Source organism: Gopherus flavomarginatus, chromosome 16 (genome assembly GCF_025201925.1).
Source record: "Gopherus flavomarginatus isolate rGopFla2 chromosome 16, rGopFla2.mat.asm, whole genome shotgun sequence".
In the NCBI taxonomy this organism is placed as follows: Eukaryota; Metazoa; Chordata; order Testudines; family Testudinidae; genus Gopherus; species Gopherus flavomarginatus.
In genome coordinates this window covers 4,355,247-4,820,226 of record NC_066632.1, presented here as the reverse complement: position 1 = coordinate 4,820,226, position 464,980 = coordinate 4,355,247, and the positions used below count along the sequence as shown (strand labels likewise).

Here is a 464,980-nt window from a genome sequence, read left to right as displayed (position 1 = left end):
TTCAGTCACAAATGTAATTAACACATTTTTTTAACGAGCGTCATCAGCATGAAAGCATGTTCTCTGGAATGATGGCCAAGTCATGAAGGGGCATATGCAGGGTGGGGTGGGGCCTTGGGGGAAGCGGTGGGGTGAGGTGGGGGTGGAGCCTGGGCGGAGCCAGGTGGAGCATTCTCCGGCAGGTTAAAAACTTGGCACCTATGACGTTTCCACATTTTCAAAATAAAAGTTTCTTTTTTTTAGTTCCAAGCAACGTCTCATTTTGAAATGTTCATGAATTTATATAAAAAATTTAAAAATTTATTTTTAAAAGGTCAAAATTGGAATCGAGTATCGGAGGTAGCCGTGTTAGCCTGGATCCACAAAAACAACAAGGAGTCCGGTGGCACCTTAAAGACTAACAGATTTATTTGGGCATAAGCTTACGTGGGTAAAAAAAACTCTTCTTCAGATGCAACGCTTCTAAATTATCAAAGCCAAATGTTCTGATTGACTCAATGGCTCAATATTTTTTTGGATTATTCCATGAATTTTTGATATTTTGACTTTCTAACCTGATTCGAGATCAAGATGTGGAAAAAATTTCAAAATACCAAACCCTTGCACGACAGTTTCCCACTCAGCTCTAGTTGTGATCCCACTGGCTTTCAGCTCAGCATTGCTTTATTGCCATAACAAGCGAGAGGAGTGTTGCCAAAGTGAGAAAGCTAAGCTGCTAGTCCTCATTTTAACCCCTTTCATGGCCTATCCCCACCCTACCTATCACCTCTTATAATGTATCAAGGTATCACATCCACACCAAGTCCATCCTCTTTCCAGAAATGAGGGCAGTCTTAAATGTTCATTTAAACTTTGTTTCACCCACAAGCATCTTTGAGCATTCTCCAAGCATTTTCTCCTTCCAAGCCTTCCTTAAAATTCTTCTCTGCTGGGATGCTCATAAAAAAATTGATGAGATTAGGCTACTGATTTGAAATGATTAGTTTTTCATGCTAATCAGTATCATCTCATTGTTTCCTATTGCTCCCCTCACCAGACAGCTGTTTATTTGATCACCTGCTGTCTACTGTCTTGGTCTGTAAGTTCTTTGGAGCAGGGACTGTCTCCTTGTTATATGGTTGGGGCTTCCAAATGCTATTGCAAGACATCTAATAATCATGAATTAATTAGCGAGGGTTAGGCAGAGGTGTTGGGCTGTACTGGGAGGTGCTCTCTCCTATGACTCAGCTGGAAGCCAAGGTTCCAGTGTGGTATGAGGGTGCGGTGCAGATGCATCTTTGTAGATGAGACATAAAATTGCAGCGCCGAGCAGTTGTGGTTATGAAACCTCCCCTGCTGTTTTGGCAAGTTGTGATGAATTATTCATGTTCATAGTTCACCTGGCTCCAGCAGCGTCTATGCCAGGACCTTAAAAAATCTTTACTGGCACATACATACTGAGCCTCAGAACCCCCTTGGGAAGCCCCACCCATCCTTTGGAAAATCTAATGGGAATAGAACCAAGGGGTCCTGGCTCCCAGCTTTCCACTGCTCTAACCACTAGTCTACACCTCCTCCTAGAGCCAGGATAGAACCCAGGGTCCTGGCTCCCAGCTCTAACTGCTAGACCAGGGATTGGCAACCTTCGGCACGTGGCTCGCCAGGGTAAGCCCCCTGGCCGGCCAGGACAGTCTGTTTACCTGCCACGTCCACAGGTTCGGCCGATCGCGGCTCCCACTGGGGCGGTTCACTGCTCCAGGCTAACAGGAGCTGCAGGAAAAGGCACGGGCCAAAGGATGTGCTGGCCACGGCTTCCCACAGCCCCCATTGGCCTGGAGCGGCGAACTGCGGCCAGTGGGAGCCGCGATCGGCCGAACCTGCGGACGTGGCAGGTAAACAAACCAACCCTGCCCGCCAGGGGGCTTATTCTGGCGAGCCGCGTGCTGAAGGCTGTCGATCATGCTAGACCATCCCCCTCCAATCCCCCCAAAGCTGAGCCTAGAACCTGGGGTCCTGGCTCCAACTGCTAGCCCACCCCTCCCCACAATCCCTCCCAGAGCTGGGCCTAGAACCCAGGCGTTCTGGCTCCCAGGTCCACCCTTTCCATCGTCTCAGGGCAGGGGGTTCTCAAACTTCATTGCACCTTGACCCTCTTCTGACAACAAAAATCACTACACGACCGCAGAGAGGGGACGGAAGCCTGAGCCCCCACCAGCCCAGGCAGGGGGTTTAAACGGAATCCCAGAGTGGTGGGGCTCAGGCTTCAGCCCCTGGCGACCCCATTAGAATGGGGTCACGACCCAGAGCTTGAGAATTAGGGATTTTGCCATTCACTGCCCCACGTTGCTGCAGAGTGCTATGCCCCACACAACAGGTGGGGCAAGGTAAAGGTCCCAGAGCACCCTGGGAATTGTAGTTCCAGCCAATAACCTCCAGGAAGGGGAAGCCTCTATGGCTAGGCATCATGGGCAATATAGGGTTAGCCCCTCGGGCTGATGGGAAATGTAGTTTCTAGCGCTAGGCATCATAGGAAATGTAGTTCCAGCCCAAGGCAGCATGGGAAACGCTACCATTGGTGCGCTTCCCTGTCAGTCTCAAGGCCTGTGGGCGGGGATAACTGACATCGAGCTCGTATTGGCTGACCTTCCCGGTAGGGGGCGGGTGCAATGACGAGTTGGGCGATGATTGGCGGCGTGGCGGGGTCGCGGCGCGCCGATTGGCGGACCCGCAGGCGGGCGGGGGGCGGAGGCTGAGCGGCCGGAACGGGACGAGGCGCGGCGGGGCGGCCAGCCGGTGCCCAGGGATGTTCGGCCGGAGTCGGGGGCGGCCCGGGGCCTCGGGGGGGCTGGGGCGGCTCCTCCCGCTGCTGCTGCTGCTGCTCGGGGGCGCCGCGGGCCGGATCCACCGCCTGGTGCTGACGGTGAGCGCGGCCTGGGGACCCGGACCGGAACCCCCCCGCCCCCCGGACCGGACCGGGACCGGACCGGACCGGACCCCCCCTCCCCCTCCCCCTCCCCTCCCCCGGGACCGGACCGGACCCCCTCCTCCCCCTCCCCCTCCCCTTCCCCGGGACCGGACCGGACCGGACCCCCCCTCCCCCCCACCCCTTCCCCTTCCCCGGGACCGGACCGGACCGGACCCCCCCTCCCCCCACCCCTTCCCCTTCCCCGGGACCGGACCGGACCGGACCCCCCCTCCCCCCTCCCCCTCCCCTTCCCCGGGACCGGACCGGACCGGACCCCCCCTCCCCCTCCCCCTCCCCTCCCCCGGGACCGGACCGGAACCCCCCTCCCCGGGGATCGGACCGGACCGGAACCCCCCCTTCCCCTCCCCTTCCCCTCCCCCCGGGATCGGACCGGAACCCCTCCTCCCCCGGGACCGGACCGCCCCTCACCCTCCCCTTCCCCGGGACCGGACCGGAACCCCCCTCCCCCTCCCCCGGGATCGGACCGGACCCCCTTCCCCTCCACCTCCCCCGGGATCGGATCGGACCGGAACCTCCCCTCCCCCTCCCCGGGACCGGACCGGACCCCCTCCCGCTCCACCTCCCCCGGGACCGGACCGGGCCCCCCCTCCCCTTCCCCCGGGACCGGACCGGACCGGGCCCGGCCCCCCCTCCCCCTCCCCCTCCCCCGGGATCGGACCAGACCGGTCCCCCGCCCAGGGACTGGATTGGACCGGACCCTCCCCCTCCCAGAGACCGGACCAGACCCTCCCCTTCCCCCAGGATCGGACCAGACCCCCGCCTCCCCCTCCCCTGGGATCGGACCGAACCGGACCCTCCCCTTTCCTCCCCCCCACCCCCAGGGACTGGACTGGACTGGACCGGACCCTCCCCCTCCCAGAGACCGGACCGGACCCTCCCCTGCCCAGGGACCGGACTGGACCAGACCCTCCCCCTCCCAGAGACTAGATCCTCCCCCTTTCCCTCCCCAGGGACCGGACTGGACCGGACCCCACCCAGGGACCGGACCGGACCCTCCCCTGCTCAGGGACCGGACTGGACCAGACCCTTCCCCCTTCCCAGAGACTAGACCCTCCCCCTTTCCCTCCCCAGGGACTGGACAGGACCGGACCGGACCCGGCCCCCCCGCCCAGGGGCCGGACCGGACCCTCCCCTGCCCAGGGACTGGACTGGACCAGATCCTTACCCCTCCCAGAGACCGGACCCTCCTCCTCCCCAGGGATTGGACCGGACCGGACCCCCCGAGGCCCAGGGACCTGTCCGGATCCTTCCCCTCCCAGGGATCTGACCGGATCGGACCCTTTGCCCTCCCCCTCCCCAGAGACTGGACCGGACCCTCCCCTGCCCAGGGACCAGACTGGACCGGACTCTTCCCCCTCCCAGAGACTGGACCCTCCCTCTCCCAGGGACCGGACCCCCCCACCCAGGGATCACACCGCACCGGACCCGACCCTCCCTCACCCAGGGATCGGACCGGACCCTGCCCCGGGTACCGACACCGACCCCTCCGACCTCCTGTGGAAGGACTGACCCCCCCCGCCCCCCGATGAGGCCAACTCCTGAGCTGGGAACGCCCTCCCCTGGGACATGACTGGACCGCCCTCGGGTGGGGCATCATAATGCCAGGATGGGACTCCCTGACCCTCAGGACTTGACCAACCCCATCCAACCCTGGGATGGGACTGACCTGCCTGGGCTTTGGGCACTCCCCACAACAGCTGGCATGAGACCGACCACCCCACCACCCCTGGCTTTGAGCTTCCATGCCCCTCCACCTTCCCCGGCTGTCCTCTCCCCAATCTGGGGCGTCCACTGCATGATCCTCCTAAAACCCCCTGCTAATCCCCCCTCACCCTTGCTGGGGCTTGAACTACTCTTGGGAACACCCCCGGGAATCTCCCTGAGTCCTTCCTCCCTCACAGCCCATGGCTGGGACCCACCAGTTCTCCCCAGCACCTTGTGATCCCCCCCAGCCTCCATCTCTCCCATCCCTGCCTCAGTTACTCCTTCCCCATCATCCACTTGGGCCCTTCCACATCATCACCCCCCCCCCATGCCCTCTGCCACTCTTTCCCATGGCGCTTGGCCCTGACCACCTTCTCCCTTGGTGACCCCTAACACAGCAGTTCCTGGCCTTGCAGGTGGAAATGCTCTGAGAACGCAGTGGTGGGTGAGAGGGGGGCCTGGGTAGCTGGGGGACCTTATGTGGACAAGGCCATTGGTCTTTGGGGGAACACCAGATGAGGCCTGGGGGAAGTCCGGAGCAGATCTGAGTTTGCATTGTGTTGAAACAATGTCACATGAAGACATAACGGGCTGATTGTCCAACGCCTGGGCTGTGGTTATGTGTGCGGGCAGCCCAACGTATCTGGAGTGTGGAAGGCCAGATAAGGAACAGGGGGTTGGGCCCCTCAGGCCTAGGCAGCTGAGAAGGGTGTCAGCCAGGTTTTCCAAGCTTTCTGTTTTATTTCAGTGTGTGGATGATGTTATTTGCGTTTCAGTTGCTAAATAAACATGTGAACTCATTGGCTACGTGGGGGGTTGCTTTCTTTCCAAATCTGCTGGATGAAGACACTGTCCTGATCTCACCTCATTTCCCCCGGCTGCACCCTCATTCTCCTCACCCAACTCCCCCATCCCCCAAACCTGTTCTTCTCCCTCCACTGCTCCGTCTCCTCTGACACATCCCAGTCTGATCTGGGGGCAGGAGAGCTATTATTTTCATTACAAACAGACCAGAGCTCAGGTCTAACATTCATGTGCGCTCGGAGGGGGTGCCGGTGTCTGGGGTTGGATTTGCCCCCTTAACAGAGATCGGAGCTGGCTAGGAAGCTTGGATCCAGGTGTGAGCTTCCCTACAGGCTGGGAGGAGTGCTCAGTTCTCAGGCTTTGATTTAGGCCGCGTCACAGCTGACTCCCTTCTCCAGGAGAAAAACATGGCCCAGATCCTGGGCTCAGTCCCACTCTGAGCCTGTCTGGGGCTGAGCAATGAACTCGTCTTCTTTAAGCAGCTGTGTCAACGGGAGCAGCCCATCGCTGCAGTTTGTGAGCTGGGTTAGATTTCGAGCAGTCCCGTCCCTATGGGTCACCACGTTGCCACGTCCCAGGTGACCCTGTGTGATGAAATGGCACTTGGCTGATGCAGACACGTGATCTGGATCCAGAAACCGCTAATCTCGCTCCTGCTTCAGTTCTGCTAACCCTGCCCCTCTGGAGTCACTTCCTCTTCTGAAGGGGAAGCAATTCTGATGCCTCTGCAGCTTGCGAGGTGAGATAAATCTGGCCAGCCAAGGGTAGAAGAGGCGTGCCGGGCCGCACTCATCTCTCTGGCTGGCTGCACCAGCATGACTGAAAAGGCCACCTCGAGGCTTGGTCCCCTGGCTGGAGGCTGCTGCGTGGGGCTGCCCCTTGTCTCCCATTCGGGGGAGTGGCGTGTTTTGCTGCTGTTGCCAGCCAGCCTAATAGGCTTGGTCGTGTGACGGCTTCCTGCCTCATCTATTTCAGGGCGAGAAGAGGGCTGACATCCATTTGAACACCTTTGGCTTCTACGCGAATGGCTCCCTGGAGGTGAATGTGAGCCGGCTGCATCTCAGCCTTGGCAGCGCCAAGCAGGACAAGCCTTGGGTAAACACCGCGGCTCTTCTCAGGAGCACTCACTCGTGTAGTAGTTCGTGGTGCACGCCAGGGAGCGATCACCCTCCACCCCACTGTGATTCCCAAGGAGACTGTGGGTGTGAATGGCACCGTGCCACGGTTCTTCACACCTGCGGGGTGCTCCTGCAGTGAATCTAGCATTCTCACCAATGGGAGCGGAGAGAGCTGGGTTGAGCTAAACTTCAGGTCTGAGACACCTGCTCTCCTGGGTTCAAATCAGGCAGAGGAAGAATGACCCAGGTCCCTAGCCTACAACTGGGAGATCAGTTCTGTGCTCTGCCACCGACCTCCTGTGTGACCTTGGGCAAGTCATTTAGATGGAGAATAGAGGCCCAGATAGATACTTAAGGTGGGGTGGGGGGGGGGAAACGATGTTAACAGCACTTGGAAGTTTAAATACAGGAAATATTGTGAGGTCGTGTATGTGTGTGGGTCGTTTAAGTACCTAAGGCAGATCAGATCCCTGGCTCTGGCCTGAACCCTCCATTAGGCCAGCTAGGGGAGGGAGGATAGAGGCAGCCACCCGAATTAGAGCCCGAGTTAACTCTGTGACTGCGGTGAAGACCTACCCTAGACCCGTGGTCCCCAACCTTTTTGTGGCCAGTAGCACATTCATGTTTTCAGAAGTGTGTGGTGGGCGCCAACAATTTTTCAAGGCTTATTTTGTATTTGTACATTAAATAATACCAAAAAATCATATTTAATGTTACATAATATATGAATCCAGAGAGAAGAGAGAAGCCGCGAGGACAGAGAACACTGGTGCCCGCAGCCCCGGAGTTCTCTGTCCCCGGCAGGCGCGGGGCCGCGGCTTCTCTCTAGCTTAAGCTGTGGCCCCATGCCTGCCTGGGACCGAGAACACTGGCGCCTGCAGCCCTGGAGTTCTCTGTCCCCAGCAGATGCAGGGCTGTGGCTTGTCTCCCCTGCTGGGCACTAGGTGGGCACACATAAATACCCTGGTGGGTGCCATGGTGCCCACAGGCACCATGTTGGGGACTGCTGGTAGAAGCAGCCAGCATGGCTCCCCCTCCAAGGGGCTGTCCATAATAATGAGAGATACCTATCTCCTAGAACTGGAAGGGACCTTGAAAGGTCATTGAGTCCAGCCCCCTGCCTTCACTAGCAGGACCAAGTACTGATTTTTTGCCCCAGATCCCTAGGTGGTCCCCTCAAGGTTTGAACTCACAACCCTGGGGTTAAGTAGGCCAATGCTCAAACCACTGAGCTATTCGTCCGGCCCCGCCCTTAAATCTGTAATGCATTAGGGGCTGGGTGGGTCCCTTAATTTGGTGGGTTTCAATGTTCCAAGGGTGGGTGGGTCTTAACATGTTTTTTGAGGTTGATCAAATAACTTATGGTGGACACCCCCCAACAGTCAGTCCATCTGGTAAGAAATCCAAGTAGCCGAATGCCTTCGGGCCTTCTGGAGCTGATCAGCGAGCTGGCCTGGAGGGCCGTAACTGTATCATGGGGCATCTTCATGCCTTGTATGGGAGACACTGTGGCTGGCTGCCCCCCTGGCAGAGCTTCTGTGCCTGCCCCACCTGAGCCTTCCCCATCTGCCGAAGGCTCAGGGTTCTGCCCCTTGCTGGTGGAGGTGGGCTTGGTTATAACAGATTAATCCTTTTTATTTCCAGGTTGGCTTCAGCTTGTCCAGGACGAGGATTCGCGAGGCCCTCTCCTACCCAGTGAGTTGCCATTCTCTGTGTGTGCACGAACTCTTCAGAGTTTGTTTGGAAAGCGCTGGTCTTCTGGTGGGGGACTGTTTTCAGGGGGCAAGTCCTGCTCAATGGGTGATGTGTTTCTCTTGAGTGACCCCTTCTGGCCGATCCCCTGAGCACTGCTGACTGGCTTCATTGCATGGAACCGAGACAGGTTCTCTAGGGCTAGGCTGTTGTAAAGGAATCCGGAAGGGGAGAATGTCTGGAATCTGCCATCAGTTACCTCTGGGAGCCACTGGAAAGACTGGCTCTAGGGGAAGTGAATGTGAATCAGTCCCTTGGAGAGGCAGCAGGACCTAGTGGGCAGCGCTCTGGACTTGAAGTTGATGGGACCTCAGTTCTATTCCCAGCTGTGCCACTGACCTGTTGAGTGTCACATCCCCTCCCTCCCTGTGTCTCAGCTATTTAGATTGTAAGCTGTCTGAGGCAGGGACTGTCTCTTACTATGTACAGCATCTGACGCAGCAGGGCCCTGATTTGTGGCCTAGTGTAAATCCTGATGGTGGTAATTAAGATAGCTTGTACATGTGTTTTTTGTCTGATCTGACGGGGGACCAGTTTTCCTCTCTGCAGGGAAAGGAATCTCATAACTGCACCTTGGAACAAACCGGAGCGGAGTCACGAATCCTCTTCCTCGTTGACGTCAAACAGAAAAAGCAAGTGAAATTCTGTCTGTGCTTATATATATTTCGTTGGACTCCTCATCTGGCCTCCCGCTAAATTGACTGGAGCCATTAATGGCAAATTAGCCTAGTACCTAGACTCGAGCCATTAATGGCAAATTAGCCTAGAACCTAGATTCTTCCGTGTCCAGGGATCAGAGCAGCTCCTAGCAAATATACAGACAGCTCATGTTGTCACCAGCACTGGCTGCAACCACCCCTGATATCAGGTGGTATGTGAGAACCGTGTGAGAGATGACTGGGATTAGAGAGGGAATAAATAAGGAGATGTGCTAACGGTGTATAAATTAATGAGTGAATGGTAGACAGAAGATCAGTCAGGTGCTCCTATGTATCTGCATGTAACAGGAGGTTACACAGTGAAATGGAAAAGGCAGCAGATAAATCAAACTGCTACTTTTACTCTGAGCACTACACCCTCCCAGCCCTCTCCCAGCTGGGAGTAGAACCCAGGAGTCTTGGCTGCCGGTTATAACCACACATTCCTCTCCGAGAGCTAGGAACAGAACCCAGGAGTCCTGGCCCCCAGCAACCGACTAAACAACCCTTTGCATAACTGATCTCGCCCCCTCTCCACGTCCCTTCTGACTCTTGGAGTCGAACCCATCTCCATTGTGTCATGCCCCCTGTACTGACGCTCAGTTCTGTCCTTTCAGGGTCCAAGTGCGGCAGCTCGGCGAGCAGAAGAAGCTGCAGATTTATTCCGGTCTGCTCCCCGAGGTGCAGAATGGGGACTCGGATAGCAAGGACCAGGCTGCTGCCAATAAAGGTGAGGGAGACTGGAAGCGGCTTAGACACCCATGTCTTGCTGTTTCCTATTTGCCTGGAGTGAAGCAGCCTTCTCCATGCTGCTTAAGAAGGGGCTCGTTTTCTCCTTAACGAGAGTGCTGCAGTTAATTGCTTAACATGGCAGGTGCATCTGATCTCACTAGGATTGCCCCATGCTCTCAATATGTAATTCGGTGTGCTTCTGGGGTACCTTTGTTCCAAGGCTCTCAAAGCGCTAGGGGGAACATGGCCAGATTACAGATGTAGAGGGACCTCACTGCTTGAAATGCAGCCATCTCTGGGGTGGAATGTGGCAGCTATTTAATAGCCACCCAGCACTGGCACTCCTGTTTAGGACAGGACGTTGAGGCTACCTCATTTCAAGGAGGCAGGTCATTGTTGTTCTATCCCAGCCACAGCTGCGATGGAGGCCCTGTCATGTTGGGTGTTGTTTTCGTGGGGACCAATGGATGCAAGGGCCCGAAAGGAGGTGGAGGGGGGGCTCCCAGCCTGAGTCTTGCTAGCAGGAGCTGGAGTTAATGGCATCTAGTCCATGACGAAGGGCTGTGTTTGTTCTACCAGGCACAGAAGGACAGCAGAAAGCGCCTGGTAAAGTGCCTGACGCGGATGACTCCCAGAAGAAGACAGCGGCCGAAGGCAAGCAGGTAAATGCCCTTCAGGGACTGAGCCGAGGGCAGTTCCCAGGCAGCTGTGCCAGGTCACCGGGCTTCCGCCAACCCAGCCGGTGCCTGCCGCCACCTCATTCCAGCGCTGTCCTCTCTGCAGAGCCCAGGGAGCCAACTGCCCGTTGTGGGACAGAGAGGCTGGGGAGAGGGGTAGACTTCAGAGGGCTTTGGGGAGCCAGTGGCTGGATGGGAAGCGGGCAGCGATAGAGTCCCGGTTGTTGCTCACGCCAGCATGACAAGCAGCCCTAGCCCCCGAATCAGCAGCTGGGAACTGTAGCATGGCTGAGCCACAGTAAGCCTGGATCTGGGTGATCCCCGGGCAGAGCAAGCCCTGCTCTTTCCTCCTCTCCCACGTGTGGCAGGCGACTCCAGCTCTGTGTGCATTAGTCCTTATTGGTCTTTCTCGTGCAGCAGGATTCCAGCCACGGAGGGGAAAATCTGTTCCTAGATCTCGACAGCGTGAACGACTCCTACAACTTCAGCGTAAGCGTCGCCCGGCTGGATGGAGGAAGGGCCTTCCTGGAACACGCCAACAGCTCGTGTTCTTCCCCTGTGTCGTTGTCCCGTTCCTCCCACCCCCCGTCAGACCTGTGGGCCCATATGGCCTGGCATTCCCCGCCCCCGCCAGTCAGACCTGGGGGCCCATGTGGCCTGGCATTCCCCACCCCCGCCAATCAGAGCTGGGCGCCCATATGGCCTGGCATTCCCCACCCCCGCCAATCAGACCTTGGGGCCCATGTGGCCTGGCATCTCCCCACCCTCACTTCCAAGGCAGGTCAGCCTGTCCCGACTATCCTGGTATCTCTGCTTCCCTGTAGCCTGTTCCCCTCCCCTCCCTGCCACATCAGATCAAATAAGTGGCCTGGTCCAATGGCATCCCATCGCCTGCTGTGTGGGGCGAGGCCATTGGTTGGCCTAGTCTGGTATCCCTACCTCCTTGCTCAATGGGCCTGGACCCAGCTGGCCTATCCTGGCCAATGAGGGCTGCGCACTGCTCCTTAGAATCGCTGCTGGGTTGACTTGCTCTCTGCTTTTCCAGGGCCAGAATGGGCTGCAGCCCAGGGAGGGAGGGGCAGAGCCCAGGGAGTCTTAACATGTCCGTAATAGGAACTCCATTGAGCAGGGGGGTATCCTCAGCCGGTCTCCTGCAATGAGTCAGCCTGGATAGCTCCGATCAGAGCCCTGACTGGTAACTCGGGTCTCCCGGGGTCTCTCCCGCTCTGTCCTTGCAGTTCCACGTAGTGATCGGCTCAGAGGCGGAAGGGCTGTACAACCTCAACTTTCACAACTGCCACAACAGAGCCCCGGCAAACCAGATGCCGTACGACATCACCGTAAGTGTGCATGCAGGAGACGGTCATCCCCCCTCCCTCCAGCAGAGGCAGCAGAGTTCTAATCCTCTGGTACAGACTTCCCCTCTCTGCCTCTGGGTGGATTAGAAAGCAGAGTAAAGCACTGGTCTGGGACTCAGGAGACCTGGGTCCTATTCCCTGAATAAGCCACTTTCCCCCACTCCGTGCCTCAGTTTCCCCATCTGTTAAATGGAGATAATGATACTGACCTCCTCTGCGCAGTGCTTTGAGCTAGATATTTGTATTGCTGTAGTGCCTAGGAGCCCTAGTCATGGCCCAGGACCCTCCTGTGCTTGGCACTGCACAGACACAGAACGCAAAGCCAGTCCCCCTGCCCCAAAGACCTTGCAACCTAAGTAGAAGCCCAGGTGCTCAGATACCCTACACAGAGCCTCAAACGCTTGTCATGCTGCAATAGACTGGATGAATGGGTTATGAGGGATCCTTACCGGGCTGTGGTCTACAAGTGTCTGGGATTCTAACCCAGGTCTTCAGTGTTCCAGTCCAGGGCTTTATCCACCAGGCACAGCTAGTCTAGAGCAAACTGTGGGTCCGCCACGCATCTCCAAAGCCACAGCATACGGGGGAGTTTATCATACATCTTCAGTCTGTGTTTGTTGGTCCCAGTCCCATCAGCCTCCCTCTGCACGCTTGCTGTGGCAGATCAAACCAGTGAGCCCCTCTAGCCTGGTAGCCCCCCTGCCATGTTGGATCAGCTCAGCGGTCCACCCAATGTTCCCTCACCTCTCCAGACCAACGCAAGGGGCCCCTCTAGCCCGGTACTCCCCTGCCACCCTGGATCAGATCTCCTGGCGTCCCTGTGCGGTGGGATGGTTTTTTTCAGTCGGCATCTCCCCCAGCCATAGCTCCCGCTCTGTCTCTGCTTTGCAGGTGATGATCCGAGAGAAGAACCCGGACGGGTACCTGTCGGCTGCCGAGATCCCCCTCATCAAACTCTATCTGGTCATGTCCGCCTGCTTCCTGGCCGCAGCCACTGTGTGGGTCTACTTCCTCTGCCAGCACAAGTGAGCCCCACCTCTGTGATCGGCTGTGTCCACACTGCTTTCCCCGGGGCAGGCAGCCTTCCTGTCTGTTGTACCTCACTCTGCCCCCTTTCCACCCCCAGAACCATCATGGCCATCAGCCTGATTGCGTCTCTCTACCCACAGGTTCAGCGTGTTCAAAATCCACTGGCTCATGGCTGCCTTAGCATATACCAAGGCCCTTTCGCTCCTCTTTCACAGTGTAAGTAGCCAGCTATGCCGATGCAGGGGGGCCCAGTGACAAAGGGCTTGAGAGACCTGGGCGCTAGCCATTGGCCTCCTGGCTGATCTTGGGCCAGCTGTGCCTCCCTGTCTCAGTTTCCCCATCTATGAAATGGGAATGATGCTGCCAAGTGCTTTGAGATCCATAGATGAAAAGCGCTCTGAGTGAGGTGTTTGTCATATGGTCGCTCTTAGGAGCCCCAGCCACGGACCAAAGCCCCACTGCGCTAGGTGCGGGACACACACCGAAAGCCGGTAGAGCCTGGTGTTATTGGACAGCGGCCGTACCTGGGTTCACTGCAGTCGGGCTCCCACTGACCCCCGTGAGCCTTGTCCTCAGCTTAGCGGGCGTGTCTCTGTCTAAGAGGTGAAATGTGCCCAGGGCCTGCTGGCTTGGGGGATTGGGTATGGCTGGGGAAGACGCTAGCTTGTAAGGTGTTAACCTGAATCCAGCGCCCCTTGAAAAGCATCAGTGCAAACTGAGCATGCTGGACTGACTGTTTCTGGGGTCCTCTCTGTTCTCAGCGCGCTGGCAGGGACAGTGTCCCCCTCCCTCCCTACAAGCCTGTGTCACCCCTGCTAAGAATCTCTGACCTTTCTCAGGGAAGGGCTGATCTACCCCCAGGAAGACAATGATGTCTCTGGCATGCAGGGCTGAGACCCGTCAAACTCATCTCATGCACTGGCTGCCCAACCGCCGTCTCGCGATGGCGGTTAGTTACCCTGCCGGGCAGGGCTGTTGGCGCAGAGGTGAATGGCTCTGAGCCCCCCTGGCTTTGCCACCAGCTCCCGAACAGGCAGATGGATTTTGGGTGGCTATGGTAGGTGTTCTCCCAGCCTGTCTAGCCAGAATCAGGAGGCTCCAGCTGAGACCCCGTTCTCTGTCCTCTCTCTCTCAGATCAACTACTATTTCATTAACACCGAGGGTCACCCGATCGAGAGCTTAGCCGTCATGTACTTCGTGACCCACCTGTAAGTGCAGAGGGTCTGGTTATGGGGCCTATGCGGAGGGAACATATTCTGTGATATTCTGTAGCCCGGCATCGTGGCTGGCTCTGGGATGGGGGCCCTGGAGGAACCGATGGATAAGGGGGGAGCTTGCAAGTATTGTAGTCCCAGTTTCTCCCACCAGGGGGCACTGGCTGGGGTGCAGTGCTTGCCACCACTGGGAGGGTTGTGGGGAGGTCTCGCTACTACAGTCCTCCCAGCAGGAGGCGCCCTGGAAAGTGTCGTAGGACATTGATTGCATGGAGCTGATAATTGCAGGGGATAGTGTAGGAGGGCTGGCTCTGGGAAGAGCTCTTAGCCGCTCCAGTCCCAGTCTTCCCCAGTAGGGGGCGCTGTATAGAGCGGGGCAGGAGCACTGGCTGTGTTGGAAGCTCCTGGATACTGCAGTTCCAAGCTCTCCCAGCAGGGGGCACTGGGGGGGGCAGGGGCAGTTGTGCAGGGGAGGGAGAGTGTCCCAGTTTCTTCAGTCCCAGCACGTTGTGGCTCAGGAAACAGAGCCCCTCCATGACTCGCCCTGGGCCAGCCCTGCCTCCCAGAACAGGGCACCCGCCTGAGTTGCCTCTGGGTGCCTTACAGGCTGAAGGGCGCCCTGCTCTTCATCACCATCGCGCTGATCGGGACAGGCTGGGCCTTCATCAAGTACATCCTGTCAGACAAAGAGAAGAAGCTCTTCGTGATTGTCATCCCCCTGCAGGTGAGGGGTGTGACGGCTGGGGGGAGCTGGCTATGAAGCGGCCGCTTCTGCGGGCGGCCGTCTCCTTGCCATTCTGCCTTCAAAGCCAGAGCAGTGCTGGGTGGGGATGTTGGGCTGGGGTGGGGCTGCTGGATCTGGTTCTGTCTGGGTTCCTTTCAGGCTCCCGGCGCTGAAAGCGAACGATTCGGGGAAGCAATTCCCCTGGTGAAGCACCGTCAGCCCATGGACAGAGCCCTGGGCAGGACCTTGGGAGATGTGGGGTCTGCTTCCCGCTCCGCCCCTTGTCAACTGGCTGACTTCAGCCAAGTTGCTTCCCCTCCCCATCTGTGCCTCAGTTTACCCATGTGCGAGATGGGGATGATGGTCCTGTCCTTCCCTGCAGAAGCGCTTGGAGATCTCCAGATAAAAAGGTGCTAAATAAGAGCCAGGTGATAGCGCCCTGCTCTCCTCTGGCCTCCGGGCAATGTCCTGCACTGGGCAACACGTGTCTTGGCAAGCGGGGGAAGATACAGGGCACACGCTGGGGTGGCAGGTATTTGGGCAGCGACGGTTAGTGCCCGCCTGCAGGATGCCCACTTGGGGCTGTGAAGTCCCTTCATCACCTGCCTTTGCCATTGCACAGGTGCTGGCAAACATCGCTTACATTATCATCGAGTCCTCGGAGGAGGGCAGCAGTGACTACGCCTCCTGGAAGCAGATCCTCTTCCTGGTGGACCTGCTCTGCTGCGGGGCCATCCTCTTCCCTGTGGTGTGGTAAGAGCCGGGCCCACCTCGGCGGCGGTACTGCCTTGGGTTGGGAACCCACCAGGTCTCACAAGCTGAGCTGGGTCAGTGCTTGGATGGGAGATGGAGGAAAACTGCGGGGTGAGGGTGTCAGTAGGGGTGCTCTCCCAAGTCAGCAGTGACCCCGATGCTGCTGTATTGCAGGATGGGGGGTTAGTAGGGGGTGATCTCCCCTCAGAATCAGCCCTGACCCCACGGTGCTTTGGGGGACCGTCACGGATGCATGTGTGGAAGATGCTGGAGAAGCCCAGGGTGGTATAAATTATAAAGGGAAGTCTGTCTCTCTGGGGTCATGGTGGTGCCAGTCACTCCCCCCCATAAGCCCCCATGGGAAGTGTCCGGTGCAGAGGGGTGTCCCAGCTGTGCACACTAACCTGGGGGGTTGACACAGTGCTGGGGATCGATGGGACCATTGAAGGCTTCATAGGGTGGGGCAGGGGGTGCGAATCTTCCCACAATCCCATGGGAGTCATTGCTTTGGCTTGGCCATGTCCCCACGGTGGTGACCTTTGCATCCTGCCCCTGTGGGCCATGGGCCCAGCGGGCTTGTCTGCTCCGGGCCAGTGGAGTTGCCCCTGGGAAACGCGGCTCCAGAGCCGAGGGTGGGAACTGCTGAGCATCTGTTTGTCCATCCCCAGGTCCATCCGCCACCTTCAGGAGGCCTCCAGCACAGATGGCAAAGGTGAGTCCGTCTCGGCTTCCTCCCTAGAAGCCCAGCTGCTCCCCCCACCCCCTCACTCTGAGGGGGCTCTGTCCCCCTCCGTCCCCCTGATCTGGAACCTGCTCCCAGCACCGTGTGACAAACTCCCCTTGTTTTATTTCCAGCTGCCACAAACCTGGCGAAACTGAAGCTTTTCAGACATTATTACGTCATGGTAGGTGCCCCCGGCCCTGGCTCCTCTCTCAGGGATGCTGACAGCGCCAGCGCTGTCTGCGTGATGGGACCAGGATCCTGCCTGCGGCCTCAGTTGCTTTTTTTCCTCTCTCTCTCCCCCTCTTCCAGGTGGTGTGTTACATTTACTTCTCCCGCGTCATTGCCATCCTGCTCAAATTCACCGTCCCCTTCCAGTGGCAGTGGCTCTACGAGGTGAGGAGAGGAGGGGAGGGGAGCAGGATTCCTGGGTTCTATTCCTAGCAGTGTCACTGATCCACTCTAAGATCCTTATTGGCAAGACGGGGGACATCTCCCTCCCTCCCTCCCAGCTGGGCTCTGGACGTGAGTGGTGGTGAAGTGCTTTGAGAGCCATCGGTGAGGCGCTGTATTGTATAGGCCAGGTTTTCTTGCCTCTGGACTGGAAGTGGCGACTGGGCATCTGCAATGCTTTGCTTACCCTGCAGTCCACCCAGCTGGGACTGTGAGCTGGTGCTAAGTAGACATCTGCTGGGCCACTACTTGGCTAGGAAACCACCAGGGAGAACCCAGCTGCTTTGAGAAATGCTGTCAGCCGTGGCACTCTTCCGGCTGGTCACTGTAGCAGGCTGTGCTGCACTCGGTCAGATTTAATGTAAATCCAAGAGTCTGAGATAGCTGCAGCCATTTCAACAGCCTCCCTTTCCCAGGTCAGTTTCCTGCCCAAATTCCAGGGTAGGCAATACACATTCAGGCCTCATTTTTTCTTTATCACTCGTGTGATTCTTCCTGTCCTAAACTGTTGCTGTGGGCTGTTATGTCCCACCCCAGAGCCTGCTGCATTTCAGCAGCAGCTGCACTGATCTTGGACTCCGCTCGCTAGGCCTGAGGACCCTTCTTTCCTTCCTTGCAGCTCCTGGTCGAAGTATCCACCTTGGTTTTCTTCATCCTAACGGGATACAAGTTCCGCCCGGCTTCAAACAACCCTTATCTACAGCTGCCCCAAGAGGATGAGGAGGAGGAGGAGGAACTGCAGATGAATCAGGTGTAAGCAGCTAGATCTCTGGGTGGGGCTGAGAAGAGGGAAGTCAGGCACATTCCCTGTGGTACTGGGGCTGGGGGAGACGGTGAGCAGGGAAACTTGCCCGCTTTGTGTCTCGAACATCCTGGGACCAACAGGGCTACAACCAGTTTGCCTGCGTAGAATAGCTATTTGGGTCTGAGTTATTCTGGGTCAGTTTTTCCCCCCTGTGTGTGAACCTGACGAGTAGGCTTGGCAGAATTCGATGTTTATGGTTTTGATGAATAATAGCAATGTTTGTTTTAAAGTATTTTCCCCTCATTTTTATCACTTTTAAATGTTCACAAGGAAAATCGAGGAGGGGCAGACAATCATTAGCTAGTGACGTGGCCGTTGAAATTGACATTAAAGTTTTAAACGCCAGTTGACAATGTCCCGTGGCAAAATATACCGAGTAAATAGCCTTTGATCAAACTCTGAGGTCTTGAGCTGCATTTTTCTTACTTTGCCTCTGTTATCGATGGAAATATTTGTGTTGGGGGGGATGTTGGGTGAAATCCACCTTTGACTTTTACCAGTAAAAATCGAATCCTTCCAAGCTCCCCTGTGGAGATCAGACTAGATCAGTGGTTTTCAGATGCTTTTTCCTGGTGATCGAGTTGAAGAAAACCGTCAATGTGTGCGACCTAATGGAGCTGGGGATGAGGGGTGTGGGGTGTGGGAGGGGGCCCAGGGCTGGGGCAGGGGGTTGGGGCGCTGGAGTGGGTCTGGGCTGGGGCAGAGGATTGGGGTGTGGGGGTTAGGGCTGTGGGGTGGAGCTCAGAATGAGGGGTTTGGGGTGCAGGAGGGGGCTCCAGGTTTGGGCGGGGGGGCTCAGGGCTGGGGCAGGGGGTTGGGGTGCAGGAGGAGATCAGGGCTCTGGGCTGGGGCAGAGGATTGGGGTGTGGGGGTGAGGGCTGTGGAGTGGAGCTCAGAATGAGGGGTTTGGGGTGCAGGAGGGGGCTCCAGGTTTGGAGAGGGGCTCAGGGCTGGGGCAGGGGGTTGGGGTGCAGGAGGAGATCAGGGCTCTGGGCTGGGGCAGAGGATTGGGGTGTGGGGGTTAGGGCTGTGGGGTGGAGCTCAGAATGAGGGCTTTGGGGTGCAGGAGGGGGCTCCAGGTTTGGGGGGGGCTCAGGGCTGGGGCAGGGGGTTGGGGTGCAGGAGGAGATCAGGGCTCTTGGCTGGGAGTGAAGGCTCTTGGGTGGGGCCAGGGATGAGGGAGTTGGGGTACAGGAAGGGGCTTTGGGTTTCGGGGGGGGGGTCAGGGTTGGGACAGGGGGATTGGGTCACAGGGTTGGGGCACAGGCTTACCTCTGGTGGCTTCCAGTCAGCAGCACAGCCAGGGTGCAGGAGCAGACTTTCTGCCTGTCCTGACACCGTGGACCATGCTGCGCCCCAGAAGTGGCCAACAGTAGGTCTGGCTCCTAGGCGAAGGCACGCAAGCGGTCCCCCCCCCCCACCCCCAGACACCGCTCCCACCCCGACTCTCATTGGCCGGGAACCAGCCAATGGGAGTGCAGAGCTTGTGTTGGGGGCAGGGACAGCGCACAGAGCCCTGTGGCCCCCCGCCTAGGAGCCGGACCTGTTGCTGGCCACTTCCGGGGTGCAGCGTGGTGTCAGAACAGGTAGGGACTACTCGTTTTTACTGGCTGGCCACCAGGGTCCCTGGCAGCTGAGCAAGGCGACCCAGTGCCTTGCATTCCATGATCCAAACTTTGAAAACCACTCGACTAGAACCTGAGGGTCCCTTCTGACCTTAAAGTCCAAGTCATCTAGCTCCTGCTCCACAGTGCCCTCTGTTCCGTGTCAGGGCAAGTTCCAGGTGCTTTCCATAAGGGAGGGCGAATCTTAGCAACCTGCCATGATACCCCTGCAGTTCCAGGAGCTGTAGAGGAAGCAGCCAGATCTGATCCATCCCATCAGAGTCTGGGGTCATGTCTCGCTTTCTCTCTGCAGGGTCACAGAAGCCGGCATCCATGAGGGTCTCTCCAAGCTGAAGAAGAGCAGGGCCATCCGCGAGGCGGTGTGAGGCCTATCCACCCAGACTGTTGCTAGCGCTCGGGCCGTGGGGAGGCCGCCGGGTCCAAGCCTGCGGCCCGGCTGAAGATTCCCAAGCAGGACAGAGAAATCGGGGGTTTTGTGTTGAATTCCTGCCTCTCTGCTCCCCTGCCCCACCTTGTGGCAGTGCTAAGAACTGCATGGCCCTGTGCAGTTCCAGCAGCTGTTCCCAGAACCAGGCCTGTTCTCCGGACTGCAGGAAGTTCAGACGAACTCTGGATGGCTGAGGGCTGCTGTCTCTTGTACGGGGCGGCGGGTGGGGATTTTGGCCCTTCTCCTTCAAGAGTGGTTTCCAGACCCAATTCATGCATTCCTGCTGTTGGCTTAGATGCGTCCTCCACTAGCAGCCCCCCCCCCCCCCCATCGGCTCTCCTACCCCCTTCTCCTTCACTCCATTGACTAGCTGGGGCCAACCAGCCTGCCTAGCAAAGGTGGAGCTGGCGTTAAACACCAACATCTGGCTGGGGTCAAAGAGGTCCTGTACCAGTGGGGTGAGTCGATAGATCATTCCCAGGCAGAGGAGAAATAAGTCACAATCTTCAGCTGAGACTAAGATCTCACCAGCCTGAGGGTTGCTGGTGGTGCTGAGCAACAGGCCAGGATCTAGACAACATCTGAGCAGTGACGCTTGGCTCACGCTCATCTCGATCTCGGTGGCACCCCGAAAGGTGTGGTACCCTTTAGCTGTGGGCCATGGTTTTCATTCGAGCAGTAGTGGTGCCTCCTTCCTGGGAAAAGCAGTTTTTCAGGGGCATGCTGCCTCTGGCTTCTTGCTAGACCCTGACGGGTGGTGGGTTCAGGTGTTGTTCTAGCACCAACTGGGACCTCAGGGCTTGTGTCTTGGTTGCACTTGCCTCACGCGTCTGACTGCTCTGCCGATCTCCCCAGGAGCTGGCTTCGTTCCTGCTCAGAGCCCAGCGCTAGATCCTGCAGGCTCGGCTCCTGCCCTTGGTTACCTGCGCAGCTCTGTGGAAACTGGGGTTCAGCCTTTAAAGGGAGCGAGCTGGGGCTGATGGAGGAGAGAACCCGGCTTAATTTAGCTCCCTGTGAGCTGGGGCAACCACCCTGCTCCTCCAGTGGAACAAGCCTCTTTAACCCTAGACACAGGATAGGTGAGACCCGCTGTATCCCTGCTGCGATGGGCTCAGCACCCCTGGAACAGCAGGCCCAGTCTAAAGGCAGGGGCAGGCGCTAACCGTGCGAGGCCAGGAATGATTTTGGGACCAGGCCCCCGCTTGTGACACTAGCGGAGTTCAGGCCGGGGTAGAATAGCCAGTGTCCCAATCTTAAATGCATTTATACAACCTGCCCCGTGGCTGCAATGTGGGGGAGGGACCTCCCCACAAGGGAGATCTTACTGCCGGGATGGGGGTGGGTGACACCACCCTCTCTCTGGCTGCCTGTTATTCTACCAAATAACTCTGCTCTGGGTTGTGATGCCCCTATAAGTGGGGGCTCAACCCCCAACACCCTGCCCCACACACACACATGCACCTTTGATTTAAATTCCTCATTACTGGGAACGGTGGGCCTCAGTGGATCCCCCATTGTCTCAGCAGGGTTGGGTCAACATAACCCCTAGTGAAAGGAGTACCTTGGCTTCGTTGTATCTTGCTACACTGCCTGGCACGGGAGGTCTCCAGCTTTGACTTAGGGGGGTGGGTGGGCTCTGTGCATTCCACGCTCGTGTATAAATGGCCCTTTCCGTATCTCGGCTCTGGCTTATTCATTTGGGTAAAACAGCTGCTCTGGGACTGCAGCTTTTGGAGCATGGAGCGTGTGACGGTGGGCTGGGCGGAGTGTCGTGACTTCACCCTAAAGCCATGTTCATCCTAAAGCACATAGTATCCAGTTATGATCTGGGCTCTACAGTGGAAGGACCTGAGTCTGATCCTTCAGCCCTGGTGCCTCTGTGGGCACCAGGCATCGGATCAGCGTTCAGGTCCCCGTACCCATCAGTACCCGGCTCGGATCAGATTCAGTGAGGAATCCTGGGTGTGCAGCATGTTGCGTATATGCTAGGAAGAAGATGGCACCGCTAACACCATAACGGGCTGAGGCTGGCCTTGGCTGATGCTTGCATGGCTGCAATAGGCCTCCCTGCCTGCACTGGTGCTGCACCACAGGAGGGTGGCTGTGGGGTGCCATGGAAGCAATTGATTATACGTATGACTGTAACCCTCCAGGGTCATTATGATCTACAAGGTCACAACAGCACAGCCCCCAGTGTGGGTTATGGCCCTGAGGCTCTCTCCTGCCCCCCGGCCCCTTGATCTAGGCCAGGGAGCTTCCAACAGGTTCCCAGCTGGCAGTGTCAATTCCACCAGCTTAGTGTGAGTTGCTGGCTTCCAGGCTGTGTGGCTCCAGGCAAGGTGGCAGGATCAAGGGGTGGGTTGGAGGGTGGCTGCTGGGGGGAGGGATTGTGCTCTCTTCAGGAGGGTAGAGCCCTAAGCACAAGAGGGCTTCTCTAGGCTATAATGATATCACAAGGGTTCATGCACAGCCACCCTGATCCTGCCTCTGCCACAGCCTTCCTGCATGGCCATAGGCACCTCACTTAGCCACTCTGTGCCTCAGTTTCCTGTATATGAACAGTGAACAGCCCTACCCTGCGGCCCCAAGGCATTGGGAAAATAAATACACTTGCAGGTGTGAGGGGCTCAACTACTACCACAAGGGGGGCTGTTAGTACCATGGGGGGGAGGGGATAACTTATGGGGCAGATGTAGCCTCCCCCCAGCTGTCCTGTCTCTGCCCTTCCCTCCGTGGACTCAGCTGTGAGATTTCCCAGGACCCTGCCTCCGGCCGGGCGGCTGCTGTTGGAAAGTTCCCAGGACTTAAAACACTTGAGCCCAGTCACCATGCTCGGGCACCTCTGTTTATTGAGAGAGGGACTCCTGCACCCCTACAGGTTGGTCAGATGGGCTGGCCTGGCCCTGAACAGCCGCTGGGGGAGTGAGTCATTGCACAGACTACAACACAGGCACATGTTCCCAGCGCTACCACCGGTGCTGGGCAGGGGGCCAGGTGCCCCCCGAGGGGGAGATTGAGGAGAGGGGGAGATCAGGAAACTGGCCTTAAGAGGGTGTAGCACCCTGAGGAAAATGCTGCAAACTAAATGCTCACCCCCTCCTGGGAGCTGTTGCTGTCCCCTGGAACGTGCCTAAGAGGTGCCAGCTAAACTACTTCACTGCCCTCTGCCCTGCCGCTAAACCCACTTGAAGCCGGGGCCATGAGCTGCATCAAACCCTAGTTGAGCGGCTTCCAAGGCTGGTTGCATTAGTAGCCTGCTGGCAAACATGCTGCCCCTAACTCCAGCAAGTACGGTAGTCGTTCCCTCCCTGGATGAGCCATCCCCGCCATCTTCCTACAGGCCTCCCAGATAGTGTCAGGGGGACACAGTCTGATGCCCCGTGGCTCCCTTCGCCAGGGCCACAAGCCCTGGCACACACGAGCTGGGCTGCTGCTTCATGCAGGATGTCTATCACCCCCCGTGGTGGAAGCACAGCCAGACCCACTCCCACAAGTGGGTCTTGGGCAGGGAGACAACTCAATACATCCAGGGATCTAGCCCCAGCTGTGGGAGGGGAGTGGTGCTTAGTGGTTAGAACATTGGGCCAGGCATCCAGACTCCTGAGTTCAATCCCCAGCTCTGGGAGAGGTTGGGACTCCTGGCTTCTATCCCCAGCTCTGGGAGGGGAGTGGGAGTCAGGACTCCTGGGGCCTACACTACAGCAGGACCTCAATCCTCAACTTTTTGCAAATTTAAAAAAAAAAAATCCTTTTTAAAACCCCAAATGTACTTAAAAAAAAAGATACAAAAGAATCAGCTGGTTAAAAAGAGGGCAAAGACTGGGGTGTTGCTAGTCCCCTTGTAGATCCACGCTCCTAAACACGCTGCCTCCTCCCCGCTCCCCACATCGCCCACTGCGCTGGCACCTCCCCCTTGGTCCAAGGTTTTGTGCTTTTACAGTGGTTGTCCACACCGGAAACGAGGGTCGTGGTACAGAGCATGGGAGCGGGGCGAGGGCGGGATGGGGGGATCTATAGCTGGAGCTGCCTGTGTTGTCCAGGGAGGAGGAAGGGGATTGGTGCCTTCGTCTCAAGGAGACTTGTTATAGGACACGTCCCTCCTCTTCCTCCACTGCAGCATCTTGAGGAGGCTGAGGCTGGCTTTGAAGAGCCGGTCGTGCTGGAAGATCATCTGGTGGAAGGCATTCAGAGGCAGGTTCCCGGTGGGGTCGGCGTGTTTCAGGGTGGTCATGGGCGTGTAGAGGCTGTTGGTCTGGTAGCGAAAAGGCGGCTTCTCTGCCATGATCACCTTGGCCGTGTGCTGGGGAGAGCAGAGGACGGGCCTGCCTGTTAGACACTTGACCGACACATCCTAGGCTTAACCCGTACCGGGGCAGATCCCCAGTTGGTATGAAATCGGACACAGCTCCATTGGGGTCAATGGGCCACATCCCCACCTGGCATTTAATGTACAGCACCTAACGCAATGCGGTGCTGGGCCATGATGGGGACTCCTAGGCACTACCATAATACACCTAATAACATACAGCACCTAACACAGTGGGGTGCTGGGCCATGATGGGGATGCCTAGGAGCTACCGTAATACACCTAATAAATAACATGCAGCACCTACACAATGGGGTCCTGGGCCACGACTGGGGCTCCTAGGCACAGCAATAATATAAATAATCATGGCTCCATTGGACTCAATGGGCCAGATCACAAACTGGTGTAAATCAGCATCACTCTGATTACCACTTATTGTTGGTACTGGTAGCGCCTACGAGCCCCAGCCAGGGCTCAAGCCCCACTACATTGGCCACTATATGTTATTTATTAGGTGTATTACAGTACTGCCTAGGTGATGGGGGGTGGGGGCAGCTGGGAGCCAGGACCCCTGGGTTCTGTTCCCAGCTCAGGGAGGGGAGGAGAGGAGAGTGGTTAGAGAAGGGGGGCTGGGAGCCAGGACTCCTGGGTTCAATCCCTGCTCTGCAACTCCCTTCCCTTTTCAATGCCTCAGTTTCCCCTCTCTGTAAAACAGGGATAGCTGTGCCCAGCTCAACAAAAATGCTTTTTATCTATGGATCTCGAAGCGCTGAGCACTAACATACTTGCTTCACCGCTGGTCGCCCTGCCCTTACACAGACCCACACCCCACCCCACGCGGCAGGTGGCTAGGACAGAGGCCGAGCAGCATCTTAAGGTTGAGCCCAGAGATGATGTTAGCAGCCCCGGCTGCTCCAGGTGCCACCACTAGATTTAGGGGTGCTTAGAACCTCTGGCAAGCAGGCCCCTAGGATCTAACTATCCACCCATCCTCCCTAGGTCCCCAGTGGTCAGTGTGGTTAGAGCCAAGCGCTATAGGGCTAGGAAGGGGGTAGTGGGTCAGTGTGAGTGCAGGAGGGTGGGGAGATGGCTCCCTACCTCAGCCACCTCGTCCGGCGACTGCCCCAGCACCGTGAAGACTTCCTTGGAATAGGCCATGTAGAAGCCTTGGAATATATCCAATGTCTCCTGGTCAACGGCAGACAGGTCCATGCAGGCGGCTTCTTCGTAGAGTTTCCTTTCGAACTCGGTCACCACCGGTCCAGGTTCGATCAGGCTGATGCTGGGGAGGAGCAGGAGACAGTAACACATCACAGCTCATGTAGCCAGCTAGGGCCTGGCTCCAGGCTCGTTAGGGCACACGCAGACAGGAGGTGCCATGCAGGGACAAAGCGCTGGGTCGCACAGCTTGGGGCACCACCTCCATAGACCAGTGGGCCTTCTAGTCCAGCACCCCACCTGCTGCCCCTCCCATATCAGACCACCCACCCCTTCCTCCTTCCACCTTTCATCCACCCACTGCTCCACCCATCCATTCCTCCTTCTACCTATCCACTGCTCCCTCCTTCCACCCCCACACCTTTTCCTCCTTTAATCTACGCACTGCTCCACCCATTCCTCCTTCCAGCCCTTCCTCCCTCTATCTACCCACTTCTCCCTTCCTCCTGCCACCCGCCTACCTCCATCCCTTCCTCCCACCAACTCTGGGGTCCCACCTCCCTGCACTGCCATCTGAGGCCACGTCCACACTACAGAGTAAAATCGAAATTAATAAAATCGATTTTAAAAAACAGGTTTTATAAAATCGATTTTACGCGTCCACACTAGGGCACATTACTTTGGTGGTGTGCGTCCATGGTCCCAGGCTACCATCGATTTCCGGAGCGGTGCACTCTGGGTAGCTCAGTAAAAGAATGGGACCAATAACTTCGACTTCCGTCCACACTAACCCTAAATCGATATAGTAATATTGATTTTAGGGTTACTCCTCTCGTTGAGCAGGAGTACAGAAATCGATTTTAAGACCCCTTAAAATCGATTTTAAGTGCCTTGTAGTGTGGACGGGTACAGCGTTAAATCGATTTAACGCTGTTTAAATCGATTTAACGCTGTAGTGTGGACCAGGCCTCAGATGGCTGGGCCATACAATCCAATATCCTTACACCTGCGCCTAAGGTCCCAGCACTGCGGTTGATACCTCCCCTTCCGTGCACCCACGATGCACTAAGCCAACAGTGCTAGGATGCCCATGGGGTGGAGGGGAGGGAGAGGCCCTCTGGAGCCCACCCCTCATAGCCTCAGTATGTCCATCCCTCTTATCTGAGCACCAGCAAAGTCAGCAGTGGTGGGGGCTGCCCAGTCATTGTAATGGATCAACAGAGCAACCAGGCACCTCCCATCTGCTCCCTGTAGCCACCTGCCGGCAACCCCTCCAAGCTTCAGACGAGGAGCGGCTGGGAATGTCCATTGCCCCCCTGCAGCACTGGGGCTTATCTCCCCTACACAGCCCTGCCCCCAGGACTTACTTCACTCCGAACTTTAGCGCCTGCAGGGCCAAGCTCTCACAGAAACCCTCCACAGCGAACTTGGAGGCGGAGTAGATGTCGTTGAAGATGAGGCCTGGGGAGCAGAGGGGAGAGCGGTGAAGCAGCGGGAGAGGAGGAAGCTGGGCTGGACAAGGGTGAGGCTCTGCTCTGCTGGGAGGGCCTGCCCAGAGCTTGCTGAGTGGTTGGCCACCGGGGAGGGGAGACACCTGCCTGTGGTACTGACCAGAATTGTCCCACCAGCTCCTGGGGCTCCCCCGTCTGTCTCCTGGCTTATGTATCGAGGCAGAGACCAGCTTCTTGCTCTGCGTTTGTACAGCACCTAGCACAGCAGGGCCCTGGGCCATGGCTGGGGCTCCTGGGGGCTACCGTAATACACTTAATAAATACCATACAGAACCCAGCACACTGGGGTTGGTGTCTCATGGAGGGTGAGAGAGCCCAGGGCTCAGGGTCCCAGCAGGAGAGTAACGAGTCAGGGTCTCATGCTGGGGGAAGGGGGCAGGCTGGGGCTCTGGGTAGTTTCCACACAGCGTGGGCCCATCACTTCCCACAGAAGCCTGGATCCGTCCCCCGTCCCCGCCCCCAAATCAGCAAGATGCAGCCGGTCCCCAGGGGCCACAGCCCCCCACCCCACCCCGGTCTCACCTTGCAGTCCCAGCACGCTGCTCATCACCACGATGTGGCCCCGGCGCTGGCGCTTCATGTCGGGGAAGATTTCGCGCACCAGCCGCACCAGCCCAAAGAAGTTGGTGTCAAAGAGACTCTTCATGGCAGCGACGCTCTGGCTCTCCACCGGCCCGATCATGCCCATCCCCGCGTTGTTCACTGCAACGGAGGGGGGCGTGAGAGCCCCAGGAACCCCCCCAGGGTATGGCAGCTGCTGTAGCTCCCCCCTCCACTGGGAGGGTGAGCGCAGACTGGGAGTGGGGAGCCCCACTGAGATGGGGGGAGCCAGGATCCCCTTTTCCCTCCAACTCCAGTCACCAAAGGCAGAGGCACAAATGGCCCAGCCAGCTCTCTGGCTGGCCCCATCCGTGAGGCTCCGGATCCTTTCCTGCAGGTGAGGCGACCCCTAGATGGGCCCATCCAAGGTCATGGAGGACACCCGGCTAGATGGGTCCGTGGGTCTGATCCCATATGGCGTTTCCTTCGCTTCCCCTGAGCAGAGGCTCAGCTCTGCTGGGGAACGCATCGAGATCCCTGCTTTACGGAGTGACCCCTTCCCTGTTCAGCCGAACCCTCCGCTGGGTCACCACCCAGCAAGGCCAGTTAGGCGCATGTACGTGAGACCCTGTGTCAGCTGCCCCCTGCCCCACACAGCAACCTTAGCGCCGAAGAGCCAGCACCTGCCCTCACACTTGTGGCCAGATTTTTAGTGGGGGCAAATGGGCAGGGCGAAGCCACCCAGCTCCTCCATTTACACCAGCCTCCCCTCTGAGCCCTACACCCCTTTACCAACACATGCAGTGATTTCCCTACTCCCCCCCCCCCGAATTTCCCCAATACCCCCCCTAGTTTTGTGAGCTAGTTACATACCAATTTAGTGACTGTTTGGAAATCTGAATTTAAACTGAAATATTAATACACACTTTAAAAGCTTATACAGTGAATGATAAAATATGTGTAACTGAAAAAGTATAATAGATATGAAAAGTATGAACATAGACTAGCTTCCTTGCTTCCTTATGCAGCTGTTGTTTTTTATGATGTCAGTGCATTCATTTCGGTGATGTTGATCAACCTAATAATTTCAAATGATGATTTGTAAGCAAAGTCTAAATGAGCTCTCCCTGACAGCTAGTGATGAGCTGGGGCTGCGGGGAAAGGCTTCAGGGCCAGATCGTATTTACATTCACACCTAATCTACCTAGGTATCCAGCAAACAGAGCTGTGTTGTCCAAGTGATAGATTTTGCCTGGGGTTGGGTTACAAACCACTTGAATGTGGGGGGACTGAGGGATGAAATGTTGTTCTTGTTGTATGAGTAAAGGGCAGTAGAACTGTACTTAGCCTGTGATGATTTGAAGACATCAAGAGAGAGGGTGGGGACCTGTCCCTCTCCACTGTTTAATGACAGAGCTGATTAGGCTCCATAGAGAGTCTTTTGCTCTGTTAAGTGACCACTGCAGCTGAAATCACTGACAATCACATCTAAGTGCTTAGTCCTGTTGTGGGGACAGTGGCCCTGTGGGTACAGTGTTTTTGTGTAAGAGACAGCCCAGACTGCACGAGCAGTGAGCGAGCTTCCCACACTGAGAGCTCAGCTGAAATCACTGAGAGCTGGTGGAACCTCAAGGGACCGACTCGCAGAGGTCACAGTGGCAGGTGGCAGCAGAAGGTGACAGCGCAGGGCCACTGGCAACGGAGTGGTGAAGTGAACAGTGGCACAACGAACAGACGTGGTCAGAGCAAACAGTGAGCAGCTGGAGGAACAAGCAAGGTGCCTTCTTGTCCCCCACCTGGGAGGTGTACTCACGTGAAAGCATCTCTGAACTCTGAGGCCATGGCTACACTTACAGTTCTGCAGCGTTGGTAGTTACAGCTGTGTTCGTACAGCTGTGTAGGGCCAGCGCTGCAGTGTGGCCACACTGACAGCTACCAGCGCTGCAGTATGGCCACATTTGCAGCATTTGCAGCGCTGTTGGGAGTGGTGCATTGTGGGCAGCTATCCCAGCATTCAAGTGGCTGCAACGTGCTTTTCAAAAGAGGGCGGTGGGGTGGAGTGTGACAGAGAGCGTGGGGGAGACAGAGAGAGTGGATTTTTGGAGCTGACACTGTTCTCAGCTCCCTGCCTTGCAAGTTCTAAGGACTGGAAGACCACAGTGCCTACCTTCAATCATTTTAAAAGTTCTGACCTCTTCCCCCACCCCTCTCTCATTCACTAAATGCAAATTATGCACTCCTAAATAGCCGTCAGACCAGATAAGCATCTGCTCAACAGGGACTTCCCCCTCCCCCTCTGCCGTGTGAGAGTGCTGTTTCTCTCTTCAAGCAAACAGCTCTGAACATTGCAAAGTAATTCCCCTGCCTGCCTCCGCTCGCTCAGCAAACAGGAGCTGTGTTTGTTTTTTAAATAAGCAGTTTGGCTGAACTCCGAGCTCTCCCTTTCTTCCGGTTTGTTGTGGACAGGAATTCTGGGATACCTCCTTATACCCCAGAGGTCAATAAAAGCACTGGTGGGGTCCACACTTGCTGACCAGCGCTGGATCACCAGCGCTGGAATCGCTACACCCGAGGCTCGACCGGGTGTACAGCCAGCGCTGCAATCAGGGAGTTGCAGCGCTGGCCGTGCTTTGCAAGTGTGGCCACATCCTAAGTTGCAGCGCTGTAACCCCCTCATCAGCGCTGCAACTCTCTAGTGTAGCCATGGCCTGAGTCTCCACTGACCAAGGACAACACCGGTGAGTGGAGTGCGGTGGAGGGAAAAGCAAGGGGCATGTTAAATAAACATTTGTTTGTTGGACTATATTTTAGTCACTTTGCTCCAGAATGCTAGATTTGTGACTGAGAATGGAAACTTATATAAATATGTTTCCTAGTAGGCCAAGATTTTTAAAATGCATTATTTGCCGAGGTTGTCATCTCACATTGTTGCTATCTTGAGAGGTCATTATGTTGGGGAGTTTCTGTACTAAACATTTTTATTATTATAATTAATTTTTTACATAAGAATGGTCATACTGGGTCAGACCAATGGTCCATATAGCCCAGTACCCTGTCTTACAACAGTGGTCAAGGCCAGGTGCTTCAGAGGGAATGAACAGAACAGGTAATCATCAAGTGACCATCCCTTGTTGCCCATTCCCAGCTTCCAGCAAACAGGCTAGGGACACTCAGAGCACGGTGTTGCACCCCTCCTCATCCTGGCTAATAGCCACAGATGGACCTGTTCTCCAGGTATTTATCTAGTTCTTTTTATAATCCTGTTATAGTTTTGGTCTTCACAGCATCCCCTGGCAAAGAGTTCCCTGGGTTGACTTTATATTGTGTGAAGAAGTACTTCCTTTTGTTTTTTTAAAACCTGCTGCCTATTAATTTCATTGGGTGACTGCTAGTTCTTGTGTTATGTGAAGGATTAAATACAATTTCCTTATTCACTTTCTTTGCACCAGTCAAGATTTTGTAGACCTCTATCATATCCCCATTAGTCAGGACTAATGGGGATATGGTGCCTGATGCAGTCCTGCTCTGTATCAGTGGCACCAGGCCAGGCAGGACTGCATCTCTCATTTCTGAGGTGGTTTGTTAGTCACACAGAGCCCAGGAAAAAACAATTACAAGTGTCTTTCCCACCAGAAGCAAGTTTTAGTAGTGCACAAAGTTCTGTCTGAAATGCGGACAGGCAGGTTAAAAGGGTTCCATTAGTCATCTCTTTTCTAAGCTGAAAATTCCCAGTCACTTTAATCTCTCCTCCTGTTTCATACCCCTGATCATTTTAGTTGCCCATCTCTGTACCTTTTCCAATTCCAATATATATTTTTTAGGATGGGTGACCAGATCTGCACGCAGTGTTCAAGGTGTGGCCATACCATGGATTTATATAGAGGCAATATGATTTTTCTGTCTTATCATCTATCCCTGTCTTAGTGATTCCCAACATTGTTTGCTTTTGTGACTGCTGCTGCACATTGAGTGGATGTTTTCAGAGAACTATCCACAATGACTCCAAGATCTCTTTCTTGAGTGGTAACAGCTAATTCAGACGCCTTCATTTTGTATGTATAGTTGAGATTGTTTTCCAATGTGCATTACTTTGCATTTATCAACATTGCATTTCATTTGCCATTTTGTTGCCCAGTTACCCAGTTTTATGAGCTCCCTTTGTAGCTCTTCGCAGTCTGCCTGGGACTTAACTATCTTGAATAGTTTTGTATCATCTGCAAATTTTGCCACCTCACTGTTAACCTATTTTTCCAGATCATTTATGAGTATGTTGAACAGTAATAGTCCCAGTACTGACCCCTCAAGGATACCACTATTTATCTCTCTCCATTCTGACAACTGATAATTTATTCCTACCCTTTGTTTCCCATCTTTTAACCAGTTACTGATCCATGAGAGGACTTTCCTCTTACCCCAAGATGGCTTACTTTTCAAAAGTCAATTTAAATTAGATACTTTTTTTAAAAATGTATATTTATTTAGAAATCTAGACCTGTTATGTGTTTTGGTGTAAATTGCATTATTCTTATGTTAAATTTGCATAATCCTAACAAAACATTTACTTTATTCATATCTCTTTTATATATCTCATTGGTCCTGACACCCCCCTTGTAAATTCGAACACCCACCCTAATTTCAATTCCTGGGGAAACCACTGAACACATGTGTGAGCACAGGACGTTTCACTAATGCACCCTGGAGTCGGGGGCAGAGTGGAGTAGAGACTCAGGGGGGCAAATGCAGAAGCTACCTGTAAGGGGCTCTGTAAATTACAGGCTAGAAATTGGGTGGAGTCTAAGTGGGTGGGGCCTAAAGGGATGGGGCTTAAGTGGGCGTGTCTAAGGTACCCAAGACAAGACATTCCTTAGCCTCTCTCCTCTGGAGGAACCCCCAGCTGCTCCAGCCCCTACTCCCACGGTGCCTCTGTGGGGTGAGGGAAGAGCGCAGCAGTCCCCCAACTTCCCCCCACCGGATGCGTTTCAAGGAAGGCGGCCCATGCAGCCCCGAGAGGCTGGGCCGGCTCTCCTACCGAGCACGTCCACTCTCCGCTGGGGAATGCCCTCCACGCAGCGCCGGATGGATTCCTCGCTGGTCACGTCCATCTGGCGGATTTCCAGGGTCTTGTCCAGTGCCGGCCCCGCCTGCTTCTCCAAGGCCTCCCGCTTGTCCAGGTTCCTCATGGTGGCGATGACTAGGCAGAGAGATGGAGGGGGCAAGGGGGTTCAAACCAGCCAGGAAGCTCAGAGCCCCACTCCTGTGCTAAGCAAGCTCAGGCCTGCTTGGTGCTTGGATGGGAGACTCCCAGGGCTAAGATGGGTGCTGCAGGGTGAGGGGCTCAGTAGGGAGCACAGGGGTGGGGCTCTGTCTGCACAGACTCTGATGCACTAGGGGGAACTGTACTGCAAAATTAGAGTGGGGGCTTAGTAGAGGGTGCTCTCCCCTTGCAGGCTATGCCAGTGTGGCACCAGTGGGTGCTGTGAGGCAGAACGGTGCCATTTACCTGGTCAGTGTCCGCCCCATCAGAGATTGCAGGGCAATTTTCGCAGGATGCTGGATGCCCCTCCCTGCCCCACCCGTTCGCTAGTTACATTCTGCCTCCCTAGCGTCTCCCTGCAGCTTCGACTGAACAAAGCACTCTGCGCGTCTTGGTCCTAAACTCCCATGCATACAGTTGTTACACACCAGCCAAACCCTACTCCAGAGGTGGCTGCATCTCCGCAGTGGCTGAACAATCTCTGCATTAACAGCTGATGTGCCCCACCCCAGACGCAGCTGCATCTCAGCAGCAGGTGAGCAAACCCTGCATAAATTGTTCCCACACCTCATCCCACCCCAAAGGTAGCTGCATTTCAGCACTGGTTGAATGATCTCTGTATTAACAGCAGCCACATCCCACCCCAGAGGTGGCTGCATCTCAGCGGTGGGAGAAGTGATTCGGTACATAGGGCTATGAAGCTCCTGGGGACAAAAGGCCATAGAAATTGTAAGATCATTATCATTTCTCTGCCCTATGCGGCATGTTCCTCCTCTTCTCCAGCTCTTTATAATCCTCAGCCCAATCCTCTCACCTCGGAATCTCTTCAGCTCATCTTTAGCTAGCCGGACGGCCAGAGCCAGCCCGATCCCAGAGGAGCAGCCAGTCAGCAGCACGTTCCTGCAGGACATCCCTGTCTATCTGTCCAGACAAGAGAAGTCAGGTTCAAAGAGGGTGGAGAGAGTGGGGTCTAGTGGTTAGAGTATGACGGTTGCAACTCAGGACCCCCTGGGTTCTAGCTGCTGCTCTGGGAAGGGAGCAGAGCCTAGTGGTTGGGGGCGGGGGAGAATCGGGAGTTGGGACTCCTGGGTTCTAGCTGCAGCTCTGGGAAGGGAGCAGGGCCTAGTGATCAGAGGGGAGGATGGTGTTGGGAATCAAGACTCCTGGGTTCTATCCCCAGCTCTGTGGAGAAGAGCTAGGCTTAGTGGGCAAAGTAGGGGCTGGAGGTGTTAGGACATAGATCTACTCAGTTGTGCCAGTCCCATCTCCCCCTTCACTGATCTGGCTGCCCTCTACGTGACCCGCCCGCCAGCCTCTGATCTCGGTCTCTTCCTAGGAGAGGATTTCCACCAGGTGATGTGGTGCCAGCCTTAGCCCATCCCCCTCCCGCGGGGAGAACATGTTGTTCTATTCTGGAACCGTCTCAGCCTCTTATTCCCGCAGCCGGGGCTGGGCCCGGCTCCGCCCATCAGCTCAGGGGAGTGAAGAGCCCAGCCCCCGAGCGCCGTAACTAACCTCCCTAACCCCTGGTGTAAAGGCAGCTAGATGGGACGCTCCTGTCGCCCGGGGAGGGGGTGTTCTCACGCTGCCAGAAACCTGCTGCTGCTGCTGCTGGACGCGGCATCTACACCCCAGGGCTTCGGCGCGGCCGTGTCAGCATGCTTGGGAACAGGGCGGGGGGTGGGGTGTGAATCAGGGCTTGCGGGTGACCCAGCTCTGCCGGAGCATGGGGGGCAGACGAGGGCAGTGGTTCAGTTTCCTGGCTCGGCCTCTGGGCGACCTTGGGCAAGGCACTGCAGCTCTGTCCCTCTTTCTCCACTCCCTTCCTTGGTCTATTTCGGCTGTGAGCTCTTTGAAGCACCACTGGCTCTCGCCCGGCACAGTGGGCCCCCCACAATCACAGCTGAGGTCTCTATGGGATACCACAACACCTCTAATAACCCGACAAGCTGGCCAACGTCAGGTTTCATCTGCGGATGCGTTTGACAGGCCAGACACAACAGCAGGGCCCTATGCCAAGGCAGTCAGCAATTAAAAATTAACGAGCACCAGCTCCCCATGGCAACTCCTGCCCTGGATCTCAGTTCACCATGCCGGATCCTCACCTTGGATCTCTCCCCTGACCCAGTTCAGACTCAGCAAGGCTGCTCTCAGGCCAGCCGCAGAGCTGGGTGGGGAATTATAACCAGTCAAAGGGCAGAACCTGGGCTATTATTCCTCTAAGCTTTGATTTCTTTGGGGACAAAAGGCCCATCCTGCTGATCTCACCCGGCTGAGAATTCCACCACAGTTGGGAAGCACGGGCAGGCGGGTACAGAGAGCTGGCAAAGGGGCCACGGGACGATTACCGAGGGGGTCAGGCCTGCGAGGAGGAGGTCCTTCTCCAGGTTTATTCCTGTTCAGTTACGCTCTGTTATAACCTACTTTTCTATTGATCAAGGCGATAAAAGTTCTTTAAAAAGGGAGCCAGAAATTCACAGCTGATGCCTGAGCAGGTGTGATATACACAAAACAAGTCCAGTTGCTCATAGGATGAGAGGCCTTTTAAATGCAACACTGGAAAATACAGTAGGAAGATAGAGGACATGAAAAATGGGTGTTGCCATACTAACTATAACGAGAAGAATCAATTAAGGTGGGCTATTATCAATAGGAGAGAAAAAAACCTTTTGTAGTGATAATCAGGAGGGTCCATTTCCAACGGTTGACAAGAAGGTGTGGGTAACAGTAGGGGAAAAAATAGCATGGGGAAATAGTTTTTACTTTGTGTAATGACCCACCCACTCATAGTCTTTATTCAAGCCTAATTTAATGGTGTCCAGTTTGCAAATTAATTCCAATTCTGCAGTTTCTCATTGGAGTCTGTTTCTGAAGTTTTTTTGCTGGAGTATCGCGACTTTGAGGTCTGTTATTGAGTGACCAGGGAGGCTGAAGTGTTCTCCCGCTGATAATAGCCCACCTTAATTGGTTACTCTCATTATAGTTAGTAAGGCAACACCCATTTTTTCATGTCTTCTGTGTATATATATCTGCCTTCTGTATTTTTCACTGCATGCATTTGATGAAGTGGGTTTTAGCCCATGAAAGCTTATAATCAAATAAATATGTTAGTCTCTAAGGTGCCACAAGGACTCCTCATTCTTTTTGCTGATACAGACTTACACGGCTACCACTCTGAAACCTGTCACTTCTAGGACTGTAATTTTGGACTATGGGGCACCTACAAGACAGAGCTGAGACTGGGGTCCTCTGTCACGCACTGGTCGTTGCACAGAGTAAGAGACGGTCCCTTCCCCAAAGAATCTAAAGTGACAGGCAGACAAAGGAGAACTGGGCTCAGTTTCCACCTTTGCCACATGCAGACCTGAGGCAAGTTATGGCATACGCATGCCTCAGTTTCCCTGCCTGCAAACTGGGTACAATAATAATTCCTTATACCCAGCCTTCCTCTGTGCATACTGTAAAATCTTCAGGGCTGGGACTGTCTCTCACTATGTGTCTGTGCAGGATCTGGCATGATGGGGGCCCGTGTACCGCCCGGCACGATGCGGGGCAGGCCCTGGTCACGGCTGAGGCTCTGTGCAAGGCCCTGACCTCAGTGCTTCTGTAATACCAACACTAATGAAATGCAGAGGGGGTGTCAGTGTTTCACCCAGGCCTGCGGGTCAGAGAAGGCCCAGAACCCAGGTAGGTCACCCCCGAACCCAGTGAGCACCAAGGGCCTATACAAGCTGTACCTGACCACGCCTGGAAGAGATGGTCCAGGATGACTCAGGGGGACTCCGGGGCTGTGGGCGTCTGATCCAGGTGGGATTAAGGAGGGGAGATGGTCAGCACTCAGTACAATAAACCACTCCCTGGAAACTCATGATTACTGCTCAAAATGGCACCATCCTCAGAGCTCTGTCCTTCCCTGGCTCCCGGGGAAAGCAGCAGTCACAGCAGCTGTAGCTAGCCTGACTAATCCTGGCTTATTCTGGTGCTAGATCCTGCAGGGTCAGGCTATATATAGAAGAAGGGGCTCCTCTCCCCACAGGAAGGTCTCCGCTGGGCCTCCCCACCCCGGAAGGTGGTTCTCAGGCCAGCTCCCCAGAGAGCCACTCTGTGCTGTGCTTCTAATGGACACTCACCCTGCACCCCCACACCCCAAAACACCCCGTCTCTGCTGCAGACCCAGTTCCCAACACCCCCATTGCACTTTGCACTCCACGTCCAGATGCACCCCCCTCCCAGGGATCCCTAGCTCCCAGATCTTGCTCCCCAACACACCCCTGCTCTCATAGCACCCCGATCTTCCCTGCACCCCCCCGGCTTTTCCCCTTCCCCAACACACCCCCTGCTCTCATGGCACCCCGATCTTCCCTGCACCCCCCCGGCTTTTCCCCTTCCCCAACACACCCCTGCTCTCATAGCACCCCGATCTTCCCTGCACCCCCCCGGCTTTTCCCCTTCCCCAACACACCCCCTGCTCTCATGGCACCCCGATCTTCCCTGCACCCCCCCGGCTTTTCCCCTTCCCCAACACACCCCTGCTCTCATGGCACCCCGATCTTCCCTGCATCCCCCCGGCTTTTCCCCTTCCCCAACACACCCCTGCTCTCATGGCACCCCGATTTTCCCTGCACCCCCCCGGCTTTTCCCCTTCCCCAACACACCCCTGCTCTCATGGCACCCCGATCTTCCCTGCATCCCCCCGGCTTTTCCCCTTCCCCAATGCACCCCGCTCTCATGGCACCCCGATCTTCCCTGCACCCCCCCGGCTTTTCCCCTTCCCCAATGCACCCCCAGCTCCCCACTCTTCCCAGTGTATCCCTGGGTCCGCCTGGGCCCCGATCCGCGATGCACCCCAATCTCCCAGCCCCCCAGGATCGGGGGAAGGCTGAGCACAAGGCGAAGACATGGGGGGAAGCCCCTTGCTGCCGGATTCCGCTGCCCTTGGAGCTCCGAGCCCAGCCCCCCGCCTACCTGCACCGCTGCGAGCTGGGTCGGCAGCGGCTCCCGCTCCGGCTCCTTCTCCCGACCGGCCGAGGGAAACGCCCCGCGAGCCCGCAGCACGCCGGGGCTTGTAGTCCCTGCCAGCCGGCCTCCCCCGGGGCGTGGGGCAGAGCCCTGCCCAGCGCCCCCCCGTGCCCCGCCCTTCCTGCCTGTCCCCCCCCCCCCGGGAGCGGTGAGGGGCACCCTCTGGCCATCCCCACCCGCTGCAAGGTAACTCGGGGTGCAGGGTTATGGTAGGGTCGAAGCCTGCCGCTGGGGCTTTGTTATGGTAGGGTCGGAGCATGCACGTGGGCCTTTGTTATGATAGGGTCAGAGCCTGCGGATGGGGCTTTGTTATGGTAGGGTCGGAGCATGCACGTGGGCCTTTGTTATTGTAGGGTCACCTGTGCAGTAGCTTGTTATTGTAGGGTCGGAGCCTGCCGATGGGGCTTTGTTATGGTAGGGTCGGAGCATGCCAATGGGGCTGTGTTATGGTAGGGTCGGAGCATGCATGTGGGCCTTTGTTATTGTAGGGTTGGAGCCCCCGATGGGGCTTTGTTATTGTAGGATTGGAGCATGCACGTGGGCCTTTGTTATGGTAGGGTCAGAGCCTGCGGATGAGGCTTTGTTATGGTAGGGTTGGAGGATGCACGTGGGCCTTTGTTATTGTAGGGTCACCTGTGCAGTAGCTTGTTATTATAGGGTTGGAGCCTGCTGCTGGGGCTTTGTTATTGTAGGGTTGGAGCCTGCCGCTGGGGCTTTGTTATTGTAGGGTTGGAGCCTGCCACTGGGAAGAATGGGGAGCTAGGGGGTGCATTGGGGAAGGGGAAAAGCCGGGGGGGTGCAGGGAAGATCGGGGTGCCATGAGAGCAGAGGTGTGTTCGGGAAGCGGAAAAGCTGGGGGGGTGCAGGGAAGATCGGGGTGCCATGAGAGCAGGGGTGTGTTGGGGAAGGGGAAAAGCCGGGGGGGTGCAGGGAAGATCGGGGTGCCATGAGAGCAGGGGTGTGTTGGGGAAGGGGAAAAGCCGGGGGGGGTGCAGGGAAGATCGGGGTGCCATGATGCAAATGGGGCTTTGTTATGGTAGGGTCACCTGTGCAGTAGCTTGTTATTGTAGGGTTGGAGCATGGACACGGGGCTTTGTTACTGTATGTGGCTCATGACAGCTGAGTCGCTGCTGCCCTTGATTCATTTTTATATGTGCACTTTATTTTGAAGTAGCCAAGCTCTGAAGTGTTTGTCTGAGGTGTTTTTTGAGGTTTGGGCCATTTTGTTGTGCAGTTCCAAACAACTGTTCTCCAGGGCTGATCCGCTGTCCATTTATACATTTTGTAGGGGAGGGATAGCTCAGGGGTTTGAGCATTGGCCTGCTAAACCCAGGGTGGTGAGTTCAGTTCTTGAGGGGGCTATTTAGAGAACTGGGATAAAAATCTGTCTTGGGAATGATCTTGCTTTGAGCAGGGGGTTGGACTAGCTGACTTTCTGAGATCCCTTCCAACCCTGATATTCTATGGATGAAATTGCACAGCATTACCATGCACTTGTAGTGACTATGACCAGCTAACATATTTCCAAACACAACTTGCTGGGTCTCATTGTGTGGTGTGAGGCCCTCCGTGTTCTGACCTCAAAAATGCTTTTGAGATACAAAAAAAGTTCAATTATAAATACTTTAAAATAATAAAGGGGGAAACTGCAGTATGTTACCTACCACTTAAATCAGCTTCTGGACCACATGACTGGAGGATAGGGAATGTGATGCTAATTTTTTTAAAAGGCCCCAGAGGCGATCTTGGTAATTACAGGCAAGTAGGATTAACGTCAGTACCAGCAAATTGGTTGAAACTAAGGTAAAGAACAGAATTGTCAGACACACAGATGAATATGATTTGTTGAGGAAGAGTTAACACGGCTTTTGTAAATGGAAATCATGCCTCACCAATCTACTAGAATTCTTTGAGGGGATCAATAAACGTGTGGACAAGAGTGATCCAGTGCATATAGCGTACTTGGACTTTCAGAAAGCCTTTGACAAGGTCCCTCGTCAAAGGCTCTTAAGCAAAATAAGCAGTCATGGGATAAGAGGGAAAGTGCTCCCATGAACTGGTTAGAAGATAGGAAAAAAGGATAGGAATAAGTGGTCATTTTCAGAATGGAGAGAGGTAAATAGTGATGTTTCCCAGGGATCTGTACTGGTGCCTGTGTTGTTCAACGTATTCATAAATAATCTGGGGAAAGCTGTAATTAGTGAGATGGCAAAGTTTGCAGATGATAACTATCTTGAGTAATTTTGTAAACCCAAAGCTGACTGCAAAGAGTTACAAAAGGATCTCACTAACCTAGGGCCACGTCCAGACTACCCGCCGTATCGGCGGGTTAAAATCGATTGCTCGAGGATCGATATATCGCGTCTAATCGCGTCTATCGATCCCCGAGCGCGCTTATGTCGATTCCGGAACTCCATCAACCCCAACGGAGTTCCGGAATCGACACGGAGAGCCACGAACGTCGATCCCGCGCCATCTGGACGGGTGAGTAATCCGATCTTAGATATTCGACTTCAGCTACGTTATTCACATAGCTGAAGTTGCGTATCTAAGCTCGATTTCCGCCCCCTAGTGTGGACCAGCCCTCAGTGACTGGACAACAAAATGGCAGATGAAATTCAGTGTTGATAAATGCAAAGTAATGCACATTGGAAAACGTAATCCCAACTATACATATAAAATGATGGGATCTAAATTAGCTGTGACCACTCAGGAAAGAGATCTTGGAGTCATCATGGATAGTTATCTGAAAACATCTGATCAATGTGCAATGGCAGTCAAAAAAGCGAACAGACTGGTAGGAACGATTAGGAAAGGGATAGATAGTAAGGTAGAATTATCTTAATGCCACTACATAAATCCATGGTACACCCACATCATGAATCATGTCTGCAGTTCTGGTCGCCCCAATTCAAAACAAGGTATATTAGAAGTGGAAAAGGTGCAGAGAAGGGCAACAAAAATTATTAGGGGTGTGGAGCAGCTTCCGTAGGAGGAGAGATTAAAAAGTCTGGGATGGCTCAGCTTAAAAAAGCGACAGCTAAAGGGGGATAAACTACAGGTTTTTAAAATCTGGAATGGTGTGGAGAAAGTGAATAAGGATGTGTTATTTATTCCTTCATATAACAGAAGAATCAGGGGGTCACCCAATTAAATTATTAGGCATCAGGCTTAAAACAAACAAAAGGAAGTATTTTGTCACGCAACACGCAGTCAACCTGTGGAACTTGTTGCCAGGGGAGGTTGCAAAGGCCAAAACTATACCTGAGTTCAAAAATGAATTAGATTAGTTCATGGAGGTTAGGTCCATCAATGGCTATTAACCAAGACAGTCAGGGACCAAGATGCTCTGGGTGTCCGTAAACCTCTGATTGCCCGATGCTGGAACTGGGCAACAGAGGATGGTTGGAAGCATCTGGCAGAGGCCACTGTCGGAAGACAGGATACTGGGCTAGATGGACCGTTGGTCTGACCCAGTATGCCATTCTTATGGTCTTAGGACCAATTTCCCTGCTCACTGCCATTCTGGGATTTGGCTGGAACAAGGGCCAGAACCAGCTCAGTGAGGAGCTGTCCACATGGGAGGCTTCATACCCCACAATTTCTGGAAACCCTGAGCAAGATAGCATTCTGGGCCTCCGATTCCCTGCTCTGGCTGAGATCCATTCACCACTAGCATCAGGGCAGGGGCAGAGGTGGGTTTACACCATTTTTGTCCCTTCCCGCATAGTTTACAGCAGCCTTGAGGCTACTCTAACTTACACACTGAACAGCCATGCAGTGATGTGGAGCACAAGTGTGGCCCTTGGCCTGAGGGACATGGCCAAGGCCAAGGGGGTGTGGCTAGCACACCACTGACTAATCTGGACAGCTGTTTTGCTAGATTTTCATGCTGGCCATGCCCACTCCACCTTGACCGCATCCCCTGTGTCAGGACCTTCAAGGAGTTAGCAGCTCAAGCAATGCCCTCTGCCAGGAGAGATCTCTCAGTGTTATGGTCCCTTTACTTTGCAACAGCAACATCAAAGGGGTGGTAGGGCAAGTGAGAATCAAGCCTCTGGATCATGGAAGGTTTTAAACAAACCGCCACTTGCTGAGATGTGCCCGTTCCAAGCAAAAACCAACCAGATTGCTCAGCAAAACAGCACGGGAGGGTCCTTTGCCTATTACCGCAGAGATTGCTTAGGGTTGTTGGATTGCAGTCGGAGCACAGATGTACCGAGGCTGGGTCCGTGCTCAGGAATCTTAGCCAAAATGTTCCCTCTTTGTCTTTCTGCTGCGTAAGAAGGGCTGAGCACGGGGCAAGCTTGGTAATGAAATAACCCCTATTTCTTATATCATCGCTGGGGCTCAAACATGTCACGCTCTTTAATGGGTTTATCCTCGACCCCCGGGAGGCCATGCTGTCTTCCCTGTTGTTCAGCGGGGGAACCGAGGCACAGAGAGGCCATGTGACTTGCCCAGGGATCAGAGGAGGACAGAGGAGGGAATTAAATCCTGGGCTCCCACCGCCTAGGTCCATACTTTAACCACTAGACCATCATCCTTCCTTGTCTATACAGAGAAACTGACTGGAGAAGCTCCTGTGGATGCTTAATTCCAGACCAGAAGTCACTTTATTCGGCAAGTATTAGGGTGCTTCTAATGAAGATTTATTCCAGGCTATTTTAAATTATTTGTATGATCACAGCACCCAGGACCCCACCGTACCAGGCACTGTACAACCACAGAATGAAAAGACAGTCTCTGCCCCAAAGATCTTACAATCTAGAGCTTCCACACAGCGCATTAAGTTTCCCTAGTGTTATAGGGGGCTTGGAGTCAGTCTAGAGCAGGCCATGAAATAAATCTCCCCTCCTGGGTGCTGAGAGCCATTTCCCTGCTGCTGCTGCAAAACTTTATTCACATTCGGGATAAAACAGGTACAAACCCAGGATTTGTGCCTCAGGATTGCTCCCTTGGGAGGCACAAAGTTTCTGGATTGAGGATTCGGGGGGGGGGGGGGCAAGGGAGGTCATTGCAACAGGTGTTGTACAAAGGAGTAATCAGTTCAGTTCAGGGACTGTTGAAGTGTGCCACAGTGTAAGGAAATGACAGAGCCCTTGGGGATCTCAGAGGTGGGGCGACCCGCACACGGTACGGTTCCGTTCTCTGTCCTCTCTCCAGAGAGCTTGGATCAATGTCTTCAGAAATTGCAGAGCAGGGTGTATTACAAGGATCAATAGAGGGTTATGGAAAACTGGAATTTGAACTGCATAGCTGTGTGTCAAGCCCTGTGCTATGAGCAGAAGGAGAGTCTCCTGCAGATCCAGAGGTAGGGGACTGCATGCAGAAGGGTGTGAGTCCTACTCCTGCTGTTGTGAAATGTATAGAGGGTCTGCCATGACTCTGATTTACACTATAGATGGGGTTATGAGGGAGATCTCCCCACAGATAGGGGGACAGCTGGTGGTGACATTCCTGGGTCCTCATCTTCTCAGTCTATGAAGGGCAGCCGTTTGTCACCATGTGCTGGGCAAACGCCTCCAGCCCCTTGCAGAGGGCCTGGAAATGTCCTTGCTGGCATTCCAGGGGGTTTGGCCACAGCTCAATCCAGGAGCCGCTCCCGAGCAAGTATGCCATCCTGGGAGAGAGAGCAGGAGGAAACGTTAACACAGCCCTTGGGGGGTGAGGGGGTGACCCTGCATGTCCAGGGTACAGCCTGGCAGAGATCACAGGGCACTAAGGAGAACCACTCCCCATTGTTAGTATGGGAGCACTTCGCTCAGGGCCCCGCTGTGGCTGGCTGCCGCACAGAGCGTCCCTGCCCCAAACAGCTTAGGAACTGAGGCATAGAGATGAAGTGACTTACCCAAGATCACATAGGGTCAGTGGCAGAGCTGGAAATTGAACCCACTTCTCCTGAGTCCCAGCCTAGTGCATTAACCATCAGCCCACCTTTCCCCCTCCTCATAAACCTCCTGCCTCTCCAGGAGCCTGCTGGAGACTCACTCAGTCTTCAGGTCCCACAGGTCACTGCTGAGGCCCCAGATCAAGTAGCTCCTGTTCTCCAGCAGGTTCAGGGTCGCCTTGCAAGCCACTGGGCTGATAAATCGACGGGTCTTCCCCTGGATGCTTTGCTCTGTCCCTTTAAAAAAAAAGCCAGCGATGCCCTATGAGCATGGGGAGCAGAATGATCACTGGTGACAGATCAGTGAACAGGAGCCAGACCCATTGCAGAAGAGTCTGATCTCAGTTAAACAGGTGCCAATCCAGAGTGACTCTTGATTTCAAAGAGGTCTCTTTTAGTTTGACATGTGCTCAGAATCTGTCTCCAGGGGTCGCTCTGGATTGACATTTGGAGGATAGGTCCATCAATGGCTGTTAGCCAAGATGGTCAGGGATGCAACCTCATGTTCTGGGTGTCCCTAGCCTCTGACTGCCAGAAGCTGGGCATGGACAACAGGGGATGGATCACTCGATTAATTCCCTCTGAAGCACCTGGCATTGGCTACTGTCAGAAGATAGGATATTGGGCTAGATGGTCCATTGGTCTGACCCAGTATGGCTCAATTCTTATGACATCAGGGCAGGTGAGCTCAAAATCCCTGTCAGTGGAATCACACTGGATTTATGCTGGTGTAAATGAGATCAGAACCTGGACTCCTCTGTCTTGTTGGAAAAAGCCTCCCATGATCACAAGACATGGACTCACAGTCCTTTAAATAGGGGGCGTTTATTACAGGAAACAATCACAGACTCTAAAAAACTGGCTTGCACAGAGCTTGACACACAGCTTTGTCTCTCTTGTTTACCAGGGTCCACGTGCTGTCTGGGACTTTTCAGTGCACAGCGACAGCAAGTGACTGAAATATATACTGCAAGTAAACGTGCTGCAGGTTTGAAATATAGGCTGGGATTTTCAAAGGAGCCAAAGGGACGTAGGAGTCCAGATCACACTGAATTGAGTGTCTAACTCCCCTAGTCATCTTTGAAAACACGCAGCTAAATGGGATGAAAGAAGCAGCCAGTTCAGGGCCTGCATCACGAAGGAGGCTGGCTGCCTCTCAGGCAGGGGTAACGCTAATCAACATTTTTTTAACAGAGCAAAATACCGTTCTGTTGAAATCAAGAGGAATGTGTCGATTCAGACAAAACTTTCTTTAAAAAAAAACACTGAAAAAAGTGTTTTGATTCAGCCAAAATCCTCCTCTTTGACCATCTGGGACTGGGATATTGAGATTTTTTGGTTAGAAAATTATTTTATTTTCTACTAGACCATTTGGAAAAGTTGAGCTCAGAATGGAAGAGTTTGATTTGATCGCAAAGGAACGTTTCTGCTGACTGAATCCAAATTTCATTTAGCAGGAAGTTTCAGTTTGTGGCTTTGTTCTGATCTTTGTTCCAAAGACAGCTTTTTAGAAATATCGGCCTCTCCTGAGGAGCCCCTGGTAGGCTCAGGGTGCGCGGAGCTGTTATGAGACTACCAAGGTCAAAGCTGACAGCTAAAAGCCCCCGGGAGGAATGCGGAGGCAGTGCCCGCCCTGGGGAGAACTGGAGCGTTGATCAGTCTGGAGCGTTTTCTAGCGTGACGCACTCTCGGGGACGGGCAAGGCTGTATTTCACAACGTCTCTGATGACATGGTGGGCATTGCTAGAGCTGACCGGGGGAACACAGGGCTGGAATAGCAGGGGGCTGTGGGATGGGATTAAGGCGCATCAGAAGAGCTAGTTAGAGGGAAGACAAGGCGTGGCATGGCCAGTACCGGGTTTACAATGACGCTGGGCTCACACTGAGGGGGCCCTGGTACCCAGACCATGGCCCCACCTACCACTTGCTCCTCTCCGCCACCATCCCTTCCCCCATGTGGTGGTCGGTGGGACCTTGGAGGGAAGAGAGTGAGCAGGGGTGGGGCTTCAGTGGGAAGGGGCTGAGTGAGGGCAGAGCCTCGGGGTGGAGCAGGGGACAGGGCCAAGGTCTGGGTGCCAGGGCCCACAAAAGATTAATCCGGCCCTGGGGATAGCAGGGCGTCTAAGGCACATGACTGATGGTGAAAGGGGACCCCAGGGCTGGGCTAGCAGGGGGCTGGGGATCAGGATGGAGGGGCACTGGCAGAGCTGTGGGGCGGGGGAAGCCCAGGGCTGGGCTAGCAGGGGGCTGTGGGTCAGGATGGAGGGGCACTGGCAGAGCTGGGATGGGGGGAAGCCCAGGGCTGGGCTAGCAGGGGGCTGTAGGTCAGGATGAAGGGGCACTGGCAGAGCTGGGGGGTGGAGGAGGAAGCCCAGAGCTGGGCTGGCAGGGGGCTGGGGGTCAGGATTGAGGGGCACTGGCAGAGCTGTGGGGCAGGGGAAGCCCAGAGCTGGGCTAGCAGGGGGCTGTGGGTCAGGATAAAGGGGCACTGGCAGAGCTGGAGTTGGGGAGGCCCAGGGCTGAGCTAGCAGGGGCTGTGGGTCGGGACTGAGGGGCATCAGCTGCATGGACTGACTTCAGTGGAGCCCTCCTGAAATGTGCAGTTCTCAGCTGGTGCTATGTCCTCCATCGTTTTCAAGGAGCACTAAATTCACCTCCCAGATGTACAGAAATAAAACGCAGGTGAAAAGTCCGAGTGCAGAAGCTGGGGCTGGGGGAGCGGGCAGCATTGCACCCTGTAACGAGGACAGCCTGCACGCAGGGTGAGACGCGGGCAGACGTTCACAGCAGGGGCCGTTACCTTCCTTAATGACCTGCACGATCCTCATGGTGAAGTAATTGTACATCCCGTTCTGCTGTACCTTCACCAGCTGAGCTTTATAGACTGTGGGAGAAGATGGGAGTCAGAGATCTGTTCAAAGCCCAAAGGGGCCATCACGACCGTCTAGGCTGATCTACAGAATACAAGCCAGATGCCACGGTGACGGGGGTGCCTGCAGGGGACTGGACTTGATGACCCAGAGGGTCCGTTCCAGATCTGTGTCTTACAGGATAAGAACCTATATAGAATAGAATCAAATCCCACCCATTTGGGCAAAGAGACACCACCAGTCATCATCTACAACCCCACTTGCTCAGCGCTTGGCTGCTTCCTAGACCAGTGGGGGTGTGGGATGTAGGGTCCTACATCAGTGGGTCTCAGGCACTAAAAGGAAACCTGCAGATGGGGGCAGGAATGGACTTGGCCCAAGTTTTCTTGCTGTGTAAAAGGCCTGGGGGAAGATGCATGATGAATTCAGACTCTTTTTCCCCCCACCAGAGGCCTCTGTGGTTGCCTGGAGAGCGGATCTCCCAGGCCTGGCTGTCTTCAGTCTAACTGGGAAGGGGAAGTGGGTTTTATTCAGACTGTTTAAAACTCAGTGGGTTTTAAATATTTAACTCAAATAGCTGAGTAACAGGTGGGAAAAAAACCCTTGTTAAAAAAGTTTGGCCACCCATTTCGGATAAATAATTGTGCCTAGGTCTTATCATCAGTAGATCTCAAACTAGGTCAGTATTGTTATCCCCATTTTATAATTGGGGAAACTGAGGCACAGAAGGGCTACAACCTGCCCGAGGTCACCCAGCAGGCCAGAGGCAGGAATAGATCCCAGCTCTGCTGAGTCCCAGCCCAGAGCCCTCATCTCTGTATCAGCCAAGGCATGTGGTGGAGTTCACACATACCCACATTATGTGGCCTGCTTCTTCTCTCCTGCTGCTAGGCTCATTGCAGTTATCCCTGCCTGGATCAGGAGTTCATTCCCTTTAGGATCACTGGCAGATCTCACCCCCAGCTTTGGCCCTCCCCTGGAAACAGCCGATCAGGAGAAATGAAACCAGAACATAGGGCCTGTCTTACCGTAATCCACCCCAGCCTCGCACGCAGCTTCGATGCGGACAGAGATGTCAGCAGGGGGGTGTTTAAATTTCTTGATCAGGCTGCACTTCTCTGGGGACAGAAGCAGATGATCCTAGTGAAGTGGCAAGTTTACAGCCCTTTTCACACTGGGCTTTCGCTGCCCTTTACAGACATGAATGAATTCAGCTTCACAGCCCCCCCGGGTGATGGGTGGGTGTCACACTCATTGCCTAGACGAGGAAGCTGTGACATAAACAGGACGATGAGTTTGCCCTAGGTCACATGATGAATCAATGGCAGAGGTGGGAATAGAACCCAGGAGTCCTGACTCCCAACCCTCCACTGCTCTGACCGCTAGTCCCCACTCGCTTCCCAGAGCGGGGAATAGAACCCCGGAGTCCTGACACCCAAGCCCGTGCCCCCTCCATGTGGAAAGGTCCCAGAGGCAGCCAGAGATCAGGGCCTGGCCAAGGAGGAGAGGTCGCTTTGCATGTTATCTCTGCGAACTGCAAGAACTGCAAGGGTCCACAGATTCTCCCCACCGGAGAACCACAGAGGGAGCATTCTAGGAGCGCAATCTGGACCCAGAACCATTAGATCCCCCAAGCTCGCTCCAAGCCGAGGGCTGCTGATCCCTGAGCTGCCACGGGCCGGCACCCGGCAGGGCTAGTGCATTGGTGCTGCATCCCCGGTTCTCTCACTGGCCCAAGCCCACTAGGTCAGTTGTGGTTCCAGCCTGTAGCATAGAAGCCGGTGAAGGGACAGAGCAGAGAAATCTTCTTCTCCCTTTGGTCTCCTTTTACCTTCCATGCAACGGCAGGCGTCCTCCTCACACAGCACCTTCAGCAAGCCGCTGTCTTGGGTTGGGTGGTAAAATTTTGTGCAGCGGTTTTCTGAAAGAGAGAAAAGGTTTGTTACTCTAGAGTCAGAGTCCCCATTGTGCACAGACACAGTGATCAGGGCCCCCTGGTGCCGGATGCTGCACAAACCGTGAGAGACAGTCCCTGTCCCGAAGAGCTACGAGCTAAGGACGGGTTATTCTGTCTGGAAAATCTGGCTTCAATTCCCTGCGGAATCGCTTTGTGTATTTTAGGATTTTATCCAGCTGCCCGTCACCATAGTATCTGGGCATCTTCCATGTAAAATCACTGGCAAAGTCCTTTGTGAACCTAATGGAGTCTCTGACTCTTCTCCCTTTTTGGAGCTAAAACTCAGCTGAGGAAGGAGTCTGTGGTTTGATTTTAATTTTGAGATTTTATTTCTGTTGCCCATCCTGTACCGCCCCCTCCTGGCCTAGTGTGGCACTGCGAGCGCACTCTGCTGCAGTTTCCCTTTAGAACTGCACACACCGCAAAAAGGTATACGTCCAAATTCCCCTGCCCTGGTTCTGTACTAAATACAAATAAACCTGAATTAAAGGATTTTCCCTTAGGGTCAGGGGTTGCATAGCCACCTGCCTCTATGGGGCCTGTATTTCTCCCAGAGCACCTCACCCTTAGGAGAGCTGCTTTCTGGATCAGCACCTCCTCGTAATGAAGGGCTTTTATCATGCCCAGGTGCTCGTTAGTCATTTAACTACCCAGCTGGGCTCATTCCCCTTAAATTAGTTCCTCACAGGTCTGGATGCCCTGGTTTGAAGAGGCCAGCAAACTGGTGATCATTTCCTTTTGGGGGGGGGGGGCAGAAGCGGGTGAAGGTGTGATTCTTATGGTGGAAAGGCTTTTTCCAGAAAGGAAACTGAGGCACAGAGCAATGAAGAGACTTGTCCAAGGTCACCCAGGGAGTCAGTGGCAAAGGAACCCAGGAGTCCTGACTCCCAGCCCCCAGTGCTCTATCCAGAGTTGGGAACAGAACCCAGGTTTCCTCAAGTCCCAGCCACAAGACTGGGAAGGCAGCTCAAGAGAAGAGCTGTCACTGTAGCTGAGCACTGCATGAGCTTTAAAGCTGTTTCTGAGGCAGAGCTGTTATCCTATGTTAGGAATGGGGAAACCGAGTCACAGAGCGACAAGGTCAAAGGCAGAGCTGAGGAGCCAAACCCAGAACTCCTGCCTCACAGGCTCGTGCCCCATGCGCTATACTGTCTTGTCTTCCTGAAGAGCCAGGGGCGTGATAAAGCCTGTCCTGATTCGGTAAAGCACTACACCAGGGCTCTGTCTGACGGTTCGCTGGGGCCAGCGTGCTTTGCTGGGCACTAACGAGACGAGTGCGTGATGAATGCTCTAACCGAGGGAGTAGTACTCGTACACCGTCACGGCTGCCGGCTGGATCAGACCCACTTCGAAGTGCTGGTGAGCTTTAAACTTCAGACACTCCGTCTCTTTGCTGGACACCTAGGGAGGAAGAGAAGGCCCTTAGGAGCTGGAATGGCCCAGTCATTGCAGGCAGGAGAGAGCGCCAATAAGGGGGGAGAGGGCCTGATTCCCAGTTGCTCCACTCTGCACTTGGCACAGGGGGCATAAGGGGGTGGAAGGGGCTTTAAACCCCATCCCCCTTTGTGCTCCCCATATTGTGTGACTGTACAGGGCCCTAGTGTAAATTAGAGCTGCTTCAGGGCTGCTGTGACTAGAGAATAGCCACAGCACAGTGTGTCTATTCATAGAATATCAGGGTTGCAAGGGACCTCAGGACAGGGCCGCGCAGAGGTGGGGGGCAAGTAGGGCAATTTGCCCTGGGCGCTGCAGGGGCCCCCACAAGAAAATATAGTATTCTATAGTATTGCAACTTTTTTCATGGAAGGGGCCCCCGAAATTGCTTTGCCCCCTCAATCCTCTGGGCAGCCCTTCCTCAGGAGGTCATCTTCTGGCCAGGTGCCTGATCTGCCCCCTGCACTGGGAATTGGGAGCTCCGGGGATGCTGGATCCTTACGCAGTTTGGGGAGACCCCCCTCCCCAAATTAGAAAAAATTAGAGGGAACATTGCCCCCCACCCCCAATCAGGGGCTTCTGGGAGCCACCCAAATAGAAATATGGGTCACACTTTGTAATCGGAATCTTGGTCTGAAGGGTTAATGCATGATGAATGCAGGCTGTCCCCTTATCAGCCAGGAGCAGGATGCGCTGCAGACGGCTATCAGCAGAAGATGTTATAGGCTGTGTCTACACAGCAATTGGGAGGTGTCACCCCCTGCTTGGGTAGCTGCACATGTGAGCTAGTGCCTGAAAACAGAAGAATCATAAGCGAGTTACAGCAGCTCAGGCTGGTTGCCCAACTAGAGTCTGGTCTGAGATGCGAGGGTGGCTAGGCACCACAGTCACACTGCGATCTTTAGCGCACTAGCTACCCGAGCTGGGAATCACACCTTCAGCTGCAGTGTAGACGTACCCAGAGATGGGTTAAGCGACCTACTGATCTGCTGGGCTCCATAATGATTGGCCATTTATCAGTCGCTCTCAAGCATTTATTAATCCATTATCAGTCGGATCTTAATATTAAGGGCATGTCTACACTACGAAATCAGGTCGATTTTATAGAAGTCGATTTTTTTACAATTCAGTTTTATACAGTCTATTGCGTGTGTCCACACTAAGCGCATTAAGTCGGCGGAGTGTGTCCTCACTACCGTGGCTAGCATCAACTTACGGAGCGGTGCACTGTGGGTAGCTATTCCACAGTTCCCGCATTCTCCACTGCCCATGGAATTCTGGGTTAAGTCTCAATGCCTGATGGGGTGAAAACTTTGTCGCTGGTGGTTTTAGGTACATGTCGTCAGCCCCCCCCCCCCCCCCCCGCATTCCGTGAAAGCAACGGCAATCATTTTGTGCCTTTTTTCTGGGGTCCTGTCTGCCGGGACCTGCACAGCCCACTGCCTGTCTGGATGATTGGAACCCCAGGCAGGCAGCGGGCTGAGCGGGGCCAGCGGATGGAGCCCCAGACCGGCAGGGGGCTGAGCGACTCAGCCCGCTGCTGATCTGGGCTCCGTCAGCCGGCTCCTGCCAGCCGGGGTCCCGCTCAGCTGGCAGACCCCGGTGAGGTCAGTCAGGGGTGCCTGGACAGACATGGCACCTCCTCTTAGAGCACTGAATGGGAGGAACTCCTGTTCATTCTCTTCTTTAAGTTTCGTCTCATGGAGATTCAGTCCTGCCTGGAATATCGTGAGCTGGAGGCTTCTGCCTCAGGCTGCTCTCCCAGCCGGCAGCACCGCGCGGTCGCACCTACCCCAGCCTGCCCCTTACTCCCATGGCTCATGAAGCCTGGACAGTAGCAAGGAGCAGTTCAATTTGTGGAATAGCAAATCCAGAATGAAGGATTGCACTCTATGGGCCACGATAAGGTTATTTCAGTCCTAGATAGCATTTAGTCTCTATAAAAGGCTTGAAAATTTTTCCTCGTCCCTAACAAAAATATTAATTTATCAGAGCAGCTGAAAGGGTAAGGAACCTGGGGCTATAACTTAAAGAGAGCTTCCATATTATTTAACTCATAATTGATATAATTCAAAGTAAAAATTTCACAGCGCGGTCTGTTCTAAGACTAAAAATGCAGGAGAGGAGTCAGAAAAAGGAACAGTGACTTGTTTCTGCCTGGTTTCAGACCAGGGCTGTTTCGTGTGTTAGGAGAATGTGATAACCACTACACTACAGGTCTTTCGTGTGTTAGGTAAACATGATAACCACTACACTACAGGGCTTCTCTTTTTTTGCCACAGACTTTGCCGAATGCACAGAAATGTTTTCTCTAGCTACAGAACCCCCCTAATGCAATGTCTATATCTATGGCTTTCCTGCTCACAAAGCGGTCATGCCCCCCGCCCAAGGCTGACACAGTATGGAGTGCATGTGACACAGCGCCCTGGCTCAGGCAGGATCGCTAGCGAGGCATGATACTTTTGCCGTTAAGCAAACACAGCAATTCTTTTCTGGCCTCTGCTACTGAATGCCTCCATGCATTATGCTGTGCCCAGCCCTATCAGTGCAGGAGGACTGCATGAGCTCGGAAAATGTGTCATCGCGAGTGCGTTTTTTTCACTTTCTAATCTGCGATAATCTCAGGGATGGAGATGATACATTCTGGGGGGACTGCATTGTCACCTGTGCTGCTGAGTGCTGCTGAGTTCACCATGCTGGCCAAACAGGAAATGAAATTCAAAAGTTCCCGGGGCTTTTCTGTGTACCTAGCTAGTCCATTGGAGTTCAAAGTGCTGTCCAGAGCGGTCATGATGGAGCACTCTGGGATAGCTTGTGGAGGCCAATACCATCGAATTACGTCCACACTAGCCCAAATTTGACCCGGCAATGTCGATTTCAGCGTTAATTCCCTCGTCGGGAAGGAGTACAGAAATCAATTTTAAGAGCCCTTTAAGTCGACAAAAATGGCTTCGTTGTGTGGATTGGTGCAGGGTTAAATCGCTCTAACGCTGCTAAAATTCGACCTAAATTCGTAGTGTAGACCAGGGCTAAATGTGACTGAAAGAAAGAAAGAACGAAAGAAGCAGGGGATGGCCAAGCCATACCTTGTCTAGATAGATGATGAGGGAGCCTCTCTCAGACAGGTCCGTGTCCAGTTCAAACTTGGAGATGTATTTGTCCACACGGTTCGTGAGCTGGGCATGGAAACCAAGCGGATTAGCCAGTAGAATCCACAAGCTGGACGGTGCCTACCTTGGCCACCAACTCTGCCAAAGCTTTGCGGTGCCCAGCTCTGCCCTTCCTGGCTTTGTACCCCCTCCCCACCCCCTACTATCTGCTTCTTGTTCTCCACTCTGATCCCATGAACAAGGCTTGGCCGACTGACATCCCCAGGGTCTGATTCCTCTTGTGAGACCTGGTCAGGGCATCATCAGTGTGAGTTCTCCTGTGAGTTCTCCTGCGCTTCTCACCCTCTCCGGTAGTGGTTTAACCCTGCCTGGGAGGGACCCCGCATTAGGAACAAGAGGGGAGCACCATCTCCGTGGTCCGTCCGACACAGCGGCTGCCAACGAGGGGACTGGTTTGTGCCAATGACACAGTGACATTCCTGTCCCACTAGGAACCGGGCTGAGAACCCACCAAACAGCCACCAGCTGAGAACAACTACCGCTGCCCCAAGCTGGGTCTGAGTCTGTGACCGAGGATGACCAAGAGGTGAAAGGCACCAAGCCCCTGAGTCATGACCAAGCCAGCATCAGGAGGTTGTGATGCCCTCCCCAGATTGCTAAGTTTGTGTGTGTGTGATCCTGACATGGAAGAGTTTAACCCCCCTGCCTTTACCACCACCACCACCACCACCACCACCACCACCACTCTTAGTTTGGTCCCAGGGGAGCAGCTGACTTCCCGCACATTGAAGGGGTGGGGCTCACCCTATCCAAGTCGTCCATGTCCGGAGAGAAGCCGGTGGGCATGGAGACGTCCAGGATGGTCATGGTGGAGTCCACCGCTCCCAGGAACCTGGAGGACGCAGATTGGATTTGGCTAGGAAAACACCCGCCAGGCAACGAAGCAGATCCCTCTATGGAGGCCACTGGCACTGATAAGTGGATGCTGGTTGGATGAAGCTACTGGGGAGGCTGCTACCCAGCAGGCTGTCTCCAAGGCCCTTCCTGGCTGCCGCAGGAGAGGGGATGTGTGGGTCCCGAGCAGCACCAATTCGGGCGTCGACGGCTGCCAGACAAACCCCTGTGGGGAGCGGCGGGGGGTGGGGAAAGCAGATCCTGGAGGCCACCCCCCAAAAAAAATAACCCCCTGGGGGGCTGTGGAAGGGAGTACTACCCCTTTAGGGGGCAGTCTAGAGCTTGTACCCCAAACAGCTGGGGTACAGCCAAGGAGATCAGCCAGCCTGGGGGTGGGTCCTATAGCCTGGAAAAGAAAACTGAACGGGATGGGGGGAGGGGGGGGGATTGGAAATCATGCTAGCTGCTGCAGGTTGCTGGCCCCAGGGTCCAGATACTCCAGGGTATTTAGGTGCCTAACCCCCATTGGTTATTGCTACAGGGACAGTAACCACTAGAGCGGGGGGGGGGTCTCAAACTTCATTGTATTGTGACCCCCTTCTGACAAGAAAAATTACTCCATGACCCCAGGAGGGGGGACTGAAGCCTGAGTCAGCCCCAGACCCCAGCAAGTCTAATGCCAGCCCTGGCGACCCCATTAAAACGGGGCCGGCCCGTCACCCACCATTTGAGAACCCTGCACTGAACGGAGACATGGCCGCACACCTCAAGCCAGGATCTGACACACTCTCCACCATTCTAGGCTGGGGAGCGGCTGTGGCGGGGGAGATGGCCGGGGGTGACTCACCGCATGCAGATCTGGATAAACACAGAGTCCAGGGCCCCTTCTGGCTTCTTGGCTGCAAGGACCCAGCAACACAGCAGGGTGGTCACATTCCTGTCTCATCAATTGTGTCCCCCCCCCTCCCCCACCCATCTCCCAGCACATTTAAAAATGGTTCTGGAGAGGAAACGCACTAGGATCGTCCCAAATGTATTCCCAGGGGAGGATTCCCCGCTTCTCAGGGATTCCCCCACCCCCCTTACAGACACAGTCACACAAGATGGGTACCGAACTATCCCAGCCTGTTCTACACTGGTCCTTATCCTGCTCCCATCACCGCAATGTCTGGGCACCTTCCAGTCACTCATTTAAGCGCCGTGATTCTCATCTGTCCTGTGTGGTTCCTTGTCTCTCTTTCAGTGCCTCTTTGTCCTTGTATCTCCTTTGGGAAATGCCTGGGGCCAGACAGTTAAAGGTAGGTTGGTGTCTAACTGTCCCTGATTTCAATAGGAGCTAGGAGCCTAAATACCTTTAAATATCTGCCCCTTTGAGAGCCACTGATGAAAAGCACTAGATAAGAGCTCCGGGTTATTGCTCTTACCACACAGGACTTCTCCTCTCTCTTCGAAGTATTTCTGCAGGCCCCATCATCCTAGTATCTGAGCACCTCACAGTCTGTCCTCCTTGTAGGGGAGGGAAGTCCCATTTCCAGATAGGGAAACTGAGGCACAGAGAGACTAAATGACCGGCCCAAGGTCCAACAGGAATCTGCGGCAAAGCAGAATTGAACCGTGGGTCCTTGACTAGCCTCCTTCCTCTGTATGCATCTCTATTGCATCCCCTCAGTTCCTCCCTTCGGGTAAACAGCCCTAATCTTTTCAATCTCTGATACAGTTTTCCAGAGAAGTGTCAATTGTGACTAGTTTGTTTGCCAAGTGCAGTTGCTTCATTCACAAGAAAAGAAAAAGGACCTTGTGGTTACTGGCCTGCAAATCAGGAGCCCCAGGGTCTAGTCCCAGCTGTGTCAGAGGGGAGAGGTCTAATGGTTAGAGCAGGGGGGCTAGGACTCAAAACTCCTAGATTCTATCCTTGCCTCTGGGAGGGGAATGGGGTTTAATGGTCCAGGTGGAGAATAGGAGCCAGGATTCTATACCCAACTGTGCTGCTGAGTGACTTGTGCCTCAGTTTCCCCATCTCTAAAGTGGCTAACACTTCCTCCACCACACTGGGGCATAGTTAGGTTCTGAGATCAAAGCCTGTAGACAAAGCAAATTTTATTTCTGTGGGGAAATTCATCCACACCCCAACCTGCTTCCCCAGCCCATTGTGGCTCCTGGCTAATCATGAGCCAAGGGGACCCTTTCTGGGAGAACCCCTTGCTCAGACCTGGCCTGTGCCTCCCTGCTCCAAGCAGGCCCCAAGCAAGCAGCTGGAACCCGGTTCTGAAACAGCCTCAGTCCCAACAATTTGTGATGCTGTCGGATTGAACTGATGAAGGAGAAGGCCACTGTTACACAATTGCAACAAGCCTTGTCAAAGCGTATCATGTGAGGTGTCAATGGAAATGTGATGATTTGCTAAGTAGGATTGTCCTGTTTATATGCATGTATTATCTGTGTATCTGAAGTTATGACTAGTGGCCAGGGACTTGTATCTTACACCTGTGCTGGATTCCTGGACAACACCCATCAGATAAGATTTACATCAAGGCTAGACAGCTGTGGGCTGATGGCCCATTAAGGACACTTCACTCTAACAAATGGGCCACAGGCAATGGCTGCCCCTGAGAATTATCAAACTTCCCAAGGAGGGGTGATATGCCCTTGTGACCCGGACTCCATCTCAGGCCATAACTTCGTCCCCAGGCACATGGCAGAGGATATAAAAGACCCCTGAGATGGCTTCATTTTGCCACTTTCCTGCCCTGATTCTCTGGCCTGTGGATTTACAATTAGAAGGAGCAGTTTGAACGATGGATTGAGGACCTTCCAGTCTTTTGGAAGTTCCCAGAGAGACTTTACAAGCCAGCCGTCTACTCCATCGTTGCTGCAGGACTTTGCAATTATTAGTATGTATGTGATCAATTAACCATTATTATCTCTTCTTCTTTTCTTTTCTTATTAAACCTTTAGTTTTAGTTACTACAGGGTTGGCATCAAGATGATTATTGGGTAAAATCCGAGTTATAGATTGACCTGGCTAAGTGGCTGATCTCTTGGGATGAAAAGGACCCTACAATTGGAGTAAATTGGTTTTCAGTAATCACTCATCATAAAGTCTAGTGCCTGGGTGGCAGAGCCGGTGCTACCATTAAGGCGAACTAGGCAGTTGCCTAGGGCGCCAAGATTTGGGGGCGGCAAAAAGAAGTGCCCCCAATTTTTTTTTTACAGTGTTTCCTCCCCGAGCATGTGGTCGCTGCTCCACTTCTCCCACCTCCCAGGCTTGCAGCACCAATCAGCTGTTTGGCACTGCAAGCCTGGGAGAAGAATTAGAGCGGGGGGGCGGTGTGCTCAGGGAGGAGGCGGAGCAGAGGTGAGCTGGGATGGGGAGATGCTGCACGGCTCACCGGGGTGGGGAGCTGCCGCGGGGGGGCACGTCGGCGGTGGGAGGGGGGAGGGAGCTGCTGCCGGGGGACACAAGGTGAAAGTTTTGCCTAGGTCGCAAAACCTCCTTGCACCGGCCCTGCTGGGTGGTGAGCCAAACATTTACTTTTCTTACTGGCTTTCTATAATTTTGCGACAGAATAACCACTGGTGAGGAGTGAGTCTGCTCTATTCTTCACCAGTTTGTCCTGAATTTGGCATTCTCAGCTGTGACCCACTGAGGCCTGGTGACAGGGCTCTGTTCCTTAGCCAACTCGGAAAAGGGGGAAGCTGCATGGAGGTTAACCCCTTTCTCACTGGGGTCTTGCGGCCTGGCACCCCTCTCCCCCAATCAGGAATCCCAGATCTTTACCATTAGGAGCCCTTTGCACAGAGACGCTAAAGTCAAACTTCTTACAGGCTGCCGCCCCCTCCGACAAGGGCGTGTAATAAACCGTCATCACCTGGGAAAGAAAGAGGTGATGAGGGGAGGGATATTGACCAGGCTGCTTCAGCCCGGGGATCTACAGGGAGGGGTCTTGGGGAAAGCCAGGCTGTCGCAGGATTCCCAGGGCCAGATAGAAATGACCAGACCCGAGAGAAGCTCGGGATGGGGGAGAGAGGGATGGAACAAGGGACGTGGCCTCCCTGAATCACATCATTGCCTGGCAGCCCTGCTCAGGTCCATCCAGCAGGGGGCAGCGCTGAGATGGGGGGGGGGTTGCTGCCCCTCAGGTCCAGGAGGACCCCTGCCAGCTGGGGAAATGGGCTTTCAGAGCCATGTGCTGTACGTCCAGGAGCTCCCTAGGCCGACGGGAGGGTTCTCAGCTGCCCATACATACCGACAGGGTCCCTTTGCCATGTCCCTTGGCCGAGATGGTGAACCCATCGGTCAGCTTGGTCTGTGGGAGTGGGTAAGTTAGCATCCAAGTTGTCTGAGACACAAGTGGTTTGTTCCCCGGGCAAGGCTGGGTTTCCAAACCCCCCCGCCCCCGCCCGGCACCTCCTCACCCTAGTGCCATCCCCCTCCCTGCCTCTTCACACATGGCCGATTTCCCACCCTCCCCATGGCCTCTCTCCAGGGTGACCTTGCCATCCCCGCCCACGCACGCAAGCCCCCCTGCCATTCCACTGACCCCTCATGCCTGCTCCTACTGCCATTCACCCTCATGCTACCCTCACCCATGTGGGGCGCTCAGCCAAGTCCCCCCTCTCCACGCCCCTGGGACTTACCCGCTCTGTCCGGGCCACCATGGCGTTATCCCTGTTGATCCTCCAGAGCAGCGGCCTGCTTCGACCTGGCAGGTTAATGGAAACGTCCAGGGCCATGTCCTTGGTTTCTGACACATCCATCTGGTACTGGGCCAGAGCCTGGAAGACCATGATCGTCGCCTGTCACGAAGAAGGGGCGCAGAAGTGAATGCACAAGGACCCAGAGGAACACCCAGCAAAGCCGGCAGCAAGACCCCTGCAGCCGGAGCGGATGGGGCGCAGGGAGGTTAGAAATCCAGTGGCGGCTCCAGGGAGGCCAGTGGAAGCTACAGCTTTGGGGAGCTGGGCCCCGAGGAGGTGGGTGGGGGTGTGGGCTCTACTCATCAGCTGGTGATTTGCACTAAAAGAGGCTCAGCAATGGAGAGAAAATCTTACGCCACGGCCACAAAGGGGAACTGTCCTGCTCCGTGGAGCGGTGACTAAGAGCAGGGAGGGGAGTTTTCGGCATTGGTGCAACTGAAACACTGCACCGGGGGCACTGGAATAGGGGGGGTAGGGGACCATGGCCCCATCACTTTTTACTGGGCAAGCGACAGCAGGGAGGGGGCAGAGAGAAGTGAGTGGGGGGCGGGGTCTTGGGGGGAAGAGGCGGCACAGGAGTGGGACATCAGGGAAAGGGGCAGTGCAGGGGTAGGGCATGGATGGAATGGGGGGACACGGGGAGGCTGCGCCTAGTTCTGGTGTGTGCAACAAAGGACGTTGGAATATTGGAGCGGCTAGAAAAGAGCCACAAACATGATTCGAGGGGCTGGAGAAAATGCCTTTAGTGAGACACAGAAGGAGCTGAATCAGCTTCTCAAGAGGTGACTTGACGTCAGTGTGTAAAGCACCTTCGTGGGACGGGGAACCCCAGGTTCTAAAGGGTGCTCTGATCTAGTGTAGGAACGCAGAACAAGAACAAGCAATAAGGCCAGACAGGACCATTAGACCATCTAGTCTGACCTGCTGGATTTCACAGGCCAGGGAACGTCACTCAGTTATCCCGGCATTGAGTCCTATCACTCTGTTAGGCTACAGAAGTCCTTCCTGGAAGATGCCTTACTCATTCTCTGCACTCTGCAATGTGATCCGTGGACTGCCTGCTTTAGTCATTCTCACCACTGAGCACAGCGGGCTGCCATCATTAGGGACCAGAGTGAACGCATAATTCTGGTGAGCCACAGCAAAAAAGGAGCAAATAATACTCCATGACCAGAATTAGCTCCTGAGGGTTCAAACACTGCAGTGGGCTAGCCAGGGGCCAACTCCTTTCTCCCACAGCCAAGTCAGACTGTCTGCAGTCTGCCCATCTCAGTCTCACCGGACCAAGCAACATGTTCACTGAGCCACTGGCAAGATTTTAACAAGAGGCTCCCACAGCAGCTGCCTCCTCAGTCTTTGCTTAACCCAGGGCGGCCGGGCTGCACTTCCCCCTTGGAACAAAGAACCGTCTGTCTCCCATGCAGAACAACGGGCTGATAGCAAACTGCCTTGGCAAGGGGGTGTGGGAGGGGCCTTCCTAGGAACTGGGAGGGGGTACAGCTACTGTTGGAGGCTGGCAAGGAATGGGGGGGGTGAGATGAAGGCTTTGGAAAGGGGATAATCCTGGGGTGGGGGCATAACCCCTCCTTGGGGAGGAGAGCAAGGCTCTGGAGGGGGCAATGTTGGGGGGCATATTCCTTTCAGGGGGCAAAGGCTCTGGAAGGGGGTAACATCTCCTTGTGGGGACTGGGGGTGGGGGGGAATCCCAAAAGAGATGTATTCTCTCCTAGAGGAAGTGGTGGCAATGGGTCTGAGGGGGGTTATCCTGGGGAGGGGGAAGGGGGGCACATCCTACTCCTTGGAACTGGAAGGGGAAAGAAGGCCCAACCCCCAGCAGCAGAGCAATGACCCACACACCACGTCAATCTGGCCATGGGATTTTAGCAAGGAGCTCCCCAGAGCCCCTTCCCATCACCCGTGACACTGGCAGCTTGCCCAGAGCCAGAGGACCACACTGAGCACCCACAGGCTGGGCTTCCGGGAAGGGAATGCTTTACAAAGGGGGGATCACTGTGCTTTTCAGAGGGGGAAACTGAGGCAGGGAGCAGGAACGGTGCATGTCTGAAGTCGTGGAGCAACACAGTGGAAGAGCTGGGAAGGATCCCAGGCCCCCTGCTCTAACACTAGAGCCCATTCCCCTCCCAGAGCTGGGAAGGGAACCCAGGAATCCTGGCTCCCAGTCCTTTGCCCTATCCGCAAGGCCAGGCCACCCCACTACAGAAGCCTCCCTAGGATGTGGCATAGTCGCCCATGGGGCAAACAGAAGCCCCATGCCAGGCGACGTCCCCAGAGATGGGATGATATCCTGGACCTAGGCAAGATGCTGCAGCCAGCGGCTGGGCTAATTCAGCAGAACCAGCTGCCGGACGGATCCTCCCCTGCCATTTCTCATGTTACACATGGGCCGACTCCAGCCTTGGTCGGGGATCTGCAGTCGTGATATTTACCTGGGTCGAGCCGTAGCCTCCTCCATAGTACCGCTGCTCCGTCAGCCACCGGACAATGGGCCCTGTCAGCTCCAACCTCTTCTGCTTCAGCAAGGCCAGCAGGGCATAAGAGGTGGATTCGATGGAGTAGAGACGAGACTGGGGGTCGGCCCAGTGTGTTCCCCCTGCGGAGCAGCAAGGGACCCACCCCGTCACCTCCACAGCTGGCAACTGGCGCAGAATAGCCTGGTGTATCTGGCAGCGGGGAGGGGTATGGGGCTGAGTGGGCCCGTTGGCCTGACTTTGGGGGCAAGGAGGCAGGATACCAGGTTGGATGGGCCCACTGGTGTGATCTGATGGTGTATTTATGGGGAAGAGACACCAGGCAAGGTGGGGCTATTAGTCTGCTCTGAGGTGCACAGGTGCTGACTCCATGGGTACGCCAGGGCTGGAGCACGCCTGGGAAAAAAAGTGGGTGCTTAGCACCCACGAGCCACAGCTGGTCGGTGGCATCCCCGATCAGCTGATCTGAAGCGTTCCTGAACAGCTGATTGGGGGTGCCGCCAAACAGCTGTTTGGTGGCTGGAAGGGGGCAGACAGCAGCATGCAGCTGGCGGGCGGGCACCTTGGGGAGGAGGCGGAGCAGGGGCGGGAAGAGGCAGAGCAAGGATGGGGCCTTGGGGGAAGGGGATGGTGGGGGCAGGGTCTAGGGGCAGAGCGGGGATGGAGCACCCTGGGGAAAAGAAAAACTCAGCGCCTGTGTTGAGGTAGCAGGAGATACCAGGCTAGCCGGACCCGTGGCTCTGACCCAGTGCTGTGCTGGGGGAGATCTCAGCCCAGCTAGGCCCGTGGGTCTGATCCGTACAGCAAAGGAGAGCGGGGATTCGAGGCTAGTCAGCCCAATGACTTGCTCTGGCTCAGCGTCTCTCCTACTGCCCGGCTGAGACACAGACGTGGATTCTGGACCCAGAGACTCGCTCACCCGTGGAAAACGCCATGAGCCTCTCTCCTGCTTCGGCGTGGCCCAGCAGCGCCAGCGCATAGGACGTGATGGCCACGGAGTAGGGTTTCTTCAGGTCTTTCACGCGCCTTGTCAAGTAATCTCCAGCCTTCGTGATGGTTCTCCCCAAGCTCTGAAAGGCACCGAGACCCCGGAGCCCACCTTAGAGCCCAGAGGGGACACAGTGTCGACTGGGGAAACTGAGGCACAGGGAGGGGAAGTCATATTTTCCAAGATTAAATGGTGAACCTGCAGCAGAACTAGGAATAGAACCCAGGGGTCCTGGCTCCCAACCCCCCTGCTTCAGCTACTAGGCCCCACGAATCCTGACTCCCAGCCCCCTGTCCTGACTATTAGACCCCGACTCTCCTCCCAAATCATCCTGGGATAGAACCCAGGAGTCCTGTTGCCCTGTCTCTTCCCACCCCTGAGCTGGGAATAGAACCCAGGAGTCCTGACACCCAGTCCCCTGGTCGCAACCCCCCAGTCCCACATTCTTGTCACTAAATGAAAAAACGCCACGTGCTAGACTTGATGGCCTCGCGTGCCACATGACTCACCTTCACATACTGCTGACAAACGTCTCTGGCCTCCACCATAGCAATGACAACGAAGGCCGTCAGAGAAGCATCCGGCTCTGAACCTTGGTACCCTCCCTAGGGAGAGAGGAGCCAGAGGAAAGGCTGGGTTTCCGGAAGGCTCTGCATCGCAGGCCCTGTGTGCCCCGTTCCCAGGCGCTGCCCAAACTTGGAACCCGGATCCCGAGCTCCCAAGCTGCTGCTCCATAATGGAGCAAAGTGACACCAGCCCCAGATCCAGCTTCCCCCAGGGCGAGTAGCTCACCACCATCTCCCCGTGGATCACGGGGGCATCCTCCTGGAATGCCCCGTCAGGCTTCTGCCGGTACAGGATCAACCACTTCACAGCCCCGCACAGCACCTCGGGGTCGATAGTGATCAGTTCGTAGGCCAGGGCAAAGACCTTCACCACGTAGGCCGTCAGCCTGCAGGAGAGGAAAGGCAGAGGTGAGCGGGGTAGGAGCAGCCAGCTGCCCCGACCCCATATTAATCTGGGTCACTCTTTAAATGAAGGGTACCTTTCTAATGGGGTTAATATGCCCTGGAGATGAGTCGCATGCCATAGCGATTGCTATTAGCCGGGTATAAGAGCTGGATACTCGAACAATCTCTTAACCAGTCCTTGCAACAACCATTTGTTAATCGAAACCGTGACCATAAGCTGTCTTATGGTTGAACCTGAAGGCCCCCAACTGAGATCACATCCTACCCCACCCCACTGTCATGCTGGGCACTGCCTGGGATCCCAACCAAGGCTGGGTCCCCACCCATGTCCTAATGGGTACACTGCACAGACCCTGACTGAGATGGGATGCTCCATTGTGCCAGGCACTGCACAGACCCCGACCAAGCTGGAGGGTCTTCATTGTTTCAGGTGCTGCCCAGACACCAACTGAGATCAGGGCCCCGTTGTGCCGGGTGCTGCACAGACCCAGAGCCAGAGGCAGTCCCTGCTCTAAAGGGCTCACAATCAAACCAGACAAAAGGAACAGCCTTTAACCCCATTTTACTGATGGGGAACCTGAGGGCCAGATCAACAAAGGGACTTGCTCAAGGTCCCCCATGGAGTTGTCAGCGGAACAGCCACAATTAAACCCAGGTGTTCTGGGTCCCACTCCAGTCCCCCTGTGACAAGGCCAGCAGCCTTCCACCTGCAGGAGACTTTAGTGAAGAGTCTCTGGAGTCAGATGTGTGTTAGGACAACAACTCAGCCCCAGTCCCCCCCAGGTTTCTGCCTCCCACGCCCCATGCTTTACCAGGTGCTCGCTGGTCTGTTTGTGAAGGCCGCATAGGAGTTATCTGCTTTCCGGTAAGCCAGCTGCTGGGTGTACCCTGAAATCAGACCAGTGATGAGGCCTGAACTGCAGAAGTTAAGATCTGGATTCCCAATTTGAGGTGCTCAGCCCAGCTGTACATGCTTTGCTCCCGCAGCTGGGAATGGAACCCAGGAGTCCTGAGGCTCACCCCTGCACTGCTGTAGCCTACTAGTCCCCATTGCGACTCTCAATCCCCACTGACACCACTAGACCCCTCTGTAGCTTTTTCATCTCATTACCTCCCGGGGCTCCTTGCTAGCCAAGGAAAGTACAGATTGCCACAGCATCTCCACCCTCCAGGGATGAGGACCTAGCCAAGTACCCACATTCCCATCCCTGTTGGGTTAGATGCTGCATCTCAGTCTTGCTGACACTGAGCAATACTGCCACAAGGCGACTGATGCTGGTGCAATGCATGTCGTAAGCAGCATAGGCCAGGATGTGTGTGTTACCTCGGTGCTTCTCAGACACTGCTGGCTGCCTGTTTGCTCGGGGAAGACTTTACAGAACGGGGCTTGGTTTCCACTTACATGTGGGCCCCCTCTAGCAGCATGACAAGGTCATAACAGAGAGTGTAACGCCCCTGAGACTCCCCTCATGAAGGGGTGATCCCAGCAGCAGTGCAGGGTCTTGCTCCCATCTGGCTCCCAGCCTCCTGGTGGAGGGGGCAGATTGTGGGCATGGCCAGAGCATGCTGCACTATGGTTAGTCCCTGATTCCAGTACCAGCGTAAATCAGAGCAGCCCCAAGGCTGCTGTTGCTCACTCCAGGGGCCAGGAAAGGCCCTGCACAGACTTAGAACAAGGAGAGCACCAAGGGGGCTTAAATCCCTGCCCACTCCATCCCTGCCCCAAGCACAGGAACTGGGAATCAGGCTCCTGCTTCTAATCCACCAGGTTCCTCAAGGGATTGGGGCCCGTCTCCCTGACAGACCCCGGGCTCCCAGCCAGCTCCGCTCTATCAGACAAGTCAGCCAGGGCAGCTCAGTGCCCAAGCAGCAGGAGCCCCAGCGCTATCGCTCTGTGCCCGGCCCAGCCCCTCCCTGCACCCAGAGAGAGATTCACCTCGAGTGATGAACTTGATGGCCTCCGCCCTGCGATCCACCCCGAGCCTCTCCCATTGCCGGCTGCTGTCCAGGTAGTGGGTGGCGATGACAGCGGGGGTCATGCCGATCATGTTCTGTTCCCCGCAGCCCGCCGGGACCTGGATCAGGTGCTTCAGGTTGGCGCCGTCGATGGAGTTCTCCACTGTGTCGCCCACGATGTCCCCTGGGCGGGCCGGTCGGGGAGGGTGAGAGCTAGGCAGAGCCTGTCATACCAGGCCCTCCCCACCCTCTGCTACCCAGTCCTCGCCCACCCAGAACAACCCTTCCCTCCTTTGCTCTGGTGGGCATCAAGCCTCACACCCACCCCTCAAAGCCAGCCCCCTTCTCAGCCGCTTCCCCCCCGAATGCCCCCAGTCCCGCCCCCTCCTCCCATTACCCCCCAACACCAAGTCCAGGCTCCTGCCCACCTTGTTGGGCGCTGTCCCCTCCACCCAGGGGTGCCAGAAGAGGGCGCCATGGCCACATCACTTTTTACCGGCCGTAAGGGCGAGCGATGGGGAGGGGACAGACAGGAGTGAGCAGGGGGTGGGGTCTTGGGGGGAAGAGGTGGCGGGGGCGAGGCCTCAGGGAAGGGGCAGTGTGGGAGGTAGGGGCATAGTTTGGATGCCAGTGGCCCCCCAACTTTTAGGAGCGTCTTTAGGGTTGCCAACATGCTAATCTCACAAAACTGAACACCCTAGCCCTGCCCCTTCCCAGAGGCTCCACCCCCTCTCATTACATTCCCCCTCCCTTGGTGGCTCGCTGTCCCCCACCATCACTCACTTTCACTGGGCTGGGGCAGGGAGTTGGGGTGCAGGAGGGGGTGAGGGCTCCAGCTAGGGGTGCGGGCTCTGGGGTGGGGCTGGGGATGAGGGGTTTGGGGTACAGGAGGGGGCTCTAGGCTGGGGAGTGGGGCCAATGGATTCAGAATGTAGGGGGGCGAGGGGGCTGTGGATTGAGGCAGGGGGTTGGGGTACGGGAGGGGTTACGGGCTCTGGGCTGGAGATGCGGTCTCTTGTGTGGGGCCGGGATGAGGGTTTGAGGTTCAGGAGGAGGCTCCAGCTTTGGGGGGCCCAGGGATGGGGCAGGGGGTTGAGGCTTGGGATTGGGACGTGGGCTTACCCCGGGCAGCTCCCTGTCGGCGGCACAGCCAGGCTAAAGCAGGCTCCTTGCCGGTCCTGGCATCATGCTGCATGTTCCCTGGAAGCAGCCAGCCGGTCCAGCACCTAGATGGGGGGGCTAGGAGGCTCTGCGTGTTGCTCTCACCCACAGGCACTGCTCCCCGACTGCCATTGGCTGTAGTTCCCAGCCAACGGCAATGTGGAGCTGTTGCTCAGGGTGGACGCAGTGCGCGGAGCCCCGCACGCACCCTGCCTAGGAGCCGGACCTGCTGGCTGTTTGCAGGGCACAGTGCGGTGCCAGGACAGGTAAGGACTAGCCTGCCTTAGCCCCGCAACACTGCCAACTGGATTTTTAATGGCCCGGTCGGCAGTGCTGACCGGAGCTGCCAGGGACCCTTTTCAACCAGCCGTTCCAGTCAAAAACCGGACACTTGGTCACCCTAGAGGGTCGGCCGCTCCTGCCTCCTACTGCTCCTGGACTAATGAGACTGCCGGCCCTTGCAAATCACCTGGGGAGCTACTGATGAAAGCTGGGGAGTGTTCTCTCTCTAGCCACATAGTGGGAGGATTCGAGGGCTGATCAGAAACAGCTTAAGTGCCCATAGCCGGGCAAAAAAGCCCTTGATCCTGGTGCTAATGGGTTAAAACGTGGTGCATGGGGACCTCTTGCTGCCCTCTTCCCTACCCCACTACCAGCTCTCTCCTGCACCCATCTCTGCCTACCCCCTTCCACCCCAAGTCCTTACCCTTCACGCTGACGAAGGTCACTGGCTCGGTGTTGGGCACCACGTTACTCATGTCCACAGGCCCGACTGTCTCCAGCTGCTCCCCAGAGGCTGCAAGAAACACACAGATCACAGAGGGAAGCACGCCGGAACGTATCAGGGTTGGCATGGCGAGCAGTTGAGACCAGAGCGCCCAGAGCGGCTCTTCTGGCTGGTTACCCAGAGCCCTGCAGTGTCCAAAGAAGGCTCCTAATTTAGGGCATTTTAGGGACAGAGGTTTATCCTCCCGTGTGCAATTTTGGGGCTTCCCACATTGCCATGAAATATATAAGCTGCTTGGGGGGCAGGGAGAGGCTGGTTATGGGGGGAACCTTCAGAAACATCTCACCTCTTTAAACTGCTCTCGTTTCATTTGTACTTTGCCTCTAACACCCCTCATGCTACCTGGGCTAGATCCCCAGAGGCACACTTGAGAGAAAGGATTTGCTCCATTAGCTGGCTGCAGTGGTAGGCTGTTATCAGTTGCAGCCCAGCCACTAACGGCAGCCAGATCCCACTCAGCGCAGCACGGTGCCTTGTGACTCTGGGAGGAGGTGGAACCAGCCCCATAAAGCCACCAGCTCCTCCTGACACGTCTGATAAGCAACCAAATCTCCAGGGGGGGGGGGTGGCGAATTTCGAAGCAGAGCTCAGTCCCACAGGGGGTGACGCCCCAGCAGGTCCTACCAGAGCCACGGGCAGCAGGATCCAGCAGGACGCTCTTGATGTTCTTAAATATTTTCATGCCCTCAGGCTGCAGGAGAGAAAAGCCAGACGGGGGCCAAACGGCTCATTGAGGAGGGGCACAATGGGCAAGGTCTCTGCCTAACCCTCCCACCTCAATCATCCTTATACCAACCCCCAGCACTGGGAACATTTGAGCACCAGCCACTACAGACCAATTGCCGAGAACTGAACTGCAGGCTGGTGGGCATCTCCTAGCTACCCTCCCATACTGGCATCAAGTTGATCCCCTCCTGAGCCCCAGCACCCCAGGGGCACAATGCCCGTCCTCCCCCTAGTACCAGGGACAATTCCAAGGGGCAAGTGGCCCCAGCTGAGCCAGCACATTGTTCATTACAGTGCAACTGCCCTTAGCACCATCCCCTACTGAGTTACCCCCACCCCGTCCTTGGAGGTCTCTCAGCTAAATTCTGAACAGGCCCATCCATGCTTAGCTTAAAAGCAGCAGCGCTAGCCAGTCAGCTGATGCTGCAACCTGTAGCCAGCGATCTCTGACACTTACCACCACCCTGAGCTTTTTCTTCACTCCATCTGCGATGGGGAGCCCATGGACAGCCGCTCTCACCTCGATCTCCACCTCCCCCAGCTCCAGGGGGATGATCACGTAGGAGACGGCTCGAGAGGCTCCGGCTTGGATCATCAGCTCTTGCTGGAACCGGCTGTCACGCCTGCTGGAGCTGCAGATCTTCTCGTTGTACATCAGCTCCACCCGGATCTGAGAGCCACAAGCCAAGCAGCTTCATTAAAAGCCACGCCGGGGGAAACCATCCTGTGGGTTCGTCTGGCACTGCTCCAGGAACCACCTAAGCCCTCAAAGTAAGGTTAAGTGCCTAGGCCTTGTGAGAACCAGAATCCAAAACCCCAGATCCAAATGCCTGCACATACTAGGGAAGTTCTGATCCAGATCCAAACTGTGTGTCTGGCCCCGGTCTCCATTATGGGTCAGAACCAGAAGCCTGGATCCAAGCTATGGGAAAGTTCTGATCCAGATTAAAAGTGTGTGTCTGGCTCCAATCTCCACTGTGGAGCAGAACCAGGACGCTCCAGAACTGTGAGTCGGTAGAGGAGAGGTCTGATCCACACTGCAAAGTTGGTGGCTGGGGTCTCACCTCTAAGTGTCTTACCCTCCAGGCCCCCCACTGTGTTCTTCACCCCAGCCTACCCCTCCACCCTCTGAAGCAGCTGGCATTGGCCACTGTTGGAAGACAGGACACTGGGCTAGATGGACCTTTGGTCTGACCCCTGTGACCGTTCTTATGTTCACCTCAGTATGTCACTGATAACCTCAGTCCAGGCAGTGATATTCTCCACAACAAATCTTGTTTTCATCCACAGCCGATTATCCATTCACCCACCTCATGTAAAAATCTTGGCTCACTTCACAAGTGTATGTTAATTAAGCCTTCCCCCACCAGAGGTGAGTAAATATAATTAGCCCCCTTTTATGGACAGGGAAACTGAGTCAGAGAGAGACGAAGCAAGCTGTTCACGATGAGAACCCAGCTGCCCTAATTCCCAGCGCCAACCACTAGATCATGCTCCACCCCCCTTTTAGCAACAGAATTCAGAAGTTCTGGGCTCCTCTTTGCTAATGGTTTCACTGCTCTCCCTTCTTCAAGATAGGAATAGATCCCAGGTGTCCTGACTCCCACCCTCCCCTGCTCTAACCACTAGACCCCACTCCCCTCCCAAAGCTGGGACCAGAACCCAGAAGTCCTAATTCCCAGCACCCTGCTATAACCACTAGACACCACTACCATCTTCCACCCATCCGCCAGGGCAGGGCTGATCACTACTCACCTGGAAAGCCCGGGGCGCGTAGTTGTACAGCACAGCCCGGATGGCCACCTGCTCGTTCCGCACCACGGAGTAGGGCAGCCGGAGATCAATGAAGAACTGCTTCATCACCGTTATTTCATAAGGGTCGGCCACACAGATCCCTGCAATGGGAAGGGAGTCCAGTCAAAGCCCAGCCGTCCTTGGCAGCGGGAACCTTCCACAACCTCCTCCACGTGTATCACCCACAGCGAGGGTCCGGGAGCTCTGCGTATATGAGGATCACACCACCGAAGTGCAGCCACCTCTGGGGTGGAATAGGGTTGTCCTCCCCCGCTGGGGGCGTGCTCAGCTCTGGGTGTGCATGCTGTTGCCACCTAGTGAGTAGGCCCAAAGAGGAGCTGCTTCTAGTTCGAGCCCTGCAACCCGACCCAAACCCAGCTACAAGTGTCAGGCCCAGGTTAGGTGGGAAAACATCCAGACCCTCTCAGGTTGGCTCCCCATCTCCTGTCTGTGGCGCTGTGAGCCAGCCACCATCCCCTCCCTGCGCTGCAGAGCGAGTGCGCTGAGGCGTCACAGGGCCGCTGGCTGCGCAGGATACACACACAGTGCAGCAGGGTGCGGCGGCCGGCAGGAGCAGCGCACCGGGCTGCTGTCGCTCAGAGCTGCTGCCACGCCAACTCCTGGGCAGGAGGCAACAGTGCTGAGTCGAGCTCAGGTTGGAAAACCGCTCGACCCGCTCAGGTTGCATGGGCTTGGCTCCAGTTCGGGTCTGGGTTGGGCCTAAAATTTAGGCCTGATCAGCCCGCAGCATCTCCTACCAAGAAAGGGAATTTCTGTTTGCTCCAGGGGCAGCATCCTGTCTTTGCAGTAGCAGGTTCTAGCCCCGGCTCCCCAACCGTCTGGCCTCATAGCAAAGGGAATCAGGGTGTTATAAATCACAAGATGCTCCACAAATCTTAACCTGGTCAATCCACAGGATTAACTCTGTTTCAGTGAGAGGGAAACTGAGGCACAGAACGAGGGCATGGTGATGTGCAGGAGTCGGATGGCATGTCAATGTCCGAGCTGGGAATAAATGCCAGGAGTCCTGAGGCCAAATCTGCTGTAACCACTAGCCCTCATTCCCCTCCCAGAGCTAGGGACAGGACCCAAGTGTCTTGGCTCCAAATCTGCTCTAGCCACTAGCCACTACTCCCTCCCAAAGCCGGGAGACCTGACTCCCAGTCCCGTGCTTTAACCACATGCCCGTCCTTCCCCACTTGGCCACAGCACCAGTCCAAGGTGGACACACGGCTCCCAGTGTTACCCTTTGTCCCGGAGAGGCTCACGGCCTGCACCTCCCAGGTGGTGATGGAGTCCTCCAGGTACACCGGCACCGTTCTGGAAGCCAGCCTGAAAGAGACGGGAGTGGAACTGATCGGGTTGGGGGACCCTTCTGGCTGCAGAGAGAAGACCCCCCCCCCCGGTGGAACAGACCTGGGTCTGAATGCGAGTGGAGGCAGGGCATGGGGAGGGGCCAGACTGGGAGAGGAAAGGGGCAGGGCCAGAGAACATCCATGCTCTGGGTATCTGGTGCCCCTGCAAAGCCCCGGAGGGGGCCATGTGGAGTATGGGAAGCTCAGCCTGTGCTGGGATGAATCTCAGTGTTTCTCCTTTGCCCTCGAGTGGTGTGTCCTATACCCGTCCGGATCGGCCTCCTGCGGCAGCAGCTCCATTTGCCAGAGCCAGCTCTCGGCAAACTGGCTCCTGGAGACGATGTCCTCGTCCGCCAGGTACTCCCCGTCCTCTGCGACTTCATCCACAGGCTCTTCGCTCCTCTTGGGGGGCATCGAATAAACGGCTGATGCTGAGGGGGAGGGAAACAGTGGGTCAGCCCTGCCCTGAGCCAGAGCGAGCCCAGTGACGGGTGGGAATGCCTGGGTTTCCCTGGGAGCTACGGGGCCCGCAGGCCTGGTGTGTTACAGCCAGGCTAATATAATAGGCCCAGCTAAGGGCTTGAACCCTGGACCTCGGCACTAATATACTGTAGCAGAGAATCCCTTAGGCTGCTGCTTCAGCCCGTTAGCTGCTAGACTCAGCAGCCTCAACCTTCCTACAAGGACCTGCCCCTGGAGCCCAGCTCTCCTAGTGCAGGTGACGCTAATCACTGGTGCCACCCATATCCCCTAGTGCAGATGGAGCCTTACCTAACAGGAACTGCCTGTGAACCACGGGGGGCCTCTCCACGATGCGCTTGCAGCAGTCGAAGATGTGTTTGCAGCAGTCGAGAAAGGCTTGGACGCACTCGCCACCCTCCAGGACGTACTTAGCTCGTCGGTCGCAGGAGTAGCCCATGGGGTTCTCTTGCATGCCGTCTTGGCAGCACTTCCGCAGGTGCTGGCTTGGATATTGCCTCACTGCGGGAAAGCAGGGCCCCCTTAGCGCCCGGCACGGGCGCGAGAAAGGGAGAGGGTACGTGTGAGAGCAGCAGCGTGAAGGGGGCCACGCAAAGGGCATGAGAGTGTGTGCAAGCAGAGGGCGTGCGAGTGCACGTGAGCAGAGGGCACAAGAGTGTGTGCAAGCAGAGGGCGTGCAAGTGTGTGCAAGCAAAGTGCGTGAGAATGCGTGCAAGCAGAGGGCATGAGAGTGCATGCAAGCAGAGGGTGAGAGAATGCATGCAAGCAAAGGGCATGCAAGTGCGTGCAAGCAGAGGGTGGGAGAGTGCGTGCAGAGTGCATGCGAATGCATACAAGCAGAGGGTGTGAGTGTGTGCAAGCAGAGGGCGTGCAAGTGTGTGCAAACAGAGGGTGTGCAAGTGCATGCAAGCAGAAGGTGTGCAAGTGCGTGCCCACACGAGACCTTGCAGAGGTGCACCTACCTTTGTCAGCTTTTCTCTTCGACATCAGGGGTGAGCGCCGAAGCCGAGTGGGCTGGGAGCAGCGGGACTCTGGCAAGAGAGAGTAACACACATCAGTGTTATGGGGATGTGGCAGCATCTCCGTGGAGAGATGAAATTAGTCAGGCTAAACACTAGGGCTCAGGGGAGAAATGCTGTGGCTCTTTCCTGGTCTTGGGTTTCACGGTTCTCCCTGAAAAGGATCCCACCTCTGGTAGCACCATGCTGGAGCACTGGGGTCAGTACTGATTAAGAAGGAAGAGCGCCTCCTACTGATTCTCCACCCTGCTTCCTGCAACACAGCACCCCCCAGCACAACACTGGGGTATTGGGGTCAGCGCTGACTAGGATGGGAGAGCACCCCCTGCTGAGCCCCTGTCCTCCATGCAAACCAGCACCCCCTACTCCAGGGGTTCTCAACCTTTTTTTGCCTGAGCCCCTGCTCCGCGCCCCCCCCACCCCCCGCAGTGTGCTATAAAAACTCCTCGGCCCACCTGTGTCACAGTAATTGATTTTCTGCATATAAAAGCCAGGGCCGGCGTTAGAGGGTAGCAAGCAGGGAAGTTGCCCAGGGCCCCATGCCACAGGGGCCCCCACAAGGCTACATTGCTCAGGCTTCGGCTTCAGCCCCACATGGCAGGACTTAGGGCCCTGGGCTTTAGTCCCATGCAGTGAGGCTTTGGTTTTCTGTCCTGGACCCCAGCAAATCTAACGCTGGTCTTACTTGGCAGCCCCCTTGAAAGCTGCTCACAGCCTCCCCAGGGGGCCCCTAGTTGGGAACCACTGCCCTGGAAGACCAGGATGGGTTGTACTGCAGGGGAGGGGGCCTTGATAAAGAGAGGGACTTCTGGGGCTGTATTCGCCCTGTTCCCACGCGGTATGAGCAACGGGCTCGATCCCGTGCTGCCCTGCACTGGAGAGCCCTGTGGCACGACCGGGTCACCTGCCCGCTGGGGCGTCTCAATGCCAACGTTGGTCTGAAGCAGCAGCCCAGCGTCCGCAAACACCCCCACGTGGTCCTTGCCGCTGCCGGGCGTGCAGCCGATGTCGCTCTTCTCCACTGTGTTCCAGATCTGGAGAGACAAGAGGAGACACGATACCATTCCCTGCTCTGCCCCAGACTCACTGCGTGATCTTGGCTAAGTCACTTAGCCTCTCTGGGCCTCAGTTTCCCCATCTGTACTATGGGGATAACAGCACAGGATTGTAAGGTGCTCGGGTTCTACAGTAATGGTGGCCCTGTAAGTATCTAGGGTGGATTCACAGAGGTGCAGATCAGAAGGGACGTTCGATCAGCTAGTCAGACCTTGAGCCCAGCAAGCAGACTGGCAGACCTCTCCCAAAGAAACCAGCACTTTAAAGCAGCACCCAAGCTCACTAGGCCATGCTATCACACGAGCATGCTTGTAGGTCGAGAAGACGTGGTGAAGCAGCTCCAAGTCCAGACAGCAAGGGGCAGCAATCCTCACCCGCCTGCACAAAGTCAGCTCACTACCTTCCTTTAGGCCTCTCCCCCATCCATTCAATTCGACCCTCCCGTGGAGGGAACGGGGAAGTCGTCCTTCCTCAAACCCATCATGGGTGTAGTGGGGAACCCGGCCTCACCAGTCATGCCGGCCCTAATAGCCTCCTGCCATCAATGGGCATCAGTGTCAGAGCTGGGAACGGAACCCAGGAGTCCTGCCTCCCAGCCCTGTCCCCAACCTTTCCCCATTCTAACTACTAGGCCCCACTCCCCACCCAGAGCCAGGAACAGAACCCAGCAGTCCTGACTCCCAGCTCCACTGCTCTAACCACTAGATGCCACTGCCCTCCATCAGCAGTAATATAGAGACCTCAGCTTCTCATATAACCCATCCCCACTGCAGGTAGTACTCTCTCCACCTCCAGGAGGGGCTGTACCATACTTAGAGGCTGCTGCAAGGTTAGCTTTTTTTTCACTCAGGCAACAGTGGCTCCTGCTTCAAGACACAGAGGTCCCCAGTCCAGTCCCCACACCTGACCACCCCCTGCCGTTACGCTCACCTTGGCTTGGGAGAACTTATATTTCCTGTTTAACACATACACAGCTTTATCCACAGCCACCAGCCCGACCCTGGCTCCGGGATCTCCCTTCACTCGGAGATTCATCTTCCCACCTGGCACCTGGACATCATTGTCTTGCTCCGTTGCGCCTGTTACCTTCAGCTTTCATGGAGATGAGAGGAAAGAATGAATCAGCCGCGTGGGGGTGACTGCTAGAGAGACCCCATCCCCATGACCATGGGGCTCCCAGGGTTATGGAATCCCCGTCTGCCCTGGGATTTGAACCCCTCTCCTCGGGTTGTAGAAACACAGGCGTCACCCACTGGAGCTAAAGAAGTGCTCCCCTTGCAGTTAGGAGTGGAGGACACTTGAGCCAATCCCTTTCTCAGGCAGTGTCGAACAGGAATTTTTCAATGAAACAGTTTTTCGTCGAAACCCAATCCCAATATGCCAAAGGCAAACCATCTCTTGGGCAAGGGGCGGGTCCTTTCTGCGGGGAAAGATTCTCAGGCAGTGTGGAATTTCTGCTCAGAATGAGGCAGCGAGAGAGAGCGAGAGCCCATAAGAGCTAATAAAGTTCAAATCGCTGCTCTGCCTAAGTTGGAGGAGGAGCTTGATGTGGGTCTCCCATGTACCAGGGGATGCTCTAACCATTGGGAAAGACAGTCAGCATTTTTTGCTCTCCTCCAGTGAAGATTTAGTTATCTACACAAAGTGGACCAGAGCTGAGACCAGCCCAGTGGAATATGGGAACCTCAGGTTCCCATGCCCCCGCCCCCGCAACCCAGGCGAGCACCCTGGATACCAGCATGGGGCGGTCTGGCGCTGATCTTTTTTGTGAAAGTCTTTGCAAGGTCTCTGTTTTGTTCCTGAGCAGAACGGGAACCTTTCTGACAGTTGTGCTCCTATCATCAGGCAGAGCTTTGCCGGAGAAAACACAGAGGGCCTGATTCTCCTTTTGCGTCCACGAGGTGTAAATCAGGAGTAACTCCACTGAAGTGAATGGACCCAATTCTTCTCCCACTTGTGTAAATTAGTAACAACTCAATGGGCCAGATCCTCAGCTAGTGTAAATGGACGTCACTCTGAAGTGCGCTTAGATGATTAATGTCAGCTGAGGATCTTGTCTAATGGCCTTGCTTGTCCTCGCACTGGGGTAAATCAGGAGTCACTCCGCAGGTTTAATCAGCGAGTAAGGACTGAATCAGATCTACCCTGGGAGTAACTCACCATTTTTCCTGCTGGGAACCTGCTCTCCTCTCTCAGCCAGAATCCATCAGGTTATTGACATATATTGACGTAAGTGCCAGAGAGAAGATCAACCCACCGTTCCCATACAGGAGTCCTGGACGTCCAACCAGACCGAGTCTGCCACGATCTCCTTCTGCCCTACTTGGTAGTAAGCCACGATGCGGAAAGAAGGGATGAGGTCTGGAGTGATGGGCAGGGACATGGTCACCAGAGTTTGTCCCACCTGCCTGGCTTGTCTTCCAGCCTGGACAATCTTCCCTTTGTTCAGGATCTGATGGGGAAGCAGAAGGCATTCGCTGTCACTGGATGAGTCCCAGTGGTAACAGCACAAAATCACACAGAGCCAGGAAGGAAACCCAGGCATCCTAGACCCCATTCTCCTCCCACTGCTGGCAATAGAACCCAGGAGTGCTGACTCTCAGCCCCCTGCTCCATCGGATTCCACTCCCCTCCCAGCTGGGACCCCAGGAGTCTCGACTCCCAGCCCCCTGTCACCATCTCCTCCCCTGCTGCGCACACAGCGACACTGCCTCTTACCAGGTAGGTGAAATAGTGGATCTGCCTCTGAACGTCAGCGTTAATGTTCCATAGGCTGAAGCTCACAGGAAGGGCGTTCCCCGGCTGGAGCTGAGTGGCCGGCACCGAGATGTGCAGGTAGTTCCTCGAGCCCCCTTGTGACCCGTAGGCTACAATGGCCCAGACCGCCGAGCTCTGATGCTCCTGCCGGAGGTTGGCAACCACAGTTTCCACCTGGGGAACGACAGGGGGCCGGTTAATGGACTTTCTTCATCAGAGACAGCTAAGGATCAGGTCTAAAAGGGACCAGATCCTGACACCGCTGGAGTCAATGGCAAAATTCCCACAGGCTTACATGGGCCCAGCACTATATAGTTGGGGCCTTGCAGCAATTAAGCCTTGTGAAATTAAGCCGTCTTTGTGCCCCCTGCATCTCAGGCCCAGATCCCAGCTTCAGTTTAGAGCAGCCTCAGGTCTGCTCTGACCTACCCTCTGCTCCCAACCCAGCCCCTCTTGGCCACGAGGAGCAGAGACTAGCCAGAGTGCAGCAGCTGTGGCATCTCGCTTCTCCAGCGTGCCCCTGGCACTGGGGTCTAGAGGGCCGAAGGCAGGGCTATGTCAGCCAGGAAGGCTCATGGCTCCACAGGTGGGTCTTAGGATGAGCAATAGAGAATTAGACCCAGTTGCCTCCTGCCTTTGACATTGGCTGGGGCCTGGGACCTGTAGGGTTCTAGATCCAACCTGTCCCCGATCTGGTCCAGTTCCAACATCAACAGAACATGTAGGGAACCATCACCAGGACCCAAGGAGCATCCCACCCTGAGTGACCCGACATGTACCTTCACCGAGAGCTGAGATGCGTCTGCTGGGGTGTTGATCGCTAGCTGCACTGTCCCATCAGCCTGTGTCAAACCGCTGGCACCTGTTCCGCTGCGCACGGGGACCTGGGGGGCGGGGGAACCGTCTGCGTTCACCACGGAGACCTGGGCATCGGAAGACAGGAGAGAGGGTGGATGTGAACTTAGTGACGGTTGAAGGTGCCCAGTAGGTCTCCTTGGAGCCTGATGTTCTCTACATATTCCCAGCCCAGGCATGTAACCTGCAGGTCAGCGTCCTCCCCTGTATCTGATCTGGTCAGTTACAAAGCCTGGCTCTTAGCAGATGCTGGGAACAAGATGGTTGTTTGTCCTGGTTGTATCTGTGACAGCAACGCCGGCCGAATAATCCTGCACCTCTTGCACTTAAGGGGAGCTCAGTCAACCCAGGGCCTCTATGCTGAGCCCAGTGGGGCCAGCCTGCGCCAGCGGGCGGTTGCAATGCAAACACCCGTCTCTCTATTTTTGCCTGCTCCAGTGACCACTTCCAGGTAAGATTTCCCGTGAACCACTAAAGACAGGCTCTCATGCTGTACCCCGTTAGAAAGCGAATCATCCCTGCTCTCCAATGGCATGCCGATCTGTTTGCTAGCCAAAGCAGGCTGTAAGATAACGCTATGAAGGTTATACGCTGGCTACGCCGCTCGCTGGACGTACCACCAGGTTAAAGGGCAGTCCGGGTTTGAAGTACGTAGCAGATCTGGAGAAGAGGATTTTGTAGGGGGAGGTCACAATCCGGATCCCAGATTTCTCAGCCTCCACCATGTCACTCCCTTGAGGATTAAAAAAAACAAAAAAGAAGAAGTTTGGTCTTGCGGTGATGGCTGGACTGGGACTCAGGATTCAATGCCTGGCTTTGTCCTGTGTGCAACCTTGAGCAAGTTATTCATTGCTCTAGGTCTCAGCTCACCATACATCAAATGGGGATAGCGATTGTTCCTCTGTCTGTTTAGACTATGAGCTATCCAGGGTGGGAACTGTGTGTCTGTGCAGCGCCCAGCACAGGGAGCCTTGATCTCAGCTGGGGCAGAGACCATCTCTTACTGTGTGTCTGTGCAGCACCTGGCACAGGGAGCCCTGATCTCAGCTGGGGCAGGGACCGTCTCTTATTGTGTGTCTGTGCAGCGCCCGGCACAGGGGGCCCTGATCTCAGCTGGAGCAGAGACCATCTCTCACTTTGTGTCTGTGCAGCGCTTGGCACAGGGGGCCCTGCTCTCGGCTGGGGCAGGGGCCGTCCCTCTTACTGTGTGTCTCTGCAGCGCCCGGCATAGGGGGCCCTGATCTCAGCTGAGGTTCTGCTGTAATACAGAAAACAGGAACTCTGAGGTTTGAAACACAATAGCGATGAAGATGAGTCCATGTTTTGCTGCTTTTAAGATACAAAGGAAAACTCACCCCTGTGCACCCCCTAGCCCCAGTAACAGAGGCATTGGAAAGATCAGAAGGCCACAGCCGTGTGCCAAGCCTGCTGGGGTTAGCTATGTATCACTTAAGCTCTGCTCTGGTCTGGAAACCCAGCAACCAGCTAAGGGAGCCACTCCCTTACCAGTGTCCGTCAGCACTGTCACTGTCACATAGATTGAGTGGCCGAGAAGCTCTCTGGGGTTGCGGAACCTGCTGTGCAACATTTCTTTGGTTAGTTTAGCACAGCCTTTGCCATCCTTGATCTGAAATTGACAAGAAAATAACTTGTTTCAATCACCTGGCCTCTTTCTTTCTTTCTTTCTTTCTTTCTTTCTTTCTTTCTTTCTTTCTTTCTTTCTTTCTTTCTTTCTGTTTTATCGTCTCCATCTAGCAATGGGACTGTACCATTGTTAGGATATTTTTGTTATTAATATATTTTTAAAAACTCCTTATTGTTCTTAGCGCTGCCAGCCATGGATTTTTCCCATCTGTCTTTAGCTTCCCTTATCAATTTTCTATACTTCATAACTTCTAATTTATATTGCTTACTACCTATTGTCCCTTTATATCCATTGTTATATGTTGCCAGAGGCAAGATATTTGGTGTATTTGGCTATGGATCCAAACTCTACCCTTGGCTCCCCCTCTTATCCCAGACTCTGAAAGCAGAGCAGATATCCCAAAAAGCACCCCACTCCACTACAGCCCCATCAGTGTATCATAGCCAGGAAGCTGTGTTCTCACTGGGACTTTGTTGAGTGAGTTCACGATGCTCCTTTTCTCATTATCCACCATCACTCCAAAGAGCGCATAGGCTTGACCTTGAACTGGCTTCCCATACAGGAACCTGTGTGGAAAACAGACCGTGGCAGAGATAGAAAATACTCAGCATTACTCCTATTTAATGGATAGAGGAAACTGAGGCACAGAGGGGCTGGTGAGCCTGTCCAAGGTCACAAAGCCTGAACCATTTGAGCTAAAGAAGTAAATCCACTCACTGGTAGCTGTAGTAGGCTGTTATCCACTTATGTGGAACAGCCCTTATGGGGAGACACAGCAGGTAACCAATGGACTCCAGCATTGAGCCCATTAACAGGAGAAATAAGTGGATTACAAAGGTAACAGCAGGTGTCTGGGGACATCGATGAATGCACATTAGAACAGGTCAGGCTGTGAGCCGACCGTTAGCCCAGGCGATTATACTTCATGTGCGAGCCCCAGAAGCCTGCCCCACAGCACTGAACCGCAGCAGAAGCACGAGAGAGAAAGAGGGGGACCCACTTGGCTGTAATGTCGATACTAAGCTCATTCTGATCAATGAGGAAGAACTTCTGAGAAGGCTCCAGCGTCACTTCGAAACTAGGCAGCACTGCAAAAGATCGGAGACATCGCAACAGTCTAAGGTGACCAGACAGCAAGTGTTAAAAATTGGGACAGGGGGTGGGGGGTAATAGGAGCCTATATAAGAAAAAGACCCAAATATTGGGATGGTCCCTATAAAATTGGGACATCTGGTCACCCTACAACAGTCATCCGAGGTTGGAGGTCACAACCCCCACGGGGAAGGGGGTCCTAGGAGACAAAAGGGAACTGGTGTCCAAGATACACAGTGGGAGAGAGAGAGAGACTCTCCCAGGAAGCAGCTGAAGGCAATCAGCAGGTTGGGACTGATCCGGACACCCCAGGTGCTGGGTCTTTTGGGATGCTCTCTCTGTAGAGAGCTGGCCCTCGGGAAAGCAGAATCTCACTGCTAAGAGGTGCTTCCCTTAGGACTGTGGTCCTCTGCTGCTACGTCAGCCTTTTCCCCAGCTTGATCTTCTCTTTCAGTGAGAGGCAAGCCCGATGAGGGGCGAATTTTACATCTAGCTGCTGCAGCTCTAGTCTGTGGCTCCTGGCATGTGCCTGTCCTCTCTCTTATTCCTGAAGAGGTGGCTGATGGGGCTTAAGAACCACCTAGACGGTGGGAAGGACTGAGGCCCTACACAGCCTGCAGGTCACCCCAAAACTCAGGCAATTTTTGGGCTCCTATCTCTACTCACCCTGTAGGATTGGACCACAACATACTCCCTCTGCTCAGTGCCCTAAGAGACTTCACTGTCACATGGACCCTCATCAAAAGGGGCCTCCCCAAAGCTCTTCCCACTGTGCCCGGGAGGTGGGAGTGGAAGGGATAGAAATTCTTCCTGGATCCCAAAACCAGTTAGGAAACACTCTCCTGTTAGGGGCAGGGCAGGTACCGTATTCCTTGACTTCAAACTCCGCGGTGAAGGCCTCCTGAGGGGCATGCTCGTACTTGGAGACAATCTTCCACACTCCGCTGCTGCAAGACACAAGCCCAGATCATGAGGTACGGAGCAGGATCTATCTAGCTCAGTACGGCTGGTGCGGTATGCTGTTGGAGCTAAAGCACTGGTCTGGGACTCAGGAGATTGGCATTCGGTTTCTAGTTCTGGGAGGGAAATGGGATCTAGTGGTTATAGCAGGGGGCTGGGAGTCAGGACTCCTTCGTTATGTCTTCAGCCCTGGCAGGGGAATGGGGTTAAGTGGGTTAGAGCAGGCAGGAGCCAGGATGCCTGTGTTCTATCGTGGCTCAGGGAGGGGAGTGGTGGTTAGAGAAGTGAGGGCTGGAAGTCAGTATTGCTGAGTTCTAGTCCCAGCTCTAGGAGAGGAGTGGGGCCCAGTGGGTTAGAGCAGGGTGGGGCTAGGAGCCAGGGCTGCTGGATTGTAGTCTCAGGTCTGGGAGAGGAGTGGAGTCTAATGCATTAGAGCAGTGAGGGCTCTGGGTCCCACACCCAGCCCTGTCACAGACACCATGAACAAGTTCCCGAGGGGCAGATTTTTTCAACAGAGCTCGAGCTCAGCTCCCATTTAGCCACAACTTGTCCTGAGCTCTTTTGATACAAATCTGGCCATACTGGGAGCAGACGAGTACTAAGTGCTTGAAAAATCTGAACCTTAAATCTCTCTGGGCCTCAGTTTTCCCGTCTGCAAAATGGGAATACTAATATTTTGACACCTCCCTGGGGTGTTGTGAGAATATCACAGTGCAGTCAGGTATCCTAGGGATGGAGGAAGCTGACAAATAGATAGAGGCATCCTTTCCTTAACTGGAGCCTGCAACACTTTTTTTTAAAAAAAACAACCCTTGGGAGACAGAAGTAAAAAAATGGGTGATTATTGTAGAGAGAATTTGGTGGCAAAGTGAAACAAAAACACATTAGAATGTTGATGTGCATAAGCCACTCCCACTTAGTGTCTAAGCCACTCCCACTTAGTGTCTAAGCCACGCCCACTCTGTGTGATACTCTGTCCCCTTCTAGTGGTGGCGAAGGCCCATACAGAGATTGAGATGCCTGCTACAGCCTTGGCTAAGAAAGCTAGTCTGTGTAGATCAGGAAGTAGAGGCTCACATATGAAGATTCTCGTATAACCACCTTCCCCTGGTTGTTACAGCTTACTTCACGATATCAGGGATCTTGTAGCTCCTGGAGATGATGCCGCTTTGGTCCATCGAGGACACTGTGTTCTTCTCTACAATAATCCCATCTGGATTCTGAAACCGAGCACCAGAAAGAATCAGTCTGAAACCACTGTGCAAGGTGCTGTACATTATTTATTAGGTGTATTACTATAGTGCCTAGGAGCCCCAGACATGGACCAGGCCAACTCACCAGCCAGCTACATCCAGGAAGCTCCCTCCAGCCCGGGTATTTCAGTCCCTTTTCCCAGGAACACATTTACGTTTCATCCACAGTTCAATGCCAACCAGAACAGGTACCTGTCCCCTTCCACTGCCTCTAGAGCAGCTACCCCCAGCCTGGTTTTTCACTCCGCTGGGATGCAGCGAGCCCAGTTCTGGGTCCCTTCTCTGATCCAGGGTCTCCTGACGCAGCCCAGTGTCCTCCCTCTCAAATGAGCTACTGCTAGCTTCTATTGGACAAAAGATGGTCAAGTTATCATCTGCTGCAGGGCCTCAGGGTATCAGCTAGGAGACAGCTGGTTAGTCACAGGCAGAACTGGGTCTAACTCCTCTTAAAGGGCCAGCCACCCCCTGTGACAAGCGGTTAGCACAATCTCCTGGCCTCTAGGCTCGCTGGTCCATGAAAGGAAGTGAAGCAGAGAGATCTGCAGAGGAGGAAGGCTGGGTAAATAGAAAGCATCTTACCATGAGCTCCACAAAAACCACCTTCAAGTTGGGGTCCAACATGTGACCCACAGTGAAAAGCCGGTACCTCACTACAGAAAGAGAAAGATGGGGTAGTCAGTTGGCACGGCCAGGGACAAGAATGGGACCTAGCCCAGGAACTAGCAACTACATCTATCAGATGTTAAGGCTAGAAGGGACCACTGTGATTGCCTAGTCCAGAGTTTCGCAACATGACCCTCACTCCACTACGTTTACCATAGCTCAGTGCTAACGCTGAGGTGTAACTGGGTGTATTTCGAGAGGTTGGCAGAGAACACTTGACCGTGACTGGGAAGGGGGTGCAGGGAATGGAGGAGCCAGAATCCCTCGGTTCCAAATTGTTAGAACATTTTCAGCACCAGCAGCTGCTGGCTGGGCGCCCAGCTGTAAAGGCGGCACCACCACCAGAAGCAGCGCAGAAGTAAGGGTGGCCTGGTATGATCTTGCCCCACTTACTTCTGTGCTGCTGCTGGCGGCAGTGCTGCCTTCAGAGGTGGGCAGCCAGAGAGCGATGGCTGCAATACTCCTCTCCCCCTCCAGCTGTGTCCTTTATTTGGAAACTTGAAATATGGTAACCCTATTTGAAGACATCAGGAGATGGAGAATCTACCACTTCCAATGGTTAATCACCCGCACTATTAAAAAACATGTGTGCCTTATTCTGAAAAAAGAATCTTAAAATGCTTTGATTTGGTACTACAATTCTAAGGACAAATTTCTGTCTTTGTTTACATGTTATATGCTGTTACGAGAGTCCTCTCTAAATGAGAGATGTCTGTCTATATATGAATATAGTTAGTTCACAGATCAGATGACACCCCAGAATATGTAGCGTAGTTCCTCTGGCTTCTTGTTGTGCATTATAAGTGGCTTTTTGTGCTACATTCTTCACCCACCAGACCCCACTGAATTCAGTCCCACCGAAAATCAGGCCCTTGCGGAGGGAGTGGGGGGGAGTAAGAACCCAATAAACGGAGGTGCTCATAATTCACAGCCACTTCAGAAAATGTTGACCCATATGTGTAGATGTTGACATAAAGGTAGAAGAAAAGCCCCAGCTGGGAACTAACCTGTAGACCCAGGCGTGTAGATGGTCTTATCCGTCTGGATGAAGATGTAGCCACTGTGGAATGAAAGCAGAACCACCTTCTCTAAGGTGAACAGGCTGCTCTTGGCTTCGATGTAGACATATTCCTTCTTCTGGGCATCTTTTGGCAGTAGCTGAACAGGAACCTGGAGCATTGTTATATCAAGGGAGAATATCTTTCATTACAACCCTAACTCTCAGCTACAGAGATTTTAAAGCCATTGGTAGAACTGGAAAGTCACTGCTGTACTTACCGACTTATACCAGCGCCCTTACAGATAACCCATCTCTCTGCACTTGGGTTCCCTTTGGCTTGGTCTACCTTGAGCAGTCTCCACCATGAGCCAATCTGTCCTTCCCCTCACCTAAATCACTTAGGTGCTTTGGAAAATGTCCCTCCTCAGTTTTAAGGGGGAAAGGCTTGGTATACCATGACCTGTCCCTCAAACCATCCAGTTCTCTTCTGATTTACTATCTTATTTCTCTTCTGATTTACCATCTTATAAGACAGAGGTCAGGGTCCGTCCCCGCCTCCCCCAGATAAGCATAGCCTCCCACAGCCCCACCTTAATTTTGGCAGAGTTCATCATGCCGTTTTCAGGGTTCAGGCTGACTGTGGTCGAAACCAAGGCACTTCTCTTCTGTGGGAAGTCGTACACGGTGATCCTCGCCTCGATCGGGCTATGGTGGCCATGAGCTTCCACAATCACCATCTCTTCGCTCTCCACACGCAGGACACTTGGGGTGATCAACGTGCATCTGGTAAGGGAAGATATGAGATGGTAGAGCAGACTCAGCCAAAGTCCATCTCTCTGCACCTGGGTTGCCTTTGGCTTGGGCTACCTTGAGCAGTGATCTTTGCTGCTATCAGAACGTAAGCAGCTGGGGCCTGGTGGTCAGACGTTAGATGGGAGACCTCCAAGGAGCCACCAGGTTTCTATAGGAAGTGAGTGGTTCTCAACCTATTTATCATTGTGGGCTGCACAAAGTGTTACCTGGGCCACAGGCTGAGAACCACAGTGTCCACCACAAACCCGTATGCTCAATCCCCTCTGCCCAGAGACCCCGCCACAGAATGGGGCCAGGAGTAGAGAGCTGGGGCATGGGGCAGGGATCCTGACCCCAGACCCTCCTGCATGGGGACCCCTGTCCCCCTCTGTGCGGGGCTGGGGGGCAGCCAAGACCCTGAACCCAGACCCTGCCAAGTGGGTAAACTGAGGCATGGAATGCTCATGCAACTCACCCAAAACAGGGCAGTGATAGAATTAAGAGTGGTAGAACCCAGGAGTCTTGACTCCTGGTCTTTGTGCTCTAAATTTGGGAAAATATTCCCTCACTGTTCTGAGAATCGGGCTAGGAGCTAGGACTCCTGCATTCTCTGCGCTAAATGCTGGACAATATTCCCTTGCTGTTCTGAAAAAAGAACCCAAGAGTCCAGACCCCTAGTTCCTTGTTTCAATCAATAGACATCCCATGTACATGGACATAGCTTCCACACTCAGGAGCAGAACCCAGAGACCTTTGTTTCCTGCCTTGATTATGCAAATAAATCAGACAATTTGCATCTCTTGTGTTTTTACAGTTTCTCTTTTGGCCTATATGTTTTGCTTTTCTTTCTTATTCTTTGTGTCTGTATTTTTATGTCTAGCTTGTTTGTCAGAGCTGGTTTAGTTACGTTCACAGGCAAGAAAGGGGCTGCAATTTATCTTCTTTCTTTTTTTCCAACAGGAGAAGCCAGTGTCACATTGCAGCAATCTGCAAATTCAGATTATTTATTAGGTATATTACAGTGGCTGCCTCCCTTCATTGTGCTAGGCGCTGTACGAACAAAAAACAAAAAGTCCCTGTCCCAAAGATCTTACAGTCTGATTATTTATTCTATATATCACAGGAGCATCTAAAGGCCCCGATCAAAAATGGGGGGTACCTGTAGGTGCTGTACACCCGTATAACAAAAAGACAGTCCCTGCGCCGGAGAGCAACATAACCCTGGAGGAGAGACGGGTAGAGCTGGAAAGTTAAGCATATGAGTGTTTGCAGGATCAGGACCTGAGTATTAGGGATGTTTACCTCGGCTTCAGCTTTGGCTTTGAATTTCTTGTAAATTTCAGAGATAAATTAGAGGCAGCTGGTGCTGTATCCCCCGAACACCAAACTCTGGTCATCTTCTTTCTGCCTTGCAAACATTCAGTGCCTAGAACTGACCCATTGCAACAGCCCTTTTGTGGGGCGGCCCCCTCCCACACACACCCATCATGGCCTCAAGGCAGTTCAACAGGTAGCCCCCTGCCTCAGTTTCCCTCTTTTGAGGGGCTTCTGTGATAACTCACAAGCCCTTTCACAGCCCATCTCAGGGTTGGGTTTATTAAATTAATAAATATTTCAAAATAAAGTTTGCCAGGCCTTCCTCAAGTGCATCCATGCTCACCTCTTTATCAGGTCACCCCCAGACTTTTCCTGCCTGTTGTCCCACTCCCCAAGTCCCAGCTGGCTCCACTGGAGTCTACTCACACCTTGCAGTCTCTGTGCTAGTCTCTGTAGCCAATGATGTTAGTTTAGTATCCATTTATTGTGCGATGTTATGATTAATCAATATGTTATAGTACATATATTCATTGTATGTTCACCAGAGTTCATTTCTAGGACTATAAAAGAATGAGATTGATCAGCATTTAGAGGAACTGTGTAGTAGACATGAGTAAGAGAAGCTGAAACTGTAGTCTTGTAAGACTTTAGTTTGGCTATCTTAGGCCTTGGAGACAAGAAATGATGGCACAAGTCCATGACTGAGAAATAACCTGAAAACTTATAGGAAAGAGCTACCAGCTGGTAATATTGCAGAAGTGTAAGGTCTTAAATTTAAATAATAAGATTCTGTAACAACAGATATCGTCTCTAACACGTGCCTTAACTGCAAGATAAAGGTGGTACGCCAACGTTAATGAGAACCTACACAGCCTATAGAATTCAGGGTCCCTTGTGTTGCCAGGAGACACAGACCAATAAGAAACAGCCGGGTTGGAGGTGCCCAGAGCAGGAAAATTTGCTCTTCTTGTGGGAAACTCTTGCAGAAACCAGTCCCTTATTGATCAATCCATGAGCCAACAGACTCTGACACCATCTAGGAGGATGTGAGTATGTCGGTAGGTATAACTGGTACCTGGTACTTATCTCTGGGAATTGGATAACTGTGACATTTATAACTTTGTTGGAACGTTAATAAAACTACTAAAAGACAGACGCTCTTGTAATTGTTGGTGTTATTTACCTATGGTTTCATGTGTTCCTATGAACTCTAGATCCAGAACAAACAGAGATAACTCTGTTGAAGTTGAGATTGTAGCTGACGGAGCTGATCCCACTGAAGTAGGATTAACATTAAATAGAATTAAAGGCTCCATCTCCCTAGAAATGCCCCTCTCTCCACATTCCTGCTGCTCTAAGCTCTTGATAGGGAAATCAGCTGACCCCTGCTCAGGTGAGCCACCTTAGTAATTAGGGTTGGCTGGTCCCAGGCCTCTAGCCCTTCACAGGGGAGCCATCCACAAGCCCAATCCCACATGCAGAGTCAAAACTGAGAGCATGTGACCAGTGTTGCCAACTCTCATGATTTGACTGCAAATCTCGCAAGATTTGGTGTTTGCCTTGAAGCTCCAGCTTCCCAGAGTCCTGTGAATGGTGAGGATCTCGGCTTTCGTTGACATCAAATGGAAGTTTCTAGCACTGCTGATTGGGGATGAAAGTTTTAAAATGTGGCCTGAGCATGACCCTAAGAGGCTCAGAAACCCAAAGATAAATAAAAAGATCCCCCAGTTTGTTGTCTTTATAAAAATCTTGTGAGTGTCCAACCAATCCCATGATTTTGGGGGCCTGAATCACCTTTTGAAGGCTTTTCAGCAGTGACTACTCATTTGGGCCCTTGAGTTTTCAGCACCTGTATAAGGGGTCTTGGGTTTTAGAGCACCCGCCCCTCTGAAAATCAGGCCTTGAAAGCGCGTCAAGTTGGACACCTAAAAACCGCAGCCCCCCAACTCCCTATTGTGAATCTTGGCCAGGGTCTCTTCAGGGAAAATCCCCACTCCCACACATACACTATGATCTCCACTGATCATTGCTTCAGGATCCCGGGGTTACTTACAGCGGCTGGCCGTGAGACAGGGCTGATAAGCTGAATGCAAACACAGCCAGCAGGTAGACAACAGATCCTCCCATGGCACCAGAAGACTCCACGTCCCCCAGAAACATCTGCTTTTTGTTCGGATGCCTCTTCTGTTGCGAGCTAACTCCCGGGCAGTGGTTAATATATAATTGCAGAAGCTCCCAGACCCCCAGCACTAACTTGATCTCAGTAAAGGGAAGGTGGGGTGGGTTAGTGTCCCTGCCGCTCAGTCTGGAAGCAGAAGAGGCTACTTTAAGAGGATGATCTTAGTGAATTTCATGCTGGGGGAAGGTACTAGACCAATGGATTGATGGTCTCTATTTATAGCCAGAGGTACAGGGCGTCCCTTGGCAATGTGCCTCCATCCCAAATCTAGGAGATAGGGCCCTCTATTGGTGGGATGGTCAATTTCAGCTCTCTGGTCCATGCCACTGTCTACTCGTGCCTGTGGTTTTGTAACATGGACGTGTTTTATCTAGGTATTGCACAGAGAACTCCCCCCTGCTCAACATTTCAGATGGCTAAAGCAGGACACACCACTCAGATGTTTGGCCCACTCCCCCTCTTTGGATGGAGGCAGATAGGCCAAATGTGAGTGGCGTTGCAGCCTAGCACCTGGGCTCACAACGCATTTGACTCGCCCGCCCCTCCGTAGGTAGCGTCAGGGGGGCAGTCAGAGCAAACCTGAGCGGCGCTGCAAAACCGTGCACCAGGGCGCAGTGCCACAGAGTTTGGGGGCCCCCTCAAACTGGGGGCCCAAGGCAAACAGCCCCTTTTGTCCCTCCCCTCTGGGTGACCCAGAATGCAGGAAATGTTCACTCCAACCAGGGCAGGGGGTTTGGACGGGTGTCAAAGTGGGATAGTCCCATGAACCCCAGGGCTGTTGCGAGGTCTGGAACACCCTCCCCCCATTTTGGAATGACTTTCAGACACTTGGAGGGGAAATGAACCTTTTAAAATGACATTCAGCCAAATGAAACCCCCCTGAACAACCTGCACGTTCTGCTGGTTCCCTGGCAATGCAGTGAAGGGGAGGGAGCAGAGTCAGGGCTCAGAGATGCTGGGACAGTGGCAGGGTGGGACAATAACAGAGATCATACTTGCCAAGAGAAACCTGTCTGTGCCATAAGGTCTTGTTTACCTTCTACATCAAGGAAAAACCAGGAAGGAGAAGAAAGATGATCTTGTGGTTAAGACACAAAACTAAGGACTCCTGGGTTCTATTTCCAGGGCCGGGGGGAGAGTGGGATAGAGTGGGTAGAACTGGCCTGTGGTCTGTTCCCAGCTGAGGGAGGGGAGGGTTATCTAATGGTTAGAGAAGGGAACTGGGGCTCCGGACTTCTGGGTTCTACTCTAGCTTAAAGAGGGGACTGCGATCTATGGGTTAAAGAAGAGGATTGAGTGGTTGGGGCGATGGGTTCTACTCCTCGCTAGGGGAGCATGGTTTAATGCTTAGAGAAGAACGTGGGGAGGAAGGATACCTGCTTCTGTTTCTGTTGTGGGTTTGCTGTGTGATATTAGCCAAGATGCTCAGAACCAAAATAGCAAAAGCAGCTTTTAATTCTGAATGCCTCTGTTTTTGGGGGTGCCCAGTGTGAGCTATGAAGGCCTGAGTTTCACAGGGGCTCAGCATCCGCAGAGCCCGCTGTCAGTGCGGCCCGGGACACAGCGAGAGAAACATCTGAGAAACAGTCAACCCTGGGGAAAGGAAGTTGGTCTGGGAAGCCTGGTATCTGGTTATTAGTTCCAGGAAGAGAGTGAAATTGGCCGTGTGTAATGTGTTTGGACAGGCTGGGGATGCCATCTGCTCACAGGTTCCCAGAATCCTCCTCAGCAAAGCGATGAACCTCAGATTTGGAGAAATCTCTGAATACATTTGAGAGTAAAAATTCCTTTATTTCCCATCAATCCTGGGTAAATAGTGAAGAAATCAAGGATTGTGCAGGGTTGACAGGAACTGGCAATGCCAGAGCTGACGTGGATTCAGGAATGGGAGGGTATCTGTGCAGGGCTGCCCAGAGCGGGAAGCAAGTGGGGCAATTTGCCCTGGGCCCCACAGGGGCCCCCATGAGACTATAGTATTCTATAGTATTGCAACTTTTTTCATGGAAGGGCCCCCCCAAATTGCTTTGCCCCAGGCCCCCTGAATCATCTGGGCAGCCCTGTATCTGTGGGAGAGCGGGGGAAGTGCCTTGTACCTTCCAGTGTAGCAACATGTTGGAATTTCCTGGTAATCTCTGTGGACGTGAGGTGCAGGGCACGCCGGCCTCTTAGGAAACCCCAGGAAAAGAAAACTCAGCAGTTGCCTGGCAAAGAGCAACAAAACAAACTCTTCTGTATGTTAAATGGGTAGGGAGTTGGGTAGGTTGGAGCAAAAGGACTGGGCTTCAGGATTCCTGGGCTCTGTTCCAGCTCTGTCAGGGGAGTTGAGGCTAGTGGTTAGAACAGTGTGTATACTGGGACTCAGAACTCCCGGGTTTTAGTCCCAGCACAGGGAGGAAAATGGGGGCTAGTGGTTAGAAAAGGGATATGAGAGTCAGGACTCCTGCGTTCTAATCCTGGCTCTCAATTTAGAGTATTTCCTTTTCATCCACATAGCACAGAAGACACTTTGCTTGTTCAGTGCCCTTTACAAACAGGGTCACTGCCCTGGGAGGAAGACAGGGGAGTAAGCAGACTCCAAAGTTCCTATCAATTGGTATTTAGCAGATAGCCACATGAAGACAGGATCAGGGCAACTCCTGGCTGTCAATTCCCTTCTTAGTCCACTGCAATCTCACAAATAAGGATGCAATACACTGGCATAGTGGGTGTGATCATGTCACTCTCTAGTGGCTGACTCCCCGGACTACTACAATCGCTTGCTCATTACTCATTGCTAAGGTTAGCCCAAGTAGCAGGAGATGCTGTGTTTGGGTAACAGGTCCCATGTTGGAATCCCACCAGGTGGAGGGCGCTCCCTACCTTACAGGACTAGATCCAAAGCATAGAGACTAAATACAGTATAGGGAGACTCTTGCAACATTACTTCCCTGAAGCACTCTTAAGACACGCAAGAATGTGTGTTTCCCAGCTGACGCAGCTAAGACAGCGGGTACGCCGTAAGGCTGCCCAGATGCTAGCAAGCTAGCTTGCAAATAATCCGACCTGCAAATACTGAGGTATGCAATTAAACACAGTGGTATGACATGCCAATAAAACAATAGGCAAAAGAAATTGGTATGCAAATCAGCAGCATGCCGCAAAGCTAATGGGGTTCTTCCAGCTTTACTCTGAGCACAGCAATAGCAGCTTTTAGCCCCTGATACTAAGGCGCTGCCTTTCCCTGAAAATCCCCATAGGTTTCCCTTTCTCATGTTCCCCCTTGTTTGCAAATTGCAACAGGGGCCTGTTGCCCAATAAATCCTTCCTTGGTCGAGTATTGAACCCAGCTGTTTATCCAGCCGAGATCACAGTCCACCCATGTGTTTGTTCAATAACATGTGCAGGTTGTCTGTGGGTTGGAGGGTCAGGGCCATGTTCATCTGAATCTATCTAATATTAAATTATTCAACGTGAAAGGTGGAATTTTCCAGGAGCCTGTGTCTGAAATTCAGCAAGTGTGCCTAGAACTAGAAGCATGCAGACCCCGGATGTTTCAGGCAGCAGCTACAAGGTGGCTCGCTAATCTTGCAAATCGCATGTCTTGGGCATGCTGCATTTCTTTTATGTTCTTTCTGTAGCAACTTGTGGCAAATAGTATAAAGTGCAGCTCTTAAACTGCAGTGCGTGGGGGTCGCCTCAAGCTAAACTTACTGTTATGACGTTTATTTCTATCTGCCAAGTCGTACTGTTCAGTTTTCATGGGACAACTAATGCCATTTTACCTGCCTGTTAAAATAAATGTGCAAGGCTGGTGTGTGAATTATGGTTTAGATATTGTATACTCGCCCCCAGATCGAGACCGGATACCTTTCTGGAAGGTATATGCTTTAGAGGGTCACCAGTTATTGGGCTCAACACAGGGGGAACTGAGTGCAATACAATAGCCTGTGCTTTGCAGGAGGTCAGACTCCATCATCAAATGGTATCTTGAAAATCTGTGCGTTCTGGACCAGATGTTGCCTCCGCTAGTGTAAACAGGTGTTGTTTCACTGACAGGAGTGGGGGTAAACGGCTTGACATCAGCTGAGGGTCTGTTCCATTCAATACTCACTACGCATTCAATACAATATCTCCACTGAGACAAGCCCGTGACCTGACCCTGAGTGTATAAATTAACCCTTTGGGGCAGGGACTGCATCTTGCTGAGTGTAGGTACAGTGCCTAGGACAGTGGGCCCCCAATCTCAGATGGCATTTCCATAGTACCAGGCCACAAACATGACTTGCTCCCTGTTACCCTGATGGAAAAATTAAAATCTTGCTTGTAAAACAAAGGGCGAGGCTGATTATTATGGTAGATGCAAGTCTTAGGCCTTGGGCTCTGTACCTATTGGGTGTCTGGGAAGTGGGCAGGCGGAAGCCCGCCCACTGCTAAAGGATTCCCCCCCAGCCTAAGGGGAGGACCCATAGGACCTCAGAACCCCACTGATTGCGGGGAACAACTAATAAAAGAACAGGGACAGGAGTGAGGTCAAAGGGTCATAAGAAGGGAGCCTGACGGGGACACTGAGCAGAGAACCCCGGACAGCGCCCACTGCTCCTCGAAGGCGTCAAGGGAGCCAGTGGATGCCGCCCAGAGGAACTCCGCCGGGATACGTGAAAAGACCAAGGATTGGAAACAAGCCCCACAGTCACCCGGGTCCCCATCGGCCAACCTCCTCTCCCTGGCTGCGTAGATGGCCTTTTTAGCCAGGGCGAGGAGGAGGTTGACCAGGAGGTCCCGCGACTTTGTGGGGCCACGGATAGGGAGTGCATAGAGAAGGAGGTGAGGGGAAAAGTGCAGCCACAAACGCAACAGGAGATTGGTGAGGAGCCGGTATAGGGGCTGCAACCTGGCGCACTCCAAGTAAACGTGCGCCAGGGTCTCCCTCACGCTGCAGAAGGGGCAGGTGTCCGGGACAGGGGTAAGCAGCGCCAAATACACGCCTGTGCTCACAGCCCCATGAAGGAGCCCCTTGGGCTCTGTAGCGGAGTGATTACTCGCTCCTGCTCTGCGGGACTTGAGACATCCCAGGAGAGGGCTGTAGCTGGGGCAAGAAGCCTGGGCTGATTGGGGAAAGCAGGCTCAGCTGTAGCCATGCTCCAGTCAGGCCCAACTGGCCCCTATAAGAGGCTGTGAGCCAGGAGCCCAAACACTCTCTCTGCCTGTAGAGGGAGGAGGGCCTGGCTGCAGGGAGCTAGACAAGGTAACTGAATGAAGCAGGGCTGGGGAGAGGCTGGGGAGCTCCTGCCTGGAAAGCCCCAGGCTGTAGCCTAGCATTAGGCCAAGAGGTACTGGGGGTTGCAGGGGGCAGCCCAGGGGTAGGCCAAGGCAGTAGGTCCAACCCCCTTTGCTGATAATGAGTGGCTGATACTGCAGTCTGCCCCAGTGAACAGGGGCTAGATGGAGACTGGGCAGTAGCCAATACTGAGGCAAAGTGGGGATAGTGGGGTGGAGATTCCCCTGGGAGGGGGATACCCAGTTAAAGGGGCACTGGGGTCCTGTGGGGGACATGTGGGCCAGTAGCTGGAAGGCGGATCACTGGCCTGCAGAGGGTGTTCTGGGCTGGGTTGAGCTAATTCCCAGGATAACCAGCAGGAAGTGCTGCAGGCATGAGTCTGGCACGTCTATAGGCTCACACACTGATTGGAGGCTAGTGCCTTGACTGGTGCAAACCAGCATTGCTCTAACCAGGGGCGGCTCCAGGCACCAGCATGCCAAGCGTGTGCCCGGGGTGGCAAGCTGCAGGGGGTGCTCTGCTGGTCACCACGACGGCGGTAGGCAGGTTGCCTTCGGCAGCATGCCTGCGGAGGGTCTGCTGGTCCCATGGCTTTGGCAGACCTCCTGCAGGTGTGCTGCCGAATCCGTGGGACCGGGGACCTCCTGCAGGCAAGCTGCTGAAGGCAGCCTGCCTGCCATGCTTGGGGTGGCAAAATACCTAGGGCCGCCCCTGGTTCTAACGAAGTCAATGGCAGTATGGCCATTTATGCCAGCTGAGGAGTTGCCCTTGGGTTTTAAATGGAGCTAATGATGGCAGCATCTGCCCAGCTCTGTATTTGTTATTCATATGGCATTAGCACCTGGAGGGCCCAGCATGCTAGGCGCTGGTCATAGATAGCAAGGGGCAGTGGCTCTGTCCCAGAGATTCATCATCCAGAGGCAATGCTAGAGGTCACACTGCAGGTCAGGGGCAGAGCCTGGAAGAGAATTCAGATCTCCTGGGTCCCAGGCTGCTGCCTTAGCCATGACACTATGTTGCTTTTACTTTCACCGCTCCCATTCTATTGAGCCCTCCTTGGCCCTGCTACCCATATGGCATTGTCACCGCTCAGACTTGTGACACCCATTGTTAGGTAAGCCCAGTAGACTGTTTATCCATAAGTAAATATGTTGCAACTGGATGTCTTTGGATATTGTCCAGACTGAAGCCCTGTCCAAATACCACTGCCAGGAAAAAAAATCTGTTACTGGAAGGCAGCTGATAACCTGCCTTCCCCCATTAACCCTTCCCTGGTTTGCTTTTACCTAGAGGAAGGAAAAAACAGACTCTGAGATGAGTGATATCAATGGGGCTAGGTGGGTTCATACCAGAGGATGATCTGTCCCAGAGATCTGAAAGTCTGGTTCATCAAGGATTTTAACCTCTAAAAGACCAGGTACTGGATTATGGGTTTATTGCAGGTGAAGAGCAATAGGTTAACCGGTGCCTGTGCAAATTGCTGTTTCGAGCTTCAAAGCCACCAAAGGGATTTTGATATCCATCTGCCATTAAAATATGTCTGAATCTCCTACATGGCTTTGAAGATGCCAACCATGATGTATTTAGGAGCACAGGAACTGCCACACTGGATCAGATCATAGGGTTAGCGCCAAGCATGGCCATGACCAGACATTTCAGAGCGAGGGGCAAGAAACTCTACTGTGGACAATTATAGTCTTCCCGGTGGGGACATTACCTCTTAACATCCATTTCCTTATGTCCTGAAGCAGGACTATCATGTGGCAATGAGTTCCGCAGGTTAATTCCACATTATTATTTCCTTTGATCAGTTTTATGTTACCTGGCAGTAGCACCCAAAGGCCTTCTTTGTGCTAGGTGCTGTGCAAACATACAGAGCAGGTGTAGATGACGGTTGGTTGAACATGCTGGTTCCCTGTCTTTATTAGCACTCCCACCATTGCTATCAGGAACATAGATTCACTAATAGAGTGTAGAGGAGTCCTGGCCTAAGAGACAGTTTCTGCCCCAAAGGTTTTACAATCCAAATGAGTGGGATAGACAGAGAGATCCACCCTTCTGGGACTCCCTTGAGGACTGGGACCGCTTTCCCTACCAGAACATCCCAGGACTTGCCCAAGGGACAACAGAGTCAACAGGCAGACCCAGGAGTCCTGATACTCAGTGTGCCCCCTCGTTATAACTCAGTAGATCCCACTCCCCTCCCAGAGCTAGGAATAAAGCCCAAGTGTCCTGACTCCCAGTGCCCCCTGCTATAACCTCATTCACAGCTGGGAGCAGAACCCAGAAGTCCTGACTCCAGCCCCACTTCTGCCCCCCATGCAAAACTGAACTGTGGTATTTATCAGAGCCCCACCATTCTGATCTGTGTTTAGCACCTTGGAGTGTAGTAAACACAACCACAGCCTCAGGTCCTAATTCCAACCCCACCCCTACTTGGAAAGACAAGTGAACTCTTGTGTCAAGGGAGTGAAGAAAACATCTTTTGTTCTGAACTTTTCAGGTTTCCTGGACTCCCCCCTCACTGACTAACCCGCCCAGCTGTTTGCACAAGGGCTCAGCTTACAGGCAACTCTGAGGATAAATAGCCCAGGAGGAGCTATTTCTCCTGACCCTCCTGTCCTCACCATGGGGGGCTCTGCTCTCTACCTGGTGGCCGTGTTTGCTTTCTACTTCCCGGCTGTTTCTCACAGCCAACTGTAAGTACCCCCGCGGTGATGAGGATATTAACCTGGGTTGGTTACATGGCTCCCAATGGAAACCAAGCTTAATTTTCCTCTCTTCTCTGCTACTGTGTGTGGAGTGGCAACAGGCTGCAGAAATTCTCTTCCTCGCCTGGTCCAGCCCTCTTCTCCCTTGCTCAGTTCCGAGGCTAATTTTGGGGTTTGGAAGACAGAATTTTTTTTAAAGAATAAACTGGATTTTGAGCCTCACTTGATCTAAGTGAACCAGATGTAGACTGGGAGTAACTCCATAGAAAACAGTGGGATTGCACCCCCCGGAAATGTGCTGAAATCAGTGGGGTTGTCGTTCCCTTGGCTTCAGTGGCCTTTGGATCAGGCCCTAAAAGAGACCAGAATCAGGTTCTATAGGCCACATCTTGAACTCCTTGCTCAGCTTCTACATCTGCAAGACACCCAATGGGGATAAATTCTATTTTCAGTGTAAACTGGTGCAAACCTGGAGTAACTCCACTGACTTCAATGGATAGTTAGTTACAGTGGAGTAACTCCACTGGCTAAGGGGATTGCTTATGGTGCATGAGGCAGACCAAAACCCAGTTCACTTCCAAGGAGCTGGTGGGCTTCCGAAGCACAGTGGTCCACGACTTGGGCACGGCACTGGGAGTCAGGACTCCTGGGTTTTATTTCCAGCTGTTAGAGGGAATGTGCCTAGGGGGCCAGAAGATGGGAAGGGAAGTCAGAACTCCTTGGTTCTACCTGACGGTCTCACAATAGGGATATCCAGGAGACGCCTGGATTCTGGGAGGGGAATGATGTCTAGTGGTTAGAGCCAGGTGGTGTGACTAGGATTCAAAACTGCTGGGGTCTATTCCCAGCTGAGTCACTGACCGGCTGTGTGACCTTAAGGAAGTCCCTCCCCTTTTCTCTGCCGGCCTCTCCCTCATCTGTGAAAGGGGATCATGACACTTACCTACCTCTGTAAAGGGCTGTGAGATCTATGTCCGGTGAGTGCTCTGAGTGTGACCCCGGGGCTAAGCTTCTATTGTCCATCTGACTGATTGGCTGCCTGGCATGGTTACCGCCTCCCGCCCTGTTCCTGTCTGTGCAGGGGTGGCCAGATGAACAGCCAGGAGCCAGCCCAATAGCCCAGACTAAAGCTGGGAAGGGATCTTGGTGCCGGGCGTGGCTGTGATAAAAGGGAGGCGGCAGGAACAGGTAGTTTGGTTTGATTTGGTGCTGCCCCCTATGGCCAGGCCAAACGATGGATGTGACACTGAGCGGGTGACAGAGGGAAACTCTGAGGGATGCCCCACTTCAGAAGTGGGGTTAGGGGGCTGCTTAAAGGTTCATCCTACCTCAGGGGCCTGCTGAGCCAGTGAGAAGCCAGAAGCTGCATGAGAGATGCACTGATCTGTCAGGATGACTCAACTCACATACAGAGCCTGGGTCAGGTCCCTACCATCCCCATGGGGCTGGAGGGGCTGCTGTCCGGATACCAGACTTCGGGGTGATAGACGGACGTCTGGATGTGGGTGTGGGTTTTGCAGCTTGATCCCACTGGGAATGCACCACGGAGGGTTGCAGGGCAGATGCGCAGACCTCGGTGCAGCTTTCCCCAAAGGGTTCCAGAGATTTGTGAAACCTGTTTCTGAGCCTGGGCCAACTTTCAGGAAAGGAGGAGGGAGGGATCCCCCAGGAGCGGGAGAGATTCAGTAGCCACTGTGCAGGGCTCACTCCGGGTCTCATCCCTGACCTGCTCTCTAGGATTTCTCGGAGGAATATCAGTGGCCTACCTGGGTCCATTTTGACAGCTCTGGTGGACGGCTGGTACCAAGCACACGCCCTGCATAGGTGCTCCTGGTATTTACTGCCTGTGGAGCAGTAAACATGGCCTGTTCTAGACGACTCCCCAGTGCAGCATGCTCCTCTCTAGGCCGGGTCAGGCCGTGCAAAGGGCAGCGCATTCATAAAAGGTCACACACGCTGGCTGCAGACTGTATGATCGCAGTTGGTGGAATGCAGGAGGACACAGTATCGCCCTCCCCACGGGGCACTGGGGTCGGCACTGGCTCAGATGGGAAAGCTCCTTCTACTGACCCACACACCCTGCTCCCTGCAGCACAGTGCCCCGTAGCACCGCACTGGGGCATTGGTGCCAGCACTGACTGCCAGGGGACAGTGCCCCTGCTGAGTCACCCCCCCACCAGTGCCAGATTAAAGAATTTTGGGAATGGAAATCGTGGGGAAATGTGTGACTGGGGGAAGGAGTGGGTTGGGTCCTACCCCTAGGGGGTGGAGGACCTATGAGGCTGTTGGAGACTGAATCACCCCATAGTTACCCCACATGGTGGCTCCAGTCCAATGGGGCTGGCCTGGCTCCCTGCTCCAGCCAACTGGCTGTCACCATAGCACACCGGTGGTGGGGGCCTCTGTTCCCATCCTGGTCCTGGTGCCATCGGCTCCCCTGCCCCAAGCTGGACTGTGACGGACCAAAAAAATAATCTGACAGGCTTTGTTCACCCCCCGCCCAGATGGACAGGCACCCCAGGAGATGGGGGCCCAGTGCAAGAGCACTGAATACACGTGCGTTAAACCGGGCCTGCCCCCACCAGCACAGCACTAGCATCAAAGTGGGTCATCAAGATCACCACAGAGTTGGAAGAGAGCACCCCCTACTGAGCCACAACTTAGCTAGTTGCAATGCAGCACCCCTGGCACCATGCCGGGGCATTGGGGTCAGCACTGACTTAAAGGGAAGAGCATCCCCTACTGTATCTGTGTACAGCAGGACACCCCATTTCGGAAAAGTGGCAACAGCGGTAACAGAGGATCAGGCCAGAGGACACATCCACTCACAGCAATTTTCATTAGGGACAGGAGTGCAGTATGCCCTGAATTTTTCACCGATGCGTGTGCGTGTGTATGATCTTTATCCGGTATGAAAAACTCTTGTCTGATCGTCCATCAGCGTTCATATCAGAGTGACACACAGACAACTTGGCTGACATTTAGCAAAACTTATTTCCCTCCAGGCTTACTTCCTTGTGAATTCACAACACTATGGGTGATGTAATCAGTCAATTATTTCTCCAGGAAGACGGCAACCTTGCTTTAATGCCATTGCCTAAGGGGGGATTTTCCAGACAGCCTAGGTGATTTAGGGGCAAAGTCAACTGGACTTGGAAGGGCTTGTCTCCATGAAGACTTAGTTCACAGCAAACTGAGGTATAAATCTACCTCCCACTGCACACTCACTGTCTGTGAGGACACTGTTAATGTGTACTAACAATTCCTTAGTGCAGTTTGTCTTAGTGCACTTTGGTCCCCAGCTGCCATGGCCCTGTTGCAATTTTTAGGAACCAGTTCGATCAGAGCTAGCACTTGTATGCCCTGGTCTACATTTAACATTTAGGTCAACCCAGCTACATTGCTCAGGGGTTTAAGCAGCACTGTAGTTAAGCCAACCTAACTGCCAGTGTAGATGCAGCTAGGCTGATGGAGGAATGGATGGTGCATTATCTACACCGATAGAAAACCCCCATAGTGTAGACAAGTCCTATGTCTATCCATATTGGGAGTCATACCTCCCAGCAGCTGTGTAGACACACCCCTAGGGGCAGGAACTCTCTCTTACTCTGTGTTTGTACTGTGCCTCAGTCGCTGTTGGGATTTCAAGATGCTGCTGTAAAGCAAATAATAAATTGTAAACCGTGGCAACAAGCTTGGTATAAAACCTCCTTGGGGATGTGGGAATCGCAGCCAGTGGGGTTTTAAATACTGACTGAATTCATCAAATCAACCTTTTCACCATTCACAGCTACTCCCTGATCACACCCAACGTCCTGCGGGTGGAGAGTGAAGAGAAGGTCGTGGTGGAAGCCCATGGCCTCAGTGCCCCAGTCGCAGTTACAATCATCGTGCAGGACTTCCCGTTTAAGAAAAACATCTTATACCAGGTCCAAACCAACCTCAACAAGGAGAATGGGATGATGGGCACAGCCATAATAAAGGTGCGTAAAACTCCAGTCTCAGGTCATCCCGTGAAACAAAGGTTATCATTTTCAACTGTAGCCCAGCATGAAGTTATGAGCTGGAATTGCTGGATGAAAGTCTATGGCCTGTGTTATACATAGAGCCCTACCAAATTCATGGCCGTGAAAAATGCATCAGAGACCGTGAAATCAGACCTCCTCTGTGAAATCTAGCTATTGGAGGGGAGGAAAAGGGGCAGGGCTGGGGGCGCCCCAGCCGGGGTCTCCTACCATGCCCCTGGCTCCAGCTGTTAGTCCCCTCAGGGCTGGGGAGCAGGGGCAGCTCTAGATTTTTTGCCGCCTCAAGCATGGCAGGCAGGCTGCCTTCAGCGGCTTGCCTGCGGGAGGTCCCTGATCCCACGGCTTCAGCGTACCCACCGCTGAATTAATGCAGAATCCGCGGGACCGGCGGACTGCCTGCAGGCAAGCCATCACAGGCTGCCTGACTGCCACCCTTGCAGGGCCAGGCAGGGCGCACCCCGCGGCTTGCTGCCCCAGGCACGTGCTTGGAGCGCTGGTGCCTGGAGCCGCAGATGCTGGGGAGGGACAGGACTTACTGCTGCCCTGCACAGCTGCTCTCTGGGGAAGATGAGACCCACCTCTGGGTACCTCCCCTGGCTGCAGGAAGCTGAAGGCAGTGCAGAAGTGAAGGTGGCAATCCTATGACCCCACCCCCCAACAGGTTTGCAACCCCCTCGCCTCCATGAATCACTTTTGGGTCAGGATCCTCACGGTTACAACACCCTGAAATTTCAGATATAAACATCTGAGAACATGAAATTGACTAATTTTCAAATCCTACAGCCATGAAATTGACCAGAATGGACTATGAATTTGGTTGGGCCCTAGTTATACAGGAGGTCAGACTAACTCACATTGGTCCCTTCTGTCCGTAACATCTAGGAATCTATTAGTGATGGGAGCGTATAGCTAACTAGTCAGATAAACGCTGGGAAGTCTCTTGTTGGGGACCTAAAAACTGAGGTGCCCCAAATTTGGAGGTAGAAGAAAAAGTTGAGAGGAAGGATGGTCTGGTGGTTAGGGTGCTAGCCTGGGACTTAGAAGACCTGGATTTGATTTCCTGCTCTGTCACAGACTCTCTCGGCATCCTTCGATAAGTTGTTCTGTGCCTCAGGGTTTTTCCAACTCTGAAATATAGATAATAGCACTTCTTTATCCTGGGCGCAGGGGGAGGGCATGCTGTGAGGGAAAATGCATTAAAATTGAGACACTTGGGTAACAATATACTGATATGATAATAGGGGCCATAAAATAACTTAAATAGATAAACGGAATCACAGTGAGATCTAACATCAAACCACATTGGACAGATATTAGTTCTGTTTCTTAATGCCCAACTGGAAGATACTCAGGTATTGTGATGGTGGACATGCAATTGACATGATTTTGTTCATTTTTTGGCATTTTCCATTGCAAATTAAAAAAAAAAAAGACGACTATGAAATGGTTAAAGTCACAAGAGTTTTGGTGAATACTTTTGTCTTAATTCCTGTTAACACGGAGAGTTGGGAGGACAGAGGGAAGGTCTCCAAGATGTTACAGTTTTAGGGGAGCACAGTAGGAATAGTCGGGAGCACATCAGTGCAGTAGAACTGACTTCAGCAGGGCACCCATGGGATGCCCTTTGGTTAACAAACATTCCATATAAGAGGAGGTGACCGGACAAAGGGTACAGGACCGTCCAAATGGCCTGGCCTGACTCACTGGTGGTGACTTACACTGACTGTGCCATCCTAGGAATCCCCCTCCACCTGGGGTATTCCCCACCATCTTACGGCAGGTGTGTAAGCTGCTGGAGAACTGCATGTAGAGTGGGTTAGTAAAAGGCCATGTTTTCTTATGGATTCTTTCCATGTATAACTTAAGCATTGTTAACACTTTTGCTTAGAGCATCCCTTGTGGCAGTGAGTAAAAGCAGGAAGAACTCATCCATGCTTTTCTTCTCATGCAGGTTCCAACCAAAGACATAAAGAAGGATTCCAAACAAAACCAGTATGTTGTGGTCAAGGCTACGTTCCCTCAGCAAACCCTGGAGAAAGTGGTTCTGGTCCATTTCCACAGTGGATACATCTTTATCCAGACAGACAAAACCATCTATACACCCGGGTCTACAGGTACTGCCTTCCCCTGATCTCTTCTAATGGGAAGGGGTGAGAGCTGCTGATGTCATGCCATATCTACAGAAGGGCTGCTGGGTCCATCCTGTGCATATTGCTTTGCTTGTTGTCTGACTGAAGATGGAGGACAGTTGGAGCAGAGACTCTGCCACCATGAATTTGCAATATTTCACCCTTCAGCATCGTCCTAGCTGGAACGTCCTGTTGAGTGTTAGATACCAAAAGACTGGGTGGGCCATTGGATTAAGAATGGGCGATGGAACTTTTCAAATCACAGTGACTGGTTCTGCTCCATCTTGAACCAAGATACATGTCCCAATCTGACGACCATCCCAAAGCCTGTGTGAAATAGGAGCTGCTAATCCCAGGCCATTCAGAGCAGGACAGGTCCCTGCAATGACAAAGCCCTCCCATCTGGTACTTAGGGACAGGGGAGAAAAGCAAGAAAACAGCCTAAATTAAAAAGCCATGGAGATTTCCAACTGTAGAAAGAGGCTATCGTGAAACAACCCCTGATGGGGGCTGATGGCTCAGTTCCTCCGTGGAGTAAGGCACTGAACTCCCGTTGGTTTCAATCTGACTTAGATACCTAAGTTTGGGCCAAGATATCTATCAGTTAATGACATCCCTCTCTTCTCTCTTTATTTTCTCAGTCCTCTACCGGATCTTCACTGTGGGTCACAAACTGGAACCGGTGTCTAAGACAGTGATCGTGGAGTTTGAGGTGAGGTCTCTGTTCTGTGAGTCCGTAGGGGGATAGGTGGGTTTAGCCATTTGTCTGGGTAATGTGCAGCAATTTATTGAGACTGAAGAGGCTGCATAGACCCCCTGCGTGTAGCTGCAACATGGTATGGCCAGGAGAAAAGCAAATGATTATCTGAGGACTCTTTTTGCAAACCTCTGGCATCCAAATTCTGCCCTGTCATTACGGAGGTTACAAAGTTTGCAGGGGCAGCAGCCAGGCAGCTCTTGGGGGAGGTCCCGCGATTCTGCAACGGTGTTAACGCTTGAGCAGAATTTTGGAAGAGCCAGGCAGGTGGTCGTCTGGGAAGGCTGACGACAAGGAGCCACTGCAAGGAGCCCTTTGAAGGACGTGTAAACTGGTGGCAGGAACAGGGATTATAGCTCCAGGCATTAGTTCTGTTCAGGCCCTTTCCACTGGGCTTTATGATCCATAAAATAAAGTAAATCAGCTGCAAAACCCTGGGCAATAATCCCCCGGGGTTTTCCTCACCTCAGCCAGCTGGGAGGGGAGGGAACACATCCGTCCCTTCAGTTCCTCTTTGACTCAGTTTCCCCTTTCTTTGACACTCTGTCCTGAGCAGCAGCATAACCAGCTGGGGCCTTGCGATGGGGAGCAGCTGTGGTTGGCAGAGCCATGCGGCCCTTTGGGCAGCTCCAAGGTTTGCAGCTAGCTCAGGGTTAAGTCTGGCATCTGCAAGATTCTGCCGTGGAGGCTCTTTAGTCTTCCGAGCCGCCTCCTTGAGTTCTTTGCTGGCCTCGCTGAGCCAGATCAGAAGGTCAAGAGAGATTTGTCATTTTTTCCGGTGTCTCTGGCTAGTTAAGAAATTCAAACCAATCAGTGGAGTCCAGATTGTTACATGCTATTGTTGGAAGTATGGAGAACCCTCCACTGGCCCAGGAATGTAAATGTGGCAGATGATGTTGTGAAGAGCAATTTGAAGCATTTTTCTCCCTAAACTCTTAACTTGTTTCCTTTCCAGACCCCTGAGTCCATTATTGTCAAGCAGATTCCCATCTCCGCCCCCTTGAAATCAGGCATCTTCTCCCTGAGCCATAACTTGCCGGAGATTATCAGGTAGATTGCCCGGATGTTACTATGCCTGGATGGAGCAGAGCTTTGCAGGAATTGGGCAGGGAAGCAGAAGAGATGATGTGGAGCTAGTTACTGTGTGTGGCCCATCAGCTAGATCATCTCCTAAAGGCATTTTCAAGTGACGTCGAGAAAACAAACTCTCCTGACACATATCTATTGAGAGCGGGGGCAGCTCCAAGCACCAGCACGCCAAGCGTGTGCCTGGGGTGGCAAGCCATGGGAGGCGCTCTGCCAGTTGCCGCGAGGGCGGCAGGCAGGTTGCCTTCAGCGGCATGCCTGCGGAGGGTCCTCTGGTCCCATGGCTTCGGCGGACCTCCTGCAGGCATGCCGCCGAATCTGCAGGACCGGGGACCTCCCGCAGGCAAGCCGCCAAAGGCAGCCTGCCTGCCATGCTTGGAGCGGCAAAATACCTAGAGCCACCCCTGATTGAGTGGGGGGAGAGAACTCAGTGGTTCAAGCATTAGCCTGCTAAACCCAGAGTTGTGAGTTCAATCCTTCAGGGGGCCATTTAGGGATACTGGGCAACCATCTCTCTGGGGATTAGCTCTGCTTTGACCAGGCGGTTGGACTAGATGACTTCCTGAGGTCCCTTCCAACCCTCATATTCTATGCTATCCAATCTTGGCATAATTTGATTTATATTTCTTATAGTTTCAGTGGATAATCATATGGCCAAATACACAAAGTATAAAGCCTTAAATCAAACTGTAGTAAGTTCTCAAGCAGTATTTTTCTTGCTTTGCCTATCTGTATATTTTGATATTATTGATATAAATGTGTTTTTGTCGGTATGCGTGTGCACAGTGAAATCAATGACACGTATCAATAAAAGAACTAATCTTTCCAAGTCTACGCAGACACCAGAATGAAGTTGCACTGACTTCCTTGCTATTACTCCTGATTTATTCCAGAGTATGTGAAGGCAGGATTAAGCCCTGTTGGTCTGTTTTTCAAAAATGCCGAGCATCCTACCTCCCATTCAATGGAATTTAGGAATGCTCAACTACTCTGAAAATTGCATCAGTGAGCTGGTGAGTGAGGGCCCTGATTTTGGTTTGGATTAGAGTTTCCTTAAATTTGGAGGTGTTTGGATTGAGGGTTTTGGTCCACACAGACTGAAGAAACAAGTGCTAGCCACAAAGTTTTGATCCAAACTTCCCAAACCTTGCTGGCCAAAGGTTAATGTTTTGTTCCAAGTCCCTGCCTCTAGTTCTGGTTCATGAAAACATCTAGGTGCAGCAAAAAATGACTTGTCTGAGGTTCCATGTAGTTCTCTGAAGATGGCTTGAGTTCCATGTATGGCTCAGATTTACCTTTACGAGCTGATAAAATTACTGGAGAAACAAGTGAGCCAGGTGGGCCTTGTGAAATGTGCGTGTTAAGTGCATTCACTGTTCCTTCTTATTTCCTTCCTCCAGTCTGGGAACCTGGAAGATCACAGCCAAGTATGAAGACTCCCCTCAGCAGACCTTCAGTGCACAATTTGATGTTAAGGAGTACGGTAAGAATCCGGCACCCACCGGGCCCAGGCTTAGGGAGCGGCTCTGTCTCTACTCTCCTGGCACCATCTTGGAGCAAACTCTCCATTCGGCTTGGCAGTGCTGGCAACCCACCCTCTCCTACAAGCTCAATGTTCTCCTTTTCTCCTCTTGTTTCTCCAGTGTTGCCAAGTTTCGAAGTCATATTGGAACCATCTGAGAAGTTTTTATACATCGATAGCAATGAAGACTTCAGGGTTTCTATCACTGCGAAGTGAGTCTGCGAGTGGGTGGAAAGGATCAGCTGAGTGGGGTAGCAACCACAGGTTTTAGTGCAGAAAGAAACCTAAGTCTTGCATCACTTTGGGAATGTTTTCCACTAAATATTTTTTTTTCATGAAGAGCATCCTTCTTCCATGGAAAATTCTGTTTGTTTTTTTTTTTATCCAGAAACCAATGTACAAAAATGGAAAGAAAAAAAAAAAGTCTGAAGACCTTGTGATTCAGAAATGCTGGCATGGTGCCTCATGAGAGTTGCCATTCAGGTGTTTCATTCTTCCATTCTTCTCCATGGGCTGGACTTGTAATCTGGAATTAAATTCCCGTAATGCACCATAGCCATAATGGTCCACTTCTTACCATGGTGGAACATGGGAGAGATAAACTAACCGAGGAGCTGGGCCTATAGAGGAGAATGGTGGCATGAGACCATAATATTCAGCAATAGGTTTCCTTACCTATCTTACTTCTTACCCATCCGTATCTCCTCCAGGTACCTATATGGGAAAAAACTAGATGGCTATGCCTTTGTCCTCTTTGGGGTGAAGATGGATGATGAGAAGAGGAGTATCCCACAGTCTCTCAAGAGAATCTCGGTAATTCCTGTTCTCAGCTGTGGTGAGGAGAGATTCATGCCTCCTGGGAAACTGTGTGGGTGAGGTCATGAAACTCTCTCTCCCTTCCTAGATAGAAGACGGAGATGGGGAAGCAACGCTGACCAGAGCGATGCTGCAGGCTCGGTTTGCCAACCTGAACGAACTGGTTGGCCACTCGCTCTACATCTCTGTCACCGTTTTGACAGAATCTGGTGAGCATCAGCAATAAGTGCAAAGCCAAGTGCTTTATTCATGGGGTGTTCTAAGCCAGTGCCGAGTGCAGTGCAAGGTGTTGATTTAGATGCATAAAGCCCTATCTGCTTAGGGTTCTGCAGATCTTAAAGGCTGCAGGCCAGATTCTGATCTCATTCTCTCTGGGGTAAACCTGGTGTGACGGGTTCCTCCCCCCAATTGGGGTACCACTGAGCCTGCCCTTTCCACCAGCCTGGGCTCCCTTACTCTGTCCTGCTGATCCAGGCCCTCTCAAGCCTCCTCCAGCACAGACCGAGGTAGGGACACGCCTAGCTGCAGAAAGACACAGACACTGAAATCAGCTCTGCACAGGAAGGCTTCAGCTAAGGAATTTCCCAGCTCTCCAGTGCACACCCCCTCTGGAGTGTAAACCCAGAATTGTACCGTCTTGCACTGCACAGAGAACTGTCCAGGGTTCGCTCATGAAATTCGCCCCCTCCCTCAATGTGGAGGGTGATATCCACAGCTTTTTGCTCCCCCGTTATGAATTCCACAACCTGGTTTTAGAGAAAGCAAAGACAAGTTTATTAACTACAGAGGATAGATATTAAGTGATTATAAGGTATAGCAAACCGATCAAAGCAGGTTATCCAGTAAACAAAACAAAAACGCAACATAAGTTCAGTTACTACAGAAATTGGTTACAAGCAGTAACTTCTCACCCTAAATGTTGTTTTGGGCAGATTGCAGAGTTTCCTCAAGGTAAGCTGCTCTTGCTTGCAGCTTCAAACTCCAGGTATTTCTTTCACAGGCCAGAGACACTCTAGCCTGAGTTCAGTCCTGTCTTCCCCAGATCAGTCTTAGGTGTTTTCAGCAGTCATCTTGGGTGGGCATTCAGTGAAGAACTGACCCTGATTATCTCACTTCCCTGCTTTAAATAAGTTTTACATATGGCGGGAATCCTTTGTCTTCCAGTATCAGAGGGGTAGCCGTGTTAGTCTGGATCTGTAAAAAGCACAAAGAGTCCTGTGGCATCTTATAGACTAACACATGTATTCACCCACGAAAGCTTATGCTCTAATACATGTGTTAGTCTATAAGGTGCCACAGAACTCTTTGTTGCTTCTCTTCCAGTGTGATTCCCACCCCTGGCCAGTGGAAAAGGACTAATTTTATTATGGAGTCTAGTATCAGGTGACTTAATCATATGACCTTGCAGCCATAACTCAAAGTCCATTTGCAGCATCCCAGGAAGATGGGAGATTACCCTCTTCAAAGTCCCATTGTTCTCCCTAATAGTCTATTGATTTGTATCCAGCTAGCCAGCCAGACTGATTGCATTTTGTCTGGTGGGTGTTCTCTGGGTGCAAACGCTTTTGTAGTACAGATGTATAGTTAATATTTCTAAATTAAGATACAAAAATGATATATACATATATATTCATATTCAGTAAATCATAGCCTTTCCAATGATATCTCACAAGACCCATCTTGCACAAAATATATCTCAGTTATGCTATAATTGTATTATAACAATATTTCTATAAAGAATATGGGGTGTAGTGTCACACTCGGAATAAATCCAGATTTACACCAGCAAAAGTAGCTTGAAACTGTTGCACCTTTGTTTCCTGTGCATTGCAGCTTACCATTTCTAAGAGCTCTGGGTCAGCTCTTAGGGATAGTCTGGGCATACTTACTCCTGCCTCAGTGTGGAGGATGGAGTAGATGACTTCTCACGGTCCCTTCCTGCTCTACATAGCTATGATTTCTAAACTTTCCCTGCAGAGGGAGCAGCCATTCTGTTCCAAGCAGCTGTAGCTTGTTACAGATGAAACTAGTAGCTGAAAGCCTGTGCTGTTGCAGGGGTGTGGCAATTAGACCAAGTAATCCAAACAACCAATGACATTACTGCATGCAAATTCGTGGTAGAGTAAAGGTGGTGATTGGTTGGTTGAGCTGTGTCTGATATCACAATGGTCTAGGGCTCTTGGCATGGCACATTCCTTGCTGGAGCTGTACACCAGGCTGGTAAAGTCAGAATGGCTGGGGACTTAAAAATTGGCCTGTAACAGACTTCAAATCCTGGTGACGATTGAACTTGGTGATATTGTAACTAAAAAGAGCCCTTCTCTTGCTTGTATAGCTGCTTCCATCACTTCACACAGACACAACAGACGTTCTAGGCTTCAGAGTGGTACATAGACAGAGTGACAATCCTGGAATCTTATTATATAGATACACACACACTGTGCTCTCTCTCTCTCAGAGACTTTGTTTTTGTTCTTTCTTGTTGCATCTTTAAAAGCTAAAATAAGTCATTTTAGCATGAAAGGGACTGATTCTGTTTTCACTGCTACAGTGCCACTGACTGCAGGGGAGTTATTTCTGATTTATACTGGTGCAAGAACAGAATCAGGCTCAATGTCCTGCAGTAATGCCAACCCCTAAAGTGCAAAAATCACAAGTCAGTCCCCCCACTCCCAAAATCAAGAGATCATATGAAAAATCATGAGGTTTTTTAAAAATAATAAACTTTGGGTGCTTTTTCATTCCTTCCTGGCTTTTGAGGCGTTAGATCACACTTGGGATGTGTTTTGAAGCTTTTCTCTGCAACCAGGAGGGTTAGAAACTTATTTCTTCTTTTAAATGACAGCTGAGATTCTCGTGCCATATGGTGATTCTAGCAGCTGGGGCTTGAAGACAAGGAATTTAAACAGGAGACTCGTGAAATCACAAGAATCAACATCTGACCATGGCCTATTCCTTGTGTTTTAGCCTGGACCTTAAGGACAAAATCTGTATTGCCTTACTCAGTTTTAATTGACCTATGGCTTTTCTCTGCAGGCAGCGACATGGTTGAAGCAGAGAGAACCGGAATTAACATTGTGATATCTCCCTATCAGATCCACTTCACAAAAACACCCAAGTACTTCAAGCCAGGGATGCCATTTGAACTCATGGTAATATCTCTTCTTCTGGATCGTGCCCACTGTTACCTGAGGTGTATAAAGAGGAGAAAACTGTGGGTACTAGGGTGATCATGATGGTATAAGAACTTAGAATAGAATGGAAACAAAGGGCCACATTCCGATCTCAGTTACACCAACCTAATTCCAGTGTGATTCCACTCTAGATTTGCATCAGCATAAAAAGAGCAGGGTCTGGCCCAAAATCTGACAGCAAATACAAGGTGTGGAATCAGGGCCGTCCTTAGGATTTATGGTGCCCTAGGCAAGTTTATTAAACTGGTGCCCCTGTGCCTGATCTGCTCTTAGCAACACAAATATAAGCATACAGTACTGGAAAACTTGCCACATTCACGTTATTAAAACCAGTTTAACTTAATTAAGCACCCTGTAATGCTGATGCACTAGCACTAAAGAAGTAGCACTATAGAAAAAATTCTGATTTGACAGAATGATGCAAATAATATAATTTTTTTAATTTGTCAAAATTTTATTGGAAATTTATATGAAGAGGTATTGAAACAAGGATTAGTTTTTAATTAAAAGCAATCTTTCTGGCTTTTTTGGCTGCAAAATCAGTAATAATGTCATCATATGACAAAGACAAAGTCGTGTCTTGTTCGACTGCAAAAATAGCAAGACCAGTTAAGCGTTCCTGACTCATTGTAGAGCGGAGATAGTTTTTAATGAGCTTTAGTTTTGAGAAACTCTGTTCTCCTGATGCTACTGTTACAGGAATTGTCAGTAGAATACGAGTGGCAATGTACACTCATTAGAATGTACACTCAGTAGAATACGAGTGGCAAAGTCCTGGCCACTGGTCCTGCTCAGGCCACTGCCAGCTGAGTAAATGAAACCCCAGACCGGCAGCGGGCTGAGTGGGGCTGGTGGCTGGAACCCTAGACAAGGATCCCAGGCCCTGCTCAGCCCGCTGCTGGTCTGAGGTTCTGACCACCAACTCCTGCCAGCCAGGATCCCGGCCGCCAACCCCCCTCAGCCCGCTACCAGCCTGGGATTCTGCTCACCCAGGCTGGCAGGAGGCAGAGTGGGGCCAGCGGCTGGGATCCTGACTGGCAAGGGGCCGGCAGTCGGAAACCTGGAGTAGCAGTAGGCTGAGTGCTGCTGGCACCCCAGACTGGCAGCAGACTGAGCCACTCAACCTCCCACCAGCCCTGCTCAGCCCGCCACCAGCCCACTCAGCCCGCTGCCGGCTGAGTGAATGGAACCCCAGACTGACAGCAGGTTGAGTGGTTCAGCCGGCCTGCTCAGTCCACTGCCAGCCTGGGGTTCCTTGGGGGTCCCCAGGCCAGCAGCAGGTGCTGAGTGGGGCCGGCGGCTGGTATCCCAGCTGGCAATAGGGCAGCAGCCGGAACCCCAGAGCAGTGATGGGCCGAGCCGCTCAGCCTTCCACTGCATACCATCAAAAATCAGCTCACCTGCCACCTTTGGCAAGTGTGCCGTAGGTTACCGACTCCTGCTTTATACACTAGTAAGGAGATGAGCATATTACAGTTGTTGGAGGGCTCTTATCAGGAGTAACAGGCTATAGGAAAGTCAGTCAACATTTTTTGTTTCTCTGATGAAAACTGGCCCACTCCCTGCCTCAAACCAAACCTGTCACTAATAATTGTCAACAACTTAATTTTCTGTTTTTGGCTAAGATATTGATTTTTAAAAAAAAATATTGAAATTAGATTCAGGATTGTTAGCAAGAATTTTTGGCAAACAAAGTTGTTAAATGACAATCTAAATGGCAACACAGTACTGCTTTCATGCTTGGCTCACCCCCAAGTCTGCTGGTCCAACAGCTGCAGTAGACCCCAAAATTCACCTCTTAGGGTGCAGAGTGGCAACAGCAGCAGCAAACCCTCAGGTCCAATCACACGCTAATGGGCACCACCACCAGCCTTACGGACCATGGTGAAGTTAGCACAGCATCTGATCTCAGACAGGTAACCCATGGAGCCACAGCAGCTCATCCTGCCCTGTGCAGCTCCCCCAGGATGAGATGGATTGCTGGCAGCTGCTAGCCTGGGGGAGAGGCGCTTCCCAGCTAGGGTGACCAGATCCAGATGTCCTGATTTTATAGGACCAGTCCCGATATTTGGGGCTTTGTCTTATATAGGCACCAATTACCCCCACCTAGAGTTACCAGACAGCAAGTGTGAAAAATCAGGACAGGGGGTGGGGGTGCGGGTAAAAGGATCCTATATAAGAAAAAGACCCCCAAATTGGGACTGTCTCTATAAAATAGGGATATCTGCTCACCCTACCCCAATCCCCTATCCTGATTTTTCACACATCTGGCTAACTCCAGCCCAGCCCTGTGTGACATTCCAATCCTGGCTCGCTGCCCAGGAAGTGAGTTACTTTCACTTTCATTCCTCAGCAGGCAGCCAGCCAGCCTCCTCCCTCCACCTACCCCCCAGCACCTCACCCAACCCAGCCCTGACAGAGGGGAGGGAGGAGTGAGAGAGGGATGCTCCTGGGGAGGAGGGAGAAAGGAGGGGGTGCTCCGTGGGGCAGGGGGGGAGAAGAATGGATGTTATGGGGGACAACAAAGGATACTGGTTCCAGAGCCACAGAGCCTGCCTCACCTGACCTCAGCCGGGGGGAAAGAGTCACACTCACAGGTGAGCTCCTTCCCCAACCCCTACCCTCTCCCCTTCCCAGAGACCCCAGCAGCCAATCCCCTCCCTCAGACTGTGCAGCATTCTGCTCTCTCTAGGACCCAGCAGCCCTGCTCTTACATGGTCCACTGCTTCCCATCTGTCTGGGCTCCCTGCAGAGCGGTGCCCCCAGACCTAGTGGTGCCCTAGGCTGCTGCCTATTCTGCCTATGGCTAAGGACGACCCTGTGTGGAATGGCACCTAGCAAGAGGCTTGGTCCAAAATGTGCCCTGGGGTCAGTCAAATACTGGGGGATAATATTCCCTGGACTGTGTGTTAATTGCTGGCACTTCAGGCTTTTCTGACTGTAGAGGGGAATTGGGCACAGGTGAGGAGTTGCAAAGGGGGAGGGGCATTTGCAGAAATAGGGGGCAGAGGGACCATTGTGGATAGGAGGATGTGGGGGTATTTCAAAATTGGCACTAACAGAATGATTCTTTTCCCAGCAAGTTAGGCTGCATTATAGGGGGAGAAATATTATGCTCCTAATATTCTGAACCAGTCAGCCTCAGTCCTCTTGTCTGCAGAGAACATGGTTTGAGGTCCCACACTGCTCTGGGGCTGAAGAGTTTGCAAAGGGAATTTAGTATTTTTCTGTCAGCAGGCACGTAAGACTATAAATTAGCAGAGAACTGAAGCAATTATCTTTGGCTGCAGACCAAAGGTGCATAAACGAGTAATAGATAACCACAGTAATAAGCAGGTTAAGTCCATTTCTTATCTGGATATTTGCTTTATGTACAGTGGTGAATGGGATAAACATAAAAAGGAGTCGGAGGGCTGAACCGTAAGGTCCATGCAAGTAGCTGTCTGTTTTTCTTGCGTGCATGGAGGTAATTTAATTGCACCAACTCTGAATGCTTAGGGCTAAGATGAGTGCTCAAATTTTATACCGTCTGGAAATTTGGGGCTGGAAAGATCTTAGGCCAGAGGTGCTGACTTTCTGATTTCCCGGGGGTTGCTCAACCCCTGCTGTGTCCCAGGCCCCATCGCCACTCCACTCCTTCCCCCAAGGCCCCACCCGGCCTCTTCCCGTCCCACTCTGCCCTGCCTGCTCCTCCCCCTAGCACCTCTTGCCCACTGCTGAACTGATCCTCAGTGCTGGGAGGGACGGGGAGGAGCTGATCGGAGGCTTTTTTTTTCCCCAGTAGGTGCTCCAATCCCGGAGCACCCACAGAGTCAGCACCTCTGCTTAGGTCGTTAGAGGTAGTGCAAAATACATTTTTGGGGAGAATACTTGATCTTCTTAACTAAACCCCAGCTGATTTATGTAGGACAGAGGTGAGTGAATGTTCTACATCAGCCAAAGCCCAGTATGTAAGAGTTGGTTTCAGAGTAGGAATGAATTTACGTCGGTTACCAAGGTTCTGTTTGGAGCAACAGCGTGATAGGTTTAAACCTTTAAAATGCCCTTGGCTTTTGCAAGGCCCTTGATCTCTTCAGTCTTGAGGGGTTTCAGACCCAGGTCTAGTCAGCACTCAAAGGGTACATCTAGACTGCAGTCATGGGGTGTGCCTGGAGCTCTAGCTGACATCCTTGAACTAGCTTCCATCACCTACCTTGGGTCCAGGAACAGTGAAACTGCAGCAGCACTGGCTATATAAGCCCACCCTGAACCCTGGATAATTACTCACAGGGCTAGCCCGCGCTGATGCTCACACTGCCTTGACTTCACTGTTCCAGGACCCGGGGTAGTGAAATTAAAGCTAGCGTGAGTACTGTTGTCAGATGCCACCAGTGTGGTGCTCTGCTCTGTTTAATGTTGATAACAGTCGGCTGTGTGTGTGTGTTCCCTCTGTGTGTTTTGGTTAGATGGGCAGTTGCCTTATTTGCCTGGTGACAAAAAAAAGAAAAGACTAGGGTGAAATGAATTCCTCTCTGGCCTACATGAATCAATTTACTCTTAATTTTCGTATATTGTTTTGTTGGGTGTATAAAAGTGTAAACTGAGTTCAGGAGAAGGGTTGAAGTTGTGGTTTTATATTTTTGTATGCTTGCAGTTTTTAAAATGTGTGTGTATTTTGTGGTGTGATACAGCAGATCATTAAGGCCCCATTCCTCAGAGTTATTTAGGTGCCTAATTCCCATTGAAGTTTGAGGGTATGGACCTGAGATGCTCCACATGCAATTTGATTTAAAGTTAGGATGCAGGGAGCGCTGCACCCCTTATTTGATGCATCCTTTTTTGATTGTGCCCCTCAGGTCTACGTCACAAACCCCGATGGCTCTCCAGCCCCCCGTGTCCCAGTACAGGCTGAAGGATTCCAGTCAGCTGGGTCCACCCAGAGAGATGGAACTGCCAAGCTGATTATAAACATGCCCGGGAATAAGCAACAGGTTCCCATCATGGTGAGTAACCTTCTAACGCTGAGTCTGGGCTAAGTACTATATGCACCTTCAGGGAAATGCCCTGTTGGTGGCATTCACTCCCCTCTCATGCACTAAGCAGGGGGATAACTGAACTCTGTGCGTTCCATCTGCACCTGAGGTCAGTTTCCTGTATGCCATTGGGTTTTGGAGATGCTCTGATCACCATGTAACCAATGCTCCATCGTGGGGCCAGAAGAGATCCCAGAAAACATTGACATGGGCATAAGCAGGTCCAGATTATTCCCCTTGCCACAATGAAGGTACCTACCATGCAGCAAAGGAGGCCTGCAGATAACACATGGCTGCTTAGTGTGAAGACCCCTGTGAGGTGACACCAGGCTCAAGCTACAAAGCCCAAGAGAACACTGGATCTATCTGTGTCCAGTCACTTGAGGAGAGAGTCCCTCTGTATTCATCTCACCTCTCCTTCATGGGGCAAGGCTGTCTCCTCTGTTCAGGGACATGTTCTCTGACAGTCCAGAAATCTGGAGTCCCAGCAGGACTGTGCTGAAGCGATGGGCGAATTAAAAGTGGCATTTTTCGTTTCTCTGAAGTGTCATGCCTAGAATGGCTGTTAGCAGCAGACTCCACCAACAATGGCATCTCAGGGAAGCTTCTTCTGCTATTGCTCATGGTGTGACCCAGCGTGAGGGGCTAGAGACCCTAAGCTCACTCCCAGATTCAACTAGGATTTTATCTCCACCTCTCCTGCAGGTAAAAACTGCCCATCCCAACCTCCCAGCAAACCGCCAGGCCTCTAAGTCCATGGTGGCTGAAGCCTATCAGTCCCAAGGAGGGTCTCAAAACTATCTCCATCTGGCGGTGACGGCTTCTGAGCTCAAACCTGGAGACAACTTACCTGTGAACTTCCACCTGAAGAGCAACAATCCAGCTGTTCTGAACCAGATCCAGTATTTCACCTATATAGTAAGTGCTGCGTCCCTGGGAACTGGGATCTCCTGGAACTTAGGCATCATCTGAGTTTCCACCTGTCCTTTAATAGTCCCACTGCATGTAAGGAGAACCTGTAGCAGAGAATTCTTCCCAGTCAGGCAGTATATTGATTGTGTGTATAGCAGAGTGTGCAGGGCCCGGCTGGCTTCTGCCTCTGCAAGGTTCATAAAGTCACTCTGAGACCCTGGGTTTAGTAACCACTGGTGCACTTTATTCTCAGGCTTGTTCCCACCACTGTTTCACCATGAACAAGTAACCCTTCATCGTCTGCAGGCAGGGGGGATGGGAGAGCTACCTCCCTGCTTTCATTCCCTTCCTTTTTCCTTTCCTCCTGCTCTCCCCTGGCTTCCTTCCCCTGAGACTTTTATGCAGCCACAGTCTAATTAGGTAGCAGCTGTCTCTGCCTCTTCAATTAGGGCCAGGTTACCTCCAGCCTGCTCTAATTTGTTCCCCTAGTGAGGAGCGGGCATGACAGAGGGCTGAAGCTGCAACCCTTTGCCCAGCACCCCGTCGCAGTGTGAATGAAATTAAGGCAGTCATGGGGACGAACCTTTATCCACTTCTGGTTGCTGACTCTGGGCCCTGTGATAATCAATAGAGCCTACTTCCTCCAGGAGCTGGAGACAGAACCCAGGAGTCCTAACAACCATCTCTCTGCACTTGCTACTAAACCATACTTCCTCTTCGATCTGCAGTTGGAACCAGGAGTCCTGACTCCTCCTCGTGCACTCACTAGATCATATTTCCTCTTCGAGCTGGGGATGGCACCCAGGAATCCCTGCTCTCAGTTCCCTGTTCTGAACACTAGACGTTACTGTGACTTTTTCAATGCAGAGTAGTAGGTCCACTCTGTTATATTTAGAACTGGACAGTCCAATAATAAAGTTGCCATATAGCGCGGATATGAAGTATATTTGGCGAGTGGGATGGGGGAAAGGAGGGGTGGTCTCTGTTGGTGAAACATAAACAATACTCAGATTTGTGAATCAGATTTGGTGAATATTAGCAGCACCGCATCTAGAGCCTATTCCTGCAACACATGAATTTTAGCTTATTTTCCTCTCTCCGCTCAGATGTAAATGCCCATCTGAAAAGTTGCAAATGACCGTCTCTTACTAGTAGAAAACAGGTGGATGGGAAGATTCATGGAATCTGTATCACCCATTGTGTTAACTCTTGTGGCCTTTAAAAATCCACATCTCATGTTTCCCTGTTAGATCCTGAACAAAGGGAAGATCATTCGTGCAGGGAGACAGGCCAGGCTGGCGGGACAAAATCTGGTGACCATGTCCCTGCCCATCACTCCAGACCTCATCCCTTCATTCCGCATCGTGGCTTATTACCAAGTAGGAAATTCGGAGATTGTAGCAGACTCGGTCTGGCTGGATATCCAGGACACTTGCATGGGAACGGTAGGTTGATATTCAAGTTGGCCTTCTACATGTTAATACCTATGAAGGTGCCGACTGACTCTCAAAAGAGACTCTACAAATGGCACCGTGGGGCTTCTCATTGACTATCTCCCAGCAAATTCTGGATCACATTTGATCGATTTGCATGTACAAAGATGTAACTCAGCCCCCACAAGCCAATGCTGTCAATCCACTCTGGGATCCGGGAGTCAAGCTCTGATTCCTTCTAGCTCAGCAATAAAGAGTCTGTGGATTGAAGTGGATGGAGCTATACTGACTTGCACCAGCTGAGTATCTGGCTTTGTATCTGCACCATAATTAGCCATTTTACTGATGATGTGGAAAGTCAGAATTGATTCCAGTTCCCTCGCCCAGGGCTGGGCTGGTTCTTCAGGGCTAACAGGAGTAAGATTCTTATTTTTGGCAAATGAATTCAGGAGATGTAACTCCTAATGCCTATAGGGGACCTGACTGTGATGTAACTACAATGCTGAGCTGCTGTAACTCCAGTTAATTGCTCCTGATTTACACTTGTGTGAGATCAGAATCGGGCCCACAAAGCAGATCCATTACAGTTCAAACTTCTTTGTAGATTTCCCAGAGCTGCCTGAGGGACAAAGTCACCTTTCCATCATGGCTCGAACAAAGGGACCTCATGGACACTGAGTCCAATTCTGCTCTCAGTTTACACCCTCATGAATATGGAGTAACAGCACTGAAGTCAGTGGAACTACTCCAGATTTACACAGCTGCCCCTGAGATCAGAACTAGGCTTTCGGATGCTCAGGGAACCTGAGATCTTACCTCCTTTTCTCCTATGTTTTGCAAAGGACGGGTTCTTAGCTGCTCTCTCTGCTTTAAAACAAAACCTCTCCCCTCACTCTCTTTCATACAGCTAGTGGTGAAAGGAGCCTCCAACGAAGACGACAGGAGAATCCATGAGCCAGGAACGCCAATGAAACTCAAGCTGGAAGGAGATCACAGAGCTTATGTCGGCCTGGTGGCTGTGGACAAAGGTGTCTACGTTCTGAACAAAAAGCACAAAATTACACAATCTAAGGTGAGGCATGAAAGATGTTGGTTGTAACTTGTGATGTTTATAGCGGGAAATGCTGCTCAGCCCTTATCCTTGCTCTACGCCCCAGGATGGCGAAAAGCGAAGTGAGTGTTTTGTTTGCAGAGCTGCTGCTTGGGGTGTGAGCTCCATTGTACTTTCACTGAGCTGGGACAGCCAGGTCAGTACTTGGCTGGGAGACACCCAGGGAGTGCTGTTCTGGACACACTAAAGGACATCCTGCCCTTTGGACAGTGTTGACCCAGATGGTGCTGGGCTGTAGGAAACTGTGTGGGTGATGCAGTAGGGGGCGCTCTCCCTTCAGAGGCAGTTCTCACCCCAGTGCCCATGGTGGTGCTGTACATCAGGGAGTAGGGGTGTGCTCAGTAGGGGGCGCTCTCCATCTCCCAGTCAGAGCTGCACCCAATGCGGCGATAGTGGGTGCTGTGTTGCTTTGTGTGGAGTGGGGTCTTAGCAGGGGGCGCTGTCCCCTCCCAGTCAGTGCTGAACCAATGTCCCAGTGCAACATTAGGGGGCGCTGTGCTGCAGGGAAAAGTGTTAGTGACTCAGCAGAGGGTGGCTTTCTTCTGAGTCAGCACTGATTCCCGGGCATCATCAAGGTTTTAGGGGACGCAATGCTACTGAAAGTGCCATTTCTCAGCTGCCTTATCAAACACACGTTCTGGTAATTAAATGTCCTGTGACCCTTTTAACAAGGGTCAGGGCCCTGGTGCTCCGGTTAAATTCTAATTTGAGTATTTAATTTCTCTCTGCCTAACATCCTCCTCTGTCTGGGTTCAACTGACTGCGTAATTCTTTCTTTCTCCTCCTAAAATCAGGTGTGTTGCTGGTGCAGAATGGCCTTTACTTACGGTTCAGATTTCACTTTCATTTACACTGCTGCAAACACAAAACTAGTCAAAGGAAGTCAGTGGAGTTACTGCAGATTGCACAGTTGTACCTGAAACCAGAATCTGGCTCACAGCCTGTATATGTTTTGGGATCATGCTGGACCATTGTATTTGCGCTTCACAGATCTGGGACTCGGTGGAGAAGAGTGACATTGGCTGTACAGCTGGCAGTGGAAAGAACAATCTGGGGGTATTTACGGATGCTGGACTGGCCCTGGAGACAAGCAATAGGATTTCCACCACCCAGAGAACAGGTATCACTCTGAACGGTCGCCATGAGCGATGGAGGAAGGGAAGAAAGAGTCAGCAAAGCAAGGCACAGTGACCTACGCCATGACCTCGGGGTAGGGACATCAGTCTAGCAGGGCAAATCCCACTGGACCGGCCTAGGAATGGAAATGTTGGGGTTATAGTGGGGGATGAGAATAAGGTCCTGAATTCTCACTGGAGCCCACCTATTAAAAAAGGGATTAATTTTAAGAATGGGATAATTCCAAGAAGGGGATTCAAAGGCTCTCTCCTAGCTCTCTAGGCTTCTCCCACTTTCAAAGTATCTTTCTTCCCTTTGGCCTGGGGGAAGGGATGGGCAGATGGCTGGTGCTTCTCTCTGACTCTCTCTGTCCCAGGCTACAGGCTTTTTGGGCCAGTGCGCTAGAACGGAGGAAGGAATGAAGCTTCCTTCACTCTCCTCTCTTTTTGGTTGCCCTGGCTGGCTGAGCATCTGCCCACCAGCTCTCATGTGGCTCCCAGCTGGGACAGGAAGGAGCAATATGTTATGTGCCAAAATGGCTTTTCTGGTTTCCTGATTTCCCCCTAAATCAATGGGATTCTGCTCATTGAGGCCTAGACCATTCTCAAAAATTTGGGAATTGACCAGATGTGGTGTTTGAAAGTTACCCTGTTACATCCACACAGAGAAATGGCAGCAAGTTGAGTGTAGGCCTCACTTGGTGGGTGGGTTTTTAATTTCTGTTTCTCACTTCCTTCTGCAGATCCAGAGTGTCCACAGCCAGCAAAACGCCGGCGCCGCTCCGTTCAGCTCATTGAGTATAAGGCAATCAAAAGTAGGTACTAAACAGGGGGGGTAGCTATCCTTGGTCAAAGCAAGTATGGAAAGCAGGAATGTGATTCCCTAGCGTGACAAGTTTCACCCTGCTACAGCCTCCTGCCAGCTGCATTTCTTCTAGCAGGAAATGGGGGAGTCTGGATACACTTCCATATGAGGAGAGATTGGAACTGGTCAGTTTATAGAGGGGATGCGATAGAGGTATAGAAAACAATGAATGGTAACTTGCTCTTTGGGGCACGGACCCTCTCTGTTCTGGGTTGGTAAAGACCACAGCACTGTGGGGTTCTGGGCCATGACTGGGGACCCAAAGTGCTACACAACTCAAATAACAACAACAGGTACATTGTTACATTACCCATATAAGCACAAGGAGACACTCAACCCAAATGAATGGTTTCTAATTAAGAATTTATAAAAGGAACTATTTTCATACACAATGCATTAACCCATAGTACTCACCACCATAGGATTGTATTGAGGCCAAGAGCCTAGCAGGATTCAAAAAAGGATGAGCCATTTATATGGAAAAGGAGGATGTTCACCATTCCATAGGATAGGATTTTTTAAGAAGACCTATACATCCCCATGCTTCAGGGCATGAGCCAACCTGACTGGGGTCAGGATGAAACCTCTCTGCGAGCAGGTTATTCTACTGTGGGATTTCTTGCACCTTTCTCTGAAGCAGCTGGTGCTAGTCACTGTTAGAGACAAGATACTGGATTAGACAGAGCAGAGTGCCAGTTCCTGTGTTCTTTCTTTGGCCAAGTCTACTAGTAAATTAATGAGAGAGCGAGAGTGAGGACTAGAAGGAGCTTGGTCGGAATGATCTCCTGGCTTGTACATTTCAGCGGCAGATTACCAGGACCGGAAGCTGAAGAAATGCTGTGAAGACGGGATGCATGAGAACCCCATGGGGCACAGCTGCGAGAAGCGGGTTGGGTACATCCTGGATACGGATGAATGCAAGAAGACCTTCCTCGACTGCTGCAATTATATCAAGACCATACGTGACAAGCTGCAGCGGGAGCTCCATCTGGAACTTGCAAGAAGCAAGTACCAGGGTTTCAGTATCACTCAGAGGAGCAAGACAGGGGGAATTGTTAGAGAAATAAGACCGTGCCATGTGAACTAACCCTGCCCATGTTCACAGATCTCCCATGGGAGAGATGGACATGAATGCAGTGGCAGCAATCCTGTTAGACTTGCACCATGTTGATATGGGGACCCAGATGAGTCAGGGTAATAACCTCTTCACAGGTCGCCGCTGAGGTTTAACCATTGTTTCTAAAGCACAGTCCTCTACCACTTGAACTAAAGGGGTAACTCCCTAGCTAGGAATAGTAGTAGGCTCTTACCTTTGCAGAATATCCACTAGAGGGCGCACATGTAGCACTGAGACAGTGGCTTATACCAGTGTTATAGAAGCCCAGAAAAGGCTAGCTCATCGGGGAACAGAAAGGCAGGCATGGAGAGAAGAAGCCTGTGGCTTCTCCTCCAGCTGTTCAACCGCATTCTAATTCATTCTCTTCTGGGCTGGCAGCATCAAAACTTGGCAATGTAGGTCAAATCAGGGATGCTTTCAGATCAGTTCTAGAATAGGCTAACCCCCAAATCCTTTCAGGTTTGCCCCATCCCAGTTAATGTCACTACAGAGCCAGATGGTCTGTGATTTGATTTCCCAGGTGATCTGGATGAAGATTTCATGTCTGACGAAGATATTACCTCAAGGAGCCAGTTTCCAGAGAGCTGGCTGTGGCAAGTGGAGCAACTGACTGAGCGACCAAATGAACTGGGGTAAGAGCATGTGGCCGTGTCACTCCCATTCATCAAAGGGCCACATTCAGATGTGGTATGGTATAGCTCCCACCAGGGCCGGCGCTTCCTTTAGGCGACCCTAGGCGGTTGCCTAGGGCACCAGGATTCGGGGGGCGGCATTTTGTGCGCTTCCCACGGGGCACACGGGAGCTTTCACTTCCACTCCCGTCGTGCTGCTGAAGAAGGACCTTATGCCGACGTGCCGCGGAAAACAGCGGCAGGCAATTGCGCAGCTCAATGACTGCCACTGTCGCCTGCAGCATTTCGGCGCAGGGTCCTTCGGCGGCACGATGGGAGTGGAACCAGAAACTCCAGCGCACCATGGGGAGAGCACAAAATGCCGCCCCTCCCCGAATTCTGCCTAGGGCACCAGAAACCCTGGCGCTGCTCCTGGCTCCCACTGAAGTCAGTGTCTCTCCACCAGCAAAATCACCACTGGAGATGGGTGGAGTATTTGTCATGAATTAGGGCCAGCATTCAGCAGATGATCCATATTCAGAGTCACTCCTAGATTTTAGGGCCAGAATGGGCTGTTAGATCATCCAGTCTCACCTTCTGTGTAACAGAGTGCAGAGAATTTAATTCAGTTACTCCAGTTTTGAGCCCATATTTAGGTACCTAAAAGAACTGGCCTGACTTTCAGAGGTGCTGAGCAGCCAGCAGTATCCCCTGGCTTCAGCCCTAGTGAAAAACCAGGCAGCTGATTTAGGTGCTAGAATATGGATGTAGGTGTCTGGCTGTTTAGCGTTGGGCTTTTATCCTGTTCGGGAACCGTTCCTCATTTCTGTTTGTTAGTCTGGTTGTGGTATTGGGTTGCTGAGACATGTGATATTGACGGTGATTTCTAATTGGATGGCTGAACCTTTTTTTAAATGGTAAATGAAGTGATGGGTCAGGCCCCTCTCCACTGGAATGGAATATAATTCCCCTGCTTGGAATTAGACCGGGACACTAGAATTAATATCCCTACCCTTGAGACTTTTAAAACAGGTTGTGTCCTGTGGCTGGTGCAGATCTTAGACCGCTGAGTTCCTCTCCAGATGGCTCTATAGTTCAGTAGTTGGGTGAAGAAGGCTTTACCATGGACGTCAGTCCTAACCTAGAAGGATCTCGACCAGTGACGGGCAAATTTTTTTGGCCTGAGGGCCACATCGAGTTTCTGAAATTGCATGAAGAGCTGGTTAGAGGAGGCTGTGCCTCCCCAAATAGCCAGATGTGGCCTGGCCCCTGCCCCTTATCCCACCACCCCTGCTTCTTGTCCCCTGACAGTCCCTCTCTCTCCCGGGACTCTTGCCCCATCCACCTCTCCCTGTCCCCTGACTGCCCCAGAATCGCTGCCCTTTATTGCCCCCTGCCACTCTATCCAACCCCCCTCCTCCTTCCTGAGTACCCCCCCGAGGACCCCTGCCCCCATTCAACTCCCCTGTTCCCTGACCATCACCCCGAACTCCCCTGCCCTCTATCCTCGCTCCCTGCCCCCTTACCTTACTGGACCGCTGGTGGTGTTACAGTTGTACCACCCAGAGCACCAGGACAGGCAGCCATGCTGTCCAACTGGAGCCAGCCACACCACCATGCAGCGCAGAGCACCGGGTCAGGCCGACTTTGCAGCTGCGCTGCCCGGTAAGAGTTTGCAGCCTCATTGCCCAGAGCATTGCACTGGTGGCACAGTGAGCTGAGGCTGCGGGGGAGAGGGGACAGCAGGGGAGGGGCCGGGGGCTAGGCTCCTGGGCCAGGAGCTCAGGGGCCGGGAAGGAGGGTCCCGCAGGCCAGATGTGCATATAGTTTGCCCACCTTTGATTTTCGCCCCCTAGCTGGGGAATGTCCATCAGTTCTAGCTCCTTCCTTCTGTAACAGGCTCTGTCTTTCTCTTTCCATGTAGAATTTCTTCCAAGACGGTGTCCATTTTCCTGAAGGATTCCATCACCACCTGGGAAGTCCTGGCTGTGAGCCTTTCAGAGACCAAAGGTGAGGAACACAACGAGCTCTCCAGAGAACAGGCAGAAAAGCTAATGGGGAAAAGACCCTAGGCCACAATGGGCCTTGGAAAGGTCACAGTGAGATGGAACAATCGAGGAGACAGCAGACATGTTTCAGGACTAAAGTATAAGCCCCCCTGTCTCTGACCCTGGGTCTTTCCCCATTGCAGGGATCTGTGTGGCTCACCCCTATGAGATAACAGTAATGAAAGATTTTTTCATCGACCTCCGTCTGCCCTACTCTGTAGTGAGGAATGAGCAGGTGGAAATCCGGGCTATTCTCTACAACTATCGGGAACAAACAATTAAGGTAAGCTCATTGCCTCATGGGGCTCTGCAATGGACCTGAGGCTATCAAAATTAAGAACCCAATAGTAGTGGGGGATTTCAATTATCCCCATATTGACTAGGAACATCTCACTTCAGGACGAAATGCAGAGATAAAATTTCTCGGTACTTTAAATGACTGCTTCATGGAGCAGTTGGTATGGGAACCCACAAGAGGAGATTTAATCCTAAGTGGAGTGCAGGAGCTGGTCCAAGAGGTAACTATAGCAGGACCGCTTGGAAATAGTGACCATAATACAATAGCATTCAACATCCCTGTGGGGGGAAGAACATCTCAACAGCCCAACACTGTGACATTTAATTTCAAAAGGGGGAACTATACAAAAATGAGGGGGTTAGTTAAACAAAAGTTAAAAGGTACAGTGACTAAAGTGAAATCCCTGCAAGTTGCATGGGCCCTTTTTAAAGACACCATAATAGAGGCCCAACTTCAATGTATACCCCGAATTAAGAAACACAGTAAAAGAACTAAAAAAGAGCCCCCGTGGCTTAACAACCATGTAAAAGAAGTAGTGAGAGATAAAAAGACTTCCTTTAAAAAGTGGAAGTCAAATCCTAGTGAGGCAAATAGAAAGGAGCACAAACACTGCCAGCTTAAGTGCAAGAGTGTAATAAGTAAAGCCAAAGAGGAGTTTGAAGAACAGCTAGCCAAAAACTCCAAAGGTAATAACAAAATGTTTTTTGAGTACATCAGAAGCAGGAAACCTGCTAAACAATCAGTGGGGTCCCTTGACGATCGAAATACAAAAGGAGCGCTTAAAGACGATAAAGTCATTGTGGAGAAGCTAAATGGATTCTTTGCTTCAGTCTTCACGGCTGTGGATGTTAGGGAGATTCCCAAACCTAAGCTGGCTTTTGTAGGTGACAAATCTGAGGAACTGTCACAGATTGAAGTGTCACTAGAGGAGGTTTTGGAATTAATTGATAAACTCAACATTAACAAGTCACCAGGACCAGATGACATTCACCCAAGAGTTCTGAAAGAACTCAAATGTGAAGTTGCGGAACTATTAACTAAGGTTTGTAACCGGTCCTTTAAATCGGCTTCGATATCCAACGACTGGAACTTAGCTAATGTAACGCCAATATTTAAAAAGGGCTCTAGAGGTGATCCTGGCAATTACAGACCGGTAAGTCTAACGTCGGTACCGGGCAAATTAGTCGAAACAATAGTTAAGAATAAAATTGTCAGACACATAGAAAAACATAAACTATTGAGAAATAGTCAACATGGTTTCTGTAAAGGGAAATCGTGTCTTACTAATCTATTAGAGTTCTTTTGAAGGGGTCAACAAACATGTGGACAAGGGGAATCCAGCAGACATAGTGTACTTAGATTTCCAGAAAGCCTTTGACAAGGTCCCTCACCAAAGGCTCTTACGTAAATTAAGCTGTCATGGGATAAAAGGGGAGGTCCTTTCATGGATTGAGAACTAGTTAAAAGACAGGGAACAAAGGGTAGGAATTAATGGTAAATTCTCAGAATGGAGAGGGGTAACTAGTGGTGTTCCTCAAGGGTCAGTCCTAGGACCAATCCTATTCAATTTATTCATAAATGATCTGGAGGAAGGGGTAAACAGTGAGGTGGCAAAGTTTGCAGATGATACTAAACTGCTCAAGATAGTTAAGGCCAAAGCAGATTGTGAAGAACTTCAAAAAGATCTCACAAAACTAAGTGATTGGGCAACAAAATGGCAAATGAAATTTAATGTGGATAAATGTAAAATAATGCACATTGGAAAAAATAACCCCAACTATACATACAATATGATGGGGGCTAATTTAGCTACAACGAGTCAGGAAAAAGATCTTGGCGTCATCGTGGATAGTTCTCTGAAGATGTCCACGCAGTGCACAGAGGCAGTCAAAAAAGCAAACAGGATGTTAGGAATCATTAAAAAGGGAATAGAGAATAAGACTGAGAATATATTATTGCCCTTCTATAAATCCATGGTACGCCCACATCTCGAATACTGTGTACAGATGTGGTCTCCTCACCTCAAAAAAGATATACTGACACTAGAAAAGGTTCAGAAAAGGGCAACTAAAATGATTAGGGTTTTGGAGAGGGTCCCATATGAGGAAAGATTAAAGAGGCTAGGCCTCTTCAGCTTGGAAAAGAGGAAACTAAGTGGGGATATGATAGAGGTATATAAAATCATGAGTGATGTAGAGAAAGTGGATAAGGAAAAGTTATTTACTTATTCCCATAATACAAGAACTAGGGGTCACCAAATGAAATTAATAGGTAGCAGGTTTAAAACAAATAAAAGGAAGTTCTTCTTCACGCAGCGCACAATCAACTTGTGGAGCTCTTTACCCGAGGAGGTTGTGAATGCTAGGACTATAACAATGTTTAAAAGGGAACTGGATAAATTCATGGTGACTAAGTCCATAAATGGCTATTAGCCAGGAAGGGTAAAGAATGGTGTCCCTAGCCTCTGTTCATCAGAGGATGGAGATGGATGGCAGGAGAGAGATCACTTGATCATTGCCTGTTAGCTTCACTCCCTCTGGGGCACCTGGCATTGGCCACTGTCGGTAGACAGATACTGGGCTAGATGGAACTTTGGTTTGACCCAGTACGGCGTCTTATGTTCTTATGTTATAATGCTTTGACAGACAGCCAAACCAAAACAAAATGGTGGAGAGGAATAGCTCAGTGGTTTGAGCACTAGCCTACTAAACCTAGGGTTGTGAGTTCAATCCTTGAGGGGGGCACTTAGGGAACTGGGGTAAAAATCTGTCTGGGGTTTGGAATAGATGACCTCCCTTCTATGATTCTTCTAGGCCTGATCCCTTTGGGGCTGGACACCCTTGTCTCCCATTGACCTTGTTGGGTGCTCAGGATCAGGGCTATAGAATCAGTTAAGAACAGTCAGACCAATGGTCCATCTAGCCCTGTGTTCTGACAGTGACCAGTGCCAGGTGGCCCTAGAGGGAATGAACAGAACAGGCAATCATCAAGTGATCTGTTGCCTATTCCCAGCTTCTGGCAAAATTGCATGATATAGAGGGAGATTTAAAAAAAATCTCCTTCCAACTGCCATTCTCCTCTGGCTGGGTCTACAAATCTGTGAATAGGTACCAGGTTTGGAGCTTTCATACAGACTCAGACCAGGAAGCTCTCATTACTTCCGCTCAAGAATACCACAGGCTGAGAGCCTCTGTGAGGCAAGACAGAACTAGGGGTGGTCCTGAAGGGCCTCTCAGGAAGGAGGTCAGGATACAGTCACATGCTTTGTAAGTACAGCCATGTCTGTTATTCATTAAGATTAAAGGCAAACTCTAGTCAGAGGATACGTTTTGGATCAATGCCCTACAGTGTCATGGTGTGCAGACTGCCTTCTCATGAATCTCTGTTCTCTTCTCAGGTCCGGCTGGAGCTGATGCACAACCCAGTTTTCTGCAGCGCATCCACTTCCAAGGCTAAATACCGGCAGATCCTTAACATCAAAGCCAAGTCCTCCCTGGCTGTGCCATTAGTGATTGTCCCATTGCAGCTGGGATCTCATGACATTGAGGTCAAGGCAGCGGTGTGGGGCAGTTTTGTGTCTGATGGCGTGAAGAAGAAACTGAAGGTTGTGGTAGGTATCAGGGGGCATGATATCTCCTGGAGGGCAAGAGGCTGGAGGCCAGATTGGCTGGCTTCTGGAATTGGTGCTTAACCTGTTAAATTACCTTAACCTGTTAAATTAACACTCTGTATCTCCATCCTCATCCCACTTCCTCCCCTCCTTTATGGCAACTACAGCAGGGCTGGGGCTGGCCTGGTTATCTTGCACTTGATCCTCTGAGCCGTCATGTAAGAGACCTAGGTTCAGTTCCTCAGGCCCAGGTCTTGCTCCTTGGACCAGTGGGTGCTGGAATCAGTGCACCCAGGGAGAGCCTCATATCACCCAGCAGAGAGAGCTGAGCAAAGTAGCAGCATTGGTGGGTTGTGAAGGGCATCCCATTGGCCTGTCCCAGGAGATCACTGCAATACTGGGTGAGAGGAGGATCCTCCAGTGATGATCAGGGAGTAGAATAGTCCCTGAGGGAGGTCACAGAGCAATGATGGAATGAATTGAGCTTCTCACTTCCTCGTCCTGCCAGACTTTGTAGGCCAGATTCATAAGAACATAAAAATGGCTATACTGGGTCAGGCCAAAGGTCCATCTAGCCCAGTATCCTGTCTTCTGACGGTGGCCAATGCCAGGTGCCCCAGACAGAACGACCAGAACAGGCAGTTGTCAAGTGATCCTTTCCCTGTCGCCCATTCTCAGCTTCTGGGAAACATTTGTCCCGTTCATCTGTGGTGGAATCAGTGGTGTTATGCTAGGGATGAATTTGGCATACGGACTTGTTCTTGGATGCATCCTAACTATGACCACAATGAAAGGGGACGCTGCCTGAGGTTGAGGTCAGATTCCAGACTCATTGGGACGGACCCTGATCTCAGTTTCATTTGACTGCTGACTTCTAGTGGAGTCACTTCTGATTCACGCTGATCGCAAGATCAGCAAGTTGCTCACTTTTTCCCTCTGCTCTTCATTGTTTCTGAATGCTACTGTGCTTACTATGCTGTTGTCATTCCTTTCTAGCCGGAAGGGATGAGGATGTCCAAAACAGTTAAGTCTGTAGTACTGGATCCATCTGCGAAAGGACCAGGTGAGTAGCCACACTCCTTTGCGTTTACATGGCACCTCTCATCCTGAAGGTCTCAAAGAATTCCACAATCTATATTTAAGTGAGGGCATCTCTGTTTTTGGAGCCTTGTATCTAACCCAAACCCTTAATCAAATCTGCAGCAAACTTCCCTGAAAAATTCTACTCTGGCATCTGATCATGCGTGGGAGATTTCAGAGGGATTGGTTTCATGTTGGCTGAGATGGAGGTCAAAATCAGGCTCATCACAGAAGACTAGAATCAGCAATATGCAGAGCAATTCAGCTGCCACTGAAATGCAGCCACCTCTGCCTGCCCTATATTCATAGCTTCCTGATTCCCATCTCAGCTGCCCCCTCCCTCCCTTTGCCCTAGCACATCAATGGATTGTGCAGGGCTCTCTGTAAGCATTGTAGAGTATTATTCAAGGGCCAGCAGCAAAACTCAGCTGGCTGGACAGATGGCATTTCAGTGTCTCTTTTCCTCATCCTTCCGTTTCAGGGGGAGTCCAGGAAGAGAAGGTGAAAGCGGCAGATATAGATGACAGGGTTCCAGACACAGAATCGGAGACCAAAGTCAGCATCCAAGGCAAGGGCTTCTGATTTGAAAGAGTTTTATGCTTTAGAAACAGAGTGAAGGGAGCAATGAATTATTCTCTGGTAGCCACACTCACAGGAGGTGGACCGATTACCCACTTGGTTCTGTTACAACTGTCTACATGCACTATCGAGGATTAATGGCCAAGATACAGCAAAGTCGTTGTCAGTGTGTGGCTAAGCAGGTGCTGACAGGAGAGACAGGTGCACAGAAATAAGGAGCACCCAGGGGGCAGTCTATGTCTCTGGACAGGATGGCCTAGTGGTTTGAGGCCTAGTTTAGTATTTAGAAAGTCTAAGTTCAAGATCTTGCTTGGCCACAGACATTCCTGATGACTTTGGGCAGCTCCCTTAGCCTCTCTGTGCTTCAGGTCCCCATCCGTAAAATGTGGATAATAACTCTTCCTTTAACCCCATTCAACTCAACCAGCAAGGGCTGGTGCTTTCAGAGTGGGAGTGTCCAGGTTCTATCCCCACTGCTGGCAGGGCTGGAGTGCAGTACCTAGGAGGGCTTGGTGAGAAATGCTCAGAGCATTGCAGGGATCTTGTTAGCACACAGGGCCTGGATCATTGGTTGCTGGGTTAGGATCCCTTCATGGGGTTTGGGTGTGCTCAGCACCATGCAGGATTGAGCTCTCAATCTGCCTCTGCCCGCAGAGAGGTCTCTCTGTCCCCACAAGCACTTGCTCTCCATTTTCAAATTCACTCCGTGTTATTTCCCTGGCCAGGAAACCCTGTGACAATCATTGTCGAAAACTCCATCGACGGGGCCAACCTGAAGCACCTCATTGTGACACCGTCTGGTTGCGGGGAACAGAACATGATCGGCATGACCCCCCCGGTCATCGCCACCATCTACCTGGACAGCACCGAGCAGTGGGAAAGGATTGGGGTGGAACGTAGGGCGGAAGCCATCAAGTTGATCATGCAAGGTAAGTACTTCTCATGCCAGACAGCAAATCCTTCAGGCTCGCATTAGGGGCACAGGAACTGCCACACAGGACTGGCCTGAGGTCCATTTAGCTCAGTAGCCTGTGTCGGAGAGTGACCGGTACCAAATGCTTCAGAAACCTCACGTTAAGCACATTGGGTGGCAGATAGAGAGTCAGGCATCAGGCAGCTGGCCTGGCACTCAGGGGACACCAGTTCAGTTCTCTGCTCTGCCACAGACTCCTGGTGCAATGTTGGGCAAGTCCATTTCCCCCTCTGCAAACGGGGAGAGTCGCAGTGCCCTGCTGCACAGGGGGGTTGTGAGGGTAGATGGCAGGAGCTCCGCAAGCTCCCAATGGCACCTGGAGCATGGCCGTGCGTCCACTCTGCCCTTCCCCCTGCTAGGCCCACCCACACTCTGCCCCACTAGGCCTCTTTCCCCCGAGGCCTTGCCCTTGCCCCACCTCCTCCGGCCCCCATTCTGCCGCTCACTCCTCTCTGCCCCCTCGTCCCCCGTCACTCACCCATAAGAAAAAAGTGGGAAGGGTCATAGCCCCCTGACAAGCCCCCACTCCGGCACTCCTGGTAGGTACATTGAAGATTGTGAGTCCTCTAGGTACTATGGGAATGGGGACCAGATAAGCCCCTAAAATAGAGAGAGAATTTGTCTCCCACTTTAGGTCTCCTACTCCCTTTAGAGGTTGGTTAAAGACCTGAAGCACGAGGTTTAATATCCCTCCACCAGTGTACACCGGCATTAGTCATGATAACTCTGAATAGACCTTCCTGTGCAGACAAAGGCCCAACCCCATTTTCAGTCCTGCCAGGCTTTTGGGCTCTTGTTCATTGCTAGCCCATGGCTGTTGTGTGGGGAATGAGATGGTCATGGGGTGGAGGCCATTCACCCACAGTTCACATCTGTGTCAGGTTGGCACTTGGTAGCAAGGAAGGAGAGAGAATCTCATGACCACTGAGAGAACTTGATAGGTTTCAGCCTAGCTCCTGAAGGAACAGGTGTCCCTTTCCCTACATCGAAGGCCCCTTTGTGGGCTGCCTACATTAGGTGCGGAGTCTGAACTACAAATATCCCATCCCTTAAGCTTTTACAATATGGGGAAAGTGAGGCAGGCAGTGACTTGCCCAACATCGCATCATGCAGTGAGTGACACAACTGAGAACTGAACCCAGGAGTCCTGACTCTCAGCATCTTGCTGCAAACACTAACCCACCCTCCCCTCCCGGAGCCTGGCATAGAACCCAGGCATCCCGCCTCCCAAGTCCCCATACACTGTAATCACTTGGCCCCACTCCCGCCCTGAAGGGAGGATTCATGCTGGTGAGGAACGGTGCAGTGCGCATGCCAATCAGCGTCCCCACCCGACAGCTCTCTGCCTTTGCTTCCCTTGAGTTGCTATGCTGTGTCCTTCCTGAGAGACACCTGCAGAAAGAGGGAGAGCCACACAACTCAGAGAGCCGCAGCAGGGGTCACAGCTCTGACTTGGTTTGCCTTACAGTGTAACGTCCTCATTAGACACTCGCCAGACATCGATCAGCTCCTTCTTATTCTCCCTGTTTCAGGTTACACGCAGCAGATGGTTTACAAAAAACCCGACTTCTCATACGCCGCTTTCAAAGACCGGCCAGCAAGCACTTGGTGAGGACAGTGGGTTTTCTAATGTACCTTCCTGATCAGTGTTAGCCTGACCCTACACATGTAATGTGTGAGCCAGAGCAAGTCAGTCTCCAGCCCAAAACCAGAGGGCAAAGCTCAACACACACAATGGGAAAAAAGTACCCAATCCAACTCCCACAGATGGCAGTGGAACGATGCCCAGAGATGAGACAGGCACCTGCCAGGGTTTACAAAATCACCTAAGCAGAGTAGGGGATTAATTTCCTTTGAAAGTCAATGGGAGTTGGGTGCCTAACTCACTTAGGCACTTTGGTAAATCTCGCTGGGTGCCTATTTGCATCTTTAGATGCCTAAATACCTTGTAAATGTGGCCCCCAGTGATTTCAGTGACAGTTCAGTGTGGGCGAGTGGATGGCTTGAGGGATTGGAACTGAATAAGGTGAAGATTTAGTCATGGGTATTTTTAGTAAAAGTCATGGACAGGCCACGGGCAATAAACAAAAATTCACGGCCAGTGACCTGTCCATGACTTTTACTAGAAACACCCGGTCAGAGTGTCACACTCCTAATTCTTAGCTGCTCCTAGGGCGCTGCTGCTCTGGGTGTCCTCGGGGTGCTGCTGCTCTGGGGGTCCCGCATGCACCGTTGCTCTGGGAGATTCCCGGGGGCTGACAGCTGGCTCCTGCTCTGGTGGCAGGGTCTGACTGCATCCAGCCACCCACTGTACCAAGGCCCCTGGGGACTGCTCTCCAACGGCCTCCGGGGCTGCCAGCAAGCTGCTGCTCCAGCCGCTGCTCAGACTGCCCCCAGGGTGGCCCCTGGCACTGCAGCTGCTCAGTCACAGGGTTTGGCTACACTTGCAGCTGTACAGCGCTGGGAGTTAAAGCTGTCTTCGTACAGCTGTGTAGGGAAAGCACTGCAGTGTGACCACACTGACAGCTACCAGCGCTGCAGTGTGGCCACATTAGCAGCATTTGCAGCGCTGTTGGGAGTGGTGCATTGTGGGCAGCTATCCCAGCGTTCAAGTGGCTGCAAGGTGCTTTTCAAAAGAAGGCGGTGGGGTGGAGTGTGACAGAGAGCGTGGGGGAGACAGAAAGAGTGGATTTTTGGAGCTGACGCTGTGTCAGTTCCCTGCCTTGCAAGTTCTAAGGACTTGAAGATACACAGCACCAACCTTCAATCATTTTAAAAGTTGTGACCCCTTCCCCCACCCCTCTCTCATTCACTAAATGCAAATAGCCTTCAGACCAGATAAGCAGCTGCTCTAAAACGGACCCTCCCTCCCCCCCTCCGGGCTGCTTCTCTCCTCAAGCAAACACTAGCTGTGGACATTCATCCCCCTGCCTGCCTCATGCACAGCAAACAGGAGCTGTGTTGGTTTTTTAGATAAGCAGCTCCAGGAGCCCCGAGTTCACAACACAACAAAGAGTGTTATCTTTACTTAAAAAGCATTATGGGAAGGTTCCGGAGGTCAGTCACAGCTTAGTAAGATTAATCACTGTTTACACTGGCACCTCAGCGCTGCAAGAGCAGCGTTGTTCTCTTTATTCCTCTTGTCGAGGTGGAGTACAGCCAGCGCTGTAGCCAGGGAGATACAGTGCGGTATGTGCCTTGCCAGTGCGGACAGGGAGTAAGTTACAGCGCTGTAAAGCCACCACCAGCGCTGTAACTCTCAAGTGTAGCCAAGCCCACAGTCACAGTCCATTCCCAGTCAGAAATTTCCCTGAAGCAATGGCTGTTTCGCTATGCCTAAAGGCTCACAAATTACAAGTGCACAGGCATAGCTTGCTCCTTCACGGCCTTTCGTGCCATAAAAAAAGTGGGGCCTGTGCCATAAAAATCCAACCAGGCCTTCAAAAAGGCTGCCTCTGGAACTGGGTGGTCCATCGGGAGGTGTGGGAGGTGGCGCCCCCCCAATAACACAATGATGCAGTATGTGCTCACTACATCCTCTAACTATTGGCACATATAAATTGCAAAGGGCAACATCTGGCAGCTATGGCCAATAAAGCCCCCTCAGATAATGTGTAATGAAAGGCAATACCAGCCATGCTTATAAGGTGTGTCAACACATCTGCTGAAAAGGGGAGACATCGGAATACACCTCTACTAAGGAACAGCTACTTACCAATACCTCTGCATGTGTTTGAAAAACCACCTATCCCAGGGTGCCCCTGGATTTGCTGTTACACTCTCAGGCGCAACATTTTTTGGTGCATTGGCCCATGGTTAGGCAAAGTACGGTTAAGATTTCTAACTATATTGTGTTTAATTTTGCATAAATTACTCCCAATGTGTTTCTCCCATTAATGCACATCTGGGAGCAACTCGCCGCATTCCAAACAAGTGCCTCCTCCTTTACAGTGTTGCAGCACACATTCGATTTAAAAAAAGCTGCCTTTGCCACATCCATGCGGATGGGGCATTTATGTCAACAAAAAAATGTGTTATGCTAATAAAGCCAAAAGCCACTACTGGTGTATGCACTGTTTGCTGCCCTAATACGTTTGTTCTTGCTATATTGCTGTTTGTGTAGGAGGCCAACGCTAACACTGGCCACAGTGTTGGAGGGAGGGTGAAAACCTAACTGGTGACCGCTCACAACAAAATGTTGATTCAGGGTCAAGGAGGGGAATGTCACAGTCACAGTAAAATTGCCCCCATGGGGTCCCCTGGGTAGGCACTAGCATTGTATATTGCTAATGCTTGTAAACACAGTGAAAACGATTTGGGGAAGGGTTGAAGGCATAAGTGTGAAGTAAAAAAATACCTTTGCAGGTTGCAAAAGGCCGAAGGGGGAGGAAGGAAAAAAGAAATGAGTTAACTCAACGCTCTAGCTAGGTCCAAAAATAAAACACTACCTCCAGCCCAAGGCCGCAGCACACAACAAACTCTCTGCCGCCTGCCAAGAAGAATCGGGGCCTGGGTTCCAACCCCAATCAGCTGTAAAAAAAATCATCTAAACAAAACTGTAGAGGCTGCAAAAACTAGTAAAACAGTGAAGGCCAGCAAGGAAAAAAACCCCACAGTTTTGTGTCCCTAAAGCCGGTGTGTTTTTAAAAAAGCTCAAAAAGCCACAGAAGGCCAGTTTAAACTGATACCAAAAGCACAAAAACAAAGGTCCCTAAACAAAACACTCCCCAACCTCCCCAAAACTTAAAATCCTCCTAAAAGCTAAAGCAAATAAAAAAAAATCAACAGCGGACCCTGAACAGGCTGTGCACAGAACAAAACTCTTGTCCACCCTTCCCCCTCTTCTTCTTACGTTACACCCAGGCTTGGCCAGCCTTGGGTTGTGCGTGCGTAAGTATGAAAGTGGGTTAGGGCATGGGCACTAATGCTTCCTTCCTTCCTCTAAGTAACATAAAAAGCACCCAACCGCTGTTATTTTATTAATAAAGCTTTAAAACTTAAACACTAGGTATGCTCCTTGAACCCCTCCCCTAACAATCCTACGGCATCAGCCTAATCACCTAACACCTCAGGCAAATTGGTAACAAAAATCTGTCACAATGCCCCCAGGACTGATGCTCAGGCAGTCCTTGGGACTAGCTACACCAGCTGCAGAAGTCATGGAAAGTCATGGAATCTGTGACTTCCACGACCTCCATGACAGATTCACAGCCTTAGTAATGAACTCCAGGTCCTTTCACTTTTAGATGGCTAGTTTGGAGCTGGCTTACACTAACCATTACCATCTTGATGGCTGTTCATTGTTTTGTGTTAAGTTGAGTTTGATGACTCTCCGGTCCAGTTCCCAGGGGTCAGCTGTCCACAGCAGGCCCCCAACCCCACCATCCTGGTCATACCACTGCAGGCAGTGAGAGCTCGGTACATCTCAAATAGAGCCAGCCGTAATGGGCAGCAGTGTCTGGATGTGCTTTCCCAGACAAGGGGTGACATTTTCCCTAGCTCCTGCTCACTCAGGTTACCATAAACTGGCCCACATGAACCTCACTCCATTTACTGCTGTGAATCGTCTCAGCTGATACCTGAGTGCAGACGGTCCAGCTTTCACACTGAGGGCAGTTCTGGGGAGGCAGGAGTGACCATGATGTGATTGATTCTGCCCTCAGGCTGACGGCGTATGTGGTGAAGGTCTTTGCCATGGCTAAGAAACTGGTGCCCATTGAAAACCAAGTTGTCTGTGGGGCAGTGAAATGGCTGATCCTGGAAAAGCAGAAACCAGACGGAGTCTTCCAAGAAGATGCCCCTGTAATCCACGGAGAGATGGTTGTACGTGTTTCCTTTGACTTTTACGCACCAATCACTACCCACCTCAAGCATCACAGCAACTTGTTGGTTCATAATTCAAAGGGACGTCTTACTGGGCTACATCCCAAAGTCTGTGCTCACACAGGCTGATCTCTCTCTTTCCCAATACAGTTACATGAGCAGCAGTGAATGGAGATTCAGGCCCAATGGGCCAGATTGTATCTATTTAGTCCTTCGTGGACTTCATGGAGTCTTTGGCACTTCTCCCTTGTTGGGGGTAGATCATTCTTGGTTTTGTTGTTGTTTGGAGTTTGAGTGGAAAAATGGGTCATTGTTGGAGCTAGGGTTTCAAGGTTGGGATTTAGGGGTGCCAGGGTTTAGGGCATGTCAGTGTTAAGATTTATTAGGCAAAAGGGGGTGTTGGTGTCGGGCTTTTGGGCGTGTCAGTGTCAGGATTTAGGGGTCTCAGTTTAGGGTTTAGGGTAGAAGGGGTTGTCAGTGTTGAGGTATGGGGGTTTCAGGGTCAGGGTTTAAGGTGTAGAAGGGGGTGTCGGTGTCAGGATTTTGGGGGCATAAATGTCAAGTTTTAGGGGTGTCAGGATGGGGTTTAGGGCTTTCAGTGTTAGGGTTTAGGGGTTGAAGGAGGTGTCAGGGTTTAGCAGAAGTACTGGAACTAGGGTTGAACGAGGTGCTGCAACAACCCCTGGCTTGAAGTGGTTTCAATTATATACAGGGTTACAGTTTGGTTCAATGGCTCTCAGCACCCCCACTATAAAAATTGTTCCAGCACCCCTGGGGTTTAGGGCTGTCAGTGTCTGGGTTTAAAGGGTCTCTGTGTTAGGGGCCTCAGTGTTAGGGTGTAGGGCAGAAGGGGGTGTCCATGTCAGGGTTTAGAGAGTGTCCGTGTCTGGGTTTATTAGATAGAAGGTGGTGGGGTTAGTGCTTTGAGTGTTGTTCTCATGGTGGAAAGATGTCTCCAAAGGGGATAGTTTTGCAGCATTTACTAAAGACACTTAGGTTCTGGCCTGGCCTCATCTCCCCGGGCATTGGTTCCCCAGCCAGCTCCCCTCAACTGAGAATGCCTTGTCCATGCCTCTCATGCGCCTTGTCCTGGGCTTAGTGATTTGCATTGCCCCAGAGGAGTGCAGTGTCTTGGTACTTCACTGGTCTTTGTCACTGTGCCTTGGTCCATTAATGCACAGGATGCTGCCTGGGAGCTAGTGGTGGGATCTGAGCACCGGCCTGGTGAGCTAAATTCTCTCACGCTGGTTTAATATGAAGCATCTCTATTGACTTGGATGGAGTTCCTCCACACTGACAAAGGAGTAACTGAGATCAGAACCTGGCCCATTGCACGACAGGTGTCCGTTAGCAAAAGGGAGGCTCAGCTATAGGTCTGGCCATGACCGAGAGTCCATTCTTGGATAGCTTTCTAGGAAGCATGCATTCTGCTATACTTTCCTATGCTGAGATCCTGGGATTAATTATTTCTTTTCATGGTACTCGGGGGATTTTCTTATCCCAAATCTGTCCTTTGCTTCCCTTTAGGGAGGGTACAAGGGTGCTGAGCCTGACGTCTCTTTAACGGCTTTTGTGTTGATTGCATTGGAAGAGGCCAAGGAAATCTGCAAAGATCAAGTCAACGTGAGTATCTCTGCACCGTAGAGTCACTTCTATGTTCATACCCAGGTTTTCCCATCTTTCCATCCCCTATGAACCAGGCCCCATGGCACGTGGAATTTGCTAGGGAAGGAGCCAGTAAATCTGCATTTATTCATTTCACATATAAGCAAATAAAAAAAAAGTTTCCTCTAAGCTTATAGAAACAAATCTTATAGGTCCAGAACATTCTAGGAAGTTAGTGAAAAATGAATCCACATATGGAATACCAGAAACATTTTACTTCAAACATTTGATTTCCTCTTTCTCTTTAACAACAAAAACAGCACTCTGAACACAGCACACGCTCTCCCCAAGTCCAGCACCCCAGGTGGTTGCCTGGATTGCCTGCCCCTAAATCTGGCCCTGGTCTGTGGTATCAGACAGAAGCTGCAAGAGAGGAGGATGAGGTGATGTGATGGACATGTACAAAGAAGAGATGAAGAGACTCATAGGCGCCGACTCCATGGATGCTCTGGGGCTCAAGCACCCATGGGAAAAAAAATAGGGGGTACTCAGCATCCACCAGTCACAGTGGTTCTCCCCTGCCTGGCTGCTGATCAGCTGTTTAGCAGGTCCCTCGGGCTGGCCACTGATCAGCAAGAGGCTGGCGGGAGGCACTTGGGGGAGGGGACATAGAAGAGGGAGAGGCGGGCCAGTGTGTGGGGAGGCGATGACTTTGAGGGAGGGGGCAGAGTGCAACAGGAAGAGGTGGATAGATCCTGCATGCTAATCATGCATCGAAGTTGTGAAATGGGCTACAAATGCAATAAAAAATAAGGTATTCAGAAATTTAACAAATGGAGGGGGTGTCGCCAAAGACACTTGGGGGCGCCATTTGGGCTAGGGCCGGCCCTGCCACAGTCATTGGTCTCATTCCTGATAACATTCTGCATGTGGTCCAGAAATGTCCCCTTTCACTGCCTTCAAATATCTCACTTCCATGTCTTTGGCCTCCTCCGTCTTTCACCAGCACAAAATTTACTGTGAAATTAAATAAAGCTGGAAGCCACGTGAATTCGTAATGTCTTAATGTAACCCACACACCTCCTGGTGTGGTGTTCTGTCCCAGCTAGTGGCACTAAGATTACTTAGAGAGAGATTAATAAATCTGTACTAGAGCCTTTGGGCTTTTAGTTCATGTAGTAGAGGCTCATGCATTTAACTCCGCAGGTCCCAGGTTCGATCCTGCCTGCCGACAACCAGGGTCTGTCGGTGTTATATTAACACCACCCAAAATCACAGCCTAACTCATGAATTTGATGTTTTGTTTTCTTTGTCACCTCCTAGAGTTTGGAAGGCAGCATCAGCAAAGCCGCTGACTACTTAGCCCAAAGGTACCAGTCTCTATCCAGACCTTACACTATGGCTCTTGCATCCTATGCCTTAGCGATGGTGGGGAAACTGAACACCGAGAAAGCACTCATGAAAGCTTCGACAGGTAAATGAGGGCATCTTGTCAAGTACTGAAAAGATGTGGCCAAGTCAGGATGGGGTTCAGGGAAGAGAAGCAGAGGAGTTTGGAGAGGGATTAATTTATGAGGAATGAATAACAGGCATGGATTTGTTCCTTTTATCCAGATTTGAGATTGATTGGACTGGGTGTAAATCCAGAGTAACTCTCCTGGGTTGAGTGGACTTATTCCAGATTTACACCAATCTGTCTGAGATCTGGATAAGGCAGAGATATATGGTATTACTTGACATCAGGAGCAATCTGAGAGCCTTGTATGTATATCTAAACAATTAGAGAGAGAAAAGGGTGGGTCAAGAGGATGTAACTGGAAGAAACTGAACAAAGGAGAATTTCAGAGGATAGAGAATAATATTACCCACAAAGAAAATGGAGTTTGCCCCATTGTTTGGATAGTTAAAACAGGGCAGGACAAAGCTGTTGTCTAAATATAACAATGAAAGGTGCCAGGTGGGTCTTTGATCCCAAAACAGTCACAGACCTTGGCCATGAATACAATACAGGTACTATAGCAGCACAGCAACAGTGCAGCAGCTATGTCAGTATCACCCCATATTGAAGACGCAGACTGCACCCATGGAAGGAGTTTTCCATGTCTGTAGGAATTCCACCACCATGATCGATGGTAGCTAGCTCAACTGAAGCATTTTTCCATTGACTTGGCTGTGTCTGCACTAGGGGTTAGTTTGGCGTAGCTATAGCGCTCTGGAAGAGGGTGTGTGTTTCACATGACCTGAGTGACACAGCTATGACAACCTAAGTTTTAAGTGTAGACCAGGCCCTTGTTCAAGTTAATGGTTGTGCCAGGCACTCTTTCAGACTCAGTGGAGGGAGCAATCAAGACTCTTTTTGTAGTAAAACACAGCTAGAAACAATGTAGAGACTGCCTAAGGCACACAGCAGGTCAAGTGCTAAGGCATGTGGGCTGAGGGGTTTCCCTGATTGCAAACACAGGGGCTAGTATGTTGGTTTTGCACCCTGTGGGAAGAAACCAGCTGAAAGCCTGGAGAAGTGTTATGAAACAAGCAGAGAGACATTGCTTGTTGGGCCTGGAACTCACTTCAGAGGCAAACTTGGGGATTTTTCAGTAAGGAAGTTGCCTGCTTTTGGTTTCTTTTATGCTCAGGAAAGCGGGACTTTCTGTGCATTTTCATAAGCAATCAGGTTTACACCAGAGAACGTACCTGAGGCCTATGACCAACTCCTCATCCTAATTGAAACAATCCTCCAAGACCCAAAATACTGGGTATCTGCTCAGCCCGAAAGGGGCAACAGTTGGTTCGACTTACTGATCCTTCATGCAGAAAGTTGGGGAAGGAGTCAGGCGATGGTATGGTCCAGTCAGATCTGCTCAGAATGAGTGGGTGTCCTTCGGGAGAGTCCTTTAGCTTGCCTTCTTTGCTGCTGCCTAGGGGGAAATCGCTGGGAAGAGCGAAACGCCCGCACCTTCAACATAGAGGGCACCTCGTACGCCTTGCTGGCCTTGCTGAAAATGAAGAAATATGAGTTGGCCGGTCCCATAGTCAGATGGCTGAGAGAGCAGAACTACTACGGAGGAGGATATGGATCTACCCAAGTGAGTATGATCCTTATAGTCCCGTGTATCCTTCCAATACTGTTTTGTGGGCAGGTCTCCCATCGGAAGGGATGGGATTCCGATCACTTGAGTCATTGTAGAAAGCCCTGGGGAATGCCCAGTAGAGAACAATCCTGCATCGCCTGGGAGATGGGCAACGTGACTTATCAGGTCTTTGCCCCTGTTAACCTAAGGCAGAGACCAGCACAGGAGTATGACTGAATCTTCTCGCTAGAGGCTCCATCCTGCCAAGGTGATGGGTGTGGGCACATGCTTCTCTTTAAGACAGCAAATTGTCCCGTGGAGTGAATGGGCCTTCTCTTCCTATGGGCAGAAACTCACACGCATCTGGACTCATTCTGGCATTTGTTTGTTTTTTGGCCATTGGTCTGGAGACAGAGTACCAGGTGTGTACAACCAAAGGTCTGAGTCCATATGACAAAGCCATCATTGAGTCATGACTAAGCTGAATCAATTTGAGTTTAATCCATCTCTGAGTAGAGCTGTAAGCTTATGTTTTTTTTGGATTCTGTTTTTAAATTGTGCTTACACGAAGCACTGGCGAGGATAAAAGCCCTAGTGACAGCTAAATAAAGATGGAGTGTCCTCAGATATCCCTCCCTTCCCTGGAATTCGGGGGCCACTAGGAACTATAGGGTCTGTCTATGTCCAGCAGCCTCAGTAGAGAAGCCTCTTTACATTCCTTGCTACTGAGTCTTGTCTTTTCTCTACCAAAAAGGATGCTACAGGCTCGAGTGGGAGTGGTCTATCTTTTTGGAGTTACGGGCCATGTGTTCTATCCCTAACACTGTGGTGTGTGTGGTATAGATGTCTACACACCTCCTGGGTATGGTGCTCTGTCCCCTCTAGTGGCACCGAGACCACTTAGAGAGAGAGATTATTGTGTCTGCTACAGCCTTAGCTAAGGGCCACATGGCTTTTAGCTCACGCAGGAGAGGCTCATGCATTTAGCAAGAGGCCCTGCGTTCAAGTCCCGGCCAAGCCCCCATTTGTAACACCAATAGACCCGGTCGTCGGTGGGCGGGATCGAACCTGAGACCTCAGGAGCTAAATGCGTGAGCCTCTTCTGCAGGAGCTAAAAGTCACATAGCCCTTAGCTAAGATTGTAGCACACTAATTAATTTCTCTCATTAAGTGGTCTTGGTGCCACCAGGAGGTGTGTGGGTTACATATACATACAAGGAGCCACTATCTTGTTGCGCTGTGTCCAGCTGACAATTGGCCCATTAATAGTTTGGGGTGATGGGAAGCTAACTGACCATGCATGATTTATTTATTGACCCTGGGTTCTATTCCTGGCTTGGCCACTATCTTCCTGGGTGACCCTGGAAAAGTTACTTCCCTGCCCTGTGCCTCTGTTTCCCCATCTCTAAAACGGAGATAAAGATATTGTACTGCTTTGTAAAGTGCTTGGAGATCTACTGATGAAACACACTATGGAGGAGCCAGGTAATATTATTATATAACCCTTTGCCTGCGTGACACCCAGTGGAACCCTGGTGTTTTCTTTCATTATATTTTTGGTTCCTCTTCATTAAAGAGTCTCTTTAGAAGTTGTCAGATGTTCAGTGCAATAGGACAATAAGGTGTAACCCTCTTACCTTCCTCCTGGTGTTTTAGGCGACCATCATGGTGTTCCAGGCTCTTGCGCAGTACCAGATAGACGTTCCGCAGCAGAAAGACATGGATTTGGACATTTCTATTCTCCTGCCACGCCGTGCTAGTCCGATAAACTACAAAATCATAAACCAGAATGCTCTGGTGGCCAGAACAGCAGAGGTATTGTGCTTCTCTGTGTGATTAGTACAGATCACTGATTATAGAGAAAGGGGATTTGATTAGAACCTCCTATCCAAACTCTTTTGGGATGAGGAGGGGAATTCATATTCCCAGCACCAGATCCAAATGAATTCACACTTTTGACTCAGATTTTTAAGATCAGAAGGGACCATTATGATCATTTCGTCTGACCTCTGGCATGACACAGGCCAGAGAACCTCACCTACTAATTTCTGCATCAAGTCCATAACTTCTAGCTGAGCCGTGAGGGGTCTCTTAGGTAGATATCCATTCTTGACTTAAAGACATGAAGTGATGGAGAATCCATCACATCCTGTCAGGCCCTAGGTTCTAGGCAGTCAGGCCTGGTGGCTGTAGCCGGCTGTAGCGTCAAGACTGGGCCAAGGGCAATGCTGAAATCAGGGTCTGGGGACAGGACGTGGGTCAGAATCCACAGACAAGCCAAATCAGGATTGAAGTCAGAGTTCAGATGCAGCCCAACAGTTAAAGCCAGGTTGGAATCAGTCTGAGGGCCTTGGGGGCCAGGAGGCGGATGCAGACTGGAGCGGGGCTGGAGCAAGGTCAGAGCAGGGCACAGAGGAGGCTGAAGTGGGCTGGAACAAGGCTCGGGCATGGCTGGGGCAGGAACAGGAACTGGATCAAGGGCAGGCCAGAAGCTTGGGGAGTCTGTAACACTGCAAGGCCGGAGGAAGGTCCCTAGCCAACTAGTACTGTTCTTCAGAGTAACTCTCAGTTCTAATGGGGACAGTGAAATTCTTGTGCCTGGGGGTCATCTGGCCTGGGCCCTGACCAGGGATAGTCACTGCAGGCTCCGTTGGAGGGGTGGGTCGCTGCAGCTGAGTGAGCAGCCCGGGCTGGGTGGAGTTTGCCTCACACATCCCAAGGTAAATTGTTCCAGGGTTAGTGACCTGGAGTGTGTGGTTTTGAGCTGAATCCAGAAGTAAGAGGGGATGGGTTGCTATTTAGGCTTGGCTCTGGAGAAGCAATACGTCTGGAGATCAAAGAGTTACTACCTGGGAAGTAACCTTTTTTCTCCTTCCTGCTATTGTCTCTGCAGAGTCCCCCCAGCCCCTCCGGGTGAGTGACTGTCAATCTCATCAGCTTCATTCTCTTCATTAGCGTCATTTGCCCTGTCTTTTAATAATAATAATAATGAAGTACAAAAGAAAATTAACTTTGTATCAACTTTACAGACCAAATGGAATGAAGAGATCACTGTGAAGGCAGAAGGAACTGGACAAGGGACCTTAACCGTAATGACGATTTATAATGCAAAGCTACCGGAGGATGAATCTCAGTGTAAGAAGTTTGACCTGAGGGTATCGGTCGAAGAAGCCCGGGGGGGTAAGTAATTGCTTGTCATTTCTGTTCTGAAGCTTGCTGTCAGTCCTCAGATCTGGACAAATTTGGCTCAATTACACTAATTTAAATCCAGAGTAACTCCATGGACAGCATCAGATTTACACCGATGTGTAAACCAACCGCCATCTCTGCAATCACATTCTTAACTTTGGAAAGTATTTTTGTGAAGCTTCTTCAAACTCTCCCAGTTCCCAAGTCCTACAAAATTATACCCATAGGGCAGGCACTAAATAATATTTCCAGCTACTACATGTTCTAGGTTGCAACCAATGCAGGGTCCTTCTAGATAAGGGAGCAGATGCTGCCTTCTCTCATCCTGGCACTTATTAGCAGCAGAGCTAATACAGGCCAGCTACTCTGAGTATTGTCTCCCTCTAAAGCAGAGATGAGCCCATGCCAGGAAGTCTGGTTACAGACCCAAACTTCCAGTGCACACATTTCCAGATAGCATGGGTGTGAAATCAGCATGGGACAGAGGTCAGGATCTTCAGCACCCAAAACACAAGCCTCTGCTGCTTGGTCTAAAGGAGCAATTTTCTTTAGCTGAGAGTAGCTGATTGCTATGGCTGGCCAGTAGAGGGAGATATGACCACATATTAGACCATCATAGGATAGAGGGTTAAGGACTTTGGCACTGCTTTTACAGAAACAGGAGCCAACTGTAAATTGTTCTTAACTTTTCCAGCTGTCCAAGTTCACACACATGGGCTTTCTCTGTTTCAATCTCCTCTTTCTGATAACCCGACTATATTTCGTTTGTGCCACCCAGCTGGGAAAGGCTTTTTAGTTAGTATGCCAGGGACAGGAGCAGTTATTTATGGATTGCTGGAGGGGAGGGGAGGTTTATTGAGGGATTTTTCACACCTACTGTAGAACCTGTTTGATTACTAAGCCATGTTAGTACACCTAAAAAAAAAAAGAGGGTTTATCTGGCATGAAATTTACACTGAGATATTAATTTCTTTTCCCTTCTGCAATGTTTCTAGTTAAGAAGCCGGAAGGAGCCATGCGTTCAGTCTATATTAAAATCTGCGTCAGGTGAGAACAATGCCCTTTAATGATAGATGATAAATAGATGGACAGATGCAGGGGGTAGATGGAGACTCCTGGGCTATGAATTTTTCTATGGAATGGCCAAAAAAGTTATGATAAAGTAAGAGGAGCTGGTGGAGCGATCACAAAATCAATGTTCAAGTGATGAATTCTGATCAAAAGGGTATTTTCTCTTCCCCTTGTTAGATTCCTCGGTGTGGTTGATGCCACAATGTCCATCGTCGATGTCTCCATGCTCACTGGCTTCTCACCGGACGTGGAAGATCTTAAGAGAGTACGTCAGTGTAATCTGAGAACAGGGAATGTAATAAACAATGCAGTGGCTCGACTGGGGCTTTCAGATGAGAAAATCCAAAGCAGCAGATGAATAGTCAGGCTCCAGGGTTAATCCTGGAGGGAGACCAGACAGCTCTAAGGATTGGTAACAGCTTTAGGAAAACACAACCAGTTCTCTCCAGGTCGGGGATGGAACGTCATCTCCCTCGGGCAGTTTTTGGGGGCCAGTGTACAGTGGGGCCAGAATTTTAAAAAAATGGCTTCCCTTTAGGTCCTCTGACCTACATGCTGCAGAGTTATTTGGGCCTGGAGAACTGTGGATACAGAAAAAGAGGCTGCACAGAAAAGCTAGGCGCCGAAGGAGTCATTGCAGTGAATTGCAGTCCTGGTGTAAAATGAGGATGGATTATTCGGCAAACAAACCCAGGGATATTTCCAGCATTGGTGTTATCCTCCTGCAGCTGTATAAAATCAGCCAGGATGCCAAACCAGAACTATAGTGTGCCCAGAGTTGCTGCTCGGCTCGTACTAAGCATGCTCAGTAACATCTACTGACACTGCTGCTCCCACTCTCTCCCTGCCCCCGCCCCCCACTATGTGCAGGCCTGGCAGTTCGTAGCCCCGGCACCTCTGGGCCCTGGCAGTTCGTAGCCCCGGCACCTCTGGGCTTGCTGCGTCAGTTATGAAAGTAAAAAAAAAAAAAAATTGCTTGAATCCCGGCACCTCTTTCATTAAACATTTCAGCACTGTGCATACGTACACTGTGGTCACTGAACCTGGGACCTTTATCATGAAAAGCACAACTGCTTCAGCAAGAGTACCAGCTCCGTCAGCTATGGATAGGGTTACCAACTTTCTATTCACACAAAACTGAACACCCTTGCCCCGCCTCTTCCCTGAGGCCCTGCCCCTGTCTTGCCCCTTCTCCAATATCTGCCCCCCTGCTCACTCCATCCCCCCATATCACTCACTCTTCCTAACCCTCACTCACTTTCACCAGGCTGGGCAGGTGGTTGTAGTGTGAGAGGGGATGAGAGCTCTGGCTGGGGGTGCGGGCTCCAGAGTGGGGCCCACAAATGAAGTGTTCTGGGTGCGGAAGGAGATTCTGAGCTGGGGCATGAGGTTGGGGTGCAGGGAGCGGGTTAGGGCTCTGGCTGGGGATGCGGGCTCTAGGGTGGGGCCGGGGATGAGGGTTTGGGGGCGCAGGAGTGGATCCAGGCTGGGGCCAGGGGTTTGGAGTGTGAGAGAAGGCTCAGGACTGGGGCAAGGGGTTGGGGTGCAGGAGGGGCTTCAGGGTGCAGGCTCCAGCCAGGCTGTACTTACCTCAGGTGGCTCCTGGAAGTGGTGACATGTTCCACCGGCTCTGCTTGCTGCCCACACCTGCAGGCACCACCACTGCAGCTCCCATTGGCCACAGTTTGTGGCCAATAGGAGCTGCGGAGCTGGTGCTCGGGGTGGGGTCAGTGCGCGGAGCCCCTGTGGCCGCTTTTGCGCCTAGGAGTCGAACATGCCGGTTGCTTCCGGGAGCTGTGCAGAGCCAGGACAGGCAGGGAGCCTGCCTTAGCCCCGTTGTACTGCTGACCGGAGCTGCCAGGGTCCCTTTTCGATCAGGTGTTCTGCTACAAAACCAGACACCTGGCAACCCTATCTGTGGATTATATAGCAGGTTAGTATCCTACATGCAAATTGTATCATGGGAGATGTGATCACAAGCAAGACACCACTGAGTCACGTAGTGAGATAGTGGGTTTTTTCACCCAGCTGCAGGACTTTCATAGAAATGCTGCCTTACCCACAATGCCTCTTGCTTTTCCTTATTCACATTTAGCTTTCCCAAGGGGTCGACAGATACATTTCCAAGTTTGAAATCGACAAAGCGCCATCCGACAGAGGCAACCTCATGATCTACCTGGACAAGGTAAAGACTCGACAAGGGGCTTCTCTGATCCTGTGTTAATTTCATGGGCTCCTGCTGAGCCAAACTGCACTCCCAGATACACCCTGGCATCCCTGCAGACGTCAGCAAGTTGACAAACTGCAACCCATGGCTGAATTTGACTGACTGGCCCAGATTCAGGCGTTCCACAGGGAACAACTGAATGGGCCAGACCCTCAGCTGGTGTATGTGGATGTAGGTCCATTGACTTTAATGGGAAATGCAGCATCTGATATTATGGCTGAATTTGCTTCTCTGTGTCATTCACTTCTCTAGTTCTTCTTTCCTCCACCTCCCTCACTTTCTCTTTCCTCTCTTCTTCCCCCAACATCTCACCTTCTTTTATTCTTTTTCATTCTCTCTTTTCCATCCAGCCACCCTTCAGCCTAAGCAATCCTGTTATTTTCCCCCCACGCAGGTTTCTCACAGAGAGGATGAATGCCTGCAGTTTAAAGCTCACCAGTATTTCGAAGTTGGTCTCATTCAGCCGGCATCCGTCACAGTCTACGACTATTACACCATAGGTAACAGATCACAGCTCTCCTCACCATTCAAGGCACCTGGCTTCAAATTCTGCTCTGGGTCACATTGGTATCGTTACCTCTTGCAGTCTTTTGCTGCAGTATTTAGGCATCATTATCCCCCTGTAACAGAGGTGATGCGCTGAGATGTTAAGAGACTTGCCCTCAGGTAAGCCCTAGACAGCTAGTAGCACAGCTGGGAGCAGATTGCCAGTTCAGAGCTCTAAGTGCAGCTTCCGTGCGCACAGTCCCCTCCCACCACTGGAAATAGAACCCAGGCATCCTGAATCCCCATGTCCTGCCTTACACTAGCTCACGCTCTCTTCCTTTTCCAGATTACTGTACCCCTTTCAGGAGTCTGATTTGTTGTGCGTAGTCCCAGTTTACCTCACTTAAAAATGACTTGCTTACAAAATCAAGCAAAAATACAAAAGTGTCCCAGCCATACTAGTACTGACAAATTGCTGACTTCCTCATTTTTTACCATGTAATTATAAAATAAATCAATTGGAATATAAATATTGGACTTATATTTCAGTGTGAGACGTGAGCCTGTTTTCACTTATGAGTCGTGACATTCAGTGGCTGGAGAGCGGCAGCTGCTGGCCAGGTTCCCAGCTCTCAAGGCAGCGCCACCACCAGCAGCAGCGCAGAAGTGGCCAAAGAGCGGTGGCTGCTGGCCGAGGTGTCATGTTGTTTGCAGTGAATGAGGACTATTTTTTCAATCCTGCTCCCATTCTGCCTCACAATATCTACTCCCACCGGCTCCTGCATTGTTTATTGAATTTTTATCTTGCTCCTGCTATTATAGCAACAGGCCCTGCAGGATCCCAGTCCCAGTGCAGGGCTCCAGAGCCTGTTGTAAAACTAGGCAAACACCTAGATAAGTTAACATACCCCCTGGGGTACCGCTAGGCTATGTGTCCCTCTGGTTGAGAACTACTGGATTAGAACACAGGAGGTTTAGACTCATAGACTTTAAGGCCAGACAGGACCATCCTGATCGTCTAGTCTGGTTTACTGCCCACCTCCCAGTTCCTAAAGTTCCAACATTACCCCTTGCTGGAAATATATGGTCACACTCATCACCTTAACACACCCAAGCAAAGGTAGACAAAATAATAAGGGGAACCTCTGACTACAGGCAATAATTATCCTACTTGCCCTCTCCCCCCGTTTTACCTCCAGAGGTGAATTTGCTGCTAGCGTGATTAAGAGAGTGTCTCCAACAAGCACCAGCCCATCATTTCAAGTTGATGGTTTCCTATAGCTAAGAATGTCATTCCTACAGACTGCTGCTTCCTTCCCCAGGGTCACCCAGTGGGACTTCCGCTTGAGTAAGGGCTTCAGGGTTGTCTCCGAGGTGCTGTAAACCGTGGCCGTTGTTCTGCGGGATGGGGAATGATCCGTGTCTCTGATCTTTCTCTAGATGACCGGTGCACCAAGTTCTACCACCCGTCTAAAGAGGGTGGGCTCTTCAATAAGATCTGTCATGGGGAAGTCTGCCGGTGTGCAGAAGGTAAGGAGAGTCCTGTCTCTGTTTACATTTCAGGTGGGGGCTCCCCTGTCAGCTTTACAAGCACACATGCAATCCCAGGGCCCCCCAGCATCAGCCCCCTCCATCGCCGATCAGGGCCCTCCTTCCCTGTGGGCTCTGGGTGATTCTCAAGTGCGATACAGGCTCACAGCAGCCACAGGCAGGATGGTCTCTGGGTTTGTCCCCCAGCCTGGAGCTCTGACTCTTGGCCGGCTGTGTCCCTGCTACACACCACCACATACAGGAATGGTAGGACCAGGGTCTGTGTGAGGGCATTCTCTGTGGAAATATGTGGGGGATGCACTCCCACATAAACTCATGCATGCCTGGGGAGGGGAGGCAAGAGAGGACCCAGAAGAGATTGAAGGGTCTGGGATTGGGCCAGGGAGCAGAACGCAGAGGGGCTGGAATGGGCCTTGGAGGAGGTAGGAGCCCCTGGGACCCACCTTTCCAGCCTGAAGCCCCTCACCCCTGCAAAGTCTCAATATCTTCCTTCACTCCCTCTCCTATCCCTCCTCCCCTGCATTCACAGAGGGTTTCCACTCTCCCGGACCACCTACCCTCACCCGTGGTCACTCCCTCCCTTCTCCAGTGGCAACCGCACCTGCCAATCGCAGGAGAGCCGGTAGCAGGATGTAGAAGCAGAATTTCTCTAGCCAGCCAGGTGACCGGGAGGGAGCAGGTATTGGAGACTTCAGTTCCTCCTCTCTGTCCATCAGGGCCTTGGTGACTGGGTCAAGTCAGCTGATCCATGGAGTGGGGCTGCACACATTGAAGCAGGGCAGTCTGCGATGCAGGAGTTGCTGGGTTTCCAGCCATTCCAATGGGGATACTCCCACCTAGTTCTGAAACTTCATTGGAAACATACCACCTGTTTCAATGGTTGGAATCCAGCCTGGGGGTGCGGGGTGGTGACATGAAGTCTGGCCCTTCTTTAAAATATCTGGGTTCTCTCATTCCAGGATACCTAAAGGTGGCACCTCTCAGCCCTCCTGCTGTCAGTTTCAGCACAGAGGCCAAGTATTGAATGAGCCATGGAGGCTCTACGCCCCCCTGACTCTTAGGAAGGGATCCTCTAGAAGAGGGTGGAGACCCATTGATGGGGCCATTGTTCAGTGGGGAACTTGCTGTAGCCCTGCTGTCTGCCAGGCATACAGAGAGGTGCTCAGTCTCCGGATCTGTCCTTCCCATCACCTTTGATTCCCCATCTGCGGCTCCACTAAGTCCTGTGACCAGGCTCCTCCTGGCGCTGACCCAGGCAGAGATCCATCAGTGCAGAGAGGAAAGTTAGCTGGGATTGCCAGGCCTATTTATGGTCCTTGGTTATTTCATACATCCAGGCAGAGTTCCTCTGAGCAACATCTACTGATTCCTTTGCAGAGCTGTCTGAGTCTGTCTGCTCAGGATCGCCTCATTTGGGCCCTGCAACCTACCCCTCCATCCCTTGTTTCTTCTTTTACTGTGTCCCATAACCCAGACACTGACTTTTATTTTTCCTGGTGGGTGCTCCACCCCACTCCGCCCCTTTCCCCGAGACCCCACCCTTGCTCTGCCACTTCCTGCCCCTCCCCCGAGGCACCAGCCACCTGCTCTCCGCCAAATGCCTCCTGCCAGCTGCCAAACAGCTGTGGCTGGTAGGTGCTGAGCACCCCATATTTTTTTTCCATGGGTGCTTGAGCCCCAGAGCGCCCACGGCATCGGCGCCTACACCCCATTACATGATGGGTGGTTGGCTTCATGGTCACTCCCTTGTCGGAGAAGGTGGGCCTGTCACTGTGTGGGTTAGCGCGGCTCACCCAGGATTCAAATAGGTGGGCACCTGTGGGTCACTAATAACAGAGCTGAAACTACGATCTCCCTTGGTGATTCTCCACCCATCTTCCTTCCCCATAGAAAACTGCTTCATGCAGCAGAAAATAGAGGGTCCCATCACCCTGAACAAGCGAATGGAGGAAGCCTGTCAGCCTGGAGTGGATTATGGTAAATCTGTGATTTGGATCTGCTGAGTCTTTTTCCATGAGGAGAGCGCAGAGAAAGGGTTCGGAATTCGATTTGGATTGTAAAGTTTGCCTTTGAGCCTGATTCAGGGGTCAGGTGTGGATCGGCTGGGGCAGAAATCTGATGAGATTTTGGGGCCTTAAACTCCCAGAAATGAACAAGATCAGATGACTGTTTAAGATTCAGTCTAGCCCTAATTATTTATCTGCCCCCCATTTCCCTAGTATCTGAGCACTTCACAATCTTTACTGTGTTTATCCTCACAACCTCCTGTGAGGCAGTGCTATTATCCCCATGGTACAAAAGGGGAAACTGAGGCATGGAGCAACTAAGTGACTTGCCCAAGGTCACGCAGCAAGTCTGTGGTGGAGCAGGGAAATGAACCCCAGTCTCCAGTTATTGCCCTCACCATGCACCATCCTTCTCACAGCCAGTTTGGGGAGTCAGTTACACAGTGAATTCTCTACAGAAAAATACTGCAGACCTTCAACTGGTGTTGTGTATGTCTTCCTTTTATTTAAGTGTATAAAACCAGGCTTGTTAGAAGTGAAGAAGTGGGTGGTTCTGACTACTACACCATGAAAATTCTGGATATCATTAAAGCAGGTAAGAGCTCCCCTTCTACAATCAGGGTGCAATTTCTTTGAATAGCTTTGGGATAAACACTAGCATAAGAACTATTTCTCTTAGCCAGAGGAAGTGCTAAAGCAAGGCTAATCTAGACTCATGCTCCAGGGCATTAACTTATCACTACAAGGGGACAAGAAAGAATTTGCTCAACCCACCTAGGCAGCCAAGCCACGAAGTGGCAGACAAAATAACAGGGGAACCTCTCACTGTGTTCAGCCTGGCACAATTGACCAGTCTCATTAAGGGGTTTTTCAACCTTCCTCTGAAGCAATTGGCATTGGCCATTGTGAGATTCAAGATCCCAGACTTGGTGGCCCTTTGGCCCAAGCTGCTATGGAGAGGTGGAGTCTCTCTTCCTCAATGCTGACTTTTATAAATCAATATAAAGGCAAAGGAAGCAGGGATCTAACTGAGCTCAAAGCAGCTTCACTCACTGGGAGCTGATATGACTGTTCTAATTATTTGTATTACCTGAGATTAGGGGCCCCTTGTGCTAAGCACTGGACATACCCAGATACAACTCCTGCCTTGACAAGTTACAATCTAAATCCACACTGGGTGGATTTATTGAGTCACAGGGAGATCGAGTGACTTGTGCAAGGTCACACCAGGAGTCTGTGACAGAAACAAGAGCTGCGGCCTGAACTCTTGACGCCCAGCCCAGTGCCACAACCACAAGAAGGTCCTTCCTGTCTCTAATGACTGCTGGAGCATCAGTGATTGGTTATCATAGCAGTCACACTGGGGCTGAATTTGTACTGAAACCTCAAGAGAACACCTAGAAGTCTCCTATTCTCTGTTCCTTTCGTCTTCATCCGTCTCCACCCCGTATTATCTCCTCCTCACTCTGCTCTTATGTGTGGCATCTTTTTTCATCCTGTCCCCCATTCCCAGGGACTGATGAAAATCCACAAGGAAAAACCCGCCAATTCATCAGCCACATAAAATGCAGGGAGTCTCTGAGGCTGGAGCTTAACAAAGACTACTTGATCTGGGGACTCAACACCGACTTGTGGCCCAGGAAAGCTGAGTAAGTAGCCTCCTGTGGTTACCCTGTGTTAGTTTCAAGCAGACACGCCCTTAACTAATTACGTTATCAATTTTAGGTACCTATCAGGCCCCCATTACTGTACTGAGAACCTCACAATATCGAATGTATTTATTCTCACTACGGGAGGCACGGCAGTGTTAATATCCTCATTTAACAGATGGGTAAACTGAGGCACAGACAGCCTAAGGTCTAGGTCCTCAAAGGTGCTGAGGCACCTAAATTCCACTTACTGGCCTTAGGTGACCTCTCCAAAGTACCAAAAGGAAGTTTCTGGAATTGAATCCAGGTTCGCCTCATAGTCTGACCCTGGACCACCATTCCTCACAGGGGCTACCCAACTATTTCACCAGCGCAAATCACATTGACAGTGCAATTTCATGGTCCCTGCATCCAGCCACAATTGTTCTTAAATCACTCAAGTTTAAATTGGGTAGAAATATAATTAATTAGGGTATAAACTGCACCTAAAAATGAGCTTCAGCAACAAAGATGCGGCTCACAGAAGCTGAAATTCCATCCTCATGCTGTATAAGGAACATTGCATGCTGGGATCTGTAGTCTCTCTGGACCTATGAGAGGGGAGGCAACCCACTGTTTCTCTGCAAGTCAGATGTGGCCCTTAGGCATAGGTGGAGTGTGAGCCACCTGTTTGGGGAGGCTAGACCCCAGCCCTGCCCATCCTCTGCCCCTCATAGAATCATGGAGTATCAGGGTTGGAAGGGACCTCAGGAGGTCATCTAGTCCAATCCACTGCTCAAAGCAAGACCAATCCCAAAACAGATTTTTGCCCCAGATCCCTAAGTGGCCACCTCAAGGATTAAATTCACAACCTTGGGTTTTTCAGGCCAATGCTCAAACCACCGAGCTATCCCTCCCTCCTGCTGGAGCCCCAAGCCTGCCACCGTGGCTGCCAGCCCCCCTACCCCAGCCCCAGGCCACTCTGGCCGGCCAACCTGAGTGCCCCCAGTGCTGAAGCCTTGGGTGCCGCAGCCCCAGCATCCCCAGCCCCGGAGCACTAGGTGCTGCAGCCCCAGTGCCCCCTGCCCAGGAGCATTGTGTGCTGCGGCCCCAGCCCTCAAGCACCACAAGCCCCGGAGCACCAGGAAGCCCCAATGCTGGGAGGCCCCAGCACCGGAGGAACCCAACCGCCTCACGTCCCGAGCTGCAGGCCAGCCTGTGCTAGCCCTAGCCCTAGCCCCAGCCCCCTTGGAGAAGAGGAGCAGCCTGCATGGGCTGTGACCAGGGGGACACAGCAGGAAGCAGGAGGGAGCTCAGGGCAGAGCATGAGTGTGGCCATGCCTGGCTGTTTGAGGACACTCAGCCTCCTCTGGCCTGCCATACCCACTGCCCATGCCCTTAGGCAAACCCGGCTGCCCTTGAGGAACTGAGCGAACAAACTGAACACACTTTGTGCTTCATTGCTCACCTTTCTGCCTGTCCGTCCCAGGTTATCCTATATCATTGGCAAGGACACCTGGATCGAGAAGTGGCCCAACGAGGACGAATGCCAGGAGCCAGACTTCCAGAAACTCTGCCAAGAATTCCTTGAGTTCTCTGAAGCCATGACTATGTTTGGCTGCCCAACCTAAACTTGGACCCAGTTTTCCCAGCAGCCCCAATGGAACAGTATGAGCTGAGATGGAACATCACACTCAGGTGGAGACATCTTCACTCAGAGCCCCAATGCTGCTGACACTCGCCACTAACCCTGTCCTCTTTGGGGTTTTGCTCTCTTTTCTTCTTATTGTTTCTATATATATATAAAAGGCTGATTTCTTACCCTGGCCTGCTGTGTGACTTTTTACCAATCTTTACATGGTCTGCAATATAGCTTTATAAGTAACCAGCTACTAGGATCATGGATGCATGAGAAACACCTTAAATTAGATTAGGATGGACAAGCATGAATGGGTGGCTAGATACGAATGGATGGATATTTGGGTGCAAATCTTCTATACCTAAGTGTGCCTAGAGTGACCACACAACCCGTTTTGGCCAGGACAGTCCCATTTCTCAGCCCTGTCCCGGCTGGCACCGTGGAGGTCAACAGACCCTCTCCACCAAAATCCACAGCACCACCAGATGCCCCTGCCAAACAGAATTCTGAGGAGGCGGAAATAATCTTAGATCAGGAGGCAGCTCCTGCTACCTGTAACTCCTTCTTGCCAGAGGAGAATGTTATGCCCCTCCACCCATTGCTGGGGATGATTGCAGGAACTTCCAGGGTCTCTTCAAACGAATTGCTGATATGCTCCAGATCACCTTAGAGGACGTCTCTCCTGGACGTACTCCACACGTCCGTGCCCAGATTGCTCTCCTGATTAACTCTGCACTCATGGAACCTGTCAAGAACATATGGCTGATCCGCGCTACCATCTATGCTTTACCCCACAGGTTGAGAACTACTGTGTTAAAGGCTCATTAGAGCAGTGGTCCCCCAAACTGCGGGACAACCCCTCCTAGGAGTGTGTGGAGGAACATTCGATGGGGAGAGGCGCATGGCAGAGAGCACCACCCAGCCCCACCCACCACCTGGGGCCTAAAGGGAGCACGACCCAGCCCCACACTGCTCCAACATCTGCTCTGCCCCCATTTGCAGCCCCACTCAGTAGTGGGTGTTCCTTGCAGTCAGCGCTGACCCCACTGTCCCAGCATGGTGCTAGGAAGCAGGGGAGGTGACTCAATAGCAGGTGTTCTCCTCGAGGGGGCGCTGTGCTGCTAAGGACGTCAGGCTTGAGCAAGAAGGCCAAAATCAGAGGGCCGGGCAGTGCTGTAGTATTTACAGACACTGTGCCACTATGACAAGAGTCCGGATGTTTACTCCAGTGTCCACTTTGATACAATTTTATCTCCCTCACTTCCCCCTGCAGTTCCTTTTGCATACGGAATTCATTTTCACTTCCTGTTCTAAACAGCTATTTTTACAGTCGGTAAAAAGCTGCCAGCTTCCTTCCCAGAGCTATCCACAGGGATTTATCTGGAGTTTGTCCCCTATATGTTCCTGTCCCTTTCAGATGAAGCAAGAGTACAGTCCTTTCACATCTGATTCAACCCCTGTTTCCTAGTCAGCTCATACAGTGGGAGGGGATGAAGGGCTCTGATCTCTTATTGAGATTTGAAACGTCTGCAGTTAATCTTTGTGCCATGCCCAGATACCACAGGGCTAAACACCAAATAAATTCTTGGAGTAACAACAAGAATGAAACAACTTCACAGCTATAAAGCTCCACTAAGAGGGAAGGATTATACTCTTTTCCCAGGTGAGTAAACTGAGGCACAGAATGCTCACGTGACTCACCCACAACAGCGCAGTGATAGAATTAGGGGTGATAGAACCCAGGAGTCCAGACTCCTGGCCATTGTGCTCTAAACTCTGGAAAATATTCCCAAGCTGTTCTGAGAATCAGGCGAGGAACTAGGACGCCTGGGTTCTCTGCTCTAAATGCTGGGCAATATTCTCTCGCTGTTCTGAGTATAGAACCCAGGAGTCCAGACCCCTAGTTCCCTGTTTCAACCAATAGACTTCCCATGTACATGGACATACCTTCCACACTCAGCAGCAGAACCCAGGTGACCTTTGTCTCCTGCTTTGATTATACAAATAAATCAGGCAATTTGCATCTCTTGTGTTTTATAATTTTTTTTGGCCTATATGTTTTGAGTTTCTTTATCATTCTTTGTGTCTGTATTTTTATGTCTAGCCTGTTTGTCAGAGCTGTTTTAGTTACGTTCACAGGCAAGAAAGGGGCTACAATGTAGCCTCTTTCTTTTTTTTGCAACTGGAGAAGCTACCATCACATTGTAGCAATCTGCAAATTCAGATTATATATTAGGTATATTACAGTGGCGCATAGGAGCTGCCTCCCTTCACTGTGCTAGGCGCTGCACAGACAAAAAACAAAAAATCCCTGCCCTAGAGATCTTACAGTCTGCTTATTTATTGTGTGTATCACAGGAGCACCTACAGGCCCCAATCAAAAATGGGAGGCACCTGGCTATAGGTGCTGTGCACCCTATAACAAAGAGATGCTCTCCAGGGCAGGGACTAACATAACCCTGGGGGAGGGACGGGTCAGAGTTGGAAAGTTAAGCACGTGAGTGTTTGCAGGTTCAGAGCCTGAGTATTAGGGCTGTTAACCTCAGCTTCAGCTTTGGTTTTGAATTTCTTGTCAATTTCAGGGGCAAATTAGGGGCAGCTGGTGCTGTATCCCAGCCCGGTGACACCAAACTCTGGTCACTTTCTTTCCGCCTTGCAAACATTCAGTGCCTAGAACTGTCCCACTGCAACAGCCCCGTTGTGGGGCAGCCTCCTCCCACGCACCCCCTCATGGCCTCAAGCCAGTCCAGCAGGCAGCCCCTTGCATCAGTTTCCCCCTTTTGAGGGGTTTCTGCACTAACTCACAAGCCCTTTCACAGCCCATCTCAGGTCTGGGTTTATTAAATTAACAAATATTTCAGAATAAAGTTTGCCAGTCCTTCCTCAAGTCATCCAAGCTCACCTCTTTATCAGGTCACCCCCAGACTTTTCCTGCCTGTTGTCCCACTCCCCAAGTCCCAGCTGGCTCCACTGGAGTCTACTCACACCCTGCAGTTTCTGTGCTAGTCTCTGTAGCCAATGAAGTTCACCGGAGTTGATTTGTAGGATTATAAAAATATAAGATTGACCAGTATTTAGAGGAACTGTGTAGTAGACATGAGTAAGACAAGCTGAAATGCAAGAACCTGTAGAATGAGGTCTGCAAGAATTTGGTAATATTGTGAAAGTATAAGGTCTTAAATTTAAAGAATAAAATGGTGTAGCAGATATTGTCTCTAACACGTGCCTTAACCACAAGATAAAGGTGGTATGCCAATGTTAATGAGAATCTACACAGCCTATAGAATTCAGGGTCCTGTGGAGTATGAACTGTTGTATTGTTCCCTGGTTCATTACACATGGTTTATTAAATTGTGTGTGGGTATCAAACCCAATGATCGGTGATTTTAAGGACACTGTGACAATCCAAGATGGAGTCTGAAAACTGTCATCTTGTGACTCCATCTTGTGACCTTCTGTTCACTGTCAGCTCGGTCTGGATAAAACTGGGCTGAACGGGTTTTTCCCGCCAGTGGGCGATCCCCAAGGTTCCATCACCTCAGCCTGTTTCCCGCCTTTCTGCGGATCGTACCGTGTTTTCCCATTGTAGATTCTGTAGAAGATTTGGGGTCACAGGCTGATGGGACCGTCCATCACAGCGGCCGTGTGTGCGGTTTCGGGGCTCCGTGGCACTCGTGCGTCAGGGAAGATCACCATTCGTGCCCGGAGTGAAAGGGAAGGAAGACGACACGTTACCCTCTCACCTGTCCTGCGCCTGGGGAACGTCCCCACCCAGCAGGTTCCTGGTCTGCGTCGTCTGCCCTGACGTCCAGCGAGGGACTCCCCAGTGCTCCTCCTCCAAGGGTTTCAATTACCGGCGGAGTCGAGGTCCTGGACATCACCCCGCCACGCCAGTGCTGGGAATGGGGGGAGAAAGCAACGGGGGTTTTCACGCTGGGGTCAGATTTCCTGAATGCCAGGAGGGTTTAGTTTCATTCTTGGGCCTGAGCCTCACGCTGGCAGGGCAGAGCTGCTGTGTCACTGGGCGGGTTTGTTATTTAGCTCTGAGTCATTTACATTTACCCCTTGGCGACTGTGTAATTCTCTCCCCTCAGACGTTTACCTCTTTGTTCCAAACCTTCTCTCTTGTCAGTTCGATTTATTGTGCCCCACGCCAGGGGAGAGGGGAGGAGATCTGCACCAGGCCACCGCAGAGGGCGAACCTGCTCTTTTGAGAAACGGGCGTGTTTCTGTGCCGACACCGACAACACTTTCCACATTCGGAGTTATCGTGGCTCCCCTCTGAGATAACAGTCCCTTGTGTTTCCAGGGGACACAGACCAGGCAGAAAGAGCGGGGTGACACTTCCAGGTACATGCACAGAGGTAGGTATAGACAGACTCACAGAAGAAGGGTGCCCAGAGCAGCAAAATTGAGCTTCCTATGGGAAACTCCCGAAGGAACCACATCTGTATTGATCCATCCATAAGCAGGTCAACAGACTCTAACACTATCTAGAAGGATGTGAGTATGTCAGTAGGTATAACTGGTACATGGTACTTATCTCTAGGAATTGTATATGCTGTGACATTTATAACTTTGTTGGTAATGTTAATATAACTACTAAAAGACAGACGCTCTTGTAATTGTCGGTGTTATTTATCTATGGTTTAACGTGTTCCTATGAACTCTAGATCCAGAACAAACAGAGATAACTCTGTTGAACTTGAGATTGTAGCCGACAGAGCTGATCCCACTGAAGTAGGATTAACATTAAATAGAATAAAAGGCTCCAACTCCCTAGAAATTCCCCCCTCTCCACATTCCTGCTGCTCTAAGCTCTTGATAGGGAAATCAGCTGACCCCTGCTCAGGTGAGCCACCTTAGTAATTAGGGTTGACTGGCCCCAGGCCTCTAGCCCTTCACAGGCCAGCCACCCACAAGCCCAATCCCACATGCAGAGTCAAAACTGAGAGCATGTGACCAGTGTTGCCAACTCTCATGATTTGATTGCAAGTTTGGCAAGATTTGGTGTTTCCCTTGAACTGCTGGCTTTCCCGAGTCCTACGAATGTGTGAGGATCTCGGCTTTTGTTGACATAATGGAAGTTTCTAGCACTGCTGATTGGGGATGAAAGCTTGAAAACGCGGCCTGAGGAGGACCCTAAAAGGCCCAGAAACCCAAAGATAAATAAAAAGAACCCCCAGTTTGTTGTTTTTATAAAAATCATGTGAGTGTCCAACCAATCCTGTGATTTTGGGGGTCTGACTCTTCTTTTGAATGCTTGGTGTCCAAAGACCAGACTTTTCTACAGTGACTCAGCAACTTTATAAGGGATCTTGGGTTTTAGAGCACCACCCTTCTAAAAATCAGGCCATGAAAGCGCGTCAAGTTGGGCGCTTAAAAACTGCAGGCTCCCAGCTTGCCCTGTTCGGACAGAGGTGGACGGGCCAAATGTGAGTGGCGCTGCAGCCTAGCACCCGGGCTCACAACGCCACTCACATTTGGTTCACCCACCCCTCCTTAGGTGGCATCAGAGGGGTGGGCAAGCCAAACCTGAGCAGCATTGCAAACCCGTGCACCAAGTCACAGTGCCACAGACTTTGAGGGACCCCTCAAACTGGGGGCCCAAGGCAAATGGCCCCTTTAGACCCTCCCCTCTGGGTGACCAAGAATGCAGAAAATGTTCACTCCAACCAGGGCAGGGGACTTGGGGGGGTGTCACAGTGGGACAGTCCCATGAGCCCAAGGGCTGTTGGGAGGTCTGGAACACCCTCCCCCCATTCTGGAATGACTTTCAGACACTTGGGGGGGGGAATGAACCTTTTAATGACATTCAGGCAAACGAACCCCCGCCCGAACAACCTGCACGTTCTGTCTGTTCCCTGGCAATGCAGTGAAGAGAAGGGAGCAGCATCAGGGATTAGAGATGCTGGCACAGAGGCAGAGTGCGACAATTGTGCTCTGTACAATCCACAGAGATCATACTTACCAAGAGAAACCTGTATGTGCCATAAAGTCTTGTTTACCTTTTACATCAAGGAAGGGGAAGAAAGTCGATCTTGTTGTTAAGACACAAAACTAAGGAGTCAGGACTCCTGGGTTCTATTTCCAGGGCGGGAGGGAGAGTGGGATTGAGTGGGTAGAACTGGCCTGTGGTCTGTTCCCAGCTGAGGGAGGGGAGCGTTATCTAATGGTTAGAGAAGGGAGCTGGGAGTCAGGACTTCTGGGTTCTACTCTAGCTTAAAGAGGGGACTGTGATCTATGGGTTAAAGAAGAGGATTGAGTGGTTGGGGCTCTTGGTTCTACTCCTCGCTATAGGATTATGGTTTAATGGTTAGAGAAGAAGGGGACGGGGCAGGACACCTGGTTCTCTTCCTGTCAAGGGCTTGCTGTGTGATATTAGCCAAGATGCTCAGAACCAAAATAGCAAAAGCAGCCTTTAATTCTGAATGCCTCCATTTTGGGGGGTGCCCAGTGTGAGCTACGAAGGCCTGAGTTTCACAAGGGCTCAGCATCTGCAGAGCCCATTATGATCGCGCCCCAGGACACAGCGATCCTTCCAGGGAACCTGAGAAACAGCCATCCCTGGGGAAAGGAAACTGCCCTGGGAAGCCTGGTACACCTCTACCCTGATATAACGCTGTCCTCAGGAGCCAAAAAATCTTACTGCGTTATAGGTGAAATTGTGTTATATTGAACTTGCTTTGGCCTCGTCAAACAGCCTGGCCCGGCCCCCGTCCAATCCCCACCTACTTCCCACCCCCTGACTGATCCCTCAGAACCCCCAACCCATCCAACCCCCCCGATTCCTTGTCCCCTGACTACCCCCTTCACAGACCCCTGCCCCTAATCACCCCCAGAACTCCCACACCCTATCCAATGCCCCTGTTTCCCATCCCCTGACAGCCCCGCACCCAGAATCTCCGAACCATCCAACCCCCCCTGCTCCCTGTCCCCTGACCCCCCGCAAGACCATCTCCCCCTTATCCAAGCCCTTGGACCCGGACCAGCAACCTTAACACACCACTCAGAGCAGTGTGTCGGAGCCAGACACGCTGACGCGATGATCTGCTGGAGTGCGTAGTCCCGTCCTCCAGAGTGCTGCTTTACCACATTATATCCACATTTGTGTTATATCAGGTCACATTATATTGGAGTAGAGGTGTATATGGTTATTAGTTTGCTAATGAAGCCAACTTCCAGGAAGAGAGTGAAATTGGCCGTGTGTAATGTGTTTGGACAGGCTGGGAGTGCCATCTGCTCACAGGTTCCCAGAATCCTCCTCACCAAAGCGATGAACCTCAGATTTGGAGAAATCTCTGAATACATTTGAGAGTAAAAATTCCTCTATTTCCCATCAATCCTGGATAAAGAGTGAAGAAATCAAGGATTGTGCGGGGTTGACGGAAACTGGCAACGCCAGAGCGGACGTGGATTCAGGAATGGGAGGGTGAGTGGGGGAAGCGCCTTGTACCTTTCAGTGTAGCAACATGTTGGAATTTCTTTGTAATCTCTGTGGACGTGAGGTGCAGGGCACGCCGGCCTCTTAGGAAACCCCAGGAAAAGAAAATTCAGCAGTTGCCTCTTCTGTATGTTAAATGGGTAGGGAGTGGGGTAGGTTGGAGTAAAAGAGCTAGGCATCAGGATTCCTGGGTTCTGTTCCAGCTCTGGTGGAGGAGTTGTGTCTAGTGGTTAGAGAGGTGTGTATACTGGGACTCAGGACTCCTGAGTTCTATCTCCAGCGCTGGGAGGAGAGTAGGGTCTCTTGGTTAGAGTGGTGTTGTGATAAATGAAGAGGGGTGGGTGTAGCTCCCTTTTATGGACAGCCAGTAGCTATAAAATCCCTCTTTGTAGCTGTTCTCTAACTGCTCTACCTGTAAAGTGTTAATAAGTCTCACTGCTCTGCATAGGTGAAAGGAAGTGAGTGAGCACCCAGCCAAGAGAGCCAATGGGAAGGGTAGAACTTTTTACAATTGGAAGGACTCCCCTTTTGTCTGTTCTGTTGTTGTTCTCCTGCGAAGAGGCAGACAGGGCAGAGCTATTCTGTAAGAAGCTTGGGCCAGGTATAAAAAATCGTCAGTATCATACCTGGAAACTACTCATGTAAAACCCCAGATATGTAAGTAGACCAGGAAATGTCTAGGGAGACACGATTAGGTTTATCCTTTTTATTTCTTTATGGCTTGTGGATTCCTCTGTGCTAACCCCGGTGCTTTTGTTTTGCTTGTATCCTTTAAGCTGGAGCTCAAGAAAGCTGTTCTTGGTGCTTAATCCTTGTAGTTGCTCTTTTAAAATCTAGCAATAGCCTGAGCTCCCAGATGTATTTTCTCCCTTTTAAAAAAAATAAAATTTACCTTTTTTAAGAATAGAATTGAATTTTTGTGTTAAGAGGTTTGTGAATGTTGTTTAATTAGCTAGTGCAATAGCTGATTTTTTAAAATTTATTAGCTCACCCCCAGAGGGGGTGTGAAAGGGCTTGAGGGTACCCCACAGGAAGGAATTCCCAAGTGCTCCTTCCTGGTCTCTTAAAGGGGTTCTGCACTTGAGTGGTGGCAGCATCTACCAATCCAAGGTCAGAGAAAACCTGTAACCTTGGAAGTTTAATACGAGCCTGGAGTGGCCAGTTTTAATTTTTAGAATCCTTGTGGACCCCGACCTTCAGCTGGGGCTTAGAACTGCTGGGTTTTATCCCCAGCACTGAGAGGATAGTGGAGTCTAGTGGTTAGAGCAGTGTGTATACTGGGACTCAGAACTGCTGGGGTCTGTCCTCAGCACAGGGAGGAAAATGGGGTCTAATGGTTAGAGCAGTGTAGATACTGGTACTCAGAACTCCTGGATGCTATCACTAGCCCTGGGAGAAGAGTGGGGTCTAATGGTTAGAGTGGTTTATATACTGGGACTCAGAACTCCTGGGTTCTATCCCCAGCACTGGAGGAGAATGAGGTTAGTGGTTAGAGAGCTGTCTATACTGGAACTCAAAACTCCTGGTTTCTATCTTCAGCACTGACAGGCAAGTTTGGTCTGGTGCAGTGGTTCCCAAACTTGGGCCGCTGCTTGTTCAGGAAAAGACCCCGGCGGGCCAGGCCAGTTTGTTTACCTGCCATGTCTGCAGGTTCAGGTGATCACGGCTCCCACTGGCTGTGGTTCACCGCTCCAGGCCTGTGGGAAGCGGCGCAGGATGAGAGATGTGCTGGCCGCTGGTCTAGTGGTTAGAGCGGTATGCATCCTGAGACTTCTGGGTTCTATCCCCAACACTGGGAGTAAAGTAGGATCCAGTGGTTAGACAGGTATGTATATTTTGGACTCAGAGCTCCTGGGTTCTATCCCCAGCGCTGAGAGGAGAGCGGTGTCTAGTGATTAGAGCGGTTTGTACGCTGGGATTCAGGACTCCTGGGTTCTATCCCCAGCACAGGGAGGAAAGTGACATCTAGTGGTTAGAGAGATGTGTATCCTGTGACTCAGAACTCCCGCCTTCTATCCCCAGCACTGGGAGGTGAGTGGGATCTAGTGGTTAGAGTCATGTGTATACTGGGACTCAGGACTCCTGGGTTCTATTCTGAGCACTGGGAGGAGAATGGTTAGAGCTGTGTATATACTGGGACTCAGAACTGCTGGGTCCTATCCCCAGCATTGGGAGGGGAATGAGGACTGGTGGCTAGAGCTGGGAAATAAGAGTTCTTGATTTGGAGTATTTCTTAATTTCCTTTTCACCCACATAGCACAGAAGACACTTTGCATGTTCAGTGCCCTTTAGAAACAGGGTCACTGCCCTGGGAGGAAGACAAGGGAGTAAGCAGACTCAATTGCTATTAAGCCACTAGCCACATGAAGACAGGTCAGGGGAACTCCTGGTTGTCAATTCTCTTCTCAGTCCATTGCACTCTTACAAATAAGAATGTAAGACATAGCGGGTGTGGTCAGGTCACTCTCTAGTGGCTGACCCCCCGGACTATTACAATCACTTGCTCATTACTCATTGATAAGGTTAGACCAAGTAGCACAGGGATGGGAAATCTTTTTGGCATGAGGGCCACATCAGGGTTCCGAAACTATATGGAGGGCTGGGTAGTGAAGGCTGTGCCTCCCCAAGCAGCCTCGCCCCTGCCCCCTATCCACCTCCTCCTACTTCCCACCACGCTCAGAATCCCCCACCCATCCAACCCCTCTGCTCCTTCTCTGACCCCCCCTCCCAGGACCCCCCATCCCTAACTGCCCCTTGGGACCTCACCCCCTATTCAATCCCCCATGCTCCCTGTTCCCTGACTGCCCTGACCCCTATCCACACCCCTGCCCACTGATAGGCCCTCTGGCACTCCCAGGCCTATCCAATCCCCCCGTTCCCCATCCCCTGACTGACCGCCCCCCAGAACCTCCACCCCATCCAACCGCTCCCTGCTCCGTGTCCTCTGACTGCCCCCCGGGACCTCCTGCTCTTTATCCAACCCCCTGCTCCCTGCCCCCTCACCATGCCACTCAGACACCAGGACTGGCAGTTGTGCCACCCAGCCAGAGCCAGCCACGCCACCACGCAGTCTACAGCACCGGGGCAGGCCGGCAGCTCTTGCAGCCACACTGCCCGCAGGAGCTCGCAGACGCCAAGAGCGCTGGCAGCACAGCGAGCTGAGGCTATGAGGGAGGAGGGATAGCAGGGGAGGGGCAGGGAGCTAGCCTCCCCGGCCAGGAGCTCAAAAACCGGTCAGAAGGGTCCTGCGGGCCAGATGTGGCCCACGGACCATAGTTTGCCCACCTCTGAAGTAGCAGGAGATTTTGTGTGTTTCCCAACTGACACAGCTAAGACAGCGGGTGAGCTGTAAGGCAATCCAGATGCTAGCAAACTGGCATGCAAATAATCCAAGCTGCAAATACTGGGGCATGCAGTTAAACACAGTGGTATGACATGCCAATAAACCAATATGCAAAATAAATTGGTATGCAAATCAGAAGCATGCAGCAAAGCTAATGGGAGTCGTTGTGGCATCTTACAGACTAGCACATATATTTGGGCATAAGCTTTTGATGCATCTGATGAAATGGGTTATACCCCACAAAAGCTTATGCCCAAATAAATGTGTTAGTCTCTAAGGTGCCACAAGGACTCCTAGTTGTTTTTGCTGATACAGACTAACACGGCTACTCTGAAAGCTAATGGGGTTCTTCCAACTTTACTATGAGTACAGTAACAGCAGCTTTTAGCCCCTGGTACTAAGGCACTGCCTTTCACTGAAAATCCCCATAGGTTTCCCCTTCTCATATTCCCCCTTGTTTGCAAATTGCAGCAGGAACCTGTTGCCCAATAAATCCTTCCTCACTCAAGTATTGAACCCAGCTGTTTATCCAGCCGAAATCACAGTCCACCCATGTGTTTGTTCAATAATATGCGCAGGTTGTCTGTGGGTTGGAGGGTCAGGGCCGTGTTCATCTGAATCTATCTAATATTAAATTATTCAATGGGAAAGGTGGAATTTTTCAGAAGTCTGTGTCCAAAATTCAGCAACTGTGCCTAGAAGCGTGCAGTCCCCGGATGTTTCACGCAGCAGCTACCATTGCACATATTGGGCATGCTGCATTTCTTTTATATTCTTTCTGTAGCAACTTGTGGCAAATAGTATAAAGTGCAGATCTTAAACTGCAGTTCCTGGGGGTCGCCTCAGGCTAAGCTTACTGTTATGACATTTCTTTCTATTTTCCAAGTTGCACTTTTTGGCTTTTGTGTTTTCATGTTTCACTTTTCATCATTACTCCGATCTCACTGACAGCATTGTTTTCATGTGTTGTAGAGCAGCTATTTAGTGTGTATTTGAGTGCAGGCTTTGCAAAATGGGACCCAGAAATAGTTTTGGGGAAATGCTAGACTCCTCCTCCTACCTAATCCCCTGACTTCCAATTATAGTTTTCAGGAGTTCCTTTCCTGACCTTTCAGACGTATGTGCTGAAGTGAACCAAATGCTTTATTTCATAAGTAGAAATACACCCCTTGAATTCTGCTTGCAGCTCTGGTCACCCCATCTCAAAGAAGGTGTATTAGAAATGGAATAAGTAGAGAGAAGGGCAGCAACAATTATTAAGGTATTAAGCTTCCATATGAGAAGAGATTAAAACATTTGGGGCTTTTCAGGGTGGAAAAGTGATGGCTAATGAGGGATATGACAGAGGTGTATAAAATCAGAACTGGTGCGGAGAAAATGACTAAGGAGGTGTTATTTACCCCTTCACATAACACAAGAACCTGGGGTCACCCGATGAAATTAATAGGCAGCAGGTTTAAAATAACCAAAAGGAAGTCCTTCGCACATCATGCAGTCAACCTTTGGAACTCATTGTCAGGGGATGTGGTGAAGGCCAAAACTATAACGGGGTTCAAAAAAAGAGCTACATAAGTTCATGGAGGATAGATCCATCACTGACTATTAGTCAAGATGGCCAGGAATGCAACCCCATGCTGTGGGTGTCCCTAAATCTCTGACTGCCAGATGCTGGGACTGGACAACAGGGGATGGATCACTTGATAATTACTCTGTTTTATTCATTCCCACTGGGCTAGGACCATTGGTCTGACCCAGTATGGCCGTTCTTATGTTTTTATCTTAATAATCTTCTTTCCACTGCTGGGAAGTCATTGTTAGGACAATAAGGGCAAGATCAACCCTTTCATTGCAGGGCCACTCATCCCCCACCAGTCAGAGAATTACAGTATAGAATAGCCTGGCAGAGTGGTCACGGTCCAGCCTTTGTCTTTCTTCCTTATTCATATTGTAAACAGTCTCCCATCATGAATCCGTGCAGCACCTGGTACAATGGAGCCCTGATCTCAGCTGGGGCCTCTAGACACTGCTGTGATACAAATAATAACAAATATTCATTAATGAGGGCACAAAATCTACTTGCCCATTGATAGTGGGACAACTAATGCCATTTTACCTGCTTGTTAAAATAAATGTGCTAGGCTGGTGTGTGAATTATGGATTAGATATTGTATACTCACCCCCAAATCGAGACCAGATACCTTTCTGAAAGGTATATACTTTAGTGGGTCACCAGTTATTGGGCTCAACACAGGGGGAACTGAGTGAAATACAAAAGCCTGTGCTTTGCAGGTCAGACTTGACGATGGTTTTAAATGGAGCTAATGATGGCAGCATCTGCCCAGCTCTGTATTTGTTATTCATATGGCATTAGCACCTCGAGGGCCCAGCATGCTAGGTGCTGGTCATAGATAGCAAGGGGCAGTGGCTCTGTCCCAGAGATTCATCATCCAGAGGCAACGCTAGAGGTCACACCGCAGGTCAGGGGCAGAGCCTGGAAGAGAATTCAGATCCTGGGTCCCAGGCCGCTGCCTTAGCCATGACACTATGTTGCTTTTACTTTCACCGCTCCCATTCTATTGAGCCCTCCTTGGCCCTGCTAGCCATATGGCATTGTCACCGCTCAGACTTGTGACACCCGTTGTTAGGTAAGCCCAGTTGGTTGTTTATCCATAAGTAAATATGTTGCAACTGGATGTCTTTGGATATTGTCCAGTCTGAAGCCCTGTCCAAATACCACGGTCATGAAAAGAAACCTGTTACTGGAAGGCAGCTGATAATCTGCCTTCCCCCATTAACCCTTCCCTGGTTTGCTTTTACCTAGAGGAAGGCAAAAACAGATCCTGAGATGAGTGATCTCCGTGGGGCAAGGCGGGTTCATACCAGCAGAGGATCTGGCCCAGAGATCTGAAGATCTGGTTCATCAAGGAGCTTAACCTGTAAAAGGCCAGGTACTGGATTACAGGGTTATTGCAGGTGAAGAGCAATAGGTTAACCGGTGCCTGTTCAAATTGCTCTTTCAAGCTTCAAAACCACGGAAGGGATTTTGATACCCATCTGCCATTACAATGTGTCTGAATTTCCTACATGGCTTTGAAGATGCCAACCATGATGTATTGTTTGGGGCACAGGAACTGCCACACTAGATCAGATCATAGGGTCATGGCCAAGCATGGCCATGACCAGACATTTCAGAGCAAGGTGCAAGAAACTCTACTGTGGTCGATTATAGCCTACCCAGTGGGGACATTACCACTTAACAACCACTGCCTTATGTCCTGAAGCAGGACTATCATGTGGCAATGAGTTCCGCAGGTTAATTCCACTTTATTATTTCCTTTGATCAGTTTTATGTTACCTGGCAGTAGCACCCAAAGGCCTTCTTTGTGCTAGGTGCTGTGCAAACATACAGAGCAGGTGTAGATGATGGGTGGTCGAACATGCTGGTGCCTTGTCTTTATTAGCACTCCCATCATTGCTACCAGCAGCGTAGATTCCCTAATAGAGTGTAGATGAGTCCTGGACTAAGGGACAGTTTCTGCCCCAAAGGTTTTACAATCCAAACGAGTGGGATAGATGGAGAGATCCACCCTTTTGGGGCTCCCTTGAGGACTGGGACCACTTTCCCTACTGAAACATCCCAGGACTTGCCCAAGGTAAAACAGAGACAAAAGGCAGATCCTGGAATCCTGTTTCTCAGCCTGCCCCCTTGTTGTAACCCAGTAGATCCCACTCCCCTCCCAGAGCTACGAATATAACCCAAGCATCCTGACTCCCAACCCCCCATGCTTTAACCCACTTGAACCTATTCCTCATTCACAGCTGGGAGCAGAACCCAGGAGTCCTGACGTCCAGCCCCACTTCTCCATGCTAGACCTGAACTGTGGTATTTATCAGTGCCCCACCATTCTGATCTGTGGCTAGCACCTTGGCATGGAGTAAACACAACCACAGCCTCAGGTCCCTAATTCCAACTCCCCCGCTTGGAAAGACAAATAAACTCTTGTGTCAAGGGAGTAAAGAAAACATCTTTTGTTCTGAACTTTTCAGGTTTCCTGGGCTCCTCCCCCTCACTGACTAACCCGCCCAGCTGTTTGCACAAGGGATCAGCTTACAGGCAACTCTGAGGATAAATAGCCCAGGAGGAGCTACTTCTCCTGACCCTCCTGTCCTCACCATGGGGGGCTCTGCTCTCTACCTGGTGGCCGTGTTTGCTTTCTACTTCCCGGCTGTTTCTCACAGCCAACTGTAAGTACCCCCGCGGTGATGAGGATATTAACCTGGGTTAGTTACATGGCTGCCAATGGAAACCAAGCTCAATTTTCCTCTCTTCTCTGCTACTGTGTGTGGAGTGGCAACAGGCTGCAGAAATTCTCTTCCTCGCCTGGTCCAGCCCTCTTCTTCCTTGCTCAGTTCAGAGGCTAATTTTGGGGTTTGGAAGATGGAATTTTTTTTAAAGAATAAACTGGATTTTGAGCCTCACTTGATCTTAGTGAACCAGGTGTAGACTGGGAGTAACTTCATTGAAAACAATTGGGGTGCACTGCCCTGAAATGCACTGAAATCAGTGGGGTTGTCGTTCCCTTGGCTTCAGTGGGCTTTAGATCAGGCCCTAAAAGAGACCAGAATCAGGTTCTATAGGGCCACATCTTGAACTCCTTCTTCAGCTTCTACATCGGCAACACACCCAGTGGGGCTAAATTTTATTTTCAGTGTAAACTGGTGCAAACCTGGCAGGGCCGGTGTTTCCATTTAGGCGACCTAGGCAATCGCCTAGGGAGCCAGGATTATTGGGAGGCAGCATTTTGCCAGGGGGGCGGCAGGCGGCTCCGGTGGACCTGCCGCAGGTGTCTCCGGTGGACCTACTATAGGTGTTCCAGCGAACGGGCTGTTCGTCCCGCAGCTCCGGTGGACCTCCCGCAGGCACGCCTGTGGCAGCTCCACCATGACCATGGACCAGCGGACCCTCTGCAGGAATGCCTGCGGCAGGTCCACCGGAGCCGTGGGACCAGCGCGCACGGCGGCGAAATGGCCGTGCGCCTAGGGCGCCAAAAACACTGGCGCTGGTACTGAAACCTGGAGTAACCCCACTGACTTCAACGGATTGTTAGTTACGCTGGAGTAGCTCCACTGGCTAAGGGGATTGCTTATGGTGCATGAGGCAGACCAAAACCCAGTTCACTTCCATGGGGCTGGTGGGCTTCTGAAGCACAGTGGTCCACGGCTTGGGCACTGCACTGGGAGTCAGGACTCCTGGGTTCTATTTCCGCTGTTCCTGCTGAGCCAGTGAGAAGCCAGAAGCTGCATGAGAGATGCATTTATCTATCAGGATGACCCAACTCACCTACGGATCCTGGGTCGGGTCTCCACCCTCCCCATGGGGCTGGAGGAGCTGCCGTTCGGGGCTAGACTTCGGGGTGATAGACAGATGTCCGGATGTGGGTGTGGGTTTTGCAGTTTGACCCCACTGCGAATGCACCACAGTGGGCTGCAGACCAGATGCGCAGACCTCGGTGCAGCTTTTCCCAAAGGGTTCCAGAGATTTATGAAACCTGTTTCTGAGCCTGGGCCAACTTTCAGGAAAGGAGGAGGGAGGGATCCCCCAGGAGGGAGAAAGGAGATTTGGTAGCCACTGTGCATCGCTCACTCCAGGTGTCAGCACTGATCTGCATCTCTAGGATTTTTTGGAGGAACATCAGGGGCCTACTTGGTCCATTTTGACAGCGCTCTGGTGGACGACTGGTACGAAGCACATGCCCTGCTTAGGTGCTCCTGGTATTGCCTGTGGAGCAGATGAGCAGTAAACATGGCCCATGCTCGATGACACCCCAGCGCAGCATGCTCCTCTCTAGGCGAGGTCAGGGCAGCACATTCCAGAGGGCTTCGTCAACTGGACTTGGAAGGGCTTGTTTCAATGAAGAGTTAGTTCACAGCAAACTGAGGTGTAAATCTACCTCCCACTGCACACTAACTGTCTGTATGGACACTGTTAATGTGTACTAACAGTTCCTTAGTGTGCTTTGTCTTAGTGCACCTTGGGCCCCGGTTGCTGAGGCCCAGCTGCAGTTTTTAGGCACCATCTCTATCAGAGCTAGCACCTGTATGCCCTTGTGACGGTGCTGCCTGTGGGAGCCACCTGAGGTCACTCAATTAGGGTGAGCTGCAAACAAAACGGGGCAGACAAACCCCAGAAGCTGGTGGTTATTTCAATACTTAAATTTACCAAGCCAGCACAGAACAGCTTCTATGTTACCTCACTGGTTACTCAGAAGTTCAAACCATGCAGTTTCCTTAAAGTGCCCAGCCTCAGGCCTCCGTCCAAACACACACGTCAGATATGATGATGATTACTGAAAATCTTATCTCATCATATAAAAGAAAAGGTTCTTCCAATCCCAAAGGATCAGCCACATACCCAGGTCCAATTATAACTTAGATCTTACCCAAAATACAGGTTTCTTATACTTTTTCAGCAGTCTTTTGGCCTGAGAAAACAATAGGTTTAATTCTCCTTCCAAACATCCTGGCAATTAGCACAGGGTAATTTATCCATTAAACGGTTCAGATACAGGTTACCACAACCTTCGGAGAGATATATAGACAATAATACTATTTTGCTCAAGTATCATCACAAATATTAATATTCCTTTTTTGATTTTTGAATTAAAGTTATAGCAATAGACAAGACTTGTTTGCTTACATCACAAGCCCTGAGCAAACATCTACCCTTGAGATCTCTAACAATGCAGACTTGCATTTCAAAGCTCTATTCATTTACATATCTTCCTAACCAGTTTCTAAAGTTCAGCCATGGGTCAGGTTAGTCTGTGAGTTGATTAACTCTTTCTGGCCCTGTCACCTTTCAATGAGATATTATATTACACCTATAACGTCACAGCCCTGGTCTAGATTTAACATTTAAGTCAACCCAGCTACATTGCCCACGGATTTAAGCAGTGCTATAGTTAAGCCAACCCAACTGCCAGTGTAGATGAGGCTAGGTTGATGGAGGAATGGATGGTGCATTATCTATGCCGACAGCAAAACCCCGTAGTGTAGACAAGCCCTATGCCTACCCAAATTGGGAGCCATGCTGTGAGGGGTTCTGTCACAGAGATCCCTTTGGGACTGTCAGTTGATGTGCTAAAATTACCTCTGAGCCCATTTTCCCTGCCACCTTGGGACTCCAGAACCCTGCCTTATTGAGCCAGACACACTATCCTGCTGCAACATGGACCCAAGGTCTGGTCCACAGCCCCAAAGCTGCAGAATTTAACCAAAAGCTTCTCAGCAGGTCACCTATCTCCAGCACCCACACACCCATACAACATACAGCAAGAAGATATTTATACATACAGAGAACATGAAAACATGGAAATACGCATACCAACTGTAAGAGGCCAATCAATTGAGATGAGCTATCATCAGCAGGAGAAAAGAATTTTTTGAAGTGATAATCGAGATGACCCATAGAAGGTGTGAGGATATGTAACATGGGGAAATAGATTCAATTAGTGTAATGGCCCAACCATTCCCAGTCTCTGTTCAAACCTAAGTTAATTGTGTCTAATTTGCATATTAATTCAAGTTCAGCAGTCTCTCTTTGGAGTCTGTTTTTGAAGTTTTTTTGTTGTAAAATTGCTACCTTCAAGTCTGTCACTGAGTGGTTAGAGAGGTTGAAGTGTTCTCCCACTGATTTTTGAATGTTATGATTCCTGATGTCAGATTTGTGTCCATTTATTCTTTTGTGTAGAGACTGTCCAGTTTGGCCAATGTACATGGCAGAGGGGCATTGCTGGCACATGATGGCATATATCACATTGGTAGATGTGCAGGTGAATGAGCCTCTGATGGCATGGCTGATGTGATTAGATCCTATGATGGTGTCACTTGAATAGATATGCGAATAGAGTTGGCATCGGTCTTTGTTGCAAAGACAGGTTCCTGGGTTAGTGTTTATGTTGTATGGTGTGTGGTTGCTGGTGAGTATTTGCTTCAGGTTGGGGGATTTAAGATAGATTTCAGCATGGTCACATGTCACTGTAAAACCCCTAGTCCCATTCTTCTTGGGTTGGCCCACAGGTAGGTTTTCATGTAAATAAACCATTTACAACCAATTGTCCTAGTCAACTGGAGCCATCAATATTCTAAATCACCATCAATGGCCCACACTTTGTATAATTACAGTAGGACCTTAGAGTTATACTTCATATTTCTAGCTTCAGATACAAGAATGATTCATGCATACAAATAGGAGGAATATATTCAGTAGGTTAGAACCTTTGTTATGATACCTTACAAGAGAGCTTTTGCATGAAGCATATTATAGTTACATCATATTCACACTCATAAGCATATTTCCATAAAACATCTGGAGTGCAACGTCACACACTCCTCCCAGCAGCTGTGTAGACATACCCCTAGGGGCAGGAACTCTCTCTTACTCTGCGTTTGTACTGTGCCTCAGTTGCTGTTGGGATTTCGAGATGCTGCTGTAAAGCAAATAAATCGTGGTAACAAACTTGGTATAAAACCTCCTTGGGGATGTGGGAATCGCAGCCAGTGGGGTTTTAAATACTGACTGAATTAATCACATCGACCTTTTTACCATTCACAGCTACTCCCTGATCACACCCAACGTCCTGCGAGTGGAGAGTGAAGAAAAGGTCGTGGTGGAAGCCCATGGCCTCAATGCCCCAATCGCGGTTACAGTCACCGTGCATGATTTCCCGCTTAAGGAACACATCTTATACCAGGTCCAAACCGACCTCAACCCTGCGAATGGGATGATGGGCACAGCTGTAATAAAGGTGAGTAAAAACCCAGCCTCAGGTCATCCAGTGAAACAAAAGGAATCATTTTCAACAGTGTCCCACTCATTTTAGGAGCCGCCAATATTTTGGCTCCCCAACTCTGCAATACTGATATGTTCAGACCCCATCCAGGTTGGATGTCGTTCTAAAAGAGACACTCTAGCCCAGCATGAAGTTATGAGCTGGAATTTCTGGGTGAAAGTCTATTGCCTGTGTTATACATAGGGCCCTACCAAATTCATGGCCATGAAAAACACATCACGGGCCATGAAATCAGACCTCCTCTGTGAAATCTAGCTATTGGAGGGGAGGAGAAGGGGCAGGGCTGGGGGCTGGGAAAGGACAGGACTTACTGTTATCCTGCACAGCTGCTTTCTAGGGGAGATCAGACCCACCTCTGGGTACCTCCCCTGGCTGTAGGAAGCTCAAGGGCTGGGCAGCAGCCCCAGAGCTTCTTGAAGCCACAGGAGGTTGCCAGAGGTGGAGGTGTGTCCGATCTCCCCCGTACTGCTGGGAACGTCCCAACCAGGAGAGGTACACAGAGGTGGGTCTGATCTCTCAAGGGCTGTGCAGGGGAAAAGGAAGTCCTGTCCCTCCCCAGGCCGGCTGAGACTAGCAGCTACAAACCCCTGGCTGGGGCGCTCCCAGCAGCAAGCAGAGAGATCAGACCCACCTCCACCTCTGGGAACCTCCTGCGTTGCAGGAAACTGAAGGCAGTGCAGAAGTGAGGGTGGCAATCCTATGAACCCTCCACAACAGGTTTGTGGCCCCCCCCCCATGATTTTCTTTTGGGTCAGGATCCTCACAGTTAAAACACCCCGAAATTTCAGATGTAAACGTCTGAGAACATGAAACTGACTAATTTTCAAATCCTAAAGCCATGAAATTGACCAGAATAGACTCTAAATTTGGTTGGGCTGTAGTTATACAGGAGGTCAGACTAGCTGATTATGTTGGTCCTTTCTGGCCATAACATCTACGAACCTATTAGTGATGCAGGACTCTCTTGTTGTGGACCTAAAAACTGAGGTGCCCCAAATTAGGAGGTAGAAGAAAAAGTTGAGAGTAAGGATGGTGAGGTTCCCTGGTGGAGTAGGATTCTCATTTTGACTTGACCCAAAGTCCTGGCCAGGAATGGAGAGTTGGGGGAACAGGGGGAAGGTCTCCAAGATATTACAGTTTTAGGGGAGCACAGTAGGAATAGTCGGGAGAACATCAGTGCAGTAGAACTGACTTCAGCAGGGCACCCATGGGATGCCCTTTGTGACTGGACAATGGGTACAGGGCTGTCCAAATGGTCTGGCCTGACTCACTGGTGGTGACCTACACTGACTGTGCCATCCTGGGAATCCCCTTCCACCTAGGGTATTCCCCAGTGAGGAGACCCACCACCTTCTTGCTGCTGTGTAAGCTGCTCGAGGAACAGCATGTAGAGTGGGTTAGTAAAAGGCTGTGGTTTCTTATGGAGTCTTTCCATGTATAATGGCATAATGAGTGGGGTCCCGCAGGAACTGATTCTGGGTCCAGTTCTGTTCAATATCTTTGTTAGGGTTCCCTCCCCACTCGGAAATTTGGGGTACAGATGTGGGGAACTGCATGAAAGATCCCCTAAGCTTATTTTTACCTGCTTAGGTTAAAAACTTCCCCAAGGCACAAATTCCCTTCTTTGTCCTTGGACGGTATTGCTGCCACCACCAAGTGATTACACAAAAATTCAGGAAAGCATCACTTGGAGTCCCTATTCCCCCAAAATATCCCCTCAAGCCCCTTCATCCCCTTTTCTGGGGAGGCTTGAGAATAATATACCAACCAGTAGGTTAACAAAGTGAGCACAGACCAAAACCTCTGGTTCTTCTTCGAGTGCTTGCTCATATCGATTCCAATCAGTTGTGCGCGCGCTGCGTGCACGTTCGTCGGAAGATTTTTACCCTAGTAACACTCGGTGGGTTGGCTGGGTCACCCCCTGGAGTGTCGCCGTTATGGTGCCGGAAATATACCCCTGCCGACCCAACGGCCCTTCGGGTCCTTCTTACAGCCCGTGACGGTCGTTGGAACTGTGGAGCGCGGCTTTGTTGATCTCCACGTCCCTAGCTACTCGTAGTTCTTTGCTGTTTATTGTGTGTATAGTTCGAGTTCTTGTAGTTATAGTTAGTATTAGTTGTTGTATTTATAGTTAGTGTATATAATTTAAGGGGGGATCGGGGATTAGCCCCTTTCCTCCACCCCGGTGTGGTCCCATGCCCAAGGCTCTGGGATTCAAACCATGCTCAGCGTGCCAAAAGCCGATGCCAATAGGGGATCTCCACGACTCCTGCCTCAAGTGCCTAGGGGAATCCCACCTTACCGATAAGTGCTGCATCTGCAAGTCGTTTACACCAAGGACGAAGAAGGAGCGGGACTTTCGACTGAAACAGCTCCTCAAGGAGTCGGCACTTAGTCCTGCAGCATCGGTACCGAGTGCCCAACAGACTGCTTCTGTAAGGAGCGCCCCTTCGGCCCCGGACCGCTCCGGTACCGAGAAGGAGCCCCGGCACTGACCCTTACCGGCACTGACATCTGCTCAGCACCGCTCCCTGTCCCTGAGACACAGGAAGCAACATAGCGCTCCAGCTGCTTCAGCTCCACAGAAGGAGCGCTCTTCAAAGATGGTTAGTCCGGAACCGTCATCTGCTGTGGCACCGTTGACTGTGGCACCGCAGATTGCGGCTCCACCGAGCGCGGCACCGTCGATTCTGGTCCCATGAGGGCCGTTGAGTCCGGTGTCTGACTGCTCCCCGGCTCATGCTGTGGTTGAGCTTGCCCTCCCTTCTACACCGGAGACCTTCTCCACGGCAAGGGAGCTCATCGCCATGACGGAGTCGACACGGCCTCAACCTCCGCACCGCTGGTGCAGGTCATACAATCCATCGAGAAACCAGCCCTAGTAAGGCCACCTTCCATTGGCCCAACAGAGAGACGTCGTTCAAGATCACAGTCTCACAGATGCTCTCTATCACGCCGTTCCTGCTCCCAGCGCCGCTGGCAGTCCCAGCACTGCTCTCCATTGTGGTACCGGTCGCACTCGTGGCACCGTTCAACATCTCGTTCGCCGGCCAGATACTCCTTGTACTGATCCGACTCACGGCACTGCTTTCGGCACCGTGTATTATCCCGCAGTCGCTCCAGATGAAGGGACTCGAGATCCCGGTCGACCTCCCGGCACCGCTAAGGTAGAAGGTCCCGGTCTCGCTCATGGTACCGTTATAGCTCCTCGTACCACTGCCCGGCACCGCCCCAGGATCGAGCATCCAGAACAGTGGCGCCCTCGCAGAGTCTATCGGCACCGCCATGGCCATCGAGAGACACATCGGTGTCATCGCAGGCTGGTAGCGCATCCTATCCTCAGGAGTGTGACTCTGACGTCCCCAGTCATATATTTCCACAGAGCCAGAGCCACGAGCAAGGGCCTCATCACTGGTCCTTCTGGACACTGTGGGCATACTACCAAGCCCAAGGTGCTCCATCAGTGGCTCCACGGTCGGCCCTGTCAGAACACTGGGTACCAGAGGCGACAATAAGCCGCCCCCCTCCTACGGGCATGGATGAGGCTCCAATACCATCTGCAGACACCCAGGTTCCACCTGACACAGATGATGCTCCTCAAGTACAGGAGCCCCTACAAGACCCCCTGGTCCCAGGCCTCTCTTCCTCCTCCTCGCCTGATGAGGCGGTGGCGGGAACATCCTCCTCAGGCCCTCCACCAATTGATCTAAGGCCCATCAAGACCTTTTGAGACGAATGGCTCAGAATATGAACTTACAGGTGGAGGAGGTCCCTGAAATAGAGGACCCTGTTGTAGACATCCTATCGGCTGATGCACCTACTAGAGTGTTTCTTCCATTTATCCGCACCATACAGGCTAATGCGGACACCATTTGGCAATCCCCAGCCTCGATTCCACCTACAGCAAGGGGAGTAGAGAGAAAATATATGGTCCCCTCAAAGGGATATGAATATCTCTACATTCACCCACCTCCTTGCTCTTTAGTGGTGAAATCGGTGAACAAAAGGGAGCGTTATGGCCAACAAGCCCAGGCTCCTAAGTCAAAGGAGGCTAGGCACATGGATCTCCTAGACCGCAAAATATACTCGGCTGGGGGCCTCGAACTTAGGGTGGCAAATCAACAAGCCCTCCTAAGTAGATATAACTTTAACACGTGGGTGTCCTTGGGGAAGTTTGTGGAGCTTCTTCCCCAGGAGTCCCGTCAAGAATTTACGACCCTACTTGAGGAGGGTAAAAAGGTAGCAAGAACCTCCCTCCAAGCCTCTCTGGATGCAGCGGACTCTGCAGCCAGTACTCTGGTGTCAGGAGTGACGATGAGGCGTATCTCCTGGCTCCAAGCATCAGGCCTTCCCCCTGAATTACAACAAAGTATTCAGGATTTGCCCTTCGAAGGCCAGGGCCTGTTCTCAGATAAGACTAACCCCAGATTGCAAAGTCTGAAGGACAATTGCATTATAATGCACTCACTGGGTATGCACACGCCAATGACCCAAAGCAGGACCTTCTGGGCCCAGCCACACCGCCCTTATGCCCTGCCTAGGCCGCGTCAGGACTTTAGCAGAAGGCATGGTAGAGGGAATCGTCGGAGGCAGTCTGGCCCTCCTGGAGGTCAAAATCAGGCGCCCCCTAAAACACCAGCGGGGCCCAAGCAGAACTTTTGATGGGACGCCTGAGGGCGGCCCTGTCATAAACAGATAGCTAAGGGTTAATGTCTCTTTCACCTGAAGCACCTGACCAGAGGACCAATCAGGAAACCGGATTTTTTCAACTTTGGGTGGAGGGAATTGAGTGTCTTTGTCTTTGTTTTCCGTCTGCCTGCCTTCTCTGAGCTTTGGAGAAGTAGCTCTACTTTCTAGTCTTCTGTTTCTAAGTGTAAGGACAAAGAGATCAGATAGTAAGTTCTATGGTTTTCTTTTCTTTGGTATTTGCATGAATATAAGTGCTGGAGTGCTTTGATTTGTATTCTTTTTGAATAAGGCTGTTTATTCAATATTCTTTTAAGCAATTGACCCTGTGTTGTATCATCTAAATACAGAGAGAACATTTGTACTTATTTTTCTTTCTTTTTATATAAAGCTTTCTTTTAAGACCTGTTGGAGTTTTTCTTTACTGCAGGGAAATTGAGTCTGTACTCACCAGGGAATTGGTGGGAGGAAGAAATCAGGGGAGATCTGTGTGTGTTGAAGTGGCTAGCCTGATTTTGCATTCCCTCTGGGTGAAGAGGAAAGTACTTTTTGTTTCCAGGATTGGGAACAGAGAGGGAGATTCACTCTGTTTGGATTCACAGAGCTTGTGTCTGTGTATCTCTCCAGGAGCACCTGGAGGGGGGAAGGGAAAAAGGATTATTTCCCTTTGTTGTGAGACTCAAGGGATTTGGGTCTTGGGGTCCCCAGGGAAGGTTTTTCAGGGGGACCAGAGTGCCCCAAAACACTCTAATTTTTTGGGTGGTGGCAGCAGGTACCAGGTCCAAGCTGGTAACTAAGCTTGGAGGTTTTCATGCTAACCCCCATATTTTGGACGCTAAGGTCCAAATCTGGGACTAAGGTTATTACATGGTGGCAGTGGTGGGAGATAGACAGAACCCAGAAGCCAGTAGAAATATTATATTTTTCTTTTCTCTGCTAAGGGCTTTTTAGCAGAGAGAAACAGTTTGGTTTTAAAAGGGAACCAGAGAGAAATTTTTTTTCTGCTCTCTCTGGCAGTTTGTGGCTTGCATGTTAAGCGAGAAGCCATTAAGAACCTGTTAAGGGTCTTTTGTCATGCAATAGCCCTCCCATTAGGGGGCAAGTACCAGCATGCAAATAAAGTGGTTTTTCTGGTTTCCCTTCATTGAACATTAGCTAGAGAGAGAAAAGGAAAAAAGCACTGTTGCTAGGCAGACTCCAGGAGGCAACAGAACCTGCAGTTCAGAAGATAAACACCGGAGGGCACCCCAACACAAGAAAACAGGAACCATGACTTCTAAGGCAAAAATTGACGCCGAAGAACAAATCAAAGAAGCTCAACACAGGCGACAACTGGAAATAAAACAAAAAGAGATGGAGATGAAAGAAAGAGAAGAACAGATCAAAGAGGCAGCCTACCAAAGAGAACAGGCAGCCTTCCAAAGAGAACAGGCAGCCCAAGAGGCAGCACACAAAAGAAAACTAGAAGAAGAAGAGGTGGCCCACCGCCGAGAAATGGAAAACCACCACCGAGAAATGGAAAAACAACAAAAAGAGAATGAAGAGAAGGAAAAACAGAGAAAACATGAACTGGAGTTGGCAAAAGCTGGGCTGCCTGTGCCAGCCAACCCTAACAACCCGGCGCCAAATATTGCTCCACAGCCCAGGAAATTTCCCACCTACAAGGCAGGTGATGACACCGAGGCCTTCTTGGAAAATTTTGAAAGAGCTTGTCTTGGGTACAAGATTCCCGAAGACCAGTACATGGTAGAATTGAGGTCACAGCTCAGTGGACCTTTAGCAGAGGTGGCAGCTGAAATGCCTAAGCACCAAATGAATGACTATAAACTTTTTCTAACCAAGGCCAGATACAGGATGGGGATAACCCCAGATCATGCCCGTCGGCGTTTCAGAAACCAAAAGTGGAAACCAGAGGAGTCATTTCCCAAACACGCCTACTACATTGCAAAAAACTATGAGGCCTGGCTAACAGGAAACAACATTCAAACCTTGGAAGAACTAAACCTCCTCATACAAATGGAACAGTTCTTGGATGGTGTTCCTGAAGACATCACACGGTACATACAAGATGGAAACCCCAAGAATATCGCTGAGGCGGGGGAGATTGGAGCCAAATGGATGGAACTGGCAGAAAGCAAAAAAGCTACTGTCAAGGGGAACGATTACCCCAGGGGGCACACAGACCATAAACCCTACAACCGAGGACAGCCAAAGACCCCACATACCACCCAAGTAAAGCCACAGATACCCTACCCTTCAACCTCACCAGTCTCCAGTAACTCACCTCGGCCCAGTGACCCATCAGATGGAAGATGCTTTAAGTGTAATGAACTGGGACATATCAAGGCCAAGTGTCCCAAGAACACCATGCGAGTGCAATTCATTACACCACCATCACACCAAAGATCCCCAGGCCCGGATGCCTCTCAAATACCCTTGGAGCGAAGGGAAAATTTGAGAGTGGGCGGAAAGAAGGTTACTGCGTGGAGAGACACGGGGGCACAAGTGTCAGCTATCCACCAATCCTTCGTTGACCCCAAATTCATCAACCCAAAGGCCAAAGTTACAATTTACCCCTTCATGTCACAAGCTGTAGACTTGCCTACAGCTCAACTGCCTGTCCAGTACAAAGGCTGGTCAGGAATGTGGACTTTTGCAGTCTATGACAATTATCCTATCCCCATGCTACTGGGGGAAGACTTGGCCAACCAGGTGAGGCGGGCCAAGAGAGTGGGAATGGTTACACGTAGCCAAACCAGGCAAGCTTCCAGACCCATTCCTGTTCCTGAACCGTCCACAGAGGCCCCGTCTGTGTTACCAGAGACCCAGACAGAGGTAGTGGACCCGGATTCCATGCCTACCACTGAAACAGCCACAGCATCTCCAGTCCCAGGCCCGGAACTGGAACAGCAACCAGCACCAGCAAGTGCAACCCCATCTTCAAACTCAACGCCAGAGGGCGCCAGCGAGCCAAAACTGGCAGAAGCAACAGACAGCCATACCCAAAAGGCTCAGCCAGAGCCTGAAATACCCTCAGGTGCACCAGCGGAGAGCGGTTCACCAGCAACGGAAACAACCCCATCACCTACATTGCTTCCAGAGGGACCAAGCCCAAGTCCACAGTCTGAGGAAGAACTGGTGACCCCAGCCTCAAGGGAACAGTTCCAGACTGAGCAGGAAGCGGATGACAGCCTTCAGAAAGCTTGGGCGGCGGCACGGAGCACCCCACCGCCTCTCAGCTCTTCTAATCGATCCCGGTTTGTTATAGACCAAGGACTTTTATACAAGGAAATTCTTTCTGGTGGACACCGGGAAGAATGGCAGCCGCAAAAACAGTTGGTGGTTCCAACTAAGTACCGGGGGAAGCTCTTAAGCTTAGCCCATGATCATCCCAGTGGCCATGCTGGGGTGAACAGAACCAAGGACCGGTTGGGGAAGTCCTTCCACTGGGAGGGGATGGGCAAGGATGTTGCCAAGTATGTCCGGTCTTGTGAGGTATGCCAAAGAGTGGGTAAGCCTCAAGACCAGGTCAAGGCCCCTCTCCAGCCACTCCCCATAATTGAGGTCCCATTTCAGCGAGTAGCTGTGGATATTCTGGGCCCTTTCCCAAAAAAGACGCCCAGAGGAAAGCAGTACGTACTGACTTTAGTGGACTTTGCTACCCGATGGCCGGAAGCAGTAGCTCTAGGCAACACCAGGGCTAACACTGTGTGCCTGGCCCTAACAGACATCTTTGCCAGGGTAGGTTGGCCCTGCGACATCCTTACAGATTCAGGGTCTAATTTCCTGGCAGGGACCATGGAAAAACTGTGGGAAACTCATGGGGTGAATCACTTGGTTGCCACCCCATACCACCATCAAACCAATGGCCTGGTGGAAAGGTTCAATGGAACTTTGGGGGCCATGATACGGAAATTCATCAACGAATTCTCCAATAATTGGGACCTAGTGTTGCAGCAGTTGCTGTTTGCCTACAGGGCTGTACCACATCCCAGTTTAGGGTTTTCACCATTTGAACTTGTGTATGGTCACGAGGTTAAGGGGCCATTACAGTTGGTGAAGCAGCAATGGGAGGGGTTTATGCCTTCTCCAGGAACTAACATTCTGGACTTTGTAAGCAACCTACAAAGCACCCTCCAACACTCTTTAGCCCTTGCTAAAGAGAACCTAAAGAATGCTCAACAAGAGCAAAAGGCCTGGTATGACAGACATGCCAGAGATCGGTCCTTCAAGGTAGGAGACCAGGTTATGGTCTTGAAGGCGCAACAGGCCCATAAGATGGAAGCATCATGGGAAGGGCCCTTCACGGTCCAAGAGCGCCTGGGAGCTGTAAACTACCTCATAGCATTTCCCAATTCCTCACTAAAGCCTAAAGTGTACCATGTTAATTCTCTCAAGCCTTTCTATTCCAGAGACTTACAGGTTTGTCAGTTTACAGTCCAGGGAGATGATGCTGAGTGGCCTGACGGTGTCTACTACGACGGAAAAAAAGACGGTAGCGTGGAAGAGGTGAACCTCTCCACCACCCTGGAACGTCTGCAGCGGCAGCAAATCAAGGAGCTGTGCACCAGCTTCGCCCCATTGTTCTCAGCCACCCCAGGACGGACTGAACGGGCATACCACTCCATTGATACAGGTAATGCTCACCCAATCAGAACCCCACCCTACCGAGTGTCTCCTCATGCCCAAGCTGCTATAGAACGGGAGATCCAGAACATGCTACAAATGGGTATAATCCGCCCATCTACCAGTGCATGGGCATCTCCAGTGGTTCTGGTACCCAAACCAGATGGGGAAATACGCTTTTGCGTGGACTACCGTAAGCTAAATGCTGTAACTCGTCCGGACAACTATCCAATGCCACGTACCGATGAGCTATTGGAGAAGTTGGGACGTGCCCAGTTCATCTCTACAATAGACTTAACCAAGGGGTACTGGCAAGTACCGCTAGATGAACCTGCCAAGGAGAGGTCAGCATTCGTCACCCATGCGGGGGTGTATGAATTCAATGTCCTTCCTTTCGGCCTTCGAAATGCACCCGCCACCTTCCAAAGGCTGGTAGATGGTCTACTAGCTGGACTGGGAGAATTTGCAGTTGCCTACCTCGATGATGTGGCCATTTTTTCTGACTCCTGGCCCGAACACCTACTACACCTGGAAAAGGTCTTTGAGCGCATCAGGCAGGCAGGACTAACTGTTAAGGCCAAAAAGTGTCAAATAGGCCAAAACAGAGTGACTTACCTGGGGCACCAGGTGGGTCGAGGAACCATAAACCGCCTACAGGCCAAGGTGGATGCTATCCAAAAGTGGCCTGTCCCAAGGTCAAAGAAACAGGTCCAATCCTTCTTAGGCTTGGCCGGATACTACAGGCGATTTGTACCACACTACAGCCAAATCGCTGCCCCACTGACCGACCTGACCAAAAAGACCCAGCCAAATGCAGTTAAGTGGACTGATGAGTGTCAAAAGGCCTTTACCCAACTTAAGGCAACGCTCATGTCTGACCCTGTGCTCAGGGCCCCGGATTTTGACAAGCCATTCCTAGTAACCACAGATGCATCTGAGCGTGGTATAGGAGCAGTGCTCATGCAGGAAGCAACAGATCACAACTTCCATCCTGTCGTGTTTCTCAGCAAGAAACTGTCTGAGAGGGAAAGTCACTGGTCAGTCAGTGAAAAGGAATGCTATGCCATTGTGTACGCCCTGGAAAAGCTACGCCCATATGTTTGGGGACGGCGGTTCCAACTACAAACTGACCATGCTGCACTAAAGTGGCTTCATACTGCCAAGGGGAACAACAAGAAACTTCTTCGTTGGAGTTTAGCTCTCCAAGATTTTGATTTTGAAATTCAACACATCACAGGAGCTTCTAACAAAGTAGCTGATGCACTCTCCCGTGAGAGTTTCCCAGAATTCAGTAGTTAAAAAGTGTTCTTAAAATGTAGAAGTCTGTTAGTTATATACTTAGGAGTATATGTAAAGGTGTATGTGTTGTATTAATCTGTTTATTTTCAAGTTCTAGAAGGAAATCGCCGCCAGTGAGCTTCCCCACTGTCTGCAATTTGGGGGGCGTGTCATAAACAGATAGCTAAGGGTTAATGTCTCTTTCACCTGAAGCACCTGACCAGAGGACCAATCAGGAAACCGGATTTTTTCAACTTTGGGTGGAGGGAATTGAGTGTCTTTGTCTTTGTTTTCCGTCTGCCTGCCTTCTCTGAGCTTTGGAGAAGTAGCTCTACTTTCTAGTCTTCTGTTTCTAAGTGTAAGGACAAAGAGATCAGATAGTAAGTTCTATGGTTTTCTTTTCTTTGGTATTTGCATGAATATAAGTGCTGGAGTGCTTTGATTTGTATTCTTTTTGAATAAGGCTGTTTATTCAATATTCTTTTAAGCAATTGACCCTGTGTTGTATCATCTAAATACAGAGAGAACATTTGTACTTATTTTTCTTTCTTTTTATATAAAGCTTTCTTTTAAGACCTGTTGGAGTTTTTCTTTACTGCAGGGAAATTGAGTCTGTACTCACCAGGGAATTGGTGGGAGGAAGAAATCAGGGGAGATCTGTGTGTGTTGAAGTGGCTAGCCTGATTTTGCATTCCCTCTGGGTGAAGAGGAAAGTACTTTTTGTTTCCAGGATTGGGAACAGAGAGGGAGATTCACTCTGTTTGGATTCACAGAGCTTGTGTCTGTGTATCTCTCCAGGAGCACCTGGAGGGGGGAAGGGAAAAAGGATTATTTCCCTTTGTTGTGAGACTCAAGGGATTTGGGTCTTGGGGTCCCCAGGGAAGGTTTTTCAGGGGGACCAGAGTGCCCCAAAACACTCTAATTTTTTGGGTGGTGGCAGCAGGTACCAGGTCCAAGCTGGTAACTAAGCTTGGAGGTTTTCATGCTAACCCCCATATTTTGGACGCTAAGGTCCAAATCTGGGACTAAGGTTATTACAGGCCCACCAGTTGCTCTATCAGATCCTTCTCCTCCCTTTTTCAAACACCTCTCCCCATACCTCCCTGCCTGGTCCCAGCTAACTTCAGATCGTTGGGTCCTGCGCACGGTGGAAGTGGGATACCACCTCCAGTTTGTTTCAACCCCGCCTTCCCACCCTCCCTCCCCATCCCTCTTCAGGGACCCTCTCACAAGCTATTCCTCTTACAAGAGGTCCAGTCGCTCCTAGCCATGGGAGCCATAGAGGAGGTGCCAAAAGACATGAGGGGCAAAGGTTTTTATTCCCGCTACTTCCTAATCCCCAAGGCAAAGGGAGGTCTACAACCGATCCTAGACCTGCGAGAACTCAACAAATTCATGATAAAGCTGAAGTTCCATATGGTAACCCTGGGGACCATTATCCCGTCCCTGGATCTGGGAGATTGGTATGCCGCCCTCGATATGAAGGACGCGTATTTCCACATCGCAATTTACCCACCACACAGACTGTATCTCCATTTTGTGGTCAACTATCAACACTTTCAGTTCACTGTACTTTTGTTTGGCCTTTCTACGGCGCCGCGTGTGTTCACAAAATGCATGGCTGTAGTCGCTGCCTCCCTCTGGCGTCATCGGGTACACGTCTACCCGTATCTCGACATTTGGCTCATTCGAGAGACTTCCCAGTTACAAGTGTCGCAGCACCTGCGCATCATCAAAGACCTCTTTGGGAGCCTAGGCCTGATGATCGACACAGGGAAGTCTACTCTGATACCCACGCAGAGAATAGACTTCATCGGAGCGGTTCTAGACTCCAATCTGGCCAGAGCCCGCCTCCCGCAGTCGCGTTTTCAGGCAATGGCTTCAGTTATTCAAGGTCTTCAAACCTTCCCGACAACGTCGGTGTGCACCTGCCTCAGCCTAGTAGGTCACATGGCCTCCTGCACCTTCATGACCAAGCATGAGAGGCTACGCCTCCGTCCCTTTCAAACCTGGCTTGCTCCAATATACCAACCACGCAGAGACAGCCTGGACTCGGTGCTCACTATTCCCCGGAAGGTTCTGGGCTCCCTGACCTGGTGGCTAAACCCCACTCTGGTCTGTGCTGGGATACCATTCCACCCACCGCAACCCTCGATGGCCCTAACCATGGACTCATCATCGATGGGTTGGGGTGCCCACCTCGAGGGCCTTTGCACTCAAGGCCTCTGGTTGCCTCAAGAGCTGACCTTACACAGCAATGTGCGGGAGCTGAGAGCGGTTCGTCTAGCATGCCAGGTGTTTCGAGACCATCTCCAAGGCCGTTGTGTATCAGTGTTCACGGACAACACAACAGCCATGTTTTACATAATCAAGCAGGGCGGAGCACACTCCTCCCTCCTTTGTCAAGAAGCCTTTCACCTCTGGGACTTTTGCATAGCCCACTCAATCGATAGCGTCTTTTCTCCCAGGAGTCCAGAACACTCTGGCGGATCACCTCAGCAGATCCTTCCTGTCTCACAAGTGGTTGATTTGTCCGGATGTCATCCATTCTGTTTTCCAGAAGTGAGGGTTTCTCCACATAGACCTCTTTGCCTCCCGAGAGAATAGGAAATGCCAGGTGTTCTGCTCCTTCCAGGGACGCTTCCCGGGCTCCCTCTCAGATGATTCCTGATCCCGTGGAAGAGGCACCTACTCTATGCCTTCTCACCATTTCCGCTCATCCACAGAGTCCTACTCAAGCTCTGCAGGGACAGCGCCCACCTGATCCTGATTGCTCCAGCATGGCCGAGGCAGCACTGGTACACCATGTTGTTCGACCTCTCAGTGGCAGACCCGATTCGCCTGCCACTCTGGCCAGATCTCATAACACAGAACTTCGGCAGTTTTCACCATCCAGACCTGCAGTCTCTTCATCTCAAGCATGGTTGCTGCATGGTTGAGCTAGTATGAGTTGCGTTGCTCTGCCTCGGTCCAACAGGTACTCTTGGGCAGTAGGAAGCCTTCCACTAGGATGACATATCTGGCCAAGTGGAAACATTTCTCCTGCTGGTGCGCTCAGGGTAACTCAGTCCCCAGGCAGGTGTCCGTTCCTACTGTCCTGGACTACCTCTGGTCCCTGAAAGAATAGGGCCTAGCGATCTCTTCCATAAAGGTGCATCTGGCAGCCATCTCCGCCTTCCACCCAGGGGAAAATGGCCAGTCAATCTTCTCTCACCCCGTAGTTTCAAGTTTCCTCAAGGGATTGCAACTGTAAGCAGAGTCAGGATAAGCTCTACCCTGACATCTGGTGGAAAGAATGTCAGAGAGTGTATTTGCATAGGCACGCCTACCCTATCCCAGACTGCCGAGCTGTGGGACTGCTTGGTGACAAATGACTCACCCTCAGTTGGGTGGTACTTGTTAGACAAGCGACATGGGTTCCAAAACCCAGTGAATTGAGAGAGGCTGGGGACAGGTATCTGTGCCTGGTGGTGCAGTCTCCTTGTTTAGCCAGAAGCACCAGTTCCACCCCCTCCTCTCTCCACTGTGGAATGTCAGAGTTGATTTTTTTTTTATTCCCTCAAGAATCTAAATACAGGTTACTGAGCTGAACTCACTTTGGGCTAATGGTGCACTAGCACTGGGGCTCCCCTACTAAGAGTTGAGATCACTAAGAGTTGAAATTACTAAAGAGCTGAAATAACTGAGCTGAGAGCACTGAGTACTGTGCTAACTAGTGGGGAAGCCTGAAGTTATACTGTGGAACAGAGCAGCTGGTGGAGTGGAGCAGTTGCGGGGACGGCTGGAGCGGATCACGGGACAGCTGGTGGCAGCAGAGTGGCTGGCAGAGCAGAGTAGCTGTGGGACGAGTGGAGCGGCCCACAGAGCGAGCGGAGCCGAGCAGTTTGCAGAGCAGCTCATGGAGCAGAGCAGCTGGTGGAGCGGAGCAGTTTCTGAGGACGGCTGGAGGAGCAGAGTGGAGCAGCTGGTAAAGCGGAGCAGTTCGTGGAGAAGGCAGAAGCAGAACCCACGGAGAGGCAGGGCAGTTGACCCCGGACCACGTAAGGTGCCCCTTTCTACCCAGGCTGGGGGGAGGAACCTCTACAGATAAACTCTCAAACTCTGGGGTGGCATTGACCAGAGACTTTTGGGTTGTTGGACTTTGGGGTGATTGGACTTAAAACCCTAAGGGGAAAAAGGACAGTGCCAAACGTACTTGGAGGTGGGTTTTTGTTTATGGTTTGTGTTATAACCCTGTTTGTGGTGTTTCTCCAATGGGATGCCGCATTGATTCCTTCCTTTATTAAAAAGATTTTGCTACACTCAGACTCCATGCTTGCGAGAGGGGAAGTATTGCCTCCTAGAGACGCCCAGGGGGGTGTGGTATGTGAGTGTCCCAGGTCACTGGGTGGGGGCTCGAGCCGGTTATGCATTGTGTTACTGAAACGGACCCCCTGGATACTGAACCCGGCCCTTGTTGCTGCCAACTCAGAGGGGCAGAAGGGTTACACAACGTTTGTACCCTCAAGTCAGACGCCCGACCCCTATCTGGGATCTCAACCTGGTACTAGCCAAGCTTATGGGTGCTCCTTTCGAACAACTGGCCACCTGATCACTGCTGTATCTTTCCTGGAAGACAGCCTTCCTCGTCGCTATTACTTAGGCAAGACGAGTATCTGAGCTTCGGGCCTTGACAGCAGACCCCCCGTATATGGTATTCCATAAGGACAAGGTACAGCTGCAACCACACCCCTCCTTCCTCTCTAAGGTGGTGTCCGCCTTTCATGTCAATCAAGACATCTTCCTCCCTGTCTTTTTCCCGAAGCCGTATCCATCGCATCGGGAACAGCTGCACACCCTAGATGTTCGCAGGGCTCTCGCCTTTTATATCGAGAGAACAAAACCCTTCCGAAGGTCACCTCAGCTCTTTGTAGCTGTGGCAGACGGGATGAAAGGCCTACCGGTCTCATTCCAACGAATTTCATCTTGGGTAACATCCTGCATCCATACATGCTATGATTTGGCTCACGTTCCGGGTATCCACCTCACCGCCCATTCTACCTGGGCTCAAGCTTCATCTGCCGCCTTCCTGGCCCATGTTCCCATCCAGGAAATATGTTGGGCAGCTACCTGGTCATCGATTCACACCTTTGCCTCACATTATGCATTGGTTCAACAGTCCAGAGATGATGCAGCATTTGGCTCAGCAGTTCTGCATTCTGCAACGTCTCACTCCGACCCCACCGCCTAGGTAAGGCTTGGGAATCACCTAATTGGAATCGATATGAGCAAGCACTCGAAGAAGTAAAGACGGTTACTCACCTTTGTAACTGTTGTTCTTCGAGATGTGTTGCTCATATCCATTCCACACCCGCCCTCCCTCCCCTTTGTCGGAGTAACCAGTAAGAAGGAACTGAAGGGCTATTGGGTTGGCAGGGGTATATATCCAGCGCCATAATGGCGCCACTCCAGGGAGCGACCCAGCCAACCCACTGAGTGTTGCTAGGGTAAAAATCTTCCTACGAACGTGCACGCGGCGTGCACACACCTAATTGGAATGGATATGAGCAACACATCTCGAAGAACAACAGTTACAAAGGTGAGTAACTGTCTTTTTTTAGGAATCAATCAGGATTTTTAAATAACTTTATTATAAAGAAAAAAATAAAAGAATCACACCTGCAAAATCAGTATGGAATGTAGCTTTACAGGGTAATAAAAATATTTAAAACACAGAGGATTTCCTTTTGGCTCTGCTTCACAATAACAAAACAGGAATAAAACTCCCTCTTAGCATAGGGGAAATTCACAAATTAAAACAAAAGATAATCTAATGCATTTCCTTGCCTTATTTGCAATTTTTTATAATTGTAGATGGATCATTTTAGATATGTTTTCAGGAGATGTTTTACCTGCCTGATCTCTCTCTCCATCCGAGAGGGGACAACAAAGAGAGCACACACAACCTCCCCCCCGGCCCTGGGCAGTTTTGAAAATATCTTCTTTCCTCATTGACCCTTCTGGTCAGGTACCAACTAGGTTGTATGAGCTTCTTAAGCCCTTACAGGTAAAGTGATTTAGAACAGCTTCCCAAGAGGGATTTTATGTTACCCTTATTTGTATCTTTATGGCAATCTTCATCAATGATTTGGATAATGGATAGGATTAAAATTCAAAATGATCTGGACAAACTGGAGAAATGGTCTGAAGAAAATAGGATGAAATTAAATGAGGACAAATGCAAAGTAGTCCACTTTGGAAGGAACAATCAGTTGCACACGTACAAACTGGGAAATGACTGCCTAGGAAGGGGTGCTGTGGAAAGGGATCTGGGGGTCATAATGGATCACATGCTAAATATGAGTAAACAGTGTAACACTGTTATAAAAAACCTAACATCATTCTGTGATGTATTAGCAGGAGTGTTGTAAGCAAGACATGAGAAGTAATTCTTCTGCTCTACTCCACCATGATTAGGCCTCCATTTGCGTATTGTATCCAGTTCTGGGCGCCACATTTCAGGAAAGATGAGGACAAATTGGAGAAAGTCCAGAGAAGAGCAACAAAAATGATTAAAGGTCTAGAAAACGATCACCTATGAGGGAAGATTGAAAAAAATGGGTTTGTTTAGTCTGGAGACGAGAAGACTGAGAGGGGACATGAGAACAGTTTTCAAGTAGATAAAAGGTTGTTACAAGGAGGAGGGAGAAGAATTGTTCTTAACCTCTGAGGACAGGATAAAAAGCAATGGGCTTAAATTGAAGCAAGGGCGGTTTAGGTTGGACATAAGAAAAGCTTCCAGTCAGAGCAGTTAAGCACTGGAATATATTACCTAGGGAGGTTGTGGAATCTCCATCATTTGGGATTTTTAAGAGCAGGTTGAACAAACACCTGTCAGGGATGGTCTAGATAATACTTACTCCTGCCTTGAGTGCAGGGGACTGGACTAGATGACCTCTCGAGGTTCCTTTCAGGTCTATGATTCTGTGATTTTGTAACTTAAGCATCATTAACACTGCAAAGGTCTTTTGCATAGAGCATCGCTTGTGGTGGTGAGTAAAAGCAGGAAGAACTCATCCATGCTCTTCTTCTCGTGCAGGTTCCCACCAAAAACATAACAAAAGATTCCAAACAAAACCAGTATGTGGTGGTCCAGGCTAAGTTTCCTCAGCAAACCCTGGAGAAAGTGGTTCTGGTCCATTTCCACAGTGGATACATCTTTATCCAGACAGACAAAACCATCTATACACCTGGGTCTACAGGTACTGCCTTCCCCTGGTCTCTTCTAATGGGAAAGGGTAGGACCTGCTGATGTCATGCCATATCTACAGCAAGGCTGCCGTGTCACATCCTGTGCATATTGCTTTGCTTGTTGTCTAGTTGAAGACAGAGAAGAATTGGAGCAGAGACTCTGCCCCCACCAATTTGCAATATTTGACCCTTCACCATTGTTCTAGCTGGAAAGTCCCATTGATTGTTAGATACCAAAAGACTGGGTGGGCCATGGGATTGAGAATAGGTGATGGAATTTTCAAATCACAGTGACTGGTTCTGCTGCATCTTGTACTGAGATACATGTCCCCATCTGACGGCCGTCCCGAAGCCTGTGTGAAATAGAGTCTACTAATCCCAGGCCATTCAGAGCAGGACAGGTCCTAGCAATGACAAAGCCCTCCCACCTGGTACTTAGGGACAGGGGAGAAAAGCAAGACAATGCCCTAGAGAAAAAAGCTATGGAGATCTCCGACTGTAGAGAGAGGCTATGGTGAAACAACCCCTCCGTGGGGTCAGACCCCGAACTCTGGTTGGTTTCAATCAGATTTAGACACCTAAGTAGCTTTGAGGATCTGGGCCAAGATGTCTTCCTTCTTTATTTTCTCAGTCCTCTACCGGATCTTCACCGTGGGTCACAAACTGGAACCGGTGTCTAAGAGAGTGATCGTGGAGTTTGAGGTGAGGTCTCTGTTCTGAGTGAGCCCGTGGAGGGATAGGTGGGTTTAGCCACTTGTGTGGGTAATGCATAGCAATTTATTGTGACTGAGGCAGCTGCACAGAACCCCTGCGTGTAGCAGCAACATGGTACAGCCGGGAGCAAAGCAAATGATTGTTTGAGGTCTCTCCTTGAAAACCTCTGGCATCCAAATTCTCCCCTAGTCATTAAGGAGGTTACAAAGTTTGCAGGGGCAGCAGCCAGGCTGCTGGGACACAGTGGAAGGGACACAGTGGAAGTCCCGTGGTTCTGCAATGGTGTTAACTCTTGAGGAAAGTTGCATGGAGTTCTTCGGGAACAGCCAGGCAGGTGGTCGTCTGGGAAGACTGAAGACAAGGAGCCACTGCAAGGAGCCCTTTGAAGGACGTGTAAACTGGTGGCAGGAACAGGGATTATAGCTCCATATAGGCATTAGTTCTGTTCAGGCCCTTTCCACTGGGCTTTATGATCCATAAAATAAAGTAAATCGGCTGCAAAACCCTGGGCAATAATCCCCCGGGGTTTTCCTCACCTCAGCCAGCTGGGAGGGGAGAGAACACATCTGTCCCTTCAGTTCCTCTTTGACTCAGTTTCCCCTTTCTTTGACACTCTGTCCTGAGCAGCAGCATAGCCAGCTGGGGCTTTGCGATGGGGAGCAGCTGTGGTTGGCAGAGCCATGCGGCCCTTTGGGCAGCTCCAAGGTTTGCAGCTAGCTCAGGGTTAAGTCTGGCGTCTGCAAGATTCTGCCGTGGAGGCTCTTTAGTCTTCCGAGCCGCTTCCTTGAGTTCTTTGCTGGCCTCGCTGAGCCAGGTCAGGAGAGATTTGTCAGTTTTCCGGTGTCTCTGGATAGTTAAGGAATTCAAACCAATCAGTGGAGTCCAGATTGTTACATGCTATTGTTGGAAGTATGGAGAACCCTCCAGTGGCTCAGGAATGTAAATGTGGCAGATGATGTTGTGAAGAGCAATTGGAAGCATTTTTCTCCCTAAACTCTTAACTTTTTTCCTTTCCAGACCCCTGAGTCCATTATTGTCAAGCAAATTCCCATCTCCGCCGCCTTGAAATCAGGCATCTTCTCCCTGAGCCACAATTTACCGGAGATTATCAGGTAGATTGCCCGGATGTTATTCTGCCTGAACAGAGCAGAGCTTTGCAGGAGTTGGGCAGGGAAGCAGAATAGATGAAGTGGAGCTAGTTCAGGGATTTTCAAACTGAATGGTCGGGACTGAGATTATTACAAGGGGAGTCACGAGCTGTCAGTCTCCACCCCAAACCCCACTTTGCCTCTAGCATTTATAATGGTGTTAAATACATACAAAAGTGTTTTTAATGTATAAGGGGGGTCACACTCAGAGGCTTGTTATGTGAAAGGGGTCACCAGTTCAAAAGTCTGAGAACTCCTGAGCTAGTTACTGTGTGTGGCCCATCAACTAGATCATTTCCTACAGGTATTTCCAAGCAACGTGTAGAAAACACACTCTCCTGGCACATATCCAGTCTTGGAATAATTTGATTTGTATTTGTTATAGTTTGGATGGATAATCATGCTTATTTGTAAGACTTCTTTTTCCAGTTTCTATCACTTCAAATGCTCAGTTGTGCAAAATTAAATTATGGGTTTTTATCGTCTCCCATTCTGAGTTTCAGCACTTTACATTTTCACAGGTGGGGGAAAACATGGAGGGCCAAAAAACGGCGGTGGAATCTGACAATAATTATTTAATGACAGTAGACACTGAGATTCAAAAAAGGGAAAGCTTTATAGCCATTAAAACACAAATTGTCAACATCATATGTCCAAATACACAACGTATAAAGCCTTAAATCAAACTGTAGTAAGTTCTCAAGCAGCATTTTTCTTGCTTTGCCTATCTGTAAATTTTGATATTATTGATGTAAATGTGTTTTTGTTGGTATGCGTGTGCACAGTGAAATCAATGACATGTATCGATAAAAACTAATCTTTCCAAGTCTACGCAGACACCAGAATGAAGCTGCACTGACTTCCTTGCCATTACTCCTGATTTATTCTGTAGTATATAAAGGCAGAATTAGGCCCTGTTGGCCTGTTTTTCAAAAGTGCTGAGCACCCTACCTCCCATTCTGTGGGATTTATGAATGCTCAACTACTCTGAAAATTACATCAGTGAGCTGGTGAGCGAGGAGCCAGATTTTTGTATGGATTGGAGTTTTCTTACGTTTCGGGTTGTTTGGATTGAGGGTTTTGGTCCACGCAGACTGTAGAAACAAGTGCTGGCCACAAAGTTTAGATCTAAATTTCTCAAACCTTGCTGGCTAAAGGTTGAGGGGGTTGTGGATCTAAGTCCCTACCTTTAGTACTGGTTCATGAAAACATCAAGGTGCAGAAAAAAATGACTTGTCTAAGGTTCCCCATGGTTCCCTGAAGACGGCTTGAGTTCCATGTATGGCTCAGATTTAGCTTCTGGAACTGATAACATTACTGGAGAAAAAAATGAGCCAGGTGGGCCTTGTGAAATGAGCGTGTTAAGTGCATTCACTGTTCCTTCTTATTTCCTTCTTCCAGCCTGGGAACCTGGAAGATCATGGCCAGGTATGAAGATTCCCCTCAGCAGACCTTCAGTGCACAATTTGATGTTAAGGAGTACGGTAAGAATCCAGCACCTACCGGGCCCAGGCTCAGGGAGTGGGTCTGTCTCTACTCTTCTGACATAATCTTGGAGCAGTGTCTCCCTGTGGCTTGGCTTTGCTGGCAACCCACCTTCTCCTACAAGCTCAATGTTCTCCTCTTCCCCTCTCCTTTTTCCAGTGTTGCCGAGTTTCGAAGTCATATTGGAACCATCTGAGAAGTTTTTATACATTGATGGCAATGAAGACTTCAGGGTTTCTATCACTGCGAGGTGGGTCTGTGAGCAGATGGAAGGGATGAGCTGAGTGGGGTAGCAACCACAGGTTTTAGTGCAGAAAGAAACCTAAGTCTTGCATCACTTTGGGAATGTTTTTCACTAAATGTTTTTTTTTTTTCTTCCATGAAGAATCTCCATTTCCAATAGAAAATTCTGATTTTTTTTTTCATCCAAAAACCAATGTCCAAAAATGGAAGGGGGGAAAGGCTGAAGATCTAGTGATTCAGAAATGCTGGCGCAGTGCCTCATAGGAGTTGCCATTCGGGTGCTTCATTCTTCCATTCTTCTCCATGGGCTGGGCTTGCTAGCTGGACTTCAACTCTCATGATGCACCATAGCCATGAGGGTCCCCTTCTCCTTACCATGGTGGATCATGGGAGATATACACCAACCAAGCAGCTGGGTCTGTGGAGGAGAATGGTGGCACTAGGGCATAATGTTCAGCAGTAGGTTTCCTTGTGGCTTCTCTTACCCATCCGTATTCCTCCAGGTACCTATATGAGAAAAAACTAGATGGCAATGCCTTTGTCCTCTTTGGGGTGAAGATGGATGATGAGAAGAGGAGTATCCCGCAATCACTCAAGAGAATCTCGGTAATTCCTGTTGTCGGCTGTGGGGGGTGAGGAGTCATGCCTCCTGGGGAACTTCATGGATGAGGTCATGAAACTCTCTCTCCCTTTCTAGATAGAAGATGGAGAAGGAAAAGCAACGCTGACCAGAGCGATGCTGAAGGCTCGGTTTGCCAACCTGAACGAACTGGTTGGCCACTCACTTTACGTCTCTGTTACCATTTTGACAGAATCTGGTGAGCATCAGCAATAAGTGCAAAGCCAAGAGCTTTCTTCATGGGGTGTTCCAAACTGGTGCTGAGTGCAGTTCAAGGTGTTGATTTAGATGCATAAAGCCCTATCTGCTTAGGGTTCTGCAGATTTTAAAGGCTGCAGGCCAGATTCTGATCTCATTCTCTCTGGGGTAAACCTGGTGTGATGGGTTGCTCCCTCCTCCAGGGTGCCACCAGGTCCTCTCAAGCCTCCTTCAGCAGGGACACGCCCAGCTGCGGAAAGACACAGACACTGAAATCATAGAATCATAGATTCTTCTTCAAGAGCTGTCCCTGTGGGTGCTCCACTCCAGGTGATGATGTGTCCCGGCACCGTTGATCGGAGATTTTCGGTAGTAGTGCCTGCTCAGGATGCACACGCTCAGCTGCTGTCTTGTGGTGTCGTTCGGGTCTGCCTGAGCGCGCACGTCCTGCACCCTACTCAGTTCCTTTTCAACTGTCCCTGGCTGAAGATGGGACTCAGGGCAGTCCAGAACGTCTTCCTTGGTCTCTGAAAGAAATAAGTAAAAAGAAATAGAAATAGTTAGACGGAAATATCCCAGTTCTCTCCCTTCCTTTAGAATAGTTTTTTATTGAAAAAAAAAAACTTTTTCTCTCGCGTTTATCTTCTGTTGAGTCTTTGCCCCCAGGCAATCATAGCTCAGTGATGCTGGGATCTCCGAGCTTTAAGAAATGCGACTCCCGCAAGGAGCCTATGCCACGCTCTGATGGACACTCATGGTATGTGAAGTGCCTCGGCGAGACACACATCCCTGCTAAGTGTCTTCATTGTATCCACCTGGAAACCAGGGCCCTGATGGAGAAATCTCTGCAGCCACCTATGGAGATGGGCACAAGTAAACCCTCTCTCTCACTCCTCTGCCAGCTCGGAACCGATCAGGAGCGTGGCTTCACCCTCTCAGGCAAAGAGGCAGGATGCCCCAAAGTCCACCCAGAGATTTTCAAAAGGGTAAAGGGTCTCCTGCGAGATCCTTACCCTCAGTGCTGACAGCGCCAAAAGCAGGGGCCTCTGACAGCCCCAGCACCTCAGCCATGCTCATGCAGGATGCAAAAGCAGGGAACCGACTTCCCACAGCGGAAAGCTCTCCTCTGCACTGGTCCTACCAGCATTGGAGATGAAGCCGGTACTGGCAGCATGTTCAGCACCGAGCCTGCCCATCACCCCTGCAGCAGACGTGGACCCCCTGCAGGGTGCCTATAAATGGCCCGCAGCGCCCACAAAATCTAAACAAAAGTCACTGCAGGCTTCCACTCACACTCTGCACCCCGCAGGAACACAGTCCATGGAGCAGCAAATATTTTTACATCAAGATGATATCTCTGTGGCCCCTGAGCCTGGCTCCCCACTCCTTGACACACAGTGCTCACTATATGAACAGTCGCTCTCGCCACCTGACCTGGCTACCCTCATGGACAGTGAGAATGACATGCAGCAGCAGTCAGAGTTCTCCCCACCTGATTCTCCTCCACTGGAACCATATATATCTCAAGGCACGGCACCTCACAAGAACCAGCTTCAGTTTCCCTACTTTGTCCCCCCATGGGTGGTACCTCACTTTTCTTAACCTATGCCTTCACCTCAATGATACTTTTGACCTGTTCCTGCTGCCACTCCTCCTCGCGGCCCTTCCACCAGACCACAGACCCATTCTGAGCCTCTGTGTCCAGTTCCATCTACATCTTGAGCTCCTGAACCCCCTCTTGAAGAGGTGGGCTATAAACCCTTACCTGATTCACCGGCTCCTAACTCTCCATCAGCTGCAGATGGAGCCCTCATCTCTCCACCTCCACAAAATGTGGACAACTTTAAGCAATTCCAGGAACTTTTCAAGAAGGTGACACTCATCCAGGGCATTCCTTTGGAGGAAGTACAGGAGACACAACACACACTCCTCAAAATCCTCCAACCATCTGCATCCTCAAAGATCGTGCTATCCATAAACAAAGCCATCCTAGACCCAACTGACATTCTCTGACAGACCCCTGTCTCCATCCCACCAACACGCAAAAAGGCTGAATGAAAATATTATGTTGCCACCAAGGATGTAGACTTCTTATTTTCCCACCCACAACCAAATTCTCGTACAGTGGATGCAGCGACACACAGAACAAAACAACCACAATACCAGCCCCCTCCGCAAGACAAAGTTCTGAAATGACTTGACCTCCTGGGCTGCAAGGTTTATACCTCCTCCACTTTGCAATTTAGAATTGCAAATTACTCCGCCCTCCTCGCAAGCTATGACTACAACAACAACAAGCTCTTTGATTTTACCTCCCATATCCTGGAGGACAGGCGAGCGGACTTTAAGTCAATCCTTGTTGAAGGCCAATTGGTGTCCAGCGCTACAACCATCCCTGGACATGGCAGACACAGCAGCCCGCACTACGCCAACTACAGTAGTGATGCTCAGGTCTTTCTGGCTGTCTGCATCCGGTATACCCAAAGATCTGCAGACCAAAGTGGAGGACCTTCCCTTTGACAAAGATAAACTTTTTTCTAAAAAAACTGACCAAGTCCTTCACATGATGAAAGACTCTAGGGCCACCCTGCGCATACTTGGCATATACCCATCCCTCTCCAGGAGACAACAGTATCAACCTTATCAGAGGCCTCGCACACAACAATATCACCAGTCCCAGCACAGATCGTATGCTATTGGAAGGAACCACAACAGACCTCCTAAGCGCAGAAAAAAACATGTGCAACCACCCGCCTCCCATCGATTGGGAAACAAACATCAATTTTGAAGTGTTGGTTGGGGGTCTGCATGACCACCTCTTGACTCTGCTGCCTATTTGCCCATTTGCCCACCACCTCTAGTTTTTCCACCATGTCTGGCAACAGGTCACACAGGACTGCTGGGTCCTGGAAATAGTTCAATCAGGTTACTCCAGCCCTTTCATCTCCTGCCTGCCCACCCTTCCCCCTTCCCTGTCCCTCTTCAGGGACCCCTCTCACAAGCATCTACTTCACGTAGAAGTGGCTCATCTTCTACACCTAGATGCAGTGGAACATGTACCAACGCAACATCGGGGAAAAGGGTTCTACTCCCGCTACTTTTTGACCCAAAAGAAAGGCGGGGGACGGAGACCTATACTAGACCTACTCCAACTGAACAAATTTGTACATGTACAGAAATTCAAGATGATCACATTGGGCACAATAATACCCGTGCTGGAACAAGGGGACTGGTTCACAGCTCTCGACCTACAAGATGCCTATTTTCCCCTTATTCATTCATCCAGCACACAGATACTTCCTGCCATTCACCCTCAGACATGACCACTTTCAATACAGAGTACTCCCACTCAGACTCTCCACAGCACCGAGAGTATTCTCCGAGACCCTAGCCGCAGTCATGGCCCACCTCTGCAAACATGGGATTATATTTTTCCCCTACCTAGACGACTGCCTTATCAAGGGTGGCTCATACGATGAGACATTAAAGGCGACGTGTCTTACCATCTTCCTCTTCCACAGTCCAGGCCTGCAAATAAACTTCAAAAAAATTCACCTTGATACCCACACAAGAGATCGAGTTCATTGGAGCTCACCTGGTGCCCAGGCCGACCCTATGGATGCTGCTAACGGAAAAATCTTCCGGCAGGAGTGCATGCGGCACGCACACACCTGATTGGAATGGATTGAACAACACATCTCATAGAACAACAATTATGAGAAGGTGAATAACCATTTTTTTCTAAGAGCTCTCGGTCAGCTCTTAGGGATAGTCTGGGCATACTTACTCCAGCCTCAGTGTGTGGGATGGACTAGATGACTTCTTGAGGTCCCTTCCAGCTCTACATAGCTATGATTTCTAAACTTTCCCTGCAGCAGGAGCAGCCATTCTGTTCCAAGCAGCTGTAGCTTGTTACAGATGAAACTAGTAGCTGAAAGCCTGTGCCATTGCATGGGTGTGGCAATTGGACCAAGTAATCCAAACAACCAATGACATTACTGTAATGATGCTGCCTGTGGTGGGACACTTCTGTGAGTATCGATTTAGGACAAATTGCTTAGAGCAGGGCAATTAAAGCCCAAGGATGGGGTTTCTCCACTTCTAAGGCAGCCAGAACCAGCCAGCCAGAGAGGACTTTGGTTTTACCCCACTGGCTAACCATAAGCCATACAAGCAATTCCCTTAGACACTCCAGTTTCCCAGTATCACCACCAGTGCCACTTGTTATGGGGATGAATGGTTATGAAAACTAACACCCCAGTAAAAGAAAAAAGATTCTCCTGATCCCAAAGGATCAAGCCCCAGACCCAGGTCAATAGACAAAACAGATCTTACCCACAAATCACGCTGTTGCCAGCGGTGGCTCCAGGCACCAGCGCTCCAAGCTCATGTCTGGGGCAGCAAGCCGCAGGGGGTGGCCTGCCCGTCCCTGCAAGGGCGGCAGTCAGGCAACCTTCGGCGGCTTGCCTGCCGGAGCTCTGTTGGTCCCGTGGATTCGGTGGCAATTCGGCAGCGGGTATGCCAAAGCCGTGGGACTGGCGGACCTCCTGCAGGCAAGCCGCCAAATCCACGAGACCAGGGACCTCCCGCAGGCAAGCTGCCAAAGGCTGCCTGACTGCCGTGCTTGGGGTGGCAAAAAAACTAGAGCCGCCCCTGGCTGTTGCCAATCCTTTAGAATCTAAAATCAAAAGGTTTATTCATAAAAAGAAAGAAATAGAAAAGAGAGCGAAAATTGGTTAAATGGAATCAATTACATAGAGTAATGAAAAAACCTGCAAGTTCAAATCAAGTTTCTGGAGTACATCCACAGCTGGGATTGGTCATTCATTCAGGCCTTTGTTCAGAGCTTCAATTTGTAGCAAGGTCCCTCCAGAAGTAAGAAGCAGGATTGAAGACAAGACGGAGGGGTTTTCAGGGCCTTTTCTATTCTTTCCCCATGGAAGGACACCTCTTTGTTCCTATTGTGGAAAATCACAGCAGCAAGATGGAGTCTGGAGTCACATGGGCAAGTCACATGTCCATGCATGACTCAGTTTGCAGGCTAACACTATTGTTTACATGTAAGTTTGAACGCTCCCAGGAAAGCTCAGATGTGGATTGGGGTCTCCCAAAGTCCATTGTCAGTTAAGTGTTTCTTGATTGGGCACTTACTAAGAATTGTCCTTTCTCAAGAAGCTGACCTAATGCTTCACTGAGGCTACTTGGAATCAAATACATTTGAGATACAAGTAAATAGCCCATATTCATAACTTCAAATACAAAAGTGATACACACATACAGCTAGTATAATTATAACCAGCAAACCATAACCTCTTCATAGACACCTCACACGATAACCTTTGTACAATATGTGCTGCAAATATATAAAAGTGGTTGCAACAATGATCTATGTGGTCACAGTTTATTTCAATAATGTCACAATTACTACATGCAAATTAGTTATAGAGTAAAGGTGGTGATTGGTTGAGTTGTGTGTGATATCACAATGGTCTAGGACTCTTGGCATGGCACATTCCTTACTGGAGCTGTACATCAGCCTGGTAAAGTCAGAATGGCTGGGGACTTAAAAGTTGGCCAGTAACAGACTTCAAATCCCGGTGACAATTGAACCTGATGATATTGTAACTAAAAAGAGCCCTTCTCTTGCTTGTATAGCTGCTTCCATCACTTCACACAGACACAACAGACGTTCTAGGCTTCAGAGCGGTACGTGGACAGAGTGACAATCCTGGAATCTTATTATATAGTGTAGACTAGCGCCTTCTTGCTCGCTGTACAAATTAGCCGGAGACCTCTTATTTTGCAACCCAGTGTCCTTTTATTTCCCTGTGTTCATTTCCACCACTATCTATATACAACTCTATGTACGAGTCAGTTGCAGTTAGGTAGCCAGCCAGGGGACAGCTAGTGCCTGTTGCTAGCTAGGTGCAGCCGTTTCTTACTCCTCCTAGTTCTCCTCTCCCCTCCCCACCCCCCTTCCTTCCTTCCTTCCTGTCAGCTTTATAGACCTTCCTCTCAGCAGGCTCACAGGTGATTGCTCTTAGGCTCCTTTAATGAGCCACACCCTGCCAGCTCCAATTAGTTCCCCTGCATGGGAGCTACGCTAGCAGGTTCTGAGCTAACGGGCTGGTTCAGAGCCCCTTAGGCCAGCACCGTGTTACATATAGATACACATGCACTGCGCGCTCTTCCCAGAGACTTTTTGTTTTTTCTTGTTGCTTCTTTAAAAGCTAAAATAAATGGTTTTAGCATGAAAGGGACTGATTCTGTTTCACTGCCACAGTGCCACTGACTACAAGGGAGTTATTCCTGATTTATACTGGAGTGAAAACAGAATCAGGTTCAATGGCCTGCAGTAATGCCAACCCCAAACATGCAAAAATCACAGGTCATTCCCCCGCTCCCAAAACCACGAGATTGTATTAAAAATCATGAGGCTTTTTTAAAAATAGTAAACTTTGGTTGCTTTTTCTTTCCCTCCTGGCTTTTGAGGCATTATATTGCACTTGAGACATGTCTTGAAGCTTTTCTCTTCAACCAGGAGGGTTAGAAACTCATTTCTTCTTTAAAATGACAGCTGAGATTCGCATGCCATATGCTGATTCTAGCAGCTGGGGCTTGAACCCAAGGAATTAAAACAAAAATCACAAGAATCAGCAGCACTGAATCAACATCTGATCATGACCTATTCCTTGTGTTTTAGCCTGGACCTTAAGGACAAAATCTGTATTGCCTCGCTCAGTTTTAATTGACCAGTGGCTTCTCTCTGCAGGCAGCAACATGGTGGAAGCAGAGAGAACCGGAATTAAGATTGTGACATCTCCCTATCAGATCCACTTCACAAAAACACCCAAGTACTTCAAGCCGGGGATGCCATTTGAACTCATGGTAATATTTCTTCTTCTGGATCATGCCCACTGTTGCCTGAGGTGTATAAAGAGGAGATAAATATGGGTACTAGGATGATCATGGTGGTATAAGAACTTGGAATAGAACAGAAACAAAAGGCCACATTCCGATCTCAGTTACACCAACCTAATTCCAGTGTGGCTCCACTATATGCAATGGAATCACTCTAGATTTCCACTGGCCCAAAATCTGACAGCAAATACAAGGTGTGGAATGGCACCTAGCTAGAGGCTTAGCCCAAAATGTGCCCTGGGGTCAGTCGTGTACTGGGGGATAATATTCCCTGGATTGTGTGTTAGTTGCTGGCACTTCAGGCTTTTCTGACTGTAGAGGGGAATTGGGCACAGGTGAGGAGTTGCAAAGGGGGGAGGCATTTGCGGAAATAGGGGGCAGAGGGATCATTGTGGGTATGAGTATGTGGGGGAATTTCAAAATTGGCACTGACAGAATGATTCTTCTCCCAGCGAGTTAGGCAGCATTACAGGAGAAATATTATGCTTCTAAAATTCTGAACCAATCAGCCTCAGTCCTCTTGTCCGCAGAGAACATGGTTTGGGGTCCCACACTCCTTTGGAGTTGAAGAGTTTGTGAAGGGAATTTAGTATTTTTCTGTCAGCAGGCACGTAAGACTATAAATTAGCAGAGAACTGAAGCAATTATCTTTGGCTACAGACCAAAGGTGCATAAACGAGTAATTGATGACCACAGTAATGAGCAGGTTAAGTCCATTTCTTATCTGGATATTTGCTTTACGTACAGTGGTGAATGAGATAAACATAAAAAGGAGTCGAAGCGCTGAACCTTAAGATCCATTCAAGTAGCTGTCTGTTTTTCTTGTGTGCATGGAGGTAATTTAATTGCACCGGCTCTCTGAATGCTTAGGGATAACATGGGTGCTCAAATTTTATACCGTTTGGAAATTTGAGGCTGGAAAGATCTTAGGTAAGAGGTGCTGACTTTCTGATTTCCCAGGGGGTGCCTGACTCCTGTTCTGTCCCAGGCCCCATCCCCACTCCACTCCTTCCCCCAAGACCCCACCCCTCATCTTCCCTCTCCAGCTCTGCCTTGCCTGCTCCTCCCCTTGCCCACCCCCAGCACCTCCTGCCCATTCCTGAACTGATCCTCAGTGAGTGGGAGGCACTGGGAGGGAGGCGGAGGCACTGATTGGTGGGGCCTGCTGGTGGGTGTTGAACACCCAAAATTTTTTCCCCAGTGGGTGCTCCAGCCTCAGAGCATCCACAGAGTTGGTGCCTCTGCTTAGGTCGTTAGAGGCAGTGCAAGCTACATTCATGAGGAGAATGCTTGATCTTCTTAACTAAACCCCAGCTGATTTATGTAGGACAGAAGTGGATGAATGTTCTATTTCAGCCAAAGCCCAATATGTAAGGGTTGGTTTCAGAGTACTAATGATTTTACGTCAGCTACCAAGGTTCTGTTTGGAGCACTAGCATAATAGGTTTAAAACTTTAAAACATCCTTGGCTTTTGCAAGACCCTTGATCTCTGCAGTCTTGAGTGTTTTCAGACCTAGGTCTAGTCAGCACTCAAAGGGTATGTCTAGACTGCAGTCATGGGGTGTGCCTGGAGCTCTAGCTGACATCCCTGAACTAGCTTCCATCACCTAGCTTGGGTCCAGGAACAGTGAAACTGCGGCAGCGCTGGCTCTACAAGCCCACCCTGGACCCTGGATAATTACTCACGGGGCTAGCCCGCGCTGATGCTCACACTGCCTTGACTTCACTGTTCCAGGACCCAGGCTAGTGAGAGTAAAGCTACAGTGGGTACGTCAGCTCGAGCTGCGTTCACACCCTGTGACTGGGTAACGAAAACGACCAGGGTCTGTCGATGGCCGGAATAGAACCTGGGATCTCCGGAGCTAATTACATGAGCTATTACTGCGTGAGCTAAAAGCCACATGGGACTTAGCTAAGGCTGTACTAAACTCGTTAATCTCTAAGTGATTTGGGTGCCACTAGAGGGGCACAGAGCACCACAGCCAGCAGGCATGGCTTGCATACAACTGCAGCCTAGACATCCCCCAAGTCAGAGTGTGAAAACTTTAATTAACCTTAGAGTTGAAGATATTTGTAAACTCAAACGTATTTAGGTGCCTAATTCCCATTGAAGTTAGACATCTAAATACCTTTGAGGCTATGGACTTGAGATGCTATACATGTGATTTGATTTAAAGTTAGGATGCAGGGAGAGCTGCACCCCTTATTCAATGCATCCCTTTTTGATCGTGCCTCTCAGGTCTACGTCACAAACCCTGATGGCTCCCCAGCTCCCCATGTCCCAGTACAGGCCGAAGGATTCCAATCAGCTGGGCTGACCCAGGGAGATGGAACTGCCAAGCTGATTATAAACATGCCCAGGGATAGGCAACAGGTTTCCATCACAGTGAGTAACCTTCTAACGCTGAGTCTGGGCTAAGTATTATATGCACCCTGAGGGCAATCCCCTGTTGGTGGCATTCACTCCCCTCTCATGCACTATGCAGGGGGATAACTGAACTCTGCATTTCATCTGTGCCTGGGGTCAATTTCCTGGGGCCAGAAGAGATCCCAGAAAACATTGACATGGGCATAAGCAGGTCCAGATTATTCCCCTTGCCACAATGAAGGTACCCACCATGCAGCAAAGGAGGCCTGCAGACAGCACATGGCTGCTTAGTGTGAAGACCCCTGTGAGGTGACACCAGGCTCAAGCTACAAAGCCCGAAAGAACACTGGATCTATCTGTGTCCAGCCACTTCAGGAGTCCCTCTGTATTCCTCTCACCCCTCCTGCAAGAGGCAAGGCTGTCTCCTCTGTTCAGGGACATGTTCTCTGACAGTCCAGAAATCTGGAGTTCCAGCAGGACTGTGCTGAAGCGACAGGCCAATTAAAAGTGGCATTTGGCATTTCTCTAAAGTGTCATGCCTAGGATGGCTGTTAGCAGCAGAATCCACCAACAATGGCGTCTCAGGGAAGTTTCCTTTGCTATTGCTCATGGTGTGACCCAGCGTGAGGGGCTAGAGACCCTAAGCTCACTCCCAGATTCAACTAGGATTTTATCTCCACCTCTCCTGCAGGTAAAAACTGCCCATCCCAACCTCCCAGCAAACCGCCAGGCCTCTAAGTCCATGGTGGCTGAAGCCTATCAGTCCCAAGGAGGGTCTCAAAACTATCTCCATCTGGCGGTGACGGCTTCTGAGCTCAAACCTGGAGACAACTTACCTGTGAATTTCCACCTGAAGAGCAACAATCCTGCTGTTCTGAACCAGATCCAGTATTTCACCTATATAGTAAGTGCTGCGTCCCTGGGAACTGGGTTCTCCTGGAACTTAGGCATCATCTGAGTTTCCACCTGTCCTTTAATAGTCCCACTGCACGTAAGGAGAACCTGTAGCAGAGAATTCTTCCCAGTCAGGCAGTATATTGATTGTGTGTGTAGCAGAGTGTGGCAGGGCCCGGCTGGCTTCTGCCTCTGCAAGGTTCATAAAGTCACTCTGAGACCCTGGGTTTAGTAACCACTGGTGCACTTTATTCTCAGGCTTGTTCCCACCACTGTTTCACCATGAACAAGTAACCTTGCACCAGCTGCAGGCAAGAGGGAGGGGGAGTTACCTCCCTGCTTTCATTCTCTTCCTTTTTCCTTTTCTCCTGCTCTCCCCTGGCTTTCTTCCCCTGAGACTTTTATGCAGCCACAGTCTAATTAGGTAGCAGCTGTCTCTGCCTCTCCAGTTAGGGCCACGTTACCTTCAGCCTGCTCTAATTTGTTCCCCTAACAAGGAGTGGGCATGATAGAGGGCTGAAACTGCAACCCTATGCCCAGCACCCCGTAGCAGTGTGAATGAAATAAAGTCAGTCATGGAGACAACCCCTTATCCACTTCTGATTATCCGGGCCCTGTGAGAGCCCACTTCCTCCAGGAGCTGGAGAAAGAACCCAGGAGTCCTAACAACCATCCTTCTGCACTTGCTACTAAACCATACTTCCTCTTCAAGCTGCAGATGGAACCAGGAGTCCTGACTCCTCCTCGTGAACTCACTAGAGCATATTTCCTCTTCGAGCTGGGGATGGCACCCAGGAATCCCAGGTCTCATTTTTCTGCTCTAAACACTAGTTTCACTGCTACTTTTTCAACGCAGAGTAGTAGGTCAACTCTGTTATTTTTAGAGCTGGACAAATCAAATAATAAAGTTGCCATATAATGCGGATATGAAGTATATTTGGTGAGTGGGATGGGGGAAAGGAAGGGTGGTCTCTGTTGGTGAAACATAAATGATACTCAGATTTAGTAAATATTAGCACCAACATCTCGAGAGCCTATTCCGGCAACACAGATGGATGTGAAAACTCATGGAATCTGAATCATCCGTTGTGTTAACTCTTGTGGTCTTTCACAATCTATGTCTCATTTTTCCCTGTTAGATCCTGAATAAAGGGAAGATCTTTCGTGTAGGGAGACAGGCCAGGCAGGCGGGACAAAATCTGGTGACCATGTCCCTGCCTATCACTCCAGACCTCATCCCTTCATTCCGCATCGTGGCTTACTACCAAGTAGGAAATTTGGAGATTGTAGCAGACTCAGTCTGGCTGGACATCCAGGACACATGCATGGGAACGGTGGGTTGATATTCAAGTTGGCCTTCTATATGTTAATTCCTATGAAGGCGTCATTACAAAGTAGTTTTTCCTAGCCTGAAGTGCCGACTGACTCTCAAAAGGGACTCTAAAAATGGCACCGGGGGCTTTTCATTGACTGTCTCCCAGCAAATTCTGGATTAGATTTGGTTGGTTTACTTGTACATAGATGTTCCTCAGCCTCCACAAGCCAATGCTCTCAGCCCACTCTGAGATACGGGAGTCAAGCTTTGGTTCTTTATAACTCAGCAATAAAGACTCTGTGGATTGTGGATTGAAGTGGATTGAGCTATACTGACCTGCACCAGCTGAGTATCTGGCTTTGTATCTGCACAATAATTAGCCATTTTGCTGATGATGTGGCTGTCAGAATTGATTCCAGTTCCCTCTCCCAGGGCTGGGCTCATTCTTTGGGGCTAACAGGAGTAAGATTCTTATTTTTGGCTCATGAATTCAGTAGATGTGACTCCAGATGCCTATAGGAGACCTGACAGTGATGTAACTACAATGCTGAGCTGCTGTAACTCCAGTTAATTGCTCCTAATTTACACCAATGTGAGATCAGAGTCAGGCCCACAGAGCAGATCCATTACAGTTCAAACTTCTTTGTAGATTTCCCAGGGCTGCCTGAGGGACAAAGGGACTTCATAGACATTGGGTTTGATTCTGCTCTCAGTTTACACCAGCATGAATATGGAGTAACAGCACTGAAGTCAGTGGAGCTATTCCAGATTTACACAGCTGCCCCTGAGATCAGAACTAGGCTTTTGGATGCTCAAGGAACATGAGATCTTACCTCCTTTTCTCCTATGTTTTGCAAAGGGCGGGTTCTTAGCTGCTCTCTCTGCTTTAAAACAAAACCTCTCCCCTCACTCTCTTTCATACAGCTAGTGGTGAAAGGAGCCTCCGACAAAGACAGGAGAATCCATGAGCCAGGAACGCCAATGAAACTCAAGCTGGAAGGAGACCACAGAGCTTATGTCGGCCTGGTGGCTGTGGACAAAGGTGTCTACGTTCTGAACGAAAACCACAAAATTACACAATCTAAGGTGGGTCATGAAAGATGTTGGTTGTAACTTGTGATGTTTATAGCGGGAAATGCTGCTCAGCCCTTATCCTTGCTCTATGCCCCAGCATGGCGAAAAGGGAAGTGAGTGTTTTGTTTGCAGAGCTGCCGCTTGGGGTGTGAGCTCCATTGTACTTTAACTGAGCTGGGACAGCCAGGTCAGTACTTGGCTGGGAGACACTCAGTGAAACCCAGGTGCTGCAGGGAGTGCTGTTCTGGACACACTAAAGGACATGCTTCCCTTTGGACAGTGTTGATCCAGATGGTGCTGGGCAGTAGGAAACTGTGTGGGTGATGCAGTAGGGGGCGCTCTCCCTTCGGAGGCAGTTCTCACCCCAGTGCCCATGGTGGTGCTGTACATCAGGGAGTAGGGGTGTGCTCAGTAGGGGGCGCTCTCCCTCTCCCAGTCAGAGCTGCACCCAATGCGGCGATAGTGGGTGCTGTGCTGCTTTGTGTGGAGTGGGGTCTTAGCAGGGGGCGCTGTCCCCTCCCAGTCAGTGCTGAACCAATGTCCCAGTGCAACATTAGGGGGCGCTGTGCTGCAGGGAAAAGTGTTAGTGACTCAGCAGAGGGTGGCTTTCTTCTGAGTCAGCATTCATCCCCTGGCCCTATCAAGGTTTTAGGGGACACAATGCTACAGAAACTGCCATTTCTCAGCTGGCATATCAAACACAGGTTCTGGTCATTGAATCTCCTGTGAACCTTTCAACAAGGGTCAGGGCCCTGGTGCTCTGGCTGAATTCTAATTTGAGTATTTAATTTCTCTCTGCCTAACATCCTCCTCTGTCTGGGTTCAACTGGATGCAACATTTTTTCTTTCTCCTCTTGAAATCGGTTGTGATGCTGGTGCACAATGGCTGCTGTGCTCGATCCCAGAGATGGACACATTCAGTGGAGATTGAGTTGCAATAAATCCTTTACTTACATCTCAGATTTTGCTTTCATTTACACTGCTGCAAATACAGAGCTAGTCAAAGGAAGTCAGTGGAGTTACTGTAGATTGCACAGTTTACCTGAGACCAGAATACAGCTCGCAGCCTGTATAATGCTTTGGGATCATGCTGGATGGCACCGTATAAATGGGAAGTGTCATTGTTAACAATAATCTCTCAACTATTATGTTTTTGTCGCACAGATCTGGGACTCGGTGGAGAAAAGTGACATTGGCTGTACAGCTGGCAGTGGAAAGAACAATCTGGGGGTATTTACGGATGCTGGACTGGCCTTGGAGACGAGTAATAGGATTTCCACAGCCCAGAGAACAGGTATCACTCTATAGAGCTGAACGGTCGCCATGAGTGATGGAGGTAGGCAGGAAAGTGTCTCTTCTAGCTCACTGGGTTTCTCCCACTTCCAAAGTATCTTTCTTCCTCCTGGACTGGAAGTCGTGCGCAGATGGTGCTTCTCTCTGACTCTCTCTCTACCCCAGGCTGCAGGCTTTTGGGGGCAGCGCATGAGGAGAGAGGAAGGAATGAAGTCTCCTTCACTCTCCTCTCTTTCTGGTTGCTCTGGCTGGCTGAGCATCTGCCCAACAGCTCTTATGTGGCTCCCAGCCGGAACAGGAAGGAGCAATATGTTAAGTGCCAAAATGTCTTTTCTGGTGGTTCTTCGAGTGCTTGCTCATATCGATTCCAATTAGGTGTGTGCGCACCACATGCACGTTCGTCGGAAGATTTTTACTCTAGCAACACTCGGTGGGTAGCCTGGGTCGCCCCCTAGATTGGTGCCGCCATGGCGCCGGATATATACCCCTGCTGACCCAATGGCCCTTTAGTTCCTTCTTACCACCCATGTCGGTCGTTGGAACAGCAGAGCGCGGCTTAGCTGATCTCCACTTCCCTAGCTACTCATAGTTCTCTCGTTATTCTTGTGTATATAGTTGAAATTTCTATAGTTGCAGTTAATTCTTCTTCATTTTTATAATATTGTTAGTGTATATAGTTAAGAGGGGTTCAGGGATTAGCCCCTTCCCCACACCTGGTGCTGGGGCCCATGCCCGGTTCACCGGATTTCAAACCGTGCTCAGCCTGTCACAAGCCGATGCCAACAGGAGATCCCCACGACTCCTGCCTTAAGTGCCTCGGGGAATCCCACCTCGCCGATAAGTGCCGGATCTGCAAGACCTTCAAGCCGAGGACAAAAAAGGAACAGGACTTTCGTCTCAAACAGCTCCTGATGGAGGCAGCTCTTACTCCTCCACCCTCGGCACCGAGCGCTGGTCAATCCACTGGCAGAAGCCCTTCTTTAGTACCGGATCGCACCGGTACTGCTAAGGCCTCTTGGCACCGAACATCGCTGGCACCGACGTCTACTCGGCACCATTGTCTCTCCCCGGAGGTGAAGAGACATAAGACTCATGCTGCTTCTGTGCCACCTGCACCGCAGTCAGAGCACCCGGCTAGATCGTACCGCCCGGCACCTACACCTGCCACAGCACCAACTACGTTGGCACCGTCGATTCTGTCCCTGCAAGGATCTTTGAGTCCGCTACCTGAAAGCTCCCCGGCGAGAGCCGTAGTTGAGCTCACTATTACCCTCCACGCCGGAGACATTTTCCACGGCGAGGGAGCTGATCGTGATGACAGAGTCTGCCCTGCCTCAACCTGCCGGGCCCTGACCGCCGGTGCGAGTCATACAATCTGTAGGCAAGCCGGCCTTGATGAGACCACCCTCTCTCAACACCGCAGAGCGGCACCGCTCACGATCACAATCCCGCCAGCGTTCTCGGTCCCATCATTGATCCCAGTCCCGACGCCAATCGCAGTCCCGGCACCCATCTCCTTCTCAGCACCGGTCGCACTCGCAGCACTGATCAGCGTCCCATTTGCCCGCATGGTACTCTCGGCACCGATCCAGATCCCGGCACCGCTCCAGGCACTGTGACTCTCGTGGCCACTCCAGATGCTGAGATTTGAGATCCCGGTCGACCTCCCAGCACCGCTCCGGTCGTAGGTCCCGATCTTGTTCCTGGTACCGGTATGGCTCCCGGTACTGATCCCCGGTGCCACACAGAGCGAGATCAATCATAGAGGGAGATTCTTCCCAAAGGTTTTCAGCTCCTCCTTGGCCATCCCGGCACTCATCGGTGTCCTCTCATGCGGACAGTTCCTATGCACAGGACTGTGACTCTGATGTGCCCGCCAGAATCTTCCAGGAGACCCAGGTCCAAGATCAAGGCCCCCATCAGTGGTCATTCTGGACATCTTGGGCATACCACCAGGCCCAAGGTGTGCCTCCAGTCCCATCTCACTCTGCTTCATCGGAGCACCGGGTGCCAGAGGCGACTATCAGCCACCCCCCTCCTACCAGTACAGAGGAAGCACCTGTTCGGCCACCAGAATCCCAGATTCCACTGGAGCCGGAGGTCGCCCAAGAGCAAGAGTCCACACAGGACCCGCTTGTCCCTGGCCTCTCCTCTTCCTCCTCTCCTGATGAGGTGGTGGTGGGGACATCCTCCACTGGCCCTCCTCCAATTGACCTGAGAGTCCATCAGGATCTCCTGAGACATGTGGCACTCAATATGAATCTCCAGGTAGAGGAGGTGCCGGAGATAGAGGACCTGATGGTAGATATTCTGTCGGCTGATGCCCCCACAAGAGTGGCCTTACCATTCATCTGGACGATCCAGGCCAATGCTGATACCATCTGGCAGTCTCCAGCCTCTATTCCACCCGCTGCCAGGGGAGTTGAGCACAAGTACATGGTGTCCTCTAAGGGGTACGAGTACCTGTACGTCCATACTCCTCCCTGCTCCCTTGTTGTACAGTCTGTCAATGAGAGGGAATGCCATGGCCAGCAAGTTCCGGCTCCAAAATCGAAGGAGGCTAGGTGCATGGACTTACTGGGCCGTAAGGTATACTCTGCAGGGGCCCTTCAACTCTGGGTGGCAAATCAGCAAGCCCTACTTAGCTGCTACAACTACAACACCTGGGCGGCAGTGGGCAATTTCACGGAGTTAGTCCCTCAAGACTCCCGTCAAGAGTTTGCTGCCCTCTTGGAGGAAGGGAAGAAAGTGGCGAGGACTTCCCTCCAGGCCTCGCTGGATGCAGCAAACTCTACAGCCAGGACTCTGGCATCGGGAGTTGCCATGAGACGCATTTCATGGCTTCAAGGGTCAAGCCTCCCGCTGGAACTACAGCATACCATACAGGACTTGCCCTTTGACGGTCGAGGCCTCTTTTCTGAAAAGACTGACCCTAGGCTGCAAAGCCTGAAGGACAACAGGGTCATTATGCGCTCTCTCGGCACGCACACACCGGTGACTCAACGCTGGCCTTTCCGCCCCCAGCCTCACCGCCCTTACCCTCCGCCTAGACAGAGGCAGGACTTTGGTAGAAGGCATGGTCAAACCGGTCGTAGACGGCAGTCAGGACCCCAAGGGGGCCAAAATCAGGGCCCCTCCAAGCCACCTACGGGGCCAAAGCCAAACTTTTGAAGGTGCACCCGAGGACGGTGTACCAGTGACTTTCCAGGATCCTTTCCCTCCCTTTTACAACCACCTCTCCTTTTTCCTCCCTGCGTGGTCCCAGCTAACTTCGGATCGTTGGGTCCTACGCACGGTGGAACTTGGGTACCATCTCCAGTTTATTTCGCCCCCCACTCCTACCCCCCATCCTCATCCCTCTTCAGGGACCCCTCTCACGAGCAACTCCTCTTACAAGAGGTACGGACGCTCCTTGCCATGGGAGCCATAGAGGAGGTACCAAAGGACGAAAGGGGCAAGGGGTTCTACTCCCACTATTTCCTAATCCCCAAGGCGAAGGGAGGTCTCAGACTTATCCTAGACCTGTGAGAACTCAACAAGTTCATGATAAAGTTGAAGTTCCGCATGATATCCCTGGGGACCATCATTCCATCCTTGGATCCTGGAGACTGGTGTGCCGCCTTCGATATGAAGGACGCATATTTTCACATCGCCATCTATCCTCCACACAGATGATACCTCCGATTTGTAGCCAACCATCAACATTTCCAGTTTACGTCCTTCCGTTTGGCATCTCTGCAGCTCCAAGTGTATTCACAAAGTGCATGCCTGTAGTCACCACCTCCCTCCGCCGCCGTCAGATACACGTTTTTCTGTATCTCGACGATTGGCTCATTCGAGGGACCTTCGAGGCACAAGTCACCCATTATGTAGACTTCATCAAGGACCTATTCATGAGTCTAGGCCTGATGATCAATACAGAGAAATCCACTCCGGTTCCCACATAGAGGATAGACTTCATTGGGGCCATCCTGGACTCCAGTCTCGCCATACCCTGCTTACCACAGCCTCATTTGTACGCCTCGGATAATTGACAGTAACAATTATCCGAGGCGTACAGAACTTCCCAACAACTTCGGCTCGCACTTGTCTCGCTCTCCTGGGTCACATGGCTGCCTGCATGTTCGTGACCAAACACGCCAGGCTACGCCTCTGTCCCCTCCAATCTTGGCTCAACTCGGTATACCACCAGGGCAGAGACACCATAGACAGATAGTCACCATTCCCCCGAGCATCCTAGGCTCCCTCGACTGGTGGTTGACGCCCTCCCTGGTGTGTGCAGGGATGCCGTTCCATCCACCTCGGCCTTCTATGTCCCTGACGACGGACACGTCTTCTCTCGGCTGGGGTGCTCACCTCGGACATCTTTGCACTCAAGGCCTTTGGTCATCTCAGGAGCTGGCCTTGCACATCAATGTCCGAGAGCTGAGAGCACTCCGCCTTGCGTGCCAGGCATTTCAACAGCGCTTACAAGGCCATTGTATCTCAGTGTTCACAGACAACACAACGGCCATGTATTACATAAACAAGCATGGTCACGGTCCTCCCCCCTTTGTCAGGAAGCCATCCAGCTTTGGGACTTCTGTATAGTCCACTCGATAGACCTGGTAGCATCTTTTCTCCCAGGGGTTCGGAACACCCTGGCGGATCGACTCAGCAGATCCTTCCTGTCTCATGAGTGGTCGATTCATCCGGACATTATTCATTCTGTTTTCCAGAAGTGGGGCTTTCCCCATATAGACCTCTTCGCTTCCCACGAGAACAGGAAATGCCAGATGTTCTGCTCCTTCTAAGGCCTCTCCCCAGGCTTGATCTCTGACGCTTTCCTGATGCTGTGGACGAGTCAACTGCTTTACGCCTTTCCACTGTTCCTGCTGGTTCACAGGGTCCTGATAAAGCTCCACAGGGACAGAGCTCGCTTGATCATGATCGCTCCAGCGTGGCCCAGGCAGCACTGGTACAACATGCTGCTCAACCTGTAGATAACCACCCCAGTTACCCTGCCTCTTTGCCCAGAACTCATAACTCAGGATCATGGCAGACTTCACCACCCAGACCTGCAGTCCCTTCACCTCACAGCATGGCTGCTGCATGGTTAAGCCAGTCTGAGTTACGTTGCTCTGCCTCAGTACAACAAGTACTCCTGGGTAGCAGGAAACCTTCCACTCGGTCAACGTATCTGGCCAAGTGGAAGTGTTTCTCCTGCTGGTGCGAAACGCATAATGTTACTCCCACCGAGGTCTTGATCCCCACCATCTTGGACTACCTCTGGTCTTTCAAACAACAAGGCCTAGCGGTATCAAATTGAGGGTACACTTGGCAGCCATCTCTACCTTCCATCCTGGGGAGAGTGGCCGTTCCGTGTTCTCACACCCTATGGTTTCTAGGTTCCTCAAGGGCTTGGACCACCTATACCCCCAAGTACGCCGTCCCGCCCCAACATGGGACCTCAACCTGGTTCTAACCAGACTTATGTCTTCCCCTTTCGAGACATTAGTAACCTGCTCACTACTATATTTGTCCTGGAAGACAGCTTTCCTCGTAGCCATTACATCGGCCAGACGAGTCTCCGAGCTTAGGGCCCTCACGGTGGACCCACCGTATACTGGGTTTCACAAGGACAAGGTGCAGTTGCGAGCACACCCGGCTTTCCTCCCTAAAGTAGTATCTGCCTTTCATATCAACCAGGTTATCTTCCTTCTGGTCTTCTTCCCGAAGCCACACTCGTCACGATGGGAACAACAATTGCACTCCCTAGACATCCATAGAGCGCTTGTATTTTATATCGAGCGGACAAAACCCTTTTGTAAAATGCCCCAACTCTTCATCGTGGTGGCATACTGAATGAATGGCCTACCTGTCTCCTCCTAGAGGATCTCATCTTGGGTGACGGCGTGCATCCGTACTTGTTATGACTTGGCTCATGTCCCCTTGAGCTACCTCACCGCACATTCTACCAGGGCTAAGGCTTCATCTGCCGCCTTCCTGGCTCATGTACCCATCCAGGAGATATGTCGCACAGCTACCTGGTCCTCCATCCACACCTTTGCCTCACATTACGCTCTGGTTCAACAGTCCAGAGATGATGCAGCACTTGACTCAGCAGTTCTGCGTTCTGCAACATCTCACTCCGACCCCACTGCCTAGGTAAGGCTTGGGAATCACCTAATTGGAATTGATATGAGCAAGCACTCGAAGAAGAAAAGACGGTTACTCACCTTTGTAACTGTTGTTCTTCGAGATGTGTTGCTCATATCCATTCCACACCCGCCCTCCTTCGTCTCTGTCGGAGTAGCCGGCAAGAAGGAGCTGAAGGGCCATTGGGTCGGCAAGGGTATATATCCGGCGCCATGGCGGTACCACTCTAGGGGGCGACCCAGCTGACCCACCGAGTGTTGCTAGGGTAAAAATCTTCCGACAAACGTGCACGCGGCGCGCACACACCTAATTGGAATGGATATGAGCAACACATCTCGAAGAACAACAGTCCAAAGGTGAGTAACCGTATTTTTTCTGATTTCCCCCTAAATCAATGGGGTTCCACTCATGGAGGCCTAGATCATTCTCAGAAATTTGGGAACTGACCAAATGCAGTGTTTGAAAGTTACCCTGTTACATCCAGACAGAGAAATGGCAGCAAGTTCAGTGTAGGGCCTCACTTGGTAGGTGGGATTTTAATTTCTATTTCTCACTTCCTTCTGCAGATCCAGAATGTCCCCAGGCAACAAAACGCCAGCGTCGCTCTGTTCAGCTCATTGAGTATAAGGCAAACAAAGGTAGGTACTAATCAGGGGGGTTGCTATTCTTGGTCAAAGCAAGCATGCAAAGCAGGAATGCAATTCCCTAGTGTGACCAGTTTCACCCTCCTACAGCCTCCTGCCAGCTGCATTTCTGGTAGCAGGAGACAGGGGAGTCTGGATAGAATTCCACATGGGGAGAGATTGGAACTGGTCAATTCATAGAGGGGATGCGATAGAGGTATAGAAAATAATGAATGGTAAATTGCTCTTTGGGGCACAGACTGTCTCTCTGTTCTGTGTTGATAAAGCCCCCAGCACTGTGGGGTTCTGGGCCGTGACTGAGGATCCAAAATGCTACTACGACTCAAATAACAACAACTGGTACATTGTTAAATTACCCTTATAAGCACAAGGAGACACTCAACCCAACTGAATGGTTTCTAATTAAGAATTTATAAAAGGAACTATTTTCATACACGATGCATAATTAACCCATAGTACTCACCACCATAGGATTGTATTGAGGCCAAGAGCCTAGCAGGATTCAAAAAAGGATGAGCCATTTACATGGAAAAGAAGGATGTTCACCATTCCATGGAATAGGATTTTTTAAGAAGAGCTATACATCCTCATGCTTCAGGGGATAAGCCAACCTCTGACTGGGTTCAAGAAGAAACTTCTCTGTGGGCAGGTTATTCCACTGTGGGGTTTCTTGTACCTTTCTCTGAAGCAGCTGGTGCTAGTCACTGTTAGAGACAAGATACTGGATTAGACAGAGCAGAGTGCCAGTTCCTGTGTTCCTTCTTTGGCCATGTCTACTAGTAAATTAATGAGAGAGAGAGAAAGTGAGGACTAGAAGAAGCTTGGTCGGAATGATCTCCTGGCTTGTACATTTCAGTGGCAGATTACCAGGACCGGAAGCTGAAGAAATGCTGTGAAGATGGGATGTACAAAAACTCCATGGGGCACAGCTGCGAGAAGCGGGTTGGGTACATCCTGGATACGGATGAATGCAAGAAGACCTTCCTCAACTGCTGCAATTATATCAAGACCATACATGACAAGCTGAAACGGGAGCTCCATCTGGAACTTGCAAGAAGCAAGTACCAGGGTTTCAGTATCACTCAGAGGAGCAAGACAGGGGGAATTGTTAGAGAAATAAGACCGTGCCCTGTGAACTAACCCTGCCCATGTTCACAGATCTTCCATGGGAGAGATGGGTATGAATGCAGTGGCAGCAATCCTGTTAGTCTTGCACCATGTTGATATGGGGACTCAGATGAGTCAGGGTAATAACCTCTTCAAAGGTCGCCACTGAGGTTTAACCATTGTTTCTAAAGCACAGTCCTCTACCACTTGAACTAAAGGGGTAACTCCCTAGCTAGGAATAGTAGTAGGCTCTTACCTTTGCAGAGTATCCACTAGAGGGCGCACATGTAGCACTGAGACAGTGGCTTATACCAGTGTTATAGGAGCTCAGAAAAGGCTAGCTCATGGGGGAACAGAAAGGCAGGCATGGAGAGAAGAAGCCTGTGGCTTCCCCTCCAGCTGTTCAACCACACTCCAATTCATGCTCTTCTGGGCTGGCAGCATCAAAACTTGGCAACGTAGGTCAAATCACAGATGCTTTGAGGTCAGTAGAGCAGGCCAACCCTTGAATCCTTCCAGGTTTGCCCCATTCCAATCAATGTCACAGCAGAGCCAGACAGTCTGTGATTTGACTTCCCAGGTGACTTGGATGAAGATTTCATGTCCGACGAAGATATCTTCTCAAGGAGCCAGTTTCCAGAGAGCTGGCTGTGGCAAGTGGAGCAGCTGATTGAGCGACCAAATGAACTGGGGTAAGAGCATGTGGCTGTGTCACTCCCATTCATCAAAGGGCCACATTGAGACGTGGTATGGTGTAGCTCCCACTGAAGTCAGTGTCTCTCCACAGCAAGATCCCCAGTGGAGCTGGCTGGAGTATTTGTCATGAATTAGGGCCAGCATTCAGCAGGTGATCCATATTCATAGAGTCACTCCTACATATTGAAGCGAGAAGGGCCTTTACATCATCTAATCTCATCTTCTGTATAACAGAGAGCAGAGAATTTCATTCAGTTACTCCAGTTTTGAGCCCATATTTAGGTACCTAAAAGAACTGGCCCGACATCCAGAGGTGCTGAGCAGCCAGCGGTAACCCTAATGAAAAACCAGGCAACTAATTTAGGTGCTAGAATATGACTGTAGGTGTCTGGCTGTTTAGCATTGGCCTTTTATCCTGTTCAGGAACTGTTCCTCATTTCATTGTTATTCAGGGTGTGTTACTGGATTGCAGAATCACATGATATTTATGGTGCTTTCTAACTGGATGTGATAAATGAAGGAGGGGGTAGCTCCCTTTTATGGACACCCAGCCAGCCAGTTAGCTATAAATTCCCTTTTAGTAGCTGTTCTTTACTTGCTTTACCTGGAAAGGGTAAAAAGTCCATAGGTAAAAGGAAAGGAGTGGGTACTTGACCAAAAGAGCCAATAGGAAGGCTAGAACTTTTAAAAATGGGACAAGACTTCCCCTTTGTCTGTCTGTGTTGTTCTCCTGGAGAACAGACAGGGCTGGAACTGTGCTGTAACTACTCATTTGGAACCCCAGATATGTAAGTAAATTAGGAAATGTCTAGGAAGACGCAATTAGGTTTATCTCTTATTTCTTTATGACTTGTGGACTCCTCTGTGCTAACCCCAGGTGCTTTTGTTTTGTTTGTAACCTTTAAGCTGGATCTCAAAAAAGCTAAGGGAGTAGGTATAATTTTTTGTATTTTGCTCTTTTTAAATAGTACTAGTAATAGCCTGAGTTTTTAGATGTATTTTTTTCTTTCTTTTTTTAAATAAGGTTTACCTTTTTTTTAAGTACAGGATTGGAGTTTTGTGTCTTAATAGGTTTGTGCACATTTTGTTGAATTAGCGGGCGGCAACAGCTGATTTTCTTTGTTTTCTTTTTCAGCTGTCCCCCAGAGGTGGGGTCTGAAAGGGCTTGAGGGTACCCAAGTGTGCCTTCCTCGGTTCTCAAAGGGGGTTTTGAACTTGGGTAGTGGCAGCATCTACTCATCCAAGGTCAGAGGAAAGCTATAAACTTGGGAGTTTAATACAAGCCTGGAATGCCCAGTATTAATTTTTAGATTCCTTGCGGGCCCCCACCTTCTGCCCTCAAAGTGCCAGAGTGGGGAATCAGCCTTGACCGGATGGCTGAACCTTTTTTTTTTTAAAAGGTAAATGAGGCACTGGGCCAGGCCCCTCTCCACTGGAATGGAATATAATCCCCCTGCTTGGATTTAGACCTGGGCACTAGGATTAATATCCCTACCCTTGAGACCTTTAAAACAGGTTATGTCCTGTGGCTGGAGCAGAACTTGGACCACTGAGTTCCTCCCCAGAGAGGGCTTTATATTTCAGTGGGTGTGTGAAGAAGGCTTTACCATGGACCCCAGCCTACGATAGGAGGATCTACACCAGGAATCTCAAACTCAAATCACCACGAGGGCCACATGAGGACTAGTGCATTGGCCCAAAGACCACATCACTAAAACCTTTTCATACAACAATACGAAAGTGTAGTCAGAAATGAAAAAAAGAAGAGTAATATATAGTATGCTATTAAAAGTCAATGTATTAACTTTTTAAAAACTATTGCAAAAAGTCAGTGCTAATTTTGACAGTCATTTCATTTCTGGCCACTTAGCTGGCAGTGTTTTGCATCAACCAAAGAATCAATATTAGGTTTGATATCCTGAGACAACACCAATCTCAGTGTTGTTTGCAAATGTTCATCAGTGAGCCTTGACCTTAACACAGATTTGTTATTCATGGAGGAGAAAAACTGTTCGCATCTATATGTACTTCCAAACGTTGCCATTACCCTTGCGGAAGCAGAGGGAGCTGTCATGGGATCTAATGAGGACCGATGGACTAAGAGCCATTGGCCATGAGCATGCACTGAACCTCACAGAAAGCAGCTGGCAGCACCTTTCAGCCTCAGGTCACAGCCCAGAACAGCAAGGGGCTGGGAAGCAGGTTTTGAGTCCCCCTCCCTTGAGTCATCTCTCTGTTAGAACTTCCTTTATGCAGAGCTGAGGTGCCTTCTCCTCCCACTGAGACCAGTGGGATCTCAGGGTGCTTAGCACCTTTCAGAACAGGCTCTGACAGCACGTGCATTGCAACAAAGCCCTGAAGCCAAGGGGAATGACAGGTATGATTTAAATCACTGCACAGATGCCCAAATGAACAACCCTCTCTCCCAGACTACTCCAAGTTAAACCCCCCTCTGGGTCTTCCTGTGCATCCTGGCTCCTGGGTATCTCTGCTAGACTGTAAGCTCTCTGAGGTGGTCTTATGCTGGCACCTAATGAAAAGAGGAGTGTTACCATAGCCACTAGAGGTATCTAGCTGCACAGGGCTTGTGTAAAGAGGAGGCAGAAGGAAGCAGAATGACAGGGAAGCACGCAGCTTGGAAAGTTCCCTCCCTCTCCCCAGTTTGCAAATCATGCTTGCTTCCAGAGTAGGAATGAAGAGTTGGGGGCTGTTTTCAAATGTGAAAACTCTGCGATGCCCTGAGAAACTAGGGAAGGGCTGGCTGAGAAAAAACACACACACACACCCCACCCCATCAGCCCAGCGCAATAATACAGCCTCAGCGGCTCCCGCGGATCCCCTGCCGAGCCTGTTGATCTCTCTCCCTTCTCCTGCTCGCGGCTCTATAGCGCTGGGCTCCGCTTAGCCTGCTGCAGCCTGCATGCATTTGTATGTGGCCAGTGGAGGTGGGATCAGCCTTGCACTGCCCCATGTTCCCGCCACTCCACTTGCGTGGCTTGGCACAAGTTGGCAGCCTGGTGCTGGGAGAGCGGAGGAGGAAGCCCCTGGGACTGGAGGGGGGAGGGGGGAACCTGGGTTTGTTCTGCCCTCCGGTTTCTTTGCCTCTAGCGACACTTCAGTACATACCCCACCCCTTCCCCACCACTATTCCAAACCTTTCCCCTAATCCCCACCATGGCGCTACCTCTTCCTCCCCTCCTCCCATGAGCATGCTGTGTCCCCACTTCTCCCCCATCCCTCCTGGAAAGTCCTAAGCACCACCAAACAGCTGCTCGGTGGTGGGAAGCACTGGGAGGTAGGCGGAGGAGCAGGGACGTGGTGCGCATGGGGAAGGCGGGGGAGTGGGAGGTGAGGGGCAGAGGGGACCCTATGGTGGGCCGCAGGAAATAAGTCTGCGGGTCGCGTGTTTGAGACCCCAATCTACACCCTTAGCTGGGGAATGTCCATGAGTCCTAGCTCCTTTTTCTGTAACAGTCTCTGTCTTTCTCTTTCCATATAGAATTTCTTCCAAGACGCTGTCTATTTTCCTGAAGGATTCCATCACCACCTTGGAAGTCCTGGCTGTGAGCCTTTCAGAGACGAAAGGTGAGGAACACAACGAGCTCTCCAGAGAACAGGCAGAAAAGCTAATGGAGAAAAGACCCCAGGCCACAATGGGTCTTGGAAAGGTCACAGTGTGATGGAACAATTGAGGAGACAGCAGACACATTTCAGGAATAAAGTATAAGTCCTCTTGTCTCTGACACTGGGTCTTTTCCCATTGCAGGGATCTGTGTGGCTGACCCCTATGAGATAAAAGTAATGAAAAATTTTTTCATCGACCTCCGTCTGCCCTACTCTGTAGTGAGGAATGAGCATGTGGAAATCCAGGCTATTCTCTACAACTATTGGGACCAAAACCTTAAGGTAAGCTCATTGCCTCATGGGGCTCTGCAATGGACCTGAGGTGTCAATGCTTTGACAGACAGACAAATCAAAACAAAACAAAATGGTGGCAGGCTTGTTCTTCTAGGGCCCGATCCCTTTGGGGCTGGACACCCTTGTCTCCCATTGACCTTGTTGGGTGCTCAGCACCTTGCAGGATCAGGGCTATGGAATCTACCCATTTAAGAACGTAAGAACACCAATACTGGGTCAGATCAATAGTCCATCTAGCCCAATATCTTGTCTTCCAACACCGACCAGTGCCAGGTGCTTCAAAGGGTGTGACAGACTCACATTTCATGCCCACTCTTGGCCCCGTGCGGTCCATGGGGGGTGCCCTTTCAGTGAGACAATTCTTTTCCCGGGGTTCACTCTATCTCGGGGTTAAGCCACTACACCTCCTGGAGCTGTCCCTCTCTGAGCCTTAGTACACCTGTTTCTCGCTGTGCCCCCCACTCCCCCGAGAGTCCACTCACTCTGGATCCCTGGGGCCTCCACCCCCTGAAGGGGACAATGCAACCCTGTTCTCTAGACCGGAGTGACTCTCAGCCAGCATAAAACAGGAGTGTTTATTGAGCATTGAACACAGCACAGGAAACTCTCAGGGCCTCAGGCCTCGCCTCCCTCAACACTGCACATCCAAGTCTCCCCCCATCCAGATGGGCTCTGCCTGCTCCCCATCTCCAGCCCAGAGCCCCCCGCTTCCCAGCTGGGCATCTGATATCACTGGCCCCAAGCCCCGCCTCTGTCCATTGTCTTCTATCCAGGTAAACAGGGTCGTAAACAGGGTCTCTTAGGCTTCCTCTCCTCTCAGCCCTCCTCTGGCCCCTCTGGATGGAATCAGATGGTTAGGGCACTGGGTCCTCTCTTCGCAGCCCATTGTCCTCCCACTGGCCAGAACCAGCTGTGACTCCTGAGCTGGGCCTCCGGGTCACCTGGTCACCAGTCGCTGAGGTCCCAAGTTCCCTCACCAGTCTGCTGTAACAACAAACTCCCTCTCCCATCACCTCATTAAACCCCTAGTACCTAGGGAAACTGAGTCCCACCCCTGCATGCAAACAAACCATAGGAAAACCAAAAAAATCCCCCATAGGAAACAAGGAAAACCACTTCATCACAGAGGGAATGAACTGAACAGGTAATCATCAAGTGATCCATCCCTTCTTCTTCGAGTGCTAGTTCATGTCCATCTGAATTAGGTGTGCACCCACGTCGTGTGCACGGACATCAGAAACTTTTCCCCTTAGCAGCTCCCATTGGGGCGGTAGAGGAGCCTCCTGGAGTGGCACCTTTATGGCACTGTATATAGTACCCTGCTGGCCCGACATCACTTCAGTTCCTTCTTACCCTCCGTGGCGGCGTTGGAACGTGGTCTCTCACTTGTGAGTGATCCCTTAGCAATCTAGTTTTACCAGTTGGACAGTTTGTTGTTAGGTATTTAATACATTAGTTAGGTACAGTTTAGTTAGAGGTGACTGGGATTTAGTTCCAGCCACCAGCCTTGGGCTGCGGGGAATACCGCAAGCCCAAGGTTTTAAAGCTTGAGCTACCTGCTGCAAGTCTGTGCCCAACAGCGACCCCCACGACTCCTGTCTTAGGTGTCTGGGAGAGGCACACCAGGCCAAGCACTGCAAAATTTGCAAGGCCTTTAAGGCCCGCACCACTAAGAAAGAGAGTTAAGCAGCTGCTCATGAAGGGCACGTTACAACCAATGGCCCCAGACCACCAGGTACCAGGCCTGAGCTCCTTGGTGAGAAGTGCCCCGGCATCAGTGCGCGATTCAGCATTGGGCTGTAGAGATCCTGGCACCATAAATCCCCGGCACTGAGATGAGATGACCAGCCCTGGCACTGCTCAAGCTCCCCAGTACAGGCCAAGCGCCATAAGAAAGGGGAAAAAGACCGTTACTCACCTTTGTAACTGTTGTTCTTCTAGATATGTTGCTCATATCCATTCCAATTAGGTGTGCGCGCGCCGCGTCCATGTTCGTCAGAAGATTTTTACCCCAGCAACACTCGGTAGGTCGGCTGGGTCACACCCTGGCGTGGCGCGTTATGGCGCCGGATATATACCCCTGCTGACCCAACGGCCCTTCAGTTCCTTCTTGCCGGCTACTCCGACAAAAGGGAAGGAGGGCGCGTTTGGAATGGATATGAACAACACATCTCGAAGAACAACAGTTACAAAGGTGAGTAACCGTCTTTACTTCTTCGAGTGCTTGCTCATATCAATTCCAATTAGGTGATTCCCAAGCCTTACCTAGGCGGTGGGGTCGGAGTGAGATGTTGTAGAATGCAAAACTGCTGAGCCAAATGCTGCATCATCTCTGGACTGTTGAACCAGAGCATAATGTGAGGCAAAGGTGTGAATCGATGACCAGGTAGCTGCCCGACATATTTCCTGGATGGGAACATGGGCCAGGAAGGCGGTAGATGAAGCTTGAGCCCAAGTAGAATGGGCGGTGAGGTGGCTAGCCAGAACGTGAGCCAAATCATAGCATGTACGGATGCAGGATGTTACCCAAGATGAAATTCATTGGGATGAGACCGGTAGGCCTTTCATCTGGTCTGCCACAGCTTCAAAGAGCTGAGGTGACCTTTGGAAGGGTTTTGTTCTCTTAATATAAAAGGCGAGAGCCCTGCAAAAGTCTAGGGTGTGCAGCTGTTGTTCCCGAGACGATCGGTGCGGCTTCGGGGAAAAAGACTGGGAGGAAGATGTCTTGATTGACATGAAAGACGGACACCACATTAGGGAGGAAGGAGGGGTGTGGTCCCAGCTGTACCTTGTTCTTATGGAATACCGTATATGGGGGGTCCGCTGTCAAGGCCCGAAGCTCAGATACTCATCTTGCTGAAGTAAAAGCGACAAGGAAGGCTGTCTTCCAGGAAAGGTACAGCAGCGAGCAGGTGGCCAGTGGTTCGAAAGAAGCACCCATAAGCTTGGCTAGTACCAGGTTGAGATCCCAGGTAGAGGTCGGGCGTCTGACTTGAGGGTACAAACGTTGCAATCCCTTGAGGAACCTTGAAACTATGGGGTGGGAGAAGATTGATTGGCCATTTTCCCCTGGGTGGAAGGCGGAGATGGCTGCCAGATGCACCTTTATGGAAGAGATCGCTAGGCTCTGTTCTTTCAGAGACCAGAGGTAGTCCAGGAAAGTAGGAATGGACACCTGCCTGGGGACTGAGTTACGCTGAGTGCACCAGCAGGAGAAACGCTTCCACTTGGCCAGATATGTCATCCTAGTGGAAGGCTTCCTACTGCCCAAGAGCACCTGTTGGACCGAGGCAGAGCAACGCAACTCAGACTGGCTCAATCATGCAGCAACCATGCTGTGAGATGAAGAGACTGCAGGTCTGGATGGTGAAGACTGCCGAAGTTCTGTGTTATGAGATCTGGCCAGAGTGGCAGGGGAATTGGGTCTGCCACTGAGAGGTCGAACAACATGGTGTACCAGTGCTGCCTTGGCCACGCTGGAGCAATCAGGATCAGATTGGCGCTGTCCCTACGGAGCTTGAGTAGGACTCTGTGGACAAGCGGAAACAGTGAGAAGGCATAGAGTAGGTGCCTCTTCCACTGGATCAGGAATCATCTGAGAGGGAGCCCGGGGAGCATCCCTGGAAGAAGCAGAACACCTGGCATTTCCTGTTCTCTTAGGAGGCAAAGAGGTCTATGTGGGGAAACTCCCACTTCTGGAAAACAGAATGGATGACGTCCGGACGAATTGACCACTCGTGAGACAGGAAGGATCTGCTGAGGTGATCCGCCAGAGTGTTCTGGACTCCTGGGAGAAAAGACGCTACCAAATCGATCGAGTGGGCTATGCAAAAGTCCCAGAGGTGGAAGGCTTCTTGACAAAGGAGGGAGAATCGTGCTCCGCCCTGCTTGTTTATGTAAAACATGGCTGTTGTGTTGTCCGTGAACACCGATACACAATGGCCTTGGAGATGGTCTCGAAACACCTGGCATGCTAGACGAACTGCTCTCAGCTCCCGCACATTGCTGTGTAAGGTCAGCTCTTGAGGCAACCAGAGGCCTAGAGTGTGAAGGCCCTCAAGGTGGGCACCCCAACCCAGAGATGATGCGTCCGTGGTTACGGCCATCGAGGGTTGCGATGCGTGAAATGGCATCCCTGCACAGACCAGAGTGGGAGTTAGCCACCAGGTTAGGGAGCCCAGAACTTTCCGGGGAATAGTGAGCACCGAGTCCAGGCTGTGTCTGCGTGGTTGGTATATTGGAGCAAGCCAGGTTTGAAAGGGACGGAGGCGTAGCCTCGCGTGCTTGGTCACGAAGATGCAGGAGGCCATGTGACCTACTAGGCTGAGGCAGGTGCACACCGATGTTGTCGGGAAGGTTTGAAGACCTTGAATAACTGAAGCCATTGCTTGAAAACGCGACTGCGGGAGGCAGGCTCTGGCCAGATTGGAGTCCAGAACCACTCCGATGAAGTCTATTCTCTGCGTGAGTGTCAGAGTAGACTTCCCTGTGTCGATCATCAGGCCTAGGCTCCCAAAGAGGTCTTTGACAATGCGCAGGTGCTGCGACGCTTGTAACTGAGAAGTCCATCGAATGAGTCAATCGTCGAGATACGGGTAGACGTGTACCCGACGACGCCGGAGGGAGGCGGTCCGACTACAGCCATGCATTTTGTGAACACACGCGGAGTTGTAGAAAGGCCAAACGGAAGTACAGTGAACAGAAAGTGTTGACGGTTGACCACAAAACGGAGGTACCGTCTGTGTGGTGGGTAAATTGGGATGTGGAAATACACGTTCTTCATATCGAGGGCGGCATACCAGTCTCCCGGATCCAGGGATGGGATAATGGTCCCCAGGGTTACCATACGGAACTTCAGCTTTATCATAAATTTGTTGAGTTCTTGCAGGTCTAGGATAGGTCGTAGACCTCCCTTTGCCTTGGGGATTAGGAAGTAGCGGGAATAAAACCCCTTGCCTCTCATGTCTTTTGGCACCTCCTCTATGGCTCCCATGGCTAGGAGCGACTGGACCTCTTGTAAGAGGAATAGCTTGTGAGAGGGGTCCCTGGAGAGGGACGGGGAGGGAGGGTGGGAAGGCGGGGTTGAAACAAACTGGAGGTGGTATCCCACTTCCACCGTGCGCAGGACCCAACGATCTGAAGTTAGCTGGGACCAGGCAGGGAGGTATTGGGAGAGGTGGCTGAAAAAGGTGGGAGAAGGATCCGCTAGAGCAACTGGTGGGCCGCCCTCGGGCGTCCCATCAAAAATTCTGCTTGGGCCCCGCTGGTGGTTTAGCGGGCACCTGATTTTGACCTCCTTGAGAGCCAGACTGCCTCCGACGATTCCCTCTACCACGCCTTCTTCTAAAGTCCTGACGCGGCCTACGCGGGGCGTAAGGGCGGTGTGGCTGGGGCCGGAAGGGCCTGCGTTGGATCACTGGCGTGTGCATACCCAGCGAGTGCATTATAATGAGATTGTCCTTCAGACTTTGCAATCTGGGGTCAGTCTTATCTGAGAACAGGCCCTGGCCTTCGAAGGGCAAATCCTGAATACTTTGTTGTAATTCAGGGGGAAGGCCTGATACCTGGAGCCAGGAGATATGCCTCATCGTCACTCCTGATAACAGAGTTCTGGCTGCAGAGTCCACTGCATCCAAAGAGGCTTGGAGGGAGGTTCTTGCTACCTTTTTACCCTCCTCAAGTAGGACCGTAAATTCTTGACGGGACTTCTGGGGAAGAAGCTCCATAAACTTCCCCAAGGACACCCACGTGTTAAAGTTATATCTGCTTAGGAGGGCTTGTTGGTTTGCCACCCTAAGTTGGAGGCCCCCAGCCGAGTATATTTTGTGGCCTAGGAGGTCCATGCGCCTAGCCTCCTTTGACTTAGGAGCCGGGGCTTGCTGGTCATGACGCTCCCTTTCATTCACCGATTGCACCACTAAAGAGCAAGGAGATGGGTGAATGTAGAGATATTCAAACCCCTTTGAGGGGACCATATATTTTCTCTCTACTCCCCTTGCTGTAGGTTGAATCGAGGCTGGGGATTGCCAAATGGTGTCCACATTAGCCTGTATGGTGCGGATAAACGGAAGAGCCACTCTAGTAGGTGCATCAGCTGATAGGATGTCTACAACAGGGTCCTCTATTTCAGGGACCTCCTCCACCTGTAAGTTCATATTCTGAGCCAATCGTCTCAAAAGGTCTTGATGGGCCTTGAGATCAATTGGTGGAAGGCCTGAGGAGGATGCCGCAGTCGACGGTGCTGCGGCAGATGACAGTGCCGGACGAACCGTCTTCGAAGAGCGCTCCTTCTGTGGAGCTGAAGCAGCTGGAGCACTATGGTGCCTTCTGTGTCTTGGGGACAGGGAGCGGTGCTGAACAGATGTCAGTGCCGGTAAGGGTAGATGCCGGGGCTCCTTCTTGGTACCGGAGCGGTCCGGGGCCGAAGGGGCGCTCCTTACAGAAGCAGTCTGTTGGGCACTCGGTACCGACACTGCAGGACTAAGTGCCGACTCCTTGAGGAGCTGTTTCAATCGAAAGTCCCGCTCCTTCTTCGTCCTTGGTGTAAATGACTTGCAGATGCAGCACTTATCGGTAAGGTGGGATTCCCCTAGGCACTTGAGGCAGGAGTCGTGGAGATCCCCTATTGGCATCGGCTTTTGGCACGCCGAGCACGATTTGAATCCTGGGGTGGAGGAAAGGGGCTAATCCCCAATCCCCCCTTAAACTATATACACTAACTATAAATACAACAACTAATACTAACTATAACTACAAGAACTCGAACTATACACACAATAAACAGCAAAGAACTACGAGTAGATAGGGACGTGGAGATCAGCAAAGCCGCACTCCACAGTTCCAACGACCGTCACGGGCGGTAAGAAGGAACTAAAGGGTCGTTGGGTCGGCAGGGGTATATATCCAGCGCCATAACGGCGCCACTCCAGGGGGCAACCCAGCTGACCCACAGAGTGTTGCTAGGGTAAAAATCTTCAACAAACGTGCACGCGGCTCGCACACAACTGATTGGAATCAATATGAGCAAGCACTCGAAGAAGAAGAGGACACTCTCTTCAAAGAGCTACCAAGACACTCAGACAGTCTCCTACAACTCAGAGACAAGACTCTGTTTCCCATCTGGAGCCAGCACCATTGACTCCAGCGCCACAGGCACCGTTGAGTCCAGCACCCAGCAACTTCAGCGCAGATCAGTGTCTAGAGGAGGTCTTGGAACCCCCCTCCACACCTGACACATTTGAGACTGCAAAGGACTTCTGTCAAGGTTCCTTCCCCACTCTGAGCTTTAGAGTACAAATGTGGGGACCTGCATGGACACTTCTAAGCTTAATTACTAGCTCAGATCTGGTACACTGCCACCAGCCAGAAGTCAGTATCTGGAGCACTTCCTGTCCCTCCAAAACTCTCCCCTCCCTGGATGGCCTTGAAGGACTTCACCAATTCCCTGGTAAACAGATCCAAACCCCTTGGATTTTAAAACAAGGAGAAATTAACCATCCCCCCTCTTTTCCCCCACCAATCCCTGGTGAGTCCAGATCCAATCCCCTTGGATCTTAAAACAAGGAAAAGTCAATCAGGTTCTTGAAAAGGAAGCTTTTAATTAAAGAAGAAAGGTAAAAATCATCTCTGTAAAATCAGGATGGAAAATACTTTACAGGATAATCAAATTCGTATAGCCCAGAGGAACCCTCTCTAGCCTTAGGTTCAAAGTTACAGCAAACAGAGGTAAAATCCTCTCAGCAAAAAAGGGACATTTACAAGTTGAGAAAACAAAAATAAAACTAATCCGCCTTGCCTGGCTGTTACTTACAATTTTGAAACATGAAAGACTGATTCAGAAAGATTTGGAGAGCCTAGACTGACGTCTGGTCCCTCTTAGTCCCAAGAGTGAACAACACCCAAAAACAAAGAGCACAAACAAAGACTTCCCTCCACCAAGATTTGAAAGTATCTTGTCCCCTTATTGGTACTCTGGTCAGGTGTCAGCCAGGTTTACTGAGCTTTTTAACCCTTTACAGGTAAAAGAGGCATTAACCCTTAACTATCTGTTTATGACAACTTCATTGAATTGTCAGTGCCCAATCCTCTCCCATGTGGGAAGAAGCCTCCGGCACCGCCCAGAGGGAAACCAGCAATGGTGTGCCACTCAAGGTCACCACTTACGATACCACTACCATTTGAGCTCGCCATAGCGCCTCTCCGTGACACCAACAACCCCACAAGAAGTTACAGCACTGGATGGAGAAGCGCCCTCGGCACCCCCACCAAGGACCCGGCACCACTCCATGTCGCCCTTGGTCACTCGGCACCGAAGCATGGTACCAGCCACTTCCCCGGCACCATATGCTTTAAGGCAGTCCAGGTCTCTGGATAGCCAGTACCGCTCACTGTCCCAATCCTCTTGGCATTGGTCCCTGGCCCGCTCCTCTTGGCACCCCACGGTGGCAGAAGGGTCATTGGCACCACCTTGGTCCTTCCCTTCAGCCTCCTCAGAGTCTGAAGCCACCTCAGGCAGCTCGAGTTATAACTGGCACTGGACCAAGAGCAGTAGAGAGTCCCATACAGCCTGGCAGCCGCAGTGGCCACCTCCAGGGCAATGACCCTTTTGGACCCCATGGGCCTATCACCAACAACAGGGCACATTTTCTAGAGCCTCCAGATTGGTGCACTCAATGCAATGCCACTCAAGGTCGCCATATAAATGCATCTTGAAGGCAAGAGAGGCCACACTCTCTAGACCCACCTTAAACCCCTCAGAGCAGCCAACAGAGGCAGATCCTTCACCCACACCACTACCGAGAGGCATGACCTCCAAGACTTCAGGAGGCACAGTCTGCATCTCAAGAGGTGACAGCCTTGACAGGCCCTGACATGGCCCAGGACTATGGGGGATTACAGGAGGGTCAGGACGATGGCAACCAGCCTCAGAACATGTCCTCATCATCCCCAGATGAAGCAGTGGCAGGAATATCTGTATCAGGACCCCCACCTATCGACCATAGAGCCCATCAAGAACTTCTCAGCTAAATTGCCCTTAATATGGGCCTTCAGGAGGAAGAGGAGGAGCCTGAGAATCCGGTGGTTGATATCCTGGCTCCATAAGGATGCTCACGCGTAGCATTGCCACTGATTAAGACTATCCAGAGTAACTATAAGACAATCAGGCAAACCTAGGCTTCTATTACCCCAGTGGCCAGGGAAGTGGAGAGAAAATACTTTGCCCCATCTAAGGGCTATGAATTCTTATTCTCCCACGCTACAATCTGTTCCCTGGTCGTGTCAGCAGTAAACGAAAAAGAATGCCAGGGTCAGCAGGCCTCAGCACCAAAGTCCAAAGAGGCCAAACAATTGGACCTCTTTGGCAGGAAGGTCTACTCGTCGGGAGGCCTGCAACTCAGGATAGCCAACCAACAGGCCATCCTTAACAAACACAACTCTTGGAATGCTATGTACGAGTTTAAGGATCGCCTGCCTCAGGATTTGCATGCCCTAATTGAGGAAGGAAAAGCAGTAGCCAAGTCAGCTCTGCATACCACCGTCAATTTGGCTGACTCTGCGGCCAGAACCATATCATCAGGAGTGGTTATGAGGCATTCAGCATGGCTACAGGTGTCAGGCCTCCTTCCTGAGGTCTAAAACACATTGCAAGACCTCCTTTTCGAAGGCGCTGGCCTCTTTCGGAGCAAACGGACTCCAGACTGCATAGCCTTAAGGATTCCAGGGCTACAATGAAATCCTTGGGAATGCATACACCAGAAACCCAGAGGAAGCCCTTCAGGGCTCAACCTCCACAGCAGAGGCAATACCAACCTTGCCCCAGACGAGACCCCTACCACAGGCAGGCAGAAATAATAGACACAGACCATCGAACAATGCGTCTAGCTGAGGCCCAAATAAGCCCCAGCCAGGAAACAAGCCAGGATTTTGAAGGCACGCGTGAGGACAGCCTATCAATCCAATCCCAGGATCCCTCCCCACAGTTTTTAAACCGGTTATTCCACTTCTATCTTGCGTGTTCCCATATAACATTGGACCTCTGGGTCCTATGCACGGTACAGATGGGATACTCCCTCCAGTTCTCCTCCTTCCCTCCCTCCCACCCCCCTTCCCCATCCCAGTTCAGGGACCCCTCTCACAAGCAACTCTTTATGCAGGAGGTATGATCGCTCATCAGTATAGGGGTGGTGGAAGAGGATCCCCAGGAGCTAAGGGGAAAGGAATTTTACTCCCGTTATCCAGCCTGGACAGCCTGGCAAGTCTGAGAGTCTCTGCGTTGGTGGCTGGAACAGCCAGTAGTCTGTGCGGGAGTCCCCTTCACCACAACCCAGCCTTCACTGACATTAGTAACAGATGCATCAGATCTGGGTTGGGGTGCACACCTAGGGAACTGAGAACACAATGTCTGTGGATGCAGGACGAGATAACCCTTCATATCAGCTTGAAGGAGCTCAGAGCGGTTCATTTGGCCTGTCAAATCTTTCATAGAATCATAGAATATTAGGGTTGAAAGATACCTCAGGAGAGCATCTGTTCAATCCTCTGTTCAAAGCAGGACCAACAACAACTAAATCATCCCAGCCTGGACTTTGTCAAGCTGGGCCTTCAAAACCTCTAAGAAAGGAGATTCCATCTCCTCCCTAGGTAACCCATTCCAGTGCTTCACCGCCGTCCTAGTGAAATAATGTTTCCTAATATCCAACCTAGACCTCCCCTACTGCAACTTGAGACCTTTGCTTCTTGTTCTGTCATCTGCCACCGAGAACGGCCTAGCTCCATCCTCTTTGGAACCCCCTTTCAGGTAGTTGAAGGCTGCTATCAAATCCCTGCTCACAGTCTCTTCTGCAGACTAAATAATCCCAGTTCCTTCAGCCTCTCCTCATAAATCATGTGCTCCAGCCCCCTAATAATTTTTGTTGCCCTCTGCTGGACTCTCTTTAATTTGTCCACATCCCTTCTACAGTGGGGGGACCAAAACTGGACGCAATACTCCAGGTGTGGCCTCACCAGTGCCGAATAGAGGGGAATAATCACTTCCCTCGATCTGCTGGCAGTGCTTCTACTAATACAGCCCAATATGCCATTGGCCTTCTTGGCAACAAGGGCACACTGCTGACTCATATCCACCTTCTAATCCACTGTAATCCCCAGATCCTTTTCTGCAGAACTGCTGCTTATCCAGTCAGTCCCCAGCCTGTAGTGTTGCATGGAATTCTTCCTTCCTAAGTGCAGAACTCTGCACTTGTCCTTGTTGAACCTCATCAGATTTCTTTTGGCCCAATCCTTCAATTTGTCTAGGTCACTGTAGACCCTACCCTCCAACATATCTACCTCTCCCTCCATTTTAGTGTCATCTGTGAACTTGCTAAGGGTGCAATTAATCCCATCCTCTAGATCATGAATAAAGATGTTGAACAAAACTGCCCCCAGGACCAACCCCTGGGGCACTCCACTTGATACCAGCTGCCAACTAGACATGGAGTTGTTGATCACTACCCATTGAGCCCGACAATCTAGCCAACTTTCTATCCACCTTATAGTCCATTCATCCAATCCATACTACTTTAACTTGCTGGCAAGAATACTGTGGGAGACTGTATCAAAAGCTTGCTAAAGTCAAGATATATCACATCCACCACTTTCCCCATATCCACAGACCCAGTTATCTCATCATAGAAGGCAATCAGGTTAGTCAGGCATAACTTGACCTTGGTGAATCCATGTTGACTGTTCCTGATCACCTTCCTCTCCCCCAAGTGCTTCAAAATAGATTCCTTGAGGACCCGCTCCATGATTTTGTCGGGGACTGAAATGAGGCTGGCCAGTCTGTAGTTCCCTGGGTTCTCTTTCTTCCCCTTTTTAAATATGGGCACTATATTTGTCTTTTCCAGTCGTCCGGGACCTCCCCCAATCACCACAAATTTTCAAAGGTAATGGCCAACGGCTTTGCAATCACATAAGCCAACTTCCTCAGCACCCTTGGATGCATTAGATTTGGACCCATGGACTTGTGCACATCCAGCTTTTCTAAATAGTCCTTAACTTGTTCTTTCACGACTGATGGCTGCTCACCTCCTCCCCAAACTGTGTTGCCCAGTGCAGCAGTCTGGGAGCTGATCTTGTCTGTGAAGACCAAGGCAAAGAAAAGCATTGAGTACTTCAGCTTTTTCCACATCATGAGTCACTAGTTTGCCTCCCCCATTCAGTAAGGGTCCCACACTTTCCCTGACCACCTTCTTGTTGCTAACATACATGTAGAAACCCTTCTTGTTACCTGTCACATCCCTTGCTAGCTGCAACTCCAGTTGTGCCTTGACCTTCCTGATTACACCCCTGCATGCTCTAGCAATATTTTTATATTCCTCTCTAGTCATCTGTCCAAATTTCTACTTGTAAGCTTCCTTTTTGAGTTTAAGCTCACCAGAGATTTTACTGTTAAACCAAGCTGGTCGCCTGCCATATTTGCTGATTTTTCTGCACTTTGGGATGGTTTGTTCCTGTGCCCTCAATAAGGATTCTTTAAAATACAGCCAGCTCTCCTGGACTCCTTTCCCCCTCACATTAGCCTCCTAGGGGATCCTGGGCATCGGTTCCCTCAGGGAGTCAAAGTCTGCTTTTCTGAAGTCCAGGGTCTGTATTTTGCTACTCTCCCTGCTTCCTTTTGTGAGGATCCTGAACTCAACCATCTCATGGTCACTGCTACCTAGGTTGTCACCCACTTCTACTTCCCCTACCAGTTCTTCCCTGTTTGTAATCAGCAGGTCAAGAGGAGCATGACCCATAGTCAGTTGCTCCAGCACTTGTACCAGGAAGTTGTCTCCAACATGCTCCAAAAACTTCCTGGATTGTCTGTGCATTGCTGTATTGCTCTCCTAGGGTGATGTCAGGGTGATTGAAGTCCCCCGTTAGAACCAGGGCCTGTGATCTGGAAACTTCAGTTAGTTGTCCAAAGAAAGCCTCATCCACCTCATCCTTCTGACCCAGTGGTCTATACCACACACCCACCACGACATCACCCTTGTTGCTTTCACACCACTTTGCAAGGTCACAGCATGACAGTCCTGACAGACAACACCACCACTATGTTCTACATAAACAAACAGGGCAGAGCTTGCTCCTCACCTCTCTGACATGAGGCTCCTTTCCTCTGGGACTTCTGTATAGCCTGGTCCAGACAGCTGGAAGTATGGAACCTCCCCAGGGTGAGGAACGATCTGGCAGATCGCCTCAGCAGGTCCTACCAAGCTCAAAAGTGATCAGTCCAATGAAATGTCCTGCAGTCAGTTTTCCAAAAGTGGGGTTATCCCCAAGTTGATCTATTCGCCACCAAGGACAACAAACAGTGCCCTCGGTTCTGCTTGTTTCAAAACCACAGCCCAGGCTTCATCTCCAACGTGTTCTTAATGCAGTGGGGAGAGGACCTGAAGTATGCCTTCTCTCCAATCTCGCTAATCCATCAGGTCCTGCTCAAAATACGCAGGGACAGAGCAGTGGTGATCCTGCTTGCCCCATCCTGGTCACGTCAGCATTGGTACACGAAACTCCTCAAACTATCAGTAGCAGGGGTGGCTCTAGGCATTTTGCCACCCCAAGCACATGCCTGCGGGAGGTCTGCCCAAGCTGCGGGACCAGTGGACCCTCCGCAGGCATACCGTCGAAGGCAGCCTGCCTGCCGCCCTCACGGTGACCGGCAGAGCACCCCCAGTGGCTTGCCGCCCCAGGCACGCGCTAGGCGTGCTGGGGCCTGGAGCTGCCCCTGATCAGTAGACACCCCAATAGCCCTACCCCTGTATCCAGACTTGATCGCTCAGGACCACGGGCACCTTCTCCACCCAAACCTACAGTCCTTGCATCTCAAGGCTTGTAAGCTCCATGGCTAAACCCGATGGAGAGCCAGTGCTCTCAGCCAGTGAGACAAATACTTCTTGGCTGCTGGAAACGTTCCACTAGGTCAACTTACTTGGCCAAGTGGAAATGGTTCTCCTGTTGGTGCGAACGCAGATGTTCATTACCACTCCAGGTATCTACCCCAGTTATTTTGGACTACATGCTTCACCTCGAGCAACAAGGCCTATCATTTTCATCCATCAGAGTATACCTGGTGGCTATCTCAGCTTTCCATCCAGGGAAGTCTGGGCTTTCGGTGTTCTCAAATCCCATGGTGGTGCATTTTCTCAAGGGGTTGGAGAGAGTATACCCTTACTCTCGACCACCAATACCAACCTGGAATCTGAACCTGGTCCTCTCTAAGCTCATGACTCCACTGTTTGAGCCCCTGGCCACCTGTTCCCTTCTTTACCTTTCATGGAAGGTAGAGTTCTTAGTGCCTATTACATCGGCGAGGAGAGTGTCTGAACTAAAGGCTCTCACCTTCAAATCCCCTTATACAGTGTTTCATAAGGACAAGGTGCAACTTAGACTGCACCGTAGATTCCTCCCCAAGATGGTCTCCCAGTTCCACATGGGACAGGACATTTGTCTTCCTGTGATTTTTCCAAAGCCTCATATGAGCCCGCAGCAGCAGAGCTTGCACACGCTAGACGTTCAAAGAGTCCTAGCATTCTACACAGAGCACATGGGGCCTTTTCGCAAATCAACCCAACTGTTCATGGCCACTGCCGATAGAACAAAGGGCCTTCTCGTATCTTCTCAGAGCATCTTGTCCTGGATCACAGACTGCATTCACACAAGTTGGCTAAGGATCCAGTTCTGACAATCACAACCTATTCGACAAGAGCGCAAGCATCTTCGACCGCCTTTCTGGCGCAGGTACCCATCCACAAAATCTGCAAAGCAGCTACTTAGTCCTCAGTGCGTATGTTTACAGCCCACTATGCCATCAACCACAGGCCAGAGATGATATAGCGGTCAGCAGGGCTGTCCTCCAATCAATCATTCCTTGACTCCTATCCACCTCCAATGGTCAGCTTGGAATATAATTGGAATGGACGTGAAGAAGCACTTGAAGAAGAAAAGACGGTTACTTACCTCTCGTAACTGTTGTTCTTCGAGATGTGTTGTTCACATCCTTTACAATACCTGCCCCCCTTCCCCTCTATTGGAGTCAATGGCAAGAAGGAACCAAAAGGGCGGGGTCAGGCTGGCAGGGTAATATACACAGCGCAATAAGGGTCCCACTCTAGGGGGCTCCTCTGTCATCCTGACAGGAGCTGCTAAGGGAAAAAGTTTTCAATGTCTGTGCACGCGACATGCACGCACACCGGACTTGAAAAACACATCTCAAAATACAACAGTTACAAGAGGTAAGTAACCATCTTCTCTTGTCTATTCCCAGCTTCTGGAAAGATTGCATGATATAAAAGGAGATTTTAAAAAAAAATCCCCTTCTGACTGCCATTCTCCTTTAGCTGGGCCTCAAATCTGTGAGTGGGTACCAGGTTCTGGGCTTTCTGCTGACTCACACTGGTAGCTAGACCAGGTGGGTCTCATTACTTCTACTCAGGAACACCACAGGCTGAGAGCCCCTCTGAGGCAGGACAGAACTAGAGGGGATTCTGAAGAGCCTCTCAGGAAGGAGGTCAGGATACAGTCACATACTTTGTAAGTACACTCCTGTCTGTTATTTATTAAGATTAAAGGCAAACACCTGTCAGAGGGTATGATTTGGATCAATGCTCTACAGTGTCCTGATGTGCAGACTGCCTGCTCATGAAACTCTGTTCTCTTCTCAGGTCTGGCTGGAGCTGATGTACAACCCAGTTTTCTGCAGCGCATCCACTTCCGAGGCTAAATACCGGCAGATCCTTGATATCAAAGCCAAGTCCTCTCTGGCCGTGCCTTTAGTGATTGTCCCGTTGCAGCTGGGATCTCACAACATTGAGGTCAAGGCAGCAGTGCAGGACAGTTTTGTGTCTGATGGCGTGAAGAAGAAACTGAAGGTTGTGGTAGGTATCAGGGGGCATGATATCTGCTGGCGGGCAAGAGGCTGGAGGCCAGATTGGCTGGCTTCTGGAATCGGTGCAGTCCCTTAACCTGTTAAATTAACACCCTGCATCTCCATCCTCATCTCACGTCCTCCCCTCCCCTGTGGCAATTACAGCAGGGCTAGGGCTGGCCTGGTTATCTTGCATTCGATCCTCTGAGCCATCATATAAGAGACCTAGGTTCAGTTCTTCAGGCCCAGGGTCTCGCTCCTTGGACCAGTCAGCACACCTAGGAAGAACCTCATATCACTCAGCAGAGAGAGCTGCTGCATTGGTGGGTTGTGAAGGGTGTCCCATTGGCCTGCCCCAGGAGATCACTGTAATGCTGGGTGAGAAGAAAATTCTTCACTGAAGACCAGGGAGTAGAAAAGTCCTTAAGGGAGGTCACAGAGCAATGATGGAACGAGTTGAGCTTCTAACTTCCTCACCCTGCCAGACTCTGTAGGGCAGATTTATAAGAACATAAGAACAGCCATACTGGGTCAGACCAAAGGTCCATCTAGCTCAGTAACCTGTCTGCCGACAGTGGCCAATGCCAGGTGCCCCAGAGGGAATGAACAGAACAGGGAATCATCAAGTGATCCCTCCCATCTCCTATTCTCAGCTTCTGGCAAAAAATCCTCCTGTTCATCTGTAGTGGAATCAGTGGTGTTAGGCTTGTGATGAATTTGGCCTAGGGACGTCTCCTTGGATGCATCCTAACCAGGATCCAAAATGAAAGGGAATGCTGCCTGAGGCTGAGGTCAGATTCCAGACTCATTGAGATGGAGCCTGATTTCAGTTTCACTTGACCGCTGACTTCCAGTGGAGTCACTCCTGATTCACGCTGATCACAAGATCAGCAAGTCGCTCATCTTTTCCTATTGCTCTTTATTGTCTCTGAATGCTTCTGGGCTTACTATACTCTTGTCGTTCCTTTCTAGCCTGAAGGGATGAAGACGACCAAAACAATTATGTCTGTCCTATTGGATCCATCTATGAAAGGAGCAGGTGAGTAGCCACTCTGCTTTGCCTTTACATGGCACCTCTCATCCTGAAGGTCTCAAAGAATTCCACAATCTATATCTAAGAGTATGTCTACACTACATGATTACTCTGATTTTACAAAATTCTGTTTTTGGCAACAGATTGTATAAAGTTGAGTGCATGCAGCCACACTAAGCACGTTAATTCGGTGGTGTGCGTCCATGTTCTGAGGCTAGGGTCGATGTCCGGAGTGTTGCGCTGTGGGTAGCTATCCCATAACTGTCCCATAGTTCCTGCAGCCTCCCCCGCCCATTGGAATTCTGGGTTGAGATCTGATTGCCTGATGGGGAAAAAACATTGTCGTGGGTGGTTCTGAGCACTTGTCATCAGGCCCCCCCTCTCCCTCCCTCCTTCCCTCCATGAAAGCAATGGCAGACAACCGTTTCGCGCCTTTTTTCCTGGGTGAACTGTTCAGGCACCATACTATGGCAAGCTTGGAGCCTGCTCAGCTCAAGACAGCAGTCATGAACATTGTAAACACCTTGCTATTATAGTGCAGTTTATGTTGAACCAGAACCTGAAAAATCAGGTGAGGAGGAGGCGGCAACGGCAGCGCAGCGACGAGAGTGATGAGAACATGGACATAGAATTCTCTCAAACTGCGGTTCCCGGCACTTTGGAGATCATGGTGTTACTGGGGCAGGTTCTAGCCGTGGAACACTGATTCTGGGCCCAGGAAACAAGCACAGACTGGTGGGACCACATAGTGTTGCAGGTGTGGGACAATTCCCAGTGGCTGCGAAACTTTTGCACGTGTAAGGGCACTTTCATGGAACTTTGTGACTTGCTTTCCCTTGCCCTGAAGCACCAGAATACCAAGATGAGAGCAACCCTCACAGTTGAGAAGCAAGTGGCGATAGCCCTGTGGAAGCTTGCAATGCCAGTCAGTCAGGAATCAATTTGGAGTGGGCAAATCTACTGTGGGGGCTGCTGTGATGCAAGTAGCCAAAGCAATCACTGAGCTGCTGCTACCAACGTTAGTGACTCAGGGAAATGTGCAGGTCATAGTCAATGGCTTTGCTGCAATGGGATTCCTTAACTGTGGTGGGGCGATAGATGGAACCCATGTCCCTATCTTGGCACCGGAGCACCAGGGCAGCCAGTACATAAACTGCAAATAGTACTTTTCAATGGTGCTGCAAGCACTGGTGGATCACAAGGGACGTTTCACCAACATCAACGTGGGATGGCTGGGAAGGGTTCATGATTCTCGGGTCTTCAGGAACACTAGTTTGTTTAAATGGCTACAGCAAGGGATTTACTTCCCAGACCAGAAAATAACCGTTGGGGATGTTGACATGCCTATGGTTATCCTCGGGGACCCAGCCTACCCGTTAATGCCATGACTCAGGCAGCCTGGACAGTAGTCAGGAGCTGTTCAACTACAGGCTGAGCAAGTGCAGAATGATGGTAGAATGTGCATTTGGAAGTTTAAAGGGTCGCTGGCGCACTTTACTGCTTACTCAGACCTCAGCCAAACCAGTATTCCCATTGTTATTGCTGCTTGCTGTGTGCTCCACAATTTCTGTAAGAGTAAGGGGGAGACGTTTATGGCAGGATGGGAGGTTGAGGCAAATCGCCTGGCAGCTGATTACGCGCAGCCAGACACCAAGGCAATTAGAAGAGCACACCAGGAAGCACTACGCATCAGAGAAGCTTTGAAAACCAGTTTCATGACTGGCCAGGCAGGCTACAGTGTGAAAGTTCTGTTTGTTCTCCTTGATAAAAACCCACCCCCTTGATTGACTCATTCCCTGTAAGCAACCCACCCTTCTCCCTTTGATCACAGCTTGCTTTCAAAGGAAATAAAGTCACTATCATTTAAAAATCATATATTCTTTATTGATTGATTATAAACATAGGGAGAGAACTGACAAGGTAGCCCAGGTGGGGTTTGGGAGGAGGGGAGAAGGGAAGGAAAAGGCCACTTCAAAAGTTGTTGAATGACAGCCTTTTGCTTGGGTTGTCCACTGGGGTGGAGTGGCAGGGTGCACAGAGCCTCCCCTCGACCCCACGTTCTTGGATGTCTGGGTGAGGAGGCTATGGAACTTGGGGAGAGGGGAGGGTGGTTATACAGGGGCTGCAGCAGCACTCTGTGATCCTGCTGCTGTTCCTGAAGCTCCACCAGATGCCAGAACATGTCCGTTTGATCACGCAGCAGCCCCAGCGTTGCATCCTGCCTCCTCTGATCTTCCTGCCGCCACCTCTCATCTCGAGCGTCCCTCCTGTCCACATGTTCATCCCTTCTGTCCTCATGTTCCTTGGCATCTTTCCTGTACTTTGATGCCATGTCCTTCTACTCATTCAGATGAGCTCTTTCATTGCGGGCTGACTGCATGATGTCAGAGAACATTTAGTCTCGTGTGCGTTTTTTTTTGCCACCTTATCTGAGATATCCTTCTAGATGGAGGAGGGAGGCTTGAAAAATTTGCAGCTGCGGGAGGGAAAAAAGGGACAGAAGTATTTAAAAGGATACATTTTACAGAACAATGGTTATACTCTTTCACGGTGAACAACACTATTCACATTACATAGCACATGAGATTTTGGTACAAGGTCACATTTTGCATCTTAATATTGAGTGCCTGCAGTTTTGGTGTTAGAGATCACAGATGCAGGCCCATGCAACAGAATTCGGCTTGCATGCGGCCATGGTAAGCGTCTTTCGGCTTCTGCAACCTTCATAAAAGCAATAACTCTCCTTTCCCATACCAAATAAAGCCCGTTGAGTGCTGCAGTTTTTGTGTTAACGTGCAGCAGCAGAAACCAAACTAACCCCCCTCATCCAATTCTCTGGGATGATCGCTTTACCCCTCCCCCCACCGTGTGGCTGGTATCAGGGAAGATCCCTGCTAGCCAAAAGCGAACAACTCGGTGCCAATGGCCTCCCCCAACCAAGCTTGGCTAACTGCAGGGAAGGATTTCTTTTCAGTCACAGGCAAACAGCCCACTAGGAACGGCCACTTCTGTCCCTTTAATTAAATTCCCATATTTCAACCAGGTTACCATGAACGATATCACTCTCCTGAGGATAACATAGCGAGATAAAGAACGGATGTTGCTTGAATGCCAGCAAACACAGGGACCATACACTACCAGGCTTTGTCATGCAATGACACCAGATTACTTGCTACTAGCATGGCATAGTAAAGTGTCCTACCATGGAGGAAGGAATAAGGTTGCCCTGCCCAGAAACCTTCTGGAAAGGCTTTTGGAGTACCTCCAGGACAGCTTCATGGAGATGTCCCTGGAGAATTTCCGCTCCATCCCCAGACATGTTAACAGATTTTCCAGTAGCTGTACTGGCTGCGAATGCATCCCAAGTCCTCAGGGCAAATTAATCATTTAAAATGCTTGCTTTTAAACCATATTTTACATTTACAAAGGTATTCTCACCAGAGTATCGTTTCTATGGCTTCATGGTCTGGGATACTGCCTTGGGAGGGTTGAGAGGCTACTTCAGTCAGGCTGAGAAAAAGATCCTGGCTATTGGGGATAACAGTGTGCTGTGTGCTCTGTGCAAGCTCGTCTTCCTCCTTCTCCTCATCTTCCCCGTCTGCAAAATCCTCAGGCATGGCTGAGAGTAACCCCTCATCAGAATCCACAATCAAGGGTGGGGTAGTGGTGATGGCCCCCCCTAGAATTGCATGCAGCTCAGCATAGAAGCGGCATGTCTGCAACTCTGCCCTGGACCTTCTGTTTGCTTCTTTGGTTTTCTGAAATGCTTGTCTGAGCTCCTTAACTTTCATGCGGTGCTGATATGAGTCCTTATTGTGGCCTCTCTTCATCATGCCACTGGAGATTTTTTCAAATGCTTTGGCATTTCGTCTCTTGGAACATAGTTCTGCTAGCACGGAATCATCTCCCCATATAGAGATCAGATCCAGTACCTCCTGTACGGTCCATGCTGGAGCTCTTTTTCGTTTCTCAGACTGCCTGGTTACCTGTGCTGATGAGCTCTGCATGATCACCTGTGCTGATCAGCTCTCCATGCTGGGCAAACAGGAAATGAAATTCAAAAGTTTTCAGGGCTTTTTCTGTCTACCTGGCTAGTGCATCCGAGTTCAGATTGCTGTCCAGAGCAGTCACAATGGTGCACTGTGGGATAGCTCCCGGAGGCCAATACTGTCGAACCGCATCCACACTAACCCTAATTCGAACTGGCAATGTTGATTTCTGTGGTACTCCCCTCGTCGTGGAGGAGTACAGAAATCGATTTTAAGAGCCCTTTATGTTGAAGTAAATAGCTTTGTTGTGTGGCTGGGTGCAGGGTCAATTCAATTTAACGCTACTAAATTTGACCTAAACTCGTAGTGTAGACCAGGCCTAAGTGAGAGCATTTCTGTTTCTGCAGCCCATGTATCTAACCCAAACCCTTAACTGGATCTGCAGCCAACTTCCCTGAAAAATTCTATCCTGGCATCCGATCGTGAGTGGGAGATTTCAGAGGGATTGGTTTAGTGTTGGCTGAGATGGAGGTCAAAATCAGGCTCATCACAGAAGACTAGAATCAGCAATATGCAGAGCAATTCAGCTGCCACTGAAATGCAGCCACCTCTGCCTGCCTTGTATTCATAGCTTCCTGATTCCCATCTCAGCTGCCCCCTCCCTCCCTTTGCCCTAGCACATCAATGGATTGTGCAGGGCTCTCTAAGAGCGTTGTAGAGTATTATTCAAGGACCAGCAGCAAAGCTCAGCAGCTGAATGGATGGCATTTCACTGTCTCTTTTCCTCATCCTTTCTTTTCAGGGGGAGTCCAAGAAATGAAGGTGAAAGCGGCAGATATAGATGACATTGTTCCAGACACAGAATCAGAGACCAAAATCAGAATACAAGGCAAGGGCCTCTGATTTGAAAGTGTTGTATGCTTTAGAAACAGAGTGAAAGGAGCAATGAATTATTCTCTGGTAGCCACACTTGCAGGAGTTGGACCGATTACCCACTTGGTTCTGTTACAACTGTCTACATGCACTATCTTGCATTAATGGCCAAGATACAGGAAGGTCATTGTCAGCATGTGGCTAAACAAGGTGCTGACAGGAGAGACAGGTGCACAGAAATAAGGAGCACCCGGGGGGCAGCCTATGTCTCTGTACAGAATGGTCTAGTGGTTTGGGCCCTAGCTTAGTATTTCAGAAGTCTGAGTTCAAGATCTTGCTCTTCCACAGAAGTCCCTGGTAACTTTGGGCAGCTCCCTTAGCCTGTCTGTGCTTCAGGTCCCCATCTGTAAAATGTGGATAATAAGCTTTCCTTTGTCCCCGTTCAGCTCAACCAGCAAAGGCTGGTGCTTTCAGAGTGGGAGTGTCCAGGTTCTATCCCCAGAGCTGGAGTGAAATACCTAGGAGGGCTTAGTCAGAAATACTCAGAGCATTGTAAGAACTTTGTCAGCACACAGGGCCCAGACCAATTTTTGCTGGGATAGGATCTGACTTTCATGGGGTTTGGGTGTGCTCAGTACCATGCAGGATTGAGCTGCCCCTGCCCGCAGAGAGGTCTGTCTGTCTTTCTGTCCCCACCAGCACCTGCTCTCCCAGGTTGAATTCACACCACATTATTTCCTTGGCCAGGAAACCCGGTGACAATGATTGTCGAAAACTCCATTGATGGGACCAACCTGAAGCACCTCATTCTGACACCGTCTGGATCTGGGGAAGAGAACATGATTGGCATGACTGCCCCCATCATCGCCACCATCTTCCTGGACAGCACCGAGCAGTGGGAAAGGATTGGGGTGGAACGTAGGGCGGAAGCTATCAAGTTGATCATGCGAGGTAAGTACTTCTCATGCCAGACAGCGAATCCCTCTTCAGGCTCACATTAGGGACACAGGAATTGCCCCACAGGACTGGCCCTGAGGTCCAACTAGCCCAGTAGCCTGTGTCGGAGAGTGGCCGATACCAAATGTTTCAGAAACCTCATGTTAAGCACATTTGGCAATAGTTAGAGAGCCCAGGGATCAGGCAGCTGGCCTGGCACTCAGGGGATACCAGTTCAGTTCCCTGCTCTGCCACAGACTCCTGGTGTGATGTTGGGCAAATCACTTAATCTTTCTGTGACTCCATTTCCCCCTGCAAACAGGAAGAGTCACAGTTCCCTGCTGGCAGGTGGGTTGTGAGGGTAGATGGCAGGAGCTCCGCAAATTCTCACCATCACCTGGAGCATGGCCATGCTTCCACTCTGCCCTTCCCCATGAAGCTCCACCTCTGCTGGGTCACCCGTGCTCTGCCCTGAGGCCCCACGCCACTAGGATTCTTCCCCCTCAAGGTCTTTCCCTTCCTTCACCTTTTCCCAACCCCATTCTGCCACTCACTTCTCTTGCCCCCATCAGTCACCTATAAGGCAGGGAAAAAGTGGGAGGGACCTTGTCCCCTTGGCCCCCATTGTTCCGATGCCCCTAGTAGTTACAATGAAGAATGTGAGGCACCCTAATACTATGGGAATGGGGGTCAAATAAAACCCTAAAACAGAGAGAGAATCTGCCTCCCACATTAAGTCTTCTTCTTCCTTTAGAGGTTGGTTTAAGACCTGAAGTATGAAGTTTGATATCCCTCCCCCAATGTACGTTGGCATTAGTCATTATAACTCTGAATAGACCTTCCTATGCAGACAAAGGCCCAACTCTGTTTTCAGTCCTGATGGGCTTTTGGATTCCTGTTCATTAACATAAGAACATAAGAATGGTCCTACTGGGTCCATCTAGCCCAGTATCCTGTCTTCTAACAATGACCAATGCCAGGCGCCCCAGAGGGAATGAACAGAACACACAATCATCAAGAGACCCATCCCCCATCGCTCATTTCCAACTTCGGGCAAACAGAGGCTAGGAACACCATCCCTGCCCATCCTGGCTAATAGCTATTGATGGACCTGTCTTCCATGAATTTATCTAGTTCTTTTTTGAACCCTGTTGTGCTCTTGGCCTTCACAACATCCTCTGGCAAGGAATTCCACAGGTTGACTGTGTTGCATGAAGAAATACTTCCTTTTATTTGTTTTAAATCTGCTGACTATCTGTATTAAACTATTGCTGGCCTATGGCTGTTGTGTGGGGAGTGGGATGGTCATGGGGTGGAGGCCATTCACCCACAGTTCAAATCCGTTTCAGGTTGGCACTTGATAGCGAAGAAGGATAGAGAAGCTCATGACCATTGAGAGAACTTGGTAGGTTTCAGCCTAACTCCTGAAGGAACAGGTGTCCCTGTCACTACACTAGGGGCCCCCTTGTGAGCCACCTAAATTAGGCATGGAATCCAAACTACAAACATCCCATCATCCATTAAGCTTTTACAATAAGGGGAAACTGAGGCAGGAAGTGACTTGCCAAACATTGCATCAAGCAGTGAGTGACAGAACTAAGAACTGAACCCAGGAGTCCTGACTCACAGCATCTTGCTGCAAACACTAACCCACCCTCCCCTCCTGGAGTCTGTCATAGAACCCAGGCATCCCGCCTTCCAAGTCCCCATACGCTGTAATCACTTGGCCCCACTCCTGCCCTGAAGGGAGGATTCGTGCTGGTGAGGAACGGTGCAGTGCGCGTGCCAATCGGCTTCCCCACCAGACAGCTCTCTGCCTTTGCTTCCCTTGAGTTGCTATGCTGTGTCCTTCCTGAGAGACACCTGCAGAAAGAGGGAGAGCCACACAACTCAGAGAGCTGCAGCAGGGGTCACAGCTCTGACTTGGTTTGCCTTACACATGTAAAGTCCTCATTAGACGCTCGCCAGACATCGATCAGCTCCTTCTTATTCTCCCTGTTTCAGGTTACACGCAGCAGATGGTTTACAAAAAACCCGACTTCTCGTACGCCGCTTTCAAAGACCGGCCAGCAAGCACTTGGTGAGGACAGTGGGTTTTCTAATGTACCTTCCTGATCAGTGTTAGCCTGACCCTACACATGTAATGTGTGAGCCAGAGCAAGTCAGTCTCCAGCCCAAAACCAGAGGGCAAAGCTCAACACACACAATGGGAAAAAAGTACCCAATCCAACTCCCACAGATGGCAGTGGAACGATGCCCAGAGATGAGACAGGCACCTGGCAGGATTTACAAAATCACCTAAGCAGAGTAGGGGATTAATTTCCTTTGAAAGTCAATGGGAGTTGGGTGCCTAACTCACTTAGGCACTTTGGTAAATCCAGCTGGGTGCCTATTTGCGTCTTTAGGTGCCTAAATACGTTGTAAATGTGGCCCCCAGTGATTTCAGTGACAGTTCAGTGTGGGTGAGCAGATGGCTTGAGGGATTGGGAGTGAATAAGGTGAAGATTTAGTCATGGGTATTTTTAGTAAAAGTCATGGACAGGCCACGGGCAATAAACAAAAATTCACGGCCCATGACCTGTCCATGACTTTTACCAGAAATACCCCATCAGGGTGTCACCTCTAATTCTTAGCTGCTCTTAGAGCGCCCCTGCTCTGGGGGTCCCCAGGGTGCCGCTGCACTGGAGGATTCTCAGGGGTTGACAGCTGGCTCCTGCTCCAGCGGTGAAGGCTGACTGCATCCAGCCACCCACTTTTCCAAGGCCCCTGGGGACTGCTCTCCGACGGCCTCCGGGGCTGCTCCCTGGCTGCTGCTCCAGCTACTGCTCAGACTACCCCCAGAATGGCCCCTGGCACTGCTGCTGCTCAGACGATCCCCAGGGATGCCCCCGGGACTGATGCTCGGGCGGTCCCTGAGCCAGCCACACCAGCCGCTGCATCTGTGGAAGTCACAGAAAGTCAGAGAATACATGACCTCCGTGACAGACTCGCAGCCTTAGTAATGAACTCCAGGTCCTTTCACTTTAGCTGGCTAGTTTATAGCTGGCTCAGACTAACTATTACCATCTTTACAACTGTTCACTGGCTTGTGTGAAGTTGAGTTTGATGACCCTCTGGTCCAGTTCTCAGTGGCCAGCTGTCCACAGCAGGCCCCGAACCCCACCATCCTGGTCATACCACTGCAGGCAGTGAGAGCTCAGTACATCTCAAATAGAGCCAGCCGTAATGGGGAGCAGTGTCTGGATGTGCTTTCCCGGACAAGGGGTGACATTTTCCCTAGCTCCTGCTCACTCAGATTACCATAAACTGACCCACATGAACCTCACTCCATTTACTGCTGTGAATCATCTCAGCTGATACCTGAGTGCAGACGGTCCAGCTTTCACACTGAGGGCAGTTCTGGGGAGGCAGGAGTGACCATCATGTGACTGATTCTGCCCTCAGGCTGACGGCGTATGTCGTGAAGGTCTTTGCCCTGGCTAAGAAACTGGTGCTCATTGAAAACCAAGTTATCTGTGGGGCAGTGAAATGGCTGATCCTGAAAAAGCAGAAACTGGATGGGGGCTTCCAAGAAGATGCCCCCGTAATCCACGAAGAGATGATTGTACGTGTTTCCTTTGACTTTTACACACCAATCACTACCCACCTCAAGCATCACAGCAACTTGTTGGTTCATAATTCAAAGGGACGTCTTACTGGGCTACATCCCAAAGTCTGTGCTCACGCAGACTGATCTCTCTCTCTCCTGGTGCAGTTACATTGGCAGCCGTGAATGGAGATTCAGGCTCAATGGGCCAGATTGTATCTATTTAGTTCTTAGTGGACCTCATGGAGTCTTTGGCACTTCTCCCTTGTTGGGGGTAAACATTCTGCTGGGGGTAGATCATTTTTGGTGGTGGTGTTGTTCGGGGTTTAGAAGTGAAAAGGGGGGTCATTGTTGGAGCTAGGGGTGTCAGGGTTGGGATTGGGGTGCCAGGGTTTAGGGTATGTCAGTGTTAGGGTTTATTAGATAAAAGGGGGTGTCAGTGTGAGGATTTAGGGGTCTCAGTGTTAGGGTTTAGGGTGTAGAAGGGGATGTTGGTGTCAGGATTTAGGAGGCATCAGTGTTAGATTTTAGGGGTGTCAGGGTGGGGTTTAGGGGTCTCAGTGTTAGGGTTTAGGGATTGAAGGGGTGTCAGGGTTTAGCAGAGGTGCTGGAACTAAGGGTGTGCAGGGTGCTGCAACAACCCCTGGTTTCAAGTAGTTTCCATTATATACAGGGTTACAGTTTGGTTCAATGGCTCTCAGCATCCCCACTATAAAAATTGCTCCAGCACCCCTGGGGTTTAGAGATGTCAATGTCTGGGTTTAAGGGGTCTCTGTGTTAGAGACCTCAGTGTTAGGGTGTAGGGCAGAAGGGGGTGTCAATGTCTGGGTTTAGGAGTTGTCTATATCAGGATTTATTAGTGCCATGACTGTTGTTCTTGTGGCTGAAGGACATCTCCAAAGGGGATAGTTTTGCAGCATTTACTAAGGATGCTTAGCCTCTGGCCTAGCCTGATCTCCTCTGGGCATTGGTTCCCCAGCCAGCTCCTCTCAACTGAGAATGCCTTGTCCACGCCTCTCATTGCACTTTGTCCTGGGCTTAGTGACTTGCATTGCACCAGAGGAGTACAGCTGTCTTGGTGCTTCACAGGCCAAAGTTTGTTTTTTGATGTCACCAGGGCTTGATCCATTAACGCACGGGAAGCTGTCTGGGAGCTAGTGGCAGAACCTGAGCACCAGTCTGGTGAGCTAAATTCTCTCACGCTGGTTTAATACGAAGCATCTCTATTGATTTGGATGGAGTTCCTCCACACTGACAAAGGAGTAACAGTAACTGAGATCAGAACCTGGCCCAGCTATAGGTCTGGCCATGACCGAGAGTCCATTCTTGGATAGCTTTCTAGGAAGCATGTGTTCTGCTATACTTTCCTATGCTGAGGTCCTAGGATTAATTCTTCCTTTTCATGGTACTTGGGGGACTTTCTTATCCCAAATCTGTCCTTTGCTCCCCTTTAGGGAGGGTACAAGGGTGCTGAGCCTGATGTCTCTTTAACAGCTTTTGTGATGGTTGCATTGGAAGAGGCCAAGGACATCTGCAAAGATCAAGTCAATGTGAGTATCCCTGCACCGTAGAGTCACTTCTACGTTCATACCCAGGTTTTCCCATCTTTCCGTCCCCTATGAACCATGCCCCATGGTGTTATGCTTATAAGAAGCACATGAGATCTTTTCAGGGGAAAAGGCAATACGCCACGTTTATTGATGATACAACAATTAACATACGCATTCAATCACACACCACCCACACACTGTCCCGCCAGTCAATGTTATAGTTATCAGTCCAGAGTCCGGATCAATCTAGTGGCCAGCTAGGTTGATCACAGGTAGGTAGGAGCCAGGTTCTGTCGGTTGCAACATGATGCTCCGGGGAAGTCTTGGAAGAACAAACCCAAAGTTTCATGGCACCTCATTTATATAGTGATTTTCCTTCATTGGGACCAATGAGTTCTTCTTTGAGTGCTTGCTGATATCAATTCCAGTTAGTTGTGTGCATGCGCTGCGTGCACGGCTGTCGGAAACTTTTCCCTAGCAGCTACCCGTCAGACCAGCTGGGGAGCCCCCTGGAGTGGCACCGGTATGGCACTCTATATACGACCCTGCTGGCCCGACCCGCCTTCAGTTCCCTCTTACTGCCTGTGATGGTTGTTCGAACAGTGGTCTCTTGCTTGCAAGTGCTCCACTAATCCCTGGCTCTTCTGCTCATCTTTGTATATAGTTACCATTGTTAGTTAATTGTTCTCTTCTAGTTGTTAATTGTAGTCTTTAGTGGTTTGGAGGGGGGTTCCCCATCAATGAGTGCCTCTTGGGGCTCCAGGGCATGCTGTCCCAGGGCTTCAAACCCTATAGCTCCTGCGCCAAGCCTATGCCTATGGGCAACCCCCATGACTCCTGTCTCCAGTGTCGGGGAGAAGCCCATCAGGCAGATAAGTGCAAGATCTGCAAGGCCTTCAAACCTCACACTAGAAAGGAGAGGGACAGTCGTTTAAAACAACTCCTCATGGAGTCAGCCCTCTGTCTGCAGCAGGACCCGGCCCCGAGTGCTTCGGTGCAGAGCATCCCTCCAGCGGTGCCGTCAGCAGCACTCCCAGGAGTTGGCGGTCTCCCAGGGCCCAGAAGCGTTCCACTCAGCACCGCTCCCACTCGCCAGTTGCCCACAAGCAGGCCAAGGACAAGCCTCCACTATGGCCTGATTCAGAAACCGTAGCCTCGGCAGGGCATGCTGCAGAGCGTGGGCCTAAGGCCGACAGACCCTCTGGTTAGGCTCAACCCCCATGGGCTCCCGCCTCCCCAGGAAGCCCAGCACTCCTGGACTCCCCACAGCTGCGGGTGGAGGAGGTGATGCTACCCTCCACACCAGAAACGTCTGAGGCCACTGGGGGACTTATAGAAATGATGGCGCCCAAGTCTCCAGTCTCGAGGCCTCCATTACCCCAAAGCCCAGCACCTTCAAGAGGCAAACCCACTATGTTTGGCCCATTTACCCCCCGACCAGGATCTCTGCATCACTCCGAGTCCTGGCGCCCACCGCGTCCCGGTGCCGTACGTATGCCCCGTGCCTGTCTGACTCGTGGCACTGGTCTGACTCGCGGCACCAGTCTCTCAAACCCGACCCTAGGAGCTGTTTCCGTTTGAGGTGGTCATCAGCTGACAAGTCGTGGTCCTGCTCAAGGTTCAGATCCCGATCTGTGACCTCGCAGCAGCACTCGCATCAACCTCAGACTGCACTCCCCAGTCGTTGCTCGATGGACCAGCACTGCTCTATATAGCGGTACCACTCTATGGCGTGGCACCGCACCCCATCTCGGCACCACACCCCATCTCGGCACTGCTCCACCTCAGGATCCCTTGCAAAACCCAGATCCAACCCCACTCCCAGTGGAGGTTACACCTGGGACTCGGGGTGAACCAGTCCCAGAAAATCCAGAAGCCACCATGGAACCACTCCTGCCAGTAGCGTCTTCTTCATCCTCTCCTGACCAGGGCCACCCAGATGACAGGCAAGTGGAGCAATTTGCCCAAGGCCCCGCAGAGCCCTCGGCCCCGCATCTGCCTTCCCCCATCGCCTCAGCGTGCCACATCAGGAGCAGCCCTGGACAGCGCTGCAGCAGTGTGGCTCCAGCAGGGCCTGAGCTCCTCCACTGAGTCAGAACCGCATGGTAAGGGGGCGGGGCTGCGAGCCCTGGTCCCTGCTGGAGCCATGCCATGGCAGTGCTGTCCAGGAGCCAGAGCAGCCTTCATGACGTGTGTTTACACTTGTAATGACTTGGCGAAGATTCCTCCATCTACTATTACGGCTCACTCCACCAGGGCTGTCCCCTCTCTTTTATAGTGAGGGGGAGCCAGCTGACTGCAGCTGTAGCAGTATGGCATGAGGAGAGAGGCAGTCATCTGGAGGGTGAGGGCAGCAGGGCCTAGTGGGCAGAGCCCTGGACTAGGTTTCAGGAGACTTGAGTTCTCATCCCACAATAGCTGGGGGACCTCAGGCAAATAACTTCCCTACTCTGTGCCTCAGTTTCCTTTTCTGTAATTTGGGTCTAAAAAGACTGACCTCCTTTGTAAAGCGCTGAGGAAAAGTGTGATATAAGAGCTTGGTATTATTAGATCCTAGATCCTGGTCAAACCAGCTTGAGTGGGACATGGGGACAACACTACCCTCTCTCATCCCGGGGAGGCTTGCTCAGCCGCTGTACCATTCGTGGGGCTAAACGAGGCCATCCTCCAGAATTGCCTCCATCTTTCTTCTTCAGGTTTGCCAGTCCTACATTTTTTCCATATGCACTTTGTCCTCCTGTCCACTCTCTTTCCACTATTTTCTTGGCCATCCTCTTGTTTTCTGCCTGTAAACGTTACTCTCAAACGCCTCCCTAACAAAATTCCCTTCACAAGTGATGACTTTTATTTTTCCCAGTGGGTGCTCCACCCCTGCTCTGCCCTGAGGCCCCATCTCCACTCTGCCTCCTTCCCTGAGGTCCCATCTTTGGTCCGCCTCTTCCTGGCCCTGCTCCGCCCCTCCCTCAAAGTCCCCCCACGCCAGCCTGCCGCTCCCTCATCTCCATCTCCTCCCCCAAGTGCCTCCCAACAGCTGCTTGCTAATCAGCGGCCAGCCCCGGGGGGCTTGGTCGACAGCCAGCCGGGGCAGAACCACTGTGGCTGGTGAGTGCTGAGCACCTTCTATTTTCTTCCATGGGTGCTTGAGCCCCAGAGCACCCATGGAGTCAGCACCTATGACTCTCTTCATCCCCTCTTTGTATGTGCCCACCACATCACCTCATCCTCCTCTCTTGCAGCTTCTGTCTGATACCACAGACCAGGGCCAGATTTTGGGGGCAGGCAATCCAGGCAACTGCCTCGGGTGCTGGATTTGGGGGGTAGTGCTGGGCTCAGGGTGCTGTTTTTGTTGTTAGAGACAAAGGACAATTGATATTTCCAGTATTCAGTATATGGATTCATTTTTCACTAACCTACTAGAAAGTTCTGGACCTATAAGCTTTGTTTCTATAAGCTTAAAGGAAACTTTTTATTTGCTTATATATGGCATGAATAAATACAGACTTACAGCTCCTAGTGTGCAAATTTATCATCTTGTATGATAGGGATAAATCATACATGCGAATCGTGCATCGAAGCCGTGAAATGGGCTACAAATGCAATAAAAAATAAGGTATTCAAAAAATTAACAAATAGAGGGGGGGGACTCCAAAGACACTCTGGGGTGCCATTTGGGCTAGGGCCAGCTCTGCCACAGACGTTGGTTTCACTCCTGCTGACATTCTCCATGTGGTCCAGAAATGTCCCCTTTCGCTGCCCTCAAACATCTCTCTTCCATGTCTTCAGCCTTCTCCGTCTTTCACCAGCACAAAATTCACTGTGAAATTAAATAAAGCTGGAAGCCACATGAATTCGTAATGTGTTAATGTAACCCACACACCTCCTGGTGTGGTGTTCTGTCCCAGCTAGTGGCACTGAGACTATGTAGAGAGAGCTTAATGAGTCTGCTCTAGAGCCTTCAGGCTTTTAGTTCATGCAATAGAGGCTCATGCTTTTAGCTCCAGAGGTCCCATGTTCAATCCTGCACCCCTCCTCGGCATTAACACTACCCGAAACCTCAGCCTAACCCACGAGTTTGATTTTCTTCTGTTTTCTTTGTCACCTCCTAGAGTTTGGATGGCAGCATCAGCAAAGCCGCTGACTACTTAGCCCAAAGGTACCAGTCTCTAACCAGACCGTACACTGTGGCTCTTGCGTCCTATGCCTTAGCGATGGTGGGGAAACTGAACACCGAGAAGACACTCATGAGAGCTTCGAAAGGTAAATCAGGGCATCTTATCAACTACTTGAAAGATGTGGGCAAGTCAGGATGGGGTTCAGGGAAGAAAAGCAAAGGAGTTTGGAGAGGGATTAATTTATGAGGAATGAATTACGGGCATAGATTTGTTCCTTTTAGCCAGATTTGAGATTGATCGGACTGGGTATAAATCCAGAGTAACTCTCCTGGGTTGAGTGGACTTATTCCAGATTTACACCAATCTGTCTGAGATCTGGATGCGGCAGAGATGTATGGTATTACTTGACCTCAGGAGGAATCTGAGAGCTCTGTACGTGTATCTGAAGGATGTAAACCTCAAAGAGAAAGAGAGAGAAAACGATGGCTCAAGAGGATGTAACTGGATGAAACTGAGCAAAGGGGAATTTCAGAGGATAGAGAATAATATTACCCACAAAGAAAATGGAGTTTGCCTCATTGTTTGGGATAGTTAAAACAGGGCAGGACGAAGCTGTTGTCTAGATATAACAATGCTATGTTGAAAGGTGCCAGGTGGGTCTTTGATCCCAAAACAGTCACAGACCTTGGCCATGTCTACAATGCAGGGACTAGAGCGGCAAAGCTACAGTGCTGCAGCTATGCCGGTATCACCCGCTATTGAAGACGCAGACTGCACCAATGGAAGGGGTTTTCCATCTCTGTAGGAACTCCACCACCATGATCAATGGTAGCTAGCTCAATTGAAGCATTTTTCCATTGACTTAGCTGTGTCTGCACTAGGGGTTAGTTTGGCATAGCTATAGCACTCTGGAAGGAGGTGCGTGTGCAGATGTTTCACATACCCTGAGTGACCCAGCAATCACAATCTAAGTTTTAAGTGTAGACCAGGCCCTTGTTCAAGTTAATGGCTGTGCCAGGCACTCTTTCAGACTCAGTAGAGGGAGCAATCAAGACTCTTTCTGCAGTAGACACAGCTAAAAACAATGTAGGGACTGCCCAAGGAACACAGCAGGTCAAGAGCTAAGGCATGTGGGCTGAGGGGTTTCTCTGACTGCAAACACAGAGGTTAGCATGTTGGTTTTGCACCCTGTGCGTTAGAGGCAGAAACCAGCTGAAAGCCTGGAGAAGTGTTATGAAACAAGCAGAGAGACATTGCTTGTTGGGCCTAGAACTCACTTCAGAGGCAGACTTGGGGATTTCTCAGCAAGGAAGTTGCCTGCTGTTGCTTTCTCTCAAACTCAGGGAAAACGAGACTTTCTGTGCATTTTCGTAAGCAATCAGGTTTACATCAGAGAATGTACCAGAGACCTATCACCAATTCCTCATCCTAATTGAAACAGTCCTCCAAGACCCCAAATATTGGGTAGCTGCTCATCCCTAAAAGGGGCAACAATCCGTTCGACTTACTCATCCTCCATGTGGAAAGTTGGAGAAGGAGTCAGGCGATGGTATAGTCCAGTCAGGTCTGATCAGAATGAGTGGATGTCCTTGGGAAGAGTCCTTTAGCTTGCCCTCTTTGCTGCTGCCTAGAGGGAAATCGCTGGGAAGAGCCAAACACCCACAACTTCAACATGGAGGGCACCTCGTACGCCTTGCTGGCCTTGCTGAAAATGAAGAAGTATGAGTTGGCCGGTCCCATAGTCAAATGGCTGAGAGAGCAGAACTACTACGGAGGAGGATATGGATCTACCCAAGTGAGTATGATCCTTATAGTCCCGTGTATCCTTCCAATACTGTTTTGTGGGCAGGTCTCCCATCGGAAGGGATGGGATTCCGATCACTTGAGTCATTGTAGAAAGCCCTGGGGAATGCCCAGTAGAGAACAATCCTGCATTGCCTGGGAGATGGGCAACGTGACTTATCAGGTCTTTGCCCCTGTTAACCTAAGGCAGAGACCAGCACAGGAGTATGACTGAATCTTCTCGCTAGAGGCTCCATCCTGCCAAGGTTATGGGTGTGAGCACATGTCACGGAGTGTGGGGAGTCCGGTCCTGCACCCCTCTTCCTGGGACCCACAGTGACTCTCAGCCAGCCAGTAAAACAGAAGGTTTATTGGACAACAGGAACACCGGTTACAGCAGAGCTTGCAGGCACAGTCAGGACCCCTCCACCGAGTCCTTCTGGACTTTCAGGGTGCTTAGATCCTAGCTAGGATACCCTGAATTCCGCCCACACAGCCCCAAGCCCAAACTCAAACTGCTTCCCTCCTGCCACTCCCTTCCTTTGTTCCCCTTCCCGGGCAAAGGTGTTTGACCTTTCCCCTCCCTTACCTAGCTCAGGTTACAGGCCCTGGCATCGTCCATCCCCTAAAGTCCTCCCCTGCTCTCCCACTCCCCACACAGACAGTCCCTACTGCATCACATCTCTCCCCCCTTCGAGACTGAACTGAGCGGGGTCACTCTGCCCAGTGACCTGGGGAAGTTCAGGGCCCCCTCTCCGGGACAACGCATCCGCTGTTAGGTTGGCACTTTCTTTCACATGGACCACGTCCATGTCATAGTCCTGCAGGAGCAGGCTCCACCTCAGGAGCTTGGCGTTGGCTCCTTTCATCTGGTGCAGCCAGGTCAGGGGAGAGTGGTCGGTGTACACGGTGAAGTGTCGCCCAAAGAGATATGGCTCTAGTTTCTTAAGGGCCCACACCATGGCCAGGCATTCCTTCTCGATGGCTGCGTAGCTTTGTTCCCGGGTTGGCAGCTTCTTACTCAGGTACACGATGGGGTGTCTCTCCCCCTTTTCATCCTTCTGCATTAACACTGCCCCCAGTCCCGTGTCTGAGGCATCAGTGAACACCATAAAGGGTTTGTCAAAATCTGGGTTTGCCAGAACTGGGCCGCTAACCAGAGCCTCCTTCAGCGCCCGGAAAGCCTCCTGGCACTGCTCAGTCCAGATCACCTTGTCTGGCTTCCCCTTTTTGCATAGTTCAGTGATGGGGCCGGCTATGGCACTAAAGTGGGGCACGAACCTTCGATAGTACCCCGCCATCCCAATAAAGGCCTGTACCTGCTTTTTGGTTTGGGGAGCAGGCCAGTCTCTGATCACCTCCACCTTGGCTGGTTCCGGCTTCAGGCAGCCGCTCCCCACCCGATGGCCCAGGTAAGATACTTCGGCCATCCCCACCTTGCACTTCTCAGCCTTTACGGTTAACCCAGCCTTTCGGAGTCGGTCTAGGACTTGTTTAACCTGGGACATGTGGTCCTCCCAGGTCTGGCTGAAGATGCAGATGTCGTCAATATACGCCACGGCAAAACTCTCCATCCCCCTCAGTAGCTGATCCACCAGGCGCTGGAAGGTGGCTGGCGCTCCCTTGAGGTCGAAGGGCAGGGTCAGAAACTCATAGAGCCCCAGAGGGGTGATAAAGGCCGATTTCAGCCTGGCATCTGCGTCCAGCGGCACTTGCCAGTAGCCTTTGGTAAGATCCATAGTGGTGAGGTACCGAGCACCTCCTAGCTTGTCTAGGAGCTCGTCAGGCCTGGGCATAGGGTAGGCATCAGATACGGTGATGGCATTGAGCTTTCGATAGTCCACACAGAACCGGATTGACCCATCCTTCTTGGGGACTAGCACCACTGGCGAGGCCCAAGGGCTGGAAGACGGCTGGATCACCCCCAAAGCCAGCATGTCCCTGACCTCTCTTTCAAGATCCTGGGCAGTTTTACCAGTGACCCGAAAAGGGGAGCATCTTATAGGGGGATGTGACCCAGTCTCCACCCGGTGGACAGTCAAATTAGTGCGTCCAGGCTGGTTGGAAAACAGCTGTCGGTACAGATGCAGCACCCCTCTGATCTCAGCGTGCTGGCCCGGGGTCAGTTGCTCAGAGAGGGGAATCGCCTCCAGGGGGGAACCAGCTTTTGTCCCAGGGAATAGATCCACTAAGGGGTCATCTCCCTGCCCCTCCCAATGTCCACACACGGCCAACACCACATTCCCCCTGTCATAGTATGGTTTCATCATGTTCACATGGTACACCCGACGGTGATGTGCCCGGTTTGACAGCTCCACCACATAGTTTACCTCATTCAGTTGCTTGATAACCTTGAAGGGCCCTTCCCAGGCGGCCTGGAGTTTGTTTCTCCTCACGGGGATAAGAACCATCACCTGATCCCCGGTGGCGAAGGTACGGGCTCGTGCTGTGCGGTCATACCAGACCTTCTGCCTCCTCTGGGCTCGGGCCAGATTCTTCCTGGCCAGGCCCATGAGCTCGGCCAGTCTTTCCCGGAAGGTCAGGACATACTCCACCACTGACTCTCCCTCGGGAGCGGCCTTCCCCTCCCATTCGTCCCTCATCAGGTCTAGGGGCCCCCTTACCTGCCTTCCATACAACAGTTCGAAAGGTGAAAACCCAGTAGATTCCTGGGGTACCTCCCTGTACGCAAACAGCAGGTGAGGTAAGTACTTGTCCCAATCTTGCGGATGCTGGTTCATAAATGTTTTTAGCATCATTTTCAGCGTCCCGTTGAACCTTTCTACCAGCCCGTTGGACTGGGGGTGATACGCTGAGGCCCAGTTGTGCTGGACCCCACATTTCTGCCATAAGGACCGGAGCAGGGCCGACATGAAGTTGGACCCCTGGTCCGTTAAGACCTCCTTGGGGAACCCCACCCGGCTGAAAATTGTCAGCAGCGCATCTGCCACTGTGTCTGCTTCGATAGAGGACAAGGCCACCGCCTCGGGGTAGCGAGTGGCAAAATCCACGACCACCAGGATGTATTTCTTCCCTGACCGGGTCGTCTTGCTGAGAGGTCCCACTATGTCCATGGCTACCTTCTGGAAAGGTTCTTCTATGATGGGTAAAGGCCTCAAAGCCGCTTTCCCCTTGTCCCGGGCCTTCCCCACCCTCTGGCAGGGGTCACAGGATTGGCAGTACTGTCGGACATGGGTAAAGACCCCAGGCCAGTAAAAGTTCTGTAGCAGCCTCTGCCTGGTGCGCCGGATTCCCTGGTGCCCTGCGAGAGGGATGTCATGGGCCAGGTACAACAGCTTGTGACGGAACTTCTGGGGAACCACCAGCTGCCTCCTGATCCCCCATGACTTTACTTCCCCTGGGGGAGCCCATTCTCGGTACAGAAACCCCTTCTCCCACAGGAACCTCTCCTTGCAACCTCTCCTCATGGTCTGTACCGCACTAAGGTCAGCCCGGTCCCTGTGCTTCCGCAAGGAGGGATTTTTCTGCAACTCGGCCTGGAACTCAGCAGCTGGGACAGGAATGGGGACCGGCTCTCTCTTGCTGGCTGGGTCTGAGGCCGCAGCCTCTCTGCACCGTGCCCCTGGGCGTTCCCCGCTCCCTGAGTTAGGGGCCTGCACCTCAGGTCGAGTACCTTCCCCGTTGTCGGGGAGCAGTGCCATTTGCCGACTCTGACTACGAGTCACGACCAGGGCACTCTGGGTGTTACTAGGCCAGTCCTCAAGGTCCCCTCCCATTAACACGTCAGTGGGCAAATATTGGTGTACCCCCACATCCTTGGGGCCCTCCTTGGCCCCCCATTTCAGGTGTACCCTTGCCACGGGTACCTTGAATGGGGTCCCGCCCACGCCCATCAGGGTCAGGTAGGTGTCGGGCACCATCCGATCTGAGGCCACCACCTCGGGCCGGGCCAGCGTCACCTTTGCGCCCGTGTCCCAGTACCCAGTGACCTTCCTCCCATCCACTTCCAGGGAAACAATGCACTCTTTCCGGAGGGGCAGCCCCGCGCCCACCCGGTAAACCAAAAACCCGGAACCGGGAGCATCCATAGGTGGTATGTTGCCAACCCCCCTTTCCTGGGAACGTAGCTCCTCCTCCGATTGGGTTTTTACCCAGTCCACCCTCTGCGGGTTGGGTCTGCTTGGTCTGTCCCTGAGCTTGGGGCACTGGGCCCGTATGTGACCTCGTTGGCCACAGCGATAGCAGCCCATATCTCGTGGGTCCCCTTGAGTGGGTCGGAGGGACCTGCCGCTGGATGTTCCCCTTTTGGGGGGGTTCTCCATAGGCCCCCTTTGGGAGGTCCCATGATGACTCTCTCTCTGCGTTGAGGCAGGCCTGCTCCTTCGAGACTCCTCCCTGCCATCCCCTGCCCGACTGTCCACAAATTGGTCGGCCAGCTGGCCTGCATGCTGCGGGTTCTCCGGCTTCTGGTCTATCAACCACAGCCTCAGGTCGGACGGGCACTGCTCGTACAGGTGCTCCAGTATAAATAGGTCAAGCAGGTCCTCTTTAGTTTGGGCCCCAGCTGTCCACTTGCGAGCATACCCCTGCGCCCGGTTGACCAGTTGTAGGTATGTGACCTCACGGGTTTTACGCTGGCTCCGGAACTTTTTCCGGTACATCTCAGGAGTCAGCCCAAACTCGCGGAGCAGGGCCTGTTTGAACAGTTCATAGTCCCCTGCCTCCGCCCCTTTCAGTCGGCTGTACACCTCCACGGCTGTGGAGTCCAGTAAGGGGGTGAGAACTGCAATCCTGTCTGCAGGGTTAACCCTGTGCAGCTCGCAGGCATTCTCAAAAGCCGTCAGGAAGGTATCTATGTCCTCCCCTTCCTTACGCCGGGGCAGCAAGTGCTTATCAAAGCTCTTTGTAGGCTTGGGTCCCCCCTCACTCACCGCAGCCGGGGCCTCACTGCTCCTCAGCCGGGCCAGGTCCAGCTCATGTTTACGCTGTTTCTCCTTTTCCTCCCACTCACGCTGGCGCTGGTTCTCCTCATGTTTACGCTGGTTCTCCTCATGTTCACGCTGTTTCGCCTTCTCCTCCAGCTCATGTTCACGTTGTTTCGCCTTCTCCTCCAGCTCTCGCCTCTTTAACTCGAGCTCCTCCCGTCTCAGCTCCCTTTCATATTCCAGCCGCATCCGCTCCACGGATGCTGAGCGTTGCCGGGAGGATCCCCTGCTGGGGGGTGAGCTTCGCCGTGGGGCTCCCCTGCTGGCTGGGGGGGTCACGGTGCCCTCGGTATACACTGGGCTCCTCCCCGCCCTTCCTCTACGCCTAGGAAGGGGGGGTCTCGGGAAGCCCTCGTCTGCCGGCTGACCACTCCCAGCAGGGACAGTCACTGGTGCCTGCGCTGCATCTTCTCGGCTGCTTCCCTCAGAGACAGGGCTCCGTTCATTCATGCGGTCTCCCTGCTCCAGCTGGGAAATCAGCTGGTCCTTGCTGAGCCTCCCTGGGTGCAGCCCCCTCTGCTTACACAGCTCCACCAGGTCACACTTGCGCCGCTTGGCATACATCTTCCTGCTGGCCACTCACAGGCTGGGGTGCTTGCCGCTCCCCACGGTTTTCAGGGGGACCCCTAGTGCACCAGCCCTTCGTGAGGTCACCACCTCTCTGCCAGGGTCGAGCTGCAGACTCCTCCGCCCCTGGGACCGCTCGCTGTAATCCCCCGGGGGACCCTGTTACTGCAAAGTCCTTCTCACTGGGCACACACTCCCAGGGGTTAACCACCCCTTTGTTTTACTGCTCCCCAGTCACTTACTGCAGGAAGCGCCATCCACGGGGTGCAGTATCTCCCACCACTGCCACCAGTTGTCACGGAGTGTGGGGAGTCCGGTCCTGCACCCCTCTTCCTGGGACCCACAGTGACTCTCGGCCAGCCAGTAAAACAGAAGGTTTATTGGACAACAGGAACACAGGTTACAGCAGAGCTTGCAGGCACAGTCAGGACCCCTCCACCGAGTCCTTCTGGACTTTCAGGGTGCTTAGATCCTAGCTAGGATACCCTGAATTCCGCCCACACAGCCCCAAGCCCAAACTCAAACTGCTTCCCTCCTGCCACTCCCTTCCTTTGTTCCCCTTCCCGGGCAAAGGTGTTTGACCTTTCCCCTCCCTTACCTAGCTCAGGTTACAGGCTCTGGCATCGTCCATCTCCTAAAGTCCTCCCCTGCTCTCCCACTCCCCACACAGACAGTCCCTACTGCATCACAGCACATGCTTCTCTTTAAGACAGTGAGTTGTCTCGGGGAGTCTATAGGCCTTCTCTTCCCATGGGCAAAAACACACACGCGTCTGGACTCATTCTAGCATTTGTTTTTTTTGGCCATTGGTCTGGAAAAAGAGTACCGGGTGTGCAGGACCAATGGTCTGAGTCCAAATGACAAAGCCATGGTGGATCATGACTAATCTGAATCAGTCTGGGTTTTATCCACCTCTAAGTAGAACTGTAAGGTTATGTTTTTTGGATTTTTTATTAAACTGTGCTTACACAACCTACTGGGGAGGATAAAAGCCCTACTGCTAGTGACAGCTAAATAAAGATGGAGTGTCCTCAGATATCCCTCCCTTCCCTGGAGTACAGGGGCCACTAGGAACTATAGGGTCTGTCTGTGTCCAGCAGCCTCAGCAGAGAAGCCCCTTTACATTCCTTGATACTGAGGCTTGTCTTTTCTCTACCTAAAAGGATGCTGCAAGCTCAGATGGGAGTGGTCTGTATTTCTGAGTCACAGGCCATGTGTTCTATCTCTAACACTGTGCTGTGCGTGGCATAGATGTCTCTGTATATGTAACCTACACACCTCCTGGGTATGGTGCTCTGTCCCCTCTAGTGGCATTGATACCACTCAGAGAGAGAGATTAATGTGTCTGCTACAGCCTTAGCTAAGGGCCACATGGCTTTTAGCTCACGCAGGAGAGGCTCATGCATTTAGCAAGAGGTCCTGCATTTGACTCCCAGACTAGCCCCCATTTGTAATACTGATAGACTCCAGTTGTCGGTGGGTGGGATCAAACTCATTAATCTCTCTAAGTGGTCTCAGTGCCACTAGAAGGGACAGAGCACCACACCCTGTGGATGTGTGTGGGTTACATATACATAGAAGGAGCCAATGTCTTGCTGCGCTCTATCCAGCTGACAATTGGCCCCTGTTAATAGCTAGGAGCAATGGGAAGCTAATTAACCATGCACAATATATTTATTGACCATGGGTTCTATTCCTGGCTTGGCCACTGGCTTCCTGGGTGATCCTGGGAAAGTTACTTCCTGCCCTGTGCCTCCATTTCCCCATCTGCAACATGGGAATAAAAATATTGTACTGCTTTGTAACATGCTTGGAGATCTACTGATGAAACATACTACAGAGGAGCCAGGTAATATTATTATATAACCCTTTGCCTGCGTGACACCCAGTGGAACCCTGGTATTTTCTTTCATTGTACTTTTGGTTCCTCTTCCTTAAAAGAGTCTATTTAAGAGGTGTCAGATGTTCAGTGCAATAGGACAATAAGGTGTAACCCTCTTGTCTTTTTCCTGGTGTTCTAGGCGACCATCATGGTGTTCCAGGCTCTTGCGCAGTACTGGATAGACATTCCGCAGCACAAAGACATGAATTTGTTCGTTTCTATTTTCCTGTCACATCGTGCTACGCCTATAAAGTACAGAATCTCAAATGAGAACGCTCTAGTGGCCAGAACAGCAGAGGTATCATGCTTCTCTGTGTGATTAGTAGACATCACTAATTATAGAGAAAGGGGATTTGACTAGAACCTCCTATCAAAACCCTTTTGGGAAAGGGAGGGGCATTCATGTTCCCAGCAGCAGATCCACATGTATCCACACTTTTGACTCAGATTTTTAACACCAGAAGGGACCTTTATGATCATCGTCTAACCTTCAACATGACACAGGCTGGAGCCTCACCTACCAATTTCGGCATCAAGCCTATAAGTTCTAGCTGAGCTGTGAGGGGTCTCTTAGGTAGATATCCAGTCTTGACTTAAAGACTTGAAGTAATGGAGAATCCACCACATCCTGTCAGGCCCTAGGTTCTAGGCAGTCAGGCCTGGTGGTTGGAGCTGGCTGTAGACTCTGTACTGGACCAAGGGCAATGCTGAAATCAGGATCTGGGGACAGGCCGCGGGTCAGAATCCACAGACAAGCCAAATCAGGATTGACGTCAGAGTTTGGATGCAGGCCAATGGTGAAAGCCAGGTTGGAATCAGTCCAAGGGCCTGGGGGGCCAGGAGGCGGATGCAGGCTGGAGCGGGGCTGGAGCAAGGTCAGAGCAGGGCACAGAGGAAGCTGAAGTGGGCTGGAACAAGGCTCGGGCATGGCTGGGGCAGGAACAGGAACTGGATCAAGGGCAGGCCAGAAGCTTGAGGAGTCTGTAACACTGCAAGGCCGAAGGAAGGTCCCTAGCCAACTAGTACTGTTCTTCAGAGTAACTCTCAGTTCTAATGGGGACAGTGAAATACTTGTGCCTGGAGGTCATCTGGCCTGGGCCCTGACCAGGGATAGTCACTGCAGGCTCCGTTGGAGGGGTGGGTCGCTGCAGCTGAGTGAGCAGCCTGGGCTGGGTGGAGTTTGCCTCACACATCCCAAGGTAAATTGTTCCAGGGTTAGTGACCTGGAGTGTGTGGTTTTGAGCTGAATCCAGAAGTAGGAGGGGATGGGTTGCTATTTAGGCTTGGTTCTGGAGAAGCAATACGTCTGGAGATCAAAGAGTTACTGCCTGGGAAGTAACCTTTTTTCTCCTTCCTGCTATTGTCTCTGCAGAGTCCCCACAGCCCCTCCGGGTGAGTGACTGTCAATCTCATCAGCTTCATTTTCTTCATTAGCTTCATTTGCCCTGTCTTTAAATAATAAATAATAATAATAATCCAGTACAAAAGAAAATTAACTTTGGATTAATTTAACAGCTCATGAATGAAGACTTCACTGTGAAGGCAGAAGGAACTGGACAAGCAACAGTAACAGTAACGATCATTTATAACGCAAAGCTAAAGGAAGATGAATCTCAGTGTAAGAAGTTTGACCTGAGGGTATCAGTCAAAGAAGCCCGGGGTGGTAAGTAACCGCCTATCATTTCTCTTCTGAGGCTTGCTGTCAGTCCTCAGATCATGGACAGCAGCGGATTTACACCAACCAACCACCATCTCTGCAATCACATTCTTAACTTTGGAAAGTATTTTTGTGAAGTTTCTTCAAACTCTCCCAGTTCCCAAGTCCTACAAAATCATACCCGTAGGGCAGGCACTAAATAATATTTCCAGCTACTACATGTTCTAGGTTGCAACCAATGCAGGGTCCTTCTAGATGAGGGAGCAGATGCTGCCTTCTCTCATCCTGGCACTTGTTAGCAGCAGAGTTGGAGCATCGGATGTGGATGGGAACACAGGTCGGCTACTCTGAGTATTGTCTCCCTCTAAAGCAGAGATGAGCCAATGCCAGGAAGTCTGGTTACAGACCCATACTTCCAGTGCACACATTTCCAGACAGCATGGGTGTGAAATCAGCATGGGATAGAAGTCAGGATCTTCAGCACCCAAAACACAAGCTTCTGTGGCTTGGTCTAAAGGAGCAACTTCCTTTACCTGGGAGTAGCTGATTGTTATAATTGCTAGGGCTGGCCAGTAGCGGGAAATATGCTGGTCTAATGTGTGGTCATATGATAGAGGGATCCAGGATTTTGGCACTGCTTTTACAGAAATGGGAGCCAGCTGTAAATTGTTCTTAACTTTCCCAGCTGTCCAAATTCACACCCACGAGTTCTCATTGTTTGTCTCCTCTTTCTGCTAACCCTAGACCGAAGGCAGCACGCGAGCTGATTTTCAGTGGCACTCATACTACCCACATCCTGGCCACCGGTTCGGGGGCTCTGCATTTTAATTTAATTTTAATTGAAGCATCTTAAACATTTTAAAAACCTTATTTACTTTACATTCAATAGTTTAGTTATATGTTACAGAAAGAGACCTTCTAAAAACGTTAAAATGTATTACTGGCATGCCAAACCTTAAAGTAGAGAGAATAAATGAATACTTGGCCCACCACTTCTGAAAGGTTGCTAACCGCTGCCCTAGACTATATTTCATTTGTGCCACTCAGCTGGGAGAGGCTTTTTAGTTTGTGTGCCAGGGATGGGAAGAATTATTTATGGATTGCTGGAGGGGAGAGGAGGTTTATTGAGGGATTTTTCACACCTACTCTAGGACCTGTTTGATTACTAAGCCATGATAGTACACCTAAAAAAAAAAAGAGGGTTTATCTGGCATGAAATTTACACTGAGATATTAATTCCTTTTGTCTTCTGCAATGTTTCCAGTTAAGAAGCCAGAAGGAGCCATGCGTTCAGTCTATATTAAAATCTGCATCAGGTGAGAATAATGCCCTTTAATGACAGATGATAAATAGATGGACTGATGCAGGGGGTAGCTTGAGAATCCTGGCTATGATTTTTTTCTATGGGCAAAAAAGTTATAATTAAGCAACAGGAGCTTGTGGAGCGATCGCAAAAATCAATGTTCAAGTGATGAATTCTGATCAAAAGGGTATTTTCTCTTCTCCTCGTTAGGTTCCTTGGTGTGGTTGATGCCACAATGTCCATCATCAATGTCTCCATGCTCACTGGCTTCTCACCGGACGTGGAAGATCTTAAGAGAGTACGTCAGTGTAATCTGAGAACAGGGAACATAATAAACAATGCAGTGGCTCAACTGGGGCTTTCAGATGAGAAAATCCAATGCAGCAGATGAATAGTCAGGCTCCAGGGTTAAACCTGGAGGGAGACCAGACAGCTCTAAGGATTGGTAACAGCTTTAGGAAACCGCAACCAGTTCTCTCCAGATCGGGGACGGAATGTCATCTCCGTTGGGCAGTTTTGGGGCATTCATAGAGGAGATTCCAGGGGATGAATAAGCCATGAGCCCAATGTCCAAATTCACAGACACAAACAGGGCCCTGGGCAAATTTTGCAGGTTGCGCAGGCTACTTTGAAAATCTGGCCATACAAGTTTAGGTCAGTTCAATCCTGCTTTACTGGATAGCAAACTGAGAGGCTGCTGTCATTTGACTGTGCATGCCAGAGCAGACTGCATTTGATATAGTCTCTTGTACAGTGGGGCCAGAGTTTTAAAAAAAATGATTTCCCTTTAGATCCTCTGACCTACATGATGCAGTTATTTGGGCCTGAAGAACTGTGGATATAAAAAAAGAGGCTGCACAAAAATCCAGGCCCTGAAGGAATCATTGTAGTGAATTGCTGCCCGGGTATAAAATGAAGGTGAAGTTTAGCAAAGAAACCCAGGGATGTTTCTAGCATTGGTGTCGGTGAACAGGGGCCACTAACAGAGGAGTTTTGAGAAGGAGTTTGGAAAGGGAGTGATGTACAGTCGCCATTCTTGTTGGGCAAAAGTCAACTTGTTTTCTGTAAAGGGAAATCTTATTTTACTAATCTATTAGAGTTCTTTGAAGGGTCAACAAACATGTTGACAAGGGAGATCCAGTGGACATAGTATACTTAGATTTCCACAAAGCCTTTGACAAGGTCCCTCGCCAAAGGCTCTTATGTAAATTAAATTGTCATGGGATTAGAGGGAAGATCCTTTCATGGATTGAGAACTGGTTAAAAAAACAGGGAACAAAGGATAGGAATCAATGGTATATTTTCAGAATGGAGAGGAGTAACTTGTGGTGTTCCTCCAGAGTCAGTCCTAGGACCAATCCTATTCAACTTATTCATAAATGATTTGGAGAAAGGGGTAAAAAGTGAGGTGGCAAAGTTTGCAGATGATACTAAACTGCTCAAGATAGTTAAGACCAAAGCAGACTGTGAAGAACTTTAAAAATATCTCACAAAACTAAGTGATTGGGCAACAAGTTGGCAAATTAAATTTAATGTGGATAAATTTAAAGTAATGCACATTGGAAAAAATAACCCCAACTATACATACAATATGATCGGGGCTAATCTAGCTACAACTAATCAGGAAAGATCTTGCAGTCATCATGGATAGTTCTCTGAAGACATCCACACAGTGTGCAGTGGCAGTCAAAAAAACAAACAGGATGTTAGGAATTATTAAAAATGGGTTCCAGAATAAGATGGAGAATAAGCTTATTGTCTTTATATAAATCCATGGTATGCCCACATCTTAATACTGTGTACAGATGTGGTCTCCTCATCTCAAAAGATATACTGGCATTCAAAAAGGTTCAGAGAAGAGCAACTAAAAAGATTAGGGGTTTGGAACGGGTCCCCTATAAGGAGAGATTAAAGAGGCTAGGACTTTTCAGCTTGGAAAAGAGGAGTCTAAGGGGGGATATGATAGAGGTATAGAAAATCATGAGTGGTGTGGAGAAAATGAATAAGGAAAAGTTATTTACTTGTTCCCATAATACAAGAACTAGGGGCCACCAAATGAAATTAATGGGCAGCAGGTTTAAAACAAATAAAAGGAAGTTCTTCTTCACATAGCACACAGTCAACCTGTGGAACTCCTTGCCTGAGAAGGTTGTGAACGCTAGGACTATAAGAGGGTTTAAAAGAGAACTGGGCCCGAGGGCTCTGGCTAGGGGTGCCGGATCTGGGGTGGGGCCACAAATGAGGCGTGCAGGGTGCAGGAGGAGTTTCCAGGCTGGGGCATGAGGTTGGGGTGCAGGGAGCAGGTTAGGGCTCTGGCTGGGGATGTGGGCTCTAGGATGGGGCCAGGGATGAGGATTTGGGGGTGCAGAAGGGAGCTCCAGGCTGGGGCAATGGGTTGACATGCAGAAGGGGATAAGGGGAGCGGGTTCTGTTAGGGAGTTAGGCTGTGTGAGGGGGCTCTGACCTGCGGCAGGAGCTTGGGATGCAGGAGGTGGGTCATGGTGCAGGCTCCAGCCAGGCAGCACTTATCTCAGGTGGCTCCTGGAAGTGATGACATGTCCCTCCGGCTCCTAGGCAGGGGGAGCAGGGGGCTCTGTGCGCTGCCCATGCCCGCAGGCCTGGCCCATGCAGCTCCCATTAGCTGCAGTTCCTGGCCAATAGAAAATGCGGAGCTGTCGCTTGGGGTGGGATCAGTGCGCAGAGCCCCTGTGGCCACTCCTAAGCCTAGGAGTTGGACATACTGGCTGCTTCCGGGAGCTGTGCAGAGCCAGGAAAGGCAGGGAGCCTGTCATAGCCACACTGTGCTGCTGACTGGAGCTGCCAGGGTCCCTTTTCAACCAGATGTTCCGCTCAAAAACCAATTGCCTGGCAACCCTAGGTGTGGAGTAAGTAGTAGGCTAGTATCCTCCATGATATGATCTGCATGGGAGACGTGATCACAAACACGACACCAATGGGTCATGTAGTGAGATGATGGTGGGGGGGTTCGCCCAGCTGCAGGACTTTCATAGAGACGCTGCCTTACCCACAATGCTGCTTGTTTTTCTTATTCATATTTAGCTTTCCCAAGGGGTCAACAGATACATTTCCAAGTATGAAATCGACAAAGCCCCTCTTGACAGAGGCAACCTCAGGATCTACTTGGACAAGGTAAAGACTTGACAAGGGGCTTCTCTGATCCTATGTTAATTTCATGGGCGCCTGCTAAGCCAAACTGCACTCCCAGATACACCCTGGCATCCCCACAGACCTCAGCAAGTTGACAAACTGCAACCCATGGCTGAATTTGACTCACTGGTCCAGATTCAGGCTTTCCACTAGGAGCAACTGAATGGGCCAGATCCTCATCTGGTGTATGTGGATGTAGGTCCATTGACTTTAATGGGAAATGCAGCATCTAACATTGAGGTTGAATTTGCTTCTCTCTGCCATTCACTTCTTCTTTCCTTGTTCCTTTCACTTCTCTAGTTCTTCTTTCCTCCACCTGCCTCACTTTCTCTTTCCCCAACATCTCCCTTTCTTTTATTCTTTTTCATTCTTTCTTCCATCCAGTCACCCTTCAGCCTAAGCAATCCTGTTATTTCCCCCCCACCCAGGTTTCTCACAGAGAGGATGAATGCCTGCAGTTTAAAGCTCATCAGTTTTTCGAAGTGAGGCTCATTCAGCCAGCATCTGTCACAGTGTACGACTATTACACCATAGGTAACAGATCGCAGCTCTCCTCATCATTCAAGGCACCATGGCTTCAAATTCTGCTCTGGGTTACATTGCAGTCTTTTGCTGCAGTACTTAGGTATTATTGTCCCCGTGTAACAGAGGGGATGCACTGGAAATAGAACCCAGGCGTCCTGAATTGCAGTCTCCTGCTCTACACTAGCTCACTCTCCCTTCGACTTTTCCAGATTACTGTACCCCTTTCAGGAGTCTGATTTGTTGTGCGTGCCCCAAGTTTACCTCACTTAAAAATGACTTGCTTACAAAATTAGACGTAAAAATACAAAAGTGTCCCAGCCACACTAGTACTGACAAATTGCTGACTTCCTCATTTTTTACCATGTAATTATAAAATAAATCAATTAGAATATAAATATTGGATTTATATTTCAGTGTGAGACGTGCGCCTGTTTTCACTTATGAGTCGTGTCATTCAGTGGCTGGAGAGCGGCAGCTGCTGGCCAGGTTCCCAGCTCTCAAGGCAGACCCTGCCAGCAGCAGCGCAGAAGATAAGGTGGCATGAGCTGTCGCTGGTGGGAGCGTGGCCTTCGGAGCTGAGAGGCCAGAGAGCAGGGGTTGCTGGCTGGGGCGTTCATATTTTTGGCGGCAAATGAGGACTATTTTTTTCAATCCTGCTCCCATCCTGACCCACAATATCTACTCCCACTCCCAGCTGCTCCTGCATTGTTTGTTGAATTTTTATCCCACTATTATGGCAACAGGCCCTGCGGGATCCCAGTCCCAGTGCAGGGCTCCAGAGCCTGTTGTAAAACTAGGCAAATATCTAGATAAGTTAACATACCCCCTGGGGTACCGCTAGGGTATGTGTCCCCCTGGTTGAGAACTACTGGATTAGAACACAGGGGGTTTAGACTCATAGACTTTAAGGCCAGACGGGACCATCCTGATCATCTAGTCTGGTTTACTGCCCACCTCCCAGTTCCTCCTGTTCCAATATTACCCCATGCTGGAAATATATGGTCATGCTCATCGCCTCAACACACCCAAACAAAGGTAGACAAAATAAGAGGAACCTCTGACTACAGGCAGTAATTATCCTACTTGCCCTCTCCCCCCGTTTTACCTCCAGAGGTGAATTTGCTGTTAGCGTGATTAAGAGGGTGTCTCCAACAAGCACCAGCCCATCATTTCAAGTTGATGGTTTCCTATAGCTAAGAAAGTCATTCCCACAGACTGCTGCTCTCTTCCCCAGGGTCACCCAGTGGGACTTCTGCTTGAGTAAGGGCTTCAGGGTTGTCTCCTAGGTGCTGTAATCCGTGGCCGTTGTTCTGCGGGATGGGGAATGATCCGTGTCTCTGATCCTTCTCTAGATGACCGGTGCACCAAGTTCTACCACCCATCTAACCAGAGCGGGCTCTTCAATATGATCTGTCACGGTGGCATCTGCCGGTGTGCAGAAGGTAAGGAGAGTCCTGTCTCTGCTTACATCTCGGGTGGGGGCTCCCCTGTCAGCTTTACCAGCAAACATGAAGTCCCAGGTCCCCCCCCAGCAACCAATCAGGGCCCTCCTTCCCTGTGGGCTCTGGGTGATTCTCACATGCGAAACAGGCTCATGGCGGGCAGAGACAGAATGGTCCCTATGTCTGTCCCCCAACCTGGAGCTCTGACTCTTGGACGGCTGTGTCCCTGCTACACACCACCACATACAGGAATGGTGGAACCAGGGTTGGGGTGAGGGTACCCTCAGTGGGAATATGTGGGGGATGCACCCCCACATGAACTCATGCATGCCTGGGGAGGGGAGGCAAGAGAAGATCCAGAAGGGACTACAAGGCCTGGAATTGGGCCAGGGAACGGAACCCAGAGGGGCTGGAATGGGCCTTGGAGGAGGTAGTAACCCCCAGAACCCACCCTGAAGCCTGCCCCTGACCCCTGCAGAGGTCTCAATATCTTCCTTCACTCCCTCTCCTATCCCTCCTTCCCTGCATTCACAGAGAGTTTCCACCCTCCCTGACCACCTGCCCTCACTTGTGGTCCCTCCCTTCTCGAATGGCAACCCCACCCACCAATCACAGGAGAGCTGGTAGCAGGACGTAGAAGCAGAATTTCTCTAACCAGCCGGGTCACCGGGAGGGAGCAGGTATAGGACATGTCAGTTCCTGCTCTCTGCCCATCAGCGTTTGGGGGCTGAACCAAGCCAGCTGATCCATGGAGTCCACTCGGGGAGGGGTGACACAAAGTCAGGCACTTCTTTAAAATATCTGGGCCCTCTCATTCCAGGATACCCATAGCTGGCACCCCTCAGCCCCCCACTGTCAGTTTCAGCACAGAGGCCAAGTATTGAATGAGCCATGGAGGCTCTGCTCCTCACTGACTCTTAAAAAAGGATCCTCTAGAAGAGGATGGAGACCCACTGGTGGGACCATTGTTCAGTGGGGAACTTGCTGTAGCCCTGCTGTCTGCCAGGCATACAGAGAGGCGCTCAGTCTCCGGATCTGTCCTTCCCATCACCTTTGATTCCCCATCTGCGGCTCCACTAAGTCCTGTGACCAGGCTCCTCCTGGCGCTGACCCAGGCAGAGATCCATCAGTGCAGAGAAGGAAGTTAGCTGGGATTGCCAGGCCTATTTATGGTCCTTGGTTATTTCATACACCCAGGCAGAGTTCCTCTGGGCAACATCTACTGATTCCTTTGCAGAGCTGTCTGAGTCTGTCTGCTCAGGATCTGTCTGCTCATTTGGACCCTGCAACCTACCCCTCCATCTCTTGTTTCTTCTTTTACTGTGTCCCATAACCCAGGCACTGACTTTTACTTTTCCTGGTGGCTGCTCCACCCCCACTCTGCCCCTTTCCCTGAGACTCCACCTTTGCTCTGCCACTTTCTGTCCCCGCTCTGCCCCCTCCCCCGAGGCCCCTGCCACCTGCACTCTGCCAAATGCCTCCTGCCTCCTGCCAGCTGCCAAACAGCTGTGGCTGGTAAGTGCTGAGCACCCCGTTTTTTTTCCCCATGTGTGCTTGAGCCCTGGCGCACCCATGGTGTCAGCACCTACACCCCATAAAATGACAGGTGGTTGGCTTCATGGCCACTCCCTTGTCGGAGGAGGTGGGTCTGTCACTGTGTGGGTTAATGCGGCACACTCAGGATTCAAATAGGTGGGCACCTGTGGGTCACTAATAACAGAGCTGAAACTATGGTCTCCCTTGGTGATTCTCTACCCATCTTCCTTCCCCATAGAAAGCTGCTTCATGCAGCAGAAGATAGAGGGTCCCATCACCCTGAACAGACGAATGGAGGAAGCCTGTCAGCCTGGAGTGGATTATGGTAAATGTGTGATTTGGATCTGTGGAGTCTCTCTCCATGAGGAGAGCGCAGAGAAAGGGTTCGGAATTCTATCTGGATTGTAAAGTTTGCCTTTGAGGCTGAATCAGGGGTAAGGTCTGGATCTGCTAGGACAGAAACCTGATGAGATTTTGGGGGCTTAAGCGCCCAGAAATGAACAAGATCAGATGACTGTTTAAGATTCAATCTAACCCTAAGAATTTATCTGCCCCCCTGTCATGGTGCGCAACTCACCCCTTTGGCATCTCCTGCTGGTTATCTCAGGGAATTAGTGTTTCCAGCCTCCGGAGCACCCTCTGCAGGCTAGTGTCCCGCCTGCTGCTTGGCCCAAGTCCCTCCTGGACCCCGGTGACCTTTTCAGGCCAGGGTGCTACCTCCTTGCAATACCCCCACAATCTCAGGGTCTCCCCACCCAGGGGAACCCACAACCCTCTAGGCCCACCTTGCTTCAGTCATGGGCTACTGCCAGTTACCATCTAGCCCCCGTTCACTGGGGCAGATTGCAGTGCGAAAGCCACTCATCATAGGCAAGGGCGGTTTGGACCTGCTGCCTCTGCCCCTGCAACCCCTGTACCTAATTTGCCTTCCACTGGGCCACAGCCTGGGGGATTTCCAGGCCGGAGCTCCCCAGCTCCCTTGGCCTTCCCCCAGCCCTGCTCCAGTCTAAGTACCTTCTCTCAGCTCCGTGCAGCCAGATCCTTCCCTCTCAAAGCTAGAGAGACTCTATCTTGGTTTCTGCCCCCCAGCCCTCTTATAAGGGCCAGCTGGGCCCTTATTAAGCCAGCCACAGCTGTGGCTGTTTCCAATCAGCAGGAGTGGGGTAACTATCCCGCTATGCCCCCATTCATGGGAGGCAGGTTTGTAGAAATTTTGGTGGTGTCCACAACCCACCCACTCCCAAACTCTGCCCCCACCTGCCTATGGCTATGAGAGGGAGTTTGGGTGAGGGGAGGAGGTCTGAGGTGCAGGCCCTGGGCTGAGGATTAGGGTGCAAGAGGGGTGCAGGCTCTGGAATGGAGTTTGGGTGCTGGGTGCAGGCTCTGGGCTGGGACAGGGGCTGGGTGTGCAGGAGGGGATGAGGGGTGCAGGCTCTGGGATGGAGTTTGGGTGCAGGCTCTGGACTGGGGGTGAGGGTGTAGGAGGGGGTGAGGGGTGTAGGCTCTGGGAGGGAGTTTGGGGGCGGGGGGGTGTGTGAAGGGGGAGAGGGTGCATGCTCTGGGAGGAGTTTGGGGATAGGAGGGAATGCAGGGGTGAGGGCTGTGGGGTTGAGGATGAAGGGTTTGAGGTGTGTGAGGGGGCTCAGGGCTAGGGCAGAGTGTTGGGGTGTGGGGTGAGGGCTCTGGCTGGGGCTGAGGGGTTCATGATGCAGGAGGGGGCTCAGGGCTGGGGCAGAGGATTAGGGTGGGGGCGGTGAGGGCTGGGGTTGAGGGGTGGGGTGTTATAGACTCAGACTTTAAGGTCAGAAGAGACCATTATGATCATCTAGTCTGACCTCCTGCACAATGCAGACCACAGAATCTCACCCATCCACTTCTATAAAACCGCTAACCTATGTCTGAGTTATTGAAGTCCTCAAATCATGGTTTGAAGACCTCAAGCTACAGAGAATCCTCTAGCAAGTGACCTGTGCCCCGCGCTGCAGAGGAAGGCGAAAAACCTCCAGGGCCTCTGGCAATCTGCCCTGGAGGAAAATTCCTTCCCGACCCCAAATATGGCGATCAGTTAAACCCTGAGCAGGTGGGCACGACTCACCAGCCAGCACCCAGGAAAGAATTCTCTGTAGTAACTCAGATCTCAACCCATCTAACAAACATCCCATCACAGACCACTAGGCATACTTACCTGCTGATAATCAAAGATCAATTGCCAAAATTAATTGCCAAAATTAGGCTAGCCCATCATACCATCCCCTCCATAAACTTATCAAGCTTAGTCTTGAAGCCAGATATGTCTTTTGCCCCCACTACTCCCCTTGGAAGGCTGTTCCAGAACTTCACTCCTCTAATGGTTAGAAACCTTCGTCTAATTTCAAGTCTAAACTTCCTAGTGTCCAGTTTATATCCATTTGTTCTTGTGTCCACATTGGTACTAAGCTTAAATAATTCCTCTCCCTCTCTAATATGAATCCCTCTGATATATTTATAAAGAGAAATCATATCCCCCCTCAACCTTCTTTTGGTTAGGCTAAACAAGCCAAGAGGCCTTTCATAAGACAGGTTTTCCATTCCTTGGATCATCCTAGTAGCCCATCTCTGAACCTGTTCCAGTTTGAATTCATCCTTCTTAAACATGGGAGACCAGAACTGCACACAGTATTCCAGATGAGGTCTCACCAGTGCCTTATATAATAGTACTAACACCTCCTTATCTTTGCTGGAAATACCTCGCCTGATGCATCCTAAAACCGCATTAGCTTTTTTAACGGCCATATCACATTGGCGGCTCATAGTTATCCTGTGATCAACCAATGGAGGAGGTCCTTCTCCTCCTCCGTTACTTCCAATTGATGCGTCCCCAATTTATAACTAAAATTCTTGTTATTAATCCCTAAATGCATGACCTTGCACTTTTCACTATTAAATTTCATCCTATTACTATTAGTCCAGTTTACAAGGTCATCCAGATATTCCTGTATGATATCCCTGTCCTTTTCTGTGTTAGCAATATCTCTCAGCTTTGTGTCATCCGCAAACTTTATTAGTACATTCCCGCTTTTTGTGCCAAGGTCAGTAATAAAAAGGTTAAATAAGATTGGTCCCAAAACTGATCCCTTAGGAACTCCACTAGTAACCTCCTTCCAGCCTGACAGTTCACCTTTCAGTATGACCCGTTGTAGTCTCCCCTTTAACCAGTTCCTTATCCACCTTTCAATTTTCATATTGATCTCCATCTATTCCAATTTAACTAATAATTCCCCATGTGGAACCGTATCAAATGCCTTACTGAAATCGAGGTAAATTAGATCCACTGAATTCCCTTTGTCTAAAAAATCTGTTACCTTCTCAAAGAAGGAGATCAGGTTGGTTTGGCACGATCTACCTTTTGTGAAACCATGTTGTATTTTGTCCCAATTACCACTGACCTCAATATCCTTAACTACTTTCTCCTTCAAATTTTTTTCCAAGACCTTACATACTACAGATGTCAAACTAACAGGCCTCTAGTTACTCGGATCACTTTTTTCCCCTTTTTTAACAATAGGAACTATGTTAGCAATTCTCCAGTCATACAGTACAACCCCTGAGTTTACCGATTCATTAAAAATTCTTGCTAATGGGCTTGCAATTTCATGTGCCAGTTCCTTTAATATTCTTGGATGAAGATTATCTGGGCCCTCTGATTTTGTCCCATTAAGCTGTTCCAGTTTGGCTTCTACCTCGGATATGGTAATATCACCTCCATATCCTCATTCCCATTTGTCATCCTTCCATCATCCCTAAGTTCCTCATTAGCCTTATTAAAGACTGAGGCAAAGTATTTATTTAGATATTGGGCCATGTCTAGATTATCCTTAACCTCCATTCCATCCTCAGTGTTTAGCAGTCCCACTTCTTGTTTCTTTGTTTTCTTCTTGTCTATATGGCTATAGAACCTTTTACTATTGGTTTTAATTCTCTTTGCAAGGTCCAACTCTACATGACTTTTAGCCTTTCTCACTTCATCCCTACATGTTCTCATAGACTCATAGACTCATAGGTCAGAAGGGACCATATGATCATCTAGTCTGACCTCCTGCACAAGGCAGGCCACAGAACCCTACCCATCCACTTTTATAACAACCCCTAACCCAGGACTGAGTTATTGAAATCTCAAAATTGGTTTGAAGACCTCAAGCTGCAGAGAATCCACCAGCAAGCAACCCATGCCCCACGCTGCAGGGGAAGGCGAAAAACCTCCAGGGCCCCTGCCAATCCGCCCTGGAGGAAAATTCCTTCCTGACCCCAAATATGGCGATCAGCTAAACCCTGAGCATGTGGGCAAGACTCACCAGCCAGCACCCAAGAAGGAATTCTCTGCAGTAACTCAGTTCCCATCCCATCCAACATCTCCCCGCAGACCATTGAGCAGACTTATCTGGTGATAATCCAGATCAATTGCCCAAATTAAACTATCCTATCATAACATCCCCTCCATATACTTATCAAGCATAGTCTTAAAGCCAGATAAGTCTTTTGCCCCCACTACTTCCCTCGGAAGGCTGTTCCAGAACTTCACTCCCCTAATGGTTAGAAACCTTCGTCTAATTTCAAGTCTAAACTTCCTAATATCCAGTTTGTACCCATTTGTCCTCGTGCCTACATTAGTACTAAACTTAAATAATTCCTCTCCCTCCCTATCGTTAACCCCCCTGATATATTTATATGGAGCAAGCATATCCCCCAGCAGCCTTCTTTTGGCCAGGCTAAACAAGCCAAGCTCTTTGAGTCTCCTTTCATAAGGCAGGTTTTCCATTCCTCAGATCATCCTAGTAGCCCGTCTCTGGACCTGTTCCAGTTTGAATTCATCCTTCTTGAACATGGGACACCAGAACTGCACACGATATTCCAGATGGGGTCTCACCAGCGCCTTATATATCGGTACTAACACCTCCTTATCCTTGCTGGAAATACCTCGCCTGATGCATCCTAAAATCGCATTTGCTTTTTTAACAGCCATATCACATTGGCGGCTCATAGTCATCCTGCTATCAACCAATACCCCAAGGTCCTTCTCCTCCTCTGTCGCTTCCAACTGATGTGTCCCCAACGTATATCTAACATTCTTATTATTAATCCCTAAGTGCATGACCTTGCACTTTTCACTATTGTATTTCATCCTATTACTATTGCTCCAGTTTACAAGGTGGTCCAGATCTTCCTGAATAGTATCCCTGTCCTTCTCCATGTTAGCAATACCCCCCAGCTTTGTGTCATCCGCAAACTTTATTAGCACATTCCCGCTCTTTGTGCCAAGGTCAGTAATAAAAAGGTTAAATAAGATCGGTCCCAAAACCGAACCTTGAGGGACTCCACTAGTGACCTCCTTCCAGCCTGACAGTTCACCCTTCAATACGACCCGCTGGAGTCTCCCCTTTAACCAGTTCCTTATCCACCTTACAACTTTCATATTCATCCCCATCTTTTCCAATTTAACTAACAGTTCCCCATGTGGAACCGTGTCAAACGCCTTACTGAAATTGAGGTAAATTAGATCTATCGCATTTCCTTTATCTAAGTAATCCGTCACCTTCTCAAAGAAGGAGATCAGATTGGTTTGGCACGATCTACCTTTAGTAAATCCATGTTGCAATTCGTCCCAATTACCATTAACCTCTATGTCCTTAACTACTTTCTCCCTTAAAATTTTTTCCAAGACCTTACATACTACAGACGTCAAGCTAACAGGCCTATAATTACCCGGATCACTTTTATTCCCTTTCTTAAAAATAGGAACTACGTTAGCAATTCTCCAGTCGTACGGCACAACCCCCGAGTTTATCGATTGCTTAAAAATTCTCGCTAACGGGCTCGCAATTTCATGCGCCAGTTCCTTTAATATCCTCGGATGGAGATTGTCCGGGCCCTCCGATTTTGTCCCATTAAGCTGTTCAAGTTTGGCCTCTACCTCAGTTGCGGTAATATCCACCTCCATATCCACATTCCCATTTATCATCCCTCCATCATCACTAAACTCCTCACTAGTCTTATTAAAAACTGAGGCAAAGTACTTATTTAGATATTGGGCCATGCCTAGATTATCCTTAACCTCCATTCCATCCTCAGTATATAGCAGCCCCACTTCTTCTTTCTTTGTTTTCTTCTTATTTATGTGGCTGTAGAACCTTTCACTATTGGTTTTGATTCCCTTTGCAAGGTCCAGTTCAATGCGGCTTTTAGCCTTCCTCACTTTATCCCTACATGTTCTGACCTCACCAAGGTAGCTTCCCTTGCTAATCCCACCTTCCACTCCCTGTAAGCTTTCTGCTTTTTCCTAATCCCCTCTCTGAGTTGCTTGCTCATCCAGCTTGGCCTACAACTCCTGCCCATGGTTTTTTTCCCCTTTCTTGGGATGCAGGCTTCCGACAATTTCCGCAGCTGCGACTTAAAGTAATTCCAGGCCTCCTCCACATTTAAATCCACAAGTTCCTCTGTCCAATCCACTTCCCTAACTAATTTCCTTAACTCTTTAAAATTAGCCCTCGAGAAGTCGAAAACCCTAATCCCAGATCTACATTTGTTTATCCTTCCATCTAGTTTGAACTGAATCAGCTCATGATCACTCGAACCAAGGTTGTCCCCTATTTCTTTCACGAGGTCCTCACAAGGTTGTCACCATTTCTTCCACGAGGTCCTCACTGCTCACCAAAACCAAATCTAAAATGGCATCCCCTCTCGTAGGTACTTCAACTACTTGGTGAAGAAATCCATCCGCTATCACATCCAGAAAAATCTGACCCCTATTATTCTTGCAAGCACTCGTCCTCCAGTCTATATCCGGGAAGTTGAAGTCTCCCATAATCACACATTTCCCCTTTGTGTTTACTTCATTAAAGACATTAAAGAGGTCTCTAGCCATATCCAAATCAGATCCCGGTGGTCTATAGCACACCCTAAGCACTATCTCAGGGGAAGCTCTAGTTGCTTTTTTACCCAGTGTGATTTTTGCCCAGACAGACTCTGTCTTATCCATTCCATCGCTTCTTATTTCATTACAGTTAATCTCATCATTGATGTACAAGGCTACTCCACCACCTTTGCCTTTCTTCCTGTCTTTTCTAAACAGCACATAGCCTTCAATACCTGTACTCCAGTCATGAGTACTATTCCACCAGGTTTCTGTTATCCCTATAATATCCGATTTCACTTCCTGCACCAGTAGCTCCAGTTCCTCCATCTTGTTACCTAGGCTCCTCGCATTAGTGTACAGACATTTTAATTTTTGGCGTTTGGCGTCAGTGACATTCTTTCCCCTGTCGTGCACAGACCTTCTACCACCAGCATCACCCGTTAATCTGGTTTCTACTCCACTATTCCTCCTTGGATCAATTCTTTGGTCTGCAAGGGTATCCCCTCTCACTTGGTTTACTTCCCTCTCCAGGTTATATTCTGGCGTGGAGATCTCCTGAACATCTCCCAACCATCTCCCCCAACTTCCTAGTTTAAAGCTCTCTTGATGAGGTCGGCGAGCCTCCATCCTAGAATTCTATTTCCCTCCTTACTTAGATGAAGTCCATCCTGAGCGAACAGTTGTCTATCCGTTCTGACCTCAATAAGATAGCTTTCCTTACTGATCCCTCCCATCTTCCACTCCTTGTAGGCTTTCTGCTTTTTCTTAATCACCTCTCTGAGATGCTTGCTCATCCAACTTGGTCTACAACTCCTGCCTATGATTTTTTCCCCCTTTCTTGGGATGCAGGCTTCTGATAGTTTCTGCAACTCTGACTTTAAGTAATTCCAGGCCTCCTCTGCCTTTAGATCCACAGGTTCTTCAGTCCAATCCACTTCCCTAACTAATTTCTTTAATTCTTTAAAGTTAGCCCTTTTGAAATCAAAAACCCTAGTCCCAGATCTATTTTTGTTTATCCTTCCATCTAGTTTGAACTGAATTAGCTCATGATCACTTGAACCAACCATTTCTTCTATGAGGTCCTCACTACTCACCAAAACCAAGTCTAAAATGGCTTCCCCTCTTGTTGGTTCTTCAACTACTTGGTGAAGAAATCCATCAGCTATCACATCCAGAAAAATCTGAGCCCTATTATTGTTACTAGCACTTGTCCTCCAGTCTATATCTGGGAAGTTAAAGTCTCCCATGATTACACAATTCCCATTAGTGTTTACTTCATTAAAAACATTAAAGAGGTCTCTATCCATACCCAAATCAGATCCCAGCGTTCTGTAGCACACCCCAAGCACTATCTCAGGGGAGGCTCTAGTAGCTTTCTTTCCCAATGTGATTTTTGCCCAGACAGACTCTGTTTCATCCATTCCATCACTTCTTATTTCTTTACAGTGAACCTCATCATTGGTATACAATGCTACTCCACCACCTTTGCCTTTATTTCTGTCTTTCCTAAACAGCACATAGCCTACAATACCTGTACTCCAGTCATGACTACTATTCCACCATGTTTCTGTTATGCCTATAATATCCGGTTTAACTTCCTGCACCAGTAGCTCTAGTTCCTCCATTTTGTTACCTAGGCTCCTCGCATTAGTGTACAGACATCTTAATTTTTGCCGTTTGGCTTCACTGACATTCTTTATCTGGTTAGGCACAGACATTCTATCATCAGTATCACCTATTAGACTGGTATCTACACTACCCTTCCTCCTTATGTCCATTCTTCTGCCCATGGCTGTATACTCTCTTACTTTGTTTTCTTCCCTCTCAATCTTAAATTCCGGCGTGGAGATCACCTGGACATCTCCCAACCATCTCCCCCAAATTCCTAGTTTAAAGCTCTCTTAATCAGTTGGGCGAGCCTCCATCCTAGAAGTCTATTTCCCTCCTTACTCAAGTGAAGTCCATCCCAAGAGAACAGTCCTCTGTCCATGAAGGTTTCCCAGTGGCCATACATCCCAAAGCCCTCCTTATTGCACCACTGCCTGAGCCATCTGTTGATCGCCATAATCTTGTCACACCTTTGTTGCCCTTCGCTAGGAACAGGCAGAATCCCACTGAAGATCACCTAAGCCTCGATTTCCTTAAGCGTCTTCCCCAGCCTGGCATAGTCTCCCTGGATATGTTCCAGTGAGAATCTAGCTGTATCATTCATTCTCACATGAAGGACAATCAACGGATTCTTTCCCGCTCCCGTTAGGATCCTTTTCAGCCTCAGGTCCACATCCCGTATCTTAGCACCTGGCAGACAGCACACCCTTCTGTTTTCCAGATCAGCTCTAGTTACAGGCCGGTCTATTCTCAGTAAGGAGAGGCTCAGGGCTAGGGCGGAAGGGCAGCCTGCCCTGCCAAAAGTGGATGGGGGGCGCTAGGACCCTGTGGTAGCTGTTGATACCAGGAGCTGGCAGAGCAAACTCAGCGTGAGCTGCAGGCTCTGGAGCCCGGGGGAGGTGAGCAGGGGCACCAAATGGAGGCCAGGGGAAACTGGGGAAGAGACCCAGCCCCAAACATTGGTGGAGCCAAGCCCCTGGGCCCTGAATATTGCTGGAGCCCAGGCACCATGAGTGTATATAACTCACCGCCCCTGCCCCTTTTTCCCTAGTATCTGAGCACTTCACAATCTTTAACATGTTTATCCTCACAACTTCCTGTGAGGCAGGGCAGTGCTATTATCCCCACGGTACAAAAGGGGAAACTGAGGCATGGAGCGACTAAGTGACTTGCCCAAGGTCATGCAGCAAGTCTGTGGTGGAGCAGAGAAATGAACCCCGGTCTCCAGCTATTGCCCTCACCATGCACCATCTTTCTCACAGCCAGTTTGGGGAGTCAGTTACACAGTGAATTCTCTACAGAGAAATACTGCAGACCTTCAACTGGTGTTTTGTATGTCTTCCTTTTTTTAAAGTGTATAAAACCAGGCTTGTTAGAAGTGAAGAAGTGGGCGGTTCTGACTCCTACACCATGGATATTTTGGAAATCATTAAAGCAGGTGAGAGCTCCCCTTCTACAATCAGGGTGCAATTTCTTTGAATGGCCTTTGGGATAAAGGCCGGCACAAGAGCTATTTCTCTTAGCCCGAGGAAGTGCTAAAGCCTCAAGGCTAATCTAGTCTCATGCTCCAGGGCATTAACCTATTGCCACAAGGGGACAGGAAAGAATTTGCTCAACCCACCTAAGCAGCCAAGCCACGAAGAGGCAGACAAAATAACAGGGGGAACCTCTCCCTGTGTTCTGCTTGGCACAATTGGCCAGTCTCATTATGGGCTTTTTCAACCTTCCTCTGAAGCAATTGGCATTGGCCATTGTGGGAGTCAAGATCCCAGACTTGGTGGCCCTTTGGCCCAAGCTGCTATACAGGGGCGGCTCCAGGCACCAGTAAGCCAAACTTGAGCCTGGGGCGGCAAGCCGTGGGGGGCACCCTGCCGGTCACTGTGAGGGGAGGCAGACAGGCTGCCTTCAGTGACTTGCCTGCAGGAAGCCCACCGGTCCTGCGATTTCGGCAGTAATTCGGCGGCGGGTATGCCGAAGCTGCGGAACTGGAGGACCTCCCACAGGCATGCCCTGAGGCAGCCTGCCTGCCGTGCTTGGGGCGGCAAAAATACCTAGAACCGCCCCTGCTGCTATGGGGAGGTGGAGTCTCTCTCCCTCAATGCTGACTTTAATAAATCAATATAAAGGCAAAGGAAGCAGGGATCTAACTGAGGTCAAAGCAGCTTCACTCACTGCGAGCTGATATGACTGTTCTAATTATTTGTATTACCTGAGATTAGGGGCCCCTTGTGCTAAGCACTGGACATACCCAGATACAACCCCTGCCTTGACAAGTTACAATCTAAATCCACACTGGGTGGATTTATTGAGTCACAGGGAGATCGAGTGACTTGTGCAAGGTCACACCAGAAGTCTGTGGCAGAAACAGGAGCTGAGGCCTGAACTCTTCAGGCCCAGCCCAGTGCCACAACCACAAGACGGTCCTTCCTGTCTCTAATGACTGCTGGAGCGTCAGTTATTAGTTATCATAGCAGTCATACTGGGGCTGAATTTGTACTGAAACCTCAAGAGAACATCTAGGAGTCTCCTCTTCTCTGTTCCTTTCATCTTCATCCCTCTCCACCCCATATTATCTCCTCGTCACTCTACTCTTGTGTGTGACATCTTTTTTCACGCTCCTCTGCCTTCCCAGGGTTTGATGAAAATCCGCAAGGAAAAACCCGCCAATTCATCAGCCACATAAAATGTAGGGAGTCTCTGAGGCTGGAGCTTAACAAAGACTACTTGATCTGGGGACTCCGCACAGACTTGTGGCCTAGAAAAGCTGAGTAAGTAGCCTCCTGTGGTTATCCTTCCTTAGTCACTTTCAAGCAGACACGCCCTTAACTAATTACCCTATCAATTTTAGGTACCTATCAGGCCCCCATTACTGTACTTTCTGAGAATCTCACAATATCAAATGTATTTATTCTCACTATGGGAGGCAGGGCAGCATTATAACCCTCATTTAACGGATTTGTAAACTGAGGCACAGACAGCCTATGGTCCAGGTCCTCAAAAGTATTGAGGCACCTAACTCCCACTGACTGGCCTTAGGTGATCTCTCCAAAGTACCAAAAGGGAGTTGCTGGAGTTGCAGGTTCGTCTCGTAGTCTAACCCTGGACCACCATTCCTCACAGGGGCTACCCAACTATTTCACCAGTGCAAATCACATTGACAGTGCAATTTCATGGTCCCTGCATCCAGCCACAGCTGTTCCTAAATCACTTGGGTTTCAACTGGGTACAAATATAATGAATTAGGGTAAAAACTGCACCTAAAAATGAGCTTCACCAACAAAGATGCAGCTCACAGAGGCTAAAAGTTCTATCCTCATGTTGTATCTGGAGCATTGCATGCTGGGATTTGTAGTCCCTCTGTACTCCATGGGCTGGACCTATAAAAGGGGAGGCAACCTACTGTTTCTCTGCAAGTCGGATATGGCCCTTAGGCCTGGGTGGATTGTGAGCCGCCTGTTTTGGGAGGCTAGACCCCAGCCCTGCCTGTTCTGTCTCTCCTTCTGACTGGAGCCCCGAGCCCGCCACCGTGGCTGCCAGCCCCCTTGCCCCAGTTCCGGGCTGCTCCAGCTGGCCAACCTGAGTCCTCCCAGCCCTGAAGCATTGGGTGTCGCAGCCCCAGTGCCCCCAGCCCCGGAGCGCCGAGTGCTCTGTCCTCAGCGCCTCAAACACCACCAGCCCCAGAGAGCCAGGGAGCACCAGCGCCAGGGGGGGCCCCAGCACCAGGGGCACCCAACTGCCTCATGTCCCGAGCCACAGGCCAGCCCGTGCTAGCCCTAGCCCTAGCCCTATGTGGGCTGTGGCCAGGGGCAAGCAGGAAGGAGCTCAGGGCAGAGCATGAGTGTGGCCATGCCTGGCTGTTTGAGGAGACTCAGCCTCCTCTGGCCTGCCATACCCACTGCCCATGCCCTTAGGGAAACACGGCTGCCCTTGAGGAACTGAGCAAACAAATTGAACAAATTTTGTGCTTCATTGCTCACCTTTCTGCCTGTCTGTCGCAGGCTATCCTACATCATTGGCAAGGACACCTGGATCGAGAAGTGGCCCAACGAGGACGAATGCCAGGAGTCAGATTTCCAGAAACTCTGCCAAGAATTCCTTGAGTTCTCTGAAACCATGACCATGTTTGGCTGCCCAACCTAAACTTGGACCCAGCTTTCCCAGCAGCTCCAATGGGACAGTTTGAGCTGAGATGGAGCATCACACTCAGGTGGAGACATCTCCACTCAGAGCCCCAATGCTGCTGACACTCGCCACTAGCCCTGTCCTCTTTGGGGGTTTCACTCTCTTTTCTTCTTATTGTTTCTATATATATAAAAGGCTGATTTGTTACCCAGGCCTGCTGTCTGACTTTTTACCAATCTTTACATGGTCTTGTCATAAACAGATAGCTAAGGGTTAATGTCTCTTTCACCTGAAGCACCTGACCAGAGGACCAATCAGGAAACCGGATTTTTTCAACTTTGGGTGGAGGGATTTGAGTGTCTGAGTCTTTTGTCGTCTGCCTGCTTTCTCTGAGCTTTGGAGAAGTAGTTCTACTTTCTAATCTTCTGTTTCTAAGTGTAAGGACAAAGAGATCAGATAGTAAGTTCTATGGTTTCTTTTCTTTGGTATTTGCATGAATATAAGTGCTGGAGTGCTTTGATTTGTATTCTTTTTGAATAAGGCTGTTTATTCAATATTCTTTTAAGCAATTGACCCTGTGTTGTATCATCTTAATACAGAGAGAACATTTGTATGTATTTTTCTTTCTTTTTATATAAAGCTTTCTTTTAAGACCTGTTGAAGTTTTTCTTTACTTCAGGGAAATTGAGTCTGTACTCACCAGGGAATTGGTGGGAGGAAGGAATCGGGGAGATCTGTGTGTTGGATTGCTAGCCTGATTTTGCATTCCCTCTGGGGGAATAGGAAAGTACTTTTTGTTTCCAGGATTGGGAACAGAGAGGGAGATTCACTCTGTTTGGATTCACAGAACTTGTGTCTGTGTATCTCTCCAGGAGCACCTGGAGGGGGGAAGGGAAAAAGGAGTATTTCCCTTTGTTGTGAGACTCAAGGGATTTGGGTCTTGGGGTCCCCAGGGAAGGTTTTTCAGGGGGACCAGAGTGCCCCAAAACACTCTAATTTTTTGGGTGGTGGCAGCAGGTACCAGGTCCAAGCAGGTAACTAAGCTTGGAGGTTTTCATGCTAACCCCCATATTTTGGACGCTAAGGTCCAAATCTGGGACTAGGTTATTACAGGTCTACAATATAGTTCTATAAGTAACCAGCTACTAGGATCATGGGTGCACAAGAAGCACCTTAAATTAGATTAGGATAGACAAGCATGAATGGATGGCTAGATATGCATGGATGGATATTTGGGAGAGAGTCTTCTGTACCACTGTGTGCCTAGGGTGACCACACATCCCGTTTTGGCTGGGACAGTCCCTTTTTTCAGCCCTGTCCTGGCCATCCCGACATTTTGTCAAAAAAGTGGGGTGTTGAGGAATGTGCAGGGACAGGAAAGCGTCGATGTCACTGCTCAGTCTAAAAGATACCATCAGAGATACTTAGTTTTGCAGGTCTCAAACTGTGGATTTGTGTCTCCAGAGATAATATGCTTGTTAACAGTAAAAATGTTTTTAAATAAATACATAAATATATAAAGGTGAGAAATAACAGACCTCAACCCTATTGTCCCTCTGCAAATTTGTGTACACAGAGTCAATCCCTAACCTCTCTCTAAAAGTGCAAAGTTTCAAAAAGTTCAATGAATAGAAGATTGTTGGGGGCAAAATAGATCTGAACAAGGAGAAGTCTGAGACAGGCAGTAGAAACAAAAGTGAAACTGTTTGAGCAGCATATTCCAGAAGCCTTGGGGTCTTTCTGAATGTAGCCTTCACTGATTTGAGATCTACCATACTATTCTCTTACTAGAAAGGAATATGTATAATGGCAGCAGGCTGTAACAGAGACCCAGTTTGGGAACAAGAACCATTCAAGAAATATATGTTTGCAGATGTTTTAAAGAAAGTCACACCAGTGAACTGGTGGGAGTCAGTTAAGCACTTGGATTCAGAGACTGTTGAGGTGATAATCTCACTTTTAAGAGCAATAGGTATATTTTCTTCCTTTGGATTAATTCATTCCAAATTGAGAAAGAAGGAAAGCTGGTTTTCTTTTCCAGATTATGAACAAACAGGAAAATGAAGGTGAAGACGACTGAGTTAGCTGCAGAAGCCAATATTTTAAGTTTCTCATGTTGACCTGACTGACATAGTCAATTTAATTTTTTTTAATATTTCATTTAACTGTTTTAGTTAAACAGTTTTAACAAAAGCAAACCTGATTTTTAAAAAATGTGAACATTTAACTAAATTCAAAAATTCATATGCTTGTTTTGTTAAAATATATATTTGCTGTTGAAGAAAAAAATCCAGAATACATAAAGTTGTTGTTGTTTTAGTTAAATAAAACAATTTAAATGTATGTCTGGTGATGTTCTCCTCCTAATACAGCACAGCAAGAAAATCCTCCAACTATTAATGATTAACCTGTTGAATAGGAAATAGTTCACCTCCCAGTGACTTCATTGACATCTGCTTCAATTACCTTTGGTAAATGAAATAACCAAACAGTCATTCATTTTCTGATATAGCTGTAAAACTAATCTGAAAAGTTTTCAAAATAAATCACTTTAAAAATGTATAGTGTGTACCTTCTAAAAATGAAACCTACATCTATCTCTGAGTTGTGAAGAATATGTATTAAGATTATAACAACCAACAAGAATGCACAGTTATGTAGAAAACCATGATTAAATTGAGTCTGGCTCCTGGCATGACACTACTCTACCCAGACTCTGGGAAGCTCAGCCCTTAAAGACCCATTTCCCCATACATAGGGTGACCAGACATCCCATTTTTAAAGGGACAGGCCTGTATTTAAGCCCTCCTGCAGGTGTCCTGACTTTTTCTTTAAATTGGGCAAATTGTTACATATTTTGTGGTAATATGGTAAAGTGAAAATATGCATCTTACATATCAAGGGCTGCAAACCAATCCCCCTGTTCCAGTGCTGGAATGATTGTAGCTAATGTAACCCTCCTGAATTGTTGAGTTCTGTTGAATGTGTTCAGCTTCCTGAGATCGACGATGGGTCTCCAGCCTCCAGATTTCTTCTGCATTAGAAAATAATGGGAATAGAAACCCTTCCCTCTCTGACATACTGGCTCTATCGCTCCCAGTTGTAGGACATGTTCCACTTCCTGTCTCAGGAAGGGCTCATGAGAGGGATCCCTGAAAAGAGACAGGGAAGGAAGGTGGGTAGATGGGATGGAAAGAAACTGGATGGTGTAGCCTGTCCTCATAATTTCCAGAACCCATCTGTCGGAACTGATAGTTCACCAGGTTGGATAGAATGGCATCAGGCGGTTGGTGAAGAGATGGTTGGTGGGATCTATTGTTGGCAGCAATAGTTGGGGGAGATTTGACAAGCCCTCGACCAAACCTTCATATCTGCTGTTTGGATGTTGATTGTTGTGACATGATGGAATGGGAGTTTGGTCCACGTCTGGTCAGCGTCTGTCTATGTCACTGCATAGCGTATTGTCTTGGTTGCTGTGTGTATGGGATTTGTCTGGGTCACTCTGATGTATAATACTTGCCTTGTTTGCATTTTGCTGTAGGCATATAAATGCCAAGAGATCTGAGAGTGGCTCTCAAGTCTTTCAATGAGTGGAGTGACGCATTAGTCTTGTCGGCGAACAATTTTGGACTCTCGAATGGAAGGTCCTCTACCGTGGCTTGGACTTCCTTGGGGAATCCTGAGAGGTGAAGCCAGGAGGCCTGGCACATTACTATGGTGGTAGCTATGGTCCTTGGCGCTGTGTCAGCAGAGTCCAAAGATGTCTGGAGGGCTGTCCTAGCTAAGAGGTGACCCTCAGAGATGAGCAATGTAAACTGTTCTCTTTTGTCCTCTGGTATTCAGTCGAAAAAGTCAGAGAATTTGGAATAGTTTATGTAGTCGTACTTCGCCATAGGGGCTTCATAACTGGCAATTCAGCAGTGAAATGTTGCTGATGAGGAGGCCTTGCGGCCAAGTAAGTCTAGTCTTTTCCACTCCTCATCAGAAGGGCTGGTTCTGGATACGTGTTGTTTGCCCTTTTTGTTAACTGCATCAACTACCAGTGAATTTGGCTAAGGGTTTGTGAATAGAAATTCCATCCCTTTTGGAAGGATGTAGTATTTTTTGTCCACCGCTTTAGATGTGTGCGGAATGGTAGCTCGGGTCAGCCATATATTCTTGGCAGGTTCCGTGACTGCTGAGTTAATCGGAAGGGCAATCTCGGAGCAGGTGGACATGTGGGGTATGTCCAAGAGAGAGACTTCCTCTCAGGTTGTCTGGAGCATGTCAGCAATTTTTTTAAGAGATCCTGGAAGTCCCTGAGATCTTCCCCAGCAGTGGGTAGAAGGGGCATAACATTCTCCTCCGGTGAGAAGGAGTTACAGATAGCAGGAACTGCGCAGGAACTGCCTCCTGATCTAAGATTTCTTCCGCCTCCTCAGAATTCTGTTTGGCAGGAATGTCTGGTGGCACTGTGTATTTTGGTGGAGAGCGTCTGTGTACCTCCATGTTGCCAGTTCTGGCATTAGAGCAGAACTGTGTATAAACTGCCCGTGGGTGCCAGAATGACCACTGAGGTGGGAAGGGAATAGGTGGGGGGGGGTGACCAGACCACCCTTTAAATTCAGACCCTGGAGGAGGTATAGGTCACTCCTGATGTGCAGACCAAACACTGCCTTGCATCGGTGGAGAGTGCTGGGAGGAAAAAGCCTCCCCTTCCTCATCTTCACCCTCCTCACGAGAGGAAGGAGGAGCGGCTGTAGCTGGTGAAGTGAATGGAAGTGAAAGTGCTGAAGCAGTGTCCGTACCGAGGAGAGGTGAGCAAGGAACTGTGGAGGCTGTGGTGCCAAGGAGGACGTTTTCTGCCTGCTCTCCTTAGCACCTGCCTGCTTAGAGTCTGCGGCTTTCACAGTACTGCCAGTAAGTTGGGGAACGTTTCCACTCGGACGCGGTCTTGGCAGGGGCAGTGTTAGCTCTCCTCTTCCCACGTCCTCTAGGGGACAGGTTCCTTCCCTTCAGGGGCGGGGTGGGGGGAAGGGAGATCTGGAGGAAGCTGCCTGTGGCCGCAGGGCAGCAGCAGAAGTTTGCTAGCCCATGTGTGAAGTGCCACTGAGGGACGTCTCCATGAGGATGAGCTTCAGTTGAGGGGCCCGGGCTTTCCTAGTCCAGGTCTTAAGAGATTTTGGCACGTGAGTTTTGCCGCAAGCCCCAATCACTGTCTAAATTGCGCGCGTCCCTCAGAAAGTGGAATGGCCTCGCAATGTTTAATGCCAGATGCCCCCGGCATTCTGAGGAAAACAAATGAACCAGCAAATACTGGACTGTTCCTGTATTTGAATCTTAAAGGTGGGCACATCTGGGCTGCCTGTCCGCACCCTCACCCACTACTTACCACGGCGCGGGACAGCCACTTACAGGTAGGAGGTGGTGACAGCTGTTTTTCCTTCTCCTGCCCCCGACTGTGAGGGGACAAGCTTGCAAGCTCTGAGTCCGGGAAAGAAACTGAGCAGTGCGTCCCACTGGGTAGATAGAAAGATTAACCTAAATAATCTATTGTCTATTGCCCCAGCCTATTCCAAACATATTACACACGGCCAATTTCACTATCGTCCTGGAAGTTGGCTTTATTAGCAAACCAATAACCAGATACCAGACTTCCCAGGGCAGTTTCCTTTTCCCAGGGTTGGCTGTTTCTTAGGTTCCCCAGTAGGATCGCTGTGTCCCAGGTTGCACCAATAATGGGCTCTGTGGATGCTGAGCCCCTGTGAAACTCAAGCCTTCATAGCTCACGCTGTGGACCCCCCAAAACGGAGGCATTCAGAATTAAAAGCTGCTTTTGCTATTTTGGTTCTGAGCATCTTGGCTAATATCACACAGCAAACCCACAACAGGAACAGAATGGGGTATCCTTCCTCCCCACCTTCTTCTCTGACCATTAAACCATACTCCCCTAGCGAGGAGTAGAACCCAGAGCCCCAACCACTCAATCCTCTTCTTTAACCCATAGATTGCAGTCCCCTCTTTAAGCTAGAGTAGAACCCAGAAGTCCTGACTCCCAGTTCCCTTCTCTAACCATTAGATAACCCTCCTCTCCCTCAGCTAGGAACAGACCACAGGCCAGTTCTACCCACTGGATCCCACTCTCCCCCCAGCCCTGGAAATAGAACCCAGGACTCCTTAGTTTTGTGTCTTAACCACAAGATCATCTTTCTTCTCCTTCCTGGTTTTTCCTCGATGTAGAAGGTAAACAAGACCTTATGGCACAGACAGGTTTCTCTTGGCAAGTATGATCTCTGTGATTGTCCCACCCTGCCGCTGTCCCAGCATCTCTGAGCCCTGACTCTGCTCCCTCCCCTTCACTGCATTGCCAGGGAACCAGCAGAACGTGCAGGTTGTTCAGGGGGGTTTCGTTTGGCTGAATATCCTTTTAAAAGGTTCATTTCCCCTCCAAGTGTCTGAAAGTCATTCCAGAATGGGGGGAGGGTGTTCCAGACCTCACAACAGCCCTGGGGTTCATGGGACTGTCCCATTTTGACACCCCCCCCCAAACCTCCTGCCCTAGTTGGAGTGAATATTTCCTGCATCCTCAGTTGCCCAGAGGGGAGGGACTAAAGGGGCAGTTTGCCTTGGGCCCCCAGTTTGAGGGGTCCCTCAAACGCTGTGGCACTGTGACCTGGTGCACGGGTTTGCAATCCCGCTCAGATATGCCCTGCTCCCCTCCCCCCGACACCACCTACGGAGGGGCGGGTGAGCCAAACGTGTGTGGTGTTGTGAGCCCAGGTGCTAGGCTGCAACTCCACTCACATTTGGCCCGTCTGCCTGCGTCCAAAGAGGGCGAGTGGGCCAAACACCTGAGTGGCGCTGCGTTGCATTTTAGCCACCTGAAGTGTTGGGGGGGAGTTCTCTGTGCAATACCTAGATAAAACGCACCTGCATTACAAAACCACAGGCACGAGTAGGCAATGGAATGGACCAGAGAGCTGAAATTGACAATCTCACCATAGAGGGCCCTATCTCCTAGATTAGGAATGGAGGCACATTGCCGAGGGACATCCTGCACCTTTGCTATAAATAGAGACCATCAATCCATTGGTCAAGTACGGGGTGGCCAACCTGTGGCTCTGGAGCCACATAGAGCTCTTCAGAAGTTAATACGTGGCTCCTGTATAGGCACCGACTCCGGGACTGGAGGTACAGGTGCCAACTTTCCAATGTGCCAGGGGGTGCTCACTGCTCAACCCCTGGCTCTGCCCTCACTCCACCCCTTCTAGCCCCCTCCCCTGAGCCTGTTATGCCCTCGTTCCTCTGCCTCTGAGCCTCCTGCACGTCTCAAAACAGCTGATCCGGAGGTGCAGGGAGGCACTGATTGGCGTGGCTGCCGGTGGGCAGGAGGCACTTGGGGGGGAGAGCTGATGAGGGCTGCTGATGTATTAGTATGGCTTTTTGGCAATGTACACTGGTAAATTCTGGCTCCTTCTCAGGCTCAGGTTGGCCACCCCTGGTCTAGTACCTTCCCCCAGCATGACATTCACTAAGATCATCCTCTTAAAGTAGCCTCTTCTGCTTCCCAACTAAGGGGCAGGGACGCTAACACACCCCACCTTCCTTTTATTGAGATCAAGTTAGTGTTGCGGGTCTGGGAGCTTCTGCAATTATATATTAAAAACTGTGGGGGGGTTATCTCACAACAGAAGAGGCAGCCGAACAAAAAGCAGATGATTCTGGGGGAGGTGGAGTCTTCTGGTGCCATGGGAGGCTCTGCTGTCTACCTGCTGGCTGTGTTTGCAGTCAGCTTGTCAGCCATGTCTCACAGCCAGATGCGGTAAGTAACCCTGGGATTCTGAAGCAATGGTCAGTGGAGATCATAGTGTATGCGTAAGTGGGGGAATGGTCCCGTTACTGTGGGGAACTTTCCTGTCTTATACATGACCCCAGTGAGATGGGCTACCGAAATTATCTGGGTCCTCACTCCCACTGCCTTTACCCCTAGGCCTGTCGGACCTCGAGAGCTCCCCTTCCACTCTCCTGTGTGGCAGAGTCCTTGTAACCCCAACAATGCTGGCCCCAGGATTCCCCAAACTTGTCATGATCGCTTAGGGCAGGGGCTAGGGTGTCCCTGCTCTGGGGTGCTCTCTCTGCACTGGATGCTTCCCTTACCCACTGATCATTGCATACAGTTCAAAGCAAATACAATTTATTAAACAATCAATTAAAAAAATATGGAAAAAATGGAAAAGGTTAAAGGAAAACCAGTCACCCCGCACTGTGGCATGGGAACACCACAGCCAGGGTCTCTGGTGTGTCAGGGACGTTCAGTCTGTTCCTCCTCACAAGTCTCAGGCCCTGGCTGTGCTGCAGGGATGCTGCAGGTTGGACACTTGCTCTGGCGGTGGCCATACACCCCAGGCTCTAGGTGGCAGGACCCTTCTTCCCAGTGTCGCCCCTGCCCCGTGGGAGTTACGATCCCCCTCAAAGTCTGGCCTGCAGGGCACCTTGGATGGGGGCATATCTCTGCACTGGGTTTGAGGCCCAGGTCCCCCTCATTCCCCGCAGCTGCTCACCGCACTCGGGTCCATACAGCTGCAGCCCCAGCTCCACCCTGTCTCAGCACGGCTGCTGATGCTGCTCTGCCTCCAGCTCCCTGGGCTGCTTCTCTGGCTCTGGTTGCTTCAACTTTGCTCCCAGCACAGGTCTGCTCTGGGGGCTGCTTCTGTGACTCTGCTCCCAGCTCTGACCTGCTTCCTGGGCTGCTTTTCTGGCCCCTCTGGCTGGCACGGCTCTGCTCCCCAGCTCAGCTTGGGCCCCTGCTTTCTCCTTAGCTCGGCCCCACGCTGACCCAGGCAATTCCAGCTAACAGGGAGGATGGGACCCCCCTGGCCTCCTGACTCCCTGATTACCCTGGCCCCCATCAATCAGACTGACCAGGAGCATTGGCCTCTCCCCATTGTTCCTGGGGACTGTCAGTCTCAGGGATCTGATTTCCCATCGACCCTTCTTCTTTCTTTAGCTACTGGGAGCTAGCCAACCAAAACACCCCCGCTGAGTTTTAGTAAGGGGACAACAGTCCCCTTACATATTTGTGGGAATGGGGCATTTCCCTGAAAAGACCCTGGCCAAAATTCACAATAGGGAGTTGGGGGTCTGCAGTTTTAAGTGCCCAACTTGAGACCCTTTCGAGGCCTGATTTTCAGAGGGGCGGATGCTCTAAAACCCAAGATCCCTTATAAAGTTGCTGAGTCACTGCTGAAAAGTCTGGTCCCTGGACATGGCACAGCAGTGCCAGCACCAAGTCTTTAAAAGACGAGTCGGGCCTCCGAAATCACGGGATTGGTTGGACACACAAGATTTTTATAAAAACAACAAACTGGGGGTTCTTTTTATTTATCTTTGGGTTTATGAGCCTCTAAGGGTCATGCTCAGGCCGCCTTTTCAAGCTATTGTCCCCGATCAGCAGTGCTAGGAACTTGCATTTGGTGCCAACGAAAGCCGAGATCCTCACCATTCACAGGACTCCGGGAAGCTGAAGCTTCAAGGCAAAAACCAAATCTTGCGAGACTTGCAGTAAAATCATGAGAGGTGACAACACTGGCCACATGCTCTCAGTTTTGACTCTGCATGTGGGATCGGGCTTGTGGGTGGCTCCCCTGTGAAGGGCTAGAGGCCTGGGACCAGCCAACCCTAATTACTAAGGTGGCTCACCTGAGCAGAGGTCAGCTGATTTCCCTATCAAGAGCTTAGAGCAGCAGGAAATGTGGAGAAAGGGGCATTTCTAGGAAGAAGAAGCCTTTTATTCTATTTAATGTTAATCCTACTTGTCAGGGTATGATTCCCCACTCTGAACCATAGCATCCAAAAGATGGGGTACCTGCATGAACCCCTCTAAGCTTAATTACTAGCTTAGAAATGGTAGAGCTGCCATCACCCCAAAATATAGTGTTTTGGGACACTTTCTGGCCCCCAAACCCTTCCCTGGAGACCCCAAGACCCAAAACAAAGGGAAATAAACCATTTCCCTCCTTTCTTCCTCCCAGGTTCTCCCCTCCCTGAGTTACACTGGGAGAACACTGTGATTCAACTCCTTGAATCTTAAAACAGAGAGGAAATTCACCTTCCCCCCCTTCTCTCCCCCTCCCAGACTCTCCCTGAGATAGAGACAGTGATCCTAAGACAGAGAGAAATCAGGCTTTTCCTCTCCCTTTCTCTCCTTCCTCCCACCAATTCCCTGGTGAGTCCAGCCCCCGTCCCCTGGGGTCTCACACAAGAATAAAAAAGAACAATCAGGTTCTTAAAAAGGAAAAGCTTTTAATTAAAGAAAGAAAAAAAGTAAAAGTTATCTCTGTAAAATCAAGATGGAAAATGTGACAGGGTCTTTCAGTTTATAGACACTAGAGAGAATCCTCTCCCCAGCACAAATACAAGTTACAGCAAAACAGAGATATAATCCCTCCAGCAAAATACACCTTTGCAAATAAAGAAAACAAACATAAGCCTAATCCTCCTTATCTACCTAGTACTCACTATTCTGGACACATAAGAGCCTGTATCAGAGAGACTGGAGAGAAACCTGGTTGCACGTCTGGTCCCTCTGAGCCCCCAGAGTAAACAACAACCAAACACTAACAGCACACACAAAAACTTCCCTCCCTCAAGATTTGAAAGTATCCTGTGCCCTGACTGGTCCTCTGGCCAGGTGACAGCCAGGCTCACTGAGCTTGTTAACCCTTTACAGGCAAAAGAGACATGAAGTACTCCTCTTCTATTAACCCTTAACTATCTGTTTATGACACTACTTCATTGGGATCAGCTCTGTCAGCTACAGTCTCTGTTTGTTCTGGATCTAAGGTTCATAGGTAAATAACACCGACAATTACATGAGCGTCTGTCTTTTAGTACTTTTATTAAAGTTACCAACAAAGTTATAAATGTCACAGCATATACAATTCCCAGAGATAAGTATCATGTACCAGTTATACCTACCGACATACTCACATCCTTCTAGATAGTGTTAGAGTCTGTTGGGAGCTTATGGATGGATCAATGCAAGTGTGGTTCCTTCGAGAGTTTCCCATAGGAAGCTCAATTTTGCTGCTCTGGGCACCCTTCTTCTGTGAGTCTGTCTATACCTACCTCTGTGTCTGTACATGGAAGTGTCTGTGACATTATTGATATAAACTGGGACCATATAGAACATGGTTTGCAACCAAGGTCCTGTAGTGACACCAAATCTTATGTAAAGGGGGCCATATAAGATATCTAAAACCAGATTCTGGGTTGCTGGTTGTGATTATGGTGTCTATATGTATGTATCATTTTGTAGTTGAAGTTATGAGTATTGGCTCTGTACTGTCTGTGTTTCAGATTTGTGCTGTGTTTCTGGGAAGCATCCCAGACAAGTTGGTGTTAGCTCTGCCTAGCCTGCTTGATGGCCCATTAAGGACCATCAGCTACACAATTGACCCATGGAGAGAAGGCAGATACCCCTTGTAACTCAGCAAAGTATGCAGGGACTTGCCCATGTGACTCCAGACTCCATTTTGCTGTAAAGCCTATAAAAGTCTGATGCCTCATCTCCATCTTGTCTTCAATCATGCTTCTTACCTCTGGAGGGACTTTGCTACAAACTAAAGCTCTGAACAAAGGACTGTTGACCCATCCCAGCTGTGGATGTTCTCCAGAGGCTTGATTTAAACCTGCAGTTTATTCCATCACTGCTACAAGCCTGAATTAAGAACTTTGCCATTCCTGTATGTAATTGATTCCATTTAACTAGTTCTTTCTAGCTCTCATCTCTATCTTTTTCCTTTTATGGATAAAACTTTAGATTTTAGATTCTAAAGGATTGGCACCAGCGTGATTTGTGGGTAAGATCTGATGTGTATTTTGACCTAGGTCTGGGGCTTGATTCTTTGGGATCGAGAGAGCCATTTTCTTTTATTGGGGTGTTGGTTTTCATAACCATTCATCCCCAGGATGAGTGGCACTGGTGGGGATACTGGGAGATGGGAGTGTCTAAGGGAATTGCTTGTATGACTTGTGGTTAACCAGTGGGGTGAGACCGAAGTCCTCTTTGTCTGGCTGTCACTGCCCTGCTTTAAGCAATTTGTCCTGAATTGGCACTCTCAGTTGGGTCCCGCCAGAACAGCATCGTCACAGTCTCAGCCCGCTCTTTCTGCCTGGTCTGTGTCCCCTGGAAACACAATGGACTGTTATCTCAGAGGGGAGCCACGATAACTCTGAATGTGGAAAGTGCTGTAGGTGTCGGCACAGAAACACGCCCGTTTCTCAAAAGAGCAGGTTCGCCCTCTGCGGTGGCCTGGTGCAGATCTCCTCCCCTCTCCCCTGGCGTGGGGCACAATAAATCGAACTGACAAGAGAGAAGGCTCGGAACAAAGAGGTAAACGTCTGAGGGGAGAGAATTACACAGATCGCCAAGGGGTAAGTGTAAATGACTCAGAGCTAAATAACAAACCCGCCCAGTGACACAGCAGCTCTGCCCTGCCAGCGTGAGGCTCAGGCCCAAGAATGAAACTAAACCCTCCTGGCATTCAGGAAATCTGCCCCCCAGCGTGAAAACCCCCGTTGCTTTCTCCCCCCATTCCCAGCACTGGCGTGGCGGGGTGACGTCCAGGACCTCGACTCCGCCGGTAATTGAAACCCTTGGAGGAGGAGCACTGGGGAGTCCCTCGCTGGACGTCAGGGCAGACGACGCAGACCAGGAACCCGCTGGATGGGGACGTTCCCCAGGCGCAGGACAGGTGAGAGGGTAACGTGTCGTCTTCCTTCCCTTTCACTCCGGGCACGAATGGTGATCTTCCCTGACGCACGAGTGCCACGGAGCCCCGAAACCGCACACACGGTCGCTGTGATGGACGGTCCCATCAGCCTGTGACCCCAAATCTTCTACAGAATCTACGATGGGAAAACACGGTACGATCCGCAGAAAGGCGGGAAACAGGCTGAGGTGATGAAACCTTGGGGATCGCCCACTGGCGGGAAAAACCCGTTCAGACCAGTTTTATCCAGACCGAGCTGACAGTGAACAGAAGGTCACAAGATGGAGTCACAAGATGACAGTTTTCAGACTCCATCTTGGATTGTCACAGTGTCCTTAAAATCACTGATCATTGGGTCTGATACCCACAAATAATTTAATAAACCACATGTAATGAACCAGAGAACAATACAACAGTCCATAACCAACAGGACCCTGAATTCTATAGGCTGTGTAGTTTCTCATTAACATTAGCGTACCACCTTTATCTTGCGGTTAAGCCACCTGTTTGAGACAATATCTGTTGTTACAGCATTTTATTATTCAAATTTAAGACCTTATGCTTTTGCAATATTACAGTTGGTACCTCTTTCCCATAAGTTTTCAGGTTATTTCTCAGTCATGGACTTGCACATTCATTTCTTGTCTCCAAGACCTAAAATCCCTAAGCAAAAGTCTTGCAAGTGGGGGGAAACTGAGGCAGGGGGCTGCCTGCTGGACTGATTTGAGACCATGACGGGGTGCGTGAGAGTAGGCCACCCCACAAAAGGGCTGTTGCAATGGGACAGCTCTAAGCACTGAATGTTTGCAAGGCAGAAAGAAGGTAACCACAGTTTTGTGTCTGGGGGATACAACACCAGCTGCCCCAAATTTACTGCTGAAATTGACAAGAAATTCAAAGCCAAAGCTGAAGCCCAGGTAAACAGCCCTAATACTCAGGCCCTGGATCTGCAAATACTCATGCGCTTAACTTTCCAACTCTGACCTATCCCTCCCCCAGGATTACGCTGCTCTCCGGAGCAGATATTGTCTCTTTGTTATACGAGTGTGCAGCACCTACAGCTACATACCTCCCATTTTTGATCGGGGCCTCTAGGTGCTCCTCTGATACACAGAATAAATAATCAGACTGTAAGATCTTTGGGGCAGGGACTTTTTGGTTTTTGTTAGTACAGTGCCTAGCACAATGAAGGGGGGCAACTCCTACGTGCCACTGTAATATAGCTAACACATAATCTCAATTTGCAGATTGCTGCAATGTTATGCTGGCTTCTCCTGTTGCAAAAAAAGAAAGAAGATACATTGCAGCCCCTTTCTTGCCTGTGAACATAACTAAAACAGCTCTGACAAACAGGCTAGACATAAAAATACAGACACAAAGAATGAGAAAGAAAAGCAAAACATATAGGCCAAAAAAAATTATATAAACATAAGAAGTGCAAATTATCTGGTTTATCTGGATAATCAAGACAGGAGACAAAGGTCTCTGGGTTCTGCTCCTGAGGGTGGGAAGCTATGTCCATGTACGTGGAATGTCTATTGGTTGAAAAAGGAAACTAGGGGTCAGGACTCCTGGGTTCTCTTCTCAGAACAGCGAGGGAATATTGTCCAGTGTTTAGAGCAGAGAACCCAGGAGTCCTAGTGTGACATTCCAATTTGATGTTATCTAGACCGGTGATTTTCTAGGCTACTCCTGGCTCGGAGGGGACAAGCTTGCAAGCTCTGAGCCCAGGAAAGAAACTTCCCAAGCTGCTACTGAAACTTGGCCTGGAGTGTTTGCTGCTAGAACCAGATCCGGAGCTCCTGCCTGCACCCTGCACTCTGGAGAAGCAGCTCTGTTTTAAAGGACCACAGTCTGCACTGTGCACTCACTGACATGGCGGTGCCCCAGTGTGCCTCACTCACCACTCTTGCAGCCGGGGGGCTAGAACCAGCTGCCTGTCCCTACCCCCACTTGCCAGGCAGACCCTGCAGAGCTGTGCGCCCCGCTCCGAGCAGTCATCCCTGAGCAGCAGCCCATAACGGCTTGTTCACAGTTACAAACTTTTAAGAGTTACAAACAACCTCCAATCCTGAGGAGTCCATAATTCTGAGATTCTGCTGTACTCCTGGCCGTGCTTGTTACATAATTAGTCTCCTCAAAAAGCTGTTACCTGCCTCTCAAGGGGTTTCATCCACAAGGATTCAATTTGACTCCAGTATGAGGGATTCGTCTTAGCTTAAAACAGCTACTGGGTATGGGAACCCATGGTCAAGAGCCATCGTGATGTCATACTGGCTGCCACCTAGTGCTTTGTGCAAACCGGGCAGCTGCACAATTCTGTAATGTATCCAGCCGGGCTGGTATCAACCTGCTCCTCAGAACTTATGTGGTCATGAGGTGGGGGAGCTGCCTCTTGGTTAGCTACGGACTTACCTTTCTAAGCTTCCGAACCTCAGCCCCCCTTAGATCCTCATTCAAGCTGCATGGTTTGAAACGTGTTTAGACTGGAAACTCTTTGGGGCCAGGGCTGTAGTTTTGTTCTTTGTTCATACAGCTCCTAGCACAGGGTCTATGGTCTGTGACTGGGGGTTTTAGGTGCTACCACAATAAAAAATAATAAAAGGGATCCACGTGAAAAATTCGCCAAGTGTTTCAAGCTTCCGAGATCTGCCACTTTGTGCAACATCTTGTTTCCGCCTCATGTTTGTGCTAGTGCTTCCAGAATTGCAACAGTAAATGCACTGAGGCCCCGATTCTCATAGGCTTTGAGGAGCCTAATTCCTATTGGTTTCAACAGGAGTTAGGTGCCTAAACACCTTTGTCATATATATAAAGGGCAGGGTAACAACCTTTATGTATCCAGTAACATAAAATCCCTCCTGGCCAGAGATGCAGAGGTGCAGATTCATTTTATCTGTAAGGCGTTAATCAGTTCAATCAACATAGTTGACACCTGACCAGAAGGACCAATGGGAAAAGAAGATACTTTCAAATCTGGAAGGTGGGAGGTGGGGAGGTTTTGTTTGTGCTCTCTTTGTTGTTCACTCTAGAGAGAAAGAGAAAGAGAGAGAGCGAGAGAGAGAGAGAGACACGAAGCAGGTAAACCATCTCTTGAAAAGATACCTTGAAATGATACATATAAAATTACAGAAATTGTAAGTAAAGGCAAGGAAATGTGTTAGATTATCTTTTGTTTTCTCTTGTGAGTTTTCCCTATGCTCAGAGGGAGGTTTATTCCTGTTTTTGTAACTTTGGAGTTGAGCCTAGAACGGACTCCTCTGTGTTTTAAATCTTATCATCCTGTAAAATTACGTTCCATCCTGATTTTACAGAGGTGTTTCTTTTACTTTTTTCTTTATAATAAAGTTCTTCTTTTATGAACCTGATTGATTTTAGTATCGTAAAAATAAAGGGTCTGGCCTGTACTTTTATTAAAGGTAATTGGTTGGTATATTATTCTCAAACCTCCCCAGGAAAGTGGCTGAAGAGACTTGGGGGGATATTTTGGGGAAATAGGAACTCCAGGTGGTCCTTTTCCTGAATCTTTGTCTAAATCACTTGGTAGTGGCAGCAATACCGTCCAAGGACAAGGAAAGGATGTGTGCCTTGGGGAAATTTTTAACCTAAGCTGGTAGAAATAAATGTAGGGGGTCTTTCATGTGGGTCCCCACATCTGTATCCCAGAATTCAGAGTGAGGAGGGAACCCTGACAAGGGCTAAGAGATTAATCCTGTTCCCCTTAAAGTCAAAAGCAGGACTCCCACTGACAGCAGATTATTGTATTTGGGGAGGGCCCAAGCCCTACTTTCCCCTGTGCAAGTCCTGCCTCACACACACACACCCTGTGCAGGGCTGGCATTGCCGCTCCCCCCTCCCTGCACATTCCTTTGCACCCCACGTTTTTGGCAAAAAGTCAGGATGGCCGGGACAGGGCTGAAAAAAGGGACTGTCCCAGCCAAAACAGGATGTGTGGTCACCCTAGGCACACAGCGGTACAGAAGACTCACTTTCAAATATCCATCCATGCATGTCTAGCCACTCATTCATGCTTGTCCAGCCTAAGCTAATTTAAGGTGTTTCTCATGTACCCATGATCCTAGTAGCTGGTTACTTATAAAACTATATTGCAGACTATGTAAAGATTGGTAAAAAGTCACACAGCAGGCCAGGGTAAGAAATCAGCCCTTTATATATCTAGAAACAATAAGAAGAAAGGAGAGAAAAACTCCCAAAGAGGACGGGGCTAGCGGTGAGTGTCAGCAGCACTGGGACTCTAGGTGGAGATGTCTCCACCTGAGTGTTATGGTCCCCTTTGCCCACCAGAGGCTGCTGTGTTGCCAGAAGAGAGTGTGAATGCTCCAGGGTGGAAGCAGCCCCAGTTGCAGATAGGGAAGAGGAGAAGCTGTTCCTCACAGCACTATGCCCGTGGGGCCAGGTCACGAGGCACAGGATATGGGAGGTCAGACAGCATGGGGCACATGGGGCTGCTGAGGGAGGGGATCACAGACAGGCATTCAGAAGGGCTAGTGGGAGGACGGGCTGGTACTAAATGGAAGTGGGGGTGCATGAATGCATGGGTGCAGGAGGGAGAGGGATGCAGGAAAACGGGGTGGGGTAGCTGAGTGGGGGTGCTGGGCCATATAGGACAGGGAGGAGGGTGCAGAGACATGGGGGAGGGGGCTGGCTGAGTGGGGGTTCAGGAGCACATGAGAATGGGGGAGGAGGTGTGGCTGAGAGGGATCAATGTCTACAGGTTCACTAGCACACATATGCCCATGACAATGGACCAGCTCAGTCAGTGGTGGTACTTTCCACTGCCCCCAGCCCAGACAAAGACACTCCTCTGAGACTCCTCTTTATACACCAGTACAAAGATACACCAATACATTGTCCCTCCAACATGGTTCGTTACCACCCTTTACCTTGTACATGTTGGTTCAATCAAAACATCTCTGTCCATCACACTGTCATCTGACTTAATCTTTCTGAGGGGGTCATTCTATCCTTGTATTATCTTTGGGGAGTGTGTTCATACCATATTTGGCATTGGGATGTTCTGGTACCACCTTTCTGAAATGTGTTTGTGTGAGTGTCCTGTGCCTAGCACTTCTCAGGAATGTGTGTGTTTTTGTAGTACCAGCCCTGTGTTTGCCAGGTTCTGTGAGCCTGCACGCAGGAAGAGTCTGACTTCTGCTCACAGCCTGCCTCTTGCTAACTTTGCTTTATATTAGCAAGTTTTGACCACTACTTTAGTTCAGGCCTCACACCAGGCCTCTGATACAAGGCCTAATGTCTCAGGCTCTTTTTAGGAATGTCCAGTCAAAAAGGGACCCTGTACAAAGCCACTAAAAGTCTAGACTAACAGACGTTTTGGAGCATGAGCTTTCGTGGGTGAATACCCACTTCCTCAGATGCATGTCATCTGACATGCATCTGAGGAAGTGGGTATTCACCCACGAAAGCTCATGCTCCAAAACGTCTGTTAGTCTATAAGGTGCCACAGGACTCTTTGCTGCTTTTACAGATCCAGGCTAACACGGCTACCCTCTGATACTTGACACTAAAAGTCTAGTTGGCTGCAGCACCAGTGGGGCAGGCAGGCTTTGTGCCCAGCTCCACACGACTCCCAGGAAGTGGCTGGCATGTCCCTCCTGCTCCTATTTGGAGGGGCAGCCAGGGAGACTCCACGTGCTGCCCCGCTGGGATTGGGAAATGCAGCCAATGGGAGCTGTGGGGGTGCCTTCAGGCGGAGGCAGAGTGTGGAGTCCTCTGGCCACCCCGCTGCCTAGGAGCCAGAGGGTCATACCGCAGCTTCCTAGGAGCTGCCCGGACTTTCTTCATCCCTGGAAAATGCCTGGGCTGCCTGAGGTCAGCGCTGCATGGAGCCCACACGCCAAACCCCCTCTTGTGCCCCAACCCCCTGCCCCAGCTCAGAACCCCCTCCCACACCCAAACTCCCTACCAGACCCCTCTCCCCAGAGCCCACCTGCCCATCCAGAGCCCTCACTCCCTCCCGCACCCCAACACCCTGCATGGTGAAAATGAGCGAGGGTAGGGGACAGAAGCAATGGAGGGAGATGAATGGGGTGAGTGGGGATGGAGCCTCGGAAAAGGGGTGGGGCAGGAGGCAGGGCAAGGGTGTTTGGTTTTCTGCAATTAGAAAGTTGGCAACCTTTCCTCCACTTTTTGTCTTTTTATGGGGAGGACATTTACCTATCATCCCTTAAAAATTATAATGCACGGATGGAAGATGACCCAGTGGGCTAAACACTGTTTTTTGTCACCTTACTTTTCCATCCATACATTCATGCCTCATCTATCCCTTAGTCTGAAAGCTCCCTCTTACAACCGATGGACAGATTTTATTCTCTCGTTGTTTATAGTCCCTTACGGTGAGCCTGGAAATGTTAGGCCCAGGACTTTGTTTGAGGAATGTGGTTTTATGATTGAACCTTGGGGGCACTCCCAAATCATTAACACATGTGGATAATATGGATATGGGATTTATATGTGTAGTATATATAGATATAGCATGTGTGTGTACATATGACACCACTTTATAGCCAAGCATAACAATGTTTTTCCAGTCTGCTGTGGTAGTCTGGCCCTTTACTTTGGTGGTGCAGATAGCAACATACCCCTAGTAGGGCAATTACAGTTACCACCTGTATTATCATTAGTAGTAGCGTAAGAATTTTTAAGGAGCCTATCTCAGGGAGCCTTACAATATGCCTCCTGCTGGGTCCCCCCCTTAAGCCCATCTATCAGAGCCATGAGAAAAGAAACCACCTCACAGACATGAACTCATAACAACACTTTATTTACTAAAGGAGAAGAGGGGGATGGATTAAGGACACTGGAGATTGGAATACAAGCATACACATGCACACACACACTCAATAAAGCAAAGGTGTTTTTCTGCCTCCTTCAGGTACTGCTAGAGGTGAAGCTGCAGAATTGGGACTGGTGAGATCAGCGATAGACACCAATGGTGAATCACAGGTGTCGAAGACAGGTAAGTAACCCTAACTCAGACCCACTCTCTCCCTCTTTGCGTCGTCTATGGGTGACTGTCAGATCTAACTAGCTGGAACTAGTCCGAGAGTGCACGTCTGCTTCCCAAAAGAAAATAACAAATAAACCCCAAGATGACAGTTTCGTTCAGTGTGTGGCTACTGCAGGCCAGTAACCAATGTGGAAGGTGTACCACACCACAGAGAGAGAGCTTTTAGACGCCTGAGCCCCGAAGATTCCAGCGCTCAAGAGCCCCTGGCCCCTCCCTTCGTTTGTTTATATAGAAACTGATTACTTAGCAAAAACTGATTCACGCTGTTTTCACTTTCCCGCCTTTTGCCCAGAATAGAGGAACTAGAAACTCTCACAACATGGAGGTCACCTTGTTCTTATCCAGACCACGATGACCACCTAATAAACAATGCCCTAAAATCCAACGGGGTGTGTACCTTCCCCAAGAATTTGGCAGAGCTCTAATTAACAGTAGGCCGAGTGTTTTGACAGGCATTATCACAGTGTCCCCCACAGTGCTCTGTATATAAAGAAGTAAAACAGAAATTTGGAGTGGTGACATTACAAATGAGGCCTTAACGTATAAATTCTTGTCATTAGTTACTACGCAATACTGTCCAGCCATGTTATAGGTTACTCTTCCTGCTGGCTGTCCCCATCTGGTAAACTTTGCTGGATAGGAAACAGGAAGTCAGCTAGCTTCTCTGTTCCGCTGGGTGCATTGCTCTGACGTAGATCCAGTTGTTTTTTATGGATGCCGTCTTCCAGATAATCTACTGAATGGACAGTAACCAATTGATCAAATATTGCTGTGTCGAGATTTAGTATTGATACCCAGACACTGAACCAGATTGTTCTGAGTAACAGATGTTCAGTGAGGATGCAGTGTCATTGACCTAAATTATGATTGGTACTAATAGGGAATTTGTTTATCCAAATCATAGTTATTGTGTAACTCAATAATAATTTCTTTGCCAATTTGGTTTTTTTTCTCTTGCCGCCATGTTGTTTGCTGCCAGTCGTTTGTTAATTTTTACCTGTGTGTTGATGAAACGGTTTAGCAATGTTATAAACTTTGTAAATGTTGTACAGCAATAATGCAGTAATATAGCCATAAGACAGTTGCTTTTACACAGTAGTCAAATTCTTCCATATTTTGATGCTAAAGATTTAAAACCAAAGGCACATGAATTCACTTAATAGTATACAATTTAAATGACAATTAGACCTAGTCCAGCTAATGGTTTTTAGCTGATTGTCTACTTAATTGTCCATATATGGTAAAATGAGGTGTAGTTGAGCACTCTGTTATTTATAAAGCAATTCATTTTTCTTTTTTTTTTTTTGATGCTTGAGGGTATCTTGACTGTATACTGGTATCTTCTGGTGTCTTCGGTCTGTGGGATGCAACCTTAAATAGCTTTGAGTTAGATAACATAATACTTTTTTTGCTTGTTTGTTTACATTTCTCTTGTTTGCAGTAATCCAAATTTAATACACATATTAACTTAGTTTGTAATGGGGACCACATATTTTATAACACAAACTATACTTTTGCAATTGTCATATAGACATTTATTTTCACTTGAGGAGCATTACTAATATTTTATACTAAATATAATGCTTAACTGCTCAAATAGATGCTCACAATCTTCTATGAGAAACTGTGGTACTTTCCCCTGCTGAGCACTCTGTTTTCGCAAAAAAGTTAGTAAGCAACATTTTACCCAAGCTTTATATTGTTAATTTGCTTGTGATTCCAATTCCACTTTTGTTAACTGTTTAGAAGCATAAACTTTAACAACCACTGCTTCCATTGAGCATAAAATAAAAGAGAATAAAAAATAAAACAAAATGAATTTTAAATACATGTATGCAAATACTTTGATGTTTTAAACTTTCATGATACTTCAATCTGTTCAGGAGAAGGAGGTGGAAACCTGTTGAAATTGTTTGGTTAGCTTTAACATTTTGCAACATAACCAGACATAGCATAAACTGTTGTTGTTTTTTTAAAATCATTTTTGCTATAACATTCTTATAACCGCATTTGAAAGTGCAAACAAATTTATAAAAATCCAAACAAGAAATTGATGTTTTGTTAATATTATCTTTACCTTAATGTTTTCCCTTACATTTTTTTCTTTGAATAAAAAAAATTGTTTGCAATTGCATTATTTGTGTAGGCAAAAAATATATATACATATATTTATAACTGATGCATTTTAGAACTTTGCAAAAAAATTGGTATTAATACTATTATGATGGTAATACCCCAATCACAATATTAAAATAGTGTGGTACCACTTAAATTAAATTAAAGTATAAAATTGACTTGTGTTGCAACAAAATAAAAACAAACAAATAAAAACTAGTCATTTGATACACACCACATACATGCAGGACAAACTTACAATTAAAAACAAATGGTGCCAGAATGTTATTTATAATTATACATCTGTAAAATGGGTATAATGATTGTGACAGGGTGAACTAGGCTGTGAGGCTTCCTGCTGGAGGCCTTGTGGCCCTGCCACACCCTCCCCCAGAAAATGGCAGTAGAAAGGTCTAAAGTAGCTGTGTGGGAAGTAATCAATCAGGGCCCAGCAGGCTAGTACAAGAAGAGCTGCAGGGCCAACCTGAGATCAGTTCCTTGGTAGAGCTGGAGGAGAGTGGATGGTGTTCCAGGCTGGCTGCTTGGACTCCACCAAGACAAGGCACTGAGGTAAGGGTGAAGAGTGTGCAGGAACCATGGGGAAGTGGTCCAGGGAACTGTTGCACCAACACAGTTTATTTAAAGGGACATAGTGGATGACTGCTATCTATAAGGTCCCTGGGCTGGGACCCAGAGTAGAGGGTGGACAGTCCTAGGTTCCCCCACCAGCCACTGGGAAAGAGGCCTGGACCTTGAGGCACCCCAGAAAGGGAACTGAACTGTAGTGGCCCAGTTGAAGAGCTGTTGGCTGAAAGACCCTGAGTGGGTAATGACATTGCCTCCAGGGAGAAAGCCCTGGGCCACTGCTCTATAAAGTGGCAGGGACAACTTGAGAGAGGCCCCTATTGGACTTGTACCCTGGAAGGGGTTTGCTTTGTTATTTCACATACAGACTGTGTGTGACTCAGCTGCAGAGCTGAGTCATCAAAGGCCCACCACAGACTGGGTAGAGAGCGTGTCCGGGCACACACACACAGCCAGGGAGTACTCATGAGAGATGAGTGCACCCCCATTACGATGATATTGGCCTTTGTAAAGAGCATTGAGATCTACTGATGACAATTACTATCTAAGAGCTAATTATTATTTACTGGACATCTGTCAGTAACTAATCTCCATGGCTTTCTGCTCCTACAGTTTCTCGGTTTCCAAGCGGTTCCTCCTGCAATGGCCTGTCTGTGGGGAAGTTGCCACAGAGCATGTGTCTATCTGGTGTTCATTTCAGCCAGAAGCAGCCATCCTGAGGTGTAACCATAACAGAGTCATGGTATCAATTTTAATCACAGAGTCATAACCAGCACCTCGATTATACAATATTTTGGAGATATAATATTTTTGGTGAGTATCTGGACTTGATTGGAGAACACATTGGTCTTAAAGCCCTATCAACATGTTGAATCCAGTTTCCATAGATGAGGTTGTTTGTTTAAGTCTGGATTATCTGTTCCATCCCAGGTACATTTGATACAATTTTAAGCCACCTCTTTGCACTCTGGATCCAGCCTCTGGCATAATTGAGATCATTCTCAAAGTGACTAATTTACACACAGTAGCTCCCTATAGGGTGCTTGTAGCCTGAGTACAGAGCCTGCTTCAGTCAAACCCGCATTTCCTCAGAGCATACACGCTATGACACAAGCTGCAAGAGGGGAGGGCAGAGAGCCACCCATGCTAGCTTTATGTCATCTAGAGACTCCCGCAACACCGAGAGTCTTCTCCACTGAGCAGATCCACTGTCATATGATACCTCAGTGCTACTGGAGGAATTGTGTATATGGCTGGGTAGTACAAGGCTCCTGACGGCCTTGATTTTTATGGACTTTCTCTTACTAAGTCTTGTCAATATTAATCTGTTACTTAATTCATTATCACTACAAAACCTTTTTGCATAAAGTTTCTCTTGTCCTGGTGGAACGAGGAAGAACTCCCAGAGCCACAATCTCCTTCTCATTCAGGTTCCCATCAAAGACAAGAAGAAAGATTCCAAGCAAAACCAGTATGTGTTCATCCAGGCCTATGTCCTCCAGTTCACCCTGAACCGGAGAAGGTGGTTCTTATCTCCTTCTACAGTAGCTATAGCAGGGATCGGCGACTGAACCGGAGAAGGTGGTTCTTATCTCCTTCTACAGTAGCTATAGCAGGGATCGGCAACCTTTGGCACCCGGCTCGCTAGGGTAAGCACCCTGGCAGGCCGGGCCAGTTTGTTTACCTGCCACGTCGGCAGGTTAGGCCGATCACACTCCCACTGGCCGCGGTTCACTGCTCCAGGCCAATGAGGGCTGCAGGAAGAGGCATGGGCTGAGGGATGTGCTGGCTGCCGCTTCCCACCACCCCCATTGCCCTGAAGCGGCAAACCACGTCCAGGGGGAGCTGCGATCGGCTGATGCGGCAGGTAAACAAACCGGCCCAGCCTGGCCAGGGTGCTTACCCTGGTGAGCCGAGTGCCAAAGGTTGCCGATCCCTGAACTATAGCTTTGTCCAGATGGATAAAGCCATTTGCACACCTGGGTCTTCAGGTACTGTATTCCACTTATCCCTTCTAATAGGAAGCGGGGGAAAGCTATTTACTTCACATTAGCCCTATAGCAGGTCTGCAGATTCCATACGCTGGAGTGTATTGTTTTGCTTGTATTGTGGTTGAAGGCAGCATGGAGTTACAGCAGACACTTTGCCATCCATGAGATGGCTAGTTCTCCTTAATGCTTTGTTCTTCATAGTCCTTTTTAGGCTTGTCAGCACTGTTATTTGCCATCCTAAGAACTAGATATGCAATGCTCTATACAGACACACACACACACACCAGCACACTCCCTCTCTCCAAGCAGTCTAATAGCCAGTTGTTGGTGATTCACTTTGAACTGGTTTAAGAACTAGCTAGAATTTGGCTGTTTAAATTGGAATCATTCTGGTGCCATTGTGGATGGAGATCAACACAAACCGATTACACAGGTCCTCTCATTTCTGTCCCTTAATATACCTGTTAGGATATAGAATGCACTGCTTCTGGAAGCTATGTCAGGAGCTCTAGGACAGGTTCCTTGAGGGTACTGCAACTGAAATGATTTAGAAAAAGAAGAAAGGATTAGAGTTAGGGTCTGAAACTGTTAGCAGCAAATATCTCCAATGGCCAGTGATGGGACACGAGATGGGGAGGGCTCTGAGTTACTACAAAGAATTCTTTTGCCAGATGTCCAGCTGCTGGGTCTTGCCCACATGCTCAGGATCCAACTGATTACCAGGTCTTAGGTCAGGAAGGAATTTTCCCCTGGGTCAGACTGGCAGAGACCCTTGAGGTTTTTTGCCTTCCTTTGTAGCATGGGCAATGGTCACTTGCAGGTTTAAATGAGTGCAAATGGTGGGTTTTCTGTAACTTGAAATCTTTCAGTCATGACTGGAGGACATCAGTAACTTGGCCAGAGGTTCAGGTCCATTCCAAGAATGGGTGAGTGAGGTTCTGTGGCCTGTTATGTGCCAGAGGACAGACTAGCTGATGGTGATGGCCCTTTCTAACCTAAGAGTCTATGAGTATGAGAACAATCCCAGCGTGGATGCAGAGGAAAAAGTGGGAGAGTTCTTAAATTAAATCATCATGGCTATGGACAAGTTGAACCATTTATGCTTAGGTGATTCTATTCCACCAGTTCAGTTACAAGCTATTCAATCCTTTAATGTATACCTTGCTTTCTTATCTTACGACTTTTGTGAAATAGAGACTGGTGGTCTTAGTCACGGAGGGGAAAAAATACCAAATACTAAAATGCTCCTTAATTTGGCAGAGAAAGGAGTAACAAGAACCAGGCTACTTCAAATCACACAAGGTGCACATTTTTTAATGGTGAAGAAGATTTATGTTTGGAACAGACTACAAGGGAAGTGGTGGACTTTCCATTTCTTGAGATTTTCAAATAAAGATTGTCTGCCTTTCTGGCAATATATTTTAGTCAAAAACAAGTGATTGGGCTCAGTAACTGGGTGAAATTTTATGGCCTGTGAGGGCAGGCACTGGAGTGAACCCACCCGTGAAAATCCAACACCCCAGCCCAGTCCCATGTGTCCCTGGGCTCAGAGGAGGCACAAGATGCCTAGCTGGAGGGACTACACTGTTGTTCTGAGGTGGCTTCAGCCATGCTTAAGCCAGAGCAGGAAAAACAGGTTCTCTTCTGGTATTAGATCTAACCCAGAATAAAAACAAAACCCAACAGTGGTAAATTTGGGGCAGGAAGGGCTTCACTTAAGGTTAAGATGAGGGCAGGTTTGGAGCAGAGAGCATTCTGCAAATGATATCATTCACCCAGGAGATTTCTGGACACAACCCAAACCCAACACTCAGCCTTTATCAGAGTCCATAATCCACCCACCAAACTTAATCAGCAGTTTGTGGGGGAGGCTGGTGCAATGCAGGGTCAGGGGCAGTCAGGCCCGTCCTTCTAACATACTAACCCTCTGCCAGGGAGGCCAACAGCCATTGCGCGATTAACCCTTTTACCAAAGACTGTCCTGTCCCATAAAAGTCAGAAAGGGTTGTATGTATGAGAGTGGGGGGATTGATGTTAAGCCAACCTTAATAATGAATTCATGACTGATACCGCTGTAGTCAAATATTTTGCAATTTGCATATTTTGGAGACTGTCCATTCTTGGATCACTTCCAACTAACTTGTCCAATTCCAGGAAAACAAACCATTATTACTGGAAACCGGCTGATAACCGACTTTCCTATTAACTTTTTGCTGGCTTGTAGCTGGACCCCTTGGGGAGGGTTACTTTTTGCATTGGAACTTAGAACTAAGTTTAAACATTTGGAACATTTGTCTGTATTATTCCACTCTTGGGGTTCATTTGCCCCATGCATCTGAGATCAGAGTCTTTTGGCTAGCAGTGCCCATGCACCCTCATTGTCCTCATGCCCTGTGCTGAGGGCATATAGGCAGAGCTGCCCAGCCTCCACTCAGCTCCTTCTTGCTACCCATGGCTGTGAGCCAGTGCTACCTGCTGTCTGTTTCAATCTCATTTCGTTTATTGTGTATATTTCTAGTTCCACTTAGTGCATTGCTTTAGGTTTTTTGTCCATTGTCACATGCTTTTGATAGGTTTCAATTTTAACTTTGTTTATTTTATTTCCTGGTACTGGGGCTTAGACATGTCAAACCCTGAATCCCCTGGTTTAAGATTGCATTTCTTGCAAGGGTGCAGTACTCACAAACGAGACACATATCCCCAGTAAGTATAGAAAGGAACTGAAGAGAAACAGTCAAACAAAAAAGAGTCCAATTCCATCCTATGAAGGCAGACAATTAAAATTGACACTTTTATAAGTATTTGTGTAGAAGTGCAAGAAGTTTGGATACAAAGATAAGCAAAATGGAATGCTTGGTATTAAATTAGCATATTGATATAATAGGCATTACAGAAATTGTAATGATAATTAATGGGGCACGGTAATACCAGGATACAAATTGAGTAGGAATGACAGAGTAGGTTGTGCTGGTGGAGGAGTGACACAATATGTGAAAGCAAGCATCAAGTCAAATATAGTAAAACTCTTAAATGAATCAAACAGTATCATAGAATCTCTGACAGAAATTCCTTGCTTGAACAGTGAGGGTATAACGGGAGGGAATATACTACTGACCATTGTTAAAGTTAGAATCAGGACTTAAAATTGTCAGGCCACTCTGTTTTATTAGCGCAGCGCTCCGCCAATAACACCCAGATAATGTGAGTGGGCATGGAAGACCTAAACAGTCTTATTTATACAGATAAAAGAGCGGGAATTAGACAAAGGGACAAAGAAAGCAAAACAGTAAAATTCACCTGGGCATATCCTACTTCCTTACTAACTTTTATTGATCTAAGGCTAATACTTCACCAATTGCCCTTAAACGGTGCAATTGTTTTATGTTAATGTCTGTATTTCTGACACCTGGATTGCAGCATTTCAACAGTTTTTCTTAAAGGTACAGACAGCATTTCTTTAATTCTTCTTATTTTTACAATATAATTCATTCTACTTTTACACCATGATGGTAACGGTGATTGTGAAATGCTCAGGTTGGTTAGAGAGCTATAAAAACAGAAAACCCAATAATAATGGGGGATTTCAACTATCCCCCCATATTGCCTGAGAATGTCACCTTGGGACAGGATGCAGAAATAAAATATCTAGACATCATTAATGACTGCTTCTTGGAGCAGCTAGGTCCTGGAACTAGGATGACCAGACAGCAAATGTGAAAAATCTGGACAGGGGTTGGGGAGTAATAGGAGCCTATATAAGAAAAAGACCCAAAAATCAGGACTGTCCCTATAAAATCAGGACATTTGGTCACCTTATCTGGAACCCAGAACGGGAGAGACAAGTCTTGATTTAGACTGAAGTGGTGCACATAATCCGGTCTAAGAGGTGAATGTTACTGAACCACTCGGTAATAGTGACCATAATGTAATTAAATTTAACGTCCTTGTAGGGAGGAAAATTCCAAAGAAACCCACCACCGTAGCATTTAATTTCAAAAAGAGGAGCTACATAAAAAAGAGGTGGCTAATTAAACAGAAATTAAAAGGAACAGTCACAAAAGTGAAATGCCTGCAAGCTGCATGGAAACTTTAAAAAAAAACATAAGAGGCATCTTCACTCCAAAGGATTTGAGGGAGATTACCACACCTGATCCATTCTGTTTAGGTGAGAAATCTGAGGAATGGTCTCAGATCGAGGTGTCAATAAAGAAGGTTTTGGAACAAATTGATAAGTTAAGCAGTAATAAGTCACCAGGACCAGGTGGTATTTACCCAAGCATTCTGAAGGAACTCAAATATAAATTGCAGAACTACTAATTGTGGTATGTAACCTATTGCTTATATCATCCTCTGTTACCAGCTGACTGGTGAATGTTTAATAGGATGCCGACTTTTTGAAAAGGCTCCAGAGATGTTCCTGGCAAATATAGGCTGGTAAGCCTAACTTTGGTCCCAGGCAAATTGACTGAAACTATAGTAAATAACAAAATTATCAGACACATAGATAAACACGATTTGTTGGGGAAGAGTCAACACGGCTTTTGTAAAAGCAAATCATACTTCATCGTATATTAGAATTCTTTGAGGGTGTCAACAAACATGTGGACAAGGGTGATCCAGTTGATATAGTATATTTAGACTTTCAGAAAGCCTTTGACAAGGTCCCTCACCAAAGTCTCTTAAGCAAAGTAAGGGGTGATGGGATAAGATGGAAGGTCTTCTCATGGATCAGTATCTGGTTATAAGATAAGAAACAAAGGGTAGGAATAACCTCAGTTTTCACAGTGGAGACAGGTAAAAATAGCTGGGTCCCCCACTAAGTTGCTTCTAAGTTGCACCGCAGGCTACCAAGGGCCACAGGGGCAGGGAGGGGCACCTCTCCCCCAACCCCAGCCTCGGAGCTGCCGCAGCGAGAGACGGCTAGGGGGAGTCCTGTCTCCTGCCGCAACTTGCAGCCGAAACCCTCATCTTTGGCCCCACCCCAGAGCCCACACCCCCAGCCAGAGCCCTCATCCCTTTCCATACCACAATCCTGTGCCCTGTCCCACACTCTGAACCCCTTGGCCCCACCCCCACCACACATCACCTCCATATTGGTGCAGATAACAAAATTCATTCTGCACATGGATGTAAAAAATTAGAGGGAACATTGGTCCCCTAAGGATCTTGCTGCAACCTGTGCTATTCAACATATTCATAAATTATCTGAAAAAAGGGGTAAACAGTGAGGTGACAAAGTCTGCAGACAATACAAATTTACTCAAGATAGTTAAGTCCAAAGCAGACTATGAAGAGGTACTAAGGGACCGCACAAAACTGGGTGACAGGGCAAGAAAATGGCAGATGAAATTCAATGTTGATAAATGCAAAGTAATGCACATTAAAAAACATAATGCCAATTATACATAGAAAATGATGGTGTTTAAATTAGCTGTTAGCATCCAAGAAAGAGACCTTGGAGTCATTGTGGATTGTGCTATAAAAACATCTGCTCAATGAGCAGTGGCTGTCAAAAAAGCGAACAGAATGTTAGAACCATTAGGAACCGGATGGATAAGACAACAGAAAATATCATAATGCCTCTATATAAATCCATGGCACGCCCATTCCTAGAATGCTGCTTGCAATTCTGGTCACCCCATCTCAAAAAAGATATGTTAGAATTGGAAAGAAGAGGAACAGAAATGATTAGGAATATGGAACAGCTTCCATATAAGATGAGATAAACAAGACTGGGACTGTTCATCTTAGAAAAAAGATGACCATGAGATGGGGGGAATATGATAGAGGCCTATAAAATCATGACTAGTGTGGAGAAAGTGACTAAGGAATTGTTATTTACCCCTTCACATACCACAGGAACCAGGGGTCACTCAATGAAATTAAGAGGTAACAGGTTTAAAAGAAGGATAAGGAAGTATTTCTTCACACAATGCACAGTCAACCTGTGAAACTTATTACCAGGGGAGGTTGTGAAGGCCAAAAGTATAACTGGGCTCAAAAAAGAATGAGAGGAGTTCATGGAGGATATGTCCATCAATGACTATTCGCAGCGCATGGGGTGGGGGCAGCATGCAGAGCGGAGCCCCCTGGCTGCCCTTACACATAGGAGCCAGAGTGGGACCATGGCGCTGCTTCTGGGAGCTGCGTGGAGCAGCCCCTGACCCTGCTCCCCGGCTGGAGCACTGGAGTGGGGTAAGCGCCACTCACCAGCGGGAGCTCGAGGACTGCCTTAAAACAGCTGGCGGGCTGCATCCGGCCTGCGGGCCATAGTTTGCTCACCCCTGTTCTATGATGAGGCAGTGGCAGAGACAGCAACGACACTCAGGAGTCCTAACTCCTAATCCTTGTACTTGGTTCCCTGTGGAGATCTGAACAAGATGTGTTTTGATCAATTTCCCCATCCCTAGCTTTGAGCCTGGCCATTCTTGGCTGTTACTAGCTTGAATAAATAACAGAACAAACATCAAACTAGCAGTCCAAATATCCCTCCTAGGTCATTCCGTTAAGATGCAAAGCTGTCTTGGCTCCTTCCCAAAACTTAATAACTGCTCACTGGTTTGCATAAGGGCTTGGTTTATATTGGACTCTGAATATAAATAACCCAGTAGGAGCTACTACTTCAACCCTCATCACCATGGAGGGATATGTTCTCTACCTACTGGCCATGTTTGGGTTCTGTTTCCCAGCCATTTCTCACAGCCAAATGTAAGTACCTCCCGTGATTCTAAGCAGATGAGGATATTAACTTGGGGTTCATTAGACTGGTCTGAGTGGAGCCTACCTTTAATTTTTCTTCCTTATTGAAATTCCCTGACATTTGGGAGCCAACTTCAGAAATTCTCTTTCCCGTTTGCTCTGATCTTTGTCAACCTCCATCATTTTCAAATTATTTCAGGATTGTGGAATTTGGAAGTGTTGTAATCTGGAAAATGGAATTCTAGTGCCAAATTTCTATAATAATTTCTATAAGGCAACCCTCCCATTGGGCAGAATTCTGCTCTCACTTACAGCGGTGTAAATCAGGAATGACTGCATTGAAGTCAGCAGCATTGCACTGGTTTGAAATAGTTTTGAGATGAAAATCAGTGATTGAGACTTGGTAACAGTTTTGCCTGTGCATTTGTACATTCCTGTGAATTCAGATCTCATTACTGAGAGGTCTGCAGTAGGCATGGTTGGCTGCGTCTCTCCCACTGAAGGGAGAACTTTGCTTGACCATGCTGTGTAAATCTTAGGGGTGGTCCAAGAGCTAGATTTCAAAAAATGATGTCCCCACCTGGAGTTTTAGTTTGAGATTCTTTCCAGTGAATGTGTTTATGGCTTGGCACCAACTTATGCAAGCTTACCCAAAGGAGACTTCATATATGACCCTTTGCTCCTTACTAATAGCCACAGAATATAGTTCCCAAATTCTGCTATTATGAAGCTACAAAAAGGCACCTATAAACGAGTTAAAATTCCAACAGGCAAATAACACCCAAAGCAAAACCACAAGCTAGGAAACATAGAATTGTTTCATAGGAACCCTGTCATCCCACAGAAGAAAGAATTAGGTTGTCTAAAGGTCACATATGTGATTGTGGTAGGCAACTGTTGACTTGCTAGAGTAATGATGTGTGTGTGGGTGTGGGTGTGTGAGTGGGTGTGTGCGCGAGAGACAGCAAGAGAGAAGGTGATTTATACAGCCAGTTGCATTCCTCTGCATTTCCTGGACTTTGTGGTTTAGAGGTGGGCAGGGAAGGTATGATGCTCATTGGTGATGAAGAGGCAGGAGGCATGCTTGGGGAAGTGGGTGTCTCGGATGGACTTTAAAATGTAGTATATAAAAACATAAGAATGGCCATACTGGGTCAAACCAAAAGTCCATCTAGCCCAGTATCCTGTCTTCTGACAGTGGCCAGTGCCAGGTGCCCCAGAGGGAATAAACAGCACAGGTAATCATCAAGTGATCCATGTCCTGTCGTTCATTCCCAGCTTCTGGTAAACAGAGACTAGGGACACCATTCCTGCCCATCGTGGCTAATAGCCATTGATGGGCCTATCCTCCATGAACGTATCTAGTTCTTTTTTGAACCCTGTTATAGTCTTGGCCTTCACAACATCCTCTGGCAAGGAGTTCCACAGATTGACCGTCCACTGTGTGGAAAAAGTACTTCCTTTTGTTTGTTTTAAACCTGCTGCCTATTAGTTTCATTTGGTGACCCCTAGTTCTTGTGTTATAAGGAGTAAATAACACTTCCTTATTTACTTTCCCCACACCAGTCATGATTTTATAGATCTCTATCATATCGCACATTAGTCGTCTCTTTTCCAAGCTGAAAAGTCCCAGTCTTACTAATCTTGCCTCATGTGGAAGCCGTTCCATAGTCCTAACCATTTTTGTTGTCCTTTTCTGAACCTTTTCCAATTCCTATGTATCTTTGTTGAGATGGGGAGACCACATCTGCATGCAGAATTCAAGATGTGGGCGTACTGTGAATTTATATAGAGGCAATATGATATTTTCTGTCTTATTATCTATCCCTTTCTTAATGACTCCCAATATTCTGTTTGCTTTTGTGACTGCCGCTGCACATTGAGTGGATGTTTTCAGACAACTATCCACAGTGACTCCAAGATCTCTCTCTTGAGTGGTAACAGCTAATTTAGACCCCTTCATTTTATATGTATAGTTGAGATTATGTTTTCCAATGTGCATTGCAATATTGAATTTCATCTGCCATGTAGTTTGCCAGTCATCCAGTTTTGTGAGATCCTTTTGTAACATTTTGCAGTCTGCTTGGGACTTAACTATCTTCAGTAGTTTTGTATCATCTGCAAATTTGCCACCTCACTGTTTAACCCTTTTCCCATATCATTTATGAATATGTTGAACAGGACTGGTCCCAGTACAAACCCTTGGGGGTCACCACTATTAACCTCCTCTCTCCATTCTGAAAACTGACCATTTATTCCTACCCTTTGTTTCCTATATTTTAACCAGTTACTAATCCGTGAGAGGATCTTCCCTTTTATCCCATGACAGCTTACTTTGCTTAAACTTTGGTGAGGGACCTTGTCAAAGTTTTTCTGTAAATGAATAAACATTTCATAGATACACTCTGATCACCCCTAACGTCCTGCGGGTGGAGAGCGAAGAGAAGGTTGTGGTGGAAGCCCATGGCCTCACCACGCCAACCGAGGTGACAATCACCGTCCAAGACTTCCCTCGGAAGAGGCTCGTTTTATATCAAGTCATAACCAACCTGAACTCTGACAATGGGATGATGGGCACTGCCATAATAAAGGTGCGTAAAACCCCAGCCTCGTATCACTCAGCAAAACAAATAGTTAAACCAAATCACAATATATGTTTCAATGATGCCAACCCCAGTATTCCAAAAAGTGTCAGTCAGACATCAAAAAGTCATGAGATTGGCTTAAAAATCATAAGTGCTTCCCCCCCCCGATCATTTTGTTTGTCTTCTGGTTTCTGAGCCTTTTGGGTGCACTTGAGTTACATTTTCAAGCTTTTCTCTGCAACTATGAGAACTTCCTTGTTTAAAAACAGGAAAGCTGAGATTTGCATCTAATCACGTGAATCCAGGAGCTGGAGCTTTGAAGGAAAATATTGACTATTTTGAGAATCTCAATAAAATCATGAGTGTTGGGAACATGGATGTTTTTGGGTAATTTCCACCAAAGAGGGGGGAAAATAAATTGCATAGCCACTTGATTAAAATCCCCCAGTAGTCTGTATTCCCGTAGTCCTTTCTTTGCCTTTTGCATTGTCTGTATCAGGGCAGGCAAACTTTTTGGCCTGAAAGCTGCATCGGGTTTCGGAGACTGTATGGAGGGCTGGTTAGGGAAGGGGGTCATGGTCCGGCCCCCACCTCCCATCTGCCCCTTCCCTCGCCCCGGACTCCTGTCCCCTAAATTCGTTGTCATGGAAAGAGATGAGAGATGAGATAATCAGTTCTTTCATGGCCTCTTTACACCAGGTAAAAGGGCCAAAGTGGTGTAAAGGGGCCGTAAAAACCCCATATCTGGCCAGGGAGAATCCCTTCAGGCCCAAGCACTGGGGGAATAAAGCTGCCTTCTGAGGATCCCTTCACTAGCCCTGGCATAGGAAGCATACTGGGGTGGAGAGTCATACCTGGGTTGCAGCTCACGGGGCAGCCCTAGGAGGTTACTGTAACTTAGTCAGGTCCCTCAGGCTGTCCAAATAAATTTGATGCCATGGAGCAGCCCAGGATAAGGAGGGTGCAAAAGTGGTTTAAAGCTAACACCCATTTGTGCCTTTGATGATACATGAAAGGAGAGATTTTCAATTTCACTGGCTCCCCCGTCTACTTAGTTGTTAGAATTTCTGTTTGGGTGGAATTTTCCCACAGCATCCAGAGAGAGGTTTAAAAAAAATTAGTAAAACATGATTGTAAATCACAAAATTGGTAGGGGGCAGGGCCGGTGCAAGGATATTTTGCGCCCTAGGCGAAACTTCCACCTTGAGCCCTCTGCCCCCCCCCAGAGCATTGCTTATTATAAACTTTCAAAAATGAATATTGCATAATGTGGCATTGTTCATTAGAATTAATACATATTCAGCTAGAAAATTTATTAATTTCATTATTTAGCCTACATAGTTAATGAAAATAATTGAATAACCTGACAAGGTGTGGGGCTGGCTGGCTCTGGGCAGGGCAGGGGATGCGAAGCTGGTTCGAGATGGAGTGTGGGGTTGGCTGGAGACGGGGTGCGGGACTGGCTGCGTGCAGGGCAGGGGGTGTAGGGCTGGCTGCAGGCAGGGCAGGGGCTGCAGCAGGGGCTGGATGGAGACAGGTGGTGTGGGGCTGACTATGGACAGGGCAAGGAGTGCAGCAGGGGCTGGCTGCATGCAGGGCAGGGAGTGAGGGGCTGGCTGTGGGCAGGGCAGGGGGTGTGGCGTGGCTGGAGACAGGAGGTGTGGGGCTGGCTGTGGGCAGGGCAGCAGGTGCGGGGCTGGTTGAGGCAGGGAAGAAGGTGCGGGGCTGGCTGCGGGCAGGGGGTGAGGGGCTGGCTGGATACAGGGGTGTGGGGCTGGCTAGAGACAGGGCAGGGGGTGTGAGGCTGGCTGTGGGCAGGGCAAGGGGTGTGGGGCTGACTGGAGGCAGGGCAGGGGATGAGGGGTTGGCTGCATTCAGGAGAGGGGGTTCAGCTGCCATGGATGGAGCTGGAGCACAAAGAGCAGCTGCAGAAGGATGAGCTGTTGGACAGAAGCTTCTGTGAGGAACCAGCTCTGTCCCATGGAGAGGTACCGCTGCAGGATCTGCATTTTAAATAGCAGTGGGGACGCCCCTGCAGCCCCTTGCCCTCTCAGCCTCCTGGGCACTGGCTCTCTGCGGCTCACTCCCTAGGGGCTCAGCCCTGCTCCTCTTGCCCCCAGTCCCTCATTAGGCCTGGGTGCCTGTAAAGCATGCAGCATATCTTTGTACTGTGTTAATGACTCCTGAACTGGTGGGGGCTATGCTTAATTGTTGCCACTATCTCTTTCTTTGCAGGGCAATTAGATGACAACTTGGAATAGCCCAGAGGGGTCAGAGTAGGAGGGAGGAGAGACCTTTAGGTTTCAGTTCTGTGCAAAGCCGGTTAACTTTTCTTTTCAGCTGCCTATAAACAAACCTAATAGAGAAAAGAGTTTCTTCCCCACATCCCCTCCCCCAAAAAATCAGTTATGATTTTAATGGATCCAGAAGCAAAATAATTCTGTAATCAAAAAGACAAGTTTCCTGCTTTCCCTTCCACAAAGATCTATTTCCAACCCAGGTAACTTATTATTTATTATCTGCAGTAACTATGTTCTCACGTTTGAATGATACACTGTAGTGGGGTCGGAGTTCTTTGGAAATCCCTCAGCTCTTTTGCCGTGTTGGGAGTGAATGCTAGACCCTCGGTTAATTACTTTTACCTTACTTCACGTGCCCATCTTTTGGTCATTCATTTTTGAAGTTAAATTAGATTTTCAAAACCCAACTTTAAAATGATGTTCATGTCGACAATTGCAATTTCATTGTCTAAACGGGGAAATCGATGCCTTGAAATTATGGGATCTAATTTTAAAATTGTATTAAAAATGTGGCATTATAAAGGGGAAATATTTTAAAAGTAATAGGGAAACCCCCCGACCCCACCTTACCCAAGGCCCCAGGCTTTTTTGCTAAAAATAAAGTAAGAGTAGGCCCTTAACTAGAAGCAAGAGTTTTAACTTCTGCTAAACTTGTTTTTTTGTACAAAGGGCACGCTGAGGCAAAAAGATGTGCTCAGGGCCCCAAAAAGAGAAACTAAAATTGAATAAAGGGAAACCAGGAGATCTGTTAAGTTATAACAGCTGAGTTATAAAAAAAAGTAATAGAACGGTCAAACTGCAGACTTAACTGGCAAAGACAATAACAGAAAAAGCCATAAATGAAAAATTGGGGTTTTGCCATAGATAAAAAATTAATTGGTCAGCTTGCTTGTTATCATTATATTCCAAATAAGGCAAATAACACGTGTAACCAGAGTGCTATGTTTTGCGGTTTTAACCTTTATAAGCCTGGTAAAATTCGTAACATGTAGAGCAGCAGCCAGCCTCTTGCATTTGGTCTATGCTGTCTCTCCCTGCATATATGCTTGTATGAAATAAAGGCGTCTCAGGCTGTCTGATCAAATCAACTGGGTGGTGGTCTTTTCCCCAACAAAAGGTTTATCCAGCATCCCCATTACTGTTACCCAGGATTCTGCTTCAAGCAGTAACACAGGAGGGAGAGGGCAGTGGACAGATTAGTGTTCAGTGGTACTTCAAACAAAAAGACATTTACTCTTTTAAGTTATCTCGTTGATGCCTACTTGACGATCTAATAGCATGCATGAGTACATCCAAACTTCGCTGAATAAGCTTGTTAGCATTTCTAAGGGGGACACTGACCATTCCAAACAGTGCTAAGTGGTGCCTGCGGGCGCTGGTGCAGGCGTGACTGCAGCAGCTCCGACTCCCTCTCTGTCCCAGCAGCAACGGCTGCTCAACCATTTAAAGAAAAATTTGAGGGTGCTTTTTGGCGCCCTCAAATCTCGGCATCCTAGGCAACCGCCTAGTCTGCCTAAATGGTTGCACTGGCCCTGGAAGGGGGCAAGGATCCAAGGCAGGGGTAGGAGCTGAAATTACTTTTAACTCATTCTTTTAATATCCACTACACTACACTTTCCTATTCTAGTGCCCAGAGGCCCTAAGCAAAGCCAAAGCTCCAATCTGTTAGGTATTGTACAAACACAGGTTAAGACCTTAAAGTCTGCTAATCAGTCCCTGTCCTGAAGATCTTACAATTCATATAGACCAGAGGTGGGCAAACTGTGGCCTGCGGGACAGCCCCTGGCCCCTCCCCTGCTGTTCCCCCTCCCCTGCAGCCTCAGGGGGCAGGGAGCAAGGGGGGTTGGATAGAGGACAGGGGAGTTCAGGGTAGTGGTTGGGGGTGGGGGTATGGATAGGGGTCAGGGCAGTCAGAGGGCATGGTACAGGGGGGCTGAATGGGGGCAGGGGTCCTGACGGGGGGCAGTCAGGAATGAGAGGAGGGGTTGGATGGGGCAGCAGGAAGCAGTCAGGGGACAGGGAGAAGGGGTTGGATGGGCCAGGGATCCTGGAGGGAGTCAGGAATGAGAGAAGGGGTGGGATGGGGCGGCAGGAGGCAATCAGAGGCAGGGGTTCTGGGGGCAGTTAGGAGACAGGGAGCATGGGGGGGAGGTGGATGCGGCTGGGGTCCTGGGGGGGGGTGGATAGGGCAGAGGGGGGTGGATAGGAGGTGGGGGCTGAGCAACCTAACTGGCCCTCCATATAATTTCTGAAACCTGATGCGTCCCTCAGACCAAAAAGTTTGCCTGCCCCTGAGATAGATGGATCAAGGGGAAATATATGACACAGTGTTTCTCATGGAGCTTTGTAACTTTTGTAAGAATTGCTAACATGATTTATGATTGAGTTTCACTGTTCCAACATGGATACTTTATACATTGTGACCATTGACCTGCTGAACCAATAACTCCACACTGAATAATTTCATGTTCACTCAGGTTCCTACCAAAGACATAAAGAAAGATGGCAAACAGTATGTGGCAGTCCAAGCCAAAAGCCCACAATTCAACTTGGAGAAAGTGGTTCTGGTCACCTTCCACAGTGGCTACATCTTCATCCAGACGGATAAAACCATCTACACACCTGGATCTACGGGTACTGCCTTCTTCTGACCCCTTTTGGGCACTGGGTGCGCTGACTTCATTTTAGAGCTACAGCAGAGCTGCAGGTTGCATGTTGAGGAGATTATTGTCTCTCATCTTCTGGTTTAATTCTTCTGTATTTCATTAGTGGCTCCTTAAGTCCCCATCCCCAGGCGTATGTTACCATTCATTGGTACTTGACCATTTGCAGTACATTCCATGCAAGGGAACTGTCATATCTTAACACCTGATCATTGCTGCCTTGCACCTTGGGTCATCAGTCACACCTGTGCAAATAAGACCTAAATTGCTCCCAAAACAGAACCACAAGTAGAGCTGTGTGAAATTTTTCAGACAAATAGTTTATGTTCCAAAAAAATCAGTTTTGGGTTGATCGAAACTGTTCGCAAATTCAGATTGATTTTAGAGAATCGTTTTAACTGAAAAAAAGATGATTTTTAAAAGTCAAAATGATTCATTTTGACATTTTTTAAATACAACATTTTGACGTTTTGTTTGGAAATGATGTTCCATTTAGAAATTCAACTAAATTTGCTTTTAAGTAAAAACCACCAGAAAACTCAACAAAATAAAATGTTTTGTTTGACCCAAAACAAAATGTTTACCAGTCATAATACACTTCATGCAAGGGCATAGCCCTATCGTAATAGATCATCATTTTGTTTTGGCAAGAAAAACCAAACAAACTTCCATTTCGTGTTGACCAGGAATAAAAATTTGGGGGGATTTTTCAGTTTGGCCACTGAACCAAAAAAAAATAAATCATTCACTCAACTCTGGACACAAGGTACAAAGCATTAGTGAATGATGCCTCAAAATGCCCACCCTTTTCCATTGAGTCTTCAGACCTTTCGATATTGATGGAGGAAGAGAGGAAGCATGGTCTTTTCCATTGAGTCTTCAGACCTTTCGATATTGATGAGGGAAGAGAGGAAGCATGGTCAAGTGGTTAGGGTACTAGTCTAAGTCTTAGAAGATTGGGGCCAAGTTCCTGTTCTTCCGCAAACTGTGTGTGACCTTGGGCAAGTTGCCTAGCCTCTCTGTACCTCAGTTCCCCTATCTGTACAATGGAGATAAAAGCACTGCCCTGCTTTGCAGATGTGTTGTGAAGATAAACACATTAAAGATTGTGAGGCATCCATATATTACAGAAAGGGGGGGCCATATAAGCACCAAAGACAGATTGGACCTGAAAGGGAATGGGATATGGACCCCATCACTTCAGAATTTTTTTTCGGTCCCATTTTAGGTTGGTAGTGACACAGCCATTACATTTCACAGCTGTTCTATGGCCTATGGGAAATAGAATCTTTTGATCTCAGCCCAACTCCTTATGGCGCATACACATGTAGTCACAAATCCCTCATCAGAATGAACAGAACAGGGCAATTTCGAGTGATTCCATCTTCCGTTGTCAAGTCCCAGCTCCTGGCAATTGAGGGTCTAGGGACACTTGGAGCAGATCCACTAACCGCTATTAGCCAAGTTGGTCAATATTCCATGAAATTAGCTCATTCTTTGTTGAACCGAGTTATACTTTTGTCCTTCACACAACATACCATGGCAATGAGTTCCACAAGTTGACTCTGTGTTGCGTGACGAAGTTTTTCCTTTTGTTTGTTTTAAACACTCTGCCTATTAATTTCATCCTACCTTTTGTTTCCTATATTTTAACCCATATACTCAAATTGGGCTCTGCTTAAAGTGAAATAAACCAACCCAAGGCCTGGCAGAGAAACAACATTAATTTGCCTTCTGAATTTTTTTTTCAGTCTATTGTCGAATCTTCTCTGTGGGCCATCAGCTGGAACCAGTGACGAAACCAGTTATTGTTGAATTTCATGTAAGACATTTTCCTGTCACTTTGTCACAATATCTAGGTGTAAGAATTGAGTTTTGTAAACTAAACTGTTTTAACTAGCATCACTGAATGTAAACACTCCAGTAGCAGCATGAGACAGACAAGGTAGGTGGGATAATATCTTTTATTAGACCAACTTCTGTTGGTGGAAAGAGATGAGCTTTGAGCTCCACAGAGCTCTTCTTCAGGTCTGTGTGTCTGGAAAGTTTCTCTTCCATGAACAGAATAAAAGATGTAACTTCACCCACCTTGTCTATCATAGCCTGGGACCAACACGGCTACAACAACACTGCAAACATATAAAAACATGGTAAAGCTAGGAGTTGAGTTAATAGCTGATTGAAGCCTCACCTTGTAAATGCATGCATGGAAAGTTTCCTTCTGTCGTTGACTAGGAAAGTTCTATGGTTCTGGAGGGGCAGCTGTGCTGTTTGAACGGTTTCATGGTTCAGTTGGAGATGTGTGTAGCATTGGAGGAAGGTTTCGGGAGCACTTTGGGAGGGTGGAAAGGTTATTGATAAGGGAGCTGTGCAGCCAGCATGGGTCTGAAGTGAAAGCTACTAATAGATCTGATCTTTGGTGAAACAGTTTTCCACAAGAAAATGCCATTTTGACAAAGAGCAAAATTTTTCACAATGTTGATATGATTTTGATGAAATTTCTGCAACAAAATATTTTCAAAGTGGAAAAGGTTGTTTTAAGAACGCATCAACGTTTTGTTTCAAAAGTGTTTTGTTTCAAAATATATTTATAATTATATTATAATAATTATGTATATATTGTTATGTTTCTCTTATTTTTACATTATTTCATGACATGTCCGTGAAGTGCATATTACGCTGTTATGTAGACAAAACTACACAGGATCATTTCAGGGGACAAGGCAAAGATGCCACGTTTATTATGATAACACAATTTGATTTATGACCAATAACTAAAACCTACACACTCACACATACTCATCAGATGCTCTGCAGCTGCTGGATAGTTACCAGTCCTGAACATAGCTTGAGTCCATGGCTTGATTTCGCAGCTTGTGTTCGTAGCTTGTGGCGGCTAACTGGTTAGGAAAGCCGGGTACAAGGAAGGGCTGGGTCTGCCCTCCCATGTTAGCAGCAGAACGTTACCCCCCAAAGTCTTCCATCTCACCCATCTTTTTTATAGGCTTTTAGTTTGAATCAAGAGTCTATAGGTCTTGCTGTGTCACGCTGCCTCTGGATTCAGTGTGATTGATCACCCATCAGTTGCAGACGGGACTTTCAGCCTCGGACCTGGCTTTGATCTTCCTTCTATTATACCTTTGTTCTTTTCTTTTTAGGGTGGACTCTTCTTACTTTGTTAGGGCTGTTGTCTGCATCTTCAGCCATTGGTATTTGAACTCTATTTCATCAGGACAGACTGGTGCTGGAGGCTGAGTCCATCATCCATACATACCTCATTCACACACCTAAACTAAACTAATAAGATTATAGCAAGGTTTTGCAGAAATGAAGGTTGCAGCAAACTTTTAAGCGTTTTAAAATGGAGTCAGTGTTTTAAAATGGAGTTTGAATTACAATATGGCAAACAGTGAACAAAAGTTACAGCACTGAAACAATGCAAGTCTCAGTGATTTAAGCAGGAATTGGATTGACACTGAAATTTACAAGGGCAGCTGGCTGAACAGCTCTGGCTCTTAACAAGTATCTTAATTGTCAATTAGCCAGTTATTGGGGTAACCGGTTTTATGAATTAATGTTGTTTCATTCATAAAACTTTACTTATGAAGTTACATTAATACAGTGAACAATTAAAAACAATTTCATTCATCAGTTCTATAACGCCCTCCCCTAAACCCATTCCCAAACCTCCAGTCAGTGCTGAGCACTCTAGCAATGATTGAGTCTTGATAAGTTGCAAGCTTTCTATAGATACCATACATGTTATTCCTCAAGGATAAACACCCTGCAAGACGTGTGTTTGGTGTAGTAAGTTTGTCAGGTCTGAGGTAAGAGTTAGCTATTTGCAAAGAACAGGGGGTCCTTTTCCAACGGGTCGCTGCATCACATCAACCAAAGCAGCTGAAGCAACTGACTGTTACATGCTGATTTATAAACTTCAGAATCTTTTATTAGGAACCCCACAAATTAAAACCACATCATCGTATTGGGCAGAACAATTCACAATGTTTTCTGACATCTCTAAACTCTGACCTGATTTTACTTGCCAGACACCTGAGGACTTTATTGTGAAGAGGGAATCTGTGTCATCACCCACCAAAGTCGGGATCTTCTCTATGAATCATCATTTACCTGAAATTGTCAAGTAAGTTGCCCTAAATGTCAGCATATGCATATGTAATAAATAGGGCCCTACCAAAGTCATGGCTGTGAAAAACGTGCCATGGACTGTGAAATAAGCCCTCCCTCATGAAATCTAGCTATTGGAGGGGAAGGAGAGGGGCAAGGCAAGGGGCTCCCCAGGCTCTAGCTGCCAGGCCCCAGCAGAAGAGTAAGTCCTGTTCCTCCCCACCACTCTTGGGGGGATATCAGACCCACCTCTGGGTACCTCCTGAAGCTGCAGGACGCCCAGCTATGAAGGCAGCATGGAAGTGAGGGTGGCAATCCCACAACCCCCCCCCCCCCCCACAACAGCTTTGTGAACCCACTTCCCACACAGCTGCCTTTTGGGTCGGGAACCTCATCGTTACAGCACCGTGAAATTTCAGATATAAACATCTGAAAATGTGAAACTGACTAATTTTCAAATCCTGTGACTGAGAAATTGACCAGAAGGGACCAGGAATTTGGTAGGGCCCTAGTATAATAAAGACCAACAGAGATCAAGCAGTGAAACAGAAGATTTATCTGAATGATTCATTAGCTGTTTCACCTACGGGCCTTTCCTGGAGATGATAACCTCCTAAGCAATGTTTAAGATGTGGACAATGGTGGCAATTTGCCTACTGAGAGCGTTCTATCCCCAATAACACAGTGATTGTGACATAAGAATTGCCAGAGTGGATCAGACTCAAGATCCATCTATTCCAATATTCTGTGGCCAAAAGTGGTACCACCAGATGGTGCAGAGGACAGCATAAGAGCCTCTGAAGTAGGCAGATGTGGGATAATATCCCTATGACAGTGTCATCCTGATATTTAGAGACTGGCTTAAGCCCTGAAGCCTGAGGTTTAAGAACACTTCCAGAATTGTTGTTAGCATTAACTGTTCTTATTCTTAGGAGCCATATAAATGTCCAAACCCTTTTTGATTGGAGAACCCATCCGAATTTGTCCTCCTACCCAACATGTTTCACCCCTGCCCTAAGGAGGGCAGATTTTGCAACCATATGTTAGATTGCCAGAAGCTAAGATGGTGAACTGTCATCTTTATTGACCTGAAGACATCTTGGGATCAATGCATGGCTTAGGTTTAGCATTACAGGCCAATAAAATTCCCTGGAGAAAGAAGAGGGCCAATCAGACACAGCAAAATAAGTGCTAGGAGCATTCATTTGTCTTTTTATTTTCCCCTGTAGTTTGGGAACCTGGACTATTGTGGCTAGGTATGAAGACTCCCCACAGCAGAGCTTCACTGCGCAGTTTGACATCAAAGAGTATGGTAAGGATCCCCAGGGTTGTCCTTCATCCATCCCAGAGAGCTCTCCTCTCTCTAATCTCCTGACCCCATCGTAGAGGAGACTTTTTATTCGATTTGGCTTTATAGACCAGCTGTACCATCCTACAAACTCAACGTTCTCTCCTTCCCCTCTCGTTTCTCCAGTGTTACCAAGTTTTGAAGTCACGTTGGAGCCATCTGAGAAGTTTTTTTACATAGATGGCAATGAGGACCTCAGAATTCATATCAACGCGAGGTGGGTATCTCTGTGAGCTGGTAGAGTGGAAGGAGAGGCGGTGCATCATGGGAGTCCCTGGCCATGGTACATTATGGGAGACACTGTCTGGCTGGGCAGCCTGGGTCCATAGAGGAGAATGGGCACATGAGACAAGAGAACTACAACTCCCATGAGGCATTATGGCAGCATTTCCAAACTGAAATATTTTGAGGTTTCAGGCACTCAATTTTTTAATTAAAAATAGATTTCTTTTCCCCTCTATTGAAAGCAGACAGTTCTTACAGAAAATTTTGTTTGGTAAATAACCCAGTTTGCCATCGAAAAACAGTTTAGAGGGGAAACGTTCAGCAAGCTATTATCCCAAAGTAAAGTTTCTTCTGGTGAGGAACTGAAACTTGGCCTGACCCATAAGCAAACTCCGCGGTTACAGCTCAGTTCCTTTGTCTACTATTTCTGCCACTTCCTCCAGCTAGCACATCAGAAAGAGGTTAATTGAAAACAAATGAGTTATTTTAGTTTGATCTGTGACTGGGACACCTTTAACCAAGGGCACATGGTATCTTTCAAGAGACCACGATGGAAATTTCTTTGGTATAACCCGCAAGCCAGCACCACAGATTCTCAGGAGGTTTCCGTGGGGCTTTTCTTACCCATCCTCTCCTCTTTCAGGTTCCTCTATGGGAAAGACTTACAGGGTACTGCCTTTGTCCTCTTTGGGGTGAAGATAGGCGATGAGAAGAAAAGCATCCCCCAGTCACTCAAGAGAATTGAGGTAACGCCTGTTCTCAGAGGGGAATGCTGGGGAAGTGATGCGCCCTCACTAATCAAGTAGTTAAGAGCCTCCCCAAGTGTACATCACCTCAATCAGGTGTTTACCTTCAATGCCACCAAGGGCTGTAGTCAAGGTCAGTGTGGGGTGGGGACATGAGATGGAGCAGAGCCAACTTGTGTGTCCCTATAATCCCACACAAAGTCCCAGTGTGCTCTTACGTATAAAGTAGTAGGTGGATCCTTAAAAGCTGCCCACCTTCTCTCCCACCAGCTGACTGTAGATGCTACTCGCCCTCTGCTCTAAACCCATGGAAGTTTGGGAGCCGGCAGCTGCGTGCGTACATGTGTGCATGTGACGTTAAGAAACCCTTTCTCTCTTTCTAGATAATTGATGGGAATGGGGAAGCAGAGCTAACCAGAGCAATGCTGCAGGCCCGTTTCGTCAACCTGAGGGAGCTCATCGGCCACTCAATCTATGTTACTGTGACGGTTTTGACGCAGTCTGGTGAGCAATTCAGGGCATACCTTTTGATCTATAAAGCCCTTCATGGCTTAGGTCCCTTGTACCTTAGAAACACCAGGCCAGATTACTGTTAATTACAATGGCATAACTATAGAGTGACCCCGGTAGATTTATTTCTGACTGACAGTGGGGAATGAGATCAGAATCTGTCCTGAAACAGCTTTTCCTAACACCTCCTGTGGCTTCTCTCTGCAGGCAGCGACATGGTGGAAGCAGAGAGAACTGGAATTAACATTGTGACATCTCCCTATGAAATCCACTTCACAAAAACAGCCAAGTACTTCAAGCCAGGGATGCCATTTGAACTCATGGTAATATCTCTTCTGCCTGGATCTAGGCCTTTTTTTGGGTATTAACGGGAGAAAAAGGGCTGGGTTCTTATCTCAAGCCGGAATATCTCCATTGACATCAATTCATGCTGATGTAACTGAGATCAGAATCTTTCTCAAAGCTGACAGTCTATTTAGGAAGCGGTGCAGTGGCACTGGATACAAAATATGGCATGAGGTCACTCATACACCTTAGGACAGTGCATGCTACTTCCTGGGCCTTGTACCAGAAACGGGCGCATTCAGGATTCTAGACTCCTCCACAATCATGATGAGGCTCTATGCTGGGCCCAGTGCTCCAGGGCTGTTTGGCCCAGGTTACATGTCTACCCTGCAATCAGAGGCGTGACTGCAGCCCATGTAGACATATCTGATCTAGCTAGCTCCAATAACGAGAGTAGTGAAGCCATGGCAGGCTGTAAAACCCTGCCAGGGACCCTGGATGTGAACTCAAGCAGCTAGCCTGTGTTGCAGCAGCTTCACTGCTCTTGTTATTCCAGAAAGCTAAACCAAAGCTAGCTTGGGTATGTCTACGCGTGCTGTGGTCACCCCTTTGATTGCAGTATAGCTATACCCTCAGTATGCAGCTAGATGTATATTTGCTCCTGCATTGCAGCCCGAGATTCAAATGCAGTAAGAAGAAAGGTTTGGGAGAGGCCAGGGTTGAGGCGTGGAGAAAGGTGGGGAATGGGTGAATGGTGGAAGAAGGGGAGAATTGGAAAGCAACAGGCCTGGGGAGTAGAGGGGCGCTAGTGCGGAATTGCAGAGGGCACTGAAATTGGAGGGTGGGGCAGCCGTGCAATCATTCTCTCCTGTCTGTGTCTCCGTTGTTTAATGCACTCACAGAATCTCTAACCTAGTCCAACACGACGCTAGGCAGTAATCCCTTTGTCTCCCCTTGATCTCAGGTCTACGTTACAAACCCTGATGGCTCGCCAGCGGCCCGCGTTCCCGTTAAGGTGGATGGTTCCCAAGATTCTAGGCTGACTCAGGGAGATGGGACGGCGAAGCTGGTTATCAACACGCCTGGGGGGCAATCACAGTTAGCCATCACTGTGAGTAACCTTCCAGTATCACGGGAGGCTGGGCACGAGGTGTGCACCCTCCGGGCGACACTTTAGGCTTTGTACAGAGCCCTACATCAGTTGTGGGAAACTCGTGGATAATAGTGATGCAGCTTCAATCTGACCACTATTTCCATCTCAGGCTGGCATAGCACCTGAACGTCATTCTCCCTATGCTGGGTGAGATCAGGTCATTTCCAGCGGCCTGTGATTTGGATTTCATAAGAGGCAGCGTCTTGCGGGGCATGCACAGATCTCTGGCAAAGGGCTAAAGGAATTGACTGTATGGTTAATGAAAATGCAACAGCATGGAAGGCTGGCTGGTTGGGGCTTGGAAGAGGGCGCCAGAGAAGCCAGTGATTGACTGGGCCATAGAGACTAACTTCCTTCTTAATACCAGAAGGGGCCGGGCTGAGATACAATGATGTGGGGTCATGTGGGGAAGCGTCCCCTGCCAGAGTCCATGCTGTGATTGTCCTGTGGCTAGAGAGGCTTCAGTCTCCTGGGCCTTTCAATGCACTAAACTATATAAAGAAACTGAATGAAAGCTTCTGAAACACTAAGAATTCCTGAAGGGAGGCAATGCAGCTTTGTGCCTTGGGCTCAGGAGGCCTGGATTCAAATCCTGGCTTTGCCACTGTTTTGCCATGCGATCTTCAGCACGTCACTTCCCCTCTCTGTGCCTCAGTGTCCACTGTGTAAACTAGGGACCTCCTTTGTAGAGCTCTCTGAGAACCAGGCATGAAAAGCGCTAGGTGCTGCTATTAGAATAAGGACTGGAGGTCATTAATTTTTCTTGGCTTAATGAACTAGTTTTTATTTATTTAAAGATTTAGGGTCCAGACTCTGCTTTTCATGAAAATGATGTAAATCTGACGCAACTCAGAATTTACACCAGTGCAACTGAGAACAGAATCTGGCCCAGATGGATGTGTTAAAGACTGTTTTCAGGCTCAAATTTAGTTTAACTCACACTGGTTTTTTTCCCCCTGAACTTTCCAGGTAAAAACTGACCATAGGGACCTCCCAGAAAACCGCCAGGCCAATAAGTCCATGGTGGCTGAAGCCTATCAGACCCAAGGAGGATCTAAAAATTATCTCCATCTGGCAGTCTCCTCCACTGAAATCAAACCTGGAGACAACTTGCTTGTGAACTTCCATCTGAAAACTAGTAGCCAAAGTATTGTGAACACGAACATGTACTTCACCTACCTGGTAAGTGTTGTGCTCCAAGGTAGTAGGTTCTCCTTTTACATCCAGTATCAGAGGGGTAGCCGTGTTAGTCTGGATCTGTAAAAGCAGCAAAGAATCCTGTGGCACCTTATAGACTAACAGACGTTTTGGAGCATGAGCTTTGGTGGGTGAATACCCACTTCATCAGATGCATGTAGTGGAAATTTCCAGGGGCAGGTATATATATGCAGGCAAGCTAGAGATAATGAGGTAGTTCAATCAGGGAGGATGAGTCCCTGTTCTAGCAGTTGAAGTGTGAAAACCAAGGGAGGAGAAACTGGTTTTGTAATTGGCAAGCCATTCACAGTCTTTGTGTAATCCTGAGCTGATGGTGTCAAATTTGCAGATGAACTGAAGCTCAGCAGTTTCTCTTTGAAGTCTGGTCCTGAAGTTTTTTTGCTGCAGGATGGCCACCTTAAGGTCTGCTATAGTGTGGCCAGGGAGGTTGAAGTGCTCTCCTACAGGTTTTTGTATATTGCCATTCCTAATATCTGATTTGTGTCCATTTATCCTTTTCCGTAGAGACTGTCCAGTTTGGCCGATATACATAGCAGAGGGGCATTGCTGGCATATGATGGCGTATATTACATTGGTGGACGTGCAGGTGAATGAACCAGTGATGGTGTGGCTGATCTGGTTAGGTCCTGTGATGGTGTCGCTGGTGTAGATATGTGGGCAGAGTTGGCACTGAGGTTTGTTGCATGGATTGGTTCCTGAGCTAGAGTTACTATGGTGCGGTGTGCAGTTACTGGTGAGAATATGTTTCGGGTTGGCAGGTTGTCTGTGGGCGAGGACTGGCTTGCCACTCAAGGCCTGTGGAAGTGTGGTATCATTGTCCAGGATGGGTTTGTAGATCCCTGATGATGCATTGGAGGGGTTCTAGCTGGGGACTGTAAGTGATGGCCAGTGGAGTCCTGTTGGTTTCTTTCTTGGGTTTGTCTTGCAGTAGGAGGCTTCTGGGTACACGTCTGGCTGTGTTAATCTGTTTCCTTATTTCCTCATGCGGGTATTGTAGTTTTGAGAATGCTTGGTGGAGATTTTGTAGGTGTTGGTCTTTGTCTGAGGGGTTAGAGCAGATGTGGTTGTACCTCAGTGCTTGGCTGTAGACAATGGATCGTGTGATGTGCTCGGGATGGAAGCTGGAGGCATGAAGATAGACAAAGCGGTCGGTAGGTTTCCGGTATAGGGTGGTGGTAATGTGACCATCACTTATTTGTTTCATAGTAAATAAGTACCACCACCCTATACCGAAAACCTACTGACCGCTATGCCTACCTTCACGCCTCCAGCTTCCTCTTCAACCTCCCTGGCCACACTATAGCAGACCTTAAGGTGACCATCCTGCAGCAAAAAAACTTCAGGACCAGACTTCAAAGAGAAACTGCTGAGCTTCAGTTTATCTGCAAATTTGACACCATCAGCTCAGGATTAAACAAAGACTGTGAATGGCTTGCCAACTACAAAACCAGTTTCTCCTCCCTTGGTTTTCACACCTCAACTGCTAGAACAGGGCCTCATTCTCCCTGATTGAACTACCTCATTATCTCTAGCTTGCCTGCATATATATACCTGCCCCTGGAAATTTCCACTACATGCATCTGATGAAGTGAGTATTCACCCACGAAAGCTCATGCTCCAAAACGTCTGTTAGTCTATAAGGTGCCACAGGATTCTTTGCTGCTTTTACATCCAGACACTGAAGACTCCATAGTGACACAGAAGCAGGGCTTAAATTCTTATAGAGTATTTCCCAGAGTCCCCCACACCTCCCACCAGCAGCCTATAAAGACTCAAGGGAGGTTGAAAATATTTACCGGAGAGCTCCAGCTGAATTTAAGCCCTGCATAGAAGCTTTATTACTCATGTCTACATGGCCTGGAGTAGCCACTCAGCACTGACTAAACCCCCAATGTCATCTTCTCAAGGCTGAACGTAAACTGAGGATGGATTATCTGGGGACTGGAGTCTGCTTTAGTTTCTCCAAAGTCCCAATTGGGAAATTAGAGGAGACTCCCCAAACATTATTGTATTGCAATCAAAGTCTGAATCTGGGGGTAAGACAGATGCACATAGAAGGATGCACCCACAGCAGGAGCAGATTTACTATGAAACAAACTGTGCGGTGGCATGGGGTCCTCAATGGCAAGGGGGACCCCAAAATGCAGAACAACCATCTGACAACCTGCCCCGAGTCCCAGCCAGTGGCACAGCAGGGCTCAGGCAGGCAGGTTGCCTGCATGCCATGGCCGGTGGCCCCACACCGCTCCAGGAAGCAGCCAGCTGCTGGGACGTCTCTGCGTGCCCCTGGCAGGGGTGGAGGCAGCTCCGCACACTGCCTCTGCCCTGGGCAGTGCATGGAGACCTGCTACCCCCCTTCCCCTAAGGGGCATGCAGAGACATGTCAGCAGCAGAGCTGAAGTGGCTTCCTGCCCGCTCTGCCTCCCTCCCTCCTGGAAGCAGCTGGCATGTCCCTGCGGCCCCTGATGTGGGGGGAGGGTGTCTCCATGCTGATTCCACAGCTCCCATTGTCTGGGAATTGCAGCCAATGGGAGCTGCAGGGGCAGCACCTGAGGGCAGCAGTGCACAGAGCTATCTTGGATAACCCCCCTCCTACCCTGTTTATCTGCTGCTGCTGGAAGTGTGTGTGTGCCGATCGCTTTGGGAGCTGTGCCGCCCCCCTACCCACCTCCCACCCCCCAACCCCCTGCCCGAGCCCAGATCCTGCACTCCGCACCCAAACTTCCTCCCAGAGCCTGCACCCCTCCTCCCACACCCCTGCCCCTGTCCAGAGCCCACACCCCTTCCTGCACCCCAACCCCCTTCCACAATCAAGGTACCTCACTTTATTTTCATTTACTTTCCATTGCTTTATAATGTAGGAGGAGGATGAAGAGAAAAAGAATGAAAAACAAGGGAGATAAGAGAATGTTCTTTTTCTTGGCTGGGTCCTGAAGAGGGGGCCCCGAAAATGAAGCCGCTAACAGGGCCCCACTAACTCTAAATCCATCACTGACCCACAGTCCTTTGCTCTAACCACTAGACCGCACTCCCATGCAGAACCAGAAGTAGAATCCAGGGGTCCAGACTCCCAGGGCTTTGCTCCAACCAGTTCTTCGTCTAACCCATTCCAGTCGTGAGGGATGGTCCTAAATTGGATGATGCTTGGATTTGAGAGTCTGAAGAGTATCTGAATACCAGACCCTCCACACCTCAGAGCCAGGTCCTGCAGTCCTCAATCAGTTCCATCAACTCTAGATCTTAATGCATATCTGAAACATTCCAAGTCTCTTGGTCTTGTCCACGTGCATGATGAGGTTCATTGTGCTTCACAACCCATGTCTCATGTTTCCCTGTTAGATCTTGAATAAAGGGAAGATCATTCGTGCTGGAAGACAGGCCAAGCAAGTGGGACAAAGTCTGGTGACCATGTCTCTGCCCATCACTCCAGACCTCATCCCTTCATTCCGCATTGTGGCTTACTACCAAGTAGGAAGTTCAGAGATTGTAGCAGACTCAGTCTGGGTGGACGTCCAGGACACCTGCATGGGAACGGTGGGTTGATTTTTCTCTCTGGTCCTCTGGGTCTAGGCCTGTTAATAGAAATTGACACTTGTCATAAAGCCATCACTATTATCCACAATTTTCGTCTCGCTTCAAGGTTCAGACTTCTTTTTCCTCCTCCTTTAGCACAACGGAGACCAGGGCACCATTCGATCATGACTGGAGAGTCGAAACACACAAAAAGTCATTTTCAGGAATAATGGGACAGATTCAGCTCTCAGCATCTCCTGGGTCAATAGCACAATTAAGAGATTCCTTAGAGATGCAGTAGAAAGATAGATAGAAATTAAGGTCTATAAATAGATTCCTTTGGAATCTAGAATCAGCTTCAGATTTACTCTACTTTTTTATGCTAAGAAAGGAAGTAAATGGCTTCCCTCTGCCACAAAATAACCCCCTTGCTTTTCCCTTTTCCAAATAGCTGGTGGTGAAAGGAGCCACTGAGGCGGACAACAGAATCCACAAGCCAGGGTCCTCAATGAAAATCAAAGTGGAAGGAGATGCTGGAGCGCTTGTCGGGCTGGTGGCCGTGGACAAGGGGGTCTACGTTCTGAACAAGAAACACAAGATTTCGCAAACAAAGGTGAGCCATGAAAACATCGGGACATTGGCTGTGACTGGTGGTGTTTTATGGGGTGGAAGGTACTGAGCTGAGATTTTGTTTGGTAATAGCAAGAATTTTTTGCTTGCGAGCGAACTCCTTGGGGTGGGCTCTTCCTCAGACTCAATCAAAGCAGGGGTGGGTCAGTTCAGTCCTTGAATGGGAGACTTTAAAGAAACCCAGGCAGCTGCAAGAAGTAGTTTTGGTGATTCAGAAGGAGGCCTTCCTCCATAGGCATGGGAACGAGGCGTGTGAGGGGTGCTACAGCACCCCCAGATTTTACATGGGGCAGGGCTCCAGGCCTGGGGTCCCGGCAGCTGGCTCCGCACCCAGGCCCCTGCTCCTGGCCCTGTGCCAAGTGTCCCAGCTGCCAGCCCCACACCCAGGGTTCCACATCTATCCCCAGCTGTGGCCCCAGCCTCGGCCCCCGTATCCCGTCCCATCCCCCCGCTCCCGGAGCCATGGTCCTGCTCCCGGCCCCAGCTCTAGGGGGCAGCAGGGGGCATGGACAGGGAGGAAGGGGCACAGCTCCCCCACTCTAGAAAGTCTTCCAGCACCACTGCCTTCCTCCCTCTGAGTCAGTTCTCATTCCAACCCAATGCTAGAGGTGGCTATGATCTTACATGGTACGTCTACACAGCATTTTGGAGCAAGCTTCCCAGCTCTAGTCGACACATGTAGATTAATGGAGCTCATGCTAGCACTCTAAATATATAGACGGCGCCCAGGAAGGGGGGTGGGCTTCAGAGCCTGAGCTCCAGCCTAAGCCACCACTTCACGGCACTGTCTATGCGGCTTTTTTCAGAATGCTAGCACATGCCCTGCTAGCTCAAGTCTGTCAACCTGCACCGGACACAAAACACTGTGTAGATAGAGCATTTTTCATCCGTAGCATTCAGAGAGCAAAATCTAGTCTTCAGCGGGTAAAGTGCTTTGAGACCCTTCTGGCTGGGAGTCCAAAGGGACCAAGGGGAATTAGACCTCTGTGGGAGTCCAGGCCTATATAGGTACAAAATACCATGATTCATAATGATTTCCTATCATCTATGCCCACTTGTCACAGATCTGGGACTCTGTGGAGAAAAGTGACATTGGGTGCACACCTGGCAGTGGCAAGGACAATACGGGTGTGTTTGCAGATGCTGGACTGAGCCTGGAGACCAGCATTAAGATTTCAACACCTCAGAGATCAGGTATCACTGCATGGATCTGAAACTCCTTGCTTACCTCCCCATTCAGCAACTCGCTTCGCAAACTGGCTGATCTCTGGGTGGCTCGAGGTATTGGTAACAGGTTTTCAAAACCGTCCACCTCCACGTCTTTGTTCACCTGTCCCAGGACAGTAGCAATTGAAAGCCGGCCTCTTGGTAGTTTGTGCTGTGATGGTTTCAATCTGCCTCCCAGTGGACAAGTGTTCAGAGAAGGTGGCTTGGCCTAGAACAGGCCAAATCCGGACTACCAGATGCTTTTGAATGGACCCCGAAATCTTTTTATTTAGTCTGAGTCTGAACCCTGACTACACCTTGACCCAGAAATTTGGACCTTGACAAAAAATAATTGACTACCCCGACCTAGAGTTTAGAGGGTGACAGGGAATCAGGACTCCTGGGTTCTGTTCCCAGCTCTTGGAGATAGTGAGATATGTTAGATGGGTTGCAGTAGGATGCAGGATTCAGGAAGCCTAGATTCCATTTCTGACTCTGCCATTTGCGTGATTTTGGGGACATCATTTCACCTCTGAGTGTCTCAGCTTTGCCATCTACCAACTGGGGATAATGATATTTGCCTTTGTAAAGTGTTTTGAGGTTCTTGGATGAATGGGGCATAGACGTGCAGTGTGTGATTGTTACATCACAAAAGCCATCACCACAATGGTCAGCTAAGTCTCAGCAGGGAGGCGAAGGGCTGGTTGGGTCACAAAGACTGAGCTCCCCTCTGTCCAGAGCTTCATTGCGGTTTCTCATTTCTTTCTGCAGAGCCAGGGTGTCCGCAGCCAGCAAAACGCCGGCGTCGCTCCGTTCAGCTCATTGAGTATAAGGCAAACAAAAGTAGGTACCAGTGAGACTGAGGAAAAGAATTGTCATCCCTGGTCAAACCATCTGTCCAGCAAGGTGGATATCCTGCTTCCCAAGAGTGACCAACATCCGACGCTTTAGAGGAAGGCAAAATTCCCAATGCACCTGTCCCCCTAGTGCAGCAGTTCTCAAATTGGGGTCCATGAGGGTACTCCAGGGGGTCCATGAGCCCCACTGAATAATTCCTTCCCCTGCCTCTCAGCACCTCCTGCACGCCGGGGAACAGCTGTTCAGCAGTGTGCAGGAGGTGCTGGGAGGGAGGGGAAGGACTGAGGATGGGGTGTGCTAGGGGGAGGGGGCAGAAAGAACTAGGGGAAAGGAAAGGCAGGGGTGGAGCAGGAGAGGGAATAGGTGGGGTGGGGTCTTTGGGGAATGGGTGGAGCTGGGGTGGGCCTGGGGTTGAGCTGGGTGTTTGGAGGACCACGAAAAATTTTAAATCAAAATGAGGGTCCTCGGGTTGCTAAAGTTTGAGAACCTCTGCCCTAGTGTATTGTTGTACTGGAGAGATGAGGACGATGCCTGGGTGACTCAGTGGAGCATGGTGCTCTCTGTAATCGAGAATAGGGAAAGTGGAGTTGGATTAAGAGGGGAGATGAAACGCTCAGTTTTAGTTTTAGTTTTAGTTGTGTTCAGATGCAGCTGTCTGCGTGATGCACTGGAGCAGCAGGTGTAGGGGAATCTAGGCTGGTCTACTGTGCAGTCCAAGGAGCTGGAAGAAGGTTTATGTGAAAATGAGGAAGGAACTTTCCCATGCATACTCCAGCACCCTTCTTTTGTTGCTTTTCGTGCTGCACGTCTCTTTTCTGTCCCTTCCCGGTGAGGATTACTCCAGCTTTGACTCTGGGCCAGATGTTCATTTGCATGAACCATTCAGTCAATGTCATGGAGGGTGGTGAAGCACTGGAATGGGTTACCTAGGGAGGTGGTGGAGTCTCCTTCCTTAGAGGTTTTTAAAGTCAGGCTTGACAAAGCCCTGGCTGGGATGATTTAATTGGTGTTGGTCCTGCTTTGAGCAGGGGGTTGGACTAGATGACCTCCTGAGGACTCTTCCAACACTGATATCCTATGATTCTATGTCCATAGTGGACAACTCCCCTGGTGGATAGGATTCCCCATTAAATCAGCAAAGGCACATTTTGTGCCAGCCCCCCGCTCCATCTCCAGTGTAGGCAGCTGCTCAGGGGGTGGGAAGGACAACAAGGCAGGGAAAGACTGAAAGGGGGTGTTCTGCTTTGCCAATCCTCTTCTGGGGTAAGGCCCATAGGAACAATGGACCTAATGCTAGAAGCATAGGTTAGAAAAGCCCATAAGCTGCTGTATGGATCACTGGGAAAGATCCACCTACAGAGTGTGATGTGCAAGAGGGGTATGTGACACACACTGGTAGGTGGTGTGAGTGTAAGGGTGTCTATGTTGGGGTAACATACACTCTGTGCGGGCTGGGAGAAGGTGTAAATTTCACCCGCTGACTCTCTTCTGCCTTTTGCCCATCTCTACTAGAGAGTAAGAGGACTGAGACATTGCACGACACAACAGGTCAGTAGGAGAGACCTTGTGGTTTGTATATTTCAGCGGCAGAGTACCAGGACCAGGCAGTGAAGAAATGCTGCGAAGATGGGATGTACGAGAACCCCATGGGGCACAGTTGCGAGAAGCGGGCTGGGTACATCCTGGATACGGCCGAGTGCAAGAAGGCCTTCCTCGACTGCTGCAACTATATCAAAACTATACGGGACGAGCGGCAGCGGGAGCTCCACCTGGAACTGTCACGAAGCAAGTACCAGGGTTTTAATATCACTCAGAGGAGGGACGGTGGAAGAATATTGGGCCACCCGAGCCGGTGCTGCTCATGTTCACTGGGTGAGATCTGTGTCCCAGAGCATGGGCAGCTGGAAGAGACTCGCCATATGCGGAATCAGCCAAAGAAGAAGAGCATATCACTCTGGGATGTTGTGGCGGGGGAGAGGCAACCAAATGTGGGTGGCTGGCACCTTCTCCCATCTAGCCACCCACCTATGCTACAACCCCAGAATATGGTGGCATCAAAACATAATGGTTTATGCCATAACATCACTGCCATCCTATTGAATCTCAGTGCAGGGCACTGAGGATTTCACAGCTCGGCTAACTACCTCTGATTTAACATCCCAGGTCACATTGATGAAGGGTTCTTACAAGATGAAGATATTACCTCGAGGAGCCACTTTCCAGAGAGTTGGTTATGGCAAGTGGAACAGCTGCCCCAGCTGCCAAACAGAGATGGGTAAGAGTGTGTAGCTCTGTGGTTCTCACAAGACCAGATCCACAGTGGGTGTAAGTCAGTAAATCTCTACTGACCTGGCCCATTGTTCCGTTCTATATTTTGCCCCAAAACAAAAGGCATGGCATAAGTAGGTCCAACCACTGCTGAAGTCGTGTCTATAACTGGTTAGGATCTCAATGTCCGATCTCATTTAAGGATGGGTGAATTTGGGATTTAGACCCTTGGACTGAGAATGCTCATAAGACCTAGCTTCTTCCTTCTGTAAATTAAAACTCTGCCTCTCTCTCGTTGTAGAATTTCTTCCAAGACCTTGAATTTTTACCTGAAGGATTCCATCACTACCTGGGAGGTGCTGGCCGTGAGCCTCTCCGAGACCAAAGGTGAGGAACGCAGCCAACTTGCTGAAGTGAGCCAATAGAAATTCAAATGGGGAAAAAGGGGATCCAGACAGCAAGAGATCTTAAAACCCTCATAGTGAGATGGAACAATCCAGGCGATAACAAACGGGTTTCGATATTAAAGTGTAAATCCCATTGATCCTGACCCAGGGTCCTTTCCTACTGCAGGGATCTGTGTGGCTGACCCCTATGAGATAACAGTGATGAAAGACTTTTTCATTGACCTCCGGCTGCCTTACTCTGTAGTGAGGAATGAGCAGGTGGAGATCCGGGCTATTCTCTACAACTATCAGGATGACAAAATCAAGGTAAACTCACATCTAGCACCTAGATATTGCATTGATAGTTACACTTCAGACAGGCCATTAGATACAGGAGTGCCCAACTTGAGATCTCCATACCATACAGAAAACTACGGCCCCAAGCTGCATGGGCAGTGGGTATAATAGTCCTGGGGAGGCTAAGCCCAAAACACAGTGCAGCCCACCCACGCTCCGCCCTGAGGCCCCGCTTCTGCATTCCGCTTTTCCATCGGCCTCGCCCATACTGCTCCTCTTCCCGCCCCCAGTCTGCCTCTTCCCCCAAAGCTGCCCTGCCTGCCTCTCATGCTGCCTTTAATGGCTACTGGCCAGGATGGGTAAAGAATGGTGTCCCTAGCCCCTGTTTGTCAGAGGGTGGAGATGGATGGCAGGAGAGAGATCACTTGATCATTGACTATTAGGTTCACTCCCTCTGGGGCACCTGGCATTGGCCACTGTCAGTAGACAGGATACTGGGCTAGATGGACCTCTGGTCTGACCCAGTATGGCCATTCTTATGTTCTTATGCTCCTCCAGTTGCCCCATGACCTCCCAGCCCACCTCTCACGCCTCTCTGCACCCCCATTAATGCTCCCCTATGCTCCTCTCGTGCCTATTCACCCCCTCCCACACTTGCCACTTGCACTTTTTCTAAAGAGGCAGAGGGCGAGAAAGCAAAGAGAGGTGTGAGCAGTGGGAAGGCCCTCAGGGGAGGGGGATGAGCAGGAGTGGGGCCTGGGGTGGAGTGGCAGTGATCAGGGCCGGCTCTGGATTTTTTACCGCCCCAAGTAAAAAGAAAAAAATGAATGGCGACCGGAGCCAGGGTGCAAACTTTTGGCTAATGGGACTCCCTGCACTGCAGCTGTGCCCCGGGCAGTGGAGTGCGCGCCCTGGTTAACAGCGGGGAGGGCAGGAGCAGCACGAGGGTTTTTGGTGCCCTAGGCACAGTGCCGGCTCGCCAGTCCCGCGGCTCCGGTGGACCTCCCGCAGGTGTCCCTGCGAACAGTCTGCTGGTTCCGCGGCTCTGGTGGACCTGCCGCAGGCGTGCCTGCGGATGCTCCACAGGAGCTGCGGGACTAGTGGACCGTCCGCAGGCACGCCTGCGGGAGGTCCACCGGAGCAGTCTGGTGCCCTCCCAAATCCTGGCGCCCTAGATGACTGCCTAGGTCACCTAAATGGAAGTGCCAGTCCTGGGGGAGGGGGAGGGAGCGGAGGGAGAGAAGGAAGGGGGGCGGCCAGGGCTTCCTTCAGCCAGGGCGCTTGCCACTCGGCCCCTCCCGCCACGCTGCCTGCCAGGAGGGCTCAGCGCTGCTCCGGTCAGCGGGGAGGGAAGGACACGGGCTGCTGGGCTTGCTGTGGACCTGGCACCGGCTGGGGCAGATGGAGCGCGCAGCCCGCTCCCAGCAGGGTGCTCCCCTCCTCCGTGCCGCTGTCCCCTACAGGGTGGCCAGAGTGGTGAACAAAAAAGAAATAAAGAAAAAGAAAAGGGCGGCCGTGCCACCCTAGCACTGGGCGGAAGCCGCCCGTAGAATCTTCCGCCCCAAGCATGAGCTTACTTGGCTGGTGCCTGGTGCCTGGAGCTGGCCCTGGCAGCGGAGCATGGGTGGGGCCTTGGGGGATGCAGGGGGTGGGGCACGGTCCGGGTGGTGGTGGGCCCCCCCGCCACACACACACTTCTAGGGAGCTTCCAACACTCAGGCCCCCACCCTTCCCCAATGCAGGAGTCACGCATCACCCATGGCAAGCTGATTCTGTCCTGAAATAAACGCATTAAAATGATCAGGTCAAACAAAACCCATTCACAGTGTGTATTTACAGAAGATCTTTCCCAAAATAAGGGCAGCTTGTTAGTCACCATCTGACTAAATGAGTTCACAGTTTCACTTCCGAATGGGACATATGTCTGTAACGTGGGCTTGAATGTACTCTGAATATATGGCCATGTTGAGTCAGACCAGTGGTACAGCTGAACCAGTACCCTGTCTTCCGACAGTGGCCAGTGCCAGGTGATTCAGAGGGAATGAACAGAACAGCGTAATTATCGAGTGATCCCTCTCCTGTCATCCAGTCCCAGCTTCTGGCTGTCAGAGTTTTAGGACACCCAGAGCATGGGTGTGCACCTGACTGTCATGGCTAATTCCATTGATGGACCTGTCCTCCATAAACTTAGCTAATTCTTTTCTGAACCCAGTTATACTTTTGGATTTTACAAGCTCCTCTGGCAACGAGTTCCGCAGGTTGACTGTGCAGTGCATGAAGAAATACTTCCTTATATTTGTTTTAAATTTGCTGCCTATTAATTTTATTGAATGACCCCTGATTTCTGTGTTATGTGAAGGAGTAAATGACACTTCCTTATTCACTTTCCTCACACCATTCATAATTTTATAAATCTCTATTATATCCTTCCCACAGTCATCTCTTTTCTAACATTAACATTCCTAGTCTTTTTAATGTCTCCTCATATGGAACCTCTTCCATCCACTTCATCATTTTTGTTGCCCTTCTCTGTAGTTTTTCCAATTCTTTTATATGTTTTTTCAGATGGAGTGACCAGAACTGCAAGCAGTATTCAAGGTGTGGACATACCATGGATTTATATGATTGACATTATGATATTTTCTGTCTTATTATCTATCTAATTCCTAATAGTTCCTAACATTCTGTTTGCTTTCTTGACTGCTACTGCACATTGATCAGATATTTTCAGAGAACTCTCCACAATTACCCCAAGATCTCTCTCTGGACTGGAAACAACTAATTTAGACCCCTCATTTTATGCATATAGTTGGCATTATGTTTTCCAATGTGCATTACTTTGCACTTATCAACATTCTATTTCATCTGCCATTTTCTTGCCCAGTCATACAGTTTTGCAAGATCCCTTAGTAACTCTTTGCAGTCTGCTTTGGACTTAACCATCTTCAGTAAATTTGTACTGTCTGAAAACTTTGTCACCTCACTGTTTATCCCCTTTTGCGGATCATTTATGACAATGTTGAAGAGAACAGGTCCCAGTACAGATCTTTGGGGAACCCTGCTATTTACTTCTTGGCTGTGAAAACTGATCAATTATAGCTACCCTTTGTTTCCTATCTTTTAACCAGTTACTGGTCCAGGAGAGGACCTTTCCTCTTATCCCATGACTCTTTGCTTTGCTCAAGAGCCTTTGGTTTGTGATCTCGTCAAAGCTTTTCTGAAAGTCAAAGTACATCACCTATGTCCACATGCTTGCTGACATCCTCACCCCAGTGTCCCGATCTGTGGACAAATGTGGTACTTGGGTTTCTAGAGGCTGCCAGTCTGGATCTTTTGGCTTCATTACACATCAACCAGTGCTTTTAGCCTTGTTATAGGACTTCTTCTTGGAGAAATGCTGCAGAATGCTGAGCACCTTGAGCTTGCTGGAGGCATTCAGCACCTGGCAGGATCGGATCCTCAGACCCCAGCCAGCAAAGCAGCCATTTGTAACAGAGAGAACAGCTCCCCTCTGGTTACCGCATTTCTCTGGGTAAAAGCTGCCCCTGTGCTCTCTTCCCAGGTCCGAATGGAGCTGTTACACAATCCAGCTTTGTGCAGCGCGTCCTCTTCCAAAAGGAAATACCGGCAGATCCTGGAAATTGCGCCCATGTCTTCCCAGGCGGTGCCACTCATCATCGTCCCACTGGAGCTAGGGCTGCACGACGTTGAGGTGAAAGCAGCTGTGTGGGACTCATACGTGTCCGACGGTGTGAAGAAGAAGCTGAAGGTCGTGGTACGTACTGGGTCACAGGCCCATCTTGTCTGGTCACAGGACAAGCAGCCGGTGGCCTGGCTAGGTTCTCTTTGGAATCTGATCTTTACCTTCCCTCTGAAGTTAGCACCTATGTCCTCCGCCCACTTCAGTGATCACAGTAGCTTTGTTAATGGCCTAGTTGCTGCACATAACTCTGCAGGGTGTCCCATGAGAGACCCGAGCTCAGCTGCTAAGCCCCCTAGTGCTCCTTGGACCAGCACCCTCAGCGGGCTCCATTTCTGCAGTAAAATTGTGGGAGGACGTTTTAAAGATATTCTCACACACTTCATGGAAAATGTTGCTGGTGTATCTCAAAGAATCATCTCATGAGCTCTCACTGCACATGAAGGATGGTCCAGTGGTTAAAGTATTGACCTAGGGTATAGGAGACTTGGGTTTGATTCCCTGCTGTGCCACAGACTCCCTGTGTGACCTTGGGCAAGTCACTTAGTCTCTCTGCACTTTGATTATCCATCTGTAAAATGGGGATGTTACTGCTGCCCTATGCCCCAGGCGGGTTGTAGCAATATATCCATGCAAGATTGTGAAGCACTCAGATATTACAGGGATGAGGGCCATGATAAACCCTCCCAAACATCTTTAGGCTGGCCCTGTAACAGTGGTCTGATATTGGAGGATATGAGTCAGTTATATTTGAGAGCAATGTGGGTCCAGAAGTGCCAGGACTAACTCTTCCAGCTTGCCCATGGAAAATCAGCGCTATTTGGCCTCTTAACAGGAGACTTCATTTGGGGATCAGGGGTCCTTCACTGAGAACTGAAACAACATATAGCTGTGAGAACACCAATCCCTTACCCTGCTCAGTTCTAGAGGACTAATTCATTCCGGGTAAAGCTCCACTGAAGTCAGTAGATGTACACCAGGGTGGCATTTAGGGCTGTGAATGGGGCTTCCCCCTTTTCCTTCAAAGATGCAGCCAGACCAAAAGGAAACATTCCTTCTCCAGTTTATTTCTCCAGACCTGAGGGAGAGCTCTGTGAAGCTCGAAAGGCTTGTCCCTTCCACCAACAGAAGTTGGTCAATAAAAGATATTACCTGACCCCCCTAAATGGCTAATCAATTACCTCTCTCTCTCTTATCTTGGGATGGGGGGGCAAGGGGCCATGGCCCTTCCACTTTTGCCACGGGCCTGGCCCCCAGCCCGTCCTCTTCCCCCCCAAGGCCCCGCCCCCTGTCCAGGCCAGAAGCTGAAGCCCGGCCCAGAGAAGAGCGATCCAGGGAGCCTGGGCTTCTGTGGGGAGCCGCAGACCCTCCACCTGCCCTAGGCGGGGATGTGGGCTGGGGGCTGCTCTTGGGCCCTCTGACCCCGGGCAGGGGGTGCACCCTGGGCTCCCCAGCTGGGCTCCAGCTTCCAGCTTGGCTGGGGGGAGGGACTTTGGGGGAAGAGGAGGGGCAGGGCCACAGAGGGCATGGGGCCTCATGGGCCCCCCACTTTGGGGAAGAATCCATCGCCCACAGGAGCCAACTTTTCAAAGAGCCGGGGGGTATTCGACCCCAGGCCCTGTCCACACTCTATCCCTTCTCCCAAGGCTCCACCCCCTCCCTGCCTCTTCTTGTCCACTCCCCTGAGCATGCTGTGTCCTCGCTCCTCCTCCCAACCTCCTGCACGCTGCGAAACAGCTGTTTGCAGTGGGCAAAAGGCGTGGGGAAGGAGGGGGAGGCGTTGATCCGTGGGGCCCACCGGTCGGTGACAAACATTTGGGGGGGAAGGGAGAGACCTGATATGGGGCTGCCGCTGGGTGCTCAGCACCCACCATTTTTTCCCTGTAGGTGCTCCACCCCCAGAGGACCCACGGAGTCGGTGCCTATGCCGTCACCCCTGTCCTTGGACCAACCTGGCTACAACGCTGCAAATAACTTTTGTTACACTTTGATCACGTGTTCTTGTTCTTCCCTCCTAGCCTGAAGGGATGAGAGTAACCCGGTCTATGTCCACGGAGCTGAATCCAGCTGCAGAAGGTGAGTAACCACAATAATTTGTCTTTATATAGCGCCTTTCCTTCTGCAAGCACCCGGTGAGCACACAATGTATAGACAAGTGAGGGCATCTCATTTTGGGAGCCCTCGTATCTTTCAAACGCTTTTCCCAATTTGCCTCAAACTCGCCAGAAAAATTCTGCACCTGCCATATGATCGTGCCTGGGGATTTTCAGACGGATCGCTTCGGTTTTTGGTGACATGTTAGGTCGCCAGTGTCAAGCTGTCAATGGAAGACTTGCATCAGTTCCATGGAATACCCCACACTGGTTTAAAATTTGTGTGAAATATTGACATTTCTTTGGTCCCTCTGTCTGCCTTACACAATCATGTATCACCACAGCTTTATATCCATCCGAGATACTTACACATACCATAGTAATTGAGTGTGACAGGTTAGAGCCCCCACATCTGAGGTGCCACCTGATGTGCTGGAGTCCCACAACATCCGCCTATTCCACCAGCCTGGGCTTCCTCACTCTGTCCTTGCTGTGCCAGGCCCTCAAGCCTTCTCTGGGCCAGACACAGGTAAGCCCACAGCTGGGGGGAGGGATTGCTCAGTGGTTTGAGCATTGGCCTGCTAAACCCAAGATTGTGAGTTCAATCCTTGAGGGGGCCACTTGGGGATCTGGGGCAAAAATTGGTCCTGCTAGTGAAAGCAAGGGGCTAGACTCAATGATCTTTCAAGGTTCCATCCAGTTCTAAGAGATAGGCATATCTGCTATCATTATTATAGCAGCAGTCACAGACTGAATTCAGCTCAGGGATTTACCCAGCCCTCACATGCACACCTCATTTGGGGTGTGAACCCAAAATAATATTGTCTTGTGCTGTATAGAGAGAGAGGCACAATGCACGCTCATAAAAATCTCCCCCTTCCTCAATATGGAGGGAGATATGCACAGGTTTTGCCTGCCCCTTCCCCCCAGATATGAATTGCACAAACTGTTTTGGAATAAACTAAAAACAATTTTATTAACTATAAATGGTAAATGTTATGTGATTATAAAGGATAGCAAACAGAACAAAGCAGATTACTGAGTAAATAAAACAAAACATACAAACAAAGCTTAATATTACTAAAGAAACAGGTTACACATTGTAATTTCTCACCCTGAATGATGTTTTAGGCAGGTTGCCGAGTTTCTGCAGATCAGAGTTCCAGTTATGTCTCTTTACAGGGTAAATCCCTGTTCTCGGCCTGGACGCAGCCCTTGCTTAGTTCCTTTTCCTTCAGATGTTTTTAGCAATCTTCCTTCTTGGATGGGAGGCAAAGGAGAAAAGATCTGATTGCCTTACTTCCCAGCCTTAAATACAGGACCGGCTCTAGCCATTTCGCTGCCCCAAGCGCGGCGGCACGCCGCGGGGAGCGCTCTGCCACTCGCCGGTCCCGCGGCTCCGGTGGATCTCCTGCAGATGTGGCTGTGGAAAGTCCACTGGTCCCACAGCTCCGGTGGACCTCCCGCAGGCGTGCCTGTGGCTGCTCTACCGGAGCCGCGGGACCAGCAGATCCTCCACAGGCACGCCTGCGGGAGGTCCACCAGAGCTGCCTGCCGCCCTCCCGGCAAGCGGCAGAGTGCCCCCCACGGCATGCCGCCCAAGCATGCGCTTGGCGTGCTGGGGCCTGGAGCTGGCCCTGCTTAAATAGAATATACATAAGGCAGGAATCTTTTGTTTCTGACCCCTCCCGCACCCCGCTACCTCTTAATGGAAAAACACTGAAAGCCCAAGATGGGGGTCTAGTACCAGGTGATCCGATCACCTGACCTTGTAGTGTCAAAGCAGCAACCCCAGGAGCATCTCAGGACGGTGCTGAGATTAGTATCTTCCAAGTCTTATTGTTTTTCCTAATGGCCTATTGAGGCTGATTGCCTGTTGCCTGGTGGGCGTTCCCCCAAATACACACATAGTTGTAACTGTTACATAGTCAATATTCCTAACCGCAGATACAGAAATGATACATGCATACAAATTGGATAACCACATTCAGTAGATCAGAACATTTCCAGTGATACCTCACATGACCCAACTTACATAAAACATAACTTAGTTGTACCATATTCATATCATAACAATATTTCTGTGAAGAATATGAGGTGCAGTGTCACACTGAGCATCTCATGATCTTTAATGTACTTATCCTCACAACACACTTATGAGATAGGGAAATGTTTTTACACCCATTCTACAGCTGGGGAAACAAGCTGTTAACTACTAGCCCAAAGACATACAGAGTAAGGAATGAGTCCAGGTTCTCAGTCCAAGGATAATGTCTTAACCAGTGAACTAATGTTCCTCTCAAAGGAGTCAGACACAAATCAAAACAGATTTTGGTCACACAATGTTAAGCACATTTATAAGCAGTTAATAAAGGGTTTAAAATATTACTATATGTTATAAGCGGGGTGCAGACATGAACAGTATGTGTTGCAGATATCAATAGAAGGTGTTGTAGTGGTTATAAGCAACCTATTGATCTGCTGAACTCTAAGAATCTAACAATTGATTAGCCATTTATTAAAACATTTATTAAGAAGTTGTCAATCCTTTTATAAACTCTATATAATCATACTTTTGAATATAAAGTGTGACACGGATTTTGCTATTGGCTGGTGGAACAGTTAGCTCTCAAGGATAGAAGAGGAGAACATTTTAGAAAATGTTTGATTCCAAAACTAGACATGATTCTCCATCACTGGAGGCAACAGAAGAAGAATGGAGGCCTGGCCCTGGACTGGTGTCTCTGGGGACTACTGCAGTACAAATAAGCATAATTAATAATAAGGTAAAAAGTAGTGGAGAATCAGGCCACTAATATTAATGTCTTTACCATCGCTTTAAATCAGCTGAATTCATGCCTGTGATCACACAGCTGGTTTGGCTTATTCGAAAGTCAGCAGTATGAATCCTGGGACAATCAGTTTGGACTGCAAAGTCACCACCCCCATCTCATCTTAGTACCTTCCTCTATCTCCCTCTACAGGGCATCATTTCAGGCTCTGTATGAAGGCAGGGAGCCTGTAACCCAGGAGAAATAGCAGCTGCAAAGCCAACAGGATGCTCATATTTTCACTGTGGGTTCTTTTCTCCTTTTCACAGGTGGGGAACAGGTAACGAAGGTGAAAGCTCCAGATATAAATGATATCATTCCAAATACTGAACCAGAAACCAAAGTCTCCATCACTGGTAAATAAGAGCCTGTGACTGTGAAGTGCTTAGAAATCATGCTGAGTCAAACTCAGAAGTTCGTAAGACTGTTAGGCCAGAGGTCAAGAAATGGACCAAATGTTACATACTCTTACAAGTTTTTTTTTAATGTGCGAGCGAGTTTTTAGTCAAGGAAGAAATACAGTGGTGGTGTTCTTTTTGTGAATTTTCTTTAGGGAAGCTATGGAAAGCAACAGGAGCATTTGCTTTCATCTCTGTTACTACAGTTGTTCCCTGGGAACTGAGAAGTAGTGTTTGGGGCCAAGATCCCGGAGAGAGAGGATTGACCTGCATGCTGTTTGCAAGTCCCTCTGCTCCAGGACTGGTGTGCATAGTGTAAATGAAACAAGTTGCACTGAAAATATACCCAGACTTCACATCACTGACTTCTTTTCCAACCTGCAAGGTCCCAGCAGGGGTTTGGATCAACTGATCCAGTCTTAGGACCCAGTTCTACAGGGCAGTGGGTGCCCCAGACTCCAGGGGGCATTGAGCCACATTTCAGGTTCAGAGTGTTAAGTCTACAGAACCCATTGAGGGGTCACTTTCTCCTCATCCCCACAAGCCACCACTCCCATGCTTGAATTCACACCAGGTTCTCTTGGCCAGGAAACCCTGTGGCATTGGTTGTAGAAAACTCTATTGACGGGGCCAAGTTGAGGCATCTTATCGTGGTGCCCTCTGGCTGTGGGGAACAGAACATGATCCGTTTGACCCCAACGGTCATTTCCACCTACTTCTTGGACAGCACCGACCAGTGGGAGAAGATGGGGGTGGATCGCCGGGCTGAAGCCATCAACCTGATCAGAAGTGGTAAGAGGCTTTCCTTGGTGACAGCAGGTCCTTCTCCAGACTCCTGTTCATTACTAGGGCTTGGTTATTCCTGCATATGGCTATTGGGTGGGGGCCAGGATGGCTAAGGTGAGTGGTGTCAACCTATAGAATACCCCCAGGGGAATTCTGTGCCAAAAAATGAAAAATTATGCCACAATATTTTAAAATTTTGCAAAATTCTACATATTTTGTCAAAATAACACAATATAATCATGCCAGTTTCAATTATTTTGGTAGTTTATTACAAAATACCTGTCAGCAAGTTTGTCTGTAACAATACAGACAACAAAAACAATTCAGGAAATGTTTTTTGACAAATAGATTCCTTACTAGGCATATTCCTACAGAACTCTGAGAAATTCATTTAAACTACAATACAGAAATTTATTTCCTGCACCCCCCAGAAGCAGTGCAAAGGTTTGGGGGAGCCAAGAGTGAAGGCGGAGCTGAGGGAGAGGGTAATAATGGCTGGAAGGAGCCTTGATGTGGATTTGGAGGGTTGTTGGGTGTGGGTGGGAGAAGTATGGAACATGTGGGGTTTTTTGGGTCGGGGGAAGGGATTGTTAGGAAACCTCCCCGATGCAGACATTGGCTGACCCCTAGCCTTTCTCATTCAGTCAGGCACATCTGCCCTGTCCCCAAGTGTCCCTGTACCCCCAGTTCCCATGTGTCCCTGCACTTCCACTCAGCCACCTCTCCTCCCCCTGTGCCCATGTCCCTAACCCCCCACTCAACCACCCATCTTCTGTCTGTTCCCATGTATCCTTCCCCCACCCTCCCATTCAGCTCCCACCCCAGTCTGTCCCCCCCACTAGCCCTTCTGAACCCATCTTTGACACACACACCCAGCAGCCCCATGTGCCCCCTGCTGTCCGTCCCCCCATATCCCATGCCTCCTGACCTGGCCCCATGGGCAGAGCACTGAGGAACACAGCCTCTTCTCTTCCCTAGCTGCAGCTGGGGCTGCTCCCACCCGGGAGCAGCTACCCTCCATTCTGGCACCACTGCAACCCATGGTAGGTGAAAGGTGTAACTGCAGAACCTCTCTGGCTGAATGTATTTTCTGCAGACAAAAAAAATTCTGCATGGGACATGAATTCTGCCCGTGCGCAGTGGCACAGTATTCCCTTAGGATTATAGTAGAACCATTTTCCCATATGCTTCCAGCTCAGATCCATCTCACCTCAACAATTAAATTATTTTCCGGACTGGTGAGTCTTAGCCCACTTCCTAGTGGGACAGATATACATAGTTGATGGTTAAAATCTGTTCCATCTTGATAACAGCAAAAAACTTACTTTGGGACTGCTGTTTGGGGGTCTTTGTGGGCTCAATTGATGGATCTCAAGTCAGTTCCTAGCTGGACACATATCGATGTTGCCAGAATCTAATCTGGGGGACTCAGCAGGAGCGCCGGAACTTGGTTAGATGTGTAGGGGGCACTGGCACCAGAACCGTGTCCCTGCCCCCAGCTCCTCCTCTTCCCCTTGGAGAAGCCAGAGCCAGGCAATGGTAAGAGCTGCCCAGGGAGCCTGAGCTGCTGTGGGAAGCCCCGGACCCTCCACCTGCTCTGAGGAGAGGGCCTGGGGTGCCTGAGATCATCTCCCAACCCATGTCCCCACCATCTGGGGCACACCACTGCTGGTGGGACCCAGGGGCAGGGGCTCCAGTCCAGCCTTCTGCCTCTTCCAGGGCGGGGTCCCAGGTGGAAGGGGCGGACCAGGTGCTAGCCTACCTGAGCTGGTGGTTCACCCACCACCTGTGGCACCACTCCTCCTGTCACCTCTGGCCCTAGGCTTGCAGTTTGAGGGGGCAACGCCTCCCCTGTTCTCCCAAACTATGCCCATGCCACCACTGCTCCACGCCTGACCGCCGCTATTCTGCCCATGTTAAAAACTGGGCGAGAATGACCTTGCACTTTTAAAAGTGTGGGGAGTGTGTGACCTCCCTAGCCCCCCCTCCCCAGTTCTGGCATCCCTGGTCCCACAGGGTGTGGTGGGCCCAAATGTTCTTTGTGCCCAGGCCCCAACAAATCTTAATCCACTTCTGCCAAAATCCTCACCACATCTGACCCAGGACATCCTGCAGCTGTCTCTATAGAGTGGCCAAGGTATGAATGTGTCATGGGGACTGAACTCCTCTTTCAACTACCTGTGCTGCCTCTTAGATTTCCTCCTACCTGATATCTGCGCCATGCTCAGCTCACAGCTCTGTGTGCACTAGGAGCAGAATTTAGATGTGATGATCACATTAGCCTGAGCTAGCATGAAAGTGACTTGGATCCTGATCTCTGGAGTGCTCAGTTTAGTTGCTTCAGTGGACTGGATTCCCAGTCAAACTGACTGCTGCTAACAAACACAGAATGGAGGCAAGCAGGTAGCTGAGCGCAGAGATGGTGCTTTGCAAAGAGGAAAGAGAGAAGGGGAGAAAGATGACAGATGGGAGGGATAAGGCAGGAGAGGTGCACAACACATTTCAAAGACCTTTCTTTCTCCTTTTCAGGTTACACACAGCAACTGGCATATAAGAAACCCGACCACTCCTATGCAGCCTATTTAAGTTCACCTTCAAGCACATGGTAAAGGCAGCTTTTCTATAACACTCTGCTGCGTTGTGTAGAGCTTCTCGTTTGTATACCATTCCTCTGAAAGACATGAGCCAGATCAATCTATTCCCCTGGCTACACTGAATGGACAAATTTCACGTGTAGAACTGGATCTTTAGAAAAATACACCAGGGGATTAAAAACGGAGGGGATTTGACAGCATCAGAAATTGGTAATGGAACGCATGGTTGCAATGGAACGCATTCCTTGCATGGTTGCTGACACCAGAGTGGCTTAGATCAGTAGAGGTCTAACACGTGTTTGTTAGAACATGATGGCTTGTGTGAAATGAATTTGGTGGGTTTCAGTCCAGTTCCCAGTGGGAAGGTGTCCACGGCACACACAAATTCTATAATCATAGATTCATAGACTCTAGGACTGGAAGGGGCCTCGAGAGGTCATCGAGTCCAGTCCCTTGCCCTCATGGTAGGACCAAATACTGTCTAGACCATCCCTGATAGACATTTATCTAACCTACTCTTAAATATCTCCAGAGATGGAGATTCCACAACCTCCCTAGGCAATTTATTCCAGTGTTTAACTACCCTGACAGTTAGAAACTTTTCCTAATGTCCAACCTAAATCTCCCTTGCTGCAGTTTAAGCCCATTGCTTCTTGTTCTATCATTAGAGGCTAAGGTGAACAAGTTTTCTCCCTCCTCCTAATGACACCCTTTTAGATACCTGAAAACTGCTATCATGTCCCCTCTCAGTCTTCTGTTTTCCAAACTAAATAAACCCAATTCTTTCAGCCTTCCTTCATAGGTCATGTTCTCAAGACCTTTAATCATTCTTGTTGCTCTTCTCTGGACCCTCTCCAATTTCTCCACATCTTTCTTGAAATGCGGTGCCCAGAACTGGACACAATACTCCAGCTGAGGCCTAACCAGCGCAGAGTAGAGCGGAAGAATGACTTCTCGTGTCTTGTTTACAACACACCTGTTAATGCATCCCAGAGTCACGTTTGCTTTTTTTGCAACAGTATCACACTGTTGACTCATATTTAACTTGTGGTCCACTATGACCCCTAGATCTCTTTCTGCCATACTCCTTCCTAGACTGTCTCTTCCCATTCTGTATGTGTGAAACTGATTGTTCCTTCCTAAGTGGGGCACTTTGCATTTGTCTTTATTGAACGTTATCTGGTTTACCTCAGACCGTTTCTCCAATTTGTCCAGATCATTTTGAATTTTGACCCTGTCCTCCAAAGCACTTGCAATCCCTCCCAGTTTGGTATCGTCTGCAAACTTAATAAGCGTACTTTCTATGCCAACATCTAAGTCGTTGATGAAGATATTGAACAGAGCCGGTCCCAAAACAGACCTCTGCGGAACCCCGCTTGCTATACCTTTCCAGCAGGATTGGGAGCCATTAATAACTACTCTCTGAGTACGGTTATCCAGCCAGTTATGCACCCACCTTATAGTAGCCCCATTTAAATTGTTTTTGCCTAGTTAATCACAGCTCTACTAGTCATGATCCCATCACATTTCACGCTAAGCAAAGTAAGACTCGGGGCACCAACTTCTCCAGGCACCGGTGGGTGCTCGACACCCCACCTCTCCAGGCCCCATCCCAACTCCACCCCTGCCCCGCCAACATTCCAACCCATTTCCCAAAGTCTCCGCCCCTCCCTGCCCCTATTGGACTCCTTCCCCAAATCTCCAGCCTCGCTTTTTCCCTGCCTCCTCCCCTAAGCGTGCTGTGTTCCTGCTCCTCCCACCTCCCTTCCACAGCTTGTTACACTGCGAAAGAGCTGTTTCGCAGCAGCAAGCGCTGGGAGGAGAAGCGGGGATGCAGCACACTCAGAGGAGGAGGCAGAGCGGAAGCAGAGGTGAGCTGGAGCAGGGCGGGGAGCTTGGCTGCCGGTGGGTGAAGAGCACCCACCAATTTTTCCCCATGGGTGCTCTAGCCCCAGAGCACCCCATGGAGTCAGCACCTATGGTAAGACTTGGTTAGTGCTTGGATGGTGGAATGCCAGTGAAAACCCGGTTATTGCAGGAAGTTCTGTGCCATACAGATTTCTAAGCATTCGCGTGTCTCTAAGCTCACCCGTCGCCCTCTTCTCCCCCACCACCCTGCTTATTTGTGGGCACGGTCATTAAGTTACTGCAACTGATTTACTAGGTTGATCCACACAAAACCTGTCCCAACACCAATTATTGGTGAACTTTTCATACACGTTTAACTCATCCATCAGCACAGATGGTAATACATTGGCTCAAACATCTGTGTCAAGGAGACTTTCAGGAAGGCAGGAATGACCTTCTGACCTGATTGATTCTGCATGTTAACCCCTCAGGCTGACGGCGTATGTAGCGAAGGTCTTTGCCCTGGCTAGCAAGCTAGTGGCCATACAATCTGAAGTTATCTGCGGGGCTGTGAAATGGCTGATCCTAGAAAAGCAGAAACCCGATGGCATCTTTCAGGAAAATGCTCCTGTGATGTCTAAAAGTATGATGGTAAGTTTAACCTTAGTTCCCATAATACCCCAGACTGTCCCCCATTCTATTCAGCCTAGCAGCTTGACACTTCCTAAATCAGCAGTTTGACTCACTAAGCCAGATCCCAAAGTCTTTACTCTTTCTCACTGGGTCCTTACCCAGGCAAAACCTCCGTTGAAGTCAATGGAAATTTTATCTGAAGCAGAAGTGAGTAAAAGCTGAGTAAATATTTGATTTGGCCCAGTGTCTGTGAAATTGCATCCTCCTGAGTAAGCATGGGTTATATTTGTAGCTATCGTTGGCATTTCTGAGCCTACTTAAACAGGGACATAACATACTTCTGGGGGAATTCTGTGCCAAAAAATTAAAAATTCTGCGCACAATATTTTAAAATTCTGTATATTTTATTTGTCAAAATAACACAATATAATCATGCCAGTTTAAATTATTTTGGTAATTTATTTCAAAATATCTGTCGGCAAGTACGTCTATAACAATATAGACCCAAAAAAAGATTCTGGCAATGTTTTTTGACACATAGATTCCTTACTAGGCATATTAATACAGAACTTTGAGTAATTTGTTTAAATGACAGGACAGAACTATATTTCCTGCATCTGTCAGAAGCAGTGAAAAGGCTTGGGGAAGTCAGGGGTAATGGAGGAGCTGAGGGAGAGGGAAGGAGCCTAGAGTGAACCAGGCTGGAGGGCTGTTGGGGATGGATGGGAGAAACATGGAATGAGTTTTTTGGGGAGCAGGGCAGAATTGCTAAGGAGTTGGGGAGCCTCCCCCATGTAGACCCTGGCTGACCCCAAGCCCTCTCCCATTCAGGCACATCTACCCCTGTCCCCACACCTCCCATTTCCATGGGTTTCTGCAGCCTCCTCGCCCATCCCCAAGAAGGATGTGGAAAAATTGGAAAGAGTCCAGTGGAGGGCAACAGAAATGATCAGGGGGCTGGAACACAGGACTTATGAGGAGAGGCTGAGGGAACTGGGATTGTTTAGTCTGCAGAAGAGAAGAATGAGGGGGGATTTGGTAGCTGCTTTCAACTACCTGAAAGGGGGTTCCAAAGAGGATGGATCTAAACTGTTCTCAGCGGTACCAGACGACAGAACAAGGAGTAACGGTCTCAAGTTGCAGTGAGGGAGGTTTAGGTTGGATATTAGGAAAAATTTTCACTAGGAGGGTGGTGAAGCACTGGAATGGGTTCCCTATGGAAGTAGTGGAATCTCCTTCCTTAGAGATTTTTAAGGTCAGGCTTGACAAAGCCCTGGCTGGGATGATTTAGTTGGGGATTAGTCCTGCTTTGAGCAGCGGGTTGGACTAGATACCTCCTGAGGTCCCTTCCAGCCCTGATATTATATGATTCTATGTGTCCCTGCAGCTTCCCTCCCCCATCCCCTCAACAATGTCAGCCCTCTAGCTCCTGCCCCAGTCTGTCCCCCAGTGGCCATTCTGAACCCCAGCCTGTGGACCCCCCCAGCAGCCCTGTGTGCCGCACTCTGTCCTAACCTGGCTCCACAGGCAGGGTGCTGTGATAAACTTCTATTCCTGGGGGAATTCTGCACCGCTGGGCATGCACAGAATTTTTTTCCCCACAGAAAATACATTCTGCCCCAGAAGCACTGCAGTTCTGCCTTTTGCTCACCAGACGCTGCTGTGGCACCCGAACAACCAACTGCATTCATGGACTCGAGTGAGCGAAAGGTGGAACTGCAGTGCTTCTTGGGCGGAAATGTATTTTCTGCCAGAAAAAAATTCTGCACGACACATTAATTCTGCGCATCTGCAGTGCCACAGAATTCCCCCAGGAGTAATAACATTTGACACTGCCATGGAGAGAGCCATCAATTTCATGGGGTTGTAAGCTGGGCCATGGAGGATGTAGGAAGCAGATAAATAAACAGAGGGGAAGTGTACGGGGATGGATGGATAGCGTTTATGTGGGGATAGGTAGATAGATCATTTCTTTTGGGGGCTGGCACACTGTGACATTGCATTTGATGCATGGCCGTGACGGTGTGACATCAGAACATTGCAATACTGTTATTGTAATTGATGCCCAGATGCCCAGTGATGAGAGTATTAAAAATGCAGAGCTAAATCTCATCAATAGATTCAGTAACGTAGAGAGGTATATAGATAATGTCATGAATTCTGTTCCTGAGGTTTGTTCTTTGTTTCCCCCTTAGGGAGGGTACCAGGGTGCTGAGCCTGAGGCCTCACTAACGGCTTTCGTTCTTGTTGCATTGCTGGAGTCCAAAGACATTTGTAACAATCGGGTCCCTGTGAGTATGTCTGTCAAGTATCTTCATTTATTCGCATTATTTCCCTTTCCAGATGTGGTGCGTGAACACGTGATGGAAAGAGTTTGGCCTAAAGGCATGAATAGAGTTGCTAGATTTGAGTTCACATGTCAAACTGTGCTGTGGGGCCAGATTCCACATCCTCCAGAGATCTCAGCACAATCCTCCAGGAGCTTAGATTTATATTGTGATAATGGCAAATCCCTGCTCCAAAGATTTTTACAATCTAAATAAACCGGACAGAGCAAGGATGTATTATTATCCCCCTTTTACTGATGGGGAGGAAGAGGCATGGAGAGACAACTGATGTGCCCAAGGCCATGCAGGAAATGAGTAGGGGAACCACGAATTGAACCCAGGTTCAGGGGCAGCGAGTTGTATGGGCCTGTGGTGCCCGGACTCCAGGAATATTCAGAGCCCAGGGGCCTGGCTCCACCAATGTTTGGGGATGGGTCTCTCCCCCATAGCATCCTCTGGCCCTGCCTGCTGGCCTCAAGCTATTTAAAAGGGCCCTGGCCGAAGGCCCATGGCAGCCGCCGCCACCACCACCCACAGCACAGTGGGACTAAGGCGGCTTTCTGCCCACCCACTCTGTGTCACTGCTGGAAGTGGCCGGCATGTCTCTGCGGCCCCTAGGGGAGGAGGGTGTCTCCCCTCCCTGAGCTGCTGCCAGAGGGGTGTGCGGGTCACTTTTGGGAGCCGACGTCACCCGAGGTAAGTGCCAACCCCCTGACTCCCTCCTGCATCCCCTCAGCCCCCTCCCGGAGCCCACACCTAAACTCCCTCCCAGAGCCCGAACCCCCTCCTGCACCCAAACTCCCTCCCAGAGCCTTAGGCAGGTGGGTAGGGGGCAGGACTTAGACCCATTTTGGGCACCACCAAAAATTATCCAACCCTGCCGCTAGAGCTCAGGTTGCCAGCCCAATGCCGTCCCTGCAAGACCATCCTCCTCCTCTGATTTCTTTTTTCCTTGTTATTGCCAGTAAGAGAGAGGAATGTCCAAATATGCCTATCCAGCTAGGCCAGCCTGGTCTCCATTTCCAGTATTTGATAGAAGCACGTATTCAGAGGGAGTGGCTAGCGCGATGGATTGTCAATGGGACATGGAGTCTTTCACTTCTAGAGACCTTGTTCCCCCCAGATTCAGACCTGTAGTGATGGAAAAATGTCATTGAGGTTTTTAGTTCTCCTATGGGAAGTGAATTGTGGAAGGAGACTGTGTCTGCACAGTTCTTGACAGACAGGCCTCTAGATCACAAAACCCACGCTCCCAGTTGGCCGCCATGTTAGCAGTTTCACCAGGCGAACCAAGACCCAAGTGGACCTCAGAGGATGCATTCCCCTCTCTAATCTCTAGGGGAGCCCCTCTAGGTCAAAGGTAAGGCACGGTGGTGGAAGGGTGTGTGCGGAGAGAATGAAATTCACCCACGATACAATTCAATGAATTATGGTTTTTTTTAAACTACGTAATGTAAAAATATATAAATTAATAGAATTTCAGCCTGATCAGTGGATTTGGTTTCTTGATGTGTTTTGGGTTTTTTTGACCTCTCAGAGCCTGCAGAATGGCATTAACAAAGCTGGGGAATACTTAGCCAGAGTGTATCCATCTCTCAGAAGACCTTACACAGTGGCTCTCACGTCCTATGCCTTAGCCCTGATGGGGGAACTGGACAGCGAGAAAGTGCTAATGAACGCTTCAACAGGTAGATTATTGGCGGGTACTCAGTACCAGAAATATGTGGCCAAGTTGGGAGGGAGCTCACGGGGGGAGTGACCAAAGGGCTAGTGAGATCTGCAACAGCTGAGAGTTTTTATGGTTTTGTTTAACAGTGAGTACTGTCTAGTTGGGCTGATATTATTCTAATCAGTTTTACAGTGACATCCAACCCAGATCAGGGCCCCCTTTTGCTAGGTACATGGCAAGAGACAGTCCCTATCCCACGATGCTTAAAGTCGAGTTCAAAGGTGCCTATTCAAATTAATTAGACCCAATGGGAGTGGGTTGCTTACTTCTTTCAGGCTGCTTTGAAAATCACAGTTTGCATAGACAAAGCCGACTGATGGGGAAACTAAGACCCAGAGTGTCTACGCTGCCCTAAAAAACCCGCAGCAGGCCTGGCTCAGCTGATTTGGGCTTGCAGGGCTTGGGGAATGGGGCTATAAAACTGCAACATGACCACTCAAGCTTGGGCTCTGAGACCCTGCTGGGACTTCCCAGAGTGGGGGCTTCAGCTCAAGCTCAAACAATTTTGCAATTTTATAGTCCTGCAGCCCGATCCCTAGGAGCTCAAGTCAGCTGACCCGGGCCAGCTGCAGCTGTGCCATGGGTCTTTTATCGCAGTAGACATGTACCCTATGCAACTTGTGTCACGGAATTGGGGGAGACAAGGCCCTGCACCCCCGGCATCCTGCGATTCACCGTGACTCTCAGCTGGCCAGTAAAACAAAAGGTTTATTTAGATGACAGGAACACAGTCCAAGACAGGTCTTTCAGGTACAGACAACAGGACCCCCTCAGTTAGGTCCATCTTGGGGCGGCCCCAGGGAGGCCAGAGCCCTATCTGGGCTCCCCACCTTTTTCCCAGCCAGCTCCAGACTGAAACTCTCCAGCCTCTCCTCTCTGGCGTTTGTCTCTTTCCCAGGCCAGGACGTCACCTGATCTCTTTGTTCTCCAACACCTTCAGTTGGCACCTTTGCAGAGGATGGGGCCTAGGCCATTAGTTGCCAGGAGACAGAGTGCCGGCCATTCTCTGTGCAGACAGTATCACAGGGGCCTTCTTGGGCTCTGCAACAATCATACACCCTGATCCCCCCACCTAGATACCTAAGAAATGCATAGGGGAAACGGAGGCACCCACACAGTATTCAGAGAAAACATTAAGAACATTCCCACTTCCTCACAACTTGTCCAAAATAGCTTGTTGCAGAGCTGGGAACTGAGCCCCAATCTGAGTCCTAAGCCAGCGTCTTAACCACAAGATCATTCATCTTTTCTGTAGCACTTAGATATTTTCTGTGGGAATATCTGTGTAGCTATGGATTTGCATCACACTGTCCATTTTTTCACATGGGTGTGGTTCCAGAGGTGGTATTTTCCTTTTGGAGCTGCTCAGAATGTGCTGTTCTGTGTCCTGGTGAAGGGAATTCTAGTTCTTATTCTTTTATCGCATTTAGAGGGAAATCGCTGGGAAGACACGAACGCCCCCACCTTCAGCATTGAGGCCACCTCATACGCTTTACTGGCCTTGCTGCGCGCGAAGAAGTACGAATTACTCAGTCCCATAGTCAGATGGCTGACAGAGCAGAAATTCTATGAAGGGGGGTATGGATCTACCCAAGTGAGTATAATCTTTGGCAGGCATAACAATATGTTTTGTGGGAAGGTCTCCCAATAGAAGGAATGGAAACCCCATCACTTGATCCACTGAGATGGACACTCCACCATAGGGAACAATGTGTGTTAGTCCAGGAGGTGGACATGATAATGTAATATAAATTCATCGTTTCCAAGGTCAGAAGGGACTGTTGTGAGCGTCCGTTCTGACCTCATGTATAACACAGACCATAGAGTTTCTCAGTCTCTAATTCCTTTTTGAACTAGAGCAGAGCTTTTAAAAAAACATCCAATATCGATTTTAAAAATTGTCCGTGGTGAAGAATCCACCATGACTCTTCCCAAATTGTTCCAGCGGTTAATGATCCTCACTGTTACACATACTTCATATGTAACTTTTTATGTCTATAAATTGCCACTAATTTTATGCCCCATACAGTTAAGACATGGCTCCTATTAATCCTAGAATTATAAAATTATAGGGCAGAATGGGCCCTCGTTAGGTCATCTAGTGCAGTGGCTCTCAACCTTTCCAGACTACTGTGCCCCTTCCAGGAATCTGATTTGTGTACCCACAAGTTACACCTCACTTAAAAACTACTTGCTTACGAAACCAGACATAAAAACACAAATGTCACATACACTATCACTGAAAAATTGCTGAGTTTCTCATTTTTACCATATAATTATAAAAGAAATCAATTGGATTGTAAACATTGTACTTGCATTTCAGTGTATAGTATATAGAGCAGGGGTAGGCAACCTATGGCACACATGCCGAAGACGGCACACAAGCTGATTTTCAGTGGCACTCACACTGCCCAGGTCCTGGCCACTGGTCCGGGGGCTCTGCATTTTAATTTAATTTTAAATTAAGTTTCTTAAACATTTAAAAAATCTTATTTACTTTACATATAACAATAGTTTAGTTATATATTATAGACGTATAGAAAGAGACCTTCTAAAAACATTAAAATGTATGACTGGCACGCGGAACCTTAAATTAGAGTGAATAAATGAAGACTCGGCACAGCACTTCTGAAAGGTTGCCAACCCCTGACATAGAGCACTGTAAACAGGCCATTGTATGAAATTTGAGTTGGTCCTGACTTCGCTAGTGCTTTTTATGTCACCTGTTGTAAAACTAGGCAAATAGCAAGATGAGTTGATGTAACCCCTGAAAGACCCCTGTGTACCCACAGGGTAACGTATACCCCTGGTTGAGAACCACTGATCTAGTCCAGTCCCCTGCACTGAGGTAGGACAAAGTATTACCTAAATCATCCCTGACAGGGTTTGTCTAACCTGTTCTTAAAAAACGCCAGTGACGGAGATTCCACCACCTCCCTAGGTAATTTATTCCAGTATTTAACTATCGTTACAGTTAAAAAGTTTTCCTAATGTCTAACCTAGACATAAGGCCTATAGTGGCTTATAGTGGATGGATAACCATTTCCACATGAGCCTCTGCTACTGGGCTGGCTCATGTCTGTGTTAATGACTATATGTTAATCACTGACTGCACAAAAATATACCTCCTGCTATCCTGTGTAACATCTAACGCTGAGAGTTAACTGTTGTATTTTCAATTCCTGTTCATTAAGCAGTTCAGGGTTGGATTCTGATCTCATTCACAGGCCACTGGGGTAATTCAGGAGCAAAAGGGATGCAGGCCTTTGGTTCGTGGCAATAGGACAATAAAGTGTAACCCTCTTGTCTTTTTCCTGGTCTTCCAGGCTATCATCATGGTGTTCCAGGCTCTTGCGCAGTACCAGATAGACATCCCCCTACACAAGGAGCTGAATTTGGATGTTTCTGTTCTTCTGCCTGGCCGTACTAAACCCCTCACTTACAGGATTGAGTATGAGAATGCTATGGTGCTCAGAACGGCGGAGGTACTGTTTTTTCCTGCTGCCACAGATCCTACTATGTGCCCCTTCCTGACAATGCGCTAGGACGGCTGTGAGGGCAATCCAAGCGTCTATGCTGTCGATGCCCAGGGTGCTTCATGCTCCTGCAGTCTGAAAGGAGTCCAGCCACTGCCCAGTCTCAGGGTCCTTAGGCACCACAGACGCTGACTTTTTTCTTTTTCCCAGTGGGTGCTCAGCCCCGCCCTCGCTCCATTTACATTTGCTCCAGTGAGAGTCATTATTTCTGAAAAGTGGAACAGCTTGAACTGGAGAGCTTGAGAAAGCCCTGTATGAAAAATATCCCACAGCCCAGTGGCTAGGACACCCTTGTGCAATATGGGAGACCCCAGTGCAAAACCCTTCTCCACAGGCCGAGGGGAATTGAACAAGGGTCTCCGATATCCCAGGTGAGTTCCTGACCACTGAGCTAAAAGTCACAAGCAGAGCACTACCTCTTCCTGCTTCCCTTTTGTGAATCTACCCCTTAACAAAGGCTTATTTCCACCCAAAATAGCTTTTTTTTTGATTTGCCAAAACTTTTTGTCATTTTCAGATTTGGTTTGGGTTGAACCTAATTTTTTTTGCCAATTTTTTGGACCTGTCAGCAAACCAAAAGATCAGTTGTTCATCCAGCTCCATAGTTATTTGACCAGCTCTGGGCATTACCATCAGATGGGTGTTTACTGTCCTGCATGAGTTGAGTTGGGAGGTCTCCGTTCACTGATGGTGAATCCCCATCACTCTTGTTGACAGGCTCAGCAGAGAAGCTAACGGCTGAAGGGGTGAATGAGAGTGAACTCCCTTCCATAATAAGACTTCAGCATTTATATACTGCTTTATAAGAACAAATGTAAGCACACTAAGGGGCAGTAGGCATGTATGAAGCTCGCCCTGCACCTGTTTGGCATATAGAGAACATCAGAACATAAGAACGGTCGTACTGGGTCAGACCAAAGGTCCATCTAGCCCAGTATCTGTCTACCGACAGTGGCCAATGCCAGGTGCCCCAGAGGGAGTGAAGCTAACTGGCAATGATCAAGTGATCTCTCTCCTGCCATCCATCTCCACCCTCTGATGAACAGAGGCTAGGGACACCATTCTTTACCCTTCCTGGCTAATAGCCATTTATGGACTTAGTCACCATGAATTTATCCAGTTCCCTTTTAAACATTGTTATAGTCCCAGCCTTCACAACCTCCTCAGGTAAGGAGTTCCACAAGTTGACTGTGCACTGTGTGAAGAAGAACTTCCTTTTATTTGTTTTAAACCTGCTACCTATTAATTTCATTTGGTGACCCCTAGTTCTTGTATTATGGGAATAAGTAAATAACTTTTCTTTATCCACTTTCTCCACATCACTCATGATTTTATAGACCTCTATCATATCCCTCCTTAGTCTTCTCTTTTCTAAGCTGAAGAGGCCTAGCCTCTTTAATCTTTCCTCATATGTGACCCTCTCCAAACCCCTAATCATTTTAGTTGTCCTTTTCTGAACCTTTTCTAGTGCTAGAATATCTTTTTTGAGGTGAGGAGACCACATCTGTACACAGTATTCTGTACACAGAAATCTTGCAGGCTATCAGTCTGGCATGTTTCATCGGCACTGGCCTATTTAAAATTAAGAAATGTAAGAGTTATCCAATCTGACTGTGGATTCTTTACAGACTAGGCTGAATAAAGACTTTGTTGTGAGAGCAAGAGGCACTGGACAAGGAACCTTGACCGTGGTAACGGTTTACAATGCAAAGATACCAGAGGATACATCTCAGTGTAAGAACTTTGACTTGAAGGTGTCTGTCAGGGAAGCCCAGAATGGTAAGTTACCTTCTGACTGGTTAAGTTTGCTGTTGCTACCCAAACACCTACACAAGTATTTAACTTTACAGACATGAGAAGTCCCACTGAAGTCAAAGAAGCATAAAATCAAAAATGTGCATAAATGTTTCCAGAATTGCAGCCTAAATTAAGACCAGGAGAATAGGATGCACAGAGTGGAAGGACCAGAATAGAAATATTAATATTAGAGCAGGACCTAGAGGCTTCAACAGAGATCAAGGACATATTGTGCCAGGCGCTGTACATACAAATGGTAAGAGACAGTCCCTGCCCCAAAGAGCTTCCAATCTAACCAGCCAAAGGGAGAATTCTTATTCCCTTTACACAGGGGGAACAGAGCATTTCAGTTACTTTCACATGGAGTTTGGGTCAAAGCCATGAACTGTGTGTTAACTACTGGACCAGTGCAGAGTTGGGTGGGGTGTAAAGTAATAGTGAGGTCAAGGCAGCTAGATTAGCACATGCAGCAATGTTTCCTAGCGGACAGAGCACTGGCCTGGTACTCAGGACATCCGGGTTCTGTTCCCTTTTTGCCACTGGCCTGCTGGGTGACCTTGGACAACTTGCTTCACCTTTCTGTATCTCAGTCTCCCCAGCTGTAAAATGGGGATAATGACACTGTAAAATGAAAATGAAAAATACTATAGAGCTAGGTATTATTATTATTAAATCTTTTTCTTTTCTAACATTACTGTTATCGCTAAGCACTAAATGTTCCAATACACGGTCTGTCCAGCTGCAGGACAAGCATGCTGTCATCATGACACCTGTGCTCAGCAGGGTTAGAACATCTTATTATCCCACAATACAATATGGATGAAAAGTCAGGCATGGGACTTGCTTCCTCTAAATGAGAGATGAGTCTGAACCAAGTTAAGAACTGGATCCACACTTCTCCTAAGGTTAGGTGCTCAGATCTAGGGCTCGGTTCAGCTTGCTGTAGATATAAGAGTCTCAAGTTTGGCAGCATTTATGTTGCCTTTAGGGTAGAGTCATCTCACTTGTCAGTGAGCTCGGACTTCCAAGACATCAGCACTGAAAATGCGACCTGTTGCTTCTTTAGTTAATAACTTCGCTGACTAAACTGGCTGCTGTTCTTGATTTGAGCCAAGAGATGGAGACATTAGTACACACACTTACGCTATGTCAGTGGTTTGCAAACTTTTGTGCTGGGTGACCCCTTTCACATAGCAAGCCTCTGAGTGCGACCCCTGCCCCAAATTAAAAACACTTTTTATCTGTTTAACATCATTATAAACGCTGGATGCAAAGCAGGGTTTGGGATGGAGGCTGGCAGCTCACAACCCCCCATGTAATAAAATTGTGACCCGCCCCGAGGGGCCCTGACCGCCAGTTTGAGAACCCCTGGGCCATGTGCACACTACAGGCTAGGGGTGTTCACGTACCCACACAAGCGCGCATCTAGCTAGCATGAGTATAAATAGTGATGTCTCTGTCGTGCCATGGGAAGGCAACAGAGGCATGGCTTAGCCCCGCTGAGTACCGATTGCAGCGACACTACTGTTTATACCCTTGATGAGAGCTATCATGAGCCAGGGAATCACACCCCTAGCGCATAGTGTAGATGTAGCCTGTGCCAGAGCCAGGATTTTGTCTTGGCCTGTTGGAGAGCTCAGGGCCAGCCAGGAGTTTTGGGTCAAATTCTGAACTTTCCAAAGTTCAAGGGAGTTCAGATCCAAGCTTCTGATTCAGGCCTCTCTCTTGTGATAACACAAAACCACATGTCTGTGGGAGAGGCTTTTTCACTATTGCCAAACTCAAGCCCTCATTCAAAACCCATTAGTCATGTCCCCAAAAAACAATGACACCCGCTTAAAATCAAGAGATTTTTAAAATAATACTGTAGAAAGGTGGGACCGGGGCTCAACCCTCCCTGAGGGGCAGAGGGGAGCCACACCGGCTCGCCACACGCCGTCAGCCCGGTCCCTTGGCTTCAGGGTTGAGGCAACAACGCCGAGTCGCTGGGGAGTTCGGGCCTTCCTCTGCAAGGCTGAACAGCAATAGTCGGGCTTCCCCGGGTTAATAGGCTCAGGCCCTCAGTGAGTTTATAAGCCGGGCCCTGGAGTGGGGCCCCAAGCAGATCAAGCTCAGGCCTCTCAGCTGGGCTGAGCAAACACAGTGGCGGCTTGTACAGCCCAAGCCCGGGCTCAGGGCAGGGCAACAAACACAGCTACGGGTCAGGCCCTCGAGCAGGGGCTGAGCAGCAAGACAACCGGTACAAAAGGTCTCCTCAGCCCAGGGGGGAGGGGGAGTCAGGCAGCTTCTCTAGATGCCGGGTGTCGAGAAGCTCAGGCAGCTCCTCCGGGTACCGAGCACGGGGCAGGCTGAGCCTGGCAGTAGCTAAGGCACCAGCGTCTGTCCTCTCCAGCAGCCTCCCACCAACTGAGCACCGGGGCTGGGCTTTTATACTTCTTGTCCTGCCCCTTGACTTCTGGGGGGCGGGGACAGGCAGTGGTGGCTCCGCCCACTGCCACGCCTGTTCTGGCTTGTCCCTCTCAGGCGCAGCGGGGAGTGAGACCTCCTCGCTACAAATACATTTCGGGTTTGTTTTCTTTGCCTTCTGGTGTCTTTCAGTTGCTCCCACTTCACATTTTAAAGCTTTTCTCCACAAGCTCAAGGTCTAGAAAAGGACTTTTATGCTAAGTGAAAGCTGAGATTCTCATGTGATCTTTTGTTTCCAGGAGCTGGGGCTTAAAGAAAGACATCAAAAATTGTAAGACTTACCACAAGAGTTGACAGTGCTGCTTTTTAGCTTGTGTGTCAGGCATCCTTCAGGGGGTCTGGTTCCTTTCGCGGGTTTTTTACCCCAGTTATAGAATCTATTCGATTAAAGTGCTGAGTTTTCAAGTTTTGGGGCTTTCTACAAAACCAGAATTAAACTTACACCAAAAAATATTTTTTCCTCTTTTGAAACATTTCTAGCTAGGAAGCCGGAAGGAGCCATGCGTTCAGTCTTCATCAGAATCTGCACCAGGTGACAACACCGACCTTTAATGATAACGTTGAAGTTGAAGCTAGACAAAGTCAAATTTACAAATAAGGTGTAAATTTTTAACCGCCAGGGTAACTAACCATTGGAACAATTTACCAAGGAATGTGGCAGATTCTCCATCACAGGCAATTTTTAAAATCAAAACAGGGAGGTTTTCTGGAAGATATGTGCTAGCTCAAACAGGAATTATTTTGCGGCAGTTCTATGGCCTGTGTTATACAGGAGATCAGAGCAGATGATCACAATGATTACTTCTGGCCTTAGAACCTATGAATATTGCTACACAGGACACACTTCCATAGAATAAGGATCAGTGTTACTGAATAACTATTACGAGCCCCAGCTCTTATCTAGCCCTTGTCATTAGGAGATATCAAAGTGCTTTATAAAGGAAAACAGTATCATAACCCCAATTTTACAGGTGTGGAAACTAAGGCACAGAGCAGTGATGTGACTTGCCTAACCTCACTCAGGAGGCTTGGGGACAGAGCTGGGAATAGAAGCTAGGTCTCCTGAGTTCCACTCCAGTGCTCTATGCACTAGACCACACTGCAGCACAGCTGGATTTGTTGCTGGTCTACATGGAAGGATCCTAGCCCAGCATGTACTGGTCTGGTATAAATCCTGTGATGGCTTCCTCAAGGAAAGTCTCTGGTTGGCATGCTTTAAATACCTGGGTCAGGAATAGAGAAAGGACTAGGCCCTGCTGCGATGAGAGCCATAGAAGTACCTTATGTACGTTTCCACAAAGCGACCTCACTGTCCCTCTAACTTTGTCTTTAAATGTTCCTTTGGCTTAATGCCCACAAAAAAAAATTGACAATGCTTAGGCAATGAGTGAGCTGAGGCAGTGCCCATCATGCTAGCCAATATTGTCTCACTGTTTCTTTGGGCTCTCCCATGGGTCTGTATCCACCTGTTATATTGGCCTTATCCTTAGACTGTAAGATCTTTGGGGCAGGGAGCGCCTTTTGGGTCTATGTTTTTACAATGACTGGGGTTCTAGGCACTACAATAATTAATAATACCTAGAGAGAGAGAGGCAGATAAATAGACTTTATAGCTAATTCCCAGCATTGTCATGGAACCATTCTGGCTAGAAGCTTCCAAGCAACTAGTTTCCCCTCTTATTCCAGGCTATTTCAACAAATGAGAACTTTCGTTGAATTTCTGTCCAAATGGCAAGTTCCACAAGCAAAGCAGCATGTTTTTTTCCAGTGCCTGTTGATTTTCAGGCATGACATGTTTGAAAAGGATGCATTTTCCACTCAAATAAGGAAGGAAGGCCCATATTTGAGTGTAAAAAATGCTACATGTTGCATTGTTTTCTTTCCCATGCAAATCTACTTGGGTTTTATTTAATTTTGAAAATTTGAATCAAATTGCAAAGAATATTCAGTTTTGAGGTTTTTAATTTTTCACTGTCCCTCATTGCACCTGGAGCATCTAAGCGAGGAAAAAGACTCAGATCTACAAAAGTATTTAAATGGCCTAATAATGCAGATAGGTGCCTAGTGGGGAGTTAAGTGAGATAAGTGACTAACTCTTATTGACGTTCAGTGGGAGTTAGGCACCTAACCTGCTAATCTGCTCTGGTAACATGCTTTAGGTGCTGAAATACCTTAGTAAATCTGGCCCTAAATGCCTCAGACAGATGTGCTTTACTGCTTAATACCATACTGTCTTGGTGGGAGCTTCAGAAATGTATGGATACTGTGGGGAGAGATGGAGGGGTGTATGTGGGGATAGAGAGAGAGATGGATGGGTGTATATGGGGAATGGAAGCTCATGGACTATAGATTTTCCTAGAGGACAGCAGAAAAAAATATTAACTGTCAAGTCAATATCAAAATGGGTTTCTCAGTGTTAAATTTTGATGCAAGGGGATTTTCTTTTCCCTGCTAGGTACCTCGGTGAAGTTGATGCCACAATGTCAATCCTCGATGTCTCCATGCTCACGGGCTTCTCGCCAGATGTGGAGGATCTGACCAGAGTATGTCGAAATCACCCGAGCTATTCAGTAGAACAGGAAGGCTCAGGCTAAGCAGAGCTTAAAACTCCAGCTGGGGGAGGTTCTTTCCACTGTTTGAGATGTGGAAGCTACACAAGGAGGTTAGAGGCTGGATGGCTCAAGGCATCAGGCCATGGCGCCTTTCAGTTGTAGGAGAGCAGGTCTCCTCTGGTCAGCAATGGAAACTCATTACCATCAGGCAGTATTATGTTACCTATGTGAAATAGGCCTCCATGCATACAGAAATCATGATCGTCAGTGAGGACTGTACCTGGGACCCTTAGCCCCATCCTCTTGCACATGATCTAAAGCAGTAACTCTTTCAGCTCAAAATAGGGTCGGGCTATATGATCACATCCATATTGTACAGCTTAATAGTGGGGATTGACTTATTTTGGCGCAGCTTCAGGATTTTGCATCACTGCCTTACCGTGATGCCTTTTGCTTTTCCTTCATTGTGTTTAGCTTTCCAGAGGGGTTGACAGATACATTTCCAAGTATGAAATTGACCGCTCTCCTTCAGACAGAAGCACCCTCATCATCTACTTGGACAAGGTAAGACTTTACAAGGGCGTTCTCTGATCTTGTGTTATATTCAGGAACTACTGCTGCAGGTTCCCGCTTTAGCCAGTTTGCACACCCAGGTGTCCCCAGAGACACCCAGGTATAACTGATGGCAGAATCGCCTGCAGGATAAATTGTGCACAGGTCCCATGGTCTTTAATGGGAGATGCACCAGCTAACACCAGCGACTGAATCTGATCCCCCGTGTACCACTCTTTCTCCTTCAACCTTTCTCTCTTTCATGCCTGTTTGTCTCCTCTGCTATTTTTTCCTTTCCAAAGACCTAAGCATTCCTTTTCTGTTTTTTCCCCACCCAGGTTTCACATATGGAGGAGGAATGCCTGCAGTTTAAAGCTCACCAATTTTTTGAAGTTGGTCTCATTCAGCCGGGGTCTGTCAAAGTCTATGAGTATTACTCTTTAGGTAACAGTGGGCTGTACCTTTTCTCATCTCCGGGGTCATGCCCAATATGTCCCTTTCCCCCAGACACTCAGAAGAGTTTTCTCTGTTGTCATGGCAGCAAACATGCTTACTACAAAAATTGATCAGGTGCATGAATAAGGAAAACACGGGTAGTCACACTAGCTAGAATGAAAGTGACAAGAGTTCTCATTCTTCATGCATCAAAGCATGAGCTGATCACCAGTCGGGAGCAGTAAAGAACAGACAAGCCATGTGGCACAGTAAGGTGCATTTCATGCTTTCCTATGTCCTATCTGGCCTTGGTCTCTGTCTAAGAGAGGATACAAGAATCTAATATAGGTGATTCAGGAAATTCATATCCAGGTCCAAACTTCCATCAAGCTTGGGCTGCTCAAAAGTTCAGAGCAATAAATCTTTGGAACGTGCTACCATGGGAAATCTTTTGATGTCATCATGGAATTAAAAAGACAAGGTGGGGGAGATATTGTATTTTACTTGACCAACTTCTTCCGGTGAGAGAGACAAGCTTTTGAGACACAGAGCTCTTCTTCAGGTCTAGGAAAGGTACTCCGAGCGTCACAGCTAAAGGCATGGTGGAACAGATTGGTTAGCATAAGTAGTTTAACATTTAGTCTGGCCTTAAAAGCTCTCAATCTATGAAAAGAAGATACAAGATTTGATTGAGGATCATCTCTAGATAAAATGGCCAGTTGGTGGTCTCTGCTAGGGCACACCACCATCTAGGTCTCCCCAAGAGACTCAAGACATTAAAATCTCTCTCACTGCTCGAGTTGTTTCTAGATCTTAGTCGTGACTCTCACTTTGCTCAGTCAATGTTCTGGCAATGACCTCAGTGAGACTTCGGTTTGAGTAAGGACTTCAGGGTTGTCCCCTAAGAGCTCCAATTTGTTAATGGGTGTTAATCTGCATGAAGGGTAACACTTCCCATCAGGAGCGGCAGAATCTTCCTGGAAGTGGGCTGACCACCAGTGCCTGAACTGTAGCCCTGCCTCCCGAAGCCCCAATCCCGCGCCGCATCTTCTCCCCGAGCCCTGCACCTGCACCGCTTCGTCCCCGAAAGACCCTGCGCCTCCCTCCCTCCTTTCTGCCCCTCCTCCCTGTTGCTTACCCTTACGGCTGGTAAAAAGTGATGGGGCCACGGCCCCTGACCTCCCCAGTTCCAGTGCCTCTGCTTCCCATCTCTGGATGTCTTTCTAAACAACAAAGCCTGGCTCAGTCACAAGATATGGGCTTGAGGCGGGTATGGCAGGTGAAATTCTATAGTCTGTGCGATGCAAGGGGTTAGGCGAGATCCCAATGGTGCCTTGAGTCTTTAAAATCTACTAACCTGTGATTCTCTGCTCATTCTGCAGCTGACCAATGCACTACGTTCTACCACCTGCCTAAAGAGAGCGGCTTTCTCAGTAAGATCTGTCATGGGGACATTTGTCGGTGTGCAGAGGGTAAGGAGGGCCCAGTTCCTGCTTACATCAGGGCACACTAGGATACAGGTTCTTGGAGCATGTAATAACACTCCCTAGCTCTCCTATAGTGCTTTTAATGTTTAGATATTTCAGAATTTGGGGAGGGGAAGTTCATTAACAATTTGGCGAATTTGACACGAATTCGCACAATGTTTCGGTATCATTGATTCTGCCTTTTGTGCTGAATGAATTGTGGTTGAAAAATTTCACCCAGCTCTACCTGAATGTCTTCCCTGGTGATTCCCTCCTTCCTCCTCCCCCCCAGAAAACTGCTTCCTGCAGCACAAGATGACGGGTCCCATCAACCTGAACAGACGAATTGAGTTGGCATGTGAACCTGGAGTCGATTATGGTAAAACTGCTCTTTGGATCTGCAGAGTCTTACATTTTGAGAGTAGAGACATGGTCCAGACTTACAGCTGGATCTGAGGTTGAACTAAGGGTAGCTTTTGGATTTATCAGTACAAAAGACTTGTGAGATTTTGGGTCCCCAAAATGGCAGAAGTCTCACAAAATCAGCTGTTTTCATGAGAGCTCACCTGCTTTACCAACAAGATCTGGAAAATAGACCTCTTCTGATCTGGAACCCAACCCAGAGCCAAAACCAGAGGATCTAAGAATTCCAATCCAACCTCTTGCACAGAAATATTCAGACTGAGATCTGATGCTCTAGCCTGCAATTCTCCATTTTGACCCAAACAGAAGGTTTACAGTATCAATCTGGAGTCTCCATTGGCCACCCTGGCCACTCACTCTGTGAACCCCAGTTTAGGTGCAGCTCTTGAAGTTATAAATGCAAAGTAATGCACATTGGAAAACATAATCCCAACTATACATACACAATGATGGGGTCTAAGTTATCTGTTACCACTCCACCCCTGCCCTGACCCTGACCCACTCATCCCCACCCCAACTCTTCCCCCTCCCTGCCCCATTGCACTCCTTCCTGAAATCCCTGCCCCAGCCCCACCTCTTCCCCGAGCATGCCACATTCCCCCTCTACCCCCCTCCCTCCCAGCTCTTGCTGCCACAAAACAGCTATTTTGCGGAGGGAAGCGCTGGGAGCTAGGGGGAAAAGCGGGGACGTGGCAGGCTCAGGGGAGGAGGCAGAGGTGAGCTGGGGCAGGGCAGGGAACTGCTGGTAGGTGCAGAGCACCCACCAATTTTTCCCCATGGGTGCCCCAGCCCTGGAGCACCCACAGAGTTGGCACCTATGATAGAGGTCTATAAAATCATGACTGATGTGGAGAAAATAAATAAGGAAATGTTTATTTACTCCTTCGCATAACACAAGAACTTGGGGTCAACAAATGAAATTAATAGGCAGCAGGTTTAAAACAAACAAAAGAAAGTATTTTTTCACACAGCACACAGTCAACCTGTGGAACTCCTTGCCAGAGGATTTTGTGAAGGCCAAGACTATAACAGGGTTCAAAAAAGAACTAGATAAGTTCATGGAGGATAGATCCATCAATGGCCATTAGGCAGGATGGGCAGGGATGGTGTTCCTAGCCTCTTTTGCCAGAAGTTGGGAATGGGCAACAGGACATGGATCACTGAATTATTATCTGTTCTGTTCATTCCGTCTGGGGCACCTGGCATTGGCTACTGTCGGTAGACAGGATACTGGGCTAGATGGACCTTTGGTCTGACCCAGTATGGCCGTTCTTATGACGAGCTGCCAAAACGTCCTCTGATGAAACTGTCTGTCTACCACGTATGTCACTATTATCAGCACCAGATCAAAAGAATGATGTGAAACTCCTAATCCAAACCCTGGAGGAATCTTAGAACAAACGGAATGGATCAAGGTCTACTACCCTGTTTGCTTAATTCTCTCTGCCTCTCCGTGAGTTGACCACACACCAGTTTTCCTACAGAAAACTGCTACAGTCTTTAACTAGTGTCACTTTCTTCCCCCTCAGTGTACAAAGCCAGGCTTGTTGGAACTGAAGAATCAAACAATCATGATACCTACAAGATGAGCATTTTGCGAGTCATTAAAGCAGGTAAGAGCTCCCCCTTCTGAACACTAATAAACAAGCTCCACTGGCTTCCCTACCTGGAACATCTAAATGACTATTTTTCTTCTCTTCCTCAGGGACTGATGAAAATCCACTAGAACAAACCCGCCCGTTCATCAGCCACGTGAAGTGCAGGGAGTCTCTGAGATTGGAGCTTAACAAGGACTACTTGATCTGGGGACTCAGCAGTGACTTGTGGGACTTGAAAACTGAGTAAGTAACCTACCCTCCAAGCGTCTTCAGGTCTGCGCTGTCAGGCTGGAGATTGCAGGTGCAGTTTCGCCCAGCTCTGAAGGCAGTGCAGAAGTAAGGGTGGCAATATCATGACCCTGCCCCCCACCACAATACACAGATTTCACAATGAAGACCAGATTTCACAATCCGTGACTCATTTTTCATGGCCATGAATGTGTAGGGCCCTACCTATTAGCAATGTTGGGTCAGATTCTTGGAGGGACTTGTTAGGATCTGACATGATGGGACAATAGTCAGGGACACCCCCTGATGATAGAAAGTGACCAGAGGAGAGGGCCTCTTTAGGATGTGTGACCTGAAAAAGTTGCCCTTTTGTCTAGTTTATCCAATATCTTCAGCTGAGCTTCCTTACTGAGTTGTTTTCCGGGGTGGCCCAGGGTCCTCCAAGCCCATAACCAGGGAGTTCCAAAATGGGGCCTTCCTCTTTAACAAGGAGGGCGCTGCCTCTTTGGAGACTTCCATTCTAATATATGTGTGGCCGAATGCAGAGCACTGCATGCTGGGAACTGTAGTCTCTGGCTAGACTCCACCTCCATATTAGAGATAAACATGGATGCAGTGAGTTCAATTCTTACGCAAGTCAGATGTGGTCCTCAGACTCTGGCCAATGCTACATCAGGATCCTGGATCAGTTGACGATGGCATGGGTTGAATCTGGGACCTTTGGAACTTATAGCAGGAGCCTCTACTGCCTGAACTAAAAGACCCATCTTCATCAGCCAAGGCTGCAAAAGACTCATCAGCCTCTGGATGTGGCCCAGCCTGCCCCAGCGTGGGTGTGAGTTGCGCCAACAGGGCAAAGCCTGCCCAGCCTCGAGGAGCCACGCAGGTAGATTACTCAGTAAATCCTGAGGTCAAAGGCACAAACCTTCTTCTCCATTCCAGGAGCACCTACATCATTAGCAAGGACACCTGGATTGAGAAGTGGCCAAATGAGGGAGACTGTCAAGAGAAGGAATTCCAGAGGCTGTGCGAGGAATTCGAAGAGTTCTCCCAAGCCATGACCATGGTCGGCTGCCCGACTTAAACGCAGAACCAGCACTCGCGCCAAGAGTCCAGATGGGAGGGTCTGAGCTCAGCTGTAGCATCGCACAAAGCTGAGACACCTTCATTCCGACATTCTTATGGTGTAATATCCCCTCGCCTGCATGTGCTTCCTCTTCTGCCCCCTTACCAATCATTTCCATAGATTATAAGATGCCTGACTTCTTACACAGATCTCTTGTGGTGGATTTTTACAAATATCACATCATTTAATGCTATGATACAGATGATGTGGCTAATTATGAGGGCTGTGGGTACATTCGATTAAGTTAATGTATAAATACCTTCATGGGGAGGAAACGCCAGGTACTAAAAGGCTCGTTAATCATCTTATATTATTTATTTATTTATTTTGTATCACCATAGCTTGGCCCTACCCAACCTTGGGGTTGGGAAAAGAAGCTGGTGATGATTACTGTAGCACCTAGGGGGCCTTATCAGAGACCAGGACCCCACTGTGCCAGGCTCTGCACAATCACAAAGCAAAAAGACTGTCCCCGCCCCCCGAGGGCCTTACACTCAAAGAATAAGACAAGAGAGAACAGATGGATATAGACAGATCAGGGAGTGCAAGGAAACAGGTATTGGTCAGCGTGATGGGTGGTGGTCTCTGCACACTAGCAGCCAAACTGTTGAGTTTTTTTGAGGAGAGATTTGAAGGGGAGAATGAGGCAGATTTGCAGATATTTGTAGGGGACAGCGCTGGCCCCATGAGCCGATCAGAGGCAAGCGGTGACCACTCTGTAATGAATGAGAGGGGATAGGTCAGGTGGCAAAACCTAGCAGTAAAAGGTATAACAAGAATCAAAGGCTGCAAGTTAAAGCCAGATCAATTCAAATTAGAAATAAGGAACCAGTTTTTAACAGTGAGGACAATTAACCACAAGAAAAAACTCCCAAAGGAAGCAGTGGATTGTCCGCCTCTTGAAGTCTTCAAATCAAGACTGGATATACTTTAGTCCAGCACAGGTTCTTGGGCTCAAGACAGGGGTAAGTGGGTGAAATTCTCTGGCCGGTGTTATACAGGAGGTGAGGCTAGATGATCTAATGGTCCTTTTTGGCCTAAAACTCTGTGAATCAGGTTCAAGGGTAGAGTAAAAGTCCAGAGTAAAGTAGTGAGGAATTTGATGTGTGCAGTTTGTCATGTACACCTTGTACATGGTAGGTTGCAGGACTGTGACTAGTAGGTCGGGCTTCTGTGCTAGATATGGACTGACAGAAGAGCTTCTTTCTCAGAGAGAGACTCCAGATGTGTTCACTTATACCCTCCTTTAATGCACTGCCAGGAACAGCTGTTTAAAAAAAGGCCACGTGTACACGACCCGCCGGATCGGCGGGTAGTAATCAATCTATCGGGGATCAATTTATCGCATCTAGTGTAGACGTGATAAATCGATCCCCGATCGCTCTGCCATCGACTCCGGAACTCCAGCTCCGCGAGTGGCAGAAGCAGAGTCGACAGGGAGCGGCAGACATCAATCCCGCGCCGCGAGGGTGCGAAATAAGTAATTTTAAATTGATCTAAGATACATCAACTTCAGCTACGCTATTCTCGTAGCTGAAGTTGCATATCTTAGACCGATTTCCCCCCCGCCAGTGTAGACAAGCCCTTAGGAGTTTAAGTAATGTATGTTGCACATGGCACCATATAGTGGCTAACCAGTATAATCCAGTTTAATGTTCGATTACTTCTCCCCCTTGGTTTTACATTCCTACCATTTACAGGATCATACACAGGTGGTGCATAATGGAGGCTGTGGGAGGCTAAGCCTCACCAAACCTCTCACTGCTGGAGGGGGGGTGGGGCAGTGGCGGATTTGGGGCCCCCATAAAAATCTCCCCCTGCCATGGCATCAGGGCTGGCAGGCACAGAGCTTTTTCCAATCTCCAGGCCGCAGTGGGGGTATGGGAACGGAGCAAGTGGGGAACGGGGCCTCGGAGGGGAACAGGTGGAGTTGAGGTGGAATTGGGGTGGGGCCACAGGGGAAGGAATGGAATTGGTGGGGCCGTGGGCAGAAGGGGCGGAACGGGTGTGGATCCAGGCTCGGAGCTCCAGCCAGGGCCGAGAGCTCCACTGCAGTCCCCGCCAGGGCCATGGGGGGAGGGGCTGGGGCCATGGGGGGACAGAGAGCAGCGAGCAGGGGCCTGGCCTCAGTCGGAAGAGGTAGGGCAGTGAGCTGGCCTCCCCAAGAGGAAGCTTTGCCCGCTGCCAATGCGATCACGCCATCTTTAAAGTTCAGTCTGGCTCACTCTCTTGAGTGTCTCTGAATCATACTGGTCTTCTAATTGACCCAAACAAGTCACAACTTGGCCATCTGGCTGTCCCACTGTCTGGTTGGTTTGGAATCTGTGAGGTGTCATCATCTTGGGCTGCATCCACCCTCTGTGGAGTTGGCTCTGTTGATTTTTCTTTAGATGTCAAAGGTTCCTGTTGAACTTCTCCACTATTGGTCTTGACCACATGTGATCTGGGCAATGACTTCTTTTTCTTCACGGTAGCTAGAGTTCTCCATCATTTTTCTCCAGCCAGTTTGACACAAAAACACACTCACCAGGTCGCAGACCTGGCAAGTCTCTAACTTAGTGACGTACATTATAAAAGTCTTTGTAAGTTGTTGTTGCCTTTTTATCTGATTTGGCTACTCTTCATGTCAGGCCACTTTGGAGACCAATTATTTCCCAGAGCCAGAACTGTAATTCTGAGTTGTCATCCCATCAGGAGTTGTACTGGACTATATCTGGTAGCTGCTGTTAGTGTTGATCTGTAGCTCAGAAGAACAAGGAATGGATTTTTCCTGCTGTAGAATTTTCTTGGCTGTCTTTACAGCTCTCTCAGCCTCTCCATTTGCTTGTGGATAATGTGGTCTGCTGGTAATATGATCAAAATCATATTTCATTTGGAATGATTTAAATTCTGCTGTGGTGAATTGTGGTCCGTTGTCCATCACTGGTGGTCCTGGAATACCAAAATGAACAAAAGTGCACTTCAGTTTCTCAATAACACTACCATACGTTATGTCTTTCAAGTACATTACTTTGAGATGCCTGGAAAAATAGCCAACTAAGACCAGGTACTGATGTCCTCTGAATTTACATAAATCTGCACCTAGTCTCTTCCAGGGTCTGTGTAGTGGAGATGTTTGGACACAAGATGGTTCAGCAGTGTCTCTTGAGGTTATTTGTACAGGAGCTCCTTTCAAAATCTCAATATCAGCAAATTCTCTGTCATGTTCTTGCACCTTTCTCACTCGGCCCATCATGGCTATTATGCTGCATCTGAGAAGGTTGTTGGTCTTTGATCTTTTGACCACATGCACTCTGAATGCCAATGTTTTGCCTTTGTAAGTTGTTTTTGTGGTGCACTGGTCCATGCCGTTCTAAATACACTTTCATGTCTGTGATAGGGGATTTCAGCTCTGGGAGTGGTTGTATGGGATGATTGTAAGGCCCTTCTGAGACGACAGTCACATCTGCTCCTGAATATTCAGTTTCACTGTCCAGGCTGGCCCTGTTTCATCACACATGATGCATCCCAGAACAATTGTCTGCAATTGTAGTCAGCTCCCTGACTGCCCTAGTACAGCAAACAACTGCAAAAATGTCCATATTTTTGCATTTATTATATGTGTCACTGTTAGCTGGACACACGTCTTGAGCTATGACATTTTTCACATCTTATGCATTTAGTCTGAAATGCTTTGCAGTTAGCCGCAGAGCCTCAGGGCTTTTTATGGTGTTTTATGTTTACAGCATCTAAGCTAGTTTCAGGTGTTTCATTTTGCTCCTGCCTTTTATTCTGCTGTTTGACTAGTTCAGACTGTTTTGCTATCTGTACAGCTGTGGGTTTGTCTATCTTTAACGGTAGATGCCGTGAAAGGTTCTTTTCTGCTAACCCAATAATCAGCCTGTCTTTGATATTTTCAGGTTTTGCCATCCCAAAATCAGTTTTCAACCAACGCATGCAAAGCTCTTAGAAAAGCTCAATATGCTCTCTTAGTTCCTGAATTCTTTAGTGAAACCATGTTCTTTCATAAACCACATTTCTTTGAGGTATAAATTATGCATCAAACATAGCCAAAACCCTTTCATAGTCATCTTGTGACTGTCTTCAGTAAAGGTAAAAGAATTAAAGATATGGTCTCCTGCTTCTCCATAGCATCAATGAAAGATGATAACTGGATATCTTCGCTTTCCTTATAAAATTTTGTAGCAATGTAACATCTTGCAAAATGTTGCTTCCAGTCTGTCCGTTTCCAAGGTCTATCAAAGCTGAAGTTCTCTGGGGAACTGAAGATCTTGCAACCTTTGGTGCTTTGTTCCTTCCGTTTGCAAACTTCATTGCTGTTTTCCTTCCATTTCTGCTCTCCTGTGGCACCAGTTAGGATACTTTTACTTCTGACACCATGTCATGTCGTGCTTGTACATGGTAGGTTGCAGGACAGATTGTTGTACAGCATGGACTGGCTACAGAGCTTCCTTCCCAGAGAGATACACCAGATGGGTTCACTATAAAATCCTTTAATACACCGCCAGGAAATGTTGTGACCTTAAGTATATTACTTATGGCTCCACCTAGTGTCTGAACAGTATAGTACAGCTTAACATTTAACAAGCTACGTATGACTCAACAGTGTAACAGTCTTGCAAAAAAAGCAAACATCTTTCTGGGATGTATTAGCAGGAGCGTCGTAAGCAAGACACAAGAATTAATTCTTCCGCTCTACTCCACGCTGATTAGGCCTCAACTGGAGTCTTATGCCCAGTTCTGGGCACCATATTTCAGGAAGATGTGGACAAATGTAGATATTAGGAAACACTATTTCACTAGGAGGGTGTTGAAACATTGGAATGGGTTACCTAAGGAGGTGGTGGAATCTCCTTCGATAGAGGTTTTTAAGGTCCAGCCTGACAAAGCCCTGGCTGGGATAATTTAGTTGGGGTTGGTCCCCCTTTGAGCAGGGGGTTGGACTAGATGACCTTCTGAGGTCTCTTTCAACCCCAATCTTCTATCATTCTGTGAAACTGGAGAAAGTCCAGAGGAGAGCAACAAAAATGATTATATGTCTTGAAAATATGACCTATGAGGGAAGACTGAAAAAAATGGATGTGTTTAGTCTGAAGAAGAGAAGACCAGGAGGGGACGTAACAGTTTTCAAATACATAAAGGGTTGTTACAAGGAGGAGGGAGAAAAATTGTTCTTAACCTCTGAGGACAGGACAAGAAGCAATGGGCTTAAATTGCAGCAAGAGCAGCTTAGGTTAGACATTAGGAAAAACTTCCTGGCTAAGTACTGGAATAAATTGCCTAGGGAGGTTGTGGAATCTCAATCACTGGAGATTTTTAAGAGCAGGTTAGACAAACACTTGTCAAGGATGTTCTAGATAATACTTAGTCCTGCCTTAAGTGCAGGGGACTGGACTAGTTGACCTCTCAAGGTCCCTTCCAGTCCTATGATTCCATGATTCTCTTACACAGTTTATACCTTGGTTCCTTTCTAAACAATGTGGCATGAACAGAGAATCCAGGTGGGCTGGAGAGTTTGAAATTCAGACAGCTTCCTGCATAGCTTAAAACCACTCCACTCTGGACCCTGAGTAAGCAGTCCCTCGCTACTCTCAGCAAAACACTCAGTATGATTATTGATTATTCATAATGCAGACATGTCTAGGGCCCACCCACTCATGGATTAGGGTTCCGTTTGCTAGGTGCTGTAGAAACACACAACCAAAAAATGGTCCCTGTCTCTTCAATACATCCTAATGGGACTTAAGCGTGTGCTTAAAGTTATACATGTGCTTGACTGAATGGGGATAGACTTCAGTACATGACTAAATGCTCTGCTGAATCAGGGCTCTAGTTAACATGTCTCCCAAGGAGCTATTTAGGCACAAGGCAGCATTGTCCTCTGGTGGATAAATTGGAGAACTTTGTCTCAGAAGCTTAAACCACTAAAGGCCAGAGTTTCCAAATTATTAGGGCTCCTAATGGGATTTTCAGAAGTGCCCAAGCCTGTGCCTCATCTGCTTGGGCACTTTTGAAAATCCCACTAGATACCTTTATCTTTAGATACCTAAATATCTGTGAAAATCTGCCCCATGGCCAACATTTTCAAACCAGGGTGCCTAAAGTTATGCTTTTGAATCCATATTGAAGCTCTGGAAATAAGGAGATTCGTGCAGTGTTTCCCAGTGATTCGTGCAGGAACTGAGAATGCACTCCACCTTTGAAAATCAGGCCACGCATTTTCAGAGGCCACCCTGTAGATGCCCCGGTTTGAATATTTGGGCCAAAGCAGCAGCAGGAAGAGAAGTGAGTGAATGAACGCACAGGCTGTTGAATATCTCTTCCTCTTGCACATTCTCAGTAGCCGGCTTTGCTAAACTGGGGGATGCTGACTGGAGTGTAATCTTTGGGGCTGGGAGCTCAAAGCCTAGTGGGGATGGGCGGGGAAACACCCCCTCCTAGAGTGGATGCTCACAGCCTTACCGCCTGTTAATGGAGTGCTCTAGAGTGGGGTAAAACCTCCATGCCTTGCACTGCGTGGTGGTGAGACAGCACCCAGCTGTAGCCGCAGCGAGGGGGCATGGGCAGAGCTGAGCCTCTGGCTCAGATGGTTTCCTCATTTCAGTATAAGCTCCCCTCTCTTCCTCTGATGTGGCTAGGTGCTCACATAAACTTCCTTCTCAACTCACCGTTCCCATCATGTGGCATTCTCTGCCCTGCCTGCCCAGCCGCAGGTGGTATTGACAGCAGCTCAGCTGCAGGGTCTCTGCTGTGTGTGGGCAGAAAGGGCATCGAGCTAGCGCTGGCGAAGGGAGGGAGAAACGGAGAGGGGGTTGTATCCGGTCAGTGTGGTGAAGCACAGTAAAACAAAACCCTCCATCGCGTCAGGGGATAAACAAGTGTCACGGACGAGCGCTGAGAAACCTCAGTGGCTTTGTGGGGGATCGCTGTCTTTGTTACCGGTATGCATCTGGGATGGGAAATACGGGCAGCTCTCCCATAATGCCTCAGCTGCTGGTGCAGAGCACGGCAGCTATTTTCCCATATGCTGCAGTGCATGTTGGGATAGCCTCCTTCACGGAGGCCTGGGAGATGGGGAGGATTGAACCAATCCAGTTACACATCCAATCAGTGAATGAATGAAAGGGGTCACAGTATAACCCTGTGTGGAGTCATCTTGTTACAGACTTGAGGTCTATCTGTGGCAGATGAATCTAACCCATTGTTCAGCATGTGTTATGCAATCTCCTCAAGCGAGCGGTTCACCTGGGACGTGTGTGGTGTAGTGAAATCGGTGTTAAAATAACAAGCTATCACTTTAAATTTGTGAGGGGTGGCCTAGTCCTTCTTGGAAGTCCAGAAGCTCTGCAGGGATGCATATGATCTGGGTCTTTCAGAAGTCAGCCTGCAGAAAGCCAGCCTACCACAAAATGGGTTCACTTGTGTCTTTCTATCTTAGGGAGCATGCTGCTTTATCTCTCTGTCTTTTGGTTCTTGTGCCTTAGGATTCTGGATTCTAAGACATAAAGTGGTTTTATGTTGCAGCCTTCCAAAAAGAATATTTAAAGTTTTTATCTAACTTCTCTGTGTGTTTGCCTTGAACGTAACCGTCTGAGTGCTATAACTGAAGGCAGGCGGGCTTAGCTGCTTATCTCAAGCTGTAGCGTCTTATGCTCTTTGCTCTGGGAAGCCTGAGTTCAGTTCCTGGTGAGGATCAAATTATTACACAAGCTCCCGCTGAAGTCATCAAGAGTTTGAAGAAGGCCCTTGGGTTTTTCTATTTGGCCCTGGTTAAAAATCTACAGCCTTCACACCCCTGTCTGGGGAATTCCAGTCCTACTCACTCCGGTCATAGCCCACCCAATACAGGCCATGGTATGAGTCAGGCACAACCAGAAGCTTCAGAGCTCCTGACATGGTGGGGAAGGAGGAGACACCTGCTGGTGAGAATGTGAATAAACAGCTTCCACCAGAACCACAGATCCTGATGAGATAACAGGCCTCTTGGGGCTAGCAATAGTGGGGCTGGTGAGGAAGTGACAGGGTGGTAAGAGGAGGCGATGAGATACCATACAGAGATGACTCCAGCACAACCCACCAACAGGTTGTTACAGAGGGTCACGCTATCCAGATTCAATCAGCCAGGCTTCTGAAAGTAACCAACACAGCTGCCCTGGAGAATAAGTTTCTACCAGCCTTGTCATTTGGTGCCTTAAGGAAGAAAGCAGTCATCTGGCCTTCCCCCCCTTCAACAGGTTAGGAGTTCAATTCCTGCCTGGGGTAGATTTCTAAGAACATCTGGTACATGTTGCTGTTCTTACCCTGCTTTCTTTCACAGGATGTGGGCTGGAGGTAGGCACCACTCAGTGAAATCTTCTGGCCTGTCCTATGCAGGAGCTTAGACTAGGTCAGGGGTAGGCAACCTATGGCACGTGTGCCAAAGATGGCACACAAGCTGATCTTCAGTGGCACTCACGCTGCCTGCGTCCTGGCCACCAGTCTGGGGGGCTCTGCAATTTAATTTTAAATGAAGCTTCTTAAACATTTTTAAAATCTTATTTACTTTACATACAACAATAGTTTAGTTCTATATTATAGACTTATAGAAAGAGACCTTCTAAAATGTTAAAATGTACGTCTGGCACACGAAACCTTAAATCAGAGTGAATAAATGAAGACTCGGCACAGCACTTCTGAAAGGTTGCCGACCCCTGGACTAGATGATCAGAACGGTCTCTTCTGATCTTAACATCGGGGAATCCTGCCCTCCCAACAGGGATCACATGTGCTTCCCCAGTCCATGCTCGCAGTGCCCAGCAGGTGGCGGTACTCCTGTGATAACATCTCTCCTTTGGTTGGTTTCTGAGGGCTTGTCTACATCAGAAAGTTGCAGCGCTGGTGAGGAAGTTACAGCGCTGCAACTTAGGAGGTGTACACATCTGCAGGGCACCACCAGCGCTGCAACTCCCTGTTTGCAGCGCTGGCCGTACTCCCGTTTTGTCTCGGGTGTAGAGGATCCAGCGCTGGTGATCCAGCGCTGGTAATCAAGTATAGTCACTTACCAGCGCTTTTCTTGACCTCCGTGGAATAAGCAGGTATCCCAGCATACCTGAGGAAGCCTCTGGTAATCAAGCTGGTCTCCTTCCCCGGCTTGCTCTCGCGTTCCCCGAACCCCGAGCAAGCAGGTCTCCTTCCCTGAGGTTTGCTGGGTGGTTCCGGGAAGGCGAGAGCAAACCGGGAAAGGAGACCAGCTTCGCCGCGGCTTGCTCTCGCGTTCCGCGAACCACCCTGCAAACCGCAGGGAAGGAGACCAGCTTGCTCGGGGGTTCGGCGAACGCGAGAGCAAACCGGGGAAGGAGACCAGCTTCGCCGCGGTTTGCTCTCGCGTTCCCCGAACAAGCAGGTCTCCTTCCCTGCAGTTTGCAGGGTGGTTCGCGGAACGCGAGAGCAAACCGCGGCGAAGCTGGTCTCCTTCCCCGGTTTGCTCTCGCCTTCCCCAAAACCCCTTGAAGCCGCCCAACAGCGCTGCAGTGTGGCCACATCTAACACCACTTGCAGCGCTGGTTGCTGTAAGTGTGGCCACTCTGCAGCGCTGGCCCTATACAGCTGTACTAATACAGCTGTAACAACCAGCGCTGCAAAATTTTAGATGTAGACATGGCCTGAGCCTGCCTTTGCCCACTGGCCTCAGAATGGTTTCATTGTAAAAGACCAGCCCGGGCTGCTCGGCTTGCATTGCAGCTGTCCCCGCAATCCTGCTGGACCCCAACTGCTCATTGATACAATCCCATCGCTGCAGCTATGCCAGTAGAATAGGCAGCAGCCTCCTTTTGCAGTGTGAAGACACTGAGTCATCGGCGCTGCTCGAGTCACACAGCAGATATTCTCCTCTTCACTGAACATCTCTGCATCCTCACTCACTGCACGTACTGCTGCTTTTTTTAATTCCTGGGACAGATGCAGCATTGGGACATAAAGTGGTGCTGTCTGGGTCTTAGGCCATTGGCAGGGCGTTTTCTTTCTGCCTTTCATGTTGCTTTCCACAGTTGGACCATGATACCTGCATTCTCGGTCCGTATCTTTCTCTTCTGCCTCCTGGGTTCCTCTGGCTTGAACCTGCGTATTTATTCTGTGCTAGTGGCTGTCACTGTTTTGATCCTTTCCCTGAACAGTTCAGCTGCCATTGCTATTTGGATGCATTTCCCTAGGATTAGATCTGGATCTCTCAACAATCTCACTTGTAAACTGGAATCATATGTTCCACCAACGTTTTTGTGGGGAATTGTTAATGACTCCAAAGTTACATGTGGATGCTGGAGTTCTCAGCTCTGTATTGTAAGTGTCTCTTCCATCTTTCCACATACTGGATTTGAGTTTAAAAAAAAGTTTCTCTGTACAGTCTGCTTGTGTCTGGCCTTCTTGCACTCACCAACACCATTATCAGTTGTTCCAACAGTTTGGGCTTTATTCCTGACCACAGTGTCTGCCTCACTTCTTGTCATTTTCCTCTCAAAGAGATGGTATAAAACCTTTACCTTGATTTTCTCATCTTTACATCCAGGATCAGCTTCGTACACAGACTCAGTTCTTGCTTCTACTGCTTCCATGCGTGTGCCAGGTTTTTTGTCTGGAAATCCAGCATTTCCGGTGGTCTGAGCTCCTCCATGCTGCCTTTTTGCTCTCTTTTTAGACCCACATTCTGTTCTTTGCCATGGCTTTCGCTAAAATGACCACAGCCACTATTTTTCATGTGCCTCATACTGGCTAATAACTGGAAAGGATTCCTATTTCTAAAATTAAACTTTTTATTAAAAGAGCTGTTTATATAAAGAGGTGTTGCAACTGTGGCTAGCATTCTAGCCATGGGCACACAGACTGACTTCCTGAGGTCTTCTCCAAACTCTCCTCCCTCCTATAACCTGTGCCCTGCCTCTCACTTCTGTGCAAGTTGTTGCACTCCCCACATATGCTCCTAAGTCTACAGGAGACATCTTAGAGGGTGAGAAGAAATATCCATGTCCCCGTCAATCCTTGTTTTTTCTATTGAAACTGCTATCAAGGTGGGCCCAATTTAGCTCAAAACTATGGGACGGTTTTTATGACATCCTGGAACAGGACTGAGATCCAACAAACTAATTTCAAATCAGGGCCATTCAAGAGATACTAAATTGGAATGAGTTTTGGTCATTTGGGATGACTTAGGCTGGTTTGATCCAGTGACCTCAGGAGACAGGCTGTCTGAGCCTGTTCCAATGCGCAATGAAATCAATGGAAAAACTCCTACTGACGTCAATGAGCTTTGGATCTGAGTACATCTTTCTGCTTCTTCTTTCCAAATACAGATCAGAAATAATTATTGAGCACTTCTGTCTTTTCAATATCATTATTAACAATTTCACCAGTGCCAGAACATCTAGTAGTGGGCTTATACCATTGCTAGGGTTTCTTTTGTTCCTAACATACTTAAAAAACCCTCTTGTTATTGTCCTTAACCCTGACATCCATAGATTTTTTAATCCAATGTCTTTAGCTTCCCTTATCAATATCCTATATTTCATAACTTCTCATTAATATTGATTGCTATTTATTTCCCCCTTTTTCCATTTTTTATATATTGATTTTTTTTATTTCTAATTGTCCTTCTTTTTGCCACTGAACCACAAAAGGCTTTTCTGCCAAAATTGTCCCCTTTCTTGACTGTGGAACTGTGGCCTTTTGGCCACCTAATAAACTCTTCTTAAAGAACTCCCAATTTTCATTCACATTTTTTCTGCCTAACTTTTTTCCCTTCTGATCAATTTTGTTTATCATTTTCCTCAGTTTTGGGAAACCAGCCCTTTTGAAGGACCAAGTATGTAAAACTCTACAAATCTGCAGCTGTCTGCTTTGTATCCACAGATACGGATATCCATGAACCATTTTTGCAGATCGTGGCTCGGATGTGGATACCAATTTTGTATCCGCACAGGGGTCTACAACTATCTATATTACTGGTCAGGACTGTCTTCTGTTTGTCCATATTGAATGTAACCAGGTCATGATCACTGGTCCCGCATCACCATCTTCCAGTCCAGTGATTAATTCATCTTTATATGACAAAATAGTTGCTTCATATGGAGGGCAATACTTTTCGTGTTAGAAAACAATCATCTATAACTTAGAAGTTCTAATGATGTTTTTCTCCTGGCTGTCTGAGACCTCCAACATATCTCCGCCATAAGAACACAATGTTTATTTCCACGCATTGCAGGCAGGAGTTTACGGAGTAACTTATCCTGTTCTCTGGTTTGATCTGGTGAGCTGTAACAGACCTCCACCAGTACCTCGTCCAGGACTTTCTTAGTGAGCACATCGATCCATACACATTCGAGATCCTGTGAGTCTGAGTTATTAATAACTCAAAAACAAGCAATTTGTGTTTTTAATGCCGAGTGCCAACTCCCCCACACTCCTGTTTTACCCACTCCATCCTTCCTGAACCAGAGATTTTAACATTCCAGTCATGCAAATCGTCCCGCCGCCATGTTTCAGTAATGCCAGTTATATCAAACGTCATCTCCTCCATGGGTGTTTCCAATTCCTCTTGTTGGTTACTCATGCTTCTAACCTTAGCACGTCGGCAACTGAAAAATGTTCTCACGTTCTTCATCGTATCTGCTCGCTTTGCTCACAGAATTTGTACCACTTTTGCCTCTTGAGCACCCTAATGCCCTCCTGGCTACTCCAGCTAGCATAGGTGCTGACTCTGCGGGTGTTCCAGGGGCTGAAGCACCCATGGGGAAAAAATGCAACTCCCTGATCAGCTTCCCCCCCACCCTGGCATCTCCCACCCACCGGTGTGCAGGAGGCTCTGGGGAGGAGGGGAAAGGAGCAGAGGTGGGAAGAAGTGGGGTGGGGCCTTGGAGGAAGGGGTGGAATGGGGGCGGGCCTGGGGCAGAGCTGGGGGTCGAGCATCCCCCGGCATATTGGAAAGTCGGCGCCTGTGCCAGCTAGTCTCCAGCCAAGGAGATTAGCCCCCTGTCTGTGAGATGCAGGCCATTCCATTCATAGAGCCACTTCTCCCCTGAAATGTGGCCTAATGTTCCCACCAGTCTTGCAGCCGATGGGTCATCTCTAGTATTTTCAGCCTGTCCTGTCTCTCACTCGGAGCCAGAAAGATCTCCGAGAAGATAACTTGGACTTTCCTCTTCTTCACCTCCTGTCCCACATCCCTGAAGCGTTCTTTATCTGTGTAGTTCCACATGAGCCCAAGTCCGTGGTTCTCATGGAGAGTCACCAGGCGACTTCATCATCCAAAGGCTCCTAGTGACCTGGCAAATTAATTAAATAATTTAAAAGGCTGTGCCCTAGTGAGTCAGAGCAAGATACGGAGAGTCAGGACTCCTGGATTCTCATCCTCACTCTGGAAGGGGAGTGGGTCTAGCGTGGGAGCCAGAACTCCTGGGTTCTCTCTCTGGCTCTGGGAGGGGAGTGGGGTCTAGCAGGTTAGAGCAGGAACCCAGGATTCCTGTGTTCTATTCCCAGCTCTGGAAGGGGAGTGGGGTCTAGTGGTTAGAGCAGGGGGCTGGGAGCCTGGACTCCTGGGTTCTCTCCCTGGCTCTGGGAGTGGAGTGGGGTCTAGCAGGTCAGAGCAGGGGGCTGGGAGCTAAGACTCCTGGCTTCTATTCCTGGCTCTTGGAGGGGAGGGGTCTAGTGGGTTAGAGGTGGGGCTTGGAGGTCCAGACTCTTAGAGTATGTCTGCACTGCAATTGAAAACTCATTGTTGGCCCAGGTCAGCCAACTCGGGGTAAGGGACTCGGACTAAGGGGCTGTTTAGCTGTGGTATAGATGCTCAGGCTGGAGAAAAACCCTGGGATGCCGTGAGTGGGGAGGGACCCAGAGCTCAGGTTCCAGCCCCAGCCAGAACATCTACACCGCAATTAAACTAGGGTTGCCAACTTTCTAATTGCACAAAACTGAGCACCCCTGCCCTGCCCATTCTTCCAGAGCCCGCCCCTTCTCCAAGGCCCTGCCCACTCCATCCCCCCTCCCTCCGTCACTCATTCTCCCCCACCCTCACTCACTTTCACCGAGCTGGGGGTGTGGGCTCTGGGGTGAGGTCAGGGATCAGGGCTTTGGGGTGCAGGAGAGGGCTCTAGGCTGGGGCAGTGGTTGGGGTGGGTATGGGCTCTGGGCTGGGGGTGCAGACTTTAGGTGGGGTCAGAAATGAGGGGTTCCGGGTTCGGGAGAGGCCTCCAGGCTGGGGCAGGGAGTTGGGATGCGGGGGTTGAGGGCTCTGGCTGCGGATGAAGGGTTCAGAGTGTGGGAAGCGGTGCAGGCTCCAGCGTGGGGCTGGGAAGGAGGAGTTTGGGGTGCAGGAGGGGGCTAGGACAGGATGTTGGGGGGGTGCGGGCTCCAGGAGGGTGTTACGGTGTGGGAGGGGGACCTGGCCAATGGGAGCTGCGGAGCCAGCACTTGGGGCAGGGGCAATGCGTGAAGCCTCCCTGGCCACCCATGTGTCTAGAAGCCACAGGGACCTGGCAGCTTCTGCCAGGAGCCGTGCGGAGCCATGGCAGGCAGGGAGCCTGCATTAGCCCTGGAACCCCGCTGCACTGCTGATAGGGTGACCAGACAGCAAGTGTGAAAAATCAGGACAGGAGTGGGGGGTAATAGGAGCCTCTATAAGAAAAAGACCCAAAATTGGGACTGTCCCTATAAAATCGGGACATCTGGTCACTCTAACTGCTGATCAGATTTCTAATGGCCCAGTCGGCAGTGCTGCCAAGGTCCTTTTTCGGCCAGGTTTTCCGGAGCCCGATGAGCCTGAGTTGGCTGACCTGGGCCAGCCACGAGTGTCTAATTGCAGTATAGACGTACCCTTACTCATCGCTCTGGTGGGGGAATGCATTACAGTGGCTATCTAGGGACCAGGTTTCCTAGGTTCCATTCCCTGCTCTCTTACAGGCTCACTATGTAACTATGGGTGGTGGGTCTCTGTGCATCGTTAAAACAGGCAGGCAGGAAGCTCAGGAGACGGGGCGATTCGGAGAATTGTTACTTTGTTTTAATTTAATGATGATTTGCAACACCAATGCTGCGATCACTGGAGGGCCGAACCCTGAGAGGTGCCCCTTCCTGATCAAAAGAAACCCCATTTTATTCAGCCCAACCAGCTGAAGAGGCTCGAGGCCAGAGAAGCGTTTCCCCCTGAGAAAAAGTGCTTGAAAAGCCAGTTTGTAATTAATTGTGATTCAGACGGAAAGTGATGGTTTCAGCGGTGGGAGTTTGGGGTTGTGAAGTGGGGGACAGATTGTTCTGTGTCTGTACAGCCCGTAGCAAAATGGGATCCTGCTCCAGGACTGGGGTCCTAGGCACGACCATAACACACCTCATAAATAATAGCAATAAAAAGATATTTAGTGCCCACCTTAGGGAGGGGTCTTAGTGCTGACCCTAGCAACTAAAGCAGCCTGATGTTTAACCTATAACAGCAACCTGCAAAGTTGTTTCTTTACTTCAAGTACTTTGGGGTGGTGTGTGGCTCACTGTGGGGCCTGGGTTTGATCCCCATTGATAAGTGAGGTAGCTGATTATAATTATGAGTCCGGGTGATCTCTCGTGGAGCTCTTGAAGGGGGGAGTTATTCGGGGCTGGGAAATCCCCATGGAGGTCCCTTTTTCCTACCACACATTGGAAAGCACAGAGAGCCTGTGGCTGCCTCTAGCAGAAAGACATGTGTTCCCGCAGGGAGGCAAAGCCAGGGGATGGGGGGAAGAAGGGGTGAGGGGGCGTGACTTCTGGCAGGGTAGCCCCACCCAGCCAAGCGAGAGAAAAGTGTGAGAACACAGAGGCCAGTTGGGTAATAGTGTGGTTTCCTCTCCGGGGCTGTGGGCGTCACAGGCTCAGATACATAGCCCAGGCCACAGAGGGGATGATCAATCCTCTTCTTGCTAGAGACGGCGTCAAATCTGCCTCTGGCTCTGCCATCAAGTCCATAAGCATCTCCCGGGCTGTGCTGTGGACCTTCCCCTGCTCCACCGAGAGCAATCATGGGCGATGGGGTGGTGTATCCTTCTGTCTTTGTGGTGGACGGCCAGCAGCACGGGGTCCCCTTTGTCCCACCCATGAGGAGGAAGCGGCGGATGTGCTGGCACAGCCAGTTCTTCCTGGCCTGTCTGGTCATCTTAGCCCTGGCCGGCGTGGCCACCGAAGGCTATTTCCTGATCCGCTTCCAGAAAGAGCTGGAGAAGGCGACGTCCCAAGTTGCGGTGAGTGACTGGGAAAGGGGATTGGGAGATGAGAGTCTTGCATCACGCATGGGCAGTGATGGGACATGTGTGTGTGTGTGCACGAGGGGATGGGGCAGTGTGCTTTGGCAGGGGGCTCCACATGTGTATGTGTGTGTGTGCGTGTGTACACAGTAATAGGAAAATGAGCCAATATGCACTTGGAGGCAGGGGTGTAGTGACACAGTGTCTGGGCAGTGCTTGTGTGCTGGGATCGGGCTCTGTGTGTGTGTGTGTGTGTGTGTGTGTGTGTGTGTGTGTGTGTGTGCTGGAATGTGAAAATGAGCAGACTGCATGTGTGTTGGGAAGGAACTGTGTGTGTGTGTGTGTGTGTACTCATGCGTGCGCTGTAATTTGGAAATGCACTGGTGTGTGTGTTAGGATAAATCTAGGCATTTGCTGGGACAGAGATCTGGGCGTGTGTTTGTGCGCTTGTGCTGGGTCTGGGCAGCATCTGTGTGTTAGGATGGAGCTGTGTGTAAGAGAGTTTGGATGAAACTGTGTGCGGCAGAATGGGACAGTGTATGCTAGGATGGAGTTGTATGTTTGCTGGGACAGGGCTGTGTGTGTGTGTGCTGTGATAGGACTATGTGATTTTGGATGGACTCATGTGTGTTAGTATGGGACAGCGCAGGTTTGTGTTAGCAGAGTCGTGCATATGTTGACATCGGTTTGCGTGTCTGTGTGCTGCGACTGGGCTGTGTGCAGAAGTATGGGACAATATGTTTGTGTTAACCTGCAGTGTGTGTTGAATCAGGACTGGCATGTGCACACCTGCTTGTGTAGGACATTCTGTGTTTGTGTGTGTGCCGGGAATGGGCAGGGTGACTTTGCTAAGGTAAGCCCGGTTGTGTCTGTGTGCTCTGACAGGGCACTGTGTGGTTCTGAGAGAGTGTGTGTGTGTATGGATTTGTGTGTATAAATGGGGTTGGAGCTGTGTGTGTAGGTCGGGGTGGCACTCGTGTGCATTACTGTGTGTCTGTGTGTGTGAACACCCGGAGTGTGTGAACACATCTTATAACATGAGACACATTTCAAGCCACATTGTGCTTGTGAGCGCCCATGACAGCTGGTTGCAAACATTCCTGTGGAATCTCAAAACTGCTCAGGCCCAGGTCCTGCCGCTACCCCTCCTAGGGGGTCTCTACAGCAGGAAAATCCAGGACCATGCCCAATCCCCCTCCTTTCAGGGGTCTTCCTTCCACCCCAACAACCAACCCCCTCCACCAACAAGCCCCAAGACCCCTGCAGAAATCTGCATTCACCATGGGGATCACAGGGGCAGGCAGGAGAACAGGCCGGGGGGGCAGCTAGGGAAGGGGCTGTTCCTTTGGGAGTCTGAATTGACCCTGCCCCTGTGGGTCTGCTTTTATTTCCCCTACTAGCCTGGGCTATCAGGGGAGCGGATCTCAGCATGAGCTGGCCTGGCTCATGCTGCTCTCACAAACTGTGTTAGAACCTGGGTCAGCCACATGTGCTTGTAAACTGCATCCAAATACATGTTATAAGGCTGGACTTAAGTTCAGGCACAGAGCTAGGAGTCCAGCAGTTGCCCAGCAGCCTGAGTTTCATGGCATTTAAGGCCAGCAGGGATCATTAGACGATCTAGTCTGATCTCCTATTTATCACAGGCCATTAAATTTCATCCAGATAGCCCTCTATTAACCCCAAAGATTTTAGTTATGCTGCAGCATTTCAGTCCTCAGTTTCATATATGCCAAGGCTCAGACCCTCTCAGGCACTGGAGTTCGGTGTCTAAATATCTTTGAAGGTCTGGGCCCAAGCACCTGAAACTCTAGGCGAGCCTCAGGTTCTCAGCACCTCACAGAATCAGGCCCAAGGTTTCTCCAGCTGGGCAGCCAATGTCACTGGCAGAATCATGACAGTGTCTGCACACCCCACATAGCCAGGTGTCTGATCCTGCCCGGTGCGGAGCCAATGTGTGTGTGTGTGTGTGTGTGTGTGTGTGTGTAGCCTTTCTGACAGACTTGTATTTTCTACTCTAGGAGGAAGCAGCGGCCATCTCTGAGAAGTCCATTCAAGGTAAATCTCTTCCCCATTTTGCTAAACCTCAGCTGCCAGCCCCCTGAAACACAGACCAGATTTTAAGAGCTCGGTTCTCCCAATGATGGACAGATTTTTTTTTCCAGAAGCGTTCCGCTAAATTACACAGGGTGTGTCTACACTGCAATTAAACATCTGCAGATAGCCTGTGTCAGCTGACTCCAGCTCACAGGACTAGGGCTGCAGGGCTGTTTCATTGTGGGGTAGACATTTGGGCTCAGGCTGGGACCCTGGGCTCTGAGACCTTCCCCTCTTGCCGGGTCTCAGGATTCGGGCTCCAGTCTGAGCCCAAATGTCTAACTGGCTATTTTTAGCCCTGTAGCACAAGCCCCATGAATCCAAATCAATTGGCCCAGGCTCTGAGACTCGCCGCTGTGTAGATGCACCCAGAGGGACCTAAGTCAAGGCCAGATATTCAGAGGCACCCGGGGTGCTGAACACTGGGAAATCCATATGTCGGTATGGGACCTGAGCTCTTGTAAATTGGTGTAGCCCCACTGAGTTCGCACCAGCTGAGGGGTTTGGCCAGGAGAATGAACCACCCTAATGCGGCTACAATCTCCCAGTGCCTGACTGTGAGCTCCCTTACGCTGCTGTGACTTCACCAGGGGTGTTATGCCAGTGTCAAAGCGGGGAGAGGAGAATTCCTGCCCTAATAAAAACATTCACCCATTATTCCCAAGCAGATATGGTGGGCCAGATCCTCAGCTGGTGTAAATCAGTATAGCTGTTGTTGACTCTGGTGGAGCAGTGCCCATTTACACCAGCCAGGGATCTGGTCCAATTGACTTCAATGGCGCAACATCTATTTACACCAATTGAGAATCTGGTCCTATTGATTCCAATGGAGCTTTGCTGATTTACACCAGCTTGGAATCTGGCCCTATTCACTCCAGCAGAACAATCTCTGTTTACACCAGCCAGAGATCTGGCTGTATCTTAGAATATCAGGGTTGGAAGGGACCTCAGGAGGTCATCTAGTCCAACCCCCTGCTCAAAGCAGGGCCAATCCCCAAGACAGATTTTTGTCCAGATCCCTAAGTGGCCCCCTCAAAGGTTGAACTCATAACCCTGGGTTTAGCAGGCCAATGCTCAAACCACTGAGTTATCCATTTCCCCGAATTCATTGGTTGACTGATTTGCAATGAACAGTCCGTACCCAGAAGTGAGTTTCCACAAAGCCTAGTGTGACACCGACAAGGGGTGGGTCTAATCTCTGTTAACGAAGCCCCCTTGTCTCCACACCCCCACCTCATTTCCTCTGGTTAACAGCTCTGCATCAGACCTTCCACGCTAGGGACAGAGATGTATGCTAGCGCAGAGAATTGCAATGGGTTATTTGTAATAGGTTGGTCAACCAAGCTTTATTCATAGCCTCAGAGACTCTCAATTGGGCCTCTCAGTGGTTTATATATATAGCCCTTCTTGGTGGCAGGGGGAGGAAAGGAAACTTCTCCTGCAAAGTGACTCTGATGTAATGGATCAGAGCAAGCACTGGGCTCCAATTTTCCATCCCTGGGAATTTTTTATTCCAGATGGGCTGTTTCTCTAACATACCTGCTCTAGTTCCAACGGGAACTAATCCAGGGAAGACCTGAAGCCTGTGTTATACAGGAAGTCAGACTAGATAATCCAAATGTTCCCTTCCGGCCTGAGAATCAATGACTCTAGCGTGAGGCGCCGGGGTAACATTCTGCTCAGGGCGCAATTTGCGATGATGTTAATGGCTGCAGGTATTTGGAGGCTGTGTGGCCTAGCGGACAGAGCCTTCAACTGGGAGACCTGGGTTTTATCCCCACCTATGCCATTGGCCTGCTGGGTGACCTTGGGCAAGACACTGCCCCTCTTTGTGCCTCAGTTTCCCCTTCTCTATAACTGGAACAATGATACCTCCTTTGTGAAGGCCTGTGGAGGCCACTGATGTACAGTGGCATATAAGTGAGTTAGGGATGATGATGATATTGACTTGGCAGTGGCACAATAATGGGTTGCGTTGATTATGTTGGTCAAGAGCACAGTAACGAGATGGCTAGTGTGTATGAGCGCTGCTGTCTTCTGCTGGATGGTACCAGAACTGCTCATCTATGTTTCACAGTCCCGACACTGAACAGAGATTCTCTTTCAGCTCTTTTTGGAACAGAAATTATGGGTCCTGTCCCTGCTGCTGCTTTCAGGTTCTGAGCACCCCTATTGTGCCGCAAAGCAAGACCCAGTACAGGATGAGGTGGTTTTGATTTGGTGCAGCGAGTGGGGGCTGAGGATGTTGCTAAGCCAGGGTGGTGGATTTTTATTACAGTAGCGTATACAGTAGTCATGGCTCAGGAGCCCAGTGCTAGGTGCTGTACATTATTGATTAGGTGTATTACAGTAGCACCTAGGAGCCTCAGTCATGGCCCAGGACTCCATTGTGTTAGGTGCTGTACAATTTAAATATGAACAAATAGACAGTTCCTGCCCCAGTGAGCTTATTGCTTTTAGTGGGCCAGATCCTCAGCTGGTGCAAATTAGCAGAGCTTTCCTGAAGTCAAAGGAGCTCCATTGCTTCGCACGATCTGGGGTTCTGGCCTAGGAAGTTGAATAGCGGTCGTTGGGATGGGTTTGGATGTCTCCACAGCCATGCTCCACAAAAGAACCGCCTAGGACTTGCAGGCTCAGGCCCTGCTCCTGCAAAAACGCTTCCCCCTAACAAAAAATCTCCTTTTAGCTGCTAGCGGGATGCGGTCTCTGACACATGACTAAGCAGTTCCAAACCCATCCAGCAGAGGACAGTGGGGCCCAGAGGTGCTAGATGGTTCGCTGCAATACAGCGATGCAGCATGTTTGCCTAGCGGATCCTCCCCCGCAACTGCTTTCCGGGAGTGGGGGGGAGTCTTTTCTGAGCTGGGTGCAGTGAAGCGTGCGGCAGGAGGGGGGGGGGCGTGGTGTGTGTGGAAACGAGACAGAAAGGAAAGAGAGAGAGAAATTAAAAGCAGCCCCAATGAAAGTGCAGGCTAGACCCAGCGCGGGGGAGAGTGGAAGGAAGTGGTGACAGGACGGGGGGGGGGGTAGGGAAGGAGAGGGGGTGCGACAGTGAGGAATGAATGGAATGGGGGTGTAATGGAGTGAGTAGGGGGAACATGATGAGGGTGCAATGGAACAAGGCAGATGGGGGACAAGATGAATGTGACATTACTGGGGTGGGGGACAACACAGGGCACCAGTGCTTTACATTGGAGGGTGAGTCCCAGTTCTGATCCCGGGTGCTGCTCTGCCTGGCTCCGTTGGCAAAGTTCTGACCCAGAACTGGGTTCAGATCCAGGGCCATCTCCAGGACTCAGCACCAGGCAGCTCTTCCCCAGCCCGCACGGAGGACAGAGGACTCGGAACTGGGCTGATTTCACAGCTGGGCCTTTGTTTGTTTGTTTGTCTCATTTGCAGACCGGAAACTTCATGCTGAGAAGCCAGCAGCTCATGTCTTGGGTACGTTGAAGTCCTTCTTAACCCTGCATAGTCTGCTGCCTCTGCTGTAGAGGGGCATCTTGTCTAGTGATTAGAGCAGTGGGGGATGGGATCAGGACTCCTGGGTTCTGTTCACAGCTGTGGGAGGGGAGTGGGGTCCAGTGATTAGAGCAAGGGAAGATGGGGCCAGGACTCCAGGGTTCTCTCCCCAGTTATGCCTCTTTCTGGGCTAAGCTGAGGCCTGACATGTTGTGGGCATCGTGTTCCCCAGGTGCAGCCTTCACCACCTCTGGGAACGGTTCTCTGCAGTGGGAACACAGTAAGGACTGGGCTTTCCTGCATGACATGGGTTACCAGGGCGGCTCCCTGGTCTGCATCAAGCCCGGCTACTATTACATCTACTCCAAGATCCATCTTATGGCGCAGAGTTGCTCTCAGCAGGGCCAGAGTTCTGTCATCTATCATGGCATCTATAAGAAGACCCCCAGGTATGTCGAGGAGATGAAACTTGTGGAGAACCTGATCCTTTACTGCGATGAGAAGGACAGCGGGTTCTGGCGGCAAAACAGCTTCCTGGGAGGAATCTTCCACCTGGAGGAGGAGGAGCAGATTTACGTCAAGGTGTCACAGAGACAGATGCTACAGATCAGAGACGGCACCAGGTCTTATTTTGGCACCTTCATGATCTGAGCAGGCCCTTTCCTGAGCCGCAACTGCTGGGTTTTGGTTTGAGGCCTTGTGCTTTTTAATCTGCCACTGATATGGTTTTCCTACGTGGACGATCCCTCTGACCCAGCATTCCCCAAAATACTGTTGCACCTTGCTGGTCTAATATGCTCCTCAGACTGGATCCAGCTCATGAGGTTAACTTCAGAGGCTGGTCACAGAGCTCAGAAGAAGGAAGGGTGGGCTTTCAGTTGAGGCCTTGTATTAGGAATCAGGACTCCTGGGTTCTATTCTCTGTCTGGGAAAGGGACCTGGCTCTAGCCATTTGCTCAGGAGAGACTGGGAGTCAGGACTCCTGGGTTCTATCCCCAGCTGTGCCACCCACCTGCTGTGAAACCATGAGCAAGTCACCTTGCCTCTCTGTACCTCCATTTCCCTAGCTGCAAAACAGAGATGATGGTTCTCCCTTACCCTTGTACAGGCCATAATGCTGTCCCCTGCATAGCCGGCCACTGTCCCTCCATTAGGTCCAGCAGGTTTTCAAATAGCTTTGAAAGTGGAAAGACAAAGAAACTGGCTACCACAAGGAACTATGGGGCATTTTGCCTCCAGGTCGCCAAGGCAGGCCAACCCTCAGCCACTGTACATCAGTGTAACTTCAATCATTCCATGCTTGTTTATGCCAGGTGATGGTGGGAGGGAAGTGTATTTAATTGGCTTGCAGTTCTGCTTAGCAACTGGTGGTGCTTGACGGGGTCAAATCTTGCAGTTCCCTTTGCTCATGGGGAAGACCCTGATCCTGATTCGGGCACCTCCCTTTGAGGGTCTGGTCTGAGGAGCCTGCCCGAGGAAGAGCAGCAGAGAGCCATCTCGTCAGCTGGTGCAAATCAGTGTGGCTGTGATGGAGCAATGCCAGCTTAGCCCTGCTGAGGATTGGCCCCTCACTATTTAACCCTGGGCGAGAACAGGCCAGGTTCTCCTCTCACTCGCTGCGGTGTAAATCCGGACGAAATTTGCGAAAGCGGCACTGATGTAAGACTTACCCGAGGGGAGGATCCTGCGTAACGGGCCCAGATCTCTGGCTGGGAGATGTTCATGTCGAGTCCTTGGGTCCAAGCTGATTTCCAGCTGCTGGGGATGTGGCCCGGCTCCTGCCATTCCCTGCCCTGCTTTATGTGCAGTGAATGTATGTAAGTGTGTGCACCTATTTATTTTCCAGTGAGTATTCCCTGATATTCAGGGAGCAGCTGTATCTAATGGTTATTTATCCATTACCCCAGGGTCACTGGGCATGTTTGGGGTGGGGCTGGGGGGCAGAATTTGATTTTTATTTTGTTGATAATTTGATGGATGATATTGATGTTTATTTCAACGTTTTAAATTTTTTTTATTGATGTAAATGTTCACAGTTGTGCAAAATTACGGGAAGCTTTTCCCCTCCTGTTCTTCTCAGTTTCAATGTTCATAATTGGATGACGGGGAGGCGGGCGGAGGCAATTCCTTAACTAAGTAAGGGTTGAGATTTCAACTGTTAATGCTTTATAACGGTTCAGACAAAAGTGGTCAAACATCGCGTGTCAAAATATACAAAGTAAATGGCCTGAAATCAAACCCCAATACGTTCTCAGGCAGCAGTTTTTTCTCACTTTGCCCATCTGTAAATTTCGGTGATTACCAATGGAAATATTTTTTGTCATCAGTTGTGGGTGTGTACGGTGAAATTGACGTTTACTGACACAGATAACAGTCGAATCCTTCCAAGCCTTGGATGCAGTCTCCTTAGGGGACATGGGAAGCTGCGGGCCTGTCTCCCACAGGACCTGCCACGCACACCCTTACCCTTAAAGAGCAAGCCCCCCTGCTACAGACCCCTCTGCCCTTCTTTCTCCTCCCGTGAGGGCAATGTTTGGATTGATCACACAGTTGCACCGTTCCCTACCTGAGTTTGGAGCACTCTGGGGGCTGCGCCGGCTCTGACAGATGTTCAGGGCGGCGAAATGCCAGGAGGTGAGTCAGAGATGAGCGCTGGGATTCTGGGCTAATAGGCTGCAATGCCTAGGTCTAGGAGGAAGCGCTGTCTTAATATGATAGTGGGCTGAGCACTGGGACTCCTGGGTTTTAGTCACGGCTCCGGGAGGGGGCTGGGGGGCATAGTGGTTAAAGCAGAGGATCCTGGGTTCTATTCCCAGCTTGAATAAGGACTCTTGGGTTCTACTTCCCACTGTGGGAGATGAGTGGGGCCTAAGACAACAGGAGCTGGGGGAGTCAGGATTTCCAGATTCTATTCTTAGCTCTGACACTGGTTTTCCATGTAATCTACCTCTCTGGACCTGATCTGGCTTCCACTGAAGTGACAAATCTGCCATTAAGGGTTAATCGGTGTCTGTAAAGCACCTGGAGACCCCAAAGGGACAGAGCAAAGACTGGTCACTGCCTTGTAAAAATTACCCGTAGCTCATCCGCTGAGCTTCTAAATGAAATGAGTTCTTTCGTCGGCCCTGTGCGATGCGACCGCTCTGAAACAAAAGGCTCTGCTTGAGACCTAGAGCCAGACTCCCGGCTGGTGCAAATCGGCATTGCTCCATTGGAGTCAATGGGGCCAGATCCCCACCCCACTGGTGTAAATCAGTGTCGCTTCATTGAAGTCAGCTGAGGATTTCCAACAGGCGCTGCAATTCTGTTACCCCACCGCCAGCAGCCCGCTGCCTCATTCTCACTCCCACCGGAGCGTAATGTCACTGGAATGACCCTGGTGTCGATGGGAGAAGAATCGGGCCTTGCGTCTGCTCTGGGGAGGTTGCTCTCACATCGCCTGGTGTAAATGAGTAACTCCGTTAGAAAACAGTGGGGTTAGATTGTCCAGTCTGACTCAGTCCCAGTGCACCTCCAGCAGCCTACAAGAGATTCCAGCGTCCCAGCTGGAGTAATTCAACCGAGATCCATTGACTGGGCCCATTTACACTAGCTGGGGATCTGACCCCTGGGTCACAAAGCTCCCTGGGACTAACCTGACCTTTTATTCAACCCGAGGTTTCAATTTTATTTGATGCATCAGCTTCTGCTCTCAGTGACACCATCATGAATCTGGAATGACTCCACCGAAGTCCATTTATATGACAGGTGCCAGTGTAACAGATGTACAACTGGTGTTAGTGGGAGGGCAGAATTTGGCCCCCAGTTTAGAGGGCTTGTTCACCCAGCTCTGAAATGCGGCCCTCGCTGGGGTGGGCCACACGGCAGCCATTCAACTGCACACAGTGATCCTCCAGGGCAGTTTTGGTTAGGAAATGAAGAAGAATCCAAATGACAGGGGACCTTTTAAAGAGGCTGAATGGAAATACCTGGATGGTATTTGGCCAGCGTGCGGAGGGTCTGCGCCCCCTCAAAATGCATTGGAGGAATGTTTAATGACCACAAGTGGTCAGGAGCTGGGTTTTACACCTCCTCCGAAACGTAGCGTCTCTTGCTACCACACTGGGGCCCTGGGTTCTGTACTGACTCAGTGGAAAACACCCACCCCAGCTTTCTATGCTTTCTGCAGTGGTCTCCCATCCAAGCACGTACAAGGTGGAAGCCTGCTGAGTTAATGAGAGCCTAGCACAGGCTCACGTCCCTGGGGATCGCTCTGCAGCCTCAGCCATGACCGCAAACTGACCTGGCCTGGGCCTGCACCCTGGTCTCAGAGAGTGAGTTAACTGGGCAACCAACTGAACTAGCACAGAGCAGGTATTCACTGTCTGCACTGCTACAGACTCAGAGCTAAGAGCAACAGCCTTATGGCCAAGGGAAAAGCTGTGAATGGGGCCTCCCGGATTCTAGCCCCAGCTCTGGAGGAGGAGTGGGGTCTAGCGGTTAGAGGAAGGGCGTGAGGAGTCAGGATTCTTAGGGTACGTTCCCAAGGATAGACTGCATAGGTCCCTGTGTGTCAGGACTCCTGGGTTCTCTTTCCTGCTCAGGGTGGAAGTGTGAGCAGGGAGGGAACTGGGAACTCTCTTTTAGCAGGGAAGCAGCATGGCCTAGTGGGTAGGACTGGGTCTCAGGAGACCTGGATTCTATTCCCAGCTGCACTGCTGGGCAAACTCAGGCAGGTCACGTTACTGCTCTGTGCCTCAGTTTCCCCACCTGTAAAATGGGGATAATGACACTATGCAAAGTGCTTTGAGAGCTGTGGATGAAGTGATTAGCTCCAGTGCAGGAGGCTTTAGGGAGCTGCGGATGATGGTTACAGTCCCCACTCCTGACCTGAGGGCTGAGTGGGTCTGAGAATGCTTCCTGCACGGGTCCACGGTTTTCCGAGATCCGGGGGTGCCAGAGATGAGAAGCCCATTATGCACCAGGCCCCTGGCTGTGGTGGAAACGCCCGGCATCAGCTTGGCAGCATGTGCTCTGCTCTCTCTCATGCACTTGCTTATCTGGCCCTCTAGGTCCCACCACATGAGAGGAGGAGGATTTCCTGACTGCTGCAAGCCATGACCAGATACGGCTCAGCAGGCGAGGGCAGCTCTGCGTCAGCTCCTGCAGCCGGAGCTCAGGGGCTGTGGCTCAGTGGCACTGAAAAGTGGGGCATCTGGGCACAACAGGGGGAGAGCTCAACTCGGGGAGAATATCACGAAGCCAAGTCATGGTTGTCCCATTGCCTGAGGTACCAGCGTGGCCTGTCCTTTGAGGGACAGGAGGCCTGGAGCAAGGGAGCCCGCCTTGTGGAGTGATAAGTCACCTCCCAGCCTAAGAGAGCTGCAGCTAGGTGACAGCCTGAAACACCTGGGCCTCGTAAAAGGGTGGGGAAAGCACCACCCAGCGCAATGTCCCATGCTGGGCTTCTGCAGAAGAGAAAGAGGCAAGGCGCCATCCGGAGCCACAGATCCTGAACCCTAACCCTCTGGGAACTGAGCCCCACAGGGGAGCTGAAAAGGAGCCCAGGTGGGATGAAAGGACTTGTAGTTTGTCTGGCTTTTGGTTATCCTGAATTCTGGGAGTGCCCCCGCTGGAGGGCCAAGCCACATGAATCTCTGGGAGAGACCAAACCTGGGGAAGGGGAAACTGAGGCAGAGATGCAGCGCTGTGCTTGGCCAACAGAGGATGCTATGCGGCAGCCATGCCCTAAGACCATCAGCATTAGGAGGGATGTCTGGTCAAGTGGTTACTCGGACATAGGTTAGGGGTTTGTTATAGAAGTGGATGGGTAGGGTTCTGTGGCCTGCTTTGTGCAGGAGGTCAGACTAGATGATCATATTGGTCCCTTCTGACCCTAAAGTCTATGAGTCTATGAGACACATTGATTCCAAGCCAAGGTCTAGCGGTTACAGCAGCTGCTCTGAGTGTCAGGACTCCTGGGCTCTACACCCAGCTAGTAACTCAGTGCGTTACCTTGCACAAGTTACTTCCTCTGGCTGCGCCTCAGTTTCACTGTTTGTAGCCCAAGGAAACTAGAGAAGTGCAACTGAGCATAACATAACCGCCCGCAGCCCACTTAGGACTTTGCCTGTGTGGTTGCCTGCTGCTAGCTTTAAGGGCACAGGAGAATCTCCCTTTTCTGGCAGGTGTTTGGAGTCTGACACCCACCTTTGTGGTTTTGTTTGAATCCAGGAGAGGGCAGTGGAGTCACACATGCTCGCTTGCACACCCATTACTCAGTTCATGATAGTATTGCAGAGAGCAGAGGGCTCACACTCTCTCTCTTTCTCTCTCTCTCACACACACATACACACGACATTACAGTATTGTTCGTAACAAAGAAATTGCCAGAGCGGATCAGATTCAAGCATGATCTGATCCATTTCCACACATTTTTTATTTTGAAAAAAAATGTATAGGAAACTTTGAAATGGAAATTAATTTCCGGCCGAAAAACTTCAATCTGCAAATGTCAAAATGGAATGTTTAGGGGGTTTTAGGACTGTCTTTGGTTTGGTTTTGTTGCAGCCAAAACATTTTAGCATAACCGACTCAACCTCACAAAGTGGCTCGGCGTCTCCAATCTGCATTTTTCAACCACAACAGTTTCAGCTGAAATCTTTCACTCAGCTGTAGGGCCGAGTCCAGTCCCTCAAGAGCCTCGGGAAGCTGATGGCACCGTCAGTGGCGTACACAGCCTCACTGCAGTGGGAGGCTCAGTCCCAGTGCCTGCATCCCATTCCCAGTTCTACCAGTGACCTTGGGTAAACTTCTGTGTCTCAGTTTCTGCCGCTGAAAACCAGGCATGCACTACTATTCTCTAGTTTGACCACAGCTTAAGGCCAGAAGAGATTCTCAGATCACCAAGAATTTCACCTCCTTGCCCCGTTTTGAGCCCAATTGCTTGTGTTTGACTAAAGCATCTCCCAGCGAGGCCTCCAGTCTGAATTGAGAGCCATTGGGAGATGTCCTCATAGACTCCAGGACTGGAAGGGACCTCGAGAGGTCATTGAGTCCAGTTCCCTGCCCTCATGGCAGGTCCTGCTCCCATTGGGTGCTTGTTTCAATGGTTATTGGGACCACTGATGTCACCTAGGTAGAAAATGGAAACCAATTCTCTGACCTATATCATACAGAAGGTCAGATTAGCTGATCCAGCTTCAGGATCTATTACTCTACTGAGGCGTGGATTTGCATTCAAAATGCTTGATGCTGCTGGCTACAGACTAGAAGGGGAAGCCCCTGTCTAAAAAGGATTCAGCATTAAGAGATGCACATCAGCTCGGGAACCAATCCAACCCGAGGGGGCGGTGCAGGGTGAGGGCGGCTCTCCCCTCCCCACCGACAGCTGAATCTCTGTGCCAAAGCAACAGGCGCTGCCATGGGAAATGAAACCAACTTGAAAGAAGAGCTTGGGTGGCTGTGGGTGTGATAAGCATCGGGGAACTAGCGTTACAGTAAAAGAAACAGCGCCGGGTTACTCAGCGCTGCAAACCCACAGGCCCTGGGGGGGGAACGGGCACCTACAGGCGGGATATTTATAACAATGAAATGGCAAAATTCAGAGCCCGCAAGTGGGAAGAAAGAAAAATAATCAAAGCAAGATGGCTCTTGTTTGTGTAGAGAATGACTCTCAGCAGCTGAGATCTTTGAGTGGCAGCGTGGTCCACTGGGTGATGGGCTGGGAGTCAGGGGCCTGGTGACTATCCCCAGCACTGGGAAGGGAGGGGAGTGGGGTATAGTGGTTAGAGTGGGGGGGAGCTGGGAATCAGGATGCCTGTGTTCTTTACTCACTGTGTGACCTTGGACTTCCCCTCTCTGTGCCTTAGTTTCCCCTTCTGTGACCTGGAGACAACCTGGTCTATCTCCCAGGGGAGCTGTGATATCTCTGTGCAGAAGCTGGCAGCGTAAATCCTGGCACTAGTATAACACATCACATATGGTGAACCCTGCACTACTTGAGCATGCTGGGCTGGGGGTGGGCTTGGGTTGCCACTGGCTGGTTTTTGCCCAGCCTGGCCAGTTTTTCTACTGCCTTGCCGGTTGCCAGTGAAAAGAGGTAAGATGCTGGGTGTTTTGCTGCGTACACGTGGCAATGGCAACAACTGGCTTCACACATCGCAGCTGGGAGCATGCCAAGCCCTCACCTGCTGTTGCCAAAACCACAGCGACTCCTGGGAGCGGCTGAGAAGTGGGACAGACCCATCCCCCGAGGGTGAGCCTCGCCAGCCGGGAAGGGAAGGAGCAAGGTGGGGGAAGCTGGGACTCCTGAGAGGGGACAATAGAGGGGGGTCTTGCAACCGTGCTGTCACGGGTCTCAACGCCAGCCGTAGAAAAGCTGATGCAAGGCTGGCCCTAGACCAAATGGTGCCCCAGGAGAAGAGTGTCTTTGGAACTGCCACACCCCCTCCATTTGTTGAACTTTTGAATCCTTTACTTTTGATTGCATTGGGAGCCCCTTTCACACCGTTGCAGCACAATTTATCCTGGTTGTAGAAGACGATACATTTGCATGCAAGAATCTGTAAACAACAAAAACAGCACCCCCAACCCGGCACCCCCCAAGCCCAGCTACTGTGTTCCATTAAATAAAACCAGAGACTTCAACACGCGCTCGGCGGTGGAATCCCAGGGTCCTCCTCGAGGAAGGGGCATTTACTAACCAAAGCAGCCACCCAGCTCGCGTTCCACTTTGTCTCTCTTGTTACCACACAGCCACCACACAGCGGTACTGCAGGCAAATGCCATAGCACGTTGCAAACTTCTGTTGTGGATAGGGCATGACCGGGGGCAAAGGGGGAAAGGCCAATGTCTTGCTCTTGCGTTTTGGGGGCTCAGTGCCCAGGGTCACCTGTCCCTAAATCCGGCCCTGAGCTGATGCCAAGGGTCAGCATGGTGCCAGGCAGACTCCCGCAGCTTCTCCATCATTCATGGGGCTTTTGTGCCTCTTGTTCTGCTGCACCCAGGCTTTCGCTGCAGCCTCGATGGCCTGTGGCTGCCACGACCTACTTTAGGCACCGTAGGGTTTGCCGGCAGCAGCAGAACCACGGGCTGTGGGTGATTCTGCGAATCCCTTATCTCGGCCGTGCCCCAATGGAGGTAGGCCTCGCTGAGCGCACTGCCTCCTGGCTGTTTGTGGAGCTCTCGAGCTGCTGCTGAAGTGAGAAGGGGAAGATAGATCTTTAAGATAAGGGGAAAGAGAGAGAGAGCCCAGGTCCCAGCCGCTTGGGTCATTAATGCTCCATTGGGGTTTTACCAGAGCGTTGGGCTGTGAACTCTGGCGTCCTACCTCTGTTTACACCTGGTCATACTACGTTTCCCCCTGAGTCCTCTTCAGTTCCTGTCTTAAACAGTAGTGCTGCATTGCCAGGTGCCGTCCTACAGCCGCTATGTCCCACCCCAGAGGCAGCTGCATTTCAGCCCTTGGGTGCAGAATCCCTGTGCAGTATTGTTGTGTGGCTGCTGGACAGCTTCAACACCAACCCCCCACCCCAGAAGCAGATACATTTCAGTGGCATATAAACCAACTCCCACCCCAAACTAACCACTAGACAGCACTCCCTCCCAGAGCCTGGGATAGAACCCAGGTGTCCTGATTCTCAGACCCTCTCCCCCCCTCTCCACCTTTAGACCCCACTCCCCTTCTTGAGCCAGGGACAGAACCCCAGAGTCCTGGCTCCCAGCCCCTCTTTCTCTGACCCCCAGCCCCACTGCCCTCCCACAGCTGGGAAGAGGACATAGGTGTCCTGATTCCCATATTCCCTGCCATGCTGCACAGGGCCCTGGATTTCCCCCAGTTCCCGGTGCAGCGTGGGGCTTGCTGTGAGGCAGGGAAAGGCAGGCTTTTCCCCTTGGCACTTGAAATCAGTTTCCAGCCCCTGCCTCTGCTGCTAGCAAATTTCTGGAGGAGGGGGGAAATTGACAGGGCAGGGGCCTTTTGTGGCCACAGCCCCTGGGGGATGGGGATGGGGGTGGAGGAGGGAAGATACAGCCACACGGCTGCAATGATATCGGGCCGCTGTGCTTGGAAACAGCCTGCTGGGGCTGCTCTTATCTGTGCTGGGGCGTGGGTGGGGGAGAGGAGCCGGGTTTCTGAGTAGAAATGCTCTAAACAGGAAGTTTACTCTCTTCAAAGAGAAAGCGGTTAGATGAGGGCAAGAGCAACCGGGCGGCCATGGAGATTTCAGATGCTCCCTGACGGGTGGAATCTTCCTTCTGCTGCTGGCTCCGCGTGGGGGGGGGGGAGTGTCCCTGAGGCCAAGTCCCTGGGGTGAAGCCCCAAGGCCCACGGGCCTTAGATGCCTATGTACCCATGAGGATCTGGGACTAAGAGCCCACAGCATGGTGCTGTGTTGCAAGGGGAAGGCACGTGGCCCCAGCCTGCAAGACACTGTGTTGGAAACCAGCTGTGTGTGTATGTGTGTCCGTGTCCTTGCTCCCCCCTGCTGGAGGGATTTAGGCCTGGGGTAGTGGGGTGGATGGGGGTGGGTGTATGTAAACCGCTACCCTCTACTGGAAAGGAATGAAAACAGCTCACCTGTGTGTGCTATAGGTAGGGCCCTACCAAATTCATGGTCAATTTCACGGTCGTAGGATTTTAACAGTCGTAAATTTCATGATTGCAGCTATTTAAATCTGAAATTTCATGGTGTTGTAATTGTAGGGGTCCTGACCCAAAAAGGAGTTGTGTGTGTGCGGAGGCGGGGGTTGTGATACTGCTACCCTTATTTCTGCACAGGGCCATCCCTAGCCATTCTGGGGCCCTATGCAGCCCCCCTCCCTGGGGTGGGGGCTGGCTTGGGATGCAGGGGGAGAACCTCCCCCCAGCACTCACAGGTGGCGCCAAGCGGTTCCAGGTCGCTGCACTTCTCGCCGCCGGCGGTGAGTGCAGGCCTGACCCTGGGAGAGTGGGGGCAGGGCTTGGGTGGAGCAGGGGCGGGGGCTTTGGGGAAGGGGTGGAGTGGGGACTGGGCTGGGCTGGGGTGGAGCAGGGGCTGGAGCAGCACTCAGCTGCGTAGGGCACCAGGAATTTCCTGGTGCCCTACGCAGCTGCATACTTCGTGTATGGGTAGGGGCGCCGCTGCTGCTGGCTGGGTGGCTGCTGGTTGGGAGTCCAGCTCTGAAGGCAGCACCCTGCCAGCAGCAGCGCAGAAGTGGCATAGTGTGGTATTGCCACGATTACTTCTGCATGGCTCCCTGCAGAGCTGAGCCCTCAGTCAGCAGCCGCCACTCTCTGGCCGCCCAGCTCTGAAGGCAGCGCAGAAGTAAGGGTGGCAATACCGCGACCCCCTTATAAAAACCTTGTGACCCGCCTGCAGCTCCCTTTTGGGGCATGTCAAGGTTTCTTCCCCACTCTGAACTTTAGGGTACAAATGTGGGGACCTGCATGGACACTTCTAAGCTTAATTATTAGCTTAGATCTGGGGACCTGCATGGACACTTCTAAGCTTAATAACTAGCTTAGATCTGGTAACTCTGCCACCATCCAGAAATTTCAGTGTCTGGAGCACTTCCTGTCCCCCTCCAAAACTCTCCCCTCCCTGGGTGGCCTTGAGGGACTTCATCAATTCCCTGGTGAACTCAGATCCAAGCCCCTTGGATCTTAAAACAAGGAGAAATTAACCATCCCCCCTCCTTTCCCCCACCAATCCCTGGTGAGTCCAGATCCAATCCCCTTGGATCTTAAAACAAGGAAAAATCAATCAGGTTCTTACAAAGAAAGCTTTTAATTAAAGAAGAAAGGTTAACATCATCTCTGTAAAATCAGGATGGAAAATACTTTACAGGGTAATCAAATTCGTATAGCCCAGAGGAACCCCCTCTAGCCTTAGGTTCAAAGTTACAGCAAGCAGAGGTAAAATCCTCTCAGCAAAAAAAAGGACATTTATAAGTTGAGAAAACAAAAATAAGACTAATCCGCTTTGCCTGGCTATTACTTACAATTTTGAAACATGAGAGACTGATTGAGAAAGATTTGGAGAGCCTGGATGGACGTCTGGTCCCTCTTAGTCCCAAGAGCAAACAACACCCAAAACAAAGAGCACGAACAAAGACTTCCCTCCACCAAGATTTGAAAGTATCTCGTCCTCTTATTGGTCCTCTGGTCAGGTGTCAGCCAGGTTTACTGAGCTTCTTAACCCTTTACAGGTAAAAGAGGCATTAACCCCTAACTGTCTGTTTATGACAGGGCAGGACCCCCAATTTGAGAAATGCTGGTCTCCCCTGTGAAAGGTCTTTTATGTGCTCTTACTTTATATTATACAGATTTCACGGGCGGAGACCAGATTTCACGGTCCTTGATGCTTTTTCATGGCTGTGAATTTGGTAGGGCCCTAGCTATAGGGTTGGTGCTGCTAAGAGCTTTCCCTTCAGCCTGTTTGGCAGGAGCTGGGTCTTTTGCAAAAGGAGGAGCTTGGCTGCCCTTGGGAAGGTCTGAGCATGGTCTGCTGGTAGTTTAGTGACTAACTGGCACCTCTCTCCCTGCAAGGAAATTCCCTGATTGCCCCAGGTTGAAAAAAAACAAAGTAGCAGATATTCCACCCTGCTCTGTCAGGGCCTCATTCCACCTCTGTTTGTCTGTCCATCCATTCACCCTCTTGCTGTCTATCCATTCTAGCCATCTATCCACCTAGCCATCCATTTGTTCATCCATCTCACTATTCACCTACCACTCTAAGCTGCTTGGGAGATTTTCAGAGGTACAACTGGGACACGAGCCCCCCCCCCCAAAAAGCAAGGACAAGACACGATCATCTCCCTCTTCACACCGTATCCACAACAGAAGCTTGCAACGTGCTGTGGCCCTCTTGATGCATTTGCCTGCAGTACCTCATTCAGCCACTAAAAGGCACTGTGTGTTAACAAGAGAGACAACGGTGGAGCTCAAGCTGAGGTGATTCCACAGCTGAGTTTGTGTTGAAATCCATGGCTTTATTTAATGTAACACAGTGGCCGTCAGCAGGGGGATTGAACCCAGGATCTCTGAGTATGAGTCTATGGCTCATTGTCCTCCATGAGCAGCACTGCCACTAGAGGGTGCCAGAGGGCCCTGCTGATTTACCCTGCCATACATTAAGTCTCTCGTCCGGCACATCCCGGTGTGTGAATTCCTCTCAGATCCAGGTACTCGCATGCCCTGGGAGAGATCAACACTGTTGCTCCTCCCCAGGTTTCAAGTTTAGACACCAAAGTCATTTTTTATCTGTCTACGACTCTGGAGATTTAAATGTGCAGGAAAGGGGCGGGGGGGGGGATTTCATAGGTGCCAACTCTGTGGCTGCTCCAGGACTCAAACACCCACGGGAAAAAAATAGTGGGTGCTCAGCACACACCAGCCATAGCTGTTCGGTGGGGGGAGCGATCAGCTGTTTGGCAGCTGGCAGGAGGTGCTCAGGAAAGGGTGGAGAGCAGCAAGCGGCAGACGGGGAGGCCCTCAGGGAAGGAGGAGCAGCAGAGGTGGGATGAGGAGGAGTGAGGGTGGGCCTCAGGGTAAGGGGCGGAGTGGGGGTGGGGCCTCAGGACAGAACACAGGGTGAAGCACCCACCAGGAAAAATAAAATTCAGCACCTGTGGTGTCTTTGCCAGGGACTCGGTGGCACGTGACACAGCCCCCCTTGCTTAAGGAATCCTAAGGGCATAAGTGGCATTAAGGCTCTATAAAGGACATGGGTAGAGCCACCTCCTGGACAATGCTGCCTCTCTGGGTGGTGCTGAGCTGGTAGAGGGGAGGACTCAGGGGCATGGCTTTTCTCTGCTTCTCATAGGAGGACATTGTGGAGAGTGATGAGCATGAGTTAGGGCAGCCCTGAGGCTGCTCTAACTTAGACCAAGTACCAGCCACAGCCTAAAGAATAGAGGGGCCAACAGAGTCTCAGGGATTCCTTTTTTGTGTCCATCTCTCCCTTGCCTTATAGTTAGATTGTCAGCTCTCTGAGGGCAGGGACTGTGTCTGTACACGGGGGTCCTGAGCCATGACTGGGGCTCCAAGGAGCTACCATAATAAACCTAATAAATAGCATACAGTGCCTAGCACAGTGAGGTCCTGGGCTGTGATGAGAGTGCATGGGTGCTACCGTAATACACTTAATAAATAATGTACAGGTCCTAGCACCATGGGGTGTTCTGGTCCGTGGCTGCTGCTCCTAGGTGCTACGATAATACAGATAACAACCAGGGAACTCAAAGATGGTTTAAAGCTCTCTTAACCCTCCACAAGCCCAGGACCAGAGTAACCAAGAAGCAGCCCCTCAGGGCTGTTTGCAGGGATGGATTTAGCGGCCATTGTGCTCCCAGCTCAGAGATCCCCACCATCCAAGGCATCTGTTAGCTTGTGCTGTCTCCTCACTGCAGCCTTCCGAGCTGGCAATCTGTGCTTTGCAATAGCGAAAGTAGCACACAGCCCCCTCCAGCTATGAGTCAGGCTTATAGCTATGAATATTTTTTACAGTTGTGCAATTAGCGCCTGGGATCTTGTGAGGTGCCACTTCAAAGCCCACCTCCCCCTGCCCTGCCAACGGCCTCCTCTTTCACAGCCTGGCCTGTATTTCAAAGGCAAGAGGTGGGAGGGCGCGGTCAGCCGGAGTCTCGTCTTGACGTGAGTCACAGGCTTTTTCTTCTGGTTTAGGAAAAGGAAAAAGTTTGGTGTTTGACAATGGAAGGTTTTCTTACTCCGCTGCAAAGCTTTCGGGCTGCAAAGTTGTTGCAACCTATTGAAAGCACGGTCCTCACCCAGACCAATAAGAGGGAGAGTAGATGGATGCAATACCTTCCATGGAACACTAGTAGGCGCTATAGCCAGTGACAGCAACCTGCAATGAGTCAATGCCATACCTTTGGGGGGCACTAGAGGGCACTGTAGGGTAAGAGGGACCAGGCAACGCTGGGTGCGAGCTGGTGAAAAGGTTTTCATCAAAAACTTTCCTTTATTTTGCAATTTTCACCCTAAAATTTTTTCTTATTTTTGACACTATCCCCCGCCTTTTTAATGCACATTTCTCCCTAATTTTTCTGCAAAATTGTCCACATTTTTGACACAGCTTTTTGTCCGTATTTTGGGGAGAAAAAATGTAATGGAGGAATCCTGAAAATCTGGGGTGGAGGGTTTGTTTAAAAATAGTCTGGGGGGGGGCTTGAAAATCTTTTTTTTCCCTGAAAACTGGCCATTTTTAATAACTTTTGTTATTTAAAAATGGAATTTGTTCGGGGTTCATGTTTGGTTTTTTCTCATCAAAAAATTTTTTTAAATGAGTGAGAAATTTGAAAAAAGAAAATGTCCCCACCCCAAAGTTCCCATAAAAAATAATTGGCATGTTTTGATCAGCTGTGAAGAGGAGACTTTTGCCTTGAACTGCTGGAGTGGTATAAAATAGTGGATGGGATAGAGACAAATGCTTCTTTGAAGATTAAGGGGGTAGGAGGCAGGCAGTGGGCATTTATGTAGGGATCTGTTGCCCCATGCAGAGATGCAGCCACCTCTGGGCTGGGATCTGGGGGCTGTTTTATACAGAGATCCATTGCCCGACACTGAAATGCTGCCACTTCTGGAGTGAGGAGCATGGGCTGTATATAGGGATCCTTCTCTTTAAGTACTAAAATAATGGATGGTACAGAGAAAGCTGCTCCAGTGTACAATTTCTGATGGTATAAGAACAAGCAGGGAACTAATAAAATGGAAAGGTGGAACATTTGAAATGAATTACAGAAAATGCTTTTTTACACAATGGAATGTTAATCTGTGGAACTCTCTGCCACTTGATGCCATTGTGATTCACTTGGCACTGAGATGCAGCCACCTCTGGGGTGAGGTGCAGCAGCTATTTATACAGGAATCTCTCACCCAGCACAGAGTTGCAGCTGTAGCCGGGGTGGGATGCAGCATTGTTTGTACAGGGATTCCCTCATCTGACCCTGAGATGCAGCTGCCTCTGAGATGGGATGTGACAACTGTTTATCCATGGCTTCTTCTGCCAGTGCTGAGATGCCGCTGCCTCCCAGGTGAGGCACAGCGGCTGTTTATACAGGAATCCCTCATCTTGTGCTGAGGTGCAGCCACCTCTGGGGTGTGGCACAGAGACTGTTTATACAAGGATACCTCATCTGACGCTGAAACACAGCTGGCTGTGAGGTGGAGTGCAGCAGCTGTTTATACAGCCACACAACAGCAGTTTAGGATCACCTAGGGCTTAATGCGCCCATCATGTGGCTTCAGACGGAAAGAAGAGCTCTATGTGGCTTGAAAGCTTGTCTCTCTCGCCAGCAGCAGTTGGTCCAATCAAAGATATTACCTCACCCACCTTATCTCCCTTCTACAGAGTTGTCAGGATAACTTGTAGCTGGGCCTCAGCTCCAGCAGAGGACACTCCAGTTCCATCGTTAAAGTGAAAAAGCCATCGATGAGTGGCCTGCTGTGCTTGGCACAGGGGGATTTCTCAGCTCTGCCCCTGCTGTCCCAGCCCTGGCCCACTCTTGAACAGAATCAGTCAATTGTCCTGAATCCGGCCCAGCTAAGCACCACTTTTACAACATCCCCTTACAACTTAGGAAGTAGCCTCAAAACTTTTCTCTGTGGCCCCGGACAGGATTCCAAGCCAGGCTGCTAGAGAGGGGAGGCCGATGTAGGAAACCCCTTCCTCTTTGGAGCAAAATGGGCAAATGGGAGGATCTAAAGCCCACAGGGGTTGCAACATGCTCAATGCTAACACAGTGTACCTAGCAGGGCTCAAATGCTGCAGTCAGGAGTGGGTGATATTAGGGGCAGGTGCCCCACCAGTGACCACTAAGGAGGGCTGCTTGCAAGGTCACTCTTGGATATGTGGCTAGGTGGACCATTGGGCTGATCTGCCAGACAGCTGGGGAGTTTGCTCTTGGCCTTAATAATAACAATTATTATTATTAGGCTATTATTAATTACGATCTAGTGGTTATCTAGTGCTTTTCATCAGTAGCTCTCAAAGCACTTGTCTGTATGCAAAAGTTGTGGCTCTTTAACTACAGCAGACTATAGTTACAGATACAAGCCGCCCCCACATAGTGTGACACAGTTATATCAGTGTAAAGGTGCTTGTACCAGTTTAGTTTATTCCTATATGGGATGGGATATGAAAAAATTTTATAGCAATTTATCTCCAGCCATACTAGGGGTTTGGATTGATCCATCGATTTCAAGGCCAGAAGGGACCGTTAGATCATCCGAGTTGGTATCCGGTGTAACGGGCCAGAGTGGTACACCCAGCCCCACTGGGTTGAGCCCAATAACTTGTATCTTTGGCTAATGCATCTTCTAGAAAAGGACGGAGTCTTGATCTGAAGATCTCCAGCGACAGAAAATCCCCCGTTTCTCTTGGCAGTTTGTTCCACTGGTTAATCATATGCACTGTAAAAATTTGCCTTGTTTTAACTGGAACTTATCTGGCTTCAACATCCAGCCACTGGGTCTTGTTCTGCCATAGCAGTAAACAAATCATATCCCTACCCCTTTTGCAGCACAGCCTTACAGGTAGGGCTCTGGATGGGGACTCAAGAGACCCGGATTCTCTTCTCTGCTCAGCCCCTGACCTGCTAAGTGGCCTTAGGCAGGTCATTTTCCCTCCCCGTGCCTCAGTTTCCCCATCTGTAAAATAGGGATAATGATACTGGTCTCCTTGGTAAAGCATTTTGAAAGCTAAGGATGATAAGAGCTAGGGATTATTGATCAGTGTTTGTATAGTGACAGCTCAGTGGGGTGGTGGGCCTCTCAGGTGCTACCGTAATACACATAATAGTGTACAGCACCCAGCACAAGGGGGTCGTGATCTATGATTGGGTCTCCTAGGCGCTACCGTAATACACCTAATAAACAATGTGCACACAAGGGAGTCCTGCTCCCATGTTTAAGGCAGATGTATTCAGACTGGACCAGGTGAAGAGAAGGGCTGCTAGGCTGATGAGAGGAATGGAGAAGCTACCTGATGAAAGGTAACTTAAGGCGCTTGGCTTGTTTAACCAAACCAAGGCTGAGAGGAGCTCTGATTGCTCTGTATAAATAAGTCAGACGGATAAACACCAGGGGGGAGTTATTTAGGCCTGGAATTAGGCAAAGGTTTCTAACCATCAGAGGAGTGGACCAGCCTCCCACGGCAAGTGTAACAAACCAAACTGGCTTCACGACTGAGCTCACAGGGGTGATCTGATGAGGTCACCTCCAATGGCATTCGGGAGGGAGGGCTCTGAGTTACTCCACAGGAGTCTTTCCCGGGTGTCTGCCTAGTGGGTCTCACCCACATGCTCAGGGGGCCAAATGATCATCTTATTTTGGGTGAGGCAGGACTTTCCCCACCAGATTGGCAGAGATCCTGGGGAGGTTTCACCTTCCTCTGCAGCATGGGACACAGGTCACTTGCTGGTTTGAACTAGTGCAAATGGTGGCTGCTCTGTAACTTAAAGTCTTTAGATCAAGAGTTGAGGGGATCATTAACCCAGCCAGGGGTTAGGGGCCTGCTAGAGGAGTGGGTGGGTGAGGGTCTGTGACCTGTGCTGCCCAGAGGGGTCAGACTAGATGATCATGATGGTCCCTTCTGACCGTAAAGTTTATATGTCTATGAGATTGAGCTTCGAGGTGCTACCATAATACACCTAATAAATAATGTACAGCGCCCAGCAGAATGGGGTCCTGGTCCATCAATCGGGCTTCTAAGTGCTACCGTAATATACTTATATGGGTACAAAAACATTGTGTAGCCCAGGCCTTAAATCTTCTTCTCTAGAGTCCATGCTGGATACCTTCATGGGGATCAGGCACTGGTGCTTGGTCTGAAATCTCAGATTGGCCTGAGCACTGTTTGTGCCCACCTCTGTCCCAGGACTGGCGCCTGGAGCGTCAGTAAACGAGCTGCATGAAGTGTATACCTAGAATCCCACTGGGGAGGGCCGTGCCTTGCACCAGTAAAGTGATCATCCAGGGGTTAACTGGGCGACCCAGAGTATTATGGGTTAGCCCCATGCTCCACCTCTCCCTTTGTTCCTGTTTAGTTAGAGGGTGGTCCCCCCACCACACCCACGCTGCTGTGATGTGGTTCAACAAAGCAGCAAGCTCCCAACCTGCAATTCCTGTGCATGGATTTAGTTTGTGTTGCACTGAGCAGTCCCTTCACAAACTTGACGAAGAGGGACCTGGTTGTACTCTGGAAGGGGAGTGGGGTCTAACGGTAGGGCCGGCTCCAGCTCTTTTGCCGCCCCAAGCAGCGAAGCAGAAAAAAAAAAGATAAAGCCGCGATCGGCGGCAGCTCTACCGCGCCACTTCGTTCCTCAGCGGCAATTCGGCGACACGTCCTTCCCTCCGAGACAGAGTGAAGGACCCGCCGCCGAATTCCCGCCGAAGACCCGGACGTGCTTCCCTTTCCATTGGCCGCCCCAAGCACCTGCTTCCTTTGCTGGTGCCTGGAGCTGGCCCTGTCTAATGGTCAGAGAAGGGGGGACTGGGAGCTGGGACTCCTGGGTTCTATCCCCAGCACTGGGAGGGAAGTGGAGTCTAGTGGTGAAAGTGGGGGGGGCTGGGAGTCAGGATACTTGGGATCCATTCCTAGCCCTGGAAGGGGAGTGGTATCTAATGGTTAGAGCAGGGGTGCTGTGAGCTAGATCTCCTGGGTTCCATTCCCAGCTTGGGAAGGGGAATTAGATGGAATGGGTGGGCGCTGGGAGTCAGGAGTTCTGGGATCCATTCTGGGTGGGGATCTTTGGAGTTTGTTACACACCCAGAACCCCTGCACGCTCTAAAAGATGGGAGGATCCACAAAAGATCGTAACAGCGCATGCACTACCCCTTGGTGGAAGTGCTACATCCTGGAATCCGTGGCACCTACCCCTCACTGCGTGCCAGCCAGCCAGATCACATCTCCTGGGTTTTGCAGTCATGCCAGGGCCTTCTCCCACTATCCCCTTATGGGTTCTGAGATTCAGAAGCACTCGCAGTCGGGTTACTGCGGCTGAGGCTGGCAGCTCATCCGGGAGGCAGAGGGCACGGCCTGAGAGCTGGCAAACTACCGCAGCACATGTGACAATAAGATACCAGGCAGCCGTGTCCAGCTCCGAGCCCCAGACCACCTGCTCCAGGGGGCAGGGGTTGGGAGTCTGCACTCCATAGCTCTGTTCCCAGCTCTGGGAGAGGAGTGGGGTCTAGTGGGCTAGACGAAGGGTGTTGTTGGGTCAGGACTCCTGGGTTCTATTCCTTGCTCTGCCAGGGATTCACTAAGGCAAGTCCCTTCCTGGCTGTGTGCCTCAGTTTCCCCATCTGTAAGGCTGGAGTGATAATACCCACCCTGTGGAGGAGAGGCAGGTTTGGTCTTTTTTTTCAGTACTCTGTGCTCCTCAGCTGGACGGCGCTGAGGCTGGGCCCGGCGCTGGCTGCAATGCCAGCTGCCTGTGCCACCCTGGGATCTGAGCAACAAGGAAGAGAAGCAGTACCAGGCTGCGAAGGCTTGATCATAGAATCAGAGAATATCAGGGTTGGAAGGGACCTCAGGAAGTCACCTAGTCCTACTCCCTGCTCAAAGCAGGGCCAATCCCCAACTAAACCAGGATGCCTGGGGGCTGTTACAGATTGATCTCAATGCCTTCTGGTTATCTACTGAGCAGGGCTGGTGCAGCAGAGGGGAAGGATGGTACAGTGGGTGTGATGCTCAGCTCACCCGGCTCTTTGGACCTGTAGGGTTGATTCCTGTTGCCCCTGCTGACTCCCTGGGCGAGTGGCTCTGGACCTCAGTTTCCTCATAGCTAAAGCAGGGGTAATGCCCTAGCACTGCTGGGTGTGTTAACTGCAAGGTGCAGGGCATGCAAGTTGTTGATTGTTTGTTTATGTTTTCCGGCATGTACACTCCCCACCCAAGCTCAGGGCCCCAACCAGCTCTGACCTCAGCTTCCTCTGTCTCTAAATAGGCCAGGGCCCAGCAGCATGCACCTGAGATGCGGCCTGATGGGCAGAGATAAACATGGCCCGGGCGCCAAAAGCCCCTGGTCTGCTCCGTTCTGAGAATCCCAACCGCAGCCCGGGGGCCAGGTCCGAGGATGGAATTTTGCTCATGCTATTTTTCACCCAAAACCCCCTCTCCCCACCCCCTCTTTCCTACTCCCCCTTGCCTTCTGAGAACAACTTCCTCTCTCATGCAGCCGCCTCAGCCGAATCTTGGGCGGTAGTGGATAGAGCAGGGAATGCTGGGAGTCAGGACTCCTGGATTCTGTCCCCAGCTGTGGGAGGAGAGTTGGGTCTAGTGGTTAGAGTAGGGGCCTGGTAGTCAGGACTCCTGTGCTCTGTCTCCAGCTGTGGAAGGGAACCAGTGTGAGATTAATTAGACTGTGTGAGCAAGAGAGATGCTTCCCGACCCCTTGCCGTGGGCTACAGAGTGACAACAGACTCAGCCAGTGAGATGTGAGACAAAATGCATGTCATCACCTGGCCTGTTAGAAAGTCAGCGCCTCTGGGTTGATGCATTTGATTCACTAGCAGTTCCCAAACTTTTTTCTGCTGAAGATCCCTTTGGCATCTGACTGACTTTCAGTCCTGGTACTGCCAGAATGCCCCCGCCGGCGAGAGAAGGCCCCTGCCAATGAGACCTCTCACACACAGAGTGTGCAAGGTCACGGTGCTGTTTGAGGACAAAAAAGGGTCCACCACGCATCAGAAGTGCCAGAACACTTTTCTGACATATTCCGGCCCTGGCTTAAGGGACGGACCCCTGCATAACCCATGGGGGACCCCCCCACTTTGAGAACCCCTGGATTAAATCATTAAAGAGCCATTGGGTCACAGAGACTGAGAATGACTCTCTAGACTGGTGGTTTGGGCACCCAGGTGGGAAACCAGGGGCCAGCCCCCTCTGCTCCAGGGGTACTTGAATTAGATCCACAATGGAACAGCTTCAACAGGGGAAACTGAGGCATCCCCCCAAATCTCACATAGCTCAGAAATCCTTTCACTTTTTCAGGTGTGTGTTTTGGGAGGACTGGAACCTCCCACATGGAGGGCCTTGGGCACCCAGGGCCCTTGGTGGATCTGGGTCAAACCAATGCAGAGTGAGAACCACAATTAGCTAGTGCGAATCACAGCGACAGCTCAGCCAGCAGCCCTGCTTCCCCAGCTGCTCGCCACCTGGTTCTCATCATTCTCAGGCTTGTTATGCTGCCAGCTTCTTACAGAAACTCATTAGCCCTGATCATTGCCAAGCTGGTAGCTACGGGAACAGAACCGATGGGGGCGGTGGGGAGTGAACCAGCCCAGGGATTGCATCTCCGGTCCCTAGTGTGCAGCTTCGACAGGAAGAGATGTGGGAACCAAATATATCTGCTGAGATCATATGAGGCTGGGGCCACATTTCCACGGGGCTAGCCAGGGGGCAGGGGCCTTGGCTAATGGTGTAACGTGTGTCGGGGGGCTGGGACTTCAGGGCTGCTGGGTTCTAGACCCAGCTCTGGAAGGTGTGTGGAGTCTAGTGAGTCAAGCAGGAAGGTGGGACTCCTGGATTCTGGCCAAGGGAATGTGGTCTGGTTTACGATCTGGTTTGGTAGAGCACTGGACTAGGAGGAGTCAGGACTCCTGGGTTCTATTTGAAGGTGCTGGGGATGAGACTCTGGGCTAAGGGTCAGAGGAAGGGAAGTGGGAACCAGGATTCCTGGGTTCTAGCCCACAGCTCTGGGGGCGAGTGAGTTAGGGCAAGAGGATGAATTGTCAGTGAATCAGTTCCATGCTGTGCTCTATCTCCCCAGGAAATAGGTCCGGTGGATGTGGTGAGGTGCCACCAGGATTCCAGCTCCATCTCCCTGAGACCACGACAAGAGGTCGAGTGGCTGGCTCCTTCTGCCCAGCCTCTTCCAGCAGGAGGCACTATAGGCAGTGGGGCAGGAGCCCTGGCTGTGTGGGAAGGGGGAGCTCCCAGCTTCTCCCAGCAGGGGGTGCTGTAGGCAGTGGGGCAGGAGCCCTGGCTGTTGGGGAAGCTCTCGGCTCCTCAAGTCCCTGTTGCTTGCAGAGAGGACTCAGCTTCACCACCTCTGCTCTTCCATCTTACAGCCTCTGCCCTGTGCGCTGAGAAACTGACTGCGGCTGGGATGAGACCTACTCCGCGTAGCACGCCCTGGAGTCCACCCACAAGGGAAACCTCCCCACACCCTCTAGCTCCTAACTGCCCCGCCCACCTCAGTGCTGCCCCCTGTTGGCCCAGCAGCAGAATGGCTGACGTCACCGCTTCATTTCTCAGCCGCATTGATCACCTCCCCTATTTACCCAGAATTACCATCCAGCCTGGAAATGCAGAGGGGAAGAGTTCAATTCCCCCCATGCTACCCCCCTCCCCAAAAAAAAGTAATTGAAAAGAGAAAAACAACCGGCGGGGAGGGATGAAAAATTCTCCAAATGTTCATTTAGTGGAGTTTAAAATTGACCCAATTTTGGGTTGTGCGGGGGGGGGTTGATTTTTGGGTTTTTTTGCTGCCTCCATTTTCTATTCTGCTCCAACCCCCTTGGAAGTTTTTTTTTAATGAGATCTTCGAATTAACATCTGGTTTTTCAGCAAGAAAAATGGGATCTGAGGAAAAAAGTCAAAAAAGAGATAAAGATAAGATGTGAAGGGGAAGGAAACCACAAGGGGGAAAGGAAAGAAAAAATATTAAAAGGCTAATTTTTTTTTTGCAATTTCAGCTTCCCCCCCCCGACACACACACACACACACACACACACAGAAAAATTCCAGACTTTTTTAATCAAAAAAGCCACTTTTTAAAAATGAGCCATTTCCGACCCATTCGCCTCCTTTCCTGGTCTCTAACTGCTCAGCTTTGCCCCTCTGGCTGAGCCAACAGGATATGATTTTTTGGCCTGAAAGCCTCGACTTCATTAGCAATGTGGCGTGATGCAATCGGCTCTACATCCCCAGCCTGTTCCCTGGTCTGCCCAGGGCGGTAGATGCTGTGAGGAGTGGAATGGAACAGAGGCGTCTGCCAGGCGCAAAGGCCTCAAACCACATCGGCTGCCAGCTACGGGTCAGGAAGACGGGAAAGCGTTGTGCAATTGGGAAGCGTTGCTGTCAAAGGTGGGTGGCGGGTGGGAGGCGGGGGTTGGGTCCCAACCCTTCCAGCTCATGGGATTTAGAGCTTTGCCATCGCCAGATGAGAAAAAGTTAATGCCGTGCAACCCTCACAAGAGAGTTGGCATTGTCCCTTTTATATGTGGGGAAACTGAGGCACAGAGGGGTTTCCCAAACACCCAGCACTTTTGCTTCCACACTACAGCACCCAGCCATCCCTACAGCACCCCCTGCTGGGAGGGGACAGAACTGGAGTAGCTGGAAGCTCTGAACGCAGCTCGTCCTCGGCTGTATTCCCAATACTCTGATATTAAATCACTTTTACAGGGAAGCATGGTTACAAGCCTGATCCAAACCCCCAAGCCGCCACCATGTAAGTTAAAGCAGAATTCCCCTCTAAACAGTCAGCAGCAGTACTAGGTTGCATGTCACTCTGGCGCCGTCACATGTGGGCAGCATTGTTTCCACAGAACCATTGCATTGCAATGGCCTGCTGGGAACTGGACTCCCACTCATTCTGGGAACTTCAGGGGAAGAGATGCTAAACCTTTCAGTGTGTGCCCCCTCTGCCACCAATCCTTGCATCACGGCAATGCTTCGAGTGCCCTAGCAAAAGCAAGATCCCCAACATCCCAGGCACTGTACAGACACATAGCAAGCAACATGAAGAGCTTACAGTCTGAACAAGGGGACGGATTGTTCTCCCTACTCAACAGCTAGGGAAACTGATGCACGGGGTAGAGAAGCTTCTTGCCCAAGCAAGTGAAGCCAGGAGTCTTACATTGGAGCTCACATTGTCACCGCTAGGGATGTGGTTAGCTTTGTGTGGGTTGTTGTGTAGACTTCCCTTGTTATTGTTTAGGAGGGAGCGAGGAGGTGGCGCTGACGCAGAGACAGAGAGAGAGATGCCTCTGGCCTTGAGCTCATGTCAGTTTCCACCAGACAGGGTGGAAGGATATGTGCATCTGGGGCTGTGACCGCAGCGCCTGTCTCCATCTCCTCCCTGCTGTGCAGGGAGCTCCCCTGTGATGGGTAGGCTAGGGGGCCTGATGTCACACCCTTGAGCTGAGGTGCCAAGTGCGTCAGGCTGTGATGTACCATGATAAGCCAGTTCCAAACCTGAAGGCCAGGTGAGGGGACACATCGGTCCTGTGTTCACCACTCGGGAACGGTTCAAAGCAGTGTTAGAGGGCCTATTCCTTCACCCTCCCACTTCCCTGCTCCTTCTCGCAACGATCCCCGAAGTCCGAAGGTGCAAACAATTCGATGTTTTTTGGGGTGAACTTCCAGAAAGCTTAAATCCAAGTTCCTTTTTCCTTATTTTCGAATCCCAACTTACTTCCTGTTTGCCCCTAATTTATATAGTGATTCTCAGCTACACCTTAACCAATCATTCTACTGAAATCTATCTAGCCAGTCCTAATAGATTGTAATGTACTTCTCTAACCAATTATATCCCACTACCCTAATTAACTTACACCTAGCAAAATTAATTATACGGCAGACAGAAACAATAAGAGAACCGGACAGCTTAACAAGAGAAAAGTGTCAAGTATTGCGGGGGAAGCCGTGTTAGTCTGTATCCACAAAAGAGGAGTCCGGTGGCACCTTAAAGACTAACAGATTTTGCCCAAATAAAGATAAAACATACAGAACTGAGGGTTTCACAACCACAACTTTTGAGAAGTGATTTCTTGCCAGACTAACTAAGTTTTCTTTAACGGTCTTTATCTGGTGATGACAGGCATTATCAGGACAGGACTGTATTCCTAACAGCCCAATACCACCTTATTTCAATGAGACTAGTTTGGAATTTGAGGATGTGACCGGCTTATGGTTGCCCCTGCTGCCTAGCCAAAGCCCTTAGCCCAGGGGTGGCCAACCCGATCCTGAGAAGGAGCCAGAATTTACTAGTGTACATTGCCAAAGAGCCACAGTGATATGTCAGCAGCCCCCCATCATCTCTCCTACCCTGCTCCCAGCACCTCCCACTCAATGGCAGCCCCACCGATCAGCGCCTCCCCCTCCCTCCCTGCACCTCCCGATCAACTGTTGGGTAACCTCCTATGGATGGACCATAAGAGGACCACAACTCTGGAATGTCACTCAAGTTTTAAAATAGGAAAAAAACCTCCAGGAGGTTGGGAGAAGTAGCCATGGGGTAGATTCTGCTCTCTTTTACCCCAGGGCAGCTGTGGAGCAACTCCATAGAATGCAATGAAGTTGCTCCGATTTGCACCAAGATAACAAGAACAATTTTGAGTCTTTTTTCGAAGGGTGAATGGAAGAGGGCAGAGCAAAGGATTCCTTTGGGAGTTAGCTCTGTCCCTCACCATGGGATGGCGGAGACCAACATTTTCAGCAGCAGGCACTGAATTTAGCAGCCAACTGTGAAAATCAGGCCCTTGTTGTCTAAGTGGTCAGCACCCACGGGCTCCAACTGAGGTCACTTCTTAAGCGTTAAGCTCAAGATCCATCTGGTTGGAGATGTAGAAGCAAAGGTACCAGTAAAAGTTTTGGCCATGTGACAAACTTACAAAGCCGCATAGGCTCCATCTCCCCAGACCAATCCAGGGCTATTCATTACTGGACTTAGTTCTTTAGATCTAAGGCCAAACTGAATTTTAACCGACCACCGGGCGATAGCGGAGAAAGGCTGGGTTAGACAGTGCGGCTTTTTCCAAAGGACGGAAACATCTGCTGGATAATTAACACAGAAAAGCAGATTCTGATCTACCTCAACTCACATCCCTCCTTCCAATAGTACGACTGGAGAGTTGGGCCCAAAAGGATCAAAGAAACCAGATTATAAAATACAGTGCACGCTCAAGAGGACTCTCGAGTATAAATAGTTTATTATTGATGGACACGTCCATTTTAACTGCTGTATCAAAATAAATAAGCAATGTAAAGTGCATACTAAATATATAGTATATATATTCGAGAAGTGTTTTTACAAAACAAGTTAGAGCATATATGACAATAATACACCTGAGTCTTAGCTCTTCCCATGCACGTGGTTCGAGCCTTATTTAAATAAATGAGAACAAGTTATATCCAGCCACCAGAGAACAAGTGTCCTAAAATCAGAGGTTCTCTGCCTATGGGGTCACACCCTTTTACACTCCTTAGGACGAGAGGAAAGGGAATTCCTAGATGCTTTTTGTAAAGGATGGAAAAGGTTAAGAAACTACTCCTCTAAACTCACTCATGACTGAGTTTACATTAGTTCTTGTGGGTTAATCCACTGGTTGGAAATAAAAATGTATTGCTAATAAATACTTAAACTGTATAGTCATATATTAAATATACCCCAGTATGGAGGAAGAAAATGCATACATCTGAATGTCAGACAAGTTTTCACAGACAGTGTATTAAAAACACACGGGTCTGGAACCACTGTTGCTTTACCTAAGGGGTTCGGAAGAGCATGAATGCAAGAAAACAGCATTGAGCTATGGAAGTCTTTATTCCAGAAGTGCAAAGTTCCTCCAACTCCAGCTGAAGTCAAGGTGAGCTGCAGTCTCATCTCCTTTAATAAAAAGATCAGGGCCCCAATAACTTAGGAGCCAGCACTGCTCACTTTCTGCGTGCAGAATAGTATCTTACTCTGAGTAATGCTATTGCAGTGATAGACCCGAGCCTTTGAGAAGTGCAGTTTGAAGTCAAGTTATTGACATGACTGTAGTTCTCTGTGCAGGGGTTACCAATCCCAAGCATTCAAAATATCACAAGTCAGGCTGCACCAAAATTGTGCGCTTGGCTGAAAAAAAAATCAGGAGATTTTAAAAGGATATAAATAAAATTGGAATTAGTTTTATTTGCTTTCTGGATTTTGCACTTTAGAGGGCCACTTTTTTCCAGCATTTCTCCACAAACTAGAGCTAGGATTGATTTCTGTTAAAACGATTCCTGAGACATTGATGCATTCACATGACACCAGAGCCTGGGGCTTTAAGAAAAGGACTAAATATCCTAAGACTCGTGATAAGGTCATGAAACTTGGCAACTGTTGTATCTGCTAATTTAAGCATCTCTAAATTGCTTTAAAAATAATCACAATCTTCTTAAATAACTCAGGAAGCCTCCCGTGAAAGCTCTTGCGACCCCCGGCCAAGTGACTATTAGGGATTAAATACGTTTTTTAATAATCCCATTTACGCTGTTTACACGTCACTCAGATTGTACAGTGGAAACCTGCTAGTCAATTTCCACCCTGAGCTAACACCACAACCAGGAAATGGAAATTGACGAGACATTGTGCTAGTGAGTAAGCCCCAATTTTAGGAGCATAGCAGAAGGCTGCTTAAATTCTAAACGGACTCTTTCCAATTAAGTTTCAAACAGATGCATTTTCATAAGTGTATTTTTAGTAGTAAATTTTTGGGGGGAGGGGCCACACAGATGCTGACTCTCTCTGCTTTAAGATACATAATCCCAGAATGCAAAATATAATGAGTAGGCAAACACCCTCTTGTAACAAATCTGTTGCCTCTCAGGGCTTCATGGTGACAAGCTCAGATAGATCTCAGACCTTTCTACTCCAGAAGAACAGGCCTCAATCTACTTCTACTAAAAGAGAATCTCCAGTAGCTTTCAGCAATATAGGGCCTATGACACATGACTGAGCAGTTGCAATGCCAGCCAACAGTGGGCAATGGCTAAACCACACTGATCAGCACCATACACTAGCCACCATAAGACCAAAGGGATGGCCTAATACCACGTGCAGCAATGTTCGGATAATCACAATGCTGACAGTCACGGGAATTATTACATCAATATTAAGGTTGCTGTGTGCCCCAATGGAAATATATCTGTCCATGTCAACATTTAAAGCAACCCCCACGCACAAATAAAAAAAAAAAAACAGCACCGTTCATTCAATCTCCCAGTTGCTTACAATAAATTACAGAATGTTAAAGAAACACATCATAATAAATATCACTGATCGCTAAAAACAGACCCACGCCAGTTCTTCGGTGTGGCAAGCGTGCCTCACAGTGTGTTCCTTCCCTTTCAGTCCTGCTTCAAATGGAAACCAGCTGTCGCCACTCAAAGCGACAGTATCGTGCCAAAACTAGCAACACACCGTGTTTTCCCAGTGTCTGCTGCTGGTTGTTACCCTGGGAATTTTGCTAGGTGGAATCTACCCTCCACAACCTCTAGCAGAGAGTCCAAGAGAACCAAAGACAATATACTGACTGCCACTCCCACCGCAGAGGTCCTTGCTCCCACCTACTGGTCTGCTGACTCAGCAGAACTAGGTAGCTTAAAGAGGCCAAAGAAGTTGTCTTTTTTGTCGGTTTGGTCCAGCTGCCAGTTCTCGATGTCTGTTTTATTAGTGTCCATCTTCACATAGAGCAAGTCACCTTTTTTCAGAGGTCGCAGAACCGCCGAGAACTTGGACATGGTTTCTTCAAAATTGGAGGACAAATGCAGAGAGATGGTCAGAACAGGGCTGCGGGTGCCCCTGGACTGCCGGTAGATGATCAGTTTGACTGTTTGCGGCTTGCTGCAAGATAACTTATCACCAACGCATTTGACAGCAAGCTGGGCATAGATAAAATAGAGGCCGCCGACCTTCACCTCCAGCGTGTGCAAAATGTGATCGTAGTCGAAGTGGGAGCTCAAAACCACTCCATCAATACCCTGGAGATGATCGAACTCCATTACACTGTCCTTGATTACAGCTGCAGAAACAGGGTAGAAGAGGGAAGGCATGTTAGTCATCTTTGAAGAGGCGAGGATAAAGACTCAGTTTCCCCAGCTGTGAAATGGGGAGAATGATCACGCCCTTTGCAAAGCCCTGATGAAAAGGGCGATAGAAGAGCTGAGGCCTGCGAAGTATGGGAGTGTGCGAGTGACCTGGCTAGTCAACGCATGCACCACAGTGATCTCTGCTGGATGGATTCTTAACTGCTCAACTGTGTGTCCGGCTCTGCACTGACTGACGAGAGCTAATGAGAGATTCTCCTTTAGCGGCAGGGGTTGTCTAACCACTAGACAACACATCCTCACCCCAATCCTCAGCTCATGGATTTCTCCATGCAGGATGGTGCCATCCTACTGCAGAGCCCTGTGTTATGTCGACCTGCGATCCAGCCCCAGTACAAGCTCATGGATCGGAGCCAGGGGGCTTTACAGGCATTCCTTCATGCTGGGACTGCTGCCTTACGACTTCTCCGCATCTGGTTTTAATTTTGCAAGCAGTGAAACCATTTCCTTCCTGCTCCCATAGGCAGGAGAAGGTCACGTGCTGCAGAATACGCTGTCACGACTCATGTCAATCTAGTGGTCTGGACTCTTGTTCGCGTGAGCCATGAACAATGTATTCAGAGCTGAAGCACTCTCTAGGGTCCGCTGCTGGCAACACAGCCTAGATTTCTATCTTCACGGCCTTCTCTTTATGCTCTGCCTTAATGGAGCCTTTAGGCAGAGTCAGTATCCTATATGGTCACAGCGCCTCATTTCTAGACTCTCTACTGGATTCTCCCAAGCATGTGTAACCAAGACAACTGTCATTGACTCTAGGAGGGGTGAGGTGCTCCTGAAATATACAGCAGCAAGCAATCACTGCTAGGAGAGAAAAAGCCACAATTTACTCTTTGGAGGCTGGGAAATATATCCACACAGCTTTGTAACGATGCATTTGTCCAAGTCAGGAGGCTGGAGAACCCCCCAGCATTCTCGTGGTTAGGTGAAATACCAAATCAGCCCCACCTCACCATCTGTTTTATGGCTCTTTCACCCAGAGGATCTCAAAAGCACTCACTGCTGGACTCCACCAGCTTTATACTTCAGAATCACTTCTGTCTCCCATGGAAATGCTGCCACCTCTGGGGTGGAGCAGAACAGATCTACAAGTGATTTAGGTCACCTCCCTAAATCATCCATTGTGCCCTTGAATTTAACAATCATTGTCTTACGCCTTCCTCCTACACCATCCTTCATGTCTGAACGCTTCACAATACTCCTGTGACAGCCACCCAGCAGTTTCAGAGAGGAAGCAAATGGGGGATCTCACTTATCCAACGGAAAGTATGTCTGTGGTTTAGGTCAGCAGAATATAACTAGAGTGTGAATTTAGTCAAGACAGTGAAGGTAGCACCCTACTCCCTGTACGGGATTTTTGCCTAAAGGAGCAGGAGTAGACAAGAATTGGGCTTGGCATTGCATCCAAAGCGTAATGTGGTCTGGGGTTCTGGCTTAGAGGCTAGAGCACCCCTGATTAAATGAAGAACAGAAGCACTTGTGGCACCTTAGAGACCAACAAAAGTATTTGAGCATAAGCTTTCGTGGGCTATACAACCCACTTCTTCAGATGCAAACCCAAAACCTGATTAAATGAACACTGGCTCAGTTGGATGGGAGTCCAGCTCAAACCCGCTTAGATCTGCAGCATGCCAGAGACAGATTTCCGTACTGTACAAACAGCATGAGTTTTGGAGTCTCCTTTGATGGACAGATGAGGTGGAGCATGGGGAATTATCCAGCCCATTGGTATCCTGCCACAGGCAGACAGCAGATGCATTGGTTTATGTACGTCAATGACGCAAACGACATATCAGTCTCCCATCCCAGATCCTCAACAGTATTTAGGTCCCCAAACTCCCATTTTTCCCCCTTCAGGAAAGGGAAAACAGGAGCCATTAATGTCAAGTAACTGTAAAATACTCACCGCTTGTGGGCATCATCTGGGCACCAGCCTCCTGAAAAGAGGAAAAGAGAGGATTTGTTTTACAAAAAAAGATACACTTGACAATGCTCAGAGACCAGTTGTTTTCTGCAAGGGTCAGACAAAATACTATTTCTCTTCCCCCTTCCCCAACGCCAGCCCCAACACCTTAGTGAATATGACAGCACCAACTAGAGAATTTAAATTAGACCCAACGGACATAGACTCAAAGGCAGGACCCGGGCGCATGCAAACTTTTGGGGAAGTTGAGATGCAGAACTTGAGAGCCAAGATGCTGTCAGCTGGGAAAGAAAAGGACTTTCCAGCGGCCTGACGGTCACACAGAGTGACATTTTGCAAAGGCGGGCACTGGGGTTTCTGGGCTGTTGTTTTCCTGTGACGTCCCAGGCCTGGTTTTCAAGTTATGCCTGCAGCCGCTGTTGACGTCAGTTTGTGTCACAAGTACCCAGCACCTCTAGAAATTGGGTCCCATGGTGGCAAGTCGATCCCTGGGTTAAATGGAGTCCCGGTCATAGGTGATGGAACTAGGGGTGCTGCTCCCAGCTTGAAGAGGTTTCCATTACATACAAGGTTTACAGTTTGGGTCAGCGGCTCTCAGCATCACCCACTATACTAATTGTTCCAGCACCTCTGCTCCCAGTCCTGCTTAGCTGGCACGATCTGCGGCGAAACCTAAAGCAACTACTTGCAGCTGACAGAAGATTTAGGGCTCAAAGTGTCACATCCCTAAATCACCCACTGTGCCCTAAAATTAAGAATCAGCTACCTCACACCATCCTTCTCCCTCACCTGTAGCATCTGAACACTGCCCAGTACTCCTGTGACATAGGAGAATGGGGAAACTGAGGCAGGGAGATGAAGTGACTTGCTCAGAGTCACACAGACAGTCTGTGGCAGAGCTGGGAATTCAACGCAGGTCTCCCACAGCCCAGGCCAGGACCCTACCCCCTAGGCCACCCTTCCTCAGCGTACAGCTCCTTGCTTGTGAGGAGATTAAGCAGTGGCTGTCCAATCAGTGCACTTGGGTATTTACACCTAAAGTGTTGGAGAGGGTTCCCCAAAGGTCTAGTATGGAAAGTGGGAGAGGGGGACCCCACATGGAAGGGAGACAGACAGCGAACCAAGAGGAGAGACTCTACCCCCACTATCTCCACACCCACAGAGCCCACCCGGCTGGGCTAGGCAAACAGACCCTCCTCTCCCCAGAGAGACAGATCCCCAGGCTGCCAGGAACAGACAGGCAGAAGGGGAGGGGGGACTTCCCTAGCCGGACACACAGACCCCTGCCTTGTGGGCAGGGAGACAGAAGGGGGCCCCGGTCGCTGGCAGACAGACGGGACCGTGGGCTGGACAGACGTCTCCCCGCCACCCTCTTTACCTTTCTCATTCTGGACGAGGCTAGGGGAGCCTCCGGGGTCTCCAGCGGCCGGGGCAGGACCCTCCAGGCCGAGAACAAGGCGAGCGCCAGGAACGCTGCGCCCAGGGCGCACAGCCCCAGCAGCAGGCACCAGTCCAGGCTCCGACAGGGGCAGGCGCGTTTGGAGCCGGCCTGGAGGTGGCTCTCGGGGTCCTGGCTGCGCTCTGGAGCCGTCATGGGGGCAGGCGGCTGCTCCCTCCGAGCTGGGGCTGGGGTCCGGGGCAGGAATGAGCCAGCGGCGCCCGGCGCCCGGCGCTTTATAGGAGCGGGGCGGACCCGGGAGGGAGGCGCCGAGGGAAGCGGGAGCGCGGCTGAGAATTTCCACTGACAGCACCGGGGCCAGGAAAGGAAAGAGCTGCGGGGAAAGTAACCCGCTCATCATGGGGACCGGAGACAGACAGAAAAGGGATGAGGGCGAAAGAATTGACGAGTGTGAAAGGAAGAGGGGATAAGCGAGAGAGGAGGTGTTAGTGTGAAAGAGAGAAAAGCCTGAGATGGTGGGGGGTCGGCAGCCCTTCAGCGGTGCTGTGCCGGGTCTTCATTTGTTCACCCTGATTTAAGGTTTCAGGTGCCAGTAACACATCGTGACGTTTCTAGAAAGTCTCTTTCTCTAAGTCTATAATATAGAACTAAACCATTGCTGTGTGTAAAGTAAATAAGGCTTTTAAAAGGGTTAAGAAGCTTCATTTAAAATTAAATTGCAAAGCCCCCCAGATTGGTGGCCAGGACCTGGGCAGCGTGAGTGCCACTGAAAATCAGCTCGCGTGCCGCCTTCGGCGGCTGTGCCATAGGTTGCCTACCCCTGTGGTAGAAGAAGTGGCTGGGCAAAGGGCAGCGTGAGATGGCATGGGAGGGGGCTGGGCAAAAGAAAGGGGGGATGGGCCAAGGGGCATTTGAGATGGCATAGGAGTGGGTGATGGGCCAAGGGGAGTGTGAGATGATATGGGAAGGCGGGATGGGCAAAAGGGAGCGAGAGATGATATGGGAAGGCAGGATGGGCAAAGGGCAGCGTAAGATGGCATGAGAGGGGGCTGGGCAAAGGGAAGGGGGGATGGGCCAAAGGGCATTTGAGATGGCATAGGAGTGGGGGATGGGCCAAGGGAAGTGTGAGATGATATGGGAAGTGGAATGGGCCAAGGGGAGCACCCCGGGAATATACTATCTTGCCCTGCTCAAGATGGGCAGTGCACATTTATTAATTGGTTCACCACTTCAGCGATGGAAAGTAGATACACGCCAGCCTTTGCCAACCTGAGCAGATTTACCGCACACATCAAACAAACTCACCGGTAAAGAGAAACAAACACATTTCTTGACTATAAAAGGTAGATTTTAAGTGATTATAAGTCAAAGTACAAGTCAGATTTGGTCTAATGAAATAAAAGCGAAACGCATTCCAAGCTAATCTTTCAGTGCCCTGACAAACTTAGATGCTTCTCACCACAGACTGGCTGGCTGCCCTTCAGTCAGGCTCTGCCCTTTGATCAGCACTTCAGTGGCTTGGTGGTGATATCTGTAGATGGAGGTGGAGGAGAGAGGAAGAGCCTGGCAAACGTCTCTTCCTTTTATCATGTTCTTTCTTCCCTCTTGGCTTTACCCCCCATTCCTTCATCTCTTCAGGGTCAGGTGAGCATTACCTCACTGCAGACCCAAACTGACCCAGAGAAGGGGGGTGACTCACTCAAGAGTCCAACAAATCCTTTGTTGCTGCCTAGGCCAGTGTCCTATGTTCCTGGGGGGCTGGGCTGGGTTTGTCCCATACCTGTCCTGATGAAGAGTGAACTGACCTGCTGCTCTTGGAGAGTTTTGCCTGGGCTTATTTTAAGCCATGAAGACACATTTTCAGCCTCATAACTATATACATGAAATTAGAACCTATAACATCACTATAACAACAATGCTCAGTGTGTCATGAGCCTTCCGAAGACACTCGACACGAAAAACTTTGCTTTGGATACCACACAGTCATATAAGGATGAACATGGGGGCGCAGAGTGTTGCCCCAAGGTACAGAATGTCACACCTGCCCCCTTAGTTTACTCCAAGAGTCTCAAAGGCAGTTTGTGTTACAGTTCTCTTGGCATCCAGGCATTAAGGCCATGAGGCAGCGTGCCTCAGTTTCCCCCTCACCCAGCAAACCAGGTTTGTTATGGTTTCTCTGCTGTGGTCTGTTTACAGGTATTAATTGAAAAGTAGCATTATCATAAGGTTTAACATCCGTGTCAAAATTCTTATCCCCAAAACTTAACATTAATGCCAACATTTTTATCTCAGATGCACGTTTACAATTATCTTTATGATACCACACCCTCTGCTCAGATATTCTAGTTTGAGGTTAGTTTGTTCATTACCCATCGTGTCCTTTGACTCTCTCCCATGTAATCAGTCACTGGCTTTTCCTTCTCTCCAGTGTTCCCCTCTGTGTGGGCTCTTAATGTAATCATGTTTCTGGAATTTTGGGGGTGCCTCTGGGTCTAGCAAGATAGGGGTCCAGGGGGATCCTGGACATTGGCTGACCCTCTGGGGAATGATCTCCCAATCCCAGGACTGTACATATGCAGAAAATCCAGCTCCCTTTTGGCGTTACTCTGCGTTTCCCCCTCCCAGTACTGAGTCCTCCCCTGCCTCCTAGATGGCTATGAGCTGTGCTCTCTGGGTAGGTGTGTTCACCCCTTGACCAAAAGCACCTTTTCCCAGCAGCTTTTCCATAACTGCTGTCAGTGTCTCACCAGCCTGGGGGAAAACACCTCCTTCTCTGTCAATTGGGTCATTTGTGTTCTCACAAACTACCACCTGGCAATTTCCTGGTCTCAACTCCTCTGCTGTCCCAGGCGTTGGAGCTGCATCTTGATGTAAAGAGACACAGTTACTTTCCAAAAACTTTTCAGAAATATCATGCTGGAAAACTGGGACCTGGATCGGGGTACCCTCCATCACCCCGTTCTCTGTCCCCGAGCAGTCAGCTGTGTGACTGCTCCCCTCCAGGAAGTCGGTCACACAGTTTCCCCCTCAAAACTGAGTGCCTGGGTGGACAGATGCTGACTCAGCCATTGTGTCCTGGGCATCCTCTCCCAAATGACCAGTGTACCCCCACCCTGTTCCTCCCCCAGTTTCCTCCTTTGGGCCCCTCCTAAGACACATTCCTCTGGGCTCCCTAGAGAGGTGGTCTATCCCTTGTTCAACTACAAAACTCTCCTAGCTAACAACTAGAACACTTAATCACTGACAACACCTTTCTTGAGGGCATGTTGCCTTCTGCTGGAAAGGAGCTAGTCTCAGCCACTCCCATACTTAGAAGCACCCTGCTTCCCTGTGTTACAGAGTGACAGGGATCTGCACCCACCTCAGTGGTTTCTGAGATCCCCTGCCCCATCTCTGGGCTCTCCTCTGGGACACATTTCTCTCTGCTCCCTGGAGCTGGGTTTGCCTCTGGTTCAGCTGCAACCTGCTGGCAGCTAACAACCTGGACAGTTCTCTCCCTGGCAGGCATTGCACCCCCATCCCTTCCTGATGCGGTGTTGCCTCCAGCTGCCATGCAGGAATTGGTCTCAACTGTAAAAGTAAAGCAAGAACTGACAGGCATTTGAAGGGGATTTCAATGGAAACAGTCTCTCCTGTGAGCAAGCGTCAGGCCAGCTGTTACCCTAATAATGTAAGATTTGTAAAAGCGAAAATTGTGTAAGGCGAGTGAAAAAGAACTTGTTGTTGTTGCGACCGTATGTTAAATATGGAATGTAAACTATAGTCTAAATAAAAATATAAAAAAAACTCAAAATAACCTATGAATAAACAAAATGCAGCTGTTGCTTATTAATGTCTGTAACAAAAGGTAGAAATGCTGCTGGAATTGTTTACCTGGAGAGAGACCTGGGGCAAAAATCAGTACTTGGTCCTACTAGTGAAGGCAGGGGGCTGGACTCAATGTCCCTTCCAGCTCTATGAGATCTAGGTATAAGCAATCTGCTTTCGCTCACCCCCACAATCTCTGCCATTTGGCCAGGCAACATACTGGCCTTTGGGACCACACTCTGCTTAACCAGAGAGATCGGGGCCTCTATAACCCTCTGCCCAAAGTGTTCCCTGCCATTAATCTGGACAGCCTTAACATGCTCTGTATTTGGATCTGCAGAGGCTAACCTCACAGAACCAATGTGATAGGTTTCATTGCTTGGGGGGTTTCTGCAATGAGGACAGCAGAACTAGCATGGGCTGCTGGTTGCCTGCTTCCTGCAAGCACAGGGCATTTATTCCTCAGGTGATCAGTGAAATTACACTGCTAGCACCTTTTGGGCCCTTCTGCTTTTCCAGGAGGTTTGGGGTGAGGGTTAGCAGTTGAAGGATGTTTTTGGGTAAGAGAATGTTTAGGCTCCCAACCCTCTTCTCAGGGGCAAAATGGGATCCTCTCGTCCCACCAGTTTTAAACCCCTCTTTCTGTGGCCTGCCCTCAGTAGATGCCTGAGTCTGTTCAAAGGCATCGGCTAAAAAAGCCACCTCATCCACAGTCATTACATCTTTATCCCACAGACACCGCTTCACATCAGCCTTACAGATGCTTAGGAAATGCTCTTGCGCAGCGAGAGCCAACATTCCTTCAAAACTTGCCACTTCTTTACTCCTCCCCCGTTTTCCCAACTCATCTTTCATTTTATTTACATATTCCCCTTTACTCCACCCAATATACGTCTTAAGATTCCTAAATTTACCTCTCTCTGTTTCAGGGGTAATCTGAAAACTTCGCAAAACAGTATCTTTACATTGACAATAGTCTAAAGCATCTTCAATGGGGATTCCACTGAATACATTCTGAGCTTTGCTAGTTAATTTCACCATCAGGGTAGGAACTCTCTTATCATCAGGGATTTCACATCTTACACACAGCCTTAGGTAGTCAGATATGCAGCAGGATCGTCCTCCTCGCTGTATGCAGGACATAAGTGCTCCCATTTGTGGATTTTTGGAGTGATGGGACTCTTTGGGGTTGGGGGGTTCTGGTTCTGCTTCTCTAGCAGGTCAAGCTGGTGGTTTTGCTTTCTTTGTCTTTTTTCTCTGTCTTTTCCTTTTAGCTCCAGTTCTCTCAGTTGTAATAATCTCTGGTGCTCCAGCGCCTTTTCTGCAACCTGCATCCTAAAAAGCTCCGGCTTCGCAATCACTTCACTGCTTTCACTCATTTTCCTGCTTTCCCGTTCTTACTTCCCTTTCTCAAAATAAGCAAACAGAAAGTAGCAAAACTGCTACCTCCTCCTGACTGTTCTTAGCCACTGCACTTAAGACTCACTTAAAATCACAAATATCAGTGCTTAAAGTTTGTTGAACTTCACTTGAAGTAAAAAACTGTCTATACACCCTGCTCGCTGTGCCACTGTGGTGTTATCTGTACTGGGGATTGGCGACGTGACTCCAATCCTCGACTCTGGGAGCCAGCTTTACCCTGCTCTGCTGTGAGAACCCCCACACTGTCTCTAGCATGAAAGCTGCTTGGATTGTGCAACCGAATGACACTACTCAATATCTCCGCTCCCAGACATAAGCTTAGGAACCTCCGTCTTGCAATGTCCAGTTATGCACGTTGGACTCTGCAAGCTTATATGAGTTCATCAATTTAACAAAGAAATTGATATGTACCAGGCTTGTTATCCCAAGGGGAGCATCTGACACGCACTTCAAACCAAATTCACTGCTTCAGGTAGAATAAACAAACAAATGTACTAACTACAAAAGATTTTAAGTGATTATAAGTCCCAGCACAACTAGGATGGGCTGGATGAATGGACTATAAGGTGGATAGAAAGCTGGCTAGATCGTCGGGCTCAACAGGTAGTCATCAATGGCTCTATGTCTAGTTGGCAGCTGGTATCAAGCGGAGTGCCCCAAGAGTCGGTCCTGGGGCCACTTTTGTTCAATATCTTCATTAATGATCTGAAGCAGTGGTAGACAACCTATGGCACGCATGCCAAAGGCAGCACACGAGTTGATTTTCAGTGGCACTCACACTGCCCAGGTCTTGGCCACCAGTTCCAGAGGGCTCTGCATTTTAATTTAATTTTAAATGAAGCTTCTTAAACATTTTTAAAACCTCATTTACTTTACATACAACAATAGTTTAATTATATATTATAGACTTATCAAAAGAGACCTTCTAAAAACGTTAACGTGTATTATTGGCACGCGAAACCTTAAATTAGAGGCAATAAATGAAGACTCAGGGCACCACTTCTGAAAGGTTGTTGATCCCTGATCTGGAGGATGACGTGGATTGCACCCTCAGCAACTTTGCAGATGACACTAAAATGGGAGGAGTGGTAGATACGCTGGAGGGTACTGATAGGATACAGAGGGACCTAGACAAATAAGAAAATTGGGCATAAAGAAATCTGAGGAGGTTCAACAAGGATAAGTGCAGAGTCCTGCACTTAGAACGGAAGAATCCCATGCACTGCTACAGGATGGGGACTAAGTGGCTAGGCAGCAGTTCTGCAGGAAAAGTCCTAGGGGTTACAGTGGATGAGAAGCTGGGTATGAGTCAACAGCGTGCCCTTGTCACCAAGAAGGCTAACGGCATTTTGGGCAGTAAAAGTAGAGGTGTTGCCAGCAGTTCGAGGAATATGATAGTTCCCCTCTATTCAGCATTGGTGAGGCCTCATCTGGGGTACTGTGTCCAGTTTTGGGCCCCACACTACAAGAAGGATGTGGAAAAACTGGAAAGAGTCCAGCGGAGGGCAACAAAAATGATTGGAGGCCGGAGCACATGATTTATGAGGAGAGGTTGAGGGAACTGGGGTTGTTTAGTCTGCGGAAGAGAAGAACGAGGGGGGATTTGATAGCTGCATTCAGCTATCTAAAAGGGGGTTTCAAAGAGGATGGATCTAGACTGTTCTCAGTGGTGGCAGATGACAGAACAAGGAGTAACGGTCTCAAGTTGCAGTTGGGGAGGATTAGGTTATATAGTAGGAAAAGCTTTTTCACTAGGAGCATGGTGAAGCACTGGAATGGGTTCCCTAGGGAGGTGGTGGAATCTCCTTCCTTAGAGGTTTTTAAGGTCAGGCTTGACAAAGCCCTGGCTGGGATGATTTATTTGGGGACTGATCCTGTTCTGAGCAGGGGTTTGGACTAGATACCTCCTGAGGTCCCTTCCAACCCTAATATTCTATGAAGTCAGATTTGGTCAATAAATAGACTCATAGACTCATAGACTCATAGGTCAGAAGGGACCAGTCTGATCATCTAGTCTGACCTCCTGCACAAGGCAGGCCACAGAACCCCACCCATCCAATTTTATAACAACCCCTATCCCAGGACCGAGTTATTGAAATCCTCAAAAATGGTTTGAAGACCTCAAATAAATCAAAATGCATTCTAAACTGACCTTAACACTTTCAGTGCCCTTACAAACTTAGATGCTTCTCACCACAGGCTGGCTGGTTGCCCTTCAGCCAGGCTCTCCCATCTGATCAGCGGTTCAGCTGCTTGGTGGTGATATCTGTAGGTGGAGGTGGAAGAGAGAGGAAGAGCCTGGCAAACGTCTCTTCATCATATCCTTTCTTACCTCTTGGCTTTGCCCTTCCCCCACTTCAGGGTCAGGTGAGCATTACCTCATTGTAGACCCAAACTGACCCAGGGAAGGGGGGCAACTCACTCGAGAGTCCAACAGATCCTTTGTTGCTGCCTAGGCCAGTGTCCTTTGTTCCTGTGAGGCTGGGCTGGGCTTGTCCCATACATGCCCTGGTGAGGTGTGAACTTGGAATGTTTTACCTGGGCCTCTGCTCCTGGAGAGATTTTCCTGGGCTTGTTTTAAGCCATGAAGACACATTTTCAGCCTCAATAACTATATACATGAAATTAGACCCTATAATGTCACTGTAACAACGATGCTCAGTGCGTCATGAGCCTTTCAAAGACACCCGACATGAAAAACTTTGCTTTGGATACCACACAGTCATATTATAAGGATGAACATGGGGGTGCAGGGTGTTCCCCAAGGTACAGTGCCCCAGACTGTGAGATGGCACTGGAGGGGACTGGACAAAGGGGAGCGTGAGATGGCATGGGAGTGGGGGATGGGCAAAGGGGTGTGTGAGACGGCACGGGACGGGGGATGGGCAAAGGGAAGGGGGGATGGGCAAAGGAGTGTGTGAGATGGCATGGGAGGGGGGGATGGGCAAAGGGAAGGGGGGAAGGGCAAAGGAGTGTGTGAGATGGCATGGGAGGGGGGATGGGCAAAGGGGTGTGTGAGACGGCATGGGAGGGGGGCTGGGCAAAGGGAAAGGGGCTGGGCAAAGAGGTGTGTGAGATGGCATGGGAAGGGAGCAGGGCAAAGGGGCGCTTGAAATGTGTTGATCAGGGAGGACGGAGTGTGACTCCAGCTAAGGCAAGAAAAGGGGAGACTGACCTTGCTCAGACTGGCCTGGGGCTCTGGGCCAGTGTCCCGCTCTGGCCTGGACCCCGGCCTGCCCTGGGGTGAGGAACAGCAGCCCAGAGGTTGGAAGGTAGCCAGGTTTTGCTGCAATCATGTTGCAACATCTACCAGTTTAAGGATCCCTAAATCTCATTCCTGAAAGGGATTTAGGCGCTTAGGAGCCAAAGTCCTACTGGCAGTTGATGGGATTTAGGCTCTTTAGCGTCTAAATCCCTCTTGAAAAATCAGTTAGGCTCTGCTGCTGTCACAATTCATTGCCACTTTCTTAGGAGAACTTTGAATGGTCTTGGGGCACGGGGAGGAATGGTGAGCACGGCAGGAGGGAGGAGAGTGGGGGCATGCCGAGGTGACAGAGGTATTGGTTAATGTGGCCCTTGGAGGCCTGTACTGTCGTTAAGTAATGTGGCTATAGAAGACTAGCTGGAGAACACGATCAATGCCTTAGCCACTAGGCCGCGGGGGACGTGTCACTGCTGCACCCGACGGGTTGCATTTCCCAGCGGCCTGGCGTTCACCTGGATCTAACCTTCGGCCCAAGCTCCTTCCCATAGGATGGGTTAGACTGCACTTCTCCTGACTCCCAGTCACTTGTGCCAAACAACTGGCACTCTTCATCCTAGATCCCATGTACCATGACTCCCACCCTCCCCTGCTCCACCCTCTAGACTCCACTTCCCTCCCAGACCTGGTAGCTGAACTGAGGAAGGCTGGATCCCAGCCCACCTGCTCTGACTACTCAGCCCCACTCCCCTCCCAGATCCATGGATACAACCCAGGAGTCCTGGCTCCCAGATGCCCTCGCTCTAACTCCACTACCCCCATACAACTGGGACTAGAACCCAGGAGACCTGACTCCCAGCTTTAACCATTAGACCGCACCTCACCAGGCCGCCTAGAGGATTCAGGGGGCCTGGGGCAAAGCAATTTCGGGGGCCTTTCCATAAAAAAAAAGTTTCAAAACTGTAGAATATTACTTTCTTGTGGGGGCCCCTGCATGGCCCGGGGCCTGGGGCAAATTGCCCCACTTGCCCCTGTTAGGCCTAAATAAAAATATAGCAAACAAAACCAGGTATGCCAACCTGACCAAAGTCAGGCTAACAAAGGTTTGTGGGTAATCCCTAAGTGAAAAACACTGAGAAGCAGCAGCATGTCTCACAAGCGCTGGGAAAAAGTAAAATAAAAAAAAAGCTGCATTCCTGGCATAGTACCAAATGTGCTGTGTTCGGGCAGCTCCTTCAAAAAACTAATAAAAGTCCTAGTTTCCCAGCCTCCTTGTTTTCACTCCCTGGTTTTGTTCTTTGTTTGTTTTTAACTCCCCTACATTTCTAACTTTAGGCATGCATGTATACTAAAGGTGTCTAGTTTCTAGTTGTTAAAAAAAGGGGGTAAATTGCTCCAGTAAATAATTTATAACGCAACAAAACTGTCTATATAGGCTTATACTAAAATGTAAAGAGCAGGCTGGTTCTCTCTAAAAACAAGCTGCTCTCTATTAATGCGTGCACTTGTCAATAAAGAGCTTTTGATCGAACCTTGCTGGTGTTGCCTGTCTCTCTCGCGGTCAAACAACGAACTTTGCCGTCTGGGTTAGAGTCCCTGACACCCCCCACCCCCTCTGGGCGGTCCTGCCACTTCACCCCATGCAGGAAGATCTGAGTCTCCCGAGCAGCAGGAGAAGATTCTCTCCCCCCACCCCCCCCATTTCTCAGTCTAAACCAGAGTTGGGCAAACGACAGCCCACGGGCCACATCCGGTTCGCGGGACCCTCCTGCCCAGCCCCTGAGCTCCTGGCCAGGTAAGCTGGCCCCCGGCCCCTCCCCTGCTGTTCCCTCTCCCCCGCAGCTTCAGCTCGCCCCACCACTGGCGCAATGCTCTTGGCAGCAGGGATGTGAGCTTCTGGGGCAGCGCAGCTGCAGAGCTGCGGCCTGACCCGGTCTCTGTGCTGCATGGTGGCAATGGTGTGGCCAGCTCCAGCCAAACGGCACAGCTGTAGTGCCGCCAGCCACCAGTGTGCCAGGCAGCTCAGTAAGGGGGCAGGGAGCTGGGAGGTTGGACAGAAGGTGAGTTCAGGGAGATGGACAGAGGGTGGGGGTGTGGATAGGGGTCAGGGCAGTCGGGGGTGGGAATAGGGGGATTGAATGGGGGCAGGTGTCCCGGGGGGCAGTCAGGAAGGGGCAGGGGTTTGGATAGGGTGACTGGGGGAAGTCAGAGGCAGGGGTTCTGGGTGCAGTCAGGGGACAGGGAGATGGGGTGGTTGGATGGAGCAGGGGTCCTTGGAGGCCATCAGGAATGAGAGGAGGGGTTGGATGGGGCAGCGAGGGGCAATCAGGGCACGGGTTCTGGCGGCGGTCAGGGGACAGGAGAGGGGTGGTTGTGGATGGGCCAGGAGTCCTAGGGGGCCCATCAGGGAACGGGGCCATTGGATGAGGCAGGAGTCCTGGTGAGGGGTTGATAAGGGGTGGGGGCTGGGTCATGACCCCCTCCCTAACCGGCCCTCCATGCAATTTCCAAAACTGGATGCGGCCCTCAGGCCAAAAGGTTTGCCCGCCCCTGCTCTCTAAACCCGTCAGCGCGAAGGGGAGCTCGGCTGTCTGCAGTGACACGCCGGGTTCTGATGCGAACTCGGAAAGCAGCAGAGTGGGTGGGGGAGCGGGGGCGTGAGGCGTGAAGCAGCCGTAACTGGAGCGGCGCATCAGTGGAACACCCGGCTGCAGCAAGCAGCCCTGGGCCCCTTAACCATGAGAAAAGCATTTCGTGTTCTGAGTAGGCCACGGGCTCCCAGACGCATCACTTCCTAGCACAACCCGGCGGGCTAGGAATGCTCTCGCGGCTGGGAGGCTCTACTGCAGGAGCTGGGGGTGAGAAGGGGGGCAACATATCCTCTTTTAATAAACCAGAGATGGGCATGGAACTCACAAGTCAGTGCGGGTCTTGCGGTGCCCTCTTTGCCTGCCCCACAGAGCATGTGGGTTGGCTACAGCCCTGAGCTGGGGGCAGTGAAAAATTATTATTATTTATTAGGTGCATTATGGTAGTGTCTCAGCACCCCAGGCATGGACCAAGATCTCTTTGTGCTAGGTTCTGTACATTACTATTTATTTGGTGTATTACGGTAGCGCCTAAGGGTCCCAGCCACGGACCAGTATCCCCACTGTGGTAGGTGCAGTATGGACACAGAACAAAAAGGTAGATGAGACGCAGAAGGGAGCATGTCATACACACTGAGCTGTAGGGAGGGCACATGTTTTATCGCGCTGGACAACACTGGTGTGGCATAGTGGGGAATTGTGCCTTTAAGGGCTGAGCTTCCCAGCCACAGCCTCTGTTGTTATGCACAGCCAGTTGGAAGGGAAAGCAGAAGAAAGGCAAGCTCTTGCAAAGCGTGGGAGGTGACCCCTGAACTCCACAGTGAATAGCCTGCAAAACTGTGGTTCAGAATATGCGCACTATGCCCAAGGGGTGGATCCTCTGGTTTTGATTCATCAGCCTGAGGGCACCCATCAAGGTCAGATCCATGTCGCCAACTCAGTGCTGCCAACCCTTGCAATAATTGGTGCTTTTCAGAAAGCCCCAGCTCCTGGAGTCCTGTGAATAAGAGAGAATCTCAGCTTCCCTTTAAAAATTAAAAGGACTTTTCTTAACCATTCTGGGAGTGGAGGCATGAAAGCCCATCCTGAAGGCCACATGAAAGGCTCAGAAAGCAGAAGGCAAATAAAAAGAACCCAAAGCGTCTTTTTTTTTTTTAAATCTCATAATTTTTAAGCCAGTTGAATGGCCTGACTCTTGATTTTTGACCTTCTGGCTTGGGCACCACTGCAGACACCAGTGTCACTCTGGATCCAGGATTTCGGTTCAGCCTCATACACAAAATGTGGAGTAGGGTCCAGATTTGGACCAAAAGTTTGAGAAGACCTTTGGGGCCTGACAGGTTAGATTGAGGCCCATTTCTAGTTAGAAGAGGAATCTATAGGCAGCTAGAATCTAAGCCTCAGGCCTCCAAGTTTTCAACCTGAGAAGCTTTCAGGATCTGAGCCCAAATAACTAGACTCAGCAAGCCCCTTTAGAACATGGGAACACAAAGGAGTCTTAAAGTGGGTGGGAATGACTTCCTTAGGGTGGTAGGGGATGCTGTTCTGAAGCGAGCAGGGTATGCGGCAGGCTAAGTGAATTAAGCTAAACGGAATTAAGTCGTTTTAATTCTGAATAAGAGAGTTCACGCATGGGTTTAATGCAGTTCATAAATTCATAGATTCTAAGGCCAGAAGGAACCATTCTCATCTAATTCAGCCTCCTGGATAACACAGGTTCTAGAACGTCCCCAAAATAGTTCCTGGAGCAGAGCTTTTAGGAAAACATCCAATCTTGATTTTAAAATGATCAGTGATGGAGAATCCACCACAATCCTTGGTAAATTGTTCCAGGGGTTAATTATTCTCACCATTAAAAATGTGCGTCTTATTTCCAGCATGCAATTGTCTAGCTCAGGGGTAGGCAACCAATGGCACGTGTGCCGAAGGCGGCACGCAAGCTGATTTTCAGTGACACTTACGCAGCCCGGGTTCTGGCCACTGGTCAGGGGGCTCTGCATTTCAATTTAATTTTAAATGAAGCTTCTAAAGCATTTTAAAAACCTTATTTACTTTACATACAACAATAGCTTAGTTCTATATTATAGACTTGTAGAAAGAGACCTTTTAAAAATGTTAAAATGTATTACTAGCACATGAAACCTTAAATTAGAGAGAAAAAATGAAGACTCGGCACAGCACTTCTGAAAGGTTGCCAACCCCTGACTAGCTTCAGCTTGCAACCTTTGGATCATGTTAGACCTTTCTCTGTTAGCTCCTTATGAAACGTTTCGTTCCCCATGTCGGTACTTAAAGACTGTGACCAAGTCACCCTTTAGCCTTCTCTTTTTTAACCGAAATAGATTGAGCTCCTTCCGTTGATCATTATGAGACAGGTTTTCCAATCCTTTAATCATTCTCGTGGCTCTTCTCTGAACCTTCTCCAATTTATCAACATCCTCCTTGAATTTTGGGCACCACAACTGGACAAAGGATTCCAGCAGCGGTCGCACCAGTAACAAATACAGAAGTAAAACATCCTGTCTACTCCCACTTGAGATTCCCCTGTTTACACATCCCAAAATCGCATTAGCCCTTTTGGTAACTGGGAGCTCTTGTTCATCTGATTATCCACCGTGACCCCCAAATTTTTATCAGGATCACTGCTTCCCAGGATAGAGTCTCCCATGCTGTAAGTATGGCCGACCTTCTTTGCTCCTATAAGAACACATTTACAGGTAGCCATATTAAAATGCATAGCATCTGTTTGCACCCAGTTTACTAAGCCTTCCAGATTGCTGTGAATCAGTGACTTGTCCTCTTAATTATTTACCACTCCTCCAATCTTTGTGTCATCTGCAAACTTTATTAGTGGTGATTTTATGGTTTCTTCCAGGTCATTAATCAAAGTGTTACATAGCGTAGGGCCAAGAACTGACCCCCGTGGGACCCCACTGGACACAGACCCACTCGATGAAGATTCCCCATTTACAGTTACATTTTGAGAGCTATCAGTTAGCCAGTTTTTAATCCATCCAATGTGTGCCTTGTTAATTTTATATTGTTCCAGTTTTTCAATCAAAATGTTGTGCAGCACCAACTCAAACGCCTTACAAACTCAAAGGGTATGTCTATACTACCCGCCGGCTCAATGTATCGGGGATCGATTTATCAATCTCATCTAGACGCGATAAATCAATCCCCGAATCGACGCCTGTACTCCACCTCAGCAGAAGTAAGCGGCGTTGATGGGGGAGCCGCAGCGGTCGAGTCGACGCCGTGAGGACGGCCAGACAATTTGAACTAAGATACTTGGACTTCAGCTATGCAAATAGTGTAGCTGAAGTTGCGTATCTTAGTTCGAACCCCCCCCCAGTGTAGCCCACGCCTTAGTTTATTACATCAACACTGTGACCTTTATCAACCAACCTTATAATCCCATCCAAAAGAGATATCAAGTTAGTTTGACAGGCTCCATTTTCCATAAATCCATGCTGATTTGCATGAACTACATTACCCGCCATTAGTTCCCCTAACAAGCCACTGCATTCCCTTGACATAATCCACTTCAAAGTTAATTCGGATTAACTTTCCTGAGTGTCCCCGTATAAACAAGCCCTTAGAATTTCTCCCTCCGCCAAGCTGGGGGCGGGGAGATCTCTCCAGCTAGTGTGGGACCGATATAAGGGCTCTGCACAGACCCGGTTCTTAGCACTGGGGGCAGATCAGGGCAATGCTGGAGCATAGAATCAGAGAATCCTAGAACTGGACAGGACCTCGAGAGGTCATCTAGTCCAGGCCTCTGCACTCATGGCAGGACTAGGTATTATCTAGATCATGCTACACTATGGCTATTCTCTGCTTCCCAACGGCCACTGGTGGGTGGGGACGGGCCCCTGTGGCATCTTTAGGGCCTAATAGGCCACAGTACGTCAGATCAAACCTATCCCAGAGACTGATACAATTTGCTACCTCTTTGGGGTGTGAGTGGGTGGTTCACACCTCCCCGGATTCCATCTGATGGCTTCCCCTTCAGTCAGAGCAGACACATGTTTTGCCTCCAAGAATGCTACGGAAAAATTGCATCTCAGCTCCTTGTGTTTCCTGTGTATTGGCTGCAGCCAGCGTCATGGTAGGCTGGGTTTTCGTCAGCTCTCAGAGGCTGGCCTAATGGGCTAAGTACTCGGATGGGAGACTGCCAGGGAAACCCAGAGGGGTAGGGGGAGCAGTGACGAAGTCTCAGTACGGTGCGCTGTCTCCAAGCCGTCAGAGTTGATCCCAGTGTCCCAGCACAGCTTTAGAGGGTGCCACGCTGCAGGAAGCCGGGTGGGGGTGCTGTGTTATTTGGGAGTGCTGAATTTCAGATGAAACATAGAAAACCAAGATCTTGACCACTCGTGTTCCTTAGAGATCACATGAGCCTTTTCACAAGAATCGGGGCAGTGCTGGCCCAGTTCCAACTTTCAGTTCTGCCACCCTCCTTTTTGTCCTGCAGTTACAGCTGAGATTCTTCTGCTTTCCTGGCCTAAACTATTGTGACGCGTTGCTGTGTGCTGTTGAGGAGCTGCCATGCCCCACCTAGAGGTGGCAGCATTTCAGGGGTAGGTGAATGAGCCCTGTTCCTTCTTGCTGCACGGTCAGCCAGCTGCTGTGTCCCACCCCAGAGGCAGCTGCAATTTTAGTAGTGGGCAAAACATTCGATAGTCCTTTGGGATGAAAGGAAAAACTGGACGGTAAACTATTTCAGCGATAGAAACACACCTTAATTTTTTTCTTAATTACAAATTAAAAGACTTTTGGGAGTTATTTTGTAAGTGAACTGAAAAAAGGACCATCTACCAGAGAAGCCCTACTCAGTTATTTTAAGCTCTGCGGAGGAGAAAGCTGCTGAGCCATTGTATCTACAGATGACTCACACAAACAATAGGACGGTGAGGTTTTCCGGTAGATCGCTGGCCGTGCTGACATAGCTACAGATCAGAGCAACAAGCCTGCTTGCTGAGGGGGTGATTCAAGCGAACACTGCTGTTTCCATCTAGCAGCCTCAGTCATGGACCAGCACCCCATTTAGGGTGACCAGATGTCCCGATTTTATAGAGACAGTCTCAATTTTGGGGTCTTTTTCTTATATAGGCTCCTATTACCCCCTCACCCCCATCCCGATTTTTTACATTTGCTGTCTGGTCACCCTAACCCCATTGTACTAGGCACTGTGCAGTATCAGGTGTATTATGGTAGCATCTAGGTACAGTAGTCACGAACCAGAACCCCACTGTGCTGGATGCAGTACATGATTTATTAGGTGTATCGTGGTAGCTTCTAAAAAAAACCCATCATGGATCATGTGCTAGGTGCTGTCCAGACAGATGGTCCCTATCCCAGTTAGCTGACAATCTAAGTATAGGGCAGGAGACAATGGGTGGCTACAGGCAAGGGAAAAATGGGGCAATCATTAAACCTCTTACATAGTGGGGCAGTGCTCCCGAGTGGATGTGACCCACAGGCATGGCTAATTTGGCAGACTGGTGCTGTCTCATGCCAACTCCTAATCACAATGGCCAACTGCAATTTCAGGAGCAGGATACGGTAGATATATTATTTCAAAATTAGGAGCCTAAAGACCGTAGCGGGTCGGAGCCATGTCTTTAATAGAGAGGGCACCGGTAAAGTACGAATGACGATACACGTCCCCCGCTGAGCTGCACTGCATCTTGCGAGTCGAAGATGTGAATTTACCTGTCATGCTGAGCTGGCTTTTTTTTTATTTGCAAACAGTGTCAACCAGAAGCGCCCGTCAGATCGCGTGACTCAGGCGGGCTGCCCGGGAGTGTCGCACGATTGAAATACAGGTGACTCAGATGACTCAGACTGTTTATTGCAAAGGACTGGAAAATGCTACACTACCTCTCTTTAAAGATGTGGATTACGCGCTGGGTATACGACAGTTGTATAAATTAGCGTGGATGAAATGTTGGCCAAGCCTAATAGAATGCATTTAGAAATCAACAAGACCCAGGCATGACAGAGCGAGGACTCATCCCTTGTGGTAGCCCAAGTGATCTTCGTTGGCCAGTTAGAGGCAGCATGAAATGAACTTGTTTTGTCTTGCTGGGTGGATGGGGTGGATCTAGTGGGCTTGGTTACACAGATGGAGGGGAGGGCGATGATAGGGTTAATGAATCCACACAATGAGAGTCCTTGAATGGAAATATACCATGGCTGCGCTGGGGTGGAATGATCTTACTGCACAAGCGCTCCGCAAAGAATCTAAAGTGAACGCACGCACTGCACACCTGGCTTCTGCCTGTCCTTTTGTCTGCCAAAGGAGCTGACAATCAACTGTGATGCTCAGCACTGCCTCCTTCTGGGCGCTCAGGAGCAGAATACAGTGTATCTTTAATAAAGGGGTCACGGGTGAGATAGGAACTCAGGGGTTCCAGCGGATCCCAGACTGAATGCGAGCCAGCAACTTGATGCACCTGCAACAGATGCGTCACTCATGAGTGTTATAACAGTTAGGGGATCACCCAGACCAGTACGGGGTTCTGTCACCCCCTGCCTTGTCCCTTTGGGTGTCTTACTGCTGCTATGGCTCGGCGCTCTGACACCAGTAGCCAGCCCACAAGCGTAAGGTTTCATCCTGGTTCCCACCAGCCTCGTGACTTCTAGCTGGGGAACTCAGCCGTCCCTTCTGGTCCCAAGTCCCCCAGATCCATCGCCCCCAAAGGCATGAAACCTGCCCCCAGTGATTGGCTCACTTCAGCACACACAGACTGCACAACAAAGAACAAGGACGTTCACGTAATAGGGAAATCGTCGACTCAGAGATGAGATAGCGAGGAAAAGTGAGCAGAGACAAGTGACCCAGAAAATAAATGTCAAGATACAATCTCAGGTTCTACGCATCTGTCTTAGCTACGTTTCCTTTTCTAAGAGGAGTTACCGCTTGTCTCCGAACAGTTTGCATGCAGGCCTGCTGCACTAGAGGGGATCCAGTGTTTCACAGGCAGCTGCTCCCGTATGGCTGGTCGCTCCAGGGGTGTGAAAAATCCACCTCCCTGAACGACGTCGTTAACTCATACTCCTACGTCCCAATACAGACAGCTCCAGGTAGATGGAAGAATTCTTCCATAGACCTAGCTACTGCTTCTCAGCAGAGCCGGATTAACCTTTTGTGGGTCTGGTGCCAAACATATTTGTGGTCCCCCTGGAGGCAATGGAGCATGGTGCGGGTGGTCAGTCCCCAGAGCGAGAGGCCAGCCAGGACAGTGGGGCATGGCATGGCAGGGACAGCCCCGCTCCACCCAGCTCAGTGCAAGGGCACTATTTACAAACTGACAGTTGCCAGACACACAATGACCCGCCCAGCCCTGTGCTGTCAGCATGCCCCTTCCCCATGGGGGCTGACCCATGCCACACCACACAGCCCCCCCCAATACCCTCCCGATTCCCTATGGCCAGAGCCCTCCTGGACCTGCTATGCCCAGTGCCCCCAGACCTTGCCACAAATGCACAGCACCCTGCACGACATCACCCCTGCCCAGCGCCCCTCTGCCCACAGCCCCACCACAACTGCCCAGCATCCCACACAGAACCCTCACTCCCTACTGCTCCAACACACATCTTCCCAGCCCCCTCACAGCCCCGCAAACCCCCACCCCAAGACTCCTTCCCCCACACCCTGCCTCCCGGTCGCATTCACAGGCCCTGCTGAGAGGTGACTGTGTCTGCCGGGCTGAGCCAGCAGGGCAGCCAAGGCTGCTCCCGGGGCAGGAAATTGCTCTATACCTTCGGGAGTGGCACAATCAGCCAGTCCAGGGTCTGCCCCAGCCAGCCTCCCTCAGGACCCTTGCCTGAATGGGGCCAAGCGAAGCCCCCCACACTGTCATCCCCCCCCCCCCCCCCACACACACACACACATCTGGCTGAGACTGGCCAGGCTTCTGCACCAGTCCCACGCAGCTCAGCTCCGGGGAGACAGGTGGGGTCCCACAGGTGGTGGGAAGCAGAGACTGCCCAGAGCCGGAGGTGCACTGGGGTCAGGCCAGGGGGCAGAGAGGAGCCAGCGGGTGGCGCCAGGGGGTGGAGAGGAGCCATTGGCCGGCTGATGAGCTGACCAGGAGGAGGAAGTGGTGGGTGGGCGGCGGGGGGAGCCAGCGGCAGTGCAAACGGAGCAGGCCGGGGCCCCTTCTGAGCATGGGCCCGGCTCCATGGAGCCACTGGCATCATTGCAAACCCAGCCCTGCTTCTCAGGGAGGTGGATCACAGATGCCAACAGGAGGACTCCTCCCGTCAGCACAGGGAGTGGCCACACTTCAGCGCAGTGCCCTTGTAACATGTCAAGTGTAAACAAATCCGGGCGGCTGACCTTGGGTTTCCGGCTAAGCTTCCCTTCAACCCCCTTCCCTTTTGACAGGGTTTGCCATTGTTGTGTTTTGTTTTTTTTCCCTTTTTCTCAGAACGTTACACAGAGCTGGGGGTGGTTCCCAGACTGGGGTTTTTTTCAGTTTCAAGTTCTTTCATCGTTTTCCCATTAACCTGAATGGTCCGTCTTGGGCCGTTGTCTCTTCCCGGATCCACAATTCTAGGCGCGCTGAGCCGGCGCCATCTGATTGTCTCTCCAGGCTGCTTTGAGGTGATGCTGCTGTCACACTTGTAGTGACAATGACGATTTTGGACACATATTCACAACCGTATCCTGTACACGGGCCCCCCAGTGACCATCGGGTTCAAGACATTACACGCTTTCATAGAAGCCTTTACCTGACGTATTTTTTATACATAGTAACAGTGTCTACGAACAGTTGATTCAATTGCTTATTTAGGGGAGTGGGGGAGGTTAGCTCTCCCTGATCTTTCCTTTGGGCATCTGCACTTTGATTGTCATAGGTGTATTAACAGGAGTGTCAAATGTCAGACACAGGAGGTGAATCCTCCGCTGGAGTCCCAGGTCCACTTTGCGGTGCTGCGCTTTAAGAAAGATGTGGCCAAATTGGAGGGAGTCCAGAGGAGAGCAACAGAAAACGATCAGAGGTTTAGAAAACCTGCCCTCTGAGGAAAGGTTGAAAGAACCAGGCATGTTTAGTCCAGAGAAAAGACAGAGGGGGGACCCGAGGACAGTCTGCAAATATGGAGAAAGGTTGTTCTAAAGAAGATGATGATTAGTTGTTCTCCGTGTTCATGGAGAGCAGGACCAGCAGGATTTGGAGCAAGGAAGATATAGATATTGGTAAAAACACCTTTGAAGTCTGGCTAGTTCAGCACGAGGCCAGGGAACGTAGGAAGGTTGCAGAATCCCCATCACTGGAGGGTTTTAAGAAAAGGTTAGACAAGGATGGGCTTGGTATACTTTGTCCTGCCTCAGAGCAGATGGGCTAGAATGATGACCGTCCACTCCTGCATTTCCGTGGGTATCTCTAGGCAGCAATTAGATTCCCGCGGCTGGCCCATGCCAGCTGACTTGGGCTCCTGGGCACAGGCGAAGAGGCTGTTTAATTGTGGTGTAGACATTCTGGTCACAGCCTTAGTCCAGGGACCCTCCCACCTCACAGGGTCCTAGAGCCCAGGCTCCAGCCCCAGCTTGAAAGTCTACCCCACAATTAAATAGCCCCTTAGCCCGAGCCCCATGAGCATGGGCCAGTAGCGGGCTTTTAATTGCAGGGTGGACAGCCCCTGTGACATTAAGCACCTCTGTATTCACACCCTGCACACTGTTGTTATCTTCCAGGTACAACATCTGCCTTGCAAGGTACCATTGGAAGGCCAATACCTCGCGGTTCATTACAATTCTGATGTGGTCTGTGCATGTGGTGGGTATTAAGCATTATGGACGTATGCTGGAATGATAACTCAAGTGCCTGCAAGCCGGGAACGCCGGGGCAGCCGGTAACCAGGCCTGCTTAGACAAAGGAATGAGCCTTTGATTCGTTGACCAGCCCGATCTTCAGGCAAAGAAAACCATCGTCCATTTTTACCTATTAGCGAAATAAAGCTAGTCAGCTAAGACGTGTGGGGAAGAAAGCGCACGGAGCTTCCTTCCCCACCGGCCTCCGTGCCACCTTCCCCACAGCTTGCAGGCACTTTACTTTGAGGGGTAACCCGGAGAAAAATCCATGTCACTGGTCTGTCCCTGAACAGACACAAGAGGCCAGAACCCTTGCGAGTTGTGAAAGATGGGTCCTTCATCCCATCTCTTCCCGCCTTGTCCAGCTCCTCCCTCCTCGCCCCTCCCTCCCAGCCTCCCGCAGACCACGAAAGAGCTGATTGCAGCAGGCGGGAGGCAGGGGGAGGGACGGGGAGGCAGTGGGGGGACGCTGACGGGGGGCTGCTGGTGGGTGCTCAGCACCCACCATTTTTCCTCAGCGCATGCTCCATCCCTGAAGCACCCACAGAGTCGGCGCCTGTGGTGTTGTGTTCTGTTTTACTTGTAATTCTTTCCAGCTTCATTCCTTATAACTGAACTGACTTAACCCTATGTATATTGTGCTCCTACGTTATTTCATTTTACCATAAACCAACTCCATGCTGGGTTTCACAGGCAGGGTGTTTTCACCCCACTTCAGCTAATCAGCAGTGATGTGCTTTTCAGTCTTTAGAGGAACAAACCAACCATTTCCGCTGTCTTCTGGTGTTTAATGGATAATTTTTTTTAACATGGGGTTTTTGGTGTTTATTGGTTGAAATTGAAACTCAGAAGCCCTGTTTCTAATCTGAACAGACAAAGGAATGAGCATTCTTCCCATTTTACAGATTGGGAAACTGAGGCAGAGAGCAATGATGTGACTTGACCAAGCTCCATTGCTCTGCTAGGAGAGGAAGGGTGCTCCAGTGGCTAGGCTGCCCCTCTAGGACATGGGGAGTCTGAATTCAATTCCCAGCTCTGCCATGGTGACCTTGAGCAAGTCGCTTAGCCACTCTCTGCCTCAGTTTCCCCATCTGTACAATAGGGATAATAACACTGACCTCTAAAGCAATTTGGCCCAGCTACTCAAAGTTTCTTAGCGGTCTCACTCCCCTTGATTTCAATGGAGCTCGGCACGAAGTACCACTGAGGATCTTGCTGTCTGAGCTCTACAGAAGAAAAGCTCTACCTGAGAGCTAGGTATTACTGGAAGAACCTGGGCGAGAATGAAACCTCCAAGTCCTGGCCCAGTCCTGAACACACCCAGCGGGGATGGAGCTGTCTCCTGCAGGGGACACTGGGGTGAATGAAGAACTCCATTGACAAAAACCGTAGAGAGAAATACATAGATAGACATGCAATGAGCCTTAACAGGAAACTCCAGGCAGAGAGAGTGGAAAAGCCCCTTTCTGGAGGTGTAAATTGCTCCTGGCTCTGTGAACACATTGGAGGAGGAATTTGAAACTACCCCTCAGATTCTGCTCCTACCCACACATTTCATGCAGCTTCCCCATCCTCCCTACACGCAGCAGCTCCTAGCAGGTCCGTCCCCTGATGACCTACACCACACACACTCTAACCATTAGCCCCCATTCCTGGCCCAGAGCTGGGGATAGAACCCAGGACACCTAGCACCCAGCCCTCCAGCTCTAACCACTAGACCCCACTCTGTCCTGCCTGGTCTATGAAGAGAGTCCAGGAGTCCTGATGCCTCTAACCATTAATCCTTCCTCTCCTAACCTGGTGGGTAAGTTTTGCGGCCTGGTGAGAGCCTTGCCGCTGACCCAATTTGCAGCACTGGGCTGAACCCGAGCCCCCTGCTCTGAACAGGTCAGATGGCTGGATCCAGGAGCTGAATTGTGTGGTTAAAAAAAAGGTCACGCGGCAAGTCAGTTCAGATGAACCCAGGCATCCTGACTTCCAAGGCACCCCACTCTAACCACTACACCCCACTCCCTTGGAGAGCACAGAATGGAACCCAGGCGTCCTGGGGGGGGGGGTGTCATATAAGGCAGTGCTGCCTAGTGCATGGAGCTCATTGGTGGGATAACCCAGCTCAGCCACAACCCAGCTTTACTGGGCTTGCACAGAGCAGCTGGGGGAGTGGGGAAGAGTTGGAGAGGGGTGTGGGGAGTGGTGGGATTTGCCACCCATTAGCTCCAGGGGAAACCAGGCAGGCCTGTTACAGCAAGTGTTTCCTGTCTGCCACGGGGTCCGTGAGGCCATCATGTGAACTTGGTAGATTTCCAGCCAGCGCTGCGTCAGGGCTGTGATTTCTCAGCACAATGGGGAAGGCAGGGTATGGAGGAGGCCTGGGCACACCAGCCAGTCAAGGCAGAGAGACTGACTCCAGTGTGTGGCGGGTATGGCCTTGGGGTTTAATGGGGATCAGCTGCGAGGACTCCTGGGTTCAATCCCCCGTTCAGGAGGGGAGTGGGGATCTAGCAGGGTGGACTGGAAGTCAGGACTTCTGGGTTTATCCTCAGCTTGGGAGAGGAGTGGGATGCAGGGGGCTGGGCATCCAGATTCCTAAGGCAGGAGCAAGTGGGGCAATTTGCCCCAGGCCCCACAAGAATATAGTGTTGTAACTTTTTTTATGGAAGGGACCCCCGAAATTGCTTTGCCCCAGGCCCCCTGAATCCTCTGGGCAGCCCTGCCCAGCCAGACCTCTCCTGTAGCCACTTCCCCCTGCACACGGGAGGGGTGGAAGGGTCTGGGATTCATTTCCCACTGTTGACTGACTGGTGCAGCACCGTAGTCAATCAGCCCCTAAACGCTACCCCCCACCCAAGGGTCAGGCTGGGAGGACTGGGGCTCCACTGAGGGGCTGTGAGCTGCATGAGGTCACTAGCCATATGCAGCCGGAGACAGATCCCCAGGACAGGGCTGCCCAGAGGATTCAGGGGGCCTGGGGCAAAGCAATTTCGGGGGCCCCTTCCATAAAAAAAATTGCAATACTATAAAATACTATATTCTCATGGGGGCCCCTGCAGGGCCTGGAGAAAATTGCCCACTTGCCCCCCTCTGAGCGGCCCTGGGGCTGGGAGATCCTGAGCTGCAGATCCAGGGCGAATTGAGTTCTTTAGAGCCCTGACCACAAGCCCCCCCTTTGCCCCTTCCCCCAAGCAGGAAGGGGACCCAGGAGTCCTGATCCCCAACCCGCTAGACCCCACACCCTCAGGGAGTGTGTGGCAGAGCCAGGACTTGACCTTTGGGTCAGGGGCGCCCCAGCCTGGGAGCAGGGCCTAGGTGTGTTCTCCGCATGCCCACAGACGTCAGCAGCTCTCTTTGGAGGGGTGGGAGCGACGAATTCAGGCCAGGGTCAAGCGTTACTAAAAATAGGTTTTACTTAATGAACAAAAGACAAACAAGAGGGGGCAGAAGGGGAAACTGGTCACAGGAAAGCAGCCCCCCCACCCAATCCCCCCTGCTCCCAGCCACGGCGAGGGGATGCCACAGCTAGTCACGACCCATGCCCAGAGCAGGTGTAGCTCCTTTTGCTTTCACTTCCCAGGATGGGTGGCAGGTTGTTTTAACAGGTCAGCAGCCTCCCAATTTGGGTTCAGTCTGCAGTGGGGGGACCAGGGGGGAGCGGGATGCGTGGCTCGTGCTGAGGGATGCAGCCATCGGGGCTGGAAGGCTGGCCTGAGATCATAGGTACACGCGCCGCAGGTCGGCAGGGGACGTGATGGCGTTGCACTGCGGGCAGAGCTTCTTGGAGCCCTGGAAGAAAGGGCAGCGGGACACGGCAAGCTTTAAAAGAGATCTGGTAAATGGTTAACAATGCTCCCCAACTCCCGGACTCCGGCAGAGCACCCTGCATTCAACACGCCCGTCACCGAAATGCTGCTACCTCTGGGCGCTAAGTGTTAGCACTAGGAATAGGACCTGAGAACCCTGACCCCCCAGTTCACTGGACCCCATTCCTCTCCCAGAACTGGGAATGGAACCCAGGTGTCCTGTCTCCCAGCCACCCTCCTCTAACCACTAGACCCCACTCCTTTCCCAGAGCTGGGAATGGAACCCAGGTGTCCTAGCTGCCAGCCCCCCTGCTCTACCATAGGACCAGACTTCCCTTCAAGAGCACAATAAGAAACCACTGAAGAGACAATTTTCCCCTGGGAAGAGGCAAATGGAAGGCATCAGGGACCATGGTGATGGGATCGGTATGAGAGCTTGAATGGGACAGAACAGAGGGCTGGGCAGGACTGACCAGCCATCAATGCCTGGAGTCAAGCCAGCATTGGGGGGGCTCAAAGCCACAGAGCAGCGACTTGGGGAGAGGAGAGCTAACAGGGTTATGCAGCGAAATGCGCAAGGGGTGGCTCTGGACTGTGTATTTCATGCTCTGGAGCGGATAATGGAGCATGGGCAGGGAGCCCAAAGGGAATGGGGGGGGGCGTTACCAGGGTCCGGAGCCAGCACTGCTCGCAGTGGATGTGCCAACACTGAATCGAAGTCAACAGCACGGAGTACGAGTCCTGGAAAGGAAAGAGACTGAACATTGGGAAAGAACTGCAGGGAGCAGGGTGGGAGCGCCGGCTGCGGGGGAGCTCCCAGCTAGTCCACCCCCAGCCTCTCCCAGAAGGGGGCGCTGTAGGGAGCAGGGTGGGAGCGCTGGCTGTGGGGGAGTTCACTGCTATTCCACCCCCAGCCTCTCCCAGCAGGGGGCGCTGTAGGGAGCAGGGTGGGAGCGCTGGCTGCAGGGGAGTTCTCGGCTATTCCACCCCCAGCCTCTCCCAGCAGGGGGCGCTGTAGGGAGCAGGGCGGGAGTGCTGGCTGCAGGGGAGTTCTCGGCTATTCCACCCCCAGCCTCTCCCAGCAGGGGGCACTGTAGGGAGCAGGGTGGGAGCGCTGGCTGCAGGGGAGTTCTCGGCTATTCCACCCCCAGCCTCTCCCAGCAGGGGGTGCTGTAGGGAGCAGGGCGGGAGCGCTGGCTGTGGGGGAGTTCACTGCTATTCCACCCCCAGCCTCTCCCAGCAGGCGGCGCTGTAGGGAGCAGGGCGGGAGTGCTGGCTGTGGGGGAGTTCACTGCTATTCCACCCCCAGCCTCTCCCAGCAGGGGGCACTGTAGGGAGCAGGGCGGGAGCGCTGGCTGCAGGGGAGTTCTCGGCTATTCCACCCCCAGCCTCTCCCAGCAGGCGGCGCTGTAGGGAGCAGGGCGGGAGTGCTGGCTGTGGGGGAGTTCACTGCTATTCCACCCCCAGCCTCTCCCAGCAGGGGGCGCTGTAGGGAGCAGGGCAGGAGCGCTGGCTGCAGGGGAGTTCATTGCTATTCCACCCCCAGCCTCTCCCAGCAGGGGGCGCTGTAGGGAGCAGGGCAGGAGCGCTGGCTGCAGGGGAGCTCCCGGCTATTCCACCCCCAGCCTCTCCCAGCAGGGGGCGCTGTAGGGAGCAGGGCGGGAGCGCTGGCTGCATGGGAGTTCACTGCTATTCCACTCCCAGCCTCTCCCAGCAGGTGGTGCTGTAGGGAGCAGGGTGGGAGCGCTGGATGCGGGGGAGCTCCCGGCTATTCCATCCCCAGCCTCTCCCAGCAGGGGGCACTGTAGGGAGCAGGGTGGGAGCGCAGGTTGCAGGGGAGCTCCTGGATACTCCACCCCCAGCCTCTCCCAGCAGGGGGCGCTGTAGGGAGCAGAGTGGGAGCTCTGGCTGTGGGGGAAGCTCCTGGATACTCCACCCCCAGCCTCTCCCAGCAGGGGGCGCTGTCGGGAGCAGGGCAGGAGCGCTGGCTGCAGGGAGGGGAGCTCCTGGCTACTCAAGTATCCAGAATGATGCCAGACTCTGGAGGGAGTGGAATCCAGAGCCCATGTTTTGGTCCCAAGCAGAGATGTGGGGGGAGGGCATCACAGCATCTCCACCTCTAACTGCTCTGCATTGGGAGCCAGTCGCAGGAACTTGCTCGTTCAGACGCCAGGTCAAAACCCGCAGATCTTAATATGTCGGATCCGGGTCCAAATTTTGCTTCCTGGGCCCAGTGTGTGTGTGTGAGGGGCTGGTAACAAGCCGGGGGATGGGCCACCCTTACCAGGCAAATGTGGCATTTGTACGAGTCCTTTTGGAGGAGCTGTCGCCGCAGCTCCTGGATCTGAGCCTTCAGCAGCTCCATGGTGAGGGTGGAGTCTCCCTCCTCCTCCTCCGCCTTGCTGCGGGGACAGGAGAGGATTGGAGAGAAGCCGAGAGGCTGGCACTGGACATGAGCAAGGCAGGGGGGAGAAGGAAGGTGACTAGAGATTAAGCTAAGTCAGAATTCGGATCCAAACGGCCCAAGGGAGTGCTGGGATTCTGGGGCAGGCCCATGTGGGGCAGGGCCAGGGAGAGAAGATAGACGGACGGCGCAGAGCCGGGGCCATCTCTTAGCAGGATGGCGCAATGGAGGGGGCAGATCAGGGCAGTCGAGGGCACACAGGAGCCCTTGGAGCAGCTCAGCCACTGAGCAACAGGGCACTGGAAAGGAGCCAAGAGAAAGCGGGAGCCCCCACTGATTTACCCTCTTGCCGTCCCAGGTGCACCCCGGACCCCTGGCTTCCTGCTGTCCTCCTCCGCTGGGGCGCTCTTTGAGACTGGAGACAGGCACCTGGTCAGGTGGCAGTGAAGGAAGAGACAATACCCTTACAGCCCCCTCCCCCCACAGCCGGAGAGCTCCAGGGATCTAGACAGTGTCCCCCAAAAGCCGGGCTGAAATCCGGGAGGTGGCCCGAGCTGAGTTTGCCAAGAGAGGCGATCGTGGAACATGCTGATTACAGAGCCCACGGTCCAGGCCAGGACGTGATACAGATCCCAAGTGTGCTTTGCCCTTCATTCAAGGATCTCAAAGCACTTTGCAAACTGGCTAGGGAGGGTGAGGAGAGGGAAACTGAGGCACAACAGGCAAAGAAACCTGCCTGAATTAAAGAGGGAGGCAGAGTTCAGCGCCAGGTCCAGAAAGCTAAGTCCTGAGTCACAGCCCTCTTGCTCCAACCACTGGACCCCACTGCCCTTCCAGAGCCAGGACTAGAATCCAGGTGCCTCGGCTCTCAGAACACGCTGCTCTAAGCACTAGATCCCACTCCACAGAGTGCGAGTTCACCACCGGCCCAGCACAATGCTTCAATCCAACCTGGGCCTCCCGTTCTGCGCCAGGCTGCCCGAGCGCTGATCAGCTGGGCTGGCGCTGACAGAAATTAGCGTGTGTGCTGTTTTCTCCCCATTCCTATAGGGGGCGTGGCACATCACCAGCTGCTGGGTCCACTTGGGAGCGACTAAGGGACTTACAACCGCTGCCAGCCGGGGGAGCGCTCCACCAGCTCAAGCCACAGGGCTGTGCGGCCTGGAGGCAGGGCCGAGCTGCACCTCTGTGAGTTGCAGGTGCGAATGGTGCAGCCGTGGGGTTTTGCTGCCCTGCCACTTCTCTGAATAGTCACCTAGTCTAGGGGCAGAAGGGAAACCTCACAGCCCTTACGCCTGCTCCTCACCCCAGCCCAGAAGGTCAGCTCCTCCCTCAGCCCCACAGGGAACAGGATACGTCCGCTTGGCGAAGGCCGGCAGCTCGTCACCATCCGAGTCCATGTCCGTCTCGTCGCTGCTCCGTGCCACCAAGAGTCTGCAGTCTGGGAGAGATGGGGGAGAGGCTCTTAATACAGCACTGGGCATCAGCTGTACGGACCCCACTCGCGATCCCCAAGATCTAATGGCATCAGGCTCTGCTGGCTGAGGTAGAAAAGCCGTATCCCTTAGCCAAGGCTGGAGTCCACTCACAAACCACTACGCGTGGCCAGCCGGGGATGGGGGAGAAACGAACAGCGTTACCGCTGTATTATGGTAGCATCTGACTGAGACTCCCCCCAACTGAGATCAGACCTCCCTCCCTGCCTCGCATCACGCCAGGCGCTGCCCAGACCCACACCCGCCTGGGATCACGGGCCCCTCCGTTGCACCAGGCACTGCACAAACACCCAGCGAGAGACAGTGCACCAGAGAGTTTACAATCTAAATAGACGGAAGGTAGAGGGGAAACTGAGGCATAGAGGAGGGGCAGTGACTTGCCCAAGGTCAGCCAGCAGCATGAGGAGGGAGGGACAGACGAGGAAGTCCAGCTCATCGCTGTACCTCACTGGCCTGGTGGGGAACCCTGAAAGGATGTGGCTTTGGGAAGCAGATTGGTGGAACAAATGTGCAGGGAAGGAGGGGCAGGAAGGCAGCTGGTGGGGCGGGCAGCAGGCAGGGGCACAGGCTCCTGAAATAAGGGTAGCAATGCCCCCACCCTGCCACCCTCACGTATAGTAATACAACTATCCCTCTGAGGGAACTCCCTGACCAGATACCGAAGACAGATGGGCGAGTGGAGGAAGTGGGAACCACAATGCCAGGGGGATTCCTCCATGACAACCTAAACTGGGAGACACTGGGGGTGGGGGGGGGGGCAGGGAGACAGCCTCCCCAGCTGCACTGCTCTAGGGGCAGGAAGCCAGTGTCAGGCTTAGCAGCACCTCCCTCCTCCCACGGACAGCAGATTCTGTCTCACAACAGCCCAGGCAGATCCTGGGTGGCAACAAAAGTGTATGGGGGGAGGGTGCCAGGGCAGGCCTAAACCAGCTCACACACACAACCGAAACCACCAAAGAAACTGACCAGACAGGCCCCAGTTTTAAGTACAAAATTAAACAGCCCTCTCCTTGCTCCCTTGCAGCATTAGCATGGGACAACAGGTCTGTACAGCACCTAGCGTAATGGGGCCCCGAGCTGCACAGTATCACCGCAACGCCCAATCATTAAGAACTGGGACCACTGGCTCCTCTCCAAAAGCCTCGGGACCCCCTGCCGCTTTTGTCCTCGGCGCCCAGCAAAGCGATAATCCCCACAAAAATTCCGTCTTGTCCAAAGTTCACCGGGTTTGACATTTGTTCAGCAAAACCAAGACTTTGCACAATTTTTCGTGAGGAAGGTGGAGGGGGTGGAGGATGGCAAGCATAACTGAACTAAAACTCTGGCCCCCCAGAACGAGCGTCAGTAAAGTTCCTTATTTATTAGGTGTATTACGGTAGCATCTAGGCACCCCAGTCATGGCCCAGCAGGACTCCATTGTGCGGGGAGCTGAACATTATTTATTAGGTGTATTACGGTAGCACCTAAGGACCTCCTTGTGCTGGGTGCTGCACAGACCCAGAGCAAAGAGATCATTTCTGCCCTAGGGAGCTTCCCATCTAAGATCCCCCAACGGAGATCAGGTTCCCAGTGCGCCTCGGACACAGAACAAGTCCTGCCCTGAAGAGTTTACACTCCAAATAGACACAGGCTGGGAGGGGAAACTGAGGCACCGAGGGGCAACACGACTTTCCCTAGGCCACACAGCACATCAGTGGCTGAGCCCAGATGAAAACTCAGGTGTCCTGAATGATCAACTCTAAGGAAGCCTCTCCCTCCTTTCCAGTTAAACTGCCTCCCAGGATCACACTGCAGGATTGGACGGGGCAGGGAGGCTGCTCCAGAGCCCACATCCTGCATCCATCCACCTCCTCCTGCTGCTGCTCCTCTGCCTTCCATGCAGTCTCTGGAGCCCATGAACTACTGGGCGCTAACAGGCCCTGCGGGGTCACACACCAGGTATCCCCTCCTGCATTGACCTCACAGAAGGTAGCAACCTCCGCCCATGGCCCTGCTTAGTCGGTGATTCAGCCCCTTGCTCCATCCTGCCCACCTGCCCCCCGGCTCTGCTCCAGCTGGGCCTGGAAGCTCTTCCGCCAAGGATCTCGTTCCTGTTCCCATGGGGCAAACCTCCCAGGAAAGGGGGAGAGATTTGGGGCAAGTTATTGAACAAGGACCAGATCCTCAGCCAGTGTAAAGCAGCAGAGCTCCACTGACTCCAATGGAGTGACACCAATTTACACCAGCTCCAGAGCTGGTCCCCCCTTGTGGAGTGACACCAGTTTACTCCAGCTAGGGAGCTGGCCCTAGGTGTCTGCTCTGTAGGCTTCCTGCTTTCCATTGAGGGATCTGAGGCTGCCCTCTCTCCTGCCTCACCACCATCTTTGCTGCTAATTACCACTGATAATTAACAACACGTTGTATTGTATAGTCTATCTTAGGCAGCCCCCATCCTCATTGCATCTGAGCACCTCACAATCAGCACATCCTCACAACCCCTCAGGAGGCAGGGCAGGGCTATTATCCCCGTAGTATAGATGGGGAAACTGAGGCAGAGAGAGGCTAAGTAACTTGCCCAAGGTCACACAGGAAGTCTGTGGCCGAGCAGGGACTTGAACGCTGGTCTCCCACATCCTAGACTCATTGGACCATCCTGCCTTTCTTATAGCACCAGCCAGCTGAGCTAAGGATTGTGTTAAAGGGCTTTGGAAAGATTCACAACCCACCCTGGGAAGTATAACTCCCGTGATACAAATAGGGAAACTGAGGCACACTGGGCCCAGGGGAGAGGGGGGCATGACTTGACCATGGTCACACAGAGGAAGAGAACCCAGGTGTCCTGATTCCCAGTCCCCTGCTCCAACCACTAGACAATACTCCCTTCTCCCACAGCCAGTGTTCTAAGCACTGCCCTCCCACAGCTGGGGACAAAACCCAGGAGTTCTGACTCCCAGCCCCCCGTGTTCTAACCACTAGATCCCACTCTCCTCCCAGAGCAGCTGATAGAAACCAGGAGCCCTGACCCCAAACCTACCCTCCCCCCAGCTCTAATCACTAGACTCCTCTCCCAGAGTTGGGGATAGAACCCAGGAATCCTGATTCCCAGTCCCCGACCCCTCACTCTAATCCCATTAGGTCTTTTGGGATGTGAATGCCATAGCAAGGAACTGAGCCCAGGCTGAACTGAGGGCAGGAAGCGTGAAG

At 50.2% G+C, this 464,980-nt stretch overlaps 9 protein-coding genes and 1 long non-coding RNA gene across 10 annotated transcripts in view; 5 read left to right on the top strand and 5 right to left on the bottom strand.

Annotated features, from left to right (window-relative positions):
- Positions 1 to 2,749: 2,749 nt before the first annotated feature.
- GPR108 (G protein-coupled receptor 108) lies at positions 2,750 to 20,195 on the top strand. Its single transcript, XM_050925026.1, has 18 exons — positions 2,750 to 2,899; positions 6,449 to 6,568; positions 8,236 to 8,286; positions 8,878 to 8,975; positions 9,659 to 9,771; positions 10,353 to 10,435; positions 10,868 to 10,939; positions 11,689 to 11,790; positions 12,700 to 12,833; positions 12,978 to 13,053; positions 13,973 to 14,046; positions 14,659 to 14,776; positions 15,399 to 15,529; positions 16,198 to 16,241; positions 16,385 to 16,434; positions 16,563 to 16,646; positions 17,323 to 17,456; positions 19,426 to 20,195. The coding sequence occupies exons 1-18, from the start codon at positions 2,783 to 2,785 to the stop codon at positions 19,496 to 19,498; spliced, it is 1,674 nt and encodes a 557-aa protein (XP_050780983.1). The 5' UTR covers positions 2,750 to 2,782; the 3' UTR covers positions 19,499 to 20,195.
- A 2,196-nt stretch (positions 20,196 to 22,391) lies between these two features.
- Positions 22,392 to 33,567, bottom strand: LOC127035319 (retinol dehydrogenase 8-like). Its single transcript, XM_050925044.1, has 6 exons — positions 33,144 to 33,567; positions 32,105 to 32,266; positions 27,058 to 27,237; positions 26,392 to 26,485; positions 24,965 to 25,148; positions 22,392 to 23,860 (listed from the first exon to the last, which is right to left on the bottom strand). Exons 1-6 carry the CDS (start codon positions 33,238 to 33,240, stop codon positions 23,630 to 23,632), a joined length of 948 nt encoding a protein of 315 aa, XP_050781001.1. The 5' UTR covers positions 33,241 to 33,567; the 3' UTR covers positions 22,392 to 23,629.
- Positions 33,568 to 40,743: 7,176 nt separating this feature from the next.
- On the bottom strand, positions 40,744 to 87,477 carry LOC127035306 (A.superbus venom factor 1-like). The gene is made up of 41 exons (XM_050925017.1): positions 87,371 to 87,477; positions 83,799 to 83,991; positions 83,216 to 83,378; positions 82,125 to 82,195; positions 81,418 to 81,512; positions 80,197 to 80,279; positions 79,241 to 79,328; positions 78,704 to 78,806; positions 78,102 to 78,222; positions 77,213 to 77,328; positions 76,520 to 76,663; positions 75,702 to 75,914; positions 75,241 to 75,435; positions 73,914 to 74,075; positions 72,832 to 72,961; positions 71,871 to 71,939; positions 71,200 to 71,409; positions 70,694 to 70,859; positions 70,320 to 70,405; positions 69,035 to 69,174; positions 67,737 to 67,949; positions 67,178 to 67,244; positions 66,473 to 66,562; positions 64,586 to 64,789; positions 63,462 to 63,537; positions 62,471 to 62,630; positions 62,188 to 62,283; positions 61,610 to 61,760; positions 60,649 to 60,812; positions 58,142 to 58,300; positions 57,751 to 57,810; positions 57,282 to 57,372; positions 54,351 to 54,402; positions 53,414 to 53,501; positions 52,586 to 52,675; positions 49,361 to 49,466; positions 47,940 to 48,029; positions 47,137 to 47,226; positions 46,039 to 46,122; positions 43,340 to 43,475; positions 40,744 to 42,971 (listed from the first exon to the last, which is right to left on the bottom strand). Exons 1-41 carry the CDS (start codon positions 87,475 to 87,477, stop codon positions 42,830 to 42,832), a joined length of 5,064 nt encoding a protein of 1,687 aa, XP_050780974.1. The 3' UTR covers positions 40,744 to 42,829.
- A 7,857-nt stretch (positions 87,478 to 95,334) lies between these two features.
- On the top strand, positions 95,335 to 285,890 carry LOC127035326 (complement C3-like). Its single transcript, XM_050925059.1, has 41 exons — positions 95,335 to 95,452; positions 99,255 to 99,447; positions 101,441 to 101,603; positions 102,260 to 102,330; positions 103,331 to 103,425; positions 104,862 to 104,944; positions 105,105 to 105,195; positions 105,694 to 105,796; positions 105,888 to 106,008; positions 108,836 to 108,951; positions 113,829 to 113,975; positions 114,711 to 114,923; positions 116,168 to 116,362; positions 117,258 to 117,422; positions 118,452 to 118,581; positions 119,320 to 119,391; positions 120,245 to 120,445; positions 121,079 to 121,190; positions 123,094 to 123,179; positions 123,361 to 123,500; positions 126,913 to 127,125; positions 128,122 to 128,188; positions 128,687 to 128,773; positions 129,510 to 129,713; positions 131,290 to 131,365; positions 135,421 to 135,580; positions 137,108 to 137,203; positions 138,509 to 138,659; positions 140,105 to 140,268; positions 141,910 to 142,068; positions 143,283 to 143,433; positions 144,438 to 144,489; positions 144,691 to 144,778; positions 146,609 to 146,698; positions 147,135 to 147,240; positions 148,667 to 148,756; positions 150,668 to 150,754; positions 151,295 to 151,378; positions 152,297 to 152,432; positions 153,901 to 154,109; positions 285,769 to 285,890. Exons 1-40 carry the CDS (start codon positions 95,382 to 95,384, stop codon positions 154,040 to 154,042), a joined length of 4,971 nt encoding a protein of 1,656 aa, XP_050781016.1. The 5' UTR covers positions 95,335 to 95,381; the 3' UTR covers positions 154,043 to 154,109; positions 285,769 to 285,890.
- LOC127035327 (A.superbus venom factor 1-like) lies at positions 168,999 to 285,762 on the top strand. The gene is made up of 40 exons (XM_050925060.1): positions 168,999 to 169,082; positions 173,452 to 173,644; positions 191,358 to 191,520; positions 192,141 to 192,211; positions 193,241 to 193,335; positions 194,773 to 194,855; positions 195,016 to 195,106; positions 195,603 to 195,705; positions 195,797 to 195,917; positions 202,689 to 202,804; positions 205,078 to 205,224; positions 205,898 to 206,110; positions 207,240 to 207,434; positions 208,340 to 208,501; positions 209,654 to 209,783; positions 216,487 to 216,558; positions 217,421 to 217,621; positions 218,252 to 218,363; positions 221,867 to 221,952; positions 222,134 to 222,273; positions 237,975 to 238,187; positions 239,150 to 239,216; positions 244,002 to 244,088; positions 244,820 to 245,023; positions 247,013 to 247,088; positions 248,453 to 248,612; positions 250,049 to 250,144; positions 254,251 to 254,401; positions 255,888 to 256,051; positions 263,573 to 263,731; positions 264,949 to 265,096; positions 266,355 to 266,406; positions 266,604 to 266,691; positions 269,454 to 269,543; positions 269,990 to 270,095; positions 271,439 to 271,528; positions 273,303 to 273,389; positions 282,916 to 282,999; positions 284,194 to 284,329; positions 285,560 to 285,762. Exons 1-40 carry the CDS (start codon positions 169,012 to 169,014, stop codon positions 285,699 to 285,701), a joined length of 4,965 nt encoding a protein of 1,654 aa, XP_050781017.1. The 5' UTR covers positions 168,999 to 169,011; the 3' UTR covers positions 285,702 to 285,762.
- LOC127035322 (uncharacterized) lies at positions 241,138 to 243,989 on the bottom strand. Its single transcript, XM_050925050.1, has 2 exons — positions 242,649 to 243,989; positions 241,138 to 241,686 (listed from the first exon to the last, which is right to left on the bottom strand). Exons 1-2 carry the CDS (start codon positions 243,215 to 243,217, stop codon positions 241,653 to 241,655), a joined length of 603 nt encoding a protein of 200 aa, XP_050781007.1. The 5' UTR covers positions 243,218 to 243,989; the 3' UTR covers positions 241,138 to 241,652.
- Positions 285,891 to 293,377: 7,487 nt separating the features above from the next.
- On the top strand, positions 293,378 to 378,431 carry LOC127035328 (A.superbus venom factor 1-like). Its single transcript, XM_050925061.1, has 40 exons — positions 293,378 to 293,484; positions 319,272 to 319,464; positions 324,236 to 324,392; positions 326,173 to 326,243; positions 328,471 to 328,565; positions 329,779 to 329,861; positions 330,024 to 330,114; positions 330,766 to 330,868; positions 331,252 to 331,372; positions 331,586 to 331,701; positions 332,628 to 332,774; positions 333,786 to 333,998; positions 337,374 to 337,568; positions 337,999 to 338,160; positions 339,242 to 339,371; positions 340,155 to 340,226; positions 341,826 to 342,026; positions 342,405 to 342,516; positions 342,811 to 342,896; positions 343,083 to 343,222; positions 346,755 to 346,967; positions 348,911 to 348,968; positions 352,086 to 352,172; positions 352,803 to 353,006; positions 355,530 to 355,605; positions 357,934 to 358,093; positions 360,271 to 360,366; positions 361,940 to 362,105; positions 363,562 to 363,725; positions 365,458 to 365,616; positions 367,296 to 367,450; positions 370,415 to 370,462; positions 372,386 to 372,473; positions 372,957 to 373,046; positions 373,373 to 373,478; positions 374,852 to 374,941; positions 375,228 to 375,314; positions 376,888 to 376,971; positions 377,064 to 377,199; positions 378,127 to 378,431. Exons 1-40 carry the CDS (start codon positions 293,378 to 293,380, stop codon positions 378,266 to 378,268), a joined length of 5,004 nt encoding a protein of 1,667 aa, XP_050781018.1. The 3' UTR covers positions 378,269 to 378,431.
- Positions 378,432 to 394,167: 15,736 nt separating this feature from the next.
- TNFSF14 (TNF superfamily member 14) lies at positions 394,168 to 402,328 on the top strand. The gene is made up of 4 exons (XM_050925045.1): positions 394,168 to 394,536; positions 396,561 to 396,597; positions 400,036 to 400,077; positions 400,328 to 402,328. The coding sequence occupies exons 1-4, from the start codon at positions 394,318 to 394,320 to the stop codon at positions 400,744 to 400,746; spliced, it is 717 nt and encodes a 238-aa protein (XP_050781002.1). The 5' UTR covers positions 394,168 to 394,317; the 3' UTR covers positions 400,747 to 402,328.
- Positions 402,329 to 426,998: 24,670 nt separating this feature from the next.
- Positions 426,999 to 433,453, bottom strand: LOC127035544 (uncharacterized). The gene is made up of 3 exons (XM_050925553.1): positions 433,238 to 433,453; positions 431,842 to 431,872; positions 426,999 to 429,853 (listed from the first exon to the last, which is right to left on the bottom strand). Exons 1-3 carry the CDS (start codon positions 433,451 to 433,453, stop codon positions 429,399 to 429,401), a joined length of 702 nt encoding a protein of 233 aa, XP_050781510.1. The 3' UTR covers positions 426,999 to 429,398.
- A 27,195-nt stretch (positions 433,454 to 460,648) lies between these two features.
- The window catches only part of LOC127035337 (uncharacterized), a 5,539-nt gene continuing 1,207 nt past the window's right edge, over positions 460,649 to 464,980 (bottom strand). The window contains exons 2-3 of the long non-coding RNA XR_007769717.1: positions 461,658 to 461,742; positions 460,649 to 460,730 (exon numbers count right to left, since the gene is read on the bottom strand). This is a non-coding gene — a long non-coding RNA (uncharacterized LOC127035337). The remainder of the gene's footprint in view (positions 460,731 to 461,657; positions 461,743 to 464,980) is intronic.

Excerpts from the sequence above, each read along its gene's own strand:
- LOC127035306 (XM_050925017.1), bottom strand. The coding sequence starts at position 87,477 with ATGTTTCTGGGGGACGTGGAGTCTTCTGGTGCCATGGGAGGATCTGTT. Across the intron at positions 78,223-78,703 it reads ACTCACTCAACAAAGTCCCA|ATCAAGGATGGCAAAGGCTG; the intron begins GTGAGAACACAG and ends TGTCAATTTCAG. Across the intron at positions 70,406-70,693 it reads CAGGAGGCCGATCCGGACGG|GCTGGCTTCCAGAACGGTGC; the intron begins GTATAGGACACA and ends CGTCTCTTTCAG.
- LOC127035544 (XM_050925553.1), bottom strand. The coding sequence starts at position 433,453 with ATGACGGCTCCAGAGCGCAGCCAGGACCCCGAGAGCCACCTCCAGGCC. Across the intron at positions 431,873-433,237 it reads CCTCGTCCAGAATGAGAAAG|GAGGCTGGTGCCCAGATGAT; the intron begins GTAAAGAGGGTG and ends TCCTCTTTTCAG. Across the intron at positions 429,854-431,841 it reads CCAGATGATGCCCACAAGCG|CTGTAATCAAGGACAGTGTA; the intron begins GTGAGTATTTTA and ends CTGTTTCTGCAG.
- LOC127035327 (XM_050925060.1), top strand. The coding sequence starts at position 169,012 with ATGGGGGGCTCTGCTCTCTACCTGGTGGCCGTGTTTGCTTTCTACTTC. Across the intron at positions 248,613-250,048 it reads TAATCCACGAAGAGATGATT|GGAGGGTACAAGGGTGCTGA; the intron begins GTACGTGTTTCC and ends GCTCCCCTTTAG. Across the intron at positions 263,732-264,948 it reads TAGTGGCCAGAACAGCAGAG|CTCATGAATGAAGACTTCAC; the intron begins GTATCATGCTTC and ends TTAATTTAACAG.
- GPR108 (XM_050925026.1), top strand. The coding sequence starts at position 2,783 with ATGTTCGGCCGGAGTCGGGGGCGGCCCGGGGCCTCGGGGGGGCTGGGG. Across the intron at positions 11,791-12,699 it reads AGATGCCGTACGACATCACC|GTGATGATCCGAGAGAAGAA; the intron begins GTAAGTGTGCAT and ends TCTGCTTTGCAG. Across the intron at positions 14,047-14,658 it reads ATGTACTTCGTGACCCACCT|GCTGAAGGGCGCCCTGCTCT; the intron begins GTAAGTGCAGAG and ends GGTGCCTTACAG.
- LOC127035328 (XM_050925061.1), top strand. The coding sequence starts at position 293,378 with ATGATTCTGGGGGAGGTGGAGTCTTCTGGTGCCATGGGAGGCTCTGCT. Across the intron at positions 331,373-331,585 it reads GACGGTTTTGACGCAGTCTG|GCAGCGACATGGTGGAAGCA; the intron begins GTGAGCAATTCA and ends TTCTCTCTGCAG. Across the intron at positions 367,451-370,414 it reads AGGGAAGCCCAGAATGGTAA|GAAGCCGGAAGGAGCCATGC; the intron begins GTTACCTTCTGA and ends ATTTCTAGCTAG.
- LOC127035322 (XM_050925050.1), bottom strand. The coding sequence starts at position 243,217 with ATGCAGAGCTCATCAGCACAGGTAACCAGGCAGTCTGAGAAACGAAAA. Across the intron at positions 241,687-242,648 it reads GCCATAGAAACGATACTCTG|CTGCAAATTTTTCAAGCCTC; the intron begins GTGAGAATACCT and ends TCCCTCCCGCAG.
- TNFSF14 (XM_050925045.1), top strand. The coding sequence starts at position 394,318 with ATGGGCGATGGGGTGGTGTATCCTTCTGTCTTTGTGGTGGACGGCCAG. Across the intron at positions 396,598-400,035 it reads CTCTGAGAAGTCCATTCAAG|ACCGGAAACTTCATGCTGAG; the intron begins GTAAATCTCTTC and ends TCTCATTTGCAG. Across the intron at positions 400,078-400,327 it reads GCCAGCAGCTCATGTCTTGG|GTGCAGCCTTCACCACCTCT; the intron begins GTACGTTGAAGT and ends CGTGTTCCCCAG.
- LOC127035326 (XM_050925059.1), top strand. The coding sequence starts at position 95,382 with ATGGGGGGCTCTGCTCTCTACCTGGTGGCCGTGTTTGCTTTCTACTTC. Across the intron at positions 103,426-104,861 it reads AACTTGCCGGAGATTATCAG|TCTGGGAACCTGGAAGATCA; the intron begins GTAGATTGCCCG and ends TCCTTCCTCCAG. Across the intron at positions 123,501-126,912 it reads ATCGGGAACAAACAATTAAG|GTCCGGCTGGAGCTGATGCA; the intron begins GTAAGCTCATTG and ends TTCTCTTCTCAG.
- LOC127035319 (XM_050925044.1), bottom strand. The coding sequence starts at position 33,240 with ATGTCCTGCAGGAACGTGCTGCTGACTGGCTGCTCCTCTGGGATCGGG. Across the intron at positions 25,149-26,391 it reads GCGCTAAAGTTCGGAGTGAA|CATCAGCCTGATCGAACCTG; the intron begins GTAAGTCCTGGG and ends GCTCCTCCCCAG. Across the intron at positions 23,861-24,964 it reads CGCCGGACGAGGTGGCTGAG|CACACGGCCAAGGTGATCAT; the intron begins GTAGGGAGCCAT and ends TGCTCTCCCCAG.